The sequence below is a fragment of the Camelina sativa genome, chromosome 9, assembly GCF_030686135.1.
Source record: "Camelina sativa cultivar CO46 ecotype springtype chromosome 9, ASM3068613v1".
In the NCBI taxonomy this organism is placed as follows: Eukaryota; Viridiplantae; Streptophyta; class Magnoliopsida; order Brassicales; family Brassicaceae; genus Camelina; species Camelina sativa.
The window spans coordinates 28,724,705-29,238,564 of record NC_141888.1 but is presented as its reverse complement, the minus strand read 5'-3'; the positions used below and the strand labels follow the sequence as shown (position 1 = coordinate 29,238,564).

The 513,860-nt window shown below is 36.8% G+C and overlaps 82 protein-coding genes, 5 long non-coding RNA genes, 3 other non-coding genes and 19 pseudogenes across 139 annotated transcripts; 55 read left to right on the top strand and 54 right to left on the bottom strand.

The window, feature by feature from the left end:
• Positions 1–10,675: 10,675 nt before the first annotated feature.
• LOC109126470 (putative F-box protein At3g52320 pseudogene) lies at positions 10,676–11,564 on the top strand (annotated as a pseudogene).
• An 11,260-nt stretch (positions 11,565–22,824) lies between these two features.
• LOC104711801 (uncharacterized) lies at positions 22,825–23,689 on the bottom strand. Its single transcript, XM_010428566.2, has one exon. The coding sequence runs from the start codon at positions 23,628–23,630 to the stop codon at positions 23,244–23,246; it is 387 nt and encodes a 128-aa protein (XP_010426868.1). The 5' UTR covers positions 23,631–23,689; the 3' UTR covers positions 22,825–23,243.
• Positions 23,690–45,643: 21,954 nt separating this feature from the next.
• LOC104711800 (putative aspartyl protease At4g16563) lies at positions 45,644–47,485 on the top strand. Its single transcript, XM_010428565.3, has one exon. It carries the CDS (start codon positions 45,908–45,910, stop codon positions 47,324–47,326), a length of 1,419 nt encoding a protein of 472 aa, XP_010426867.2. The 5' UTR covers positions 45,644–45,907; the 3' UTR covers positions 47,327–47,485.
• Positions 47,486–53,987: 6,502 nt separating this feature from the next.
• Positions 53,988–57,709, top strand: LOC104791504 (protein SMAX1-LIKE 3). Of its 2 annotated transcripts, none has more exons than XM_010517412.3 (3): positions 53,988–55,658; positions 56,022–56,223; positions 56,319–57,709. In XM_010517412.3, the coding sequence occupies exons 1-3, from the start codon at positions 54,517–54,519 to the stop codon at positions 57,423–57,425; spliced, it is 2,451 nt and encodes an 816-aa protein (XP_010515714.2). In that variant the 5' UTR covers positions 53,988–54,516; the 3' UTR covers positions 57,426–57,709. The 2 variants fall into 2 exon arrangements, with proteins under 2 accessions (XP_010515714.2, XP_087320071.1); XM_087463945.1 differs by having other exon boundaries at positions 54,051–55,658; positions 56,326–57,709.
• A 4,173-nt stretch (positions 57,710–61,882) lies between these two features.
• LOC104715584 (uncharacterized) lies at positions 61,883–63,128 on the top strand (annotated as a pseudogene).
• Positions 63,129–63,454: 326 nt separating this feature from the next.
• LOC147938945 (uncharacterized) lies at positions 63,455–65,218 on the top strand (annotated as a pseudogene).
• A 715-nt stretch (positions 65,219–65,933) lies between these two features.
• LOC104711798 (uncharacterized) lies at positions 65,934–68,034 on the top strand. 2 transcript variants are annotated; one of them, XM_010428561.3, is made up of 3 exons: positions 65,934–66,950; positions 67,274–67,373; positions 67,486–68,034. In XM_010428561.3, the coding sequence occupies exon 1, from the start codon at positions 66,237–66,239 to the stop codon at positions 66,873–66,875; it is 639 nt and encodes a 212-aa protein (XP_010426863.2). In that variant the 5' UTR covers positions 65,934–66,236; the 3' UTR covers positions 66,876–66,950; positions 67,274–67,373; positions 67,486–68,034. The 2 variants fall into 2 exon arrangements, with proteins under 2 accessions (XP_010426863.2, XP_087320431.1); XM_087464305.1 differs by having other exon boundaries at positions 67,274–67,395.
• Positions 68,035–68,327: 293 nt separating this feature from the next.
• Positions 68,328–69,608, bottom strand: LOC104711797 (NDR1/HIN1-like protein 12). The gene has a single exon (XM_010428560.3). The coding sequence runs from the start codon at positions 69,231–69,233 to the stop codon at positions 68,607–68,609; it is 627 nt and encodes a 208-aa protein (XP_010426862.1). The 5' UTR covers positions 69,234–69,608; the 3' UTR covers positions 68,328–68,606.
• A 2,258-nt stretch (positions 69,609–71,866) lies between these two features.
• On the bottom strand, positions 71,867–73,408 carry LOC104711796 (NDR1/HIN1-like protein 10). The gene has a single exon (XM_010428559.3). It carries the CDS (start codon positions 72,927–72,929, stop codon positions 72,009–72,011), a length of 921 nt encoding a protein of 306 aa, XP_010426861.2. The 5' UTR covers positions 72,930–73,408; the 3' UTR covers positions 71,867–72,008.
• A 3,069-nt stretch (positions 73,409–76,477) lies between these two features.
• On the top strand, positions 76,478–78,274 carry LOC104715583 (uncharacterized; annotated as a pseudogene).
• A 1,366-nt stretch (positions 78,275–79,640) lies between these two features.
• On the top strand, positions 79,641–80,750 carry LOC147938944 (uncharacterized). Its single transcript, XR_015565361.1, has 4 exons — positions 79,641–79,997; positions 80,087–80,242; positions 80,363–80,457; positions 80,551–80,750. It is a non-coding gene; the product is annotated as an uncharacterized LOC147938944 (long non-coding RNA).
• Positions 80,751–82,979: 2,229 nt separating this feature from the next.
• LOC104711795 (E3 ubiquitin-protein ligase PUB22) lies at positions 82,980–84,784 on the top strand. Its single transcript, XM_010428558.2, has one exon. It carries the CDS (start codon positions 83,225–83,227, stop codon positions 84,530–84,532), a length of 1,308 nt encoding a protein of 435 aa, XP_010426860.1. The 5' UTR covers positions 82,980–83,224; the 3' UTR covers positions 84,533–84,784.
• Positions 84,785–88,446: 3,662 nt separating this feature from the next.
• On the bottom strand, positions 88,447–89,643 carry LOC104711794 (dof zinc finger protein DOF3.5 pseudogene; annotated as a pseudogene). Its single transcript, XR_015567350.1, has one exon. The product of XR_015567350.1 is annotated as a dof zinc finger protein DOF3.5 pseudogene (transcript).
• Positions 89,644–90,241: 598 nt separating this feature from the next.
• Positions 90,242–93,872, bottom strand: LOC104711793 (lipase-like PAD4). Its single transcript, XM_010428556.3, has 2 exons — positions 93,330–93,872; positions 90,242–91,756 (listed from the first exon to the last, which is right to left on the bottom strand). Exons 1-2 carry the CDS (start codon positions 93,621–93,623, stop codon positions 90,401–90,403), a joined length of 1,650 nt encoding a protein of 549 aa, XP_010426858.2. The 5' UTR covers positions 93,624–93,872; the 3' UTR covers positions 90,242–90,400.
• A 1,856-nt stretch (positions 93,873–95,728) lies between these two features.
• LOC109126522 (outer envelope membrane protein 7) lies at positions 95,729–96,236 on the bottom strand. Its single transcript, XM_019230157.2, has one exon. It carries the CDS (start codon positions 96,108–96,110, stop codon positions 95,904–95,906), a length of 207 nt encoding a protein of 68 aa, XP_019085702.1. The 5' UTR covers positions 96,111–96,236; the 3' UTR covers positions 95,729–95,903.
• Positions 96,237–97,157: 921 nt separating this feature from the next.
• On the top strand, positions 97,158–98,737 carry LOC104711792 (syntaxin-122). The gene is made up of 2 exons (XM_010428555.3): positions 97,158–97,866; positions 98,075–98,737. The coding sequence occupies exons 1-2, from the start codon at positions 97,293–97,295 to the stop codon at positions 98,527–98,529; spliced, it is 1,029 nt and encodes a 342-aa protein (XP_010426857.1). The 5' UTR covers positions 97,158–97,292; the 3' UTR covers positions 98,530–98,737.
• Positions 98,738–98,889: 152 nt separating this feature from the next.
• LOC104711790 (uncharacterized) lies at positions 98,890–101,261 on the top strand. 3 transcript variants are annotated; one of them, XM_010428552.3, is made up of 12 exons: positions 98,891–98,998; positions 99,117–99,137; positions 99,246–99,346; positions 99,437–99,494; positions 99,577–99,620; positions 99,730–99,810; positions 99,921–99,991; positions 100,089–100,199; positions 100,300–100,382; positions 100,523–100,739; positions 100,830–100,913; positions 101,017–101,261. In XM_010428552.3, the coding sequence occupies exons 1-12, from the start codon at positions 98,977–98,979 to the stop codon at positions 101,084–101,086; spliced, it is 963 nt and encodes a 320-aa protein (XP_010426854.2). In that variant the 5' UTR covers positions 98,891–98,976; the 3' UTR covers positions 101,087–101,261. The 3 variants fall into 3 exon arrangements, with proteins under 3 accessions (XP_087320429.1, XP_010426854.2, XP_087320430.1); XM_087464303.1 differs by lacking the exon at positions 99,117–99,137 and having other exon boundaries at positions 98,890–99,017; XM_087464304.1 differs by lacking the exons at positions 99,117–99,137; positions 99,577–99,620 and having other exon boundaries at positions 98,951–99,017.
• LOC104711791 (RNA-binding protein CP33, chloroplastic) lies at positions 101,096–102,815 on the bottom strand. The gene is made up of 4 exons (XM_010428553.3): positions 102,125–102,815; positions 101,939–102,040; positions 101,554–101,862; positions 101,096–101,461 (listed from the first exon to the last, which is right to left on the bottom strand). The coding sequence occupies exons 1-4, from the start codon at positions 102,560–102,562 to the stop codon at positions 101,321–101,323; spliced, it is 990 nt and encodes a 329-aa protein (XP_010426855.2). The 5' UTR covers positions 102,563–102,815; the 3' UTR covers positions 101,096–101,320.
• Positions 102,816–103,503: 688 nt separating this feature from the next.
• Positions 103,504–117,512, bottom strand: LOC109126469 (putative F-box protein At3g52320 pseudogene; annotated as a pseudogene).
• Positions 117,513–117,622: 110 nt separating this feature from the next.
• On the bottom strand, positions 117,623–120,444 carry LOC104711789 (fasciclin-like arabinogalactan protein 15). Its single transcript, XM_019229302.2, has 2 exons — positions 119,178–120,444; positions 117,623–117,837 (listed from the first exon to the last, which is right to left on the bottom strand). The coding sequence occupies exons 1-2, from the start codon at positions 120,424–120,426 to the stop codon at positions 117,779–117,781; spliced, it is 1,308 nt and encodes a 435-aa protein (XP_019084847.1). The 5' UTR covers positions 120,427–120,444; the 3' UTR covers positions 117,623–117,778.
• A 7,355-nt stretch (positions 120,445–127,799) lies between these two features.
• LOC109126181 (uncharacterized) lies at positions 127,800–128,755 on the bottom strand. The gene is made up of 2 exons (XM_019229303.2): positions 128,347–128,755; positions 127,800–128,249 (listed from the first exon to the last, which is right to left on the bottom strand). Exons 1-2 carry the CDS (start codon positions 128,471–128,473, stop codon positions 128,107–128,109), a joined length of 270 nt encoding a protein of 89 aa, XP_019084848.1. The 5' UTR covers positions 128,474–128,755; the 3' UTR covers positions 127,800–128,106.
• A 3,627-nt stretch (positions 128,756–132,382) lies between these two features.
• On the top strand, positions 132,383–133,001 carry LOC104711787 (uncharacterized). The gene has a single exon (XM_010428550.3). It carries the CDS (start codon positions 132,503–132,505, stop codon positions 132,860–132,862), a length of 360 nt encoding a protein of 119 aa, XP_010426852.1. The 5' UTR covers positions 132,383–132,502; the 3' UTR covers positions 132,863–133,001.
• LOC104711786 (putative sucrose-phosphatase 3b) lies at positions 132,960–135,711 on the bottom strand. Of its 2 annotated transcripts, none has more exons than XM_010428548.3 (8): positions 135,353–135,711; positions 134,994–135,073; positions 134,496–134,900; positions 134,205–134,399; positions 133,823–134,113; positions 133,552–133,738; positions 133,393–133,439; positions 132,960–133,303 (listed from the first exon to the last, which is right to left on the bottom strand). In XM_010428548.3, the coding sequence occupies exons 2-8, from the start codon at positions 135,051–135,053 to the stop codon at positions 133,214–133,216; spliced, it is 1,275 nt and encodes a 424-aa protein (XP_010426850.2). In that variant the 5' UTR covers positions 135,054–135,073; positions 135,353–135,711; the 3' UTR covers positions 132,960–133,213. The 2 variants fall into 2 exon arrangements, with proteins under 2 accessions (XP_010426850.2, XP_010426849.2); XM_010428547.3 differs by having other exon boundaries at positions 135,273–135,490.
• Positions 133,031–133,102, top strand: TRNAC-GCA (transfer RNA cysteine (anticodon GCA)). The gene has a single exon. It is a non-coding gene; the product is annotated as a tRNA-Cys (tRNA).
• Positions 135,712–138,513: 2,802 nt separating the features above from the next.
• Positions 138,514–140,052, bottom strand: LOC104715579 (F-box protein At2g26160 pseudogene; annotated as a pseudogene).
• A 732-nt stretch (positions 140,053–140,784) lies between these two features.
• Positions 140,785–147,972, top strand: LOC104715578 (putative F-box protein At3g52320; annotated as a pseudogene).
• On the top strand, positions 142,838–142,944 carry LOC147938943 (small nucleolar RNA R71). Its single transcript, XR_015567545.1, has one exon. It is a non-coding gene; the product is annotated as a small nucleolar RNA R71 (small nucleolar RNA).
• A 5,548-nt stretch (positions 147,973–153,520) lies between the features above and the next one.
• On the top strand, positions 153,521–154,153 carry LOC104715577 (putative F-box protein At3g52320). The gene has a single exon (XM_010432972.2). The coding sequence runs from the start codon at positions 153,521–153,523 to the stop codon at positions 154,151–154,153; it is 633 nt and encodes a 210-aa protein (XP_010431274.2).
• Positions 154,154–155,189: 1,036 nt separating this feature from the next.
• LOC104715576 (putative F-box protein At3g52320 pseudogene) lies at positions 155,190–156,401 on the top strand (annotated as a pseudogene).
• Positions 156,402–159,203: 2,802 nt separating this feature from the next.
• On the top strand, positions 159,204–161,834 carry LOC147938942 (uncharacterized; annotated as a pseudogene).
• Positions 161,835–165,638: 3,804 nt separating this feature from the next.
• Positions 165,639–171,806, top strand: LOC104715575 (putative F-box protein At3g52320). The gene is made up of 6 exons (XM_087465811.1): positions 165,639–165,729; positions 165,944–166,020; positions 166,150–166,548; positions 166,604–166,749; positions 171,523–171,616; positions 171,681–171,806. Exons 1-6 carry the CDS (start codon positions 165,639–165,641, stop codon positions 171,804–171,806), a joined length of 933 nt encoding a protein of 310 aa, XP_087321937.1.
• An 18,476-nt stretch (positions 171,807–190,282) lies between these two features.
• LOC147938941 (putative calcium-binding protein CML46 pseudogene) lies at positions 190,283–190,600 on the bottom strand (annotated as a pseudogene).
• Positions 190,601–192,071: 1,471 nt separating this feature from the next.
• On the top strand, positions 192,072–193,277 carry LOC104715572 (putative F-box protein At3g52320 pseudogene; annotated as a pseudogene). Its single transcript, XR_015566601.1, has one exon. The product of XR_015566601.1 is annotated as a putative F-box protein At3g52320 pseudogene (transcript).
• On the bottom strand, positions 193,278–198,116 carry LOC104711785 (ABC transporter G family member 27). Of its 3 annotated transcripts, none has more exons than XM_087466601.1 (14): positions 197,836–198,116; positions 197,517–197,679; positions 196,996–197,066; positions 196,526–196,904; positions 196,358–196,431; positions 195,954–196,278; positions 195,563–195,798; positions 195,320–195,475; positions 195,047–195,230; positions 194,655–194,963; positions 194,255–194,542; positions 193,887–194,171; positions 193,706–193,813; positions 193,278–193,609 (listed from the first exon to the last, which is right to left on the bottom strand). In XM_087466601.1, the coding sequence occupies exons 7-14, from the start codon at positions 195,760–195,762 to the stop codon at positions 193,388–193,390; spliced, it is 1,752 nt and encodes a 583-aa protein (XP_087322727.1). In that variant the 5' UTR covers positions 195,763–195,798; positions 195,954–196,278; positions 196,358–196,431; positions 196,526–196,904; positions 196,996–197,066; positions 197,517–197,679; positions 197,836–198,116; the 3' UTR covers positions 193,278–193,387. The 3 variants fall into 3 exon arrangements, with proteins under 3 accessions (XP_087322727.1, XP_087322728.1, XP_087322726.1); XM_087466602.1 differs by having other exon boundaries at positions 195,954–196,020; XM_087466600.1 differs by lacking the exon at positions 195,954–196,278.
• A 152-nt stretch (positions 198,117–198,268) lies between these two features.
• Positions 198,269–200,158, bottom strand: LOC104711784 (ATP synthase subunit d, mitochondrial). Its single transcript, XM_010428544.2, has 5 exons — positions 199,823–200,158; positions 199,271–199,352; positions 198,945–199,009; positions 198,740–198,826; positions 198,269–198,626 (listed from the first exon to the last, which is right to left on the bottom strand). Exons 1-5 carry the CDS (start codon positions 199,991–199,993, stop codon positions 198,525–198,527), a joined length of 507 nt encoding a protein of 168 aa, XP_010426846.1. The 5' UTR covers positions 199,994–200,158; the 3' UTR covers positions 198,269–198,524.
• Positions 200,159–200,336: 178 nt separating this feature from the next.
• On the bottom strand, positions 200,337–203,043 carry LOC104711783 (protein IQ-DOMAIN 3-like). Of its 5 annotated transcripts, none has more exons than XM_010428539.3 (7): positions 202,753–203,043; positions 202,498–202,650; positions 202,234–202,322; positions 201,844–202,146; positions 201,541–201,756; positions 201,283–201,402; positions 200,337–201,186 (listed from the first exon to the last, which is right to left on the bottom strand). In XM_010428539.3, the coding sequence occupies exons 3-7, from the start codon at positions 202,300–202,302 to the stop codon at positions 200,593–200,595; spliced, it is 1,302 nt and encodes a 433-aa protein (XP_010426841.1). In that variant the 5' UTR covers positions 202,303–202,322; positions 202,498–202,650; positions 202,753–203,043; the 3' UTR covers positions 200,337–200,592. The 5 variants fall into 5 exon arrangements, with proteins under 5 accessions (XP_010426841.1, XP_010426842.1, XP_010426844.1 ...); XM_010428540.3 differs by having other exon boundaries at positions 202,498–202,623; XM_010428542.3 differs by having other exon boundaries at positions 201,844–202,143; positions 202,753–202,973.
• Positions 203,044–209,067: 6,024 nt separating this feature from the next.
• Positions 209,068–209,139, top strand: TRNAP-AGG (transfer RNA proline (anticodon AGG)). Its single transcript has one exon. It is a non-coding gene; the product is annotated as a tRNA-Pro (tRNA).
• Positions 209,140–211,682: 2,543 nt separating this feature from the next.
• LOC104711781 (uncharacterized) lies at positions 211,683–213,330 on the bottom strand. Its single transcript, XR_755383.3, has 4 exons — positions 212,943–213,330; positions 212,200–212,444; positions 212,026–212,109; positions 211,683–211,937 (listed from the first exon to the last, which is right to left on the bottom strand). It is a non-coding gene; the product is annotated as an uncharacterized LOC104711781 (long non-coding RNA).
• A 3,860-nt stretch (positions 213,331–217,190) lies between these two features.
• Positions 217,191–219,781, top strand: LOC104711780 (transcription factor GTE6). Its single transcript, XM_010428538.3, has 8 exons — positions 217,191–217,522; positions 217,773–217,961; positions 218,062–218,139; positions 218,570–218,794; positions 218,897–218,995; positions 219,075–219,133; positions 219,223–219,373; positions 219,454–219,781. The coding sequence occupies exons 1-8, from the start codon at positions 217,406–217,408 to the stop codon at positions 219,625–219,627; spliced, it is 1,092 nt and encodes a 363-aa protein (XP_010426840.2). The 5' UTR covers positions 217,191–217,405; the 3' UTR covers positions 219,628–219,781.
• Positions 219,782–219,821: 40 nt separating this feature from the next.
• LOC104711779 (uncharacterized) lies at positions 219,822–221,840 on the top strand. The gene is made up of 6 exons (XM_010428537.3): positions 219,822–220,161; positions 220,557–220,665; positions 220,913–221,043; positions 221,128–221,196; positions 221,280–221,426; positions 221,568–221,840. The coding sequence occupies exons 1-6, from the start codon at positions 219,946–219,948 to the stop codon at positions 221,673–221,675; spliced, it is 780 nt and encodes a 259-aa protein (XP_010426839.2). The 5' UTR covers positions 219,822–219,945; the 3' UTR covers positions 221,676–221,840.
• A 368-nt stretch (positions 221,841–222,208) lies between these two features.
• LOC104711778 (RNA pseudouridine synthase 5) lies at positions 222,209–225,641 on the top strand. 5 transcript variants are annotated; one of them, XM_087466599.1, is made up of 14 exons: positions 222,209–222,397; positions 222,479–222,539; positions 222,626–222,653; positions 222,738–222,784; positions 222,872–223,030; positions 223,218–223,383; positions 223,583–223,667; positions 223,789–223,873; positions 223,991–224,066; positions 224,189–224,256; positions 224,380–224,449; positions 224,832–224,916; positions 225,165–225,261; positions 225,394–225,641. In XM_087466599.1, exons 5-14 carry the CDS (start codon positions 223,004–223,006, stop codon positions 225,475–225,477), a joined length of 843 nt encoding a protein of 280 aa, XP_087322725.1. In that variant the 5' UTR covers positions 222,209–222,397; positions 222,479–222,539; positions 222,626–222,653; positions 222,738–222,784; positions 222,872–223,003; the 3' UTR covers positions 225,478–225,641. The 5 variants fall into 5 exon arrangements, 3 of the variants coding, with proteins under 3 accessions (XP_087322725.1, XP_010426837.1, XP_087322724.1); XR_015566598.1 differs by having other exon boundaries at positions 222,210–222,397; positions 222,872–222,962; positions 224,380–224,445; XM_010428535.3 differs by having other exon boundaries at positions 222,210–222,397; positions 222,872–222,962.
• On the bottom strand, positions 225,518–232,509 carry LOC109124604 (uncharacterized). 2 transcript variants are annotated; one of them, XM_087466596.1, is made up of 5 exons: positions 232,168–232,509; positions 231,704–232,069; positions 229,940–231,082; positions 228,667–229,737; positions 225,518–228,353 (listed from the first exon to the last, which is right to left on the bottom strand). In XM_087466596.1, exons 2-5 carry the CDS (start codon positions 231,906–231,908, stop codon positions 225,823–225,825), a joined length of 4,950 nt encoding a protein of 1,649 aa, XP_087322722.1. In that variant the 5' UTR covers positions 231,909–232,069; positions 232,168–232,509; the 3' UTR covers positions 225,518–225,822. The 2 variants fall into 2 exon arrangements, with proteins under 2 accessions (XP_087322722.1, XP_087322723.1); XM_087466597.1 differs by having other exon boundaries at positions 231,704–232,092; positions 232,168–232,442.
• LOC104711777 (uncharacterized) lies at positions 232,456–236,145 on the top strand. Its single transcript, XM_010428534.2, has 6 exons — positions 232,456–232,900; positions 233,018–233,141; positions 233,223–233,391; positions 233,505–233,676; positions 233,922–234,231; positions 234,713–236,145. Exons 1-6 carry the CDS (start codon positions 232,866–232,868, stop codon positions 235,925–235,927), a joined length of 2,025 nt encoding a protein of 674 aa, XP_010426836.2. The 5' UTR covers positions 232,456–232,865; the 3' UTR covers positions 235,928–236,145.
• Positions 236,146–236,269: 124 nt separating this feature from the next.
• On the bottom strand, positions 236,270–237,921 carry LOC104711773 (uncharacterized). Its single transcript, XM_010428527.2, has 2 exons — positions 237,542–237,921; positions 236,270–236,634 (listed from the first exon to the last, which is right to left on the bottom strand). The coding sequence occupies exons 1-2, from the start codon at positions 237,821–237,823 to the stop codon at positions 236,473–236,475; spliced, it is 444 nt and encodes a 147-aa protein (XP_010426829.1). The 5' UTR covers positions 237,824–237,921; the 3' UTR covers positions 236,270–236,472.
• On the top strand, positions 237,454–239,870 carry LOC104711775 (uncharacterized). Its single transcript, XM_010428528.3, has 5 exons — positions 237,454–237,987; positions 238,102–238,210; positions 238,557–238,646; positions 238,864–239,131; positions 239,263–239,870. Exons 2-5 carry the CDS (start codon positions 238,168–238,170, stop codon positions 239,573–239,575), a joined length of 714 nt encoding a protein of 237 aa, XP_010426830.1. The 5' UTR covers positions 237,454–237,987; positions 238,102–238,167; the 3' UTR covers positions 239,576–239,870.
• On the bottom strand, positions 239,809–242,462 carry LOC104711776 (mRNA cap guanine-N(7) methyltransferase 2). Of its 2 annotated transcripts, none has more exons than XR_015566600.1 (11): positions 242,298–242,456; positions 242,136–242,214; positions 241,959–242,047; positions 241,782–241,853; positions 241,575–241,684; positions 241,012–241,165; positions 240,840–240,932; positions 240,552–240,620; positions 240,394–240,482; positions 240,215–240,312; positions 239,809–240,042 (listed from the first exon to the last, which is right to left on the bottom strand). XR_015566600.1 is itself a non-coding variant. In XM_010428533.3 (11 exons), the coding sequence occupies exons 1-11, from the start codon at positions 242,397–242,399 to the stop codon at positions 239,917–239,919; spliced, it is 1,047 nt and encodes a 348-aa protein (XP_010426835.1). In that variant the 5' UTR covers positions 242,400–242,462; the 3' UTR covers positions 239,809–239,916. The 2 variants fall into 2 exon arrangements, 1 of the variants encoding a protein (XP_010426835.1); XM_010428533.3 differs by having other exon boundaries at positions 241,012–241,131; positions 242,298–242,462.
• A 325-nt stretch (positions 242,463–242,787) lies between these two features.
• On the bottom strand, positions 242,788–249,444 carry LOC104711772 (dihydrolipoyllysine-residue acetyltransferase component 1 of pyruvate dehydrogenase complex, mitochondrial). The gene is made up of 23 exons (XM_010428526.3): positions 249,128–249,444; positions 248,287–248,343; positions 248,094–248,148; positions 247,978–248,011; positions 247,555–247,604; positions 247,426–247,470; positions 247,181–247,254; positions 246,975–247,044; positions 246,393–246,584; positions 246,252–246,296; positions 246,055–246,128; positions 245,683–245,752; positions 245,065–245,451; positions 244,853–244,913; positions 244,736–244,780; positions 244,563–244,646; positions 244,122–244,198; positions 243,989–244,051; positions 243,775–243,845; positions 243,617–243,677; positions 243,403–243,463; positions 243,239–243,319; positions 242,788–243,153 (listed from the first exon to the last, which is right to left on the bottom strand). Exons 1-23 carry the CDS (start codon positions 249,220–249,222, stop codon positions 243,095–243,097), a joined length of 1,911 nt encoding a protein of 636 aa, XP_010426828.1. The 5' UTR covers positions 249,223–249,444; the 3' UTR covers positions 242,788–243,094.
• Positions 249,445–250,014: 570 nt separating this feature from the next.
• Positions 250,015–251,723, top strand: LOC147938940 (uncharacterized; annotated as a pseudogene).
• Positions 251,724–254,005: 2,282 nt separating this feature from the next.
• On the top strand, positions 254,006–255,139 carry LOC104715570 (putative CCR4-associated factor 1 homolog 8 pseudogene; annotated as a pseudogene).
• A 1,542-nt stretch (positions 255,140–256,681) lies between these two features.
• On the top strand, positions 256,682–259,999 carry LOC104711771 (SEC12-like protein 1). Its single transcript, XM_010428525.3, has 10 exons — positions 256,682–257,214; positions 257,469–257,569; positions 258,073–258,205; positions 258,287–258,378; positions 258,577–258,676; positions 258,893–258,965; positions 259,064–259,184; positions 259,277–259,396; positions 259,479–259,549; positions 259,638–259,999. Exons 1-10 carry the CDS (start codon positions 257,032–257,034, stop codon positions 259,826–259,828), a joined length of 1,185 nt encoding a protein of 394 aa, XP_010426827.1. The 5' UTR covers positions 256,682–257,031; the 3' UTR covers positions 259,829–259,999.
• Positions 260,000–260,009: 10 nt separating this feature from the next.
• On the top strand, positions 260,010–261,768 carry LOC104715569 (uncharacterized). The gene is made up of 4 exons (XM_010432964.3): positions 260,010–260,498; positions 260,632–261,066; positions 261,151–261,222; positions 261,337–261,768. Exons 2-4 carry the CDS (start codon positions 260,929–260,931, stop codon positions 261,496–261,498), a joined length of 372 nt encoding a protein of 123 aa, XP_010431266.2. The 5' UTR covers positions 260,010–260,498; positions 260,632–260,928; the 3' UTR covers positions 261,499–261,768.
• A 681-nt stretch (positions 261,769–262,449) lies between these two features.
• LOC104711770 (phosphoglucan phosphatase DSP4, chloroplastic) lies at positions 262,450–265,996 on the top strand. The gene is made up of 13 exons (XM_087466595.1): positions 262,450–262,693; positions 262,794–262,917; positions 263,002–263,107; positions 263,235–263,311; positions 263,411–263,487; positions 263,601–263,681; positions 264,253–264,385; positions 264,630–264,689; positions 264,798–264,854; positions 264,992–265,087; positions 265,368–265,427; positions 265,510–265,617; positions 265,711–265,996. Exons 1-13 carry the CDS (start codon positions 262,668–262,670, stop codon positions 265,834–265,836), a joined length of 1,131 nt encoding a protein of 376 aa, XP_087322721.1. The 5' UTR covers positions 262,450–262,667; the 3' UTR covers positions 265,837–265,996.
• Positions 265,997–266,223: 227 nt separating this feature from the next.
• Positions 266,224–269,006, top strand: LOC104711769 (uncharacterized). 4 transcript variants are annotated; one of them, XM_010428523.3, is made up of 5 exons: positions 266,224–266,348; positions 266,634–266,797; positions 266,889–268,026; positions 268,438–268,607; positions 268,726–269,006. In XM_010428523.3, exons 2-5 carry the CDS (start codon positions 266,664–266,666, stop codon positions 268,817–268,819), a joined length of 1,536 nt encoding a protein of 511 aa, XP_010426825.1. In that variant the 5' UTR covers positions 266,224–266,348; positions 266,634–266,663; the 3' UTR covers positions 268,820–269,006. The 4 variants fall into 4 exon arrangements, with proteins under 4 accessions (XP_010426825.1, XP_010426823.1, XP_010426822.1 ...); XM_010428521.3 differs by having other exon boundaries at positions 266,224–266,352; XM_010428520.3 differs by having other exon boundaries at positions 266,224–266,352; positions 266,620–266,797.
• Positions 269,007–269,116: 110 nt separating this feature from the next.
• On the top strand, positions 269,117–270,994 carry LOC104711767 (3-ketoacyl-CoA synthase 15). Its single transcript, XM_010428517.3, has 3 exons — positions 269,117–269,636; positions 269,716–270,300; positions 270,393–270,994. Exons 1-3 carry the CDS (start codon positions 269,325–269,327, stop codon positions 270,852–270,854), a joined length of 1,359 nt encoding a protein of 452 aa, XP_010426819.1. The 5' UTR covers positions 269,117–269,324; the 3' UTR covers positions 270,855–270,994.
• LOC104711768 (uncharacterized protein At3g52155, chloroplastic) lies at positions 270,942–272,674 on the bottom strand. Its single transcript, XM_010428518.3, has 5 exons — positions 272,073–272,674; positions 271,880–271,979; positions 271,613–271,792; positions 271,415–271,532; positions 270,942–271,328 (listed from the first exon to the last, which is right to left on the bottom strand). Exons 1-5 carry the CDS (start codon positions 272,245–272,247, stop codon positions 271,254–271,256), a joined length of 648 nt encoding a protein of 215 aa, XP_010426820.1. The 5' UTR covers positions 272,248–272,674; the 3' UTR covers positions 270,942–271,253.
• Positions 272,675–272,730: 56 nt separating this feature from the next.
• LOC104711766 (small ribosomal subunit protein cS22) lies at positions 272,731–274,357 on the bottom strand. Its single transcript, XM_010428516.2, has 4 exons — positions 273,646–274,357; positions 273,444–273,545; positions 273,055–273,357; positions 272,731–272,969 (listed from the first exon to the last, which is right to left on the bottom strand). The coding sequence occupies exons 1-4, from the start codon at positions 273,961–273,963 to the stop codon at positions 272,931–272,933; spliced, it is 762 nt and encodes a 253-aa protein (XP_010426818.1). The 5' UTR covers positions 273,964–274,357; the 3' UTR covers positions 272,731–272,930.
• Positions 274,313–283,006, bottom strand: LOC104711764 (clustered mitochondria protein). Its single transcript, XM_010428515.3, has 28 exons — positions 282,854–283,006; positions 282,340–282,651; positions 282,186–282,247; positions 281,837–282,026; positions 281,603–281,743; positions 281,349–281,505; positions 281,074–281,267; positions 280,866–280,967; positions 280,184–280,319; positions 279,962–280,090; positions 279,420–279,735; positions 279,223–279,327; positions 278,845–279,072; positions 278,625–278,774; positions 278,075–278,209; positions 277,822–277,992; positions 277,657–277,743; positions 277,421–277,555; positions 277,141–277,278; positions 276,959–277,027; positions 276,693–276,851; positions 276,367–276,423; positions 276,241–276,281; positions 276,026–276,145; positions 275,616–275,925; positions 275,432–275,539; positions 275,266–275,337; positions 274,313–275,117 (listed from the first exon to the last, which is right to left on the bottom strand). Exons 2-28 carry the CDS (start codon positions 282,644–282,646, stop codon positions 274,713–274,715), a joined length of 4,224 nt encoding a protein of 1,407 aa, XP_010426817.2. The 5' UTR covers positions 282,647–282,651; positions 282,854–283,006; the 3' UTR covers positions 274,313–274,712.
• Positions 283,007–293,184: 10,178 nt separating this feature from the next.
• Positions 293,185–293,895, bottom strand: LOC147938939 (uncharacterized). Its single transcript, XR_015565911.1, has 3 exons — positions 293,716–293,895; positions 293,375–293,645; positions 293,185–293,290 (listed from the first exon to the last, which is right to left on the bottom strand). It is a non-coding gene; the product is annotated as an uncharacterized LOC147938939 (long non-coding RNA).
• Positions 293,896–297,177: 3,282 nt separating this feature from the next.
• Positions 297,178–297,666, top strand: LOC109126180 (putative lipid-transfer protein DIR1). Its single transcript, XM_087464338.1, has one exon. The coding sequence runs from the start codon at positions 297,178–297,180 to the stop codon at positions 297,553–297,555; it is 378 nt and encodes a 125-aa protein (XP_087320464.1). The 3' UTR covers positions 297,556–297,666.
• Positions 297,660–301,076, bottom strand: LOC104711762 (SURP and G-patch domain-containing protein 1-like protein). 2 transcript variants are annotated; one of them, XM_087464334.1, is made up of 9 exons: positions 300,919–301,076; positions 300,093–300,527; positions 299,462–299,588; positions 299,215–299,321; positions 298,788–298,949; positions 298,553–298,699; positions 298,280–298,474; positions 297,994–298,172; positions 297,660–297,915 (listed from the first exon to the last, which is right to left on the bottom strand). In XM_087464334.1, the coding sequence occupies exons 2-9, from the start codon at positions 300,487–300,489 to the stop codon at positions 297,889–297,891; spliced, it is 1,341 nt and encodes a 446-aa protein (XP_087320460.1). In that variant the 5' UTR covers positions 300,490–300,527; positions 300,919–301,076; the 3' UTR covers positions 297,660–297,888. The 2 variants fall into 2 exon arrangements, with proteins under 2 accessions (XP_087320460.1, XP_087320461.1); XM_087464335.1 differs by having other exon boundaries at positions 300,093–300,530; positions 300,919–301,071.
• Positions 301,077–301,101: 25 nt separating this feature from the next.
• On the bottom strand, positions 301,102–303,647 carry LOC104791460 (protein gamma response 1-like). The gene is made up of 3 exons (XM_010517357.3): positions 303,478–303,647; positions 302,144–303,289; positions 301,102–301,990 (listed from the first exon to the last, which is right to left on the bottom strand). Exons 2-3 carry the CDS (start codon positions 303,279–303,281, stop codon positions 301,323–301,325), a joined length of 1,806 nt encoding a protein of 601 aa, XP_010515659.2. The 5' UTR covers positions 303,282–303,289; positions 303,478–303,647; the 3' UTR covers positions 301,102–301,322.
• Positions 303,648–303,891: 244 nt separating this feature from the next.
• Positions 303,892–305,969, top strand: LOC104711758 (uncharacterized). 2 transcript variants are annotated; one of them, XM_087464336.1, is made up of 7 exons: positions 303,892–304,226; positions 304,316–304,371; positions 304,508–304,545; positions 304,651–305,112; positions 305,200–305,283; positions 305,406–305,571; positions 305,693–305,969. In XM_087464336.1, the coding sequence occupies exons 1-7, from the start codon at positions 304,076–304,078 to the stop codon at positions 305,819–305,821; spliced, it is 1,086 nt and encodes a 361-aa protein (XP_087320462.1). In that variant the 5' UTR covers positions 303,892–304,075; the 3' UTR covers positions 305,822–305,969. The 2 variants fall into 2 exon arrangements, with proteins under 2 accessions (XP_087320462.1, XP_087320463.1); XM_087464337.1 differs by having other exon boundaries at positions 303,959–304,226; positions 304,654–305,112.
• LOC104791459 (uncharacterized) lies at positions 305,939–306,541 on the bottom strand. Its single transcript, XM_010517356.3, has one exon. The coding sequence runs from the start codon at positions 306,418–306,420 to the stop codon at positions 306,202–306,204; it is 219 nt and encodes a 72-aa protein (XP_010515658.2). The 5' UTR covers positions 306,421–306,541; the 3' UTR covers positions 305,939–306,201.
• Positions 306,542–306,919: 378 nt separating this feature from the next.
• LOC104711756 (uncharacterized) lies at positions 306,920–310,999 on the bottom strand. Of its 2 annotated transcripts, none has more exons than XM_087464332.1 (12): positions 310,640–310,999; positions 310,144–310,486; positions 309,788–309,962; positions 309,658–309,707; positions 309,354–309,446; positions 309,189–309,277; positions 309,018–309,096; positions 308,701–308,783; positions 308,505–308,583; positions 307,997–308,375; positions 307,396–307,885; positions 306,920–307,306 (listed from the first exon to the last, which is right to left on the bottom strand). In XM_087464332.1, the coding sequence occupies exons 1-12, from the start codon at positions 310,669–310,671 to the stop codon at positions 307,162–307,164; spliced, it is 2,037 nt and encodes a 678-aa protein (XP_087320458.1). In that variant the 5' UTR covers positions 310,672–310,999; the 3' UTR covers positions 306,920–307,161. The 2 variants fall into 2 exon arrangements, with proteins under 2 accessions (XP_087320458.1, XP_087320459.1); XM_087464333.1 differs by having other exon boundaries at positions 306,920–307,313; positions 310,640–310,814.
• On the top strand, positions 310,975–312,350 carry LOC104711754 (DNA-directed RNA polymerases II, IV and V subunit 11). The gene is made up of 5 exons (XM_010428500.3): positions 310,975–311,114; positions 311,213–311,302; positions 311,397–311,475; positions 311,654–311,749; positions 312,020–312,350. Exons 1-5 carry the CDS (start codon positions 311,062–311,064, stop codon positions 312,050–312,052), a joined length of 351 nt encoding a protein of 116 aa, XP_010426802.1. The 5' UTR covers positions 310,975–311,061; the 3' UTR covers positions 312,053–312,350.
• On the bottom strand, positions 312,235–315,331 carry LOC104711755 (cation/H(+) antiporter 28). Its single transcript, XM_087464331.1, has 4 exons — positions 314,883–315,331; positions 313,799–314,803; positions 313,098–313,703; positions 312,235–313,018 (listed from the first exon to the last, which is right to left on the bottom strand). The coding sequence occupies exons 1-4, from the start codon at positions 315,051–315,053 to the stop codon at positions 312,395–312,397; spliced, it is 2,406 nt and encodes an 801-aa protein (XP_087320457.1). The 5' UTR covers positions 315,054–315,331; the 3' UTR covers positions 312,235–312,394.
• A 967-nt stretch (positions 315,332–316,298) lies between these two features.
• On the bottom strand, positions 316,299–316,757 carry LOC104711753 (uncharacterized). The gene has a single exon (XM_010428499.3). It carries the CDS (start codon positions 316,755–316,757, stop codon positions 316,383–316,385), a length of 375 nt encoding a protein of 124 aa, XP_010426801.1. The 3' UTR covers positions 316,299–316,382.
• Positions 316,758–316,885: 128 nt separating this feature from the next.
• LOC104711752 (glycosyltransferase BC10-like) lies at positions 316,886–319,104 on the top strand. The gene is made up of 2 exons (XM_010428498.3): positions 316,886–318,633; positions 318,730–319,104. Exon 1 carries the CDS (start codon positions 317,562–317,564, stop codon positions 318,612–318,614), a length of 1,053 nt encoding a protein of 350 aa, XP_010426800.1. The 5' UTR covers positions 316,886–317,561; the 3' UTR covers positions 318,615–318,633; positions 318,730–319,104.
• A 271-nt stretch (positions 319,105–319,375) lies between these two features.
• On the bottom strand, positions 319,376–324,165 carry LOC104711751 (uncharacterized). Of its 7 annotated transcripts, none has more exons than XR_015566319.1 (16): positions 323,937–324,052; positions 323,632–323,785; positions 323,149–323,383; positions 322,976–323,055; positions 322,729–322,767; positions 322,591–322,609; positions 321,806–321,859; positions 321,025–321,152; positions 320,877–320,949; positions 320,679–320,764; positions 320,369–320,478; positions 320,164–320,214; positions 320,021–320,079; positions 319,890–319,934; positions 319,725–319,799; positions 319,376–319,640 (listed from the first exon to the last, which is right to left on the bottom strand). XR_015566319.1 is itself a non-coding variant. In XM_010428496.2 (16 exons), exons 1-16 carry the CDS (start codon positions 324,044–324,046, stop codon positions 319,518–319,520), a joined length of 1,437 nt encoding a protein of 478 aa, XP_010426798.2. In that variant the 5' UTR covers positions 324,047–324,165; the 3' UTR covers positions 319,376–319,517. The 7 variants fall into 7 exon arrangements, 5 of the variants coding, with proteins under 5 accessions (XP_010426798.2, XP_010426797.1, XP_087322152.1 ...); XM_010428496.2 differs by having other exon boundaries at positions 320,877–320,945; positions 323,937–324,165; XM_010428495.3 differs by having other exon boundaries at positions 320,877–320,945; positions 323,875–323,987.
• On the top strand, positions 324,136–324,795 carry LOC109126282 (uncharacterized). Its single transcript, XM_019229599.2, has 3 exons — positions 324,136–324,275; positions 324,350–324,402; positions 324,501–324,795. Exons 1-3 carry the CDS (start codon positions 324,185–324,187, stop codon positions 324,627–324,629), a joined length of 273 nt encoding a protein of 90 aa, XP_019085144.1. The 5' UTR covers positions 324,136–324,184; the 3' UTR covers positions 324,630–324,795.
• On the bottom strand, positions 324,627–327,214 carry LOC104711750 (F-box/WD-40 repeat-containing protein At3g52030-like). 2 transcript variants are annotated; one of them, XM_087466028.1, is made up of 9 exons: positions 327,019–327,214; positions 326,717–326,914; positions 326,577–326,631; positions 326,394–326,492; positions 325,953–326,056; positions 325,652–325,741; positions 325,376–325,518; positions 325,221–325,305; positions 324,627–325,141 (listed from the first exon to the last, which is right to left on the bottom strand). In XM_087466028.1, exons 1-9 carry the CDS (start codon positions 327,138–327,140, stop codon positions 324,766–324,768), a joined length of 1,272 nt encoding a protein of 423 aa, XP_087322154.1. In that variant the 5' UTR covers positions 327,141–327,214; the 3' UTR covers positions 324,627–324,765. The 2 variants fall into 2 exon arrangements, with proteins under 2 accessions (XP_087322154.1, XP_087322156.1); XM_087466030.1 differs by having other exon boundaries at positions 326,589–326,631; positions 327,019–327,204.
• Positions 327,215–329,075: 1,861 nt separating this feature from the next.
• LOC104711749 (serine carboxypeptidase-like 38) lies at positions 329,076–330,982 on the bottom strand. Its single transcript, XM_010428492.2, has 3 exons — positions 330,617–330,982; positions 330,299–330,406; positions 329,076–330,174 (listed from the first exon to the last, which is right to left on the bottom strand). The coding sequence occupies exons 1-3, from the start codon at positions 330,927–330,929 to the stop codon at positions 329,165–329,167; spliced, it is 1,431 nt and encodes a 476-aa protein (XP_010426794.2). The 5' UTR covers positions 330,930–330,982; the 3' UTR covers positions 329,076–329,164.
• Positions 330,983–335,840: 4,858 nt separating this feature from the next.
• LOC104711747 (serine/threonine-protein kinase-like protein At3g51990) lies at positions 335,841–337,075 on the bottom strand. The gene has a single exon (XM_010428491.3). It carries the CDS (start codon positions 337,073–337,075, stop codon positions 336,011–336,013), a length of 1,065 nt encoding a protein of 354 aa, XP_010426793.1. The 3' UTR covers positions 335,841–336,010.
• Positions 337,076–337,325: 250 nt separating this feature from the next.
• On the top strand, positions 337,326–339,570 carry LOC104711745 (hsp70 nucleotide exchange factor FES1). Its single transcript, XM_010428489.3, has 7 exons — positions 337,326–337,793; positions 337,897–337,988; positions 338,072–338,222; positions 338,309–338,436; positions 338,535–338,693; positions 338,771–338,956; positions 339,044–339,570. The coding sequence occupies exons 1-7, from the start codon at positions 337,547–337,549 to the stop codon at positions 339,254–339,256; spliced, it is 1,176 nt and encodes a 391-aa protein (XP_010426791.1). The 5' UTR covers positions 337,326–337,546; the 3' UTR covers positions 339,257–339,570.
• On the bottom strand, positions 339,487–340,685 carry LOC104711746 (acyl-CoA--sterol O-acyltransferase 1 pseudogene; annotated as a pseudogene). Its single transcript, XR_015566318.1, has one exon. The product of XR_015566318.1 is annotated as an acyl-CoA--sterol O-acyltransferase 1 pseudogene (transcript).
• Positions 340,686–340,857: 172 nt separating this feature from the next.
• LOC104711744 (basic leucine zipper 24) lies at positions 340,858–342,627 on the top strand. 5 transcript variants are annotated; one of them, XM_010428485.2, is made up of 5 exons: positions 340,858–341,031; positions 341,134–341,157; positions 341,324–341,496; positions 341,596–341,902; positions 342,271–342,627. In XM_010428485.2, exons 3-5 carry the CDS (start codon positions 341,359–341,361, stop codon positions 342,396–342,398), a joined length of 573 nt encoding a protein of 190 aa, XP_010426787.1. In that variant the 5' UTR covers positions 340,858–341,031; positions 341,134–341,157; positions 341,324–341,358; the 3' UTR covers positions 342,399–342,627. The 5 variants fall into 5 exon arrangements, with proteins under 5 accessions (XP_010426787.1, XP_010426790.1, XP_087322151.1 ...); XM_010428488.2 differs by having other exon boundaries at positions 340,882–341,031; positions 341,319–341,496; XM_019230156.2 differs by having other exon boundaries at positions 340,920–341,031; positions 341,142–341,157; positions 341,319–341,496.
• Positions 342,628–343,961: 1,334 nt separating this feature from the next.
• On the top strand, positions 343,962–347,660 carry LOC104711742 (zinc finger CCCH domain-containing protein 46). 3 transcript variants are annotated; one of them, XM_087466021.1, is made up of 10 exons: positions 343,962–344,281; positions 344,397–344,538; positions 344,852–345,797; positions 345,899–346,063; positions 346,154–346,339; positions 346,429–346,496; positions 346,572–346,863; positions 346,940–347,119; positions 347,204–347,273; positions 347,365–347,660. In XM_087466021.1, exons 3-9 carry the CDS (start codon positions 345,130–345,132, stop codon positions 347,262–347,264), a joined length of 1,620 nt encoding a protein of 539 aa, XP_087322147.1. In that variant the 5' UTR covers positions 343,962–344,281; positions 344,397–344,538; positions 344,852–345,129; the 3' UTR covers positions 347,265–347,273; positions 347,365–347,660. The 3 variants fall into 3 exon arrangements, with proteins under 3 accessions (XP_087322147.1, XP_087322149.1, XP_087322148.1); XM_087466023.1 differs by having other exon boundaries at positions 343,990–344,281; positions 344,427–344,538; XM_087466022.1 differs by having other exon boundaries at positions 344,004–344,281; positions 344,403–344,538.
• A 3,041-nt stretch (positions 347,661–350,701) lies between these two features.
• On the top strand, positions 350,702–352,595 carry LOC104711741 (uncharacterized). Of its 2 annotated transcripts, none has more exons than XM_087464135.1 (2): positions 350,702–350,919; positions 351,026–352,595. In XM_087464135.1, exons 1-2 carry the CDS (start codon positions 350,811–350,813, stop codon positions 352,315–352,317), a joined length of 1,401 nt encoding a protein of 466 aa, XP_087320261.1. In that variant the 5' UTR covers positions 350,702–350,810; the 3' UTR covers positions 352,318–352,595. The 2 variants fall into 2 exon arrangements, with proteins under 2 accessions (XP_087320261.1, XP_019085347.2); XM_019229802.2 differs by having other exon boundaries at positions 350,705–350,869.
• Positions 352,596–353,069: 474 nt separating this feature from the next.
• LOC104711740 (protein JINGUBANG-like) lies at positions 353,070–354,577 on the bottom strand. The gene has a single exon (XM_010428472.3). The coding sequence runs from the start codon at positions 354,482–354,484 to the stop codon at positions 353,231–353,233; it is 1,254 nt and encodes a 417-aa protein (XP_010426774.1). The 5' UTR covers positions 354,485–354,577; the 3' UTR covers positions 353,070–353,230.
• A 1,991-nt stretch (positions 354,578–356,568) lies between these two features.
• Positions 356,569–358,188, top strand: LOC104711739 (calmodulin-like protein 9). The gene is made up of 4 exons (XM_010428471.3): positions 356,569–357,045; positions 357,148–357,308; positions 357,404–357,481; positions 357,896–358,188. Exons 1-4 carry the CDS (start codon positions 356,970–356,972, stop codon positions 358,034–358,036), a joined length of 456 nt encoding a protein of 151 aa, XP_010426773.1. The 5' UTR covers positions 356,569–356,969; the 3' UTR covers positions 358,037–358,188.
• A 1,482-nt stretch (positions 358,189–359,670) lies between these two features.
• LOC104711738 (heat stress transcription factor A-7a-like) lies at positions 359,671–361,564 on the bottom strand. Its single transcript, XM_010428470.3, has 2 exons — positions 361,040–361,564; positions 359,671–360,454 (listed from the first exon to the last, which is right to left on the bottom strand). Exons 1-2 carry the CDS (start codon positions 361,295–361,297, stop codon positions 359,882–359,884), a joined length of 831 nt encoding a protein of 276 aa, XP_010426772.2. The 5' UTR covers positions 361,298–361,564; the 3' UTR covers positions 359,671–359,881.
• A 10,145-nt stretch (positions 361,565–371,709) lies between these two features.
• Positions 371,710–376,981, top strand: LOC104711737 (sulfate transporter 3.1). Its single transcript, XM_087466020.1, has 12 exons — positions 371,710–372,444; positions 372,589–372,796; positions 373,570–373,741; positions 373,921–373,986; positions 374,246–374,359; positions 374,682–374,798; positions 375,271–375,397; positions 375,548–375,834; positions 376,042–376,232; positions 376,309–376,394; positions 376,473–376,549; positions 376,649–376,981. The coding sequence occupies exons 1-12, from the start codon at positions 372,099–372,101 to the stop codon at positions 376,832–376,834; spliced, it is 1,977 nt and encodes a 658-aa protein (XP_087322146.1). The 5' UTR covers positions 371,710–372,098; the 3' UTR covers positions 376,835–376,981.
• A 313-nt stretch (positions 376,982–377,294) lies between these two features.
• Positions 377,295–378,904, top strand: LOC104711736 (clathrin light chain 3). Its single transcript, XM_010428466.3, has 3 exons — positions 377,295–377,721; positions 378,105–378,258; positions 378,380–378,904. Exons 1-3 carry the CDS (start codon positions 377,405–377,407, stop codon positions 378,683–378,685), a joined length of 777 nt encoding a protein of 258 aa, XP_010426768.1. The 5' UTR covers positions 377,295–377,404; the 3' UTR covers positions 378,686–378,904.
• A 1,497-nt stretch (positions 378,905–380,401) lies between these two features.
• LOC104711733 (high mobility group B protein 1) lies at positions 380,402–382,789 on the top strand. 3 transcript variants are annotated; one of them, XM_087466019.1, is made up of 9 exons: positions 380,402–380,525; positions 380,689–380,736; positions 381,071–381,146; positions 381,392–381,514; positions 381,617–381,674; positions 381,768–381,812; positions 382,112–382,192; positions 382,261–382,329; positions 382,447–382,789. In XM_087466019.1, exons 3-9 carry the CDS (start codon positions 381,079–381,081, stop codon positions 382,537–382,539), a joined length of 537 nt encoding a protein of 178 aa, XP_087322145.1. In that variant the 5' UTR covers positions 380,402–380,525; positions 380,689–380,736; positions 381,071–381,078; the 3' UTR covers positions 382,540–382,789. The 3 variants fall into 3 exon arrangements, with proteins under 3 accessions (XP_087322145.1, XP_019084842.1, XP_087322143.1); XM_019229297.2 differs by having other exon boundaries at positions 380,450–380,602; XM_087466017.1 differs by having other exon boundaries at positions 380,474–380,609.
• A 28-nt stretch (positions 382,790–382,817) lies between these two features.
• LOC104711734 (putative envelope ADP,ATP carrier protein, chloroplastic) lies at positions 382,818–385,561 on the bottom strand. Its single transcript, XM_087466016.1, has 10 exons — positions 385,115–385,561; positions 384,973–385,029; positions 384,817–384,879; positions 384,656–384,712; positions 384,251–384,334; positions 383,977–384,045; positions 383,788–383,900; positions 383,520–383,689; positions 383,312–383,390; positions 382,818–383,129 (listed from the first exon to the last, which is right to left on the bottom strand). The coding sequence occupies exons 1-10, from the start codon at positions 385,454–385,456 to the stop codon at positions 383,024–383,026; spliced, it is 1,140 nt and encodes a 379-aa protein (XP_087322142.1). The 5' UTR covers positions 385,457–385,561; the 3' UTR covers positions 382,818–383,023.
• A 448-nt stretch (positions 385,562–386,009) lies between these two features.
• LOC104711732 (vacuolar cation/proton exchanger 3) lies at positions 386,010–389,882 on the bottom strand. Of its 2 annotated transcripts, none has more exons than XR_015566317.1 (11): positions 389,442–389,766; positions 388,819–388,886; positions 388,380–388,408; positions 388,080–388,276; positions 387,634–387,855; positions 387,397–387,534; positions 387,184–387,323; positions 386,975–387,028; positions 386,746–386,862; positions 386,454–386,544; positions 386,010–386,376 (listed from the first exon to the last, which is right to left on the bottom strand). XR_015566317.1 is itself a non-coding variant. In XM_010428463.3 (11 exons), the coding sequence occupies exons 1-11, from the start codon at positions 389,715–389,717 to the stop codon at positions 386,306–386,308; spliced, it is 1,380 nt and encodes a 459-aa protein (XP_010426765.1). In that variant the 5' UTR covers positions 389,718–389,882; the 3' UTR covers positions 386,010–386,305. The 2 variants fall into 2 exon arrangements, 1 of the variants encoding a protein (XP_010426765.1); XM_010428463.3 differs by having other exon boundaries at positions 387,184–387,300; positions 389,442–389,882.
• Positions 389,883–394,773: 4,891 nt separating this feature from the next.
• LOC104711731 (calcium-dependent protein kinase 13) lies at positions 394,774–398,455 on the bottom strand. 2 transcript variants are annotated; one of them, XM_010428462.3, is made up of 7 exons: positions 397,474–398,455; positions 396,982–397,125; positions 396,704–396,856; positions 396,450–396,565; positions 396,193–396,360; positions 395,774–396,004; positions 394,774–395,287 (listed from the first exon to the last, which is right to left on the bottom strand). In XM_010428462.3, the coding sequence occupies exons 1-7, from the start codon at positions 398,102–398,104 to the stop codon at positions 395,138–395,140; spliced, it is 1,593 nt and encodes a 530-aa protein (XP_010426764.1). In that variant the 5' UTR covers positions 398,105–398,455; the 3' UTR covers positions 394,774–395,137. The 2 variants fall into 2 exon arrangements, with proteins under 2 accessions (XP_010426764.1, XP_087322578.1); XM_087466452.1 differs by having other exon boundaries at positions 396,982–397,311; positions 397,407–398,249.
• Positions 398,456–405,648: 7,193 nt separating this feature from the next.
• Positions 405,649–407,918, top strand: LOC104715567 (uncharacterized). The gene is made up of 4 exons (XM_087465810.1): positions 405,649–406,689; positions 406,771–407,185; positions 407,268–407,788; positions 407,868–407,918. Exons 1-4 carry the CDS (start codon positions 405,649–405,651, stop codon positions 407,916–407,918), a joined length of 2,028 nt encoding a protein of 675 aa, XP_087321936.1.
• Positions 407,919–412,035: 4,117 nt separating this feature from the next.
• Positions 412,036–415,901, top strand: LOC104711730 (acyl-coenzyme A oxidase 4, peroxisomal). Its single transcript, XM_010428461.2, has 13 exons — positions 412,036–412,299; positions 412,722–412,826; positions 412,922–413,028; positions 413,119–413,196; positions 413,286–413,409; positions 413,522–413,595; positions 413,703–413,762; positions 413,876–413,985; positions 414,271–414,430; positions 414,555–414,631; positions 414,729–414,900; positions 415,394–415,486; positions 415,573–415,901. Exons 1-13 carry the CDS (start codon positions 412,272–412,274, stop codon positions 415,693–415,695), a joined length of 1,311 nt encoding a protein of 436 aa, XP_010426763.1. The 5' UTR covers positions 412,036–412,271; the 3' UTR covers positions 415,696–415,901.
• A 69-nt stretch (positions 415,902–415,970) lies between these two features.
• Positions 415,971–421,081, bottom strand: LOC104781020 (phosphoinositide phosphatase SAC8). Of its 2 annotated transcripts, XM_087466015.1 has the most exons (20): positions 420,783–421,081; positions 420,559–420,633; positions 420,320–420,447; positions 420,100–420,191; positions 419,947–420,004; positions 419,782–419,838; positions 419,670–419,701; positions 419,458–419,540; positions 419,269–419,375; positions 418,869–418,955; positions 418,711–418,788; positions 418,481–418,545; positions 418,204–418,302; positions 417,954–418,053; positions 417,428–417,536; positions 417,246–417,318; positions 416,831–416,924; positions 416,639–416,722; positions 416,369–416,435; positions 415,971–416,286 (listed from the first exon to the last, which is right to left on the bottom strand). In XM_087466015.1, exons 1-20 carry the CDS (start codon positions 420,937–420,939, stop codon positions 416,159–416,161), a joined length of 1,773 nt encoding a protein of 590 aa, XP_087322141.1. In that variant the 5' UTR covers positions 420,940–421,081; the 3' UTR covers positions 415,971–416,158. The 2 variants fall into 2 exon arrangements, with proteins under 2 accessions (XP_087322141.1, XP_087322140.1); XM_087466014.1 differs by lacking the exons at positions 419,782–419,838; positions 419,947–420,004; positions 420,100–420,191; ... (1 more) ...; positions 420,559–420,633; positions 420,783–421,081 and having other exon boundaries at positions 416,369–416,441; positions 419,458–419,701.
• Positions 421,082–421,308: 227 nt separating this feature from the next.
• Positions 421,309–424,465, top strand: LOC104711728 (chlorophyll synthase, chloroplastic). 2 transcript variants are annotated; one of them, XM_010428457.3, is made up of 14 exons: positions 421,309–421,687; positions 421,770–421,814; positions 421,913–422,001; positions 422,215–422,302; positions 422,409–422,494; positions 422,590–422,676; positions 422,765–422,830; positions 422,907–422,990; positions 423,116–423,177; positions 423,254–423,329; positions 423,408–423,552; positions 423,915–423,991; positions 424,077–424,124; positions 424,215–424,465. In XM_010428457.3, the coding sequence occupies exons 1-14, from the start codon at positions 421,534–421,536 to the stop codon at positions 424,275–424,277; spliced, it is 1,170 nt and encodes a 389-aa protein (XP_010426759.1). In that variant the 5' UTR covers positions 421,309–421,533; the 3' UTR covers positions 424,278–424,465. The 2 variants fall into 2 exon arrangements, with proteins under 2 accessions (XP_010426759.1, XP_019084840.1); XM_019229295.2 differs by having other exon boundaries at positions 421,409–421,657.
• Positions 424,466–426,292: 1,827 nt separating this feature from the next.
• LOC104711727 (uncharacterized) lies at positions 426,293–429,281 on the bottom strand. The gene is made up of 3 exons (XM_087465809.1): positions 429,183–429,281; positions 427,403–429,063; positions 426,293–427,304 (listed from the first exon to the last, which is right to left on the bottom strand). Exons 1-3 carry the CDS (start codon positions 429,279–429,281, stop codon positions 426,293–426,295), a joined length of 2,772 nt encoding a protein of 923 aa, XP_087321935.1.
• An 883-nt stretch (positions 429,282–430,164) lies between these two features.
• On the top strand, positions 430,165–432,170 carry LOC104711726 (uncharacterized). Of its 2 annotated transcripts, none has more exons than XM_019229518.2 (6): positions 430,165–430,400; positions 430,548–430,659; positions 430,864–431,012; positions 431,145–431,345; positions 431,635–431,694; positions 431,873–432,170. In XM_019229518.2, the coding sequence occupies exons 2-6, from the start codon at positions 430,557–430,559 to the stop codon at positions 432,014–432,016; spliced, it is 657 nt and encodes a 218-aa protein (XP_019085063.1). In that variant the 5' UTR covers positions 430,165–430,400; positions 430,548–430,556; the 3' UTR covers positions 432,017–432,170. The 2 variants fall into 2 exon arrangements, with proteins under 2 accessions (XP_019085063.1, XP_010426757.1); XM_010428455.3 differs by having other exon boundaries at positions 430,190–430,400; positions 431,148–431,345.
• A 353-nt stretch (positions 432,171–432,523) lies between these two features.
• Positions 432,524–434,158, bottom strand: LOC104715564 (F-box protein At3g57580 pseudogene; annotated as a pseudogene).
• A 1,155-nt stretch (positions 434,159–435,313) lies between these two features.
• Positions 435,314–438,081, top strand: LOC104711724 (probably inactive leucine-rich repeat receptor-like protein kinase IMK2). Its single transcript, XM_010428454.3, has 2 exons — positions 435,314–437,159; positions 437,243–438,081. The coding sequence occupies exons 1-2, from the start codon at positions 435,314–435,316 to the stop codon at positions 437,863–437,865; spliced, it is 2,469 nt and encodes an 822-aa protein (XP_010426756.1). The 3' UTR covers positions 437,866–438,081.
• A 3,686-nt stretch (positions 438,082–441,767) lies between these two features.
• Positions 441,768–443,351, bottom strand: LOC147938938 (uncharacterized; annotated as a pseudogene).
• Positions 443,352–443,530: 179 nt separating this feature from the next.
• LOC147938937 (uncharacterized) lies at positions 443,531–446,332 on the bottom strand. The gene is made up of 3 exons (XM_087463927.1): positions 446,090–446,332; positions 445,604–445,651; positions 443,531–443,915 (listed from the first exon to the last, which is right to left on the bottom strand). Exons 1-3 carry the CDS (start codon positions 446,211–446,213, stop codon positions 443,728–443,730), a joined length of 360 nt encoding a protein of 119 aa, XP_087320053.1. The 5' UTR covers positions 446,214–446,332; the 3' UTR covers positions 443,531–443,727.
• Positions 446,333–447,158: 826 nt separating this feature from the next.
• Positions 447,159–448,115, bottom strand: LOC104711723 (uncharacterized). The gene is made up of 2 exons (XM_010428453.3): positions 447,708–448,115; positions 447,159–447,437 (listed from the first exon to the last, which is right to left on the bottom strand). Exons 1-2 carry the CDS (start codon positions 447,988–447,990, stop codon positions 447,379–447,381), a joined length of 342 nt encoding a protein of 113 aa, XP_010426755.1. The 5' UTR covers positions 447,991–448,115; the 3' UTR covers positions 447,159–447,378.
• A 2,836-nt stretch (positions 448,116–450,951) lies between these two features.
• LOC104715562 (glutathione S-transferase T3-like) lies at positions 450,952–451,974 on the top strand. Its single transcript, XM_019230025.2, has one exon. The coding sequence runs from the start codon at positions 450,952–450,954 to the stop codon at positions 451,972–451,974; it is 1,023 nt and encodes a 340-aa protein (XP_019085570.2).
• A 2,332-nt stretch (positions 451,975–454,306) lies between these two features.
• Positions 454,307–455,443, bottom strand: LOC147938936 (uncharacterized). Its single transcript, XM_087464928.1, has 2 exons — positions 455,097–455,443; positions 454,307–454,999 (listed from the first exon to the last, which is right to left on the bottom strand). The coding sequence occupies exons 1-2, from the start codon at positions 455,340–455,342 to the stop codon at positions 454,472–454,474; spliced, it is 774 nt and encodes a 257-aa protein (XP_087321054.1). The 5' UTR covers positions 455,343–455,443; the 3' UTR covers positions 454,307–454,471.
• Positions 455,444–455,815: 372 nt separating this feature from the next.
• On the bottom strand, positions 455,816–460,624 carry LOC147938935 (ethylene-overproduction protein 1). Of its 2 annotated transcripts, none has more exons than XM_087464926.1 (5): positions 460,129–460,624; positions 457,945–460,013; positions 457,549–457,840; positions 456,956–457,265; positions 455,816–456,559 (listed from the first exon to the last, which is right to left on the bottom strand). In XM_087464926.1, the coding sequence occupies exons 2-5, from the start codon at positions 460,011–460,013 to the stop codon at positions 456,333–456,335; spliced, it is 2,898 nt and encodes a 965-aa protein (XP_087321052.1). In that variant the 5' UTR covers positions 460,129–460,624; the 3' UTR covers positions 455,816–456,332. The 2 variants fall into 2 exon arrangements, with proteins under 2 accessions (XP_087321052.1, XP_087321053.1); XM_087464927.1 differs by having other exon boundaries at positions 457,945–460,007; positions 460,129–460,598.
• A 5,212-nt stretch (positions 460,625–465,836) lies between these two features.
• On the top strand, positions 465,837–467,640 carry LOC104715560 (uncharacterized; annotated as a pseudogene).
• Positions 467,641–471,141: 3,501 nt separating this feature from the next.
• LOC104711721 (BAG family molecular chaperone regulator 4) lies at positions 471,142–473,332 on the bottom strand. 2 transcript variants are annotated; one of them, XM_010428449.3, is made up of 5 exons: positions 472,900–473,332; positions 472,463–472,728; positions 472,212–472,358; positions 471,608–471,795; positions 471,142–471,350 (listed from the first exon to the last, which is right to left on the bottom strand). In XM_010428449.3, the coding sequence occupies exons 1-5, from the start codon at positions 473,117–473,119 to the stop codon at positions 471,332–471,334; spliced, it is 840 nt and encodes a 279-aa protein (XP_010426751.1). In that variant the 5' UTR covers positions 473,120–473,332; the 3' UTR covers positions 471,142–471,331. The 2 variants fall into 2 exon arrangements, with proteins under 2 accessions (XP_010426751.1, XP_010426752.1); XM_010428450.3 differs by lacking the exon at positions 471,142–471,350 and having other exon boundaries at positions 471,475–471,795.
• A 959-nt stretch (positions 473,333–474,291) lies between these two features.
• On the bottom strand, positions 474,292–475,539 carry LOC104711720 (cytochrome c-type biogenesis protein CcmE homolog, mitochondrial). The gene has a single exon (XM_010428448.3). The coding sequence runs from the start codon at positions 475,387–475,389 to the stop codon at positions 474,586–474,588; it is 804 nt and encodes a 267-aa protein (XP_010426750.1). The 5' UTR covers positions 475,390–475,539; the 3' UTR covers positions 474,292–474,585.
• Positions 475,540–476,149: 610 nt separating this feature from the next.
• Positions 476,150–478,819, bottom strand: LOC104711719 (ERBB-3 BINDING PROTEIN 1). Its single transcript, XM_010428447.3, has 9 exons — positions 478,573–478,819; positions 478,395–478,479; positions 478,096–478,245; positions 477,844–477,997; positions 477,158–477,373; positions 476,936–477,072; positions 476,758–476,849; positions 476,496–476,672; positions 476,150–476,403 (listed from the first exon to the last, which is right to left on the bottom strand). Exons 1-9 carry the CDS (start codon positions 478,664–478,666, stop codon positions 476,327–476,329), a joined length of 1,182 nt encoding a protein of 393 aa, XP_010426749.2. The 5' UTR covers positions 478,667–478,819; the 3' UTR covers positions 476,150–476,326.
• Positions 478,820–481,073: 2,254 nt separating this feature from the next.
• LOC104711718 (uncharacterized) lies at positions 481,074–482,031 on the top strand. Its single transcript, XM_010428445.3, has 2 exons — positions 481,074–481,261; positions 481,438–482,031. The coding sequence occupies exons 1-2, from the start codon at positions 481,144–481,146 to the stop codon at positions 481,782–481,784; spliced, it is 465 nt and encodes a 154-aa protein (XP_010426747.1). The 5' UTR covers positions 481,074–481,143; the 3' UTR covers positions 481,785–482,031.
• Positions 482,032–482,435: 404 nt separating this feature from the next.
• LOC147938934 (uncharacterized) lies at positions 482,436–494,472 on the bottom strand. Its single transcript, XR_015566316.1, has 3 exons — positions 494,390–494,472; positions 494,260–494,307; positions 482,436–482,580 (listed from the first exon to the last, which is right to left on the bottom strand). It is a non-coding gene; the product is annotated as an uncharacterized LOC147938934 (long non-coding RNA).
• Positions 494,473–505,699: 11,227 nt separating this feature from the next.
• Positions 505,700–506,245, top strand: LOC109126620 (uncharacterized). Its single transcript, XR_002033483.2, has 3 exons — positions 505,700–505,739; positions 505,862–505,941; positions 506,149–506,245. It is a non-coding gene; the product is annotated as an uncharacterized LOC109126620 (long non-coding RNA).
• Positions 506,246–506,982: 737 nt separating this feature from the next.
• Positions 506,983–512,795, bottom strand: LOC104715559 (methylesterase 10-like; annotated as a pseudogene).
• Between the last annotated feature and the right edge of the window lie 1,065 nt (positions 512,796–513,860).

Here is a 513,860-nt window from a genome sequence, read left to right as displayed (position 1 = left end):
TTTGCAGTGTGTTTGGCCACAGTGCAAGGCATTGTTCGCAGCTCCAACAACTGCGTCAATATGGAACTCAAAGCGGCCTGTTACCATCACCATTTCGTCTTTGGCAACCGCGTGCCAAGCTGGCGCTTGGTCAACCCCAGACGACAAATCCATGGTTGCTCGACAGTGGTGCCACCCATCATATGACTAGCGATCTCGGCAATCTTTCTCTACACCAACCATACCACGACAATGACTCTGTTCTCATTGGTGATGGTTCGGGTATTCCATTTACTCACACTGGTTCACTATCCCTATCCTCTCTCTCTAAACCATTATTCCTTACCAATGTCCTATGTGTCCCTAACATTCACAAAAATCTCATTTCTGTTAACCGTGTTAGTAACTCTAACAAGGTCTCTGTTGAATTTTTCCCTGCTTACTTTCAGGTGAAAGATCTGATCTTGGGGGTCCCATTACTCCAAGCAAAAACTAAAGGGGAGCTTTATGAGTGGCCGGTATCTTTATCCATTATCCAATCCACAATCCACAAACCCAAATCCACAATCTCTCATTCCATCAAACCCGAGTACACCTCCACAGATCCCATCCAATCCTCAACCTCAACCGAAACCCATTCCTGACAATCATCACCCGATGAAAACTTGCCGGAAAAACAATATCACAAAACCAACCAACAAACTCAACCTCTCTGTTGCCCTTTCAAAACACATTCCACCAGAACCCACAACCGTGAACCAGGCCCTCAAAAACAAGAAATGGAGAGGAGCCATGTCGACGGAGATTGATGCCTTTGCTAAAAATCAGACTCTTGATCTTGTTCCTCGACAACCTCACTTTAATGTGGTTGGTTGTAAATGGCTGTATAAGAATAAGTTTCTTCCTAATGGTTCTCTTAGCAGGTGCAAAGCGAGGCTCGTTGCCAAAGGCTACTCATAGCAACTTGGACGTGATTACACAGAGACTTTCAGCCCAGTCATAAGATCCAAAACGATTCGTCTTGTTCTTGATGTTACTGTCTCCAAAGCCTGGCCGCTCAAGCAGATTGATGTGAACAACGCCTTCCTCCAAGGTACCCTTGATGAAGAAGTTTATATGGAACAACCTCCCGGGTTTGTAAACACTGACTTTCCCACTCATGTTTATCGCCTACGGAAAGCTATTTATTGTCTAAAACAAGCGCCCAGGGCGTGGTACAATGAGCTTAAAAATAACTTGGTTGGTCTTGGTTTTGTCAATTCTCTGGGGGATACATCTCTCTTTGTGCTTCAGAATGGAAAGGATTATCTTTACCTTCTTGTTTATGTTGATGACATATTAGTAACAGGAAGCAGTGGAGCTGATATAACTCGGATTCTCACTCTATTGGCTGAACGATTCTCTGTCAAGGACCCTGAAAACCTCAACTATTTCCTTGGTCTAGAAGCACACCGCACATCAAAGGGACTTCATCTTTCTCAGAGAAAATACATTTTCGACTTACTTCATCAATACAATATGACCGATGCAAATGCTGTCACTACACCAATGGCCTCTTCTCCAAAGCTAACACTCACCACTGGAACACCACTCTCTGATTCAACGACATATCGCAAACTGGTTGGAAGTCTCCAATATCTTGCCTTCACTCGCCTTGACATTGCGTATGCTGTCAACCGTCTCTCACAATTTATGCATCGGCCCACAGATGTTCATTGGCAGGCGGCCAAACGGATCCTTCGCTATCTGATAACATTATTATTTTAGCTATAGTTTTAGTATGCATTTAGTTTTAGCTATAATTTATCCATCAAGGCTTTAATGTCTATTATCAAGTATTTTAGGTTTCAAGAAGGTTTTACAGGTTTTATAGCAAAAAAGACCAAAAGACAAAGAAAATACGTTTTAGGAAAAATTCAGAGCTGTAGAGTACGGGCAACTTTTGAAGAACTTCCAAAACTCAGATTTCGACATACTTGGTGTCTATGGAATGCTAGAAGAGTCATCGTTCTCCTCGAAGTGGAATCAAGTCAATCCATTCACTCATCAGGAAGTTATGCCTGATTTACCGAGACGTGTTCTTAAACCGATGTAAGGAGAACCATTCAACCAATGGGCTTTTATTGAAGGCCTGACCAGCGACCACCACGGCGGTCCGGCCCGGAGGAGTCACCACGTTCTAGAAGCTTCCTACACCGCCCCTTGCCATGCACTTAACAAGAGAAGACGTTTCTACCCTTACAAAACCCTAAACCTAAACAAAACCCTATAAATACTCTTCTAAACCCTAGGGTTTATAGTGTGCATTCATTGGAGCAGCTAAGAGACACGACCAGAGGAGCAGCCGACGTCCTGAAGCTCTCTCTCGTTCCTCTGTTTGAAGCTTTGAGATCCACCAACTCTTTCTATTCTATTTTGTTCTTGTTTCTAAAGGAGAAGATCCTACACTTTGTTTGACAATCATTGAAGTAATATCTAAACCCTTATTCTCTATTTATTCTTTTATGTTTATGAATTGTTTAAACCTTGCTTTGATGATTCCCTTAAACATGTTAGAGTAGTTTTCTAGTTGGGTATAAAGGGATAATCAAAGGGGGGAGATGATCTTAGTTGATGTGGTAACTTTCGTATCAATTATTTATCAATCCACAATTTGCATTAACCAACACACCAAGAATACACAAAAATGCTTAATCTATTCTTAATCAAGTAAAAGTTCTTATGTCACTACTTAACTAATCAAAATGACTCAAATAAAGCAAACGAGAAGATGCAAACTCAAGGCGAACAAACACAAATAGCAATAATACTTAAAATCAAGAACTAACAAGAGAACCTTGGGCAAGGTAATTGACTTGGGAGATAGTTAATCAATCCTAGATGCCTAAGTAACAATCAAGAACAATCCTATGGCTATAACACTTATGCAAATCAATTCATTTCCATGATAGAGATCATATGCTAGTCAAAAGAAAAACAACAATTTCCAAAGGTAATCACAAGACAAACATGCATTAAGAACAAGTTCAAATACCACTAAGCACCCTAATCATCAATTTCCATTGGCTAGGAATTTCATCAAACACCTTGTGGGCATGGAAATCCTAAAGTCTAGATTCAAGTTTGATCAAAGCTATCTAGCATTATTATCACTAATCAAGATAGGAAATGCATAAATAAAGCCCTAGACATCAAAGATCAACCATCTATCTCCCTAATCTACCAAGCCCAAAGTCCTAAAAGATCTACTCACTAATCATCATGATCACACAAAGGAAAGAGTTTTGTCTTTGTGAAATCATAATAAAAGTTTGTAGATTAAGAGATTTGAAAGACAAACTACTATTAAAACTGGAAAAACCACCAAAGATTCAACAAAACCAAGTGTGGAAAAGCTTAAGAACCCTAGGTGGCTCCTTAACAAAAGCTAATACAAGGGATAAAAGATAAGATAAGAGATAAGAGATAAGTCTCCACAATTAGGGTTTGAGTATTTATAGGAAAACATAAACTAAACCGGAACAAACCGGATTATAATTAAACAATTCAGAGAAAACCGGAACAAACCGGGTTTTGGTCTCAAAATGGCACACGATCGACCACTTGATCGACCATTTGGTCGATTGGTCCTCCGTCGTGATCGACCATTTGGTCGATCGGTTGGTCGATCGGCTGAAGTCCCGAAGTCTCGATCCGCGAAGTCCAAAGTCCAGCTTTGCGATACGATCGACCATTTGGTCGATTTCTCGGTCGATTGTCCAAGTCTCCGAAGTCTCGCTTTGCGTCACGATCGACCATTTGGTCGATTGCTCGGTCGATTGTCCAAGTCTCCGAAGTCTCGGCTCGCGTCACGATCGACCATTTGGTCGATTGCTCGGTCGATCGGCCAACTCTCCGAAGTCTCAGCTCGCGTCACGATTGACCATTTGGTCGATTGCTTTGGTCGATCGTTTTGTCCTATGTCCAGTCCGAGGAATCCTGATAGTGCTTTGATCGACCAAATGGTCGATTGGTTGCTCGATTGCTTGAAGTCCGCGAATCCGTCAATGTGTTGATTGACCATTTGGTCGATCGACTGGTCGATTGGTCGGCCTCCTTGTCCTCATTTCATTTCCTTGCAAATCCTTGACTTATTTGGCTCCAAAGCTTGCTTTCCTTGCATATCTCCACTCCAACACCTGAAATACCAGACTTGATGCAAAATGCAGCCTAAACAACCTAAATGCTCAAGAATACGCACAAAACAATGAGGAAATAAGCTTTAAAAACTCATAAAAACACAAGATATCATTAGTTTAGGTGGCAATTTTTAGGGTTTGTTAGATTTAAATTCTGTTTATTTTATGGTTTAATTCTAAGTCTTTGCTTAATGCTTTAAGTTAGCCTCATGAACTAAATATGATCTAAAGTGTGTGTGCTTTGCCAAAAGCTTGCATTTGTGCTTGACCTAGCTTAGATGTGTGAGGAGTCATAGGAAGCACATACCCCTTACCTATGGAATCTCATGGATTAGAATCGAACTTGTTTAAATTGCTTTGATCTATGCGTCGTTGCCTGCGACAGTTGAGTAACGGAGTGTAGAGATCTTAGACGGTTAGCTTGTGATCTATAAGTTAACGGTTCATTCGTGTTTTGTAGTCCGAGTTTTAGATAAACAAACTAACCCTAAACTTTCCTAGATAGATAGATCATTGAACCCCTGCGATTCCCTTTGATGCCCAATGCTTGTTTTATTATTTTTACTTGCTTTTTATTTACATTATTTGCTTACTACAACCGTGACAACCAAAATTCCCATTTTATTGAGTCCTAGCCTTACTTACTTCCGTTGGATTCCGTTGAACAACAACTCTCTCTCTGTGGGATCGATCCTTAAATACTACTACCGATTAGCTGTGCACTTTCAGCCGTCGTGTGGTCTTTTAAGGTAAAATATTTTGAAGTGAAAAACCACACACATTACTATCTCGCTGGCACGCCAACACACGGCATTTTCTTCTCTGCGACGACCCCTCTCTCCTTACATGCCTACTCTGACGCTAACTGGATTGGGGACTCAAATGACTATGTGTCTACCAATGCCTACATAATCTATCTTGGTTGCAATCACATTTCATGGTCTGCTACGAAACAGAATGGTGTGGCACGTTCCTCCACTGAAGCAGAATATAGGGCAGTAGACAACACGGCATCGGAACTATGGTGGATTTGCAGTCTACTCACTGAACTCGGCATAGCAAACACAGCTCCACCGGGTAATATATTATGACAATGTTGGCACCACATTTCTCTGTGCTAATCCTGTTTTCCACTCCAGAATGAAGCATATTGCTATTGACTATCACTTCATCCGGGGTCAGGTCCAAAAATGGCAGTCTTCGTCTTGCTCATGTACATACCACGTGTTTGCTAAAAATGTTAAGGATACATAATATCAGCCCCTCCATCTTGAGGGGAGATGTTAAGGATACATGATATCATGTCATTACTATTACGATATATTCTTCCCTTGTACATTACCTTCCATATCTGTTAGACCTAGAGGCTCTCTCTAGAACTGTATATATATGTACTCTTGTAATCACTCTTATGATATACAATAACATTCTCATCTTACAAACTGCATGTTTTGAATAACACAACAATTGGTATCAAAATAGTTTATAGAATCACGATTCTTAACAGTAAATCAGTCAAATGCAAACAGCAGGTTTTACAAACCACAAATCTAAACCAATTGCAGCTTTAACTCAGCCTTAAAATCACAATCTTACGGTGAGTTAAAATCAATACACACTCTGTTTTTACTTTCGCAAAAGAATACAACAGTCCAAGGCTCTGAAGCTCTCGTTATGGTTTTTACCCAATCGCAACTGTGGTAAACAAAATTGTGAGTACACACACAACCTCTCCTTAAACGTTTATGAAATCTCAAATCAATATGTTAGATGTTTATAGAACAACAAGAGAATCAAAGAGTTAAGAATGTAGGAGCTGGAAATTTGCCACACTACATAAGAGGTATTGAATAAGAGAAAACACACAAACGTTAAGGGAAATGGAGGCGAGACCGAAATCTCTTTCCTTAACTCTTTGAAACCCCTGCAGTGCGACGGGATTAGTGGTTACAAGAGTCTCAGGATACAACACATTCACAAACGGGTTTGCTAATCAATTAAACACACTGGCTCTACACGAACTACACACTAAGATACTCTCGAAGACAATTACTTTGTGACAGAGAGATTGTTGGAGAAACTTACTTTGTGACAGGGAGAGAGATATCTCGATCGGTTGTCATATGCGACTTGAACATGTGTTTATATAGAGGTTTTGGATGACTTGGGTTTGAAATTGATTCTCCACAACTTTACCTAGTCCATCGCAAATCTAGGAGGTGGACAACGTGAATAAGCGACGATCTCTCAAAGAAATCCAACTCTCCACTTGATCACAAAAACAAAGAGACCAAGTCTCACGTAGATGTGAAACAGAGTTTTGACTCTATTCAATCTGACCCACTTCTCTTGGAGCTCCAACTTGAGCAAAGTCAAACCATTAAGGCTTAATTTCTCATTCAAACAATCCAATTTTATTAAGCCCACTAAGCTTAAATAAATTGAGGTCCAACAATCCCCCACATGAATAGGAATTACAAACTAAACATAGGAAGACTAAACATTTTTTTTTTACAAACTAGACTTGACTAAGCTAGACACAATTTAGACTAGACTAGACAAACGTTCGAGAGTATACGAAAATATTATTGTATCTGAAAGGTAGCATTTTTCAGCTTTGAACCCATCATTTTTAATATCTGTCGGATTTACTTGGCCGGAGGTGAACATTATATCTTGAACCACCCAGATTTTAATGTAAACCTAGACAACATGTATCGCGCAACAACACTTTCTCGTAGAGATTTAGTTCTCTATTGTTTCCATTTTGGCCTTGTACATTCCTGGGTTCATGAGTGAACTTGGAGAATATAGCCTCTCTTTCATTCTCCTAGAAACGGCCCCATTTCACACTCACTAGGTGATCTCCCATCAGTTTTGTTTTTAGAAGCATCATGTAATACTCCACGAATATCTCAAAACTATGGTATGTCATTAAATGCTAATGCTTAACCTCAACTGTTACAAGTAACACTGTTTATTTTTCATCTTTTCAGGAACTAGGTATAGACATCTTACAGTGTTCAACTCTAATTCAACTTGATTTAGTTGTCCCTTTTGAACCTAGATCTTAGGATCTCTAATCAGATAGGTTGGATTTCCACCAAGGGGAATTTATATTTCTAGGCTACCCATTCCTCTTTATAATCCAATGGTTTGATCATTTAATCATTTATTCAGTGTCTAAAAAATAGCTAATTGCTATAATAGTATGCACATAATATTGACACTGGTTTTTCTACTTAAGAATATCATCCACAAATTTCAAAAATTTACATAGTTTCTTGAGCTTTATCCAAAATAATGAATTTTCTAATAACTTTATGTGGTATCATGTTGAGATTAATATTTGTGGTAAACAACGCTTCCTCCCACATTTTATAGACTAACCCTTCAATATTTAATTCATCCTTTGCCACATAAATAAAAAATATTTTGTACAATCATTAACGAGTGTTACAAAATTAAATCACATCGTTTAATGTGAATTATTCAATATATATATATTTGAGTTAAAAAAGATTCATGCCAAAGTCAATAAACTTCACCAAATGAAAACAAAATTGAAATTTCCATTATTAATAAAAGAGAAACCAACTACAACTTATTCTTCTCTTTTGAGACTACAATTTATTCTTCTTCGAGGTGGAAAGCCTCGGTTACATCATTGTTGTAGACACCTTAAATAATCCATCACAAACAAACCCATCACCTACGTCCATCCCTTTTTGGAGATTACAAGCTTATCCGCTTTCATCTTCACCGTAAATCCATGCTTGCAAATGAGATACCCCGAGATTAGGTTCCTGCGCATATCCGGCACATGAACGACGTTCATCAGAGTAATCTCACGTCCAGAAGTAAGCTTCAAGACTATTTTGCCGTAACCTTCAATCTTTGAAGTAGCAGAGTTCCCCATGAAGAGTTTCTCATCATTCTTGTTCTTGCTGTATGTCGAAAACATCGACTTATCCATGCAAATGTGCCTAGTTGCACCGGTGTCGAACCACCACGTCTCCGGATTGATCTCGGCAACGTTAGTCTCGGTGACAAATGCACAAAAGTCAGCTTTGGTGAGATTAGCTTCATAATTTTCGTTGTTCTTAGGAGCCTTCTTACTATGGCGCTCGAAAGACTTGTGGCCCATCTTGCCACAGTTGTGACATGTTCCGGTAAACTTTTGTGAGTTTCCACCGGTTTTCTTCTTGAACTTTTGCTTGTTATGTGGCAGGACTTTTCCTTTTCCCTTGTCTTGGTGCCCCTTATTTTACCACTTTCCTTGTTCGTCAACTTGGTGTTCCGCCATATTCGCATTGGGATCACGAGTTTGAGCACCAAATCCCATTTGTCTTCGGTTGGTTGACTCAATGCGGAGCCTCACTATCAAGTCTTCGAGACTCATCCACTTTCTCTTCAGCTTGAGATAGTTTTAAAATCGGTCCCGTCATGAGGGAGCTTCTCAATAACGCATGCTACTTGATATGTCTCACACAGTCTAATTCCTTCAGCATGTATCTCATGTAGGAGATTTGTTAACTCCTCAACTTGCTCCATTAGCGGCCGAGAATCCATCATTTTGAAGTTTTGAAACTTTGCAACTGCATACTTTTGTGATCTTGCATCTTCGGTGCGGTACTTTCTGTCCAAAGAGTCCCACAGTCCCTTTGAAGTCTTAATGTTGCAGTAGACGTTGTACAACTGATCACAGAGACGACTCTGGATGTAACCTTTGCACAGGAAGTCACCTTGTATCCAAGCATGTATACGTGTTATCCTCCGAGAGAATGGGCTTCTCCTTGTTAGTGTACTTACTTAGTTTCAGCGTGGTAAGATAGAAGAACATCTTCTTTTGCCACATTTTGAACGAGGTTCCATCGAACTTGTCAGGAAGTAGACTAGCCGAATTTACAGCTGCAATCTGCACCCCTTAAAACTGATCTGGGACTGCAGCAGGTACAGGTTCAGGGACTGCTACTTTCACTGGACGGAGCATACCAAACTGGATGTCATTCCCAGTCCCATTGGTGGTGGTCTCGGTGACCTCAGCAACGTTAGACACGTTCAAATCTTTAGTAGCCATGTCTGAAACACAAATACAAAGCTTTGTTCAGAACACTATTTCAAGTCGTGAAGTGACTTTAACAACACTAAATATATATTATTTGCAAACAAACACAAAAAATAACAAGACCATATAGTTTTCGCAAAACCAAACTTGTTCACGTTAAACTGTTTTGAGTTGCAAAAATAAAGAAATAACATAAGTTTCCCACTAAATATATGACGCTTGTGTGCTAAACAATACAACACTATTCAAACCACTTTTAGTTTATTATTAGTTGCAGTTCTCGTTAAACACTCAAAGCAAGAGATAATTAATCTCTTAAACTTTTAATTTGCAGACACTTAAAAACCAAGACACTATGTTGATTTATGAGTTTTTAATTTGCAAATAAATCCAAACCAAAAATTCTGCAGTTTATGAATCGCAACTCAAAGGCAAACTGTGTTTAAGGATACAGAATATCATGTCTTTACTATTACAATATATTCTTCTCTTGTACATTACCTTCCATATCTGTTAGACCTAGTGGCTCTCTCTAGAACTGTATATATATGTACTCTTGTAATCACTCTTATGATATAAAATAACATTCTCATCTTACATGGTATCAGAGCCTATCGATACCCTAATTCATTTATCTTGCAGCCGCCTCCCTCTCTGTTCTTTCATCTCAGATCTCTTCTCTTCTCTTTTCTGCTCCTTATCTCTCTTGTCTTCTATTTCTTTTTCTACCATGGCTGTCGCTGCAGAAGCTGTTGACACCACTCGGTCTTCTCAACATCAACATGATGAATATTACCAAGCTTACCTCTACGAACTACATGACCTGGAGTATATAAGTCCATTCCCTTCTTGATGGATACGAGCTCGCTGGATATGTTGACGGATCCTCTGTTCCACCAGATCAGATGCTCACCAACACCCCCCCCCCCACCAACACCAAATCCGGCGTACAAGACGTGAAAAAGACAAGATAAACTCATCTACAGTGGTCTTCTTAGTACTCTTTCTCCAACTCTGCAACCGCTTGTGTCCAAAACCAAATCCTCTGAAGAAATGTGGAAAACGATCTCCACAACCTATGCCAATCCCATCTGGGGACATATTCAGCAACTCCGCCTGCAACTCAAGTAAGCTTCCAAAGGTGAAAAATATATTGATGATTATATGCAGACTCTTACCACTCGATTCGATCAATTGCCTCTTCTTGGCAAACCTCTTGCGCATGAAGAACAACTTGAGTTCATCTTTGGTGGTCTTCCTGAAGACTTCAAATCTGTTATTGACCAAGTGGAAGGTCGCAAGACACCACCGTCTATTCTCGAAGTTCATGGAAAGCTCATCAACAAGGAAGCCAAGCTCATGGCCGTCGCCCACTCTAACACAACAACAGGACCAACCTCTGCTCATGTTGCCACTCTAACACAACTACGGGACCAACCTCTGCTCATGTAACCTCACCACCAAGCAGTGCTTGACTTTTCCCATCATAACATCAAGACTTTTGGATGAACCTAATGACAACCTCTGCTCATGTAACCTCACCACCAAGCAGCACGTGACTTTTCCCATCATAACATCAAGACTTTTGGCTGAACCTAATGACAACAATATTTGGAGTTTTTTTGGGCACGAATCTGTTTATGATGAATACAAAGTGCTTAACATAGATAGTTTGGGATGTGATCAAGGAAGATGGGATAGTTACATCTGAGCATCATGTGTTGGTACTTGGTCCTAGAGCTTCTTGGAGAAGCCCTTATACTACTAGTACCATTCCTCCTCATCGTCCTTTCTCACAAGGTATCTCCATCAACGGTGTTTTGTACTACGGAGCTTGGACTGATGCAAATAGATGTGTGGTTGTGAGTTTTAACTTGATTTCTGAAGAGTTCAGTTTGATTGAATGACCCATTAAGGCTGGCATAGTCAGACATACATATCGCTCTAACATTGTCAACTACCAAGGCAAGTTAGCTGTTTTTGATTACTCCCAACTTGCGTCTAATGAAACAGTGGACTTGTGGGTTATGGAGGATGAGGGGAAGATGATTTGGTCTAACAAGACTATGGTCTTCCCCTTTTCCAATATCAATTTTGTCCAAGGTGATAGGTTGGGGATCCAAGGGACTGGCCGTTGCAGTGAGATTAGGCTGGCAAAGACAAATCTCTTATCCACTCAACCGAGACCTTTTGTCATTTATGATTTGAACAGAAACCAAATAACAAGAAGCCTTGAAATAAGTCGACCACCATATCTTTGGTTTTTGGGAATAAACAAGGGTTTTCAAACCAATTTCTGGGAGGATGATACTGAGAGCATTTTGTATTTGGAGACCTAAATTATACCCTTGTAACTCAATCATATATACTTTTGCATAAGTTTGAACAATATCATTTTGAGCTCCTAAGATTAGATTGGTATTTATTATTCTTTACTAAGATGAATTACCTACACGTATGGAAATGTTAAGGTGCAAGTTTTGTTTATGTTCTATATTTTTAACTCATATTTTTGAAAAAAGAACTCCTCTCATCTTGTTTCTGTGTATACAATATTCAGTAAATTATTGGTGCAACTAAAGAACCAAAATTAGATGGAATTAAACTTTTAAATTTGAACATTTGGTAGCTTCCAATTTGCAACCAATCAATCTATCATATTACTTTGAACAATACCAATCATATACATTTCCGTTTTTAAAACACAACATTATAAGATACTTACAAAACCATGTTTAAAATCTTTGTAAAACAAGTTTAAAATCTTTATAGTACTTCCGGATTAATAGTATGTAGATATATGAATTTTTGGTAAATATTAAATTAAACTACATCTACAAGCCGAAAGACTCCAAGTGTCTGAGCGTTCCCAATGATGTGGATACAGTTAGAAAAGAGAAGCAAGACATACAATTGAACCTTTATAATGAGCAATGAGAGTTGGATCCATACATACATGATCATAGGGTAACTGAATTGCTAATTTGGCCGTAACATACAATTCGGCTCAAGTGGGCACCAGTTTCGACTTTTGACCAATAAGACCTATGAAACATCTCAATGTATGTCCTTTACACCTTTCTAGCTTTGGCATTCTCTACTCTATCCTGTCAAGCAAGTATCTAGTGTTTAACCATATATATCAAGGCTTCCTTCACTTTGCAACCATGGTTTTGGTTTCCTCTAACAACTCTTGTGTCATCCGTGAATCATTTTTTCTGCCAATTTTAATAAGACGTAACTGCATATGATTCTTATTTAGCAAGAACAAAAAAAAATGAAGTATGTGATAAGCTGAAGAGTGAAGCTGAAGAGGGAAATATATAAACCCACTGTTTCCATTAAATGCTTATGTATCCTTCTTCTCCCTCAGAACCTTGCGGTAGTCCCTGAAAAATCTCAAGCCACATGTAAGCTAATGTTACTCCCAAAAATGACATATTCTTCGCATGTGCTACTTTCTAGACTACATGTATATGGTTCATGAATTATGACTAGTCGAAGCAACTCATGTCCTAGACTGTAATAACTAAAGGAAGAATATATCACTTCTGTTTCAAAAAATTCCTAATACTAGGCAAACGACAAAAACAGAGGCACTCATGCAGCAGAAAAAGAAAAAAAATGGTTTAGGACCATCATCTTGTCATGGAATGAGATTGAATGAAAAAAAAATGGTTTAGGACCATCTTGTCATGGAATGAGATTGAATTTTAGTAATGTCAAGTATCATACAAAACTCACCTTTATCGCCAAATTGGGTTATGATGAAAATGATTCTGGAGATATAACTGTGAAAGTTGTGAATGTTGTGTTATTGAGTGTGATTTACAGAGATGATTGCAGACTCATATATATACTGAGACATGGACGATTCTAGGCTATACAACATATGGAATGAAACAGAAACAAGGAATGTGAATATTGAGGTAGTGAAGACGTGATACGATCGTATCGTTGACAAATATGACAGTGGTGAGGACGTGATACGACTGTATCCTTGAGAGATATGATTGTATCCTTAACATCCCCCCTCAAGATGGAGGAGCTTTGGTTACTCCAATCTTGTGACGTAGTTCAAGGAACCGTTGACGATCCAATGGTTTGGTAAGTGCATCAGCAAGTTGGTCGGTGGTGTGGACATGAGCAACACGAAGAAGGCCATTTTGAACTTGTCCCCTTATGAAGTGGTAGTCTATCGCAATGTGCTTCATTCGGGAATGGAACACGGGGTTGGCACAGAGGAATGTGGCACCAACATTGTCACAATATATCACCGGAGGAGCAGTTTGTCGTATCCCAAGCTCGGAGAGGAGATTACATATCCATCTTATTTCAGATGCTGTGTTGGCTACCGACCTGTATTCAGCCTCGGTGGAGGATCGTGCCATGCCATTCTGTTTCTTTGCTGACCAAGATATAGGATTGCTGCCTAAATAAACGATGTATGCATTGGTTGATACATAGTCATGGGAATCTCCTGCCCAATCTGCATCGGAAAAAGCATGTAGTGATAGTGGTGTTTTGGCAGAGAGAAAGAGACCATGTGTAGGCGTACCGGCCAGATAGCGTAGTATTCTGTTTGCAGCCTGCCAATGAGCATCGGTGGGGCGGTGCATGAACTGTGAGAGGCGGTTTACCGCGTAAGCAATGTCAAGCCGAGTGAAAGCTAGATATTGGAGGCTGCCTACGAGCTTTCGATAAGGTGTCGGGTCCGAGAGAGTGTGTCCAGATGTAAGTGTGAGCTTTGGTGAGGATGCCATCGGTGTGAGGACTGCGTTGGCATCGGTCATGTTATATTGATGGAGAAGGTAAACAATGTACTTCCGCTGGGATAAATGGAGCCCGTGAGGAGTGCGATGTGCTTTGATGCCAAGGAAGTAATTAAGATCTTCAGGATCCTTAACAGAGAAGCGTTCAGCGAGTAAGGTAAGAACTTGTTGTATGTGAGCAGCATTGCTCCCAGTAATAAGAATATCATCGACGTAAACAAGGAGGTAGAGAAATTCCTTCCCATTTTGAAGCACGAACAGTGATGTGTCGGCGAGGGAGTTCACAAAACCAAGACCAACCAGGTAGTTCTTTAGTTCGGTGTACCATGCGCGAGGTGCCTGTTTTAAGCCGTAGATCGCCTTTTGTAGACGACAGACATGGTTCGGGAAGTCGGTGTTGACAAAGCCTGGTGGTTGCTCCAGATAGACCTCTTCATCTATTGTTCCTTGTAGGAATGCGTTATTGACGTCGAGCTGTTTGATAGGCCAGGACTTAGAGACAGCAACATCAAGAACCAGCCTGATCGTGGTTGATTTGATCATTGGGCTGAACGTTTCGGTATTGTCACGACCAAGCTGTTGAGTGTATCCTTTTGCAACGAGCCTTGCTTTACACCTGCCAAGTGAGCCATTAGGATTAAATTTGTTTTTATAAAGCCATTTGCAACCAACAACATTAGGGTGAGGCTGTCTAGGAACAAGATCAAGAGTACGGTTCCGAGCAAAGGCATCAATTTCGGTAGACATGGCTCCACGCCAGTTCGGGTCTTTCAAGGCCTGAGTCACTGTCGAGGGTTCGGGTGGTATGTAGGGGGATAAAGCGACAGAGATGTTGAATTTTTGTTTGGGTTTGGAGATGTTATTTTTCCGGCGAGTTTTCATTGCATGTTGGTTATCGGTGACAACGGGTTGTGGTGCAGGTGGGGCTGGTAACGGGTTGACGGTAGGTGGTGATGGATTTGGGGATGTGGGTTGTGGAGTTGGGTTTGGAGGGTTGAGTGTCGGGTTTGGAGGTTGAGTGTTTGGGTTTGGTGATTTGGTAATTTGGTTTGATGTTTGTGGATTGGTGTGGGCTTGTTTTGATGGGCCTGTGGTGATGGATCGTCTAACATATTGTTTGAGAGGAGGTTGTTGTTCAGGTTGAGTTGTTTGAGCGTGGTGAGGGCAATTGTGAGAGTCATCAATAATGTTCGTAACAGTGTCTCGTTCGGGGTTGACGATTGATTCCGTGATCACTGGCTGGTGACGATCTGAGCTCGGTGGTCCTGGCAGCGGTGGCGTTACGAGTGGTGACAGTGACGGTGGAGGAGGCTGGGTTGGGGGAGTTAGAGATGGAGGAGGTGGTATGAGTATAGCCGAGGGATGTAGTTGAGGTTCCGGAGAAGATGGTAGAGTTGTGGATGATGGTGGGGAGAACTGTTGAAACGGGAAGCTGCTCTCATCAAACTTAACATGGCGTGACACATATATTCGACCGGAACTTGGTTGAAGACATAGATAAGCGCTTTGCGTGAGAGAATAGCCCAAAAAGACACATGGAGTTGAGCGGTTTTCGAGCTTATGATTGGTGTACGGACGCAGTCACGGAAAACATAGACACCCAAACACACGAAATTTGTCGTAGTTGGGTTCCGCGCCAAACAGCTTATGTTGTGGATTCTCCATGGTGAGGACTGGCGTCGGAAGGCGGTTTATGAGGTAAACAGCCGTAGCAAAGGCGTAGGTCCAATATTTGTGTGGCATACCGGCATGAGTGAGAAGCGATAACCCGGTTTCGACAATGTGACGATGCTTTCTTTCGGAGATCCCATTGTGTTCGGGAGTGTGTGGAGGTGAGGTGAGATGCGAGATCCCGGAGCTGGATAGGAATGATTGTAGAGCAACGAACTCACCGCCATTGTCAGAGTATAAGGTACCTATGCGTTTGTTGAAGCGGTTTTCAACAATGGACTTGAATGTGATGAATGTGTCACGGACTTGAGATTTAGTCTTGAGCGGGTAAATCCATGTGTATCGGGTGTAGTGATCAACGAGTATAAGGTAATATTTGAAGTTATCGATTGAGAGGATTGGGGAGGTCCAAACATCAGAGAAGATTATTTCAAGAGGGGAAGAAGAGACAATGGAGGTTTGTGAAAAAGGGAGTTTATGGCTCTTATTAATTGCACAATCAGCACACAACATTGTTTGTGAATCTGATTGAGAAAACGAAAGGGAGAATTTTGAAACAATTGTTTTGAGGATAGAGTGAGAAGGGTGGCCTAGACGTGAATGCCAGTCTTTGAGAGATGGTTTTGATGAGGGTGAGGCGAAGAAGGATTTTATGGTGGAGATGGAGATCGGCCACTCGTAAAGTTCACCATTAGTTTTGCCTTGGAGTAATAGGACCCCCGAGATCAGATCCTTCACCTGAAAGTGAGCAGGGAAAAAATGAACAGAGACATTGTTAGAGTTACATAGGCGGTATACGGAAACTAGATTTTTGTGGATGTTAGATACACAAAGGACATTGGTAAGAGATAAAGGTTTAGAGTTTGAAGGGAGGGACAGTGAACCAGTATGAGAAATTGAAAGACCCGAACCGTCACCGATGAGGACTGCATCATCGCCATGGTACGGTTGGTGTGACGCCAAATTACCAAGATCGCTGGTCATGTGATGAGTGGCGCCGCTGTCAAGTATCCATGGATTTGTTATTTGTTGGTGTCCGAGAGCAAGGTTGGCACGCGGCTGCCATGGGCGGAACGGAGAGGGTAGAATACCGCTTTGAGAGCCATAGGAGGGCTGTTGAAGGTGGGAGCAGCGTTTGGCGCTGTGACCAAACACCCCACAGATTTGACACTTGCCTTGGTACCCCTTGAGCATGCGGTTCTCTTGTCGTGGTTGTTGATAGTGATTCTTGTTGTTCTTGTTGTTGTTGTGCCATGGTTGGTGTGACCGGAATGATTGTTTCCCGGAGTTAAACTTTGGACGATAGGTCGCAGCATGAGCAGAGATTGGTCCGGTTGAAGCGGTAGGCAAGGAGAGAGATAGAAGTTTGGCTTCTTTGCTGATGAGTTTTTCATGAACTTCAACAACGAATGGAGGAGTGTCACGCCCTTCCACTTGATCAACAACAGATTTGTAGTCTTAGGGTAAGCCACCATGGATGAACTCAAGTTGGTCCTCAATAGCAAGAGGTTTGCCAGGAAGCGCGAGTTGGTCGAACCGCGTGGTGAGCATCTGCATGTACTCATCAATAGTCTTCTCACCTTTTGACGCTTGCTTAAGTTGCAGACGGAGTTGTTGAATGTGACCCCAGCTTGGATTTGCATAAGTGGAGGAGATTTGTTTCCACATCTCGGCAGAGGACTTGGTTTTGGAGACCAACGGTTTGATCGCCGGAGAGAGTGTGCCAAGAAGCCCACTGTAGATCAGCTTGTTTTGGTGTCTCCACTTTGCGTACGATGGATTTGGAGTTGGCGGAGTGGTGGAGCCGATTCTTTGTTCTGGTGGGACGGAGGTGCCATCGATGTACCCAGCAAGGTCGTAGCCGTCAAGGAGAGAATGAACTTGAAGGCTCCATGTGAGATAGTTTGTAGAGGTGAGCTTGGTGATGCTCATCATATTGATGTTAAGGAGTCTTTGAGTTGAGTCAGCGATTTCTGCAGCAGCCATTGTAGAGAATGGAGGAAAGAAGAAAAGAATGAGATCTGGGAATAAGATCTGAGAACAAGAGAATGAGAAAGGAGATCGAAGAGGAAGAAACTGGGATGGCTGGAAAAGAAAAAATTTATGAGTATCGGCTTAGCTCGATACCATGTGAAAGTTGTGAATGTTGTGTTATTGAGTGTGATTTACAGAGATGATTACAAACTCATATATATACTGAGACATGGACGATTCTAGGCTATACAACATATGGAATGAAACAGAAACAAGGAATGTGAATATTGAGGTAGTGAAGACGTGATACGATCGTATCGTTGACAGATATGACAGTGGTGAGGACGTGATACGACTGTATCCTTGAGAGATATGATTGTATCCTTAACAATAACCATATGAATGAGATCTCAAATTTTCACTGAATTCTGCTCTGCTTTTATCATGTTCACTTCATGCCAATGGGTGGGCTTCAATTAAGCCTTTGAACCATGAAACTTCTTGGGAGGGATTGTGTTAAAGCATCAACACATTTTAACAACACGATTTTACTGGCCGTTGCAATCAACATCGCATCGTAGGTCTGAGATAGAGTAAAATCCAACGATTTAAAAGCAAACTGTTTAGAGAGGTTAATATGTAAAAGCAAACTGTAACCGTAAATCCAAAAACTAGAGTTAAAAGAAAGAGTTAAGAGCAATGTTTAGAGAGAGAAGCAAGAACAACATGTCTTCAAGCCTCTTTTTCGATTCCCGTCTCATCTTTCTTCTCTTGCCTTCCCTTCATCATCCACTGCATACAAAGAATTACTAGAGATATTTATTAACCTCCAAACTTGGAAAATGTCAGAGAAAGTAAACAGAAAAGCAACTCTGTTTTTACAGAAAATAAAGAAGCAACTTTATTCTTATCGAAGACAAAACCAGGTGCTATGACTAAATCAAATCATCACTAAACTCTAGGGATTTACTTCAACAATCCATTTTAAGCATTTCTAGTATCTCACGAGAATACATTCTCCGACATATTTCTATCCCTGTCTGATCTTAGAATATCTCTACTCCAAGAAAAAACCTCATCTTTCAGAGTCCGACGTATCGAATTATGTCCTCATGGAATTGGAAGCTTTAAACTCTTCAACGATCAAATCATCAGCCTATAGGAGGAATACATGAGCAGGTAACTTCTCCGGCAGTCTTGACCGATAGTGTTGGTTCGTGAGGACATTTGCAAAGCTGTGAAATAGGTTTCCAATGCGGCTGTAAAAAGCTCTTGAAACCTAGTGGAGTCCATATAGTTTTTTCTTGAGCTTGTAGATCTCTATTTCTTGTCCCTTTTTCTCATAATCTTGTGGCTGGTCAACATACGGTCTCAACAAGCTCTCCGTAGAGGATAACACTCTTCACATCAAGTTAATAGATCTTCAGGCCTTGTTTTGACAGCCAAATCTAGAATTATGCTAATGGGATCCATATTTTGCCACATGAGCAAATTAATACTTTCAATTGTAATATATACCATACATTTTGCGCATACCTTTTGCAACTAATCTTGATTTGCGCCTGCCAATCTCTCCTTTCTCATTCAGCTTTTGTCTTGAAAATCCACTTTAACTCCAATTGTATTGACTCCATGATAGGCTACATGATTCCCGAGTTTTGTTTCTCTCAATGGCTTTGATTCCTGTGGCTGTTGCATGGCTGCTCTGCAATATTCTTCTTTTACTGCTTTTTGTTCCTTTTTCAGAATCAGCATCCTTGTTGTGAAAAGGTTTTAAAAACCTTGTGCCAAATTCACACGCCCAATTAGCGTGTGCATTCAAAGAGTCTAAAGATATCAGAAGCGTCTCAGTACAGAGTTACACTTCTAGTGCATGAATGAGCAGAGCTTTAAGAAGAAGAAATTTTGAAGTGCATGCAAAAGCTAAAGAAGATAAGGAAGCAATGGAAGATAGGACGAGGTGGATTTGAAGGAGCTAATAGGGTGATGCAGCTCAGCAACTGCATCTTGACTACTTTCTGATACCAACATCAAATTCAATGATAGTTTACATAAATCAAATTTCAAGAAACTAATAAAGGTTAATTAAAGAGGTAGGTCAAGTAGATGTACTTTCTGAGACACCAAGTATAAAACATCAGAGATGAACAAACGGAAAAGCTTAAGCAACTAACCAAACTCCTAACAACCACAAAAGCATGTGAAGGAAAGAGTTTTGATGAAACAACACCTGCAGGAAATCAACTAAGCAGCTCTACACAATAATATGATTTTATTCATCAGAGAGTATCAGTATATTCCTAAAAGAGATCAACAGTTGAACCAGATTTTCTCAAAGATCTGCAACAAAAGTAAGAGCTTTGACATTCAACCAAGTGAATACTATCAGCCCAAAGTTGGAGCTCAAACACAAAGCTGTGATTGTTTTTTCTTATCTAACAAAGCATATCCATATATAAACTCTCTATGGATTTATTCCAACATATACATTTTTGGCCTATTTTAATAAGTCTACCTATTCAGAAAGAGAGTAAGACTAAAAAAAGAAAACTCACATACCAAATTATTTCCTAACAAGTAAAGTAAGTGAATACCTCGGAGATATATGTGGTTGAGTTGAACGATAGTTGGATCGTTGATTACCCTGTGAACCTGTCATAGAAGAAATCAAATAGACATCACAAAACAATCCTAGAAGAAGTATACTTCAAAATATAACAACAACAAAAATTGAAATACAAGATTATCATTCTCCTTTCCAAATTATCGCTCAATCCTCTGCCTAACACCTCACCCCTGACGAACACTTCTACAGACCAAAAAAAAAAAAGAATAACAATCTAAATCATGTGACGAAATAAAACAACCTGATTAAGGAATAAGCATTATACATCAGTAAGGCGATTGTGGATCCAAGGTTGTTCGACTCCATTGAACAGAACCAACACGATGGTGTTGTAGTAAGCCTGTAAGGCTGTAACAATTCGAAAATTTCATCAAAACAGAAAAAATCATAACCAACAACAGAGTATCAAGCGAAGAAGGGAACCGATAACACATGAATTAACTACGAAACAAATCAACATCGACATGTACAAATCTTAAATCATCTAAACCCAACGGGAAAAAAAATCATCTAAATCATTGACATGCTATTGACTATGATATATATGTTGATATGATGATGGTGATGTTAATATGATTATGAAGGTATGATGATGGTGATGTTAATATGATTATGAAGGTATGATGATGTTGATTATAGTATGACAATGTTGTTGATGATGATAATTACATGATTGTAGTATGATGATGATGATAGTATGATGATGTTGATATGATGATGGTAGGATGATGATGTTGATAGTATGATGATGTTGATGATATTAGGTTGATAATGAAGAAATTGATGGGTGAGTGGTTAACTCATAAACTCATTATAACCAAACTTATTTGACTCATGAACTCATTTAACCATCAACTCATTAGGATGTGCATATAAAATATAACAAAAAAAAAGTTAACTATCTCAATCATTTGACAAAATAAAACAATCTGATTAAGGAATAAGCATTACACAGCAGTAAGGCGATTGTGGATCCAAGGTTGTTCGACTCCATTGAACATAACGAATACGATTGTATCGTAGTAAGCCTGTAACAATTCGAAAATTTCATCAAAAAAAAATCATAATCAACAACAGAGTATCAAGCAAAGAAGGGAACCGATAACGTATGAATCAACTACGAAATAAATCAACATCGACATGTATAAATATTAAATCATCTAAACCCAACAGAAAAAAGAATCTTAATCATCGACATGCATGTTGACTATAATATATATGTTGATATGATGATGGTGATGTTAATATGATTATGAAGGTATGATGATGTTGATGATAGTATGACAATATTGATGATGATGATAATTACATGATGGTAGTATGATGATGATGATGATAGTATGATGATGTTGATGATATTAGGTTGATAATGAAGAAATTGATGGGTTAGTGGTGTGCATTCAACTCATAAACTCATTTGACTCATGAACTCATTTAATCATCAACTCATTAGAGTCAAAATTTTCAACTTATTAGAATTCATGAGTTGAGTTGAATTGAGTTGGCTCACTAATCTTGACCTATTTTGACACCCCTAATTAGAAATATGTCAAAATATTTTAAAATTTATAACTATGGTTTATATAATTATAAACTGATTGGTATCGATTGTTGTCGGATCCAAATCCTCTCTTTAGGAATTTATGTAGCTACTAGAAACAACGAAATTTGTTTGGGTTGGCTTTAATTTTGAGATCGAAATGAACCAACCATTTCATTAACATATATGACTCGAAACTATACACATGATAATGGAGCATTATATATGATGCATGGGCTTGACTAGCCAACTAGTTTGCTCGAATAAGCTAGTAAAATTTAAACCCATTACTTTTTTTTTTTTTTTTGAATAAATGTTAAATTATATTCAAAAGAAATAAACGTTATACAAAAATGTTTTTGACTTTTCTAAAGAAAATTAAGAAACTCAGAACAGAGCAATTTTACAGAACAGAGCTGTAAGAGCGATAGAGAGTTGCAGCAAACCAAGGTTGAAGAAGATGGCCCCCTCCAATGGTGCTAAGTCTGTTGCGGACGTTTTGATCTAGCAGTTGAACCAGCATTGCCTCCTGAACCGGTGTCTCCCCATGTCGTCCAGCATTTCGCTCCCTCCATAATGAGTGAATCGTGTTCTGGAAAGTGTAACCCAAGATAAATCTGGTACTCTTATCCAGCTCAGTGCCAGTGAGTAAGGAGATGACTTCAGACCAAGTCGCAGTGAATCTGTCTCCGAGGAGACCCTCAATGAGCTCCTTCCACACTTTCTGGGTAAAAGGACACAGGAAGAACAAATGCTCCCTCGTTTCTAGCGGGTACTTACAGAAAACACAGCTCGCATTTGTGTTTTAAACCCACTACTTTACAGTATCCATTATATCTTTTAGTACTAAACGCTCTTCTCTTTAGAATAGTCGAGACTATGGAGTTTAGAATGAAGACCAAATATATTAGCAGGCCCGTCGCACCTCTAACTCTAACCATCTATTTCAATTGATCTTTATGAAATTCAGAAAAATGTATGCTCTGAAGATAAGACTGTAAAATAAGCATGAATAATTTAGCATGAAAAAGTATTTAATTATTTAATATAGCTATAGCTGGCACCTCCATTCTCTGGATTTCCTAAATATCCATTCATATCTAATATAAATAGTAAAATTACGCAACATGTTTTTTAACTTTGAATAACAAACAATAAAACACGTAACTAATAATAATATACATCGGTGGGCGGTGGCTCCTTTCTTTTGTCCGTTTGACAAGTCTTGGCAACATATCCCCTTAGAATAACCGAACGTATAGTGTCTCGCGCCACTTCCATGGCTCAAGCTGAGGCGTCTTATGTAAACGTGAACCTCAAAAATCTTCACGATTTGTTTTAAAATAAAAGAAAAAATATATTGAATCATACATGAAAAAGAAAACAGAGATTATGCAGTAATTGTTTCATGATTTTCTCGGTTGTATGTTAATCACTAAGCTCTGAAGATTTTCCGAGGAGATGGGAACATGCGGAGGAGTGAATCAAATAAGGCGGAGAAGAGTCGGAGGAAAGAGGAGGAGACACGACGGAGGAAAGAAGGGTTAGAGGAGGGAGTTGGAGTAGAAGGCTGAAGGTAAGCACAAGCAGCTTGCTTTACAAGGCGGTTGCGGATCCTGATGGTGGGACCTGATGCAGCAGAGGTGACGGCAGGGGAATCGACGGTGGTAGAGAAGGATGGGAGAAGATCTTTGAGGGAGGTGTAATATGGGAGAGGATCATCTGAGGATTTGTTGACAGTAGAGACGAGCTCTAAGTCTAGGTTTTGTGAAACGTTTCTACGTTGGAGAAGAGAGAGATTCATCAAATTCTCAGCCTCCATTTTTTGATAAAAGAGAGAGTGAGAAGATTTGGAAGTAATTTGGATATGAGCTAACAAGTTTATATATCAATCATCACGTTATTTTTTTTTTTCATTTAAAAGTCAAAAAAGGACTATATTGTAAAGCGTGTTAATATAAATATTAACACTGGGACATTATTTTTTGCTTTTTAGAATTAGAAATATATATCAAACAAAATGTTGGATAAATTGAAAAGGAGAGATGTAGTAGCAAACTAGCAATGCTAGATGGTTGGCAGCTGAACGCTCCAGTCACGATTACTTTCTATTTATTCAAAGCAAAACAACGACCATATTTTATTTTGATTTTGATTTTTAAAAACAAGTGTGTCTGCCTTTTGGTAGAAAATTGATTTTTTATTTTCTTTCTCTGATTATGTTTACGATTGAAAATACATAAGACACAAGCAATGTAATGTAAAGCTAATTCATTCCACTACAAGCATTAATTATGTAATTTTTTCTCTAAAAAATAAGTTCCACTTTGAATAAGTCTCCCCAAATGAGAGAGGATTTGACGGCACATATATCACGGAAAGAGTTGAATAAAGTCAAAGCAAACATCACAAGAAAAGGGTCAAATAGGAGCGGCTTTGGCCCCATTTCACATGAATAATGTTTCATTGGTTCGCTTTGCCTTCCGTTATAGCTTTGTCAAAATTGAGTCATCCTACTCCGATTAATATTCTTGATGTTCGTTATAAGTTATATATCCGTTCGAGAATGCGAAAATACTCTTCACATGTTGCTTCAACCTCTTTGCCCGACAGTCAATAATATCCAAAGCCCACTTTTATTTTGTGATTGAGCCAAAACAAACGAATCTGGGCCTATATGATTTCTAAGAACGCGACATGTCAAGAGAGTATCACTATAATCACCCCAATTAAAAGATAGCTTTATTGTAAATTTGTTACTACTATTTCAATGAGAGACTCAGAGAAGTAAGGTAATTTATGATAAAGTCTCGTGATTTATATATCTTCTTATAATTAAAAGAGGTTATAATTAAAAGAGGAGTACGTTTTTTAATATGTCCGAAATTATCCAAGTATTTACATAGATTGTCACTCAATCTTATAAAAAGGAAAACGTTTCTCGAAATTGAGAAGGGTACAATCGTCAGAAAAACGGAAATTCGATTACCCAGCCCGTTTTGTAGAAGAAGACCCATGTATTTGACCGGATCCGTTTTAAAAACACGCGGATCCTGTAACTTTTTTTTCTTTCTAAATAATAAATTTAATTTGACCTTCTTTTCTCTCTCCTGTCAATCGTCGCCGCCCAGAAGAAGAAGAACAAGATGTCTTTCATGGTCAATCTACGAAGCTTGGGCTCTGAAGCTGATGAGAAGAAATTGGATTTGGATTTCAAGGAAGAGAAGTTGGCTCTTGGAGATCATGTAAGTTGGTGTGCGAATGTTTTGTGGGTATAATTGCAGTTTTAGAATGATGCAAATAAGGATTATGTAAGTAAAAATGAGAAACTGGTCCAACAATTAGACCTGCAGAAGAAACAGTACAATGTTGAAACCAAGATCCAAGTGTTGTACAATGTTGGAATCAGGTCAGCAATTACTTGGTTTCCCGGTGGTCGTGTTCCATTCTGTCGTTGTAAAACGACCAATTGCATTGTTTGATGTTTAGCTTAGAGGCTCTATGGTTTTATTTGTGTTTTGACATATGAAACAGGTTATTGGCTTTGGGGAGTACGTCAAATAAGTCTATGTCTCTTACGAGAAACATAAATATGAAACCATGGTACATTAATCCATATCCTAATCGACTAAAAATCTAAACTTGAGTGTATAAAATGTAATCAGATTTATGTGTTTTGCATTTTTGCAGCAAAATTCACAGAGAAGAGCGGAGATGACAGGAGAAAAAGCAGCAAACTAGACATGAGATGGAGAGAATACAGTCTTTGTTGTTTGGATGTGCATTAAATTAATGGATTTTCAGTCTCTTTAGTTTTCTCTGTCTCCCTCTCTTTTTGCTTTGCAGATGGAGTGTGAACCAATATTCTTTATTCGGGACTTTGAATCAAATCCTGACATGGATTAGAAGCCATCAATATCGATCTGTGAGTGCCTTGAGAAGGTAAAATCTTTTACTGTGGCCTTTCCTTTGATGATGACTCTATTTTCTCTCTTTGTTGATCACTTATGAAGCAATTTGAAAGAGATTGTTAATCACCACGGTTGTCATGATGAATAAATCCTAAGAAACAGAATGAGAATAGAATTGTTACAACAATTTCTTGAAGATACATTATTAATGTTATAGACCCAAAGACTAATAATATTCTCCAGCTCTTGAGACAGGTTCGGGTCTATGGCTTATCACTTATACATAAATTTTGTGTTTGTGTAGATGAGTGTGTTGACGGATTATCACTCTTACTGCTACTTGCTAGGGTCTTATTAATCAAGGTACCTTTTCCCCCTTTTTATCTTTTTGTCATTATTTTGAATTTGATACCTAATTTGGATTTAATATTACTTGCTTGGATTCATGTGCTATACCGGCTAGGATGAGAGACGAAGAAACTCTCTACAACACACTGTCACTTCAGTATAATCAAACTTTTTATCTACATTTTGTTGTTGTTAGTTGTATCAAAACATATATTAAGTGTAATCTTAATTTACCAAATCATAAGTTTATATATCTTTAAAACCCTTTCTCATATTGTTGTATTCTAATCACATTTTCCATATATGAGTAATACATATTTAATACACAAAAATTCACAAAACAATAGAAAATAAAATTATATAACACATAATATATATATGAAATATAAAATCATACCAAAAATGAAAGCAAATCAGGTCAGAATATTCATATAAATAAATAAATAAATAGATAGATAAATAAATATATATATATATATATATTGAATAAACTATATAAAATACTTATCTATTATATTATAATAATAAAGCGGATATATTGGTTCGGATAATAATTCGGCAGTAACGGGTCAAGTAACAGAATCGATAATAAGAAAATCAGTACTCGATAATGTACCCGACTTTAAAATCATTGTTACCCTTATTTTTGAAACGGGTCAAATATGAATAACCAGTATTTGATGTACACTACTTTACCTACAAATCATCTTACTATATCAATATAAATTAACATATTTATTTTGCGGTGCACCACGGGTTAAAACCTTTTTTATATTAATAAGCTTATATATTACATCCGACATACACAAACAATATATATATATATATATATATATAATAGATATTAGGTTTTTATACATATAAATTCTACTTAATTTGTAACCCAATCTATCAAACAGAATTATGCTTCATCCCGTGGTGTACTATATATAAATTAATAATTATAAACACCAAAATCACTTTTTAATGTATCACAAAAAAGACCAAAATATACAAGTTAATTAAAAGATTTTAATTCTATTAAAAATAATAAACTTTTTAAGTTATACTCATACTATAACTAAAATTAATTGTATTTTTAAAATAGTTATTAAATAATTGCAAAATAAAATTTACTTAGTAACAAACATAAAAAACTATAACTTCAAAATTATAAAACATATGACCCGCGGTGTACTGCGGGTTCGAACCTAGTTCTTTTGGTTTTTTTTGTTTTGATGATTTATGTTTAAAACAAAATATTGATAGATAACTTTAGTTTTGCTGGTCAAGTAATTTATGACTACTCCCCGGCTGGTTCTGATAGCAAAACAAAATATTGATAGATAACTGTAATTTTGCTGACAGAGCCCGCCGGGAGTTGGACGAAGCTAGCTACGAAAAAAATGGACTATAAATTTTATTTATATAATGAGTTTGCTGTTCAACAAAAAAATTTCACTCGTGCCTTCACTAATGGATTTTAAGCCACCATACCACAAAAACCTTTTACCAAAATTTTTTTTTGAATAAAATGTAAAATTTATTCCAAAAAAAGTAGTGTTTACATCAAGTGCAGCATGTAGTTAAATTTTTTGACAAGAAATTGAAATTTTATTTAACAAACTAGTGTCTTTAGCGTGATCCCAACCATTGCTCCATGCAGCAAGTGAAATTTCCCCTGGTTGAAGCGAGAGCAGCCTGTTCCGGACCTGTCTGTCGAGATTTTTGATGAACTGAGTATAGGGTACTGGTTGCTCGCCATGTCGACGTTGATTTCGCTCTTGCCAGAGTGAATAGACCGAGGACTGGAGAGCATAGCGGAGAAGAAACAGAGTGGTAGGCTCCAAAGATGTGTCGACTAGGAGTTGCAGATTATTATTGTTCCATTCTATAGAGAACTTGGTTAGAAGCAAATTAGACATGAGTCCTGTCCACACCTCTGAAGAGTATGAGCAATCGAAAAAAAGATGGTTTCGGGTTTCTTGAGCTGCAGAGCAAAGGGGGCAGGAGGCGTCAACCCGTGAATTCCAAGATAGCATACGGTCACCGGTTGTTAAGCGGTTTAGTGTTGCTAACCACAGTATAAAAGAGAACTTGGGAGTGCCCTAAGAAATCCAAACACCCGCTGCCCATGGCTGCCTCTGTCTGGATATCCGTGTGTTCTCCCAAGTTTCTTTTGTGCTGAATTTAGTCTTAAACTGATCCCCTTTACCTCGCCATAGGACCACGTCCTCTGTTTCTGAAAGTCCTTTGTTTCGTATTGTCATTAGAACTGCTTCAATCTGATTCAGGTGATCAACTCGGTGACGGCGTTGGCGATGAGTGAGAGTGCTTCCGCAACAGTCGCATGGAGACCAATCCCCATATCAATTGTACCCCGAGGACCTGCAATAGAGAGTAAACATCCCAGCGGCGACCAATTATCGTACCAGAAGGAGATACCCTCTCCATTCTTAACCTCGTACCGACCAAACTTCACAGCCAAGTCTCGATATTTGAGTAGCTTTCTCCACATCCATGAACCAGAGGTAGTGTTAGCTTTGATAGACCAAAACGAACCCTTGTTGAGTAAGTAAGCTCGGAGCCAATCCAACCATAAAGAGTTCAAGGCCAAAATTTGCCAGATGAGTTTCAAACAACTCACCTTGTTTGTTTCTGTCAGAGAACGCAACCCTAAACCACCTTTTTCCTTCGGTAAACAGACATCCGTCCAGGCAACCTTTTCCTTTTTGGTATTAAGAGAGGGTCCCGACCACAGAATGCAGAACACATACTGTCTATCTCCTTCGTGCAAGCTGACGGCAGACGGAAAGCTGACATCCAGAAGTTCGTTAGGCTCTGTATGACTGAGCTGATGAGCTGTAGACGTCCCGCAAAAGACAAATATCGCCCTGTCCAGCTACTAAACTTTTCTCTGATGCGCTCCAGGATCGGTGTATAGTCGGAGGTTGTCATACGCTTAGTTAATAGGGGCAAACCAAGATAACAAACTGAAAGAGTGCCTGATGCGAAGGGGAAAGATTGAAGAATCTCAGCTTGTTCAGTGGCTGTGACTCCGGCCATATACATTGTAGACTTCTCGAGACTAATATTCAGTCCTGATACTCCGGCAAAATGATGAAAAGTCTGAAGAATGCCTTCGATAGAGGTTTTAGTCCCATCTGTAAACACCAATAAGTCATCAGCAAAACACAAGTGTGTGAGCCCAATATTCTTACATCGCGGGTGGTAACCTACGCGTCTCTCCTCGGCTGCTTTATCAAGCAAAGCGGACAAGACCTGCATGCAGACCACAAAGAGATAAGCAGATAAAGAACAGCCTTGTCTCAACCCTCTCTCACTGCGAAAGAGACCAGACAACTCTCCATTAACTTGGACTGAGAAGGAAGCAGTGGTAATGCAAAACTCTACCCACTTGATAAATTGTGTCGGGAAATGCAGAGTGCGGAAGATGCTTAGCAAAAATGGCCACTGAACAGAGTCGAATGCCTTAGAGATATCAATCTTTATAGCGCTTCTAGGTGACATAGTTTCCTTATGATAATTTGCAACTATCTCCGAAGCCAAGAGGACATTCTCCATTAATATAGTCTGTCCTTGACGAAAGCAGACTGATTTGGAGAGATAAAAGCGGGCAGAAGTCGTTTAAGTCTATTAGATAGAAGCTTGGATATCACCTTATATGTCACATTGCAGCAAGAAATAGGCCTATAGTCTTTCATCTCTTTCACCTCTTTCTTCTTGGGAACGAGAGCTAGAATAGTGGTGTTTACTCACTTTGGTAAGAAGCCAAACTTAAAGAAAGATTGAACAGAGGTAACAAAATCACTTTTTATAACTGACCAAGTCGCCTTGAGGAACTCCACAGTGTATCCATCAGGACCAGGACTCTTATCCCTTGGCATAGAGAATAGGATATCTCGTATCTCAGCCTCCGTGACATCTTTTATCAACATTGTCTGATCCGCTTCCGAGCACCGATATGTTAACAGAGTGGAGAGCTCTGTTTCATCGATTGCTTGGTAGTTAGGCATCTTGTATCCCAAAAATTCACAGAAAAATCGCTCCGCCTCTTGCTTTATTGTCTCTTGTGTATCTGCGATGCTACCATCTAAGCATTGAATCTCCTTGATCGCATTACGCGCTTCGCGGGCCTTAGCTGCACGATGAAACACCTTGTTGTTGCCATCGCCAACTTTTAACCAATGTAGTTTAGATTTTTATTTTAAGAATTTTTCCTCCAAACCTGCTACAAACAGCCATCTACTATAGGCAGCCGCTTCCTTCTGCATTAACTGATCTGTTGGATTCTGCAATGTTTCAGTCTGACAAGTACATAGACACTCAAACGCTTCTTTAGTGCGTTTTTGGAGATTACCCAAACGATCATGACTTAACTGCTTTATTTGCGGTTTAAAGGCCTTAAGCTTTTTGGAGAACTTGTACATTGCTGAAGTTGAGTGAAATAAACTCTCAGTACCATCCCAGAACTCTTTAACCATTGGCAAGAAGTTATCATCCTCTGCCAAAGCGTTGCAGAATTTAAACGGTCGTCGCAGTCGAGGTTTCTCTCCCCCAATTTTGATGTGACATCTTAAGTGATCAGAACAGCCTCCTGCCTCAAAAACACCATATGATTGTTGATACTCAGCCAGCCAAACATCATTTACAAGGACCCTGTCAAGCTTCTTACAGATAAGCTCAAAGTCACGCTTATTACACCAAGTGTACAACGGACCGTGAGATTGTAAGTCACTAAACGAGCAATGCTGCACAACCGCCTGAAAATCACGCATTCCCTGTGATATAGTTGGTTGGATATCCAAGAGTGAGTGCTCATCTCCCTTCAGAATTTCATTAAAATCACCAAATATCATCCATGCTTTGTCGCGGAACAATGGAGAGTCTTGGTGAAACTTAAAATCCTCCCACAATGCTTTTCTATCGTCAACACTATTAGCTGCATATACAAACGAAACGAAAAACTCCTTCTCTGCCCCTTCCAGCAAGACCGAGCAGGTAACCAGCTGACTACTAGTGTAACATGGAGTAAGACGAACGTTTGAATCCCATATCACCCAAATCCTTCCTCTTCGATTGAACTGATAGTTTGTTAAAGAAGACCAATCAGGAAAAACTGAAGTAATTATACTCGCAGCCTTAGATTCCTTACCTCTTGTTTCCAAGAGACAGCCAAACTGAAAATTCTCTTTCTTCACCCAATCACGAACTACGGAATGTTTAGACATTTTTTTGAAACCGCGAACATTCCAGAAAAAACTCGACATAAGTTATTGTTGGGTACCTGTCCTACTTTGATCTCGTAGAGGCTGAGTAGAAAGGTTAGTAACAAACTTATGAGCGTTTTTTGAAGCACGTGGGATAGATTCGCGCATAGTGATAGTAGATTTAACTCCCCGTCCATTTCTTCCCACCACAAGTGCAACAGAGTCCACCGGGGCAGGCAAAGCAGAGGCCGCAGGGCTAGCCGCATCATCAGAGAGAGGGGGTTTGGCCGACTCCTGAGAGGCTTCCTCCTCCATCACGTCCTCCTCTACCTCTTCTTCTTCATTCCTCTCACTCAGAATCGAGTAAGAATTAGACAATAGAGATCTCTCCCCAGACTGCAACGACGGAGGCAGTTTAGTCGGACTAGCCACAGATTTATGACCCTTTTTTGTGGTGTTATCCACTCCTGTTCTCCCTCCTGCCCCATAATGTCTTTCACCGGGTCCTCCTCTCCATTTGAACTTGTCTCCACAGACTTGCCTGTGGTCTCCCGGACCGGCGAACTGGCCAAATGACCAGACTCCATAGCATTTGTATCCTTTTCCACCAGCCCCTTGGGAGAAACCGGTTGCTCAGTCAATGCCACGCTTTTGAGACAATCAGCCTGCAGATGTCCCCACTTATGACACTTACTACATTGAGGAGGCAGCCAAGGATAAGAGTACTTAACCACTGTATCCAACTCCCCCTCCTCTTCACCAGCCAAGTGATACTCAACTGGTAAAGCTTTTGTGAGATCCGCCTTCACCAGGATCTGTGCTTCCTCAAAGCTTGAACAGGCCTTTGTTTTTGGGTGTAAACGTAGTGGTGTACCCACTGCACTCGCCAGAAACTGCAAACCCTTATCAGTAAACATGGAATACGGAACATTCCTCAAAACAACCCACAAAGGGACAGATTGCATAGCAGGCTGTGCTTCCTCAACGAAAGGCGTCCATTTAGAGAGGATCATGGGAATACCACCAATGTTCCACATCCCACGGTTTAATATTCTATGCCTGATACTCTCATTACGCACACGAAACTTCACAGTGGTGTCATTAACCACTATGACATCAATAAGTGAAGATTTATCACCTAATCTCCAAATCTTATTAACTATCATATGAATCTTCCCCACATGGGGTGCTTTTTCACTAAGAAATTTGCCAACAACAAAATCCTCCCACAGTGGCTTTGCATCAACAAACACATCCTTCGGAACTACTACACGCTGCTTCCCTTCAACATCTGTAACCACAAAAGCCTGTTTCGTGAAAGTGTAATTTTTTTCACCACCGTTAACCATGATTTTTGTTCACCCGTTCCCGTAGAAACAGCGGCAATGACACCATCTTTAGACGACACCACCTTAACAGAACTCCCTTGACTGACCTCAACATCCTGCGGGAGAGTCCCATCCGATACCAGTGCACCAGACTCAGTATCCGGAGGCGGCGGATCCGTCAGAACCATGAAACTCGGCTGCCAAGCTAAAAACCCTAATCGCCTTAAAATGGCCCTCCACGTCAGCCCTTTTTTATACCCCTTTTACCAAATTTTGCCGAAAACAAAACATAATATTATCTGTTGCAAGCATATGCTTCGCTTAATTGCTGTCACGTTAGGGGTATCAGTGACGAAGGACAGTAATAAGAAGTGTGATAAGCCAAAGTGTAATACAAGGTGTTTGTTTTTTTATTAATAGAGACAAACTAAAGTGAACAGATCATATTTGTTTTTTGATGTAAATCCGAGTGATAATCCAACGATATTAATACTAGTATTAAACACTGGAGTTACATACTTTAATGATTCTGTTATTGATTCTAATGATTAAAAGATGCTAATAAATCAACATTTAAATTTAATACGTACTACTTATTTAAAACGTTAACATCGGTCGTTGGTGTTGTGATGGTAAACAAACATAATGTTACTACCTAAATTTAATATTGTCGTCAAACCAATAACGAACAAAATAAACATAGTTTTTTTTGTATGTTGTTACTTATTATTGGTGAAAACAAAGCGAATATAATCCACAACTAATAACAGAATAATGAAAAAGACAGCAAAACCAACTCAAGATTACGAAATAGAACTAGAGAGTGACTCTAAAACAATAGAAAAAGTTGAATTACTCTTGACATCAAATGTACCGATTACACTTTACACATTACTTGTTGGAACTGAATTTTCAGAAACAAGTTTCAGAAAATTGCAGGTTTAGGGACAATAACTTTCCGGCCAAATTCCGACCAAATGGCTGATCGGAATTGTCTAGTCGATAGTGCAATGGAAAGCTGGTAACGAGTACTACAAGATGGTATACTCATACGTCCAAAACAGAGTTGATTTGAATGAGAAATAAGAGTGTGAAGTGAGCTACTTGGGATGGTTTGGAAAATATCCCACATCGGAAATATGACTGATTTTTCACTCATATATATATATAGTTTCACACTCTTCTAGTTTCAAAAGTGTGTAGAAGGAAGAGGGAAGGTTCCCACACGCGAACCGAACCGAACCGGGCCGAGCATGGATGCGGGACCGGCCGGACGCAGGGCGGGCCGGGCCGGGCTGGTCGTGGATGCGGGCTGTGGTCTCTTGGGCTCTTGGGCTTTTTGGCTCTTGAGACTGCTGTAGGCCCATTTAATTTTTTGGAAAGACTTGGTGTGAACTGCAAGCAAACTTGGGCAGTACTCCGAGAATATTCAGTGAATATTTTCTTGAGACCTCCTTCCTTCCACTATATATAAAGACATAGTTTCTCATTATTTCTCACACACAAAAACATAAACACTCCTTCCTCTGAAGATCTCTCTCTCCCTCTCCCTTGCTTAGTCCAAGTAAGTTCTTAGTTTAGTAGTCTCGAGAGTATAACGTAGATCTGTTCGCTTGAGTTCTATTACTGGTGTGCTACGGTAATAGTTCGTGATCGGTTGTATCCTAGGATTCATAAATCGTGATAGTCCGAAAGCACTTACGGCCGATTTATTGAATTAAGGAAAGAGATATCATATCTCGCCTCCGTGATTTATTTACTGCTTTATACTATGATGTTGTAATTCGTTTCTGATTTCGTTAATTTAAATATAATTCGCATATTTTCTCAATTCGATTTTTGCGCTCCTAACAGTCTTAATTCAATAAATCCGCTTTCTGCTTATCGCTTTAAAAGGATTGAGAATTTTTCGAATTTTTTATTTTAAAAACGATTTCAAAATCTTCTGAAAAACTGTTTCTGCTTTCATCTTTCAGTGCTTACGCGGAAAGTTTTTGAAGAACGCTTTTACTTTAATTATTTCTTTTCTACTCTCTCTGGTTTCCACGAACGCTCTTAATTGAGTGAGTTTGTGAAACAAGTTTCTGCGAACGCTTGTTAAGCGAGTTTGCAAAACTAATTCAGTGTAATTTAATTACTTGAATTGTTTGATTAATATATTAATCAGATCTATTTATTGTGAAACAGAAAAATGTCTGGAGACAACACCAACGTTGACGGTGATAGGGTTCCTGCAACCCCTGTTGAAACTCCTGCGGAGTTGGCTTTACGCCTTGCTAAAGAACTTGAAAAGACGAAGCTTACCGATTCGGGTATGGAAAACGTGCGCCAAAATCTGTTCGGTAATGGATCAACCCACATGGGGATACCACCTTAGGCTTCCCAAGGGATGATGCCAGATAAGTTTGATGGCAAAGCTGGGTTCAAAACGTGGCAAAACAAGATGCGCTACTACTTGGCCAGCATGAACATGGAAAGGTACCTCACAGAGGATCCACCAATGCTTCCACAAGGTGACACTGACGTGTATGTGGTTGGAAGTATGGATAGTTGGGCTCAAGGAGACTACTGTTGCAAAGGTCAGATTCTGAACCGTTTGGTCAATGATCTGTATGACCTCTACAGTATGTACAAGACTTCAAAAGCATTGTGGCTAGCTTTGGAGACCAAGTACAAGACTGATGAGTCTGGGATGCAGAAATTCTCAACTACGAAGTTCCTGAACTTCAAGATGGTGGATTCCAAAACAATTATGGAACAAGTGGAAGCTCTTCAACGCATCTTTCAGGAGATCGATTTGGAAGGGATGTTGATCTGCAATGTCTTCAAGACGAATTGCCTGATCGAGAAGCCACCACCAGGCTGGTCGAATTTCAAGCATTACCTTAACTTCAAGCGTAAGGCAATGTCTCTTGATGATCTCATCCGTCGGTTGAGAGTTGAGGACAACAATCGTGGAGCTCATTCGGATGCTCAAAGCCAGGGGCATGATGTTCATGTAGCTGAGCACAAGGCCAAGTTTAAAGGCAAGGGTAAAGGGATCTCTATTCCTCATAAACCGTTGAAGGTGTCATCTGGACCAAACTTCAAGAAGAGCAACCTTGAGAGGAAGTTCAAAGGGAAGTGTCATCATTGTGGTAAGATTGGACACAAGGCTGATGTTTGCAAAAGCAAAGCAAAAGATCTCAAGTTGCAAGCAAACCTAACTGAAGAAGACATGGTTGCGGTGGTTACTGAATGTAACATGGTGGAAGACAACCCAGTGGAGCGGTACTACGACACTGGTGCTACCACATACATATGCTCTGATAGGACCATGTTCACCACCTATGTGAAGAACAAGTCAAATGAGCAGCTTTTCATGGGCAACACGGCGGTGTCCAAGATTGAAGGTAAAGGCAAAGTGGTTCTGAAGCTAACTTCTGATCGTGAGCTCACCTTGCAGAACGTGAAGCACGTACCTGACATGCGGAAGAATCTCATCTCTGGAACAGTGCTAAGCAAGCATGGTTTTTCCATTAATTTTGAGGCTGATAAGTTAGTTCTTAAGAAAAATGGGATGTATTTGGGAAAGGGTTTTGTTAAGGGTGGACTGATCAAAATGTCTATAACGACAGTCCATCCGAAAATTGTAGCTTCTGCTTCTGTTGCTGAAATGAAAGAAAACCCTATTGCTTATTTGGTTGAGTCGTTTACTACTTGGCATGAACGTTTAGGACATGTCAATTACAAAACAATGCGAAAAATGCAAAACTTGAATTTGATTCTGAAATTCAAAACTAACCAAAAAAAATGTGAAGTGTGCGTACAGGCCAAACTCACAAAAACTCCCTCACCACGCGTTGAAAGAACAACCGAACCTCTAGGTTTAATTCACACAGACTTATGTGATTTAAAGTATGTGCAAACTAGAGGCGGTAAGAAATACTTTGTTACCTTCATTGATGATTGCACAAGATATTGCTATGTATATCTCTTGAATAGCAAAGATGAAGCACTGGAAAAATTTAAAGAGTTCACCCTCAAAGTAGAAAATCAGCTTCAGAAAACTATAAAAATAGTTCGAAGTGATAGAGGAGGAGAATATAATGAGCCGTTCAATGCATTTTGCAGAGAAAAAGGCATTATACATCAGACAACCGCTCCCTACTCGCCAGAATCTAACGGAGTAGCGGAACGAAAGAATCAAACTCTGAAAGAGATGATGAATGCGTTGTTGCAGGAATCTGGGTTAGCCCAGAACATGTGGGGGGAAGCTTTGCTTACCACTCATTACATCCTCAACAGGATACCGAATAAGGTTACTGGCAAGTCACCATATGAACTTTGGAAAGGTACAGTACCTTCGTACAAATACCTCAAAGTGTGGGGGTGTCTAGCAAAAGTGGCCATACCACCTCCTAAAAAGGTCACAATTGGGCCTAAGACCGTAGACTGTATCTTCATCGGATATGCACATAACAGTAGTGCATATCGATTTCTGGTTCATAAATCAGATATTCCAGATATCCATGTGAATACAGTTATGGAGTCAAGAAATGCTTCATTTTTTGAAGACATTTTTCCCTATAGGAAAACTCAAAAACGGACTCGTGAACAAGGAGATGCAGCGACTTTGGAAGCTGGCAATACTTTGAGTACTACTTCTGTAGAAACAGAACTGGAACCTAGAAGAAGCAAACGAGCTCACAAAAGTAAATCGTTTGGTGATGATTTTTTGATGATGGCATTTCTAGCTGAAAATCTACCAAGAACATATGCAGAAGCTATGTCTACACCTGATGCACCTTATTGGAAGGAAGCAGTCAAAACTGAAATAGACTCTGTCATGCAACATCATACGTACGAGATGGCAGATCTACCACAAGGATTTAAGCCTTTGGGATGTAAATAGATTTTTACGATAAAACGAAAACCAAATAGCGATATTGAGCGGTACAAGGCTAGGCTTGTAGTGCAAGGATTTCGGCAAAAAGAAGGCTTAGATTTCTTTGATACCTATTCACCGGTAACAAGACTATCTTCGATCAGGATGCTCATAGGTATTGCAGCCTTGAGAAATCTTGAAATCCATCAAATGGATGTAAAAACTGCTTTTCTTCATGGAGATTTAGAAGAGGAAATCTACATGAAACAACCTGAGGGATTTGTTATTCCAGGACAAGAACATAAAGTGTGTAAACTTGTGAAGTCATTATATGGACTCAAACAGGCTCCTAAGCAGTGGCATGAGAAGTTTGACAGTATGATGATGTCTAATGGTTTTTGCATTAATGAATGTGACAAATGCATATACTACAAAACTACTCCATCAGGGTACATTTTGTTATGCTTATATGTAGATGATATGCTCATCATTGGAAGCAACAAAGACATCATAACTCAAACGAAAAACATGCTCAAAAGAAATTTTGACATGAAAGACTTGGGTTTAGCAGATATAATTTTGGGGATAAAAATCATCAGAACTGATGAGGGCCTTATCTTGTCTCAAACCCACTATGCGGAAAAAGTGCTTGATCGATTCAAGCATTACTCAAATGGGACTGCAAAAACTCCAGAGGATTCTCAAATTCACTTAACCAAAAATTCTGGTGAACCTGTGCAATAGGTGGAGTATGCAAGAGTAATTGGCAGTCTAATGTACTTGACAAACTGTACAAGACCAGATTTAGCGCACTCTGTAAATGTACTTACTCGCTACACAAGTAATCCAGGACATAAGCATTGGATGGCTATAGCTAGAGTTTTGGACTATCTACGTTATACCAAAGATCATGGCTTGCACTATGGTAGAGAACCCGGAGTTTTGGAAGGTTACAGTGATGCCAACTGGATCGCAGACTCGAGAAACTCAAAATCCACAAGTGGATGTGTTTTTACACTTGGAGGTGCAGCAGTGTCCTGGAAGTCTTCCAAACAAACTCTAGCAGCTAAATCAACTATGGAATCTGAATTCATAGCTTTGGAGATAGCTATGTCGGAAGCTGAATCACTTCGTAATTTCTTGGAAGACATCCCAATGTGGGGAAATCCTGTGCCTGCAATACGTGTACACTGTGATAGCGAATCGGCTTTGGGCAGGGCAAGGAATACCCATTACAATGGCAAATCTCGTCACATCAGACGGAGACATAAAACTGTTAGACAACTTATCTCAACTGGTGTAGTTACGATTGATTACATCAATACGAAAGAAAACCTAGCGGATCTATTTACAAAAGGTTTGGCGCGAGATCAAGTTATAAAATCATCAAGAGGAATGGGTTTAAAGCCTACGACTTAAGAGGATGTTTGATGGTAACCCCACCTACTCAGATTGGAGACCCCATGACCTAGGTTCAAAGGGACAACTAAATCAAGCTGAATCTGCTACAAGCACTAGAAGACTTTTGTCTTTTCCCAGTTCCTAGAGTGATGTAAAGTGCTTCCTATATGTTAGAGGTTAAGCATATACTTTTAATGATTTGAAATGTAGCTTTGTAAAATATTTGAAATAATTACAGGATATTTCTTTAAATACAAGCAGCTTATAAAATCACCTTGTGAGTGTGAAATGGGGCCGTTTCTAGGAGAATATATGAGGCTATACTCTCCAAGTTCACTCATAATTTACCAGGCATGTTCAAGGCCACAATGAACATAATAGAGAACCTCGTTCTACGAGAAAACGAAGCTGTGTTATGCCTGCTGTCTAAGTTTACATACAAATCCGGATGGTTCAAGACATCATGTTCACCAACTGGCCGAGTAAACTCGACAGGTATAACAATGAGTCGGTTCAAGGTTGAAAAACGCCACCAATTCAGATACTGTTAGTTTTCGCATATACTCTCGAAGGTCTGTCTAGTCTAGCTAGTAGTGTCAGTCTATAGGGTTAGTTATGTCGTCATATGTTTAGACTTATTTCTATTCATGTGGGGGATTGTTGGAACTGAATTTTCAGAAACAAGTTTCAGAAAAATTGTAGGTTTTGGGACAATGACTTTCTGGCGAATTTTCCGGCCAAATTCCGGCCAAATGGCTGATCGGAATTGTCTGGTCGATAGTGCAATGGAAAGCTGGTAACGAGTACTACAAGATGGTATACTCATACGTCCAAAACAGAGTTGCTTTGAATGAGAAATAAGAGTGTGAAGTGAGCTACTTGGGATGGTTTGGGAAATATCCCACATCGGAAATATGACTGATTTTTCACTCATATATATATATAGTTTCACACTCTTCTAGTTTCAAAAGTGTGTAGAAGGAAGAGGGAAGGTTCCCACACGCGAACCGAACCGAACCGAACCGGGCCGAGCATGGATGCGGGACGGGCCAGACGCGGGGCGGACCGGGGTGGGCTGGTCGTGGATGCGGGCTGTGGTCTCTTGGGCTCTTGGGCTTTTTGGCTCTTGAGACTGCTATAGGCCCATTTAATTTTTTTGGAAAGACTTGGTGTGAACTCCAAGCAAACTTGGGCAGTACTCCGAGAATATTCAGTGAATATTTTCTTGAGACCTCCCTCCTTCCAATATATATAGAGACATAGTCTCTCATTATTTCTCACACACAAAAACATAAACACTCCTTCCTCTGAAGATCTCTCTCTCTCCCTCTCCCTTGGTTAGTCCAAGTAAGTTCTTAGTTTAATAGTCTCGAGAGTATAACGTAGATCTGTTCGCTTGAGTTCTATTACTGGTGTGCTACGGTAATAGTTCGTGATCAGTTGTATCCTGGGATTCATAAATCGTGATTGTCCGAAAGCACTTACGGCCGATTTATTGAATTAAGGAAAGAGATATCATATCTCGCCTCCGTAATTTATTTACTGCTTTATATTATGTTGTTGTAATTCGTTTATGATTTCGTTAATTTAAATATAATTCGCATGTTTTCTCAATTCGATTTTTGCGCTTCTAACATTACGTACCTTATCAACCAAATGTTGAACGTGAGGTTCTTCAACGTACTCTAATTCATATTCTCAACTTCCCATATACATAATCATAAATTTTTTTACATGAAATCAAACTAATCTATCACAGCTTCTAAAAATTAAGTTTAAAGACAGAGAGAATGAGCATTTTGAGCAAAATCAACTTTTCGACTTCTAAAGATAAAATCCACTTCAAATGTAGTAGAATCCCTAGTCAAAAATTAGTTATATTAAGATAACGATCAATATACGTAATATTAGCACTTTAATCGTTTCTTACATACGAAGGTAGAATTTATCTTTTTGACTCACAGGAGTCGACGTGACGTCACCATGCGATACAACAAGGCATAGACCACCATCACCGCTTGCGCTTGTCCCACCTTTGTACCTCCGTGTTAAGTTAATTCACGTGTTTCTTAGTTTTCCACGGACAAACTATTATTAATCGTTTCTCTGAATCTTTTGTTCTTATTATATTTTTTGTTTTTGTCCCTTTCGTTCGATGCACTTGATATATTTTCCCGTGATAGTTCTCAAATATTTCTTCCTTTTTTCAACTATTTTACTATTTCTATTTGATTACAAACATGTGGCCGGCCATGTTGGTAAATCAGTTTTTTTTTTTTTTTTTGTATATTCGTGCAATGATATACCGTAAGTTGTTAAAGTGTGGATCAGTATACGAATATTTAGAGTTTAAAGTATTAATGTTCAAATATTAGAGATGATTGAACATGCACATCTATGAAAAGTGGATTGGTATACATGAAAACAGCGAAAAAAAATAACTTGCTATTTAGATGGGTGACGATGGCTACAAAAACAAAGCCTATTCCGTAATCCGTATGCAAATCATCTATACAACATGTCCTGAAAAAAACCATAAGCAAAAAAATTTGTATTCTTTTTGGTAAAACAAAAGTCATTTGGAAAAGTGTTTTTGTATTGTCCTTAATAAATATATATTAGAAACAATCAAAATGCTACTTGACGGAAACTTCAAAATTCATTGATTCTTCGAATGACGAGCGTTAATTCGAAGGGTTCATCAAAGTGGTTGATTTCAAAGAAAAACGCATCTTTAAAATCTCTTTTATTTATTCTTACTACATCGCACGCTAGAAAAACCCTTGAGATAGCTTTACTGTGAAATAAAAACCCCATATCCAACAGAACAGCAATCCCAACACTACAAAAAATTGATTGCATCACGTAAATAGTATCACAAAAGTAAATAATATCAATTTAAATGACTTATTGATAAATAATACATAATTATGTATTTAACTTCAATTATTATTATTTGATGTCGTAATTGAATAATTTGACATCAGTTCAATAAAAGTGACACAATTTTATTTGAATTTGCATCAATTCAAAAATATTTAACAGAAAATATAATTTACATCACTTAATATAATGATACAAATTAAATATTAATTAAATAAATGATACAAAACTGATATCAATAATAAAATGATGTTAATTCATACATATTCGATTTAAATTAAATAAATATATTTATTTCAAAATTTTATTATATCAGTTGCATATAACTGATAAGTCAATATTAATTTACATGTGTCAAAACTCAAAATATTCAATATTAATCTTTTTTATTCTCCAAGGATCAATTTATTTTTCTATAAAAAATCAAACATATACTACTATTTCCCAAGAAAAGTTTTATTAATTTCTATTATTAATTATTTTAAAGATACGAATATAATATTAAAAAAAATTATGTTTATTTTATTTTATTGAGAAAATATAATAATTACATTTCCACCTAACAAACCTGCAAAAATATTTTATTTTTAAAATAATTAATCATTATATATCACAAATATTTCCATAAATTTATAATTATTAAAGAAATCGTAAATATACAATATCCGTGATATATTAATTTTTTAACAGTTAATCAATGTTATCACAAATATTTTCCATAATTAATAATTATAAAAATAAAAGAAAACATATATGTTTGGATATCGTAACCTGTTTTATTTATTTTTAAAATTTCTCAACTTTTCTTACTTTTATTAAAAATATTGGAGGATTTAATATTTGTATTAAAGCTGTTAAAAAAAACCTGAAAATTTGTTTCCATTTTTTACACTACTCAGGATCTTTGTAACTACTTAAAAAAAAAATATTTCTGATTATTTAAGGGTGAAAGTGCTTCTCCATAAGCAAAACAAATTGTGAGTGATCAAAACAACAACTTTTGTAGAAGTTCTTCTTTGAATGTCAACAAGACAACCACCAGTAAATCAATTTATGCGTTACATTTAAAGGTAAATCTTTTTTTCTTCTCCCTATTTTATATCAAGTTTTTTTTATTATCAAATGTAGAATTCTATTTTTTCTTCTGTTATTTTTGTTTATGTACTCAGAAAATTTCAAGATGAAACAACAATGTCATGAAGACAATAGAAAAGAAAGGGAGGGAACAAAAGCAATATGTGTTTCATATAACACTTATGAAGATACATATGACACTTCATCAAGAAGAAAAAAAAAGTCAGTTATCAATTTATGATCTGAGTTCATATTAGTTTTTTTTCCGTTTGTAATTGAACGTTGAATGTATAATTTGATCAGTTCATATCAGTTTTTTTTTTCTTTTTGTTGAATCTATATTAAACTAAATGCATTGTATATATGTTTTTTATTTATTTTGTAAATAACAATTTCAATAAAAATATTAGTACAGATTCGAAAAGATTTTATTAGATATCAAAGATAATTTTTGTATATTAAAATAATTTTTAAAAATAATTAAAATAAACGAATCTGTTATTATTATTAAAACAATAAATCTTTTATTAGTATATGTTATTCATAAATGATACCAAATTTAAAAATCATTTATAAAAACTGACACAATAATTTAAAATTATTTGTTATAACTAATTTAATATAACATCATTTTGAAATAAAACGATGTAAATTGTTTGCATCAACAAATAGTAAATATTTTTTAAAGTGATTTTAATTATATTTACATCATTGAAATTTGATGCAAATATAGAAAATAAATGATTTAAAACAAAACTTTTGTTGTAGTGCAAAGACATACTTTAAGAGTAAAAGAAACAACACAACTCCTAATCAAAATAATAAAAAAAAGAACTGTTAAACACATCCGTAAAATCATTGGTTGAGCCGTTGAGTCTAACTAGGAAAGCTCTCGCTCACCATCTTCTAGATGTAACCTACATCACTACTTTAGTTGGAGCATCTGTGTGTAGTTTTTATATGTATATATACTCTTTTTATAAAAGTATCATCATGATTTTTTTTTTTTTCGATCAAACCCCATATATTAAGTTATTGGAGATGACTCTCTTCGAGAGAGAGCCAATTAGGTACCGACGAGCTTACATGGGAAAAACAGAAACCTCGTGCTCTTGCACATTTCGCAAGTTTATCGGCACGGATATTATCCTCTCGGGGAATATATCTAATACTAAAATTAGCAAATCTATCTCTGAAATGAATAAAGTCCTTCAATTCTGATGAAAAGGTCGGCCAATCCTCGATATTAGACGTCATCCTTAGGAGGTCTGAACAATCCGTAGCAAAAGGAGCTTTATCCATGTCCAACGCTAATAAGCACTCCATAGCCCAAATAAGGGTATCTAACTCTGCATGTAATGGGGATAAATTAATCAATAATCATGATGTAGTAATATCACTTTTCATTATCGTATATATATACAACCATTTTTCTATGGATTTTGCTAATTGATTTCTTTGTTCACATATATAACTGATCACCTTAATGTATATTGGGTTAATTATCTCTTTGTTCCTCTGTCAGTCTGTTCTCACTTTTTTGTTTTATTTCTTTTTCTGCGTTTCTGATTTTTGTAGTTTTACCCGACTGTAGTACCATAGTTGCTGGTCCATTCAACATTATAATAAGAAGTTTAAAAAAAAAAAAAAAAAATTCAGTTGACTATACAATCGTGTTGGTACATGTTCGTTCATATTTGTAAAACTATATATTATTTGACTTGATCTGCTTACTCACCACTTATACTTTACATTGTGTTTCTGCAATATGTAATGAAAATAAGATCTTTTTGTGTCAATTTTTTTTCTGCGACTATATATACATTTCGCTGCTGCTGTATTACTGTATAAAATATATTGAATGGATCGTAGTCGCAAAATCACTGCAAGTTCATAGTTGTCAAAACGTTATTTTGCGTTAAATATAATTATTGACTTTTATTGCTCCTTTCATCAGTCTGGTTATCTGTTTTACTATGTGCATTAAATAACTCACTAAAAATGTTTGAAAGGAAAGCCATTAAAAATGTTTGTTTTATAACTGTTTGCCACTTTTGAAAGTGTAAGGTCACATAGTTTATAAGGGTCAACAAATATACATGTGGTCGATTACTCACACCTATTGTATCCAACGTGCTTTTATTTGGTCAATCGATTTTGTACCGTCGATGTTCATGTTACGATTTATTTTTCTATTCAATTTTATATCAATCTATACGCAAAAAAAAAAAATCACATAAAAAAAAAAACAAGAACATGGAGATTACGAAATACGAATCCCAAATATATATTCTGGATCTTAATGTAGCTGTGTAAATATGGAGAAAAACGGGTAATTAGTTAAACTGGTGACAAAGGTTGTTGATTTTTTTTTCTACTTATTTAAAGTAAGAAAGTTTGATTCAATTAGAGCAACGTGTAAATTGGTTAGAGAAGATATGCATTATAAATATGCATCACATGATATTGTAAATGGGTTTAGGAGCCACTTGAGCGATCACATGGCCTATCAATCAAACCCCAATTAATTGAAAAAAGAGTGTCTCTATTGTGATCAGGATTCCCACTGTTCTTTCATTTTCTTTGTATATTTATTTTTAAAAAAATCAACGATATATGCATGCAACTTTAGTATTATTAGTTTTATAATTAGAATTTGGATTTCAATAATTGTACAGGGAATATCATTAATCAACACACATACATTCACAAAATTCCATACCATTCCATACGTCTTGGCTGGCTCTGAATCATATCTACTTATACAGAGACGTATAATGTCGACAATACAAAACTACATTTCCACGTACTTACGATACAAAAAATACATTTCCACGTACTTGTAGTAAAAACAAGACACATAATCAACTTTAAATTAATTCTAAAACATTTTTTATAAACAAAAATAAAAAATAAAAAATAAAAAAGGAAGAAGAAAGTCACAGAGATCGAACATGATTCTCCACTTTCCACTTCTTTGTCTTCTTCTTTCTCCTTCTTTACTTACTTAACCCATAAGCCATCAAACCCCCCCCCCAAACACACAAAACACAAAACACAAAACACAAACACAAACAATGTCTTCTCCTCTCTTCTTCTTGTTCCTTATCTTCTTCCTCTCAATCGTCTCCGCCGTCAAATTACCTCTCTCTCCCTTCTCCCACTCCGACCACCCACTTCCTAAAGATCCTTACCTCTCTCTCCGCCGCCTCGCCGACTCATCGATAGCTAGAGCTTATAAGCTCAAACATGGCACATCCGTTAAACCCGACGAAGACGCTCTCTCCTCCGCCTCCACAGCCTCCGCCGCAACCGTCGTGAAATCCCCACTTTCTGCTAAAAGCTACGGCGGCTACTCGGTCTCTCTCAGCTTCGGCACGCCGTCTCAAACAATCCCGTTCGTTTTCGATACAGGAAGCAGTCTCGTTTGGTTCCCTTGTACCTCGAGGTACCTCTGCTCCGGCTGCGGCTTCTCGGGTTTGGATCCGACCCGAATCCCTAGATTTATCCCCAAGAACTCTTCCTCTACCAAAATCATCGGGTGTCAGAATCCGAAATGCAAGTTTCTATACGGAGCCAATCTTAAATGCAGAGGATGTGACCCGAATACCCGAAACTGCACCGTCGCTTGTCCGCCGTACATTCTCCAATACGGATTAGGATCAACGGCTGGAATTTTAGTATCCGAAACACTTGATTTCCCGGATCTAACCGTACCCAATTTCGTAGTCGGATGCTCAATTATCTCGACCCGACAACCCGCTGGTATCGCCGGGTTTGGACGAGGACTCGAGTCGCTTCCTTCTCAGATGAAACTCAAAAGATTCTCTCACTGTTTGGTTTCTCGCCGGTACGACGATACCAACGTAACCACGGATCTTGATCTGGATACCGGGTCGGGTCATAACTCCGGGTCGAAAACCCCGGGTCTTAGCTACACGCCGTTTCGGAAAAACCCCAAAGTCTCAAACGCAGCGTTTCTCGAGTACTACTACCTCAATCTCCGGCGAATCTACGTCGGGAAGAAGCCGGTGAAGATCCCGTACAAGTTTCTCGTTCCGGGAACGAACGGTAACGGAGGATCCATCGTTGATTCCGGATCCACATTCACGTTCATGGAGCGACCCGTGTTTAGCCTCGTCGCCGAACAATTCGCGGCGCAGTTGTCGAACTACACACGCGATAAAGACGTGGAGAAGTTCACCGGACTCGGACCGTGTTTTAACATCGCCGGGAAAGGAGACGTGACGATCCCGGAGCTGATTTTTGTGTTTAAAGGTGGAGCGAAGATGGAGTTGCCGTTATCTAATTTCTTCACGTTCGTTGGGAGCACTGATACTGTTTGTCTCACGGTGGTTTCCGATAAAACTGTGAATCCCTCCGGCGGGACTGGTCCGGCGATTATACTTGGGAGTTTCCAGCAGCAGAACTATTTAGTTGAATACGATTTGGAAAATGACAGGTTTGGGTTCGCCAAGAAGAGGTGTAGCCCTTGAGTTTTCAGGGGTAACTTTGGAAATTTACTTAATGAAGATCAATTTTTATGATTTTTTTTCCGAAATAAAAAAAATAGAGGGTGTTTAAATGTTTATAAAAATTGTGACAAAAAAAAATGTAAGAGTAGTAAAAATAAAATTTAACTGTTTTTTTTTTCATATGCTAAAATTGTCGACGCTAGACATTATTATCAAATAACAGTGATGCACACGTCGATGTCCATTGATCAAAAATAACGAAACAACCACTAATTTATTCACTAATTATATAATGGTATTGTTTTTTTTATAATTTTATTCATGTGAAACAAAACATGTAAGTACATATCCACGTCTACTAAAGGTCCAAAAGTAAAACCTTTTTTGTCCATTTAATAAAGTTCGAATAAAACAGGAATTAGTAGCTTGGAATGTATAAACCCATTTTAACAAAATGTTTTAATGACAATTCAGACAACTACTGTATATAGTAGAATCAATTCACCAAAATTTTCGGTTTAATGAAAAATTGGAGAAATGTAAAAGGAGGCAATAAGCAATGCACGAATAAAACAATACTTTTTCTTATTCTCTTGTCAAATATATGTAAAGCAATGGCACCTTCCTATATCCTAATCATGCCATGCCATGCCAGCTCACGAAAAGTGCATAGATTAAGATATTTTGTAAACATATCAAACATAATTAATGACATTCCGATTGGTTTCATTGTCCTGGCGCGCGCTATCAGTGTAATTTTTGTATGGTCAGTGTAATGAATGAATCAATGTGACTTTATTTTGTTTTTCATTGTCAACAAGTGTAATCAATGTGATTAAGAAGATTACATTTTGGAGTAATGTAACCATTGCACTTAGTAGCGGCCGACCGACTAAAAAAAAAAAAAATAGTGGGACACACTATTAGCCAAAATGCAGCTGGATGGATCTCCTTCAATCTGAAAACTGCTGGTCCAAAGAAATAGAAGATAAGCTTACAGACCATGACCATTTTCATAAAATCTGCCATAAATAAAAGTTCATAATTTCTAACAAAAAAGCGCAGCATCTTCAATCTATATTATCTTTCCATTTACTCACTTGCATATGCATACATATTTAAACTTTTAAATTCAATAAGATGATAGATATACACACTATTATGAACCACTAACCTATAAATTTTGATTGAGGGGAAAAAAAAAACTAAGGCCACATTTTAAATAATATAGAAATCAGCTATAAGATAACAAAGGTGTTTTTACTTAAAAACTCTTTATCCCTACAGATCTAAAGACCAAACCTGGATCACATAATCTTGCAAAAGAAAAAAAGAAGGTTTGGAGCACATTTTTTGTTTTTAAAATCCTTTTTCAGATATTACAAACCCATATTTTATGCATGTGAGCATTGTGCATTTTTTATAAGATACAATACATTAATTTTGTAATAATGTTTTAAATAGCAGAAGGTGTTGATATAATAATCAATCACGAAAAGGAAAATAATGATCGCCAGAAAGCAAACTAGAATTTTTTTATCTGGAAAGCTGTCTTTATACCGTTAATGGGCCTTAACTTGTGGGTTTCATCCCTTATGTTTGAATCTAACCAAACAAGCCCAAACCTTTGACGCGCGCGGACGCGGAGGATCATACAAGCGAACGTAGTGCGAAAGAGTCGAGCAAGGGTTTCCTCTTTACGATCAGATCGAGTCGTCGCCGGCGAATTTCTCCGGCATTCTCTCAGATACAAGAATCAACAATAGTCTTCTCAAATCTCAAGTAATTCTTCTCAACCTTTTTTTTTTTTTTTTTTTAATTAGTAGCAAATTTAATAATTACAAACCCTACGTTCTCTTTCGAACATTGTTGGTTTTGGGATTCCGTAACAAAAATTGAAAACATCAATTATGTAATGATCCTAAATTTCTTTGTTTTTTTTGGGCTTTTGAGATTGTTTTTGTTCATGGGGCTTGTTCTCAGTTTGCTCATTTACCTCATAATTTTGGTTACTTTTGAGCTCATGCCACTTAATTAATTACTTGATTGATTCAGGATTGAGATCTTTATCTGTTTGTATGTGGTTTAATCAAATGTGCACGCTGTCTAGCTCGAGATGAGCCTGAATCCACAGTCTTCAGATTAATAATAATACATAAGGTAATCATAATGATTCTAGCATATAATTAGAAATTTTTGTTTTGATGTTTGGTATGTGCATCATTGTTAGCTAGTACTATATATACTACAGAAATTGACTTGTAGGAATTTTCTTTTGTTACAAGTAACCCAGCTGTTTTTTTTTTTTTTTTTTTTTTTTTTTGTTGGGGGCTTTTATTATTTGAGAACAAATTTTGGTATGATTGTGAATATACTTGTTTGTTTGCATAGTGATTTATCTTCGAAAGGATAGATGGCCCATATATAAAATTCAAATTCTAACGGATGCTCACTGCATACGCTAGATCTCTTCGACATTATGGATTCACATATTTATCCGATGATATGATATGGTCTGATACTTGTGTGGCTCTACTAGCTTAAACCCTTGGAAAATCTAGGGAACAAAGTGATGAAGAATATATCCCACAGTTTTAGATTCTTAAAGGAACACTCAAATATATTTGAAACAAAACGAACCTTTTTTTAAGATTGTGGGATCAATAAGTCATGTTGTTATGCAAGGCAAATAAATATAGTTTTGTGAATAAAGAAACATGTTGTGAATAAAGGTCATAACATTAGATTAAGAAGGCTGTCATGTCAAAGTTAGGACAACTTTTCTCCATTCCTCCTTTAATCTTTAAAGTTTATCTCTTTCTTTCTTAAAGTTAGGCGCCATCCAAAGGAGAATTATGCCTTAAACTATTCCCATATATCTCTCTTTCTCTTTGCTACTTCTATTCTTTTTTTTCCCCACATGGCCACACCCAGGAGAATAAAGATACTTATTTTGAATGAGAGCTAAAAACCAAATTGGAGTCCCTTTTGAGTAGATAATCCCATATATTGGTTTTATATATATTTGATTTTGTGATAAGAGTGCCTTATTTTAATACTTATTTTAAAGAATTCTACACGCACTCTTCTATTGTATTTGTATGTAATCCCCTGAAAACGCCTGGAAAAGGGTTTGATTTGATAGAAACCACTGGGCAAAGTCATGCAGAAAAGACACAAAAACCACGTATGAGTTTTAAAATTCATGCAAGATTTAAAACCAGTTTCTCACTTTAACTCAAGACAAGCAATATATACCTTACTTTTTTTCTTAAGATATTCGGGTGCAAAACATTTTGTATAAGGCCAAATTCATTCAAAAGCTGATATTACATTAACTCAAACGTTTATAAAGTGAGATGGAGAGACTCTCTTAGGATTTCCGATGTATCTTTCTTGCGAACATAAGTGCTTTAGAATCATCTGGGGTCTGGTCTTGGTTAAAGTGTTCACATTTTGACCATCCTGGTCACACACTTTCTTGAAAGGGTAGGTTTACACAAATGACTTTCCCTTCTTTATTTTGTGACAGAGGCTGGATGTTTCTGTCGAACCAAACAAAGTGGTTGATTTTGATTAATTAGAGGAGAAAAGTTTTGATTGGGTGTGCCAGAAGAAACCATATATATTCCTTTGCTTTCTTTCGTTCAAAACACTTTTGCATTCAAATGATTTTGGTCTCACCTTTGTGTGTCTTTTGGGTTTATGCTCATATACAAAGCCTGTTGTTTTATTTTTCCACTAATAAACGTGTAATGCGTGAAAGAAACAATTGGCGAGTTTGTATTTGTTTTCTAATTTTGTTTGTTGTTTGATCCTACAAGCTAGTTTCAGTTTAATGTAAAACAAGCAAATTACACTCAGTAAGTAATTTTAAAATTCTGATGCAAAATATTCTGTGTAAGTAAAAGGCTATACTCTTCAAAAGTTGATGTCTACATTTGCTAAAACTTTAGCAAGTGGGCTGGAGAGATGGGTTTTGATTTCACATTCTGTTCTTCTCGTAAACGCAAGCGCTTTAGAATCATCTGGGGTCTGATCCTTGTTAAAGCATTCACATTCGACTGTTTTGGTCATATACACTTTCTTGAAAGGACTGGTTTATGCAAATGGATTTTTCTTTTGTGGTAGAGGTTGAATCTTAGTTAGGGCAAACAAAGTTTGTTAATTTTATTTAAAGGAGAAAAGGGGTTTTGATTGGGTGTGCCTGAAGCAACCATATATATTCCTTGGCTCTCATCATTCAAAAACACTTTTGCGTTCAAATGATTTTTGGTCTCCCTTTGGATCTCTCTTTTGAGTCTAAGCTAATAAACAAAGCTCCTTTCCTTCCTTTTTTTCCTGTCTCAAACGCAGACAGCGAGGAAGAAACAGTTTGTGAGTTTGTGTTTATTCTCACAACTTTCCTCTTTGGTCCCACAATTCCTTTGTAACTAAGCATTTATGCACATATATGTGATCTACTTGGAGTAACCTCATGAAGACCCGTAATATCAACCAAGGGCATTTAGAAAACTAATGTATTCCCTGCGCGCTATTGGTCTATGTGTTCTGATACATTAACGAGCTCAATATTTAGTTTCCTATTTGCTAGCATTCATGATAAATAGAAGAATAAAGCTCTCTTGTAAATGGTGACCTTATGTTCACGATAATTTTGTGTCCTCTTATATTCTATATAGTCTTTTGGGTCATAACTTGGACTTCTTTGACCAAAAAATGCATATGCTTTTCCTTAATATAATGATTATAAGATCATTTCTCTCTTTGTTTTATGGCACAACATTCTCATATTTTCCCCATTTTGAGTTGATACATGTATGCATGGGTAAATGATACTTTAGCTTCTTTTGTAGAAGCATTGGGTGAGTAAGTGAGTGTAATAGTACCTGTTGCAGAGAATAGTGGCTTTCAGGTGAAGGCTTACATAAAAACAAGTAAAAAGCTGAAAAAAGATGATTGGGGAATGAAAGGAAGATTTCTTGTTTCTTGTGAGGATATTGTAATTTTATTCTCGATTCTTCAATTCACCACAAGAAGAGATCATTTGTTAACTAATAAATGTGTCTTTTAAGCCATACATATCTGTAGTGGGAATATAGCTTATATGATTCTCTTATCAAAGTGTATAAATCTTATTGAAGATTCCTAGGCAAGTTGAACGGTGGTGCATTTTTCTCTTCTTTCTATGCAGTGGCATGCTTCATGTGAGAGAGAGATAGATATGTTTTCATCAAAGTAGAAGTCTAATAGGTAAAGCTCCTTGTACCAATTACTGCAATGATCTCACGTTTGAATAATCCATACGCGGAATCATTTCTTTATGTTCACTGACTGTAGCATATTCCTTAATCACTGTTTTGATTATGGGACTTTCATTGAACTTATAATGGCTTTGTGATTTTTCTCAATGGATTCTTCAAAGATTTAACAACAGGCATCTGCATCTGTTTAGCTTTGTGTGCGTATATATATCTAGTGTTACCAAGTTAAGATAAAATATATATATATACATGGCTTGAGATGTTCGTTAGTGGTATGAGAATCAAACTTTTGTTATCTCTTATGTTGCAATTATAAAATAAATAATGCACAGTGCTGCTTCTATGAATAAATATATTATGTGTTTTGTATGAATAGATAGACAGTATCTTGTGTGTTCTTAGTTCTTGAATAACTCATTTTCTTTTATTATGATTGGTGTGAGTTCCTGTTACTGATCTGAAACTCTGATTTCATTTAGGCACTTGAAAATGATTGGTCGTGTTGATAGCAGATACAATCAAAGACTGTCCCCACCAAGAGACTGCCTTATGCGCTTTCTTTTTAATCTTTTCCTTGTTCGAAACACCTTCGTTTCTTCTTCTCTCTCGTTTTAAAAATGAGATATATGGTCCAAAAGCTACACACTTTTATGAAAGTATTGAAAGGAAAGTGAATGATGCATATATATAGTGTCTGTGATGGGTCAGATGGTTTGATTTGCTTTTGTGTTTTTATATTTTTAGGGGGCTGAGTTTCTAAATACCATGCCAAAATTCAAAAAAGATAGAAAGACCAAGCTAGTGATCCTTCTCTATACATGTTTTCCATTAGGAAACTAAATTACATGTCTGATTTTCAAAATCATTCCATGTGCTTCTAAGTCGGCTGGGGAAACGTATATACTCTTCAACATTTTTCGTTTACAATAAAATTGGTTACTAGTCTTTGGTACCGGTCAAGCCAATGATTTGTGGTTTTCTTTTGGAACTTAATTGTTTTGTATTGAAAATGAGGTAGGATTTCTATTCATTATAATCATATATAAGTATTTACATGTTAGCACTCATTACAATATGCTTACTTGAGTAAAGCTATAAATATTCTTAGATTTGTTAAGACATATATAGTTGGCTATATATATATTCTACAAAAGAAAAAATAATATGTTCATTACTATGTTTTTTGTGGCTCCTAGATTGTTGCTTACTTACATTTGCGTCTTGAGTTTAGCTTACTTATCTGGATCTAGAGTAAGAGACTGTTGTCTGAAAAAGTGTTGGGACTTGGCTAGTAGGTAGCCTCAAGGTGCTAGAAAGGGAGAGCGATTAATATCCCAAATTTTTCTACAAATGTTCCTGAGGCTATTAATTATTATATAAATATTATATAAGTGAATGATGATTTGCATCTTTAATTAGGTTCTTTTCTAAATAAGTGATACACTTTGCAGAAAAGAGAGAGAGACCCACTTAGCTGCAGTACCCATTACATCTTTATTTTTGTGAAATTTGAGAAAGAAAAGAATATATGGGCAAAGCTGAGTTACCTTTGCCTTTTGATACTGCTTTGTCATCACATGCATTCCACTTTGCACTACAAAATCCGCTTTGGACCCTCAAAAAAAACCCCCAAATTTTGCCTCTCTCACAAGAAAAGCATACACATTTCCTCTCCTTCTCCTTCCTCATATATTTGAAGACCAAGCCCTTTTCATTCTTTCTCTCTCTCTCTCTCCCTCGCTCTCTATCTATCCTTACTCTGCTCTTAGGTTAAGACTTAGCCCCACCTTCCAAACAGAGACAGTGTAGATCCTTCTGCTTTGGGTTTTTTTGTTGTCCAAGATGGCATGAAGCCTAGACCCTTGAAGCCTTTCTCGTAGAAGTTTTACTTCGCAGTACTAGCTAGTACTACCCCCACCTTGTGTTCCTTTAGGGTTTCTTGTCACTATGAGAGCTGGAGGCTGCACGGTGGAGCAAGCGCTCACACCGGATGCTGCAAACGTGGTGAAACAAGCCATGGGCTTGGCTAGACGGAGAGGACATGCTCAGGTCACACCTCTCCATGTGGCAAGTACCATGCTCTCTGCTCCCACGGGATTACTTAGAACAGCTTGTCTCCAATCTCACACTCACCCTCTTCAATGTAGAGCCCTCGAGCTCTGCTTCAACGTGGCTCTAAACCGCCTCCCGACCTCCACGGGGAGTCCTATGTTAGGGGTTCCAACTTCCCCTTTCCCTTCTATCTCTAACGCTCTTGGTGCAGCTTTCAAACGCGCACAGGCTCACCAGCGACGTGGATCCATCGAGAGCCAGCAGCAACCGATTTTAGCAGTCAAGATCGAGGTGGAGCAGCTCATCATATCCATCCTCGATGATCCTAGCGTAAGTAGAGTGATGAGAGAAGCTGGTTTCTCGAGTCCTCAAGTCAAAACCAAGGTGGAGCAAGCTGTTTCTTTAGAGATTTGCCAAAAAACAACCTCGTCTAGTAAACCTAAAGAGGGAAAGCTGTTAACTCCTGTCAGGAACGAGGATGTCATGAACGTTATCAACAGTCTAGTCGACAAAAAGAGAAGAAATTTCGTGATCGTGGGAGAGTGTTTAGCCACTGTCGACGGAGTTGTGAGATCGGTGATGGAAAAAGTCGACAAAAAAGACGTTCCCGAGGCTTTAAAAGACGTGAAGTTTATAACTTTATCGTTCTCATCGTTCGGGCAACCGAGTAGAGCCGATGTGGAACATAAGCTAGAGGAGCTAGAGACACTCGTGAGAAGCTGTGTAGGGAAAGGAGTGATTCTAAATCTGGGAGATCTAAACTGGTTCGTAGAGTCAAGAACCAGAGGTTCTTCGGTATATAACAATAACAACAACTACTGTGTCGTGGAGCATATGATAATGGAGATTGGGAAGTTGGCTCGTGGGTTAGTCATGGGAGATCACGGGAGGTTTTGGTTGATGGGACTTGCGACTTCACAGACTTACGTAAGATGCAAGTCTGGTCAACCCTCGCTTGAGTCCCTCTGGTGTCTCACTAGTCTTACTATTCCGGCAACTAGTAGTAGTAGCCTCCGCTTGAGTCTCGTCTCCGATAGGTAACAAAAGTCTTCTCCTTTTGAAATAGTCAAATAATGTGCAATCAACAAATCTCGTCATTTAATTTATTTTTAATATTTTGGTTGGATATGTTCTAACTATTTTGTCTCTTTTTTCGAAAAGGACAATTTTACCTATAGTGTTTTTGCTTTTATTTGGTGATCATCTAAAAGAGCGGTGAACCAACGTGCATCTTTTGCTACCTTTTTCTCTATTATTTTATATATTTTTATCATAAGCTTTTTCTTATTTTTTTTGGGAGAAAATGCTAAAAAAAGTTACTTCATTTTCGTTCAAAGACTAAATCAAGTTTAACACTCCTTAATTAAGCAATTAATCATAATTTTTTTCTTTCAAATCAGTGAGGTTGAAGTCAAGAAGTCAGAGAACGTGTCTCTCCAGCTGCAGCCATCGGATCAACTCAGTTTCTGTGAGGAATGTTCGGTCAAGTTTGAGGTGGAAGCTCGATTTTTAAAGTGTAGCAATAGCAATAGCAATGTAACCACTGCAGCTTTACCTGCGTGGCTTCAGCAGTACAAGAAGGAGAATCAAAATAGCAACACTGTAAGTTGTATAAACATAAAAACAATTTCACCTTCTCATTTCCATTTGCATTTACATTTTAAGGGCGTCTAAGTTTTGATTGTTTGACTTGGTAGGATTCAGAGTCTATCAAGGAGCTTGTGGTGAAGTGGAACTCAATCTGTGATTCAATCCACAAGAGACCATCTCTAAAAACACTCACACTCTCATCTCCTACTTCTTCCTTTTCTGGTTCCATTCAACCTTCGAGTAATATGCATCATCATCTCCAAACCAACGGTGATTGGCCAGTGATTGAGACAAACACGCATCGTCATCATTCCGTGGTCCCTGAGACATCTCACTTAAGACTCTTCATTCCAGAACATGACAGCGAGCAGAAAACAGAGCTTGTCTGTTCGAATCCTAATTCAACGATCAACTCTGCACCCTCTTCGACCGATGCAATGGAGGTGGAACATGCCTCGTCTAGGTTTAAAGAGATGAATGCAGAAAACCTAGCAACTCTATGTGATGCCTTGGAGAGTAAGGTACCGTGGCAAAAGGATATAGTCCCGGAGTTAGCGAAAACAATCTTGAAATGCAGGTCAGGATCAAGTACGAGGAAGATCAATGGAAACGATGATATAAAAGAAGAGACATGGATGTTCTTCCAAGGTCTTGATGTAGATGCTAAAGAAAAGATCGCTAGAGAATTAGCTAAACTCGTGTTCGGGTCTCAAGACAGCTTCGTCTCAATCTGCTTAAGCAGTTTCTCTTCAACAAGATCAGATGCAGCAGAAGATTTGAGGAACAAGAGGTCGAGAGATGAACAAAGCTGGAGTTACATAGAACGGTTCTCTGAAGCTGTGTCGTTTGATCCAAACAGAGTGTTCTTAGTGGAAGATATAGAACAAGCTGACTATTTGTCTCAAGTGGGTTTCAAGAGAGCTATCGAGAGAGGAAGAGTTCGTAATTCAAGTGGTGAAGAAGTTTCGCTAAGAGACGCGATCGTGATCTTGAGTTGTGAAAGATTTAGTTCAAGATCAAGAGCTTGTTCTCCTCCTATTAATAAGAAATCAGACGGTTCAGATCAATCTGAGGATAAGAACATTGCTACTTGTGTCGCACTTGATCTCAACCTATCTCTCGACGATGACGTTTGTGAAGAAGAATCATGTGATGAGATTGGCTTACTCGAAGCGGTGGATGCACGTTTTCATTTCAAGTGTTCATCAACATAACAATCATGCATGCATGCATGATCATTCGCATTGCATGGTTTATCGTTAGCGTTATTTGTTTCTTCTCTTACGGAATTCTCTTTCATTGGGCTGGGACAATACTTTGCGTTAAACGTGTAGTTGTAGATTTTTTTTTTTTTTTTTTTTTTAGTTTGGCTTAGGACCTTTCTAGAAGGATATGGGGGTCGAAGAAACTTGAGTTTTTTCCTTTTCATCTTTTTTCTTCTTTCGCGATGTAAAATTATCATATTATGGTCGTAAATGGTAATTTATGTTGAAGAAAATGTGACGGAAAATGGCTGGAAAAAAAAAAGATTTATATAAGATGAATTGAGCTAATACAAGTGTTATAAAAATAATTTGTTGATACATCAAGTGACTTATTTTGGTGTTCATATAATACAAAATAATTTTGATTTAATGAAAAAGAACAAATAAATACAGAAACATGACTTATTCACACCTACGTTTAACCATTCATCTATACTTAAATAATTTTCCAAATGAGGAATATTCCAAAAAAAATAAACTTAAAAATTCCAAACATAATATAGTCATGGTTTAAAACGTTATAATAAATCGAAAGTTTGATTTGATAAAAATAATATAAAAGATTGGTTTGCTTCACAATATATAGTTCTTACAAAAAGAAGATAAACTATACTTAAGTTAGAAGAAAGAACGCTTAAGCTAGAAGAAAGAACATGCGGTGCAGTATTTACCTAATACTCAATTACATTTATAAAAAACAATTTTATTCTTATCATCTTTTTACGAAAAACTGTCATTAGCCATGTCAATTAATTATAGCACTTCTGATAATATTTGATTTGTTTCATTACAACTTACAAGTAGTTGATATCATCCAATATTACTTACTTATCCCTTTGTTCTTGTATCGTCAAATATAGAATAGAGATATTTGATTGGTTTAAAATATTTTAATAAGTACACATTTAACTAAACCATCATCTAATATGAAACCGACGGAATATAAACTAGGCAAACCATAGTTAACATTTTATCTGTCTAAAGATAAAGCATACAAATTTGGTCATTGTTTCCTTTAGAATCCAAGACAGCTCGATTGATATTAAAGATCTCCACAAACTTTATTGCCTCTCTGTTTCATTTCATCTTTTCTTTTCTTTTTTCCCCGAGAGAAAGGAAGAAGCCACCACCTTAGAATCTTATACTGCTTTTTTCTATTTCTCTTTTGCCTTTTCGAGTTCAAGTTTTCATTTCAATCTCACAAGTTTTAGGTATTATTGATGTATGTAAACAGTACATCCCCCGGATCAGGGCTTAGAATATGTGTGGATCACTTTTGTGAATGATTCTCCTTTCACAATGTTGGTGCTTTGCTTTGGTTTTTATGTACCAAAAAATGTGGGTTTTAAATAAGATAAAAGCTTTTTCCGCTAGGGTATGTTGTGGAGTAGGGTGGAAAAAGAATGGTTACTTTGAACAAATTCAGATATTATTTTTTTATGACCTGCATAACCTTATCAAAGAATATTTCGATTTGTTGGTTTCAATATCTTTTTTCTAAACCCTAAATTGTCTCAGTTTTAAGGTCACATTCATTGTAAAAATAGTTTTTTTTTTGTTTAAGTAAAATTTACATTCAATGAAAAAACATGTATTTGATCTTAAGAAGCGCTTTATTCATATATATAAGCATGCAACAAAAGCTTTTTCTATACTAAAACTCACTTCATCTACAGTCGATTCTAAATGATAAAACATTTTATGATTATGTGAATCATACGGCATACCACTTGAAGGAAACGTCCATATGTAAACACAACGATATCCACATTAATATATTTGCATATTAGATGAACGCATATAATATGAATGCGTTATAGATATGTCCATCAATTCATGCATGGAATCTAAAGTTTATCCTCAAAAGGAGGAAGGAAGATAAAGCTAAGCATGATTTTTTTTTTTTTTTTTGCTAAGCAGTAAGCATGATTTTAGAAAAGTATATAATTAATTTATTTACAAGAATTGCAGAAAGTGGGTGACCCTTTTAAAGCAGAAGAGAAAAAGAGAGAGTAAAAAAGCTAAATTCTATCTCTCTGCTTTTGGGGTTTTTAAGCTTTTAAGAGTCTTGTGATGGGCATTTAGTCATTATAGACCTAAACTTTGATCTCAACATAATTCGCTTTTTATCTTTCTAAAAAGCAATAAAAACAAACTAACTTTTTCTCCTCTTAAACTTTTTATCGGTTATTAATTAAATAAAAACAAGAGAGAGTACGAGTTATTTATTAGAAATGTAAGCAACACATGAATCCACTATAGGTTAGTTTATATTAAACTGAGTGGTGTTGGCAAAAAAGACTTTGAAAACTTCATGGCCCAAATCCATATCTTCAAAGAAGTAGTCATTTGAAGGGATAATATATCTTATATACAATGCTTCTATAAGTTCAATTGCATAAATATTCAAGAAGAATTCGTATAGTTCTAAAGTATGTTATCAGTAATTCAGTACATGAATCACTATAACTTTTTTTTTTTAAACTATATAGTTTCTTACTGAGATCTAGAAGACGTTGTGATTCTGAACCATCTTTGAAATTAAAGCAAAAGTGAATGAACCTCCGGATATGAAACAAAAATTCGATGTATATATGTAAACCTTAGAAAGTTAGAAGAAGTAGACTATATTGGGCCGTTTAACATGTTGTTAGTTAATAACTAGGACTTCTTTAAATAATCTAATGGCCCAAAGTTTTGATTGCAATAAAGGTTACACACACCTAGTTTAGGCCATCTTTAACGAGAGAATAGTTTGGGTGTGCTTAGCCCATTAAAATCAAAAATATATGGAATAGTGACAGAAGAACATGTTTTTGGGTCTTCAATTAGAACTGATTTTGGTTCAGTTCTATTACGACGTGGCAACCCGTGAATGGTTGAGATTTTTTGTAAAGGAGAAAACATTTCATCTCTCCTTCTCTTCGAAATCGCATCTAGGTTTTCCTTCTTTCTCTCCAAAACGGCAAAAGCTTCGTGGTCACCATCTTCTCCGACTAAGGTGTGTATTCCGGCCATTAAAACACCAAAATCGATAGCTCATCCATGTAGAAATCAATCTGTCCATAGTTTTCCTACCAATCCGTTAAAATTCTCTTCTTTTGTCGATTCATATGTCTGGCGATTTGAAGGCAAAGTCAAAATCCTATACTTGAGGCTTTGTCTCCTCGTCTCCTTTGTCTCGCAAATCTCATCTCCGGCGATATAGACAAGGTAGTCCCGTTGTTTCCTTTGTCAGTTATTGTTTCATCGATGTTTCATCGATTTAGGGTCTTGAAATATGTGAATTAGGTTTGGTTTTAGTATCATGGTATAGGGTTTCGTCTCATCTGTCAATTAAAGGTTTTGATTAATCAATATAGGATTTTAGTGAGCTTCCACGATGTATGACTGAATTTTGAGTGTCGTATGTTGTATTTAAAATCAACCTTAACACTGATGAACATTAGTCGATTTTGCTTTCTTTCTGAGGCTTGTAGGTGAGGTTAACCAAGGCAAATTAAATCGGATAACCATCAACAAACCTGCATTTATTCGAAACTAAAAGTTAAGTCACACTCACTATATGTAATGCAAGGTTGGTTTCCTGATTTGAGTGGTGTTGTGGTTTGTGTAGTAGTGTATAAGTGGTTATTCACAGATTTTATGGGATTGTAGTTGCTTGTAAAGTGTTGTTTGATTGTGTAATGAGTTTCTCATAATTGAGTTGTGATGGTCTCAGATGTTTGATTGGTTTATGTCTTGTATAATACGTTTGAGTGGTTTTGGTTTTTGTAAAATCCTATATTGGATAATGATCCTTGTTTCCACACTCACTATATAGCTACTGCAATAATCTTAATAGTAATTGAACCAGTATTGTTTTCAGTATAGTAGTGTATTAAAGTTAGTCACATATTTGTTGTGATTTTAGTGTCACTTTGTTTTGCTTTTTATGTCTGAGTATCTAACCTGTTATCATCTGGTCATGTTCTCAGATAATAGTCTTAAAACTTAAAAAACTGATTTCTACGAAAGCTTTGAAAAATTAAAAACTTTTAAAACTGAATCTTAAAACTGATTTACTAGATGATATGAATGCTTTAACAAAACTAATTGAGTTCAATGCATTAACAAAACCAAACTTTTTGGTTTACATATAAAAAAACACTCAATGACCATCAATTACTTCTGATTTGACTGAAGTAGGTAATTGTTATTTAGAATTAAAAGTCTGTATCAACACCAAACTTTGGATTTAGTGATCTTCTTAACTTCTCTATATTACATCCGAACCAAATACTCAAACTCTCATATCTTTTACTTCTCTTCTATCATCTATCTTATTTGCTTCTTTCTTAACCAATCTCTAAGAACACCCAATAATATCTCTGCCTCAGCTTCTTCCACTTTTAAATCTGATTGCTATGGAATCAAACCATACTCCTAATAGTCAGTCTCAATCCTACTTTAGCCTTCTTAACTTCCCATATGACAGCTTTGCTCCCAATGTAAACATTGGTTCCTCTCAAATCCCTGCTTTTAGTTCACAAACTAGTTCACAGCCGAGTCAGCCTCCTAGTCAACTAGAAGAGACAGCAGAACAACGTAGGGAGAGAAATATATGGTCCACACAAGATGACTTAGTCCTAATAAGCGGCTGGTTAAACACATCGAAGGATGCAATAGTTGGGAATGGCCAAAGGGCAGGGTCCTTTTGGATCCGTATAGGAGACTATTATGCATCAAGTAGTCATGTACTTGGTGGTGCTGAGCCAAGGTGCCCTGACCATTGTAGACAAAGATGGCAAAAAATCAGTAAGGAAGTGAGCAGGTTCTTTGGAGCTTATGCAGAGGCAGAGGGTGAGAAAGCTAGTGGCATGAACGATTTGGATATTCTGCAGAATGCTCACCAAATCTACACTAAGCTGTACTAGAAGAAGTTTGGTTTGGAATGTGCTACGCTATGAACAGAAATGGGTAAACCCAGAGCCGTATCTAAGTTTTTGAGGGCTACCAGCAAATAAAGAAAAGGGGCTGCTTATTTAAAAAACTACAAAAAAAAAACAAAAAAAAGTTAGCACTTGGATTTGAACCGGAGTCCTCATACTCTACAGGGAAAGTTATTACCACTGGGCTAAAGAAACTATTTAAAAAATAGGGCCGACAAAAGCTTATAAAATATGCGGTCGCAAGCATATGCTTCATTGGCCTGGCCTTGGGGCCGGCTCTGGGTAAACCTGGAGGCTATGAACAGAAATGGGTTCATAGCCTCACCAAATCTACACTAAGCTGTACAAGAAGAAGTTTGGTTTGGAATGTGCTACGCTATGAACAGAAATGGGTAAACCTGGAGGCTATGAACCCCACTCCAAAGACAACCAGCTCTAACAAAAGAAAAGCTGATGATGCTGCACCATCTACAGGGTCTGTCGTTGGTGAGCACGAGAGCCTCCTGGCATAAAGGCAATGAAAAAATTAAGGAACAAAGATAAAGAGAAGGCTGCACCATCTGCAGAGTTTAGTCACATGTGGGAGATCAAACAGAAGGATTTGGAGGGGATGAAAGTTCTCCAAAAGATGTTCATTCTTGACACTCTCATTGCCAAGAAAGAAACTCTAGATGAAGATGAAAAAGCTCTAAAGAAGAAGCTAATGACTGAACTGTTTTAACTTAGAAGAAACAGTAGATGATATGAGGTTGCAGTTTATGTTTGTTTTAACTATGTTTGTCTTATGTTTTTAATGTGTTTATGAATCAGATATGTGACATTGTTCAACTTGTTCTCTTATGTTTTTAATGAACCAGCTATGTTTAATGAATCAGCTATGTTTGGTTTCGGAATCTTTTTTTTTTGTTTTTGCATTCTGATTGCATTCTGATTTATCACCTGTTTCATAAGCGTTGGTTTCAGGTTGAATAAACTTGTTTACGTTTTCATTGTTATAAATTAGTTGGAAACTTATATATGTGTTTTCCGTTTCAGGTTGAAGAAGACATGGGACTTGACTCTATATACGACTATGGAATAAATAGTCCATTAGACTACAGTTCTGAAGAGGAGGCTAACAGCTGTTACTATCCTCCGCAACCATCAACTGAGATTGGATTCACAAGTCTGTGGAGCTGTGAAGCTGAACCACTTCCTGATTATGAGACACAACTGATCTAGTTCAAGGACCAACTGATCCAGCTCAAGGACCATCAAAACCATTCAGATCAGAGGTTGGTGAACCTGGAGAGGCTGACTACTGAGGCACGAGAGAAGAAACCATTGTTTCAAATGACCCCTGAATTGGTAGTTGTTGTTTGTTTATGTATGAGTGTTTTGGTAGTGGTACTTATCATGTTTACTAAGTAAATTTGTTTAGGCTTTTTGAGAAGGAAACTAGTAGTGAAGATGTGGATCGGCTAATGTATGATTGTAGGTACTGTTTGGTATTTGGATTGTAGTTTTAAAGAGAGAGTCACATGAATTTGTTTTGTTTCTTTGGATTTTAGTTTTAAAGATAAAAATTTAGAGAGTCACAAGTCTTTGTTTGTAAGCAAGACCTTTGTTCACATGTGTTTGTCCGAAAATGAACTTGATGTATCAAAAGAGTTATCTACCCTCTATATATCAGAAGAGCACAAGAGTTTATTTCATCAAAATCAAACATTTCCTTCTCTCACCAAAAACATACAATTATTCTTCTCATTGCAAGTTTATTTTCTTGTATTATTTTCTTTTGTTCATCTTATGGCATCTTCTTCCAACAATTTTTACTACCATGATGATCCCAATAATGATAGTTTAACCAATTTTTTCAAGAGCAATTTAATAATCAATTTGAAGCTGCTGAAGAGGAAATTTCGGCCGAAAGGAATACACGTACATATATCGATAGAAAACGGGAAGAAGGGCACGAACGTTTGTGGAACGATTATTTTTTTGATAATCCGACTTACACGGGGAGGCAATTTCGCCGACAGTTTCGAATGAACAAGTCATTGTTCTTGCGTATTGTGAATCGTCTCAGAGAAGAAGTTCCATATTTTAACCAAAAAAGGATGCAACCTTCCGGAATGGTATATCACCGCTACAACAATGTACTGCAGCAATTCGACTATTAGCATATGGGACTGGGTCGGACTCGGTTGACGAATATATACGTCTTGTTGAATCGACTGCTCGTAAATGTTTGGAACATTTTGTCGTCGGCATAGTTGACTTGTTTGGCACTGAATACCTACGCCGACCCACACCAGAGGATCTTCAAAGGCTACTCTTTTATGGAGAACAGCGGGGTTTTCCCGGGATGGTTGGAAGCATCGATTGTATGCATTGGAAGTGGAAAAATTGCCCAACCGCTTGGAAAGGAATGTATTCACGAGGCACAAGTAAACCAACAATTGTTTTGGAGGCGGTAGCTTCACAAGATCTCTGGATATGGCACACATTTTTTGGAGCTCCAGGTACTTGTAACGATTTAAATGTTCTTGATCAATCACCAGTATTTAATGAAATTATTTACGGTCGAGCTCCCAAAGTTACGTACTATGTCAACGGAAGTGAGTATAATTTGGCTTACTATCTGACGGATGGTATTTACCCCGATTGGGCGACATTTGTTAAATCCATCCCACAACCACAACACCCGAAACATCATTTGTTTGCAGAATGTCAAGAAGGTGAACAAAAAAATGTTGAGCGTGCATTTGGAGTCCTGCAATCTAGATTCGCCATGACTAAAAATTCATCTCTTTTATGGGCAAAGGGTAAAATTGCATATATTATAAGAGCATGTCTCATACTCCATAATATGATTGTCGAAGATGAACGAGATTCATACACACTCTATGACGAACAAGAATTCCAACAAGAAGATGGAACCGGATCTACTCCGGATCTTACGTTTTCAGTAAATATGCCTTCAAATCTTGAGGGTTTAGGTGATGGTCATACAAGAATTCGTGATAAACAAGCACATCAAAAATTAAAAGAGAATTTGATTGAGAATATATTGAATAAATTTAGACATTAAACTATGTATTAATTAAATAAAATATTTGTGTGCTTTAATTAAGTAATATGTTTGTTTTTTTTTTTTTTAATCTTTAATGTTTTTTTTTGTTTCATAAAAATTTGGTATTGTATTTTGAATTTTAGTATAAGTTTTTTAAGTTTGCAATTTAAATGTTATTTTTTAAAGTTTTTAAAATTATAATATGTTTTAGATTATTATATTATTAAATCTTATAATCTTAAACATATTCTCCCAATAACCAATTTCTTAACAAAAAATCTAAACTAATGATTTTACATTATTTTTATTATATTTTTACTCTAAAAACACCTAAAAATATTCTCCCAACGCAGATACCCTTATATGCTCAACGTGATGCTCGTCTTTTTTTCACGAGTGAAGCATATCATAAATTCATAATTCAGGCTCGCTGTTTGTATATTGAAAAAAATAAACCTAAAGATATTTTTTTGGTCAACAAAACTAAAGAAATTTAGAACTAGAAATAGTATAAGTCGTGTACATTTGTACACCTTCACTTCACTTTCAATCCCGATTTGACTATTAATGAGATCTTTCTAACCGGAACCTACTCAGCAACTCTTTTCCGATTTTGACACTTCAACTACCAGATATAATCAGTAACAATTTACGAAATCACCCCTCTCTCAGTTTCTTTGCTTATCAACTAAAAACACACAAAATCCATACTTACGAAGAAACGACGCAGTTTTAGGTTTACTCTCTCAAACAACCTCTGTCTCGTATTGTGAAATGGTTCTAAGCCAAACCGCAGCAGCACTCGTCGCTGTGTTCGCGTTTTGTCTCGTCGCTGTAACGGCACAGCTCGCGTACGTTTTGTGGTGGAAACGAAGGTTTCGTCGTCGGAGTATCGCCGGATCAGAACTCGACGCTTTCTCCTCCCGCGGAGGTGATCCCAATGCTACACCACCGCCGTCCAAAGAGCTTCTTTACTTCTTCCTCTTCTGTCTCGAGAACAAACAGTTACGAATAGGTTCCGCCACCGCTCCACCTCTCCCTCCAGCAGCCGCACCACCGGTCGATGACGTGGCGTCAAAGTGGTCAACGGGGGAGAATCTACTCAGCGGGCCTTCGGAGACTCTCTTCACCATCGCTGAAGACTGTACGAGCGAGTCCGATCATCACCGTACGGGTGAGATTGAACCACGTGGAAGCATCTCTACGGAGGATCATGCGAAGGATGATGAAGTGGTAGAGGAGATTGTCCTGACGGATGGAAGCGACGACGAGGTTGACTTTAGCGACTATAACCACGACGGAACGACGCCATTTTCTACTCCATGTGCTTCGCCGCCGTTCTACACGCCGTCGCCTTCTCCTATTCGTGATGATCTCTCGAAGACGCTACGTGAGGAGGGTTTGTACGGCTGAGATAGGTTTGATCTCTCTCATTAACCGGACATTGACCCGGTCAAAGATACGGTGTCAACATTTCCATTCTAGCCGGTTCGTTTGGTTTCTTTTATGAGTACTTAACCGTAATTAACCAAATCATAAACCGAACCGAAATGTTGTTGTAAATTTGTAAACATATGGAGTAGGCTATTTTGGTTGTCGTCACTTTTTATCACACGTACGTGTGGGTTCTTAAACGTAATAACTCGTACTGAAAATATTACTCGCATGATTCCATAAAAGATTAAATATGCCAAACATATAATATAAACCACATCAAATACTTGGCTTTATGAGGAATCTACCAAATTTTATATTGTTTGGACTTGGAATATTGTTTTCTTTTTGTTTTTCCACATTTTTTCCCGTAACAGGAAAAACCTTGGTGGAGGAGTCTGAGGTGATGGCGCTTCCATGTAAGCACTGGATTGATCACCGTCAAATTTGATGTCGATGCAAATCCCTAGTGCAAACGTATGACATGAGGGTCGCAAGGGTGACCTCTCTTGAGTCTTTACCTTAATTTTTGTCATTGGATGTATCAAAACTGTCAATGTAACCGATGTCGACATGTTCTGGATATTAGGTATTATGTCGGCTTTCCAATTACATCGCCAAGTCTTTACAGGTGAGCCCCAAGTTGAAAGAGCGGCCACTAAGTACGTAACAGATGTTGAGAATCGAGCTGGGAAAAACGAAAGCTTTACTTGGTTCTTACCTTAGATGTCATGGTTTTGAACTTCTCCTCCATGTGACTCACAAATTTTGTGATGATTAGTGATAACAGATGCGTCTTACGATGATGATTCTGAGCGTTTTTGACAAGCCTACGTTAGGTTTATATGCACCATTGCAACTTACGACGGGCCTAAAACGAAACTCAAAGGCCCAAGCTTTTCGAATAGGGGTCATGACATTGACAGCCGGGTGGGAAATTCTACAACCAATAATAGATACTACTGTATAGTGCATACTTCTGTTAGACTTGAATATACAAGTACGAAAAATAGAATTATTTTTTGTAGGGTAGTTAGTTAACTAGTTACTTGAATTTTTTTTTGTGTCTGTGTGTTGTTATTTTGACTTGTTACTTGTTAGGCCTCACCAAATCATATCAGTTATTTTACATTTCATACACCTACTACCATTTTAGCATTTTCTCATCTAAAGTAGATAAATTTACTTTATGAGTATCAGGGCTCCTTGCAGTATAATTTATATTCTTCCTACCAACAAAATATATTCCCCTTCAAATTGCTTTTCACAACATGAAAAATTTAAAGTTAAGACCCTCAGATATTAACAACTACACAAAACACAATAGCAAAAGATATGAAGCAGCTGGGATTCTACTAAGTTACTACTGCTTTGTTCTTGATGAATACGTAGTAAAATTTACAAAGGAAAACAAACAAAAAAAAATCCAAATTGAAAAGAACCAAACCCAAATCCTCCATTTTATTTCAACTTTAGTGGATTTACAATTAAAATCCAACCACAGACCGTTGTGATTGTAATAATTCTATACTAATTAACAATTAAAGCTTAATATAACAACCAAAAGTAGTGACATTTTAAAGATATATATATAGATAGAAACAGAAATAATATCCTGCTGGTGGGAAGAAGAAGTTTGGTAATTTCAAGAAAATGATATGATCATAGATAGAATAAAAAAAGAAAAGCAACTTAACGGCGTCAAACTTTCTAAACGTTCACACTGCATTTAGTAACCAACGTATACTTAACGGCGTTATCACCGACAAGAACACCAGCAGCTTTGTTTCCAAGATTGATGTAAGCCGGACAACGAACATGTATATGATATTTTCCGGTGATCAACGTCCCCACTTTCCACCTCACGCGCCCGTCGGCGCGTATCAGCAACTGTACGAATCCACGGCCTTGCTCTTCTCCCAAAGCTACGGAGTTGTACGGTGCGATCGGAACGGCGGTTCCGTAGACAAAAGGCGACCAAACGTCGTCATCTTTGTGGCCTTGATACGTCGGAGGGATCGCCGTGCGTAGAGTGATCTGCTGGTTCCGGTACGTGGCGTAGACGTGGAGACGGTCGTAGTAGATTCCGATCTTGGAGTTAGGGTTACGGGATGCGAGTGTGACTTGGAAGTTCGAAGTGAGGAGGTTTGGTTGGGAGAGGTTGAAGGCGTAGACGGTGGCGTCTTGGAGTACGAATCTTGGCTTAGTTGGCCTGAGTATGACCCAAACTAGGAAGATGGTGATGAGAGCTATTAAGATGAAGGCGATTACGGCGGCGCAGATTCGTCGGACGGTTGCTTCTTTGCCACCACCGTGGTTACCGCAATCTTTTGACATATCTTTATTTACGAGTTTGCCACTGGTGTACCTCTCTCTCTCTCTCAAATGATTTATTCTCCTTTTGTGTGCGGTCGTGACTAGTGATGATGGAAGATAGAGGAAAAAATGTGTATGAGAGAGAGGGTTGTGTATACTTATATTATAATCGTGTCAAAAGGCTAATGTATGCGCGTTTTTATATCCGTTGTGTATAGACTATAGGATTTTGAGACCAAACCTATTCGTATATTTATTGTTACATTTACGTTCTTGTCTAATAGTTTTTCTTAGTTTTGGGAAGTGGCTTGGCTTTTAACATTTAGTGAGTTTTTGCTCTGGCGCATCAATTTTTAAAGTTTGATTTGTTGTGATGATGGAAGTTTCCCTCATGATTGATTCGGTTAAAAGACAATGCATCATTTTTAGTGTTAATTGTGGAGTAGTAGTATTATTTTTGTCGAACAAAGAACATGGCCCATGTGCATATATTCTAAGCTTATTCTTCTATTGCAATTTATTTTGTATACTTAAGAAAAAATTCTGTAAGAAAAAAAGTTCCTGTTTACACGTGTCATTTTACCGTTGGGTTTGGTAGGGTAACTTGGTTGTTATAATATGTGGTTTATCATCGTTCTTCGAAGAAAAATTGGCAGGTCGGCTATCGGCATTATTTACGGTTTAATGTTCCCACGTGGAAAGATCTAAAGTATAGTTCCTGGTCATATCGATGCTTATTTACATACTCGATGTCGGTGTTTAACTTTTTTTTATTAAAAAATTCGACGACAATTTACATTATATTGTAAGCTTTGAAGTTTGAACAATCTCGTGGAAGAAATTTGCAAAGACAAAGCGATTGAAATCTGTTAATAGTAAAAATATTACCTACTCCTACTCTTCTAGTCCTAGCCACCTATACAGTTCTTCGATGGCCAATTGAATGCAACGTAAGAATCAACAAATCCATATAAAATACTAATATATCTATCCTAAAGAAGAATATAGTTCCGAACATTCGATACACTGCCTAACAATTTTATAAAGCTTTGCTGCTTGAGTATATATATGGACCGGACATAAGTAAATTATTTGATAGATCAGTTTTAACGTGTATATTGATCAATAAACCTGAAGTAATTTGTTTTACATGATTGATGTTATGTTCTCTCGTCTCTTGTTTTGAACTGTGTCTGCGTCGGACGTTGACTGTTGACTCGATAACAAAACACGTCTCCGTCTTTTGTTCGGTTTAAGGGGTGGGACCGTCGTGGTCACGTTAAAGGCTACAACTTCTATCCCCACAGCTCAACTAGAGACTTTCGAATCTCTTTCTTAAAGTTTACATTTGATCATAATGCAAAGTGTCTTTTCCTTCGTTACAGTTTTTATTTGGTTTTATTACAAAAAGACAAAGCACCAACCCTATTATTCCTCTTTAAATTACACATCACCAACGAATCTATATAAATTATGCATATAATAGCCGCCTCTTGTGTGAGTGAGTGCACTTGTAGATAATCACATTTGATTTTAAATTTTAATCATTATAAAGTAAATAAATTAAAACGTAATATCATATAGGCATATATTAGCTTTCATGTCCTCATGTTCGTTTTTAGTGATTTTTAACTTTAATATAATCAGTTTTGAACTATAGACAGTTCATAAGTTTGATGGAAGATGTAACTTTTTTTTATAACTCAAAAGCTTTATACAAACATAATGCTAATTGAAGTTGAACCCAACCAAATTAAAAAGTATATAAGAAACATTTCCTTCAAACTGTGACATCTGAGTATCGAATTCACATAACAAAATTTGGGCATCGACTGTTTATGCTAATAATTATATCATCTAAAAGAGGAAATTTTTTTTAGCAAAAAATGAAAAAAAAAAAAAAAAAAAAAGAGAGAGAGTAAAAGATATGCAGTTTGACAAAACGTAAGATGCCTAACGTCCAATACCATTTAACGTGAGGCATTACACGATGGGACGAGCTCGTCATTATCCTGATGTATCACAAACAATAATGTATATAACAAACTTTTGACCTAATATCTTCTTTCTTATCATATAAAATACAATATAGAATAATAATTAAAGAAAAGAATGAACTTTAAGTGACACATTAGCATCAAACTCTTTGATATAATTTTCTTTTTATAATTTGCTTCACCACATAATAATACACTGAGGATCGAGTGGCTAATTGTTTTTAAAATGGAGGTTTTTTCTCGAGCTAAATTGAAAAGTGATGCTATCAAATAAAGAAAATATTTATTAACAAGTACTCGGTTTCGAGGCAATAATGAATATGCTTAGACAAAGAAATGGTAACTTGTGGAATTAAAAATAAATATATATATACAACAAGAGAGAAAATGTGAAGCGCAAGAACTCTTATATCATGTAACAATAATTGGACATGCACCGAACCAAAATAATAATTAGATCAAAAACAAGTGGAATACATTTGACAAAACAAGCAATTATAATTAGCGATCTAAAATAATTTCCTATATTCCGAGACGCACTCAATCACTTTGATATCGTTTTATTCCAACACAAATTCTCTTAACGATTGTATAGGAGTTGATTTAACAACATTTGAAATTCTATTCTTGAGCTAAATTGGAAATCGAATCTAATTCTTTCTTTTTTTCTCTTCAAAAAACTTTAGCATAAGAGTTTGTTCTCTGAATTTGTATAGTAATCACATTCAACACGTACAAGAATTTTAAAAAGAAATTTATCGTATCCATAGAAAAAGAGAGAGAGGAACAAGAAAAAGAATTATGAAACGTAAACCAAACAAGGAAGAGGCTTAGGCAACAAAACGGCACCGTTTCCAGAAGCACCTTCAAACCCAACTTTTAATTTCCCACAAAACACCTTAAGCCCTCTCTCCCGCGCCACCCAACCATCTGTCTTAAACGTAACCCAAACAGCCATTCTCAGGTTAAACGTCACCGTTCCGGTCTCTCTCTCTTTCTTCATCTCATCCACAACCCAGCTCGGTATTTTAGGCTGTTCTTTCTCTCCCGCTGTCAACGTTTCACCTATCGCAGCCGATTTCTTGGTCTCCACGAAAACCGGTTGAAAAAACGCGGTCGCTAAAAAATCGTCTTCTCCGATCGCGTTTTGGTGGTAGACTAAGCCTTGGATTCGATCGAAGTAGCCTTTTAGTTTCGTGTTTTGGTTCTCGATCGTGAGGTTGGCCGTCCATTGCGGGGAGAAAACCGGACCGGTTACGTTGAAATTGGAAACTGAGAAATTGTTTAGGGAGAAAACCGGGATTTGAGGACGGAGGATGAGCCATGTTATTGTTGTGGAAATGCAGAAGAGGACGACTAAAACGACTAAACCGGTGACAATACCTCTGAAAAAACCGGATGAAGCGGGTCTTTGGTAAACCGGATTTTGCTGAGGAGGGTAAGATGACCCGTAATATGAAGCGGGTGGGGCTTGAGCGTAAGGGTATTGTTGTTGTTGTTGGTAAGGTGCGTTTGGATAATTTGGGTATGGAGGGGCTTGGTGGAAGTCTGGATAGCCCATTACTGGCGGGTACGTTTGCGGTGGAGGCGGTTGAGAATGTGGTGGAGGACCTGGTACCGGTGGTGGTTGGGTATCGCGTTCGGAGGTTTGACCCGGACTCGAGTCGGGTTTGGGTTGGGTTTGTTCTTCCGGAGGAGGAGGAGGAGGAGGAGGAGGCATCGTTGTGTGTGTCTCTCTCCTCCCTCTCTTTGTTTTTCTGATTAGTTTTTGATATTAATCAACAAAAATTTGCCCGGCCGAAACGATTTGGAGAAAGAAAAGGGAGATTAGTGGAAAGCACGAAGATTAACCTAATTTTGCTATAGATTTTTCTCTTTCTTAGGTGTTTTTTTGTTTTGTTTTGGGTTAAAGGACAAAGCTAATAAATTTGGATAAAAATAGTGAATCCGCCATATGATTGAGCTAAAATTAGCACTACTGGAATTTGTTGTATCCTAATAGACATTGTCTTCATATCTTTGAGAGGGTAGAAAATTCAGCAGTGTTAATGTATGTCATGGATCTTTCCCATTTTGTACCAAGAGAGATCGAAACTGGAAAAGAAAAAAAAAAACCCTAATTAGCATGACATGGTAAGATATGTGAGGTAGGTGAATTGGTAATTGTAGTAATGATGGAGAAGCTAATATTAGTGAACTATTTCACTTCTTATGCCCAACAATATTTTGCCAAGTCAACAAGACAAATCACAAACCGATCAACTAACTACTTTTTTGGGATGCTTTGATGAAAAGCATATATGTGTCACACTCACATCGAACAGTGGCATCTATGTAACTTATAGAACAAGAAACAAGACTTCTGAGAAGTTTACAATGGGCAAAAAAAAATTGAACTTTTTGTGATGTATAAAAGCTAATATCTCTGTATATTGTTAGTTCGTAGTTCTGTGCATTGATCCTATTGAAGGGTTGGACTTGAACCTAGTACTCAACGTTGTGATTGTGTTCCATTCAGGAGATTTGGCCTCAGTTATAAGATGGTATTCAATAGGCCTTAATTGGGCCTCGTAGAATCCCATTTTTTTTTCTTTTCGTGGTTAGATTATCAAAATAGCACAATACAACAACAACAACAAATTTCCGAATTTCGAAGACGCAATTGTTTTAGAGATGATTGTTTTATACCACGATCTTATAGATGTGAGGTTAAGATTCAACTTGCTAGAATATATACTAAGATTCCTTTTGTCAACGCTAGAATCTGCTAATTCAACTCCTACTTATTTTCATTTATTAAAACAGGAAAAAAATGAGAACAAAAAATAATTGGTTATGTGGCCAAGAAGCTGTAGAATAGCCAATAATGTGAGGTCCAACATTTGTATATTCAATCCAACCCCATGTGGTAGCCTGTATGAAGCTGTCTATTTTCTGACCATTTTTTACGAGTTTTGGCTGTACACACTTCATTACCAAGTTTTGGTCCCAAATTAATATAACTCATCTCTACGTTACTCATTCCTATTTTAATATATCTAGAAGTACCATTTAGACATATTCCGACGTGGTAAGTTAACCTATCATATCGGACCCATCCACACCCATACGGGCCTAAACTTGAATTACTATTCAACTTGTATCAGACTGCTTCAATGTGTTAGAATAATTCAACATAGAGAGCAAGACCATGCTCTCCATGTCCCAACTTGACATACTACTAATAACTATATTATCAGTTTTCATATTTAGTATAAAGTTTTATTATATACATAGTATATGATAATGTCTAATTGACTTTTATGTTGCTATATTGATGTCTGCAATGTTTTTTTACCAGTGGCCCGTATCATGGTTACAATAGGTTGACCAGAAGTATAGTTATCATAGGTTGACAAGTCATTGTTTTCATATAAATTAAAACGTTTTCTCTTTGGCATTGGCACTAAACTAATTAAGGAGAAAGTCATTTTTAATAACAAGTTTTAAAACGGCCGCTTGTTTCTTTACGTATTGGTCATTTTTTGACCGTTTTGTGGGATTTAGTTAAATACTAAAATAAATAAAGTTTGATCAGGTAAGTGTTCACATTTGTTTTCGATACATGAACCTCATCTGGAAGTTAAAGTTTTACGTTAGTGGTGGGTTGTAACTTGTAAGTAACCAACCATAACATTTTAATTAGTATTCCGTTTGAAACGTTAAAAACAGGTTAAATCGTACTATCAAATTAAAAAATTAAATCGACAAGAATTTGTTTTCTTCTTATCTATCATCCATGGTAATGGTGTCGCTAGGTCCTTACTCGAATTCTTATACTATGCATTATACATGTTGGTGAAAAAAAAAGTAAATGAATTACTAGCATACTTAGCATATAAACTTATATTCAAATAATTTTAATCTATAAGTATAACCACGAAACAAATACATAATGATATCTGTGTTACACATTTGAAAAAATAAATTGTAAAATAAAGTTAGAATTACAGATACAATATGACTTCTTAACAAGATATAATATTTAAATTTTGGTCATTAAACTGAAAAAACTGTTTAACGACTGAATATAATTATACAAAAACATAGGATTAGTCAAATATTTTGAAATGTTTACAACACTTTTTTTTTCAATTTCACGGATGACCAGAACCATCATTCTTTTTACCGAATGAATATTTTTTTTATTTTTTTTTATTAAAACAAATTGGCGTGGCTAACTGATCAGTTGGAATGGAGTACATTTTATAAAATAAACATCCTCCTGTGTAGTCGTGTAGACTTTAATCAAGGAAATAACTATTAATTAACTCAATTTTTGTTTGGCATTATCAGCTAAAACCAATCACCTTGATGTATATACGTATACGTATATACTGTGTTTTGTCAGCATACGTATATTATATGCTTAAACTTTATTAATTGGCTGCAATATATGACCGACGCTCGGCTCAAAGAATGGAACAGAGCTATCTGTACATAATCCAAATAAATATATATATCCTCAATATGGAAGTCAATTTTCTATGTAGATTACTTATTATTTTGTAGTTGAATAAATCCCTGATTAGTAGCATGGTTGCAACTTGTTCATAATTCTGAATCGTGCTCATGAGTTGCCTAACTTATTTCTATTTTCTAATGATATCTTAATGGAGTAATAAAATGGAAATAGTTCACTTCAGTTCTGTGATTCTGTCATACTATGCTCATGAGCTAGAACAGGGGCGGACCTACGGCAACCAAGGTGGTGGCAGCTGCCACCAGTAAAAAAAAAAAATATATGAGTTTTTATTGATTTTTTTATAAATGTAAATAATTGCCACCACCAAAAACAAAAAAACTGTCCCCATCATCGAATGCAAAATTAACTTTTGTCTCAATGGTCCAACCATCTTTTGTTTAAACTTTTTAGAAGGCCAAAAGCCCACATTATTAATATTTTAAAATAAATAAAAGTCTAATTTGTAAACTAAAACTAATTAGCTTTACAAATTAAAACCCTAAATTAATTTTTTGTCGTCTCTCTTTCACGTCCTAGCGTTTTGCAGAGGAAAAAACAGAAAACTGGTAAATTATTTTTTCTTTGCTCCTTTATAACTTTTTATCAACAGTTCGACACTTTTATTGTTTGGTTTATATTATTTCAGAACGATGAAACATTATAAGTGTATTTGAATTACTGTTTTTTATTGGCAGATATATGTTTAATCGATGGTTATGCTTTTTTTTTCTTTTGGCAAACACTGATGATTATGCTTTTATCGCATTCATTTAAATGCTTCAATTGATGTTTCCAGATATTTGTTGCGACAAAGATTGTCTTTTCGTGGTCACGATGAGTCAGAAGAATCTGCCAATAGAGGAAATTTCTTGCAACTCGTGAAATACACAGGAGAACAAAATGATGCTATAAGTAAGGTTATTTTGAATAATGCTCCAAAAAATAACCAGATGATTTCTCCAAAGATTCAGAAAGAGATCGTGAATTGTTTTGCAGAAGAAGTAGTGAAGTCAATTATTGAAGAAATTGATTATGGTGTGTTTGGTCTGTTAGTTGATGAGTCTGCAGATATATCTCACAAAGAACAAATGGCTGTTGTATTCCGATTTGTTGATAAGAGCGGAGCAGTGAAAGAAAGGTTTATTGGAGTTGTTCATGTAAAAGAAACGTCATCTGCATCTTTGAAGTCTGCTATTGATAATTTGTTTGCTAAATACGGGTTGAGCCTGAAAAGGCTGCGAGGGCAAGGCTATGATGGAGCAAGCAACATGAAGGGGGAATTTAATGGCTTGAGAGCATTGGTTGTTAGAGAAAATAATGCTGCGTATTATGTTCATTGCTTTGCTCATCAACTCCAGTTGGTGGTGGTTGCTATCGCTAAAAAACACTTTGAGGTTGGTGATTTTTTTGATATGATTTCTACATTATTGAATGTAGTTGGAGCTTCTTGCAAAAGGCAAGATATGATTCGAGAAAATTATCGAAGAAAAGTGCAGGAAGGAATTAGTAGAGGTGAGATTAACACTGGTACATGATTGAATCAAGAAATTTCGCTTCAAAGACCTGGAAATACTCGATGGGGTTCTCATCAGAAAACATTGGAACGATTAGTTGAGTTGTTTTCTACTATCATTGAGGTTCTTGAGTATATCCAAAATGAAGGCGTTGAAGACTCCAAAAAACGTCAAGCCTATGGTCTTCTCAAGTACTTTCACACTTTTGATTGTGTGTTCTACATGCAACTAATGCTACTTATTTTGGGATTAACTGAGAATTTGTCAATGGCTTTGCAAAGGAAAGATCAAGATATTTTGAATGCCATGTCATTGGTGGAATCTACTAAGGGAGAATTGCAAAAGCTTAGGGATAATGGATGGGATTCACTTATGAATAAAGTTTCATCTTTTTGCGAGAAACATAATGCTGAAATGCTTGTCATGGAAGACGTCTTTGTTGATCCAAGGAAACCAAGAAGGAAAACCTATATAACCAACTTGCATCATTATAAGGTTAACTGCTTCTACACTATTCTAGACTTACAGCTTTAGGAGTTCAATGATCGTTTTACGGAGGTAAACACTGATCTACTTATATGTATGGCTTCTTTAAGTCCTCTTGATTCATTTTGCGAGTTTGACAAGGAAAAGTTGGTGAAGTTGGTTAAGTTTTATCCAGATGACTTTAGTTATGGGGAGACTTTGTGTCTTGAGCAGCATCTTGATATCTACATTGACAATGTACGCAGAGATGAAAGATTTAAAAACTTGAAAAGTCTTGGAGATCTTTCTTGTTTAATGGTAAAAACCCAAAAGCATCTTGCACATCCTTTGGTTTACAGGCTTTTGAAGTTGGTCTTAACTTTACCAGTTGCAACAGCAAGTGTTGAGAGATGTTTTTCGGCAATGAAATTGGTGAAGACGACTACACGCAATAGAATTGGAGACCAGTTTCTAAGTGATTGTCTTGTTTGCTATATTGAAAAAAAGTTACTTGATTCTGTCACAAATGAAAAAGTGATAGAAAGGTTTCAGATGTTGAATGAGCGTAGGATAGTTTTATAAGATATTTGAGAGTTTTCATATGACAATTTTATATGTTATTTAAGATATTAATATTTAAATTTTTGTTATATATTTGCCCCCAGCGAATAAATTTTCTAGGTCCGCCACTGAGCTAGAAACAAATAATAACATAGGCAGAAGAGACCATGTAAAAAACAAATGGCTCAACCCAACAATCAAAGACTCTCGATCTTTACAAATTGATTTTTTCTCAAAAAAAAAAAGAGAATCAAAGATTCAAGAAGAACTTCATCATACACTTTCCATTCCTTACTTCTCTAAGAAAATTATAAACGTTACTACATAAACAATATTATGGTTTTATTAATCATATAATTAAGCTATAAAAACTCTTTTTTTTTTACTTCGTAATATATGCAAATTTTAATAGCGAAAACATTGGAACCGAAAGATGTTTTTTGGAAAACACAAAGTGGTACCTAGCACTAGCAAGTTGTTTTTGACAGAAACAAAACAGCCCACTTTTGTTAGTATTATTATTACTCCCTCCGATCCGAATTAAGTGTCGTTCTGGAGAAATTCTCGTAGATTAAGAAAGTGTTTGACTAATTTGACCTCAGAATTAAAACTAATTTACAATTTTTTTTATTTATCTTTTATTTAATAAATTAATTTGAGCTTTTTTTTTTTCTGTCACCACCTCCATCGAACTCCTTTTCTCATCCCCGGTTATCTTCGTTTTCTCCGATCACCTCTGTCACAAACTCAATTCCTCCAATTTTTTCCTTTAAAAAAAAATAAACTTCATCCATCGATTTCTTTCGCCCTCTGGATATGGAGAAACGAAGCTTCCTCTTTTCCTATCGCAAAATCAAAATCAAAATGTGGTGTGAAGCTTCCTCTTTTGTTTTGTAATTGACTTTTAGACGGTGAGCTTCTTCCCTCCGCCTCCTTTGATTTTCCAGCAAGCTCAACCAATGTTTTCCCATAGTTAGCTCTGAATTCTACTCCACCTTTTACTTCTGAAATTTTGTTCCTTTATCGTTAATTTTTTTTTTGTTTTTGCGAAATTTCAAGAGTGTTTCTGGTTAATGCAAGAAAGTTAGATTCGCAAGGCCATGTAAGTATATCAGATCTGCTTTCTTCTCTTTCAATCCATCTTATTTTATTGCTGGGTGTTGAGTTTTCTAGTGTTTCACACTAAAAGCATAAAGGCCATAGAGAGAGGAGTATTTGTTTTTTAAGATTTATTTGAGTAATGAGAAGTGAAACTCTCTGCAATTTCGTTTTTTTCCTAGTGGGTTCTTAGGGTTCTGCAAGTTAGGTCATAGTTTCAGCTGTTTGTTGTTGTTCTTGAAAGTTTTTGGATTGGTAAAGAGGGTTTTTTTTTTATATACTACAGGTTTTGAGGGAATTATGAGCAATGATGAGAAAAAGGAAAGAAAGTCTGATTTTGAGAACTCAGAAGATGAGAGGAGAACAAGATTCTGCTCTTTGAAAAAGAAAGAAATCAATGCCTCCACAAAGTTCAAGCATTCTCTCAAGAAGGAAAGAAGAAAAAGCGATGTTCGTGTCAGTTCTGTCTCCATCGAGGATGTTCGTGATGTAGAGGAGCTTCAGGCGGTTGATGAGTTTAGACAAGCTTTGGTGATGGAGGAGTTGCTTCCCCATAAACACGATGACTAAGCATCCATGGCTAGGCAGTATGTTAATTAAACTCATTTATTCTCCTAAGCTTGCATTCTGAGATCAAAGCCTTGTGGTATGTAGCTCTAAGTATATACTTTTTTCTTGTGTGCTGGTTTTCTTATTCATGTTGATCCTTTTCTCACTGAGTAACAAATTTTATAGGTGTGTGAGAGATCTCTTAAGAGCACTCAGAACGGTCCTAGTATGCCACTGGTTCAGAATTTTGTTAGAGCAGAGATGCTTCCCAGTGGGTACTTGATACGGCCTTGTGATGGTGGTGGCTCAATCATACACATAGTGGATCATATGGATTTGGAGGTAACAACCCTCTCTCTGCACCAATTCTAATGGATCAATCAGTATCTTGGAAATGTTAACCAAACTTTTTAGATATTTGGTCTGTTAAATGTTAACCAATTCATATGGATGCGTATTTAGCTGCAGCAGTTAAAGTGGGGCCTTGTAGTGCCTGAGTTGGAGGATTTGGAGGGCAAGTTATACTTCCACTTGCTCATACTATCGAGCATGAAGAGGTTAGTTCAAGTTTCTTCGATACCCTTAATTGTTTCTTCTACTATCTCCATAATTTAAGTTGAAGTAATGGTTGGTGTTGATTTCATTCTCAGTTCATGGAAGTCATCAAACTGGAAGGTCTTGGTCATTCCCCTGAAGATGCAATCGTTCCAAGATTTGTTATTTTCAGTTTTACTAGTAATTTGTGTTAATTTAGTTAAGGTTATATTAGTAATTTTATTAGTATTATCACATTGATAACAGAGAACGACACTTAGGCCTGATTGGTAACGGCTGTTACTTTTGGCTGTAAAGACTTTGACTTTAAAATTTTAGCTGTAGAGAATTTGGCTGTAGATGTTTTGACTGTAGAAACTTTAACTGTTAAAATCTGATTGTTTACCAACAACTTTTAAAGCTGTAGCTGTTATTTTTATTATTATTATTATAAGTATTAATAATAAATATATATTATGTCAGAAATTAATTTATATAACATTTTAATGACAAAATAAATTTTATTAATGATAAATTAAAATTTTAAAAAATATAAATCAATCAAATATGAAATTTTGTTTGTAAACTAATTAAAAACAAACAACTATAAGAATAATTTTCGGTAACAATACAGTTCAACAATAAATTAAAAGATAGTAATAATACAATAGTCAATATAAAATTTCGCTAACAATATTCTGATTTTTCTTTTGTTTTTGGTGATTGATTCTTGATTATACTAGCAAATATCAATAGTGTCTTTTAATTGTTTTGAATGTTTTTTTTCTATTGGGTAGTTATATGAGCAGTCAAAAATCTATTAACCACTAATCAATGCATTGTTTGAATGTTATTCTCTTATTAATGATGAATTTCATAAACTCTTTTATAGTATTATTAGTGATGATGATGAAAAAATAAAATTTATTATTGAAATGGATCTTAAAAGAAAGAGAAAAAAATGAGAATAATTAATTTATAAAAATAAAATATGTAAAATATTTATATATACTTTTGAAGAGCTTTTAAATATAAAAAGATGAAAAAAAGAATGCTTTAAAAATTGTTTTGTTTTAAAGCATGAATTTGACGCTTAAAAAAAAAGAGAAAAACAAGGAAGAGAAATAAAAAAGTGACTTTTAAAACTTTTAAAAAATTAAAAGGCAAAAAAGCCTGATTGGCAAAAAAATGGCTGTCATGACTTTAAAATTTTTTAAAGTCTTAAAAGTAGGCTCAATCAGGGCCTTAATAAGAAAATAAAAATTACTCCTAAAACGACACTTAATTCGGATCGGAGGGAGTATTATTTTTTTGTTATTTTCTTACGAAAAAATTTGATACTATATGCTTTTACCACTAACATATCTCAACAAGTTGTGAATATCCCTAAAAGCATTATGTAAAATCTACTGTGCCTAGCTAGAGCAACTTGAAACCTGAATCCGCATTCATAACATTAATAATAAGTTTTGTGAGAAATATCTGATATATATATATATATACATATAAGGCAGTATATATTTTTTGGTAAACAGAGAAATTTCTAATACATTATGGTTTACCCAAGTGAGTTTCGAATTAGTACGTAGCAATTTATATAATCTTCTAAAAGTTAACATTATTTAGGACATTGACGTTTAGTTTGATTCTCGTTTTGAAGGGACGTCGACTTTTTGGATATGGGATCACATGCCACTGGTTTAAAGAATACCGAAACTTCATCAAGATTTTTTTTTAAAAAAGCCGCATATGGTTTAGGTATTTGCCACCAGGTAGGCATATGTCAAATATCCATTGGCACTAATATCAAAAAAAAGCCAACGTACATACAATGTATGGAATTAAAAGGAAAATTAACTGAAAGTACCAATATCCAAAATATTGTGAAAGGAAGCGCCTAGACAAAAAGTAGAGCATAACAAGGGAGTATGGGGGTCCAAAAGGTGTCATAAAAGTTGCAGCCCAAAACAATGTACAAATCCAACAACGGACCGTTAATGGCACTTTAGGTTTTGTCGGCACCAAAACAATAATCTTACTTCTGTTGACAAAAAAAAAAAAAAACCCAAAAATCTTCATGCATCTACCTTTCGGTTGATAACAGTAATGTTTACTATAGTTTGAAAATAAGCCTGCCAATTTTAGTTTTCATTTTGCCTTTCGGAAAAATTGAAGACATAATATAAAAAAAGTCAATGGGGGATGGCAAAAAAAGTGGAGGAATCAGCAATTAAGGCATGTGAGTAAAAAGAGACACAAAGCAGACAACCTATTTGTGTTCAACACCGCCACAACCAATCCCCAATGACTTCGTTACTATTTACACTTTCTTCGCCGTAATCGCATCTCTTTTGACAAGTCAACACTCTTCATACGTCTCACTTTTCCTATACAACTTGATTATTTAGTTTTTTTTTTTCGTTACACCACCCAATAAGAAAAAAAAAAAAAAAAAAAGTCAAATCTCTCTCTATGCGTTCCTCGTTCGTTCTATAAAAGCATACAAAAATAATAAATAGCGACAGCTATCCAAAAAGAGTTTAACAATACTTGTATTTTCCGTGTTTTGACTTTTGTAATTATTCTGAATATTTTCCTCTACTCCTTTATATTTAAAGTCCCAACCCTTCATCTCTCTTCTTGCTAACGTATTAAAACCAATCCACATATCTCTTAAATCTCAGCTACTACACATTATAAGAAAAGTTTCATTTCTTTGAGATTCATTCGTCGATATCTATTCATCAAGTTTATACTTCTCTAATTTTCTCATATTTTTCGGCGTGTCAAATGGATCAAGAGATAGAGATTCCTTCCTTCTTTCTCTGCCCGATATCTCTAGATATCATGAAGGATCCGGTGATAGTTTCCACCGGAATAACATACGACAGAGACAGCATCGAGAAATGGCTATTCTCTGGTAAGAAAAACACATGTCCGGTAACCAAACAAGTCATTACCGAATCCGATCTCACCCCAAACCACACTCTTCGCCGTCTGATCCAGTCTTGGTGTACGCTCAACGCATCATACGGTATCGAGAGGATCCCAACTCCAAAACCTCCGATCTGTAAAGCCGAGATCGAAAAGCTCATCAAAGATTCATCATCTTCGCATCAAAACCAAGTCAAATGCCTCAAACGACTACGTCAAATAGTATCGGAGAATACTACGAACAAGCGGTGCTTAGAAGCCGCAGAAGTTCCGGAGTTCTTGGCAAATATCGTAAGCAACTCCGTAGATACTTACAACTCTCCTTCTTCTTCGCTTTCTTCTTCCAACCTCAACGACATGTGCCAGTCAAACATGTTGGAAAATAGATTTGATTCTTCAAGAAGCTTGATGGACGAAGCCCTAAGCTTACTCTACCACCTAGAAACGTCAGAGACAGCCCTCAAGAGTCTTTTAAACAACAAGAAAGGAACAAATCTTGTGAAAACGTTGACCAAGATTATGCAACGTGGGATATACGAGTCAAGAGCCTACGCCGCTTTGCTTCTCAAGAAGATCCTTGAAGTTGCGGATCCAATGCAGATAATATTGTTGGAGCGAGAGCTTTTTGCTGAGGTCCTTCAGATCTTGCATGACCAGATCTCTCACAAGGCCACGAGATCAGCAATGCAGATTTTGGTGATCATATGTCCATGGGGAAGGAATAGACACAAGGCCGTGGAAGCTGGAGTGATCTCAATGATAATCGAGCTTTTAATGGATGAGACTTTCTCATCTGAGAGAAGAAATTTAGAGATGGCCATGGTGGTTCTTGATATGTTATGTCAGTGTGCAGAGGGGAGATCTGAGTTCTTGAATCACGGTGCGGCTATTGCCCTTGTGTCTAAGAAGATATTGAGGGTCTCACAAATAACTAGCGAAAGGGCGGTCAGGGTTTTGCTTTCGGTTGGGAGGTTCTGTGCAACACCGTCTTTGTTGCAGGAGATGTTGCAACTTGGAGTTGTAGCTAAACTGTGTTTAGTGCTTCAAGTTAGTTGCGGTAACAAGACTAAAGAAAAGGCGAAGGAATTGCTTAAGCTTCACGCTAGGGTTTGGAGGGAATCACCTTGTGTTCCAAGAAATTTGTATGATTCGTATCCTGCTTGAACAGCCAGATAGAACCACATATATGTTTGATTAATTCTCATCAGATACAAACAGTTCTTTGGGAGTTCTTCTTCGCATAAGTTCATTTAAAAACAAAGAAGAGTGGTTTATTTTTGTTCAAACTCAGATTTTCTTTTGTTTTGGTTATATCTGTCCAGTGTTCATCATCATATAGATAAGAGTGAATACTTTTCATGAAATTACAAGAAATTAACTGCAAAGAAATAAATTGATTCACATGTTACATGGCTATTTTCCCCCACTTGCTTTCATTAGTGTTAAAGGCTCCTTATTTGTATTCTTTTTGTTCATTTCCACACTAATTATAGAAAACATCTCTTTCAACTTCTCATTTTTATTGAGTGGATAAACCTAAAAGTTTACATCATAGATCTGCGTAAACCATTACTTTTAGAGATTTGTATACGTCATGTGTAACGTTTCTGACCATTTAATTGATGTCCGCGGAAGTAACATTGCGGATTTTGTGTCGGTACGTTTCTACATCGCTAATTCCACTATTGGCCTATGGGTTCCATTATCGATCTCGGCCACATGTGTCGTATTTTCATTCGACGACTATCTTTTTCTTAATTAAGATTTGTTTTCTGATTCCAAAAATCATTCATATGTGCTTTTTGCATGCACTCGTCATGAATACTGAAATCATTTTATTTTTCAGACCATTCATGCAGTTAAAATTTTTAATCTATATTCCCTTACCCTGAAATGTACATTCTAACGATCTATAGACATTTCATTATCGGTAGATCAAATGGAAAGAGAGCTGAAACGTAGATACAAACTGAAGATTTGTTAAAAAAATAAGCTTCGCATTCAGAATTTTCTGTTTTTGGAGACCAGTATATATAGGAATCCAAAGCACGTTATTGCAATATAATATAGGAAGAATCTCTGTATCTATACACCTTGGTTATAGCAATAAGGGAACAAGGCATTGGTGTGAACATGAGTACAGTGTCGTTTTACGTGGAAAAATGTTAAATAATTATTTTTTTGGGCTATAAGTTCAATATAAATTTCTTAAAAATCACCCATATAAAGTTTATTTTGATTACATTAGATTTTACTCTCCCAACAGTGGTTTTTTTTTGGCTCCATATTCTTTTACTTTATCGTAGTTAAAGTCTACAGGCGTTTCGTAGTTAAAGTCTTAAAAGATCAAACTGGAACATAGCAATTTATGATTTGATGCCTCTTTCTACTTATTGTAAATCATTTAACCACCAGAAAAATATGACCCGATTGGGAAAAAGTAAGACAACAGCAGCTGAGTATTGACCGTCATTCTCACTTTATTTGGCTATATCAGGGACTTGTATATATTTTAAAGAATACTTCTTCTTAGTTGTACATATAATAAATGTCATGAAATTAAAAGTCAGATCTTACGATACGAGCAACCATGTCGCAATGTAAATAAGAGTTAAAAACTACGAAGTTGGTCCTGCGGTGCCTCGACCACCACTTGCACTTGTAGTTAAAACGGTATGGAGAGAATAATATCCACGGTTGACAAATACTATTTCATTTTAAAATTTTGAAAAATAGACGCGCGTGGCGTACACCGATAGATACGCTTATATCTTTGAACTTTGATGGTGTACGTAGTAGGTTCACATTTAACGACTAGTGTATAAGTATATGGTTAAGAAAACTTCTAATTTAATGAATTCCATTTTATGTAATGTTCAAATGTACAAGGACGTTAAGTCGACACGAAGACTCGGATTACATGGCGGTTGTTAACGATTGACGCGGTCCCCTTGTTGTTCTTTTTGTAAAGCTTAATTTTGACAAAGTTTTAGAGATATTCGTTTTCTTTGTTATAAATTAATTTAGAATAGAATTTGTTTTTATTTTAAAGCGTTTTAGATTTTACTTGATATGTAGTTGACTTGGAACAATCACCAACCGAAAACCCACATTGCGTGAAAAATAAAACAAAAAAGTTTTAAAGAATTGTCGCTACATTTTTTTTCTTACACCTTTCCTTAATCTTATGTTTCTATGAACCTTTACGACCATTGGATGGAATCAGTAACCAAGAAAATACTTCCCTTTCGACAATTCTAAAGGCTATGTAGCACTGTTGTAAAAGACCGTTAAGGCTAATTTCACGAGCATACTAATGCGGATGCTCCGATAATAAGAGAGAACACACACACACACACTCTTAAAGCATCTCTAAAAAGGATTTGGTTTCGGTTTGCTCTCTTCACTTGCAATAATCTTATAAAGAGAACTAGTCTGCAAACTCAATCAGATTCCACTCTATAATTTTGAAAAAAGGATTTGATATTTTTCAAGTCAGAAAACCTTAACTTGAAGACATCGGTTAAGCATTTTTTTTACAGATTTACTTATATAGGTTTGCATAAAACCAATTAAGATAAGCCCTTGGTCTGTCATTGATCAATCCCTGTATCGAGAGAGAATGCAGGATATGTTGCAAAACCAATCACAAGCATAATATATACAAATTAAACCTAAGGTATATTTCTCTGTGAATTTTTTCCGTTAACCTTAAAACTACCCTCAGAAGCATAATATATACAAATTAAACCTAAGGTATATTTCTCGGAATTTCCTTTACTTCTGATACTCACTTCCACGTTAATACGTTATCTCTATAGATTTGATAAAACTCAACACAATTTTTTTTAATTATTAAACTGATTTACATATATATATATATATATATATATATTTTTTTTTTTTAATTATAGTATGGGAATCTACATTTTCGGTTACGTACTTACTAAGCTATTTATATACTCCTACAAAGAACTCATCTTCACCTTGGCAGCAGGCTTGACAAATGACAAGGCAATAGTATTTAATTATTTCATTTTATTGAAGAAAATTTAAATGCACAACTGTTTTTTTTTTTGACATCAAATCACAACTGTTTTCTATAGTAATAAGAGTTTACTAATTTCTTGGATCAAGTGGAGATGTATGGGGAACGTGTGTGACGCGCGAAGCTCGATGATAAACAACTTTCCAAGTTAACTTCTTTGCCTACTGCTGAACACAACTTTCGTAATTACCGCCATTCTAGTTCACCAAATCTGTGTATTCTAGTCCTTTTTCTCGTTAGACAATAGTATAATTCTTTTTGTAGGTTTCCTAACTCTCTGACCAAAAAAAGATTTCCTAATATATACATATATAATTGAATATATAATACCTACTATGTAATTAAGTTTTTGAGAAAATTAGACACAATTACTACTATTTATATACCTCTAACAGTTGTAAATATGAATGGGAAGATGAGGGTTCTACAAATGTAGACGGACTAATCCTTGATAAAAGTACGAGTTAGATGGCCTCACTTGTAATCAATCCTTAAAAAAAAAAAAAAAAAAAAAAAAATCTTGAAATGTAGCCCAAATGTTAAGAATATCTGATTAGCGACCAGTTGCTTTGTGTTTTTTTTTCTTTCATTATCAATATGTAAACATATATATCTGTAATGGTCAATATTATTTCTATATGTACATATGTATGTGTTCGTACGTGTAGTTTTTTATATGTAGAAAGGAGTTGAACGAGAAGTAGGAACAAATATGCTCTTTCTCTGACACTCCCTTTTTGGAGAAGGATCTACAACACACATAGGCCAGAGATACTTAACAAGCTCACACACGTGCAATCGTGATACACGTGCGTCTCACTTTCAGTGAATTGCAAGTTCAAGTAATTAACAAGCAAATCTCAATCGGATCCAAAGACAAGGACCTCCACGTGAGATTCTTGGGGAAATCTTGAAAACGACTAATTATAGCATCATATAGGTCGAGTATAACCAAAATAATTATATAGCTTATGTGTATACATATTATTATTACCCCTTAAATTTGTACTCAAATGATCGACTCTTTTAGTTACATAAAATGATCCATAAGATTTCATTTAATTGTGTATATCATATGTATGTATAATAGGTACAATAATACAACTTCATATATTTATATATGCATATATATATAAGGATCATCCATCGGCTGAGAAATCAAAAGGGCTCCAACTTCCGAACAATAGGTTGGTGGAATCATTGGATTCATCAGCGAAATGAACCACCGGTTCATGCACAGTCTGAGCCGAAGGCACACCAACCTCTACTTGGTTATGACCAATCAACAAAGCATCAGACCAAACACCATTAGTGTCTAAAGAGAGAAGCTCTTCACCAGGAAACGGAGGCAAGCCATTATAACCACATTCCTCCACAATGTGTTCAACCTGATTATTATAATGATGATGAGCATCATTGATGTCCATACTCCATGAAGGGTCCATCGAAGTTCCGGTGGGATTATCGACAAGAAAATCCGTAGTGACTACTGTGGCTAAATCGCAGTTTTCTTGTAGTATAGATTCGTCAGGTTTTGGATTCAAGAAATTGGCGTAAACAAGAGCAAGATCGATGCTTGATGAACCACCACCTGAGCTGCCAGAGTTAGAGGTTAGGCCGGTTTTAGTGTTGTTACCAGAGGAGGATTTGGGGCGGCGGGATTTGCGACATCCACCCCCTACAGGAACATTGCGGAGGGAGCCACCTTTAGTCCAATATCTTCGGCACCCTTTGCAGAAGTAGCGAGGCTGAGTGAGGCTATAGTTGTTGTAGTAACAGAACTTTGTGTTGGATGATCCACATCTTGGACAACTGGGAGTTATCTCAGCGTTTGCGTTTGCGTTTGGCCGCCATATGAACGATGACGTCATGACCTCTGTTCTCTCCATATCTCTCTCTTCCACTCTCCCTCTCTCACAAGGAGAATGTGTTATATACGCATGCATGAATGTGTGTGTGTGTGAGTTTGTGCATGTGGAGAGGGTGTAACACGTGGAGGCTGAAGAGTGGAGGAAGTGTGGGGAGCAAATGCCTCGTAAGGGTGCACTCACTGTTGCTTCTTGGGGGAGACAGGGTTAAGGGTTTTGAATCTTTGATAAAATATTTAAATACCAGTATATGTTTTTGCATAATAAGATATGAATAAGAAAATGGTTAATTAATAGATCGTCTTGGAGATTGTTTCGAAGCGAACTAAGCCTATGGCCTCTTTGAAGAGATGGGTTATTTGGAGTACATTGAGCTATTTGTACGGCTTAGTTAATGGAGACTGCACGATTACTATGTGTCTTCTATTTTGTCGACTTCTAAAATATGTTTATTAAATAGAATGTAAAATCACTTTAATAAAGTAAAATATTATATCAAATATGGTAGGAACGAATACTAACGAGTACTATGAAACATATTTGAAATTCACATGATGAAGATTTAGTCAAAGCCGTTAAGGATCAGAACTTGTAAGTAGACAGATCATATATCGTCGTGTGGTAAGGTATGCGTAACGATCTGTGAATAGAAAGAAGCTAAGAAACGAGGATGTGAAACAGGAAAGCACAAGTTTTGAAGAACAAGGGCTGTCTCTATTTGTATACTTTGACTTGTATTAACTTCACTAATTACCCACAAAAGAAGGGAGCTTGGAAAGGAAAATCTGAATGGGGAAAAGAGCTTCTTGGATCATGTGAACAATGAGGATCTCCAAGAATCCCATGTAGGTCTTACGTTTTTTTTTTCTATCTATTCTATAAAAAAATATCATAAAAGTTTGCTTACTATCGATCATACAACATGTTGGTTTTACATCAGTATCCAGTAACTTTACATTAATAGAAACTCTTGCAAAAACTTATTGAACATTAATGATAATACATGATTTTGAAGATATAACATAAATCAGAAAGTCTTACACGAAATGAAGAACAACAGTACTAATAAAGTTTGTTATTATAGCATATCAAACATTAGATACATTATTAATCCTACTAAGTCTCCATTGCGTCATCTTCATCAACAACCATCTCAATTCCATTTCCATAACCCATTTTCGACCTGAACTCTCTTAGATTCTCCACCCAGACAATGTAACTCGAGTTCTTCGCCAAAACATCCAAAGAAACCTCCTTATTTCTCTTCAGTTTGTCGGCATAACTCTCAAATGGAACAATCTTTTCCCGTAGCAAAGATTGCCTCTGAGCCTCACTACTCTCTCTTCTCACCTCATCCAACCACTCTTTTGCTTCCTCAAGCTTAGCCCAAAAGCAAGTATCTTGCGTAGTGCTAGTGTATCTGCTTCTCACACACTTCTCAGGCTCTCCAGCTCTTTTCCACCACTTATCAATCACCACATACCTTTTTGGTCTATTCCCTTCATCCAAGTAATGCCCACCGCTCTTTATATCTCTATTTTTGTAGAAATTTGCGATGTCGAGTGGCTCAGCTAAGAGTTGATAAAATTGAGATGCGTAAATCCACTTCTTCCCTAGATGAAAATCAAAAGGCAACTCGTTCGTCTCCACCATTTCAAGCACTCTGTCCCAAAACATAGCTAGTCTTTTGCGACTCATGTTCACCTTAAAGTCTCTTTTCAACGAATAACGTTTAAAGAAATCGTAGTAACCGAGCTGCTCCTCTGAAGCGTCGCAACGATCTTTGTACCATTGAATCTCGAGTCTTGCTGGCAAGACACTAGCAAGCTCATTAGCTAACTCAGCCGACCTCAGAATCGGAGCTCGACCAATTCTTGTAGCTCTTTCTATATATTCCTTGACTAATACACCACTTTGGTCATCATTAGAGAATCCTAGAGCTTCAACGGCTAACGCAACTCCAGCTTCATAGCTATTTTCGGATATATTCCCACCAAGAAAGTTTCTAGATTTAAGAAACATGTGAGAGAGAGTGGACACATAGTGTCCATACCTCTGTTGTTCCTCGGCGTTTAGAGTTCCCGCGGCGTTTAGAGTTCCCGCGGCGTTAAGCATTAGAAACATCCGACGAACAGAATCAGCATTGTCTAGGCAGATACCTCCATTGTCAGTACAGAAGAGATAGGTTCCAAAGGGCCAGAATTGTTCATTGCTGCTCCTAGGAACGCGGTCGTGGATGGAGACCACGTGAGAGAAGTTGTGTGCTAAACGTGAACATGAGATTGATGTAGAGAGAGATTGGTTTCCAAGCAAAGGAGAGCCAAAGGTGATACAGAGGAGGCGGAATGACGGCTGAGAAGGTTGTGAGAGAAGCCAAAGTGCGGTGAGAGCGGCTAATGCACCGCCGGTTGAATGGCCGGTTATCACCACCAGCTTTTTTCCTACCAATGCCGATTCCAATCCTTGTTTGATCTATACGTTAATTCAATTGATATTGTGGTAAGTTAGTTGATTAATCAAGATTACAACTACAATACTAATTATAGCCAACTCCAGCTTATAAAATCAGATCACATATAAGATTATTTAGAGATTAATTTGCCAATTTAGCATTTTTCCAACTTATATTATAAACGAACAAACTCCCAATATGATAAGATAAGTTCTTCTCATGAATACAATTGGAATTTGTTTATTTAGTTATATTCTTAGAGACAAAACAAAAGGTAAAAGTATTGGATGTAAAAGGAAAAAACAAAATGATGCTGACACATAGTCATGGACTCATGGGTTTATAAAAAATTTGAGCGCACATTAAAGAACCTGGCGAGGTGTGTTTAGCACATAAAGCTACCATTAATTACTTTAAAGTCACTTGGGACTTGGGAGGATAGACGTGGGTGACAAACCAAAATTCTCAAATCTCAACTTGACTTGCTTAAATATGATATCCGAGGTCATGACAATGTCATAATATTATGATAGACCATATCCAATAGATTTTCTTATTTTTATCACTAAAATAGATGAACTCTATAAGAGAGGTGAACTTTACTTCAAATTATTTCTATTCTCACTTTTTGTACATATAAAGAAATTTTATGTTTTGTATAAATAGAAAAAAATATAACAATCTCTATTTTAGAGACAAGAATAGATGTGAGTTGAATAAATTTGTCTCAAAAATATTATATTTAGAGGTAAATATAGAGATGGATTAGACCATCTCCACTGGGAAATTCTAAATACTCGTATTAAAAAAAAAAAAAAAAGAGACAGAAGAGAAAAGAAAGACGATCGATATTTCTGGAAGAAAGTTGAAAAACGATTCTCACAACAAATGAGATAGATATCATTTATTCTATGGAATATATATTAAAAAAATTATATAAAAAATATTTATAAAAAAAATATTTATTTTTTTATTTTTTTGAGAAATGTTCACCGTTACTCCAGCAAAGATGCCCTTAGAAATGCCCTAAGCTATGTGATATTTAAACGACTAATCTTTTTAGGATTTCTTATAAGAAAAATCATTTATTTATCTATCTAAGTTTTTCTTGCTTATCCTATTTGCCTATTGTCTAATGGCAATGGGGGTTGGTGGTGATAATGATACTTAATTTTAAAGAGGTATTATTTTAATACAAATGTATATATATTCCTTAATAGTTAATACTTAATACTTAATTTACACACAAAAAAACACTTGTCAGGATTATACGCGAAAAGAAAAATGATGATATGGTCCACCATGTAGCCCATATGTAAATTTAACTGTCGAAGAAAATTAAGTTTTTTTTTTCTCACAAATCCAAACAAATAACTATCTGATGTAAATATGTAATTTAGTTAGTTAGTTCTGTTTTTTTTTTTCGTTCTCCCTTTGTAATAGAATTTGTAACAGTAGCATTTATAGTAATTTGATTTCTATGTGAACTCATTAGTGAAATCCAAGTGTCTTGAAGATAATAAGTAAAAAACAATAAATTTTTAAAATCGGGTAAAATTTGTATAAAAGAAAGAAAGAAAGAAGAAAACAAACCTTTAATTGACAGAAGAGGTTGAGCATGGCCGCGTCAACCATAGGCGGAGGCTCCTCATCAGAGGCTAAGCCAGAGAAAAGCCCATCTCCGGCGACTTTCAAACCCACAAGATTCCCCAACTGAGTCACCGGCACCGCAGGCACAGCAACATACGTGATTCTGTCTATGTCCTGAATCTTTATATTCCCCTCGCAATTCGCGGCGTTGCAAAAGCTCCAAGAATCGGTAAACAACGGAGTTGACATCATGAAAGATGCTTGTAACTCACTCGTCTCGAATCGACATTCGTCCATGATCGGATTCGAGTAGAGAGTGTTGCAAGAGAGATGATCGTTTCTTATGGGATTGTTTACATCAGATTTCTAAAAAAAGTCTTTCAAATATATTAACTTTCGTGGCTCTTTCCTATGTATTTTCTTGGTGGTGTGGTCTTTGCTCTGCCTCTGTCGTCGTCTCTCAAAGTCTCTTCTTTAACATTTCTTTTCGTTGTGAAATTGTACTGTTGATTTATTTATTTATAATAATAATAAATAAATGTGGTAGGTCCATTTTAGTTTTTTTTTAATCATTGTTTGAGCACTGGCTAGAGGAAGAGGACAAAAAGTATACTAGAAAATGCGAATCAAAGCATTATCCTATGTAAAAGCTGAATGGTTCAGACTTAAGCATAGATTAACAAAAAAAGTGGAAAAATAATTCCAACTTTTTTATATGGAGTAAATTTGTGGTAAGAGACTTATCCCTTTCATGGAAACTTACAGATAAATCAGAGTATGACCGAGGCATTGAAGTCTTTTATTTTTGGCGTAACATGTTTGAGTCATTCAATCTGGCCCATGTTAATCTTCTTAGAGTCACTGTGACTTGACTCTTGAGCAGATTTTTGAGTTGTGGTCTCCCTTTACAGATTTTTATCCTACTTGGTATGATTTTAGTAGTTTACTGCATCAAAATGCTATATTTCATTTATAAATAGAAAAAAAAAAAGAAAACAGTGACATGTCCATCTCATCTTTTAGTCACTGTTTGGGATTTATGTGTAGAAAAGCTAGAGTATGAAATGGGGCGATTATTATTATTATTATCAAACAATGGTTTGAGGCATAATTAAAAAATAAAAGGGTTAGTTGAGTCATTGGAAGATAAACCTGATGATTAAGACTTAAAGCATGTATTGAAAACTCTTGCAATTACAGATGATAACGATGAGATCATCTGAATCCTTGATGTCAAGGAAAATTTCAAATCTGATATTGATCACTGAAGAATATAATCATCATACTTCAAACAGTGAGAAGTCTGTGTGTTCTAACTTCTAAGTAAGTATCCATTGAGAGAGGTGTTTAGTTTAAGCCGTCGTCTCTCAATGTATGAAAAAAAAAACAGTGAAAGCTCCTTCAGTGTCTTTTTATCATTTGTTTGAACTCGGTGTAGAGCAAAGACAATACAAAATGCAAATCAAAGCTTTTTACGAGAACATATACATCTATGTTAACTACAAAGGTGTTAAGACAAACAAACATAGTTATCTTGTTTTGTTTTGTACCAAAAAGATGTCTTCTTATCATTGTTTGAACTCGGTGTAGATCAGATACATTACAAAATGTAGATCATAGCTTTTCACGAGAACAGAGACATCTATGTTAACTACAAAGGTGTTAAGACAAACATAGATAGTTATTTTTGTTTTCTTTTGTACCAAAATGATGTCTTCTTATCATTGTTTGAGCTCGGTGTAAATCAGATACATTACAAAATGCAAAACCATAGCTTCCACGAGAACATAGACATCTATGTTAACTACAATGGTGTTAGGACAAACAAACATAATTATTTTTGTTTTCTTTTGTACCAAAATGATGTCTTCTTATCATTGTTTGAGCTCGGTGTAGATCAGATACATTACAAAATGTAGATCATAGATTTTCACGAGAACATAGATATCTCTGTTAACTACAAAGGTGTTAGGACAAAACGTAATAGTTTTTTTTTTTTTGTTTTGTTTAGTAACAAAAGATGTAACTCAATCAATCTGACACATCTATCTTATATGTCTTACAAAATTAAAAAATCCCCATGACTTTTGAAGTTATGGTCGTCTCCCTCTGCATATATCTTATATGGTTACCATGTAAAACCAATCTTGTAATTGTCAGGTTTACCATCTTGAAGCATTGGTTAGATTAAGGCTTCTCGATATGAACTTAAAACAATCATAGATTCAAGATTATAGCAAAAATGAGTAAAGAAAACGAGTCAGTTCATGGTAATTGGATTCATAGTCTCGTCTTCTATCTTGACGGTTCTGACTCTGACCTTGAAACTAGATACAAACAGTTTCTAAAAGGTGTAACAGAACATATATTAAGTATTTGTTAGAGATTAAGGCTTCTTGTTATGCAATTGAACAATCATAGATTCAAGATTATAGCAGAAATTTCCAAAAAAAAAAACATTAGGACAATAGAGTAACGCAACTGTTTTTGATTTTTTTTGGTACATACTAAACCAAAAGATTCATCAATACACGAAACAGATATAGATTGAAATCAGCAAAGCCAAAAACCCTAATTTTACAAACCCTCGTCGGACGGGGTCTTAGTAGTAGCGGCGGCGGCGTCGGATTCGAAGTCATCCGGGTCTTTGGATGGGTCAGATTGGTCAATGGAGGAGCGGAATTTGTCGAGGAAAGGCTTGAAAGCGATCTCTATGGCTAACCACCCGAACGCTAACGCTGCTACCACCACAGTCGCCTGTTTCGCTCCCGATGTTTTCCCCATCGCTGCTTCGTCACTCGTCGTCGTCTCTTTCGCGTGTCGGTCGAATCGACCGTATAAGGTTACATGATGGGCTTTAAGGAGATTATAATGGGCCAATTTGGACTTCTTAATAAGAATGAAAACGCAATTTTAGATTGTGTTAGTCGCCGCTACTCGCTACCTCACCATTATTAATAGAGTTCAAAATTTGCATTATATTATATGGTAGATGATACAAATTTTTATCAATTCTACTTAAATAGGTATGTTTGAGTTCAGTTTTACCTGTTTACTTTAACTTTTTCCAACCTTTAAAGTTTCAACTACTGTATATACTTCATAGAAAAAATGGAGAAAAGATAAAGAAATTAAGAAACTACCAAATGGATGGACAAAAAAGACTATAATTATCCAATCAATTCACCACAAGAAACATGTCATTAACTAATGTATTAGCATTATAAATTAACAAATGGACATCGACGAATTCAAACATCCGTCTTAATTGTCTTCGGCGACTATTACTACTAATCTGAATTTCTAATATCTTCGACTTTGCCTTAATTTTCAATATATACATCACATTCATAGCTTTATCCTGGAAAGTTCTGGTCCGGTTTAAGTTCAGCTATTCAATTAAGCTAACCAAACTGTTTGGTTTAAACAATCCCAAACCCACCAACTAAGAATTTGCAGCAACAACAACATCAAAGAACTAGGGTACGAGCCGTTTTTCCGGGTACCCATTATTTAAGGGTCGAGTATAAGTAAATTTTTTCTGTTACCCGTTAGGATCGGGACGAGTTAAGGGTCTGAGAAAATTTAAGGGTACCCGTCCCGTGCCCAGCACTATCAAGAACTGTATTTTATTGTGAGACTAGGTCGTGAAATTTGACCGAGTCAGCACACATTAAAATTTCTGGTACCCGACGTGGTTTAGTTAAACCAACTAAATGGTTTAGTTAAATGGATTCGTTATAAAGAAACGTGTTTCGGTTCAATCACAAGAAAAAACCCGGTTAGGTAAACTTTATTGACAAAAGCAGCAACCCCTAATTTCAAAACCGCGTTTTCAATCGGACTTTTCTAAACATGTTCGGTAATAAACCCTATATAACACGTAACAAACAAGATTTTGATCAAAGATCTTTCTTTTTTCTCAACTCCTTTTGAATTTTCCTTAACCTAAGATCTTCTTTAGCCATGAACGATCTTCTCTCCCGCTCGTTCAAAAGTTCCGTCGCCAACGATTCATCGCCGCCGCACTCACACAGCATCGAGATGCCAAAGACGAAAAACTCCGCCGGCGGAACCGGTCACGGTGGGAACAATCTCGACAAGTTCTACCACGACGTAGAGGAAGTAAACGAGGACCTCAAAGAGCTCGATCGTCTCTGTCACAACCTCCGATCGAGCCACGAGCAGAGCAAGACGCTTCATAACGCTAAGGCCGTGAAGGAGTTAAAGGGGAAGATGGACGCTGACGTGTCTGCTGCGCTTAAGACTGCGACGCGCGTGAAAGGGAACCTCGAGGCTTTGGATCGGGCTAATGAAGTGAACCGGGGTTTACCGGAGTGTGGACCGGGTTCGTCGTCTGACCGGCAAAGGACTTCGGTGGTTAACGGGTTGAGGAAGAAGCTTAAAGATGCTATGGAAAATTTTAATCGAGTGAGAGAGACGATCTCGACTGAGTACAGAGAGACTATTATGAGAATGTACTTCACCGTCACCGGAGAAAATCCCGACGAAGCTACCGTCGATCGCCTCATCTCCACAGGTAATAATTTCTATAAAAAAATATTTTTTGTTTAATTTCAAATTTTAAATTCTAAACGTTAAAGAGCACGAATATAGCGCAAGTTGTTAATTTATCTTGATATTGTTATTTTTTTGAGGTTTAGTCTCTTATAATTATTGCGATTATTTTGGTTAATTTATATTTCATGATATTGATGAGATAAATTGTGTAATAAAAAAAATTGTAGGAGAGAGTGAAACATTTTTGCAAAAAGCGATACAAGAACAAGGTCGTGGTAGGATTTTGGACACTATCAACGAGATACAAGAGAGGCATGACGCGGTGAAAGACATTGAGAAGAGCTTGAACGAGTTGCACCAGGTGTTTCTCGACATGGCTGTGTTGGTTGTTCACCAGGGTGAACAGCTCGATGATATTGAAGGGAATGTCAAACGAGCTAACTCGCTTGTTAGGTCCGGTGCTGACAAGCTTGTCAAGGCACGGTTTTATCAGAAGAATACGCGCAAGTGGACTTGCTGTGCCATTTTGCTTTTGATTATGATTGTGGTTCTAGTTGTGGTGTTTACTGTTAGGCCTTGGGAGAGTGATGGTGGGGGTGGTGGAGGTTCGCCTCGTCAAGCTACTCCGGTTCAAGCTCTGCCACCGCCACCTCCGTCTGTGAACCGGCGGCTACTTCGCTAAATCTTTTTTATGAGCTATATAGGTTCTCTCGGTCTATGCATTGGCCTATCTATGTTTTGACTTTTGAGATTGTTTTTTCTTTCTAATTTTATTATCTTTTGAAATGTTTTTTTTTTTTTGGTTAAACTTTGTATATAATGCGATCAGGACATTTTTTTTTTTTTTTTTAATTACGAAAGACAATAATGAAATTTTCTGTTAATGCCAATTGGCTCTTTTGAGCTAATTTATTGTTGTCAAAAAAAAAAAAAAAAAAAAAAATTTCTATTAATGTCATTATGATCATTCACATTCCACAATCAGCTAAAGTTTAATTTGACCGTGCTTATATCAAGCAAAATTGACTTAAACAAATGGGCCGCAGGACAAGCCCATTAGTAATACAAGAATTAAAAAAAAAGGCTGTGCTGTGTTGCGTTGTGCCATTGTCTCTCTTTCTCTTTCGCAATGGCGTCGTTGAAGATGATAGGCAAGTCAAAACTCGGGAAGCACTTCATCGTTTGATTCTCTTCTTTCTAATGTAGGAAGATTCTGTTGTAACTTATCTTTTGTTTCTTTGTCGTTCTGATGTGTTTGTGTAAGATCAGACATAGCCGTTAACTTCACAGGTTAGTTGAGGCATTTCCACAAACACTTTGTGATCATAATCTTCTCTTATCAAATTATAGTACTGAACAATATGATTTTATTATTTTTTTGGGGTCTAATTGAAATAGATGGGATGTTCAAGGGACTTTACCATGGCAAGAACTGTCATGTTCCGGATATTGCCACTGTCTTGAACCGGGCTTGGTCTGCTGGAGTCGATAGAATCATAGTTGAGTCACTCTCATTGATCTCTTTTGTGTTTGAATGATTTAGTAATGGTAGTATTCAGTAATTACATATTCCAATTTCTCTTGAATAGGTGACTGGTGGGTCACTGGAAGAATCAAGGGAAGCTCTTGCAATTGCAGAAACTGATGGTTTGTTTGTTTTTTTTTTTTGTTTCTCTCAGAAAGTTTTAGTCTTTTAGAAGATTATGATTGTGGATGTACATTTTTGCAGGTAGGCTGTTTTGCACTGTTGGTGTTCATCCAACTAGATGCAATGTCAGTTTCTTTTGTTGTTGTTGTTTTTAAAACTCAAAAGAGTTTCTTGTAATCTAAACTCGAGTCTTCTGTTTGGTTCTTCATTGTCATCCTTTTGTTTGTCCATCAGGAGTTTGAAGAGAGCGGTGATCCAGAAAAGCATTACCAGGATCTTTTTTCATTAGCCAAAGAAGGGATGCAAAAAGGGAAGGTGCTACTTCTTCTAATCTTAGTAGATACTTCAAATAGATTAGGTTTCATATCGCTATCGTAAACCATTAACATTTAACAGAACACTCTTGTTCTTTATGATTAATTTAGGTGGTAGCAATTGGTGAATGTGGATTAGATTATGATAGGCTTCAGTTCTGCCCTGTTGATATACAGAAGAAGTGAGTTTGATCATCAAAATTGTATCTATCGCATATTTGATTGTTTTCTTTTCTTTCTCTATTTACAAAATATTCAATGTTTTCTTCGTTGAGAAAGGTATTTTGAGAAGCAATTTGAACTAGCATATGCTACAAAGTTACCAATGTTCCTACACATGCGAGCAGCTGCTGAAGATTTCTGTGAAATTGTTGAGAGAAACAAAGACAGGTGAACTCGCCAGGCTAATGTTTTCACGAGTTGGGTTTAGATAACCTTCCTGGATTGCATTTTTTAGTCATCTTAATCTATAGTCCATGATTTACTATAGGTTCAGTGGAGGAGTTGCACATTCATTTACTGGTAGTGCACTGGACCGCGACAAGCTTCTTTCTTTCGATCAAATGTACCTTGGTAATGACTTCCACCATTTTCCATTAAAAACTATGCCTTTTAGGCTTAAGCTCTTCTTGGCTTTTAAAGGACCACATTTGTTCAGAATATCTGAATTACTGTTCTGGTCTTCTGTTTTGCTGATGTGATTCTATTGGCAGGTGTGAACGGGTGCTCGTTGAAAACAGCTGAGAATCTTGATGTAATGAAAGGAATACCAGTAGAGAGGATGATGATCGAAACAGACTCTCCATATTGTGAGATCAAAAACACACACGCCGGAATGAAGTTTGTAAAATCGACTTGGCCTTCCAAGAAGAAAGAGAAGTATGATCAAGAATCCCTTGTCAAAGGCCGTAACGAGCCTTGTTTAGTTCGGTGAGTGAAGCTTTGAAAAAACCCTTGCCAAATCTTTAAAATATTATTCAGTCTCTGGCACACTTCTTAGACACTCATTTTCATCTCCAGGCAAGTTCTTGAGGTAGTGGCTGGCTATAAAGGACTTGGTGATATAAGTCAAGTTAGCTCAACCTTGTACCACAACACTTGCAGGCATGTTCTCTCTATTTCAGTTTCACATGATTTGGTCACAGAGAATGAAGAACTGTTCTTATGTAAATGGTTTTGTCCTGATGGCTTGTCAATATTTCTGCAGGGTCTTCTTCCCTCAGGATTTGGATGCTGCTGCAGATGCTATACTTTCCGGGAACAACGAGACTGACTAGCAGTATTCATGACAGAAATTTGAAGTTTACTGGAATCAAGATATGTCGTTACATTACACTATTTATGGATTTAAACGCATTACAACAAATGGTCTCTTGTTTTCTATCTCATATATTGTCTTCTTCTTAGTAGAACACAACAATACATTTATAAAAAGACAACAAAATTTTCGCTTTTGGACCTCCTGCTGATCAGTCTGAAACTTATCCGGAATCTATTGTGCTGTTGCTTCTTCATGTACTGACGTTTGTAAGCACCTCACTACTCTCTAGACTGGCCTCTTCAGTTACTCCTTCTTCTACAGTAGGAGGAGACACAGTGGGCTTCTGTCTCTCTGAAGCCAAATTTAGCCTCAGCGCTCGTCCTTCAACTTCCTAAAAAACCAAACCAAAACCAAAAATACTAGTGAGCCTCAAACCCAAATCACCCAACCAACCAAACAAGGAAGGAGAAGAAGAAGCCTTACAACTCCATTCATGGTAGCCAAAGCAGACTGAACATCTTCCCCTGACTCAAAAGAGATGAAACCAAATCCTCGAGACCTCCCAGTGTTTCTTTCATAGATAACTTTAGCACCAAGCACACCAGGTTGATCACCAAACGCATCTTTAAGACCCTGTGAAGTTAAGTTCCAGCCAAGGTTTCCTGCATAGATCTTGTGAGGACTATCTACATAACTCCGGTTATTATCACGGATTTTGGTTCTCATTACTTCTCTCTCTCCACCTCTTGGCACCTCCGGGAAGTTTACTTTCACCGTTCTACCACCAATTTGCTACAAACATACACAAGAGATCAGAAACATTCTTCAGAAGCTGAACCATCTTTGATCAAAAATTATGAGAACTTACAGAAGTGTTAAACATCTGAATAGCTTCTTTAGCTTCTTCAATGGTTCCCATTGTTACAAATCCAAATCCTCTGCTTCTATCAGTGACTTTATCATAAACAATCTGTGCAACAAAGAACACAATCTTTTTAGCTTAACTTAACTCTCTCCAAATCAAATCGATACTTTGATAAAAATCTCATGAAACCTGAACATCGACGACATTGCCAGCTTCTCCAAAAATCTGAGAGAGCTCAGAGGAAGTGATTGTGTAAGGTAAGTTCCCAACGTAAAGCCTTCCTTCTTCAACACTCGCTTCCGTGGTCTGTTTCTCATCTGCGTCTTCTTCGTCCTCTACTTCTTCTTCTCCTTCATCTTCTACGTCGTCGTCGTCTTCTTCTAGTGAAGCTTCGATTTCGCTCTCGGCTGAGTTAGCTTCGGTATCGGCGGTGCAGAAGAAGCGGTGGCGACGGGTATTCGAATGGAGGATTAGCCGATTAGGGAAATTAGCAACGAGTTTGAAGGATTTAGGTGTGAAGCGATAAAAGAGTCGGAGATTGGAGTGGGAGGTGAATAACGGGTTAAAGGAAGAGGCGGTGGCTGCGGCGGATACAGCCACGGCGGAGGAACAATAAGCTGATATCATTTTTCAAAAGGGGTTTGTGAGACTTCGCGAGGAGAAAGAGAGAGTGGATAAGATATATTTTATTTATTATCAACGATTTTTTCGAAATTATTTTCCTATAAATTTACTATTAATATTTTTTTTTTGGGTAAAACTAAAAATTAATAGAGTTACTTTAAAGAGAAATTCCTTTAGATACCACTAAAATTTTTTTAAAGTTTTTTTTTTCTAAAATTACCACAAACACAAAATTTAATTTTTAAGGATGTAGAATATTTTTTTAGGTTTGGGTTGACATGTTTAGTTTTAGGGTATAGTTTTTAGGGGTATGGTTTAGTATTTAGAATTTATAAATTAGTTTTTAATATTAAAACTTTAGTTTTATTATGTGGTATTTTTAGAAAAAAAAATATTTTAATGGTATTTTTGGGAAAAAACTAAATTGTGGTATTTTTAGGAAAAAACTAAATTGTGGTATTTTTGAAACAAAAATTTATTTTAGTGGTATTTATGACAATTGCTCTACTTTGAAAGTAATTAAATATGGAGTATCATCTTACAACAAATAAATATAAGTCTTGTGAAAAAAAATATTTGTGTTACACTTGACAAGATACTTCATCTTTGAAAAAAACATTGTTCTCGAATTCAGAGTGAAGCTCGTGGGCTCAGATTTATTATGCATAGACACTAAATAGTACTTGAGCCTCCTAAGCTTGATTACTGGACACCAAAGTCAGAACGCAAACAGAGGTTTCCAATGACTCAATGAAGAATATTACTTGCATGAGTAATTCATAGTATAAGATGACCAGAGACAAATGGAATTACAAATTTCTGTTTGAGACATCTAAAGGATGAGCTTGACCACATAATAATTAGTTATGTGCTTAATATGTTGAATAGAAAGTAAATATAGTTTCAAGAAAGATAAACAAAAGAAAAAAGAAAAGAAGCTGAAATTAGTTTAAGGTTTTCAAACAAATGATGCTCTCAACGTCATCCCAAAGAGTGGTATGCAAAGACAGGCGGGTTCCAGAGAATTTGGGGTGTAGTGCCCCTATAACAGCCCCTCTTGATACACCGTTCTTTTTTAAATCGTAGATAGCATGTATTGATGATACTTCAGTTCTATCAATGCTTGTCCCAGACAACCTGAGCTCTCTGCTGCGACTGGTATTGTGCATCAACAATACATCAAAACGGAGGCATTGCATAAGCTGGTGACTAGGCAAAACAAAAGCCTTATGCGACCATTTACTCTTCCCTGCATCCTCAACCACCCACAGGTCTAGAATACATTCAGTCATGAGACGTGAATACTCGAAAACAGCTACTTTACCACCGTAGATCATGAGATTAGCGCGACTCGGCATGCCAGACGATGCTAGCCTCAATGGGTAATTCAATCAAACTGAACTCCTCATAAGTCAAGTCAAAACTCATGAGCACACATGTGTTCTTGTCAATCCAAGCTCCATAATACAAGACACCGTTGATGGAGATACCTTGTGAGTAAGGACGATGAGGAGGAGGAGGAATCCTGCTTCGAGTGCTTCTCCAATAGGCTCCAGGACCAAGTACCAACACCTGATGCTCGAATCTCACTAATGTCTCTTCTTTACTCACCTCACAAACTGTGCTGAGCACTTTGTACTCATCGTGAACAGAGTCGTGCCCAAAATAGTTCCACATACAGAACTCGCCTCCAGCTTCATCTAAAATGTTAGATTTCACTCGGGGCAAGTCCACGAACTGCCTGGTGGTGAGATTACAGATCCGTACCTCTCGCCCGACTCTGAAACACATTAAGCCACGAAGTGCGTTTACAAAGCAGCCTCCCATTCCCGGCAAGGTCAGATCTTGGTTGAGGTGAGGGTAAGAGTCTGATACGAAGTTAGTATTATTAGAGAGCAACGCACAAAGGTGTTCATTGTCTGAAAGAAACATGAACACACGCGGTTCTCGCTTCGGTGATGACACTTGGAAGAAAAGGTTGGTGAAATATCGGGAGGAGATGAGGGATGACCAGTGCTTTGACACGCACTTGAACCTCATCACCGAATTTGCTGGTAATCTAGCCAGAATCTCTATCCACACCTCCTCGGGTGTTGAACTAGTATAGCTACTAACTCGGGGGTAATATAAAAGAAGGGCGAAACAAAGGACTTTATTAAGATAGTCAAAGATCGTTGAATTACAATGCAACCGTTATAAGCCGTTCGGCGAATTACAGAGAACTGTATTCTCAAAATGACTAATTGAACTATAGCTTAGAATCGGATTTACTCCTGACTCTTGCCCGATGTTACTTGATGCCTTCTGCAAACTGCTCCCTCGGTACTTATAGCTGATGGGACGCTTCACCTCTCTGCCTCGGGATCGATGTGGGATTGTCCTCAGGTAAAGTCGGTGATCGTTCTTATTCGGGCCGTCACTCATTGGGCTGTCCGTCCTAATTGGGCCTTCCAAGAGCTTTGTCGGCCGACATGTGGGTTTTAGTCGTCCTGCCTTCCTGGATTTTGGGGTGATTGTTTCGATAGTGGGCCTGTAGGAAAGCCTGTTAAGGCTGGGTGAAACCCATATCCAACAATTGTCCCCCCCTTAGTTCATTGTGGTCAGCCCTGGGCCAATGAGCTTGTTCGGGAAATATTAAGTCTGGCTCATTATCAAAACGTTGGCCCGATCTCTCATATTCTGTCGAGGAGAGGAAAGCTGGAACGTCATTTCCTAGGGTTGCGTCGTTTCGTGCTCATTGCCACTTTAAGGGTTTCTTTTTCCGCCACTTATAAAAGGAGACTTTTTTAGGGTGCCCTCTTCAGTTCTTCTCCAGCCGCAAAAGTCGAGGTAACCCTTCTTTCTCTTTCGTTAGAACCTTACTCTTTTATTCTTCCTTAGTTATCTTTTAGGTTTTTAGCGTAGTTTATACTTGCTCCCAATCGGGTTTGTTGTTGTAATTATCGATTCGAATTCGATGTCGGGTTCTTGTGAGGAGTTTTTGAACGAGCGTTCGCCTACCGGTTCCTCCGAGGCTGGTCCGTCGGTGCAGGCTGCCGATTCGTCCGATTCCGGAGTTTCGGCGGGCTCGTCTAGGCTTCGTAGGCGAAGCAGGAGAGTGGAATCGTTGGGTCGTTCTCCGATACCTAAAGTTGGTCTGGGATTCCTCGTATCTTCCGGAATTCCAGTCAAACCAGAGGCGGATAACCCTAGTCCTGATAGAATTGGTTGCCCTGATTCGCCTTGCTCTCGCGATGAAGCCAGATCTGGTCATTCATCCAATAATATCTCTCTTGATGACGAGATCGAGATCGGTGAAGGGATTGATTATCCGGATGCACCTTTTGACTTCGGAGAGTCACTTTGCGATGCCGATTCTCTCTGTGCGATGATTGACTTTTGTAATTCTCCCCGGCGTGTTTCTGTTGTATGTCCGACTCCTGAGGAGCGTGTATTTAAGTGCCCTGACGGGTTTATTAGTTTGTACGAGCCATTCTTTACTAAGGGAGGTCTCCGCTTTCCGATTCCAACCTTCCTGATGGAGTATTGTTGGCGCCGCCAGATCGCTGTCACACAGCTTACCGTCCATACTATTCGTAATATGGTCGGCCTTAAACACCTCGCTGACCAATGCGGGGTCAAATTGACTGCCTACTTTGTTGAGGATATGATGCGTTTTACTAGGCAGAAGGGTTTTAACGGTATTTGGTATGCTAGTGCTACGCCTGGATATAAGCTGATGGATCATCCGCCATCAAAAACCCATACCTGGCTGAAACAGATACTTCTATGCTAAGGTTGATGATGCTTTGGTAGAGGATGTGTCGATAGGTTTTAAAACTGAATGGAATTTTTCCCCTGGTAGTTTCTTGGGCGACCCTTATCCTTTTTCTTTTGCTCCGATTGTTGGTTGCTAACTGCCTTTGTTTTTGTTGATTTTCATACTTGGTTGATAAGTCTGCTGACCCGCCGACTCCTGACTTCTTTGAGGTTCGCGACCTTCTAAGGAGGCAAACGGTTCTTGACTGGAGGACTATTCCGCAACTAGACCAAACTAGGGGCAGGAAGCCATCAAAAGGTATTGTTTTGTTGTGCTTGCCGGTATTTGTTCAACCAGTTTATCATTTATATTTTATTGAGGATCTTGGTTTATGATGATAGGAGGTGTGAGTCGAGCAAGGATGGTAAAACTGGGTGTTCCCAAATACTCCAGCAAGCCGGTCTCGAAGAAGAAGAATGCCGCAGAAGAGAAGGAGCTGCAGTTGGCTCTAAAGAAGAGTCTGGTTGACCAATCGTCCATTCAGGGTTCTCGCGTTGGGGGTGCCTTGGGTAGCCGATCCTCGGATGGTAACAAATCTTCGCGGGACAAGGGGAAAATCAGTGAGGCTGCTCGGCGGGATAAGGACATCGCTCCTATCGACCTCACAGTTGAAAAGGACCGTTCTTCCTCGAAAAATTTGCCTGACCCGATAGGGGATTCTGGCAAACGCAAAGAGGTTCCGGCTGGTTCTGATGCTGTCGCTGGGTTTAAAAGGCCTAGGACCTCCTTGCTAGATCCGAAGGACAAAGGCGTCCAACCTTCCTACTCTCTCCACTTCCGCTACACAAAGGATATCCCTTTTCTCTCTGACAAAAGGGAATGTGGTTCTCTCATTCGCGAGGTTTCCAAAGTGCCGGGTGATCGCTCTGAGGGGGATTTGAAAGAGGATGACGCGTTTGACGAGTGGGCTCGGCATCATCTCCAGGTTCATCCTCTCTTCTTTACATATATATATATATGTTTTTTTTTTTTTTTTTTTTTTTTTTTTTTTTTTTTTTAAACTTTGTTTGGATTTGCCCCAGTCTGCGAGCTCGACATACTCGATGGTTTGTCGCTACGAGCGTAGGCTGAAGGCTGCCGAACGTGAGGTTGCCCTTGCCGAGACTAGACTGAAGGATTGCCAGAACCAGGTCAGCAAGTATCGATCTGAATCGACTAAGGCTTGGCGAGAGTTTGATCGTCTGAAGGAGGAGAATCGCCAACTGCAGGGGTCATTGGAACGTTCTTGTGCCGACATTACTCGCCTGGAAACTTCCGTACGACGGGCTGCTGAAGAATTTGATCATCAACTGAAGGCTGCGGTCGAGAAGAGAGCCGAGGAGATACGTCGCGAGGTGAGGGATTTTTATCGCGACGGGTCGGACCAAAATCGTCAGCATATCTGGGATGTGAGGCGGGCTTTTAATCCAATGATGATGAAGGCTCAGGCGAATGGTATCTTAAAGCAGGTCGAAGATCTTGTGGCTGAGGGTTGCCCAATTCCCGCTAAGACGGTCCAATTTGTCACTGACGGCTCGGCTTTTTGGGATAATGTTGTGGATGGCATTGAGATCACCCCGCTTGTTAATGACGGGTACGTGGTGACTCCGACTGCTGAGCGTGTTGCGGCTAACCCTCGGCGTATTCCTGGCTATGATGAGATCGTTGATTTCGACGAGTATGGCTCGAACATGCTGTCTGCTACCGCCGAGGTCGCGGAACCCGATCTGCCTGACATTGAAGAACAAGCTCCCAATGTTAATACACAGGTGACGAGACAGGAGACGCCGGAACGGGACATTGTGACCGGCCTTGCTTTGGCGGATGCTGCTGTGGCTCCGATTTCCGAGGGGATTGAAGGTCGTAGCATTCAAATTGCCGGGCTTGTCAGTGATGCAGTTGTGAGGGATCCGCTAGCCCCTGCTCCAGTCACCGCCCTTGAAGGCGAGGGTGAAATTGTGCCGGAATAGGCCCTGCGAGGCTTTGAAACTATGCCGTTTGTGGCTCTTACCGTTTAAGACTTATTTATGTGTTGCTTCCTCGTTGTTTTTTTTTTTGAATATGACTTAAATAGTTTTAGGGTGGTTTATTTCTACCCCCTCCCTTTTGGTCGTGAATGATGGTAACGATTGCTAAGTTTGCGAAGTTTTGTCATTGCCATTTATTATATATTTTTTTGACGAGCTGGGCGAGACTTAGGCAAAATTAGGATTTGCCATAGTCCCCCCCCCCCTTTTTTGACGAGCTGGGGCGAGGCTTAGGCAAAATTAGGATTTGCCATGGCCCCCCTTTTTTTTTGTCGAGCTGGGGCGAGGCTTAGGCAAAATTAGGATTTGCCATAGCCCCCCCCCTTTTTTTGACGAGCTGGGGCGAGGCTTAGGCAAAATTAGGATTTGCCATAGCCCCCCCCCTTTTTTTGACGAGCTGGGGCGAGGCTTAGGCAAAATTAGGATTTGCCATAGCCCCCCCCTTTTTTTTTGACGAGCTGGGGCGAGGCTTAGGCAAAATTAGGATTTGCCATAGTCCCCCCCTTTTTGACGAGCTGGAAAGTTAATGCGCTAAGCGGCTGCGACTCTTGGACCCTTCGGCTTCGCTGTATTAAATGTTTGGTTTAAATGGTGAATTCCCTTTCCAAGGCGTTTCTCATCATTACCGCATGCGGATGTTGCGTGTGGCGCGATTTTTATTGTGAGGCATCGGTTGGCTGAGGAGGGAGGTGCATTAAATGCGGGGAAGTGGACGGGCGTCTAGTTAACCGTCATGTCGTTTCATCTTAGTCTTGTCTTTGCTATATAAAGGGAGGCGTGGGTGGGTGAAAGTGGATCACGCAACCTTCTCTCCATCTTTTCTTTATCTTAGTTTGTTGACAATCTTTCCCTGCTTCATATTTTCCTTCCTCCTTCTCCGCTTCGATCATGAGTGATTCCGACGACTCGGGGGAGTGGGTTCCGGTGAATCGCAGTGAACGGATTGTTTTTGGTCGTCCTCGAACTGGCCGTTCTCCGTCGCCAGTTCGTGTCGATCCGGCTCAGCCTAGTGATGGGTCAGGTCGATTCGTTGAAGCTCGTCCTAACGATCTGTTTTTTCCGTGGAGAAGCCCACCGGTCGCTGCTGCGTTGCCCCCGTTTCGACCATTGCCGCGGAACTTCGTGCCAGGTGTCGCTGAGATTCCGGTGGAGTTTCTTCAGTCTTTGAGTCCCGACGAAAGGCGTCTGGCGGTTGGCTGGTTTAGGACGGTTAGTTTGTCCCGTTGAGCTTTCTACCGTCTAGTTCGACCTTCTAACTACTTTTGCTTTTTCTTTCTTTTTATTGGTAGATCGAGATCCAGCACCGAGCCTACCGTCGCCAGCATGAGTTTCTGGTCAAGCAGATCATGGACCTCGAGATGGGGATGCGGAAATTGGAGGCCGGGCCAGAGGATTGGGAGCGATTTGGGTTTGGGAAGTTCCGTGCGATGCCTTTCTGGCTCTGTGATCGAGTTCGTGTCTACAGCCGTGAAGTCCGTGAGAGTCGCTGAGGGTGCTTGGCGTATTATGTTTCTTTATCGGTTGACGAACCGTTTTTTTTTTGGTACCCGTATGTTGGGTTACTTACTATTCTCGGAACCTTTGTATTACGGTTGGTCGTAATACGTATTTTTTTTGTTGAACGCTTTACCCGCTCGGCAGGTTTTATTTTCAGATGTTTATGTTATATTTGGATTATCCTCAACAGTGAGACATCTCTCATCTTATTGTGTCGAGCCGAAAGTTTTTGTTCGGAACCGTTTCTCCTTTTTTTCTTTTTTTTTTTTTGGTCTGCTTTTGCAGGGTGCAGCTATTAGATTTTGGGGGCGAGAAGCGTTGGATTCGCGTATTAAAGCTCGGCTTATTCCCTATCTTGGGACCGAAGAGATTGCGCGCTGGTGGCGGCTTATTTTGCTTGTCGGCCTTGGTTTATTTGCGAGCAATGGTTGAGGCTCGGCTTACGACTTACACTTCGCGTGGAGTGTAATTGATTATTATTTTGCTTTAGTCGGATCAACTGGCCAAATTGCCAACCTTGTTTAGATATATATTTTCTTTGTTTTGGTTGTTGCTTGTATGGTATTTGTCGATTTTTGCAAGACAATACGCTTAATAAAAAGGAACGCAGAGATTTATCAAAGAAAATTGCATTCATAAGTAGTGGCTGCACCTTTTCAGGTTGCCTACGTACCTCCTTTTTTTTTTTTTAACAAAGGAGGATCAAGCCGATCGTAGTTCAAATTACATAGATATTGAATACTCCTAGATGGAAATAGAGATATAGTATATGTAATATAGATATTCCTTAATAGAAATAGCGCTTAAGGTTGCCAGCATTCCAGGATTGCGGGATTGCCTCGCCGGACATAGTAATTAGCTCGTAGACTCCGGGGCGGACGACCTTGGACACTTGGTATGGCCCTTCCCATTTTGCGCCCAGTTTACCAGCGTTAAGCTCGGCGGTATTTTCGAATACCTTGCGTAAAACGAGGTCTCCCTCGCTGAAAGATCGCAGGTTGACCTTTTTATTATAGTGACGGGCTGCCGCCTGTTGGTAATTCTGAATCCGGAGCAAGGCACGATCTCGTAGTTCTTCGATCTCGTCGAGGCTGTCATAGAGCATTTCGTCGTTTAGCTCAGCATTCTTGACTAGCATGGTCTGGCGTAAACTGCAGACGCTTACTTCGGCTGGTGCCATTGCTTCCAGGCCGTAAGCTAGTGAGAATGGCGTTTGTCCTGATGCTCTTCGTGGGGTTGTTCGGTGAGACCATAATACGCCATCTAGCTCGTCGGCCCAGAGGCCTTTCTTATCTTCGAGCCGCTTCTTTAAGCCATTTAAGGTCGTCTTGTTGGTCGCCTCTGCCTGACCGTTCCCTTGAGGGTACCTCGGGGTTGACTTACTGAGCCGGATACGCCAACTCGCACAGAAATCGTCGAATTTCTTGGATATAAACTGCGATCCGTTATCGGTTACGATTTCGTAAGGTAACCCGTGTCGGCATATTATGTTTTTCCACACAAAATTCTGGACCTCATTTGCTTGGATTTTCTTATAGGAATCAGCCTCAACCCACTTGGTGAAGTAGTCAGTCAATATAAGAAGAAAATTTTTGCCGTGCGACGCGGGTAATGGTCCAACGATATCTATTGCCCATCTCATGAATGGGTACGGCGCTGTTGTTGCTGAGAGTAATTCTGCCGGGGCGTGTATATCGGACGCATGTCTCTGACACTTTTCGCACTTCATGGCAAACTGTTCACAGTCACTGACCATAGTTGGCCAGTATATTCTGTGTTTTCTGATTTTTAGTGCTAGGGCGTGTCCGCCGGAATGGTTTCCTCCGGCTCCTTCATGCGTTTCCTGCATTACTCGTCGGGCTTCTTCTGCCGAGATGCAATGTAGTAATATGCCGGCCGCGCTCCAACGGTAAAGGCGTCCCTCGACTATAACGTACTGTGCCACTTTCTTTTTAAGGCGTCGGGATTGCCATTTATCCGCCGGAACCACTCCTTCGTTGATATACTAAAGTATTTCTTGGCGCCAGTCAGCGGGCTCAGCGGTGGGCTCGGCCTCATGGTTAGGTTGTGTCTCATCGTCAAGATCGGCGAGTCCCACCGGGTCGGCAGATATGATGTTAACCTGAGCCCCAGCGTCGATGCTACTTACCGAAATACTCTCGACTGGGATTACCCGACGTAGGTCAGGTTCTGAGGTTGATGCTAGGACGGCCAGAGCATCTGCGGGAGCATTGGCGCTTCGCGGTATTTTGTCGATCACGAAGTGGTCGAATTCTTGTGCAAGCTCCTTGACTATTTTCAAGTACGCGTCCATGCGGCCGCATTTGGTGCCGTACTCGCCATTGTATTGGTTGGCGACGAGCTGGTAATCACAGTAGGCGTGAAGCCTTTTAACGCCGACCCCTGCTGCAAGTCGCATTCCAGCAAGTAAGGCTTCATATTCCGATTCAATTTTTGTGGCGGTGAAATTGAGGCGGAATGATTGCTCAACGACCTCTCCGGTGGGGGATGTCAGACGAATCCCGATTCCTGAGCCGTGCTGCGACGAGGCCCCGTCGACGTACAAATACCAGTTTTCCTCGTTTGAAGTAGGCGAGGTGAAATGTTGAGGCAGTTTGACAATGAAATCTGCCAATACCTGAGATTTCATGCATGTTCGGCCAAGGTATTCGATATCATACTCACTTAGCTCGACTGCCCACTTTGCCATGCGACCTGATTCTCCCAGGCTGTGAAGAATTTGCTGCAGAGGTTGGTTCGTCAAGACCGCGATTGTATGCGACTGGAAGTAGGGTCTGAGCTTCCGGGCTGAGATGACTACGGCGTATGCTATTTTTTCTAGGTTCGGATAACGCAGCTCGGCCCCGTCGAGGGTTTTACTGACATAAAAGATAGGCTTTTGTTCGCCTCGGTCGTCTCTGACTAGTACTCCGCTAACTGCCGACCCGAAACGGCGATATAAAGGTAAAGCTTTTCTCCTTCCTCGGGCTTCGAAAGTATGGGAGGGGTGGTCAAATAGGTTTTTCACTCGACGAACGCCTGCTCGCATTCGGCAGTCCACTCGTACTCCTTGTTTGTTGATCGCAGCAATTGGTAGAACGGCAAGCTTTTGTCGGTTGACCGCGAAATAAATCGGTTTAAGGCTGCTATTCTACCGGTCAGGCGTTGGACTTCGCGTTTGTTTCGCGGCGAGGGCATGCCGAGTATGGCTTTTATCTGCTTCGGGTTTGCCTCTATTCCTCTTTTTGTGATGATGTAACCTAGAAATTCTCCCGATGTCACGCCGAATGAGCACTTTGCCGGGTTGAGTTTCATGTTGTACTTATTCAGGGTTTGAAAACACTTTCGCAGATGCTCGACATGATCATTGGCGCTCGCGGATTTGACTAACATTTCGTCAATGTATACCTACATAGTTATCCCTAGTTGGTCAGCAAACATCTTATTGACGAGACATTGATAGGTGGCGCCTGCGTTCTTCAGGCCGAACGGCATTACTTTGTAGCAGAACGTGCCTTGATCAGTGATAAAAGCGGTTTTTTCGCGGTCATCGGTGTGCATCAGGATTTGGTTATACCCTGAGAAGGCGTCCATGAAGGAAAGCAATGCGTTGCCTGCCGTGGCCTCGACGAGCCTCTCTATATGTGGTAACGGGTAGCTATCCTTGGAGCAGGCTTTATTGAGATACGTGAAGTCGATGCAGACTCTATTCTTTCCATATTTCTTTTTAACTACCACCGGGTTTGCTAGCCACTCGGGATACTTAACCTCCATGATGGACCCGGCAGCTAACAACTTTTTGACCTCGTCATTTACCGCTTTGGATCGTTGGGTCCAAGCTTCCGCCGCTTCTGCTTGACGGGTTTATAAGTGGGGTCGACGTTAAGTTCATGACTTGTGACATCCATGCTGATTCCAACCATGTCGTCGAAAGACCAGGCGAAGGTGGAAGCGTTGTCCTTCAAGAACTGGATCAGGTCAGCTCTTATTGCCGGGTCGAGGTCAGCGCCAATCCCAACGCACCGCTTTGGGTCATTCTCGTCGATATTGATTTCGTCGATCAGGTGGTGACTCGGAATTTCCTCGGGGCTGGGTGCTGGCGGCTCGTCCGGCATTTGCTGTGATTGTTATAAATCAGCAGCCTTCCGCAACTTGCACTCGATTACAAAACAGTTTCTGGCATCCGCTTGATTGCCCTTGATCGTGAATATCTGGCCGGACAGGGGGAATTTGACACACTGATGATAAGTGGATGGGACGGCCTGCATGTCGTGAATCCAAGTGGATCCGAGGATGATGTTATAAACAGCCGGCTTATCGACCACCACGAATTTGTGCCATGAAGGTATGCCTGACACGTAGATTGGCAATTTGATTGTGCCGGACGTCATCATGTAATTTCTGTCAAACCCGGTGAGTGGCCTGATCGATGGTTTGATTTCTCTATTATTGACTTCCATTTTGTCGAGGACGTCCCGGAAGATAACGTTGACGGAACTGCCTGTGTCGACCATGATCCTTGTCACTTCGCTCTCACCAACGTGTAATTCGATGACAAGAGGGTCGTTGTGTGGGAAGTTAACTCCAATCAAGTCGTCCGCTGTGAACATGATCGGAGGCACGAAGGGTGGGACTTTAACTGGCCATACCGCGGCCGTGCCGGCTCTTACATAATCGCGGATTGATCGTACGGAATCCATGCATGCTGTCAGGCCCCCCATTATCATGCTGACATGGCGGCGGGGTGGCCATTGGGCTGCCGTAGGGTCGGCGTAGAGGGTGTAAGTGCCAAACTCCGTTGGGAATTTAACACACTGATGGTACGTGGAAACCACGGCCTTCATTTTATGAAGCCAAGGCGTCCCAAGGATGGCATTGTACGCACTTGGTCGGTCGATGACTGCGAAATCGAAGAGGTGGACCGTACCGCCGACTCGCATTGGGAACATGACCGTTCCTAGAGAGGTGAGGGAGCATCCATCAAAACCAGTCAAGGTTTGTACTTCGGGCATGGTCAGACTTAGGTCGACCTTTATCTGCGGGAGTGCCCTCATGAAGATGACGTTAACGGAACTTCCCGTATCGACCTACACATCCGAGACTAAGCAATCGCCGATGTTTACTTCAACAACGACAGGTCCAGTGGGCGAAGTTCGATGCTCGGCGGTGTTCTCTTCTCCGAACGTGATCGGAGAGTACGACCGGCATATAAGTGTTCTGCCAGGCAACCAATCGCGTTCGGCTCTCTCGACGTCGTGGACGGGATATACGGCGCGAGGCCAGTTAGGGTCGTACGGTAGACTTCCTCTTATGACATTAATTCTACGACGGGCTGGAGGTGGTGGCGCGTCAGCCGGTTGGTTTTCTTGTCCGCCTACCTGGTTGCCAGCTGCGGGCTGGTTATTCGGTGCTGGTCCATTGTTGAAATGGTTGTTTGGACCTCGTCCTTGATGCCCATGACGTCCTCGACCTCGCCCTCGTGGGGCATTACTCTTGTACTGGTGCAATTCCACTTTGACCTTGCCGTTGAGGTATTTACCCAGCAGCGCGTTTTGTAAGTGTCTGCAGGACTGTGTGGAGTGTCCAGTGTATTCGTGTAACTCGCAATACAAGTTATGGTCAGGCTCTTCTCTTGCCCCTTTTGGCGGGGTCGTCGGTATTATAGCTGACGAGCTTACTGCTGGGGTTGGCTGAGCGTCATTAACGAGGTACGTTGCGCCGCGCTTCTTACTGTCCGCGAGGTATTCTTTGTCAAGGTGTTGGCGAGGTTCATGGTATATCTCCTTTGCCTTGCCGGTCGACATTTGGACTCCAGTAGAAGCGCGTTTTTTGTCGTAGATGACTTTTTCTTCTTCCATTTCAATGTGAACTCCTGCGCGATGGAGGGCATCCTGGAAGGTAGGGAATCTGTTCAATTTGAGGTCCTCACGGAACTTGGACTCGTACCACAGAGCCTTCTGAAGAGCGGCAAGTGAAACGCTGTGAGGTGCTTTCACCTGCGTGGCGATTTTCTTAAACCTATCCATGAATTTTTGCAATGGTTCATGCTCTCCCTGCTCGATATTATGAAGGTCGGCAATTGTTGCCGTGGGGACGGCCAAAATCGAGTATTGCTTTAAAAAGGTTAGGGAGAGTGTACGGAAACTATCGATTGAGTCAGGCGGTAAAAAAGAGAACCAGCCGAGGGCGTCACCGCTCAGGTTTTCGATGAATAACTGGCATTTTCCTGCGTCGAGCTCTTCCGGAGAAAATTCGCAACGATGGATTGCAATCTCGAAGGATGTCAAATGGTGAGTTGGGTCCGAATCCCCTCTATATGGAGGTAGGTGCTTTATTTTGCAATCGGGACGAACGACGACCCGTCGAATTCGTGCGGTGAATGGAGTCTTCTGGGATTGCTCCAACATATGGTCTACATCAGGTGCCGCACTGGTCGCCTGGTGGAACTTGCTTGTGACATCTTTCATTTGACTTTTGAGTTCGGCCAATTCTCCTATCTGGTTCTGGTCGGCATTGTTGGGATCGGCTCTGTTAGTGCCGTCCGGGTGTTCTGCATTTTCTTGTAGTTTTGTGTAGACGCTAGAGAGAGTGGCGAATCGTTCCTCTGTCTTTCTGTCCTGGGCGTCGATCTTTTCCAGGATGCTTCTCATTAGTGCTCCTATGTCAAGGGCGCTGGTGCCTTCTCCGATTGAGCCGTTCGGCGTTATCGGGGGGCGGGTCGGCGGTATTGGAAGCTCCTCTTGGGCCTGCTGGATGCGGTCCGGCGTCTCCGCCACATATCCGTCGCTGCCAGTCGTTTCTCTTTCTGCCATTGCTCTGTCGATGTTGGACTTTCTTCAAAAGCTTCCCTTGTTTGTTTCCCTGGATGCGCACCAAATGTTGAACTAGTATAGCTACTAACTCGGGGGTAATATAAAAGAAGGGCGAAACAAAGGACTTTATTAAGATAGTCAAAGATCGTCGAATTACAATGCAACCGTTATAAGCCGTTCGGCGAATTACAGAGAACTGTATTCTCAAAATGACTAACTGAACTATAGCTTAGAATCGGATTTACTCCTGACTCTTGCCCGATGTTACTTGATGCCTTCTGTAAACTGCTCCCTCGGTACTTATAGCTGATGGGACGCTTCACCTCTCTGCCTCGGGATCGATGTGGGATTGTCCTCAGGTAAAGTCGGTGATCGTTCTTATTCGGGCCGTCACTCATTGGGCTGTCCGTCCTAATTGGGCCTTCCAAGAGCTTTGTCGGCCCGACATGTGGGTTTTAGTCGTCCTGCCTTCCTGGATTTTGGGGTGATTGTTTCGATAGTGGGCCTGTAGGAAAGTCTGTTAAGGCTGGATGAAACCCATATCCAACATCGGGGATCTCTTCAAAGGTAGCTGATCTCGAACCGGCGGACTTCACGATGCCTCTTCTTCTTCTTCTTTTGCATCCTCCTTCTACCTTCTTCCTCAACCCTTTCAAGGTGGCAAGACGAATGAACAATCCCATAGCTACACTTCTGTTCCAAGGTCTATTTTTATTTTTATTCTTTTGTAAGTCAACCCTAAGCATGTACTTTCTAGAAAAACAGAACTCGTTGTCCTAACTCCTAAAACCCGAAGGAATTGTCTTGTTTCCCTTTTTCACGCAAGCACGTATATATATGGACCGAATCAATCTAGGGTTAGGTTTGTAATTACTTTCTTACCAATCCTTTCAAAAGATATATACAGTATGTATCTTAAGCTATCCGGTTGATTGAAGTTCGGCTCAAATACTAAAACTACGATGTAACATTCTTATTGCAACGACCCACAAAAAATAATCATTTACATTATTTCTTTCTTTCTGTTCACATTTTTTTTTATCACATGTTTACAGAATTATAAAAATTCTCATGTCCGGATTCAATTTGGTCGCCTGTGAGAATCTCATTGACATGTGGGAAATTGTGATCCCAGCATTGTACATGCTACTTCCATCAATTTACCTGCAGCATAATATAAATTCAATTAGAAATTATTAATTTTCCAATCGGTTTAGTATTTATTTTGTCAGTGTGTTGAACTAACAATAGCAATAACAAGGAAGGCTAATGATTGTTTCTAACTAATGCTAAAATAAAAATATTTAGAAGAAGAAAAAAAAAAAAGTTGTTATCTTTATTAACCAATGTGACTCATATAACTCGGCTTTAGGAAAAACAAAGAAAAAGAAAACACTTTTGTTTTCATTCACTTTTTAACATGGGATTCTTCGTCGGTGGATCATTAAATAGTTATAAACTCCAAATTATATTATAATATAGTTGAAAAATAATATACATATATATATATATATATCAAAGTTTGTTAGAGAGACTTTGTCTTTATTCTCACACGTTTGTACTTTATGCCAAATCCCACTTTGTTTACTTGGTACTCTCTCGTTGAAAGACTAATTATATAATGGACTAATCACTCTTACCTTTCTATAACAATGATTTAATCATCCATATAATATGATAAGATATCACAGAACATAAGAAATTCCCAATGTTTTTAAAACCGGACCGGTAACTGAACCGGAAAAGCTTATGGGTCATGAGTCAATATGGTTCGACCGGGGTCAACCGGGTTCAATTGATTTTGATGATATTTTTATAAATAATAGGTATGGATATGTCTTCTATTTTCTTTCAATGATTATAACTATGATATAATTAGATATACCAAATAAAATACTTCAATAATCATAATGTTTTAAAAAAACCTTTAAAAGTAATAATTTCAAAATGCAACAAACTCAAAGTATAACCAGTACTAGTAAAATAGTTTAGAAATTCAAATCTAAAAGCAATAAGATAATAGTTAAGAGTGTATAACATTCAATCTTCATTATCTAAGAAACCCTACTATTACTAATTTGCTAAGAAGAAACTAGAAAAGGTAAGTAATTAAATTAATTGCACTCATTTTTACAAACAAAAAAATAGAATTCGGTTTTATCCGGTTTAATGGTTCACCGGTTTTTAGGTTTTTGGCAGGTTGATATGGTTTTTTATCGGTTCAATTTCTTTTGGGTTTTGATATTAATCCAACCCGGACATGTTACCGGTTCGCGGGTTAACGTGGTTCGACCGTCGGTCCGGTCCAGTTTTGAAAACATTGGAAATTCCCTAAGCAAATTACTTTATAACTTTATAATACTGTGTCTTAACAAAACTCAGTTACTTTTGTAATAGTGGTATGTATTTGTTAAAAATTATATAATTTGGGGTTAAAATGTCACCATCAAATAGGTAAGGACATAAATTAAAAGACTAAAAGATTTATTAAAAAAATTGATTACCTCTTCTTGGTTTAGTTGTTTTCTTGACAACCGGAGCGGCGGTTTTCTTCTCGACCGGTGTTTTTTCTTCTGGGAACAAAACGCCGTCAATCCCCTGAACCGAAATCCGACCGTCGGTATAAATATCAGGATCGAACAAATAAGCCGAACCGTCACCGTGACCGAACTTAACCGAACCATCTGCCTCCTGAGCCTCTACTTTATGAGGAAACCGGAGTGAATCGTACCGGACTTTCCCAAACCGGCGTACTGAATTATACATACTCTCTTCGGTTTGGTATTCCGGTATGATGTGGTAATACACAATTTGCTCTGAAGCTCCCGGTTCGCTTAATTGGTCTGTGGTCAACTTAGCCATAGCTTCGTCGTTCGGAGCTAAAACGGTCAAAACGTAACCTTCGGACACGAGCCGACCCATCTCGGTGGCTAAAGAAGTGAGGTTGACGAGAATGTCAGCCATTTCATTGTAGCCACCGTAATGAAGAAGCGTGTGGATGAAATCTTTAACTTGAGCCTCTCCGTCGAAATGGTGACGAGGTCCACCGGGTCCTGGTGCCGGAGCCGGAGCTAGCGACGGACCGGGTGACATTGCATCGTAAATCGGGAGAACCGGTGGAGCTCCGGCCGGAACTGGAACGGGTTTTTTCTTGAGACGGTGAGTTCTCGGGTCAACCTCAGGTGCTCCTTCCGGTAACACGGCGGCGATAGAACGGAGACTACGACGGCGGTTGAAATCTTCTTGAACAGAACGTGGGATTAAAAGACGCTCGATTCCGTGGATGACTCCGTCGGGTCGGGTTAAATCGTCGGGTTTGGTAATCACAGCGGAGTTGACTTTTCCGTTGGTGAAGTAGAGGTGGTCGTTGGAGAGAGTACGGTGGCTGACGACGGCGGAAGAGAACTGATGAGGAGAAGTGATTCTTTTGGGAAGAATGTGAAACATTAATAAAGATTGTAAAGATTTGAGGTTCTTTGGTTGGAGCAAGAAAGATTTGAATTCAGGATCAAGATTCTTCTCCAAGGCATCGTTGCGAGGAGCAAAGATTGTGATGTTGTGTTGACCAACGGCTTCTTCTAAGGTTTGAAGGAGAAGAGCTTTCTCCACGAGCTCTGCTAGTTCTGTGTAGTGTGAGTCAAGAAGAGCTACGAGTACCGAGTTTGAGTTTATTTGACCCGACACGGGTTTCTCGGGTAATGCGGTGGTGGTAATGGAGAAAGTGATGAGGAGGAGGAAGAAGAGACCTTCCATGGTGATGGTGGTGTGGAGATGAAAGTGTCGGCGAAATGAAGAATGGTTTTCTTGAGTTTTTATTTTTGGGTTTGTTGAATAAAGGAGGAGAGATTGATATGGTGATGTGATTAAAAGTGATTGTGATGTTTCTTCTTCCTATTTTTATTTTTATTTTTATATTATAAATTAATTCGTGTTTCATTTTCTTATTAATTATGTAATGGTTTTTTGGGTGGGCGGGTTTTAATGCTTTCACTATTTATTCTACGTATTTATTTACAAATTTTGGGGGTCTACACGTTGGAAATAAAATTTATGGTGACGCAAAATATAAAACTTGAAGCCAAGAGTTCAGCTTTTTAAGGGAACAGCTCAGCTGTGTCTTTGTAATTTGAGCTTCGTGTGTGTCGGTTACTCGAATGCACACCATTCACGTTGCCTTCAAGTCAAATACTTTCCGTTTTCGTCTTTTTATTGTAACAGTATCAAACAATTGTCTTAAGGAAATGTTTTGATTTCGTAAACCGCAATGTTATGAATTCATTTCGTCACCACCACTCACCATGATGGATAAATTGCTAATTATAGTTGGTTCGTACTACTAGTAAAACATAAATGAATTCGCTTAAGATATGAAAGATGTGCTTAATATTGTCCACTATTTTATGAGTTAAAAGCACTAAACATTATTACTAGTGTTATACTATTAAAGAAAGACAAAAAGAAAAAGAAAAAAAGAGAGATCACGGGCATATCAAACAAAGTGTCGGTGTGACAGTCAAAACTCGGAAGGAATTAGCATGAAAATAATCACTGATAATTACTATTATATGTTTAAGTACCTTACAGAGTATAGTTTTTAAATATGATAGTGAATGCTAGCCGCCTGAACTAATATTTCCTTATTATTAAGTATGAAGCGACACTTATAAAACACAATCCCCTCTCAAAAAATTCTATACAGACGGAGAATTATTATCTTTCCAAATCATTGATTTTAATGTTTTGTTTGTTAGAAAACAAAGAGTCCTCGCCGGTGATCTTTCTAATAACTCAAATGTTCAAGTTGGCAAATCATTCAATCTAGATCTAAACTGTTTTTTTCTTTCTTTTCTTTGGAATTTATTTATAGATATGAATTATAATCGTATATATATGTTCAAATTTAACAATTTTTATTTTTTCGTTTTAGTCAGGAAGTCGTTTGTATATACGCTACAACAAGAAAAACTATGCTTGCGTTTAGAATTTGTAAGACTATTTTATTATTAAATTTAACATATAAGCGTAAACGCAAAATGGTAAAAATTGTATACGAAATGATTTAAGTTATAATCGATCTTTTGTAAACTTAGAAAACATAGTAAATATAGAAAGAAAAAATTCAACAGGTTTGATTCAACTTGAAACTTCTCCCAATCCCATAACTATGAACGCTGCCCAAGTAGAATTCGTTTCTTGGATAATGTATTAATGTATTAGACTTCTTGTTGTTAATTCACGACAAACCAACCAGAGCATAGCAAAACAAACAGTGTTGTATATCAATAGTCTCAAGATGTACATGTTTGTAAATTGTAAAAGTATAAATAAATTATAACTTGTTGGTAAATTTTCTGGTTTTATTTCCTTCCTTAATTATAATGGGACAATGACAAACAACAAGATTTCGGGTTGGAACACCCTGGATGAACTTGAGAAAGGCACTAGGATTAGAAAGAAAAAGTTTGGAATAACAACATATGAGGGTTTCTTTGAATTCAGGATTACATAAATTGTCTTGCATGTTGGTCAAGATTATAGATGGATTTTAATTAGGGACTATATAAATTGTCATTGCTGAAGAAAAAAAACTAGGATTGTGTGCAACAACGTTATTTTTACAACATAAATTGTGTAAGTGAATTCTTTTTTATATATAACTAGAATTTGTACCCGCGCAAGCGTGGGATTTTAATTTAAATCTTTTCTATTAATATGAATTCTTGAACTCGAATATAATCATTCAAAGTTTTGAGGGTAAATCTTTATAAATATATGTCATGTGGTAATATTAGGAAAAATAAACGACATTGATGACCACTTCAAAATCTTTTAACATTAAAAGAGTTTATTTCTTATTCATATATTTCATTAAAAACATTTTTAAAAGCTTTGATGTTGATCGATTGTTGATCTAATTGTATATATTATTTATGATTAGATGTTGATACTAACATAACATTATTTCGTATAAATTTGAATATACCGAATCTCATGAATATTGCTTAAAGGTAAAATATAATATCATATCGTTATAACATCTTTACCGAGCTTGCTTTACCCATCAAAATAATTGCAACGTACCATAATGACCAATTCATGAAAGTGCATATCTTATCCCACTTTCCATGATTATATGGCCAAACTGTTACACCTGACTTGGAATCTAATAATGTATGTCATTTATTTTTCTACAAACTCATTCGTTTCACACAATTAATGAGATGTCATAGATTTTAATTTAGTCATGTGTGATTGTGTATTTTTTACTAATTTATTTTCAAACACTTTTAACTTTAATTCTTTCGTCATTATTGATGATGCACTTCTTTTGACATCTACTTTTTTCCACCTTCGATTGGATCACACATAATACATATTAGACTGTAAAATGATTTTCAAGATATATTATAACTATTTTCTCTTTAATTACTATATTTCAATACTTAAATTTGGATTAGAACCATTTGATTCAATTGACGAAACATCAATTTTTTTTCCTTTTTGATTATGTTATAAAATAATATTTCAATTTTAATTTTATTTTTTCCTGTTTAAAATTTTATAAATACAATTACAGAATTTTTTTATTCTACCATAATTTTAAATTTTACTTCCATACCACAACTCAATAATACACAATTACATAATTTTTATTTATTCTACCATAAATTTAAAATTTACTTCCATTCTAAAACTCAATAATACATTTATAATTTTCATTATTTATCAGTTTAATTGAAAATTTTAATTATACTATTACCACTGATAAAAAATTATAGTATTGTTTTCTTATTTTAATATTTTATTTATTTAACTAATTATATTTATTTTTAAACTTTCTATTAATTATAATTGACAGAAATACGCGCTAAATGAATATTTTAAATTTATTTTAAAGTAAAAAAAAAATTGCTTAGGTGGATGTTTTCATAGTTTGAAATGATGATATATAATTACATGATCAATGGAGATTCTAATCATAGATCTTGTCTTCTTGCTAAGAAAATATTTTATTTTTCTCTTATAATTATGTGGATTAACCATATGATGCACGTATATGTAAAAGAACTAAGCATAAATGATAAATGAAAGAAAATTAGGTACGAATAGGTAATAATATTATTCCAAATTCACTGTTTTACTTCATATATATATATATATATCGGGTAAATGCTCTATTCTTTTCTTTCGTTTTTTTATGGTTGAATAATAAAATTAGAGTTTAATTCACACCGCTGAATTTTGGATGAAATATTATTAGGTTGAATCCACATGATTTAAAAATAGTGTTGGGCCTACAGATTTTGGATGAAATAGTGTTGGGTCTACAGATTTTGGATGAAATAGTGCTGGGTCTACAAATTTTAGATTAAATCTAGTGGATCAGTTTGTTATAATTGTTTAAATGCCTTATTAAAATCTGTAAAATCTGTAAGGCCCATAAAAATTAAAGAGGTAGTGGCTGATGTGGCTTCACCATGAGTGAGTAAAGTGAACTTTATATATATAGATTAAGGGGGTGTTATTGAACAAGGATTTTAATAGATTTCAATTATTAGTGGATTTTAGAATTCAAAACTTTTCTAATTCATTTAACGTGATATTGTTGTCATTATTAGTGGATTTGAATGACATTACTAATGGATTTGAAAGTCATTAGATTTTATTATTTTTGAAGTTAGATAAAAATAAAATAAATTACTCATAATTATATCAAATAAAACAAAAATATGTCCCGGCAATATTTTCTGGTTTTGTCGATCTGAGTTGGAGATCTGATTGGGGTTTCTTCTTGATTTATGGTGGTGGATCTCTGCTGGAGACTCTTGTTGTTTGATTCAGCTGTTAAGAGTTTTGATTTTTTGGATCTGAGATGGAAAATCAATCTTTTAGGGTTTTCTTTCTATGTGATTTCTCCTCTGTTCTTCAATCAAATGAAACAAAACAAGAGGAACAAACATCTTCAATCAAAATGAAACCAGAGATATAAGAAAAACCAGTGAAATTGTGTAAACAGTTAATTTGATAGGCAGAATCAGATCTGAGGATCTGCAAACTGTGTCAAACCCTAAAATGAAAGATCACAGTGGTCTTTTGGCCATAACTATATTTTATTTCTTAATTCTTAGATTAATCTCTTGAATCAATTTTGAAAAAAGAGAGAAAGATAAAAAGATTGAAATACTTGAAAAATATGTGGGATTGTGTTTGTTCATCTTTTTGAAGTGAAATACGTTGAAATCTAAAATAACACCAAATCCAATGGACATTGAATAACAGTGTTTTTAAAGAATTCTAAAATCCATCAAATAAATCCATAATCCAATAACAACAGATTTTAATGTACTTTTTTAAATACCTAATTGAATAATACTGGATTCCAAAATACATCAAATTCTTTTAAAATCCATTATTCAATAACAGCCCCTAAGACTTCATGGGAATAAGTCTACTATAGTGTTTACCGTTTACGCCAAGCCTTAGTTAAGACTTAAGACTTAAGAGTAGGCATTGCTTCTATTACATGCCGTACAACTAGAAAACGGCGACGTTTCGCTGACCGTTAGATTCTTCGTCGCCTTCAAACATATACTTTGTTTTGAAGCTTGGTGATCAAACTTCAAAGTCATGAATGTGTTTTACTATATTGATGACTTGTGTTAGATTTTTTCCAATTAGTCAAAATGTTGTTTTATCAAAAAAAAAATTTAAGTGAAAATATTGAAAGATGAATCTAAACATTTCTTTTGAAGTCAAGAATAAAATAAGCCAACTAATCAATTTTAAAAAGATAATAAACGTGTCTCCAAATAGGTTATACTGATCAATAATTTATTTACTCATGACCAGATATTTTTTCAAAAATTTAAAATAGCTGTTTCATTAAAACTTGCCAAGTAACCCGTGACCTGCATGAGTATCTCTTCGAACTCATTATTTCAAATAGACAATAGTACGTTTCCTGAATACTCATTTTCTTCAACTGTGCATCTCTGTAAATTACATATAATTTTGAGGAAATTTTATACTATTTATTTTATAGAAGCTTTGCTATAAATCGTATAATTAATAGATTTCCAGACTATATGCCTATATTGCTAGCTAGAACTTTTACAAGTCTTGGATTCAAACCGTACAATCTACATATACAAGCAATCAGATCAGTGGTTCAACATTTATCATATGTTAGATCATCCAAATTTGTGAATATAGTTCATAGTTGTGTTCTCCCAGTAAATTTTGCTATGTCAGTAAGTAGTATAAAAGAATGTGACAGATGAAAAGAAACGAAAAGAAGAAGAAACTGCTTTGGAAACTTCTCTGTTAGATAGTATTTGGTCAATCTTTTGATACGGAAGATCTTACAAATTAAATTCAATATTAGATGCGAATTCTCAATAAAGCTCTTTTATTTGTCTTTCTTTTGGACAACAATATGATTGTTCCATACTGTATGCTTAATAAATTATTCGAATTTTTTTTAAAAATATACGCCTATAAAAATTTGATGCGTGATATTTTTATGGATCGTGGCATTTAATAGACCAACATACATTTATATTTCAGACAGCTAGTTGGTCTATGATCTGGACACATGCACGTAATAAAACTCAAAGACAAACTGAAAAATAATAAAAACTGCATAAGTGCATAACACTAATTTTAGTCACTGGAGTATACTGTTTCCTCTCTATTTAACCTAGAACATAAATTTTAAATATGGCATATCCAGTAATCCAGATGTGTTAGACATATGACATATCTAAGTCAAGTCATCTTCTACTCTTTGCTGGCATGCATGAGCGGTGACAATTGTATAGTAAACAAACTTTTGCTACATTATTACAAACTTAATACAAAAAAAAATATTTCAATATATAGCTGAAGTAGAAACATGTATGTTTAATTAGGTTAATAAAAATATAATTATAGTCTTCTTCTTCATGAATAAAACAAAACTGTTGATAAAAGAGAAGCTAAGCTTCATAAAATACACACACAAGAGAAATGGTTTCCAAAACATTGGGCCGTAAGTGACTTAAAATACCCATCATCGGCCCACTAGATACATGCCTTGTAAAAAACATGTTCATGGCCATAAACAAACAAACATGATTATGAGTTTATATGACTTGTAAATACGACAAAGGTTAAGTGAACTCCTTTCTTAACGAGAATAAGAACCTTCTGTTCTTTACACTCTGTTTATGTCGTCATCCTCACTTTACATTCTCATTGCAAATAGTAGTATACTACATTATAAGATCTTGTTGGATAAAATATGCATGTCGTCACGTTGTAATCGTCAGAAGATTAATTATATTTAAAAAAATCAAAATGACCAATTCCATACTCTCGTAAGCCAAATTTAATTTGGCCAGTGACCCTTCGGGAGTTGTTCACCATAACCTTCCCATTAATTTAAAATAAACACGTTTCTAACAAATTGGTTATTTTAAATCCCAAATCTTTGAAAAGGATCTTTAATGTTTAATACACTCCCAACTCCCAAGTCTTAAAGGTTCTGCTGTGGCTTTGCTTCAGAAAACTTATTAGTAGCATAAACTTGACTTTGTGATATTGCTTTCATACGTTACTTGCAAAGATAAGTTAAAGTATATAATTAACCTTGTTTTGTAGTTAACTGATTTATAAGGTATACTTGCTTCAGTATTAAAATTTGTGGTGAAGGTTTAAGTTTAACTTTAATTCTCGTCTTCTTTTGATTTTAAAAAATCTTTGAATCCAGGAAAATTATGTAAAAGTAAAACAGTAAATTACTAACTGAATAGAGAAAAGTTATGTTTGACTATCAATCAATCAGATTGGGAGTTTGCGCAATATGGAAGGAGAAAGAAAAAAGCTAAGTTGAGTGAGATAAAGGTTTTAGTAACAACACTAGATAAAAAATAAAATCATCAATTTTAAATTCAAAGTAAAGGATCTAAATATATAGTATTAATTACGTCACCAAACATAATAGTAATAGTTAATGTAAAAAAACAATCATAATGGAAAAAGTTGTAATTAAAGAGCCAGCACAACATATTCCATACAGATTACAGTGTTGTATTGAATGGTAAACCCTTTAATTAAGGATTAAGCTAAAATCACAGAACAGATGATTTAAGAACAATATATGTAAATTAGCAATCACAATTTGTATTTACACAAAACAATTTATTTACAAGTAAGAAACCCCTCAAGAAAATTTAAAAATAAGAAAAAGAATTGACCCCTGGGGAAGAAGACTTGATGAAGGTTCCTTTTTTCCCCCAGATTCAGATTCAGATTCAGATTCATATATGAGAAAAAATAAAAATAAAAATCGGAAATTAAATTACGAGTTTTTTTTTCTTTTCTAAATCACAAAACCCCAAAATGAATAATTTACATAATTGTACCAAAAAAAAAACAAAAACCTTTAGAAAATCAAATAGTTGCCGCCAACTTGGAATTGGACGATTTGGATTTGGAAGAGTGTCTACGGCGATACTCTTTGTTATTCCCCGAAGGCTCAACCACATCCGCCGCGAATCTCACCTTCTTCTTCATCACCACATTTTTCTTCGATCCTGTCACCCATTAACCCCAAAAAAACAAAACAACGATTCAAATTTCACGATCGGTTTTGAAAAAGAAAGAGATCGAGAGAGAGAATGGCGGACGTACGGATTTCGAAATCGAACTTATCCATGTAATCGGAGAGAAGACGCTTGTGAAATTGACTCGCTAAGAAGACAACGCTTCCCGAGATGGCGAATACCGCCATGAAACCTAATGAACTCTCCATAGACATATCTTTTTAAGGGGTTTTATTATTACAAAATCTTCTTCTGTGTAAAATTGGTTAAAAATATGGGGCGATCGATCTGAATTGCTCCGGTAAAAAAGGTAATAATTTAATGAGAAAGAGAGAAGAAGAAGGAGGAGGTGATGGGATCAGGGGACATGATCGGAGAAGAGAGACGAAGAAGGAGAGTGGAAGACAGAAACGGAAGAACCATTTCAAAATAAAAAAAAAAAATTACAGAGAGGAGGAGGATTGACAAAGGACGAGAGAAGAGATATCGTGGTTTTATTAAATTTATACACACAAGACACAACACAACACAGCCTTTTTTAAAACTTGTTTTTTTTTTTTTTTTTTTTTTTTTTTTTTTTAAATTTCTTTTAAAGTAGTATTTGGTCAACAAAAATAAAACTCTTTTTTTTTTTTCAAAAGGAGACCATTTGATACAGTCGATGCGTCATAAATATACAACTAAATCCAACTTATTAACTACTTCCAAATTTGTTTTCATATAATTTTTTGGAATATTATCTATCACTATACATATAACTTTTTTTTTTTTTTTATGTTAATAGCTTGTATTATGCATTCGAAAAATGACAAATTGACAATATTAACACAAATCAAACTTCATATCAAACTATCAACTTTTCAAGTTCTTTGAATTTGCAAATTGTATAATTCGTATTTTTCTAGTTTAATGGGAATTATTATTCTCTTGGTTAAAAAGAGCAATTATTCCCTTTGAAAAAGTAAGACATTTTTTCAACTTTAGAATTTTCTTTAAACAAGATTTCCACACAATATAAGTATTAAACTATACATAATTAGGTCTTCCTCTAAACTTTTCATTTTGCCTTTTTTTTTTTCTTACCTTTAAATTTTTGGGATAAGGCGGGAATCCTCTAAAAAAACTATATATATATATATATATATATTTTAATGTACATATATTAATTTATATTTTGTTTTCTTTCTACCATCAACTTGCTTTTTTTTTTTGGTCCCATTAGTGACATTTATTTGGAAACACAAAAAAATAATTAAAACCAGAAGCTTGTACAAAATGAGATAGATATAGAATAAGTCTATAACTGTCAAGTCTTATATACTCTAGAATGTTTTCATATTTTGTCCAATGAGTGAAGGTAAGGAAGTGTGCTTTCTATATAAAAAAAAAACAAAAATCATATGATTTTTCAATAAGGATAACATAAAAATAAAAGCCAAGATAGGGAGATATGGTTTGGTTTTTGAGATGTGGTTCCAACAACCTCTATAACGGGTTTACTGACAGGTGGGTGGGTTCGTTCTGATTTTTTTTTTTTTTTTTTTTTTCCTTTTTCTTTTCAAACTTGTCTGTTTGGGAAAAATTAAAAATATATGAACTAGAGAAAATAAAATAATTTTTTATTATGACATATAACGGCCCTGATTGGTAGGCTACTTTTAAGACTTTAAATTTTTTTAAAGTCATGACAGTCATTTTTTTACCAATCAGGCTTTTTTGGCTTTTAATTTTTTTAAAGTTTTAAAAGTCACTTTTTTTTTCTCTTCCTTGTTTTCCTTTCTTTTTTAAAGCGTCAAATTCATGCTTTAAAACAAAACAATTTTTAAAGCATTCTTTTTTTTCACCCTTTTATATTTAAAAGCTCTTCAAAAGTATATATAAATATTTTATATACTTTATTTTTATAAATTAATTATTTTCATTTTTTTCTCTTTTTTAAGACCCATTTCAATAATAAATTTTATTTTTTCATCATCATCACTAATAATATTATAAAAGAGTTTATGAAATTCATCATTAATAAGAGAATAACATTCAAACAATGCATTGATTAGTGGTTAATAGATTTTTGACTAGTTTTTATAAATTAATGAATTATTCTAGATTTTTGTGACTAGATTTTTGACTAGTTTTTATATATTTTATTTTTATAAATTAATTATTCTCATTTTTTTCTCTTTTTTTAAGACCCATTTCAATAAGAGAATTTGTTAAAAATGCCCCTTTTGATATACTCCTTTTCAAAAATACCCTCTTTTCTGGCCATTTTTATTTATGCCCTCTTTTAATTTTTAATGACTATTTTACCCTTAGATGAAAATTATTTTATTCAATAAAAAGAAAAACAAAATTTTCCCGCCAAAAAATTTCCGACATATTTTCCCGCCAAAAATTTTTCATAAAAATTTTCCCGCCAAAAATTTTTTTGTCAAAAAACTTTTGATAAAAAATTTCGAAAAAAAAAATTTTCCCGCCAAAATTTTTCCCGCCAAAAAAAATTTACAAGATTTTTTAAAGAGTTTTAAAAGGTTTTTTAAACAACTTGTAAACGCTTTTACAAGATTTTTAAAAGGTTTTTAAAAGGTTTTAAAAGGTTTTTAAAAGGTTTTTAAAAGGTTTTCAAATGGTTTTTAAAAGGATTTTTAAAAGGTTTTTAAACACCTTCTAAACCCTTTTACAATGTTTTTAAAAACCTTGTAAAAGTTTTTATAAAATTTTTAAAAGGTTTTTAAACACCTTTTAAATGCTTTTAAAAAGTTTTTAAAAGCGTTTACAAGGTGTTTAAAAACCTTTTAAAGCATTTACAAGGTTTTTAAAAGCGTTTACAATGTGTTTAAAAACCTTTTAAAAACCTTGTAAACGCTTTTAAAAGTTTTTTAAAAGCATTTACAAGGTTTTTAAAAGGTATAAATTTCAATATTTTTGGCGGGAAAATTTTTCGGGAAAATTTTTCGATTTTGGCGGGAAAAAAAATTTTGGCGGGAAATTTTTTTGGCGAGAAAATATTTTCGATTTTGATGACTGTACATTCTTGCTGTCACTCAAAAAGGGTAATTTGGTCATTTTGTATATAAAGAGGGGTAGTTTTAAAAATTGTCAACATGAAGGGGTATTTTTAAAAAGAGATATGGAAAAAGGGGCATTTTTGAGAATGCCCCATTCAATAATAAATTTTATTTTTTCATCATCAGCACTAATAATACTATAAAAGAGTTTATGAAATTCATCATTAATAAGAGAATAACATTCAAACAATGCATTGACTAGTTTTTTTTTTTGCATTATTTAAAATTTAATAAGTTAATAAATTAATGTCTACAACTTCAATTATTTATTTCTTATTCTTATAGTTGTTTGTTTTAATTAGTTTTCAAACAAAATTTCATATATGATTGATTTATATTTTTTAAAATTTTAATTTATCATTAATAAAATTTATTTTGTCATTAAAATGTTATATAAATTAATTTTTGACATAATATATATTTATTATTAATATTTATAATAATAATAAAAATAACAGCTACAGCTTTAAAAGTTGTTGGTAAACAATCAGATTTTAACAGTTAAAGTTTCTACAGTCAAAGCATCTACAGCCAAATTCTCTACCGCTAAAATTTTAAAGTCAAAATCTTTACAGCCAAAAGTAACAGCCGTTACCAATCAGGGCCAACATAATCGATTGCTATTTTAGTATATATTTTTTTTTTTGCTTCAGTTAGATAAATTAAAAAATAAATATTGGATCAACATTTGAATCGGTTTAATTTTGTCAACTAGTTGAACCGGTTTCTAAGTCTAATGTTCTGGTTTGAGGTGTATTGCATCGGTTCGTTACAATAACAATTCACAAACTAAATGACCTAAATAAATTTAGGGATAAGTTGGGTTATTTGCATCACTCGAGTTTTTCATTAGAGAAGGGTTATAAAGAGGCCGAGGCCTTCTATAAATTTACTCGAAGCGATTTTTTTGGGGCGTAGTTTTCCTTAAGCTTATCTCGTCGATTCTAGGGTTTCTAGCCTTCTTTTGTTCCACGACTGCTTGAGTTTCACGTTTTGATTTGTTACGGACTGTCATTGACTCTGCCTTGTACACGGAGAGAAACGTCGGTTTGTTCAGCTCCGTAATAAGCACTAGCTATTTCGAGGAAGGTACACAGAGACTGGGTGGGAGCAGAGACAAATATTCAAAGGAGGATAAAAACAGAAAAGTCTCAAAATAGTGAAAACGTGTCCAACGTTATGGGCGAGTCCTCTGGATCAAGCAATTCATCGGCTGCTATCGATTCTTCTAACATTGGTTTTCAGCTCCTAAAGAAGCATGGCTGGAAGGAAGGTACTGGTCTTGGAATCGCTGAACAAGGTATATTGGTGCCTATACAAGCAGAGCCAAAACATAACAAACAAGGACTAGGATCTAAAAAACCAGCTAAGAGAAAAGCGGCGGCACAGCCTCGGGTTACAGATTCTGAAGAAGTATCAAAGACGACGAACAAGAAACTCTCTAAGAAATTGCGGAAGACGATCGAGCACGAAAAACTTTTAGCAGAAAAAGAATTTGAACGAGCCTTCCGCATGGAGTTCTGGCCTGATAATGTATAACTATATCTTCTCATTATTTTGTTCTAGTTTACCTTAGAGATATTCCAATAGCTTATTTTTGTACTGCATAATCTGAAATACTCTGTTTCCTATGGCCTTTTTCTATGAAAAATACGAGGTTTATAAGTTTAAAGTTAAATGGTTTTAGATAGCCAAGTGTACAACAATGGGTCCATAGCTCAGTGGTAGAGCATTTGACTGCAGATCAAGAGGTCACCGGTTCGAACCCGGTTGGGCTTTCTTTAAAGATTACCAAAAAAAAGTTCAAAACTTATATATGGGGAAAGGGAAGACAAATCTTGAAGAATGTTCATACCATATAAGAAAGAGAAGAACAGTCTCCAAAAATATTCAGAGAATCCAACGACTGTTATCATCATCCTTCACCTCTGAGTCCTCTGACCATATCTGCTTCACCTTCTCCCACACTAAATCTCCTCCCTGCAGAGATTCCAAATCATTTTTTTCTTTCATTCATCTGTTCAAGATACTAAAAATCATAGCTCATTTGAATAGTAAGAATCTGATACCTTTGAAGTGAATTCAACAGTTGTTGTGCAGCATTTACGTTCATCCTCTGCCAATAAAAAAACAAACAATCAAAGTTAGTATTTAAAAATCATAGAACTTGTTCATATCAGTCATCATCAAAGATCATATTGCAAAAATATAATGCCGTCTTTTCTTACCACATTGTTCCCACTTAGCAAACTTCACTATACATTTCTCAGGAGTGTTGTCCATTACCAGAACCTGATCTACCCAAACCCAAAATTTCTTCCCTCTTTTGTCACCATAACACTTCTGTAGCTCATCAATGGTGTCTCTCAGAGATTTCTCAGCACCTGATGGATGTACAAAGACAGCACTTTGGTGCTGAGAATTGTTACAAAGAAAAAGATAGGAGTTAGTCCGGTGGAGACATAAATATAGATTCCATTTTGCATCAAAGTTACTCACACATGACTCTTTGAAGCTGGATACGTAAGTCTCATAGTTCTTGATCTCACCGCGTCTCAATCTCTCGTAGAACAAGTAAAACCTCACAACCTCTTGACCAGGATTCCCAACATCCCTCTTAAGTTTCAAGAATTCAGAAACATCTCTTGGAGAAAGATTTGGACCAAGCTTAAAATGACCAATGGCTTGAATAATCCCATCCGCACACCTCTCTGTCGAATGTATAACCTTTGGATTGTTCAAAGCATTTTCAGAACGCCACTTCAATAGCTCTTCTTGTGAATTACTCACCTTCACAATGCACATTGACAAGAACAAGTCAGATTCTTTAATTAAGAATGAAGAGATCGTGATGACTGATGAGTTAACATTAGTACATTACCATGACACCGTGAACATCAGGAATGCTAAATAGTTCAGCATCGTGTTCAGAGTCACCACAAGCAAGAGTATTAACCGGGAATATTCCTTCAGTCTGCAGCTTCTTGAGCAGATACTCGAGAGCTTCTCCTTTACCTGCACCTCGCGGTATAACATCCACGTTCTTTCCCCAACTGTAAATTATCTTAACATCCAACTGTAAAAAATTAAAGTAAATACATTACCTTTCAAGTAACAAAGATCCCACAAGAATTAGAAAACACAAAAAAAGATACAAGTATAAACACTTAACGCCACGTTTCTCCAGCAATTGTGATAGTTCCTTGGTCAATGCCTCACCTTTACCTTCATCAATGTAAAAGCTGACCTTGTGTAGCCTCTGCTCAGTTTTTGGCTGAAGAGTTAACTCAGGGAACTTTTTAGTTTCTTCCAAGACTATTTCCCTGTTCCATTTATCACTGTTCAAAGTTTCAACCCAAGCGTGGTCAGGAACCATGGAGTTACCAAACGCTATCTCGGTTCCTATTGATGTAATGATGATATCAGGGGTCAACAAAGGTTTCTCTTTTCTCAAATCTTTGTAAAGAATTGGTGATCTTGCTGTTGAGAATACTAAAAGAGAGTCACGGCGATAAGCATCTTCCCACAATGAATTGAACCTGAGAAGAGAGAGGTTCTCATGATCTTGATGATCAACCTGTCAAAACGTGAAAATCACATCAAGAATCCTATTTATTTCATTTGGCTGAAGAAAAAACAAAGAGAGAGTTACAGAACCATCTCCTCCTACCATGGTATGATCAAGGTCTGAGACAATCATGAGAGGTGGATGAGAAATCAAACGCTCCATAGGTACTATATTACTCTGTCCTGTACAGAGGCAAGAGGGTTTTGGCATATGGGTTTTGTTCTTTTAACATTCAAACAATTGGTAAAGAAGAGAGCAAAACAAAAGCAGATAAAGAGCAGGACAAGATTCTATTTACTACAAGTTGAGATAAAATGTAGATTCTATAACTCATGTCTAAACCCAGTTCAATAACAGATTAAAAAAATTCGATTTTGATACCAATTCCAAGCATCAAACAACATGAAAGCCCCCATCAAAACGTTTCTAAGTGAGGAGATGAGTGAGAAGGATCAGAAAACCTTGTGTAAATCGCTTCTTCTTCTTCTTCTGCAAGTTGAGAGAAACGAGAAAAAAGGTTCTCTTTTTTTTTTTTGTTTTTGGTTTTTGTTCTTTTGTTTGCTTTCCGGAGAAGAAGAAGGAGAAGGAGAGAATAACACTCACACACACTATTCCGCGTGTTGGACATATAGCGATAGTTCAAGGACCACGTAGTTAATGCCGCCCCATCCACCCATAAAGCAAAGATCAACGGTCAGGATCATTCGAGCATTAAAAAGAGGAAAGAATATTTGTTTCTCTTGTTCGTTTCTGTTTAGTTCAGAGTATCTGCAATAGAAAGATTGGGTCTTTTCAACTCCCAAGTCAAAAATATTCTTTTAATAGACAATGTTTAAAATTTTAGGTTTCTTTAAAGATAGTGAACATATTGAGGTTGTGATAATTGTGTCTACTAAAACTTGTGGGCAGTTTCTTAAAGCATAGTAGTAGTATTACTTTAAAGCATAGTAGTAGTATTATTTTATTTATTAGAAACAGTGTTCAAGAAAGCGGTTTAGGCGGCTGCCTAGGCGCCGTTTAGGCGCTAGGCGCTCAACAGACGCCTAGATGACCGTCTAGACCACCTAAAATCACAGTATTATTTTAATATATATTTTTAATTTTTAACTACATATATCTAAAGTTTTAAGGTTTATATTCATATACATATATATATATAAATGTTCCTATTTTATTCATCTAAATTAAATAAATGCATTTTTATAATTTTAGTTTATGATTTATTTTTTGAATTCCTTCTAACATATATTTTTACATAATTTCATATATAATATTATATATATAATGTTTTATATTATAAACGCCTAAACCGCCTAAAAACGCCTAAATTCTGACTAAGCGTTCTAGGCGTTAGGCATTGGATCACCGCCCAGCGCTTTCTTGAACACTGCTTAGAAATTATTATACCCTTGGGAATATGTGGGGGAGACGATTTTAAAAAGTTCACAATTTAAAGTCTATTAACATAATAACTACATTAAAGCTTATGGAAATTTCCAAGAAGATGAGAAAAGGAAAAAGGAAGAATAGGGAATTAGCATTATTGCATGAATAATAATGATTCTCTTCGGCCGAGTAGCATAAATTCAGATTGTTTGTATACTTTTTTGGGAAAATTGATTTAAAACGACATTTTTTCTTCAATTTGTCCCATTATGCATTTTACGCTAAATTTGCCACTATGCCTAAATTACTCTTTAAAAAAATGAAACTAACTTTTAAGCAATTTTAAAATTGCAATCACCTAAAAACAAATTCTAGAAATAAGAAAAAGGTTGCCATAAGGTGTTTTTGATGAAAATTTGGTGTTTTAACATTGAAAAAAATTATTCTGCAACATTTAGAATATATTTTCTACTAATTGTATATATTCTGAAGATATTAGATTATAAATTCTACATACTGTACATGTTCTAAATAATGTAGATTACAAATTTTTCGCACTCTACTTGTTCTGAAAACTTTAGAATAAATATATTTTCTAAAACTTTTAGAAATCGGATTTTGTATTTGTTCTACAGAAATTAGAATATATATTCTACACATAACTCTATATTCTACAAATTTTAGAATTTGTTTTCTTCACTTTATACATATTCTACTGAAGTCAGAATATGAAATCTACATTTTATCATGTGTCCTGCGAAAATTAGAACACTAATTCTACACTTTCCTTCCAGGTTCTTCATAATTTAGAAAGTATATTCTACTATTATGTTAGACAAGGAAACTGAATCCAAAATTTAAGGAAACCAAAATATTTACGTAATCCCAAAATTATGCTAATCATATATATTCTTAAGATTACGTTCTAATATGTTTAGAAAACGTATTCTGAAAACATTAAACATTTTTAATCGATTTTGTTTAAGGTTTTTCAACATTTTCCAACCTAAATTTCATTCAAGAGTTCATTTTGCAGTATGTTGCAAATCTATGTAACATATGGTGTATGGAGATGTATCGGCTAAAATTTCGGGAGTATTTCAAATTATCCAAAAAATTAGATCAAATTCAAGTAAATCATTTAATTGTTTCTTACAATTAGGGTAGGTTTTAAGGTATATTTGTTAGTATAATTTAAAATATTTCATAATTAAGTAAGTAATAAAATCTTTACCATTTAGTTTTTTGGTTAGAATCATAATAGTATTTAATTAGATTTCCTAATCATAATCAATCAAATCACTAATAATACGGTTTTGTATGATAATTACAATATTTTCAAATATTAAGATCTCTTTATATAAATACTATGTCAACAAATTATATTTTTCTAATTCTTGTTTCCTAAAATCTAGTTATCTGGACTACCACTTTTTGGAAACTTTTTAAATTGAGAAAGTCTATTAAATTTATTTCTGTTTTTAATAAAAGAAATAAATAAAGTTTAATCAATTTAAGTTTTTTGTAATTCTTGTTTCCTAAATTATAGTTTTGGTGGAATACTATGTTTGGATATAGGGTCCGAATAAGGTACTGTTTGGCTCTGATTTTTTGGTTAAATGTAACTCATTTAATATCTGTTTGGCTTCCAAGATTATACATATCCTTATTCCTATTTGAGTGACATTTCATTGTAATAATTTCTAACCCTATGTCTTTTTATTAAAAATGATTTCCTTTTAATAGTATAAAGTATAGATTATCAATAAAAATTAACATATAATTTTAGTCATTATCCCCCGCCTTAGTCAACATAAAATTAATAAACGATTGCCAACATTTATAAGATGTGATATTTGATATCTCACATATAAATAAACTTACAACGAAACAAAATTCAGAATTAATCTTCTCAGACGAAGGGAGGAGAGACCAAGTGAAAACAACTCTGAGTAATATTCAACATAAAATAAAAGGACTTTTTGGTCTTTTACTTATATTGTATTCAAATACAAATATCAAATTACAAAACAAACATAATTGCATTCGGATACAATTTATGGATACGTGAACCAATAATACAAACGAACGTCATCTAGATGTTGCGTCTAGATACTACGTCTTGATACTGTATCCAGATATTTTGTCTAGTTCACCAAACGAACAGGGCCATGATTAGCCATATGGGTGATACTACCATCATCAAGCTTGATCACTCTAGCAGCATCGCCTTTGATCATTGCATAATTCCAAAGTTTAAATCTATTATTAATTTATTATTATTAGTGAAGTAGGTATAATTCTTCAAAAGTCCCTGGTACTCGGAACTAACATCATCATTCTTGACTAATCTCTCATCTTCTTCGCTACTCATTCCAACATTATTAATGAAGTAGATAGAATTCTTCAAACATCCATGGTACTCGGAGGCTACTACCGTACGTAAAACAACTGTCCCTACTCCCTAACCACAATGAGTGCCTTGTCTTCCAAGGAACTTACCTCAACCCATTTTGCCAAATCCTCCTCCATCTTATAAACCTTAAAACCAATGGTCCTCTCGATACCAGCTTCCTCTAGCTCTAGGCGAAGTTGATAAAAATGCATAAATCTCCACAATAGTCCACGAATCTCTTGTCTTTGCAACATTCATATCCGTAGTAGTCCATTGGAGTTGAAGGTGTGAATTTAACGAGGCTGAGCTGTGATAAATCAATCCACCAAATTGCGCCGGTTACATGTAAGGCATATATAGACTTGTCCTCTGTGAAGTATAATGTCCGAGAAATCTTCACCTTGGTTTTTGATTTTTGTCCAAATTCTACTTTTTTCTCCACTCTTGTAGATGCAGTACTAGATTTTCTCATCGTGGCCGATTGCAAAAAACGTATTTTCTAGGAAAACAACTTTAGACAACATATGTGATGGTCGTTTTGTATCGTTCAAGTCTCCAATGAAATAGTCATCATATACATGAATCTCGTACGATTTGCGAATCTCTGAAACCCCAAAGTTCAATAGGTCTAGTGTTCGGCGCCGGCGGCAAGAGGTGATGAGCTGGCGAGAGAGAGGAGACCAAGAGACTAGTCTTACTTGATTCAGAGACTTGTCTTGTTCTGATTAGCCACCCTTTGTTAGATCTATCTCCAATGGTTTTCTCTATTTTTTCCTTTATAATAGAGATCTCTATAATAAAGATAGTTTTGCTCCAATGGTTTTCTTTATTTTTTCCTCTACAAAAGAATATTCCAAATAGATTCTATTTTTATTTTACAATTAACACCTTTTATTTTAAAAAATTGCAAACTAACCCATTTTACTTTGAATTTTGTAACACTTTCATAAAATTATCTTTTACATATGGTAGTCTCAATATTTTAGAATAAATATTTATACTTAAATTTATATTATTAGTTCTTAAAAATACTTATTTTATTTATTTTGGTCATACATAAAAGAAGTTAAAGATTAAGAAGACTACTTTGTAAATAAAATAGTTCATCTCTATATATAGAAAAAAAATAGAGATGGATTGGAGCAAAAATTATTCTATAATAGAGTATAGAGGCAAAAATAGAGTACCATTGGAGATGCTCTTAGAACATGAAGGAAGCTTGCGTTGAAAGCTGTTCGATACACCCTATTTAGTCGCAGCCGCTGAGCGCAAAGATTTACAGATGCTACGGATACGGAGGACGTCGACGTTGGATGAGAAGCGGTTTGCAGTAAAATCGACGAGTTCTTCAGGTAAATCAGACCACTCAAGTTTGTCCATCTTTGAATTAATCGACGAGCTCTATTAAATTCGGGCTTTACTGTTGGCTTCCAACTCAAAACCAATTGGCAATGAGTGGAGAGGCCCTTACCCTTTGTATATTACTTAAATCCCTTCACATTGATGGGAGAGAGCAATTCACGTGGGTGAGAGGAGAAAATCGTGGGTGGGTGAGAAAAATAGAGAGTGGGGTCGTTCAATTGTGAATATTCCTCTCTAGATGTTTTTTTGTTCCCACATGACCAACACACTTTGTCTGATTCTTCTTTTCCTTTAATTCTCTGTATCCTCTATTTCTTATGTAAAACTCATCACGCCCGGCTTTACTCCAAAATCATTCTTTTGATTGTCACTTTTACTTTTCCTTTTCCGTTGTCCATACTCTTTTCTGTAGATTCCTCAATAGCAGAAAACCAAAAACAAAAATTAAAAACACAAGGATTCTAAAAAATATTTACAGTGATACCTTTGGGACTTCCTCCCAAGTGAGCTTGTTTAAAGTGTCTGAGCTTGACTTTGCATACTCCTTATGCTTTGGGAGGGTCATAGAGAGGTTTTGTAGACCCCTCTAGAATGTCTTGTCTAGCCATATACTCTTTAACATTCTTCCCAGGTTCAATAAGAAAAGATCTTCTCTTCTTCATTATCCCCAACCTCTGCCTTGCTTTTCTTGGAGAAGAAATTTTAACTTTTCCTTGAAGCTGCATGATTTGCCCTCTCATCTCCTTCAACATGGCTGTTAACTCCGTCACTGTATCCCTTAGAATCTTGGTTGTTTGGAGTTCAGACAAACTGTCAAGCGCGAGAGGACTTGTCTCTTGCGCTTGGTGATCAGGAAGCAGGTCTCGACGCTTAGGGAGGGTAACAATTGCACTCGAGTTGGAGAATGGTCGAGTGACACTTTGAGTTTTCTCTTTGGTTACCAAAACCTCTGTTTCTGCCTCATTCACACACTCAAAGATGTCAAACCCAACTTTCTGATCTTTCTCTTCAATCACGAAGGTCTGTCCGTCAATAGTTGGTTTCTTCTTAGAATCCTTCATATCAAACTTCATCTTGAAGTTTTTACCCAGATTGAGATAAATCATCCCCTTCTTGACATCAATGACTACTCCAGCTGTAGCTAAGAAAGGTCTTCCCAGGATTAGTGGATCTTTAGGCTCTTCATCAATTCCCAGCACCACAAAGTCAGTAGGAATCTCAGCTAGTCCAATTTTGATGGGCAAGTTCTCTAGTAGACCATGAGGCAATCTAGTAGTCATATCAGCCAATATTAAGCGGAGGTTGCATGACTTGTATTTGTTGAATCCTAGCCTCTGAGCTACAGAGAGTGGCATGAGGCTTAATGAAACACCAAGGTGACATAGGCACTTTTTGAAGGCCAATGGACCTAGAGAACAAGGCAAGGTGAAAGAACCAGGGTCCTCTAGCTTCTTTGGGATAATCATCTTCTGAATAACAGTCTTGCATTCATGAATAACCTCACCTATGACATTTAGTACCCTCTCATCTTCCAGAGCCTTAGCTTGAGCTCCTTTAGCTATCTCCTCCTTCTCTTTGGTCCTTTCTGTTACCAAATTAGTTAAAAACTTTTGATATTGAGGCACAAGTGCAAATGCATCAAGCAAAGGCATCCTAAGTTCAATCTCACTGACTTGTTTTTCAAACAAAGTTTTATACTTCTCAGTAAGCTGCTTCTTAAACCTCACTGGAAATGGGAGAGGTGGCTTGTATGGTGGAGGAATGAATCTCACAAGTTTATCCTTGGGAGCAGCAGGTTCTTTTGTAGCTTCATGATCAGATTGCTTGGCTGACTTAATTGGATCCTTGAGCATAACGACAGGATCCTTTATCTGAACTTCATCTTGAAGAAAATCCTCCCCATCTAAACTCTCATTGTCCTCAATGAGCCGTACATCTATAGCTTGGGTGGTGATTGCAAGGATAATAGCATAGTCCTTGGGGTTTTGAACTGCTTTTCCAGGTAGTTGGCCATGTGTTGGGGTAGAAGCAGTCTTGCCTTCCATATACTTCATCTTGGAGTTAAGAGCTTCAAATTTGATGTTCAAATCATTGTAAGAACATTCCATCCTCTGACTGAGTTCAGCAAACTTCTTGGCAGTATCCATGGAACCGCTAGCTTGACCTTGAAGAAGTTGTTGCATCATTTGTTTCATTTATTGATCAGGAGTTTGAGTCGGAGGAACTGGTTGAGGGCGAAAGCCTGGCGGTGGTCCTGAGGGAGCTTGGTAACCTTGTTGGAACTGTTGTTTAGGCACGAATCCTTGATTGTAAGGCACAAAAGGCCTTTGTTGACCTTGTTGCTGCTGCTGAGGAGAGTACACTTGATCTTGTGGATTTGCAACGTTGGTGCTCCGGTAAGACAAATTGGGGTTTGTCTTATAGGGGTTGTAACCCTTGTTGTATCCACCTTGGTTCTGGACGTAGCTGATCTCTTCAGACTGCTCACCCTCCCCATCCTGAACTTGAAAAGGGTCATCCTCAGGTACGAAATGGACAGTATGCTGCTGACTTAGCAAGAGGCGGTCATGCTTGTCATTGACATTCTTAAGGTCTCTCTTGTACTTCTCCTCAGACCCAGCATCGCCTCTAACTGTGCGGTCATAATCTTCATTTTATTTGCCGTCAGACTGGGCGAGATTCTCAACCAGTTGCCATCCTTCATTCTTTGTTCAGGAATTTACCGTTAGAAGCAGTGTCAAGCAGCATCCGGATTTTTGGAAGTACACTACGGTATAGAGTGCTCAGCAGTGACTCGTTGCTGAAACCATGGTGTGGACACGGGCTCTAGTAACCCTTGAAACGCTCCCAGGCTTCACATAATGATTCTGAGCTCTTCTGAGTAAAACCAGAGATGTCATTCCTGAGACGTGCTGTTCTGGTGTTGGAGAAGAACTTGGCCAAGAAGGCTTTCTTGCAGTCGTCCCAAGTGGTGATGGTTCCCTTGGGAATGTTTTTCTCCCACTGATGAGCTTTATCTCCCAAGGAGAATGGGAAGAGGCGTAACTTGTAACCATCCTCACTCACGCCGTTGATCTTGGTGAGACTGCACAGATGGTCGAACTCGTTCAAGTGGTCGAGTGGATCCTCCATAGGCAACCCGTGAAACTTGTTTCCTTGGAACATGGAGATCAGAGCACTTTTGATTTCGAAGTTGTTGTTCTGCACGGCAGGAGGAACGATTCCAGCATGCTGAGTGTGAGTGTTCAGTGCATCCCCAACACTAATGTTTCGTGGTCTCGGATATGGTCCTTGAGGTTGTTCCATAGTGACTGGTGCGAGATGATCAGTGAGAAGACGAGATTGTCGTGGTCTTTGCAACCGATTGATGTCGTCAATAGCAGGAAGGAGATTCTGATGCCCTCTTGATCTGGTGTGCATGCAAGGTTGCAATCAACAGGTACCTGAGATGCAAAACAAACAAGCAAACAACCAAAACAAGTTAGTACTCATAATAATTGTGTAACAGAACTTAATCTTGCAAAACTTGAAATCTTAAATGTAGCAAAACGATTCCCAAATGGCAGCGGCGCCAAACTGATACTAAGATTTTTGTGTGTCCTTCCTAGCAGGTTCAATTATCCTTATGTGTTGTAGTACTTAAGGTGTCAATCCAAATGGGATGTTGCTAGCAATCAAGATGCAATCAAGATATTACAAGTCAAGCCAATTCAAAGAGAGTGTTTGTCTAACAATCCTAGAATGATCAAATTGCAAATGAGTTACAGAACTAGAAACGAGAATGCATGAAAAGAAGCGAAAATGAATGAAAACAGAAACGAGTCTAAGCAACAACTTGATGGCAAGATGAAAAACAGTCTCAGGAATGCAATATCAATCAAAAAGATAGAAGTCTTAAGGATGGGAGTAATCGATGTCAGTGGAGTCTCCTAGTCTATAGAGTGTTTAACATGCCACAAGCAAACTAACACTAAACAATGAACATCACAACTAGCTAATCCAATCTCTTGACAGAAGCTACTCATAATCAACCATTTCCAAACCTAGCTCTCGCTAGAGAAACATGATCAAGCAGGCTTGACAAACAAGTTCATTCACGTCAACAAACATCCTAGACAACTAATCTCTTAGGCTAGGAATGTATGTCTCTGGCACTAGTTGGTCATGCATTTCATCAAACATCTTTTGGGTGTGGAAATGTCTAAGACCTAGTTCCAATTGATCAGAGAGAAACTAGTATTTCTAACTCTAGTCCAGAAGGAAATAATACAAATCAAAGCTTAAACACCCTACATATTAAGATCCTCCACCTAATCTATCCCATCTTCAAGAACTCTAACACTACTCGGATCTAGAAATTATCATCAACGATACAAACTCAGAAAACATTGAATCAAGCATCATTAGATAGATAAAAATAAGATGAACAACTTTGTAGAAGGAATCAAATGCATAAACTGAATAAACTTGAAGATATCGGATTACAAGGTCTCAAAACGTTTAGGTGGCTAGGTAAAACCTTAAAGAAAAGAACAAAACGAGATAAAAGATGTCCTGGGCAAAGACTTAACAAAATATATATTCATAGTCCAACATGAAAAGCCCTAAAACATAAAACGACAAGTTAAAGAGTCGATTTGGAAATCTCCTAAAGCGTGTGAGGCGGAGCGTCTTCCTTCCTGACATGTGCGATCGAGTCAGTGCACGTCGAGTGGAATGCAATCTCATCGTGGCTCGACCCAGGTGGCTCGACTGGCGGCTCGACTGGTGCGTTTCCGACGTCTCCTAGATACCTGAAATAACTCCAATATGCAAGATGTAAGCAAGACCAATGCAAAGACTACCTAGATATGCATATTATGCAAAAGAGACTGAAAACAATGCAAAACAATGAGTTAAGAGAACCAAATGAATAACAAATGCATGATGAAAGAGTATAAAATATATACATATCACACATCTTTCCGATGTGGGATATTTTACACTAATACCTCTCCCCCCCTCTCAGGGATGACTATATGAAGCGTGGACATATGTGGGAACAACATCCACGAGGTGGCCCAACAATCAACCTGCTCTAATACTATATTAAATTCGAGCTTTACTGTATGATTCCAACTCAAAATCAATTGGCAATGAGTGAAGAGACCCTAACCCTTTATATATTACTTAAATCCCTTCGCATCTTTCGGATGTGAGATATTTTACACTAACAAGCTCTCTTTGTTTTTTTTTGTCTTTTATTACTTGTCTAAAAAACTTCACAACAGAAACCCTAAGATTAAAACTTCAAAAGTATTTATATTTCCATATATCTTACCCTAGAGAAAAGATAAATCCCGAATCTGCTGAGTTAGGGTTTCTTTTTTCTTGTTTTTTTGGCGAATAATAAATAAAGTAAGTAGAAGTTTAAAATATAATGTTGAGTTTTCTCATTAAAATTACATACACATATTTACACATATAGATCTGTAAATTCGAGACACAAATTTGTGAAACCATGGGAGCGTGTTCATCAAGTCTTGCGATTGTAAAAGTTTTGAGGAAAAAGAAAAAGATGGCGTTACCAGAGATCTCTGAAGAGGTGGATCGATATCCTAATCAGATTTCCGGTGAAATCTCTGATGAGATTTAAGTGCGTCTCAAGGATCTGGCTTTCTCTTATCACCTCTCGATACTTCACCAACATTTACCTTAAAGCCTCATCACGCCGACGCGTGTTCTTGTATGCGAAAAAGCAGAGCGAGTATGCGTTGCTCACATCATCGACTCATGATCACTCGGACACAACCTCTGTCTCTGTGTTAAACCAAGATTGGACCATGCCGGGAATGGAAGAGCACTTCTTGAACGCTGATCGTGGCTTGGTATGTTTCCAAGCTGGGACAAGAGTGCGAATTGGTAACCTTAACACAAGGCAGCTTGTGGAATTACCAATTGTTATAAATTCTGAAGGAAAAGGTAACGATCATGTATTGTACTATTTAGGACACGATCCTGTTCATGACGAATACAAAGTTCTTAGCATAGTTTGGGAGCTCGACAACAAGGAACGTAGAGTAGTGAGATCAGAACATCGAGTATTGGTACTTGGAGCTGGAGCATCATGGAAAAAGACTAAATGCCACATTACCCATAGACCCCATATAGCCCATTATCCTCCTCCCCGAGGTATCTCCATCAACGGTGTTTTGTATTATGGGGCTTGGACTAATGCACATAGATATGTGCTTATGAGTTTTGACTTGAGTTCTGAAGAGTTCAATTTGATTGAATTACCCTATGATGCTGGCATATACCAGAAATTCCCTTGGGGGTGTCTCATGAACTACAAAGGAAAAGTAGCTGTTTTTGATTGTAATAGTTTTTTTGGTGATTGTATTATAAATGTTTGGGTAGTTGAAGATGACAACAAGAGTCAATGGTCGGATAAGAAGAGTTTTGTTTTGCCAACTCTTAACTTCTACCTTGGAGATTGCTTAGCGATAGATGGCACATGTGGCAGTGGCAAGGTTTGCGTTAGAAAGATAGATTACTGGTGGTCGAATAAACAACCCTCACACTTTTATATATATGATTTGGAGAGGAATGAGATAACTCGAAGGACTGAGATTACAAGGCGATCATTACCTGGTAGCTTCAAGGATAGCTTCGAGGATACCAATTGGTCGCAGTCAATTTTTTGGGATGATGTTGAGAGCATCATGTACTTGGAAATCTAAATTTTGTAATATGTTATACATATATATATATATATATTTCAATTTATTTGATTAACAAAGAGATATTAGGCCGAAGTGAAAGCCACTCGAACCAGCAACCTCGAGTCTTTTGCGATAGATCTTAGTACCATCATGTACAAGACCTTAGTCAAATTCCAATTGTTTTTGTAAGATACTTGAAAACAATTAAGCACAATGAAACTCACCTTCTGTCTCGCAATAATCGAGGATCCTCAATATAGTAGGCCCAAACTACAAAACTAACTGTTAAGGCAATGCATGAATTGATCAACGAGGGGTTAAGGTTAAACGATAGTAAAGTTGTCTTTTGCGAATCGATTAAATGAATTCCAAATTGTGTTCACATAACTTGACATGAATCATTTATACTGTGGGTGGGGTTAAGGTTATTAAAACAATGATTTAAAGTTACTTATCTATGTTTTTTTAGTGTAGAATAATATACAAGTTTTAAACCATTAATTAATAATGGTTTGTATAATGCTGCTTCCGTCTATATCTCTTAGACCTACAGTCTAAATTTGAAATCACGGAGAAAAGGAAAGAGGGAGCAAGGGTTTACAGATAGATAGGCGCAGCTTGTGAGAGCCGCAACATACAAACAAAGAGACCTAAAAGCAAACTTAAAGGACAAGAAACATAATTCTGAGTATGTGTGTTTTTTGTTGGCTCTTGTACTCTCTTTTTCTATTCTTCCCTCTTTTTTTTTTTTTTTGTGATTGATCAGATTCTTGTGTCAAGTTACGATAGGATTTTGTAAACACAAACACAAATCTATAAATTAATTTAAGTCCTGTAGTGAGGAAATTGAGAAATGAAAGAAAGACCACCGTGGCCTTACCACACCAGAGATCCTTGAAGAAGTGTTGATCGATATCCTAATCGGATTACCAGCGAAATCTTTAATGAGAATAAAGAGAAAGGTATGCTATAATAATAACTACAAGAGCACCGATCACTTCCTTTAAACCATTTTAGGGAACAATCCTTCTTGATGACTAATAACTTTATGTTAGGAAAAAAAAGAAACAAAAGGACGAGCCAATTAAACTTTTACAGTTTCGGTGTGGATATTGATAAATATAAACTGGCTAGATTCTTGTGAAAGTAGGAACAGAGAACAAATAGTGAAGAGAAATCTTTATTCAATATTTCTGCTTGCAGAGATACAATGACTATTACAGAGCTTATATAGGGTGGCTACAAAGTAGGAGATTAGGGCACCACATCAACACGCACACGTCAACATCGGGGAACCAAGGGCATCAAATCTGTTATGGAGAGCGACCTGTTGAGCTGTGCACGCCGTGCGTTTAAGAGTAGGTGTCGTACGGTTTGACTGTGTCAGCGCCTTGTTACCGTTGCAAGATATAGAGGTGGACTTGGTAATGGGCTCGATAATGTGTTTGAAGCCCATCTCAGTTGAGGTCTTAAGAGATTCAAAAGCAGAAGAGGAGATACCTTCTGTTTGAACTGCAGGGTCTTGGTTAATACACCCCCTCAAACTTGGAGTGGGAGGTAAGACAACGCCAAGTTTGTACCGCAGATCAAAGTATGGCTGCTGAGGAAGAGATTTCGTGAATATGTCAGCAAGTTGATATTCAGCAGGAACATGCTTGACCACCAAAGCTCCCAAGGCCACTCGTTCTCTAACAAAGTGAAAGCCGACATCAAAAGACTTGGAGCAATTGTGCATTGCAGGATTAGCAGTCAAGTAAGCAGCATATAAATTGTCACAATATAGTTCAAGTGTGATTGGTTGAGAGACACCAGTTTCTCGAAGAAGCAGATATATCCACTTTAGTTCTGATGCAGCGATAGAGAGAGTCCTGTATTCAGCTTCAGTCGAGGATCTAGAGACAGTGGGGTGGCGCTTGGCAGACCAACTGATGATGTTTGAGCCAAGGAAGGTGCAGAAACCACCAACAGACCGCCTTGTTTCTTTACAATTAGCCCAGTCACTATCACTATACGCGCGAAGTGTGGAATCAGTACAAGAGTAAATGTTGAGTCCCATACTGACTGTGCCTTTGAGATATCGCAGGACCCTCTTAAGGAGATAAAAATCAGCTATTGAAGGCGAGTGCATTTTCTGGCATACGAGATTCACAGCAAACTGCATATCGGGTCTAATTAAGGTGAGATACTGAAGCTTGCCAGCTAGGCTTCGAAAATAAGTCGGATCAGTGAAAGGGACTTCCTTTCCATGCACTTTGTCGAGTTGCAGAGGTAAAGGAGTAGGCATTGGAGCGCAATCAGCCATGCCTGCAGCGACCAACATATCCATAGCATACTTTTCCTGATGAAGAAAGAGTCCCTCAGAGTGATAATGAGCTTGTATGCCCAAAAAATATTGCAGACCTCCCAAATCTTTCATTCTGAATTCCTTGTTGAGATGAGCCAGCAGAGTACTAACGAGTATAGGATTGTTACCAGTCAGAAGCATATCATCGACATAAAGAAGAAGGAACATCATGTCATTTCCTTTGAGATAGGTGAACAAGGAAGCATCAGCATAGGTGCATGTGAACCCAAAATCAAGAAGGAAAGTGCTGAACTTATCAAACCAAGCTCGAGGAGCTTGTTTTAGGCCGTAGATTGCCTTGTTGAGCTTACAAATGTAGTCTGGCTTGTCTTTGTCCTCAAACCCAGGGGGTTGGTGCATATAAACTGTTTCCTTTAAGTCTCCATGTAAGAAGGCATTCTTAACATCAAGTTGTTTGATGGTCCATTTGTGAACAGTTGCTGTATGCAAGATTGAACGCACCGTAGCAGTTCTTATCACTGGACTATAAGTTTCCATATAATCAACATCTTCCTCTTGTTCATAACCTTTAGCCACTAATCTCGCTTTTAATCTATCAAGAGATCCATCTGCCTTTAGTTTTGCTTTAAAAACCCATTTGCAACCAAGAGGATTTGGACAGACTTCAAGAGGAACTAAATCAAATGTTCCAGTCTCATGAAAGGGTTCGACTTCCTCCCCCATTGCATTAGTCAAACCTTCATCCTTGAGAGCGGTTTTCACAGTTTTTGGCTCTGGATAGCTGCTTTTAACTGTGAACAGAGCATATCTGGGATTTGGCTTGACAACACCAGATTTAGCTCTTGTAACCATAGGATGAACAGAATCAGTGGCTGGCACAGGGAATGTAGATGTAACCATAGGCTCAACAAGTACAGCTTCTGTAACCACAGGGACTTTGGTATCACAGTCATCATCATCATTGTCAGAGTCGTGAGACGAAGAGTTTGAGGGGATATCTATAGCGGTTGTTTGTAATGGCGAAGAGGAGTTGTTTACTGTAGGAGGTATGGTAAGCTCCTCAGTAGACTCCAAAACACTCTCCCCACGAACATTACAAAACTCATGATTCTCTGGACAAACAGCAGACCTTTGTGGAACTGAAGCTGTTATTAGGGCTGCAGTAGAGTTTTGAACTACAGGGCCTGGTGAAGTGAAGCTTCCCTTCCAGGATGAAAGCAAAGGAGTATCATGTGGAGATAATTTCCTGCTGAAGACGTCGACAAAAGGGAATTTAGACTCATCAAACAGTACATGTCTGTTGAAAAAAACTTTTCCTGATGGTGGATGATAGCAGCGATAACCTTTGTACTTTTCATTGTAACCGATGAAAACACACAGAAGCGATTTAGGATCAAACTTGTTGCGAGAGTAGGGGCGAAGATATGGGTAGCACACACAACCAAAGAAGCGAAGCGATGTATAAATTGGTGGTTTTCCCGTAAGCATCTCATAAGGACTCTTCTTATCAGGCAAAACTGAAGATGGAAGAAGATTTCCAAGAAACGTCGAGGTAAAGAAAGCTTTGACCCATAAATGATGTGGAAGTTTCCCTTGAAACAACATAGATAGATCGAGTTCTGTAATATGGCGATGCTTCCTCTCTGCAAGACCGTTTTGCTGCGGAGTGTAAGGACACGAAACTAGTTGTTGAATGCCACAGTTACTTAAGTGTGCAATGAACTGATTATTCATAAATTCACCCTCTCCATCACACTGAAACATAACAATTTTCTGCTGAAACTGATTTTCGACCATCTTTTGAAATTATAAAAACACAGGAAATCAGTCAGATTTAAGACGCAGAGGATAAAACCATGTAAACCTTGAATAGTTGTCAATGAAGATTACATAGTAACGAAAACCCTGAGTCGAAACCACTGGAGAAGGTCCCCATAAGTCACAGTGGATACGCTCTAAAGGTCTACTAGAAACAAAAGCAGAGGAAGTAAGAGGGAGTTTGCTAATCTTTCCCATCTGACAAGCATCACATAACCGATGACTCATCTTATTAATAACTATGGCCTTATTTTGTGAAAGTTGTTGAAGAACATCTTGATGAGGATGACCTAGCCTCATGTGCCACACCTCATCACTTGTAGCCTGTTGTCTCGCAGAGTAACACGCCATGAACCGAGGATTCTTCAACAGATACATATCCTTACGTCTGGGACCGCTGGTGAGGTGCTGCCTTGTCTGTTTGTCCTTAATAATCACAGCATCAGAATCAAACTAAATTGCACAAGGATAATCAGAAGTGAGTTTTGAAACAGACAATAGAGATTTTGTGATACCAGGACAAACTAAGACATCTCGTAAGGGCAAGTTACCTTGACTACTTGGCAACACAGATGAACCGATGTGAGTAATAGGCAAAAAAGCACCATTACCAACAATGACAGAGTCCTCATCGCTGTATGGTTGAGCTGTCTGCAGCTGAGTAGTGGAGTTTGTGATATGAGCTGTAGCTGCAGAGTTAGGATACCACTCAGTTCCAGTTTGAATGTTAGGACCAGAAACGTGCATTGCAGTGAGTGCTTGTGTCAAGTCTTCAGCCTGATAGGAGTGATCAAAACGTTTGTAACACTTAGCAGCAGAGTGACCATATTTGTTGCAGATCTGACAAGTAGGGCGTGTTTCGGAGTTAGAGGAAGAGCCGTGAGAAATTTGTTGATGGAAACCTCTTCCTCGGGTTGAATAACTTCCACGACCTCGATATCCACCAGACCGACCACGAGACTGACCATGACCACGAGTTGAGTATCCTCTATCAGTAGTGAAAGCCAGATGAGGAGATACTGACGAACCAGCATAGCGTTGAATCTTATCATCAAAGTTAGTCAGTTTGATCACAACATCATTGTACGTCAATGGAAAGGTATCCATTTGACTTTCAATAACAGTAGCTATAGACTCATATTCCTGACCTAACCCATGAAGAACTCCAAATTTTTTTTCATTTTGAGGAACAGAGTAGCCAATAGAGTGTAGTTGATCACAGATCTGCTTAATAGAGTTGAGATACTCAGCTAAAGGTTTTTCAGCCTTCTCAATAGAGTAAAGACGACGCTGAAGGTCACTTTTCCTAGAGGCAGAGATGTAGTTGTATTTCTTGGCTAGAGAGAACCATACCTCTCCAGAAGTTTGAAGACCATACACAGATCTGAGAGCTTCTTCCGAGAGAGAACCAATCAGCCATCCCATAATCTTCTGGTCATTGTGTATCCAAGTGAGGAAATCCGGATTTGGAGCTTCAGTCTGAGCATCTCCATTTTTGACTGTTTTGGTTGCAGGGGGACACGAAGAACTGCCAGTGACATGACCCAGCAACCTCTGATTGTTAAGCCAAGTTTCGAACTGGATTTTCCATAAAAGATAGTTGGAGGAACATAGTTTTAAAGTAACACAATGAGAAAAACATAAAGCGGAAGAATCAAAGTTATCAACCATTGGCGACTGAGCTCTGATACCATGAAAGTAGGAACAGAGAACAAATAGTTAAGAGAAATCTTTATTCAATATTTCTGCTTGCAGAGATACAATGACTATTACAGAGCTTATATAGGGTGGCTACAAAGTAGGAGATTAGGGCACCACATCAACACGCAATCGTCAACATCGAGGAACCAAGGGCATCAAATCTGTTATGGAGAGCGACCTGTTGAGCTGTGCGTTTAAGAGTAGGTGCCGTACGGTTTGACTGTGTCAGCGCCTTGTTACCGTTGCAAGATATAGAGGTGGACTTGGTAATGGGCTTGGTAATGTGTTTGAAGCCCATCTCAGTTGAGGCCTTAAGAGATTCAAAAGCAGAAGAGGAGATACCTACTGTTTGAACTGCAGGGTCTTGGTTAATATCTTGGTTAACAATCTTAACACATAATTTTTTTTATTGTTAAAAGCATTAAGGATAAGTGTTAAAATATATTTAATTACGTACTGTAGAAGGATAAAGAGGGTTTTAATTTATTTTCTGTTTCCAGGGATAAATATAAATTATGAACAAGTAAAATTTGTATATGATTTAGTGAGTTTTATATATCTTGCAAATTACATGTAGTCAGTGCCGGTCCAGCAACATTGGAGGCCCAATACGACAAAAATTGTACTTTAAAAATGGGGCCTTATAATATTTTCTTTTAAATTGTTTTTTTCAATAAGTCTAATGTAATTTTTTAAATGGGGCTTCAACTCAAACCAATTTTTAAAATGAGGCCTCAACTAAAAGCAAATTTTTAAAATTGGGCCTTTTATAAGAAACTAACTCTTAAATTGAAGCCTTCTAATTAAAAAAAAAAAGCAAAAAATCCTTACAAAATGGGCTTCAAAAAATTGAGGCCAGATACCTATGTATCATAGGAATGTGTCAAGGGCCGGGCCTGCATGCAGTATATATCAACATAGGTCTGGAAACACAAAACTGTGAACAAATTAAACAACCATGGGAGCGTCTTTATGTCTTGCCGTAAGGAAAAAGAAAAAGATAGCGAAGGAGACCATTGCCTTACCGGAGATCCCTGAGCAAATGTTGATCGAGATTCTGATAAGACTGCCGGCGAAATCTCTCATGAAATACAAGTGCGTCACAAAGCTTTGGCTTTCCCTTATCGTCTCTCCAGATTTCACCAACCTATTCCTTAAATCCTCACCACGCCGACGTTTGTTCGCGTATATAGCGGATGAAAGACACAGGATCGACAAGTATGCCTTGCTCACATCATCATCATCGAGTCATGATCAGTCAGTCGTCTCAGTGATCGACCAAAATCTGACTATACGGATAATAGGAGGCTACTTTGTGAACGCTGTTCGTGGCTTGGCGTGTTTCAGAGCTGGGAGAAGAGTGCAAATATGTAACCTTCACACGAGGCAGCTTGTGAAATTGCTTATTATAAGATCTCAAGTAAAAGGTAAGAACGTGTGGAACTATTTCGGACATGATCCTGTTCATGATGTATACAAAGTGCTTAGCCTGGTTTGGGAGTTCACTAAGGACCATAGAGTGAGGTTAGAACATCATTTGTTGGTACTTGGAGATGGAGCATTATGGAAAAAGACTCAATGCCTATGTTAGAAAAAAAAGAAACAAAAAGACTAATAATAACCCCAAACCTATGTTGATAATTAGGGGTGGACAAAAAAACCGTAAAAACTAAACCGAACCGAACCATACTGATATAAATGGTTTGGTTTGGTTATGGTTTAATGTAAAAATCCATTTGGTTGTTATATTTATTAACCAACTGGTTTAGTTTTGGTTTGATTAAAAACCGTAAAACTGAATGGTCATTTTGGTTTTGATGAATATTTGGAATATCTTTATATAATTATTATATATGTTTACTTTATATTGTGTTTAATAATATCTTCACTATTTTTTTATTGGAGTTCTAACTATTTGAATTATTTTCTTTGGATTTTACATGGAAGATTTGAGTTTCCGATACTATATTTAGAATCTCTTATTTAAAATTATGTATATCTTATTGATTGATATATTATTTCTATTTTTTGTTTATTTTATGCAATAAACTTAGTTTTTTGTGTGTAAGATTTAGAATAACCTAATTAAACCGTAACCAAATTAAAACCAAACCGAACCGAGATACATATGGTTTTTATATGGTTTCACTCTTAATAAAACCGATAAACCGTAAAACCGTAGAAATCGAATCGTAACCAAACCGATATATATATATATATGGTTTCTATATGGTTTCAATTTTATAAAACTAAAAAAACCGTAAACCGAAAAAACCGAACCAAAACCAAACCAAAAAACCGAACGCCAATGATAGTTGATAAATATAAACTGGTGTGGATATTGATAAATATAAACTGGCTAGATTCTTGGTTAACAATCTTTAACACATAATTTTTTTTTATAGTTAAAAAGCATTATGTAAGGATAAGTGATAAACTATATTTACAACTGTAAAAGGATAAAGAGGGTTTTTAATTTATTTTCTGTTTCCAGGGATAAATATAAAACGTGAGCAAGTAAAATTTGTATATGATTTAGTGAGTTGATCTATATATATCTTGCAAATTACATGCAGTATATATTATCAACATAGGTTTGGAACACACAAATCTGTGAACAAACAACCATGGGAGCGTCTTTATGTCTTGCCGTGAGGAAAAAGAAAAAGATAGCGAAGGAGACCATTGCCTTACCGGAGATCCCTGAGGAAGTATTGATCGAGATTCTGATAAGACTGCCGGCGAAATCTCTCATGAGATACAAGTGCGTCTCAAAGCTTTGGCTTTCCCTTATCATCTCTCCATATTTCACCAACCTATTCCTTAAATCCTCACCACGCCGACGTTTGTTCGCGTATATAACGGATGCAAGACATAGGATCGGCAAGTATGCCTTGCTCATATCATCATCATCATCGAGTCATGATCAGTCAGTCGTCTCAGTGATCGACCAAAATCTGACTATGCGGATAATAGGAGGCCACTTTGTGAACGCTGTTCGTGGCTTGGCGTGTTTCAGAGCTGGGAGAAGAGTGCAAATATGTAACCTTCACACAAGGCAGCTTGTGGAATTGCCTACTATAAGATCTCAAGTAAAAGGTAACAACGTGTGGAACTATTTTGGACACGATCCTGTTCATGATGTATACAAAGTGCTTACCCTGGTTTGGGAGTTCAATAAGGAACCTAGAGTGAGGTTAGAACATCATGTGTTGGTACTTGGAGCTGGAGCAATATGGAAAAATACTCAATGCCACATTCCTCATCATAGTCCTTACACACGAGGTATTTCCATTAACGGTGTTTTGTATTATGGAGCTCGGACTTATGATAACAGATTTATGCTTATGAGTTTTGACTTGAGTTCTGAAGAGTTCAATTTGATTGAATTTCCCAATGTTCCCGGCTTCGGGAGCTTGTGTCAGATCGATCTCATGAACTACAAAGGAAGAGTAGCTATTTTTAACAGTCACAGACTACTTTGGACCCATTCAGCAAGTTCTCTTGTGGATGTTTGGGTTCTTGAAGATGCTGACAAGAGTCAATGGTCCCTCGCCAAGACTAGTGTCTTGCCTGTTTCTCAGATGGATTTTAACGGTTATCAGTTGCATACGGATGGCACTAGTCGCACTAGCCAAGTTTGGTTGAGAAACGGAGATCCCACGCCGAATCAACCCGTTCGCTTTTTCGGTTATGATATAGAGAGGAATGAGATAACTCCAAGGATTGAAGTAAAGCTATCATTGCTTAATAGGTTTAAGAAGACAAAATATTGGTTGTGGACCTTGTGGTCAACATTTTGGGATGATATTGAGAACATCATGTACTTGGAAACCTAAATATAGTAAGTCATTTTACTTTTTTCATTATAAATTTAGTTGATATATACATAAACAAGCAAACGCTACATACACACAGTAAATGCAATGCCTTTTTGTAGCTAAACTTAAGTCGAAGAGTGGAGCTTCATCCTTCGAAGAGAGAGGTAGGCTAAGAGACGGTAGCCTATAACCATAGCTACAAGAGCGCTCACTTCCTTAATCCCACTCTCAATTTCTTCCCCGTTTACGTTTTCCATGATTTCTTGATATTGTACCTTCACTAGGAGCTTGTATGTGTGGTAGTTGAATGACATGAAACATATCCAAGCGATTTGGAACTTTCTGCCAAAGTAAATAAGAGTGTCAATGTAACGCTCCCGAACCACCGTACGGCTGGACAGAACCGCGGACGGCACAAGGACGCTACGTGTTCGGGAACCGCATTCTGGTGGTCCGGTCGAGGGAGGGAAGCTGCAGCTTCCTGACCAGTCTTTCTGGACGCGACTCCGCCCGCGGCCGAGGTTTGCTTAGCTTTTTCAACCTTCGCGGTCCTGGCGTGTTGTGTCGAACCGGACAAGGTCGAGTATCAAATGCAACTTGCCATGTTACCTTAAAATAAATCCGAATATATTACTTAAATAAGTTATTACATTGAAAATAAGTTATCAAGCAATATACATAAACAATCAATACTTCATAGAATGTATAGTAGGAAAATATAGGATTTTTACAAAAACACACAAAACAATTTCCTATCCGGTATCCTAATGTTTGCTCCGGCTCTACACTCAACCTAAGCTACCTGCACAACATGAAACTACAACATGAGTAATCTAAGATTACTCAGTGAGCCTGGGTATCCCTATTTTCCTAGACATGCATTCTATTCTACCCCAAACTATCCCAACTACCCTAACTAAGCAAGCAATCAAATCTACGTAACAGAAACAATGGCGGAAGCAATAAACAATCAAGCAATCAAAGAAGGTTAGTACAATCAAGACTCGACTCAATTAACCTAGACACTTCTATCCTACGCGACACTAAGACGGCTAGAATAGAAACAAGGACTACTTGACTATCCTAGACTCCTAAACCTATTCACCTATGGACCTAGTACGACTAGAATGGAACAAGGGTAACTTGAATATCCTAGACTCCTAAACCTATTCACCTATTCACCTATGGGCCCTCGATAATCTGTTCCGTTCCAAACCTCTGCCCATGCTGAGAGCACAAAGAGAACAGCATGAGTCAACTTTCCACGCTGAAACCACAAAGGTAACCAGCGTGAGCCAACAATAAGCTACAACGTCTTGTAGCGGTCATTCTAGTAGCGAGCTAGACATGACTTTGTCCAGCGCGATTGGTTGCTGAGAACTCTCGCAAGACAACCAAACTTCACTTGGAACAGAAGATCGACTAATCTATCCTAGCTACGACTCGAGAAAAATACCTAATATAATTCAAGAGACTAGCTAAGACAAGTACTACAAATTCAAAGGGTTAGTGAAAAAATAACTCTAAGAACCTAGTACTACACACAAGCAATTCAAGCAAGAAAATCAAGCAAGAAATCAAGCAACAATCAACAAGCAACAATAATGAAAATTCAAGCAACCCAGATTGTACTATATGCATGCAACCTCCCTAACCAATTTTTAAGCAAGTTAAAATTGCAACTAAAAATCTAACCAAATTAATTATGCATGCAAGTCCAAATTTTAAGTAAGCCTAGTTACTAAATGCATCAAGTTCAATTCTCAACATGCATGGTGATTTCTAGCCTAAATTCTATGTGATTAACATAAATCTAGCATGAATCCTACCAATCTAAGCATGCAATCATCTAACTAGTCCTAGCATGAAACCTAGTCTAAATGCAGCAAGCAATAGGTACGTACATGAACCCTAGAGTTCATGCAGCACCCCACGCAAATCTACTACCACAGAACTCACCACAAGACTCACAACGAGTCTGCAGATTGATGTCCAGACTTCACAGCACTACAGATCAGACAACGTTCTTCACACGTCCAGCAGCGACCGTCTGCGTCCGAGCAGCGTCACTTGATCAGCGTCACTCGCTTCGTCTAGCTCCGTCCCGAACAGCGTCTCTCCTTGTCTCCGATAGTGCCTCTCTTTGTCTTAGAGAGCGAGCACACTTAGAGAATTTTGTGGTTTTTCTTCTAAGTTGTGAATGATCAAAATAAGAAGAGATGGCCTTCTTATATAGAGCATTTGGGCGGTGCTTCTTGCCAATGCATGCCAATCACTTGATCTCTCCTTTCTCCTTTGGTGGACACTTGGTGTGCAAGTCTCTTCCAGCCCAAGGAATCTCCTTGATTCCCTTGCATGAATTTGCATTGGTTGATTTCCAAAAGGAAATCTTTTTTTGTCTGCCACTTTTGTTGCATGAGTCTTCATAAGCCAACTTGATGTAGCACAAAGAGTGAAGCCGTGACAAACTCTTCATGGGACTTTACATGTTTGTCACGTGCATGGGTTTTGTCTTTCTAGGATCTTCTTTTATTTTGATAAGTTTGCATCCATTTCTTTAGGCTTATGTTTAGGTGTTTTGCTTTTATCTTCTAGTTTTAGATAAACTCTGCATCTCCTTTAATAAGGAGCATTCACCGTTTCGTTGTTCTCAGTTTTACATAAGAAAATCAATAAAAGCCAAAAAAAGCAATCTTAATTGCCAAAGAGCTTTGTGTTGCTTAGCACTGAGAGGAGTACTCTCACCCCTATTCTTTAGCTTCCGCTACTACACCAGTTGGTATCAGATTCGGAACGTTCTTGGACGTTTTGTCTCTTCCAATGGCTCCTTCGACAAAACCTGTTAAAAACAACCCTGATGATAACCCGGCAGCACCAGTAGGTGAACTCGTGATGGACTGGGAGGCTTTCCAGCAAAGTTTGTTGACTATACAACAAAGCTTGGCTACGATCTTCACTTCCATTCAAACACTGGGCGAAACACTCTCTGCTCGTTTACCTCCTCCACCCGCCGTCATTGGTGAACAAGCCGTGCGCGACAATCTACAACAACAACCTCGTGCCATCAATCCTCGTCAACAAGAGCTAGCTGTTTTTGACGACGGAAATTCCCGACGTGATATGCGTGTTCTTCGTGGTGAGGGGCCTGACACACGATGGGAAACCGGTTTTAAAATTGAGATCCCAGAATTTCATGGCGGTGTACGCGGTGATACACTCCTTGACTGGTTGCTTGCAGTTGAAGAAGTCCTTGATTTTAAACAAGTGCCTCCAGATCGCTGTGTTCCCTTGGTTGCTATGCGTTTTCGCGGTCATGCAGCCTCGTGGTGGAAATAGTTGAAGACAACACGTGAGCGCACCAGAAAAGAACCCATTCGTACGTGGGAGAAGCTACAAACACAGCTCCGTAAAACCTTTCTTCCCCACAACTATGAACGCACAGTCTATAACAAGCTTCAGAATATTAAGCAAGGTTCTCGTTCGGTTGATGATTATGCGGAGGAGTTTTCTCTGTTGTTGACACGCACTGAGATTTTTGATAGTGAGGATCAGTTGGTCTCACGTTTCATTGGCGGCCTTCGTCCACAGCTCTAAGCTGCTTTAGCACAGTTTGATCCAACGTCAATTGCTGAGGCTCAACGTCGTGCAGCAACCTTTGAACAACAACACCGGAACACCAATTGGGGTAATGCGGGAAGTAAAACTCGAAGTTCAGAACAAGGACCGCCCAACAGTGCTTCTTCGTCCAAGGAAACATCAGACGTTGCTCCACCCACAGGACATGCGTCGACAGAGGAGTCACAGCCACGTCGTTCTACACGTCCGAATGCACTTTGCTGTTACGCTTGCGATGAACCTAGTCATCGCCAAACAGCGTGTCCTCACCAAACTCGCCGAGGTTTGTTAATTGAAGACGTTACCGATGGTGATGAGTATGGCACTGCTTACGATTCGTTGGGAGAAGAAGACCATGTTGACAGCTTTACACTTCAACGCACTTCCAGTGATCGTGGACACTTGTTGGTGGTGACGCGAGCTTGTGTTGCTCCACTGCGACATGATTCACAATGGTTGCGAACCAACATATTTCGTTCCACTTGCACTATTCGAGGGAGAATATGTAGTTTCATAATTGATTCCGGCAGTTCGCGTAATGTGATCGCCGAGGAAGCTGTGGAGAAACTGGGACTGCTTCGTGAACAATATCCCACACCATACAACCTTGGTTGGCTTAAGGAGGGAGTTGATATACGTATCTGGCAGCGGGCTCTTGTTCCTTTTTCTATCGGCCAATACTATAGAGATTGCACTTACTGTGACATTGCTCCTATGGATGTAAGTCATTTGCTGTTAGGGAGACCTTGGGAGTTTGATCGAAAATCATTCATGATGTTGCTCAAAATATGTATAGCTTTATTTGGGAGACTCATCAAATCTTGCTCTTGCCGTCCAAGGAACACTCTTTGTCTTCTCCACCTGCTCCACTTCACACCGAGTTGGCTCCACCTCCTACTCATTCCGGCAGTTCTCATGCAATGTTGTGTTCGTTTACAACATTCGCTGCCGAGTTGCAACAAGAAGGTTTTGCTTTTGCTTTGTTTTCTACTCCATCTGTTCCGGTGCTGACCGCTGACAGTCACCCGCAGTTAACCACTGTGTTGCGCGAATTTGAGGATGTGTTCCCCACGGAACTACCAACCACGTTGCCTCCGTTACAAAACATTCAGCACAACATCGATCTTGTTCCTGGTGCTTCCTTGCCAAACCGACCGCATTATCGCATGAATCCTCATGAGCATGAGGAACTACGATGACAAGTTGAGGACCTTCTCCGTAAAGGCCACATACGTGAAAGCCTTAGTCCGTGTGTTGTTCCCGCTTTGCTCATTACAAAAAAAGATGGCACCTGACGGATGTGCGTTGATAGTCTGGGAATAAATAAGATCACGGTCCGCTATAGATTTCCCATTCCTCGGTTGGATGATTTGCTGGATCAGATCGGGAAGGCAACAGTGTTTTCAAAGATAGATTTAAAAAGTAGCTACCACCAAATTCGTATTAGGCCGGGGGATGAATGGAAAACAGCCTTCAAGACTCGTGAGGGGTTGTTTGAATGGCTAGTCATGCCGTCGGGTTGTGTAATGCCCCAAGTACTTTCATGCGTGTTATGAACCAGGTTTTACGGCCATTTATTGGAAAGTTTGTGGTGGTTTACTTTGATGACATTTTAATTTCAGTTCTTCGATAGCGGACCATTGTACCCATTTGCGAGAGGTGTTATTTGTTCTTCGACAAGAAAAGCTGTTTGCCGGTAAACAAAAATGTCAATTTGGAGTCAACGAGGTTCTTTTCCTTGGTTATGTGGTTTTGGACAAGGGCCTAGCTGTGGACAATTCAAAAATTGATGCCGTACGTTCCTGGCCAACTCCGAAGACGTTAACGGAGGTTTAAAGTTTTCATGGTTTAGCCTCCTTTTACAGACGTTTTGTGCACCATTTTAGTACCATCATGGCTCCTATTACAAGTTGTATGAAAGAGGGTAAGTTTGAGTGGACACCTGAAGCTACAGAGGCATTTGCGGTCATCAAGGAGAAGTTAACCACTGCACCTATCTTAGTCTTACCTGATTTTAGTCTCACCTTTGAGCTCCATTGCGACGCCTCTAAGCTAGGTATTGGTGCTGTCTTGAGTCAGTTAGGCCGGCCAGTCGCTTATTATAGTGAAAAACTCTCTGGTGCGTGGTGTCGCTATAGTACGTATGATGTGGAATTTTATGCTATTGTTCAAGCCATTAAGCATTGGCGACATTACCTCGTTCATCGTGAGTTTGTACTTTTCACGGACCATGACACGCTACGTCACTTGGACAGCCAGGCTAAGGTTTCTTCTCGCCATGCGACGTGGATTGCCTTTCTACAACAATTCACCTTTTCAATACGGCATCAATCTGGCAAGACTAATAGAGTGGCTGACGCTCTTAGTCGTCGTCATGGGCTTCTCACCACCATGCATACGTGCGTTCCTGGGTTTGCTTCCTTTCCGGAGTTGTATGCAACCGATCCATTTTTTGGTCGTATATTGGTCGAAGCTCAGCAAGGTCTTTCTGTTGATTACACGCTGCATGATGGTTTTCTTTTTAAGGGAGTGCATCTTTGTGTCCCCGAGAGTAGTCTTCGCCTCCAAATTATTCGAGAGTTGCATCATGAAGGCCACATGGATCTTGATCGAACGTTACAGTTGGTCGTTGCTTCTTATTTTTGGCTCTCTTCGTCGTGATGTTGAAAGATATGTCGAACGGTGTCGCACTTGTCAATTATCGAAAGGGAAAGCTTCGAATGCAAAGCTGTATTTACCACTACCAATTCCTACACAGCCTTGGACTGGTGTGAGCATGGACTTTGTGTTGGGTCTTCCACGCACTCAACGTGGTTATGATTCCATTTTTGTGGTGGTGGATTGTTTTTCGAAAATGGCTCACTTTATCCCTTGCAAGAAGACAACCGATGTGGTCAGTGTGGCAGTGCTCTTTTTTTGGGAAATTTATCTTCTTCATGGTCTGCCCTCTTCCATCGTCTCCGATCGCGACACTCGCTTCCTTAGTCATTTTTCGTGTTCTCTTTGGAAGCTTCTCGACACTGGTCTTAAAATGAGCACTTGGTATCATCCACAGACGGATGGTCAAACGAAAGTTACAAACTGATCCTTGGGCAGTCTTTTGTGGTGTTTAGTTGGTGATCATATCAAGAGTTGGGATGGAAAGCTTTGCCAGGCTGAATTCGCTCACAACCATGCTCTCAATCGTAGTCTCGGTTTAGCCCGTTTCGTGTTGTCTACGACATCGTTCCACGGGTCCTTTGGACCTTACTACTCTCCCGGATAAAACATGACACCATGGTGAAGCTGTTGATTTTGCTAATGATTGCAGGTTGTGCATTCGCAAGCTCATACTAACTTGGAGAAGTCGGTTGCGGCGTATAAGGCTGCTGCGGATGTCAAACGACGTGAGCTTCTCTTTGAGCCTGGTGATTTAGTGTAGGTTGTTATCACCAAAGATCGCATGCCATTGCGTGAGTACAACAAACTGAAGTCGCGTAAGATTGGTCTCGTCGAGGTCCTCGAGCGCATCAATCCTAATGCTTATGGTGTGCAGCTCCCAGACCATCTGAAGACTCACAATGTGTTTAATGTTAAGCATCTCTCTCACTATCGCGGCGATAACGAAGACTCGGTTTCGTGGTCGAACCCTCTCCCACCTGGGGAGACCTGATGTAGCACAAGGAGTGAAGCCGTGACAAACTCTTCATGGGCCTTTAAATGTTTGTCACGTGTATGGGTTTTGTCTTTCTAGGATCTTCTTTTATTTTGATAAGTTTGCATCCGTTTCTTTAGGCTTATGTTTAGGTGTTTTGCTTTTATCTTCTAGTTTTAGATAAACTCTGCATCTCCTTTAATAAGGAGCATTCATCATTTCGTTGTTCTCAGTTTTGCATAAGAAAATCAATAAAAGCAAAAAAAAAGGCAATCTTAATTGCCAAAGAGCTTTGCGTTGCTTAGCACTGAGAGGAGTACTCTCACCCCTGTTCTTTAGCTTCCGCTACTACACCACAACTTCATGAGAAACAATGATTATGTTCCTCCTTTGTCTTCAACAACTTAATGATTACTCCTCAAAGCTTGCATGAAAATTCATTGGTTGATTTCATGAGAACAATCTCTTGGACCGCTAGACAACCGCTCCACAATTTCCGGAATGCTGTTTTGTTGATTCCGCGATTCCGTGCAAAACCGCGTTTGCCGCACGTCTTGTCCGCTATGTCCGAAACTCTCGGTCTCGTCCGCTACGTATGCTAATTTTTGGTCTCGTCCGTTACGTCTCCGTCTGTACCGCATCTTCGTCGTCAGTACCACGTCCTCCCGTCAGTACCGTACTTCTTCGACCGTACAGCAATTTCTCCTATCGTACCATCCCCGTCCAAGTACTTCCGTACTGTCCGTCCGTGTGTACCGCCTCAGGCCGTGGTCCATCGGCTGTCTTCCGACTCGATGATTTTTTTTCGGACTTCCTTCGGTTGTTCTTCTTGTTTTTCTCTTCTTCCTTCGGTAAAAATTTTTGTTTAGATTTTTACCCCTAGGTGAGGGTCATTACAGTCAATTAATGCATTAGAGCTCTCAATTTCCTCATAAAAAAGTTCTTGACTTTAAATTGAAAGCTGAGTATTTTTACCTTCACGAAATAGCCACCAGCGAGCATGAAAGTCATTACTCTTACTGATGCTAAAGTTGTGGCCTTCTTCAGATCCATTAAGCTCGCCCCTATTTCTAATCCAAGTCCCTACGACAACATTTTTATCATTAGTTGTTGGCAGTTACTGTTCAACATGTCCTTTGTTTTTATGGACATACCAGCTGAGCTGCAACGATGCATAGGAAGACCGTGAGAACACTTAGGAAAAAGGATTCAGCACTTAATCTCAATCCAGCCATGAAATATACAACAACTAGGAAAAGCACAGGTAATATCAAGTCAAGTAGCAGGTCGCTTGTGGTTCTAGCCACAAAATATGCACTTAATCTATACATATTTGACTCTCGTTCCTTGCTCAGCATTGCTCTCACATGAGGAAAAGTGAAGATCGCCGTGAATACCGGAAAGAATCCCCAGAATACGGTGAAGAAGAGTAGCCCTACCTGAGATGCAGAGGGAGTTCCATTTTCAAGATAAGAGATGATCAATTACAGCTCATTTCTAGACCATAAACATGTATCTATACCTGATCTTGTAGGCCTTTGGGATGATGAATGTCTGATTGCCACCAGAGTAAACCTAAGATGATGGCAGTGGAGAGAACTTGAGTAACTCTCAACCAGCTGAAATAGTCATGTCTCCGTTCTTTGATTCCCCTTAAGGACAGTAAACCATACTGTTCCCACCAGCTTAAAGACAGAAACCCCAAAGGAGATTTGGTCCACTAAAAAGACATATTCATATACATGTTTCAATATGCTTGAACTTTTGGAAACATATATGGGTTTTAGAAAAAGGGGATAGAATTAGAGACAGAGACAAATGAAGAGAGATTTTTTTTTAATGTCAGGACTATTTTTGCGAATTTCTGAAACCCCAAAGTTCAATAGGTCTAGTGTTCAGCACCGGCGGCAAGAGGTGATGACCTGGCGAGAGAGAGGAGACCAAGAGACTAGTCTTACTTGATTCAGAGACTTGTCTGGTTCTGATCAGCCACCCTTTGTTAGAACATGAAGAAGGGACAGTTACACGAAGAAAGTAGTGGGAGAGAGAAAAGACTCTATGAGAAGCGATTTGCAGTAAAATCGACGAGTTGTTCAGGTAATCAGACCACTCAGGTTTGTCCATCTTCGAATTAATCGACGAGCTCTCTCTGTGTTTTTTTTTTTTAGTTACTTGTTTAAAAAAAACTTCAGAACAGAAACCCTAAGATTAGGTTTCCTTTTACTTTTTTCTTTTGCGAATAATAAATAAAATAAGTAGAAGTTTAAAATATAATAGTGAGTTTTGTGATCAAGTCTTGCGATTGTAAAAGATTTGAGGAAAAAGAAAAAGATGGCGTCACGAGAGATCCCTGAAGAGGTGTTGATCGATATCCTAATCAGATTGCCGGTGAAATCTCTGATGAGATTTAAGTGCGTCTCAAGGATCTGGCTTTCCCTTATCACCTCTCGATACTTCACCAACCTTTACCTTAAACCCTCATCACACCGACGCGTGTTCTTGTATGCGAAAACGCAGAGCGAGTATGCGTTGCTCACATCATCGACTCATGATCACTCGGACACAACCTCTGTCTCTGTGTTTGACCAAGATTGGACCATACCGGGAATGGGAGAGCACTTTTTGAACGCTGATCGTGGCTTGGTGTGTTTCCAAGCTGGGACGAGAGTGCGAATTGGTAACCTTAACACAAGGCAGCTGGTGGAATTGCCAATTGTTATAAATTCTGAAGGAAAATGTAAGAGTAACGATAATGTATGGTACTATTTAGGACACGATCCTGTTCATGACGAATACAAAGTTCTTAGCATAGTTTGGGAGCTCGACAACAAACATAGAGTAGTGAGATCAGAACATCGAGTATTGGTACTTGGAGCTGGAGCATCATGGAAAAAGACTAAATGCCACATTACTCATAGACTAAATGCTTATGAGTTTTGACTTGAGTTCTGAAGAGTTCAATTTGATTAAATTACCCTATGATGCTGGCGTGTACCAGACATTCACTAGCGGGTGTCGTCTCATGAACTACAAAGGAAAATTAGCTGTTTTTTATTGTGATAGTGATCGTCGTGATTGTATTATAAATGTTTGGGTAGTTGAAGATGCCAACAAGATGTTGTTGTTAGCTTGTAGTACAAGCATGTGAGAGATAAGGCCTTGCGTGTTTAGGAGTATCTAAATATACTTGAGATAAGGTCAAATATGTTTAGGAGGATCTTAATATATTATTGGGAGTTATCCAATTAGGTTTTGGTTTTTTGTTTTCTCTATAAAAGGATGTGCTAGCTTGTGGCACAACTTATGAGTTTGAGAACTTAAGGTTTTGAGAACTTAAGGTTTTGAGTATTTTCCTTAAGATTAATAAGAGAGTTATTCTTATTATATACTTGGAGTTCTATTGTTGATTTCTACACGTGGTATCAGAGCTTAATCATGGCGGGAGAAGATGTAAAAGCTTTGATAGAAGGAGGAAAAGATGACAAAAGCTTGATGACGAGTCAAGAAGGGATAACAAGTTCGTCACAGACTGCAGGGTCTTTGTCGACAACAGATGGAGGATCTTCCTCCATAAAGTGCCCGATGTTGAATTCGAGTAATTACACCGTATGGTCAATGAAGATGAGGATTCTGCTTAGAGTTCATAAGTCATGGGATGTGATCGAACAGGGGAATATTGATGAGACAAAGAACGATTTGGCAATCGCTTTAATCATCCAGTCGATCCCTGAAGCTCTTACTCTACAGATTGGAGTTCTAGAAACTCCTAAAGAAATATGGGAAGCTATAAGATCAAGGCATATAGGAGCGGATATGGTTAAAGAGGCAAGGCTTCAAACCTTGATGGCTGAGTTTGACCGGTTGAAGATGAAGGAAACAGAGAGGATTGATGAGTTTGTTTAAAAGTTGTCTGCTATTTCGACAAAATCTGCAGCTTTGGGCAATGAGCTGGCTGAACCTATGATCGTAAAGAAATTCCTGTCGAGTCTCCCTCGTAGAAAGTTTATTCACATTGTGGCTGCTCTCGAGCAGGTGCTTGACTTGAATAAAACAAGTTTTGAGAACATCGTAGGTCGACTTAAGGCTTATGAAGAAAGAATTGGCGAAGAAGAAACAGAACAGGATGATGATCAAGGCAAACTTATGTTTGCCAATTCAAATTCGTTTGGAAGCTACAGAGGTCGGGGACGAGGAGGTTGCTCTTCCAGAGGCAGGGGAGGACGCGGCAGGTTTAGCTTTCAACAGAAGGATAGAGATAGGGAACAAGATTTGTCGCATATCACCTGTTTTCGTTGTGACAAACAAGGTCACTATGCATCAGATTGTCCTGATAGGTTGCTTAAGCTGCAGGAGACAATTGAGAAAAAGGACGAAGAGACTCATACTGCAGATGAGCTGATGATGAATGAGGTAGTGTATCTCCAAGAAGATAAAGTGAAACCTAACACCTTTGAAACTAGTGTGGACAACACTAACATATGGTACTTGGATAATGGAGCAAGTAACCATATGAGTGGTGTTAGAAGTTTCTTTCATGAACTATGTGAGAAAGTGACAGGTAAGGTGAGATTTGGAGACGACTCTAGAGTCGATATCAAGGGAAAAGGCTCCATACGGTTCATATTTGAGAATGGTGAGAAGAAAGTGCTAAACAATGTTTACTATATACCAGATTTAAAGAGTAACATTGTGAGTCTCGGTCAGGCTACGGAAGCAGGGTGTGAGATACGGATGAAAGATGATAAGTTAATGCTTTATGACAAGCTTGGGAAGTTGCTTGTTACGACAGGGAGATCTAAAAACCGTTTGTACAAGGTTCTGTTGGAAGTGGAGAACATTGAGTGTCTGCAACTAGTTTCTGTTGATCAACCCTCTACTTGGCATGCAAGATTGGGTCATGTTAACACTGATACGATGAAGTTGATGATCGACAAAGATTTGGTGACAGGAATACCCAATATCAAAGTGGAAAGACAAACATGTGTGTCGTGTTTACTTGGGAAACAAACGAGAGACCCATTCCCACGTGCGACATCCTATAGAGCTTCTCGTCCTCTCGAGCTGATACATGGCGACCTCTGCGGACCGATCACACCTGCGACACCTGCTCAGAAAATATATGTTTTCGTGATTGTAGATGACTACTCACGTTATATGTGGACGGTTCTCCTGAGAGACAAAAGTGAAGCACTTGAAAAGTTCAAAAGGTTCAAGACAATTGCGGAGCAAGAGACGAAGTATGTGATCAAGACACTTAGAACTGATAGAGGAAGGGAGTTTACCTCAGCTGATTTCAATTCTTACTGTGAGAAGAATGGGATCTTGAGACAGTTGACAGCTCCGTATTCACCTCAACAAAACGAGGTAGTCGAAAGAAGAAGCAGAACTCTTATGGAGATGTCGAGAAGCATTTTGAAGCATATGGAGTTACCAAATTACTTGTGGGGTGAAGCTGCGAGGCACTCGACGTACTTGATCAACAGAGTTGTAACTAGGTCACTTGCAGAGAAGACTCCTTACGAGATGCTGAGAGGAACAAAACCAAATGTTGAACATTTGAGGACGTTTGGGTGTATAGCTTTTGCAAGATCAGAAACAGTGGGAAGGAAAAAGCTGGACGATAGGTCGCGAGTCTTAGTGCATTTGGGAACTGAGCCTGGCTTAAAAGCCTACCGTTTGTTTGACCCTTTGAGTAACCGAGTTGTTGTGAGTCGAGATGTCAGATTTGACGAAAACATAGGATGGAGCTGGAATAGAGCAGAAACAGAGGAGCGCGGTATGATGCCGAGTTTTTCAGTCTCAGCAGGATCTTTTGCAAACAGAGGTGTTAGACTGATCGACAATGCAACGAAAGAAGCGAATGATGAACCAAAAGACGCAGAAACAGAGTCAACTAATGATCTCAGTGAGGAAGATGATAGTGATAATGAGGAATAGCAGCAGACAATGGTGAGCAGACCTGTTCGACTTCGAGCCAAACCGAGATATCTTGATGATTATGTCACTCAAGATGAAGAGTTGGAGCGTCTTTTCTTGTCTATTAACGAAGAACCCTGGGATTACAATGAGGCATCCAAGTCAGAAGTATGGATAGTGGCCTGTAAGGATGAGCTTGCTTCAATCGAGAAGAACAGGACTTGGAGTCTAGTTGATTTACCATCTAATATTAAGCCTATCGGGTTAAAGTGGGTCTTCAAGTTGAAGAGGAACTCAGATGGAAGCATAAACAAGACAAGGCTAGATTAGTAGCGAAAGGATATGTTCAGAGGTATGGGATTGACTATGATGAAGTCTTTGCACCTGTGGCTCGCATGGAGACAATCAGGTTTATCATAAGTCAATCGGCATCCTACGGATGGGAGATACATCATTTAGATGTTAAAACAGCCTTTCTTAACGGTGAGTTGAAGGAAGAAGTGTTTGTTGAGCAACCAGATGGTTTTGTTGTCAAGGGAAGTGAGAAGAAGGTATACAAGCTGCATAAGGCTCTCTATGGGTTAAAGCAAGCTCCTAGAGCATGGAATGCTAAGTTGCATAAAACTCTTACAGAAATGAAGTTTCTGAGGTGCTCAAAGGAACCTTCGCTATACTTTAACAATGGAGATGGAGAGATTCTTATTATAGTTGTCTATGTAGACGATTTACTCATCACTAGTTCCTCTCGGTCTGCAATTTGTGAGTTTAAGTAGAAGATGGCTGCAAGGTTTGAAATGAGTGATCTAGGATTACTTACATACTATCTTGGGATCGAGGTAAACAATTGACAACAGGAATCGTTCTGAAGCAAGAGAGGTATGCACTTAGGATCTTGGAAGAGACTGGGATGAGTGAATGTAATTCAACTCAAGTTCCAATGGATATGAACTTAAAGCTGTCTAAATCACAAGATGAAAGAGCGATTGATGGACTCGAGTTTCGTAGAAGCATAGGTTGTCTTCGATACCTTCTGCACACACGACCGGATCTCGCTTACAGTGTTGGAATTCTTAGTAAGTATATGCAGGAGCCTAGGGAGTCTCATGGAGCGAGTTTGAAGCAGGTTCTCAGGTACCTTCGAGGGACGAGTTCTTATGGTCTGTTTTATGGGCTTACGAACAAGGCATTTTTTGTTGGCTATAGTGACAGCTCTTACAGTGTGGATTTGGACGATGGTAAAAGCACTACAGGGCATATGTTTTACTTTGGTGAATCACCAATTACATGGTGTTCACAAAAACAAGAGATTGTGGCTCTATCTTCTTGTGAGGCAGAGTTTATGGCCACTACTGAAGCCGCCAAACAAGCGATATGGCTGCAGGAACTTCTTGAAGAAGTAACCGGTGAGGAGAGTGGAAGGGTGATAATTAGTGTGGATAACAAGTCCACAATTGCTCTGACCAAGAACCATGTGTTTCACGGTCGAAGCAAACACATCCACACCCGTTTTCACTTTATCCGTGAGTGTGTCGAGAAAGAGCTGGTGAGTGTTGAGCATGTACCTGGGAGTGAGCAGAAGGCTGATATTCTGACTAAAGCTCTTGGAAGAATGAAGTTCAAGGAAATGAGAGCTCTAATGGGGGTGTTTGATGTGAGTGAAGATGGTCTCAAGCTTAGAGGGGAAAATGTTGTTGTAAGCTTGTAGTACAAGCATGTGAGAGATAAGGCCTTGTGTGTTTAGGAGTATCTAAATATACTTGAGATAAGGTCAAATATGTTTAGGAGGATCTAAATATATTATTGGGAGTTATCCAATTAGGTTTTGGTTTTGTGTTTTCTTTATAAAAGGATGTGCTAGCTTGTGGCACAACTTATGAGTTTGAGAACTTAAGGTTTTGAGTATTTTCCTTAAGATTAATAAGAGAGTTATTCTTATTATATACTCGAGTTCTATTGTTGATTTCTACACAAGAGTCAATGGTCGGATAAGAAGATTTTTGTTTTGCCAACTTATAAATTCTACTTTGGAGAATGCTTTGCGATGGATGGCACATGTGGCAGTGGTAAGGTTTGCGTTAGAAAGACAAATGGCTGGTCGACTCAACCCACAAACTTTTATATATGATTTGGAGAGGAATGAGATAACTCGAAGGACTGAGATTGTAAGGCAATCATTACCTGGTAGCTTCAAGGATACCAATTGGTCACAGTCAATTTTTTGGGATGATATTGAGAGCATCATGTACTTGGAAATCTAAATTTTGTAATATGTTTTTTCTTTTTAATTATTATTTTTTTTTTTAATAACGAATTAGGCCGAAGTAAGCGCCAAGCGACCTCTAATCTTTTGCGAGAGATCTAATTAGTACCATCATGTACAAGACCTTAGTCAAATTCCGATTGTTTTAGTAAGATACCTTGAAAACAAGTAAGCACAATGAAACTCACTCTCTGTCTCGCAATAATCGAGGTTCTTCAATATGAGTAGCCCAAAGTACAAAACTTTATGATACATAACTTTATTCAATTCAGAGATCATTTTGCTAACTTTAGTATTAGATATACTAGGACTCAGAATCCCCGCAATGTCGCGGGGAAATTATTTTAAAAAAAAATAATTCAAATTTAAAATTTAAAATTATTTATTATGAATTTATTTGAATATAATAGAATAGTTTGAGTACATAAATTGTTACTAAGAACACATTCATCAAAATAAAAACTTATAACAAAAAAATATTATGTAGAATAGACGCAACTTTGCAAAACATATTGTTTAAAGTAGTATAAATATAAGATATTTTTGTGAAGAATTATGGTAAAGAGGTACAATTAAAAATATCATTATGACAAAGTGATCCTTACTGAGAATATGGAACTAATGGTTATAATGAATAATGTAATTTTCTATTAAATAACTATAATCATTTCTAAAATTTTAGTTAGATGGTAGAATAACATTGAATATTAGATTTTAATAGTCAAATTATTTAGATTTAACATAAAATGAAAAATTTGTTCCAACGAACAATGATTTGTTAGTTATTATGAAGAGACAAATATATAGAGAGTTTAAAAGATATTACTATTTAAATAGACACACCTATTAAAACAAAAAGTTGTGATGAAAAAAATATGAATAAAATATAGTAAAAAGACACAACTCTACAATGAACAAATACAACTGTTTGAGTTTTTAAAAAAGAACAAATAAAACCAATTTTTTTACAAAAAAGTACTACAAAAAGTCACAATTGTTGTTCTCATTTATTCAGATTTTTATTATTATTTTTAAATATTAAAATATTTTTTTAACGGAAAGTTAATATAAATAGACACAACTGTAAATTCATTATTAAGTTGTATAAAATTTCTCTATTGCTATAATCATTTCTAAAAATTTAGGTAGATTATATAATATATTCAATTATCTAAACTCAACATAAAATGGAAAATTTGTTTCAAGGAACTTGTTAGTTAGTGATGAAGAGACAAATATAAAGAGAGTTCAAAAAGCATGACTACTAAATAGACAAAATTTGTAATAAAAAATATAAATAAAATATAGTGAAAAGACACAACTCTACAATGAACAGATACAACCGTTTGAATTAAAAAAAAAACAAATAAAAACATTTTTTTATGAAAATGTACTACAACAAGTCGCAACTGTTGTGTCTGCACTTGATTATACCTACAAACTCATATAAACTGCTTTTAAATAGAAGACATCTTTATTACCATATTCAAAAGTCAAATCCAAAAGCTCATTATATAATCACTCTAACTCTTGGAAAAAGACTCTAGGTATAAAATTAACTAAAAGTTGTAAATTAGATTCATCATTCTAAAATATTTTGTTAGATCACGAATTGGAGGAATCTCTTTACTTTTAAAAGAATGCTAGAGAATAATTTAGAGAGATGTAAAAACAGTTCAAACAGACAAATATATATAGATTTAAAAAGATACGAATATTCGAATAGACATAACTCTACAATGAACAGTTACAACTTTACAAAAAACCGTTACAATGAACAATCGCAACTTTGTGTAAAACACACAATTTAAATTTTCTACAGATTTTTTTGGAAATTATCCAAAAAGTACGATTGAAAAAACACAACTTTTGGTGGCATTTATTCGGATTGCTATTATATATAGATACTTTCATTAATTTATATATATATAATTAACTAAAAGTTATAAATTAGATTCATCATTCCAAAAATCTTTTGTTAAATCAAGAACTGGAGGAATTTCTTACTTTTAAAAGAATGAATGCTAGAGAATAATTTAGAGAGCTGTAAAACTAAAATTTTATATTATTTTGTGTCATGGCAAAAAAAAAAAAACAGTTCAAACAGACAAATATATAGATTTCAAAAGATACGAATATTCGAATAGACACAACTCTACAATGAACAGTTGCAACTTTACAAAAAAAATCGTTACAATGAAAAATCGCAACTTTGTGTTAAACACACAATTTTTCTACAAATTTTTTGGGAAAATTATCCAAAAAATACGATTGAAAAAACACAACTTTTGGTGACATTTATTCGGATTGCTATTATATATAGGTATTTTTATTAATTTTTTATATAAAATTAACTAAAAATTGTAAATTAGATTCATCATTTCAAAAATCTTTTGTTAAATCAAGAATTAGAGGAATTTCTTATTTTTAAAAGTATGAATGCTAGAGAATAATTTAGAGAGCTGTAAAAACCGTTAATTGAAATTTTATATTAGTTTGTGTCATGACGAAAAAAATAATTACAGTTCAAACAGACAAATATATAGATATCAAAAGATACGAATATTTGAATAGAAACAACTCTACAATGAGCAGTTACAACTCTACAAAAAAACCGTTACAATGAACAATCGCAACTTTTTGTTAAACACATAATTTAAATTTTCTATAGATTTTTTGGAAGATTATCCAAAAGGTACAATTGGAAAAACACAACCTTTAGTGGCATTTATTCGAGATAGATTCATCGTTCCAAAAATCTTTTGTTAAATCAAGAATTAGAGGAATTTCTTGATTTTTAAAAGAATGATTGCTAGAAAATAATTTAGAAAAATGTATAAACTGTTGAGATTGAAATTTTAGTTGATTTTGTGTCATGGCAAAACCAAAAAAACAGTTCAAACAGACAACTATATATAGATTTCAAAAGATACGAATGTTCCAATCAACACAACTTTATAGTGAACAGTTGTAACTTTTCATAAATAACCGTTTTAATGATCCATCGCGACTTTTCAGAAAATATCCAAAAGGTACGATTGAAAAAACACAACTGTTGATCGCATTTATTCAGTTTGTTATTATTATATAGTTTTTCAGAGAGAATAATATATGTGTCGGTAAGCTTGCAAAATGTGCAAGAGCACGACGTCTTTGTTGTTCCCATGTAAGCTCGTCGGTATCTAATTGGCTCTCTCTCTCAGAGAGTCATCTCAGATAACTTAATATATGGAGTTTGATTGTAAAAAAAAAACTGTTAAGACAATGCATGAATTGATCAACGAAGAAGAACTAGTAAAAGTAAGATGAAAGTTGATGTTAGATACTAACAACATTCATATTAAACTATACATAGCCTCTAGTTTATAGTTTACTTGAGGACCCACCCGATGTGCGCGTTTAAAGTTTTATAAAGTAAATTAAATTTAACAAAAAATATTAAAATTTATTATACGTTATTTATAAATTTTATTTTTGTTATAATACACAGATTTATATCTATTTACAAATCTTTTATGTATGTTACTATTAAAAGTGTTTTTTTTTTACACCTAAATATACTTTGTTACAAATATATTCTTTATCACACCAGCTAGAAAATGTTTATATGAACACAGTAAGCCAACTATTTTACTTTCACTTATGCATAGCTTTTTAATTACTAAAATTGTTAGCTCAAAAATTTTTTGAATAAAAAATATATTATATAATATACTAATCAATGATGTATCATCACAATAATGTATGACCACTATGGAGAAAACCTCGGCTCCGCCCTCATCCCTTATGGAAAGAACCTTGTGTCCAACCTCCTTCACCATGGAGAGAACCTTGGCTCCTTCTTCCTTCCTTGGGAAGATAACCTTGTGTCAACCCTCCTCCATCTTCCTTCCTTCGGGAGATAACCTTGTGTCCAACCTTCTCCACCATAGAGAGAACCTTGGCTCTGCCCTCCTCCTGTGTGGAAAAAACATGTTCACATCTTTTGCTATCTCAAAATGGCTTGCTCCGACAACCAATAAAAGTAAAAACTTTTTTCTAACATCACAAAATCTTTTGATAGTAACTAATGTTAAATTTCTCAATGCATTTGTGGAACTGTCATTGACACACCATGATGTAGCCTCTATCTCTGTAACGCCTCAACCGCCACCTTGCTTAGTCTATGGGCCCACCTTCCTAAGTGGGCCCTACATCTATTCTCGGCTCGTGGACCCATCCATATTTGATGGCCGGTTTGTTACGTCTAGGAGGCTTTAAAAACTTGTTTACCGACCCTACAAATCAACAAATAATCTTTTCTGTGTTTTGTCCTCACTCGCACAGTTCCGACAATCACTTCCAGGAAGGTCACCCATTATAAAGTTCCCTATTCCCAACTGAAAAAGAAAAAAGTAAGAGAAAATTTTGGTTTAAAAAAATAAGAAAAATTTACCTTTCCATTAAAAAAAATTTCCAATTAAACAAATTTAAAAGCAGTGTTTTTGAATAAATTATTTAAATATGAGACGATCTATCTTATTATATAAAGTTGGGCTTTGAAAGTTAGTCATTAACAATATTTTGACATGTATTAAGTTATCAATCTTAGATTTTGATATGTGTAAAAGTTAATATGAGTAATTTGATTACAACCAAAATAAAATATTTTGTTTTATAAAATATTAATAATGTAAAAAGATAATTATCAAAATTACATAATTATAAGGAGATTATATATATATACATATAATTTATAAAATTCGAAATTATAATATTATTTACTTATTTCTTATTTTAAGTTATTAATTCTACAAAAAAAAATATAGAAAAAGGGATTAAGGAAAATATACAGTTAATTATTAATTCTAAATTTTGTAAATACTGACTTCTATATAAACATAGATCGTCTCATATTTAAATAATTTATTCAAAAATACTGCTTTCAACTTTGTTTAATTGGGAAATTTTTTTAAAGGGAGGATAATTTTTTTTTATTTTTTTTAAAACTAAAATTTTCTCCTACTTTCTCCCTTTTCAGTTGGAAATAGGTAAGATTAGTATGTTGACCCAAAAAAAAGATTAATATATGCGTCTTCTTTTCCTAATACTATATTTTAAAATTTATTGTAGTATTTTAAGATTGTTTTATTTAATTTATATTTTCATCTTTGAATTATTTGAGATTTATATATTATCGTGCTTATAATTTTCTATTGTTTCTTTAATTATGCCAAATTAATTTTCTTCTAATTTTTCAACCTTGATTGGTTTGTCTTAAATCCTTCTTTTTTTTACAAACATAATTGTTACCATTATTCATTCAATCCCAAAGGGAGATAACGAATAGAAGCTCATCAACCTAATGGATGGATAAAATAGACTAATCAAACACAAGCTTACAACAAACATAGATAGATAGATTGGAAAAACATAAGTTATTTATAGATCCATAGAAGCTCAAAGACTGTGACACCCTGTTTTGCGGAAAGGTTTAAAAGAATTGATTTGGCCACATATGTCACCAAAATGCACTTATTTTTCGGTCAAGGTTCCTGAGAGAACTTCATGATGGGTGACATTCCCGGAAGTGATTGTCGGAACTGTGCGAGTAAGGACAAAACACAGGAAAATATCATTTGTTGATTTGTAGGATCGATAAACAATTTTTTAAAGCCTCCCAGACGTAACAAACCGGCCATCGAATATGAGTGGGTCCACGGACCGGGAATAGATGTAGGGCCCACTTAGGAATGTGGGCCCATGGATTGAGAGTGGATATGGGCTCACTAAGCAAGGTGACGGTTGAGGCGTTACAGAGACATAGACTATATCATGGTGTGTCAAAGCCACTTCCACGAATACATTGAGAAATTTAAGATTAGTTACTATCAAAAGATTTTGTGACGTTAGAAAAAGGTTTTTTACTTTCATTGGTTGTTGGTTGTCGGAGCAAGCCATTTTGAGATAGCAAAAAGACGTGAATAATTTCTCTCGACACAAGAGGAGGGCAGAGCGGAGATTCTCTCTATGGTGGAGAAGGTTGGATACAAGGTTATCTCCCCAAGAGAGGAAGGTGGAGGAGGTTGGACGCAAGGTTATCTCTCTAAGGGAGGAAGGTGGAACCAAGATTCTCTCCATCGTGGAGGAGGTTGGACGCTAGGTTTCCTCCATAAGGGATGAGAGCAGAGCCGAGGTTTTCTCCATGGTGGTCATACATTATTGTGATAATACATCATTGATTAGTATATTATGTAATATATTTTTTATTCAAAATATTTTTTGAGCCAACAATTTTAGTAATTAAAATACTATGCAGAGTGAAAGTAAAATAGTTAGCTTAATGTGTTCGTATAGATATTTTCTAGGTGGTGATAAAGAATATGTTTGTAACATAGAGTATAATTAGATGTAAAAAATACACTTTTAATTGTAACATACATGAAAGATTTCTAAATGGATATAAATCAGTGTATTATAACAAAAATAAAATTTATAAATAACAAACAACAAATTTTAATATATTTTTGTTAAATTTAATTTAACTTATTAAACTTTAAACCCGCACATTGGGCGGGTCCTCATCTACTGTTTATATAAAAGTGAGTATTTACAAAATTTAGGAGTAATAAATAACTGTATATTTTCCTTAATCACTTTTTCTATTTTCTTGTAGAATTAATAACTCAAATTAAAAATAAGTAAATTATATTATAATTTCAAAATTTTTTTGATATATATAATCTCCTTATAATTATTTAAAAAAAATTTATATTTTTTAAATCAATTCTGTATTTTTGATAATTATCTTTTTACATTATTCATATTTTTAATAACAAAATATTTGATTTTTTTGTAATCAAATTTCTCCTATTAAATATTAACTTTTACACATGTCAAAATCTGAGATTGATAACTTGACACATGTCAAAGTCTTGTTAATGACTAACTAACAAAACCCAACTTTATATAATAATATATATAGAAACATTCATGTCTTTTGCAAATCGATTAAATGATTTCCAAATCGTGTTCACATAGCTTGACATGAATCACTTACACTGTGGGGTTAATTAAGGTTATTAACACAATGATTTAAAGTTACTTATCTATAACACTGTAGGGTTTGAGTTTTTGATGTTTGGATGATTGTAACACTGCATTGCTGGCTGATATGTTTATATTTTGTCTCTCCTTAGCATATACTCGTCATGCATTTACCTAGGATAACTCGTTGTTTTACATAATTTTCTGGTCTCTTTTATACACTTTGCATCATCTTTGCATACATTGTTCATTTTGAAGTATTTCAAGTGTTTAGGAGATATCCAGACTGTTGGAACCGAGTGGAGGCTGAGACATGCAACTCGACCAAGCATGCACGGAATGGACGTTATGTGACTCGACCAAGCATGCCTAGAATGGACGTCGTGCAACTCGACCAAGCATGCTCGGAATGGACGTCATGCGACTCGACCAAGCATGTCCAGAATGGACGTCATGCAACTCGACCAAGCATGCTCGGAATGGACGTCATGCGACTCGACCAACCATGCTCGGAATAGACGTCATGCGACTCGACCTACACTACCCAGCGATCCAACCTTCCACATCTTTGATCGAATCGAGTGAAGATTTTACTTTGGGATTCAGCTTTTGACGTCTTTATCAAAGTTGTAGGGAATTGAGTCATCTTTCCTATGCCATTTATTTCAAGCTAATCGGATGCGTGGTTCAAGAGTTATCACTGTTTTAGTGGATGCATATACGTCCAGCTCGAGTCGAAGCCACTCCACTCGACCGCACACGTCAAGAAAAAGACGTTCCGACTTAACCAACCTGATTCCCGAACCGACGCTCTATCCTCTCGTTTTATGTTTTAGGACTTTCCATCTTTTACTATAAATACATTTTGTTAAGTCTTTACTTAGACATCTCGTTTTTGTTTTTCCTTAATGTTTATCTAGCTACCTAAAACGTTTTGAGACTTTGTAATCAGATATCTTTGAATTTATTTAGTTTTTGCATTTGATTTCTTCTACAAAGTTGTTCATCTCATTTTTTATCTATCTGATTATGGTTGATTCAATGTTTTTTGGGTTTATATCCTTGATGATGATTTCTAGATCCGAGTAGTGTTAGAGTTCTTGAGGATGGGATAGATTAAGTGGAGGATCTTAGTATGTAGGGTGTTTAAGTTTAGATTCGTATGATTCCCTTATGGACTAGATTTAGAAATACTAGTTTCTCTCTGATCAACTGGAACTAGATCTTAGACATTTCCACACCCAAAAGGTGTTTGATGAAAGGTCTGACAAACTAGTGCCAGAGACTTACATTCCTAGCCTAAGAGATTAGTTGTCTAGGATGTTTGTTGACGTGAATGAACTTGTTTGTCATGCCTTCTTGATCATGTTTCTCTAGCGAGAGCTAGGTTTGGAAGTGTTTGAGTCTGAGTAGCTTCTGTCAAGAGATTGAATTAGCTAAGTTGTGATGTTCATTTTCTAGGGATAGTTTGCTTGTGGCATGTTAAACACTCTATAGACTATGAGACTCTGCCGACATCAATTACTCCCATCCTTAGGACTTCTATCTTTCTGATTGTTATTGCATTCCTGAGACTGTGTCGGTTCTTGCTGTTTAGTTCATGCTTAGACTCGTTTTCTTTTTTACTCACGTTTACTTTTTGTCATACATTGTCGTTTCTAGTTCTGTAGTTCATTTTCGTTCTGCATTCTGATCATTCTAGGATTGTTAGACATAAAACCACTCTTGAAATTGGCTTGACTTGTGATTGCTTGATTGCATCTTGAGTAATAGCAAAGTTCCCAACTGGATTGACACCTTAAGTACTACAACTACATAAGGTTAATTGAACCTTCTAGGATAGACATACAAAAATCCTAGCACTGGCTAAAAAGGTATGGATATTGATTACAGTCCCAGATTCACTTTACGTTAGGGCTTTTAAAGGTCATTACTATAGGCACTCTGATCATTTGGATCCGATCAAATCTTACTTATTGTCTTATAGATTGCAGAGTATGGTGTCTGCTCGCTCTCTGGTTAATAAATGACTTATTGTCTAGGAAAACAACTCCAAACAAACATATGAACTACAAAGGAAATGTAGCTATTTTTTATTGTCATAGTGATTATCTTGGTGATTGTATTATAGAAGTTTGGGTAGTTGAAGATGGCAACAAAAGTTAATGGTCGGATAAGAAGACTTTTGTTTTGCCAATTTATAACTTCTTCCTTGGAGATTGCTTAGCGATAGATGCACATGTGGCAGTGGTAAGGTTTGCGTTAGAAAGAGAAATGGCCGGTCGAATCAACCCCCACACTTTTATATATATGATTTGGAGAGGAGTGAGATAACTCGAAGGACTGAGATTATAAGGCGATCATTACTTGGTAGATTCACGGATACCATAAGGCGGGGATCAGTACTTGGTAGCTTCAAGGATACCAATTGGTCGCAGTCAGTTTTTTGGGATGATATTGAGAGCATCATGTACTTGGAAATCTAAATTTTGTAATATGTTTTCAGGTACCATCATGTACAAGACCTTAGTCCTGTACCAATCATGAAATTCATTCTCTGTCTCTCAATAATCGATAATCCTGCTCCAATATGAGTATGCTCAAACTACAAAACTTTATGATACATAACCTTTTAAGGCAAGTGCATGTATTGATCAACAAGAAGAACAGTAAAAGTAAGATGAAAGTTGACGTTAGATACTAACAACATTCATATTAAACTATACATAACCTCTAGTTTATAGTTTATACAGAAACATTCATATGTCTTTTGCAAATCGATTATATGATTTCCAAATCGTGTTCACATAACTTGACATGAATCACCTATACTGTGGGGTTAAGGTTATTAAATCAATGATTTAAAGTTACTTATCTATGTTTAAAAAGTATATATATACTTAAATTTTGGATTTTGTGTCGAATAACTTACAAGTTTTAAAGCATTAATATATCAATGGTTCGTAAACTGCTGCTTCAGTCTATATCTCTTAGACCATCTTCAATGGTTTTCCCTATTTTTACCTCTAAAATAGAGAAACTCTATAATAGAAGTGACTTTTGCTCCAATGGATATCTCTATTTTTTTTCTCTAAAAAAGAATATTCTGTAGAGATTCCTTTTTATTTTATTATTAATAAATTTTACTTATAAAAGTTGCAAACTAACCCATTTATTTTAGTATTTGTGAAACTTTCATAAAATTATGATATTATTTAAATTTTTAATATTCATAAATATTATTTAAATATCACATTTATTAAAAGAAATACATTGCATCATATAAAATAAGAAAAGTGTTAAAAGTTTAAGGACCATTAAATATATAATTTATTTATTTTGATTATAAATATAAAAATGTTAAAAGTTCAAGGACCATTTTATAAATAAAAAAGTTCAACTCTATTATAGAGGAAAAAATAGAGTTCCTCTATATATAGAGGAAAAAATAGAGATCTCTATTATAGAGGTAGAAATAGAGATGGGTTGGAGTAGATTTTACTCTAAAATATAGTTAAAAAGCAAATATAGAGGTGGGTTGGAGATGCCCTTAGACCATCTCCAATGGTTTTCCCTATTTTTTATCTCTAAAATATAGGAACTCTATAATAGAGGTGACTTTTGCTCCAATGGATACCTCTATTTTTTCCTCAAAAAAAAATATTCCGTAGAGATTCCTTTTTTATTTTTTTTTATTAATACCTTTTACTTATAAAAGTTGCAAACTAACCCATTTATTTTAGTATTTGTGAAACTTTCATAAAATTATGATATTATTTAAATTTTTAACATTCACAAATATTATTTAAATATCACATTTATTAAAAGAAATACATTGCATCATATAAAATAATAGAAGTGTTAAAAGTTTAAGGACTATTAAATATATAATTTATTTATTTTGATCAGAAATATAAAAGTGTTAAAACTTCAAGGACTATTTTATAAATAAAAAGTTCAACTCTATTATATAGGAAAAAATAGAGTTCCTCTATATATAGAGGAAAAAATAGAGATCTCTATTATAGAAGTAGAAATAGAGATGGGTTGGAGTAGATTTTACTCTAAAATAGAATTAAAAAGCAAATATAGAGGTAGGTTGGAGATGCCCTTAGACCTGCAGTAAAAAACCATAAACCAAATTAAAATTTGAAATCACGGAGAAAAGGAAAGAGAGAGCAAGGGTTTACGATAGGCAGCAGCTTGTGAGAGCCGCAACATACAAACAAAGAGACCTAAAATCAAACTTGAAGGACAAGAAACATATGTAGTTCTGAGTCTGTGTGTTTTTGTTGGCTCTTGTACTCTCCTTTTCTATTCTTCCTTTTTTTTTGTGTGACGATCGATCAGATTCTTGTGTCAAGTTACGACAGGATTTTGTAAACACAAACACAAATCTATAAATTAATTTAAGTCTTGTAGTGAGGAAATGAGAAATGAAAGAAAGACCACCCTGGCCTTACCACACCAGAGATCCCTGAAGAAGTCTTGATCGGATTACCAGCGAAATCTTTGATGAGGTTGAAGAAAAAGGTATGCTATAAATTATAATAATAACTACAAGAGCACCGATCACTTCCTTGTATGTGTGGTAGTTGAATGACATGAGACATGCAAATCTTTGATGAGGTTGAAGAAAAAGGTATGCTATAAATTATAATAATAACTACAAGAGCACCGATCACTTCCTTGTATGTGTGGTAGTTGAATGACATGAGACATGCAACGCATCCTAACAATAAGAATTGGAACTTTCTGCAAACAGAAATTTTTGGAAATTGGAAAGCTGCAATAATTAAGCAAAGGAAGACTTAGGAAACAAGACTCACCTCTTATTCTCAATCCAGCAATAAAATATACAACAACTAGAAACAAAGAAAAACACATGTAACATCAAGTGAATTTCTTAACTAAATTAATCTATACATATTCCACACACTCATATGCTCAATTTTCCAAGGGAAAAAAAAATCAAACCATAAGAAATATGGGAAATTGGGTTGTATAACCAAAAAATACTATAATTTAAAAACTAACTATACTAACCATCTATCTATCTATTTATTTTTTGGCAATTCTAATAAATAAAACTAAAATAATTTTGTTCCAAAATAACACTATTAGTTTTTTTTTCATTCAAAAATACCACAAAATTAAACTAAAGTTTTGATATTCAAAACTAAACCTTAAATCATAAATACTAAACTTTATCTCCTAAAATCATATGTAATAGTTCTCATAATTTGCAATCAATAATAATAAATCCAAAGTTAAAAAAAAAAAAAAATCTAAATTTGTCAACTCAAATCTAGAAAAATAAATTCTAGATGCTTAATTTTTTTTTTTTTTTTTTGTGTTTGTGGTATTTTTGGAAAAAAACTATTTTTGTGGTATTTTTGAAAAAAGAACTTAAAATATGGTATATTTGGAAAAAACCTTAAGTATGGTATAATTGGAAAAAAAAATTAAATATAGTAGGAATTTCTATGTTTTTTTTTCTTCCATAAAAAACGGCAAAGAGAGAAATTAACTAATTGAGATTACTATTACAACTGACAAGGTGTTGCTGTTAATTTAAAAACCGTTTTGATAATTCATACCCAAATCTGATTCATATTATCAAATGTATCTGATCTTTTTATCCCCAATTTTGGATTATCAAATGTATCTGATCTTTTTATCCCAATTTAGGATTATACTAAAAAATTTTATAGTCTTTATCAACTTACTCGGCAGTCTTTATGATTATTGTAAGGATTTATATATATATATATATAATATAATAGTTCGAATGGATGTATAGCTTTTTTTTTTTTTTTTTTTGGCAAAGGGATGTATAGACTTTGACCCATAATCTCATAAGAAGAAAAATCTATATAATGGTTTGAGGCATATGTATTTACAAGATGTATGATTAATTAATAAATTTGCTATTTGCAAATATGGATATATATTGTACATACAAATTTCAGAAATATAAAAAACTATTACTATGCATAATAATTTCTAGATATAAATATATTTTAATTGATAATAAATTAAAAAGTTTTATAGAGACATGTAAAATTATTTACTCAAACTTTCAATTTTTCTTCGTCACATTATAAAATATAATATTTTACTACTATAATAACGTACATTAATTTATATATATATATATAGATATATATCAACTTATATATATATATTTCTACTGACCACATAAGATTGTGAAATATATATATATATATATAAATTTTTTTCTTCATTTTTGGTATGTTCTTCTCAATTTATAAACCGACCACATAATCAAGTTAAAAGATTCTTCTCTATATGTATTATTTTACTCAAATTTTGAACAAAAGAAAAAAAAATAAATAGTTGACTATTAGACTACTATAGTGAATCAGTGATGGTTGACTGTTTTTTTAGTTTGGAATAAGCTTGAAAATGTGTGTTTAAAATAGATATTTTGTTTTTCTTGAATAAAACATTATAACTCAAAGCCTTTCGAAAAAGAAAAAAAATCTCTCAAATCGTAATATTGATGTATAACATATTTATTTACAAAGGATTTTTTTTTTAAAGAAAAAAAACAGAATATGAACACAAGTACAAAAACACTGAGCCCAAAGAATGAAGTTCATATGGTTAGCGTCCGGGACTTCAACGGCGGTTAGCACATCGGCGTTGGGGTTTACTAGTGGTTCAACTTCTTCAATCACGTCGATGGCAGCGTTGGGGTTTACTAGTGGTTCGACTTCTTCAATCACTTCGTTGGCAGCGTTGGGGTTTACTAGTGGTTCGACTTCTTCAACCACGTCAACGACGGTGTTGGGGTTTACTAGTGGTTCGACTTCTTGTTCGAATGCGTAAAAATCTTTCATTTTGCCACTCAGATCAGATTTGTTATCGCCATCGGTTTCTTCAGGATCTTCTTTTGCAACTGCGTCGACATCGGCTTCGATAATGTCATCTTCGACCTCGAAAAATTCATCTCCAACCTCAAAAAATTCATCTTCAATGTCGGAATCATCATCATCACGTCGGAAACATCATCTTGAACTGGGAGGGGAAACAATTCCGGCTTGAGATGTTTATAAAGGATGAATATGGTGTTGATGTAAGAACTCGATTGGCGGAGCAATTTTTTCTTTGTGGAAATAAACGACCTTTCGGTTGAGGATCCTACCATGACCTGCTCTCCTGCCTGGAACTTGACTCCCGGTACTCGTTACTGGGTTCGGCTCCTGCTTTTCGTCTTCAATTCTGTGTGCTGACCATTTTTTTTTATGTTTGCAGGTGACCCCTTGTCTCCAGCTGCGTGTGATTCCGATCTGATTGACAAAGTTGCCGTTCTTCTTGCGAGAGGAACTTTGTGGTGGCCAGACGTCCTTTCTCATTTCAAGACTTGTAAGTCTTGATCAATCATTCCTCCTTGTTCTGAGACTTATGAATATAATTTTGCCTCTTACACTATTGCTTGTTCTCTAGGTTCTCCGACCAGTTTGCAAATGGGAGATTGCGAGATTCCGTGTTATGATGATTTGTTTGATGCCGATGAGGCACCAGCTGATGTGACCGAGATCACTGAGCCCAATGCCGAGGTTGGCGCAGAGGTTTTCGCCGTGTAGCACATGGGTGGCAAGATGCCTATGTCTGAGGGCGAAGCTAGGCTTAGAGCTCGTTTTGCTGAGGTCGGTGCAGCTCGTGCTGCGAAGAAGGTTTCTTCGGCGCGTCGTTAGAGTGCTCCACCTGCATCCAACGGTGGCGAGCGTTCCCGGAAAAGGTCATCATGCACCAGTCCCCGGAGTGAGGCATGAGGGAGTTTTAGGCGTCTCCACCCTGCGGAGGATGGTCGTCAAGACGTCGATCACTCGATAAGATCAAGTCACAATCTGATGAGTTACTAACTCTGATATGTGATTTTTGATCGTTAAAATTGACATGCGTCCCGATCTGATGAGTTACTAACTTTGATATGTGACTTTTGATCGTTAAAATTAACATGTGTCACAATCTGATGAGTTTTTAACTTTGATCTCTGATCGTTAAAACTGGCACGTGTCACGATCTGGTCAGTTACTAGATTTTGATTGATGATCGTTAAAACTAACACGTGTCACGATCTGGTGAGTTACTAACTTTGAGAACCAAACTTTATATAATACTAGCAATTGAACCGCACTACGCGCGGGAGTTAGATGAAGGTATTTCAGATTTTTTGTGTATATTAATTTTTGGTTATGTAAATTCATCTTTATGTCTGTTTTTGTATTTGATTTGGGTGTTTATGTTGTTTGTTGGATATTTTAAAAAAAATATATTCATGTTCGATTAGAAAATAATTCTCTTTGGAGCTGTTTGATTAGAGTGTTTTTTAGATTGGTTTTGTAGATTATTTTTTTTGTTTCTATTAAATTCTCTTTGCAGCTATTTTATGTAGATCATTTGATTTTCTTTGTTGTTTTATTTGTTTAATATTTTTTTGAATATGTTTTTGTAGTAAGTATAATTTAGTGAACTGTTTGTTTAAAATAAATTGTAATCATCATGAAGTTCTTCTTAAAAAAAAATATTGTAATGAGAAGTTAACATTGTTTATTTAAAGTTGTTGTTTTCCTCTAGTTCTTAGTTGGGCTTAATTTAAATTATTAGTCATGTTGTGGTTAGAGTTTTAGAAACATTTAGAACTACTAACGTGTCACAATGAAAGAAACTACAATGTCACAACGGAACAAAAATTTTGGTCCACATTTCCCTCTCTTTTTTCATCGTCTCTCTTTTGGACGACGGCGGTTGCGAGATGTCAGTAGAAACAGAAGCAAACAGAGGAGATTTTGTGATTTCGACGTCTTCGACTAAAATTTCATATAAATTTTAAATTTATAAAAATAAGCTAGAATTATAATATTTTAAATATGTAATATTTGCATTTTTACAATATTAGTATGAAATCTAAATATGAATTTCAGTTTAATTTTAGTTTGGATTATTTTGCTTATATAATTTAGACGTAGTTACTTTGGAACGGAAAAGCATCTTGTCCCGTTCCATTTCTTCTCGTCCCATCTTGTCCCTTATCCATTAGAAAGTTCTATCATATGATCGTTCTCTTTTAAATAATTACTCATAGACAAAGTACCCGTTTTTAAGTGGCTCATTTACCTGTTGCATAGTCAACACTTACCCAAATTAGTGAAAATTTGATACTCGAACTTACTTACCTATATTTTTCGATTCCATATTTTTATCTAAATTTTATATCCCCTTTTTTATTCGAGTATACTGTTTTTTATTATTCAAATTACCTGTTTAAGTTGACATATACTATTTCTTATCCTAATTTCATAAATATAGTGGACTTTAATCAAAATTTAATTATGGTTTCCGAAAGTATATGTAATTAATAAATTAACTAAATTACTTCAAAAACCAATGGAAAACATATATTTGGTCAAATAATAAACCATTTTAATTCATAAATTTTTAATTATATAATATTAATATTTTTCCATAAACATATATTTGGTCAAATAATAAACCCTTTTAGACTATTATGCGTATATAACCTAGAAGTATTTTTAAACCCTTTTAGACTATCTACCTATTTTCAAAAATATTTAAAATTCACAAAGTACCCGTTTCTAAGTGGCTCATTTACATGTCGCATAGTCAACAATTACCCAAATTAGTGAAAGTTGGAGACTTGAACTTATCTACCTATACTTTTTTTATTCCATATTTTTATCTAAATTTTAGGTCTCCTTTTTTTGGAACATTGTTCTAGAATACTGTTTTTAAATAGAACAATACTTGGGTTCACCCCTAGGGGTGAACCTCTCCATTCACCCCCTAATAAAATAAGGCAATAAAATCTGTATACATTATTATAAAATTAAAAAACTTAAACCGCACTTTAATAAATCCAAACCGACATATATAAAATCTAAACCCTAACCATCTCATTTGTGAACCCAAACCGTATATAATTTCGTTCTACTTATAAAATCTAAACCTCAACCATCTTATTTGTGAACCCAAACCGACATAGAATTTCGTTCTAATTGTGAAATCTAAACCCTAACATCTCATTTGTGAACCCAAACCGACATATTATTTTGTTCTACTTGTAAAATCTAAACCCTAACTATCTCATTTGTGAACCCAAACCGACATATAATTTCGTTCTAATTGTAAAATCTAAACTCTAACCACCTCATTTGTAAACCCAAACCGACATATAATTTCGTTTTAATTGTAAAATCTAAATCCTAACCACTTCATTTGTAAACCCAAACCGACATAATTTTATTCTAAGTTTAAAAATCTAAACCAAGCCAATATTTAATTTTCCTTAATTAAAAGTATACAGAATTTGTTTCCTTAATTTGGTTTGCTTTTTAATTTAATTTTAATTTATTTTTGAAATAAAATATTAGATGGAAGATTCTGATTGGCTGAGAGAAGAGGGGGTGAATAGAGAGATTCACCCCTAGAGGTGAACCTAAGTATTTTTCTTTTAAATATTTGAATTACCTGTTTCAAGTGGCATATACTATTTCTTGTCCTGATACTATAAATAGATTGGACTTAAATCAAAATTTAATTATGATTTTTCTGAAAGTATATGTACCAGATAAATAAATTAAATTACTTCAAAAAACAATGGCAAAACATATATTTGGTCAAGTAATAAACCCTTTATGTCATAAATTTTTAATTATATAATATTAGTATTTTCCATAAACATATGAGTATTTGGTCAAATAATAAGCCCTTTTAGATTATTATGCGTATATAACCTAGACGTATCTACTGTGGAACGGAAAATACATCATTTCCCGTTCCATCCTGTCCCGTCCCATCATGTCCTGTATCCATCAAAAAGTTCTCTCCTATGATCGTTCTCTTTTATATAATTACTCATATACAATGTTCATTAATAGATATTTGGTTTCGCAATTTAGACGGAATAAATTGTATATTAAATATTTAATTTTTATTTAGTTAGTTAAACTTATCCAAAACAAATTATAATTCTCAAAAACTATATAACTATTTTCAAAAATATCCAAAATTCACAAAATACTCGTTTCTATGTAGCTCATTTACCTGTCGCATAGTCAACAACTACCCAAATTAGTGAAAGTTTGAGACTTGAACTAATCTACCTATATTTTTCGATTCCATATTTTTATCTAAATTTTATGTCCCCTTTCTTTTTGGAAAATTGTTCAATTATACTGTTTTTTTACTATTCGAGTTACCCGTTTCAGTTAGCATATACTATTTCTTGTCCTAATACTATAAATAGATAGGACTTTAATCAAAATTAAATTATGGTTTACGAAAGCATATGTAATTAATAAATAAATTAAATTACTTTTAAAAAATGGCAAAACATATATTTGATCAAATAATTAACCCTTTAGTGATAAATTTTTAATTATATAATATTCGTATTTTTCATATAGATTGAAAAGCTCCTTGGAATTCTCTCGTTCGAAGTCCCTCGCTTCCTGGATCGGCGAGAAGGCCTAAGCTCTTCATCACCATCACAAAATCTTTTTTGAAAAGACCATCATCATCATCATAATCTTCGCGTTTGATCGAAATTTGAAAGTCGAGATCTTTGCTCTTCTTCTCAAAAACACATTGTTGGTGCTGAAGAAGAGACCACAACTTGGAGACAAATGGTTGAGCAAAAGAAACCCATCTGAAAAGACCAAACAAAGGGAAAGAAAAAGACTGGTTGCATTTTGACAATGAACACTTCTTCTTCATGGTTTAAAGTTATATAAATGGTTCTCAGTCATAACTTGATGACAATGAACTCTTCTACTCTATTGTTAATCAATTTTTGCCACTGAGTTGAAAAAATTGACTGAATAAACATCAATATACAGTAAACCCTCTATAAATTAATAATGTTGGGACCATGACATTATACTAATTTATAGTGATATTAATTTATCTATAAATTAATAATTATTATTTCATAGTTTGAATTAATAATTATTAATTTTTAGATATATTTTTCAATTGTTTAAATTTTTTAAAAAATATGAATTGAGACAGTTTCGGCAAAATAAGATTAGACTTTCCAATGTATCAATTTAGAATTGAATTTATGATATTTAGAAAATATTACTGACAATTTACAAATAATCTATAAAGATATCAAGATGAAAATGATGCATATGTAGGAATTGAAAACTTAAAAAAAAAACTTTGCTATTTTTATGACATGTTATAGAGTATAATCTATCATTATAATTTGAAAATACAACATAACAATTTTTTTTATAGATATGAGCTCTATGAGAAAATTCAAAATTCTAAAAAGTACATATACGAACATATATATTTGTAAATTTACATGATTATTAATTTACGATATTATTGAGACCATATTTTACATGAGAATTTTAAAAAAGTATTATCTTATTATCTTATCAAATTTTGTTATTTTTTACACTGATCCGACTTGGGAACATTAAAATTTATTAAGTTACAGTATTTATTAATTTATAGAGTATTAATTATTAGAGGTTTTACTGTATAATAGTAAACCCATTTTTGAGGCTGATTTCCTAATCTTTTTAAATTATGGTGCATTGGTGCTATATTTTTCAACGATTATTTTATTTTGGTTATTGAGCTAATTCACCCCAGAAATATTAGGACAAGTGAAATAAAAAAAGAAAGAGGATTTTTGAAACATATATAATTTCCACACTTTTTTTACTATATAGAGAGACCGAGACAAATTTATATTGTTTGCATTTTCTCTAAAACCGAGGCAAATTTAAGCAAGCCAATATGTTTCATGCAGGTGTATGTTTTCAATGTTGATTCCTTTGAACCATTTTAGGGAACAATCCTTCTTGATAGAGACTAGAGACAAATAACTTTATGTTAGAAAAAAAAAAAGAAAAAAAAAAGACGAGCCAACCTTTACAGTTTTGGTGTGTACATTGATAAATATAAACTGGCTAGATTCTTGGTTAACAATCTCTTAACACATAATCTTTTTTTTTATAGTTAAAAGCATTAAGGATAAGTGATAAAATATATTTACGTGTAGAATGATTACGAGGGTTTTAATTTATTTTCTGTTTTCAGGAGATAAATATAAAACATTAACCAGTAAAATTTGTATATCATTTAGCGATCTTTATATATCTTGCAAAGTACATGCAGTGTATATCAACATAGGTTTGGAAACACAAATCTGTGAACAAATTAAACAACCATGGGAGCGTCTTTATGTCTTGCCGTGAGGAAAAAGAAAAAGATGGCGAAGGAGATCATTGCCTTGCCGGACATCCCTGAGCAAATGTTGATCGAGATTCTGATAAGACTGCCGGCGAAATCTCTCATGAGATACAAATGCGTCTCAAAGCTTTGGCTTTCCCTTATCATCTCTCCATACTTCACCAACCTATTCCTTAGATCCTCACCACGCCGACGTTTGTTCGCGTATATAGTGGATGAAAGACACAGGATCGGCAAGTATGCCTTGCTCACATCATCATCATCGAGTCATGATCACTCAGTCGTCTCAGTGATCGATCAAAATCTGTCTATGCGGATAATAAAAGGCTACTTTGTGAACGCTGTTCGTGGCTTGGCGTGTTTCAGAGCTGGGAGAAGAGTGCAAATATGTAACCTTCACACGAGGCAGCATGTGGAGTTGCCTATTATAAGATCTCAAGTAAAAGGTAACAACGTGTGGAACTATTTTGGACACGATCCTGTTCATGATGTATACAAAGTGCTTACCCTGGTTTGGGAGTTCAATAAGGAACCTAGAGTGAGGTTAGAACATCATGTGTTGGTACTTGGAGCTGGAGCAGTATGGAAAAATAGTCAATGCCACATTCCTCATCATAGTCCTTACACACGAGGTATTTCCATTAACGGTGTTTTGTATTATGGAGCTCGGACTTATGATAACAGATTTATGCTTATGAGTTTTGACTTGAGTTCTGAAGAGTTCAATTTGATTGAATTTCCCAATGTTTCCGGCTTCGGGAGCTTCAGTTGGATGGATCTCATGAACTACAAAGGAAGAGTAGCTTTTTATAGCAATTTCAAACTACTTTGGAGGCATTCAGCAAGTCCTCGTATGGAAGTTTGGGTTCTTGAAGATGCTGACAAGAGTCAATGGTCCGTCGCCAAGACTATTTTCTTGCCTGTTTCTCAGATGGATTTCACGCTTCAAGGTTATCAATTGCGTACGGATGGCACTAGTCGCACTGGCCAACTTTATTATTTGAAAAATGGAGATCTCACGCCGAATCAACCCGTTCGCTTTTTCGGTTATGACGTAGAGAGGAACGAGATAACTCGAAGGATTGAATTAAAGCTATCATTGCTTGGCTTTAAGAAGACAAAATATTGGTTGTGGGCAACATTTTGGGATGATGTTGAGAACATCATGTACTTGGAAACCTAATCATAGTAAGTCATTTTATTTTTATTTTCATTATAAATTAAGTGGATATATACATAAACAAGCAAACACTACATACACAGAGTAAATGCAATGCCTTTTTGTAACTAAACTTAAGTCGAAGAGTGGAGCTTCATCCTTCGAAGAGAGAGGTAGGCTAAGAGACGGTAGCCTATAATCATAGCTACAAGAGCGCTCACTTCCTTAATCCCACTCCCAATTTCTTCCCCGTTTACGTTTTCCATAATTTCTTGATATTGTACCTTCACTAGGAGCTTGTATGTGTGGTAGTTGAATGACATGAAACGTATCCAAGCGATAAAATTTGGAACTTTCTGCCAAAGTAAATAAATAAGAGTGTCAATTAATGCATTAGAGCTGTCAAATTCCTCATACGAAAGTTCTTGACTTTGGAAGCTGAGTATTTTTACCTTCACGAAGTAGCCACCAGCGAGCATGAAAGTCATTACAGTTACTGATGCTAAAGTTGTGGCCTTCTTCAGATCCATTAAGCTCGCCCCTATTGCTAATCCAAGTCCCTAAGACAACATTTTCATCATTAGTTGTTAGCATTTTCTGCTCAACAGGTCCTTTTTTTTTTTATGGATATACCTGAGCTGCAACGATGCATAGGAAGACCGTGAGCACACTTAGGAAAAAGGATTCAGCACTTAATCTCAATCCAGCCATGAAATATACAACAACTAGGAAAAGCACAGGTAATATCAAGTCAAGTGGCAGGTCGCTTGTGGTTCTAGCCACAAAATATGCACTTAATCTATACATATTTGACTCTCGTTCCTTGCTCAGCATTGCTATCTCTTGAGGAAAAGTGAAGATCGCTGTGAATACAGGAAAGAATCCCCAGAATACGGCAATGAAGAAGAGTAGCCCTACCTGAGATGCAGTGGGAGTTTCATTTTCAAGATAAGAGATGATCAATTACAGCTCATTTCTAGACCATAAACATGTATCTATACCTGATCTTGTAGGCCTTTGGGATGATGAATGTCTGATTGCCACCAGAGTAAACCTAAGATGATGGCAGTGGAGAGAACTTGAGTAACTCTCAACCAGCTGAAATAGTCATGTCTCCGTTCTTTGATTCCTCTTAAGGAAAGTAAACAATATTGTTCCCACCAGCTCAATCCCCATTCTCGTTTGGGGCAAGTTATCATCAATTTAACTTCTTCGTCAAGTGGAACTGGTGCCATAAGTTTCTTCTTTTCCACGACTGAAATCTGTGTCTTGTAAGCTTCCTCAAGATACTGTGTTTCCACATCAACATAACATTTATTATATATAGATTTAAAGGAATCATTTCTTAACAGCTGTAGCCGAATTATCTTGGTATGTTAAGGTAGTTCATCCTTATCTCACCTCATATACAATTGTAGGAGTTGGCTTGGAAGATCTTATCTCGCTGCAAGAATTTTCCATCTTCATTTTCTCTTTAAGAGCTGAGGGAATGGAAATATCGTTCATGTTTCCATTAGCTAAGTCCAATAAGAATTCTGCAGGGTTCATGGCGAGTAGAGGAGAACATCCTATGGAAGAGAAATAAGACATTGCTTCTGATGCTTTCCCAAAGTAAAGCAAGCTTCCTCTACTGAGTACAACCAGCTTGTCAAATCTGTGAAAGAGCCTGCTTGACGGTTGGTGAATTGTTGTTACAACAGTTTTCCCCGCCTGCATGCCAACAAATAAGAACTAGGATATGGTCAAATCCAGACCAAAAAAGGATTTGGAGCTGTAAAGAGTGAATATCTAACCTTTGCTATACTTTGTAGCATCTGAACAATCTTAAGAGCAGTAGTAGAGTCCAAACTAGAGGTGGGTTCATCAAGGAGAAGAAGTGAAGGATTAGTCATGATCTCAATCCCAATAGAAACCCTTTTCCTCTCCCCACCTGAGACACCGCGCACAAATGACCCTCCAATCATTGTGCCTTGGCACCTAAAAGATATAGTCACAATCTTCTAATTAGGTTCCATTCTCAAAAATCATACTAATTTGTTAGATGGTAGTAATAGATAATAATGTACCTTTCCAATCCAAGCTCTTGTATCATACTAACAGCTCTTTGTTCCTTCTCCTGCTTTGTAAGAGTTTTAGGAAGACGTAAACGAGCTGTGTAGGTCAGTGTCTCTATTACAGTTAAGTGAGGGAACAAAACATCCTCTTGAGTCACAAATCCGATCCTGCCATGGTGCTTTCCCGTGTCAACCGTAAACTTATATATGCATCTACATATTCATCAAAAGACCAAGCTGGAATCTTCTAACTACCTGGTTTTCAAGTGCTTAGAATATGGCTTATCATTGTAGCTGACCAACCCACCGATGTTTTGCTGATCAAATCTGCCACCAAGCACATTGAGTAGTGTAGTTTTTCCACTTCCAGAAGGTCCCATGAGAGCTAGAAGCTCCCCTGGATATGCTGAACCACTAATCCCATTCAATATGCTCTTTTCTGATGAAGATGTCATACCTTTGGTCGTTACCTTGTATGTGATATCTATGAACTGCATAGCACATAAAAACAATTGATTTGGTCAATAAGTTTTGCAGGCAAAAGTTACCTATATGCCTGAATTCTCAAGAAAAACTAATTTTTTCCACAGCAATATGGCTTAAATTTCTCTCTGATTTATACAAGACATTGCCAATATAACCATACCCTTTTGGTCCAGAGCTTCACATGTTGCCGATAACCAGCAAATGGTAGTTGAGCCTCCTAAGCTTGACTTTTAGGCACCAATGTTAGACCAATAAAGAAGGCAAACAGAGGTTTCCAAATGTCTTAATGCAATGATGAAGATTATTCTACGTGTAAAATTTAGGGATTTCTTCATCATGGGAGAAATGGCGCATTCTTATTTACAAAACATCATATGAGATACAACAGACCCATTGAAGTCTGGACTGACCAATGGCAGCAAAATTTAATATATTTCTATGGACTTTTTGGTGTTGGTGGTTTAATTAGATATCTCCATCAGTGCCTGCGCTCAAATAGAGATATCATATAGATCAATTTCCCATGTTTTCCCATAATATTGTCTATCCACGGAAATGGATTACCTTCAGATATATCGGAAAGGTTGGTTCTGCCTGAAACTTGACCACACTACTGGTTGCTGCTTCAATATCTTCCACTGAAACATGAAGAATAGACGAGCAAGAACCCAATAAACTCCAAAGTTAACATCAAGACTTCAATCAGGTGCTGTGTTAAAATGGTTTTCTTACAGAAATCTTCATTGCTACATCGTTCTGAAGCAATGATCTCTTCGTGTGGCACAGTAAAGCCAGTGAAAGAGAAGGAAATTCCATGGGAAGCACTGGAGGCTCGGCTAAGAGCAGCACCACCAGTGAGACCAGCAAGGTCAAGAGCAGGGTGTGCACTCTTGGCCTTCCTTATGTGAGTGTTCCTTCTGTATTTGCTGCTGCTACTGTGGCTCGACGATGATAATGTCCTTGCCATCACATGCTGCTTGCTCCCATGGCTGCTACCATTATCGTTGCTGAAATCAAGTGAACTAGACTTAAGAGCTTCTGCGAGTGTCTCAGATTTGGCCTTGACCAAGCCGGATGATGATGAGGAGGTTCCCAAATCCATCTTGTTTCCCTACAGTTGTTACAAAATCAAAGGTCAAAAGAATTGAACATTTTTCTGTTCACTCATTAATTGAGCATAAAGTCTCATTAAAAGGGTTTACCTTGTGTTGAGGTTATGGGAAGCTCCCTGGTGTGTAGTTATGTTTGGAGGTTGGACACACACACACATCACCTATTTATAGAGTTGGGAATGGGAGAGTAAGTTATACGAATATACGGTATATACCATTGGATTGATATGTACATGGTAAAACCCTTTGGGACTTAGACACGTGATAGACATGAGAGCTACGAGCTAATATCTGGCTAATGCATTTTACAGATACACGTTTTACTTTAAAGAAGAAAACTAGTCTTATCTTCTTTGATAACAATTATTAGGAAAAGGCCAAAACCTGACTTTCGGTTCAACAAAGAGGTTAGGAGAAGAAGAGCACGTGGATCTTGATTTCTCTTACACCAATAAAGAAAGATTTGTCTTTCCACTTAACACTACTATTAAGCATTATGCTCTAAACAGATAGCTAATCAGTATTGGTTTTGTGTAAGTATTATACAAGCAGTAAGACGATGAACTCTAAGATTATCAAAATGCAAAAAGATAGGAGCTTCAGTTTCTTACCATAGTTTTTTCACCCTGGCCTAGGATCCAGCAATTTTCTTGGACAAGTGTTATATTTATGTTGGTTGCTCAACTCCTCTCATCAATCTAGACATCATAACCTTCAAAGCAAGTAAAGTTGTATTCGGTAACTTTTTGCTCATATCAACTGGCTCATTCTCATCTGCAGATTTGGAAATCCATTTCCGATAGACAATTAGAAAGCATCAGACCAGACATGATTAATTCCGACAGAGACTAAACGTGAAAACAAATTACATATAGCAGCAATCGATTATAATAGTCCTCGTGCGACTACAGAATCGAAGATCTCACTCACCTTCGACAGTGCCAGGCTCCATCAAATAAGCTCTCGAGTTGAGCCAGAAGCATACACGCGCTACAATGTGTATCGAAGATCATGTTTTTGAAATAGATTCAAATTAATTGCAGAAATTAGCAATTTTGTGTCTTGTTGAAGAAAGGTTTCAGTTTTTGAGGAACGTAAATCTGATATCTGTGTTTCTAATTTTCTGGGTTGAGAAAATTTCTGAAATCCGGTTCGAAGTTAACCGAAGACAGAACAACAAACCTGCAGACTTATCAACCAAAAATTTGAATATCATAGTTGGTCCAGAATTGGTTAACTGATACCCAAAAAAAGTCAATGAGTTTAACCAAAGTTGACTCTTATTGGGTATCACTATCTTGTTGTTAGCTAAGAAGGAAATGCAACAAATCTCACACGACTCAGACCCTTAACAATGATAAAATTGAGGAGATCTTTTCACTCTTATTATATACTGTAGAACAAAACGAAACAATTTATGAAATTGATAAACTAAAAAACCAAATCGGTTTATCATCACTGAATCTCCAATGAAGATCTCAACACTCTGCTTAAGTGAATGGTGGTGTACTTATTATTATTGTTATCATTGGCTCACAAAATCACAGTAAGAGAAGAACAGAGAAAAAAAGAGAAAAGAGAGTGTTTTTTTCCAGGCCGGAGATTAGAGACACAAATGATCAGTATCCCCAGTTGTCATTACGGATTTCGTCATCAAACTTCTTTTTGAGTTCTGGGTGCTTCTCAAAGTACTCGTCTGCTGTCATGGTGCTCAGCTTTTTCTGATTACACCAACACACACAAGATAAGATATATCAGAATCTTGAGTTCAAACAATATACACACAGCAAATCAAACTTCATACAAGAGGATTTGTTTTTATTGGGGTACTTACGCTAATCTCTTGGACATCAGCAATTTCTTTCTCCAATCGTTCAGACTCCTTCAACGATTTCTGTTCTGCTTCTTTCAGTTCCACCAACTAAAGATAGCATGAAACAAAGCACAAGACAACCACTGAGTTAACTGAAAGAACTCATACAAAGGTAAGTATAAGAAAACAAAACATAAGCAGTCGAGTTTCTCAGGTATTTACTCACCAAAGCATCAAACTTTGGCTTGTACTCAGGAGTGACAGTGTCAACGAACTTGGGAATCTCAACGCCTGCAGCAAACAAATAACATCAGTAAAGATACAGCTTAGTTTCTAAGGGTCTCCTTTGGTAAATGTCCACAATTCAGTTTCAGCCACACTACAGAGCTGAAATCTCTCAAAACCTTCTAGTAAGGTTTGAGAATCGAATAAAGGCAAGCAAAGACTTGTGTTTGCTAAACAAACTAGATAAAAGAAAATACATCTTTTGTAAATGTTAACAAGAAGGCAGGGTCTATTCAACATTAAGAAATGCAAATATATAGAACTTACTGTCATAAGCTTCCTTGTACATGTCCACAATGCCAGACCCAATACCCTTTCTGTAGAAATCCCAATCTATGGGTTCAGGTTCCTGTATATAAAATATCAACCAGATAAAAAAACTCACTCCACAACCCAAGACATAAAACAAAGAATTAGGGCATGTGTAGAACTAATCAGAGTACATGAGTAGATTTAGGCTATCTATCAATAGAACAATGATCAACAATAGTGTTTGCCTCAACACAATCCCAACATTTCAAATGCAAATGAGCAATAAAACAAAGATCAATCACAATGTTCTCTGATGAATACATCTTAAGGAAATAGATCTTAACCAAAATATTCAACTATGGGAACAAACAACAACAACAACAATAACAAGATATAAAAACGAGTGTCACCCAACAACAATCTGAAAACGAATAAAAAATCGTGAAATGGATCACCTGATCCAGATTCCAGAATACTAATGGCAAATCGAAATGATAAAAGATCTAAACCCAGCAGTGACAAAATCAGATCAAAGGGAAGAAGGTAAATCGAGAGATAGAGAGAGACCTGGCTAAACTTGGTCTGGAGCTGCGTGTTAACCTCATCGAAAGCACGACGAAGGTTAGAGAACTCTCTACGAGCCTCATCGGTTACAATAACCTTAGCCATACCATCCCAATCGATCGTCCTTGAAGCTTTGAAAGCCACATCCGCGATTTTCTTACCGGCTCCGCTCATTTTTTCTCGGCTCTTTTGCTCTCAATTTTACCCTCAGAATACACACACTGACGAATGCGAAGAAGAAGAAGAAGAAAAGGAGGAAGAAGTGTAAAAACGTCGCCTGATCCGACCAATGAAGGAAAGCCCTAGAATCCCTAAAAGGCTTACAGGCCCTTTTATTTCTCTTTCTTTCCACATTAACCCCTTTATACTTTAATTTTGCTAAAAAAAACCCCATTAAGTTTCAATTCTGATTCTATGTTTTAAATTACCTTTTGGCATTATCAACAAATCTTAATGGTTACAACTTACAACACATTCTTATAGCTGTAATAATGAAATAAAGAAATTATGTGGCAAATCAATCATAAATTTTGCTTTTATATTTGTATCCTCAAAGTTACATGCATAATCAGATGTTATTAACCAATAGAAAAAAAATTAAACAAATAATTAAGTTTGTAGTAGTAAAAAAAAATTAACCAAAAAACAAATAAAAGCCAATAGTTATAAACAAAGACATAACAGAATCTTCTCTGAATTCACCTCTCGGCATCAGACTTTTGCCTAATCAACCACCGTCAGATATATAAACTATGTTATCCATGATCCTCTGCTTAAGCAAGATTAGTATCTTTCTTCGTAACATTGCTTTCCAGCTTTGGAGGACCTGAAAACCGCCTTACAGTCTTTGGAGATCCCGCAAAGGAAAGACGCTTCTTCGCTGTCTTCTCTGAGCTTAAAGGACTAAGGTTTGAGAACCGAGCTCTTGCTTTGGCCGCTTGTGTAGGCGCCATGTAGCCTGGAACTGACTGAGAGAAACTACTAGTGAAGCTTTCGTCGTCTCTAGTTGATGGAACTGATCCACAAGTGCTATGCCTACGGTTGCAAGGTTGTTCTGATTGGATACTTAACATGCTCGTCGAGTCTTCGCTAGGGGCTCGCCTCACACTCGGGCTTGATCCTCTTCGACTGTTTGGTGTCTTTCCTCTTGGTGAAAGGTTTTTTCCACGTGGAATTAGCATCTCAGACATGGCACGGCTTGCTACACTCTTCACAGAAGAGTTTTTGTCAGCGTTGTCTGGTGTGACTGCCTGGTTTTCGTTTGGTCGAGCAGCCATCCAACGTTCTAGCCAACTCCAACCCCAATGTGGATTGTTAGGGTCCATGAATGTCTGAGAACCCAATTTAGTTGAGTTTTTCCATGTGTTCTGCATATTAACAACAGTTTTCACCATTTTGAGATTCATAAGTCCTTCTTCTGGTGTAAAAAGACTAGAGTATAAGACAGGAAACTAGTTTGATACCTGATGAGTATATGCATATGCAAGTGCTTTTTCTCTTCTCAGTGTTGCTACTTGCTTGTTCAACATGTTTGCTTCAACTTTCTCCCGCGACAGTGTACTATCATCCCAATTTTCTCCATGCTATTTCACAAAATGTTATTACAAATCATTAAGTTTGTAAGCAAGAAATAAGCTACTTTGAAACCAAGATCACAATGTGAATAAAGAATAAGTCAAGTTTGTAACAAAATATGTAACATGTTGCAAGGATTTGCTTACCTTATTAAAGTCTTTATTGTGTTTTTGTTGGAGCTGCCGCGTTAAAGCCTGCTTATCCTCTGACAACCGAAGCCTCCGGTCACGAATCTGATATTGTAGTCTAGCTAGTGTTTGCATGCTTTGCAATGTTGATGTGGCTTGACGTTTCACACATTTCCCCTGAACTAAAGATTTTAGCCTCACAAGGCCTCTCAGCGCACGCAATGCTCTTCTTGCCTGAGAAAGAGGGTAACCAACAAGTATGAACTTTTTTGCCTTTACAGTTACTAAACGTGGAAAAACGTGTTGAAAACAAAACGATACCATATATCCTCTAAATGCTGTCTGAATCTTGATAGCTGCGATCTCTTCTTTTGATTTCCCAGGGAAACGTGACAATGCAGAGAGACGAACAACTTCAGCAGCAGCTTGAGCAGCTGCAACGGCTGCCTCTGCAGCTGCAGCAGTAGCAATAGCGACAGAGTAAGCATGCCTGCTCTGTTGCTCCTCAATCTCCTTTAGTTTTGCGTCTTGGACAGCACGAGAAGAATCTGCTTCACCAGAATTAGTAACAACATCCAACTTCTTGGATTTACCAAACCATCTCTTGGCCTTATGTGGTTTCTTCTAATAGAGATAAAACAATACTATTTTCAGAGTCAATTATACAATTACATCAAAGTCTGGTGAAGATAGTGCAAGTATGAAAAATACCTGTTCTTTCTTTTGTTTTGGTTCAGGACTAAAGGCTTTCTTCACAGCTGAAAACCAACTCTTACCCATTTTCTTCTTTCCAAATTTATCTGCAAATGCAAAACACAAAGGTAAATTTCATGACCCATCTTGATATAAATTGCTCAATTAAACCTAAAGATTCATCAAGACTTAACCTGAATCTAGAACATTAATGGAAACATTGATACAGCTTAATTCAGAATTACAAAAACCTGAGCTTTAAATGGAATGTATAAAACTCACAAGAATATAAATCAAGCTAGGATCTCTTCTTGAACAGAGAAAGAGAGAAAGAGAGAGCGCAACCAAAGTTTTTTTTAAAGGACAAAAAAACTCGGAGAAAAAACCAAACTTTGAAGACGTTCTTCTCTGTACAGTAGATCAAAAACTCAGAATCTGAGAGGTAAAGATAAATTCAGTTTTAAGAAATGCAATTAAAGACACAGAAACAGACATATGGACACTTGTGTAAACTGCGTAGTATGGACGCGTACTTACACTTGGGAAGTGACAATTATTGAAACCCGGAAGAGAAATCCAAAAAATAATACTAAAAAGGAAAAAAATTCTTAAAAAGAAATGAGAATGAGAGAGTTTTTGTAAGGATTCAGACAAAGAAAGATAAAAAGGATATGGAAGTGAAGGGATCTGTCTGGTACAATACAAAATCTGGTAGAGAAAAAGAAGGAAGACAACAGATCTTGAAGAAGAAGGGGTCCAAGGGAATGAAACAGTGCCCGTGACAAAAGGTTATATATATAATAAGTATAAAATAGACCTTTTCTTCTTAGTTGGACATATTACCAACTTGTACTTATTTAATTTCTTGTACCAAATGTTTAATAAGTTTTGTTTTAATGGGGGTTGCTTTCAACTTCAAGTGTCCTTTGTGTAACGAACTGTTATTTGTTTTGAGTGTTTTGGTAGGTTTATTTTTTGTTTTATAAAGTCAATTTTCGTAATACAATGAACTGGTAGGATTAAATTTCAGACTAAAACACAAAACATTGTATAGGAGTTCTTCTGTTACATTCTTCTTTGGTTTATAGTAATACTAGAAAAAGTTTCATGAGATGAGGAAAAATAAAAAATCATATTTAAAAAAATCTTGAAATTATCAAGAAAAAATTATTTGATCTTCTGGCACAAAATTGTAAACCAAGTATTATATTTTTTGTCAGCAAATAAATATTATAATATTTTCATTTTTTTCTATCTTGAAATTATTTTAAAATAAAACTATCATAACTATAATTTTTCCAAAACTATAATATGAATGTTTTATTCTTTAATTATTGGCAAATTATTATTTGAGGAATTATAATGTTGTGGTAAGTATATAAATTATTGATCAATGAAATATATATAATAACTAAAAGGATATTGCTAAAATATTAAGATATTTTTTTAGGATATTTTTGATGTATATAATCTTAAGAGGAATGAGTGCCACTTGTGAGCTTTTTAAAGTATGAGTTTGAGGAAACCTTAGTTTATTATACCAAAAAAAAAAAATGCACTAAGATAATGTTAGTTGAATACAAAAAACTATAGAATTTACAAACTAAGATAATGTTAATTGAATACAAAAAAAATTATAGAATTTACAAACTTATGTGAGATTTGATATATGAGGGTTATTGAGATGTGTGTCTTTCTTTTTATAGGAAAATTTGGAGTTAGAAGCCTATCATAAATTGATTATTTCATTGGGTAGTTACTGCACTAATTCTTATATTAATTTATATCTATAAGAAGTTACATAAGCTATATGAGAGTGACAAAATGCAGTAAATACATATTAACATATTTTAATATTTATTATGTTTCTAATTGTTATTAGTCATTCATTACAATACTAATAATATTATGTTTGTACCTTAAAGATGAATATGATTATTAATATGAGAGTTACAAAATATGTGAGAATGTTCATAAATAAATACATTTTTCAAATATAAATAATTACTATGACTAATAATATATGATAGGAGTTTCAAGCAAAACAAATTATAATTATATAGATATATTCATTTCTTTCTTTAAAAGACATATACTTTAGTTATTTCTCTCTAATATTTATAATCAAATATATATATACATATATATATATATATATATTAAAATATACTTTATTTTATTTTAGTTAGAGTCAAATTGAAATTTGTTTAATAATCATATCATGTTAATTATTTCTATTAAAGTTAAGAAATAAAAAAGAAAATCATTATTTTGGACAATATGTTACACTAATTAAAGAATAAATTGAACATCTTATAATGTATAATATCAAATTATATTTTTTCTTAAATATAAATATAAATAATATAATGTATGTCATATAAAGTCAATTGAAAAAAATATAATGCAAATATTAAAGAGAAAATAACACATGTCACAAGAAAACAATGTCAAATAACAACTTTTTAGAGCTTGTCAAAAGTGAACATTACTTTATTATCCTCTATATATTAATAGAGAAACATTCTCAAGAAAATGCTGATGTGTCGTCGTTAGAGAGCTTGAGACACTAATGAATTTATTGTTCTCATATTTATAGATATTTACATATAATTACCATTGAATGATTAAGAGATATTCACTTTTAATTAATTTGAAAAATCAGACATCTAACAAAATATTTCAAGTTTCAAATATATATGAATCATTCTTATAACATATTTAATTATGAGAAATTCCTTTAAATACCACTGAAATAATTTTTTCCCAAAAATACCACATTTTAGTTTTTTCCCAAAATACCACAAAAGTTTTTTTCCAAAATTACCACAAACACAAAAAAATTGAATTTTAAGGATGTAGAATTTTTTTTTTTTATGTTTGGGTTGACAAATTTAGTTTTAGGGTATAGTTTTTAGGAGTAGGGTTTAGTATTTATAATTTAGGAATTAGTTTTTAGTATTAGAACTTTAGTTCAATTATGTGGTATTTTTGGAAAAAAATACATTTTAGTGGTACTTTTGGGAAAAAAACTAAATTGTGGTATTTTTGGAATAAAAACCTATTTTAGTGGTATTTATGACAATTGCCCTTTAATTATTAAAATATATAATTATTAGATTTAAAACATTTTTAAAACCCGAAATTATTCACCTATTAAAAATATAATTACTATCCACATATTTAAAATTCAAAAATTAAATTATCACAGTAATCATTATTATAAGGGATTGACTAATTAAATATTATTGGTATAATATTTCACGGTGAAACATATTTGAAATAAATGTAAATTTAAATAAAATAAAAAAACTTAGTTATATATTTTGCTTTTACACAAATAAATTTTAGATTCAAAAAGATAATTTTACTCATAACTCTAATTTTATTTGTATAGATTTATCTCGTATATTATGCAGGGTGTTACCTAATAGGCTAATATAAGATTATTCAAGATTGAGAAATGACGACGGCATGGCAATTGAAGAAGAAGTGGATGGACTGCACGTTTATTAATGTGTCGGTGGTGGTTGGACTATAAAACTACTTTATCTATCCCTTTATCCGACGAGTTCACATAATAATCTCAAGTACATCAACTAAAATTAAAAATTGCATATGAGAAATGTGTACTTTTAGTCTGTTTCAGTCTCCGCAACGAAACTTCAATGTATTATATTAATTAGGTAACTTGAGAAGTAAAAATGAGACTTGAATGAAAATAAAGTGATTTAAAAAACAACATTTTTCTGTTGGAAGTAAAAGAAACCATATCAGTTCACCTTATGGAGTTGATACTCTTTCCTTCTTCTTTTTCGAGATGCCTTTGATTGCTTCTTCACCGTGGTGGTGGTCAGACTGTCCGATCGAACAACTCCGGCTTGTTTATTCAAGTTCGAGTTTACAAACTCTCTCATTAGTTTCATTAAGAAGTTTGAGATATTTAGACCTTCCTTTGATAGCTTTTTCACCGCAGGGGAATAACGAGTTCCGGATCTCCGTTCCTGATTCTGGTAGTAGTAACCAGTTCTAAATGCCTGATGACAAACCAACAACCATCAAGTAAGTATAAAGAGGTTGTTCAATCACAAATGTACTTCATGATGACACAAGCAGAGAGCGAGAGGGGGTAATAAAAGATACTTACTCGCATTACATGTTCTTTTCCTCTTATATGAATGTCAAAACTTTCAAAGCTTTTGTATGATAAATCACAGGATGTGCAAATAAAACAGTTAGGTCTTCTTGTCTCCAGTCCATTACCACCTAAAGGAACTATAGCAAAGAAAAAAACAAACAAAACTAGTTCAGAAACAAAACTACAATTAGTTCAGAAAACAGGGTTTCAACAAAGAGGACAAAACATACCTTCCAGTAAGGTTCTCCAGGGCCACCCTACATAACCGTTAAGAACTTTAGCCAGAGTATGTGTATATCCCAGAAGGATGTTGTATCCTTTCTCTCGAAGGGAGTTAAGAGCGGGAGACATGCATTCCAAAAAAAGAGGAACTGGTTATAACCATTATATTAGCCGGAGGTGGGTTAGTATTTTTACCCAAGTAAACACATCTTCAATAATGCTTGCGCAACCTGTTTCAGTCAAAGTCAATAGGAAAGCAACTCAAATACTGCCAATTGAGAATCCAAACAGCTAGCTTATGAATAAATAAATATAACAGATTAAAACTAAGGAAGATTAATTAAGTACCAAATGGGACATGCTTAATAACTATTCCACTTGAAGCGATCTCACTCATGACGCGAGAAGAGGTGTTACTTAGGCTGGCACTCATGTCGCCATGAGAGGAGTTTCTTATTCTTAGGCTGACACTGCAAATGGCAGTGATGGTAAGAGGATCAGAGTAGCCTAAATTCAGCAACGAGAGAAGCATCATATCCATCAGGAACAGGACATCTGTCCATGTCCCACCACACCATCCCCTTGTTCGTCGGCTGGGAAGAATCAGCTACAGGAGGATTAACCACCACATTCTCCAACGTTTTCTACAGTGTTTTTTGCATCAACCAGCGTCAGTCTGGTTAATTATTATTAAAAATTATATTGTGCGATTAAAATTATGATTATTTGTCAGTACGCTTTCCCGGAGCCACCATTTAAAAGAAGTGATCACTCCAGGCTGTTTATGGGGATAAACAACAATGATGTTGTATCCTTCCTCTTTTAGTAAGTTAAGAAAGTAAGCCACAGTGTCCGGTTTAGGGGAATCGGATATGAGCATAAACGTAGCCGGAGGTGGATTACAAAATTTCCAAGGAATCAGCTGAGCACTAATGCTCGAGGCACCTGTTTCAGTAAAAAAAGGACAACCAACTCAATATCGCAACACATCTTAGATATTTAAACTATACAGTTTGGGACTCACTCACGTTGTAGAAAACTAAGAGATAAAAGAAGAAGACTAACCGTTTGGGACGTTTCTAACTTCGATCCCAGAGGAAGACAGCGCTAGCAAGACGTGATCAGGGATGTATTTTAGGTTGCCAATGGCAGTGATGGAAAGAGGACCAGAGTAGCCAAAACTCTGCAACATCCGATCTATACACGGACCGACAAAGGAAGCATCATAACCATCGGGAAGCGGACACATGTCTATGTGCCACCACACCATCGTTTTAGATTTCCTATACCTACGAGCCGCTAATTCAATACTTTTGTAGCCAGTTACATGGATGACTCCTTCATCCATGGAGTGGGAAAGCATGAAATCTTTCTCTGAGCTTATAGAAAAGGAAATGAGAGGAAAATGCTTTCGAGAAAAAATTGCCAAAACGTATTTCTTCTTGTTATCAACCTTGGCATACAAGTAAACCGGACCATTCTTGTTTACACCTTTACCGAAAAAGGCCTAGATTACGCAGAGACAACAAAATTTGAGTATGCTTGATTTCATGATCGGCCGGGAAAGTAAGAGAACCTAAGGAGTCTGGAGAATTACCTGAGAAAGGTGGATGGCCCTGTTGGATCCAAGCTCCACTTTTAAAGACTCCCCTGCCTTCACTTCCACTTCTAATAATGAAATTATAGGAAATCAACATAAGAGTGACTTCAAAACCAAACATAGCTAAGAATCGACAAGATAAAAAAGCTCTCACCCCAGAACTCCATTTGTTGGTACGCAGAGCCGTGCCCAGAGATTTAAAGACTGTAGGCAAAAACAAAAAAAAAAATGTTTCATTTTTAAAATAATTTGTAAAATATAACACTTTTAATACTTCATAAACCAAAGGTATAAAATAATCTTTCATAGTATTGTGTTACTATTTTGACAAAAAAAAAAAAAAGTATTGTGTTACTATCAACAACAAAAAATAGTTTGGTGATTATACAAATTTTAAATAAACTGTGGTATAAAAATGTGATATCTAATTAATATAAGAAAATATTAATATGCAGAGATCCTAACTTGTCATTGTAATTATAAATTCTATATATTGCAGTATTGCTCTATATTATATTCCCTTTATCACTAGTATATATTTCCATAACCTTATTTTGATACATTCATCATGAACAAAAACTATTAACAAAAATATGGCTTCTTAAACTTTCTACAAAACTAAAGGCGGTAGGCGAGTGTTTATTTTTCGACCATGTAGCCACGGCTCTGTTGGTACGTCGCAAGCTAGTTTGTCTACAGGCAGAGAGACACCGACCTCGATCCGTCGCCTCCCTTTTATGCTCTCTTTCAAGTTATGCATACATATAGGATTATAGGGGTTCGAAACGGGTCTACCTAAACCTAATGATGGGCTATAAAGAATTTTACACCAAACCATCCAAGATGGGAATAGTTAGAGATAAATATTACAAAACGTACTTGTTTCACTAAAGGGCGTTTGGTCTAGTGGTATGATTCTCGCTTAGGGTGCGAGAGGTCCCGAGTTCAATTCTCGGAACGCCCCACTTTAGCTATTTATTTTTTACCTTTGATTATAGTTTTGTCGTTTTGCTGCTTTTGGTAGAATTTACACACTTTTGTCAATATAACCTTTGAAAAACCTAAAAAGTAACGCTCGGTACTAGTTTTATTTGGACGACTGACAAAAGTCAACAAGTTTAAACAAATTAATAAGAAAAGAATGAAAATTATATATATATATATATTTTTTTTTTTTAACAATCGATCTTGAGTTTAAGTACAACATTCTTATAGGATCTTAGCTAGAACAAGTACATAAGACCATCTTTACTCCAGTAACCCTCCTAAGTTACTCACATATTAATTTATCATATAATTAACTAGGTATAGTCCCGTGCGTTGCACGGTTTGTCGTTTGTTGTTTTTTAACATTTTTGTTTTTATAAAATTGAATTGTTTTGTCTCATTTTCTTTTTGTTTATCTTATTTAAAAATAAGCATTCTCTTTTATTATTATTATTATTATTTTATGTGTTTTTGTATTTTGGAATTTGTATTTTTTACATTATCTTTTGTTTTAAATATATTTGCTCACCCTTTTTAAAATGATCAAAGAAGTAAAAACCAGTCTAGTAGTTTGAAATAATTTTATTATTCATGATTGTTTTGTTAGATTGTGATTCAGAACTGGATGTGTTGCTCATGTTGTATGAAAGTTATGGTATTAGAGAAAAATAATAGTTTTAAAATCTAGGCTAGCTGTATATACACGAGTTATTTATAATATGGACTCATTAAGTGGTAATATGTGGATTTTGAAATATGGACAAATGACTTTGATCAAAAAAAAAAAAAAAAAAAAAAAGAAATATGGACAAATGACCTGTAAGTTTTAATAGGTTGATTTTGAGAATGTTTGCTTTATGGACAATAAAGATGGATCTTCAAAAAAAAAAAAGTAAGATACATATAATATAGTCTCTAAAATTAAAATCTAGAATTAAGCTTTTAAAATAATATTTAATTTGTTTTTTTAACACATACAACAATAATCAACCAACTAACCAACAAAAAAACACAAAAATGTATAATATCTAAGATGAAGTGAAAGAGAATGAGAGAATGGAAAATGAGTATTTATAGGATGAAAGGTAACGAGAGTTACAGTTTAGAAACTAAAAAGTATGAGAGTTAATTCTAATTTATTGTGAGTTAAATAAAATTGAGTGGAGAAATAAAGTTAATGCAAATTTATTTTATTTCAGTTTTAATATTAAAGTGTGAGTTAAATTTGTATGATTAAATGTGTTTTATTTATGTTTTGATTGAAATTTATTTTATTTTATTTTAGATTTATATTAAAGTGTGAGTTAAATTTATATTATTAAAAGTATTTTATGTGTGGTTTACTTAAAAATAATTTTATCAATTTTTTATTGAAGTATGAGTTAAATTTATATTCTTGAATGTATTTTATTTGTGGTTTTATTAGAAATAGTTTTTTAGTTTCATATGACACAATGTGTTTTGTTTATGATTTAATTGGAAATATTTTTTTATTTTATTTCAGTTATAATATTAAAGTGTCAGTTAAATGTATATGATGAAATGTGTTTTATTTATTGTTTTGATCAAAAAATTTTAGCTTTATATTAAAAGGTGAGTTAAATTTCAATGATTTAATGTGTTTTGTTTGTGGTTTAATTGGAAATGTTTTTTTCCGTTTTATATTAAATTGTGAGTTAAATGTATAAGATAAAATGTGTTTTACTTATGGTTTAATTTTTTTTTTTTTAGTTTTATATTAAAGTTTAATTTTAAAGTGTATGATTAAATGTCTTATTTTGGATTAATTGAATATATATATTTTTTATTTTACATTTAGAGTGTGAGTTATTTTTATTTGATTAAATATGTTTTATTGGTAGTTTATTTAAATTTTTGGTGAATAAGTTTTTTGGACAGGTGTCAGTTTTATAGTAGCCACATGTTAAGTTGTGGAAGAAAGTTTTAAAAGGTATCATACTTTATTATATAAGAAAGTGTAATTTTAAAGTGTATGATTAAATGTCTTATTTGTGGATTAATTGATAATTTTTTTAAAAGTTTTATATTTAAAATGTGAGTTATATGTATTTGATTAAATACGTTTTATTGGTAGTTAGTTTAGTTAAAATTTTGGTGAATAAGTTTTTTAGACAGGTGTGAGTTTTACATTAGCTATATGTCAAGCTGTAGAAGAATGGAGATGTCGAGATTCTCTTCGACTCGGCAGATTCGAAATCTTGCAGAATTGAACAGACAAGGGGGAAGGGGTGGAGAACAGAGAGAGACGAGGAAGAGGAGAAGTCGGAATTCAAAGATTCCGTCGATTTTTTTTTAAGAAGTCAGACAAAATTCTGTGGCCCATTAATGATTTATAACCCATTATCAATTAGCTTAAACATGAGATAAAACATTATTAAAGAAAAAAACAAAGCATTCAGAAGTGCCACGTGGCAGATAGTTTGAGCTTCTTAGAGGGTGTAACCTTACTTTATTATAATAGATAGATACTAAATTAACTAAAGCAATTCTAAGAGAACCTAAGCAAAATCAGTCTTCCACTAGAGAACCCCAAATCATTCCTTCACTAAAATAATATTTTTAAAATTTTAGACAGCCTTGCTCAAATAGTTGCTTCTCAAAATTTTAGAATTTTTACAAAAATTGGGAATTTGTTACAACAAAATCTCAGGTCAAGGTATTGTCTGCATATTCCATCGCCCTCTGTTTCACGTATTCGACTCTCTCCTCGTCACAAACAGATTTCTCATATCCCAAGTACTTTCTGAACAAGAACTGAGAACACACAACACAAAATAGTTTAGAATCCATAGTAATCAAGAACACTTTATGAAACAGACTTAGAGAACAGGCTGTTTCGCACCTTCATCTTCTTAGGAGGCAAGCTCAAGCTAATGGCTCTCTCGAATAAAGATCTAATTACATCCACTTCTCCCAGCCGGATCTCCTGTACAAAGAAAAACATGAGTTACAAGTTAAGAATGCTACAAAGATGGCAATGAAACATAAACTTTGGAGAAGCAGAATATAAACGAACATGGTCCAGATATACACTCCACAAGTCTGTTCTTTTCGGGTATTCCCTAAGAACGCCTTCAAATAGTGATCTCCCTCTATCCGCAACTCAACATTTTAACTCAAGGATAGCAGTCTGTGATATGAACTTAATGTGCTTATGGCGTGGAAGACATAGCAAGGCCTTCCTCGTTTTGTTTTAGAGAACTTTGTATTTTCCTTGACCAAGCCTTGCTTTGAGAAGATTAATATCAAACAACATGTACCCTGCAAGATTGCTTGAACTTCTTAATCATCTCATCAAGAAATCTAGAGAAACATGTGTAAATCAAAGAAAATCCAATGGCCATCAATTAAGTATATCAATTCATCATCGTCAACTAAGCATCAACATCATCATCAACTAATCATCAGCATCATCATCATTCATGCAATTAGTTCTTATGTCATGGAATCAAAGCAAGAGAAAGAAGCAAAGATACACAAAAATTTTCACACACACGAGAATCGAACCATAAAAACCAGAGAAAGCATCAGCATCATCATCAACTAAGCAATTCATCATCATCATCAACAACTAAACATCATCAATTAATCATCAATTCACCATCGTCAACTAAGCATCATCATCAACATCAACATCATCAATCAAAATCCAACAACCCCCAAATCCACCAAAGAACAAACAAATGACAAATTGCGAATTTAAAAAAAAAAAACTGAGAGATTTAGACAAAACTAAAAGATTATAGGGGAAAAAAATACCTCAACCGAGATGCTGATATGGCTTGAGCAATGCAAGATTTGGAGTGTTTCTTCTCAGAAGCATCAGACACAAGCCGCTCAGCATAGAAATTGAACAAATTGAAACTCATATTGGATCAAATTGAAGATCCTTGACCTACGCATCGATCAACAATGGCCAGTATTCTAAATTCCAAGAGCTAATTTTGAATTTATGGTTACTGAAATTGAAATTTAGGATTACTATCACCCCGTCGAGAGTAAAGAGAGAAAGATTCGCGAGAAAACGGAGAATAGGAAGGAAAAAAAATTGTTTTTCTATTTTTTTATTATCCAACCAAATATTGACACGTGTCGTGACTTATGAGTTGTTTTGAGTTGCTTCCGACGCTTCCCATAGTAACGCTTCTCTAATAAAAAAGCCTTTTTGATTTATTTTTGAAGCTTAAAAATACTGAGTAACGCATTGAGTAACGCCAGTAATGATGCTCTAACATATCTAGTAGGGTTGGGGTAGATCTGTCCCCAAAACAGTAGGGTAAGAAATATACCCTTTGAGGCTCCAAAGTCCAAAGAATGGACTACAATTATATACTATACTAGGATTTAACTCGCGGTACACCGCAGGACAATATTTTTAATTTTAAAATTTTTAAATTTATATTGTATTTATTTGTTATTTTATTATTTTTTTATTAATTTTAAAAATATAAAATTTTACAGGTATTTGATATAAGTATTCAAAGTATAGGATTTTTGTAGTGTTTTTAAGGTTTAACCCGTGTGGTATATGTATAGTCTATTAATACATTTATCTCATGGTACACATCTAAAAGTGTTTAAAAAAAACAATTTCACTTAACTCCCTATATGAGATTAATGCTAACCCGTCTCATCAAAATCAAAATAAGTTTTTGCGTAAAAAAATAATCAAAATAAGTTTTTTTTATCAAGTTTAATTATGTTAACTGTTTTACCAAATTAGCATATTTTTATAGTTTATAATTTTTCCATGTCAATATATATAGTTTATGATAATTAATAGAATTTTATTTTTTTTGGTAATTCCTCAACAATAAATTATAAACCAAATTATATGGGGGGTTTTCAACATATTTAATGTGACATTTTATAATTAGATTTTCAGTTTAGGAAATTTATTAATATTAATATAATTATGGATATTGTAAATTTTTTTGTTATGAAAAATCTGTTGTATATCATTTATATTTTAGAGATTCTAGCATCCATAGAAATAGTTTTGGAGATTTAATGGGTTAAAACTTTAATGATTAGAATTGTTTTTGGAAAAATTGGAATGTATAGATGTTGTTAAGATTTTATGGTAATAAATATAACAAATGTTGGTCAATTTAAGAAAGTTTAGTAGTTGAGTTTCTTTGCAATGTTATTTATAGAATTGTTTTAGGGTTTAATGTTGTAAAAAATAAATTAAATAAGTAAAACTTAAAGCGCATAAACCAAAATGTACTTCAAAAATATTAATATAGATTTTGAATGTTTTGATTGGTCAGCGAGTTAAAAAAAAGAAGTGCCAACAGGGATAACATGCTCTCTGGGGTTCCGAAGAAGGTAGTATACTGATGAATATATTCTGCGTTCTGTATCGATTTCTATTAAAACTCCTCAAATTTAGTTTAAAATAAGATTTGAATTTGGTATGGGCTTGATTCGGTTAGGTTGGGATGTGAATGGTTATGATTATTGATTGGTCAATTTCGGTTTGGTTCAATTATAGCCTCGCGAGAAAATTGAGCCCAACCAGTAGTCCCGGTTAAGAAAATTGAGCATGGGTAGCATTTGGTTTGATGTGGCATTTGTTTACCAAAAAACCCCAAGCCTCTCATCCAAATCCAGATCGACACCTTGGAATACTTGTCAAACAAGCAAATTTTGACAAGTAAACTATCAAAATTATACTTTTTGGAGCTATCTATTTTTGGAGCTGCACATGTAGAATAGAACTGTTATTAACCTTCAAGATACGATGGAAGAAAGATAAGAAAAAAGGAAGAAAGGCTTCAAGTAACTTGTGATCACTACACAAAAAGTTTGACAAGGCATACATCTCCAGCGTATTGAGATAGATAGCTTATACACTAGCTCAAAGGCAACTGGGAAAAAGGTTATATAATCGTCGGTTTGGACTAAACCTCCTCCTAGTTATACAAGCTATAATACAACCCGAAATCTTACGGAAAGTGACACCGTGTTGATTCCCTCTATTTGATAGTTATGGTGCCAAGAGAAGCTAATGTAATTAACCTAGACTGTGTCAATAGTTCTCAAGAGCTGTACATGATCGATATATATCTCTCAATAACTCATGCTACGTTGAAAAATCACATATGTTTACCAGACTCAAGATCCTAGAGCTATGAGAAACAGAAACCAGTTAAACAAAAACAAAAGGCTGCACAGAAAAGCATACCAAGAAGACTGACACCTTAAGAAGATGAAAACCACAACTTTCAAATTAAATTATAGAGAGAGCAAGGTTTATCTACTTAAACTTTCTAACTGTGTATTGACAATTATAGTCTCCTAGCTCATTTGGTAATAACAAAAAAATTACCGGTAGTAACGATTAGCGTTACTCAAATTATAAACCAAATTATAAACCAAATTAATTACCGGTATTAATTTATTATTAATTTGAGTAACGCTAATCGTTACTACCGGTAATGATTAATTTGAGTAACTGTGTATTGACAATTATAGTCTCCTAGTAACGATGAGTGTTCATGCTCAATGTTCCCCATTCTGATCTGGATGTGCCAAGTTGGATGCTACCTTGATGCCTTGCCTTGTTTGGTTTCCCACACATGGCGCATGTCTTTTAATCATTTAAAAAAAAAAAGAATTTTTCGTTATAATTGAGTACATATTCAGTTGTACTATTTCCTTAAATAAAAATATGAGTTTCATTCATTTCTATTTATATTTTTAATTCTATTTTAACTTATAACAAATTTTAAATCATTATATTTAGTAGTAAAGATTACATTTGTATTTAAAACTATTGGTGAAATCCTTACCAAAAAAAAAAAACTATTGGTGAAATGAGTATTTTAGTAAGCATTTATATCTACTTTGTAATTCATTTCACATTTTAGACTTAAAATTTGTGTGATATATTAAGATATGTGAATTCAAATGATTAATTTTATATAAAAATTACATGTTTATTGTAATTTGTAACTGAGAAATTTGGGACTTTCTTAAAAATTTATCTATATATGTAAATTACTATATTTTAAAACAAAAAAAAACAATATTTTCAAATTTTTGATGATATTTTGGATCATATATCTCAGATATATTCGAAATAAAATATCACATTTATTTGATTATATATAATTTGTGTCCAATCCAAAATTGTATTCTGTATCCGCTACTGGACTTGATTAACCCAATTTATACGTTGATCTCCTCTTGGATTCCTCCATTTGGCTCAACAAGTTGTTTTACCGAACTCTGCTTCACCTTCATCGATCTTTGATTTTTCCATCTTTGCACTTGGATTCGTGTGTTTTTCTTTACTGGTTTCTTAATTTTGGTTGCTAGTTTAGAATACCGCGAAATGAGAAAAAACAAGTGATGAAAATAAAACCATATCCATTATATTTAAATATATAGAAGAGTGTCTTGAACATATAATTTAAAAAGAAATATTAATATTATAAAATAAGTGTCTGGACTCTGGAAGAATGTGAGTTTAAAAAGCTTTTTAATTGAATTTTCTATTGTGTTTTTAAGATATCTATCATATAATTAAAACTTCAATAATATTAATATTTTTTTTAATTAAAAATTATGTTAAAACTATGTTATATGGTCTAATAGATCAAATGATAGGACGAGACACTATTGCAACTTGACCAATTCAACCTGACCGAGTAAAAAACCCCGCATTATAAATACATGTACACATTATACGCACAAACAATTCACTTTAGTTTCCTCGTGCATGATTGTTGGAATGTTGGATTATTATTGAAGTTTTTTTTTTTAAGTGTACTAATGTAAGCTAAATGTAGGGTTAAATAACTTGATTTAGGTGATATCTTTGGTGAAGAAAAAAAAACATTATAGATATAATTCTACAACTATAATAAAAAGAAATATTTACCAAATTTGAACCCAAGCACAAACAATAAAATAGAAATTTTCTTATACGAATCCCCACATTCAAGTTAAATTATGGGAATGCCCCTTTTATATTATTTTCTCTTAGACTCAGCGTTTGGAAAAATAATTTGTCGTTTTCCATCCAAAAAAACGACAGGTAGTCCACCAGCCTCCCTAGACCGCCACACGGCTCTTTCCTTTTGTACAGATACACAGTATCCACAACCATCATCATCATCATAATTCTCATAACTCCATAGCCATCATTCTTTGTTTCAATTTGTTCTCTTTTTTTCGGTGAATTTTATTTTTGTTGGTCGAGAAACCTGTAAATGGCAGACTCAGAGCCAGAGTTAGGTCATGCCGCCGGCGAAAATTCACAAGGTTTCACTGTTGACAACGAGTGCATCAGCAAGCGTGTCGACGAGGTTAAAGATTGGGTTGATTCGGTAATAAAAGCTCTTCTCCTTTTAATACGAGTTTTGATTCAAATTATATATAATTTTTTTTTGTCTTTAGGGTTTTTCCGATCCTGATTGTATTGATTCTGAATTTGGGTATCTTTTCGTGTTAGTTATGATTGCTTCTTATAAAATCCTATTAATTTGGTATGGAGATTTTGATTTTGGATGTGGTGGCGTAGTCATACTCATATAAAGTTAGATTCAATGGATGGTTTAATTTTGGTTGTGTTTGCAGCTTGCGGATAAACTGAAAGAGGTAGAGGATTTTTACACGAGCATTGGTGTCTCTGTCGGGAAAGATTCAGAAAAAGGGAGACATGTTGTTGGGATTAGGAAGATTCAACAAGAGGCTGCACGTAGAGATGCTGTTGCTGCTAAAAGAATGCAGGACCTCATGCGTCAATTTGGATCTATCTTCCGTCAGGTTTTTTTTTTAATAAAAAAATATCATCTTTTTTTTCACCTTGTGTCTTCTTCAGGAAGGGTTTCAATTCATTGGTTTGATTTTTTTTTTTTTTTTTCAGATAACTCAGCATAAGTGTGCATGGCCATTTATGCAGCCTGTCAATGTTGAAGGTCTTGGTTTGCATGACTACTTTGAGGTCAGCTATTTCAGAATTTCCTTGTTGATTTTCTTCTTTTGGTATAACGTATAACTTTAAATGCTTGTTAGAGAGCCTACCAAAATTTCACCTTTTGATTCTTATTTTGGTAGAAGATATAATTCGACTTTACAGTTGAGTAAACAAACCTCGGAGCTACCAGAATTTCATCTTTATTTATTGTTCTGTTCTGATGATATAATTGCAATGTACATCTGACTAGATAGCTTTTGCCTATTAGAGTGATCAATGCAGGTTGAGCTTGCGAACACGTCTAATCAAAAGTACACTACTATGTTTTGCTCTGTAAATATGTTTTAAGGTTTTGTGTGTGTGTTTTCCTCGGTGTACATTCTAAGTTATCAGATTATCTTTTTTTTTTTTTTTCTGTGAGTGGATCTCCTTATAACATGTTTTCGTCTGATTGTAGATAATCGACAAGCCCATGGACTTCGGCACTATAAAGAATCAAATGGAGGGTAAGGATGGTACCGGGTACAAACATGTTATGCAAGTATATGCTGATATGCTGTTAGTGTTTGAGAATGCAATGAATTACAATGAAGAAGCAAGTGATGTTTACAATATGGCGAAAAAGTTACTGGAAAAGTTTGAGGAGAAATGGGCACAGTTTCTTCCAAAAGTTCAAGAAGAGGTAGTAGTGTTATGTTATTATCTTTCACTCTATATTTTCTTCATGAAGCGTAGCACCAAGGTTTTTTAAAGTTAGCCAAGTTCTTAACATAATTGATTACAGGAGAAAATACGGGAGGAAGAAGCGAAGCAAGCAGCAGCGGAGGCGCTGCTAGTGAAAGAAGCATCTCATATCAAAACAACTAGAGACTTGTGCAATGAGGTTATTATTTTCAGATATTAGTGACCCTTTTGTATTTTTTTAACCTTCTTAACTAATAACCCGATATATTGCTGTCCAGATTTGCCATGCTGATGACGAGCTGGAGAAGCTAATGCGTAAAGTTGTGGAAAGATGCAGGTAGGCCTAAACACTCTTAAATTTGAACTTTTGGGGTCCTCTGGTCAATGTGTCATTTTTACTCAATACCGGTGAAACTATTTTAACAGGAAAATCACAACTGAGGAGAAGCGTAGTATTGGGTTAGCATTGTTAAAACTGTCTCCGGAAGATCTACAGAAAGTGTTGGCTATAGTTGCTCAAGCTGACCCGAGCTTCCAATCTAGAGCAGAAGAAGTCAATATTGAGATGGACGTACTGGTAAAAGTCTCTTACTAAAAAGCTACCGTCATTAGTGTTTTCTGGTTCGTTTTTTCTTAGCTAGTTTTCTTTGTATGCAGGACGAACCAACACTATGGAAGCTAAAGTTCTTTGTGAAGGTTGCGTTGGAGAATACAATAAAGAAGAAGAAAGAGGAAGAGACAAAGAATTTGACGCAGAAGAAAGAGGCTACAAACAAACGAACTGCGCCTAACAAGTTAGCTGAGAGGAAAACAAAGCGGCCACGCCAATGAATCCACAATTCCTCATGAGACCTCCTGAACTGGAAAATCTTCTATGAGATGAATCTCATTTGTATATACGTTTTTGTAGTAGTCTTTCTAAGTTCCTTGGGTTCTACTAACATTTGACGAATGCAAATTATAAAATAAAAGCTTTTGCCCTTTATTTATGATTCTATTTTGGTTTATTTTGACAAGCTTACAATATTACGTAAGAGAGATTAATTAACATAATAAAATGGGGAAAGCTGGCCTCAGGTTAAGTATATAAACAGCGCTTTGAATTCCTCTTGTCTCCATCGTCTCCTCTGTCTAAGAGAGTCTGAGAAAATGGAAGATGTTAAGGTAGAGTTTAAGGAGGTAAAGAAGATTGAGAATGAGGCTTTGGAAACGGGTTTGGCAGAGAGATCGATGTTGCTAATGAAAGCTCCTTCTCTCGTCGCTCGTTCTCTCCAATCTCTTCCTTTTCCTGATGATCCGTACCGTCCTGACGCTAAAGTCATCCTCTACCTCGATCTTATCGCTCACGAGGACGAAGAGACCAAAGTATATATGTTTTACGTCTTTGCGCATTTTTCTATCCTTTCTCTGCATGCGTATCTCGTTTTGTTGATTCTTTCTTCCTCCTCCTCAGCAATGGGAGTGATTCTCTCTCTATTTAGGGTTTTGTTGTACCATTTTTGGAAATTTCATCATTACATTCTCATTTTGATCAGAGGTCACTGAACATAGAATTCTCTGTAATTGGAGAATTGGGTTAAGTGTTATTAAAACCATTTCTGCTAATTAGAGATCTTTCTCTGTTGCCCCTCTAGATGCTTTCTTTGAGTCTCTGCAAATATGCTTTTGGGAATTTTTGAGTTTGCTTTATATGTGAACTTTCTTGTTAGTCAGTGAAGCTGTGTGTAAAAAAACATGTTACTCTTTGGGCTTTTTCACAGTTCGTTATGGAATTAGCTCGAGCTGAATCTGGAAACATGCCAAGGCGTTACACCTTAGATATGTCTAAAGATTTCGTCCCCATGAATGTTTTCTGTGAATCTTCAGATGGTAAGTAGAAACATTTCTCCACACACTGGTATTCTGAAATTATATTACAACGGTTTGGTTCTTTCTATGGCATGAATCTTGGGTTACGTTCGTTTCATAATTGGCATTAACATATCCTTGTTGTTGCCGTTACGATTATAAGATTTGGATCATTATGTGAAGAATTTAGCATTGGTCTGTTCATTTACACTCCAGAGGTGTTCCTGATTTTGTTTGACAGTTGTGTCTTTAACAATGTTCTTTTCAGGAAAGATGTCAGTAGAAGGGAAGATAAAGAACAAATTTGACATGAGGCCTCATAACGAGAACATTGAGAGCTATGGGAGATTGTGCCGTGAAAGAACAAACAAGTACATGGGCAAAAATAGACAGATCCAGGTTGTTGTAAAGATGTGTGTGAGTGACATTGAACAAACCTCCTCTGCATTTTTTCGATGCTCATGTTTCTGGTTTCTTGATCAGGTCATTGATAATGCCAGAGGAATGCATATGAGGCCAATGCCGGGAATGATCATCCCAACTGCGGCTCCTGTATTTATCTTTCCTCAATTGAAACACATACATTACTGTTTCTCAAGGATCTTGAATTTTTAAAAGTCATTCATTTGTATCAGGACAAGAAGAAAATCACAAACAGGACATCAGAGATGAAGAGAACAAGAAGGGACCGTAGAGAGATGGAGGAGGTCATGTTTAATCTCTTCGAAAGACAATCAAATTGGACTCTGAGGCAGCTTATTCAGGAAACTGACCAACCTGAGGTAAGCAGAAAGATATTATTACAGAATTTTTTGTATAGTGCTTGATTGAGAGTTTTGGAAGGAGAAATAAGAAACAAATACCAAAACAATCAAAGTTTCTGTTGCTTGTGAGTAATGGTATGGAATGTGGATTTGGCGTAGCAATTCCTGAAAGACTTGCTGAGAGATCTTTGCATATACAACAACAAAGGGAGCAACCAAGGAACGTATGAGCTGAAGCCTGAGTACAAGAAAGCCACACAGGAGTAGGTTTGGTCAAAAAGGGTTTCAGGTTTTGGATAATAATTAAACTAAGCAATATCTGATTTTCTAGTAAAGGTTAAGCTTAGTTAGCTACATTATTTGTAACTGCTCTTCATGACTATAACAAGAAATGAAGATTCATTCAATACTATGCCTTAAATCTTCACAAAATATTTTCTAGTCATGTTTTGTAAAGTAACCCAGGTTCCAAGCTCATAAATCCTAAAGTTGTGGCTTTACCTGTGCTTTAAGAAATTTTTTACCAACAAAGTAAAAAGATTATATGAAGAATTGTTGGATTCGAGAACTATCTAACCAAAACATTTAACAATTGTCCTACTTTTTTACAAAAGAAAAATTCATAAGTAAACAAGGTTAAACAAAAAAAACTCTTGAAAATTGGTTTTATCAAAAGATTTGAATAACCGAGTTTGGTATGGGCTTCATTAACAAAAACTTGAAACTTTGATAATTAGGTTAAGATTGGTCTATTTCGGTTTGGTTCAATAAATTATACCTCAACTTTTGGGTTTTGATTTGGTTTGATTTACTCGACGACTTTAAAAAAAAAGTTAATGTAAAAACAAATCAAAACAAAAATCTCCCACCGGTGGTCCCGGTTAAGATGTCGCCGCCGCCGTCGCCGTCGCAGCAACGTATCGGATTGCCATGGCCCGAGCTCAACGATGGATTGGAATACAAGGACATCGTCTCATCTTCTGAGTCAGGTCTGCCAACTATTATTTCTTCAGGATACAAAAAGTTTTGGTTATTTGTTTTAAAATTGTGGAATTTTTTTTTGTATACAGAGTTAACGACGGTGTCAGAATTCTACTTCACCAAATACAAGAGCTCAGCTCCATTGCTAGGGTTCTAATCTTCTTCCCCTACTCTTCGTCTACTATATCGTTTTCACGTTTCATTCTTTTAAATTCTTTTTTGATTTTTTTTTTCAGGTGGATTCAACGAATTCAAAACGGACAGGTTTGTTCTTTTATAACACATTTTTGTCACGCTTGTTTCTGGAGAATTTGTGATTTTTATTTCTTGTGTGAAACGTTTTTGCAGATACAAATTGATGGGGAAGTTGTGAAAGATCCAAACACAGTTCTTAAGTTCAGTTTTACCACATTGATTTGAACATTTACAAATTGTTTAGCTTTTGTAAAGTTGTTTCATCTTTTTTTTTGTTTCTGTCTCAGGAGTGGTTCCAAGTTAGTTTACCATAGGCTTCCTTGGAAGGAACCTGACACGCCATACTCGTTAGATATTTTGTATGAAGACGATGATTTGGTAACCTCCTTGCTCTGAACAAAACATAGACAAATCTTGTCATGTTGTTTGCTGCTATATATATACAAGTAATGTACCAATTCAGCTTCCTGTTTGCTTTTTCTTTTGGTGTGCATTTAGGATTTTGCTCTTAACTAATGGTATCTTTCAGTGTTGATTGGAAGTTCCAAATTAAATTTGGTATTGTAATGATATCATTTTGCTCTCAACTTACAGTGTTGTGTGTGTATATTTGGTGGATTTCATATGATGCAGATCGCTTTGAACAAGCCTTCTGGACTTCAAGTATTGCCAGGAGGACTTTTCCAGCAACGGACTTTGTTGACGCAGTTGCAGTGGTGGTTTGGTCAAAAAGATTCTTCCACCGGTGCATGTGAATTACACCCTGTTCCTGTACATCGACTAGGTAGAGGAACATCAGGTTAGTGTATAGACTATTTCATTTGACCAACTAAGATGCTAGTATTCTCTGCACCTTCATAATTTTTGCACTCTTTCACTAGATTTCTCAGTAGACATGGCGAATGCATCTCTACATTGATATCTTTCTATTAGAAATTTGAAAAGATATGTTGCTTTCAATGACTTCATTTGTTTGAGTGGATGGATTCTTTTTTCAGGTATACTTCTCTGCGCAAAGACAAAGCTTGCAAAAACGAAACTGGCAGCTTATTTTGCCGAGGGAACATCTCTTGTCGGGTCCGGGTAAGTTCAAACATTATATCTGGCTTACTTTTTGTCCCAGCTCATTCTTGAAAGATTCTTGGTCTTATATGTATACTTTTCTCACTACGTTCTCAGGAACTAATTTTATTTATTCTTACAGTAACTTGGATCAAAATTGTGGAACCGGAAGAAAACTTACAAAGATATATCGAGCACTGGCAGATGGTATAATTGAAGAAGATGAGGCAAGGCCATATTATTGTTTGTGCTGAGAATTCATTTTCAAATGCTATGAATATATACCTAAATATGCATCGAAATAGCGTCAGTGGACATGATCCTTCTTTATTTACATTTTGAAGGTAGTTATCCAACAGCCTATTGGAGTGGTTCGATATCCTGGGGTCGCAAAAGGATTATATGTTGCTTTTCCGGAAGGTTAGATCTACTATCTTCTACCATTAGCTAGAGTAACAGAATAATCCACACTAATTATGATTTGTTCTCACTATATAGCGCTTTTTGTTTTTTACCTGCTTTTTTTTTTTTGTTTTCGTCAGGCAAACCTGCTTTCAGCAAATTAGCTGTTCTGGCTCGGGACAGGCAAAACAATTGCACGCTAGTTAAGGTTTTCGTCTGTTCTATCTTATTTGTAATGTCATATGTCACAGAAGGATAATGCAGAAAGCGTATGAGATAGTAAAAACCAAAACGAAGTTCTTCACAATCACCTGTTTTTATGCCAAAACAGGTAGAGATACAATCTGGAAGACCACATCAGATCCGGATTCATCTTGCATACATTGGACATCCCTTGGTAGGTAAAAACTTCTGTTTCCTTCTGGTCTGCCACACGTTTTGAGCTGGTATTTTGTGTGGTTTGTGGATATATAGTCAGTCCCTCGTTATAAACAACAAATATTTTCTTGCAGCTTAGTTATTTATCAACTTGGCAGTTGTGGAACACAACTGAATAGAAAGGGTTGGAATCATGTTTTGGTACATAAAAAGGCCTTACTCCCCCTTGATGATTCAACAAGTTATAATTGTGAGCTATATACATATAGTTACAGTCTAGGACATGAGTTGCTTATTGCATAGTCTAGGAAGACTTTTGCTACACATAATGTTAATAGGATATCAGTGTAAGTCAGCAAACATGAACCTTAGAAACAGGTAGCTTACGTTCTGATCAAAGTGCAGGGGACCCTCTTTATGTTGCGGGCGGACGACCAAAGTGCTTTGAAACAGATCTTGTAGATGATGCTGCGGGCTTTGCCGAAGATGGGTACGAACTCGGATCACTTTTCTTCCTGCTTATATTTACCAATACGTTTTCTATATTCCTTAAGCTGTGAATCCTCGGAAATCAAACAATATCCAAGCTAAGAAATGTAGTACAATGTAATCTTATAGGTAGTTAAGTAGTCTCATGTGGAGTGTAGATTGGTCTGTAAACTAGATGCGATAATCTGTTGTGACAAGTGTCGTAATAATATTGAATTAATAAATGCACTATGGCTGAGTATATTGCAGGGGATACAGAAGGCCAAATCAGCCTGTTCCTGGGGATTGTGGATATCATCTGCATGCTCATCAAGTGGAGCTACTTAACCTGTTGAACACTAATAAGGTAACTCATCGAGATCATTCTTAAGCCTCAGTGGTCTATTAGTGTGTTTCCAAAAGTTGACAAGCTTTTTTTCAGATCTCTCAGTCCTTATATATAAACCATCCGATTGTTCATGTCCTTACCATTCTGCAGGTAGTAAAACTTGTAGCTCCACTACCAACAATTCTCCGAACAAGCTCCGAGGCACAAGAAAAAAGTCTACCTCCTGCAAGTTAAGTTGAATTAATCTTTCACTGTACAACATTAGACATGCTTGTTCATCAAGTGTTATCCTTCTTGAAAAACATACAGAGAGCTTCAAACATACAGAGAGCTAAGCTTAGCTCTTAGCTCACTCTGTTATTATCAGCAATATTACAAATACAAACATCAGCTGTGAATTTTTCTGCAGGCACCTAACTTAAGCTTAACGAAAAGAAAAACAAAAATGCCTATATTAACTGACATTCTAAATTTAAAAAAAAAAGATGTTAAAAGAGATATAATACAGATAGGATGGACAAACAAAGAATATGCCAATCCTCCAAAACAAACTAATCATGACCCTAAGAAGCTTTTAAATCACGTGGCTGCCTCTGCTACACCATTTACCCCTCCTATGTTACCTCCATCCTTTGCACTTGAGGCCTCTGCTCTATCTTCGTTAAGCTTCCCAAAGCTCAAAATTCCACCACCATTAACATCCAGCCGAATCTCTTTACCAACTTGCTGCTTAAGATGCGAGGAAAATGCTTCAGGGCAACTTGCAAGCAACTTGGCTGACTCTGGCAAAGATGTGAGCCCGGTTTGAATTCTGTTGCCATCCCAAAAACCGTAGCTCGTAATAGGAACATTCTGAAGGTGTTGCTGATTAATGCAATGGTGTCTTGTATCATGGTCTCTGCTCAAGGTTGATGATGACCTGACACTTCCACAAGGATTGTGTTTTTGTTTTATTCCATTCTCATCAGCAGTAAGTACTGTACCAAACAGCTTCACATCACCATTCTTATCGAGTCTCTCAGTATCAGACAAACTAAACGAATGGCTCCTGCTATGACCAGATCTGCCCTCTTTATGGGATACTGCCAGAGGATTAGGAGCTGAACTAGTACACTTGATGAGTGAGAAACCTTCACATGTACGTTGGGCTTTCACAATCAAATCAGATTTTGACCTACTTATCCTGCTCGGATCTTGGATGACTGATCTCTGGGGAATTTGACAAGATTCCGCATAGTTTGCATTTAGATGACCATTCTGCTCAGGATTTACATGTCCTATCACCTGAAGTTGCCGATCGAATTCCAGATTGTCCTTGGAAGACTGCCACCCCAAGTCATGTGTTTCGACAGCTTGTCCAACAAGAGAATGCCCAGATTTTCCCTCTGTATGGCAATTTGGATTTCCTCGTGGTACACTGACACCTATAGGGTTTTCTGTACACACCTCAATCGGAACATGGTGCAGACACTCAGGGTACTTGAAACCTGAAGGTGCACTTTCAGGTTCAAGGCCAGAATTTCTGGTTCTGTTTGCAGCTTGCATCACTCCATCCTGATTCTTTGAACTAAGTTTAGGGATTGCAGAACCTTGATCTCCTGAGCTTTCTGCAGGGGTTTCCACAATAACATTGGAAAGAACACTTAGGCCACAATACAATGGCTCAGAATATACAGCAACAGATGTTAACACTCCTTCATCAATTTCCATTGACAGTAGGTCATTGCTCTTGCTTTTCCCGGCAGCCTGAGACTGGCTCTCAACAGTATTAATGTCTACCAAATCTCTGCAAGATTCTGAAATTAGACCCGGTAAACCACCATTGATATATGCATTGTTCACGGGATTACTACCGTCTTGCATATATGTCAACCCATTCTCTTGCTCTGATCTACTAAGGTCGGCTTTCACATTTGCAGAGCCTGAATGATTAGCACCATCCTGATTCATATTAAAAGGTGATGTAGGAGAATTCATATCCATCTTTGTGCATATGCCAGAGTTACTCTCTATAGGACAAGGATCTTCCAAATCGCTTCCACCACCCTCATTGCCATTATCAACACTTACAGATGTGCTTACATTTCCAGATCCAGACTGTATAAATTCCAACCCAAGACATTTCCGAACTTTGCTAAAAAAAACCCTACACTGATCCGGAGACCTTGATCCGACATACCTCGATATTGAAGCAAAATTCTTGCCAAATAACGAAAACCCCTGTATAAAGGCAGACCTCTCATCATCTGTCCAATGAATAGGACCCGTTTCCCCACAGCTCTCTTCCGAACATGAGTCATCTTCTTCATTGCTGTTCTCATTATGTAGAGTATGAGATATCCGAGGTTTCTTCACAACAGGGTTAAACTTCAGATGATCCATACACCTCTCTCTCGAGCTCACGGAAGTCCTTAAACAAGAATTTATTTGCTCTGATGACAAAGGACCAACAGCTAACACATCTGCACCAACAGTTCTCTTACGAGGGAAATCAAAACTGTAGGAGCAACCTTCAGAGTTATTTCCATCGTGCTGCAATGAATTAGAACTGCTGCAACCTCTAAGGGTGATCCTTTTGGAAGTGATCGGCCTTGTTGGTGCAACCTTTCCCGCGTTTGCTGCTACAACGGAGACAGCCCCTAAAATTTCAAGAGAGGCAGACCCCATTTCACGTTTCCACTTTTTCCGTGGCGCCAACATGTAGGTATGCTTCCCTTCCTTACCATAAGCACGCTGCTTCTTTATTTTCCCAAAACAATCAGACTTGTGATTTTTGTAGTAGTAATCAACACAGTCCGCAGTTGTCTTTTGGCTAAGATATGAAGCAATCTTCTTGAAATCCTTCCCATGCGATGCTAGCATTTTGAGAAATATCTCTTTCTCCTCTGAGGTCCAAGGATTAATCATTGTTCTTTCCTTCTCAACGTCACATGGATCTTCAACCAGTCCATTGCTAGAGATAAACCTCGACATCACCCTCTCTTTCTCATCCAAAATCATAGCAGGCATTCTCAAAATGTCTCTAATAGGCTTTAGATGGGTACCCGGAAGTAGCTTTTCCATATAACTTACAAGTTCAGTTGTGGGGACTACACTATCCCTTCTTGGAGCTGCACATGTAGAGTAAAACAGTTATTAGCTTCAAAATTTGATGAAAAAAAAAGACATCAAATTTGATCATTATCCCAAATTGTAGATTGTTTCTCTCAGAAATTCACGCCCTTGACAAATCACACATTTCAAGTCCTACAACTAAGTCAGTATTTACCTCAGGAAAAGCGAGAAAAATTAAACAGAATTAAATGCTCTACAGAAGGACATACCAAGACTGACACCTTACTATGACTATATAAAAGACAAACCACAAAAAGCATAAAGTACCAGAGTAGATAGAAGAGAGAAAAAGAGATTTGAAAACTTTACCTGAAGAAGAGAACCTCAGGCGTACAGGTTGGGGAAGCTTCAGATATCCTCCATTTTTTGCATTCGGATATAGTTCTGTTTTTTTGCTAGACTTTGATTGGTACTTTGTTGACGCTAGCTGATGCAAATCTTTCTTCCATGAGAGTTGAAACGCTTTAAACTGAAGGAGCAAAATTTTCTCCCGAGCTCGCAAAAGCTCTACCCTATCTGCAATTTTTTCTTTGACATGAGAATCAAACTGCGTATGACATATGCTGGGGAATCTTGAGTCATCAAACGAACAGAAATTTCTTGGAAGCAATTCATTGAATACTCCAGAAGATTCACAGGCATATTTCTTATTGGAAGAATACAACGTAGCACAGAGTAAGTCCACATTGGAGGCCATGCTATCATCAGCAGCCGAGAGCTCAATAGTTTCCGGATTGACAAAAGCAGGTGTGTTAATCTCTTTGGAAGAACCAGCTGCCTTCATAGACGGCATTGGCAGTAAATCTTCATTGCTTTCGACAGTGGCAAAAGACTGGGATAGGGATTTAACTTCTCCAGGATTATCTTCAAAAACATCAGGAACCTTGGCTAAACCGGACTGATGAACAGGAGATCTCACCAGTGATTCAGCAACAGAGGGAGCTGCTACCTTAGGACCTAAAATACAAGAAGCTTCCTTCTCCTTGGGCACATTTGCATCTCCCTCACAAAAGTGTGAACTGGGTCCAACAACATGGCAGTGTCTTTCACCTTCAAGCTTTAGTGCCCTATATTTGTTTTCAAGGAGATCAATTTCCAATTCAGTCATCTCCACAGCTTTCAAAATTTCACTTTTCCAGGAAAGTAATCTGTTCATTGATGTCAATTGGACAGAACTGGAATCCCCTGTACCAGGATCATCAGTGCAAAGCAACTCATTGAGCAAACAGCCAAAACGTTCCATTGAGATGTTATCGAGCTCCTCTATATTGATTGGAAATTGTTCAAGGTGAAAACTAGACACGGGACTAGGTGAACGGCACATGTTACTGACATCACAAGCAGCTATAGCCGCCTTCGCAGATGATTTATCTGCAAACCCTGCAGACACACACAAAAACAAAAGTAAGTTACATTGTCCCCTGGAGAAGATATGGAGTGAATGTATAAAAAAACAAGTGGAAAAAACATGGTAGAAAGAGAAAGGGAAATCAGTGTCTACAGGAACAGATACATGATGGAAGAACTCCAAGTAAAGTTGAGAATAGCATGCAGAGGGAAACATTAACAAACTGTAGCATACCTGGTGATGAACTGCAAGCTACAGAGGATGGAGTTGTAGGGGAACCATAATCTGGAACAGTGGCTGCGGTAGGACTTTTATCAGCAATACTTTTGTTCAAAGAATGCAGTTCCTCTGAACCGTTCTCCAACAATGTTGTTCCATCTTCATTTGTGTTAACATCAACTCTCTTTTTCTCATATTTTGCAAGGCCCTCACCCCACCCGAGACGTTGTTTCTTTCTAGAACTCATCTCCTCAGAAAGATGAGTAGTTGTGGCACAGGCAGTAGCATCTCCTGAAGAAGATTGGGTCACAGTAACAGTTTTAGGAAGAGCCTCAGTCTTCCGATCACTGGAGTCAACAGCCCCCAAGCTTTTTAAGCTACTTGAATGACTAAAACCTGAACTCTGAGATGCAAAACTCCCAGAACTGTTCCACAGTGGAAGTTTCCCAATTGCTCCCAGAGCACTCTCCTTTGCACATTTCCTAGCACCGTCTAAATCACTGATACCATGTAACCTATTATCTTCTTGCGGGTCTTTCATGTGAGGCTGTTCCCAAGTCCCCTCCAGCTCTGCATTGAGGATTGGGGGATCTAATGAATTATCATTAGCTATCCTTCGACCATACATCAAATCATTGCATTGCTTTGCTGGAGAAGAAACCTTACTGCCATAATTGTTCTCGGAAGAAGGCCGTTCAAACAAGCTAACACAGTCAGAATGAGGATCTGAAGGAAGTGATAGCCTTTGATCTGAAAATTTCTGCTCACTTTTGAACTTAAGTGACCGTACTGGGGTATAGACCTCAGTGTCCGGCTGATGAGCAGAGTTGGTTGGATCGAAAGAGTTCACGGCAGTAGTATGAGTATCAGAAGCGTGTAGCGGCCTTTCATCAACTGACCTCCGACCATTTCTAATACCAAATGGCCTCTCAAAACTTCTAGAAGATCCGTTGCTCATCTCCCATGTATTGCATTTCCATTCCTTCTGGCTTACAGAAACTCTATCATCCCTGCAATTCCGGGTATATCTCCAGTCTCCACGTGATGCAGATGGCCTATAGTAATCATTGTCAAAAATACGGGCACTGGACCGAGAAGATGTGTATCCATGACTACTCTCCTCCGCAAACTGGTGCCGTCCACCCTGCTTACCATGACCTTCAGAAAAAATAAAAGTGAAGATTAAGGAATCTGAGAATCAAAAACTAAAGTAAGACCTATGTACATCAAAATATATAACTTGCAAAATTAAAAAAACAAAGGCGAAACATGTAATATAAGATTCCCCAAAAGTCAGTCAAAACTGAGGATCATCCTAACGAGAAATCAATTTTAGGAGACAAAAAAAAAATGCAAGATTATTGACTTATCTTCATCCAAATCTATAACATGTAAAACTAAAACTAACAGCACTCCACGCTGTTAGGCTCTAATATCCGTTTCAAGATTCATGAACACAACTGAAGCTACAAAAAGTCCTATCGCTATCAAACTATATCAACCTGAGTAATAAAAAATTGCGCCCTTTCAAGAGTAAACATCATGAATTCACTTCATGTCAATCCTCAGAGCTGGGGTAATGCTCCCAAAAAAAAACCTAAACTCAATCTAAGAAACAAGGATTTGCTTCTAAATCAACCAGCCCTCTGTTTTTTTTAAAAAAGGGAAAAGTAAATATCTAACAAATCCATAAAAATAGAATCTACCAAAAACAGAGCCGGCGGATTCAAAGCCCTAATTAGAGAGAACAAAAAAAAAAGAGAGGGTAGGGGGACTTACAAGAAGAAGAAGAAGAAGAAGGCCGGCGGAAGTCACCACCAGATCCCCAGCGAGAAAACTCGCGGGGAACATGGTGAGAAGAAGGAGTAGAAGAAGGAGAATCCCTCCATCTAAAAGGCGAATCAAAAGAAGAAGGTTCAGGCCTATCGTGTTTCCTCTGCCTCAAGAGCTCTTTCCGATCCCACGATGCGTGATCCTGCGGCATCAAGTTATCCAGAAGAATCGCATATGAGTAACCCCTCCCTTTAACTCCAGATTCCCCCCCCTTCCCGTCGTCACCAAAAAAGAGATAAGGCCTCGAAACAAAACAAAATCAAGAGCGCAGCAGCTGGAGGGGAGGAAACCAAAATCAATGGAAGGCTTCTTCTGAAAAAACAATAAAAATCAAACTAGGGTTTCGTCAATCCGAAGTAAACCCAGAAAACAGAATCAAAAACAAGACGGAGGAAGGTGGTGGTGGAAACCTGTAGAAGAGAGAGAGAGAGAGAGCCCAAAGCTGTATTGTATAACAACAACACTAGTGAGAAAGAGAAGGAAGGAAGAGATTTCACCGGTGCTAAAAAAGAAGAAAGAGGTTTCCTTTAATTTCGGGGTTGAAAAAGTGGGATTTATATCGGCGATTTCTCTGTGTATTATGTATTTTAGCTCCCCCAAAACCAAAAAACAAAAACCAAAAGATAGAGAAGAAGAAGGAAGGATGAAAGAGAAAAAAAAATATAATTATCCCTCTCTCTCTCTCTCTCTCTCTCTCTCTCTCTCTCTCTCTCTGTAACCTAAAGATGCCAATTAAACTCTATTTCATTTTCTTTTTCGCGTCCGCTCTCTCTTCTTTTTTCTTTTATATATTTATTTTTTTAAAATTGTAAATATGGCCAAAAAGTAAAAATTAAAAAAAATGATTTTACTTTTTTTTTTTCGATCAAATCAATATGACTTTGTCTACTACAACGAAAGTATTATATTAACAATTAGTAAATAATTATAACCAATGAGAAGAGTGATAATTATTTTAATTTAAAATTTAAAATAAAAACTTTATCTTCTTCATTGACTTGGGTTAGTTGATTGATTAAGCAGAGAGAGAGAGAGACGCCTTCACACCGCAGGCTCTTCTCTTAAAAAGATCTTTTCTTTTTGTTTGGGTCTTCTTCTTCGTTGTGAGATGGCGCATCAAGACAACTTTGTTCATCATCATCGGTATAGTTCCTGTCTCTTTTTTTGTTTTCTTCCACATCGTATCACATTTGGAAGCTGGTTTTTGATCTGTTATTAGGAGTTGATGTTTGGTTTTTTTGGTGCATTGTATATATATAGGTCTATTGATTCAGACGCACGAGATCCTACTTCAAGAACTATTGAATTTCTTCGTGCTCGTTTACTTGCTGAAAGAGCTGTTTCCAAGAGTGCTAGAGCTAAGCTTGATGGACTCGCTGATAAAGTTTGTCTTCCTTTGTGTTTTCCCAGTGAAGAGTTCTTTTTTTTCTTTTAAAAGCTTATGTCTTTGTCTTAATCTTGTTAGGTAGCAGAGCTAGAGGAACAGCTAAAGATTGTATCTTTACAGAGAAGAAAGGCTGAACAGGCAACTGCTGAAGTTCTTGCGATCCTGGAAGAAAATGGATACACTGATGTCTCTGATGATTATGATGATTCCAACTCTGACCATGAATGTTACTCTCAGACAAATTCAGGTAAGTGTTCTATCTGAGTGGAGCAAAGTTTTTCTTAAGTTATATTGAATTTGGTGGGAGGGTTTAATGAGATCGAACAAGCTCTCAGTTTTGGATGTTTATTTCTTTTCTAGTGTTTGGCAAAAGTTTATCCTGGAAAGGTCGCAGGAGGGAACCGGCTTCTTCTGACAAGATCAAGGATAACCGGAATAGGAGAAACCTTAGAGGTTTCGAGTCTCCTTATTTTTCCTCACCGAGACACCGACAAGGGAGATCTTGTCGGCAAATAAGACGCAGTGAATCAAGGTCTGTTTGTTATCTTTAGCTGCTCAGTGATGAGTAGCTATCATTGTGTGCTTGCCAATCAATAACCAAATTGTGCAAGCATTTCTTAGAGACATGTGCTTAGTTATTTGAGATTGAAGGTGTTCTATCTCTTGTTATATACATCATAGATTGGCCTGGTGGACTTATTGGTAAAGCTATTGTAAAACTTTCTTACATATACAGTATGTTGTGTATTATATAACCAACATTTTTGTACTTTTCAGAATTGCATCTGAAGATTACAAGAGAGATGGAAACTCAGTTGATTTTCAAGAAAATGGAGTTCGCACTGAAGTTCTTCCTCAAACGATTGAAGAAGCATCCAAAACCGTGGTTGATGGTACTGCTGTGAAGGGAGACGAAAGTTTGAACAAGTTGTCAAATTCAAACGGTTTAGACAAGGATTACAGTATGGACATCAACTTGGAGAGAGCGTTAGAGAATCGTGCCCAGGTTATCGGGTCTTTCGAAGATATGGAAGAGACTCAAAGGGAATGGGAGACAAATTTCAGAGAGAATAAATCATCTGCCCTGGTATGCCCTATGTCTCAGGTTTTGACCTCTTAATAAGGATCTTATATGTGAACTACAACATCAGTCTGTGATTATGGTATTTTCATGCTTAAATGAATAAAAACTTCAAAGTTCAAAATGTTTAAAAGGGAGTTCCAGATTTACGTGGGGTTGATAATTAGGCATATATTTCACTTTTTCTGCATTTGATTCACTAGCTTAGCATCCATCACGAAAATGCATGAGAATACATCGAGTTTTTTTATCTGTCTTCTTTCCATTGTGATAAAAAGTTATGGAATTGTTTGTTTTCCTTCTTCTTTATATTCACTCTTTCCTTCTTCTTAATATTCATTCTCTCATATAACTATCTTGTTCACAAATATGAAAAAGGTCCAATTAAATTTAGCCTCGGTCATACACACAACAAGTAAAGTTAGCCAAACAGATCAACAATTTCTATGAGTTCATCCTGATCAACATTTCTTGTCCAAACTTGCAGGATTTATGTGATGTAGGAAACCATTCAGATGTGACGGATGAAAGTAATGGGGAAAAGGCCCAAGCTCAGCTTCAAGATTCTATGGTAGCCCTCTCACTCCGTGATACAAGGTCTATAGCCAATGAAGTTGACTTTAGGGAACCGTCTGAATCTTTGTCGCATGGTTCGCCTGATAATTCAGTAACATCACCTGATAAGTGTTGCAAAAGTTGCGGTTCCAGATCTGTGGAACAAGATGCTTCTCCTTCTGGAGACAAAGGAAAACAAATTTCTGAGAGCCCTAAAAGTGAGTATTCCCATTCACACAGCTGTAAAGGTATCATTGAGCACTCTTCATCAACTACTCGGTCACCTCCTGTAACACAGGGTTCCTTTTACAGTACTACCACTACTACCCAGAAAGTAGAGTATCCAATAGTTCCGCTGAAAGAGGAGAAGGCTGATACTTGTGAAACTGTACTCACCGCACTAAAGCAAGCTAAGTTGTCTCTGCAAGAGAAAGTCAATAGCCTACATATCAGAAAACCTGATTGTCTCTCTGAAAGCTCATATCCTTCAACTCCAGGTTCATATATGAACACATACGCACTACCAATAGAACCCGCATTTAGTACTAAACCATCTCTCCCTGCTTCCAACATTGGGTCCATGGTAGAGTTTCCTGTTGACTGCGCTGGACTGTTCCGTGTACCCACTGTTTTTCCATCTGATGCTTCAAATAGAAACAATATTCTAGCTTCAAGTTCTCAGAAAGCTATTGTTACCCATATGCCTGAGCGAGACATTGCCCTAGTACCTGGAAATCTCCTAAATGCTGGCTTCCAAAGCCAAGTAGAAACTAGTCCTCCTTTGTCAGTGGATGACCGACTTTTGACCACCCCATACATCGGTGGACCAAAACTGTGGTCCAGCTTCAGGGCAGATGGTCCACCGATGGTTGATGTTCCAGGATTCAGACTTTGTAAAGGTACATCAAGAGTTTCAGGCGGTGCAATCTCTGGTGGAACATCTGGTTTTGAAGGTAACCAAGTATCCTCTACTAGCTTCAACTTAGATAGACGAGCAAGTACATATACTCCCGTGAATCCTAGTAGAAGCTTGTATCCCGATTCAGTTCAAAGTAGTAGAGAATTGTATTCGACTCCTTATTACACCCGCCCGATTCGGCTGCCTCCTACTGGTGGTTCAGATGATGGCTTATTTAGGCGAGTATGATTGATTCTGCTGGATGCTTGTGATCAAACCTGCATACCGTTATTGGTCATTTTAGAGTGTTGTTGTATACACTGTTTGTAGGCCTTTGTATGGATTTGGCAGAAACAGCGTCAAAAACTGTAAAGAGAGATGCAAAACTTGTGTATTTGATTCATAACTCTGTAACCCCATAGGATCTTGGTCGTTGATAATGTATGAAATCCCGTTTTATTGATTAAGTTTGTGCGTTCATATGATCAATTTATGTTATTTAACAGGCCAATATGTGCAAAACGATGATCACAAGCCGCAAGCCAATGATACTGTGCAGCCATATCTCTAGAACACAAAACAAGAAAGAGATTTGTCCAGAAAAGTAAAAAAGAAAAGCTTTTTTTTTTCTTTTCTTTTTTTGAGCGTAAGAGAATTATATTCCTTACAGAAAGAGATGAAACTCAAGACTCGAGTACATACAATGGAAAATAAGAAATCTTCACCCTGTTTTCGGTGTATTTTGCTATACAGAACCAACATGGGCAACATTTCATCGTGTTCACGCAATATGACTAGTTTTCATCCCCATCAGAAGATTGATCGTCATCATCTTCTTTAGGAGAAGGTTGATCATCATTACCCGTGGTGTCGTCCTTCTTGCCACTTCTTTCGTTCCTCTCATTCCATCTCGCCCAGGCCCACTTCAGGACAAGAAACCCTCCAAGTGCATATACCTGAAACAGTTTTAGGGAATAATTCAGCCTTTTGCAGGAATTGATCAGCATCAGAACAAATAAAGCACAGCACAACCTAAACATTTACAGGTGCAGGTACCAAAGTCATGCTATTAAATTATCAAACTAGCCATTGACGCTTTGATGATTAATACCACACTTGCAATCCATTGTGAAAACTGATCACACTGTTGATTAGTTAGGAAAGCAAATTGAAAAGAAGCACAACCCAAATAGCATGCTACTCCAACCAATCTCCAATAACCCACACAAATGAGGCATCATTCAGCTAAATTGTTAAAGGTCATCTAAAGCATTCTAATGCATACAATTGGCAGAACTTGAAAAGATACAAAATCATAACAAAACTGCAACCATTTTTCAGCACTCAATGTAACATTGAACACTGCAGCAACTTTTGCAAATCAAGATATCAACTTTTGCCCTATTGGAAAAGAAAAAGCCAGAATTTTATCAAGCAACGCATAGAGTCATAATTATGAGCATCTATCTGCCTTGAATCAGCCATGGTCCCTACCATTCACATTGCTCTCCACATAAACAACATAACAAATTAGGTCTCAGCTCTCACCAAACTCAAATCACGTCTGCAGCAACTTTTGCAGATCAAGATAGCAACTGAACTATTTGCATATTGGTAAAGAAAAAGTCAGAATAGTTTCAAGTAAACAGGACGCGCTAATCTGAGCCACGCACAGAATCATAATTATGAGAGCATCTGCCTTGAATCAGCCATGGTCCCTACCATTCACATTGCTCTCCACATAAATAAACATAACAAATCACCTCTCAGCTCTCACCAAACCTCAATTCTAAAGCCAATTTCAAATCACAATCCATCCAAAGAAAAGCCCTAAATGAAGTACACATCTCTTGTCAAAATCACCTGCCAAAGGATGACGGAGTTGGAAGTCCTGCCGGAGCTGGGCTCAGCTTCAAACTTAATCGGCTCTGCGCTTTTGGGTGGATTGTAAGGGAAAGAGACAGCTTCGTAAGTAGACTTCTGAGGCTCCTTGTCGCCGGAGACAGCCGTGGGTTTAGAACCACCACTGGCATCAGTAGCAGGCTTAGGTTTGAGAAAAGGGAACAAGTTGGTGACGAAAGGAGGAAACTTTAGAGTCGGAGGTGATGAATCAGAGGCATGAGAACGGTCTTGAGCTTCAGCCATTGTTTCCACCGTCTTTTAGGGTTTTGAATCGGTGGGTTTGGATTAGGCTTCTTTGCCTAACTTAGTAGGTAGAGAGATAGATGCAATACTTGTCTGGTGGTCACTTCTCTCCACTTCTCCTCCTTTGTATATCGACACGTGTCACACGTGTTGTCTTTTTCTAGGTTTGTCTTTATTAACCTATTAAATGGGCTGGAAAGCCCAATCTGGCCCATCATTATTTTTTGTGATATATTCACCGTCTTCAATAATAGTTTTTTTTTTTTAAATCGAACCAGAATCTGAGAAATTCGTAATCATCAAGTTGAGCAAATTCAAAGGTTGTAACTTTCTGGGGATTTTCGATGTATCATCCGACAAGGGGTGGAGTTCGTGGTGGTCGAGATCGTAAGTTTTCATTATAAATTCATTTTGGATGTCGCTTCTAATTACAGGATCTGATATAAAGTTATCAATTTTAGGGTTTCTATGTATATTCATCTCAAGTTTTTTTGCTATTTCTTTAATTTGATTTTGATTTTTGGGGTTTTTTTAATGAATAATCTAGGGTTTGAGGGTGTGGATTAGGATATAACCATTTGTGGGAGAAGCTGAAATATTTTCATAAGATGTAGTTGATCGATTGGGATCCTCATTGTTGTCCTATATGGTATTTTGGTTATGAGTAGCTTATATTGATTATGCATACTGGAGAGATTGTATTACTAATTGAATATGTTTATAAATTCTGCAGAATTCAGTTGGGATGAAGTGAAGGCTGATAAATACAGGGAGAATTATTTGGGTCACAGTATCAAAGCCCCTGTTGGAAGATGGCAAAAAGGTACCTTTTTCTTATGACACTGAACTAGAAGTCATTTTATGTTTCCTTCTCTGTTCAATCTCATTGTAGTTTAGGTAGTCAATCGTTAAGTTACTCCTTATCTGTGTATATTTTCTCATGATTTTGCTATCCTTTCTTGCTATGAGATTTTTGAAAATTGATTGAAGTTTAGGGATTTTTGACTGACATTCATATTCCACGTACAACAACTGAACAGGTAAAGATCTTCACTGGTATGCTAGAGACAAAAAGCAAAAGGGTTCTAATACGGATGCTATGAAAGAGGAGATCCAAAGAGTTAAGGAACAAGAGGAACAGGCCATGAGGGAGGCTCTTGGCTTGGCACCAAAGTCCTCTACAAGACCACAAGGCAATCGCCTTGACAAGCAAGAGTTTACTGAACTTGTGAAGAGGGGTTCTACAGCTGAGGACTTGGGTGCAGGAAATGCTGATGCAGTGTGGGTTCACGGCCTTGGCTATGCAAAGTAAGTTCTTTTTTTTTTTCTGTGTCATCTCTACTTTTTAGGTCTGTTAATGGTTTTGGTCGTTTCATGCATTCGTACCTGTTAGTTTACTTTTGTCTTTCTTCTCACATTTTTAATGCAATCTTGTACAGAGCACCACGACCTTGGGAAGATCCCAGCACCCTTGCATCCTCTCAGAAAGAAGACGCAGAGCCAGCAGGTTTGCCGGCAGAAGCATTAGGGGTCAAAGCTGTTGAAGATGGACCTGTTGATGTTGAGAGGGACCAGAAGAAAGATAGGCATGAGGAAAGGAAACCTTCAAGGAGAGATAAGGAAGAAAGACATGATAGGCGTGAAAAACGCGAAAGACATGAGAAGCGACGCACTCGTGATTCAGATGAGAGAAAGAAGCCCAAGAAAGAGAAGAAGGATAAAAAGAGGAGGCATGACTCTGATTCCGATTGAAGTTAATGTGATGGATCTTTTTTTCTCTAAGGAGGGAGCTAGAGTGCTCGGTTCTGGTTACCGTAATAAAAATCCAGCTGTGTCTTCTGCAAGAATTAAACCTGTTGCTCATTTCGTATTCAGATCATGGAGCAAGGAATGAAAGATATCAATGTGCCTAGTGTTGTTGGAAATCATTTGGAGAACTGAGTCGATGTTTTTCTTTAAATATGTAAAGATAATGTGATCTGATGTTGTACTAAAACCAGACAAGTGTTTGAGCTCATCTGTGTTATTTAAAAACCACTTAACGTTACATCATGTCCAAAACATTAGTTCATGTTCATAAAGAAAAAGGGGTATCAAAATGCTTCAGAGAAACGTAAATCAGCAGGGCCTGGTCCTAATATTCCTTTCTGTTCACTAATCTTCCCTAGTCCTTGTGATGAATCGTCCGCACTTGTGTCAGTGTTTACCGGCAATTCTCTCTGCACAATCGTGAAGAACGATTTTAAAATGGACCAAATATAATAAATTCCAGGCAAGGCAACTGTTGTGTTACTAACTAAAGCATAGATTTTCTAATCATACAGTCTACATACTAAAGCCCTAGCCAGAATCTTTTTGTCAAGTAACAGGGAAGTAGAGAGTAGGACTTGCCTCATCATGATTATTGGAAACCTCAAAAGGTACAGGGGTCGTTAGAGGAGGTTCAAGATCTGGGTCAGGCTTCTGAAATATGAATGTTGCATACAGCCCTGTGAAAGTAAGGATAGATAAGTATCTAAGAAACGTATCGAAACTGGAGATTAGATAAGATAAGATGATGACAAGGTTACCTAACAAATCTAATGCTCGTGGAAGAAGTTTTCCCCTAGGGTCAACTAAGTTCGGACCAGCATTCATCAGCAAACTTCCAGTGTGGGCTCTGCAATGAACAGAATCAGAAATGTACTACAGCCTTAGAAAGAAGCCACTATATGTAAGACTTCCTAACCTGTTATCATCATAAAAATCTGTTAAACTTTGAATCTCCACATACTCAAGGCCAGCCTCCCTTGCTAACCTGGATAAAAATGATATGTACAGATTTGACGTCATTTGTAGCTGAACTAGAAGCAATGTCACGAGTGCAATAAAGATCTAATTAACTTTAGGTGTTTAAGAATAATTAGAACCCCCAAGGTAAACAAGTGCACATTGTTGATGTGGTAATGCCATATCATCGAATTAGTGTTACGCTTTGCTGAACAAATAGGTAATATCACAGTGCACGAGAACCCACCTGATTAAGCTTGGGAAGTGAACCAAGCAATGGTCTTCAGAAGCAGTTTCACCAGAAAATTTCAGCTGGTACCTCTTTCCAAACAGCGGAAATCTAAAAGAAAGGCAGAAAACTCAACTTCAGAAAAGGAACAATATGGCAAAATGAAGTTTCTCAGAAAAAGAATGCTCACTTTTCTTCCTCCAATTCGAAAGTGATCACGTAACTTTCAGACCGAATGTAGTTGGGGAAAACATTAGGCTTTGTACCGCTCCTGTTGTGGTATGCTTCGACATTTTTCTGGTACTTTGCCCTGTGTGACGAGAATGTTAAGGAGCGCAGTCCAACTGAACAAAATATATAGGCAGTCAAATGTTGAACTTGATGAACTGAAACATCAGAATGAGACGATTTCTCATTTTATAATTTAACTCTAAACACTTGATAATACACACATCAAACTAGGTAGGAGGTCTTTTGTGATACGTTTCATACACCAGTAGAGTGAAGTGAAAGGGATTTACACCAGAGAATGGAAAGCATAGATGTGATTTCATTTAAACAAAGAAATATGTTCTTTTCATGTAATGTAAACAATAATGGAAAAGTTAATTGCAACAAGACAATCTTATCTAATACATTCAGTACACAAACTGGCACAAGATTCATTTGGAATAGAGAAATTAACAAGGACAGCAGAAGAGCCCAACAGGCATTCACGTTAAGACACAATAATAGATAGGAAAACCTCATTACCATATAGTGGACGAGTCAGGAGTAATACCGAAAAAATAACCCCCCGGTTTCAGTAAACATGCTACATTAGTTAGGAGTCTTCTCGCACTCTCCTCAGTTTCAAAGCATAACTACAGAAAAGAAGATTCACTAAGGATTATAGACCATCTCATCCTTGCTATATTACATTTCATAGGCACAGAGAAAACAGACAACAAAATCTCAAACCTGCAAATGGCGCCAACAGGAAACTAAATCAGCCTGCCCCAATTTCTTTTGTAGCTGGATTTCAAGATCGTCCTGTAACACCAGTGACACAACAACTAAGAAATGAGCTCCAGATTACTTAAATTTAGCTGATACACAATGGAATAAAACAAATAAACACAGTAGAGCAGGCCTAGCCTTGGAAGGATCAGCTTCAAAGAATTCCACATCGTAATTCTTCCTCTGACTCTCCCAAGCTTCTCGTACATAAGAAATCCCAGAAGACGCTGTAAAGCAAACCCATCACTCAGCCGTATTGATATTATACTGAGGATATAACACTTAGTGTATAAGTGAAAAGGATGGTAACTATACCAATTCCGATGTAGTGACCAATCGGAGCAGCTTCCCACTTGTCGGTGTCAGGAGCTTCGCCACAGTACAACTCGCAAACCTAAAAAAAAAGAAACACGCAGAGAGAGATATAAAGGTTGAGACTTTTGGAACGGAAGAGAGATTGTTGTTAGTGTTTGATACAGTGGTATATGGATGTGCGAATATGTTGATTATGGCCGTCTTTGCGATATCGAAGAGGCGATGATGACTCTGCTCCGGTTTTGAAACCGCGAAGCCGCTCATTTCTTTCTTCTCCGGCCGATGTTTTTAATTTTACAGTTTTAGCAACCCATTTATACTTTTTTTCTCTTGTTGTCCCTATATATATATATATATATATACATTTGTTGTTTTACGTTTTGAAATTTTCTTTTATATCCTAAAACATTTTAAAAATACAAACTACAACCCTATTTGCAACACATTCAAATTCACATAATGCTACATATTACAGAATTTGGAATTTAAATCCTAGTTTTTGGATATGAAGTTTGTAATCTGTTGATACTTGACCGATATTTCAATATTAAAGTTTTGTAATGGTTATGGTTTCTTAAGTTAAGGCTCCAAAACAAGATTTTACAAATAAAAATAGGCTCAACTTTAAACCCATGAGGCCATGACAATGATATGAGAGGTAATAGGTCTTAATCATTTTACCTGTTTTGTTATTGACAGCTCAAGTTATTTATTTTTTCAGGAGACTGGGACAAACAAAAAATACCTCAGCAAGAATTGTAAACCAATCTGTAGGACGGATTGTAAACCAAAACCAAATTTTGGTAGTAGGAACCAAATAGAAAAAATATGAAACATGTAATCTGAGCTTCTCATGTATAGCAGCAAATCTAGTTCTGCGTGTGCACGTGGGTCGGTTCCAACTACCAAGGTTTATTATGTAGCAATCCAAGATCCATTTGATAAACAGTTGAACCTTCTTACAGAAGAAGTCTTCGAATATCCTCAAAGTTTGAACGCAATTCAGACAGAAATGAAGCTGAAACCGGTTTCATAAAAGCAATGAGTACCAAAGAAAAAACACAGTGAATGATAGCAGTAGGAAGTACTGAATGTTGCATTACCTCCAACTTGTCCATCAAAGATCCGATGATCAGCGGATAGCGTTACATTCATCTTCGTTACAACCGAAGGCTTCTCAATTCCTGAAACAATGATAAAAACTTGTCATAAACTCATCAGACTGGTGTACCAAAGGTGGATATCCAAAAGGATGTTACTATCTCACCGTCTATTCCCATAACCGGCTCAACCACTTTATTTCCTCTACCAATTGCTAGAATTCCAGCCTGCAAGACAATTGACGGTCCTGGAGTTTATTATCCAAATTCACATATGCGTCTCTATAGAGACTAAACTAAATATTCCACCACATAAATTACGCACAGCAAAACTTAATCTTCCATCTGTAATTTAGGTAGCATTTTCAGGGCTATGATTACCTGAGGGGGGTTAATGATTGCGCAGAAATGGTCCACCGGATACATTCCTAGATTTGAAATGCTGGTAAACAATAAAGTATGGTTTTGTTGGTAAGTAGGGAAAGTTTCACGTAACTGATAATTTCAGACGATGCTTAATAACTTAAAACAATGAATACCTGAATGTCCCTCCTTGGAACTCATGAGGAGCAAGCTTTCCAGACCGCGCCTTTTGTGCCAACTCCTTAACCTGCACCGCAGATTAATCGAAAATTCAAAATTAATTAATATAACTATTGATAAACAGCACATGATATATGGTAAGAACTGATCAAACAAGTGAGCCTCTATAGCCTGCCATATTGGTCAAACTTCAGAGAGTATAAGAATTACCTCTAAGGAAATAGCAGAAATAGATTTCTGGTCTGCATTCTTGATAATTGGAGTCATTAAACCCTGCAACACATGCCAAGATGATGAGGGATTTACCGTTGACGTAATCAGAAAATCGAAGACACAAGTATACCTTCTCAGTTGCAACTGCAATGGATATGTCAACACTGTCACACATAACAATATCTGCTTTCTCAGCATCCCAGAAAGCTGCCAGTAATTGAGAAAGAGAACATTAAGCAATCGTAACAAAGGCGTGAACAAGCAAAAGAGAAAAAACAACCACATGATTGCAATCTACAAATCATTACATCAAACTCAAGCTGAAAATATCCTACTCGTAAAGACTAAAACCGAGTCTAACATGCATTATCAGTCATATTGAATGTTACTGTATTACAATCTCAAAACATCTTTACTAATTATTCTCAATGGGGGCAAAAGGCATTACAAGTAAAATCCAACATGGGAGCTGAATTTCCTTAAAGAGGACGAACTAAGGTTTAACTCATTACTAGGTATGGGAACATTTCTTTGTAACTGAATCATTTACGAGGAGAAAATAATTTCTCACCATTAGCTTGTCGTACATTCCTCAGTGCGACTGCCACTGCTTTGATAACTATGTCATTGACGGACACTTTAACACCATGGTTTTCTGTAGATCATGAAAGCACAATTCACTCTGAGCCTCTCAGGCTGTTAACAACTACCAGGATGTGTGGGATAAGGATGTAGTCTACAAACCTTGAAGTTCTTTTCTAAATGCAAGAAGAGGATCCAATACTACATCTGCAGACACAAGCAAATGCTTAAACAGCAAATAAATACACAAGGAAAATACAAAGGTTGTGAATCACCAACCTGATTGTAAATATAAATGGGGTATCTTCTGTTTTGATTCCAATAAACGTTTTGCTATAATCTGCCAAGTGGAAAATGTCAAACAGAAGACAAGATTTCATTATGATCATAGCAGCAATAATCAATGCAGAAAGTATGCTCCCCTTAAGGAAGAAAGCTTCAACAGGAAATATTTATCATTCCACATAGAGAGCAATAAATATTTCAACTACCTTGCGAATTTGACTATTGGGAAAATCTTCATAATTATCTGACTGAGTCACAGAAGACTTTGATGTAGAGGAGGATTTGGACAAGGTCTCCTTTGATGGTTGATTCTTTTTCGTAGATGCAGATGATTTAGAAGCTTTGCCAGAAGCAATTGCGGCCACAACGTCTGATTTCAGTAATGTACCGTAGGGACCCGATGCCTCAATTGATGATGCCTCCAATCCATGTTCTAAAATTAATAGTTTTGCAGCAGGACTGATCTTTGTGAAACCTGCTTTCCTCCCTGTAGGTTTATCTACGACACTGTGAGGGACTTCTTTAACTATCTCAACCTCAGAACCACCTGTGGAAGAAGACTTGATGGCTTCAATACTTTCAGCATCTTCGACCTACAAAGAAGAAGGATTAGTATCTAATATCCCTCAATCTGCAAGCAATTGCATTTTCCAAGATTTTTTGTGTAGACATTTTCCAATATAACGTAGATTTAACTAGAAGAGTGCCGACCAACTTAAACACAAAAGGAATTACCGGCTAACAAATGGATTAAATAACCAGTAGTAAAACAATTTTCTGGCATCAAGAATTTAGTCAGTGTACTTTTGAACTAAAAGACTTACTATAAGGGCAATCGGCTTTCCGACCGCCACATCCTTGGAACCTTCAGGAAGTAGAATCTTAGCCAAGTACCTACACCAAAAGTCATCCATCAAGTTATACAATCTTTTACTATAAGATCATTCATCTGAATACTAATGCAGCAGGTAAATCTTTTTTTATTGAGGAAGCCCCTACTCATACCGAATCTAAGAAATATGTAATCAATCCATAAATCAGTAAATACTATCACTTAATCCAAACAAAAAGAAGTGATATCCACAGATTATGAATGCTATATAGAATGAGCATCAACAGATTGCCTAGAAATAGAAATATTGTTTATGCTCAAAGTGATTGCTTATAGGAATAAGACAACAAGATTTTTAGTATACCCCTCTTCAAGGCATTCAAATTCCAGAGTGGCTTTGTCAGTCTCGATCTCACCTATGACATCACCCACTTCAATCTGTGGACAAGGTAATAAGAAGAATCAACACAGGCAAGTCCGCAAGTGCATAAACACCAGATTCCGTGTGGTGGAAATTACAATGCAAATCTACTCTTCAGACTTGGGTCACCAGAAACTAACCTTGTCACCCTCTTTTTTCCACCATTTTGCAATGTTACCTTGGTTCTGCACATCAATTGACAAATAAATGATTCAGGGTCTCAGGATACAAGTGGATGCCTTCTCTTCCAAAAAGCTAGCACAAAATATGGAATCTCATACCATTGTAGGAGAAAGTGCTGGCATTTCTAAGACGACATGTGGAGGAAGATCTGATGCATTGGGCTGAATGGAACTTTTTTGTTGTTTGTTTTCGTCAGGTTTCATCTCTTGATGAGCTGATGTTTCTTCTTTACCAACTTGTCCACCCTCTACTGTGGCAGGAACGTTTTGAATGTCATCTTCCTCCTCAACCTTGGTTACAATTATGTAGTTAAGGTTAAACTCGTATCCATCAAACTTCTGTAGCAAATATGTTGACCAAACCCTAAACTCTATACGCTACACCCTAAACCCTACCAAATATCATGTAGGGGACATGACGTGAAAACTCATTATTACATGAGGTAATATTAGGAATAAGAAACAGCATGAGGATTGGAGTTGTTTTTTCCACAACAAATATTGACAACAAAACACCATAGATCTCTTTGATTCGTTAACTCTTCCAAGATGTAAACCCAGGAAACAAAAGAAAATGAAGAGGCCAAAAGCAGACTAGATGAGCGTAGGTCGATGCATGCATCACCTTTTGTGAGATCGTACTTGGTTTCTTTAAATGAATAAGATAGCCATTGTGCTTACCATTATTGCAATCGGTTCATTAACAGGGATATCCTTTGATCCTTCAGTGACTAAAATCTTGGCCAGAAATCTACAGGATCATGCTTCATTGTAAGCCAATTGACATTTGCATATACTTGTAATGAGTCATATGAATTGCCAAGGTAAAATAAAATAAAACTATATATCAAAACACATAAATCATGAACCGGATTTTTTAGAATTACCCTTCCTCTTGACTCTCAAATTCTACAGTGGCTTTGTCTGTCTCTATCTCACATAGTACATCACCCACCTCTACCTGTCAGGATGAACCAAAATTCATACTTATTACTGAGAACTTCCACATTCTATTTTGTCTTTGTCAGCTATATAAAAAAATTTATCGTCTTTCTTGTATAGTGATCAGTCTAAAATAACATCATACAAGTCGACTGAATGTTTTGTCAACCGAAAATAAGAAATAACCCACCTTGTCACCTTCTTTCTTCATCCATTTCACAACATTTCCATGACTCTGCAAAAGCCCGAAAAACATAAAACAATGACTTCTTGCATGAAGGCCAAATTTCTTTTACAATATTGAAGTCCAATTTCATACCATCGTGGGAGACAACGCTGGCATTGCAAGAACCATCTGTGATGTGGATCCTACAACCCAAAAACAATTGTATTACTGGAACAATTATGTATATTCGATTGCATTTCCAGTCACGATATATAAGAGTATGATGGAAGCAAAAACATCAGAGAAAATAGTGCTATGGGAAGTTTTTTGCACCTGCATCAACCAACATTTCCTATAAGATAAGCGAAAGTTGCCATCAATTATTCTTATCGCCCACTTAATATTTGTGTCTTGGTGATTTTTATGACTAATACAATTTTACAAATGTCAGCAGGTTGATTTATTAGATGAAAGTCCCATAAATCGACTGGTTTAGTTATTCTAGTATGGAATTGCTTTGTAGATTCATTTATGAAGATCCTTATTCCATAAGATGACATAACAATCTATGAATACCTTCTGATGAAAAGTTTTGCACGCCAAATCGCAACTACAAGAAAACAATGTATGTGAGATACAGGGATAGATGAGAGTGAATTAAAAAAACCAACAGTACTAACTTTTGAACTTACAATTGGCTTTGGAGGACTATCATCCGTTCTTGTAATCATGTCTATGGAGGCCGACCTGAAAATTTAGATCAGAGAAAATCTGAAAAAGGACAAACAATGCTGTTCTTAACTAAATATTGATTTTACAACAATATAGGTATACTTTTTCTACAACCATGTTAAACTACCAAGATTTGTGGTATGGAACACATACCTCACACCGTTACTGCTACCAATCTTGTTGTCCAAGTGGTATGCTCCATTAGAATAGCTGTATCAGAAAGTTCATGGTAAAATTTATTGGATAGCTAAATAAATCACACCAACTTCGGTTCTATGAACATGAATATAAGGACTTCCACGCAAAACAGCAACATAAAATCGAGCAGAGAAATTACACATCCTATATTCTTTCTTTTTCGTTTCCAGAATCCATTCATATATTCTAGGAGCTTATAATCCAACATCTATCAGATGCTTCTCGTTGCAACCTACTCAACGAGAAGTCGAGAACAAAAGGCTAGGTTGATCAAACTGTTTGAAGAAATACGACTATGCTGATTACTTGCATCAGTGTTATGAACCACAGGATGGAAAAATTCATCTTCCATAATTTTCAGAAACTTGGCAGCCAGTTGGTGCCAATACTGAAAACAACCAAGAAGATTATCTAGCTAAAGGTATTGGAATTAACCATACTCGAAGGACACTCACTTCCTCTTCAACGCGAGTAACATAAAATGGAAAATGCATCTCACAAATTGGAGAATAGTAATGCCATATCAGAAAACAAACTAGTATTGGTTCAAGCAAAATCAATCATATTGATATCGTCCAAAAGTAAACTACTAAACAGCACTATACAATACGCAATAAGAACTTCGAGAAGTCAATGGCGGATTGCTCAAAAACGAGAGAAAAAAAAATTGAAATTCAACTGGAGGACCAGGTCGCTTATCAAATTGCCAAGGATCGCACAAGGAAGAGAAACATCAAAACTTAGGCGGGACGAGAGAGAGGGAGAGGGAGAAGACGCGTGAGCAAAATAAGCGTACCGAGTATGGAATCCGGAGGCAGGAGCAAAAAGACGAGCTCTGAGAAGCGAGGAAGTGCGGGTGATCGCAGCACGCCGGAAGAGAGGAAGCACCATGACAGCACTTCGAGAGAGAAAAGGGTTTGACAAATCACAAATGGGAGCCGAGAGAGAGACGATGGAATCGAATCGTAACAACTTTAATTTTTTTGGTCTGATCGCAACGACGGCACGAGACGATCCTCATGAAGGAAAGTGTTCTGAATTCAGATACGGCCCGGTCCGGCCCGAATCTAAAACCGGACCCGAATATCACATTTAGTATCGTATTTAATTTTCGGTTTGATCGAAGAACCAAAGTTTTATAAACATTTCTTTTGCTAGTGCCCTCGGTTAAGGGTTTGATTGGTTGTCTGCGACCACCTTTTTGCGTTTGCCAAAGGTCGCGGTTACATAATAATACAGATTCTATAAATTGTTCTCTATAGTTCTGCTGGCCAAACAAACAAATGGAGATTTTTTTGCTATAGACTAAAATTTAGACAAAGTTCATACTTCATACCGTTTAAAATTTGATGCATTAAAGTTAAAGGAGAAATTACAACCCCTGAAATGGGGATAAGATTAAGAAAAATCTGTGACTAATCAGGGTAAATTACCGTTTTTAACCGAATGTGCACGCCTTCGACATGATGGCAACTGGCAAGTCGGCTCCTGAAACAATAGCGATGCTAATAATATGACTTTCAAGAAGACATATTTAAGCATTTATTATGCTCTTCTACGCTCAACAGCTTAAGTGTATAAAAATATGTCACGACTAGTCAAAAACCTGAAAAATTGGGAGGAGAAAAAGGAAAGGTAGGATTGTGTTCTTTTGTCATGGTAAGGAGATAAGATATCTACGTTATGGTGACTTGGTGAGCTCAAAAGAGGTTAGACCATGTGCAACGGTGTACACTTGAGCCGTCCCCCGGTTTTTTGTGATTTTAAATAAATCAAAAAAGGCCCAATATCGAAGAAACGATTCTTAAGTTGGGACGTTTTTCGACTGTCTAGGATACTCGCATTCCAGGATACTCGCATGTTTGGGACGTTTTTCGACTGTCTAGGTTTCGCAGACCAGGATACTCGCATTCCCGCCACAGTTATCACCGGATTCCTCGGTTCTGGAAAGGTACAGGATCGAATTTGTGTTTATTGTACTTGTGCACGATTCGCGAAACTTGTCCTCTTGCTGCGCATTTCTGAGATATTTTGTTGGTATATGTATCTTAGCTTAATGTAATGTTGCAGATTGGTTAAGCATTTCAGAACTGTGAATATATATAAACAGTTTGGGGAGGTTGATATCGATGGATCTCTGGTTGCGAGCCACTCTTCTTCCTCTGATGATATTATCATGGTCAACAATGGTTGCTTATGTTGTACTGTTCGTGGTGATTTAGTCAAAATGCTTCTTGACTTGGTTAAAAATAAACGAGACAGATTTGACCATATTGTCATCGAAACTACAGGTATCCGTTGTTTGTGTTGTGTTTTTCACTGAAGCTAAGTTTTGTTATTGGTCTGTTAGTGATAGATAAAGTTATATGGTGTTGTTACACTTGTTGACTCTAAACACGCGATGCGGCATTTGAATGAAGTGAAACCGAGATTTGTTGTGAATGAGGCAGTTGAACAAATTGCTTATGCAGATCGTATAGTTTTGAATAAGGTTTGTTTGTTATATCTTCTTTTAAGAGTCTAGTTCGGTGATATATATCAGTCATTTGATACAATTTATGAGGAATCATCTTGTAGGTCGTTAAGTACTTAACTATATTTTTATGGCAGATTGATTTGGCATCCGAGCCTGAGTTGGAGCACTTAACTAGAAGAATCAAGGTAAGACACTTATTAGCTCGTGAGCTCACTTTCCCCAATAGAATGAAGATATATTTGTCATTGACACTTCTTCTTTATTTGGTTTTTAAAATCAATAGCAAATCAACTCTATGGCTCCCATCAAAAACACCAAATTTGGAGATGTTGATATGGATTTTGTCTTAGGGATTGGAGGTTATGATCTTGAGAGGTAACTTCTGCTATGTATTTTGTCCAAGTTTAAGTATCTTTCTTTCTCTCTGTTGGTGTCCTGAAATAGCATACCTTTTCAGAATTGATTCAGAAGTCAATGTAGATGGCTTGAGTTGTGCAGAGGATCATCATCATCATCACCATCAATGCAGTCATGGTATATAGATCAGTCTTCAAATAGAAACTGGTTTGTGATACAAGAAAGCACAACGAACATCAACATGATCATGTTCATGACTCTGCTGTCACAATAATGAAACAGTAAGCTTTTTCTCCGCTGCTAATGAACTAGGCTACTGTTATTGTATTTACATTGTTATATTTGATACAGATCCGGTTTATTTCTCTCAAATTGTCAACTACTGATATGGTGCTTTTCTGTGTGTTAGGCATTTTACCTCATTATATGCTAATATGATTTGACGGAACATCTACTGATATTGCAGGGTGTGATGAGCTGTACTGAGTGCAAGAACAAGCTGCAAGTCAGGACCTCAGCTGATGATGTATGTTTTGCGTCTGCTATTACTTCTTCTTAGCTTAACATCTACATAAATCCCCAGTGGGATGTATATTTACTACTTAGTAGATGTTAATGCCTAAAAGATTTAAACTTTGAAAATATTATTGTTTTATTTGGGGGACCAAATACAAGTAGACAGCAATGCTCATACTAAAAATAAGAACCTTTCAAAATAGTAATATTAAATTTGGGGGACTAAAAACCAGGGGACACCAATGCCCATGCTCTTAGCTCAGAAGAGGATGTAGAAGGGGTCCTTCAAATTAGAATGTTATTAATTATGGACAAACTTTTTTTTTTGTAGTGATCCTTTAATTCCAATTTTCCCCTTATATATTGGGATTCCAATGACTTATTTACTTTTTTTCTTTCAGATATTTTTGTTTTTTCTCTCACTGACGTCTTGCTCCAAGTTCGTGGTGTGGCTGACCCTCGCCTTAATCCAATTTTCGTTGATCCCCAACAAGGTTAGCATGACAACCCCGTGGTAGATCCAGCTCAGCCACCACGTGATGTGGATCTGTTTTGTCCTCAAGACCAGCGTTTTGTTGACTCGTGTTGGGAAGTTGGTTTCCGTCTTAATATCCCTGAATTCCATGGGGGGGATTATGGGTGACTCTCTCCTCCATTGGCTGGTGAAATTGATATTAATCTGTCCACAAGTATTCGAACCTGCCTTGATTCAATTAATCTGTTTTAGTAAAGATAATTTGTATTACAAGTATATGAAAAGTTCATGTAAATATCAGAAAAAATATCCAAACTTGAAAAAGGGAAATTTCCTTTTGTTCCAAGATACAAAATAACAATTTCCTATATATATTGAGAGCCCCATGAGACCATGACTATATTACCCTTTATACTCGATATGACCTCTCATTCTAACTGGTTACATTTTTTGTATCATTAAAAATTGTAATTAATTATCTCATTGCAAAATATGTTTGGTCTCAGTTCAATTTGGCTACTTTTACCTAAAACAAACCTATCCAAAAATTAAACAAAATTAATTGAATTCAAATTCCAACTGAAAACTATATTAGTAAGCAATAAGAAAAAATTACAATACTTCTTATTGATGGTCTTATCCACAACACACACATTTCATCCAACTCACTTACATAGAGGTTTCTGCGTTTATCAAATGATGCATATATTCGTTATTCATCGTGAAGCTTAATTTATATGTTGCATTTTATTCAAACTAATTGAATTTTAAGTAATTTATGCATATTGATTTTATATTTTTATATATATTTTTTAAAAAAAATTAAGGATTTAGATATCACTTATTTCATCTTGCAATACATTTTAAATTTATATTACATCATAAAAATCATATTTTAATTATATATCAATCCTAATTTATAAAAGATATAATTTTCATATAAAAATAATATGTAAATTTTATCAAATATATATCTTATTATTAAATATTTATAAATCATAATTAATCACTAACATAAAAATATCAAATATGTAAAAAACAAAAATTGATTGTAGGATAAATGACAACCTAAATTTTGTAGATAAAATAAACATATTTGCATAACTAAATTCTACGGTACTCAAATTACAGCTACACTACCTATATGGTATTAATTTTAAGAGATATTTCTCTAAAAACATATGTCATTGCAACAATTAATCTTAATTAATATTAAAAATTAGAAAAAAGTTTAATTGCGGACTTTGGCCTCTGTTGAGTCTTTGTAAACAAAACAAAAAAAAACCATGGTAAGTCTTATTACACATTTACACTAAGATAGCTAGTGATGAAATATGTTGAAAAATAGTTTAATTGTGTTTTAATTTTAGACAACAACAAAAATAGTAATCTGAGTTTGTAGCATTGTTTTTATTATGTTGAGTTTTATGTCTTGTGACACTCAAAGACTTTGAGTCAAAGTGATGACATATATTGAGAAAATTGTTTAATTGACTTTTATATATTTTAATAACCAAAACAAAAATAAATAAAGATGTCCAAAATTCGATAATAGAAAAGAAATTCTGTAATTGTAACTAATCAAAAAAAAAAAAAAAAAGAAGTTTCGAACCTCCCCATCTGTGTTTGTAAAATAGAAATTGGTATTCATGTAAATTATCAGAAAAAAAAAAAAAAAAAAAATTCAAACGGTCATATAGAAGGGAATAATAAAATCAACAATACTGGAAAAAGGAAAATTGCTTTTTTTCCAAAAATACTAAAACTATATATATTGTATTTCTCTTATTTTTGTTTATTCTCACGCTCCTCCTATTATACCAACCAAAAAAAACAAAACAAAACAAAACATGAGTTCGATGAAAAATTGCCGTGAGATTTGGAATTGGAATCGTTACGAAGAGATGAGTTTGATCAAAGATTGTCTCAGATATTACCGCTTTATCGCTTTTGATACAGAGTTCCCAGGTTGCTTAAGGGATACACCACAACACGCATCGGATGATCAACGTTACACCGACATGAGCTTCAGCGTAGACAGGACGAAACTGATCCAATTAGGTCTAACTCTGTTCAACAGCAACGGAAGAGTCGGTGGAACTTGGGAGATCAACTTCTCTGATTTCGGAGATGCTGAAGACGCGAGAAACGAGAAATCCATCGAGTTCCTAAAACGCAACGGTCTAGATCTGAAGAAGATTAGGGCCCAAGGAATTGAAATCGACGGTTTTTTCAATGATCTCTCTTGGATTCTGAAGAGGACGAGTAACATCACTTGGGTGACGTTTCATGGATTGTATGACATTGCATATTTGTTGAAGTGTTTCACCGCTGGAGAGTCTTTACCCGCAACTCCTGCTAGGTTTTCGAAAGCCGTAGCTAGAACCCTCGGCTCTGTTTTTGATCTGAAAGCTATGGCGGATATATACGACGGTCTTAGTAGCCGTCTAGGTCTAGAGCATCTAGCAGATGCGTTGGGACTTGACCGTGTTGGTACTGCTCACCACGCCGGTTCAGATAGCGAATTAACCGCTAGGGTTTTCGTTAAGATGACTAAGAGTAAGATGTTCCAGGATGTGCAAGAGTCTGAAGGCTTTGTTTATGGACTCGGCTGTAGAATCTTCTCTGATCGTCTAATGCACAGACAACAACAGATCCACCTTGCCATCATGACCAGATGCTACGGTCCACCTCCACCACCACCGCCTCCTCCTCCACCACCGTTTCCGCTACTCAATCCGATGTTTGTTCCTGGGTTTCCTCCTTTTGGTGATTTTGGCTATGGGCCTAGCTTATGTATGTATTAAATCTCAAGGAAAACACTGCACTGCTTAATTAGTCCTTACCTTAACTTTGATGTGTTTAGTGTTAGTCAACAACACATCTCTTCCTGTTAGTATTGTCTCAATGTATCTGTTTGTATCCGATTTAATTTTGATGAAAAGTTGAGTTTTTTTTAGATTGTTTAATTCCACACTTTTGTCTTTCTTTCTTCACAAATTTCTCAGAATCAGTGACTGTTTTCCCTATTAATGAAGTCTCTTTGAGAGCTAAAGTTTTTATAATTGTCTCAAGACAAGTTTTGTGTAAGAATTAAGATGGTAGTGAAGCATAAAACAAGACAAGAAGTTTCTCTGCAACCGGATCACTCACACTCTCTCACGGTATATATGGTTTCTCCCAATAATCAAGAATACAAATGTGATATTGAGATGATGTGCCATACTTAGATCAAGATCACCATCGACGTCATCACATCAATTACTTTTGTCTTATATATCACCTGAAACCGGATTAGATCATTGTTAAGGCAAAACTACGTACTTAGTGAAGTGTCATGTTGGCAAGTACCAATAGCCAACACAAACAGTCCTTCTCAGCGTTAACATCAGTTTTATTCTCTCTCTCTCTCACTTTCATGTATCTGTAAGACTAAGATTAGACAAACCAATCAACCTTTTTTGCTGTAACGTCAACCTGCAATGCTGCTCAAGTGGCAACGCCAACTTGTAAGCTCCTGAGGCAAAACCCAGCCTTGCAACCACTCCAAGAAGTTAAATGGTTGCGGACCTTGCTTTTCCATCTGTGCCATGTAGAAAAGGCTTTGTTCTGTGGACATACCTAGATACTCAACGTCAAAGATTGATTCAACAGCCTTCTGTTGCAGAATGTGTTGAACTGTTTGCAGATCGAATGTAAATTTCCAAGAGTCTAAACTCTTTTCCTTCTGCATCAGAAGAATTGATTTGGTATTGTTCAAAACATACACAACTTCAAGAATAGTCTCAGGAACTAATAAGAACGGGCCAGTTCCATTAGTGGACTGAAAGTTCTGAAATGGCCACCACAGAGACAGAGGTTCTGATTTGTCCTGCAACTTATCTCGTTCCAGTGCTTCCTCACCCATCAAACAACCTGATCAGAGATACATTTACCCCACAAGCCAAACACACAAAATTTCATCGCAACTTTTAAACCATCCAGTTTTATGTAAATCATCATAGTAGCTTCATCTATATATAGCCTCCAATGATTGGCTATTCGCATCCTTGTTCTTCCAACAGTGCCACGTAGACATTCTTGTTTACATGTAATGTAAGTGGTGCTACATGGTGAACAATTAGCGATATTTTTTTTTATGTTTGGTCAACAAATAGACCAAATCTCATGTCTATAATATGAGTCCTTTATGACTAATGTGTACGTGCATTGCAATATTAAGAGCTTCTTTCTTCCTTAAACTACAAATTTTGATTTTTCCAATTGTAATGAAGACTGAAGAGTATTATTATTTGGTATCCGAAATATTTCAATCCAAAACTAATCTGGTTTCGTTTTGTTTGGTTATCAAAATTTTACAATTCATTAGAATATTTTTTTTTTTAAAACTTCAGTTTGATTCCTTTCGATTTCGATAGCTAACATATATATTTTTCTCTGTAGTATATATTTTGTGTGGGAACAATGAGATTGACACGAATGGGGAAAGTCTGCTATATAAGATCACGGAAGCACGATGTGACCGTAGCGTACTTTGTAATAAAATTGGTATCGGAACAGGATCTTAGGAATATCCTCTCCCACCACCGGTCTTTGACTTGTGTAATTTATCTCTCCTATATACTATTTTTTAGTTAAAAAACAGCTCAAAATCTCCGTTTGTTTCTTCATTTTGTCAAATCTGAGATTTTTGCAAATCCCATTATCATTATAATACCCAACAAAACCTATCTGTCTCTCTAATTTCCAAAGTCAACTCCTTTTTTGTTTTTTGTTTTTCTCTTCTGCTCTCTCTCTATATATAAAGGTTCCAAATTGGTGAGGAAGAAGAGAAAAAGACCAAAAAGGAGAAAAAAATCAATCAATCCAAAAAGGAATGGAGATTGAAGAAGCGAGTCGTGAGAGTGGGCATGTTGTGTGCGGATCATGGATCCGTCGCCCGAAGAAAGTTAACTGGGTCGTTATCGCTAAAGCTTCTAAACGCCGTGGCTCTTCTCCTGCTCTCCTTAACATCTTCTCTTTCGACCCCGTCACTGCTTCCCTCTCCTCCTCTCCTTTGGTACAATTCCTCTTTGATTTTTGTAATTTAGAAACTGGAATGATACGATACGGGAGCTTCGAAAATTTTAATTGGGTTTAGGGTGGAATCTAGTCTAGTCTAGTTATTTCGATTGGGAAATTTGGGTTCTTTTGAAAATCATGTAAGAAATCTAGGGTTTTTTTCAAGTTGTTCCCTTTTGATTCTGTGAAAAGTGTTTACTTGTGTCGACCAATGAAATTAAAAACCAACCTTTTCGTCTTCTTTGATCAAAGGCAACGCACACGCTTAAGGAGAGTGATGGTGATCCTGTGACTGTTACAGTGCATCCTGGTGGTGATTATTTCATCTGCTCAACCTCCAAAGGTGGTTGCAAGTACGTCTCTCTCTCTCTCTCGCTTTTATCTCCCTCTGATACTATGTTTCTAATTTTGTTGAGTTGGTATTGTTAAACCTGTGATGATGACACGTTTTCTCAATCTAGTCATGAGAACTAGGCATCAAATGACCAGAACTTAACATTGCTTCTCTCATTACCTCAAACGATCTTCTCTACCCCCTATGTTTGCTGATGTAGAATTAATTGTACTGGTGCTTGAATTTTTTGTGCTTTAGGTTTGGTTTATTATATTATCTGCTTTTACTTTTGTTGGAGATTGTTTGATGCCTTTGTATAATTGGTCTCTTCCTAGTTTGATCTTTGTATAATATTTTGACTTTCCTTTCTTGCATCTCTTTTGCAACTCTACTATTCTATCTGTTGAAACTTGCATGCTAGATAATTGGAATCGACTTCCTCCATTTTTGGACACCATCTTGCGCCAATACAAATTTTGTTTACGGTGTAGATGATAAAAGATAATTTATTTGATTTTGCAGGTCCTTTGAGATTGTTGGAGGAGCAACAGGTGTTACGATCTTAGCCAAAGAACTACTTCCTCTCGAAACTGCTGGAGTGCAGAAGTGTATGGCCTTCAGTTTTGATGGGTCTAAATTAGCTGTTGGAGGAGTGGTAAGGAACTGCTTTATAAGAAAATCCTTTCTTTCACTTTTGCGAAAATTTTAGTTGTAGCTTACTACAAGCTTTATTCAGGATGGATGTCTCAGAATTATGGAGTGGCCAAACCTAGGTGTAATTTTGGATGAACCAAAGGCACACAAATCCATCCGGGATATGGATTTTAGGTAACGACCAGAGTGTTCTCTACCATCATCCCTCCTTTTATATGCTTTTCAGTTTAAACCATAATTGAGGTGGTAAAAAATGGTATTCTGTATTGGAACTGGGACTAGGGTCATACAACACAAATAGAAGTTAATGGAGAATGTGAAACGAGCCACTCAGTGCACTTTTCTCATATTTGCACCCTTTTTTTTTTGTAGTCTGGACTCAGAGTACTTAGCTACAACATCAACTGATGGATCAGCTAGAATATGGAAAGCAGAAGATGGTTTTCCTTTGTCTACTTTGGAACGTAGTGGGGTATGTGATTGTGAGAGTTGAAGTTTGCATTTGCATCCCTATATTAAACTAGTAATATATCCAATGAAATCTGCATGAAAGAGGAGTTTCATATCGATGGTTTCTTCTAACAATATAATTCTGATTCCTCTCTGTCTAGATTATGTCTTTATTGTGTTTCTTATATTGGCTCCTGATGTATCTCCTGCCTAATTCTGATATTTTTCATGTCTGCAGGATGAGAATATTGAACTGTGCCGTTTCTCTAAAGATGGAACTAAACCTTTTTTGTTTTGTGCTGCTCAAAGAGGTATATAATATTTAACACTTAAGAGTAGACTATTTGCAAGCATCACTATATGTTTTGAATTTATAACATGAGATGAAATCTTAAACAATTGGAATCAGGTGAGACGCCTTTGGTCAATGTTTATGACATTAGTACATGGAAGAAGCTTGGGTTCAAGAAGCTGTCAAGGAAGACTGCATCGACAATGGCAGTGAGCTTGGATGGGAAATATATTGCTTTGTGAGTCTTTCTTCATCCCGGGCTGGTTATTGCTGTCATGCTTCTGATTGTACAAAGATTAAAATCCTCAAATTTTGCACCTTTTTTTTTAGGGGTGGCAAAGATGGAGATGTATCTGTTGCTGAAGTTAAGACAATGGAAATCTACCACTACAGTAAGAGGCTGCATCTTGGGCAATCTATTGCTTCACTTGAGTTCTGCCCTAGTGAAAGGTATGGCGAATTAATTGAAAAGATAATGATAATCAAATCCCTTTAGTATTGCTTCTAATGTTGATTTGATCTAATTGGTTAGGGTTATGCTGACAACTTCGAGCGAATGGGGTGAGATGGTGACCAAGCTCAGTGTACCAAAGGAGTGGAAAGGTTTGTTGCTGATCTCTCTCTCTGTGGCACATATATAGCTTTATATACCTCTCTCACGAATATTATCTTATCTGTTTGATGTGTGCAGAGTGGCAGATTTATGCATTGTTGTTTTGCTTGTTCATGGCATCAGTCGTTGCTGCATACTTTTTCTTCGAGAACTCAGATTCGTTTTGGAGGTTACCAATGGGGAAAGATCAAAAAAGACCAAAGATAAGTCTTTTTGGAGATTCATCCACGCCTTCTGAGGATCATAGTAGGTGGAACTTGGACCTATAGAAAAGTTTTATGTAAATTTATGAGACATTCCTCTGTTTCATTTTTTTGTTTTCAAACTTTGTTGCAATGTTTTATTTTTCTTTTAAATCTTTCCTCGCTCTCATTATTATTCTGATGTCACCTGACAATAACAATCTTTTGATTCTAAAGTTAAAAATTCGTTTTGCTGCTTTGGCGTTTTGAACAGTCTTTGATGTCATTAGGCCATCTTTATCGGTATATTTTTAGGGGTGTTCTTAGGTTTTTTTTTTATTTGAAAAAATTAAAAAGTGTGCTTAGAGCATAAAACATGTTCTTATTTCGGAACTGTTGTTAGCTGTGTTCTTCTGTGACGTGTCCAAATGGTGATTGGATTGGAAAAAAAAATTTGGCAGCCGAGAGATCTCTCTCATTTTCATTTTCATTTTCTTCGATATTTTTCTTCGATATTGTATCATTCGTTAGAGCTTTGGCATGGGTTTATCAATCAATCCAACCACCACCGGCTAAAATCGTCGGCTCTCCCGGTGGAGCAGCGGTGACATCGCCGAAAATCAAACTGAGAGACGGAAGACATCTTGCTTACAAGGAATTCGGAATCCCTAGAGACGAAGCTAAGTTCAAGATCATATTTATCCATGGCTTCGATTCTTGTATGCACGACTCGCCTTTCGCCCATTTCTTATCGCCGGTAAGTTTTCCGGTCAAGTCTCTGATTACCCATTTGTCCAATCACTGATTCCGTGTAGTATAAATGTTAAAGTTTGTGTCTTTTGGTGAAGTCAATGAGTAAAAAAATTGTGTCTTTGTGCATAACTTTGAAGGCTCTTGTGGAGGAATTGAAGATATACACTGTGTGAAATGTGTACAAGCACATCTGATTCGTCAATCCAGGATTACTCTTCTCTTGGGTGAGCGATGAAGTCTTTAGAAAACCGACTTTCGCCAGATTCTGTTCGTTGCTTGACAACTATAACCCAAATGAAGATTACAAAGAAGTAGTCACAGAAGAAGAGAGGCAAGAGCAAGCAGCTTTCATTGAAGAAGTTAGCAGAACCGCTGTGATCAAGTACCTTGTGATCAAGGACGTTGCTCCTGGAAGCTACCAAGAGTTCAAGAGAATGTTGACAAGTCTCTGGTTCGATCTCTATGGCCGTGGAGGTACCTCTGGCTCTTCTTCTGCGTTTGAGCATGTCTTTGTTGGGGAGATCAAACAATCTGGTGGGGAACAGGTCTCCGGATTCCATAACTGGCTTCAGGTACATGAATCCAAATCTCTGGAAACCCCAAATCTAAACATTAAAACTCACAAAAGGTTAAACTGGAGCTCTCTTTTATCGTAGTTTTACTTGGAGGAAGCCAAAGGAAATGTAGATTATCAAGGCTATATATTTCCCCGACGTCGCGGTGAAATTGTAAGTACCATAAGCTTCGTCCAACGCTATACATATGTCTTCCAAATATATAATATAAGTACTTTATAGAGCAGGTGACTAACCGAGAAATCACACTTTTTGATTCATATGCAGCCTGATTCAGAGACTCAGCTGCTAACTATCCAATTCGAGTGGAACGGTGTTCTAAAATCAGTCTCAAGTACGTTAGTAGGAGTAAGTCCAGAGTTTGAGTTGGCTCTATACACAATGTGTTTCTTCATGGGCAGAGAAGAAAACCACATTCAGTTGAGTTGATGTGTTTGAGACTATTTTATCTGCTTGCAATGTTGCAAACTGATTATGATCAACTATGAGTTGCATCTTGGACAGTTTACTTTCTCTTGAACTTTCTCTTGTGGCCTCGTCTTCGTATCATCTCTATCAGTGAATCAGTAAATAGACAAGCACATCACAAATTGTATGTTTGTTTGGTTTTTTTTTTTAGTTTTATTTACAATGTTTTGTTGTTTCATAAAAATTTGGTATTGTATTATGAATTTTAATAAAAGTTTTATAAGTTTGAAATTTAAATGTTCTTTTATAATTTTTATAATTTATAAGTTTATAAGTTTAAGAATATTATATAATTGTAATAAGTTTAATTCTAATATTATATACCAAATTTATTAGATTTTATAATTGTAATATGTTTAAGAATATTATATTATTAAATATTAAGATCTTAAATATGTTATCCCTATAACTAACTTTTTAGCAAAAGATCTTAACTACTGATCTTAGATTATTTTCTTAATATATTTAATCTAAGAACACAAAAAACAGTTTTGGCTATAAAGATGCCCTTATCGATTAACTTTACTGTTGCAAATTACCTCTCAGTTCTAATTGGAAAAAAAAAAAAATTCAAAGATATTTTTGTAAGTGATGACGTCACGTGATTGGTCTCATTTAACTCTTGGAAAATACGAAAAATATATAAAAAGAACCTCTTACTTTTCATATTAAGAAAATAAACTTCGAACAAAAATAATCTGCAAATATAACCCACATTAAAATTAACGGTGCTCAGCTCAATTCATTACACTTCCGATCATGTGGATCTAGAACAGACCTTAAAAGCCAATTCTAAATCTAGAAACAAAGCTTTATGTGTTCGAAGTACCACATCAGCTTGTCGAAGGGGGTGTATTTTGATAAAAATAAAAAGTTGGAGCTTTCATTAAAAATAATATATCCACTTTACGTAAGAAACAAAAGTGATTGCATTCCCGGTGCGGACCGTGGGGTCCCCAATGGGATCGTCGTGACCGTCGGAGTCACTCTCACAAACACATTTTTGGACCTTTAATTGAAATTATTATTATAATTACCAAAGATCTTTTTTTTTTCATCATAGGCTCAAAAAGAGTGTAGTAGGTTCGTCTGCATCCGCTGATATTTTTTTTTCTACACTCTCTCAAAAGATGAATTGCCTTCAGAATCTTCCCAGGTATCTTCTTGCTTTTCACAAAAGTAGCAATCTTTTTTTTGAAAATGTTGTTGATTTGATTCGATTTTGAATTTGTGTGTTTGATCGTTACTTATTTCAGATGTTCTGTCTCACCTCTGCTGGGATTTGGGTGCAATCAAAGAGATCTTTCTCCGTCTTCTTTGAAGATGATGGTACCATTTCCGACCAAAGCCAATGATCCTAAATCTCGACTCTTTTTACAGGTTTTTGAAGATTTTTTATTAGTACTTTTGAGAATGTTTAAATAAAGAAAATGTTAGAAACTTGCCCAAATGCTTGGACTGAAGGCGGTATCAGAGTCAAAATCCAGCTCAGAGATGAGTGGTGTTTCAAAGGAGGAGGAAGAGAAATCTGATGAATATAGCCAAGACATGACTCAAGCTATGGGTGCTGGTAAGTCAAGTTTACCTGTATTTGTTTTAAACCATTCAAACTCTATTGATGTCTACCAGTTGTTGCCTGATAATGAAATTCTATTTGATTAGTGCACTGATTGATTCAGATGTGTTTTCATTTTCAGTTTTAACTTACAGGCACGAGCTTGGAATGAACTACAACTTCATTCGTCCAGATTTAATTGTTGGATCGTGCTTACAGGTCTTCTTTCTATCCTTCTGTCAAATGATGATTTTTTTTTTGGAAATGTGTTACTTTCTTGGTGTTCTTACTGTCTCCTCTGCTCTTCTTAATTGCTAGACCCCTGAAGATGTTGACAAGCTTCGTAAAATTGGGGTTAAAACCATATTTTGCTTGCAACAAGATCCAGACTTGGAGTATCCTTCCAGAGCCCTCTTTTTCTATACATGTTTATGATTGTTTTCAGTTTCCTTCCGTTTGAGTGAGAAAGAATGTTCTGGTGTGAAAAATCCTTGACCAATACTTCCAGATATTTTGGAGTAGACATAAGAAGCATCCAAGCATATGCCAAGAAATATAATGATATTGAGCATATTCGCTGTGAAATCAGGTAAGGCCTTGGTAAATCATTAGTTGATTTTTAGTTTCCTTTTCAAGACCTTTCTTATTGCTTATATAGGAGCCTATGAGGTAGGCTGTGTTTTTTTTTTCAAAATTGATTTGAATACACTGTGGGAGGGTAGTTTCAGTATCCTTTTAGGCACACAATCTTTAAGTTCCTATTGTTTGATCAGTAGAGTATTATACTTTCCTTTTCTCTTTGGGCTTTTTACTTTTATCGCTTTTCGTTGGCAAAATAAGAGCTCAGTAGACCTTTGTGTTAGCAATAACTGGTGTATGACGAACAGAACAGTGAGTGAATTTTGTTCCAAAGGGAGCATAATCACTGCAATCAACTAACTTTTTTGGTTGTCCACCTTTGTCTCTTTGCGAACTAGAGTAATGTGGTAGACTGGTAGTTAGTCATCATCCCAACCTCACTAATTCTCTTTACTCTTAAAGACTTGGACCCACCATCACCCCTTTTCATATATGATATATACTGGTCACGAGCACATTCATAGAAAAATTCACCATGGCAAAACGCAAGGCTTGACATATTGTAGTCTTTGATGTAACAGAGACTTTGATGCATTTGATTTGAGAATGCGTCTTCCTGCCGTCGTAAGTATACTGTACAAAGCTGTTAAGCGAAATGGAGGAGTTACATATGTGCACTGCACTGCTGGAATGGGAAGGGCTCCTGCTGTTGCGGTAAGTTGCAAAAAAACTTTGTTACTGTGCTATTCTCTTTCTCTCCCTTTTGTTTCTATAGCACATCTTTCACTGTGAGTCTTCCATGAGCGTAAATGTATTGCTTTTCAGTATTGAAACAGTGTTTCAGTTCTTAGAAGGCTGTTGCAAACAGTAGTTGTCTTATTTTATGTGTGTTTTTTTGGTTGACTAATGAAGGAATGAACAAGTGTTGACTTTTTGTTTATATTAATTTCAATTTCAGTTGACATACATGTTTTGGGTGCAAGGCTATAAACTTATGGAAGCTCATAAATTACTCATGGTAAGATACAAATGTACTTGTGGTTTCTGTTTTCTCTACATGATTTTCTTGATACCTATATAAAGTAACCCAACATGTTAATACAACATCTCTGAAAATTTATTGCAGAGCAAAAGGTCGTGCTTTCCGAAGCTGGATGCTATCAGAAATGCAACAATTGATATTGTGAGTTATCGTGCAACTTTCACAATGCTTGCTATGTTTGAAGTTTATCACTTCCATTGATTAGCGTTAGTTGCAACAATTGTGGCTTAGTTCCTTGATTCCTGATTGTTGTTTCCGGGTATATATGGACATAAAAGCTCACAGGACTCAAGAGGAAGACTGTTACTCTGACACTGAAAGATAAGGGGTTCTCCTTGGTAGAAATTTCTGGCCTTGACATTGGATGGGGACAGGTGAATATATTTCTTTCTTTTTTTAATTAAATAATATATTATGATGCCTTGCTCTTAGACTATGGTGTCACATTTAAGCTTCAAAACTAGGATACACATTTCTCATTGCTATTGTAAAGAAAGGCTTCTCTGATAAAAAAAGTGGAAGAGATGAGGGTTGCATTTCAGATCTTATTTCGTGAAAAAATTGTCTTATGATATTGCAGAACTATGTGGGATTAAATTAATGTACAATGTAAATCTTTTGTTCTAATTTTCACCATTTTTTCCCTTAATGTAGAGGCTACCTCTAACACTGGACAAAGGAACAGGATTCTGGACACTAAAGAGAGAACTGCCTGTGAGTTTTCGTAATGAACTGGAAAGCTCAGTGTCTACTTTTGTCATCATTTTCTGACTACCACTATCATTCTGAAACGCAGGAAGGACAGTTTGAATATAAATACATTATAGATGGTGAATGGACGCACAATGAGGCTGAACCGTTTATAGGACCTAACAAAGACGGCCATACCAACAATTACGCAAAAGTAAAATGTCTCTGTCTCTTAAAACATAGATTTGAACATATTTCAATGAATGAGTTACTAATGCTGTGATGTTGTTGTGTACTAATGAAACAGGTAGTGGATGATCCAACGAGTGTGGATGGTGCAACTCGGGAGAGACTATCGTGCGAAGACCCTGAGCTGTTTGAGGAAGAACGGTCAAAACTAATCCAGTTCTTGGAGACTTGTTCTGAGGCTTGAGAGTTAAAGAGCATCCGACTAGACTATGTGAAGAATGTTACAACTTACTAAGTAACACAATAAAATGCTTCGTGTAACATACAGTGATGTTTTTAGCAGCAGAAAAAACATGAAGTTAGATGTACTATGTTCAAGCATAATATATACATAGAGTTCACCACCGTGCGAAAAAGATTTGTGAGGGTCGAAATTGATTACAAAGTATTCTGGGTAGAAGAAACTAGAAAGTAGTCAAAGTGAAAAAAGAAAAGAAAATTTGAAATCAGTGAGGGTCTACATTGATTAAAAATAAAGTATTGGGGGTCAAATTGAAAATTAATTAAAGAAGTAAGGAAAAAGAAAATGACGATTTTGCCACAAAAGTTAAAATAATTACCCAAAACTCCCGCTTGCGCCTCCCAACAACACACTCACCCCACTGTGTTCTGGTCTGTGTGTACTGGGCGTAGGGTTTTAGTCAATTTGCAAAGATGACTCGTGAATTCTAATCTCTCTCTCTCTCTCTCGCGGTGGTAGGTAAACCCTCTTCTTCCTCTTCTTCATTTCTCATCTCTTCGACTTTATCGATGGAGTTTTTGCTTTTCAATGATTCAGTTGGGAATTGTCCTCTCTCTTAAATGTGCTAAGAATTCTGCTTCGTGTGGATTGAGTTTATCTGCTTTTTGTATAGTTTCTGTTACAAAATGATGAAGCAAATGGATCTGTCTCGAGGATTTTGTATATTTGTACTGTGTTTTATTTTTATTTTTTGGGGGTTCTTGTCTGATTCTTATATCACTGTAGCTCTGCTGGAACAGGATATATAAAAAAAGGATAAAAGAGAGAACATGCACTCTATGAAGACTAGTTACGTTGGGCAAGTATTTGCTCTAGCTAAGCCTCACGATTCTGGAGGCAAGAGGACTCGTAATCGGATTCCCAAAGAGGAGAGAAAAACACTGGTGGAGTCTTTTATTAAAAAGTATGCACCTAACTCTCTTCCTCTAGCTAAAATTTTGAATTTTTTTTGCCTTTTCAATTCGTAGCTTTTGTAATTGGGGTTTTGCTTTCAGGCATCAGAAACTAAACAGTGGGAGTTTTCCTTCACTTAGCCTCACTCACAAGGAGGTGGGTGGATCTTTCTACACTATCAGGGAGATTGTCAGAGAGATTATCCAAGAGAATAGAGTTCTTGGTTCTGGTGACTTGGTTCTTGAAGGCAATGGCTCTGGCCATTTGCAAGATCAAAGTCTGTCAAGTTCAATCCTAATGGATCCTGTGCCCCCTTTATCTTTGTCCCCAAATGGATACCATTCTGCATCAGATCAAAGTTATGATTTTTCTTCGGAGGCTGAAAAGGAGATGAAGTCACCTGAAAATGGTAGCCAGGCTGCTCCAGAAGACAATGGATCTGATATATTGGATAGCAGGGAAGTGAACGGAGATAAACTTTTGAAAGAAGACATTGGGCACGTACACCAGCCAATAGACTCCACTGACATATCCAAGACTCACCTTGCAGCATCTAGCAGTGAAGAAACTGATATCAAGCGTGATGCAGAGCTACAAGATAAAATGGAGACAGTGTGTGATAGTGTTGCCACCAAACCTCAGGATAAAGGACTCGATGTGGACAACGAAGACGAAGAAATTGAGGAACTACCTTTCATTGAATCAGACGGCACACAACTTAACAAGGATGAAAAAGTGAATGATGTTGAAGCAGCAATGGCCGAAACTGTAAACGTAACGACGAACACATTAGGCACAATTGATAAGGCAGCAGAAACAGTTGGTGAATCTGAAACATTTCCAGTAAGATCTGTGACTTCAACGATGGACTCACCGGATGCACAACTTAGTGACTTGGGCAAACTTTGTGAGGGTGAGAAAGGAACTAAGACAGAGGTGGAAGCTGATAGCAGCACAACTAATCATGTTGATCTTGGGGAGATTTCTTCATCCACTTCTCCTTTACTTGAAGAAAAGGAGACTGAGGTCATTGTTGAAAAAAGGCCAAATCTTATTTCTGTCCCTGTGGAAAAGAAAGTTGGAGAGAAAATTGTTAATCCTGCTTCAGTAGATGTTGAATATGCTGACACCAAAGGAACAGTGGTTGTGAATCCTGTGATTGGCAACATCCATGAGACTAAGGACTTTAGTAATGGATCATTGACAACTGAGCAGAAACTGACAACATCTGACACTGAGGTACGCTTCATCTAGTATATTTATGTTTGCACATTCTTTTTGCATACTAAAAACTATACAGCCTTCATGGATTTGGTGTCCAGGCAAAAAAATTGTTTGTGTTCAGCAGGTTGTCCTAATTTAGCTATGTTGGCTGCAGGATTTCTTAGTTAGCATCTACTAATTTCCTTATTTGAGTTTAGGATAAAGTATTTCATGATCGTGGCAGAAGAACATTAGTGATGGCATAACCTCTTGAATGTTTTTAGATGTTTTGGTAGTCAATTTTGATGCTCCAACTGTGAGCATTAAGGTCTGAATATATATGAGAAGCTGTTAGTTGTACTGTTCTTAAAAACTGAGTTTAACTAGTTGGTACATGAGATATTCACACAAGGATGATAACTTTGTAACCTTTTAATTTTGTAATAGTCGGGAAATCGTAAGCACGACGGAGCAAAAGTGGACACTATGAGTAGCTATTCCGGGAATGAAGTGGCAAGTGTAGAGAAGAAGGCAGCCATGGAAAAGGTTAAAGTTGATGCTTCAGATAGTTCCAGCTCTCAAAAAGAAAACAATGCAACATTGAACAGAATTAAACCGTGAGTAAACACACTCTGAAGTCTCAATAGTGTTTTGGGGTTGTTGGTTTATTGTGTTTGGCTCTCCAGAGGGTTTCACATGCCTTACCTTTTTTTTTTTTTTTTTTCTTTTTTGCAGTGAATCGTGGAAAGGGGAAAGACGAGAAACAAATCCGCTTTTGGCAGTTCTCAAATCTTTCTTGACAGCCTTTGTGAAATTTTGGTCCGAGTAATAATATTGCAGCGATCTGTTACATTGGCTTTTAGTAGTTTTCATTAGTGAGAGTTAAGGTTAAGATAAAATATGGTTTCAAATGTCATGTACAATTTTTGTGATGAGTGCTTTGGTAATATGTAATGGGTTGAATCTTCTATTCAAATATAGTCTAATGAGAGGAAACATCAAAATTCTGAGGATAATCCTTTTAGAACATTTCAACACACTAGATGATCTAAACATCATGGATTCCAATTCTTAGAACCAGCAAAGTCTCGAAGTATCTTATCTTGTTTATTGTATTAGATTTGCTTGGAGAATGTGAGCTTACATCTCATTCGTTCATTGTTAACTACATGAACCGAGCTTTGGTTTAGTTACACCACACCAACTGAATGATGCAGCAAAACCCGCCACTTCAACGGTAACATGCACCAAAGAAGCCATCTTTCTGTTACAATGACTCATATTTTAATTTGATTATTTAAAGAAAGAGCACAAGGTTTTGATGCCTAAGTGAAATGGAAAAAGAGGCAACAAAGATGGTGAACGGTGGAGTTAAGTCAAAGTCACGCAAGGGCCTTCCTGATTTCCTTGGATATGTGAATTTGAGATACGTCAAGCTTGGTTACATTTACCTTCTCTCTCTCTCCCGTTCCTTTTGTTACTTCATTCCTCCTTTTCTTCTTCTCTTTATCTTTGTTTCTAGATTTCTACCAATCTTGGCTTTTCCTTTATCCATCTTATTGCTCCTTCTCATCTATCATTTTCTTACTCCTTCCTCTGTTTTCCTTCTCGATTTCTCATGTTACCGCCCACCTGATCATCTCAAGGTCATGTCTCTTCTCTCTCCACCTTTCTTGTCTCTCTTTCTCCTTCTCATTGTTGTGTTTGTGGGTGAAAATTGTACAGATCACAAAAAGCGACTTCATCGAGCTGGCAATAAAGTCTGGTAACTTCAACGAGTCTGCCATCGAGCTTCAAAGAAAAGTGCTGCACCAATCAGGCATAGGAGAGGAGAGCTACATGCCAAGAGTGGTGTTCAAGCCTGGTCACAGGGTCAATCTTCGTGATGGTCGTGAAGAAGCAGCAATGGTGATCTTTGGAGCAATTGATGAACTTCTTGCAGCGACCAAAATCAACGTGAAGCACATCAAGATCCTGGTTCTAAACTGCGGAGTCCTCAACACCACGCCTTCTCTATCAGCCATGGTGATTAACCATTATAAACTGAGGCATAACACAGAGAGCTACAATCTTGGTGGTATGGGATGCAGCGCCGGAATCATAGCCATTGACTTAGCCAAAGATCTCTTGAATGCTCATCAAGGCTCTTATGCTTTGGTGGTGAGCACTGAGATAGTGAGCTTCACTTGGTACTCAGGCAATGATGTCGCATTAATTCCACCAAATTGTTTCTTCCGAATGGGAGCAGCTGCAGTTATGCTCTCTAGTCGGCGTATCGATAGATGGCGATCCAAATACCAACTTATGCAGGTGATATAACAAACAAAGAAACAGTTTGGAATTCTCTTGCTCTGTTCTTTGGTTTGACTAATGATGACACTGTAATTGATGAAACATAACAGTTAGTAAGAACCCATAAAGGCATGGAGGACACAAGTTACAAGAGCATGGAGTTGAGAGAAGACCGAGATGGGAAACAAGGACTGTATATATCTAGAGATGTAATCGAAGTTGGTCGCCATGCACTCAAAGCGAACATTACAACACTTGGTCGTCTTGAGCCTTCTTTTGAGCATATTTGTCTACTGTCATCGGGTAAGAAAGTGCTTGATGAGATTCAAAAGGATCTCAAGTTGACGGACGAGAATATGGAGGCATCTAGGCAGACGCTGGAACGTTTCGGGAATACATCAAGCAGCAGTATATGGTACGAGCTGGCTTACTTGGAACACAAAGAGAAGATCAAAAGAGGTGATAGGGTTTGGCAGATCGGTTTCGGGTCAGGGTTTAAATGCAATAGTGTTGTATGGAAAGCCCTAAGAAACATTAACTCTCCAAGGCACAATAATCCATGGAATCTCTAAGGATTCGTCTATACCCCCAACTCTAAACGTTAACCACATAAACAGCTACAAGTGTATGATAACATTAATAAAATGAAACAGAGTCACTTGGTAAATATGCAAACTCCCCAATTTATATAAATGAAGATTGCATTTGAACATTTCTGTGATGCTCGGATCTTACATAAGGCATCTGATAAAGAGACGCAATCCGATCTTGCGTTGTTCATCTCATCAGCTAAAAACTAAGCATAGCTACATGGTATTGAGAGACAAGGATGAAACTTTACCGCCTTTTATATATTGTGTAAACAGTAAAGCAGTTGTAAGAATAACATACTGTAGTAGCAAAAGCTGCAAGCCTAGAGGAGAAAAGCAACCATGAAAAAATGGTATACTAGAAGCTTCGGATGCTTGCTACTACACATAGATGCTACTATCTGGAGCCACTACACCCTCAAGTTTCCATCCGCCAGGCCCGGAGAGTGCAAAAGCCTGCGATGGGCAAAAGAAAGAATCAGCTCCATGTCAAAGAAAAAGCAAGCTCATGAATATCTGAAAAAGGGATGGAATCTACAAACTTCATCCCAGGAGTCACCAAAAGCCTGAAGCAAAGCAGCATTGCATGTTTTCAACTTAACAGAAGCTCCAGAGAGCATAGAGGCTGCTTCTTCCCAACCTTTATTATGCCCCATACACCTGTGTATCAATTGGGATAAGAATTGATAAGACAGCACAAAGAAGATGAAGCAAAAAAAGAGTGATAGAGAGAAACTAACATGACAGTAGTAATGTCAGGTGTTGAATATTTGGAGATAATCTGATGAAGATGCTCAGCTGTTTGGCCATCCATAGCAGCAATGGAGTAAAAGCTCGGAATGAAATGTACATTTGCCTCCATAAACTCATCCACTTGCGCTTGCATTGACTTCAGTGTCTCTCGAGTGCGTGTGGCGTCGCTGTGAAATGAAACATTTTACCACAATTCTTAATCACGGAAACAAAATAAGCAATTTGAGGAACTTGGGGTATTGGAATTAAGAAACCTTGAGAGAATGAGTTGGGGAAGCCAACCAAGTGAGGAGAGGATTTGAGCAACTTTGGCAGCATCAACTTGTCCGGTTTTACTTAGAGGACGATCATGGTCTATCCTTGACAGACTCACAGACATAAAGGTTTGATTTTTTTTTTTTATCAAGTTTGAGGATAAAGAAGAGAATCAGAGAAAGAGAAGAGTACCTCTGAGGGAAAGATCATCCCAGGAACTGTGAGCATGACGGAGAAGGATAAGACGGCGAGAGATTGGTGTAGCAGCAAAGTCAGTGGTCGCACGAGGTGGAGCCGTTGAGCAGGAATTGGTGTTCCGATTTGGGAAGGAGATGGAGAAAGGAGGAAGACTCTGCAAACTAAGCATCTCCTGGCTCCGTTTCACCTGATTTTATTGAGTAAAGACTGGTGCTTTATTGCGTAATGATAAAACACAAAAGCAAATTATGAAGATAAGGTCGATTGGTAAAAGGTTGAAGAAGAAGGACCCAGAAAGAGAACAAAAGATTTGAACTTTGAGATTTCTGAGAATTTTTTAGTTGAGATTCTGATCAGTTTTGCCTACGAAATCTCCGATGAGATTCATTCAAGTGTGTCTCGAAGCTCTGGTCTACTCTGACCGTTGGTATAAGTTATCAACTAACTTAAGCCAAAGAAATCTATAACCCCAAACGGCAAACGTGAATTTTATAAGTAAGCGTCACTCTCACTTCCAAGTTCCAAGTATGGACTTGCACTTGATCATGTTTGTCTAACATCAATTTATATATTGTATAGACAGGATCGATCAGAACATGAATGTTCATTGCATTTCTCTTGAGTTTGTTTTAACCTACTTCATAGCGTCTCATTGAGTTTCATCAACATCTTTTCAACTTAGACTGAATACAAGATGATAATTCATTGGGTATCATTGAGTGTCAACATCTTTTTAAACTTAGAATGAATACAAGATGATACTATGCTCTAATGATTTGCAGTTGCATAACAAACTCCTCAAAAACGATTCTTTCCATGCTCTTATGATGTCAAAGGCTCGTCTTACACTTACTACGCCTTATTCACCCGAATCTTCTGTCCTTCCAGCAACTGCAGTTCATAAAACCTCAACGTGAGAAAAAGTTTGACTCTGCACACTCTATAATTGTATGTGAAGAATTACAGAGGCACTTACAGAGTTGTTAAGAGCCAAAATGGCAGCTTCAACATCTTCTTCTGAAGAAAACGTAACAAATCCAAACCCGGTGGATTTCGAAGTTCCAGGTACTCTTGAAACCTTGGCACTTACTACTTTCCCTTTCTCAGAAAACGAATTCTCAAGCATCTCTTTTGTAACAGTCTTTGCTAGATTTCCAACATACACTTTGTAAGGACTATCTACAAATGCGGAATCTTCTGACTGGAGCAGTGACAAATCAGGAGACGATGCTATAGGTTTCTCTGTGATGTTAACCTTTATCTCACGCCCTTCAACGGTCTGAGGTAATATATACAACATAAGCTCTGTCATATCTTACAACTTAACAATACGAAGCAATTAGGGAGTTAGAAAAAATCTCTTACATTGCCATTCAATTTCTCAACCACAGCATTGGCATCTTCAACTGATTTCATTGTAGCAAACCCAAATCTGCGGCTTCGTCCTGAATACTTATCATACATCACCTGATGAAAAAAAACAACCCCAAAACATATAACTCAAATCACAAATCTTGATGAGGACTAAGTAACTAAAGAAGAATGAGATGTAATTGAGAGTAAAAACCTGAACTTTTTCAACAGCACCGTGTTCTTCAACAAGTTTGGTGAGCTGGTCATTGTCTACGGTCCTGGGTATGTTCCCGATGTAGACACGCCTGGCGGCTTCTGAATTAGGGTCTAAAGCGGCGGGTTTTTCTTCTGTTTCCATTACTGCATAAGGAATGAACCTTGTTCTAGAGCTCCGGGAGATGGTTCCGGCGAGAGAAGAAAAGGGTTTTGAGGGGAATACATTGACCCGTGTTAGCGAAGGGTTGAAGGATTCGGACTGGAATGAGAACACTGTAGGTTTGATTGAAACAACATTCATTAGAAAAGTCGCCATTGTCGGAGGGAGTGAAAGTGTTGATAAGGAAGAAGAAGAAGGAGTTGTGGTTTCATCATCAAGTGTCTCTTACATTATCCATTAGCCGTCGTCTCTCTCTCCTAACCTCTGTGAACAATTGGGCCTTAGAAAAGCCTTAACTTTGGGCCTAGAACTCTTCTAGAAGGAAGTTGTGAGTTGTGACAGTACCAGACTGACCGACTCGCTTTGAACCTCGCTCGACTCGTCCCGGCTTTGACGCTTGGTCGGTTGTGGAAGACTTAAGTTTAAGTAGGGTTGATCGCTATTGGATTAATGGTGGGTGAGATTTTAAAGTAGCCACACCATCTAAAACAAAACAGCCAACTTCTAAAACAAAACAAGATACTTTTATTATGTAAACTATTAAGCATCCAAAGTGATGCTGAAAAGACAGTTACATTTATAACTGTAAGATTGTGAGCTTATTCTAGTACACAGGGCTAGTAGTAGTAACTAGAAAAATCAATGACGTTTTTGTGGAATAAAATTACATCCGTAGAAAAGTGTGGGGAAAAAGAGAGAAAAAAAAAAAACCAGACATACCTGGATGGGGGCCTTTACCCAAACCAAATCATTTTGAGAAACATAATGGGAAGAAAACAAAGCTTTAAGGTACAAAAGTGTTGTCATGTAATGAAATCAGCAAGTGGGTTTATCGACTTCCAGCGACAAAAAACCAAACTTCACTACTTAGAATCCTGCACTTTCCTTCAAGATCCTACACTTTCTTATTTTTTGGATTTTTGCTTCTTCCTATCCAAAGATGCTAAACCGGCACCTAATCCTGCAGGAGCCAGGTTCTCTGTTTTCCCATTTTCAGAGGTTTCTTTCGTCTCTTGTACCTTTGCCTCCCCGTTTTCTCCACCTTTCTCTGAAGAATCTGTGGTGGCGGTATTGATCATGTTTTGGAGTTGAGAGAGCGGTGGGATGGCTTGAACTGGAACACCACCATGTGGGCGAACCAGTAGCCCCTTCGCAGCTGCTTTCTTCCTAACTTCAGCTGCAGCACGAGCTGCTCTTTCATCAAATCCTCTGCCCCGAGGTTGAGTCTCCCCAAGGACAGCCGAGTTCAGTGCATTAGACCTCCCAGTAGCTGCTGCGTTTTGGAACGCATGTATCAGGTCTGGATGTGCCTATTGCAAACCAATCACGAATATGATTTCATTAGCATCTCAGGGAAGAGCCTAAATATATATATATGTTTCAACTCTATAGCATCGTTAATAAAGGAGTTTTTTTATTTTCAGTAAAATACGCCAATATCTAAAGCCGCAAGTATACCTTTAGGAGATCAATAGCCTTTTGTGTGTTGGCTGCATTGGCTGCCTGTCCTTTCTGCTTTTGTGCAGTCATCTGGCACAAAAACCAACCAGAAAGTTTGAGAAATACAAACAAAATGTATACATAAATAAAAGAGGTTGTCCTAGTCATTATCATTGCATCAAACCTGAAGCTCGCGCATCTTAAACGTCTTCATCCAGTTTAGAGAGTCTCGTGTCCTAGAATCATCGTCTCCCAATTGTTTGACAAGTATGTCATAGGTTTTCTTCTCATGCTGACAAGAAAGAAAAATTACATCAGAAGGTGAGACAGGTAGAGTGTCTAGAAGTCTTTAGAAAATTTCTTAGTACCTGGTGTGAGAGCTTGAATGCGCCCATACAGTTGAATGCAATGGCAAGAGCGTGATAGCATACTGCAGTCTGAATGTGTTCAGCACCAAGAAGTCTCTCATTTTTCTTCAAAGCCTCTTGAAGATAACGTAGAGCAGTATCCATTTTGCCCATGTCTTGATACATCATGGCAACATTTATAAATGTAGCTGCAACATCTGGATGATCAGGGCCAGATGAAAGGCCAAGTAGAAGCAAGGCCCGACCCATGTTCTGTAGAGCAAGTTCTGTCTGATTCAGTCCATGGTAGAAAAGAGCCATATTGCCATAGCTGCAGTATTAAACATTTAAGTCAACGGCTGAAAGTACAATAATTTCAAACTCAGGTCGAGATACGATATAAACACAAATGAAAGATAGTTGATTGATACCTGTGAGCAGTGTCAGGATGGTCCAACCCAAGGCATCGCTCATTTATAATGAGCTCCTTGTGTTGCTGCATTATGGCCCCAGCCATATCTCCTGCATGGTACAAAACCATGGCAAGGTACCTGAAAAGCGAAAGAAGACAAAAATCTTAAGGCAACTAAAACGGAAATCCATAGATATTTTTCCAGCATAAAACAAAAATCAGCGAGAAACATACCTGCAACAGTTTGCAACTTCCCTGTGCATAGGACCAGTCACCTGAATCAGAATAATATCATGAGCACCTTTGGTGATATATTATTTTGACAGTATAAGATGCATATACAGACTACTTTGTACTTACCTGTTGAAGTATCGAAAATGCCTCTGAAAAGTATGTGTAGGATTCACTAAGCATGCCCTACAAAAGTTTAATCATTTTGGTAAATACAAGACAATGAATTTTGGCCACAATATGAGAAGAACACTTCATGATGCAACTGACGCAAAGAAAAACAAGCAGTTAAATGGCAACCCAAATCAATATAAGATTCTCTCGATCTTGTCCAATACAAACATATTGTCAAGAATTAGCAAACAGAGATATCACTGCTATCAGGATGTAACAGCCTAGACGAGCACAACAATGTAAACACAGACGGATTAGCTAATGTGAAATAACGAAGGTACCTCAGCCAGTTGAACCTTCCCCATCTCAACGAGATCTTTAGCCTCGGAGCATACAGGGACAGAGTGCTTGATTACAGGCCGAATATCCAATATATCTGATGTCTCAAAAGGAGATGTTGCACTAAAGTCGTATTTGTGAGCAGCAATACTGATACCAACCTAAAAACAGAAATGGAGGGATTAATAACAATAACGAACTGGCTAATCAGGGGTTCCCTCGTAAACAAATTATGAAGCAACGAGAAAAGTGTATCTAGTTAATATACCTTTTGGCAGAGGTTACGAAGAACTGATACTTTTTTTGCTGTAGTTCTTGACAGTTCGGGCAGCTCAAACTGAAAATAGACTCGCATTAATTACAGATGGTTAGGTAACCCAGAAGGTAAAGACATTTACATAGACAATGAATTAAATAATCGTAAATTTGATAATTGACTCTTTGGCTTACCTCATATTTGGCTTTGGCAAATTCCTGAATGTCAGACCACAGAATGTTGGAATCAACCATCATATACGATGCAAAACTTTTCTTTGCAGAAGCTTTTCCTTTCCCTCTTCCTTGAGCCTTCTTGGTGACGGATTGATCCTGTCCAAATTCAAGGGTCAGGCAATAAAAACATGATTTGGTTCATGAGAAACTTTTATCGATGGCTGTAAAGATTAGTATCCTAATTCAAGATGAACAAACATGGAACTATAATAAACGAATTCTGATAGCACACAAGAACCTTCTTTTGATTTTTGGCATGCGAGCTATTGGCGCTAGCTTTTCCACCAGCAGCTTGATAGTTTCCGAAGAAACAATTTAAGAAATGAGCTACTGCTGATCCAATATCGTGGTCCTCTATATCTCTTAAAATGTCCTGCACAATGATGTAAAAACTACTATAAGCTTGTCCCCAAATACCGCAAATCTTGTTCACCATCTTATCTATAGTATGATTTTTACAACATTCAGAATTACCTTCAAAATATGTTTTGCTGATCTCACGGTAATCTCATTAAGACATAGATCCCACAAATGAGACAAATGCTTCACCCCATTAGCAACCTGGTTGTGCACAGCTTCAGTTAATAAAGCCAAACATGGAGATAGCTACCAAAATCATAATGGCAGTGACGAACTTACTCTTCCAATGTACCGAACATTAACACCATGAGCATGGAGTGCTTCAGTCAAAGTTTGACCATCCATTGGCGAAACTTCAAGAGTGCAAAGATCTTCTATAAATTTTGGAAGGACCACATCCACAAGGTATGAACTAACTTTCTTCACATTTTCTTCATCAGCAGCAATCTCCTATTTAACCCAAAAAAGAGTCCAATCATGTAAATAAATTGTAAATATCAGAAAAAAATAACTTATAAGCAACATAGCCTACCTCTTGATTGCCACCTAATGTGAAGTCAGTGAAGACATTGGGGTTAAATGCAATTTCATCACATGATTTGGAACTTTCAGAAGACTGGGCTGCAGAATCTTCGGTGGTAGTATTTTCCTTTTCAGAAATAGTTTTCTGTAATGAACTCGCAGATATCAGCAATGGCCCTGTCCTCAGACATTTCCATCCAACAGTAGAAAGCAAGGATGGGAAAGAATCTCAAAGCAAAAACAAAAGAGAACTGAACAACCCATTCCAATTGTATAATTCAGCCTAATATAAGTAAAATTGTTATATTTATCATTGTTACAGGGCTCAACCCTATTCCGTAATTAGTCTATCTGCCTTTTCACTTGACAAAAAAGTTGAAGTGAGACACAGCATCCCCATAAACTAGTAGTAGTCAGTGCACACAATAACCGGAGTATATCAAGCAGATGGAAAATGCAAAATATCAGCATACAAAAGACCCACTCAAACTAGAGACATCAATTAGTACGAAATAAGCTTAATGCACATATCTATCAGGATCAATAAGTGAAAAATATACCTGATCAGAAGTTGAAGCCCCATTTTCCCCTCCATCATTCGATGCATCACCAACTTTAGAAGTATCAGCAGTAACATTAGAAGAATCGGAAACGATATCAGTCCCTTCGTCAGTCTTGGTTTTACATTTTGATTTTTCCAATGATTCCGCCTTCATGACGAAAATACATGTTAAAAGAAAGTCAAGGGTGTACTCTCTCTAAGGAATAAAGAATATGTACCTGGCAAAATGATGTGATCAGTTCTGGTCTTAGAACACAAAAGCGTGACTCTGGACCCGTATAATTGGCATCACGAGGCGTCACTCTCATCAAGTCCAAGAGATAATGCCTGTTATCACTCCCAACAATCCCCTTGCACTCTACTGGTGCAGCCAACTTGAAGACATTTTCGGATGCATCAATGACGGAATGTTCCTTAATGTGAAGAAGTTTTGCAGCCTCTAGCACCTGAAGAAGGAATTAATCAGGATTAAAGAGTTCAGCTAGGAATAAAGCAGTGTTATAATAATACAAAGATATTTATCAATAATATGTAGTTCTAGAGTTTTCAAATTCAGCCTACATTATCCAACAACAAGACAGACTATATCCATTTACCTTAGCATGAAAATCTTCATTCCAGCATATTTTCTTGCCATTGTCGACTGAACCATACAAAAGCGCATCTGATTTATCCCCTTGAAGAATTCCCGGTAGCACACTCTAAAACATTTTTTTAAACATTAAAATGAACACAAGCAAGACACATACAATCTCAAGAATAAGGACTTGGCAGTTCAAGTATTAGAACAAACCTGAGCAACAACCCTATGACCTCTGTAATCAATAATGGCCATTGCCAGATTATATAGCCCTGGGACATCTGCTTCTTGATATAACTTTGTGCCTTTCAAGTCATTGTTTGCAGAAGCGTATGTTGCCTGCTCATTTTCAACAAGTGGCGCCTCATTGCAGCTGTTAGGCTCTTCATTATCGCAGGTTCCTTCCGCGCATGAAACCTTTTCAGATGAGGACACCTTCTCAGTCACTTGATTAGATGCACGTTTCTTGGATAGCTGTTCAACATCGGCATCAACAGCAAAACTGAAAAATATATTGTTGTGCACATACCTACAACAGTATAACAATAACAAGTTTTTCAGAAATACAAAAACTCATGCATAAACACAAATCTGTAAAAGTAAAAATATTAGATGCTCTGTCATTTCTCCACTTTTATAAAAACAAAGGGAATTACTCAACTGCCAAAATTTTCACGCAAGACAAAAGCTAGAATTAATAAAACATGTGTTGCCTATGAAGAATCAAATATAAAGGCCAGACAATTCACACTGACATGTGTAGACATTCTGGATCAGTTGGGTTTATAGGTGGTATGCATCGGCTGATTACACCAATAGCTCCGTTAAGCGCTGCATCAACAAAGTCAGAAGACACTTTGTAAAGTGCCCTGTCACGTAAGATCCTGCAAAAAAAGGAAATGTTTAATAAAGGAATAGAATCCCACAAGAATAACTTTATGCTACCAAAAATCAATGTAGTCAAATATCACATGTACCTCTCCTGAGGAGAAGTGTGAGGGAACTCTCTGCATGATTGCAATTCTTCATTCCAATCTCTTTGCATACCAATCAGCTCACTACCATAGGAAATGGTCAATGCTTCTTCGGCTCTCGCTGCATCGCGCTTGTGATCTGAGTCCAGATACAAGAGTCCTTGCTCAGATATAACAGAAATAATTCTTATACAAGTGTATCTTTTGTAGAAATGGGGAGCCAAGGCCAAATAGTTTCGAATTTCCTAGTTTATTAATCACATATAACAAAAATTATCTTCTCATACATAAATAGTTATAGCAGAAGTACATGTTCAACATATAAACCAGAAAATTAGTACGCTGCCGATAAACAAGCAACAAAATTGACAACATCTTACCTCTAAATTAATTTATAAAAATTTGTCAAACGAAAAAACACCAGAATGATATTATCTGAGATAGTGCAAGATACGTCTTGGGCCTTAAGAGTCACAAAGGGAACACACTAGAGAGGAACTTCTAAAATATATCCCATGCAATCAAGATCAAGGCAATCTTTTACCTCACTACTATGGCTTCCATGTGAATATTTTAGAAACATTATAATCACTGTTTAAAAACTGGATCACACATAGTAACAGCCTCTGAAAGAACAAATGATCTAGCCACAAAAGGAAAAAGCAAGATACTAAATCAAACTCACCGGGAACAGGATACGTTCTTAGCCATGAGTGTGGTGGCAAAAGCGATTGGACATTTTCAAATGGATGTGCAGAGGCTTTCTTTTCCATGACTTCACGGAAAGCTTCAAAATTAAAAGAAAAATAGAAGCTAATCAACAGATTGAAAGCCTATCACATCACAAAGAGTTTAATAGACTCAAGAAGAATGGTGTATATATTGTTTCCCACCTTTTTTAAACTTAGAGCTAAGTTTTTGCAATAGTCCAATCAGTGTAGCTGCTTCTAATCCAGATTTACTTGGCCTTGGATCGAGAATATTCCCTGAGCTAGAATTAACATAAAATGTTTTTGTTGTGCCCGTAATGCAGTACTTGTTACCTTCCAATGACACGACATCCAAATATATTAGATCTCCTACAAGCCTGCATCAAATAAATTCATAAGAAACAGCATAAATGGTAAATTTATGGCTTTATGAATTCTAAAAATAGGTTGTTCTATACCTTCTGTGGCTGGGAGGAGGATTGAATGATGAGAATACAATGTTTTCCACGCTTTTGATCTCTTCTGATGCAGAATTGATCAACCTCCTGAGAGAGCCAGGCACATCTTCCATAAAACCCAAACATTCAAGTTCTGGAACGTCAGACTTTGGTTTATCTGTTTCAAAATAGTGGCCATAAAGAAATCGTTCGAGAGTACACGAAAAGATTAGTAAAACAAAACACCATTACGGAAAAAGATTCAGATTCAAAACCTCCAGGGTTCTGAACTTTGTTCAGTGCTGCGTCATACTGCAAGGCAAGTGTTGTTGATAGGGAAGAGTGAAGTGTTGAAAGAGACAAAAGATCTCTGGCACGGTGAACATGAGCCCTGATAGATCTATCGTCATACAATGCTGTCCATAGAAACAAAGCCAGTCAACTTTCACTTTTGAAGTCTCAAAAACAAAAAAACAAAAAATAAGAAGAAAAAGACAAACTTAGCATACCTGCAACCATCTCTAAAGAGCAACCACCAGTGGTAATGTCAGCTACTTCGGAAATCTCATTGTAATCTTCCAAATGGTGAGTCTCTCCATCTTTATTGCGGAGCAACAACTCATAACAAGTGAAGTAGCACGTTTCTGGAGCATCAAGAAGGAATTGCCTTATATCCATCACCGAGTCTCCAGGGTTCAACTGAAAATAGATCCATTAGAGAGATTCAATAATTCACACCAATACAGAGAGAAAACAGTTGGAAAGGGTAATGCTTTATAAGTATTAAAGCCCTGGAGAAACTGAAACACTAATTGACTGGCAAATAGTATATAAGGGAGAAAGAAGACTCGAACTCACTTGAAGTTCCATTTTACCCCCACTTTGTGTTTTGACAGACACAGGATAAAGACGGAGTTCACCTGTGAAAGCCATAGCATATTAGACAAGACAATCAATACACATCAAACTGGAGAGATATAATATAGATTAGGTACATCGCATTAGAACTAACCTTGCTTGGGTTGGGCATCGTTATTAGCTACTTGTGATTCGCTTTCGTCAGCCTTAGGAAGCGGAGGAGGAACTTCATTGGCTTCAGGCACGACAGAGTCAACAGCAGCAGCATTGACGGTGTCATTATCGGGAGCAGGAACTGTATCTGTAGCAGGAGCAGGAACAGTAACAGGAACAGGAGCAGTAGCAGGGGCAGAGACAGGGGCAGTGACAGGAGCATCGGATTTAACATCAGTTGAAGTGGTGGCAGCAGAGCTCTGAGCAGCCGCTCTCTTGGCCTTCGATTTGTTCGACTTCCCAGCCATTTCACCTAATGGAGTAAAGATTCAGAAACGAATTAAAAAGTGATTGAATTGGAGAAATAACAATCATTTGAAGGAAACAGAGTAAAAGAAGCCAATACAATCCAAAAGGGGGAAAAAGTCACAGATACGTAATGAGATGGAGAAAGACCAATTCGCAAAATACTTAAAGTAGAGGGTACTGTAGAAGATCTAAAAGGGGAATTTTACCTGGAGGGGGTCAAGAGAAATGGAGCGACGACGGAGAGAGAGCGGCGGAGTAGGAAACAGATGAGGTTTAAGGAGGGTTGAAGTGAAAGAGGCGGCTGATGTTCTGACTCTTCTCTTCTGGTAGTGGTAGTTTAGTAAGAGAGAGAAACAAACAAAACCAATCCTTGTTTCTAATGGGCTTTTGTTTGGGCCTTTTCAATAGCTGGAAATAAAGATACCCGTAATTAATTTGCAAATCATTGAATTTATTTATTTGTTGTAAAGAAAAAAAAAATTATTTAAACAAGTTTATAATACATTATACACCACATCAGATCACAATTAATCAATGCCGGCTAATCAAATCCATCGTTATTTAGTAATTTACTCTGTTTTAGAATTCGGAAGGCGCTAGTTGGGCGGTTGGTGTGGACCTAGTGCCTAGCGAAAAAATCAGAGATTAAATGAAGATTAATCAGAGAGTAGTTTTAGGATTATTTTATTAATTAATAATAAAATAAAAATATATGTATAATTCTATTTATGTTAAAATAAAAAAACATTAACTAAAATATAAAAAATAGTATTGTTTTTAAAATTATGTAAACACATAAAAACATAATTTAAAAATAAAATTTTATGATTTTTATTAAAAGTTTTTACATTAGTTATTATAACATCACAAACTCTTAATTTAAATATTTAAATAACAAAAAAAAAAGATATTTGATTTATATTTGGCTCAAAATCTAATTAGTATACAAAAATTAAGCGGAATTAATCGGATTATGTAGGTTATAATCAAATTAGACAAGCATAATTATTATGCGGAGATTAATCATTAATCGAGATAGAGAGGATAAGCCTAGCAATTTTACGGGATGTAATCGGTGCTAGGCGTGAAATTTTAAAACACGGGTAATTTAGTATCGATCTGAAGCAAAGATTCCTTTTGGATTGTGGCGAACTAACTCACACAAAATCTGCCGTTCATAATTTACAATATAAGTCAACTAATAATAAGAGTCCTAATCATTCTACTTTACAACTATGGTTTTGTGGTGTGTGCCATTTCAATAAAGATAGTCCTATTTAGTTCCACTTTACAACTACGGGGTTTTGTGGTGTCATTACCGCTTTTTATTAAGCATTTAGAAGTTTTCTTTTATCTATATTGATAGTTTGATACGAAAGAAGTATATTTTTTGTTTATAAAAAGGTAAATATTTGGTTTAATAACATATAATGGAGTATATGTGCAACAATTCTATAATCAGTACTATAATAACATATTATAGTAGCCACAATATTAATAAAATCATTATGACAGGAACACATCATATTAGTCAGAGTGTGCTTATGAAACATCAGTCACATAAACATATCATATTTGTCTTGGCCTTTTTTGTTTTTGCTTTTTTTTTGGTAAAACATATATTGATATAGAAATAGATTACCGGATACATAATCATTTCAAAACAACTATATATACGCAAGCCTAGAAAATAATTACTTTGATAAAAAAAGTGGAGAATAAACCATATATTATTTTTAGATTTATAGATTTATAGTTGATTGGTTATGTTTTCCTTTCACATACTTTTTTATTGGCTATCAGCCGATAGGTACAACTCCAAAATGTTTTTAACATAAATTTTAGTTAGTAAAAGCAAAATTATTGATTGAAATGAGTTTGAGAACTGTTTTCTAAAGAGTTTTAGAGCATGTGATATTCGTCGGTATAGAGTGGCGGAGTAGGAAAGAGATAGGCTGATGATGTTCTCTGACTCTATTTTTTCTATTGTGTTAGAGCTGAGGAAGTAGTTTAGTAAAAGAGAAAGAAACAAAACCAATCCTTCTTTTGGGTTTCTAATGGACTTTGTCTTGGCCTTTTTTTTTTTTTTGGTAAAATAGATATTGATATCAGAAATATATTACCGGATACATAATAATTTCAAAACAACTTAATGTATGCAAGCCTAGAAAATTATAACTTCAATGAAAACGTGGAGAATAATTAACCATATATTACCTTTAGATTTATAGGCATAGTTGATTTGTTATGTTTTCCTTTCGCATACTTTTTTATTGGCTATTAAGCCTATATATACAACTCCAAAATGATTTTAGCATATAACTTTAGTTAGTAAAAAACAAAATTATTGCTTGAAATGAATTTGAAAACTGTATTCTGAAGATTTTTAGAGCATGTCAACCACAATTTGAAAATTATTAGTATAAATCTAAATATATCTGTGAAATAATATAAGAAATAAAGTCGAAGACCGACATTAAAAAAACTGATGTCGGAAGGTAACGGTAGAGAAAATTGAAATTTTTTGAAAAGTCATTTTTTGAAAGAGAACAATGTTTGACCTTTTTAAAATTTGGAGAGATGCTTAAGCTGGAAAAAGTGTTTAAGTTGAAAAGATGAATAATTTATTGCAAAGAATGTCAAAAATAAAAAAGCATCTGAATTTAAGCAGATCACAATTAAACTTAACCATAAAATGTGAATTGTAAATATAAAATTAGACAAATATATCTTAACATATAATGTGCAAATATCTTTAAATGACTAAAAGTAGGAAAAAAAATAAACTTATCATATATCGGATGGTACAAAATTCATTTTTAAGAGTTTCAATTATTATAGTAGAATAAAACAATAGTTTTTTCTTTGAAACAATAAATACCAAATTTAAAAGATTAACAATAAATACCAAATTTTAAAGATTTTTTCTCTGAATAAAAAGTAATTTATTTCTAAAGAAAAATATACTTTTAAACTTTTAAAATTTGTGAATATTGTTGTTAGTGTTAACGTTACAGTATCATGATGCCGATTAAAAACAAGAAGGATTTGTAAATATTATCTAAAGTTATAATATACTGTATACAACTAAAATAATAACAATTATTTATCATTTCTAAATTGAAAAATGGTGATTTTTTGAAAAAAGAATGTTAATGTTAAAGTATCGTGAATTGATACTAAATTATTGTGACATAAATTGATAGAAAATTTTAAAGAATCAAGAGAACATATGAATCAGTCGGCTTTGTACCAGGAAAAAGAAATTGGCATGCTTTTGGGTCTATTAATATGAATAAACCTGTTTGAAATGAGTTATGCATTGATATATTCTAGACTCAAATTAAACACAATTTTCTTCAAAAACTACGATTTCAAATGTTTATAGCAAAAACTGAACATAATTGACACACATGATATGTGTTCCCTATTTAGAAAGTAACTAAAATTTATATAACCATGATATGTAATCTCTGATTTAGTTTCCTTATTAAAGTTATTTTCTCAATTACAGTTTCAGATCTTATGTTATGAATAAAAATGTTAATATCCGGATTATGTCATTTATAAATTATATAATAAGGACATTGAATCTATAAAGGAAGACTTTAAGCATTTTTCATTACTGTAATTCAAAAACTGCGGTTTTATCCTTGAATAATAACAACTAGAGAGGTACCCGCGCTTTAAGCGCGGTAATAAGATTTTAACAACAATAGTTTTGTTACTTCATGATATTTGATTTAATATGTAATAATTGACATATTTAAACATAGTATTTTATCTTTTGAAAAAGTTTAAAATGTTTTATTGGATTGTTAAGTACTTTTTGTGTTTGCATATATACATAAAGGTTTATCTTACTAAAGATAAATAATACTCTCAATGTGAAATATTAATTGAGTCTTTTAAATAAACAACTAAGTTGTAGTAAATAGATATTGAAATTCAATAAGTAAATTCTAAATTTTTAAAAGCGTAAGCAGTTTCCAATAGTTCAATATTATAATGTATTATCTCAATTACAAAATAAAGATGAGAGTAATGCAAAGTTGGATTTCAAGTAGCGGTTAATACAAAGATACTAAATTTTATAGACATTCAAAATGAGGAAAAAACAAACGGCCAACACCCCATTCTTTACATGTGAGTGCCTGAGCTTTCACCTTGTTGCTTCATCACATGGTTTATATAATAACGTCCAACAAATTCAGACCTGTAAATTATAAAGTGTTGTAAGAAATTTTACTTTAACATCATACAAAACTTGTTTTAATATACATAATTACATCTTACATACCCTGGTGATGCTCCAGTCCTTCAAACTCTGGTTTTATGAAGATCTTCGAAGAGGCCAAGGTGTTTTCAAGACACGGTGCACCTACAGACATTTATAATTTTAAGTGAATATATTGGTTACCTTATGATGATTATATCAGAACTAATTTATGTTACATACCTTCATATTCTCCCACCCTCATAAACCGCATTACACATAACACAGGTTCGGATTTGTATATGAGATGGCACCCGCTTGATTGCCATATGGTCATGAATTGAGAAGCGTAGTTGTCTTTGAGACGACACTTCACAGTCTCACACGTACATGTTTATCAAATAAATAAAAATCTTAACAGAGACAACTCTAAAACGTAACTGTCTTAAAGGTAGAGTAAATATCTTTTTACTTGCCATTCAACAACATGAGAACAACTTTATTAATATCAATGACACTCGCAGGCTTTCTTCTATCTTCAACATCCATTATACACGCACAAACATCTAGTTTGGGAGAAAGACAGAATTTAGGTTTCCAAAATGTAGCTAATCTATTTTTGGTAAAGTTTAAGTTGTACTTTTCTATGAGAATGACCAATACACAAAAGTTTCATAAATCCTAAAAAGAATCTAGTTTTTAGAATACAAAGATACCAATTAACTATATTGACGGATTGTACCAAAATAATATAAAATCAATTAAAGAAATACTTACCGAAAGAGATGGGATGATCTATTCTTCCACGATATATGTCATCCAAATCCTCGAACCGAAAGTAATTCTTAAGACTCAATGATTCGAGCAGCGTCATATTGGTATCATCCGTAAATTTAATCTGATAAGGATGATGAGTATTCATTTCCTCCATGGTTGGATTGATCACTTTGAAATTTCTAATATTGTACCACTCACCATCGTCGATATATTTTGGGAGTTTAGCGAGTGTATCGGGTAAATAAGGAGCTTCAATTGTGTCACCTTCACAGTTTAACAACAATTGTGTAAGAAGTCTTATATACAATAACTGTTAGAACTTGAAATTTAAGTAAAAATCATTCAACTAACAACCCTAACCTTTACATCCACAAGAAGCAGAACTCGTTTGGTAAAGAACTCTCTGACTCTCCAAGAATGTAAGACTTTGGCGTTGATACACCAATTAGTTCTTCTGTGTAGCAAATCAACAATATAATTGAACCTCATGATTTTCTCAAATTAGGTTTTTTCTTGAATCTTCTCTGTTATCGAAAACAAAAAAGAGATTTTTGATTTGTAAGAATACAAAGAGTCACAACTATACGTTGCGTCTTAATCTTTTTAGTTTCTCACCTTTAGTCTGATTATTAAAAATTCTAATATTATATAAATAAATACAGTTTTAATATAAGGTTTGTCACACTTGCATGTACAAAATACAATTTATGTTAACATATTGAAGATGTTTTCACGTTTTCATTTTTAAAAACTTACACTTAGATATTAATATGAAAAAGGTAATATTATTAAGGGGAAAAAATTGAAAATCTGATGACAATTGTATGAGCTTTGCAAACTCGATCACACTTCATAATATCTCGCAAACTCCTATCCAACGTTTCAAAACAAAATATGTTCATCATTGGAGACTCATCCCATATAATGAGCTTTGCTTCTCTAATCAACTCGGCAATATAGGATTGACCATCTATCGAACACGTTGTATATTCGTCCACATTGATGGATATACCAAATCTAGAATGAGCTGTCCTACCACCTTTCATAAGTAAAGCAGGTATACCACTTGATGCAACATTAAGAACAATATCATCCCTAGATCGTATATCAGCGCCAAGAATACTCCACAAGAATATTTTTCTAGTACCACCAAATCCATGAACAAAAAATATACCTCTATTGTTTCAATTCACATCATCAATAATTTCTAGGAAGACACTTTTTTGCTCATCGGTTGACATACGTAACAATCTGTCGCAATCCTCTCTTTGGTCAGCACGTTTATAGTTCCTCTCATCTATGAGAAGCCTATTCTCATTATTATCCATCATAGATTGGTCTGGTTTAGGATTCACAATAGTTGACAGAGAGCTTCCATTAGACCGCATAATCATTTCAATCTCAGCTAAACATAGGTTTGTTATCTGATCCTGACTTAACATTAGACCTGCATTATAGAGTATTTTGATTTTAGTTGACATATTTATGATCAGAATAATAATCGTAAACGTCTGTGTATACCAACATATCTTAAAATTTTATTATATATATTTATAAAAATAACTATATATGTACTTTCGTTGTTCGTACGGTTCCTTTGGAAATACAAAATATCTTTGAACAATATATCTTTTGTAGTGACCCAGAGATCGAGAGACACTGAATCACCTTTCGAAAGCAATAGTATGACAAACAACTTCCTTAGAAACGGCACAAAACACCATGTACTTACCTCCTTTATAGCTAAAATATATTCTTTGTCGTCATCCAGTAATCCCAATGCAAAGCATGCATCTTTAAATTCCTTGTACACATCTTTACCAACTGACAAATATGATCAGTTTGTGATCTAAGCTCATATTTATTTCCGTTATTCAGAACCATGGAGTCTTTTATATGATCCCAAGTATTGAATTACCCAACATTGATTACTTTTCCAATGACATCTTAAAATTTAAGACGTAAACTCATATCAAAATAGTGCATAGTACATTAGAAGTTAATTATGGGAGATTTTAAATTATGGAGCAAAGGTAACTTACCGACCAAGTAATCATCACAATAAGATTTTTCCATTCTTATTTTGAAGGATTCAAACGTGAAACACGATCAGTCAGAGAATACAGACCATAATATAACCTGCACTAAGCGAAACCAGTAATTATAAGCAAATTTAGATTTTCAAACGCATTGAATGCAAATTTTTTTTAAGAACCTTGGGAAATATTTGAGATTTGATATCAATCATAAACTCTGACCGACGTTTATATATATAACCTAAGAGATTGCTATATATTCCTAAATATATAAAATTATTTAATAATATAAAATTTGTGTATTTATAATAATAGATATGTGTAAATATATAACATATATATCTCTTCTATATGTTAATTTACTGATTTAAACAATACTTACTTACATCCTAATCTATCGATAATATAAAATCTAAATAAAAGACTAACCAAAATATATTTATTTCCATCTTTATCACTTTAAGTTTATAATAAATACAAATAATCATCCATTTAAAGTAGTTATATATAACATATATATATATATATATTTTTTTTTCTGAGATATGTTAATTTTCTTTTTCAACAATAGTTATTTCCATCTTTATCATTTCAAATTTGTAAATTTTATTTGAATCGTAAATTTTATCCTTTGCCAGTATGATTTTTACAAATAAAGGTATATAACAGTTATTGAGTTGTCTAATCTGTATATTTTCTATTAAATATGTGTAACTGACCAAACTATATTAATTCTAATCTTTTGATTTAATTGGACGTCTGGTGCTTGTTGAAAGCTCCGGATACCTTTCGGCTAACAACGTGCATACTGAACTTTTTTTCGAAATAAAAAACGAAGAGTAAGTTTTCCTATTATAAAGCTTTCTTACATATTTATCGTCTTAAATTTACCAAATTTCAAAAATTTGAAATTAAATTAAAGAAACAAATATTATAGGAATATTGCAGGGTGAAAAAATTGTCTTCTTTTTTATCTTGGCTTCCATATCATGTCTTTATGATACCAAACGGATGGGTTTGAAATTCCAGCATAAGGGATTTCTTTGGCTTGAGTAGCTTGTGTATTGAATATAATCCAATCTGAAAATTTAGTTGTTGTAGTCGTTGAAGGAATCATAACATCATCCTCAGGACCATCCTCATTGTAGTATTCTTTAGGTTTAACATGTTCAATATTTTTTTTTTTATAATGAAAAGTAATAATTAAAACATAGAATTATTATCAATTCTCATATAACATCATTGTTTAAATAATCTACATGAATGTAAGCTAAAGATAAAAATTAAACAATTTTGTTTCTATATTCCCAAAAATATACATGGCTATTAACGATCATAGTTATCCTGCAAATATGGCAATCCAAGTGTAATCAACTTATGAAAAGAAATTATATATAATAGAAATAATTTAACATGTTAATCATTCTGATTATATAAAATAATACCTGATATTAATTAGAAACAAATTTATTGATTGATATTATCTTTTACATTAACAGAAAAATAAAAGAATAATAAGATCCATATGCAATATATTTCTTTAAAAAGATGGAAAATAAATATAAGAATATATTATAAATATTTTGATTGAAGAAATTTTTTGTTTTTAGTGTTATTATAATTTTGAGAACATAATAAAAGAATTAAATTTATAACCTCATCAAAAAAGCATAATATTATACCTTTTTCGAAAGGTGAACCAACAACAACTAAAGCTTTATGATTTATGGACTTGCTTTCCAAGAAACCACTATATGAACAAAAAAATAAAAAGAATGAGTCGATTAATCATAAAAACAGAAAATCGGAATACAAATAAAAAATGTTGAGAAGATGATTAAATAATTAAACGTAAAACCTCAACAAAAAAAAGCAAAATATTATACACTTTTTGTAAGGTGAACCAACAACAACCAAATCTTTATGATTTATTAATCTTGTTTTCCAAGAAACCACTATACGAACATAAAAATAAAAAGAATCAGTCGATTAATCATAAAAATAGAAATTTGGAATACAAATATTTTTTTTGTGAATATGATTAAAGAATTAAACGTAAAACCTCAACAAAAAAGCACAATATTATACATTTTTTGTTAGGTGAACCAACAACAACCAAAACGTTATGATTTTTGGATCTTGCTTTCCAAGAAACCACTATATGAACAGGAAAATAAATAGGATCAATCGATAATCATAAAAAACAGCAAGATCGGACTATAAATATAAATTTGAGAACATGATGAAAGAATTATTGAAATTGATAAAACTATAAATTCAATAGAAGAGAGTTTTTTTGAGAACATGATTAAAGAATTAAACGTAAAACCTCTACCAAAAAAGCACAATATTATACCTTTTTGTAAGGTGAACCAACAACAACCAAAGCGTTATGATTATTAGATCTTGCTTTCCAAGAAACTACTATATGAACAGGAAAATAAACAGTATCAGTTGATGAATCATAAAAAACATCAAGATCGGAATACAAATATAAATTTGAGAACATGATTAAAGAATTATTGAAATTGATAAAACTATAAATTCAAGAGAAGAGAGTTTTTTTCTTTTTTTCTTTGTTGAGTTATGGTGAAAGCAAACGATAGCATTGTATTTATAGTTGTAAATGATATATCTTTTTAGGGTTTCCAGTAAGGAGGTGTATTGTCGTCGGGTTTTTTTTTTCCTGCAGAAGCTTGTTAGTCTATAAACAATCTAAGCCCATTAATTATCTCAAATCTGTAGAATTTATAGTATAAAACAAAACTATAGTTGTAAAAGGGGTGTTTTCCAGGAAATTTAGGGATTAAATTAGCAAATTCTAGTTTTGCAAATAACTTTTTATGCAATTAGATTATTTTTAAATCGATTTTTGATTTATTTTTAATGCGAAAATAGGTAAATTTACGTTCAGGGGCAAAATATTTCAACTTCAAGGGCAATTTCATTAATGGTATAATGGTAAAATTTTGCTGATATTGAATGTGGGACGTTTTCACTTCTCGTTTAATATAATTGATTCCATATTAATAATCTGTCATAGTATAGGAAATTTAAGAACTTACAGTGCAGGATCTGTAGTGAATGCTCTTGCTTCGTTGCCAAGTAAAAATTTAGAACATCTTATTTGAGACATTAGACAACGCCGACCTTTTACTAAAATAAGTAAGTTCCAAATCTTTAATTTGATATATTGGCTTATCTAAAACAAATGCTTATTTATTGCTTAATACCTCCAAAGACAGAGATTCTCCAAAACGTAAGCAGACACAATATTGGTTCACTGGCATAGGAAGGACTTGCAACATGTTGTTCCCATTTTTCACGAAATTCCAAACATGTATCACCGACGGCAATACATTCAACCTGTTCGTTACTTTGCATTTAAAAAAACAACAACTGACAACTTCAGTCTTAATAATTATGTACTATTTTCATTGGCAAAAATAAATCAAATGAGGTAGTACTTGTTTTTAAAATTTTAAAACTATAAACTTACTTGATGTCAATTACAGTAAAGGGAAGAACCTCTTTCAGACCATTGAATCCAACTTCATTTTCTAGGAAAACAATTTTACGACCTTGCCTTACCCTTACCACCGTTCCACAAAAATCTGAAAAATTCAGAAAACTATGAATCTAAGGAAATAATGTTTTATAAAAACAGTAAGTTAAACAGTATATTTAAATTAATTTACCAACACAACAATTACTCTCATCTTCTGCAGCATTTTCCACTGTTAGTGCATCTATTAGATGAAAAAAATTGTCTCCACATCTAGGTGGGATCGGAGTGATGCGAGTTTGGCGAGTGATCAATATTTCAAAAGAATTGTTACAATTCCTGTAAATATTCTGATTTTCAACAACTTGGAACTTGTAAAGAAGAAACCATCGTCCTTCTTGCAACACGTCTATGTACTCAGCAAAGTAAAGCTGACTTCTGAATTTAGCTTCAATTCTTTTTCCCTAAATTATATGAAAAAACTAATTTCAGATTTAAACTTTAAGGAGATGATGGATATAAATGGATTGTTACCTTCTCATCAACCAAGATCAAACAAATGTAGGTAGGCTGCATTATAATGATTTCGGGTATCCACAGCCTCAGTACTTTAACAGCAACACTCAACCTATCTGTTGATGGATTCAAATCTTCTATGTATGCAACCATCTCCTTGTTTGGTACTTGGTTATTTTTTAGAAAGAAGAAAGGTGAGAGGTTACACGTTAGAAAGAAGAAAGGAGAATAGGAAGAGTGATTGGAAGTTACGTAAAACAATTATGTCAATTTTGTAATGTCAGTTCGAAATTGTTTTAACCAATGCGAAGACTTTGAAAATAACAAAAAACTTTTTTATTTGGACTTGCATCCATACATGCATTCGTTCATATTCTCGGTTTGAATTTTGCTGTTGCTTGAATTAAAGTTGTTACTAATCACATATACCATAATTTTTTCAACGATCTCAATTTTTATTGAAATAAAAATATGAGAAATATGACGATAACAGCTTTATATTGTCTTCCATATAATAGCTTTATGACGATAAATATTTTATATGTATTGAGAAGACTGTATATCATACAAAACTCATTAAAGTGAAATAATTTCAAAAATATGAAAGCTAAATATAATAAATTTAAGACTACTGTTACATTTAAAGAAATTTCAAATTAATTTAACGAAACAAATATTATAGGAATATTGTATGGCGATTGAAATTGTCTTCTCCTTGATTTTCTCTTCCATATCATATCTCTAGGACACCAAACAAATGGTTTTGGAATTTCAGAATAAGTAATTCCTTTGGCTTGAGCAACTTGTGTATTGAATATAATCCATTCCGAGAATTTAGCTGTCGTAGCCATCGGACGATTCATACCATTATCCTCAGGACCATCTTCATTGTAGCATTCCCTAGGTGATACCTGTTCAATATTTTAGTTAAAAGTAAATCAAAATTATCAAATAAAACATGTTTATATAACGTTTTAAAAATAGTTAAAACATGGTAGAATTTAAGTTACACATAAAATTACATAACACAATTTTAAAAAAACGAAATACCCGTAAATCGAATCCATGGATATCTACGATCATAATAGTCCTGAAACATGGCAATCCAAGTTTAGACAAAACTACTATTTATTATTATAAACTATAAATAATTTTTAAAAGGAAAATACAATCATGATAAGAATTATAATTATAAGAAATTATACCTGATATTATTAAGTATCAAAGTCTCCTCCACAATACCTGAATCAAAAAATTATTATTATTATATTATTATATATGAAATAACCATACAAACAGGTTAATACAATTACTCTGTAGATCTGTAGTGAAACTAATATATAGTAAAATATAGTAATATATAATCTCTGGCTCGCAACCAATATAATTTTGAGATCATGACAAAAGAAACTAATGTAAATCATCATTCAAAATAGTAAAATATTATACCCTTTTTTAAAGGTTAACCAACAATAACCAAAGCTTGGTGAGTTTCGAATCTTGGTTCCCAAGAAACCACTACAAAATCAGAAAAACACATTAAATTAGGTGAATAATACAAAACAGTAAGATTTGAAATTTTGCTTTCCAAGAAACAGCTACACGAACAGGAAAATAAAAGTGAATCATAAGAAACAACAAAATCAGAATACAAATTAGAAATTGAGAATATGAACGAATCTATAAAACTCAACAAAAAAAAAACGATTTTATACCTTGATTAGAAGATGAACCAACAACAACCAAAGCTTTATGATTTGTGGATCTTGCTTTCCAAGAAACCACTATACGAACAGGAAAATAAAAGGGATCAGTCGATGTATCATTTAAAACAGCAAGATCGGAATACAAATAGTAAAATATTATACCGTTTTTTAAAGGTGAACCAACAATAACCGAAGCTTGGTGAGTTTCGAATCTTGGTTCCTAAGAAACCACTACAAAATCAGAAAAACACATTAAATTAGGTGAATAATACAAAACAGTAAGATTTGAAATTTTGCTTTCCAAGAAACAGCTACACGAACAGGAAAATAAAAGTGAATCATAAGAAACAACAAAATCAGAATACAAATTAGAAATTGAGAATATGAACGAATCTATAAAACTCAACAAAAAAAAAACGATTTTATACCTTGATTAGAAGATAAACCAACAACAACCAAAGCTTTATGATTTGTGGATCTTGCTTTCCAAGAAACCACTATACGAACAGGAAAATAAAAGGGATCAGTCGATGTATCATTTAAAACAGCAAGATCGGAATACAAATATAAATTTGAGAACATAATAAAAGAATTATTAAAATTCAAGAGAAGAATGCTTTTTTCGGGTTATGGTGAAAGCATACGAAAATCATTGTATTTATAGTTGTAAAGCATCTATATTTCTAGGGTTTCTAGGTTTTTAGGGTTTACAGAAAGACGGTCTTTTCTCATCGGGCTTTTTTCATGCATAAACCCATAATTTTTATTTACGTGGATCTTTTAAAAATCTAACCTAAGCCCATCAATTACCCAATTTATGCGTGTTATATTATGTCATGTATCCTTTGATTAAGCGTGAAAGAGATCTTATTCATAAAATTTAGCGATTAATTTAGCAAATTCTATTTGTGCAATTAACTTTTTATGCAATTAGATTATTTCTAATCCGATTTTTGATTTATTTTTAATGCGAAAATAGGTAATTTTACGTCCAGGGACAAAATATTACAATGTGAAGGGCAATTTCATTAATGGTATAATGGTAAAATTTTGCTGAGATTGAATGTGGGACGTTTTCACTTCTCGTTTAATATAATTGATAAACTACAACTAGTATTATAAGTTTGAATCCAAGGATCACAAAAAATTAGGTGTCAATTAGGTGTCTAATCTCATTACGTCTGATGACTGAGGCGAACTAATTCACACAAATATGTGTTTCACACAATATAATAACAATCCTACTCCAGTTTACAGTGACGGCTTTGTGGTGTGCATTTCAACTAAAATAGTACTATTTAGTTACACTTAACAACTACGTGGTCTTGGTGGTGTCATTAGTTTTTCATTATACTAAAGAAGTATATGGAGTATCTGTACAACAATGCTAAAATCAGTACTAGAACATATTATAGTGGCCACAATATTGATAAAAAGAATTATGACAGAAACACATCATATTATTGAGAGTGTGCTGATGAAACATCAAAGTCACATAAACATATCATATATGTCATCATCTATAGTAATAAACTAATGAAAGTAAAGTAGTCATCATTTTTACAGATGGATGTTGTAAGATTTGTGAACTTGATCGGAAGATTCAAACTCTTTAAAATTGGGGGAAACACACGGAGTAATCGTGAAGCTATTTTGGTTGTAAGGTAGGAGAAAGGTGTGAAACGAACGGCATGACATGCACCCTTTTTAATTGCATGTATATAAAGAAGCATGATCTCTTTGTTGCGTCATCTCACTACCATCAGTGTTTTACATGATGATGAAAGCTATGAGAGTTGGGTTAGGAATGGCACTGCTCATGACCATAACCGTTCTTACCATAGTCACAGCACAGCAAGAGGACCTGCAGCAACCACCTCCACCACCAATGTTGCCTGAGGAAGAAGTGGGAGGATGCAGCAGAACATTCTTCTCTGCTCTGGTGCAGCTGATACCATGTAGAGCAGCTGTAGCTCCTTTCAGCCCGATCCCACCGACCGAAACATGTTGCTCTGCCGTTGTCACACTTGGTCGTCCTTGTCTTTGCCTTCTTGCCAATGGACCTCCACTCTCTGGCATTGACCGCTCCATGGCTCTTCAGCTTCCTCAGAGATGCTCTGCTAATTTCCCACCCTGCGATGTCATTAACTAGAAAGGACATATCTTCCTTTTCTTTTTTATATTACCTTTCAATCTAATAAACACGCTGTTTTGTGTATTAGGCTTCCAAAACATTAATAAAGTTATGACAATCGATTAAAAATCTTAGTCGTTTCCAATAATAAATCCATTGTACTGTATAGCAACTGAAATTTCTGTCAAAGATATATATTTGCACACTGGAAAGGCAAATTCAATCCATACCAACACTTCAATTTATCAGCAATCCAAAAAACTTGAACATTCTTTATAATAGAAAAGCAAAGCTCAGCCGGTCCTGGGATGAGAGAAAGGTAATACTTGTGCTCAGCATGCTGATTGATCCTTAGTAATACGCCTTCCTGGGATTTCCCTGTAGAGCAATAGACGCAAGGTGAGTAAAAAAGATGTGCTATTACAAAACGAAAGGAGCTAAAGATAGCACACGTACCAATGGATTGGGTCTGTGTTTGTAACCCAGCATCATCCGCTTCTTGTACTGCTCGTATATATCATCCTCAGGCATAACTTCTCCTGGAGCAGAAGCCCCAACTCCCAAGTTGTTTGTCTTTACGTCTCCTGCCATTATAGGGTCTGCCATCCCCTTTCTGGAGCTTCCTATACCTTCACCTGTAATCCACTCCTCCAATTTTCTAAGCTCCTTGTCTCCATAGAGGCACAAGATACAGAAAGTAACAAGGGCACAAGTTTACAGATAAAGTGAGGCAAGTAAGCACCTTCTTTCCAACCCATCTTTGACAAGAGCTTATGTCCAACATTATCTGCTTGGATCTTGGCCTTCTCAGCAGCCTCCTTTGTGGCTTTTTGTGCAGCTGCATCGTTACACTTTGCAAGGAACTTATCTAACTCCTCGTCAGGGATATAGTCACCCATGTGATGACCTCTCTTTCCCGGGTCTGTGGAGGCAGTTGCTGAGGACAAACGTGGTTGCACAATATAAGACATCACAGCTGCCTAAAACAAGAAATAACAATATGATTCATTCTCACCAGACGGGCCTTGAAGTGAAGCTGGCGGGGGCATTTCATCTTTCGACTGCCTAGGACGTCTCATCTTTTCTTCTTGGGCAGCCTTCTTCATGTAAAACTCCATCATTGATATAGGGTCTGCACCCCTCGGGCCACTAGAGGAGTCACCTGCAGATCAAACACATTTAACCCACAATCAAAGCTAGATACCAGTGATAGGAGGGGAACCTAGGCCAATAAAAGCGAGTGAACATACTGTTGCTGGATCTTGTAATTGCTGCCTGAGAATATCTAGAAGAAGCTCCAGGTTCCTCAGGAGCATCATAGAGGGCTGAGGCAGGGATCTGATAACCTGTTTGTTGATGAGCTGGCTTTTGCAAAGTGATTGCTGCTGTGGACATTCGCAGGCCTGCATCACCTGGAAAGATATAATGAAGGAAATTGGCACTAAGAATACAGTAAGATATGGTAGCAGGAAGAGCAGCCTCACATAATCTCACACTACATAACACATATAAATTATATTGTAGGATTAAAAAAACTCGGAAAAAAAAGAAATGAGTCAAATATTCTCTGCACATGCTTAGCTAAACATGTTCTGAAATATATATATGGATAAATAGAACAGCGAAAATCAGTTGCACGGCTTTTGTTCTATAGAAATGCAGGTATCTAATACTTACTACTGTGAAGTACACCAGAATCCTTGGTTTGTGAAATTGATTTTTCCTCTTCAGACAGCCTGAATACATAGTACTTGTAGTCCGCACAGTCCTCGTCAAAAAGAAATCTGTTTAGGAAACAGGACACAAGATACATAAGGTCAACAAACAAAACCAAGAAAAAGCAAATACCGATGAAGTATGTGTATAAAAGAGAGAAACCAGAAACGTTAAACTGTAGATACTCCAAAAGCAATGAAATACATACTTAAATGGTGTCTCCCCAGGGTTCTTTTGCCGTGTAATATGCTCAAATGGCCTTCCATGCTTAGCAACAAAGCTTGCTAGTTTATCAGCAACTTTCTTCACAGTAGGATCACTGGGCGGAGGTGGTGCTGCATATCACTTATAAAACTGATTAATACCGAGTCCATGAACAACGAATGCAAATCACTCTTGTAGCAGGCGTGGGAGATATGCCAAATCATTCCAGCAATTGGATTGTTGGTTAAGGAAGACACTGCATTTAAGTAGACAATTAAATTTCCAGACTGTTTTTTTTCCTTTCCATTCCAGAAGAAAAACGCAGCTCCATCAATAGGACCCCTACATACACTGACAGGAACTTGGAACTATTGACAACGTAGGACTCCTAGGCTTTCCTCGTGTCATATATGACACACAGATTCATCAATAAAGACATAGAACAGACAGGAAACTCGGGACTCTTGACATCATATGGCATAACTGTTCTTAACCCTCGTGGAACACTTACTAAATGGAATAGAGAATGACTTATGAGAATATGGACCCATAAAAAAAGCAAGCTAAACTAGAATCATCACAGAGACTTCCACAAAGAACACTCAAACAAAGATATCTAAATAAACAGCCATTACCAACATCAGGTACTTTTGCTGACTTTACAGGCGTGACTCCCTGCTCTAACTTTTGACGCTTGGCAGATCCAAAGCCTTGATCATTTTTAGCATCCTCCTCATCCTCATCTTCTTCTGTACCAAGCTTAATAGGAGGTGCAAGAAGCTTAGACTTTTGCTTCAAGCTGAAAGCAAGCTTCCCACCTTTCTTCTGGGCATCATTGGTCTTTAATCCAATGGAAATTTTACTAGCAGAAGGTCTGGGATTTGAAACCCCAGTTATTATCTTCACCGGCTTAGAATCCTCTACAGATACAACCTTATCTTTCTCTTTATTTTTCTCCTGTTGAAGCTGTCTGAATCTTTCCATGAATGACCCATCATTCACAAAGATGCTAGGAGGTGCTCCTTTCTCCATTGCCAACAAACCAAGTGCAAATACTTGTATCGAAGTTTCTGCTGAACAGATAAGCTCTCAAACTATTTAGAATCCAACACAACCTAATTGAGCTCGATATACATATAAGAAAATACAATCGCACATAAATTCGTCTAACAGGATTCGATGATATCAAATTCTAAAGGAGCATTATTCCAAAGAAGTAACAAGGATATCAAAGATATAGGTGGAAAAAACAAATCTCGAAATCTAAAAAACCAAAGCTTCAGAAATTAACCAACAAAAATCCAGAATCCACTAAGAACGACAACACGAAAGACCTAGGTTACAACGAATCATTCGACTCGGAAACAAACGAACTAAAATTAAGATCTATAGAAACAATTGATTCAGAGAATAGAAAAAACAAAACGAATTAAACGGAAAACAGATTAGCGATGTTGTCACCTGCGCTGATTTCCCGATCAGAAGTCGTCGGACAAAACGGAAACGGGAGGCAAGTTGATCGGAGGAGATTGAATCGGAAAAAAAGATGAAGGTCGATTGTTGTGCGCCTAATAATCTTATATACACGTAAAGGAGTCCCTTATTTCCTTTTCCTTTTCAATTGGGTACATAAGGTTTCTCATATTTATAGTAAGGGCCCGAAAGTTTCATAGCTGTTTATTTTCATCCTGCTAGAGTTTAATTGATTGATACATTAGGATCTAAAAATAAAATTAGAATAACAGAGTCTAGTTGAACTAAATAAATCATCTTTAGTTGCTATTTTCTTCGAGAATGAAGAAAATCAATAATTTTCACTGTGGTCTACCTATCCAAAGAACCAAAGAACCAAACATATACAAATATCACATTTCGGATTCGAACCCGATGTTCCAAAATCCTTCAGGAGTCATTGGAGGAGCGTATCTATAACGATGCCTCGACACGCCTTCATGGTGCTCACATCTCAAGCTTTTGTTACCATTTCCATCATTCTCAGGATGAACAGCATCATAGAATTTCTTGCATTGTTTACACTCTACCCCTTTCAAATTCTCCCTCTCAGCTTTTTTCCTCACTGACTCCACATGCTTGAAACTTTTTTTACTCGTATCAGCAACTTGAATTCGCTGCCTTGATGGACTCGGTTTAGGATTCATGTCCTGTGTCTCGTCGTCTGAATCATCTTTCTTGGCAACATTGTGAACATGTTTTACTTGAACAGCGCCCCTTTTGACATTCTCAATTGGAGTATCTAGAAAATCATCATGAGGATCATTGCCTCCAGGAGATTGTCGAGACCTTGTGTCTCTCCAAATGGAAGCTGAACGCTTTAATCCGCTTAGCTGTGGAGATTTTCCAGCAGACGGGCCACTTCTAACACCAGGTGACTGCACCATTGGAGAGATGGAAGTGATAGGTGTCTGCACTGTTTTGATTATACTCTCTTTCCCACAGTTGCTGCCACTCGTGCCACTACCAATTCTCACTTTGTCCGCTACTTCAGTAGCTTCTGAGTGTTTCCTTTCAAGAGCTGTAATAAAAAAAAAATAAAAAAGTGGATATTCAAGCTGAATGATTTGTCTAATGGAACAAGAAGCAGGCAGTTGAAGCATCATGACCAATTAAAGCAATTAATTGAACACAAGAGGAGTAGTTAGCAGAGTCAGAGACTGCCAATACTTACAACTCGCAATGGCTGGTTTCTCATGTTGTCCCATTTGGTTATACTCATCGTCAAGGCTGCCTTGGTGAAAAACACTGTCAGCAGCAAGACCATACCTTTCGCAGAGATAACCATACTGGTCTTTCAGCTTTTTGTAAAGACTATGGAGCTCTTTTCTTTTCTTTTTCTGTATAGCTAACTCAGATGATTTCTCCTCACTCTGGCAACGTAAAGCTTCCAAGTCAGCAGCCAAGTAGCTTCCATATCTGACCTGCTTCATAGGCATAGCGTCCTTTGCTTTACCCATAACCACTCTCTTTTCTTTCTCATGATCTGCAATCTTCTGTTTACACTCCAACAATTCCCTCTCTGTCAAGTTGAGCCTACTCTGCAAAACCTCTAAAGCCGTCTTTCCTTCCTCAAGCTCGTCGCTCTTCTGCCTAAGTAGCTCTTCAAGTCTACCAACATTCTCCTCAAACACCTGTGACCTAGTTGTCAACCTTTGTTTCTCTTCTTCAACGCAGCTTAACTTCCTTTCACTCTCTGCTACTTCTGCTGACAGATACTCCATTTTCTTCAGAAGATTCTCAGTCACCAATGTCTTCTTCGAAACATCCTCAGCCTTCACCTTAAGGCTCCTCACTTCAGTAAGAATCATATTAATCCCATCTTCACTAAGCTCATCCGAACCTTTAACCTGTAACAACTGAACTAACCCACAATACAAATCTCTAGCATCATTAACTTCCTTAGATCTACTCATGAGCTTCTTTTTCAAATGATCAATATAGTCTTGTAAACTCGTCAATCTAAGAGGCGTAGAAGCAGTTTTATCAAGTTGTTCAGCTAGCTTCTCCTTATCCTTGATCAAATCCAGATTCTTAGACTTAATCAGCTGATTCTCAACCTTAAGCTCCTCAACCTGAGATAACAGAGATTTCTCTCTCTCTTTCCACGCATCACAAGCACCAAGACGAGCCTCTGAATAAACTTTTTCCAAAGCTTTGGATCTAGATTGTATATTCGGAAACAACTGGCTACAAAAAATGTACTCGATCTGAGATATTCGATCTTTGGCTTCTTGGATTGTAGCAACCATTATGGTACTGAGACCAGTTATGTACTTGGCTTCTATACCATCAACTGTCTCATCTCCCATCTTCAAAACTGTAAATCAGAAATTGCAAAAAAATGGATCATCAACAAAGCCCCAGAAAATTAGGGCATTTCGCTACCTAAAACATCACAACAAAAATTTCAATTTCCTTACAACTCTGATCTCGGATCGAATCAGTTCTTCTACAAATCAATTGGATCTAATAAACATTGGAGAAAACGAAGAAGTGTAAACTTACATTTGGAAATGAAACGACCCAGAAGCTTTTGATGATTGATTCGGAGATGTGAAAAAACCCAGAAGACTAATCTGGGAATTAGAGAGTATCCAAATTGTTTTTAAGATTAATTGCCGTCTCTTTCCCTCTATAATTTCGGAATTTTCGCGCGTTGAGATTTTTAGTACTTCAAAAATTTTCAAGTTTCAGTGGAGGGAGGCTTACCCGAGAAGCTTGCTAGAAGACCCGACCCGATTTTAAGTTTGTTGGAGCGGATAACTCGCAAATCCGACCCGATGTTATGGCCTGTTCGGGGTAAAGGTAAAGCCCACAGAAGCCCATAATATTAACACAACAATTCCCACGTCTCGTATTTTTCCACGTGGCGTGGCTTTTGGGATTTCTATTAAATGATAAAGAAATAGTAACCCCAATGGACGAGAGGTGTGATGTGAATAAATAAAGCTGCAACGGTAACAAGAGAGAGCCACGTGCGCGCACATATGGCTCTGTAACGTTCACTCCAACGGTTACATTCTTCTACTCCTTCTTTTTCTCTCCATCCAAGAACTCTTTCTCTTCTCTCTCTGTGTCTCTCTCAATCTCTGTATTCTCTCTAATGGAGCCTGCTCAGATCGATTGGAAGCGAATCGATTCTCGTTTTGTTGAAGACGTTTTCTACGAACACATAAGAGCTCCTAAGTGGTTCGATTTCTCGGCTCCAAGCCATTTAGACACTGTTGACGACGATGCTTGGTTCTGCAAACCTGGTAATATTCAAGAAACTCTCTCTTTCCCCAATTCTTCGTTTATTCTTCTGCATATCTTTACTAATTCTGCCTTTTATCTCAAATTCAAGACTGTAATCACCCCAAGAGACCTGAAGACTTTTTCTCAACGCCCACTTCTTCCAAGGTTTGCTTCTCCTTCTTCTTTTACTTTCTTGTTTCCTCACAAAGATATGAATCATAATTGAAGTTATAGTTTCTTCGGCTGCCCAAAGGTTTAAACTTTACTAAACTTACCCTCGTGTTTCTTTCTGTTTTTGAAGCATCCGAGTCTGAGGGATACGAATGAGCAGAATCAGAGGTACAATTGAGAGAGATGCTCTTTTTAACTCTCTACTTGAAATCTCCAACCTCAATGTTTTGCTATGGTTTTTGACTGACTCTTATATCCCATTTACTTGTATAGAAGGAGGGGATATGGCTTATCACCGTCTACTCCAAAAAACCAAGAAAGTGAAAATCAGAACCCAAACTTAGCCACACCTCCAAGCTACCAAATCAAATCCTGGAGATCAGCAATTAAATCAACTTCTGTCAAGAAACCGAATAAAGAAGCACCGAGACTAAAGAGCACACAGTCAGCTAGGAATCTGTTTTCAGGGAGAGACATATTTGGGCACATCTCAGATTTTTGCTATGAGTTGAAGAGATTAGCCACAAGGGTAACTGAGAGAGAAGAAACTGGGAAGTCTGAAGTGAAGGAGATTCATCATCAAGTGGGTGGTGGGGTAATAAACCAGCCTTACTCTGCTCATGACTTGGAATTGAAAAAAGAAAGAAAGCCATTGCTTGAAGTAAGCAAAGATAAACTCCAAGAGACCACGGATGTTAAAGGAAGCACCTTTAAAGAGAACCGTAGAAGAAAGAAGTAAGTTTTACCATGTTGCTTGCAGTATAATTGTGTTTATGCAAAAACCAACATAGAATTGAGTTACTAAACTTTGGGTATTTGCAGGAGAGTGGATGATGCAGAGAACATTCCTGTCTCACTTAATGTGGAGACTGTAAAGAGCAAAGGAGAGGATGGTAGAAGAAACAAGTAAGTTTTTGCTTCTTAATTAACTTTCATTTTATATGTTTTAAGTCTGAGACATACTACTGATGAGGTGAGGTAAGTAAATAAAGTACTAAACTTTGGATTCTGTGATGATTTTTTTTCAGGAGAATGGATGATGCAGAGAACATCCCTATTCCTCTAAAACTGGAGACTGTAAAGAACAAAGGACACGAACGATTCCTGCAGCAAATCAGAACAAATCCACCATCTCCTCAGTGCTTCTCAGAGAACCGCACAGCTCCTTTGAAACCCTTGAGGACCAAACCTACGGTATGTTATCATACCCTTTCCTTTCCTTGCTAAAAAAAACAGACACATACTAAGCTTAAAGTCTAACCCTTTTAAGTCAAATTCTGCAACACCAAATTGAGTTCTGTCTTTGTGTACACAGGAAGTGTTGAAGAGAAAAGAGGATGAAGCAGAAGAAGAGAAGAACAGAAAGAGTGGAGAAGCCAAGGAAACAGTAGCAAGGGGCTTGGACGTTCTCTGGTTCTTAAAGCCTTGCACTTTAGCCAACTAAAAACAACTTTTTTTCCAAATTCATTCGTTCTATATTTGATTCATTCTTTTGTTGTTAATTTCCTTTATTTCAACTGTAACTACTAAACGAGATGATAATTTTGCTCAGATTCCCACATAATATGTAATCCCTGAAAAGTTTGATTCAATCTCTCACTTTTCTTTTACACATACACCGATTTGATTCTAAAATAAAACAGAGATTAGAGAACAAAAAGAGGGAGATCTGTCTCTAATCATTATTAAGATCAACAACCACCACCAAAAAAAAAAAAAACACCTAAAAATCAAAAACATAATATATATGTGATGAAGAACACAAGAAGGAAATTACATATAATATCTACAGAGAAAGGAAGAGAAGACGAACACAAATTTTTTTTAAGAAGCGACAGCGAGAGGGCGAGAAGTGGAGAAGAAGCAATCAAGGAGCCTAGACCAAGCAATTCTAGCGCGAGGGAAGAGTCTCCGGCTATAAACCCTACCTTCCATTCCCATCTCTTCCATCGTCTCCACGAACACCGTTAAACATCTTACCGGCGGTATGTAGAGAGTTAACGGCGCCGCCGAGAACGCTATCGTGAAAAACAGCTGTAACATTTTTTTCTTTTCTTTCTCTCTTCTTTTTTTTTTGTTTGGTTGTTTTTGTTTCAGGGGAAAAACGCAGATCTTGATTTTAGTATTCTTTTGCTTTTGTTTGGGTTTAGTAATATTATTATTACAGGTACCTAACAAAAAAACTTGTAATAACGTAATATGACTCGATTACTAAGAAAAAAAAAAAGAGATAAAAAGAAGATTTGGTTTGATAATCACGTGTTATCCTTCTTTCCACAACTCCCCAATTCAATTTTAACTTTTTATCATAAGCTTCCTGCCATTTCTAGTATCTACTGCTTTATTGTAGAACCGACACTTTTAATCCCTAGTTCTGGTAGTATTTATTATTTGTCGTACCATAAAAATGTTTTACATTCTTATCCGTAGAGGTCATACGACGTCACGTCAGTTGTTAACGCGTTGCAATGTCCATGAGTTGACTTTTCATATCATTGGTTAAAAAGGATTAGGTTTCACACACAGACAACAACATAAGATATTTTTAGACATATATTGATGATATTCATGTCTGAATAACAAGAAGAACATGTTTTGAATTCATCCTTCTAACTTTTAATCAAATCTATTACAATTTTGAAACACTTATTTTCCCTCAACAGTTCTTTATACTTGGTTCCCAGGCAAAAAAAGAAAGAAGCTAATCAAGTTACATACAGATTCTAAAGGTATAGAAGGCAAAAAAGAAGAAGAAGAAGCTCACGTTGTTTCCAAATATAGCCCTCACGTTCTTGTCCTCTTTTGTTTCTGATGAACAAATCGAACCCCTTGCTTCCCGAGCTCAACCGTCTTCACTTTTCCATTCTCCAGCGTCACCATCAACTTCGATGTGCCTCCTCCTCCTACTTCACTCACCACTCCTTTCTCCCTGTTTTCTTTGTTTGTTACCTTATTTGTTAGGAACCCTGAATAATTTTAACATGTTTTAAGGTAAAGACAAAAACAAATCACATATACCATGAATCATCCGAGGCCTCGTGTATTTGAACCTTTTTCCCTTTCGCATCTTTCCCCAATTTCTTCAGAATCCAACTAGCATCAAGCATTTCGTCTAACAAACTGTCTTCACGTGACAGTGATGCATCTTCATCTTCATTGAACCCTGACTTTTCAGCTGGAGGTGATGCTCTTTTCCTCTTAGACCTATGTCCTTTACCAGATTTACCTCTTTCATAGACAATGCTAGGGGCTTCACCTTCTTGGCTCTCCGGATTATGTTTCTTTATTTTCAGTTTCAACAATCGTCTTGAATCTTTCTGCAATGAATCATGCGAGCCACTATTTAAATCTCCTCTGCTATCTGAGTGTCTCCCTATGATTCCGCCCTCAGCCTTTGAAGTGACTACTTCACCTCGAGACCCTCTCTTTTCGTCATTATTCTTTCCCAACAAACTGCGATGCTGTTCTTGGGACAACACTTCTTCTGTTTGCAATTTCTCTTGCTTTCCTGAAATCACCAAAGCTCTTTTTATTACTATGTTTATGCCGTATCAATTAAAAACAAGAAATAACTGAAAAGAAAGTTACGAGAACATGCAAAATTTTACACTAAACATACCATTGGATTTGGAGGAAAGCTTTGATACATCGCAGCTCGTAGAGTTTGTAACCCCCGTCTTTCGAGGACCTATACTTATCACCAATTTTTTCGCCTTCACAGTATTCAGCTCTGTAGTGTGTTTTCCAAATTTCTCACTATCTGAATCTTGAGGCTTGCTAGTTTTTATCCTGAGAACTCTCAATGGCTTCTCTTCTTCACCACTGACCATAGCCTTCTCAGAAACTTTTCTTTCCACAGATCTAGGCTGATTGATAAGAGAGGCACCACCAGTTTGCCCAACTACCCCAGCACTAGCTTTCAGGCTAGCAATTAGCTCTTTATCAGCAATATCTTTTCGCTTCCATATTTCCTGTATAGCATCATCAAGATCCTTGACCTGGCATCATAAACATAAATCAGAAAGAGAAGATGGGGTCACCAAATTGTCACTCACAGCAATCCACTAGAGCATCGGACAGATATAAGAACAAACACTTGAAAAAGACAGAGGATCCATGAAACCTACCTGGTAGCATTCCCCACGGCAAGTAGAACATTTGTATTGAAGATTTCCATCCACTTGAAACTGCATGTACTTCTCTTCGCTGTGATATTTGTTTGCAAAGTTAGTGTTATTTGAAATAGTTGGATACAGACTTGGAAGACATGCTTACATGACACAAAAGTAATATTGCATTATGAAATAGATTAAAGATATTGACCTGATTCCATCACACTGGCAATGAACCCAGCGCTGGCAAAAGTCACAACACACCATTGGTGTTGCTTCCGAGTCCCTGTAAACCTACGTAATGAAATCAAAATAAATTTCTCAATTTGATTCAAAGCGAGCCAAAGAATGTAAGAACATGATTCATTTAACTGCCTTTGCGATACAGATGTCTGAATAGTATAGGATAACAACTCAAAAATACATAATTAAACCTCAAACAATTAACTCTGGCCAAACATGACCAATTATGATGCATGAAAACAGAGCACATGGTTCAATATCAACTAGGAGAAAGATATAATATACCTTCAAACATACAGGACAATAATTTCCCTTCACAAACAACCTTCCACAAGCATCACAACAAGTATGCCCCAAAAACCACCTGCAGAGTTTAAGAGGAATGATAAGAGATTAAGTGTACTTTACATGAATCAAATAATAGCAGGAATCAGAGAGCAAAAAAAAGTTCAATACCGTAAGCTCTGGCCATTCCCGGGGACTGTAGACCCACAGCTGTAACATTTGGTGTGCTTAGGACACAAATAGGGTCCAGAACTAACATTCTGTAAACATTCATAGACGAAAATAACTCAATTTGCAAAAAACAGGAACCTTATATATAGAAGCAACAAATATTACTTTGTGCCGAGGTTGTTGGCAATCACAATGATATGCAGCATCACATCTTTTGCAGAAATTAAACTTCTTTGGATCCCCTAAAGTCCCGCAGCCCTAGAGGAAACATGATCAAGAGAATGTAAATAATCAAGAGGCAGTCAAACCAATTAATTAAAATGTTCTAAATCAAATTCTTTGAGATATATCAGATACTTGATGAGGAAAAGTCATACGTAACCCAACATGTAAAGAGCAGGAACACTCGTTGAAAAGGAAATAGAAGTGCAGGAATAGTCATTGCGCACAAAGTATTGTCCAAACTAACCTCACAGATTCGGCAAGAGGGGCAAGCCCAAGAGCTCCAATTAAACAAATCTGAAAGCAAAAAAACAGCTATAAGAATCTAGGCAGTTGGCAGAAAACTCATAAACATTACATTCCAATGAAAAAAATACCTCTATGTTGAGCCCAAGTCTTCAAGCAGTTTCTATGATACTTCTTGCCACAACATTTGCAAGAAAGCATCTTGGCTTTCTCACTCTTCCCAACTTCAACCAAATAGCACATGTGGCACGTTATGCTTCCACTATGATGATCATGATCTTCTCCAATAAGTTCTTTCACAGTAACCTACATAAGACACACAACAAAAACAGACTATCAACATTACTGAAATACACACGATATTTCACAAAGACAGAGATGTCTACACAAATGATGCAACTACCCCAAGTCTAGCCTAACTAAATCATTTATCTCAAGTTAACCACACACTCGATCAATTCAATTGACAAAGCAGCAATCATCTCACCTCTAAGTCGTCAGAACCATTATTAGCAGCACAACAATCCACCACAGCTGCTTTCTTCTGCAACACAACCGTGCGCTTGGCTGGCACCACCAAATCCGACGATGCAGCAGCAACAACCTCAACCGCCGAATCATTCCCTCTAGCCGCAATGCGAGGACCAGTATCAAACACAGCGAGCTTAGGGACATGGATCTGAACGGTAGCACCGTCCGTGGAAACCTCTTCATTCCAGGGGTCTCGCAAGAAGTCTTGAAGAGAATGGATCTCGTTGAGAAACACATCTTTCACTTGTTTACCATGAAGATTCCGAGAAAACCCCAACACGCAGAAGCAAATTTTCCGGCTGCGAAGAAAAGAAGAAGAAGAAGAAAACCCCAAAAATAAAACCAATTTGAACAATTCGATAAGTACAAAAAAAAACAACAAAGCCGAAGACTAATAGAGAGAGTAACGAGGACGAGGCGCCAAAAGAAAAAGAAAAAATTAAAGAGGGTACCATGTAATTGGACAAGCTACGTGAAAGGCCATAGTCGGTTTTCAAGTTTTTTACGCGTTCGGGTTCGATTTTTAGGGATCTGACTTGTTTTTTTTTTTTTTTTTTTTTTTCTTTTCGCTGAATTTTGTTGTTAGGTTTTTTTTCTCCCACAATTAAATATCACACGCTCGTATTTGTGTAAATAACATATACCTAAAGGTCCTATATGGTAATATTTTTAAGAGTTCATCCCGATCCGACCCAAAGGCTTTACACCAATAAGAAACTCACACGTGGAACTACTTTGGTTTCCTTTTAAGTTTTTAAGGCGAAAACGACGTCGTTGGGTTTTATTTTCGTTGCCCAGAGAGAAAAAGTGAAAGAGGTCTCTGCGGCGAACGAGAGAAAAGAGAGCGACGAAGCTTGAAACCTCCGATTAAGCCATGAATGCTCCTGACCGATACGAGAGATTCGTCGTTCCTGAAGGAACCAGGAAGTAATGAAATTCGAAAAAGAGTTTACTCTTTATCGATAGTCTCAGTTTTTTAATTACTGTGCTAAACCCTCGATTTTTTTTTGTTTCGTATGTTCTAGGGTTGCTTATGATAGGGACACGAAGATCATCAATGCTGCTTCCTTCACGATTGAGAGAGAAGATCATACTATTGGTAACATTGTCCGCATGTATGTGTTTGTCTCTTTTGGTTTGATTTTGCAGCTCTTTTTCTCTCAAGAGATAAATCCCTAAATGTTTGTTCTGATTTTTTTTTGGTTTAAGGCAACTTCACCGCGACGAGAATGTCTTGTTTGCTGGATACCAGCTTCCTCATCCTCTTAAGTACAAGATTATTGTGAGGGTAAGCTCAATTTCCTCAAGCTTTTGCATATTACTACTGTTAAGCATGTTGCTTTGAAACAGTGTCTGATTGTTTGAGATGTGTGAAAATTTTGAGTAGTATAAGAAGTGGGATACACTTGTTGATTTAGGACTCTTGGATGTTGTTGTTTTAAGCGTGAAAGTGGTTCTGTGTGTAGATTCATACAACAAGCCAGTCTTCTCCGATGCAAGCGTACAACCAGGCCATCAATGATCTTGACAAGGAGCTCGATTATCTGAAGAACCAGTTTGAGGTACTTTGGTTTGTCTCTTCACAGTTCTGAATCAGATATTATTGTTAGAAACTCGCTTATTTCATCATGTGGTTGATTAGCTAGACGAATATCAAATGCTATTGGTGTTGTTTGATGTACCTGGTTTCTCTCTTCACACTTCTGATCAGATTTTATTGTTTGTACTCACTTATTTCATCATGTGGTTTATTTAGCTAGACGAATATCAAATGCTATTGATGTTGTTTGATGTACCTGGTCTTATGGTATATACCCTTTTGTGTGTTTCAGGCAGAGGTAGCCAAGTTTTCAAATCAGTACTAAGGAACTTGGAGGTCTTCATCGGAAACATCGGGAAGAAAACGTTTTGCATTGTCCTTTGCTAAGCACCAACCACAAGACTTATAATGAGCTTGTGAAATTTTCCCCTGTTATGCTTTGTGTAAATCAGAAACAAATCGCCCTGTAACTTGTTTTAAGTCTATGTTTTAAACACCGCTTCAGGCTGCTAAGAAGTAATGCTTAGATTACCTCTTCTTTTTACCATTCTATCTACATAAACCACTTAATGTTTGAACTATTGTACAAAGTCTCTTTAAGAGCTGTGATGGTTAAGATACTACTACTCTTCCCAAGCTACTAAAATTAGTGCAATTGTACAGATATTCACAGGATGTTGAAATCATCATGAAGCCCATCTAGCTGACCCCGAGTACGCTGCTGCTGGATAATTAACATTGATGTGTTGTGTGAGAAATCTGATCCGGAAAGAACGTCACCTATGGGACCAAGCTCTGGACATTGCTGCCAGTCGTTGAGGCCTGTGGTTAACCCACTGCTTGCTCTTCCCCCTCCTCTTCCGACAATTACCAGCCCATATTCTCCATCTAGTGATTTAAGTGCTGTGAAAGTCTCAGAGGAGTTGGTGAGATGCTTCTCCATGTAAGACACTCTTCCACCTCCAGCTATGTATCTTTCATAGAACTCAGCGAAACATTCATCATCAAGCTTCATTTCCTCTTCTTGCTCTACCACGCTCGCTCTGTTCAGGATGCTGCTGCGTTTTTGTGCGTTCTGAGAGCTCTTGTCTTCCAAGAAACGTATCACCTTCAATTTCACAACAGGATGTCGAGCCACTTGTGCCGCGAAAGCTAGTGCCTCTCTGTCGTCTCTGCCACCTATGAATATTATAGCAATGGCCATGGACGCTCCTGGTCTCCATGCCTCTTCTGTTTGCCCGAACGACCTATCCACAAGAATTCCCACCGAACATGGTGCGTTCTTCAGAATCTGCAAACGCAAAAGCCTAATTATACCAGTGACTAGAAACGAAAAAAAGACTTGTAATAGTACTTGGTGGAACAATTACCTTTCGGTTCACATGACGGAACCCAGCATTGCCAGAGTCAAGAGTGCCATCAGGATTCAGTCGTTTATGGAACGGTAGAATTATAATGGAAACCATAAGTTCATCAGCCAAACCGCAAACATCCTGAGCCATGGTCATAAAAGTGGACAATGCAAGCATCCGCCGCACTGTCACACCTTGTCCGTTGCGGAGCTCCCCGTACCCATTCACAGCTGCCGTTATACTCTCTCTCATTTCCGCCACCGACCTATCTGTTACCGTCACTGAATCATTACTCTGACCACCTCCTCCGCCCTTTTTCAGCGTGGCAGCAATCTCATCAGTCAACTCCACCATGTCAGTCGCATAAAATATAGACCCTGGCTCACGTCCCCCATGGCAGATCTCCATAAGGTTGAGCGTTGAACCGATGTTGTGCGGACCGTGGAGACCGATCAAGATCCGAAGTTCAGTTGTTGGATCAAGCCATTGAAGCGCCATGATGTGCACAGGCACCCGCTTTCTAGCACGTTTGATGATGTCCATGACCACAAATGGGGAGTAGATCACTGTGAGGACAATGACAAAAATGATCATTGCACCGGTCGTGTTTTTCACCCTGTTTGTCTGCATTTGCATCAAACGGAAATAACTAGAGTAAAGATCTTGCTTTTGAAGATAAACAAAGAGAAAAAAACTAAAAGGAGAAAGCTTGATGGTACCCTGATGGCCAAGGCTGCCAAGTAGACATGAAAATGGCCTTTAGCTGTCAAAAGCAGTCCTAAAGATGCGGTTTCGGGGACATGATAACCAAGTAGTAAACCACACAAGACTGTTCCGGTGACTTTTCCGATTATGACAGTACCAAGAAGAGAAAAGAACTTTGCCCACGCCATTTTATCCCCGATGTCAAAGTTTCTCATGTGGATTATGAAACCAACCCAGAAGAAGAAGATAGGGTAGAAGACCGTGCTGAGCAAGTAATTGATTTTGTTGATGATCCATTTCGACATTCTTCCTTGGTTTGGAAGGAAGAGACCAGCCGTGAATGCGCTGAGAATTGGGTTGTACACTGACTCAGCTGGCCAAAGTGGGAAACTACAGATCAAGACGACAAATGCGAGAGACATAACAAGGTGAGATCCCTTGAGTGGTTTGCCTTCGGGGTTCTCGTTGTTGACCCAATTTAGAAATATTGGGGATACGATGGAGGTGAAAGTGACCTGAGCGAGGAAGAGACAAAACATGAGGAGGGCTCTGAAGAATCTTTGGAGAGGTCTAGGGAGAGGTTTGTCCGTAGGGAAGAAAATGTATCCGAAGCAGTAAAACAAGGTAGAGATCATGTCCGTATGGACACCTGCGGCTGATGCTAGTTTTCCAAGATCGGATTTTCTGATTTTGAGATTGGCGATGACGCGGGTTAAGATTGGGGAACCAGTGCTTGATGCCATGAGGGAGAGGGCGAGGGAGAAAACGTAAGGACCAGTTTTGGTGTAGTGGAGGAAAGGAGTTGTGACAAAGGCGAGAACAAAGGTCGTGATCATGCTTGTGTATGCTATGAATGCGTCTTTGGTTGGTGGTCTGAGAAGGACGCTTGGATTCATCTCTAGACCCATCACAAACATATGGCAGATCATTCCGAATTCGATTATGTTGTTGAGGGTTACAGAGTAAGGCCCCGAGAATGCCTCTCGAAACTTGGGAAGATTACCTAGAATCAGCCCTATCTGATGCATACAAAAATTGAGTTAATATAGAAAGATCAAAAGAGATATAAAGACGAAGAACAAGAAGAGATTGACATACAGCAAAGTCGGTGGTTAGGTAAGGTTGGCCAAGAGGCTTCATGAGATGATGGAGGAGAGTTCGGATGACGAAAATGGCAATGAATCCAAGAAACTTCAATGCCTCTTCAGGCTTATCAAGATTAAGGTACCATTTGTCTCCGCAAACGTTTTTTGTTGTAGTTGTATTCATTTCTCTCTCCCTCTGTAGGTGCCTTGTTTGTTCGTATAGGGCTTATTGTGTCTTGCAGAGAAAGAAAGCTTTTAGATTTGTGTGTTTGTTTTTTTTTTCTTTTTCTTTGAGTTGACGATTTGGTTTAGGGGTTTGAGAATGAAAGGATGTGATTTGTTTTTACTCAGAAATTGGTGGAGACACTTGTGGATCCCTTTATTCACGTTCCTTCTCAATCTCTCCCCCATTCATCATTTTCAATTATCCTAGCCGATGAAACTAACATGACTAGTTCAGACAAAAATGTATATTACACCAGTTTAATATTTACTTTCAATATTCTAACGGTACATACTATTCTCAATTTTAGCCTGTAATCTATTTTTTGACTGTTGTTATCTTTCAAAAGTTTCGGAGTTGACTATAACGTTAAGAATTTGTGGGTGAGGTTCCACATTTTTCTCTTCAAGACTTGGAACATTTTTAGTTGTTTTTTTCGTTACAAGACTTTATACTTGTTGTGCAGAGTGTTTTACCAGGTATAATTTATATTTCATCCAAAAATGGAAAACAAAAGTTCTCTGCTTAAGTTCATTCTCCTCTCCTTCAAGTCCATAACGACGACAAAGTCTTCATATTAGCAACACTTTGTGTGATAAAGCTGGGACGGGGTCAGTCAAGGATGGTAAGTTATATTTTGGATGGTGAGCCTTCTCAAAACGGTAGTGTTTATAACTAAAGGTGATAATGAAGGTGAGGTCAGTAAGCAGAATATAAAGGGCGGTCACGGTTCCAAACCATCCAAGTACTTGAAAATGCCTCAGTAAGTAACCTTTTAGCCGTCTGCTGATCAGATCACTGATTGCTACTGTCACTGAATCCTTGATATGAAATAGGATTCAGAAAATTGGTTAGTTGTAATCCTTGATATGAAATTGGACTTTGCGTGCTATATAAGAGGGTGGTTATTTAACGTAGAAGCGGGTTCAAATGTGGTGTAAGTTTGGTGAGATTGCAGTTATTGTATAAAACAATTAGGCGGAAAGACACAAAAGTATGCTCCGGATGACAAGCCGATCAGAAGGGAGCTATGAGCAGAGCAAGAGAAAGCTATGTAAGAGAAAGCTGCCGGATATTTCAACGTCACCGAGTTAAAGCATTCTGATTGAGAAATGTAGTGAGAGATCACACAACTCTCTCAATTCTTAACAATTTAACTATAAAAAGACCAAAGTGAAAGATCGCAACTCTCAGTTCTTCTGGATGTTGCAATGGAATCTTTTTTTTATATCTTATTAATGATTTGTGCAAGATTTACAAAACCCAATCAAGAACTGGGGTAAACTACTACTACCAAGAGGGATTAGGGAAGCTGAGATGTTGCCAAGAGAAGTAAGCACAAACCAAAAGCTGAGAGATATAAACATAAACAGCAAAAGAGAGACTCATAAGCATCAGATCCTTCACATCTCCTTTCTTCTTCTTCTCTGTTGTCTTCAAATCCTTGCCAAACTTCTCAACCTCTGAAATCATCCTTCTAACTGTCCTCTGTATCACTCCTCCTTCGTCCTCCTCATCCGGTAATTTCTGCTTCCGACAAGAAATCACTGTCATAGATCTAACGCCGTGTCTGCTTGTGCTTGGTGCTTGTCTCTTTGTCCGGTGGTTGTTGTTGTTGTTGTAATTCCAGAGTGGGTGGTAGATTGTCGTGAAGATAGCCGCCATGGAGAAGAAAGATGAATAGAATAATCAAAAGCAATCAGTAGCAGGAAAAGAAGAAAAAAAATATCTGAATCTTGATTGCATGACGACACCAAATGATTAAACAAAATGGGTGGATAGATCTACTCTAACTCACACACACACACACACACACACACAGTCACGTGTAAGCCAAGGCAGTCCGGTTTTTGTTTGTTTTCCGATTTTGAGGTGAATTTTCGTAAACCGAAATTGTGAATCCGAACCGGTTCAATGGTTTTATCATATCCAAGTATCCCAACCCACTTTCTCTATTCACACGCACTGACTGACACACACACACCAGATTATGTAATGATGATTGATGACTCAGTGGATAAGCATAGAATAAAATATTTCAAAGAAACAAAAAAAAAAGGTCCCCCAAGAATATGTCTCTGTCCTCTCTCTCAAGTCTCAAGTCTCAAGTATCAAGTCTCAAATCCTATTATTAACTTAAATTAAATCAGATAAACTTTAAAGAAATTGGTTGCTGAGAAAACCGAATCAACGCAACAAACAAATAGCGATAGAGCAACTGTGTCGACGAGACGATTTCCCCCAAAAAAACCATATTTTATATACTATTATTTTCAAAAATAATAAAAATAAATAATTTCACGTGTCCCCATTCGCTGACGTCATATTTCTCTTTTTTATTGTCACATCAGATTTTTTTTTTCTGATTCATTCATTCAATCTTCTTCTTCATCTTCATCTTCTTCCTCGGATAAATTTTTTTCAAATCCTTTGTGTTTGTTTTTTTCTATCAGAGAAAGAGAGAGAGAGATGTTCTCTTCATCAACACTCGTGTATTCTCTATCTCTCTTCCTCTCAATTTCTCTCTTCTTCTTCATCTTCCTTCTCTCTTCCTCTAACCATAACCTCATTTCCACCGCCGATGACCTCGACGACCTCTCTCTCTTCCACCGCGCCTCCGTCTCTTCCAACAACAACTACCGTCGTCTCATCTCCCTCTCTTCTTCTCCTCCTCCTCCCTCTAAGATCGCGTTTCTCTTTTTAACAAACTCCGATCTAACCTTCTTACCTCTCTGGGAAAGCTTCTTCCAAGGTCACCGCGATCTCTACAACGTTTACATCCACGCTGATCCAACAACATCCTCCTCATCGATCTCTCCGCTTCTCGATTCATCAATCAACGCTAAACTCATCCCGGCGAAAAGAACCGCGCGAGCTTCCCCGACGCTGATCTCCGCCGAACGACGGTTACTAGCCAACGCGATCCTCGACGATCCGAACAATCTCTATTTCGCTTTGATCTCTCAACACTGTATCCCTCTCCATTCTTTCTCTTACATCCACAACCACCTCTTCCCCTCCGCCGCCGCCGCCGCCAACTCCGACCAAAGCTTCATCGAGATCCTCTCCGATGAGCCTTTCCTTGAGAAACGATACATCGCAAGAGGCGAAGACGCGATGCTTCCGGAGATCAGGTACCAAGACTTCCGCGTTGGGTCTCAGTTCTTCGTTTTGGCGAAACGTCACGCTCTGATGGTGATCAGAGAGAGGAAGCTATGGAGGAAATTCAAATTACCATGCCTCGATGTTGAGTCTTGTTACCCTGAAGAACACTATTTCCCTACTCTGTTGTCTCTCCAGGATCCTAAAGGATGTAGTCACTTCACACTCACCCGTGTTAATTGGACGGGTAGTGTTGGTGGTCATCCTCACACCTACGGTGCTTCCGAGGTCTCGCCGCAGCTGATTCACTCGTTGCGGAGATCTAATTCGAGTTTAGACTATTTCTTCGCCAGAAAATTCTCCTCCGAGTCGCTGCAACCGCTTATGGAGATAGCTGATGCTGTGATCTTTAGGGATTGAATTGGTGAAAGTAAATTAGGTAAAAAAAATCTGAATTGGGAAATGACCATAATGTGTATATATGAGTTTGTTGTTGGTCAAGTCTCTTATCTATGTGTTCTTGTTGTGTTTAAAGGTAACATCAGGAAGGTTTTTAGGAGAAGCAGTTTGTGTTGGCCCTCGAAGAAGAGTGGCAAATAAAGATGGATTACTCTTGAGAGAGTGTGTGTGTGTGTTGTTTCAGTGACCCTGTAGATTTCAAAAGGGTGTGAAAATTGCTGTGTTTTTTTTTTTTTAAAGCTGTGTGTCATTAGGGAAGGTAGATTTTAAAATGTAAATAGCCCCAAAGGCAAAGTGAGAGCAACATGATCATTAAGATTAGCCAAATCGGCTTTCTTTTGTATTTTCAGCTCCCTTTCCACGGGAGAGAGAGATAATTTGGCAAAGGTCACTTGTCTCTCTTTTGTTTCGAAAATGTGTGAATGAAAAAAACAACAAATCTTTGTTATCACAAGTGTTTTTAACTCCATGGATTATGAATTTATTGTTAGTTGCAGTAATGCAGCCAAAATTGAAAATGAACCAAAGTTATAGTTTAAATCATATGTACGATATGCACGTAGAGGCTTTGTTTTAGCAAAGTGAACAGAGAGCTTCAGACAGCTTTTAAGATGGGTTGAGAGGAGGCCTTGAAGTTATCATGTCCCAAGTGTCTTTATCTTTAATGTAATGGAAGTTGGTCACTATTGGGTTATATTTTAACAATCGATAAAGCTTCCGAATTAGCATCAACTTCATCATTAGTTTCAATTAAAGTATGCTTTACAAAAGGATTGAGTGTGGGACAACCCTCTAAACTTGAACTTACTTTATGTACCCCAGTACAAAAAGAAATGAGCAAGAAAACGATGCTTAAAAATATCATCATGACATTGCTTCCAGATTTTCCCACAACTTGAAAGCTCTTCTGATGACTGGATCAGCTGAAAATCCTTCTGCGTAATCCGCAATCGCGATTAGCAGGCTCCTCAATTTCTCCCCATTATCCTATACAACATCACAGATAAACCTCCGTTACTTGTCTCAACTAGTATATTGTAGAGATGTAATCAATTCAATCGTTATACAAACCTCTGGTTTCTTAAATGTAAGATCACTCGTGTCAAACGGTACCATGTAATCCGGGAGGTCGGATCGTAACAGTGCCTGCCATTAACAAATTCAACATCCCTACCCAGTGAAACACAATAGCTGAAATGAACGAAAGTAGAAGAAAAAAAAAACAAAACAACCTACCAATTTCTTGCTTAGCATGGCTTGCTCCGCGTTAGCTATTAGGGACTGTTGCAAAGACAAGGAAGAGTTCAGAATTAGGGCTTGCATATCACAGAAGTACTAGCTTGCCTATGCAGCATAACTTCACTCACCTCCTTTATTTTTCCTTCCTTGATCTCATCAATCGACTGCAACAGATTCTCTACTGTGCCTGATAATGCAATAATAGTGATTAATAGGAAACATGGGGCGCAAATCAATGAAATCAAAGCATATCGAATGACTCAGTGGGTACCAAATCTAGATATCAGCTCCACTGCGTGCACATTCCCAATGCCATCAACTCCTGCATAACACAAACATCATTACATCACTTTAGCCTTTTTCTGTGTGCACTTTTGCTAAACGTTTGTATTTAGCCAAATACACAATGCAGCTATGAAAGGGAATTTCCCAAAAAAAATAACAATTTTGTGAGGGGTAGAAGAGGTGGGCTTAACCTGGAATATTATCAGACTTGTCTCCAGCAAGGGCGATGATATCGACAAACTGTGCTGGTTCCAAATTGCCAAACTTTTTAGCAAAATCTTCCATTCCAAAAGAAGCCATCCTGCAGCAAGAAGCAGTAGCATTGACACAATTGAGTGGAAAAAAAAATTACAAGATGCACAGAGCAACCATAGAATATCTTTAGGAAATGTCTCAGCAAAATATATCTTGATACACAAGAAAAACCTCTTAAGTGTCTGGTTTCATAATACGCAAAATTCTACAACGAGGCAATGATTCATCTAACATAAAATTTCATACTCTGATCCGCGTGGGGTTAGTCGAAGAAGACGCAACGAGGGAGAAAGAATCTGGAAGAAGTCTTTGTCCGGAGAGACAACTCGGACCTGTAAGGGGGTACAAAAATATGATCAGTCCACTTCTAGGAAAAGGACAAATTGAACAGGCCCTGAGCATTAAGTAAGCAGTAAACACTTCTCGAATAGCTGAAACAAGTACTTTGAAACCGGCACTAATGCTTCGCATAGCCAATGTTCCAATAACATCATCAGCTTCTACACCTGGCACCTGTCTTCATGGAATTTCTGCCCATTAGAGAGAAATCATCACAATAAAAGGAAATATGGCAATCATGAGTATGATTTACCTCTATAACCTTTATAGACATTGCCTTGATGGAGGCTTTGAGATACTGAAGTCCTTGTACTATGGTATCAGGTGTGGGAGGACGATTACTTTTATAGGCAGGGTAGAGAGTATGACGGAAGTTCATGCCTGTAAAAATATTTAACACAGAACAAAGACAGGATACTGATGAGATTACATAAAAAATACCCTTCACACTCTGCACTAACGGATAGGGAGAATCATATCGAGATTAAAGAGCAAAAGGGCCTAAAATTCATAATTATGAGAAGTCAGGTGTTACCATCACGTACAAAGAAAAAGAGTATTGGATATGCATATCTATGTCAGTATGTACAGAACAGTAACAACAAAAGACGGCAGCATACTGGACCCTCATCATTGGAGATAACCTAATTTATATATAGCCAAAGATCGCAACAGAAGCGCATATGACTGACCCTCTATTCTCTACACCTAAGTTTATGACTGCCCAAAAGCTGCAAGCAAAACACTCAAAGGTAGACAAAGCTGGCATATCACTTCAGATGTCACCATTGACAAGTACGCCAAAATATTTGGAATAACTTATGCTAGGCACACAGCAGAAAATCAGTTCAAATTACAAGTATATGTTTATAGAAGCCATATACTGAAGGCTTGTATAGCGATTTGAGATCCTCAGCAATTGATAATTACATTCATCACCATGAGTCAGCATACTAACTAACTCTCATGCAAAAATAACCACTTCGTATACTGTCAACTGATAACTATAGTTTGACTAAGGACATGGAGCTTACCTTTTGCAGAACGATAACCTGTAGATGAATTAGAAGTAGTGCCATAAGGAACTCCTGAAAAAAGACTCTATTTTGTTAAAAACGAGTAAGCTATAGACGTACAGATCCACAAAGCATTTAATCTTCTTGCCTCACATATGACATAACCCAGCTAACTAAATGATATTTGTCAGATTACCACTATTATGCATTACTAGAAGGCTTTCTAAATAACTTAGTAGAAGATCCCATAAATAATACAGCAATGATTATCAACATCAAGTAATCAATTTTTGGTCATATCATTATCTAGACCTCCACCTGCTAGTCTATTGAATACAAGTTGTCAGTAGTCGCCAGAAGTTGAAATCTAGAACTTTTATCCATTCACTAAGAAACAAATGAAGTTAAAAACATCAGCACTCAACATACCAAAGTAGTTTTTGGGCCACAACATTCAACAAGCTGAAGACTATTATTTATCTATTCATCTGTACGAGGATAATGAAAATCAACATTCAACAAGCGGAGCAATCAGCATCAATTGATAAGGGGAAATCATTCACATACTTGAGTAATTAAAATCAGGAAGTACAGAGGCCATAACTATTGAATCAGAACTAGATTAAGGGTCAATCAATGAATTTGGTTAAAGCATCTGACAGGCACACTCAAAGTGGTTAACTATAGACACTAAAAGTCCCCAAAAGCCTGAACACTTCCTACCCCACTACAGAAAATAGATAGAAGTCAATGAATTAGAAAACATTATGGCAGACTCATTGTCTGCTTACATTAGAACTCACCATCATGGTCGAACACCACCTGCATGGACACAGTTAATTAAGTCAGCAGGGCAATCCAACATTAAGAAAACTACAAGAGCTTCATTCGACTATCACAGGTATGAAGAAATGAGATAATCAAAGGAAAATAGAATATACCGCCACATGGGATGGGAGAAATTTCAAAACATCAATTAGCTGCAAATGAGAACAGAATGAAAGAAAATAAGGTAAGAATCCTAAGATTATGACAGGAAACAAGAGAGAAACTTTAGCTTAAGAAACACAATATGCAACCATGATTTCTTTACCAGCCATCGTAAATGCTACAAGAAGCTTTTCTCAATCATCAGACTTTAAGTGCAATATAAAAGAACATCTGGAGAACATGAAACATTTCACTTACAAGAGAAAGAGATGAAAAAATTGTTAAAACCCAGTCGGCGTTTCCATCAGCATGAGCCAGATGACCATGATTCAACCTTGCTGCACATTGCCCAATCAAAATGTCAGTAAGTGTGAGACTCACTCGAGGGAAAAAAACTTAACATTATATGTAAAAATGAGTAGCATCAATACCTAAAAGCTTATAATAAGCCCTGTAAATAATAGATGTCCCATCAATAAGCATCACTCTGCCATTTGAAGAAGAAGCAGAAGTTGCTGCTCTTTCTTCTGACTTAAAGGAATTTTTTATCAACTGTGGCGCAACATCTTCAGTTGTAGACGAAGCCAATATACTACTGACACTAGCTGCCTCATTGGAGAATTCAGAAACAGCTGCCTCCAAATTACAGGCTGAACTGCAATAGTACTGGTTACCACATATGTGGGTATTATTAACATTAGCAAAGCCTTGAAGATCAATTTCGAGTTAACAGAAATCGATTTGATTCAGAAAAATATGAGTATTACGAAACGATAACACACTAGCCACCAAATCTTACACTAATCAGCTCAATAATTCAACTGTAGACAAACTCACAAACACATAACAAGAGCAAAACACAGCTAAAAATAAAACTCTTAAAAGAGACTTGAACGAAGAGATATAAGAATCACCTTCGCAGAGCGTGGAAGGGAAGGAGAGATGAGAGAACAGTTCCGATTACACAAAATCGCAACTCTCCGAGGTAAACAGAGATTTCTGAATAGCAAACGGGAGTGATGATACAGATGCAGCGTCATGACGTCACTGAAAACACTGTCATGAAACCTGAGCAGAAACACACATTCACAATCAACAAAATCAAAGAACCAAAATCGAAAGAAGCGAGAATCCACAACAAAGGATTGTGAAATAACCTTCCAAAAATGAGAGAAGGGTTTCTACAAGGAAGAAGAAGAAGAGAGGAGGATGATTTTACCGCTTTCTATGTCTCCGTGTCTTCCTCGAACAAAATCTTCTAGCCTCCCAAAAAAAAATTTGCAGTGTTGAATTTAGAAGGCTACAAAACGGGCCCAAGAATAAGCCCATTTAAATATAGGCCTTAAAAGCCCATTATATGTCTATTGAGTATTGAGTCGTCTTCTTCTATTAACAACAAAAACCCTTCGTCGACAGCAGAAGAAGAGAAAACCCTAGAAAGTAGAAACGAACGAACGACGATCAAAGATGACGCAGAAGAGCAATCAGTTCAAGGGCCAACAGAAGAGGAAAGCTATTGCTCCTAATCGCCATGGCAAATCCATTCAAACTCGCAAAGGTATCTTTACTTTCTTTTTTTTGCTTACAAATGAATCCCTTTGTAAACTTATCATCTTCTTCGTCTTCCTCCAGGGAAGAGAAATGTGAAACCATCAAAAATGACAAAAGAGATGGACACTGATCGGGTAATCTCTTCTATTCTTCAATCTGAATCGATTTGTAAGTGAAAATTATGAGCTTATTGATTGATTGATTGTGTTTTGTGTTGAATAAATGGGAGCAGGAGCTTACCAAATTCATAAACCATTGCAATGAAGTGAAAGCAGCTAATGCAGCTTGCAAAGAAGGTGGTCAACTTAATATCCTCAAAGCTGAATCTCAAGCTGAGCCTTCCAAGAAATCCGCCAAATAGACAAACCAAAACACAAATCGCTTTTCTTGTTTTTCTTTTGTTTCAAGTGTTTCAAATTTTTGTAATCCTAAAATGCTATATGTTACCAACAGTTTTGTTTCATCATACAAACAAAGCAATGTTTTATGATTTTCACCTAGATATTGAATTTCCATACACTTATGAATTTGCCATTGTGAGCTGTTACTATCTTCTTCATCCCAACTGCTAAGCAACTGATTTGAGGCCGAAGTTTCCTTTCGATTTTATCGATTTCCATATCCTGACAAACTCTTTTTCCTCTCCACCTTTTCTCAATCGCCGCTTGGTCGTTGTTACTTCTTCTCAATGTTGTTGAGAGTCCCTTATCGTCCATTATAAATCTGGATAGAACTCTTCCACTATTCTGATCTATCACTCGCAGCACACCGTCTATTCCACCAGCAACCATAATCGATGCATCATTTTGCAGCTGTTGTATCGTGTACACCACATTAGGGCTCACTCGTTTTTCCCACAACCTTCCCATTTTCCTGTGATAATGATTTTGGGTTATAGGCACATCTAAACTTGCACCTTTGCAACAAACTCAAAACGTCTATTTTGACATACCTGAGGTCCCAGCAAGAAACATATCCACCAGTTGTTCCAGTGAAGGCGAGATTAGTCCCTTGGTTAAAACTGATGGTCTGTATACCTGTGGAGAAGGGAGGTTGTTTTAGGAAATTTCACTGGTGATGCAAATCTGAAGTGATGTTTGAGTTTACCTCCTGCAGTTATCGTGGATTTAAGGGTAGCCACTGGTTGATCCATCAAAGGGTCAGATACTGTTACTCTCCCAAGTGAAGACCCACTAAGAAATTTTTGGTTCTCGCTCAAAGACAAGCACGTTATTGGCCCACCGTGAGTCCTGCAATTAGATAGTTGACAACATTAGCCAATTTGGAACGAAAGCTGTGAATTAAGTTCTCATGTGAAATTGTAAATCCAAAAATCACTCTCAGTAGTTGTACAACATAATAGAGACAGAATATGTAGCTTACCTAATGATCTGCGAACAAGTCTTACTATACATATCAAATACACGAGCTGTTCCATCCTCACATCCAACTACAGCTTCTGGATCAATGTAACTGGTTGATAAAAGAATCAAAAACCTGTATCAGTGTGGGTAAGGAAGCCAGCCTTACAGTGTCTAGTAGCTAAGTCGAAGTATCACACTAGTTATTATTATCAGGTAACATGGAATATCAGTTGGTCCTTCTATAGCAAAATAATCTTATATTTCAAGAAACGGGGAAGGTTCTAAAGAACTCGATATTTCAGGCGTATCTTTTGACATACCGCATACAAAGACCTTTAGGAAACGTGCCTTCACGTGATGGAAAAATGCTTCTTTGCCCGTTTCTTCTCCATATGCTAATGCGGGTACCAACCAAGCCAACAATCTCCAAACAAAAGAAAGAAAAAAATATTCAAAGTTAGGAATAATTCCCTTGCTCCAGATGGTTAGGTTTTCTCACTTTAATAGACAATAACAAGATTTCGCCATAATGAAAAATAGAGTACTGAAACTACATCCAGTTACAAGTGTGTAACTAGAGATCTAGGGAGACAAACGGTAACATGAAAACAGAGATTATACTGCTATACTATAATGGTGGTTTCAAAAATATTCAAATGCGTGACTCGGCAAAAGTTTATGTATCATTATTGATCATCAAAATCCATTTTTTAGCTTATTTCCAGTTTCTTGAAACATCCATGTAACTTAAGAGGTTTTACCTTACTCTCATCAAAATCGAAGTCGATCAATGATGAAACATCAGGAAGGGGGTATTCTTCCAAGCATTTGTAGCTTTTTAATGACCAGAGGCGCATAACCTGATAAAGTAGTCAGATTACCCTTAAGCCAACGCCAATGAGAAAACACAGAGAAGACAATACAATACCAAACTAATCCTAAACCTTATCACCCACACCAGTAAGAAGCAAACCCTTCTTCATTCGACACTGAGACACCCTGTACATAGAGAAACCATTAGAAACATACATGGCAGAGTCCAAACAATAAAAACAAAAAGGGAAAAAAATAGCCTCAGGCTAACCGGTGTGAATGAGCTTCCCATCGCTCAATTTGGATTCGACCCCTTAGTAAAGCAAGCTTGTGATGTTTCATGGCGAAATCCTCAACGTCTATCTCAGCTACTGAAGTGGAACTGCTGCTGGGGAAGTCAGAAGAACCGAGCTGGTGCATCTTCCGGCATGAAGCTTGCAGCAGCTTCAGCCTCTTGATTACAGCATTCCTCAAGAGAAACAATTCGAAAAAGGGTCAATACTCAATTGCAGAAGATTATTCAAATACACAAACCATGAAGCTAGGTATTGGTATTGGATTGGATTGGAGTACCAGGAATTGCAGACGACGGTACAGTGAACGAGGTCAAACAAATCAAGGAAAGAGAATATGATGCATAGTATGTCGACGTCTAGAGATTCGATCGACGTTGGTGATACTCTAGTACGTCTCATCTTTCTCGCCGACGATTCGCCGCCGGTCTCTGTTACGTCGACATTTTTTTTTTTTTTAAATTTCTTTATCGCGTTTTCTGGGCTTGTTATTTTTTTATGTTACTACCTTAACCGAAAATAACCGAAATTAAACCAATCTCAATTCTAGTCTGAACCGAATTTTACTACTATGACCCAAACAATAAGAAATTTTTCGTACTTAAAATTACTGGAACTCAATTCAAAAACAAATCAAAATTTTGTGTTTACCAAACTGAATTAATAAAAACTTAATTTAAATGTACTAAAAAGGTAAAAAGTATTAACTAAAATAATTCAGGAATTTGTATCACATTTATAAAAAAAAACAGAACTGAACCGAACCAATGTATTTATTATTTTTATGTCGGTTTGGATTTATAAATAAGAATTTAGGGTTTAAATCTTACAACTAAACGAGATTATATGTTGGTTTAGTTTATAAATAAAGATTTAAGATTACAATTAAACGAGATTATGTGTCGGTTTGGATTTATAAAGAATTATAAGAGTTTATATATTTACAATTAAATGAGTATATATGTCGGTTTGTGTTTATAAAATATTATAAGAGTTTATATATTTATACTATTAAAGTTGAAGTACTCACTAGATTTAAATTGGACCATGACTTTGTTTTGGTACGTTTTTCATTAAAAATGATTAGAGAATCACTTAATTTAATTAAATTGCCCTATAGTTTTGCTTTCACTAAATGACGAAAATACCCCTTGCTCGCCTACTTAATTACCACCGGGTCAGGACGCGGATCCTCTTTAACCCGGTAATAGAAGAAAAAAATCTGCGGATATGTTTGTACTCCAGGTTTATAATATTCGGATCATGTATGTTGTTTGGTTCAAGAATAATTATTCCCCACGCTAAACAGAGGTATAATCCCTATAAATAAGGAAACTGGTATCCGAGTATTTAATGGCTTCAGTAATATCAAATATTAACTACTACCATACTTAATCCCTATAATTATTACGAATATTAATAATAATGAGAAATCTTTAATACTTATCGATTTTATATTTTTTTGCTTCCAAAATAATCAATAGATTAATACGAAATTGTACATATATGTAAACTTATTTGATTTGCTTTTATATTGTGAGATATTTACGGAAACAACATATCAACTTAATACAATTAAATAAAAACAAATTATCATTTAGTTTAGATTTTTTAATATTTCCTTAACGAAATTATAGTACTTAATTATGAGTAGTATAGATGGAAAGAATTAAAAACGCAGAAATTATATATATGTAAAGTTGTAAACTAATTTACAGAAAATGTGTAATGTATATCCCACATCGACTAAATATTTTGGAATATGGTTCATAATCACTATAAATATATGACTAAAATGTTTTGAGTACAAATGAGCAGGAATCTTGATTTATCAGGTATCCAAATTTAACAGTTTAATTTGGTTCTATATTTGAGTATATTTAAACTTTTGAAAAGTAAACATATTATAATATATTTACGTTTTTAAAAAAAGTTTAAGATATTATAAATATTTAAATTTTTATAGAATATTTAAATTATTATAAATATTTGAACTCCGTCGAAAGTTTAAAATATTAGAATATATTTAAAGTCTATAAAATATTTAAGTAATATTAATAATTTTACTCTTAAAAATTTTAAAATATAAAAAAAGTTTGAGTTAAAGCCGTTAAAACAGGTACTTTTTATCAAACTATAAATTTTGCCATGGAAGCGAGGTGTGTCTATCCTCTTACAGAACTATTATCCGATATAAGATGAGTTTGAAATTATTAAAACCTTGGTTTTTAAAAGTTAGTAATATATGTTAATTTTAACAATTAGAGATTTTGCCCTATGTTATCAAATAGTTTATATCGACTAATTGTTAAAATTAAAACTTTTGCCATATGTTAATTTTAACAATTAGAGATTTTTTATCTATACCAAATTAAGTTTATTACAGGGGTGACAGGTTACGTTACAAATCACGATGTAATTACAAATCAGGGTGTTTTGGGGAGAGGAGTATTATGGATAAAGCTGGTAAAGAGTGTAAGTGCACGTATAGGGTGGTCCCTAGTCACACCATGACCTGCTCCTCTCACAATTGCATAGGACAAGTTCCCTTTGTAATCTAATGTGTACCCTCCCACCTGCCCTTCGGTGAACCACGAACGCCAATCATTTACAACCGTTAGATTCATATCCTTGAGTGTGGCCAGTGTAGCTGTAAAAGGCACCACCGCGTCCAAGTCTCCACTGTAAAACATCATTCGGAGACTCTTACCTATCAGCTCGTGAAGAACAGGAATCATTGAGGCCTCTTTTTCAGTTTCGTTCCAGTTGGTATTCATTTCATCATTGCAATCAGTCCACGGGTACGGTAATTTCGTGGTGTTGGCAATGGCATGTATCGCTTCTTGAACCTTCTTCTTGTTAAGATAAGCATGTATGTAGTTTTTTACGCACGGATCAATGTCCATTATTGTCCTACATTTCTTGGGTTTGATGCTCGATGTGGAGTTTAGGCACTTCGGAGAGTGTATGTTGGACAGGTCCACATATTCTAATTTAGCTTGGTGCATTGTATCCATATCCATGCACTTTTCCATATCATATGTCTCGGCATCTATATTCCACTCGTTGCAGAGTTTAACGTTGTCCACAAAGACACCACGACTCTTCAGATATCCTTCGATAGAATCGTCTATGGCTTTTACATCGAGTGCTGGAGCACCGATCATCATACCTCGTAAGTTGATGAAGGTTTGGTTGTTACGTCTAAGGATAATCTGCGCAAGTTGGGGACCATGGTGGCCCGCGTAACTCTGACCGGTGATGAAAATTTCTCTTCGTTTATATTCCGGAAACCTTTCAAGCCAATTCACCAAGAACATATAATTATCTTCTGCTGATAGCGTGTCCCCTTGTTCGGCAATTTGAATTGCATCTAAAGTTTTTGAGTACGAGAATCCTACAGCTGCCGGCGATTCTAAGAACAATATGTTTGCCTCTGCATGTAAATCCAACATACGTGTAATTGCATACATACTAATCTCATTATATATCTTGTGAATATACACCAAAAATACAAAGTAATTAATAGACTTTTGATAAAGTATATGTATGTACTTTACCGTTGTTCCATGAATAAGGATTTCGGAGTAGCGTTTTGCTGTCGTCTAGTACGCGGAATGGACCCATCCCTTTAAATGCCACAGATTGTAGAGATGAGCAGCCTGGTCCTGTATTACAACAATATGTTTAATTCTCAATGATTAAGAGAGAAAAAAACGATTTCCTCAAAAAAAAAAAAAACTAGATGGTAGCTAGAAGACTAATTATCTTTTCTAAGTTTTTAAAACTCTGATTATATGAATATAAATAGCTCCAATATATATAAAAAGAGTTTGTACGTAGAGCCGTAGAGAAATACATATTATCTATGTGTATACCTCCGTTTAACCATAACACGAGAGGAGTAGAGTTACTAGGTTTGATGGATTCCACGAAATAATAGTACAAAAACCGACCGGCCGTTTCGTTCACAGCCACATGACCTCCGTACTGTCTGAAATTAACGTTAGAAGGTTGCCCAGGGAGCTTCTTGATTAGATCTTTCTCCTTTGGCGATAGCACGTCACCTGACGAACCAACTCCTAGCTTCGACCGGGAGAAATGGGTTTCGCTCGTACAATAGATTTGTGATGCCAGAGACAAGAGTAGGAAAACACAAGCGGCCACGGACCAGTCTTGACGTTTTCCCATTCTATTATCTTGGACTCCTTCAAGAAATAGGATAAAAAAAAAAAAAAAAAAAGGAGACCAAAGATTTAGAATTAGACAATGAATGGCAGCATTTTATAGATTTACATTTTGGTTCTTGACATCTATTTTTAATCACCTACTTAACAACTTACAAAATAAATCGGGCACATATAACTACCAGTGTTATGGTTAAAACTTAAAAGGATAACAATACTTTGTTTCAACCAAGCCATTGCATATTCACATTTACAACTCTATTTTTTGAATAAAAGAAACATTAAGTTCTACTTAATTATTAAAGAAAACAAATAAAACCAACTGTAACTAACTTCTAAATATAATAGACAAAACGTTGCTAACTCTCCGATTAAAAAAACATGCAACATTTTCAAAAATACCTTTTTCTATGTCATTTTTCAAAAATATATTTTTGCGATGTCTATTCTCAAAAACACTCTTTTTATATATACAAAATGACTAAATTATAAACCCTAAACATCAAATACTATATCCTACTCCCTTACAACTATACTTTAAATGTTAAGTAGATAATTCAAACCTAAAAAAAAAATTCTAAGTTAATTTAACATATTATAATTATATTAAAGAGGACAAAAATGAAAATAACCAAAAAGACGTGGGACTGCGTTTATGATAATACTAAGGGGCTGTATTGGAGAGGTGATTTCTAAATCCATATGGAATTGTAAATTTGAAAAATCAAAACACATTGATTTTGATCATTGGATTTGAATCATTCTATTTTACACTTTCAAATCCATTTAAAACATAATGTAGATTTTGAAATTTAAAAACAAATCATTAAATGAATAACATGTGATTTAACAAGTATTTGTAAATCATAAAACCAATAACACATAATTTTGATAAGTATATAAAAATCAATAATTGAATAACACATGATTTTTGTTTGGATTTCTAAATCCATTAAAATTATAGAACCTAATATTCATATCGTTTGGACGCAAAGGAATTGGATTGTTATGGTGGGGAAATGCTGATGATAGCACAAACTATAACCAAGAATTTAATTTCTTCCAAGTTTTCCTTAAACCGTTTAGTACGTTATCCTCAAGTTTTTGAATGTTTTGGCTTAATAATAACACCCTTGCGATTTAAGCCGGTGACTAGATGTAGAAAATAAGAGTTTTTATGCACGGTAAAGCTATATGCACTAAAAAAACAACTTTAAAGCTATCATATATTTAATGGAACAACAATTACTTTCAATAGTTACAATTATTATGATAAAGAAAATAAGAGTTTTTTTTTAAAAGCACAAACACAAAAACTTATAGGTTTTTAAAATCCAGAAGTTATTCAATTCTTGGTGTTAATTTATAAATTCATATTATCGATAAAAGTCAGTGTAAATTATTACTTTCAATTATAGTATAATATAATTAATAATATACATATATTTAAAACTTGAGACTATGTTTCTTAGTGTTAAATTATAAATTCATGTTACCGATTAAAACTAGAAGGATTTGGTGCAATTCTAAATAACTAAATAATTAAAATAGTTTGAGTGATCTATGTTATTTATCGTTTTCAAGATTGAAAAATGGTGAAATTTGTTAAACAAAGGTATATCCAAAAAAAAGATAAATACATTAATCACATGCTCAAAAATAAAAATAATATATATATATAAGAGAAATGTATAAGGTTATGTGGAATAAAACTTATTAAATAAAACTTATTCTGAACATCACATACACCACAAAAAGAAAATAGTGAAATTACTAAGAAGAAATTTGAGAAACATATTTGTAATAAAAAGCAATAATAATATAGTGGTAGATTGTAAAATTTTAACTAAAATTTAAAACGAATTCTATTTTTGGATAAATACACATATTTAAAAGTTAGAGTAATATTATGAGTTTGTAGATTTAGGAGAATCAAAATAAAAGAACATTATATAGAAACATAGTAGACTATTCATATTTTAAAGTAGAAAAAATTATATATGTGAACATAATTTTTCTTTTGTCAAACAGTTAAGATAAAAGGTAGTATTTTATGTTATAATATGATTTTAACAAAAACCCAAAATCCTTGATCAATTGGTGTATAATTGGTGATTTTAATTAATGACATCTTCTTCATCAGTGATAAAAACTTTGGCAAAAAATACTTTAGAGAATATCATTATTGCACATGTACACTACACTACTTTATCATCTCCTTCCAATTTATTATTTCTTTTTCTTTTTCCCTTCCAAAGTTAAGTAATTATATTTTTGATTAGTGAACTTCAAAATATAAAGTAAAATTTAGGAAAATTAGAAACAGAATAGTTTAGAGGTGGATATAGAATTTAGAGAAATACCCTAGATTAGCATCATTCTAGGTTTTTTTTCCAAAATTAGCACACACATTCAGATTTTCCAAAAGTAACATTTTTATTATATTAATTATTTTTCTAAAATTAATTAGTAAATATCTTCTTGTTCTTCGTCTTCTTCGTCATATGGAGATATTGTCTGTATCTTCTCATGGCATCGTCTTCCTCCAGCAATCATCGTCTCCAGCATCTCCACCAATCATCGTCTTCGGCATCGTATTCTTCGAGCAATCGTCTTCTCGATTTTAAAAGGTCATGAATGAAATTAAACACATCTCAATATCTCTTTTACCAGAAGCAGCGGCAGAGGCACACGTGTAACCAGAATCAGATATTAGCTTTCTTCTGGAGAGAGCGTATTGTTCTTCGGATGTCGACACCACCGTGAATGATTAAACTGAGATCTCATCAGAGAAAAAATCTGTCACTCTAAATTTATGTTATCAAAGTTAAAAGCAAAACAAATCTGATTCGATGATTCAATGATAATGGAATTAGGCTATTGTTCATGATTTGATAGATATTGAATTCACAGAGATCGATGAATTCGTATTGATCTAGGTGAATCAAATTGTTGGTCCGATTCAAGAAAGTCTTCCTGAATTGCATAAAATCCTTCCCGAATTTCACACAATCCTTCCTGAAGTTCAATGACAGCTAAAATAAAGTGTTAACGGAAACATGTGAAAATGTTATGATGCAGAAACTGCTGGTTTGTTAGAAGGTTTCTCTGAAGGAGAGAGGATAGATTTGCCTGGTGAAATCCCAACTCCTAGTAGTGATAGCAACACCAAAAGAAGAGTTTCTCAGATTAGTTATGTGGACATTTTTAAGAATTGGTTTGCTCAAGACAATGAGAAAAAACTTTACTTCGTGTTAAGAATTGGTGTGCTCAACACAAAGAGAAAAAGCTTTACTTGTGTAATGTTTATGAATGTTTGATTTTGTATATTTCGAAATGTTTATGAAGGACATCCTGAGTTTAAAAGTGACATTCCTAAATATTATTGAATCCTTCCTAAATTAAAATAAATGTGTTTCTAACTCTCTTTTTGGTGTTTTGTCTTAATATGTCAAAGATTACTTCCATTGATAAGGGGATTTCTGCATATCTTGGTGTTTACCAATATCTAGACTTTTTTTAAAAACCATCCTAAAATCTAAATTTTTTATGAAAGTCATCCTGAATTTCAAGAAATTTTTCCTGAAATTCGTGTATTTCTTCCTAAATTTTCAAGGAGTGATGGGTGCTCGTTTTTCCAGTTGCAAGATCAATAGAAGGATTTGTACCAGCTATTAACAAAAGTTTGAATTGAAATATATAAGGAGAAATATATAGTAGCAATACAACAAAAGAAGAAAAACCATGAAGCCAAAATTTTGTTAGTGTTTTATGATTATCCATCCTTGTTCATCGTGAATTCTAAATGTTTTATGAAAGTCATCTTGAAGTTTAAGGAAGCGTTCCTGAATTTCGCGGAATCCTTCCTAAATTTTCATAATGGTCCCTTTTCATAGCCCATACAATCTTTCCAAAGACTCGAGTTGCATCTGCACAAAGACAAATGAAATCAACATACCAGAAAATAGATTCATGAAGGTTCACATCATGTTCTTTGTTCTCCTTATTCTAAATCACTTGTACACTTTTCATCTTTATTGACCCCAAATAGCTTTGTACACATACTGTAGTCTCTAATTTCACCAGCAAAAATCTCATTAGGTATCAAAAAGATAAATTCTGCAACAAGAAAGAAAGCTCCAATCCAAATCTAACAGCTTTCCTTCTCCTCTGCATCAGTTCCTCATGTCCTTATCTCTGTTTCTCAATCAAATATGACTATCTTTTATACCCAAAACAATCACGTTTAATTACAATTAATTCTTGTTCAGCTCTTTCCAATATGACCACCACTGGAGTCATCTTCTTTTTCTCCCTAATATACCTTTTCTTCCTTCTCTTCTTATGCAACCTCATATTTGACTTCAAATTCTCCATTAGATATCCATGAAGAAATTCTTTTCTCTTACTTCTCAGCTTTCTCTCTCAACATATCTCTTATCATATCTCAAGCGAGGCGAGAACAAATCAGCGACGAAAATACGGTTATGCGAACACGGTGACAACAACAACAGATCGGCGATGAGATTCGGTTGACGAGAGATCTGAAATGCTTCAAGGTCTTGGGAGGGGGAGTAAGAACTCGATTGGCTCATGGAAATCAATTACTCGTCACACTTCAAACTCATATGCTTTGTGAAACTGCTTCATCGCTCTCCAGTTAGAGCTCGTTGCTAATAAAAACTGTTTCATCAATCTCATAAATCTCGATTTTTAAAGAAATAAAGATGATATTTTACTTAAATATTTTTAATATTAAATTAGAGTTTGTGTGCTAAAATTAGAAAATTAGAAAGTATGTGCTATGTTTGGAAGAAAAAATTAATTTAGTGCTATTTTTGAGAATCTCCCTAGAATTTATAAGGTTGATAATGCTTTGAAGTAACTTTCCACTCTAAACTAAACATAGAAAATATTTTTCAAAACTATTATAACTAAAATAAATACAATTTTACAAAAGGTTATGATAAGAGAAAAAAAATGATGTAATGATAGATGTTAAATGAATAAATTGACCAAACCACAAAAAGAAAAAAAAAAGGCTTCAAAGCGAAGCACTTGATTTAAATTTTATAAGAAAAAAAATCATTCCACGGGTCGACCAACCGTCTCGACCATCATACACGGGTTACCAATGCTTAACTCATCCCACCGTCGTGACCTAACCGACTTAGTCAACCCCGTGAGCCACCCTACCACTTCCTCCATCTCCGGCCGTTTCTCTCTACACGTTCTCACACACTTAGCCGCCACCAATCCCAGATGATTCCTCACGCTTACATCCATTGGTGGTCCGATTCTCGGATCATAAATCCCACCGATTTTGCCTCTTTTTATCATCGGAATCGCCCAATCCACTATAAACGATGGCGAGTATCTAACATCGATTGCTTTTCTCCCGCTGATTATCTCTAACAACAAGATCCCAAAGCTAAAAACATCCGTTTTACTGCTTAATCTATCAGCCGTTACGTAATCTGGATCTAAATACCCCATTGTTCCTGCAGGTGGTGTTGATTTCACTTTCTGATCGTTCACATTGCATCTGATCGCTAATCCGAAATCGCCTAGCTTCGCGTTTAGACTCTTATCCATCAGTACGTTTGCTGATTTGATATCTCTGTGTATGATCGGTGGCTCCTGTGAGTGTAGATGATGTACTGCTTTCGCGATCTGGAGAGCGATTTTGATTCTCTTGCTCCAGCTCGAGATCGGGACTGAGTTCGAAACGGAATCGGAGTGAATCACGTCGTATAAGCTCCCGTTCCCCATGAATTCGACGACGAGAAGCGGATCTTTGGAGTTATCGGCGCTAAAACCTAATAGATTCACGAACCTAGGGCTACGGATCCTGGAGAGAATCTCGAATTCGTTGTGGAACTCGCGGCTGATTTCGCGAGATTTCGAAGGTCTCTTGACGGCGACGAGACGCGAACCGATTACAGCTTTGTAAACGCTTCCATGGCTACCACGTCCGAGGAGATTGCTGATGTCGAATCCACCTGTGGCGGATTCGAGATCGCGATGGAGGAAACGACGAAGCCTGGGGCGGTCTTCTTCGGTGGGAGATTCGGGAGTAGCTTTGCTGGAGGAGGAAGATGAGACGGCGATTGCGATGGCGGATCCGGCTTTGCAGGAGAGATAACCCATCGAGTTGAGAGAGCAACAAGGTTGAAGGAAGACGAAGACGAAGACGAAGACGAAGAAAAGGGAAAGGTGTATTTGGGGAGCTTAATGGCGTGAGAAGTCATTTTTGTTTAATTAAGGGACCATTTGATTAGGAAGTGGAGGGGTCATGACTCTATTAATTATGCCGTATCCTAGTTATTCGTAAATCGTCCCTCTAGTTTATTAATCAATCTATTTGCTACCATAAATAAACCTAATAAATCGATCAATTTACACCCTAGTTTTATGTTACAGCGGTCGAGATGCTTCCACGTGGCATTTTTAATTGTTTAGCGCGATGGAAGGTGACGATGGATGAGATGACGTGTAATAACTTTATTGGTTAGACACGTTGTTAAGGAGTGTTTAGTTTTCGTATATAAAAAAAACCTGAAACAAAAGAAGTGAGTTTTGTAAAAAAGGCCAAAACCTTAAAACCTTTGTTTTGTACTGATGAAGTCTAACGCCGGGAAGACTAAGATGCCGACGATCAACTATTTCCGATGTATGTTAGTACTAGTGGGGATGTCGTTGGTGGTTTATTCGATAGCTGAGAAAGTTAATTCCACTGGGGGAATGGTTTGGTCTAGTGCGAGAGATGAGGCTGAATTGGTTGAAGATTCCGGTGTTGTGATCGGAGAGCAAGATCAAATCGACGGTGGATTCTCTTCACTTGATGGGATGTTACACTGGGCTATTGGTAATTTTATCTTTCCCAGTGTTCTTCTTCTTCTTCTTCTTTACTTTTTTTTTTGTGTGTGTAGATCTGATTTTGTGTTGGATATCTCCGGTGGTTGTAATAGGTAACTCGGATCCTGCGACATTGAAGGAAGCAGCTAAAGATGCAGAGAAGATGTCTCTGGATGAGTTACAGAAGCGTCAGTTGGAGTTAAAGGTGCGGACTTTGTGAACTATGGTTTTAGTTTCTGCTTTTTTTTTTAACTGGAATCCCAATCTGAAACTAGTAGTCTTGAGCAGGAGCTGGTGGAGAAGCTGAAAATGCCATCAGACGCGAAGTTGATGCAAATAGCTATAGATGACTTGAAAAATTCGTCCTTGTCTCTTGAAGATCGTCACCGTGCTTTGCAGGAACTATTAATCCTTGTTGAACCGATTGATAATGCAAATGGTAAGTGGAACTGTTCCTTTGTTTTAAATGAGTCTGATTAATTGTTGTTGTTCGTTGGTTTTCTCATCATTCTTCTCTTTGTGTAGATTTGAGCAAATCAGGAGGGCTTAGAGTTGTCGCAGGAGAGCTTAATCATGATGACACAGAAGTGAGGAAACTAGCTGCGTGGGTGCTTGGGAAAGCTAGCCAAAACAACCCGTTTGTTCAGGAGCAGGTTTGTTTTCGTTGTACTTGTAGAGTAGAATCGTGTGTCGTTGAAGAAAAAGCTGTCTGAAACAAATCATGTTTCTTGTACTGTGAATTTGGTATCAGGTTCTTGAATTTGGGGCTTTAACAACACTGATAAAGATGGTAAACTCCAGCTCTGTCGAAGAAGCTGGTAAAGCACTCTTTGCTGTTTCTGCCTTGATACGAAATAATATAGCTGGTCAGGACAAGTTTTATGCAGCACATGGATATATCATGCTTCAGGTAAATACATCATGTCAAGTTTTGTTCATCATTTCTCTGATTCAGACAAAAACCAATCACATTTCTTCCTTCTGTAGGATGTGATGCGCAATGGAAGCTTGGATATCAAACTAAGACGGAAAGCTGTATTCTTAGTGGGTGATCTGGCCGAGTCTCAACTACAGAACACGGAGAAAGCTGAGCTTCCTATTTTCAATGATCGTTTGTTCCTAAAGTCTGTGATCGATTTAACCGCTGTGCTTGACCTTGATCTCCAAGAAAAGGTAGAACTCTAAAAGGTCCCCATGATCTTTTTTTTTTTCCTCCATAGATCTCCTTCTCACATATGCTACTTGGAAAATATGTTTCAGGCTCTTACAGCAATCCAGACTCTTCTTCAACTTAAATTCTCAGAGCCTCAGATTCTCAAAGAGTTTTGCGGGTTGGAAGGAGCATTAGAGAGAATGAAGCTGCAGCTAGAGGAATCAATGGCGGATGAAGACAAGAGAGACTACGCTGCAGATGTCGAGAGCCTTCGTGGTGAAGTGGAACTGATCTTCCGCCAAAAGCTTGGACTTTTATGAACCATGATCAGTAAGAAAGCAACTCCCTGTGCTTTAATTTCTGGTTGGAAAAGCTTTAGCTGTAGGAGTTGTTTAACTCTGGTTGGAAAAGCTTTAGACAAGTCTAACTGTCTTAGATAGAGTTAAAATGTGTAACTTAGGCAGATCTTCCTGCTCCATTAAATTTTGCATGTTGTTGCCTTTTGAGAGGTTTTCTTCCCCTCTTCTAGTTTCCTATCGTGGTTGCAATGTTTTGTCTTTTGTGTATAGTATTATAAACTTCCATTATTTGTTTGATTTGTGTTCCATGTAAATGAAGGAGTTGCAGAAACGTACATACTTTTGTGATAGGAACAAAAAAAAATTGTCACAATAGAGATCACTCAAGAATTTGCAAATGGCAAGTTTAAAAAAGAGAAGCCATCATGCTCCTGATCTCAGCTGCAACCGTGCCTATAGATTTGTACTCTTCAATTGCCCTATCAGCTATTTTGCACCGCGTAAACTCTGGCAAGAACAGCCACAAAGCTGTCACTATCACAAAACCGAGTGTCAATAACTGACTGATTGCTGTTTGGAGTTTCCACCTTCCGTTAATGGCCTTCTTGATGATAATCTCCACCGTCGTGCAGAATCCGTGTATAAGGAAGAACCACATTACCTTCCAATCTGGCCTCAACCTTCCCATGTAGAAGAAGATGAGCTCGTGCATTATCCCGGAGACAACGAACGTCCCAAAAATAGCAGGAACCCTAGACCAGTTCCGACCCAAGACGGAGAACAGCTGGACCATTGGTTCATACACGGTCGGTCGTAAGATTCCAGTGACCATCAAGTTCCATCGTCTCCCCCAGAAATCTTGAAGTGATGTTGCGAGGTATGGCTCGTTGAACTGTGGCTCAAGCTCAAGATCGGACATGGCTCGAACCACAGCAGCCATTGCGGCTAGGATGAGTTCGAGGGTGATATAGATGTGAATCGCGTAAAGAGTCAACAGGGCTTTGTCAGGCAGTTTGCTGCTGTAATCGTAGACTTTGATGAGAAGAACCAAAAGAAACGCCTTAATGGTATAACTCAAAGGACCCTCTCTGGATCCTCCACCATGGGAGCCAGATTTTGGAGGAGGTTTAGGGCTCAGCTGAATCTTGATGGGTAAGCAAGAGACAGCTAAGAAAATAGGTAAAGATAGAGGTTTAGGGTTTGAAGAGAGAGGACCAAGTCCTAATGCAAAGAGGAAGATCTTGAAATTAGCGAGCCAACCGATGAGGAAAGCCGTGGTGCCGAGTAAGTGTATGGAAGGTTTCATCAATAAAGGAACAATGAAGAAAATGAGTAAAACTGGGATGATCAGAATCAGCCGTTGGATTCCTTTTGGAACCAATCTGGCAATGAAAAAAGTGTAACACAGTGAGATAATCACTATACCCCATGCCGTAATGAAACTCACCATTTCTTCTGCCTTGTTGAATCTAATAAGTCTCTCGGTAAGGGAAGAAGATGATGACGATGATAAATAAATAAATTGACACCAAAACGTGTTTGCGATTAATTTATGATAATGACGTGTGATATATATATTAAATAAACCAATTAGAAAAGTCTTCTTTCTTTTTATTTTTTCTATTCGAAAAAACAATTTGACAATTGACATTAAAGAACCAAATTCTCTTTTCTTTTCTTTAATATTATTCATTGGAGATATGGTAAAATGGCTTATGCACTTATGCCTATCACCGAAATTGGTTTATTCCATCGTAATTTTTGGTCATAAAGCCGTTTCAAGAAAAGAAAAAAAGGTAAAATCATCATCGGCTCTTCTAAACTTTTTTTCTTTCTGTAATCTCAAAATCACAAAATCTTATCTATCTTTGAATTTTGGTTCTTTCATCTTTTGCAAGGATTTCAGAAGACGACCAAACACTGTAAGATTTTTTCTTCCTTGGGACATGTCAAAACATTTTAAAGAGTTGACTACTGTTGTATTCATCCACTATGTTAATCAGGAACATATTCTTCAACACCATCATCATCCCCTTTAACCTTAATAATATCACCTTAACTCTATATCACAATTTTTGAATAGAACAGGTGTTTGTTTTCTTTGGCGATCTTGAATTTAGACTATGGATGAGGAAGAAGTAGAAGTTTGGGGTGGAGCATCGAGAGGATGTAGCCACACTCACAGTTGTAACCCTCCAGGACCAGATGATGCTTCTCACTCCCACACATGCTTCCACACTCATACTCATCTCATCATCCCTGTATACTACACATCTTTGCTTGATATATTTGATATTATGATTCTGATCATTAAAATGGATTGTTATGGAACATATGAGTGTTTATTTATATTGCAACAGGATCAGCAAGAGAATGATCATTCTGACAGCAGCAACAAGAAACGGTCGTGTGGGAACAGAGAGGCAGTGAGGAAGTACAGGGAGAAGAAAAAGGCTCGCACCGCCTACCTTGAAGACGAAGTTAAGAGATTGGAAACTCTGAATGAACATTTGGTTAGAAAGCTTCAGAGCCAAGCAATTGTGGAAGCCGAACTCATCAGACTCCGGACTCTTTTGGTAGAGATGCAGGAGAAGATTGATGGTGAACTTGGTGGTTTCTCGAATCAGAAGCAAAACAAGCAATGCACCGATTTTGTGTTCAAAGAAGGTGATATCTCCTACTATTTGGTTTTAGAAGATGAAATTGGTTATCAAGATTCTGATATGTTTGATCGAATGGCAATGGAAAGAGGAGGAACTAGTAAATAGCTTATAAAAAAGAGTGGTGATGATAGTAAGTAGAGAATAGCAGAAACACTTGAGTTAAACGTTTTACTCATGAATTATACAAAACGCTAAAAACAACAAAACTTATAGAAATACAAAAATTTTAACACATAAATTTGATAAATGTTGTGAATGATTAAAAACCACAAAATCAGGTTATCGAACAATGAATACTATTCCATTCATAACTATTCTTTCTATACGATTTGTTTAACTTATGTGGAATGGTAATACAATGTAATCACACAGATGGATGCAGTGTAGCAACAAGTAATATATTATGTGAAGCGGCAAGAGTGGAGTGCGAGGATGGCCAAACACTTCATGATGCTGCCATTCACTCCTTTGTTCCTCATTCACCACCATTCTCACATTAAGCTTTTACGGGTTGTGGTATTGTGTATATATATTCATATGGGATTTAAATTAGGGATTTAAAGGTTGGAGTCCAATATAGTTAATATATAGTTATATACACAGATTGTAACTTACTCCACACATGTCTACTTTAAGGGTACCAAAACATATTGATGTAGATTTGATATGAAACGAAGAGGAGGGGGGTTGTGAAGTTGTATGTACGACGATGATTGTGGGCTTAGAAAATCTTTGGGGGTCCATTTATAGATTCTCTACATGTGGGTATGGTGAAAAACCCAAGAACCGGTATAAGATAAGGATGCATACATACATACATACATACATACATGTGTTTATCATATTTTCAGAGAAAGAAAATGAAATCTATTGGTGTGGAATGGACTACCCCAATCATTGAGTTTTTATTCAATTTGATTCAAACATTTGCGCATAGTATTTAGTAATCATTCTCCCATGTAAAAATTTTAGAAGCGAATCAAATATTTATGGATGGGTCAATGATAAGGCCGCAATGTTAGATTTTTTTGATTTGGAGGTAAATAATTAAGCAAAGAGTTTAAAATATTGAAAAATACACACACATAATCATAGAGTGAGGTGTTAGGTGCCTCGGCTCCTGTGACTAGACTAGACCACTGCTTTTGACACCCTAAAAATAAACTATTATAATCATTTGCTTTTTCCATTGTGGGTCATTCTTCTTTTACAAAAAGGTCCTTTGGAAAATTTTAAATTTTCAAAAATAATAATTCTTTTTTACCCTACATTAATTTAGAACAATCATGTCTTTTCATCTTTAATCCTACCCCCTCATGTATATAATATACTCCATATTTTGAATATCTTATTAAACAAAAACAAAAGTTTGAATATGTGAAAGTGAAACTACGTGCGTAAGATTTTTTTTTATAATTATATAGTCCATAATAATCTATTACAGAATAAATATGTTAGTTTCATTGATTCAGATAAGAAACCTATAGAATTGGTCAACACATGCCATGAGATTATTTATTAAGACAGATTTAATCATCATGACACGGTTTTAATTAATTTCATGTGATTCAATGAAGCATGCAATAATGATTGAATCAAAAATATTTAAGCCAGTACTGCAAAAAAAACAGTACTACTACTACTAACTAACTAAAATTTAAGTGTCTCACCAAACTAATTGATTAAAAGCAGAGAATTAAGCTGGACATGACATGCTTTTTATGTTTCCCTAATTAGTCAAATTTTATCTTAAATGAACAATAATAAATCCTGCCGTTTCATGTTTTAAGAAATAAGCAAATTAAATTACACAAGTTGAAGATTACCAAAAAAAATCAGGTGTTTTATTTCATTTTTAATATAAAGTTTTAAACACAAATACTTTAGTTATATAGACTTAAAAATGTGTCCCTACCCAAAAATAAAATAAAAATAATGATGATGAAAATGAGAAAGAGACAGTAGGAGAGAGTGGGAGACCCCAGCCGATACAGCTGGGCTGCATATCAATCACCGGCGCGTCAACGACACATCTCAACGGCAGGCGCGTAGCTTTGTTGTCCGAATGAAATGAACAAAAAAAAAAAAAAATTGGGGTTGTGTCAGAGAACGTGCACTGCAACCATCTTTTGTTTTGTTTTTTTTTTTTTCTTTCTTGCTTTTAAAACAGTTTTATGTTTTTATTACACAATCTCTCTATCTATCTCTCTGTGTGTGTGTCTCTCTCTCTCTCTCTCTCTTGTTCTTCCACTCGTGAAAGACCAGAGAGTTTTTCTCCTGATCCACACAGCAAGAACAACAACACAGAGACCCCAAATCCGGAAGATATCTATATCTTCTCGTAAAACTCAGTTACTCAGATCCACTGAAACTTAGAATTTAAGTACGTACTTCTTCTCTCTTTCTCTTTTATTTTCTCTTCTTAAAAACTTGTTTTGATGATAGAGAATAGAAGAATCTAATAATATTGATGATGACATCTTTCTTTTCTTCAAAAGGAGCAGTAACGGTCAGTCTCTCACCTGCAGGCTGCAGCAAAAACAAAAATTCACTCTTTCTACTGCTGCGCCTTATTAATAATGTTCTTCTCTCCACCACAGAGATTCTTCAAGTGTCGTCGTTCCTTTTGACTTTTTTCAGGTAAAAAATATTACAGTTTTTTTATTTCCTCATTCGAAAACTAGTAAAACCCAAAAAAAAGTTACGATTTTATTCTTTATATTCCCATGTGAAAATTTCGGCATGCAATAACTTTTTTCCTAAAAAAGATTTTACCTTTACCCTTTTTTTCTCCAACTCTTTTTCTTAAAGTGTTAATTTTTTTTTAACCTTTCTTCTTGTTTGAAGCACGCGAGAAGGATACAAACAAAAATAAGAATATAGTAGTAGTAAACTTTTTTATATACTATTTTCTTCGTCTTATAAACTTTTGTTATTTACTGGTGTTTCGCAGGAATCAAAGATGAAATAATTATAGTTAAGGTTAGTAAGTAGATAGGATTTGATAATTTGTTGTTAAAGAAAGAAAGAAAAAAAAAACGTAAATAAACTTTGAAAAACCCATTAGACTAAAATCCAACACAAGAAACCAGAGAGACCTCTTAACGACAACAACCTCTCTGTACACAAGACTACAAACACTCTCTCTACAAAAACACACCACTCTTTCCTTCTCCTTCTTCTCTCTACTACTACTCTATTTTCATCTAATCCAAGAGAGAGAGAAAAGCCATGGATGGGTATGAAGCTACTAGGATTGTACTCTCTAGAATCCAAACCTTAGACCCTGAAAACGCATCAAAGATCATGGGTCTTCTCCTTCTTCAAGATCACGGTGAAAAGGAGATGATAAGGCTAGCTTTTGGTCCCGAGACTCTTGTTCACTCTGTTATAGTGAAAGCCAAGAAAGAGTTAGGTCTCTTGAACGGGGCTAGGTCTCCATGGACTCATCAAGAGGAGTTAATTAGCCCTAAGAACAACCGTGGCTCTTCTCTCAATCCAGCTTCTTTGCCCTTTTACGCTAATGGAGGAAGGTCTTCTAGGGATTTAACCAACGACTTCGACCTTTTGGATGATGTGAACCCAAGGACTGATTTTTTGGGCTCTGTGCATGCGAGAAGCGGTAGCTGCGTTTTGGACGGCTTAGGGTATGGTGATTCTGATTTAGGGTTTGGAGGTGTGCCCTGTTCTTATTTCGCTAGAGGCTTCTGCAAAAACGGAGCTAGCTGCAGATTCGTACACAGTGATGGGGGAGCCGATTTGGTTGGCTCTCCAAGCAGAATCGAGCTTCTTAGGTCTAATTCGGTTCCTCCTAGACTTGCTCATCACTTCATGACTCGCTCTTCTCTCCCGTCTTTTTCACCTAAAGGTGTTAACTTGCAGCAGAGCGATGCTCAAAGGTTTGGCCTTTATTCAACTGTTTTTGATTTGTTCAGTTATATTTGAAGTCTGTGACTGTGTGTGTGTGTGTTTTCTAAACTTCTGTAAATTTCCTGGGCAGAGCTGCTGCTGCTTTGATGTTAGGAGATGAACTTCAGAAGCTTGGAAGGTGGAGACCAGAAAGGATTGATCTTTCTGCTATGGCTTGTCCAGCTTCGAGACAGATCTATCTGACATTCCCTGCCGACAGTAGGTTCAGAGAGGAAGATGTGTCAAATTACTTCAGGTAATTTGCCAACAAAACACATTCAACTTCTCTTTAGTCTGAATGTACGTTCTTGTGTGTGACATAAGATGTTGTTATGGTGGGGTGTAGTACTTTTGGACCAGTTCAAGATGTGAGGATACCATATCAGCAAAAGAGGATGTTTGGATTTGTGACATTTGTGTATCCTGAGACTGTTAAGAGCATTCTCGCCAAAGGGAACCCACACTTTGTGTGTGATTCAAGAGTTCTTGTTAAGCCTTACAAGGAGAAAGGCAAAGTCCCTGACAAATACAGGTACTATACTAGTTGTAATTACTCTCATACTTAGGACTGATTGTTCCATGAATCCTTGTGTTTACCACCCTTTTTGTCCGTTTGTGTAGAACTAACCAAACAACGGAGCGTGAATTGTCCCCAACAGGCCTTGATTCTAGCCCCAGAGATGTGCTAGGTAAATAAACACTGAAACTTGTTTCTTTATGGATTTACTGAAGAAACTGCCATACTGACTTGGTTGTGGTGTTAGGAGGGAGAGGGTTTTATAACAACAACACTCAAGATGTGTTGTGGAGGAGTAAGTTTGAAGAAGAGATTCTTGAGCTTCAGAGCAGAAGGCTGATGAATCTGCAGCTTCTTGATGTCAAGAAGCATTTCCAACTCAACTCCCCTACCAACATTCATTCACCGAATCCTTTCAGCCAATCACTTATCTCTCCACGCCCATTGTCCGTGATCAAGAGAGAGTATGAAGGAGGAGAGAAAGGGAAAGGAAGTTCTAAAGAAGGATCTGATGATGATACAATGAATCTACCAGAGAGGTAATGAGTTTTCTGCAAGGAAACTGTTTGTGTGTATTTGAAGCTGTGTGGTTGAACTTTTGGGGGGTTGTTTCAGGTTGGAGGATAGCTTGCCAGACAGTCCATTTGCGTCCCCCGCCCACCATTTGCTTCTGTTTGCTGATTCTGCAGACAATAATGGATCAGATTTATGGTCACCTTCTTCTGATAATGATGATAATTCTACTCCTTCCACACTCTCTGAGTCCTTCAACTCTTTCAACTACCAAATGCCGAGGTTTTTAAGATTCAACCACACTGTATGTTTATGCTATCAAGTATATGGTAATCTTAACATTGCGTTCATGAATAATCTCAATAGGTTGCAGCCGATTGGAATGTTACCCGGTAGGGGTGGACCAACCTGTCGTGTTGGGATATAAACAAAACAGGTAAGAAGAGTATATATGAGTATGGATGGTGGAATACAAAACAATAATCGTGTTAAAGTTAAACAGTTTCTTTCATTGTTGTTGTTTGCAGGAAAAGAGAAACAGAGGAAGTTATAAAACTGATAATATAGAGACTCTTTAATAACCAAAAAAATGCAGAGGTGTAAAAAATAATGCAGGTAATTTGATGTACGAGATAGAAGAAGAGAAAGAAGGAAGATTGTTGTACCATTTCTCTAGTTTTAATGTGTAATGTGATGATGGACCACACAAGATGATGTAATATGAATATGATATGATATAATATATATATATATATAGGACAAGAAGTGTAATCTCTCTAAAGATATACAAAAAGAAAGAGAGATTATAATTTGAGTTTGAAAAGTCAAATGTGTTCTTGTCCTTTGCTAGTTGCTACCCGCTCACTCTAACAACTACTCTCCAACTTGGGAATCCAGAGATATCAACTTTGGGTGATTTCTTTCTTCAACTATAATCTTTGTTTACTAAGTTTTGTACCCTCGTTTAGAAATGCAACTTTGTGAGGTGGAAAGTGTGAAAAAGACTAGGTGATGTATCCATGGTTATTATTACCGTGATTTAAGGCAAACAAAAGATGAATGTTAATGGACATATTGCATGTAATTGATATCATCATTATGTGTATTCTTAATGATTTAGCAAAAAGCAAAGGACAGTGTAGTGTGTGGTGGGACAAGCGCGAGAGAGTGAGTGCCAAGAATTATAACACAAGATGACAAAAATAGTTTTGTAACTTGTGGTCTACTTACAACTATGTCGCTTCTCTTATGTGAAACTTGGAAAAGGAAGTGTTTTCAATTCATTATATCACTCTCCAATGATCAAACGAATGCCAAGGCAATCTTTCATGTATGATATGAAGGCCATCATCTTCTTGCCATGGATATATAATTGATTTCGTTTAAGGTAAAATTGTTAGTATTGGCTATTCTATAAAAGTTTGGAATGGTTCGAAATTATTTGTGCGGAACTTCACACTTAATGCTGATAACTTTTTGGTCAATTTACACGAAATTATCACAAACACTTGAAATTATATACTAAAACAAAAGGAATAAAAACAACTTCGAAAATAGAAAAAACAGGAGAGAAAATAATAATAATGGGATCCCACGAGCCAACACACAGGCCATGTGGTGTGGGGATGTATATTTCAGAAGTTGTGTTTTGTGGAGACATGTCCACATATATACTCCAAATATCGGTTTCAAAATATTTTGATATGTAATTTTTTAAAAATCAGATGATACGTGATATGTCAACTTCATGATGACTTAAATTAGTTTTATTGCTAACTAATTCATCCTATCACCAACTAAAAACAATTTTCTAAAACAAACTTTTTTTTTACTAAATTGTCGAAAATAGTGTTTCCTTTCCTCTAAAGATTTTATATATGTGTATTGTAGTAGCTGGAAACGTAGGGGGTATATTGAAACTATGATTTTGGAAGATTTGATGGGATTTAGGAAATTTGGAATTTTGAAAGATTTTAGGGAAGTTGATATGATTTATTGTAAAATTCTTTCAAATCCCACATAAAATCATGAGATTTGGATTTCTCTATTTTTAACTAAACAAATCCCACCTAAATCCTCCAGAATTTCAAAAATCATTAAAATCCAAATCCACAAACTGTTTTGAATAACAGTTAATTTTAAAGTAGATTTTTAAATCATCAGTTCAATAACAGTGGATTTTAATAGACTTTTTAAAATGCATGATTGAATAATATATGATTTGTAAATTTCACACGAATCACTCAAAATGTCAAGTTGAATACACGATTTAAGTTTTTTATATATATATATATATATATATCGTCTACACTACAACACGCATACGTAAACTTACTGCTACGTAAAAAGATACCCCTAGTAAATCTCACTAGATAAACTTGATCAAAACGGAAATAAGGCACTCATACTTTGTACATTTGCCAGTTTGATAACATCTTTGTGTTTTTGGGGAGTGTTTTAGTGGAAAAGACACAAATTTTCTAAAACTGACCAAAAATGTTTTTACCATTCCTTACGGACAAAGGCACTCACTCTTGAGTCATCACTCACGTCCGTACAAATTAGTTTAGTGGCAATTTAATTCTGAGGAGAGTGACGAAATAAATCGGATGGTAGTATCGTTGACCATTCGTAATTGGTTTTTATGGCACAGACTTGGTGGTCGACTCATTAAAAATCGAATCCTTCATCTTACCGAACCCAACTGCAAAGTTTAAATGAAACCAAAACCAAAAAAGAGCTCAATGATCGGCGCGTGGGATGTCTGGGAGAGTGGAAGCAATAGAGAGAATAGTTTTTTTAAAAACAAGATGTTGTCAGAAGGGGTTGAATGCTGCAACTAGAACGTGCAATTACCTTTTATTGTCTTAAAATTTTGGACCCATTGCTTCTCTCTTCTCTCTCTCTCTCTCGTTTTTTTGTTTCCTTTTCAAATTATAGCAAATTCTACAAAAGTTGAGTAAGAAAGATCTGTTTGAGTAAAAATAGCAAATATTAAGAGCGAATCGAATGTGGAAGAGCTACGTCATTTTTATTGATTGGTGGTAGAGTAAATTGAATGATCACTTTCCTTTTATTTATTTTTATATACAACCATCATCGACTCAACAACATGCGTGAAGTCATTTATTTTGGTTTTTTACTCCAATATATTTCTTTTTAACTTATAAACTTATATACATGCATAAATCGATACAACAAAAAAAGAATAAATTACTTCATAAAAAAGGATTATATTTTATTTTGTTGCAAAAAATAAAGGAATATTGAACACTGGAAAAGATAGCTCCAAAGTTTGATGTTGGTCTAAGAGCAAATTCCTAGGATAGGAGATGATATGATTATGATGATCACGCCAAAAAAAAATAAAAATAAAAATAAATTTCTGGTTCTATTAAATTCATTGACTAGTAAGTTTGATAAGTTTGGTCCCGTGAGCAAGTACTTTTTATTCGCCGCAAATGGTCCTCAGTTTCCATTGGTGACTAGATTAGATAGTTTATCTAAAATTGGTGATTAGGTCTAAACAAATCTGTGTTGTTGTTGGTAATCACTTATGCAAAATTGGGAAATGGCTCATCTTCCTTGCACTGTTGCACAATAACTGAAGTGGGGACGTATGGTCTTGCCCAATCTTGTTTATCTGTCCCAATATATTTGGCGTAACATCCGTCCGTTGAAAATTCAACTTTTAACTGTTTGCTTACTACTTACTAGAAACAGTTAAAACCTTCTCAAATTTTATAACTTTTTCAAAAATTCATTCACACAAAAGTTACAAGGCCTTAAGGCCCATTGAAAGCCCAAACGTAATAAAATCTTAGGGCCGTTACAGAACCGGAAAGTTGAATAGACCACCACCGATTCAACTTCACACTGCTCGCTCGCTCCTTTTGTGCAATTCGTTCCCAAATTCTCCCGCGGACCCCTAATTTCCTCCAAAATCAATCACCGTCCGTTTGAGATTTTTTCAATGGGAAAGTGGAATCACCACCGATCGAGATACCACCGTCGCAGATCTCCTGAGCGATGGTACAGCGAACGTCACTCTTCTTCTTCTTCTTCTTCTTCTTCTTCTTCTTGTGGCATTCTCTCTCTCCTTCTTGATTTCAATATTTTCAAATTTTCATCTACTATTGATTTTGCTTAATTTAGCATCTTACAATTGTATTTTTCTTTTTGGGTAAGGTTATGGTGAAGAAGATGGGATTCCAGTATGGGAAAAGAGATTCTGTGAAGTGATTGGATCAGTACCATGGCAAAAAGTTGTAGAAGCTGCTGACTTTAAGAGCTGGTATGATGGTAATGTTATCACTTGGAACGATTCTGCTTGCGAAGAGACTTTTCATAGTGAGAAGAAGAGGTTTTGGTCTCGTGTTAATGGTCTTCGTTGTGATGTTCCTCTTCCTGATCCGGATCTTTATATTAGTGAAGTTGATTGGGATACTTTTGTTGACCCTGAACTCATTAGGGATTTAGAAACTGCTTACTTTGCTCCTCCTGATGCCGAGGTTGAGTGTGGTTTTAAACGTGGGCGGCGAGATATGAATTGGAGTGGTTGTGACAGTGACAAAGTCTATGGTGTTAATGCGTTGGACAATAAATCGAATGGTTGGAATCTATCAGTGAGTGGTGCTGATTATTCAAAAGATAGGGTGGGTTATGTGGAAGCCGAGCCTAGCTGTGGAAATGAGAAAGCAAATGATTCAACATCTTGGGGTTGTTGGAGGACTGAGGCTCGGAGGGAGAACCAGTGGAAAGCCAAAGATAGTTGGGAGAACTCAGGCCAGGGAAATGATGATGGATGGGATAATTCAGGGCACCAAAACAAGAAAGCGAGAGGTTCTGAGAGTGTACCAGCTGAAGATTATGAAATGCTTGACAATCCTTGGGAAGCCAAGCCTAGTTGTAGAAAGGAGTCAGCTAAAGAAACCACTTGGGGAGGTTGCTCTGGCAAGGGATGGGAGGATAGAGTTTGGAATAATGAGTGTTGGGGCAATGGTGGATGGGACAACCAGGAGTGGCCTAGTAAGGGATATAGTCGTGATAGAGGTTGGAACAATGATTCTTGGGGAAGTGGTGGACGGGAAAACCAGGAGTGGCCTAGGAAGGGATATAGTCGTGATAGAGGTGGGAACAATGAGTCTTGGGGCAGTGGTGGACGGGAAAACCAAGAGTGGCGTAGTAAGGGATATAGTTGTGATATTCGGGAGCCACAGGGTTATAATCCAAGGAGAGCTGGTTTTGTGCCTGACAGTGCAGCTTTGAGAGATCATAGGGAAAATGCAGGCGGTTGGCAAACACGTCGAGCAACTGAGACAAAGCAAAGAAGTTGGAATGTGAAACGATCAAGTGATGATGGTTGGGGTGGGCAAAACAAGGAAAGAGATGAGGTATATGGACACCATTCTAACTACAGAAACCCATGGCCTAGAAGAGATGATTATCAGAACAGGAAGGTCAATTTTTCAGCTAAGTAACTCAAATGATCCATTGGTTTTTTGTCATGTATTTCTGTGTTTGGAGTTTTAGCTTTTTATGGTATGTGCAGACAAGTGTAGTTAAGCTTAGCTATTGACCTTCCAAGGTAACTCAAAGGCAGGGTTTATTTTGTTTCCAACTCAAAATTAGCATAGATGTAGAGTATATACATATGAGTACCATTTTGTGATGATAATGTTTGATACATACTTTGACTATTCAAGGTTTTTGGCTTGCCTTTGAGGCTGGATTGATAATGAATATGTTTCTTTTTGAAGATGTTTTTTTTTCTTTCACATTTCACCTAATTCCAACTTCAAAAAGGAATATACACAACACATGATACACTTATGTTTTGTTTGGCTCCATGCATCCCTTCAAAGCTTTCTCATCTCATTTTTATATTAAAAATTGCGATATTCTGTTTTATTGATTTTACTTTCAAATAAACAAAGCTAGGTATAGTATATGCTTCACTTTCAAACCAATTGGTTGGTCCATAATGATGGGTGCGTCTAATAATACAAAGTATTAATTGGACATGGTTAAAGCATTACGGTGATGTAGAAAGTTGCTCAACTCTTGATTTGCTAATTGGACGGTGATCAAAGCTCAAAAAGAGGCTGAAAACAATTTTGTTGTCCAACGCAGAAGCTATCATTCCCATTGCTACAGTTTCAATACAAAGCAAAGCATCAAGACTTCTACTCTATATCATTAGGGACCAAAACAGTTGGTAGACACACAAATGTTAACAAAATAAGAATTCAATTCATATTATATTTCTTGGAGGAAAAAAACCCCTCATGACTTTACAAAATGAATAACAAATTACAAATATAAACCAAAAACGTATGTAATGTATATGTAAAGTAAACCCACAAAAGAACACCAAACACTAAATCTTTTCACTCAAACCTTTTGCATCAACAATGTCTTAAAACTTTGTGTCTTCTCTTCTAAGTAGTCATGTTTTGGGACCCACCAAACCCTGAGGCTCTTGTCAAGACCTCCACTGTAAAGCATGAAGCCAGCACCGACATTGTTAGGCGAAGCCTGCAAGCATTTGACCGGACCTTCATGGCCATCTATGACTCCGAATTTACAGAGTATGCCACTCTTTTCTCTCCTCCACAACCCAATGCTCTTATCAGCCGATCCACTGCAAACCATTTCCCCAACCACACACATACACAGAACTGCCATCTTATGTCCTTTCATCTCAAACCCTAACCTCCACTCCTTAATGTCTCCTCCTTTCTCTCCCTTCTTCCATCCCATCACAAACCCATCTGATCCTCCTCCGTATACCCACTTACCATCTCCGGAAACCACCACCGAGTTCACTGAAACCTCCGCACGACCCTCCAAAGTCGCCTTCAGAACATGTAAAGAAGAGGAAGAAGAAGAAGAAAGAGTAGACTCATTCTGTTTTCTCTTCTCTTTCCCCCAAATCTTGATCTTCCCATCCGCAGAGGCAGAGTACACTCTACCATCTCCGGCTACAAGACCATTGATTGCATCGTCGTGAGCCTTGATCGATTCAAGACACTTGAGATCCGACAGTCTCCAGACTTTGAGAGTCTTATCCCACGATCCAGAGTAGATGATCCCAGCGTGAACCGCAAGGCAAGAAATGCTATCTGCGTGTTCGATCCAGAGACGCTTATGGTTCCTCCTCGTCTGAACGTAATTGCTCTGTTTCATAAACTTTCCCAAATAGTCTTTAGTCGTGGGAAGCGTATCAACAAGCCTGAAAGCATTCTCAGAGTTTCTCCGTGAAACTTTCCAAACTCTGATTCTGCTATCTTGATGCGCCGTGAACACTTTACTTCCGACGCTGACAAGAGCCTTCACAGACCCATCTCCTTGTCCAAATTTGGCAAAGATCTTGAGATCAGGCTGTTGCCAAACGATAATATCTTTACCCTGAGACGCACTCAGCAAGAACTCACCACAGAGCGCTAAGGAAGACACAGAGCCGACGTGGGCAGAGAGAACAGCGAGTGGTTTGTACGCGCCGGTGATTGGCGGACGAATAGTTCCGAGGACGAAGCTTTTGGTGGAGGCTGATGGGCTGAGGGAATCATCGGAGTCAGTGTTGTTGCTTGTTGTGGAGGAAGAAGATGAAGACATCAAGACTCCTTCTTGGATTGATCTCACCATCGCATCAATGAGAGGTTTCGAGACTTGTTTTGTTATTTTTTTAGTTTTGGAACAGAGGAACCAAAATTGGAGCGTTTGAGGAAATGTGAAAAGAGTATTTATTTTAAAAAGAGGGTTAAAAGAGAAGAAGGGGAAGGTACAACGGCTACATTTGACAGATGGCCATAGCCTCCTCTTTTTGCCTTTTTTGGCTTATCATTTTCTTAATGCGCATTTTTATTTTTAATTAGGTTATGGAATCTTATAATATACTGTATGAAACCCAACCCAATTCGAGAGTCTTGAATTTAACGCGAGTATATAAAAATTAAGTAACCGATTTGATAATGTGGTCTCTTGTTTGACCAGCGATGTTAATTGTACGTGATAGTGTGGATACTGTAAGTTACGGATTATGAAGATAATTAAGATAAACTATTAATTTAGTATATACCAAATTTGTTACGAGTAAGTTAGAATAAGTCGGTAGTGTTATCAACAGAGACCTAGTTACTAATTTAGTTGTTAGCATCGTTAGTTATATATTAGAGTTAAGAGTAAATTCTCAAATGGTACATATTCCAGAGACGATTTAGAATGAGTTGATCTTGTTTGTAAAATAAGTAGGTGGTGGTCCATTCTTATTTGTGCTAGTGTGTGTCCCTTTCTACCCTTTATTTGTATTTGTATTTGTATATGATATGATTGGTTTGCTAATATTGGTGGGAGAGAAGATGAAGATTATTTTACAGGGAGCTCTGCCATATAATACGGGAATCGAGATTATCGGCTTTATATTTAAACCCTAAACTAGTGTAATGAAATGGAATTTTTGTACTTAACAAGAGTTAGAAAAAGATGAAAAGGTAAATACAAAATATATAGAGATTTGGGGGAAGCAAATGACATATCCCCATTCCCCACTAACTTAAAAGCGGAGTGGGAGCGTATAGGTTCGTTCACGTGACTCCGATTCCGAATAATTTTTATGTCTACGACTCTGCCAGTCTACCACATCAAATCATAATCAAATGTTTATGATAATATGACATAACCCATGTTTTCTTCGTAAATTGTTGAGTTGTTGGTAACTGGTGAGTACTACTATTACAAGGAGAGTAGCTATAGGTACCAATATAATAGACAACGTCGACTCATACCCAATTGAGGATATATAACACCGCCTTTTAAAATATCCCTCTCCAGTCAGCTTACGACCAAAGTAGTGACTATATAGTGAGGGGCATTTTGATACTATCTAGCCACATTTCTGATGACCATATTGTGTAAGGGTATGCACAAAGCAAACCAATTTTTTCTCAATCTTTCTTTATCGGTATTCGACTACGAATAAACTAGTTATCGTATTCAGAACAAAAAGGACACCCAAAATTTCAAATTCTAGTAATTCTGTTTTGTTTCGTTCTTAACGGATATTAAAAAATTTAGTATTTTTTATATATTTATCTGGATTTTTTTTTGAATCTTATGAAAAGGATAATATATCTCAAGTCTAAATCGATCACTACATCTTTTTATATTTTGCGAAGTCCCCTAATATTGTATGGACACAAACATAAATGACCCCACAATTTGTTTCCGATTAAACGTTATTCACATTTATACATTGTTTCGCTCTCACCATATAACGAACAAAAACATAAAGAAGATTTCTAAGGTGAAGACAAGGGTTATAATTAATACACAAGTCTTGCTACCCATTCACAACGTCGTCCTCTTACAGAACCCGTTTTCTGGACTGCTCTGGAGAGTCATGTTTGTCCGAGGAGAAGAATGTTTTCCTAATTAACTCAATCCGTTTTTTCATAGTGATATACCTTTTGAATCACTTGCAAAAATATTAAAAATCCATTTGTAAACAATATGTTTCGCTTGTTATGGTAACAAGACATATAACTTTCCAAACTTTATTATCTAACACACACTTTTGCGATATGGAATAATTATCTATAGAACTTGAGAGAAGTTGACATAATTAGTATCTTTTTTTTGATAGGATAATTATGCAAAATCAAGGACAAAACACAATGGACAGAACCACAAAATAATAGAAAATCAAGGGCTAATGCAACTTGTGGTTTTTTAATGTGTGCGACTTCGAAATTTTAATACTACTTGACTCTTCAAACCCGAGCATTACTCTACCTTTATTTCACAATAATCAAGATCCTAATTTAATTTTCTCTGTATATTTTTCCAAACTCTATGAAAATAATGAAAAAATAAGCGTTGAAGTCGTAAGTTTGATCAAAGACGCGTGACCTGGGAGTCGTGCTTCAGAAAAAAATATCACAAAATAATGAAAACGCAAGGTCATGAGTTTTGACCTTGACCGGGCAAGAGCCTAGAGCCAAGAGGTGATGATGATGTTGATGTACTTATATGAGATAGATGCCCCTTCTTCTTCTGCATCACAAACTGATTAAGAAAAAGTTTTAATCATCAAATCTAAAAGAGAGACTTTGACTTTTCTTTGCGATCGAAGATGGCTGATGCTTTCACGGATGAACAGATCCAAGAGTTTTACGAAGCCTTCTGTCTTATCGACAAAGACTCCGATGGTATCTTTCTCTTTCTTGTCCGGTTTGTTAATTGTTACACAAATTTAACTTTACTCAGAATCGATTGGACTGATGATGTTATAATGATTGCGTGTGAAACAGGGTTCATCACGAAGGAGAAGCTAACGAAGGTGATGAAGTCCATGGGGAAGAATCCAAAGGCAGAACAACTGCAACAGATGATGAGCGACGTCGACATCTTTGGCAACGGTGGTATCACTTTTGATGATTTCTTGTATATTATGGCTCAAAACACTTCTCAGGTAAATGATTAAAGAAACCGTTTAGTTATTATTGTCAAGAGTTTGGTAAATTTAGAAGAAAAAAAAAAGTTCTAAATGAAAATCTTTTTGTATAGGAATCGGTATCGGATGAGTTAATAGATGTATTCAGAGTGTTCGACAGAGACGGAAACGGTTTCATATCTCCACTTGAGGTAAAAAGAATTATAAATTCAACATCTTCTTTTAAAACCAAAGATCATAGTCATAACGTAGTAACAATATACATTACGAAGAGTTATATAATAAGTGATAATGTAGATTGGATATTTCAATAGACCGTATTATATCTTTATGATCGACGACTATCATCCACACGTTACTAAAAAACTTTGTCTCATAAGCAACTCCACTGCGCTGATGGTCGTTAGTTTTTTTTTTCACAAACCGACACCACAACAATTGTCAATTGTACTACACACATTGTTAAGGCTGACCCATACTACGAGATAAGAAAATGTCGTTTGTCTGAATTAATTAGTTTTTAAATAATTTTAAAAGGACATTTAGCTATTAACTACTAAAGTTGTTGTTGTTGTCTCCTAAATTTTCTGTAAACGAAAATGCAGTTGGGAGAAGGAATGAAGGACATGGGGATGAAGATAACTGCGGAAGAAGCGGAGCATATGGTCCGAGAAGCTGATCTCGATGGCGATGGTTTTCTTTCTCTGCATGAGTTCTCTAAAATGATGATCGCTGCCTCTTATTAGCATGTTTTTGTGAAATGCCATGAATGATATAAGAGAGTTTTTTTTTGCACTTTACTACAACTACTTTTCAATATGTTAAAGAAAGATCCTATCATATGTTTTTTTTTTCGTATTTTCCCAACATACAATAATAAGAGTGTGACTTTTATATCTATGATATTTTTCTGAGTCAATAAACATTTTTTTTTTAATCCAAAACCCAAACTGACACAAAATAAAAGTATGTTCTATTTGAAGTTTTGAACATATATTTTCTAAACCGAACAAAACTGAATACCTAAGTGTGAACAAAAAGAACCGAATAATTAACCGCGTATAAAATAAAAAATAAAACCGGAAGTGGATATATGATATATCTGACTCGGTCACAGAGGGTTACGTTTCCACAGTCGAACTGGTGTCCTTACATAGGATCTTATGTTCCATCTCCAATACCAAATAGTTGCCACTTGCCAAACCTAATCAAGTAGCAGTGTAAAGAACTCAAAACCAGTGGTTATTCGATATGTAAATGGCGAGAAAAAAAAAAAAAAGAAAAAACGGTTGAATCTATCGAAGTTGCTATAAATTGTTGCTCCAGTTTCCAATAAAAGTCCCCATCGTTGAAGGTTAAGTAGCTTTGCTTCTTTCTTTTTTTTCTGCCGACGGTTGTTGTCGAGTAGGATTTCAAACGGATTCTATATTTATGATGTTCTTGATTCATGCATGTCACTTACATTCATATTTTGATCTGTCTCAAATCATGGTTCCATCACAGTGGACAGAAAATGATCTAGAATCTTTACATTGATTGTAGCACTTTGATAATTGCTATATTATTTACCTTTTAGTAATGTCTAAACGACATTTCTTTGGCTAAATTGGGCTGGGGGACAGATTGATTAGAATCTTAAGAGTATAAGAAATTAGGAAATTTAATAAGCTCTTGAAGAAAGGATGTGGTTTGCCTAAGGAATATATTGTCATATTGATTCTTATGAGGGGGCACAACACACTTATTGAAGGATTTTTTGGATCCTTGTTGGAGTGTTTACTTCTGTATACATCTTTTCATCTACGTAAGATTCTTATTTGTTCTTCTTCTTGACACGATCAATATCAATATCCAGCGTGCCACTGCTGCTCGAGATGTTGCAAATGGATTGTGATGGAGAAGGAAGATTCACAAGTTGATGTCTAAAGTTTGGGGTTGCATAGATCAGCAACTGGATGCTGTGGAAAGGAACTTCAGAGCAGAAAAGGGAACTGCTAATCACCGCTAAATAGGTTTCCTTCATCTTTGATGCTGTTTTTCTGCAAGACTGCAGATCAGATTGCCTGTTCCTGGTATGACCGGAGAGAGTGATCATCTTAAAACTGATCACAAGGATAAACCCTTCTTTTTTAAGATGAGCTTCACAAACCAAGATTCTGAAGCTCTCTCTCTCTCTCTCTTCTAAGGTGACTTGGATGATTGCTCACTCATGTGGACTTGTCTTGGCATTGACTCAAGTAAGCCAAAAGCTCCTCTTGACATTAATGACGTGAGAAAGACAGATCAAATTTGAAAAAACGGTTTAGGGGAAGAGTCAAAACAGAGAAAGAGATCATCCAACAACATCAATAGGTCCAGGGTTCAGTGCCCAATTCTACAGTTAACGACAACCATATTTATCACATTACATACATAAATAAAATAATCATTACCGTTTTCTAGTTTACACTACTAAATTACTAATTATTTGATAACAAATTATTGTAAAACAACATAAGACAAAACAAAACAAAACAATAAAAAACAAGGTTCTTGTGAAAGAAGAAAGTGAGCTTCAAAAGTACAACTAAAACCAAAAGGGATCCATCTTGTTAGGAAGTAGAAGCCAAACTCTCGTCACTAAGCAGCTCGTCCCAGAAACCATCATCCAACTCTCTCTCTACCACTAAATGATGATCATCTTCTTCCAACATAATCCTCTGTTTCCCATAGCCTTGCATCTCCAGAGCCAGAGCCTCCAGTTCCGACACCGAAGAAGAACCTCTTTTCCTCTTTGCTGTCTCATCATCGATCTCCATAATCCTTTTATCTCTCTGTTTGAGCAGCTGATGCAGAAACGAAGGGCTCTGCATTGCTCTAGCCAAGAACGACATCATCTGCCTCTGTTTCATCTCAGCTCCTTCTATCCTCTGTTCCATAGCTTTGACGTAGCTTTTCGTTGTCTGCTGCTGCTGTCTCAAACTCATCAGCTCCATCATTAGCACCTGCTTCTCCCTGCGGAGCTCGTTGCAAGCAGCGTCATGGCTTGATGGAGTTGTTGATGATGATGATGATGAAGTGGTGAAAGTGGTTCTTCTCTTGATGTTCTTCAGTAAGTGTCTTTGTCCCACCAAGAACCCTTCGTTTGCAAATTCCCATCTCTCAGCTTCTATCTTTCTGAAACCCTGTTGTGTGTTTTTCACTTTAGTAACTCACTCACTCACAATTTTGAATCTGATAAGGTTTTGAAAGTCTTTAAAATACACTCTCAAGTTGACATAAACAAACATCAATTATTGGAGTGAGTCTTTTTCAATGCATTTTTATAATATATATGGATACAAGTGGGCAACCTTAAAGCTGATTAGTGAATAAACAAATATGTATTGGTATTGAGATAAGATTGATGACTGTTTCTTACGAATATTTTAGAAGGCAAGTTGACACGAGACAAGCTTCTGGAACTTACTAAACCTTCTTTTAGTTCCACTACCTTACGGAATCTACATTTTCGATGTTTCTAGAATAGGAAGCTACCAACGGATTTTGCAGTAAAAAAATATTGAAATTTTCTTTACATTACCAAGTAAAAATGCAATTTTGTGTAGTTTTCCAGCAAACTATATAATAAGAGATGAAAGTAAAAGAAAAGGGTAAAACAGAGCAAAGAAAAGGGTAAAACAGAGCAATGCTCTGTTTTTTTGTGTTTGGTCACTGAGGAGAAGAAGATATAACAAGAAGAAGAAACAGAGATAAGAGAGAACACTCACATAAGTATTGAGCTGTCTGATGAAACTTGAGAAATTGCAGTGTTTGAAGTGTCGAGGGAGAAGAATCGTAGAGAAAGAATACAAATCCCAAACGACAAAACTAGTGCCTCCTCTGTTCCAAGATACGATCTGGTTAGTGTTTGGATCATCAACCATCTCAAATGTCTTGGTCAGAAACGGAGGTGGACCAACTTCGTGTAATCCCTCCATTGGTTGCGGTGGTTGTCGATCAAAGCCTTCCGGTACAAACGGATTCATCGCCTTTAAATTAAAGACAAGGTTCTTGGTAATAATATAATGCGGGTGTTGGATCAAAACAACGATGCAAATATTAGCCGATCTCCAAAATTGGCTTCATCTTGGGAATTTTTGAAATATATGAACTGGTTCGGTGGAGATTGAGTTCGTTTATGTCAGTTGATGAGGAGAAGGGGGGGCAAAAGTGAGGAAGGTAATGTCCACGTAAGCTATTTGAGGTGGCTTAAATAGGAAGAGTTGAAAGAGAGTGATGACACTAATTTGATTAAAAAATTTGGAGGAAAAAATAATATTATAGTACACTAGACTTTAGAAATAAGAAACTTCTGGAAAGGGTTTGGTGCATTTTCGTAGAGTGGAAACTTCTGGAACTAGAAATTTTGCGGACTGTACGGTATGGTTTTCACAAAGAAGTATAGGAGGACCCCCGATTTTGTTATTTTATTGACAAATATACAACTTAGAGAAGAGTAATGCAATGGCGATTCCTAATTGGTTTAATCTGGCTTTTATGTTGATGTGGCGGCCGGTCCGTCTGGACATTTGGTTTTAGTTCTAGGCTTTGTTTTTTTTTCTTTTTCTTGCATAACGGTTTTGGTCCCAAGTTTACCTAAGGATTAAGAAAAAACCAACTAGAAGTTTGTATATTCCAAAAATTACAGAGTTTTAGTCAATTATAAGGCTTCCACTAATTTCTGACTAGCAAATAATCTAGGCATTTTTTTTTACAAAGATAGGCACTGTGCCACTGTTTTATAAAAATACTGTGAAAAAATGGAAATAAGAAATTTTCACAACTTAGAAAAAAAAGGAAAAAAAATGAAAAGGAACTTTGTAAACGCAATAGAATAAAAAAAATATTTAAGAATTGCAATAAGTTATCTTCAAATTATATAATTTATCTTATTTATTACAATACGTTTTACTCTTTTATGTAGTTAACTAATAGTTTATCCAGTTTGTTCTGTCTGAATTGGTCGGTTAAAAACAGTATCTGGAGCAGAACATCGTTGTTGTTGTTTTTTAAAACATTCGGAGAACCTAATTTTTTCTTATAAAAAAAAGTAAAGAAAAATATAATACTAGCAAATTCACTAACAAACATATTATATCGTTTTGATTTGACCATATAGAACGCATCCTAATTGGTCCGCTTGGACTTTTCCTAGAAACAGTAGGCACCGTAGCCACCACCATTTTGCTTCAGATGATCCTTCGGACATGTGTCGAATCATCTAAGTGACACTTGATGCACTGCGGCGAGGCCTCATGGTACGTGTTTGCGCTCAACATCTGGCTTGTAACACGATAGTCCAGATTTACGAATTATTTTAGCATCTTCAAACTTAGCTCAAGAAGCTCTGAACAATAATATATAGCTTTCCTCTGAACCGAATGTTCTTGTTTAAAATTTTATAAATATATATTTAAAGAAACATGTACAAGTTTGTTTCAGACTATTAATTGAATATTCTGCCATTTGGGTCATTGCAAAAGGTTTTACCTGTTTGAGCTGTTGGTTAAGGCCCAAATATGAATATTGGGTCAGTTTGGACCTCAAAACATATAAGTCAACTCATGTTCAAAACTTATCAAGTCTTTTTTTTCACTACGTGATCGCTGTAACTGTAAAGTATTATATACTTCACTAGGGATTAGACCCGCACGTAATAGCATGGTTGATTTCAAAAGCTAAGTTAGTAGTCAGATTTACAATATCTTATGTAAGTACCAATTTAGTATTCGATTTGCTTTTAATCGGTTAAGACAAAAAGAATGATCAGATTTTATTGATGAGCAAAGATAGATATATTAAAAAATTAATAAAAGAAAAATGGTATGATTATTTCGGACAAAAACACATCTTCTCATATATATATATCATGTTTACCTATTTCATAACCGTAGTTTTCATAATAATTTACTCGTTTGAGAGATTGATATTTTAATCTAACAAACTAGGAAATAGGTAAGAAATTCAAAACCGTATGTATGTGCAAAGTTTCAATTAATAGTATTTATTTGGTATAATATTTATAACATAAATTCATATTCATCAAATTTATTAATGTTTGAAATAATAATCGTTTTACCATAAATTTTGAATTCACATGATAGTAGACCCAGATCGAGTGTAAACCGGATTAGTAATGAGTTAGATTTATATTAAACTTGTGAAGTATCAAACATGATTAAAAAACAACAAAATATTAAATTTCTTGAATCAGATGGCCTAAATAAGCGAATGAAACTCGTCTCACAACGGATTAGAATACTTTGATTCGCAAAATACTCAGTCCGTGTAATCCACATGAATACTTTGACCCATCTAAATGTATGTCTTCATCTGTCTTCTTTGAATTTTCGTTACACAAATTTGTTATCCTGTAATATATAAAATAATTTAGATAGTTTTTTTTTTGATTTTTTGAATTACAATTCTCTTTCCATACCCGTTATTTCATGTCCTAATATTTAAAATAAATTGGAATGTTAAAACTGAATTTAGCTATTAAATTTCATGTAAATGTAGTTTAATTGTAGTTTGATATTTGATATTTGAAAGTTGCAATTGAATTTAACTATCCAAATTTTATGATCTCAACTCATTACATTTAGTTCTCATCATGTTTTTTTTTATGAGAAATGGTTAAGATAATGTTTTTATATTTTGAATACTTACTTGTTCTGAAGTTTACCCTTATTCAAATTAGTGAATTTTTATTTTGGAATATAAATCAAATTTCTTGTTTAGATCATTTTTGAGATATCTAAATTTTTTTTGATAATATGTCAATTGTGAAATTAATAAAATCATTGATATGGTAGTCCTATATATTAGGAAATTATATATGAAATACTGAAAATTAGGATTTGCAAAACTCTAGATATTTATTATTTAGAATAAATTTAAAAGTTTCCAATATCTATAATTATAAATTAGTTGAAATGGTTTGTAATGGAAATTTGTTTAAACTATAAGATCTCAAGTTAACATGTAATTTTTAAATAGAACGTTTGTTATGAAAATCTATTTAAATGCTAAGATTCAAATTGGGTCTGATTTTTTTTTTTTTTTTTTGGTTTGATTCCAAGGAAATAGGAAGTCTCATATCTAACAAATATTTTTTGAAAAAATAATCCCGAGAAGATTTTTTTCTTTTACAGTTCGAGTTTTTAAAATAATCCCTAAAATCTATGTTAGTTAATTTATTTTAGATTCAGAATACGAATTTTTGCAACATTGATATATTTCCAATCAAAATTTATACCATACAGTAATTAAAGAATTATTACAAAAATAAAAATAATTAAAACTCTCAATTTAAAGAACTGGAATATGCTAAAATTTTAAAGAAAAAATATATAATAAATGTATACTAAGATTTTCATATTTGGTAACAAACAATCAACTTTTTTTCCATATGTATTAAGCCGTATTAATTATCATAGTTTTGTTAAGAAAATTTTTAAAAACTAAAATAAAAGATCATATTCAAATATTAAATTAGATTTATATAAATATCTCAAAATCTAGAACCAAAATAAATATATTTACGTTATCTATACAATTTCAAATTAAATAATTTTGCTTTTATGGTAACAACTTTAAATCATTTCCAAAAATATCATATAATTTTTATTTTATAATTAATTTCGTAATTCCTGTTTCCATAAATATTAGATTTTCGACTAACAGTTTTTGTTTATCATATATTATTTATTTTTTTATTTTTAATTATGTAAGTAAGTTGGTCTGTTTGTTTGGCAGCATGAATATATGTTATGTTTTGTTTTTTTTATCCCTATGTGTACTCCCCAATTAATAGTATAGATTTTCTACTGCTTGGGACATATGAAAAGTTCAAGGAAAGATTGATACTCAAATAATATTATCTTACAATCGTTAGATGTTTAACAATTACGAATTGATTTGATTGTGTAATTAAGTTTGTTTAAAGAAGTTTGTGATAAATCAGAATTTTATGTTTTGACAAAAGCAAAACCTCAAACTATCGTACAATTGTTAGATGTTTATTATTATTTTTGTTTGAGAAATATTGTCACACAAAGTCAGCTTAAAAAGTTGATCACATGTTACTAAAAGAAAAGAACAACAATTGAGAGAAAATGAGTGTTGTGTAATGATGATCCGTAGTTTGACTTATAAGACCCATATAAATCTGAATTACTCTTGTACAAAATTTACTATAAGCGTGATCAATATAACTTGTTACGATGATGACACTGAAAACTTAAAAGTAAGGAAAACTAACAAAGTAATAGTAATGATTAATCCAGTCGACCAGGCATTTGCGATCCATGTGTATAATTTGACTTTAATGAGACCGCCTGCTTCATCTCCCATGCAAAGCGTACCGAGACATCACACGACTGCCTTATATTCTCCTATCCAAAGTAGTCGGTCCGAATAGAGAATGCCAAGACACAAGGAAAAAAAAGGTGAATTTAATCATATCTGACACAACCATATAACAACAAAAAGTCTCAGGTCTAAATAGTAAAAATTGTATTGTTACTACTATAACTCTTTTCAATTTGCAGATAACTCTTTACACTTTGCAGATATACTACCCAATTATATAACCTTTAGTAGAAGTCAGTGGGTCCATTGCCCCAATCCATGTATTGGGAATCTCCTTTTTAGCTTAAGTGGATGGGACTTGAAGAGGACTTGCCTATACTTTTTCAAATTATGGGGATTACAACCCAAACTTATGATCATTGTATAATTTGTATTTCTAAATCATTATCTATAACCCATGTAAGATGTAACTATCTAAAGATTTTACTTTGTGAATGGGAGATAGTTTATTTTTACTGTGATTTCACTCATAGACATAGTTAATCACTATGTACGTTTAAAATGACAAGCTTATTTAGTTATTCTGAATTTTCACAATAAATGTCTTTAAGAAAAACACACAAGAAAGAAAAAGCTCATATATAACATATGCTATATATTGATTCACTCTTTCTTTGTCTAAGAAATTCCAGTTGGTCCACTCCACTCTTTTGGCAGATACATGCACTCGATATTTATATTTTTAACGGTTGGATTACCGTCTACCGATTTCATATTTATATAAATATTTTCAAATCATTTGACAAGTTACAAACACAATATTGTTGTACCAAAGATAAACAGATAAAAAAAAAAAAAAAAAGAGTCTTAAAGTTTATGTCAACTCGAGTTTAGCTAGTGCTCAATTAAAGGAAATCTACGCAGGCGTTTGAGTAAAATCTATTGATGTTGTTATGTTGTTATGTCCACATCATCTTATACGTTGCTGCCATATAATTTAGTTTATACATATCCAATTACTCAATAGACATACGCACATGTGTACAATTCTGATGGGTCCAGCAAGTGCCATATTTGTGTCCGCACAATATGTGACTTAAAAATTATGCATCCCGGAAACAATGGATACGAATCATGTAACCATGCAACTATAAGGTAGGGGTATATAGCGTTAGCTAGGGTACACATGTGTTATGTGTATGACACTGTAGATTGGTAAAGGGGCCGATGTCATAGTACATATCATTGGGGTGTGATATGAGAACGCATTTATGTTGTCTGCCAGGAAATCAAACAAACATATCAGAAACGACACTTCGATTTATATTCGTAGTCAACGAGTTATAGTATATTGCAAAGTCCAAAACACCAGGTACGATGTAAGTGTTATATACACTTCCTTTGTTTCGGACTCCAAAAAAAAGGGTTAATAATACGACAATTGTCCGAAGATAGAATTTTAGATTAACAACGCATAAAGTGGTAATAGCCTTTGAAAACATGAAACGACAAAAAGAAATTATAAATCAATCTTTGCAACTAGTTGCTATGTTTTGAAGAGAGAATCATTAGCTAATCTGCTAGAATTTACTTTTTGGTAAATTACCAAGGATCTTATCAGTTTTCCTTTTTTTTTGTCCCACAAAAAAAAGTATTGTGTTAGTGATCGTTGCATCTGTCCCTAGTGTGAGATTGATGCGATGTATAGTCAATTTAGTTGTTCTCTATACTGTAATATTCTTGTGGTGGTTGTCGGCTAATGTGTACCATCGTCATGATAACACAGGCCATAACATGTCCTTGTAGCCCAAATTTTGTAAATTTTTGTTTTTTGTTTTCTAACCAAATTATATAACTTTGAAACATTTATCCAAATGTTACATCATTCGTATTCACTTGTTTAAATTTTCTTCATATAGGGTTACTCATATAAATACGCACATTAATTCAAGAACTCCACCAGGTAAATAATTATAAAATTTTGTTTTTAGGTAGTTGCCCTGGAGAAGATTGGTAGAGTGCCCGTAACAATGGTCATAATTGATTGTGCATGTTTTGAAAAGAAAAAACATGTTAGTTGCTCGCTCCTATGGCATTTTGTCCAAAAAGAAAAGAAATTGCTCGTATGGCATAATCCAAGTAAAAATAATGTTTTTTAACGGAAAAGCCTATGGCGACGAATTCTTTCTATGATGACGACACATTTGATTTGAGCATCACATTTAACTTTGTGCTATACATTGTTTATTCTAGTATCGTCGCTTTAATTATAATGATGACTAATACATTACATTTACCAGCAAACCTGAAAATATCAATAATGAATGTCTCAAATGCTTGTGCCACCATGGTATATACTAGTATATGCTATTGAATCGTCGGACCAAACTTAGATAATATATATAACTATATATTAGTGCAGGAAAATGATAAAGCTAAGATATTCAACGATTTTTGTGTGGAATTAAACTAAACAGGTAAGCACAATCAAGATTTGAAAGTAAGATAGAAAGCTGAAGTATATGCAATGAATATTTAGCAAAGAATGCAGATTTGAGACTAGGGGTAAGATATAACCACATTAAATTTTGTTTTTATTTAGCTTCATGGTGTTAGGGAAAAATCTAACAAGATTTCAGTGGATATTTTAGAACATGGAAAAATTATATTGTGAGATGATATATGCACGATGATTCGATCCATTGAAATTAATTATAAAGTATATCTTAGATTCAAATTTATACTGGTTAACGTAGTTTATTCGATCCACCGAACATGTTTTTTATTCAAGATATTTTTTAGATTTCAGTGAAAGGTAAATATATCTAGCAGCACTAAACAATAAACATATTCTACTCGAATGAAACACCAATAAAAATACTAAGCAACACCATCAAGGATATGTCTTGTAAAGATCTACTCTCTATATTTTGATTTATTAGTGACATTGATCGAGTGCACAAAACTTTTGTTTTCCGCTTCAATGTGGTTAACAACCAATTCATGTCGCTAAATCATATATAAAAATATTTCTGACCATACTCCTTCACAAGTCAAAATCATCTCTAGATCTCAAAAGATCTCGCAAAGCCAAAGGTATATAAGACAAAATTAGAGGTTTAGTTTAGATCTTGATATATTAAGATATCCCTATACAGTTTATATGTTTCACACTATTCATGATAATCCGAAAACCCCTAGCACATGCAGATCAAAATAGATCTTTCTATTTATAAAGAACAATTTTAACTTTGCCATTAAAGAAGGAATTATTTCAATCATGGATACAAACAGTGGCGGACCCAGAAATTTTCTTTACCCAGGTCAAAAAAACATAAACAAATTTTATTTTTCTTAATACAAAATATAAAACATCCTACAACATCCAAAAGTGTTTAACCAAAATTTTACACATGATTATGCAAGAAAATGAATTCAAATTTATAATTACAAATTGTTCATCTTTTAAAAATCATAAACTGTAATACAATTCTAAGTATTATCATAACTTTAATAAAATCTCATTAATATAATTCTTAAAACAAAGTATAGTTTTTTACCAAAATATAAACTTTCTCGACTTTGAAGAGTCACAGTTACGGACTTACTCTGCGTGAAAATAAAAATAAAAACTAAAAAGCCACATATAAGTGATGATCTGTTCTTCTTAATTCAATTCAGCGGTTAATAATTTAATACTAAGATTAAAAGATTAGGCCAACTTTGTTTCTAATTTAAAAGGAATATAAAATCTTCTTCTTTCCTTATGGACTAATGGACTTTTTATGTCACAATAAAATTAAGGAAGGTCAAATTACTAAAATATTATGTTACTAAACAAAATTGGCTGGATACAAATACACAAAACTCATGATTTTAAGGAAAATTTTAAAATTTGGGGAGGTCAGCTGACCTACCTTTGATACACATAGGTCCGCCGTTGGATACAAAGCCGGCTTATATCCGTAGTATTTTGTTGTTGTGGCTAAATCATCTTAGGATAAGCAAAGAATTGGTAATGTCCGTAAGTAAAATGTCAGGGTTGCTTATAGAACCTATAAATTAATTACTTCTCTTTTCGTCCAGTCTTTTTTTTTTTACAGCCGTCTCTTTGTTGAAGTATCGTTATTAATATGACTGGAGCCTTCATCAATTCTATTATATATGACGCTTTATCCATACATTATTCTTTTTGTGATGCATGTGTAATTAGTAATTACTGAGTAGCAATCAGAGAGTAGCTCTTTCATCATTATTATCATATTTCGCGGTTGTTTTAGCGTGAAACAAAGGCCATTGTAAGTGGAAAAATAAAGGAATTAAGTACGTAGCAAGCTGATCCATCGTTTTCTTTGAGCATTAAAAGAAAAGAAAAGCACATTTATTACAATATATTGATGGAGAAAAATTAAAAAAAAAAATCGAAAAAACAAAACAATATACAAAAATACAAAAAAAAAAATCCAGATGTCATTGTTGTGGTGGTGAAGTTCATTTCCATTTTTAGGCAGAAGCAGATATGGCTGCTGCGGCTGTGATTCGAGCCGCGTCACATATCGCCTGTTTATATTCCGGGTCAACAACCGTCTCTCCTTAAATTGACCAGAGTCTTTATGTCATTTTAATTTAGGGTCAAAAAAACTTATATGTACTCCGAAACACCTAGCTTTGATCACGTAAACAACTAAACAAGCTATATAACTGGCTGGTTATAAGAAAAGGATATGGCTGGTTATATCTTCGATTTAATTAGAGTTTCGGTTTAGACAACCAATCAATGTTCAACAAACGGTTTTGTCGTTAAATATAGCAAACTTTGTTTATGGGAAGTTATAGAACTTGTGAGGGTTAAACTGTTAATGTTACAAAACTATATATAGTTGATTTCACCATGTTTAGTTGTCAAAGCAACATATCAAATAAATTTGCTTGCTATATGCAAATAAAAAGAGGTCAGGAAACAAAACAAGTCATATACATACAAATTTGGAGCTAGAAAGATTCGGTAGGAACAAGTTATACAAAACTTAATTCATGTAATAAACAACAAAAACTAAACCATCGTTTACCACGTGCCCATCCAGCTGTGATTGCACTTCAACTTCTGGCTAAGAAACGGAAAGACGACATACCAATTTCGTCAATTAGGCTCAACTTTTCAGAGGTGAAAGTGATTTTGTATCTGCCGAATAAAGTATAGATTCACTCATTCACAAAAGGGTATAAAATCTTTCAGTTACAAAGGTTAGTCAGCTTAGATAGATTAGTTTTGGAACGGTCAATCCAAAGAGATTACTAAAGCAACGTTGTGTTTCATGTGTTTGCAACCGTTACCAAAACTCAACAGTTAGTTAGAAACTTCTAATCAATTAAAGTATGAAACATACAATAAGTAATGAAGTGTGTCAGAAAAAAAAGAAGAAAAATAGGTAAAATATTATATGCCGACTAAAGCATTGCGACCGTTTGTTGTTGCTGGAATCGTCATCTTCAACTCCTAACGTTAGGCACGTTCACGAAAAGTTTTCGAAAAATATCCCAAAACGCCAATTTTAAACCCTGCAGAATTACATATATACATTTGTATAGTTTTCTAATCTAAAGGAAAATGTGACATGGCAGTGAGGAGAAACTAACCCATCTTTCCTAATGGACAAGTGTCAGCAGAGCCATACAATTATAAAGTAATATAATGATTAAGGGGGGAGCGATGATGATATCATCCAGTAGCTGAGTTGAGGGTAGAATGTGTAATTTTACGAAAATGATTGAAAGTGGAAACGTAAGCTTTCTGGCTTTCGCGTCTTCTCTCTGTGTCCGGGACAATACATGCATCAGAATCACACATCTGTGAATCGGAGCTTTATCCACTTCTTGTAACTATATTTATATTTTCACTTTCACGGCTAGGTCAAACTAATGTTAACTTCAAATTTATTAGACCTTCAACTGTTTGTGTAAATAATACACACATTAATCAACTTAATTATAAAAATTGTCATTGTGTACTAGTTTATCCTACTGTGTTGTTGTTAGTTGTGTAATCAATTTTAAATGTAAACAACAACAAAATTATTCTAGAACCGGACCGAGTAAAACCATAAATTAAGAATAATGGATATCTTCTTCAACCAAAACAAAAGAAAGAATAGTGGATATCTTAATTTTTGGATATGCGTTTATTAAATTATATTATGAGATATATTAATTAAGATGCATGCATGAGTCATGAGTGGTTTTTTTTTTTTAATAACTTTTCACCGAGTGATATCTATTCCTATAGTAAATCCAACGCTTTTGAGTTATTTTCTCATATATTTATTTATTTACTAATGCAGACACTATGCTCAAACTCCTATAAAAGGAAGAAACCACCTTAGCACTTCTCCTCATTCCTCACTTCCAACCGCCGAAAGCAAAAAATACCAAAACAAACAAAAAAAACTTCCTAAACCCAACTCGAGCGGTTTTCAAATGGGCACGGAGGACTACACATTCCCCGAAGGAGCGGAGGAGCTTCACCGCCGCCATCACACGGTGGAGGCTCCACAGCCTCAGCCGTTCTTGAAGTCACTTCAGTACTCACTCAAGGAAACTTTGTTTCCGGACGATCCTTTTAGACAGTTTAAGAACCAGAATGCATCAAGAAAAGTGGTGTTAGGCCTCAAATACTTCTTGCCGATTTTTGAATGGGCTCCACGCTACAACTTCAAGTTCTTTAAATCAGATCTCATCGCCGGAATCACCATAGCTAGCCTGGCCATCCCTCAGGGCATCAGTTATGCCAAACTTGCCAATTTGCCTCCCATCCTTGGCCTTTGTAAGCGTTATTATTCACTCTTTTCTTCTAATAATTAACCGCTAAATTTTCTGTATTTACAAAAAAAAAAAAAAAAAAAGTTTTTGTGATACAACCAAACTCTTATTAGGTTTGTGTACTTGTTTCTACTGTCTTTGTGCTTAGATTCGAGTTTTGTACCGCCATTGGTGTACGCGGTGCTAGGGAGTTCAAGGGATTTGGCGGTGGGTACAGTAGCGGTTGCGTCTCTTTTGACAGGTGCGATGCTGAGCAAAGAAGTCGATGCTGAGAAAGATCCTAAGCTTTACCTTCACCTTGCTTTCACCGCCACTTTTTTCGCCGGCGTTCTCGAAGCCTCTCTCGGGATTTTCAGGTTCTTTTCTTTTTTACTTTATTTACCCTTATTCATTTTTTTTTTTGTCTTTTTCATATGGTTTTACTTGTGTAAAAGTATATTGAGTTATATATATATATACATTTGGATCCAAAGCATGTGGACAAAAGATTCTGGCATATAAAATATCTACCAAATAGTAACTTTTTCTTACCTTGATTTCTTCCTTTTGTACGTGAAAATAAAATAAAAAAACGTTCTAAAATAATTCACAAACCCCAAACTACGAGTGAAATACGTCATAGCGAGTTAAGTCACGTGAAACAAAGATAATAGTAGCTGACAAACGAGCCAATATGGACAAAGCTACATAATCATAGAAAACCTTACGGTAATATAATTATTCGACTGGTATAATGATTGGTTTAATATAAATATACTATGCAACAGTGGAGAATCATACTAGAATACTGTAATATAATTACTTTAATTTACTGGTAAGAACGGTTGAATATACATGTACACAAATCATAGTGTCATTGATTGAAAAGAACACGAGAGATCACTTCTGTCAGTTCTGTGACGTATAGAAATAGTATATTATAGGTCGAATCTTTTATTTGGTTCCCCAAAATTTCGGTATACCTGGCCAGAAATGGACTAGGACCTACAGGCTTTAACTGAGGTTGGTGAGTTTGATCATGATGACATGAGTTAAATAATGCAAACTGATTGTTAATTAATTAGTACGTAATACACAACATTAAAAAAAAAAAAAGAAACAAAAAATAATGAAAATGAAAAATTTGCAGGTTAGGGTTCATAGTGGATTTTCTATCGCATGCAACGATAGTAGGATTCATGGGAGGAGCAGCGACGGTTGTGAGTCTTCAACAGCTTAAGGGTATCTTCGGACTTAAGCATTTCACTGACGCCACTGACGTTATCTCTGTCATGCGTTCCGTTTTCTCCCAAACTCACCAGGTGTCTCTCATTTCCGTTATGTCTTTATTAATTATTTAATTATTAGTTTACTAAAGACATCCAAAATATCATCCCCAAGGTGGTCGATGATGATTCTCTTCATTAAAATAATCATGGTATTAAACAAGAAACATGTGTTTATGTTTTGTTTGTTTAATTGTTTTTTTGTTGGTGTGTAGTGGAGATGGGAGAGTGGCGTTCTCGGCTGTGGTTTCCTTTTCTTTCTTCTTTCAACCAGATATTTCGTAAGATTGATTCTCTACCTTTATCATTTAAATAAGGGACTACGTAATTAATAGTGTATCATTTATTTCGACTTGCACGCTACAATGATCTTTCGTATAATCCCATTTACTTTATTGTTCTTCGTCTTTTTCAATCTTTATTTTCTGGAAAGAATAAAAAAAATGTGACGAGAGATTGGAAGTAATCCTTAGATGTAATTAATTACACTATATTAATGAAAAAACTGATTTATTCTTTAACTACGAATTGATGATGCAGAGCACGAAGAAACCAAAATTCTTTTGGGTGGCGGCGATGGCTCCTTTGACCTCAGTGATTCTTGGAAGTCTCTTGGTTTACTTCACTCATGCTGAGAGACATGGTGTTCAAGTGGTATTATTCATTCTCTCTTGGATCACCTTAATTATCTATTTATCTTTAAAATTTGAAAAAAAGAATAAATAAACAAAATCATTCTCAATTAATTAAGACATATAGCGTGTATGTATGTATTTCATCAAAATCTATAAACAATTTAATTTAAAGAAAATGAAATAAGTTAGGTAGAATATTATGGTCAGAAAAGGAACAAGAAGCATGAAGTTGAAGGTATAGACTTATGACAAAAGAAGTGGGCTCATGGACTTTTGTAGTTTTGTCCGAAAGGGAGAGAGATATGATAGAATAAAGTAAGATGTACCGATTGATTGTGCAGATAGGGAACCTGAAGAAAGGGTTGAATCCACTCTCCGGTTCTGATCTCATCTTTACTTCGCCTTACATGGCGACAGCTGTTAAGACTGGCCTCATCACTGGCATCATTGCTCTCGCTGTAAGCCCATAGTCCCTTTTTTTTTGGGTTTTATTCTAAGTTATATACAAAGCTAGAGATATATACAGTATATAGATATTTTATTATATATGGAACTAGAGACTAGTTGCAAGTAACTGGATATAACGTAAGAATTTTGAAAGCTAGCGATATTAAGTTTTGAAACTTGAGAGAGTACTAGCCAAGATATAAAATAAGAAGAATAAGTTTTGTGTAGAGACATAGAGTGTTATCACTAACTTATAGATGTTATATATAATATATTCCTTATCTATTTACATCCATGCTTGTTATAGCAAGTAGAAATTAACAAATCAACTAACTAAATAACTTCTCCTCTAACTAAAGTTAGATCTAAGAAAACTAAAAAAAAGAAATCAAGCAACCTATTCATATAAATAACGATTTTGATTGTAAATAGTGAAATTTTAAAAGTCATCAAAATAAAATAAAATTCATGTGTAAAATGCAGGAAGGAATAGCTGTAGGGAGGAGCTTTGCAATGTTCAAGAACTACAATATAGACGGGAACAAAGAAATGATAGCGTTTGGAATGATGAACATCGTTGGCTCCTTCACATCTTGTTACCTCACAACAGGTAAGTACTCTACTAACACACACAGCATATGGCTTCTATATATGAAGACAACTAGCACATTAGTCACATTACAATACATGCATGTTATATCATTATATGGAAAATCTTGTAATACAGTATTTAATTAATTACGACGTACCATGCTACTAGGACCATTTTCGAGGTCGGCCGTGAACTACAACGCGGGTTGCAAGACGGCAGTGTCCAACATAGTTATGGCAATTGCGGTTATGATCACACTGCTCTTCCTCACGCCGCTTTTTTACTACACACCACTCGTCGTCCTCTCGGCCATCATCATATCCGCAATGCTCGGACTCATTGACTATCAAGCTGCCATCCATCTCTGGAAAGTCGATAAGTTCGACTTCCTAGTCTGCATGAGCGCCTACGTTGGGGTCGTATTCGGCAGTGTAGAGATTGGACTCGTCGTCGCAGTAAGTAAATATATCTTATATATAGTGCCGAATTTACATAGACTTCATTATCTCTTTTTTTTTTTTGATTTTTTTTTGATTTTCTATTTGCGTTTGTCATTTACACAGTTGCAATTTTACGAAAATATTTAAAGACATTTTGCAACTGTAAGAAAATAGTTTTTCAATACATTTTGAAATGAGATTTTTTTTTTCGCCGTGATGAAGGTGGCCATATCGATAGCAAGGTTGTTGCTATTTGTGTCGAGGCCAAAAACGGCGGTGAAGGGAAACATACCAAACAGCATGATCTATAGGAACACTGAGCAGTACCCTTCCTCAAGAACCGTTCCTGGTCTTCTCATTTTAGAGATTGATGCTCCCATCTACTTTGCCAACGCCAGTTACTTGCGTGAAAGGTAACCTAACTTTCATTCGTATATACATGCCAAAGATTGAGGATTTGTTTTGAATATGTTTTCAATACATTTACAGAATCATTAGGTGGATCGATGAAGAGGAAGATAGAGTCAAACAATCAGGAGAAAGCAGTTTACAATATATTATACTCGATATGTCCGGTAATGATATGATCTTGATTTTCTCTGACACTAGCTAGTATTGTTTTCCTTACTTTGTATGTTTTTTGAACAAAACAGCTGTTGGTAATATCGACACAAGCGGTATAAGTATGATGGAGGAAATTAAGAAAGTCATCGACAGAAGGGCGTTAAAGGTAAACACAATACGTAGCCATATAATTACATTTTAAGGATATGCTATCCGTAATCCATTACCTCATATGATTTCTATTTGTTGTATTATAATCCCACAGTTGGTACTGGCAAATCCAAAAGGAGAGGTAGTAAAGAAATTAACCAGATCCAACTTTATCGGTGATCATTTGGGCAAAGAGTGGATGTTCTTAACTGTAGGAGAAGCCGTGGAGGCTTGTAGCTTTATGCTTCACACGTTTAAAAACGAACCAGCCTCCACTAAAGAGCCTTGGAACAACGTATAGTTTGTTGTGACTACTCGATCGTTATTAAGTAGTTTCGATGTAAACTCGTATATCAGGAAACAAGTAAAACATGAAACACATTTTGTAATATTGATTGTGTCATTGTGTGTCAAAGTCACATGCAATATATATGGATGTTTTCAAGGACTCGGAAGAAGTTGGTTCGGATGGTATACTTCGGTTTGAAAGTTGCCATTTTAATTTTTGGAGCAGCATATCTTAAAAGGGCCACAAAAGTGTATAAATAAAAGCCCATCAGGCTAGGGGTTTGTCGATAATAATCCTGTACGTCAAGGTCTACCATACGAAGCTTCTTTGCTCCATACAAAAAAAGACACGTAAGCGTACAATCAGATAGAGGCAGAGATTCACGATACTCACGATGTATCCTTTTCATTACTTTTGTGTCTTTTACTTTACAACCAATTATAAAAGGGCACGTAGATGAATGCTTCGTTATGAAAAACCTAGTGTGGACACGGACACCAAAAGCAGAGCAAAGAAGACTTTTGTAAGAAGAAAAAAACAGAACCTAGAGAGAGAGAGAGAGAGAGAGAGAGAGAGAGAGAGATGTCGTCATCTTTGAGCAACGACGAGTCAGGACTCGGTGAGTCAAACCCTTCGACGGGTGGTGATGGTGGTAACTACACGGCTTACGAGTCTCGATTCCAGTCTCAGCGGTTTGACTCGTCCTTCTCTGATTTTGATGCTCAACCGGAGAAAGAGTTACCAGGCGACGATTCGTCTCCTCTGTCCAATCAAGGGGATTTACCGGAGACTCAAACTCCGCCGTTCATAAACGGTTCCGATGCTACGAACGGTTCGATTTTGCCGCCTCCATCGGATATGGAGAAAGAAGAGGGTTTTGCTCTTAGAGAGTGGCGAAGGTAAAAAAAAAAGCTTTCTTCGTGCATGCAAGCTTTTTGATACCCTACTTGATTCATCACTCTGTTTTCTTAAACAAAATAATTATATAATCTTTGAATTTTTTTTTTGGATTCGATTCTTAGAGATTTTCGTGAGTTTTGGACCAGTCTTTATAATTTGCTTAAAACCTTAATATAGCAATTGACTTAGTCTAAGTTCTTGACTCCAAACGTTGACCAAATTATTACATGGAATCTCTTAGTTTGTTCAAGATAGTAAATTAGATGGAATCTTTTGGTTATTGTAGTCTATGTGATTGTGTGGTTGATTATGATTATTGATTATATGTCTATATTGATGAGTAGCTTATATGAAAAAGTCTTGTTGTGATGTGTAATTGAAGGCTAAATGCTCTGAGATTGGAAGAGAAAGAAAAGAAAGAGAAAGAGATGGTTCAGCAAATTATAGAAACAGCAGATCAATACAAGGCTGACTTCTATAGCAAGCGTAACGTTACTATTGAAAACAACATGAAATCTAACCGCGAGAAAGAGAAGGTGATTTCTCTTTGTACACTTGTTTTTTATTCTTTATCATTCAAGATTATTGTAGAGTAGGTCCAAGAACATTGGATTCTGAGTTCTATAACAGTTGTCTTTTTTTTTTCTGTTTGGTCAGTTGTTTTTGGAGAATCAAGAAAAGTTTTACGCTGAAGCTGACAAAAACAATTGGAAGGCGATTGCGGAACTCATTCCTCGTGAAGTACCAGTTATAGAGAGTAGAGGGAAGAACAAGAAGAAGCCAGCTATAACTGTGATCCAAGGACCAAAGCCTGGGAAGCCCACTGATCTGTCTCGTATGCGTCAAGTGCTCACGAAACTCAAACACAATCCACCAACTCATATGAAGCCAAAATCACCCTCACCATCCGGAGCTGACTCGAATGTGATCAGTGAACAGGTCACAGCTACAGAGAAGTTGTAGTTTATGTTTGTGCGACAAGTTAACTTCTTCTTTATTTTGCGTAAACCGTCTTTTGATTTGTTAAGCTTCCACATGTTCAGTCCCGAATTTTGCTTGTTTTGGCTTACGCCTATGGTCTTACTCTTTAGTCTTTACCATTGTTGGCTTTTTCCCATACAGTTTTCAACTTTGATGTACATTAATATAAGTATTCAATAAAATCATACAAATGCGTGTGGACCCCCCGGTCTATTATAATTACAGTAAAACTTCAATAAATTAATAAATAAGATCGAGACTATAAAATAAGTATTAATTTATGAAAATAATTTTTTTCATTTTCATAATTTTGAAAATTTTCTATTACAAAATAAGGTACAATTGTTATCATTCATATTTTTTATAGTATTTTCTTAATTTATAATATTAATTATCGTAATCGGATCGATGTCAATAGTTTACTAGATTATCCAGATAAAAAAAGAAATGTTAGAAAATTTTAAGAAATTGATGCTATTATCCCTCATGGTAATGATGAAGTCAAAAAAGATATTGCGGTACCTTTAGAACCAGTTACATGTACATAAGCAGTTATCGCATATAGAATTCTCTACAATTTTTTGATGCGATTTGAGAAAACAACACCAAAATTAAAGTTTTTGATGCAATAAAAAAGACTAAAGATAATCTCCAACTAGAATACAAATTCAAGAATAGACAAACAACAATAGAGTCATATTTCACTAAATTTTCTTATATATATATATATATATATAAATAGATATATATAGTTTATATCATTATTTATTTATGATTTTGATGGGATTATATTTTTACATAAGATTTTTAAAAAATATTATACTATTATTTTATCGAATTGTGTCATTTTTTACACCGGCCCAATCGGAACCGGAAAAAATTATTAATTTATAGCAAATATTATTTTAAAGAATATTAATTTATAGAGGTTTAAGTGTATAGAATAAAATTGAATAAAATTGATATCTTGCATCAAGCGGATACCAAAAAATTATTGTGGGAGGAGGCCAAATCTTATTCGGTGAGATATCTGGACCCTCCGCCTTTGTTGGACAACAGAGGTTCTTTTCCCTGGTGTCAGTTTGATGGTTCATGGAAATGTTCAGATCCTTTCCAGAGTCTAGGCTGGTGGTGCTGCGGTGACGAGGATTCAACGCTTCTTTTGGGAGCTCGGAGTCATAGAAGAGGCCTTACTCCCTTGCATGCGGAATTTCAGGCACTTATCTGGGCTATGGAGTCTTTACTGGAGGCTGGAGTCGACTGCCAGGTTTTTGAGACGGATTGTGCCGAACTAGTACGGATGGTGCAGACGCCGGAGGACTGGCCTTTACGAATCTCCTAGAGGATTTTTTATCGCTTTGGTCCTCTTACCCTTTCTTCACCCTAGCTAGGATCCCACGAGACTTCAACTCAAGGGCTGATTGTCTTGCTCGGTCGTCAAGAACTTTGCTTTCTGAAACTATTTTTGTAAACTTTTATCCTCCAGTTTGGGTCACCAATCTTGGAATTCTTTTTTAATTTTATTAATGTTTGGTTAAAAAAAAAAAAAAAATTGACTAATCCAATAAATTAGTAGAAATTATATCTAGGAGACTAGGACTAAGCTATTATTGATTGAAGACAGGCCTAAACTATGCCCAAATAATTAAGTCAGGCCCAAAGAAGATACACACACCGCACGTGACACATTTTAGTCGCATCGCATTCGCATCCGCATCCTTATCGAATCTCTGTAATGTATCATTTGGCGGCAACCGTTTGATCGCAACCGTTCAAATCAACGACCTTCATTCAGTATGATCACATAAACCGGCTATAGCAGGTAAAAGCACCTGGAATATTACTGGAACCTCTTCCTTTTTTAATTGAACCGGTGATCGCCAATTCTAGGTTTAACAGGTAACCGGTAATAAGCATCTCTTTGCTTTTTTCCCCTCATCTCTTATGCTGCTGCTCTCTTCTTGATCGTTTTCTGATTCTGCTAGGGTTTTCTGAGATCTTCCGTTTCTTCTTCTTCTCGAATTACTCTTACGGTAATGTTTTTTTTTCCTTTATTATTTGAATCTGTTCGAATAATTGTTTTACGTTTTGCCCTCTTTTTTTTTTTGTTTATGTGGAGAATCTGGAGCTTGATTGATTTGAGTGTTAGCTGAGGATTTTAGTATCTTTTGAGCTTTGAATTTGTTTTTTTTCCTCTCATCTGTTTTTTTTTTTTTTTTTTTCATGATAAGGTTTGGCTTTTATACTTTCTGTGTTCTATTATATGTTGAATTTGCTCTGACAAATTTTTGTTTTTATAAATTATCTGAGATGAAATTGTCAAAATTATACTAAGAGATATGATTTCGATTTCGGTTGGTTATGTAGTTGCTGCGATGAAAACAGCAAAGGGGAAAGATAAAGTTAAGACCACAAAAGAAGCCTTGAAGCCAGCCGATGACAGGTTTGATCGCCAAATACAAAGCTTTATAGAGTAATTTATGATGAGAGTTTGTGTCTTGCTGAAATTGGCCTTTCAAGTATCCTTTTCAAAACTGGCTTTGCTTCAGCTGTAATTCAAGTAGTTTGTGATCATTAAGGCGTTGTTGATTTTGTAGCTTTGGTTGGTTAGACCGTTTTTAGCATTTGTTGCTTTGTATATTATTAGTAACAAAAAAGGTTTGTTGTCTGTCTGTTTGTTTGGTTCAGGAAAGTGGGAAAGAGGAAGGCACCAGCTGAGAAGGCTAGCAAACGAGAGACTCGTAAAGAGAAGAAGGCCAAAAAGGATCCTAACAAACCCAAAAGAGCTCCTAGTGCTTTCTTTGTCTTTCTGTAAGTATTCTGGATGGTTTCCTTGAAAGAGATTCCCACTTGTATAGTTGTATTATTCAACTTCCTAAAAGTTTCTTACTGATTTCTTGTTTCTTGTTTCAGAGAAGATTTTAGGGTAACATTTAAGAAAGAAAATCCAAATGTGAAGGCCGTCTCTGCAGTAAGCATTTGGGAGATTCCTTGAAAATTTACACGTACTTAGTCCTTGTTATTTGAAGTTATTATGGTCTTACCTTGTCTTTTCCTTGTGAAGGTTGGGAAAGCTGGAGGCCAGAAATGGAAGTCAATGTCTCAAGCTGTAAGTGTATCTGTCGAACTTTTCTCTCTCTGATACTGTGATGGAATTAACTGTTTCAAAGAAAAATAGTTATCTTATAAGTTGAATTGCGCCGCCTTGTTCATACAACCACATTCTATTTTGATAATTAGCAGAATAGCGTGTGTTGGATTTTGCTAGCAGAGAGCCTAAACCAACTAAACTAATCCGTAGTTAAACATTGGTTATAAAACATTACTTGTCAACACCTAGTTGTGATGTTTATACCAAAAAGGATTCTACTGTGACGTTGACATGTGTTTCACCTCTTCCTTTCATAGGAAAAAGCTCCATATGAAGAGAAAGCTGCAAAGAGGAAAGCTGAATATGAGAAGCAAATGGATGCATACAACAAAAACATGGTAAGCCCTAAGCCTTTCCTATAAAAATATTTACATGGCTAACTCTTTTTTCCTTGCAATGGGAGCAGGAGGAAGGTAGTGATGAATCCGAAAAGTCTAGATCTGAGGTGAATGATGAAGATGAAGCCAGTGGGGAGGTAAAATTCCATGAAACGTTGTAAAGTGTCTCTAGTGTATTTATACACGACCCATTTTCTCTTGTAGTGAGTGTTTGCTTTCTGAATATGTATGGTTGGCTTCATGTTTCTCTGCAGGAAGAGCTACTAGAGAAGGAAGTAGCAGGTGATGATGAAGAAGAGGACGAAGATGATGATGACGATGATGAGGACGACGATGAAGAAGAGTAAACTGGGGATGGAAATAGGATTTTGTATCTCAAACTTAACCGAGGGTGTATCGTGTAATTTGTGTGTGGTAAACTATAGATCTAAAATCGTGTGTTTTTTCTTTTCCTTTTCCTAAGAAAGCGAAACAGTTGTTAGCATCTCTCGGGATGTTTGTTTCAGCTTTTTTGCACAACAAAATGTAACAATGGCTGCTTTAGTGATCATCCAAATCAAAACACAATAGGCATATATGATAAACTCTCCCTGCAAATGTATCTCCGATCTCTTGACTCTCAAGGTTCTTTCAAAGTGGTTGATATAATGAATTTCCGACAGGAATTTTGCCGAATAGGCATAGCAAACGTGAACTTGCAAAGTGAAAAGCCAAACTTTGTTTCGCTCTAACAATGTAAACTTCTCAATAAAATGTAAAACTAGCACTCGAGCATAATTTATCCTAGCGGCTCCAAAATTTTCATGTGAAACAATTATGACCCAAAAATGGTTATTGAGCTTGGTCTCGACTCCGGTTATCATCGGTGATCTTTTGAAGCTGCTTCTCACTTGTGGCGATAAGGCGTTTTACCATGTCGAAGGTTGTCAGCCTAATGCTGCAAAATAAACATAAACAGCAATGGATGTTTTAGCATGCCTCTACTTATTTGCAATGTGAGTTTCTAACGTTTAGATTAAAACAATACTCAAAGATCCAAGTTAGAGACCTAAAGAGTCTGAAGGCATACAGGTTGATTACAATATTATCAAAACAGCAATCTGACATCAGAAGTCTAACCTGCTGTTTGGAAGAGTTTTTAATGCATTGGGTAAAAAGCCCCGGTACAAGCCTATAAGCCCATCACGGTCTATGATTCCTGCACAACCAGATGTAAAGATGATTCAGTTCAAAACTTGATACACAACATGCACTGTGAGTAAATAGACCGTATCTTTTGATGAAGATCTTGCTATAATGAGTTGCATGAAGAAATAGATTACTCTACCAGCAAATGCTTCTGGAATTGACTTGTATGGAGTTCCTCTCATTTGCATTTGTCTTCTCACAGTGTCTAGAGGGTAACATGTCAGTGTTGCAATACCAGCTGAAAGAACAGCTGTTAATAGAGAAGATTGTGCCTTCTGTCTATATTCCTCTGGTAAAGACTTCTTCACCCTGTTGTCATGGGGGGCAAAAGAGATATCTTAGCGCGGTTCAACTTGTTTTGGTATGAGTACTTAAAAACAGAAAGAACGAAAGTTTAGAAAACTCACAAATCGAAAATACAAAAGTTTACAGCAATGTATGGAGCTATCCCTACTAGGGAAGGTCCTAGACCGTAATAGAAAGATGCGATTCCTTCATCACGGAGCATACTCAAAGCAACCTGCAAGAAGTTTACATTGTACAATGCCTATCAATAAATGCATGAACAGGAATGATAAAATGAAAAACCATTTCACCTGAGACATTGTCCGGTACCCAGGTTCAACAGCCAACCTCAATCTCAAAACATCTAGAGGGTATGTCAACTGCATAAGAATCGAAAAGCAAGAATCAGATTGATCAAGTAGACAGAGCATTTTGTGCCTATATTTCAGACATACATCATTACAGCCATCATAAGGATGTGAGCTACTGATGGAACCAGATAGAGGAAAGAATTAGGCTCCACAAATAGATAGGTAATCTTAATAATTTACTAACCAGTAAATATATCAAACTACAATCACTTACCAAAGTAGAAGTCATGCCAGCACAAGCACCTGCTGCAAGTCTTCCGATTACTGAGAGCTGGTCATCTTTACCTTTGAACAAATTCTGAATTCAAAATAAGGAAGCATCAGTCAAAGGACACAAATTAATAGAGAGACAGAGCAAAAAAAATGTAGAACTCTTGCTTTAAGCTGAATGTTATCAGTTTCAATACAGGTAACAAGAAAAATAGCTAATGCAATCAAGCAAACTTTCCTAAAGACATTCATATAATCTAACTCTCACACAAGCTCCCTCTGGATAATCTATCTAGCAACTAATATGTCAATTCAGATATATTTTATCATCTTGAAGTTATGCTTGTACAAACAATCTATTATTATGTCTGTTTAATACATAAGCCAAAAAGATGACACAGAGACTCACCTTGTAACTCTCGTAAGCCAAAAGCTGAACCGCGCTGTAAGGTAACACTCTTATAACCTGATGCCACATTTTCAAACTCAATACCCAAAACAACTCCAGAGGTAACATTATTGAAAACACGCAAACACAAGTTTCAGAACAAGAAAACAGTTAAAGAGAACCTGAGGTAAGTTTCCCTTCCAGTAACCTTTCATTCCTTCTTCTTTAGCTATCATAGTAATTGCCTACAAAAAAAAAAATACATTTCCAAATAAACTCTTGAATTATCTCTAACATGAAGAAAGACTAATAAGTCACATTACACGAACGAACATTACCTCTATAAATCCTATAGCCTTCTTTGCACTCTGTTGTCCAAGTCGTATACCTTGTGTCTGCAGATTATTAAAACAAGGTTCACCTTCATCTTCTTCTACTGTAACACATTAAAGCTTAAAAGAGTGTACGGGATATAAAAACCTGCATAAGAAGCTTGATACGGTCAAGAGGAGCAGTAACAGTTTTAGCGGCGGCTCCGGCGATAGCACCAGCGGCGAAGATGGCGGCATCTTTGGGGACGAGAGCAAGTATAGCAAGAGGATTGTTCAAGAGCTGAGCCATCGTCGGTGCGAATTCTCTCTGCTCGCACTTCTCCACCATTGAAATGCACGCGAATTTGCGCAAACCGACATCTCCGCGAGCGGACACGATGCGGCGGCGGCGGAAATGTACGGTGCCGGATTTAGCTGGGGAAGAGGTTAGTAGAGAGGAATTGAGAGAAGGGATACGGTGAAATGTGAGAACGGCTCTGTCTTCTTCCATGGTTTTTGAGTTAAAGAGGGAAGAAGATAAGGCGAAGTAAGGTTTTTTTTTTTGGTTTCGAAAAGAAGAGAAGCCGTTCTGTCTAACTCCGTCAAATGGCGCCAGTACAGTAGGGCTCGAGACTCGAGAGCTATTGGGCTTTATGGGCCTTTAACGTGTCTCAAAATGGGTTCTTTTTATTGCTTAGAGAAATGTTTTATCTTTTCTCACACCGTGACGGGTCTCAACTTGACCAATGTTGCATGCATGTTACTCTTCTGTTTCAAATTAGCTCATGCCGTTTTACATGGTTTCACGCAAATTAACATAATTAGATATCATTTAAGATGGTTTCACACAAATTGTGAAAATAGATAGATTTTGATTAAATCTTTGTTTAACTATTAAAATTTCAAACTATTTAATATTTTGTTCATTTAATGAAAAACAAATGAGAAAATTTTAAATTTTCTATTAAAAATGACAATAAACAACTATTTTGAAACGGAGGGAATAAACTTTAAACCTTAGGAGGATCAATTGGGAAGGTTGAACAAAAAAAAAGGAGGATCAATTGGGAAATAATTATTTCTTACTCTATCAATTGAAAATAGCCCTTTAACTCACTAGAACAAAACATAGGATATACAGGATAAACATAAAATGCCAACAACCAAAAGCAAGACAGCGAGCGACAGAAATGCGAATTTGTACATCAGAACAGAGAAACCTATCTTCATCAAGCTTCCTCTCATCATTTTCAGGCTGACGAACCTCTCCGACAAGTCTCTCTAGGAATCATACAAATTGTATCGCCGATTTCTGCCGTTACATTTTTGTTTTTTTTAAGTGATCTGATGATATTACATATTAAGCTGAGAAAAATCCACTTCCCGGATTGTTCTTGGGTTGAAGCCCCACGATAGTTCCATTTGGTTGTTCTGTGAAACACAAAAGTATCATATAAGTATTTGATCATTTTTTTAGTCATGGTTAAAAGATGGGATTTGTTACTTACTTTGGGGGATTTGGTCGACGAAGAAACATGCCGCGATGATGACATAACACAACAATAGAACCAGTCCCTTCATGTAATGAGAAGTACCATCCTAACCAGCCCAACAAAACAATTGATGGTTGAGTATATTTATAGGGGACACTGAACTTTTAACTAGTACTGAACACAGAACACTCATCAAGATATATATATATATATATATATTTTTTTGGTAAAACAAGATATCTTAATTTGTTAGATGTTCAGTGTTAGATCTCTTGAGCAAGATAGTAGTGTAAGGCAAAACGTTTACCTGTAAAGTGAAGGCTGTGATGATAATGGCCAAGGCTAGAGAGCTTGTTTCAAGGATATTGAAGTTGAGATCCATTTTTATTCCCATGATCCATGCTACGATAACACTCAATGGCACCTGAGGAAACGCACACATTAACATATGTATTGTCTTAGACGTGTTATATTCCATGCAACATTTCGTTCAATCTTTTATTTAACAAAATAAAAAAAGGGAAAGAACAACTTACCACGAACAAAGAAATCTGAGTTGCAGAGCCCAATGCGACTCCTAGAGATATGTCCTACATTAACATGTTGAAATTTTATATAAATATCTTTGCAACAAATAAATTTGTTTACAATGCTAAGTATTTTGGGTTCTTTTGAAAAACAAATGCCTACTAAACATAAAACCAAACAATAGAAGGTTGTAAAGCAAAGAAAAAGGGAAACTCACAAGCTTGTTCTTGAATGCGAAAATGATTGCTCCTGCGTGCTCAGCTGCGTTTCCAACAATTGGAAGCAATATGATGCTTATGAAACCCACTGATAGTCCCCATGAATCCGATGCTTCCTGACCAAGATATAACCAGCTCCCTATTAACATTGTGAGACTTTTTCATTTAGAGAATTATAACATATAACATATATATCGACTTGATGAATTTACCTCTATCGTAGCCACAACATACTCCGATAGCAGTGCGATGACAAGCGTCATCCCAACAAGCCAAGCAAATCCACTCCAAAACCCTATCACCGGAGTTTCTTCAACAGTCACCTCATCATCATACGCATCATCATCATCCTATATATATCCGGTTAAAAATTAATATAGTTACATTACGAATTCGCATTCTACTATACTCATCGAGCAGAGATAAACATATAACTCTTAATTAGGCACCTCTTGTGCTTCAAACAATTGGCGGTGAGTCCAAAGCTGGAAGATGAGGTAAGCAATGTAAGCAATAAGCATAACGATGCTGCTTGTCCGCGACAGGTTAAGCGACATTTTGTTAATCAGAGAGGTCGATACTTCTCCGGTCGCTGCATATTTTAGTAATAATGGCAGCAAATGACACAACAGACCCATAAGCAGCAAGAAGAAGTTCACGTCGGCTTGTTTCTGTAACAATCAAGAAGAGAAACATCACATAAAACATCTTTAACGACCGGTTATTTATATCCGGTTGAAGTCAACACAACCTGATTTTGTTTACTTTAAGGGTTACAAACCGGTATGGTTATACTAAATTTGGTTTTGTCCCGAATTGTATTTTGGTTATGTTAAATTTACCATAGGAATTAAACTAAACCGGGTTTTAGTAATGAGAGAGGGTGTATATGTACCCGGTCGAACCGTTGCTCGCGGCGGATATTGGCGATACCACCACAGAAGAGGGAAGTGCCGAGAACCAAGAGAAGGTTTGAGAGAATTGAACCCAATAAAGAGTATTTCACCACTGCCACTTTGTTATTGGCCAACGCTAGTATCGCGATTATCAGCTCCGTAGCGTTTCCACAAGTTGCATTTAACAAACCGCCCACTACCAAAGCAAACATCAAGTGACGTTTCCTTAAATACTGATTTGAATTGGAGATTATACTTGATAAATAATTTAATGATATTTATAAGTATGAAAACGTTACCTGTTGGACCGGTGTAGAAAGCTAGTTGCCTGTACAAATGAAAGGGACGATCATGTTATATACAATCAAATTGTAACTAAAAATGTAATTGTTAGCTTATTGAAATATGATTCTTGGTTTGTGTCTAAAGTATGTCCTCCTTCAAGAAATTGGTAAAATAAACAGAAAATAGCTTTTTTAACATCGTTTGAAACTGTAAAGAATCTTAATAGTGATTTCACAAACGATACATAAATGACACTTTTTGTCAACACCACTAAAAAAAAGTTTCATTCAATATCCAATAAGTTGTGTACTAAACGATCCATATGAATATAGTAAAAGACATATCAAAAGAACACTTGGGAGTATTTTTAACAAAAAAAAAAAAGAACACTTGGAGTATATGAAATAGTGAAATAACAATAAATATGAAATGTGGGACGATAATTTTACTTACTCTGTCAAAAAGCTAACTCGCTCAGCTAGAGGTGTCAACCCAATCAAGCTCAGTCCAAATATCAACGGCTGTCACACATTTACAAAAATTAGAAAATATTTTAGTAAATAAAATAAAGTTTTGACGAATAGTCGGTAACGGATAAGCACGTTGCAAGAATGCACCAGAATCGGAAAACACACAATTCATGAATACTCCACAAAAAACAAAGTAGTAATCAAAATAAATCACGGGATTTAGGTAGTAGGATAATACAAAATATAACGTATATAGTGTTCCCCGAGACAAACCATTTAATACTATTCGACAGATGTATCCGCATCATGAGACGATTTAAATTGCGCACAAAAACGTACAACTCCAACTAAAGTTTGCTTTAACGCAATACAAGACCAAGTGATTTTGTTCTTTGCTACTATCTTGATCAATATAGTGCAAACTAAATCTAAAAACCTTATTCAAAATTTTGTCTTATATATATTTAGATAAAATAAACCTTAAAATTGGTTGGGAAAATTCTTACTAAAATTAAGGATTATATTCATTGGGAAACTCAACAAGAATTGTATAACTTCTCTAAAAAATATCACCAAATGCACATATTTAAGTGAGAAAGAGCTTACACGACCGTAGTGGTAAGAGTTGGCGAGAATGGCGAGAGGGATGGCGAGAAACAAGAGAGTGAGCTTAGTACCAAGAATGACTTCTTGGAAGTTAGAGAGTATGTTCTTGAGAGTTTTGCATGGGACTTTTTGAATCAGTCTAAGGTCTGATTTCTTCCTTAGAGACGATGACGACATGTTGTGTGCTGTTCTCCCATGTCGCAGCTCTCTGCTCGACCCTTTTGCGGTCGCGTTTCCGTTCTCGGTGATCGCCCATGGCTCCACGATACTTCCCATAGCTTAATTAAAGACTTTTGTGATTCTACATCTGTTTGTGTCGTGTCAGATTTTATATAAATAGGTGGCGACTCTGTGTTGTTGTTAAGATTTATGTTGGGTCCACCCAAATACGCAACTTCCCGGAAGTTTCCTTTTTTTTTTTTAAGAAATATTTGTTTTGGTAAGTTCTTGCTGTGTTTTGACGATATTTAAATTTTGGTAGGTTTGCTTAAAAGATGTATATCTCTTATCATATATTCATATCCTGTCTTTCTAGGGAAATTTGTATTTAAGTCAATTAGTAGTAAGTACACCAATATAATACATGGGAGTTGTATCCATAGTTTTGTTTTTATCACACTGTTTTTCAAATGTAATACTAATAACTAACTAATTTATTAGGTTATTCAATACATAAATGAAAATAAAATGAAACATATTTTATATTTTGCTTAAATTTTGCTTTGTTTTTGCTTATATATTATCAATTTACCTTTTAATATCAAAAAGGTTAATTAGCTGCTGCTTAAATGCAAAATTATGTTGATTTAGTGAGATTCAATCTTCACATTAATAATTCTAGTTAACTAATTTCAGGGAGATATAATAATTCTTTAACTTTATCCGATCTACTCTTCTGCCAACAACATAATTTAACAACAATCAAAACTTACTATATATTTTTCGAATACAATTGTCGCGATGATTGGGACATATATACCAAAATCTAAACCTAGAACCAAACCATTTCCAAAGAATTTCAAAACTCTCGAAACATATTCCATGGAAGAGTTTCTGTTTGCCACACAAGAAAAAGTTTTCTTTAGAGATTTTATAAACCATACTTTAAAGTAAAACCTTCTGCTAAATTTTTTAAAACCCAACGGAAATTTACCAGAGACAATGCTCTGGTTTCAGTAATGTTCCAGTAACAACCTGCAGTTGCATAAGCTGGTCAGAACCATGATAGATTGGCGTGTCTGGATAATAGAATATATAACCTCAGAGAAGTCTTGTGCTGCTTGAGGGATCATGTTGCTATTATCCATGATTTCAAAGTCCTAATCGCATGTCGAATATTAATGTAAATGTGGGAAAGTCGACGCTTTTCCACAAGACTTTGTGGCAGATGTCTTTCAAAATAAAGTTACCATCGTCTAAAAATTCCACCACAACATCGGATCTTATTATAAAAATAAGAAAATATTATTTATTAAAGACATTACAAAAATTTATTAAACATAATTGTATTTTAATAAGAATAAATTAAGGTTTTTAAGAATTAAATACAAATACTATTTTCATAAAATTTAAGATATATTTTAAGTTTTGTACATTAAGTTTACAAGTTTGATTGGTATGATTTTAGCCGATTTCGGTCAGTTTTAGTTATAAATCTCGACATTTTATTTCCCTAACAGATTCTGATCAAATATTTGTTACCATATTTAACTCATATAAGAATTTGTTTCTGGCACCAACAAAACATGACTAATCCGTAGGACCTATGTTGTATCTCCAGTGGCATGAGCATGAAAATATGAAATAACATATATATGATGAAGCATCATTGTTGTTATATATTATGTTTCAGTAAAAATATATTTTATTTCATAGAAAATATGATGAAAGAACCAAAATCAGTCTCATATTTGCGTAGAAAATAGGGTTCGAATCGAAGTTATGCAAGTCTGTTAGGCTGAGGTCGGGTCAACCCTCAGTTGAGTTAAAATGATCTTGTGTGGTTAGTGGAGAAGCACGAGGTAGATTGGTCGACATTAATATTGAATTGACGTATCTTGTGGAATTATTTGGTATCTCGACATTGATATGATCATCAATCATGTGTGCCATTTAGAATTTTCAGGAATCTTTCCTAAGACAATCTATGTCTAGACGGCTTATATATGTACTACACAATACATCACTATGAACGACATCTCTGGCTTATCGGAGTGTTGTCGTCTACTTTTTAACGTTAAACTATAATTCATCATTTTAAAAAATATATATGTGGATCTAATCTATAGTCAAATTTAAAATTCCATTGTGCTTAAACATGTGATCTGTAATCCTAGCTGACACGTGTATGCAAAATCTTTACACTCCTTTGATATAAGTTGCCGTTTACCAATAAATTGCATTTCATTTCTCACCGATATGTAACACCTTATCTTTTGTTAGATACTTTTTTTTTTTTTTTTGGGTAGGAATCTTTTGTTATATACTTTTGGTTTTATATATTCTGAACAAATATATGGTGTTCTATGTATATGTGTACAAAATTTGGATGTATGTTGATTAGGGATTATGTTAAAAAGAATGGATCTATGATATAGTATATCTTAAGATATGCTTAAAGCCTTTTTAAACTGACTCATTATTACATCACTAAGGGAATTTAGAATTTGTGATGATTTGGCATGATTGATTTGCTTAACGATTATTGAATTAACGACTTCTCTGAGTGATTTGCCTATACTGTATATGGCAGTACTCCCAAGTCTCACGAACTTACAAATGTTTCTAGATAATTATGGTTAAAACTATGGGTTGTTTTTGGTTGGCATGATAGTTTCAAACTTAATTAGATATATTATTTACTTGACATTAATTGATCATGTGATTTAGTGGGTTACGGATTTAGGTATGATATGTTTATTCAATTATAGAGAGGACAAGAAAAACAGAAGGTTGTGTTGTACACTACACGTGTACTTGAAGAGAAGTGTTCTAATGGAAACTTGTAACGTTGTGTATAGGAGCAAAGAGTGGTCGCAGTAGCATTATCACTCGTTGTCACTTACCGTACTACGAATCTAACGCGTTGCCTTTTGTTTTTCCAAGCGGCAATTTTATTAGGAAGAAGAGAAAATTTTTGCGAGAAGCGGCTGTTTGCTTTTTGGTCAGTTTCTCATTTAAGTACATGGACTAACACTTATATCAAAAGTTTATTAAATTTAAATATGTAAATGGAACGATTATTGTATTATCTTCGAAATCCTACACATACGATTGAGTTTGAATCTAGAAGATACTATGATTGACACTGATACAAACCTACATAGCCTACATCCTCATCAATCAATCATTTAAATTTTTGATGTAAAAACTTTTTTTTTTAAGTTGTTGCAAATCAGAGTGTAGTAGTTGGAACTGGAAATTTTGACAAGGGACATGGAATCAAAAGAGAATATTCGTAATCACGGAGAGATCAACAATGGTCCAATATTATCCAATAATTGCAACGTCTATACTTTCATTACACGTGACTCCAAAATATTCTGTAATTGTAAGTTGTAACTTTTTTCATTAGTTGCGGTATATCATTCATACCACGATGGCTCATGGCTGTAATCAACTCAAGATAGTAAAATATAATTAAGGACACTATTCTAGACTATCGGCTGAGATTAGTTTCAAGATATGTAGGGTTCGGTTCCAAGGAATGTACATATACACTTAATTTGCATAGGAATATATATTTTCACTTAACTAGTATCGTCGGAATCGTTTTAACTTTTATAGGGACAAAGATCTCGTATATATTATCCATGAATGATCGATCAACATCTCACATGCATGCGAGAGGTACATATAGAGAGACTCTAGCTATCTCGAATAGAGACCTTCCTCGAAGTTTCATATTTCACAAACTTACAAATAAAGCTCCTGTCTTTGTCGAAACACAACTCCAAATCATTTACTTGACTTTAAAATTGTGTGATTTATATGCTTTCCGTCGATTTTGTTGCCCATACGTAGATCAAACCGAGCCAAACGATATATTGGGAAATTTCCAAAATGATTTAGAGAGTTGTGGACCTTTCCGGATAATAATAGTAATAACATAGTACATTACCATTCGTACAACTGTACAGAAACACATGTGTCTTTTGAGTTGTGTTGTGTTGTCGTCTCTGCTTCTCATGGTGCCCACTTCTTGACTTGTTGTTTGCAACTCTCTTTCTTCTTTGTTTTAATTATTTTCGTGAATACTTGTCTTATCCAGAGAAAATAAAAGAAGACCACACTATAAAAATAAATATTTTTAAGGAACTTATATATTACATTAAATTTTATTTCAAAATCATAAACTGAGTAACTTATAAAATATAAAATTTAACTATGTTATTCCGAAATTTAACTTTAACTGTAAAATAAAATATATCAATTAAAATATGCAATCGTTGAGACTTGAGAGAATAACACAACACTATAAATGAGACTTGAGAGAATAACACAGCATTAATGCAGATATCTGATCCAATAACAGTGATATGGGTTCTCATTTTATATTCTTTATAGGTTATATAAAATTGAACTGACGATCAGATTGAACTGACGATCTGCAGACAATTACTGTAGGTAGCAAAGGGATAGGGTAGTTTTGACCCCTAGAGCTGATTAAAAAGGACTTGCAGTTGTAGACTAGGCCTTTCTAATCAAAACCTTGTCCTTTACATCGGCTCCATGTGTCTAATTCTGCTAATATTACAAATTTGTGAAAACCAAATTTAGAAAGCTTCGATATATCTTGGTACCATTAGTAATCCTTTATCTTATTCTGAAATAGGTTTTAGATTTAGCATCCTTAAAGCTCAAAACTTGTGATTTGCACTAGGACGTTACTGTTAACTTCTAAAATAAGGAAGTGAAGTGACTTTTTTGGTTAATTTGTTCCTAATACATGAGTGATTGATCTCCAATAAAGAAAGGCTTATAAAAGTTGGGTAAGATTCTGTAGAACCTCGAGTGATTTGCTTTGCAGGTCAATAATGCAGGGATTGCTTCACTGATGTTGACGCTCATAGCTGAGATAGGGAAAGTAGGTACTAGGTAGCTTTCGTGCTTATTGATACCTCCTGCCACATGATATATATCGATAATCTCTATAAAAAAAGGCTTGAGATTTTTGGAATGTGACTTGTTCATTTTTTTAAAACAAGCAATACTAAGTTTATACTCATAATCTCACTAATATAAGTAAAACAATCATGGTTCTGTACCGTAATTCAAAGCATATACAATAGAGTAGTTTGAATTACCTGTTTTGAGCAAATAGAGGAGAGGCTTGTGAATGACTCATCATTGAAGAGGTTAAAGGAAGATAAAAGAATATTACAACATCAAAACCAAAAAGGTCTTTGAATTTTTTTCTTCTACACATCAAACATTGATATTCATGTCTCTTTGCCTTTTCTACCACAACAAACTAAACAAACACGACTCAGCCCACAAACCAATAAAAGAAAGACACAAAATAACATAATCACCAAAAATAGAAAGGTTAAAAACGAAAGATGTACAAAAAGATTGAATTCTGAATTTCCAAGATTTACCTTCTCTTGGCTTTAATACTTGAACGTGAACGAGGACGTGAGGTGCGAGATAGACTCTAAAAACCCTAATGCATGCGGCTTCTTCACATTGTTTCGCTATTCATTGCCTAGGTTTAAAGATCCGTCCTTCATTAGCTTGATGCTTAGGCTATTGAATCTACCTCTCGAGTAATGACGTGACGCCTTTCTCCAATCCGTTCCTGTTTTCATCATTGCTGCAAACTCTTCGTAGCTTATTCGCCCATCCTGATGTCAAAAAATCCATGTCAGGCATAACCAGAAGAAACACCTTTTACAGTAACTACAGTCTCTAAGGTTCTGTTTTTAATGACATAGTAAGTAAACTCTCTCTACCCATGGCATTTCCACTACTACAACATAGAAATCATTTTTGCTTTAGTTTATGGGGACCCTTTACACAACAGACAAAGGCCAAAAATAAAAAGACGCCAGAAAAAGTGTATAAAGCTACATGTTTTGTCCTCGCAGGCTTTAAGAACTTTTTGCAAAGCATGTTTCCATTACCTATGTCTCTTTGTAACAGTGTAAGACTGAAAATTCAAATTGTTTGATAATCAAACAAATAGAGTAAAAAAGAAGATTTAAAGTCACATCTCCTGTCTTTTGTGCCTTTTTAGGACTTCCCTCAAAACTTTGGTTTCCTAACACTCTTGCAAAAGAAAGCTATTTTAAACATGAGATCATACCATAGAAAGAAGATTGGACACTTACCTTGTCTGTGTCAACTTCTTGGAATATATCATTGGCGACATCCACACAGTCATCTCCTCCATCTTCCTTTAAGGCGTCACAAAGCTCCTGAGGCAATATGTACCCGCTTCCATCCTTGTCAAAGTAAGAGAAGGCTTTGCGGAGATGCTCATCGTTTGCTACCTTTTGCAGGTGGAGAGAAACTGCAACAAATTCCCCATAGTCTAGAGTTCCTTTCCCTTTAGTATCCACCTGCAAATTTGAATTACAAATACCACATATTTTAGTGAACTTGGATATTGAATGTGTTACAACAAAAATCACTGAAAAATGAAGCGGAATTTAAATGACAATATCATGCAAAGAAGTTTGACTCTACTTCTTCATTCAAGCAATGAGTAATTAAAGTACGGTGATGTAGAAGGGAAAGATATGTGCACCGCTTCAATAAGCATCTGAACTTCTGATTCTGCTAGCTGTGTATTAAAATCGCGAAGCCCGGCCTTCAACTCCTCAATGGAAACTATACCATCATTATCAGTATCCATCTTGTTGAACATTACTTTGATGTCTTCTACTTCCTCGGTAGATAAAAATTCGGCAATCACCTGGTTAGAATAATATTAGTAAGATCACTTTGGTCTAAAAGGTGACTCATGAAAATAATTAACAATGAAAGTTTATCTGAATCACAAACCCTTAAAGCTTTTCTCTTGAATCTGTTCATCACTGAAAATTGCTTCAACCTCGACTTCACAACATCTCCAAGAGGAACATTGGGAGCTTTCTTTGCGTTCTGAATCCATGGGTGCTCTAGAAAATGAGAAACGATAACAAAGGTAAGGAGTAATAAGCATTAAAAAAAAATTATAGTATTTTCAGATCAGTGAAGTGATTGGGCAAAGAGATAATAACAGATGCAGAGAGAAAGAGCAGACAGATTCTATGTACCAAGCACTTGCTTTGCAGTCAGCCGGCGCTTTGGATCAGGCTCTAACATTTGTCTGACTAGATTCTTAGCGGTCTCAGAAATGTTTGGCCACGGTTCCCTCTTAAAGTCAATTACCCCGCGCAGAATAGCCTGAGCAACTCCCTGTTCTGACTCTGTATTTGAAAGAAAAAAATATGCTGAAACTACAGAAGACTAACATGCTAAAAGAGGTATCATAAGAATCATTAAGCAAATGCTCAGGCAGAGAATGAAAAAGAGAGGAAGTGTGAAAACAGACCTGCCCAGAATGGGGGAACTCCACACAACAGAATATAAAGAATAACACCAGCACTCCAAATATCTATTTCGGGTCCATAGTTGCGCTTAAGCACCTCAGGAGCCATGTAATACGGACTCCCAACAATCTCGGAGAACTTCTCACCTGAAAATGTGTAAGCATTATAATTAAAAAAAATAGCATCAGCAACAAATAAACTGGCCAAGGTGCATCTAAGGTATCAATCAAGAAACATGGAGCCTACAAAAACATGAAGCTCCCTCTGATAATCAGTCCAAAAGCTAGAGACGACTGAAGAATACGAATCCTTCACATGTGGAGACAGTGACCCTAAGACAATAACCAAACCCCTAAATATAGGATTCTTATATACGAAATGCCCACATTAAAGCTCCAAAAACTTTAGATCTAATGCAAAAACTCACCAAATAACTAATTTGAACTCTAAAAGTTTCTACTCAGACCATCAAATTGACTTTGGATTCAACGCACCTTGCTTGAAGAAAATAGACAAACCAAAATCAATAGCTTTCAAGGGCGAGTTCTCCTTCTTATTAGCAAACAAAAAATTCTCAGGCTTCAAATCTCTATGAATGACACCATGCTTGTGACAAAGCTGCACAACCTCAACAATCGTCTTAGTAACACCCGCGGCAGCACGCTCCGTATAATGCCCTCTGGCAACAATCCGATCGAAAAGCTCACCACCTTCACAAAGCTCCATAACCAAATGCACAGCGTTATCATCCTCACAAGCTTCTTTCAAAGTAACAATACTCGAACTCTTAGGCAAATGTTTCATAATCGCGACTTCTCTCTTAACATCCTCGATGTCCACAGCAGTTCTGAGCTTCCTCTTGGAGATCGATTTGCAAGCGAGCAGGTCGCGGGAGGACCTCTCGATACAGAGGTAAGTGACACCGAACTCGCCGCGACCTAGCTCTCGGTCTAGCAAGTAGCGGTCCTCGATGTTCTCCTTGGGAACATCGCTGAGAACTCGAATCGGCGCGGATGATGATTTTTTACCGCCGCCAGCGTCTTTGCGGCCGTGATCGTGGCCGGAATAGTTGGATTTGACGTCTTCTCTAGCTACTGCAGCGGGAGATCTGCAACAGTTCCCCATGACTGTGTTTGTAGCGTTCTCTCTCTCAGAGAGGGAGCTTGAACAAAAGTAGAAAGTGAAATAGAGTTAAAAGAAAGAAAGAGTAGATAGATAGAGAGATCTCTAGCTGGAATTGAGTAATCTAGGGTTCCACATTCTAAGCTTTGGAAGGAATCGTTAACAATGGGTCTCTAGTTTAGTAGCTCCTAGGAGAGAGAGAGATAGATCGAAGAAGCGTACGGTGAAGATGAGAGCTAGAGAAAGAGAGAGAGATGTCTCTTTTTGAGTTTTTTTTTTTTTTTATGATATTTTTTAATTTTAAATTTTAATTTTCAAGATGTGATATATATAAATTTGTAAAACTCAAATCATAATTTGGTCGCCTTACTTTCTTTTTCTTTTTGAAAAATGGTCTTTACTTGTTTGGTAAACCAACACTATTTTATTTATAGGAGGGGGTTTTGATTTTTAACATTTAATTTTTTCTTAGAAATTATTTTATTCTGTAATGTAAAGAAACATGATTGTCGACAAACCATAAAAAATAAAAAAATTATTGACATAATATTACATTTAAAAATATATATATGAGATTTCGATATGACGGATCATTTGAAGTGTTTTGGATGAATATCATACGTGCAACAAATTCTCTTAGAAAAATCTCGAGAGATGTCTTTAGATTGAAGATATACATATTCTTCCGATAAAAGTAACTTTTTGTTGTTGATCCTGACATAGTAATTTGCATTAAATGTGATGCATGTCAGTTTCCCCGATATCGCATTGTTGTGTTGTTATCGCGGAACAATTAGTCTATCAAAACATGTGTAAATCATTACTTATCAATACAATAAAAATACAGTAAAACCTCTATAAATTAATAAATACTACTATAAATTAATAAATTTTGATGGTCTCAAATCGGGGCAGTGTAAAAATTAACAAAATTCAATAAGATAATAAGATAATAATATTTTTGAAATCCCCATGTAAAATATGGTCCCAATAATATCATAAAGTAATAATCATGTAAATTTACATATATATATATACTCAGTGTTCTAAAACGTGCTATGCGCTTGCTACGCGGTGGACAAATGCCTAGTGCCTAACCGTATATGCGGGTGCGTAAGCGGAATCTAGGCGGATTATATATTTTAGATATATAAATATATATTTACATAAAAATAATATTTACATATATATATAGGATGAAAACTTATACACTTTAATTTCAGAAAAACATAAAACAAAACTCTTATCTATCAAAATAGTTTAGAATCTATAATAATCTCACAATTTAAACAAAAAAAAACATAATCCATTCAAAAATTTGTAAAATTGACAAAATGTAAGTTTATAATTACTTTGGAAGCAAATTAAATTTCATAAGTTTAGACTTTAGAGGCTAATTATAATATTTATTTGAAACAAAAACAATATTTTAAAAAATATTTAATTACAGTACTTTTTATCATTTTAGTCAATATACCGCCTAGAATCCGTACAGGCGTCCGCATAGACCGCATAATATCCGCCTAAATGCTATTAGGCGTCCGAATTATTTAAAACCGCATAAATTACCGCATAGCTAAAATTCGAGACGCTCGATCACCGCATAGCGTATAACCGCCGCCTAGGCACCCGCGTAGGCCGCATTTTAGAACATTGTATATACTGATATAATAATGTATGTTTCTCCTAAAGCTCATTTCTATAGAATAATTGTAATATTGTATTTTCAAACTATAACTATATCTCTAAAATATTCTATAACATGACATAAAAATAGTTAAATTTTTAAAGTTTTCAATTTTTAGATATGCATCATTTACAATTTGATAATTTGACAGACTATTAAAATAAGACAATTGATATTATTATTCATAAATTTGAATTTGTGTATGTCATGTGTATAAGTCAATTTGTCTATAATATTTGTAATTTATTGTCAATAATGTTTTCTAAATATTATAAGTTCAATTCCTAAACCATAAAATTTACAACATCCAAAAATCTAATCTTATTTTGCTAAATTTGTCACAATTCATAATTTTTAAATATTTAAACAATTAAAAATATATCTATAAATTAATAATTATTAATTTACACAATAAAATAATAGTTATCAATTTATAGATAAATTAATATCACTATAAATTAATAAAAATGTCTTGGTCCCAATATTATTAATTTATAGAGGTTTTACTGTAGAATGTGTTGCCCTCCTCTTCTGACACATCAGCCTCAATATTGAAGCTGGTGTTGACACCTCAGAAAAAATCAACAATCTATCAAATTAAAACAATTAATACATGTCAGCAGTCTACGGAAGTTGAGCTTAATGTGTTTTGGTTATGAGAAATGTTAATGGGCCGCAGAATTGGTCAAAGCCCAAATAAAAAAGTGTGTTGTGTTAAAGTGTTAATTGGCCGATGTATTGGTCAAAGCCCAAATAATAGCTTCTATTTTGCTGTTTAGCACATATGCAAATTTTGAAATGAGATTTACGGCTCATCAAGTAAAATTATAGTTATGGAAAAAGTTTTCTAAAGATATAGTAATTAAAAGAGTTGTTGGACAGGAGGTAAGTCCATTTGTGGAAGGCACCATCACATCAGGGATCGAGTTCCACTCCCTACGAATGTAGAATTTGGCTAATGGGCCGGCCAGTTGTGGCCCAATAGTTGACAAAAAAAAAATTGTTGGGCATAATCTGGATCATGTCAAGGTAATTTGCTGAATCACCATAAATTTCTTCAACAAAGAATACAAATTTGAAGTAAAAGTAAAATTTTTCCGGAGAGGTAAGGTGTTTTCTTTGGACAACATAATCATTTTTGTTATAACATATTTTGTCTTTAAATTTATTTGGTTATTTATATAATCATTTTTCCAGTTATTACGTTATCAATATGGTTTTTACGGAAAGAAAATCATTTTTTTTTCAAAAATCTCTATACAAAACAAATAATATATATATATATATATATTATAAGGGAAAATTAAGCTAAAATTTTATTTTGATTTTTATAATGATAAATATATATTAATTCAGTTATTTACAGTACTAGGTTTTGAACCCACGCTACGCGTGGGTTTATTTGATATATTTTGATAAAAATTATATATGAATGATGACGGTAATAACATATTATCTCATAATAAAAATTCAAAGTTGTACTAAAGAAAAAAAATAAATTTCAGATACACAATTTTTAAAAATATAAAAATCAGTTGTGTTATAAAATCAAATCTGATAAAAAAAACTCATGAATTTAACTCGACGTCCAGGCGAGACAAATCAAACTGATGACCTCACATATCCTAAACCATTTCTTTGACCATCAGAAAAACGAAACAATTTTATAATCATGAATATAACTCATTTTCATATTTAATTGACCGCTACCACCTATGTTTTCGTGTTTTTTATTCAATGTTTTCTTATTCTTCATATTCTTTTTTGTCATTTTCATTGTCAAATTTTGTGGTAATTGTCATCGTTACTTTTACCATTTGGTTCTTCATTATACTTTTTTTCTTCTTCTTCCTGTCAATTTCTTCACATTCTTCCACTAAAAACTTTTTTTTAAGAATACCACACAACTTGTTAACCCTTCAAACTCCAAGAACAAAATCATTTATTTTCCCATAAAATTTGTGAAATTCATGAAGAACAGCATAGTCAACACATGCACCCAATTATTGATAATTTTATCTATATACTTATTTGGTTTTAGATCCACGCGTTTAGAAACTTCTCAAACCAAAATCCTTATTTTGGTTTATAATATTTTAAAAACTTAAAAAAACATACTAATAATTATTTATTTAATATGAATCATATGATATATAGAAATATGAGTACACTATAAGAACATATTAATTATAAATAAATAATATCAATTATATTATATCATCAAATTATATCAACCGTATCATATTATCAGATAATCGTAACATTATATAACAGTAACCGCTTGAACCATAACCGTATTTAAACGTAACTGTTTAACCGTTTATTAAACGGTTTTGGTTAAAGTTTAAAAATTTCTAATCATAACCTATGGTTAATAAACCGTAACCGTGACAACCGTAACCCTGGTCATGCCTATATATAGCTAATAAAACATGTGTGTTTGTCGTCCATCTTTCTTCTTTAAACCTCAAAATTTGACTCAAACATCAAATTAAGGTCTTGCGATGTCAATCCTTCTTTCTTAGACCCAAAAATAAAAAAATCAATGAAAGAATATCAACTCATCTATAAAATCATACACAAAAGTATATTTTACAGCTCATAAGAAATAAAAAGCACAAATGTAGATAAATTAGATAATTTATGTTTTACATCAATATTTATAATATTTTAAACTTTTAAAAGGTTTCGAAATATAAAATTTGAACCTTTAAAAAAGTTTCAATATTTATAATATTTTAAACTTTTAAAATTTAAAACTTATAATATATAAAAACTTTTTAAAAGCTAAGAACTTTTAAAAGTTTCAATATTTATAATATTTAAACTTTTAAAAATTTTAAATATTATAATATTTTTTTGAAACTTTATAAAGTTTTTAATTTGATCAAATAAAAAACCAGATCAAACTAAATAAAACTTTTAAACTTGGAAGCCTGATAAATCAAGCCTTCCTGCTTATTCGTTGTTGGAAGCATATTAATCTTATTTTTACTGGTTCTGAACCATTGTCTAAAAAATTTCTAGCCGATGTGGGATATTATGCATAGTTTTTTTATTTCATAAATTTAAAATTTTTCTTTTTCTAAAAAATTCTGGAAATTTAAAAAATGTTAATGAATGACATGTCTTAATATATAAAATTCTGGAGATTTTAGAAAATGTTAATTAGTGACATGTCTTATCACTATTGGTTGTTTTAAATCCTAGGTGGACAGCCTTAGGAGCTTATAGCTCCTACTTTTTATTAGTATAGATTATATATATATAAGGGAAATTAAGTTAAACATTTATTTAAATCTTTATAATGATAAATATATATTAATTCAGTTATTTACAATATTAACTATTAAAATAAAAGTAAAAATAAGTAATTTGTGACGGAACTTAGTTGACTGATATTTTGGTTTTCTTTATGGATCAGACTTAAAGAATTGTTTAGAATAATAAAATAAGACTTTTGTTGTTTTCTTAAAGTAAAATAAATTTTCACAAAAAGAAGATACAAGAAAGAAAATTCATAATCTTGTGTTTTTGCTAAGAGGATGTCATTCAAGTCATTACCTTAATATTAAAATGTATAAAGTATATAATAAAATTTGAGCAAAATGAGAATACTAAATTCTAATTTTTACAAGACTTTTAAATGCTCAATCTTATTTATCTTAAACTATAATTAATTATTAAAAATAGTCAGCATACCAACAAATTCCAAACAAATTAAGAAAAACTTACAAACAATATACAAAAAAAAACACAACAAAATAGTAACTAAAATTTGAAAAAAACAATCCCGCAGCGTAGCACGGGTACTATCCTAGTGTTCGTTGAAACTCACTTATCCGATCATATATGTAAACTTCGAACTATTGTTCATGCGTTTTTCATTTTCATATCGTTATCAAAATCATATTGAACCATAAATCATATTCTCGATTGGTTTTAAATTTCAGTTACTTGCTCTCTTTTCTGGATTCTTTGGATCAATCTTATGATTTTAGTTCTGATTTGAACACTATTGTACCATCGTAAATACATCTCACCGGTATCCAATACATTTTTGATTGCTTTCATTCTAAGCACAATTTTTTTTTTTATTTGTTCTCCTTTAATCGTCATAATCTTGAAAGTGGCTCACAACTTCTCGAATTTTATGACACTTACTAAACTCTAAAATTCCACATGAACAGCTAAAACTATGACTAAAAAAAATGTGCAAATTTTGAAAGACAATACAAAATGATAATACAAAATGATATTGTTAAGAAAATAAGCCAATGATTACAAAAAATAAATCCTGAAAATGCTAGCTACCATTGAAGATTTGGATATATATGTCATGTGCTGTTTTTTTTTTTGTAACTATATTGCCATTTAGTTTTTTAAGGATATTTTTTAATTTATTCATAATATTGTCATTTTTAATATATATATATATATATTTGATATTGTCTTCGACAAAATAATAAAAAGAAAAATTTTAATTTATTTTGTAAATCTCAAAATAGATGAGAAAAAGTTTCCCCGCTATAATCCCAGCATTCAGTTTTTCAAAACTTATCAAATAATCAAGTGTACGAATATGACCTGGCCGATTCAGAAAGATAGGCATATTGCCAGCTAGCGAAAGTGGTAGGAGCCTAGGACTAGGAGGGGATTGCAAAATTTGTGATGTTTTTGAACGATCGTGTGGTCAATGTCAGCAATCATTTGTTTTTTTTAGAATGGTTTGCATTAAATTAGTATGATATACATTTTCATATATCTAAGTTGAAACAAATTTCATTACTTACTTTATGGGAGATCCACAAAGCTCAATAATGTGATATATATAGATCTTTCAACATCGACATATTACAAAGATAGTATCATGCATGTTGCATATCAGACTCGTCTACGTATTAATTATTATGGTGGTTTAGATACATGTCCAAAACTATCTATCAATGCGGAATATCACTTCATTCTTCAATTCGACAGGCGTTTTGTATCGAATAACTAAACATGATCATAGTTTTCAAAATTTAGAGACCAGTGAGGCTTTTTGTCCCGCACACATAAATATGGCTATATATATCCCATATGGGTGCGTTGCAATAAAAGATTCGTACAATGCACGCATGCATGTTCTGTTTCCAAGTAATACACATGCTCTATTTCTTTAATTTATAAGTAGTATGTCTCATATAACATAATATAACCAGGGGAGTCCGAATCGAATCATGGTAATCCAATATTATGTAAACAGTAAAGATTTATGTAATACAGACGGAGACGGGCTAAATAGGACAACGCAAAGACTCGCGTACCAAGCCAATAAAACAATGTCCAAAACGCGGTGAAAAGCATTTTGATTAGCATAAACGTAATCAGGATGAGAGACGTGCATACTTTTTAATTCCCAACCCTAAATAATGTCTATCCTTATATTCAATGGGTGAAAATCGGACCGACGTACTATTTTTCCCTTGGAACTATCGTATCTTGCCAGATCCCCATCGATCTTTGATCTCGTACCAGTTTCCCTTCGAACTTATAATCTCCGTTTATTTCCCCCCGAATCCATACTTCTACGCCTATTTCCCCACCGAACTATGAAACCTCGCATAATTTCCCCATCGTGTTGGTTCTAATGGTTTACTGTTTTGTTTAACCAAATGCTGAACCGTAAAAACCAAATTAAATCAAATTAAACCATATTAAACCGGTTTACAACCCATTTACAACCCGATTAAACTATCTAAACCTAAAAAACCTAAAAAACACAAAATCCCCAAATCGATTTTGCCCCTTTCTCTCGACGAACCCTAAATTCGCGAAATCGCGAAATCGATTTTGCCCCTTTCTCTCGGCGGTTGCGATGGCGATGGTCCCGGTAAATCCCGTTCCTAATCCGCCTCTTGGAGTAGATTTCGACGCAGAAGCTGAGGATCGCGATGAGTTTCATATCAACAAGTTGGCGACAGATTTTACGGAAGCTGAGGAATCGATTCGTCATAACGTGTACCCAGAAAGCGACGATGAGGATGAGGAACGTGTTCGTAGTGGTGGTGCGAGTAGGGGGACTCCCATAGTTCGTGGTGATGGTTCAATGTACAAAGGGCAAAGCTTCTACAATGGAATCGCTTTTAAGGAGTGTGTTCTTGACTACGCACTTGTATCCGGTTGTAACTTGAAGCAATACAGGTACGATAGAGATAGAATCGGTTTTAAGTGTGTTGGTGCTAAGGGGAAATGTATGTGGAAAGTTTATGCGGCATGTTTGCACAATGAGTCGATGTGGAGGATTACATTGTACACGAACAAGCATATTTGTGTACCTAATGGGGAGTGTGAAATGTTTAAGGTGCCAGTGATAGCTAGGTTGTTTCTAGATAAGATAAGAGAAGAACCGGAATATTACATGCCTTTGAAGATGGAGCAGACTATAATGGAGAAGTGGAAGATATCAGTTACTAGAGGTCAATGTCAAGCTGCTAGGAGAAAGGCATTGGCATGGATAGAGCTTGAATATGACACTCAATTTGAGCGACTCAGAGACTATGGGGCTGAGATATTGGAAGCAAATAAAGGTTCTGTTGTAGAGGTAGAGACGGTGAAGAACGAGGTCGGACAGGATGTGTTTAAGCGATTCTATGTATGCTTTGATGCTCTTAGGAGAACATGGAAAAAATCTTGCAGACCACTAATACGAGTTGATGGTTGTTTCTTGAAAGAAAAGATCAAGGGACAGTTGCTGGTTGCTTTAGGAAGGGATGCTGACAATGTTATCTACCCAATGGCTTGGTATGTTGTTCAAGTTGAGAACACTGATAATTGGTCATGGTTTGTGAATAGGCTGAAGATCGACTTGGAGTTAGGTGATGGGGATGGTTACATTATGGTGTCTGATCGACAAAAGGTTAGAATGTGATTTGATATGTTTTATATTTTTGACAAAGGTTGCATCGACACCATGTTAATCATGTTTTCTTTGTTTCAGGGTTTGATTAAAGCTGTTGAGTTAGAGTTACCAAAGATTGAGCATAGAAAATGTGTTAGGCACATTTATGGTAATCTAAAGAAGAGGCATCCGGATAAGAAGCGGCTGAAGAAACTCCTTTGGGATCTAGCTTGGTGCTACAATAGTAAAGACTATGAAGAGGCATTGGAGAGGATCCATGCATACGATAGTAAAGTTGCTGAAGATGTTATGAAGACTAAACCAAAGACTTGGTGTAGGGCGTTCCACAAGATTGGCAGCTACTGTGAGGATGTGGAAAACAACTCTGTGGAGTCCTTCAATAGCACAATCAACAAGGCAAGAGAGAAGCCATTTGTGGCCATGTTGGAGGCTGTTCGAAGGCTTGCAATGGTTCGAATTGCTAAGCGGTCTGCACTTTCTCATTCGCACGAAGGTTAGTAACACTACACTTCTTTTATCTTTCATTTATTTTGTATTGAGTTCTAAAGTGTAATGTGTATTCATGTATTTGTCAGGGATATGCACTCCATATGTGAAACGCTTCTTGGCTGAAGAGCATAAGGCAGCTTCTATGTGCTTTGTTCATCCCAGCACAAATGGAGCTTATGAAGTTTACCTGGGATATGACAAACACAGAGTCAATTTGAATGAAAGGACTTGTACCTGCATGAAGTTTCAGATATGTGGAATCCCCTGCGAACATGCTTATGGACTGATACTCAAGAAGACATTGGAAGCTGAAGATTACGTGTGTGAATGGTTCCGAACTTTCAAGTGGAAAGAGAATTACACGGAGGGGATTATACCACAAAGAGGTCCACGCTATTGGCCTTGCACTGGTGGTGAAAGTGTGCATCCACCACCAAGGGCGGATGATGAAAAGGTAGACAAGAAGAGGAAGAAAGGTGCTCATGAGTCACCTACCAAAAAGAAACCAAAACAAAAGAAGAGAATCATGCATTGTGGGATATGTGGTGCAGCTGATCATAATTGTAGGTACCACCAGAAGAAGAAGAATAAGAAGAATACAACACAGGTTAGTTATTTGATATTTGATTATATTTGATATTTGATATTTGATTAAATTTGATTCTGATATTTGATTAAATTTGTAGGGTGGAACTCAAGTGGAATCTTCTCAAGGTTGTCTTACTCAAGATAAGTAATTGGTGGATGAAGTAATGTGGAGGATTAGAACAAGGCAAAGTGTTTTTTTTTTGGTATTATGACCTGTTTCAGAACATATGTTGTTCTGCCTTAGTGTGGTCTTTTGAACCTTATTATTAAGCCTTGTATTTTGGCCTTGATGTTCTACTCTTTTGAACAATTGTATGGTCTCTTTTGATCAATGAATTCTACTCTTTTGAACAAATTTGTATGGTCTCTTTTGAACAATAGAAGAGATGTCATCATATTAGCTTAACATTGTCATCATATTAGCTTAACATTGAACCTTAACATTGAACCTTAACATTGTCATCATGATCATACAACCAAATACTAAAACAATTATCATCATATTAGCTTAACTAGACCGATCATGATCATACAACCAAATACTAAAACAATTATCATCCTATTCATCCTTGATTTGAATTCATCTTTAACATCTTCAATCCTCTCAAATATCTCTTTCTCAACCTCCATTACCATCTTCTTCTCAAGCTCCATTTGCAGCTCCATTTGCATCTTCTTCTCCTTCATTGTCTCTGATATGAACTCTTTCATTGTCTCCACCTCATCCAACAAAGCCTCATCGACCCATTTGAAAACGTGATTGTCATTCATAAGCTAGACCATAGACAATTGATTTGGTTATCATTTAGAACCGATCTAATAATAAGCTAGACCATAAACGTGATTGTCATTACCTTATTTCCAGCTGCATATACACACCGAAGGTATCGTCGATTTGGGTTATGGTCGGATTTGGAAGTTTTGGCCACAATTGTTTCTCCACACCAACATCTCTTAGGTACACCAACAATTCTTCCTCTTTCGCGAACATTTGTCGAACAGCTCGAAGATCCAGAAATATTGCTCATGATTTTGTGAGAAAGAGAGAGAGATTTCTTATTCAATTTCGATTTTTAGGGTTCTTAGTTTCAATTTGGGGATTTTCGTTTTAAAATAGAAGAAGGAGAAGTCGGGTCGGGTTGTATATTTTACCCGGGTTCTAAATTGGTTTCACACCGGTTTAACATGGGTTTCTATTGGGTTTTGTACCAAAACCGTGTAATCGTGGTTCGGTGGGGAAATAGGCGTAGAAGTATGGATTCGGGGGGAAATAAACGGAGATTATAAGTTCGAAGGGAAACTGGTACGAGATCAAAGATCGATGGGGATCTGGCAAGATACGATAGTTCCGAGGGAGAAATAGTACGTCGGTCCGTGAAAATCGTAACAATAGTTGCGTCAGAGAGCAAAACCAGTGTCTACTTACCATATTTGGAAACCTACCAACCCACCAAGATACGTAGAGCTTGTTGCAACCGCCACATAATATCTTATTTGGTGGAGCGTGAGTCACAAAAATGTTTGGAAATGTTAAAAATTGACATTTACATCTGGCGCACCAAGGATGCCTTCACAATTCTTTTGTGTGGTAAAATATGCGTACACGTTTGACCTAATTTTAACCAACCAAATCTCAAGATGCGGAGGTGCATCCACACAAACTGCAACATATCTACTTATCTCATCTACCTAGTCTCTGAAATGCGTTCATACAAAGCACCAAAGACTTATAATATTTTATACGTACCATGACTGATAGATAAGAGATGTTTTGCGAGATCAGTTTCCAACGGTCATCTTCCGTTTTTTTTCTCGTTTGAAAATATCACACCCCACAACACACTAACTATTGATTGATTTTGTTCAACCTTTTTATACTTTTTCCGGATATTGAATTAAGAATTTTACTAGTTTCTATTTTCTTAATAACCAATACAAAAAAAAAAATCACTATGTCTAACTTTTTTGTCTTCTTGAATTTGTTAATCTTGAGCTGAAATAAGAGATAGTGCTTTCAATATGTTTTTGGCTGCATTAATCTAAGAATCTTTAAGAACAACGTGTGACTATTGATATTATTAGCTGCGCACGTACTGCCATCTACCACATTGCGGCCTATTCCGCCATTAAATCGATATCAGCATATCATAATGTCACAAACACACATCAAATCATCGTAAATGTATCGATATTCATTTCTTGACCGCTTCCATAAATTATCAACCCCGAAACTTTTCCATCATATTGTCTTTTTTATAGTTAGAAAAATACAGACAAAATTGGTCAATGAAAATCATTACAGCTCTAAAAGAATTTGGTAGTCAAAGAACTTAAAAGGCAAGATTTATCGAGACATTACGACAAGGTTGTTGAATTTCTCGGGGAAAAAACTACAATATCATAAACATACATTTAAAAGAAAGAAAAAAAAAGAAGTAGAGGTTTGATTAGTTATTGTTAAAGTAAAATGTGTTGGGCTTGTCTTTTCCTCAATTGTCGCGAAGTCTATGGTATAAGCGAAAGAGAAAGCATAGCATGATGGGCCATATATACACATAAAAACTCGAGTATGCTACAAAAACAAGGTTTCAAATGCACTCATTCTCGTATAGCATTTTCTAAATTTATTCTTTTCATGTGTCCCCCATTGGCTTGGCAATAAAGTTGAATTTGTATTGATGGTTTTTTTCCAGTACGAGCTAAAATTCTTAATTAAATGGAAAGTATGCTAGAACAATATAAATGATTGCAAGTCACCTCGAGCAACATCAATTACTAACATTTTCGTAGCATATTGCATTTAGGCTAGCATACAGCCATACATAATGTTTGGGTCCAAAGTCTTTTTAAAAAATAAAAACACCACCACCTTTCAAGAACCTCCATGCAAATACGATAGTGCACCTCACACGACGAATTATGCATATCTAAACTATCTAGCTAGTCTGGATTCTATTATTATATTTCTTGCGCAAGTAACTCTTTTTAAATATCTTATACATATGATACACAAAGGCATTGATATACTTAAACACGGTCGATAACAAGTTGATACCAAGACAAATGAAAGAGAGAGAGAAAAAAAAGCAAAAATAAATGGATTTTTGGGACAATTTTTTTTTTTTTTTTTCTGTTGAATTGAATGGAGGGAGAGAACTTATCAATTGTTGATACTTGATACAAATACTTCATCTGTCTCAAGAAAATTGATGTTTAGAAGTTTTTACACATTTTAAGAAAATACCGATTACTGATTTTAAATATATTATTTTCTTTCACTAAATATATATTATTTAATTTTAGACTAATAACAACTCAGAAATTTAAATATTTGTAACGATACAAAATATTAACTTTAAAATTCATTCTGGATTACAAACGCCCACAAAAAAAAAACTTACTTTGAAATATGCAAAAAGGCAAAGTATGACCCAAAGCCTAAAGCCCTACTAGTCATAATCAATAGACACGAAATCAAAGTCAAGATTAGTCAAGGAAGAACCAGTACTTTCTGATGATCCTGTTGATAAACTTGAGAATATCATCCATAGGCGAAGCATATGGTAATGTGTACAGCTACTACCAAACTAAAGTTTAGATTTTATTTATCAAATTTTTTAGCTTCTATTTTTTCCGTACTTTCTTAAAATAATACAATTGTTAATTATTTGCTATTTTGCACAACTATCATACAACTGTATTGTTTATTTTTTTTTAAAAAAAAATTGTTGTTGCATCGCCTCATTCGCCTCATTGGATCGGGGTTAGGACTTAGGAGTTCCACTGTCTCTAAAACATTAGAGTCTTCATTCCATTACTCTGGAGAGATTAATTACATAAAAACAGTAGAAACTACTCCAACATAATTCGATTTCCGTAAAAATGCTTACAAATTTGGCGGATTAATTTGAACTGTTATTCACACCGTAAAAATGCTTATAAAAGTAATCTTTTATATATTCTCTTACCCAAAATGACTAATGAGTTATATCAAAAGCTTCCCTATAATTCATGCGACAACGACAAAGGAATAGCAACGATGTATGTTTCACCTTGCTGTCGTTTAATACAAACAACATTGTAACGTAAACGACATATCTTTTCTCGAAATTGTTAAATATCATTTTCAAATTTTTTTTTTTTTTTTTTTTTAATTGATAAAGTTTTTCAAATTCTTCTACACCTAAAAAAAAATTCCTAACATTTTCATCAGCCTGTCTTTTTCATAATTTATGTATTGTCCCTTATTAAAGGGAAAAAAAAAACGGGTCCAGTACGTAACTTACAAATTTTGGAAATCAGGATAAGTTGAACACTTCAATGCAACAACAACAACAAAAAAAAGACTACTAAATAGTAACCGGGTCGGGTCGGGTCGGGTCCTGATTAGTCAGCACGCACTATTTTAATGTTATCCGTTTCATCATCTCCTTCCGCAATTTTACACTTTTGGATCATCACGGACGGAGCCGTAGAGATTTTGTATCTTCTTCATCAAAATCATGACTGTTCTCAAATCTGCCGATCAAGGTTCGTTTTTTCGTCCCCTCTGTATCTTCCATTTTCTCGTTTTGCATGTTTCGTCCACCTTCTCTTTCGTTTGGTGCACCTGAATTTTGTATATATATATATTTTTTTTTGGCTCTTGAATGGTTTATAATGAGTCGATCATCTCGATCGAACAGGTGAGATCGGTGGGTATGTCAATGAGATTGTGTTTTGAGTGTTAGTTTGGAATAATTTTGTCGATGATTGTGAATTTTTCCGTAGATTTTTGCGATTTCAAAATTCGTAATTACAGAGTCTGTTTCGTTTGTAAATAGTGCAGAGGATCATGATTGATGAAACTTGTATAGGAATTAGCAGCGAAATTATGAATGAATGAATTTTGGGTTTTGACAGTTGAGAATACTGGTCTTGAAATTATGAATTGAAAATTTCTGGTCATGCAGAGAATACTGAGAAGAAGGTGAGGAGTTCATATTTTGATTTGCCAGCTATGGAGATATCTAAAGCATTTCCTCAAGCAACCCCTGCCTCTACATTTCCACCTTGCAGTGAGGATTTTTACATCTCTTCTTCTCCTTCTAAATGATTTATATTTGGATTGTTTATTGTACTTATGATTAATCTGTGGATACTGCTGCTGCAGCTTCGGACTATTATCATTTCAACGATCTATTGACTCCCGAGGAACAGGCCGTCCGGAAGAGAGTGAGGGAGTGCATGGAGAAAGAAGTTGCCCCTATAATGACTGAGGTGTCTATCTTCATTTTTTTTGAGATGTTTTGTTCTTTTATAACCTTTGATGATTACGTCATTGTTCCTCCTCTGATTTTTACTTCTCAGTACTGGGAGAAGGCAGAGTTTCCATTCCAGATCATTCCAAAGCTTGGGGCTTTGCGTGTTGCTGGTGGCTCTATCAAGGTAGTTTTTAATGCTAGGCTCTGTGTTTTTTTTTTGTTTGGCTATGTGAATGGAAACTTCAGAATATTGATTTGGTTTTGACTTCTTAGGGCTATGGATGTCCTGGCCTCTCCATCACTGCCAACGCAATTGCCACAGCGGAAATAGCTAGAGTTGATGCAAGTTGTGGGACTTTCATGTTGGTGCATGCTTCTTTGGGTATGCTCACTATTGGTAAGATCTCCTAATATTTCTTTCTTGGCCTCTTTAATAATCAATTGTTTTGGTAAAGTCCATATTAGGATTTGCATGACCTTAATTTCTTCTGATTTTTTTTCAAGAATAGCACTTTGTGGATCAGAAGCACAGAAGCAGGAGCATTTGCCTGCTATGGCTCAATTGACTTCTGTGGCTTGTTGGGTGAGTACATGGATCTTGGACTTCGAGGATTTGCATCCCTTGGATAAGTTTTTTGTGTAATGTAAACATGGTGTTGATTTCATTACATATGTTGGACTTGTATAAAGGCTTTGACAGAGCCCGAAAATGGAAGCGATGCAAGTGGTCTAATAACAACTGCCAAAAAGGTGGTGCTACCTTCTCTCTTTTTATTCAATTGCTTTGTAACCTTTCCTGCTCTACTTCTGCAATTGTCGGAAGTTTCATTGTTTTGACCTTTTTCAACTGTCTACTTCATCAGGTTGAAGGAGGTTGGATAATTAATGGTCAAAAGCGTTGGATCGGAAACAGCACTTTTGCAGATGTGTTGATCATATTTGCTAGGAATACGAAAACCAACCAAGTCAATGGGTATGTCAATTTTTTTGGCTTTGTCAGATCTCTTAGATGTAGAGGTAGTTTCTCAGAAACTGAAGGTGATGAGGTGGATCTTGATTTCAGATTATGGTAGATTTAAAAATCCATTTTTCGAAAGAATGCTAAAATAGATTGCTCTACGACTACAATTGAATGTACTGAACAAATTTATTTGTAAGGACTGTCATCAAGAACATACTGGACTTTCCAAATACACATCATTCGATTTAGATAGACTAAATTTTCTGCATTAGAAATTTACCGGCAACCTTCTTGCAGATTCATAGTCAAGAAAGATGCGCCTGGCTTAACGGCTACCAAGATCCCAAATAAAATAGGTTTACGTATTGTTCAAAATGGAGATATTCTACTACAGAATGTCTTTGTTCCTGGTGAGGATCGGTTACCTGGGGTGAATTCTTTTCAGGACACCAGCAAGGTACTGTTGTGATAATTTCACATGACCCAAAAAATGCTCTTGAATACGTTATCACCAGCAAAACGTCACATCTTCCTCTTTTCTTTGTTATGTTTAACTGTTTGTCTACACTTTACTTGAGTAGGTCCTGGCTGTCTCACGTGTAATGGTGGCCTGGCAACCAATCGGCATATCAATGGGAATCTACGATATGTGTCACAGGTATTCTTGGGGAAACAGCCAGATCTCAGCAATCGTAGTATGAGCATTCATTTCATTATGTATAGTACAATACTCATATAATGTGTATTGTTTCAAGGTATCTGAAAGAGAGGAAACAGTTTGGAGCACCATTGGCTGCTTTCCAGATAAACCAACAGAAGCTTGTTGAGATGCTAGGTAATGTTCAAGCAATGTTTCTAATGGGTTGGCGCCTCTGCAAGCTATATGAGTCAGGTCAGATGACTCCAGGTCAAGCCAGTTTAGGAAAGGTATAACAGCAAATCCTTTTTTTTTTTGCTTTCATATGAGTTTCTTTCTGCTGATTATTCGACATAGAGAAACACGCTGTCTAATTACATAGTCGATACACTAGCCGTAGTAAGATGGTTTAAACAACAATAGGAACTCATAGTTATGAACCATTTGGTAGGACGCCTGTCATATTAGCTTGAGAGTTGAGATGCATCACTTGTTTGCGAGAATGTGTAGTAACAAGAGAATAAACGTATCAGTGTATAGAGGTTAGGGAAAGTACAACTAATGTGAGTGTAGCAATATTGTGAATAGAGGCCCGTCACATCTGCTAATGTTCCTGTATCCATAATCGTATGAGGGTCTATTTTACCCAAATGTAGGAAGGTCTATGTTCACGAGCTGAGACGAGATAAACTTTCTTATGAATTGTAGTGTTGGAATTAAACTTAGCTCTGTATCGAATAATATCATTTATGCATTTGCATAACAATTATGTGGTTTCACTAGGCATGGATTTCATCGAAAGCGAGGGAAACTGCGTCACTCGGTCGGGAATTACTTGGTGGGAATGGAATTTTATCGGATTTTCTGGTGGCAAAGGTGAGCTTATCTTCATATATGTCTCGACGGTTGGCTATTATTGAAGAAAGATCATAGTTAAATGCTAAAATGTAAAAAATTTGCAGGCTTTCTGTGACCTTGAACCCATTTTTACGTACGAAGGGACTTACGATATAAACACCTTAGTCACGGGAAGGGAAGTAACTGGGATTGCGAGTTTCAAACCAGCTACCCGAAGCCGTCTTTAAGCTAAAAGGTTGTGCAGTGTTTGTTGTTGTCTGTTGGTTACTTTTGTTTATGTAACGTGGGCATTCACAAGTGTGCCAAATAATCCGACCTCAAAGCTTTAGGGTCGTGCGCAATTGGGAATTATATTTTGGTTAATGTCTTATTAAAGTCATCATAAATAACTTTTGCTAAAATGTCAATAAAATCGTTGTGCTTCTTTTTTTGATTGACACTGGATCAGATATCGTGTTTGGGTGAGTTGGTTTTATATTTACCTAAATTTTGTTCTAGGAGATTTGATTATGATATGCATAAGATCAATAATAACGATACATAAAAAAAAAGGTTCGGTGAAATAGCTTTCTAGTTCTAAGATTCTTGTACGGAAGTTCAACAAGAAATACATGAGAAAGCAGAAGAGGTAAAGTGTGCGCGTGTTTTGAGAAGAATGTGAGACACAAATCATCTCAGTTCATATGGAAATCAAATTAGGTGGCAGAGACGAGGCCTTGAACACAAGTGCCTTCCATTGGCCTTGATCATCGCCACAACTCCTGCAGTCACTCCAGCCCACAATGCTGTCGCCAGATACTGCTGCGTGTTCCTTCCCGCTGTTTTTATCAACCAACACGTCAATATCACAATTCAACCCTATAATCTATAAAACCAAATGAATCAAAAGCCTTTCTTTACCTTGATGAATTGAGAAAGATGTCACTGTTACACCACCTATCAACAATGCTGATGCTACTGGCAGAAACTGTTTCTTTTTCCAAAAAACAAACAAGATCTAGTCAGCTTCTTCTGTTTGTTGGATTGAGGTCTCGATCGTTTCAAATGCAATTTATATGTTTGCGTTCACATATGATACTAGATTCATTTAAGTGTCAAACGCAAAGGTCAACTAATTAACAGGTGAAATTTTGTTTAATATGTTCAAGACTGTGGTACGGAGGAACATACAGACGGTTGTGCTCCAATGGGCTGAAGTTGTGAAGGGCTGTTTGTGCCAACTGTGTATCGACCACTTATGAGATCCAAAGCATCCTGGAAAAGAAAAATCTGTATCAGTTTTTGTTTTCTCTACCTTCAGTTTATCATCTTTCACCTCACTTCTAATTTGCTGCTTCATTTATAAGTGTAGGAAAAACTTGCCTGCCTTACACCATCCTGGAAGTTATTCAGATAATATCTCGACATCGCACTGATGCCATCTTTGATTGCTCCAGCCATAGTTTGTTTCCCGTACCTTCACCAAAACACCCCATAGCGTATATTACTATTATCATTTACATGGTCATTCTAAATAAGTAATTTCAGCCCAAGTCCTAAAGCATTTTAGAGAAACTAAACCCACAGTAAATAGAAAACTCAAGATTGCTATTACAGGTTATCAATCTTGTAATAACGTATTGAGATAACATCATGGAAAATTCTGACAGTGTTGATGCATGGTTAAGACAAAAGCTTTAACTGTAAACTTAAAAAGACATCGTCACTATCACATGAATTGTTAGCCAACTAAAATCAATATGGTCTTTCAAAGGAGCACAAGCAGACTATGTCTCACCTGACGAGGTCACCCTTAAGAGCATATGTCCCGGCGTATTGCAAGCTAATCTCGTCCCCTTGCTCAGCCCAAACTATGAGAAAAGCAAAAGGATTAAAGGTTTTGATGAAGAGAGAAGATATCTACAGCTTTAAAAGCTGGACACTGCACTGAATTTTTTGAAAATGATGACAACCACTTACTTGTTCTGAACTTTGTGTAATCATCTTCGAACAAAGACACACAATCTGTGGAATCAAACACCCCGATCCTTTGAAGTTGTAGATTCAGAATTTTTTGGGCCATGTAACTCTTTTCATATGATGCAACAAAAAGGAAAGAAAGCAATCAGAAGCAACTCAATTAGAAAGGTTTAGAATGTATACTAGCTGTTCAATGGTAGTGTTTGCATCTTAGGTACAAGGTTTCAGTTACGACCTTTTAAAAAGCTTTACAACAAGTATTTTTTTTAAGCCGTTAGGTGCAACCAGAGATGATATTACGTCAATTTTACATATATGAAAACAGTGATTTTTGCCCCAAAAAAATAGTTTAAATGCATAGCCAAGTTCCCAAAATCTCAGATGACACAAAAGAGGGTTTACCAACAGTTCTTTACACGCCCCACCCAATATCACCCATGAGTTTATATATAGAACATACCGTACCAATCAAGATGGCTATTGGAAATGGAAAACCAAGAGTAAGAAGAATAATAATTCAACAAACCTGGGTAACATTTGTGCGGTCAAGACAGTCAATGCAATTAGATCTGATCACTCCTTTCTGCTCTTCTAGGATGTTCTCGTCTGCGTCTACAAGGAAATATCTGCTCAGATTGGATTAGTTGCAGCTGAAATAAAACGCTCAGTACACAGCTAGCAGCAAGCTAACTTGAGCCAAACAAATAACATCTGACTGCTAACCATATTAACTTAGCTGAAATGAGCAGAACAAAAACCATAGTTTTTCTGCTTACCCTTGCTTTTCAAATGCATCCCCAATCTGTTCATACAGTACTCCCAAGTTGTCGAAGTTTGTAGTTCCACAGACCTGATGGAAGTCAAAGGAGACATATCTGCGTCCAACAATCTCATTAACTAACAATATCTCTTAATCCACTTGACGTGTATGATCTAAGAAAACTTAAGGTAAAAGAAAAATTTCACAGTCAACGCTGAGAGATAATCCCAAAAAAAAAAACCTAATACATAAAGGATAGAAGGTAAATGCGTTATATGGATATAGTGTTTTACCTCACAGTTTGAAGCTTCTCCATTTCGGTGGCATATGCCTTGCTTAATTCACCTTCAGCTCCATGCTAATGCAGTCCAATATCATACATTATAAGTAAGCAAGTGAAAATTTGCATAGCAGCAACCACACTAAAGTTGAAGCCAAATGTCCTAATTTTCACATGTCAAAGTGCACATATGTTTTTTGCCATTTACTTTTGTTATCTGGAATGAGGAGAAAAGAAATCAACCTGATCTGTTAGGTCAACTGCAATAACTTCTCCATATCTTTGGCAAAGATCATGGAAATGGCGCTGCACGACTTTTGGCTGGAGGCAGAAGTAAAGTAATTAAATCTGAGGGTTGGACAGAGTATAACTAATCTGGTCACAAGATCTTTAAAAGTTACCGTATCATCATGCTTATTTATCTTAAGCTGTGGCTTATAGCTCAAATCAACGATCTGCTCCCAAAGAAGTGGGATTGAACCTCGAACCTAGTAAGTGAAAGCGAGACAGTTACAGTCGGCAAGAAATGAAAGGGAAGCTTAAAAAATCAAAACAGAGAAGAATAAAAGCAAGGTTCCCTACATGATCAAGTGGAGAGATGAAGCAACAAATAATGAAATAGGGAATTTCGAGTAAATCAAACCATATCAAAGAAAACTTCAAACAGTAAACCATTCAGCCGAAATGCTATGAAAAAAATCTCACATGGATCAATGAATGTGATTCTACAGATTATGCAAATGAAATAATACATCATTTTAACAGGACACTGCAAAAAATGAGCTCCTAACAACAGTATACCTGCAATACTGAGAACTTGAAACCATTAATCTCCACTATTTGTTCAGTTTCGACAAAATTAGCCGTGTCCCCCTCCAGATTGGCTCCTCTTCTCCACATACGTGTACCTGGGATGCCAATTTCAGAATCACTGTCAAACAAACATGCATTCAACTGAATTTTCCAGCAGTACTACAAGTTAAACCCTACCTAGACGCCGTGTACAGCGCCTGGAAATTAGCGATATCACAGCAGGAGAATCCTTGAGCTTTAGCTCAGCAACTTGGTAGCTTAAACCATTAGTTAATGTTAAACAACACGTATTGGAGTATCATCTATTAGAATCATATTTGAAAGACAGCATTAGAAATATAAAAAGTCCAAGAAGATGCGAAACAGAAGATAAAACAAAAAGGATATTCCCTTGAAGTAGAGGAAGAATAAAACCATCCAGCTGCCACAATAAAGGACGGTCAGATCAGTAAACTTTGACATGGAATGAGAAGATAACACAATTAAAATCATAAATCTTACTTTGCGTTCGATCAGTTCCTCCAAAAGACGCCAGTTCCAAACGAATCGAGGGTCAGCCTGACAAGCAAATAAACATTCAGCTAACTTTAACTCGACGAACTAACACAACAATGTAAGATCCAAGAAGATCCCTTTTCTAAAGATAGAAGCAGATGAAAATCCAACCTGCTTCCAAATGGGCTTACGATTCCAACCTTCAGCTAGCTTGCACCTTCTTTGCAAGCTGCAACATTGGATCAATGTAACCAATATATATATATTAAGCCACGGAAATCGGTAACACTCTTTACTCAAGATCATCAGATAGTGAAAACTTACTTCAATGTTATATCTGTCTCATATGAAAAATACAATCCAGGGGTCGCCTCAAGTGCTTGTAACAGAGTCCTAAAATATGCTTCATCCTTTTTCTGCACAAGCCACCATTTCAGAGAAGTGACCACGTTCTTTAGAAAACTTAACTCATTCATAAACTCCAAACATTAAAAAAACCCCAAAAATTCGTATATCAATTAAACTTAACAAGAGCAAACCTTACTTCTTGAGCAGTAGCAAACCTCAAAGCCTCATTGCAAGGTAGGAATTTCATACCGGTAACTCTAAAAATCGGAAAACCGAGGAAACTCCCAGCTTTCTCCCGAGACGTTATAACGAGCAAGTATGTTCCTATACATGAATGAAGTGGAAACCCCAGCATATAAAAAATCTCATAATCGGAGCCAAACACAGTACTGAGCAGAAACCAAAAAAAATACAAAAGAGAAAATATATAATCACCTGCTAAGAGCCTAATGGTTCCTCCTACGCCATAGATAGTAGAGACTTTAGTAGGATTCTCAGAAGATGCGTCTTCTGCAGTAGCGAAGAAACAGCAATGAACATCAAATATGGTCGAACACTTCAACAGCATAAAACACTAAACCTAACGAGAAATTGAATCAACAGATTCCTCTACTCACGAAATCAAAACATAAAACGGAGAGAGTGTTGATGATTAGTACCATCAAGACGTTTGATATTGCCATCACGCCGATTAACGGAGAAGCCGCCTTCATGAGGCGAAGAATCGACTGGTGTGACGACGTACTTATCAGGAAACTCAAGAAGCTTAAATTGATCGTTAAGCTTGAATCTAGTCAAAGATGGAGCGATCTCCATTAACGCAAACACAGAGGTTTTCAAAAATAGGAATAGAATTGAAGGAAGATGATGATGTTGTTTGTTAGAGTTATGTTCAATCAAAACGGGATCAGGAGAGAATAAAAAGATAGAAAATTCAATGATTTGTTCATTTTTTTTCCTTCATAGTTGACTGGCCACGTGTTTGGTGTATTTATGGGCTTTCTTTGGGCCTTACATTAAAAGCGGTCCTACTGCTTTAATGAATATGGTGACTAATGACTACGTCTATCAGTCTATGTCCATTTCCGGTTCGGTTCAGATTTGTTGGTTTAATTAGGTGTAATCGTTTTGGTTCGGTTCGGTTTAGATTTCTGGAGAAGAAACCCAATGTTAACTCACCCGACAGTGGGCCGACATAACCAGTACTACTGCCCAAAGAGGATGGTGCCACGTGGCAATGATTGAATCAAAGGCCGCCAAAACTGTTACGTAGGTAGGCTTATCGCCGGTGACTTACAGCCACTAGTTTCCCGAAACAGCAACACAGCCAAAAAAAAACAAAAAAAAAAAGGAGCTCACTCACACCATCTCCGGCCAGAGACGACGATTCTTCTCTCCTCCGACGTTTCTATGACTACTTCGATTCTCAACACCGTCTCCTCCATCCATTCATCCAGAGTTACCTCCATCGACAGAATCGGAGTTCTCTCTCTCCGTAATCCCGATTCCGTCGACTTCACTCGTCGGCGTTCTGGTTCGTCGACGTTAGTCTTCCGATCACCGGGTACTTTACACTCCGTTAGATGTAATGCTTCTGGACAATGTCTTCGGATGTTTTTTTTACTGATTGTGTTCTTTGTTCGTAGGGAGGAGATTTGTTGTGCGTGCGGCGGAGACTGATACGGATAAAGGTTTGATTTTTTTTAAATTCTTTGAATTATTATTTTTCTCTGCTAAGTTTTTAAAACTAAATTTGACACTTGAGAGGATTTGAATTTTACGACGGCAGTTAAATCTCAGACGCCTGACAAGGCACCAGCCGGTAGTGGTTCGAGCATTAACCAGCTTCTCGGTATCAAAGGAGCATCTCAAGAAACTGTAATTTTCTTCTTCTTCTTCTTGGATCTTTTATAATTTTGGGTTTTGAAATTTATGTAAATGAGAATAAATTTGTCATAGTTTAGGTCTTTTTCTATTAAAAGTAATCTCTCTCTCATAACATAACCTTTGTATATATATTAATGTTTAGCTACCAAATTATGTGAAAATATTGTTTGTTAGCTAAAAAAAGAGTTGAATTTGATTGTTTAGAATAAATGGAAGATTCGACTTCAGCTTACAAAGCCAGTCACTTGGCCTCCATTGGTTTGGGGAGTCGTCTGTGGCGCTGCTGCTTCAGGTTTGTGTTAACACATCACTATTCATTAAGTTTTTTTCTTTCATGACTAAATCTTTGGTTTGCTCAAAAGACATCTTTCTTTCTTTAATTTTTTTGCTTCCTGCAGGGAACTTTCACTGGACTCCAGAGGACGTTGCTAAGTCGATTCTTTGTATGGTGATGTCCGGTCCTTGTCTTACTGGCTATACACAGGTCTGGTTTTGACAAGACAAAAAATCTAGAGTTGTGCTTATGGTAATGCATTTTCTTAGTGCTGCATAAACTTAGATGTGTTGTCGATTTTACAGACAATCAATGACTGGTATGATCGAGATATTGACGCGATTAATGAGCCATATCGTCCAATTCCATCTGGAGCTATATCAGAGCAAGAGGTAACGTGACAGAGAGAACATTGTGTAAGCTTTGATCACTTTTGTGATTCTTATTTGTACCTTCTTGTTTACAACTCTTTCAATGCAGGTTATTACACAGTTCTGGGTGCTATTATTGGGAGGTCTTGGAATTGCTGGAATACTAGATGTGTGGGTAAGTTGGCGGTTCTGACATAAACTTGTCCAGTTTATAAAGGCACATCAGATTTACTAAATCTTCCTTTTTCCAGGCAGGGCATACCACTCCCACTGTGTTTTATCTTGCTTTGGGAGGTTCATTGCTATCTTATATATACTCTGCTCCACCTCTTAAGGTAATTTCTTGTCCTAATTTTCGCTCCTCTAATGACAAGACATTCTGTGTTTTCTTCCAGATGGAAGAGGATAAGTTTTGGAGTTTAGGACTTTAATATATTGATATATGAACTGACTCTTGCAGCTAAAACAAAATGGATGGGTTGGAAATTTTGCTCTTGGAGCAAGCTATATCAGTTTGCCATGGTAAGATATCTCGTGCATTAATATATGGTGTTGTTCTCATCTCATTGAATTGTTTCTTTCTCACTTGATTTGATAGGTGGGCTGGCCAAGCATTGTTTGGCACTCTTACACCAGACGTCGTTGTTCTAACACTCTTGTACAGCATAGCTGGGGTACTCTTCTTACGTCCTTTACATTATCTGATATAGCCTGCTATTGCTTCATGTTGTTGTACTTTTGTAATAATGCAGTTGGGAATAGCCATTGTTAATGACTTCAAAAGTGTTGAAGGAGACAGGGCATTAGGGCTTCAATCCCTCCCAGTAGCTTTTGGCACTGAAACTGCAAAATGGATATGTGTTGGTGCTATAGACGTTACTCAGCTCTCTGTTGCCGGTATGTAGTATTAATAGTTTTTTTTCAGTTGTGGCTTCTATATCTTCTGTTTGGTTCATTGGGGTCACAGAATGTACAGATATGAGCTAATGAAGAGGCATCCATGTTTATGTTTCATTTTGTGTGTTTGCTACATTTTCATACTTATATGGTCATATGCATAACCTACTATCTTTTTTAGTTTTCGGGAAATTCCTCCTTCCTAGGTTTGATTGTTACTAATGTAGTAAAATAGAGGCTTACAAGCTACTTTCCCCTGAGAGACACATTACCATTACTACTGGCTATGTTACACAGTAGCTGTTATATAGCACTACTAAAAGGTAGAGATCATCACTAGTAAATGTCTATTTGCTTTGCAGGATACCTATTAGCATCTGGCAAACCTTATTATGCATTGGCGTTGCTTGCATTGATCATTCCTCAGATTGTGTTCCAGGTAAGAACGTTAACAGTGTCACGTTAATATTAATTACATTCTTGTCGCTCGTCTAATCGCTACACTCTTTTCTTCAAAACTGCAGTTTAAATACTTTCTCAAGGATCCTGTCAAATATGACGTCAAGTACCAGGTATGTCCATCTAAGTGTTCACATGGGAATGAAAGTCAGATTGCTTATATCCCTGAGTGGTCTTTTTAACCAGAAGTTGCTTGATTACAGGCAAGCGCACAGCCATTCTTGGTACTCGGCATATTCGTGACGGCATTAGCATCGCAACATTGAAAAGGCGTATAATGGATGGGGTTTTTGGCCAAAGCAGAGGCGTTGAAACCGCAAATGTGGTCAAGTGGTGGCATCAACTAGTTTTTAAGATATTGTAAAATTACCTGCCATCAGTAGAAACAACTCTTGTTGTATCTTAAGCTGAACCGCGTTAAATTGTAATCGATGTACCACATAAGTGCGCCCTATCTTCTCGGTGTCCAGCTATCTTGATCAGTGGTCCATGGGGGGACCAAGCATCGAACCAAAAGTTTGCTTTCTCCCCATTTCCCAGGTCACATTTAATGAACGGTTCAACAATATGTCGTAGTGCTAATAGAGATTTCCAGTTCCAAGAGTCACTTGCTGAAGCGGTAATGGACCAGAAGCTTTTACCTCGCATGTGGTGATAGTGGTGTCAGGCGACCCAGAGTGATCCGCTTCCTGAGAACATCAGCCAGACAAGTTTGAGACATAGGGTGGTGTTCCATGTGCTTAGACGCCGAAGTCCTAGGCCTCCTTCTGTTTTTGGATAACAAGTGTTAGTCCAGGCGACCTTAATTCCTTTCCATCTATCAATAGAGCCAGACCATAGGAATCTGCTGCAAAGAGATTCCATTTGCTTTATGCACGCCTTTGGAAGGATAAAAGTTGAGATCCAGAAATTGATTTGGCCATAAATGACGGATTTCAAGAGTTGCAGCCTGCCAGCATAAGAGAGCGATCGGGAGGCCCATGCATTGAACCGCTTGGTTAGCTTCTCAAGAAGGGGGAGTATTCCGATATCCTCAGTTTCCTGCTCATCAAAGGTAAACCCAACTATCTAATGGGCAAGGAGCCAGTGGTGAATCCTAAGCTTGAGATGGCTGCGGATTCACTAGGCTCCAAACCCGCAGTGAATATTTGGGTTTTCTCATAATTCATTTGAAGCCCCGACCAAGAGGCAAACAGATCCATGACATCGCTAATCCCTTGTAGTGACGATGATGATCCATCAAAGAAGACCATTACATCATCGACGAACATGAGATGGGTAATGTCAAGTTCCTTTGTTTTGGGGTGATGTTGAATAAACCCTGCCGCAAAGCTTGATCGCATTAGCTGGCTGAAGACTTCCATGGCAATGACAAACAAATATGGTGAGATGGGGTCCCCTTGTCGTAATCCTCTTGAACTCTTGAACTAGCTAGAGGTGACTCCATTTACACAGACAGAGAATCGCGGAGTCTCAATGCATTGCCTGATCCAAGTGATGAACCTGTCAGGAAACTGGAAAGCTTGAAGAGCAGCGATTATAAAGTCCCATTTCACCGAATCAAAGGCTTTACAAAGATCCACTTTGAGCATTCCCCTGGGGCCAATGTTCTTCCTTCCATAACCAATTACAAGCTCAGATGCTAGTAGCACGTTCTCTGCAAGGAGTCTACCAGGAAGGAAAGCTGATTGAGCATTTGAGATTACTAGAGGAAGGAGGCTCTGCAGTCGACCCGCTATAAGCTTCGAAATCACTTTGTATACTGTGTTACACAAAGATATTGGCCTGAAGTCTGTCGTGGAAGCTGCATTTGGGATTTTTGGGATGAGGATAATGGTAGTGGCGTTCCATTGTTGCAGCATTTGGCCTGATCTGAAGAACTCTCTGACAGCTTCGATGATCTCAGGTCCAACAATGTGCCAGCATGACCTGAAGAATTCAGCAGGATAACCATCAGGTCCGGAGGCTTTGTTCCTTGGGAGAGAGAAGACAGCCGCTTTAATGTCTTCAGGGGAGAAATCACTTGCGAGTAGGTCTTGCTGAACCCTGGAGCATCTGAACTGAAGAAGACTTGATATATCAGCCGGATCAAATTGGAGCGGCTCCTCAAAGCCACCAAGCAGGGAGGAGAAGTAATTTACACAATGCTCTTGGATATCCTCTTGAGAGTCAATTCTATGCCCATTTGAATCCATCATGAAGTGTATGTGGTTCATTGCTTGTCTAGCAGAGGTCATACGGTGGAAGTATGAAGTGTTAAGATCTCCTTCGCGTAACCAAGTTACTCGAGACCTCTGACAGAAAAAGACTCTTCAGCCTGAAGGAGTGTTTGCCATTTTTCATTTGCTGCTTTCTCCAAGTCTGCAACAGTAGAAGGAGGAGCTGAGAGGAGCTGTTGTTGGAGTTGAAGAACCTCAGCGTGGGCGTCATTTACTCGTTTCTCCAAGTCAGAATAGTTGTCGCGACTGAAAGCTCTGATGCATCCCTTGAGGGCTTTCAGTTTTTTTGCTATCCGGAACATGGCAGAGCCGACAATGTTTATGCTAAGCCATTGATCTGCGACCATAGGAGCAAAGTTTGGGTCTAAGAGGAGGAAATTCTGAAACCTGAATGCTTTTCTATGTCTCTGCACTATCAGATTTAGTGTGATGCAGCAGGGTGAGTGATCAGAAAAGTCAGGTTGGCCAAAGTAACCAAAAGAGGAAGGAAACTTGTGGTGCCAATCTTCATTTACCAGAATCCTATCCAATTTCTTGGCTATGGGGTTACTGGTCTGCTTATTCCACCAGGTGAAAGAACATCCCCTGTAGGTAAGATCCACCAGCTCGGAGTATAGAAGACAATCCCGAAACAGTCTAGTGAGAAGGTCAGTATTCGGGTTTAATGAAACAGAGGAGTCCGAGTGAGTAAGAGTTTGGTTAAAATCACCAAGGACTGTCCATGGTTTCCCAACAATGCGAGAGTCCGCAGCCATACCAATCAGCTCAGCCCAAAGATTTCTCCTAGCCTGCTCCTTATTCGATGCATAGACAAAAGAGACTACTACCTTTGACTGATCACCCGGAAGAACCACTAAACAAGTTATTACTTGAAGTGACTTGGAAATAACCGATAGCTGAACACTTGGGTGCCACAATACCCAAATTTTCCCTAGCTCCGAAAAAACGTAGTTGTCATCAAACAACCAACCAGGCAGCAACGCGTTTATAAACTTCTGTTGCTTTGGTTGTTTGACATGAGTCTCAATAAGACTCCCAAAAAGAGGTTGGTTTATCCGATACCAATCCTCAAATCTGCGTCGGTGGCTTAATTTATTAAAACCTCTCACATTCCAGAAAAAACGTCTATATACATTGATTAATGGGATTTGGAGCCCTTGCCCCTAGCAAACCGTTGTTGTCTCTGTGAGAACATCCGTAAAAAGCTAGCTTCGTCCAAATCAGGGTCAGCACCATCATCTGAAGATTGGACGTCTGAGGAATCAGAAGGCAGACTTTTATCTGGCGGGGTCGAAGGGTTATCAGGGTCAGCTTGCAAAGAGTCAAGCCCAATGTCAATGCAGAGGGAGTTCTCTTGCCTCAGGGAAGAGGAAGGAACCGGGACAAAGGGACTGTTATGCTTCTTTTTGACTTGGATCCATTCAGAAACAGTCCCGGGGACAATCTCTGAACTGGGCGGTGGAGTGGTTTGATGAAGAGTGGTAGAAGGCTGGCCTGAAGTAGAAGGCTGACTTGGTGTGATTGCAGAGGGCTCCTGAATTTCTTTTCCTTTCTTCTTAGGCTCTGTAACCGGAAGAGTGGATGACTCCGGTCGGGAGGGGGAGGAGGCTTGAGGCTTCTTGACCCTGTAGACTTTTTCTTGCTTCTTGGCCTTTGCACGAGGGCATTCAGCTGTGCTATGGCAAACAGATTTGCAAGAGGTACAGAGGATAGGAGCTACTTTACAGCACTTCAGGTTGTGACCCACCTCTTTGCAGAACGAGCAGACCGGCGGCATCCAGGGACTGGAAACCAGAACACGGCTAATCTCCCCAGAATCAAATTGAACGTTTACAGCCTCTGGAAGAGGTTTCCTAGGGTCAATCAGGGTGAGGACTTTCGCGACCTCAAGATTGGTCATGTTCTTAGTCGACTGGTGGAGACGAATTGGTTCACCCACCTGACCTGCGATAAACTCGAAACCTTCTTCATGGAAGAACTGGAAGGGGACGTCGCGCAACTCCAGCCAGACAGGTGCAGACGAGAGCTCAGGCTTTTGGGGGGTAACTCTAGGTTGCCATTTTGCTACGAACATCGTTTGGCCTTCAATCTGCCAGAGACCCTGATTTAGTACTCGGTTTCGAGTTGTAGCATTTGGGATCTTGAAGAGGAAGGCGTTGCCCTCCATCTTAGTAACAATGATGTCACGGTGCATCTTGCTCCGGATACCGTTGGCAATGGCATGGACTGTTCCCTGAGCCGGCGGATCAGAGTAAAACTGTCCGAGAATGAAACAATCCCATGACTTCTGGTTTCTCTGGATGATAGAATTTGGGATCTTAACGCAAGACTCGCCTGAAGGGAGAGTAAAAGATGTGCCCTTCTTGGATAGGCGGCGGGTGGAACCTTTGAAAAAACCTAACCAAGGGGCTTCTTTGGGATCTGGGTCTGCTGCCGAAACAACATTCACAGGAGCGTACTGTTCACTTGGATTGGAGCTAGAGTGCTGCAGATCTGAGGGTTTGGAAATTCGGTCAGATAAAGCAGAGATGTCGGGGACATTCTGCTTTAGAGAGGTCTGGGGAGGGGATGGAGGTGAGGGGGGTGACTGAGGAGGGTGGAGGGGGGAAGGCGGAGGAGGGTCTGGCAGAGACGAGGAGGCTTTTCCAGTAGGGAGATCTAGATCTCGATCTGGTCGCGGGGGGTTTTGGGACAACGGTGGCGGAGCCTTTGCTTTGCGGGAGTTACCTTTCTTCCTCATGAGGAGAGGAGGGCCTGGGAGAATCAAGGGGACAGCGCTCCGACGTCGAGGTCGACGCCGGACAAGGTGGGAGAACGCAGTCACTTTTCCGCTCTGTTGAGAGAGAGAAAAAGTTTTTTTTTTCAATTCTTCGTCTGTTTCATTTTCTCGACGCATGTTACAAGTAACCAAAAAAAAATATAGGATAAAACATATATAATTCAGATTCAAACCATACCGATGATTGGAGTAAAATCATATCGATCATGGTTCTTGAATTTTTCATCAATATCTTCTTCCACATCTTCATTAGCTGCACTTTGATCTTCCATGGCGGAGGAGAGGAGGGTCTGAAAATTAGGGCCATATTATTATTGTAGCGGAATAGAAGAGGCTAATTTGTTGGTGTGACAAATAAACTTATAAGGGTTTAGGATTAGGGATGTAAATTTGGGAATATTATACAACCCCGTTTATTAAATCGTACGTATGTTTTAGGAAATTTTCCCAAGATTACTCTAACGAATCCGATATCATTCAAAATCCTCATGTCCTCTCCAATGCCCTAGACTTAAACCGACCGGATCATTTTTTGGGCCTGCAAATTTTCAGACCGGCCTTAGACCTTCCCAACGGAGGTTTTAAGAGAAAAGAAATTAAAAAATAAATCAGAAAATAGAAAAAAAAATGTGGAGCTCCTCTTATATAGTAACCTTAATTTCACATAAGAGATTGTGTCGTTAAATCTGATGAGAAATTCCATGTTTTTTCAAGTATGTCATCAAGAACTTTGCCGTCAACTAGAATCGAAAAATGACTCCACAGAGTTCTCCTTCCCGTTCATAGAAGAAGTGAAATTCATATTGAAGACATTTATTAATTGTAACTTCTACTGTAAACATTTTTTTACGTTTTGTATGTTTAAAAATTAATTACATTTTAATAAAATCTTAAATGTTTAAATATGTATACTTTTATTCCATTTAAAAATTTTAAATTTCAAAAAACTATATTTTAAAATATAAGAGACTTAAAATTAGATCTTACCATTGAAAGGATTATTTTTAATTAGAAGATCAAAGGTTCTTATTTTTTTTAATGTACATAATATATTCATTAAAAAATCAAACAGTACTTAAGACGCTTAAAATTAAAATCCTCCAATAGTGATGCCCTTAGCTATTATTTACCAAAAAAGAAATAGTTGAAGCATATATATATCGTCGAATATTAAATAGCCACAACTACAAGCCGATCGATGGTGACGTGGATGGATAATTGCTTGTGGTGTGAGAACAGAACACCTTCGATTATTACGCAACCCGACCAATTCGACGAATCTGATAACATACTCATTCCTTCTTCTTCTTCTTCTTCTTCTTCTTCTACAACACAAGATTCTTTCTCTTCCAATCATTTGCTAAACTTTTCTGATTATACAAAAAAAGAAGGTAAAAAACATCATCTCTTACTTGAAAGATTCATTCATATTTTCTAGTTGAATCTTCTTCTTACTTTTTTTTGTGATTCTAATCTCCGGTAATATAAAAAGACTCTTACTTTATGAAATCTTCTATTTTTCTCATCTTTTTCACCAGGAAGGAATCATGAGTAGTCTCAGAGCTGGAACGTTGGTGGTTCTTCTCTTGTTGGGTTTGATCTTGGTTTCTGACGCTAGATCTTTCGTTGACTCCACCACCACCCTCTCAGGTAAAAGACCATCTCTACTCATCATGGTTGATTCTATATATAAAAAAAGCTTGCTCTTTTATGGTTTAATTCTGATTCTTGTAGTGAAAAATAATTGATTTCTGTGGCTGTGGAGTTGAAGTAGATGAATGGTTCAGATAGTTTTATTTGATTACAAGTTTTGTTTAAGATTTTTCAACTAATCTTTTTTTGTCTTTTGGGTAGAGCAAGTTTCCAACAAGGAAGAGGTTTGCACTCTGTGTGAGGAATATGTTACTGATGCTCTCACCTACCTTGAGAAAAATGTCACACAAGCCGAGATCATTGATGATCTTCACGAACGTTGTTCCCAATTGCGTGGATTTGCGAAGCAGGTTCTCTCCTTTTGCTTGATGCTGAACCTTACATTTTTTTCTATATATTTTTGCTTCAGACTGGTTTTGTTTTGTTAATACAATATATTCAATTGTGTTGAGTAATAGTATGTTTTGATTTGGTTGATGCAGCAGTGCGTAACTTTGGTTGATTACTATGTTCCTCTCTTCTTCTTACAACTGAAGTCGTTTCAACCTCACTATTTCTGCAAGAGGTTGAATCTTTGTGGCAAAGTGGTTGCTCTTGTTGAAGATGTCCGTCAGGACAGTTGCGGTGTTTGCCACAGGACTGTTTCTGAGATTCTCATCAAACTTCAAGATCCTGACACACAGGTTTGTAGTAACTACAACATGATGAATTTATTATCCCTCTCTACTCTATCACAGGATTTATTTCGTCATTTCTGCGTTCTGTTTCATAGACTCATAGCACACTGATCACAGTCCAAGCTGCTACGCCCTTGTGTAGTCTAGATTGCTTTGTTATTGTTTTCTAAGACCAGTCTCAAACAGTTAAATGTGTTAAACTATCAGAGATCTTTATAGAGAATCCTCCTGAAGACTTTTCTTTCGTTTGTTGTACTGTTGATGAGTTTCGTATGTTTTATCTTCGATTATCCAGCTGGATATCGTTGAACTGCTTCTCAAGGGATGCAAATCGTTCAAGAACTACGCGAAGAAGGTTAGAATGATCAACTCAAATCCATAATAACCTTGCCTTAATGTGTTTATAATTCAATCATTTCTTTCTGTTTTTATGCGGTGTTCTTCTTGAACTTGTGCAACGCAACTGCGTGATCACATAGTAGTTAGTCTAGGCTTTTCTCAATTAACGGACTTGTGGCTTGTGTTAATTACAGTGCAAGACGTTGGTGTTCGAGTATGGACCTCTGATCCTAGTAAATGCAGAGGAATTCCTAGTGAAAAACGACATCTGCACACTCTTGCGCGCGTGTCCAGCTGAGAAATCGGTCCTAAGGCAGCCAGTGTTGGCGGATTCTTGAATGTTAGAACGATGCCATAATAGGATTTAAACACGTGCTGCTTCATAAGAATTGTTGTAGACTTGGTACTGTCTATATGTATTGATGGATTCAAAACACAACATCGAACATGTCTCTTTGCATTTGTGAATATAATGAATGGTTGCTATAAGAATTGTAACTCTACCATGATATGATTGTATTCTGTTCTATCCGTTTTTTTCTTACAGGTTTGTCAAACTGATTAGATTAAGGGATCCTCTATTTGCTTCTCCTGACATGTGGTGTTGCCGATATTATAGATTAAGAACTGACGAGAAACAGAGTAATTGGTTCATTCTGAACAATGTGGTTCAGTTATGGAACCTGCAGCAACCATTTTGTGTTTTCTGAAACTAAGTCTTGACTTTTAATTTGGCTTGGGCTCGAAGTTCAGATTAGAAAATCAAATCAACACCTCTCCACATTCTAGCAGAGACCTCTTCCCGACGATGGTAACAAAGGCAAAAATTATGTGCAATGGTAGAAGACAACAACATCATACTATATTGATTAAGAACTGAAGAGAGATGGAACTACAAAAGAAAACTAGATTAAACAAAAACAGTCAAAAGGTACCTACGATTTACCAAAGCTAGATTTGATTAACAGACATACCAACGTCTACAACTATTAACTAAAGAACATAAACGCATAGATGACATTGATGCATATCCCTGCACAATTATCATAGCCCTATTGCTTTCTTACCTACTCCATGTCGCAATTGTTTTACTCTCCTATACTCTACTCTTCTTCTTCTGTCTTCATCTTCACTGATGTCTCTTTCATTTCTGCTTCTCCGATGTTGTTACCCTGCGCTTCCTTTTGACAGCAGGGGCATTGACTCTTGATATGAGCGATGTTTGACTTGAGTTGATGAGCATCATTAACGGTAAGATCCTCTACATAGTCAACAAAGGCAAAAACTTCACCACGATTCTCAACTGCTTCAAGCTCAGCTCCAAAACCTTGGATTTCAACACTTTGGAGAGTGTTCTTTACGGGATTGAAGTAGAAGACGTAGTAGGGTTTACATGTATATTTCATACACAAAACAATGTCACCTGTAGCAGTCACTCCAGCAACTGAAAATTCGCAGGAAGCAAGGATATCATTAAGCGGCAGAGTGTAGACATACTTCACCCATTCCGGTATCTCAACATCCTCTAGAACCGACAGACATAACTGAACGGCACGTCTTCCATCAGCAGCGTCAGCGTAATTGCAATGAATCACACCTAATATACCCTTAGAGTTGACCAAACTCAATCTAGTAGGTTCCTCTCTCAATCTAGTAAGATCCTCAAGATGATCATTAAAGCATGATGCGTCAATAAACTTGAACTCCTCAGACCTCACATCAATGCTAACTATCACAAAAGATGGTTCAAGAAATGTTTGAGCTAAGTGATACAAAACCCCATTGATGCATATCCCTGCAGTGGAAGAGCGACGATACCGATAACCAGGGACATCCTTATACCTCCACTTGAGTTCTCCAGAATCTAATGTTAGAATGAAAGGATGATCCAAAACCTTAAATTGCTTATCAATGGGATCAAACCCTAGAAACCCTCGAGACCTACTGTACTTGATGACTTCTAAGCCCACATACAATCCCGTGATAGGGTTACAAATCAAAGGCGTCTTGTCAGCAATGATCTGCACAGTAGGGAAAAAGATCAAACCTGAGGCGTAGCTACAAATGTTATGGCTTACGTCTCCTGAGAACTTGGTATGATAATCCAAAGGAAGCGACTTTTCACATCGGTTATGTGGCTGAGGCGACGAGAAGAAGTCCCACTTGTTGTATTGATATCGTTCGACCGCAAACAAGATACGAGGACGAGTCGAGGACCTGGCCAGAAACAGTTTGGTGAATTCCTGACTGCGAAGCGTAGAGGCCCAGTGCTTCGACAGGGTACGAAACCTAGCGACTGACTTCGACGGCAATCTCGTGAATATCTCGAGGATCAGATCATTTGGGAGCGTTTCTTTGTTTCTTCCTCTCTCCATCAGACTCGCCGGAGAAGGATTTAGGGTTTTAGGGATACGACGACGCCGACGACGACAACAAGGTTGAAATTTGTGCCTTTTTCTTTCCTTTTTCTTAGTATTAAATTCGTCTGCGAATTAAAAAAAAAAAAAAAACATAAGAGTAAATTTTTATGGGCCTTTTGGGCTTTCGCATACTTGTGATTACTAAGCCCATTTATTCATTGCCGTAGTTTTTGCCTGTCTCACGTAGCTAAACTACTAAACAATAAACATGAAATGTGAACTGTATAAAATTAAAATTAATCGTTGATCACTGGTGTCTGGTGATTACAAGACGAACAACGAAATGTACAAGGTACTTGCATAACAAATAGAGCATCAATAGGCCGAAAGAATTCACAATATTCAGGTTTTGTTTCTGGACAGATAATTTAGTTTTTTTCTATTAAGGCAAATAAAATGTTTATTTCTCTTAAGTTTAATACATTTAAGTAAAATGTTAATTACAGAAATAAAAAGGTATGTATAGAAATTAAACACATCAAAATTGTACTTAGTGTGGTCAACTAAATTACTTTAAATATTTAATTTAATTCTAAATTTAACGTAAGAAATTTTACAGTGTACATAGTTGTTACGTATGTTTTGTCAGAAATTTTTACATATAACCACGAAATATCTCTAGTGGTAGTGGGTGCATGACTGGTACCAGGACTGACGTGGCCAAAAGTGTCAAAGATTAATACCAGGACTGACGTGGCCAAAAAGTGTCTCAGATTTTGACCAAGTCATATAACTCATGAGATTAATTTGTGGCATTTTGATGTAAGAATCCAACTGACTCTCTAGGAGACAATTATAATTATAATGAATGATTAGAAACGGTCGGAATGACTTTATAGCCGTTGTTGGTCATGTTTCTCTCGCTTACCGTTTTTTCTTTTGGGCGCAGGACCGAGAACAAGTGAAAAAAACTAGCCGTTACAATAAACATAAACTAAACTTCTTGTCTTTGTCTTCTTCCTCGTCACTCCAACCATAATTAAGTCTTTTGCTACAACACTCCCTCACTCCAACTTATTCATTCCCTCTCTCACTGAACATCTCAATCTTTTTTTTCTCTCTCTCTCTCTCTCTCTCTCTCTTTGGTTGTACTCTAAAAGAAAAGAAAAACAGAGGAAGGAGAGAACAAACCAAGAACTCGAAGCTCCCTGCTCTTCTCATCTTTCCTCTTCGCTTTCTAGTTTTTCAATTTTCTTTGTTCTTGATTCTTTTGAAATGAATTATCTTTACAAAAGCCCATTTCGAATTTATAAATTTAGTCTCATTTTGTGTCTCTCACTCTTCTCTGCTCAAGCTGTTGCAGGTGGTGGTGGTGGTCACTCTTGGGATGGAATCGTGGTGACTCAAACGAACTACCAGGCGCTCCAAGCGATCAAACATGAACTCATTGACTTCACCGGAGTTCTCAGAAGCTGGAACAACTCTGCCTCCTCTCAAGTTTGCTCCGGCTGGGCTGGAATCAAATGCCTCAGGGGTCAAGTGGTCGCCATTCAGCTCCCTTGGAAGGGACTCGGTGGCATTATCTCTGAGAAGATTGGACAGCTTGGGAGTCTCAGAAAACTTAGCCTCCACGACAACGTTATCGCCGGTTCAGTTCCTCGTTCCCTTGGCTACCTCAAGAGCCTCCGCGGGGTCTATCTCTTCAACAATCGCCTCTCTGGTTCGATCCCAGCCTCACTCGGTAACTGCCCTCTTCTCCAGAGTCTCGATCTCAGCAATAACCAGCTCACTGGAATCATCCCGGCTAGTCTTGCTGAATCCACGAGGCTCTACAGGCTCAATCTCAGCTTCAATTCACTTTCTGGTCCCCTTCCGGTTAGTGTAGCCAGATCATATACCCTCACGTTTCTTGATCTTCAGCATAACAACCTCTCTGGTTCTATACCCGACTTTTTGGTTAATGGCTCTCACCCTCTCAAAACGCTGAACCTTGACCATAATCTCTTCTCGGGAGCTGTTCCTTTGTCTCTCTGCAAGCATAGTCTGTTGGAAGAGGTGTCTTTAAGCCATAACCAGCTCTCAGGTTCTATTCCCAGAGAATGTGGAGCTCTTCCACACCTCCAGAGCCTTGATTTTTCTTACAACTCAATCAACGGAACCATCCCAGACAGTTTCTCCAACCTATCATCTCTGGTTTCACTGAACCTCGAAAGCAACCACCTCAACGGCCTAGTCCCAGATGCCATTGATAGGCTGCACAACCTGACAGAGCTTAACCTCAAGAGAAACAAGATCAATGGGCCAATCCCAGAGACAATAGGGAACATATCTGGAATCCAACAGCTTGATCTGTCAGAAAACAACTTCACAGGTCCAATCCCGTTATCACTAGTCCACCTGGCGAACCTTTCTTCATTCAACGTCTCCTACAACACCCTCTCTGGTCCTGTTCCACCTATTCTCTTCAAGAAGTTCAACTCAAGCTCTTTCGTGGGCAACATTCAGCTCTGTGGCTACAGCTCCTCAAATCCATGCCCTGCTCCTGATCACCATCATCCCATCACTCTTTCACCTACCTCATCACAAGAACCAAAGAAGCACCACAGAAAACTCTCGCTGAAAGATATAATTCTAATCGCCATTGGAGCTCTTCTAGCCATTCTGCTTCTATTATGCTGCATACTACTCTGCTGCCTGATCAAGAAACGCGCTGCACTGAAACAAAAAGACGGGAAGGACAAGATCTCAGAGAAAACAGTATCTGCTGCTGCAGCAACAGCATCAACAGGAGGTGAAATGGGAGGAAAGCTAGTTCATTTCGATGGTCCGTTTGTATTCACAGCCGATGATCTCCTCTGTGCCACAGCTGAGATCATGGGGAAAAGTACTTACGGCACAGCATACAAGGCCACATTAGAAGACGGCAATGAGGTCGCTGTGAAGCGTCTGAGAGAGAAAACAACCAAAGGAGTCAAAGAATTCGAAGGAGAAGTCACAGCTTTAGGCAAGATCCGTCACCAGAATCTTCTTGCACTAAGAGCTTACTACTTAGGACCTAAAGGAGAGAAGCTTCTCGTCTTTGATTACATGTCAAAGGGTAGTCTCTCTGCGTTTCTTCACGGTAAGCCAAAAAAAAATACAAACATTAACTTTGGATTTGATAAAGTTTACATTTTTATTGATCTAATTGATTGAATCTGACAGCTCGAGGACCAGAAACCCTAATTCCATGGGAAACAAGAATGAAGATAGCAAAAGGAATCAGTCGTGGATTAGCTCACCTTCACAGCAACGAGAACATGATCCATGAGAATCTCACAGCTAGCAACATTCTCCTCGACGAACAAACCAACGCACACATCGCTGATTACGGTCTCTCAAGACTCATGACCGCCGCAGCCGCCACAAACGTAATCGCAACCGCCGGAACATTGGGATACAGAGCACCGGAGTTTTCGAAGATCAAGAACGCAAGCACTAAGACCGATGTCTACAGCTTAGGGATCATCATACTGGAGCTTTTGACTGGGAAATCTCCAGGAGAGCCAACGAATGGGATGGATTTGCCTCAATGGGTAGCTTCGATTGTGAAAGAAGAGTGGACTAATGAAGTTTTTGATTTGGAGCTGATGAGAGAGACGCAAAGCGTTGGTGATGAGCTTTTGAATACTCTGAAATTGGCTTTACACTGTGTTGATCCGTCGCCTGCAGCGAGGCCGGAAGCGAGCCAGGTGGTGAATCAGCTTGAGGAGATTAGGCCGGAGACTGAGGTGGAGATGGAGACGACGGTGACTGGAGGTAAAGATTTAGGGTCAAATGAGGAGTAAAGGAAAGTTTTGGGGGATTTTATGGAAAAGGAATAAAGAAGAAGGGATCTATTATACAAATACCACATTTATATTTTTTTTCATTATTATTCTTTGATTGAAGTAATTTGTATAGAACAAAAATTTGGTTTGAAGTTTGTGCTAGTATTGTAATGTGATTCAATTATTCATTCTTTTTTGGTTCTTCAAGTAATACAATAATTGATTTTTTATTCATTCTTTGTTTGGCTATTTCTATGTTAGACTTGTTGAAATACAACATATAAGTTGCTTTAAGAAAACAAAATAATTTTTTTTTTTTTTTTTTTGCTAAACTGTTAATATCATTAATAATGAAATGTTTTGGCTTTTACAAAAAGAGCCTTAACATTTGACTTCTTGGCAAAAAAGAATAAAAACAAGGGAATCAAAATGGGGAGATCACTGGGAAGAAAGATCAAACTAGCCAGGCTAGGAGCAGATTGCGGAAGCGCTTTCTAGCAAGCCTTGCGAGGATGATGTTTCTGAGGTCCTTGTCTAAGAGCTGAAAGGTGGCTGCAGACGAGAGCGCCGGTTGGTTGTGAGTAAGGTTGTTCCTCTGCTTCCAAATGTTGTAGGTGACGGCCTGAGCAGCGAGCTTACGCAGGAGGGTCGGGGCAGCAGGAGATGAGGCTCTAACCCAAGAAAGCAGCTCTGACCAAGAGATAAACGACACTCGAGAAGGATCCAGTTTAGAGAGAACTCTGATCCAGATGTTCCGAGCAAAGTTGCAGGAGAAAAACAGATGGTTACGAGACTCGGGGGTCAAGTCGCAGAAAGGGCAGTTGGGGGAAGGAATAAGGCCCCATTTGAACAGGCGCTTCCTTGTTGGTAACCTGTTACGCTGAGCTAGCCAGAAGAAGAACGAATGCTTCGGAACAGACCCTGGAAACCAAACAGCATCGTGCCAGTTCACCTGATCCGATCTTGATCTTAGAGCGTTCCAAGTCACTGAAGAAGAGAAGCCATTACACTTTACCATGTCTACCAGCCAATGATAGGAGTCACTAGTGGAGGACGAGGAGGGTAACGGAATCGTGGTGAGGTGGGTATGGAGAGTGAGAGCCATATCAGACTGCGGCACGGGGAGAGTCCATCCAGAGGGAGAACAAGCTTCACTCACCTTGGCTTCTAACGGGAGGCACAGTTGAAGGGGTCCCGAGGGGCCTAAAGCCTTGATAAGGGGACCCAACGGGGTCCAGGCATCAAACCAGAAGCTGGCCGTATCTCCATTACCAATAGCAACCCTAATGAACCTCTCTGCAAGAGGACACAACCTCAAAATTGCTTTCCAAATCCAATAATCCCGGGGGGACTCTTTGAGGGACCAGAAACTCTTGTCTTGTATGCTATGGTGCTTATGTCAGAGAGCCCAGAGAGAGCCCGAGCCTGAGAACAGGAGCCAGACGGACCTGAGGCAGAGGGTGATATTCCAGACCGCAAATCTTCTTAATCCCAGACCCCCTTCCTGCTTTGGGAGACACACAGAGGCCCATGCGACTTTTGCCCCTGTGCTACCTTCAATTCTACCTGACCAGAGGAAACGAGAACAGAGGGACTCTATCTTCCTTATGCATCCTTTAGGGAGAATAAAAGTCGATATCCAGAAGTTAACAGTCCCCGATATGACAGAGGCAAGCAGTTGGCAACGACCTGCATAAGATAGCGCCTTTGAAGCCCAACCATTGAACTTTGACTTTAGCTGGCTGAGCAAAGGTTCATATTCGGAGATTTTAAGCTTTCGATGCAAAAGCGGGAGTCCGAGGTAACGGATTGGCAGAGAGATTTGGGTGAACCCGTGCCTGGCAATAGCAGTTGATTTCTCCAGGGACAGCCCCGCATGGAAAAGTTGGGTCTTAGCCTTGCTTATACCCAGACCAAACCAGGAAGCGAAATCATCGAGGGCCTCACCAATACCATGGAGCGAAGCTTTAGCTCCATCGAAAAATATCATTACATCATCCGCAAACATCAAGTGGGTGATGGACAAACCTGATGTTTTCGGATGATAGTTGATATACCCTTGCTCGAATCTTGATTTGAGAAGCCTAGAGAGAACCTCCATACTAAGATCAAACAAATAAGGTGAGACCGGATCCACTTGCCTCAGACCCTTGGAGCTTTTAAAATAACCACTCGAGGTACCATTTAAGCAAATGGAGAACGTTGGAGTAGTGATGCATTCTCGAATCCAGTCAACAAATCTCCTTGGAACACCAATGGCTGTAAGAGCTGACAAAATAAAAGCCCAGCTGACTGAGTCAAAAGCTTTTCTTATGTCCACCTTCAGCATAGCCCTTTCGTCAATATTTCTCCTGTTGTATCCCTGAACTAGCTCAGTAGCCAAAAGGACGTTCTCTGCTAACAGTCTTCCAGGGATAAAGGCAGACTGAGAGGGAGAGATGACATGCGGCAGCAGCCATTGAAGTCGGGAAGCTAGAAGCTTTGCTATGACCTTATACACGGTATTTAGACAGGCAATTGGTCTAAAGTCAGCCACTTTAGATGCATTAGGCGTCTTAGGAATCAAAATTAGCGTCGTGGCGTTCCACTGAAGGAGCAGCCTCCCAGAGCTAAAGAATTCCATGATCGCATCAATTACCTCCGCACCAATGATAGACCATGCTCCAATGAACAACTCAGCAGAGAAACCATCCGGGCCACTCGTATTGTTTCTAGGGAGTGTGAAGAAAGCATCCTTGACCTCCTCCCTAGTGAACATCTTTTCCATATGCTGGTACTGTGAAGGTGAGCAGCGGAAGGGAAGGAGAAGGTCCATATCACTTTGGATGAGCCCCGGCGTTGTATCAGGGCTCCCAAGAAGATCTGTGAAATAATCAACGCAGTGATCCCTGATTTCCTTCTGCGTTTCAACCTTCACATCATTTGAGTCGAAAAGGAAGTGAATATGGTTTTTTGCTTTTCGAGCGGCTGCGATCCTGTGGAAGAACGCAGAGTTACAGTCACCTTCCTTAAACCAGTTTATACTTGTCCTCTGTTGCAGGAAAGATTCCTCTGCTTTTGACAGGTGATGCCATTGAACCCTAAACCCTGGTTATATTGAAACTAAACCAATGCTCAGCAACAAGGGGAAGGAACTCTTGATTCTGAAGTAGAAAGTTGAAAAACATGAAAGGCCTTTTTTCCTTTGTTGTGCCAGTCTCCAGTAAAACTCCGCATGAGGCGTGATCAGAGAAGTCAGGTTCTCCAAAAACCGCGAAAGATGGAGGGTAGAGGTCGAGCCAAGAAGAGTTTACCAAGGCTCTATCAAGCTTCTTTGCAATGGGATTGGACTTTGACTTGTTCCACCACGTGAAAGTAGCACCCTTGAAAGTCAAGTCAGACAAACCCGCGTGAAGTAGACAGTCACTGAACTCGCGGAGTCTTCGTCCAACATTTAGTATGGCAGGGTTTGAGTGCTCCCCAGGATGCAAAACCTGGTTGAAATCTCCCAAGACCATCCAAGGTTTATTTGTCATAGAGTGAGAGCTAGCAAAGTTTACCATCTCTGCCCATAAGTCCTTCCTCAGCCCCTCTTCGTTTGCTGCGTAAACAATCGAAACAACCAACCAATCCTTTGCCTCAGGGAGAAGGATCTCACAGGTCACCATCTGCAGAGATTTAGACAGGACCACCACCTGAACTCTCGGATCCCAGACTAACCAGATTTTCCCCAAATCTGAATACTCATAGTTATCGTCAAAAAACCAGCCATGAAGAAGGTTATTTACAAATTTCTTCATCTTCTCCTGCTTCACATGAGTCTCAATAATACCACCAAAAAGGGATTCTCTTCCCCTAAGCCATTTCTTAAATCCGCTTCTATGGCTATATATATTAAAGCCACGTACATTCCAACAAAAAAGGTTCATACACATATATAATTAGTGAAGTTTGAGGCTCTTGCCCCGTTGAATCTTACGCTGACGTTTTGACAATGCCACTTGGAAATCCGATTCAAAACCCGCACCCACCTCATCTTCATCTCTGTTTGAAGAGAGGGTATCGGAGGAGTCCGACTCCACCACTGAAGAGTGACCCGAGCCCTTGGAAGTGATTAGGGTGGGAGCCGACTTATCCTGAATTGACAGACCACTTTGCTCTCCTATCTCCTGTTGGCGAATAGCTGAAGGGGAGGATGGCAAAGCAGAAGGAGGTGTCATAGCCGGAGCAGGGTTTGGATGCTGCTTCAGAGGGACCTGAACAAAAACTCTATTCGGATCTACAAGGGAACCCGAAGTCACTGAGTGTGGGTTTGACTTCTTCTTTTGCTGCCTGCGCTTTGACTAGGCTTCTTTGAGCCGAGGACACCCTTCAGGGGAGTGGGTTGTAGAGGAGCAAGAGGAACAAGTAATGGGGGCCTTGGAGCATCTCTTCAAGGTATGGCCGATGCCCTTGCAAAAGGAGCAGACAGGAGGCATCCAGGGGCTTGACACTAAAACTCGCACAACATCGCCAGATTCAAATTGTAGATTTACCGCCTCCGGAAGCGGTTTCCTTGGGTCGATGATGGTGAAGACCTTAGCTACTTCAAGGTTTGTTTTATTTGCTGTTGAAGGATGGAGGCATTTGGGTTCCCCTTCCAGTCCGGCAATGTGTTCAAGTCCTTCCTCGTTGAAGAATTGCAGAGGAACATTTCGTAGCTCAAGCCAGATTGGAGCCGAAGATAACTCAGGTTTCTTAGGCACTACTCCTGGTTCCCATTTTGCTACGAACATGGTTTGGCCTTCGATTTGCCACAGTCTCTGGGTGATGACGTGATTCCTGGTAAAATTGTTCGGGATACGGAAGAGGAAAGTGTTTCCATCCAGCTTGGACACTGAAATATCCTTGTAGCGTTTGCTCCAAATACCATTGACTATATTATGAAGAGTACCCTGGGATGGCGGATCTGAGTAGAACTGTCCAAGCACAAAGCTATCCCACGATTTGCGGTTGCTTTCAATCACCGTGTTCAGGAATTTGACGCACACTTCACCTAATGGTAAGGTGAATGAAGTACCCTTCTTCTTGAGCATCCTGCCCTTTACAAGGCCAACCCACGAGTCCTCCTCAGGGTGGGGTGGAGTCCCCGTGGTAGGAGAGAGAGGGGGGTCTACGGGTTTCCCAGTATCGACTGAGGTTTGAGGGGTTGGGGCGGGCAGGGCCGACACAACGCCTATGGGGTTGGGAGTAGGGGCAGAGAGGGAAGCTCCTCCTTGCTTAAGCTCAATATTGTTTTCCACGAATCGGGATGGGTCCAGATCTGAAGAAGATATTGGGGCAATGGCCAAGTCTGTCCTTTCGGCAGTCAATTGGGCATATTTCGAGGAGTGGAGAGCGGCGGGAGACGCTTCCTCCGGGGTCGTGGAGACCGTAGTGGCCGAGGGGGGCGGAGAGGCCGAGGGGGGAGGCGATGGCGGAGGGGGGGAGGACGAGGGTGAATTGGGCGAAGGGGAACCCTTTTTTCGCTTCTTTTGCTTCCCCATGAGGAGGGGAGGGCCTGAAAAAGTAGGAGGAGGAGGGTTCCAACGTCGAGATTGACGCTGGCGGATAGTAGAAAACGCACTCACTTTTTTGCCTTTTTTGAGAGAAAAAACTCTAGCATATTGAGGTCGTGATATATGCTTTTGAGTTAAAACGAAATAATTGTAGACTCAAAACTAGATGAAGATGAAACAGAGACATCATAAAAACACAAAGCAAAAATATCTTTTACAATAGAAAAGTTTGCAATTATTTATCTTAAAACATTTCACGCTTGTCTCTCTAGTATCACCATTATTACTCCATATATATATCAATACATTACCGATAAATGATGGATAAAGTTAAACATAACATATCCATCAAAAACGTCGACGCTCAGTCTCGGTTTGAGGTTTCGACTTCAACGATCTCAGTCTCGGTCTTAACCATGTTGGGTAGTTTCTGGTCAACATGTGGAGGAGCAGAACGAACATCGAACAACTCCCACAATTTTATGAGATCCGATGGTCTCGGTTCATTTGACAGTACCTCCATGAAAATTTTCTCTAGGTAACTATTTTTCCCTGCAACATGTTAAATAAAAACATTATTTAATCCCAGTATTATATTACAGTACTAGAAAAAAAAAGATAAGAAAAAACTAAGAAAATTGGACGACCAGTCACTCTCTAAATGAATTCAAAAACCTTTTTTTTTGTTCAATGATGTGATGATAACCAATGGAGAAGAAACTAAAGTATTTTTGTTTCCTAAATTATTTTTCCTTATAGTCAGTCTATAGTAACAAATCATTAATATATAATTTTACGTATCGAAAATACAATTTTTATTTTTATTTTTCTTAAAATTTTAAACACTTATCCGTTTTCATACATTTTAGGTAAATTATTTAGTTAACTATTACGTAAAAAGACTTTACCTATTTGAATATTATTATAACAAGATTATGTGACGATATAATTTACGTAAAATTTCCTTAAAATATCTCTCATATTATGTTTTATGGGGGGAAAATTCCTATTTTGATGATTCATATACTCTTTTAAGGATTCTTTAGAGAAAAAAACCTTATATGGAATATGCATCATAGTAAATATTTTATGGTACATGAAGAAACAACCCTAAAGACAGGACACTTAGTTAACAGAAAACCATCATAGTATAAAACTATACGAACATCTAATCCCATACTTGTTACCACGACTGAATTTTCTGAAACTATTGAAATAGTAGGTGGAATCTATATAAGTTATAGAGATGATGAGAAATTGATGTGATGCAAATAATATATCATCAACAAAATAAAAGAGAAAACAGTTAAGAAACTTGGTGAATTTATACCTTATATTATATGTTCTTTAAGTGGAGCATTTAAGTATGTATATCAATAAAAAAAAAAAATGTAGTCTCATAAAATGTAAATACTGAAGATTGGAGAAATCTAGTTTAGCATAAGAATTAAGAGCGGAATCTTAATACTTGGCTATTCATTTTTAAATAGCATTTTACTCAAGATGCTGCTCAAACGGGGACACCCGGTTGTACACACACTGACACACATGCTTGTTAATGTGGGTTGGAAGAGGAAGTAAGGAACCACCTCCTCATCGATTGTATTTTCTCTTTTAAGTTTTGATTGTGGTCACTACAAGGCTACACGTCTACCCGACTCCATTATCTTGGGATTAAATCGTACACAAGTCCTAAATCACACAACGGGTTGTTCTTAATTCTTATAGGATAGTAGGCCTCTATTTATGTAATATGTAAGGAAATGTATAGATTCAACGATGAATACACATCCCCTATTACTTTGCATTCGAATATATAGGTGTACCTATATATATGAGAAACAAAGTTTCATGTCGAAACTTTTACGGATAGAAATGGGGAAGTTCTCGTCTCCAAAAATTGATTTCATTCTTAGGAAATCTTTTATATTTCTCAAGCATGTCACATTTACTTTTACACCCTATAACCATGTGGTTTGGTCTTGATTTATCAGCTTATTTTGCAATATGCAAGTTTGAGCCCATATCATACACATCAACGAAGATAGCACAAACAATGAAACCACAGCCGCACTTTAGAACTAAGCTCCGCCCTACAAACTAAACCCCTAGTTACCAAATCCTAAGCCTTAAAACCTTAAATCAATAACTATAATATCTATAACCGAAATGGGTTAGTTCCTTAACAAAAATCATTTAATAGATTTGACTTTATTACAGAGTAATGGCAGCAAACATACCGTAAATCTTTGTCGTCTGGCAGGTTGAACTATCCGCCATGATCCCTTCTGTTAAGAATAAAACTGTATATCGTTAATCATCCTCAGTCACAAACGTATTAGTCATTTTTGTGTAATTTATTTTTTCCAATAAGTGAACATGGATCTTTGGACCAGCTTATCTCTGTCCACTTCACTTGGGTCGGGTCTGTCAAGAGTGTGATGCATGTAGGAAAACAAAAATAAGCTTTGCTCTTAAGATAATGATTTGAAATTCATCTAAACTTTTTTTTTTTTTTTTTCATATCTTTTAGAGTCATAAGAAATTGGGATTTGAAACTACACTGAGATTTCTTTCGTTTATGATTTTGTTTTTCTTTTTTTTTTCTGAAACTAACAAAATTGAAAACTATTAGTTTTTAATAAAATAATTAAGATTAAATTGAACACCTAGTTTTTATCTGGATAACCAAACTGCAAACACTAACAAATAAGAAAAAAAATTACCTTCAGCTTCAATGGTTTCTTTAGGACTTGTGTTTTCATGATTTTTTAGTTCCTTGCGATGTGTCTTTTTCACATAAGTATAGAATAATTTATGGATCTTCGACAATGCCTTGTTCTTCACCATATTCTTTTCCTGACTGTATATTTGGAGTTTGGACTTTCTCGTTGACAAAAAGAAAATAAAAAAGAAGGTGTTGTCTAACTTAAAATGCTAAAATGGCTGAAGCATGAAGTAAGCATACTAAGCAAAAACTGGTTCCGCAACTCTTTATATGTTAAAAGGCAGGAAAAAGTATTATAGAAATTAATTTTTTTTGGATATTCTTCCTTATATGGTTTTCTTTTTTTTGCTAAAAAATATTTTTAAAGAGTTAATAATTAATAGATAAGGATCTGTGTTAGAATGATTAGAATGTGAATGGCTAAAAATAAACATGTAAATGTGACTATGTAGTTTCTACTAAGTTATTGGCTTAAAAAGCATATCACAGTGTTATGATCACTATGTCAAAATTAACCATAGATAAGATAACTAAAGCTATTCGGAAAGTATGAAGGATTTACTCCATATTTAGTTTTTTTTTTCAGCTACTCCATATTTAGTTAGTTATTCTCCATATTTCCAATTAATATATTGAAATAAATAGTAAAAATATGTCTTTCCTGTTCTTACTTCTTACTATAAATTATAACAAATAAACCAATTCTACATTGTTCCATTTATTTTATTTTTTTCTTAATTTTTTTTCTTTTGTATTTGAAATCACAAAAGCCTTTTTTATATTGTTTTTGTAGATTATTATTTCCCTGAAATTGTTTTTCTTCTATGTAGTTTCTATGTATTGTAATTAAGTTTTAATCTTTTTGAAATTATTATGATATATTAATCTCAATTTTAGAGGACTCACTATTAAGTTTTGAAACATCTTTGATTCATTCTTCTCTTACTCTTACGTTTCTTGTTCCATGTTTGCCTTCAATCACCACAACATGAAAATCACTGTTATAGTTATTCTCTATTCCCCTTTCGTCATTAGTTATGAATACAAATTTCAATTGGTTTTGGATATAGATGTCAATTGGTCGGTCTGTCCGTAGACACAGCCCAATATATCCTTATTATGGACGGTTAATTGTCACGTCCAAAAACAAAACGGTCTAAAGACTCTTGGAGAGGATTTCGAATTCACACAAACACACACACAAATTAACCTCGTGAAGACGAATCCTAAACTTACAAAACAGAACAGCAAAAATAACAAAAGAGATCGTTGTGGCTGTAGTCTTCCTCAGTCAATCGCGGAGTGGATCAAAATGGCTGCCTCGTCCGTAGTTGGAACCGCATCTTCTGCTTTTACGAACAAAAGTCATTTACAGCCAAGTTAACAATGCCTAAATCGGTTTTAAACTCCAAAATCTAGGAATAATTTAATGCCATTAGATTTGATACAAGTCCTTAACACATTATTGTATTGTTTGATCTACCACTAGAGTTCCATCAAAGTGTGTCTAACTAATGGAATCAAAGCCGGGACTACGGCAGCACAACAAACATGTTCACTATTTTTCTCGGAATAGCTTATAGTGTGAAAACCCTGTTAATGAAACGTAAGCGTACCTGGAAGATGAGAAATAATCTTGTCTAAGATTCCAGAACTTGAGCTTTCTTTTTGCTTCTCAGCTTCATCTTCACATTCAACTTTTTGAATGTTCTCGCCAGATTTGCCGTCTACTACTGTTGTTGTTGTTGCATCAATAAAGTTGGATATCAGATTGTTCAACATCCCACCTTTAGCAGCTCCTTTCTCTTCTTCTTCTTCTTCGTGTTTATCGTGGTTCTTTTCTACGACTTCTTGTGGATACATGAGCCTCTTCTCTGCTTCTGGTACGCCTTCTTCCATATTTTCTTCCTTTTGTTTCTTTCCTTTACCATTGGTTCCACTTTTCCTTTAGACAGTGCCATTTTTTCATCAAGGAAAATATTTTTTATATGATTGTGTTAGCAAACAGTGAGACAATATTGGCTATCCAAACAAATGAGATGACATTATTAATTAAATAAAGTTTGTTTTTTTGTAATACGTCGGTAGAAAATCTAGAAAGACCGACACGTTTACTGTTCTGACAAGCGGTCATGTGGTTTTTACACGTACTTCGTAACTTGTTGTATACCATATATCTCGTTACACGTGTCCACTAAAACCATAGTTTATGTCTGATTCCCAACGAATCCACATGTCTCCCCTGTATGTTAAAACGGATGATAATTTGTGTGCTAGATATTTTACCAATTTGCAAGTTTTCTTTTTTTTTTTTGTCACTAACATTTTTCAAGATTTTTTACTGTATTAGCTAACTATTCATTATTATGTGGTTTTAGAGAATTTAAGAGTTCTGAAGACCAAAAGATTTTGGATTGTTTGACAAAAAGAAAATATTAGGATTTAATTTTTAAAAACTTTGTGTAGGTTGTAAAGTTGTGTGCTTTAATTTGTCTTTCTTTTCTTTTTCTTTTTGGGGCAAAACTACTCTGAATCAATTAGTACCAAATTAGTCTAAGAATTTTCTGAGAGTTGCACTTGCACATCTTTACGGAATCAATTAATGGATAAAAAAATTAAAAGGATCTGTAAAAGCATCATTACTAGGTGTTTCTCAGAAGAATTCTTTTGTATTTGGGGCCCAAAAAAATAGTAAACAACCTATAAATGAGTCCATTAATGCGAGAATCGGTTTTGTCGAAAGTATTCCGAGCAACGGCTTAAGAACGATACATGACGTCTCATGAGTGGTTGGTGCGTAAATATAAAAGCAGGTTTTTTCTCATTTCTTTTTCTCTTTCTTCCTGACTGTCTCTCTCTCTTCCCTCTCGTTTTTGAAGGCGACACAAGATGCGATTCTTGATGAAATCGGAGAATCCATTGAATTTTCCGGCATAAACTGGTTGTTTGTTGGTTACCCGGAGGCGATGGCTTCCAGATTGGTGAATGGGTTATTAGATCTGACAACGACGACGACTGTTTCAAATTTGGAACGTTTTAATCACCAACTTTCAAGATGCCATTTTAATCACAAAGTTTCGATTGACTTGGCCATAAAATAGCAAAGTTTTGTTGATCTCGCCATATTAGGCACGACGTTTATTAAATCCCTAATCCTATAAAGAAAACTTCAAATTCTCTCTATAATACCAAAATCTCTTCTGTAATCTCTCTATTCCGATGAGTTTAAGTTCAAGCTTTGACACATCTGGTTGCATCGGTAAGTGTGGTGTGCCATCAATGGTGTAGAGAGAATTTAGGGTTTTCTTTCTAAGGTTATATATTTGTGAAATTGGAATTGATTTAGGGATTTAGTGTCTTCAATTTGGTAAACAATATTGTTTTTAGTGTTAAAAACGTGGTTGTTTATGCTAATCGGTAGCAGATAACCTGTAATTTACTCTGTTTTTTAGATCTTTAACAGAGAATAAACGACGTGCCTAAAACGGTGAGGTCAACCAAACTTTGCTATTTTATGGCCAAGTCAACGAAAACTTTGTGATTAAAATGGCATCTTGAAAGTTGGTGATTAAAACGTCCCAAATTTGAAAGTTGGGGATTTTTTTGACATTTTTCCCGATCTTTAATTGTTAGGGTTTTAGATTAATCTGATTGATTGTTAGGATTTCGGATTAATCTGATTAGAGTATCGATTAGGATGTAGCTAGAGTGTTATTGTTACTTTCTCTTCCTCTTCTAATTGTGTTGATTTGTTGTCACTGCAGGGAAACAATGATTGTTAAAGACGTAGCTACAACGTTTGATGTATGTCCGATTCTCATTCAACAAAAATCATAGCCATCGCAAAGCCCCGAGAGAGAGAGAGAGAGAGAGAGAGAGAGAGAGAGAGAGAGAGAGAGAGAGAGAGAGAGAGAGAGAGAGAGAGCCAAAACAAGTCAAAGGTATATCTTTCTCAACCCCGATTTATCGATTTTGATTTACAAGCGCTCTTGTGTTTGTCTATTAAATCCATTGGTTTGTTGTTTTTTTTTTGAGGTGTTGAAACAAACAGGTTGTTATGGAATGATTACAGTTTAGTGTTCAATTGTTTGTTTTAAAGGTTTTGCAAGGACACGTTTGGAGACCTATGGAGTTTGGCCAAACTGAAGACTGCTTTTGGAGTTGTGATGTTCTGTTGTTGTGATGCGGCTCATGCGTGGAAGCCATTCAAAGCTGCCACTGATCTCTTAGCCAAGAAAGATGATTAATCTCCATTGAGAACTATCAAGGTCTTTATTGTTATTTTATGTTTGTCTTTTTTGTAATATATTGTATAAGTAACTGTGTGATTAATATTGACTCTTTTGTCATGTTTTGTGCGAGGTCTAATGATTTGATTTGGAGTGGTATTCACAATGTGGAACAGCGGTTGGATTCTCTAATTTGAAAAGGTATGGTACTCTAGCTTTAATTTGTTGTTGATAAATATTGTTTGCGGTTGTGTGTTGGGATGAATTTGTTTGGTGTTAGATTAGATAATAGTCGAGTCAGTCATTGATGATTGCTTTGTTTGTTGGTTGTGATAAATACGGTTAGTAATTGTTTAGGTAGATACTTGTCGAGTCATCATTGATGAATGCTTAAACATCAAACTTATTGTTTGATGGTGTAGGGTTTGTAGGTTGTTTTAATGTGATAAATATGTGGTTGTTGTAGTTTAGGTAAAAACTTAAATTTGAAAATCTAAAGGGTGAAGTTTTAAAAGTAAACTTCACCTTACTAACTAACCCTATTCGTTTTACATGAGTTTTCACTAACCCTTCCCTACAAACCCAAGCTTGTTTTACATCAATCCTTTTCCTTTTCCTTTTAACACAAGCAATGGATCCTAGAAACATTAATCCTTTTCCACAGACATATTTTGTCGATCTTATGAATTCTCAAAAAGACTCCAACGGTTCAGATAATCCGATTCTTTCCAATTCAGTCTCTTCTCAGCCTGTCCACTTTACCTCTACCTTCTCTTCTCAGCATGTACACTTTAGGCATGGATTCTCATCTCAGCCACTTCACTTTAGCCCTACACCATCAGAATCTGAAGACTGTATCGATGTAGCAGTTGATGAGAATGAAGAAGACGGAAGAAGGGGAATAAAAAAGCAGTGGAGTGCAGAGGAGGATGTCAACCTCATAAGCGCTTGGTTAAACACAAGCAAGGATCTGGTTGTAAGTAATGAGCAGCGGCTTCAAAGTTTCTGGAAGAGGGTTGCTGAGTACTTCAAAGCAAATGATGGATCATCTGGTTCAGATGCAAGAGGGCCTTCACAATGTAAGGCTAGGTGGAACAAGATAAACCACCAAGTCAATAAGTTTGTGGGGTGTTACTCACAAGCAAGTTCAAGAAGAAAGAGTGGAGAATCAGAGGATGATGTATTGAGCTTGGCATATGAGCTTTACAAGAACGACATGGACAAGCCTTTCCTATTAGGACATTGCTGGAGAGAATTGAGGCATGATCAGAAATGGATCACGGAGGAGTGTAGCCATAAAAGGACTAAACTCGCTACAGAAGAAGAGTGCAATGATGGAGCTGAGACAAGGCCTCCGGGGGTTAAAGCTTCTAAGAAAAAAGGGAAAAAACCGGCTGTGACTATTGATGTAGAGGATGGTTCTGTTGGTAAGCTAGACAAGATCATTGCAATGAAAGAACAAGAACAAGCGGCTAAAGAGAGACACGGCAAAATGAGACTGCTAGACAGCCTCCTTAACAAGCATTTTATGTTCAAGCGAATGACAAAGATGTGTTGTGTTTTAACCCGTGGAGGGGTGTTTTTTTTAGTGTCATTCACGGGTCTGTCTTGTTGTTGTCTAGTTGTCATAGATATTGTCTTTTGTAACCCGTGAATGGGTTATTAGTTGTTGTCCTTTGTAACCCGTGACTGGGTTGTGAGTTGTTGTCTTTTGTAACCCGTGAATAGGTTTAGGTTTGGTTTTGTCTTTCGTAAGTCCTATATATATGACAATGTTTTGTGTGAGGTCATTTGCTATATGTTCTTCTCATTTGTGTTCCATTATCGTTCGATTCTTCTTATCATCATATGTTCTTATCATCATTTCATCTTCTAATATATTCAAACCCATTTCAAATTAAGCCAAAACCTTTTCCAACAATCCCAAATTGTCACAAAAATGTCTAATTGGAGTTCTGATCAAGAAGTTGATGAAATTGTAGAGGAGGAAGTTGATAGTATAGTGGAGGAGATTCAATACGACTACACTTACCCGGAAGTACCACCAGCTCTAATAATCCGAAGAGTACATATTAATAGAGACCGCGAAGAAGGCCACACTCGGTTATGGAATGATTATTTTAGTGAGACTCTGACTTACACTCACGCTATGTTCTGTCGTCGCTTTAGAATGAACAAACCATTGTTCATTCGTATTGTTACTACTATTGAGAATGGAGTCTCATATTTCAGACAAAGGCGAGATGCTACTGGAAGGCTCGGTCTTTCTGCACTTCAAAAATGTACGTCAGTTATTCGTATGATGGCATATGGATGTTCGGCATATGCGATGGATGAATATTTATGACTCGCTGAAACAACTGCCCACAAATGCCTTCTACATTTTGTTGACGGAGTTATACATCTGTTTGGTGACGAGTATCTCAGAAGACCTACAGCGGAAGACCTCCAACGATTGCTTAATATTAGAGAACATCGCGGTTTCCCCGAAATGGTAGGGAGCATAGATTGTATGCATTGGGAGTGGAAGAATTGTTCCACTGCATGGAAAGGACAATATTCACGTGGATCTGGTAAACCGACAATCGTACTAGAGGCTGTAGCATCACAAGATTTATGGATTTGGCACGCATTGTTTGGACCACCAGGTTTATTAAATGATATCAATGTTTTGGACCGCTCACCGGTGTTTGATGATATCCTATAGGGCCGAGCTCCGAGAGTTACATACGTTGTCAATGGACGACAATACAAAATGGCGTACTACCTCACTGACGGTATCTATCCCAAATGGGCAACTTTCATCCAATCCATTACACTTCCACGTGGCCGAAAAGCAAAACTCTTTGCTCAATGCCAAGAAGCATGTCGTAAAGATGTAGAGCGTGCATTTGGAGTCTTGCAAGCTCGATTTGCAATCGTGAAGAATCCCGCACTTTTTTGGGATAAAGGAAAAATTGGAAAAATAATGAGAGCATGTATCATCCTGCATAACATGATAGTGGAAGACGAACGACATGACTACAATTTCTACGATTCAACGGAATTCCATCACGGAGAAGGAAGTGGAACTTCTCATGTCGATTTATCATATTCTACAGAAATACCAAAAAATCTACATAATATGATGGGCATTCGAAACGGCGTTCATGATACACAAATGCATGATCTTTTGGAAAAAGACTTGATTGAGCATATCTGGCAAAAATTTGGTGCAAACGCACAATAAATCTTATTCTGAATTTTGTTTAATATGTTTAATATTTTGAATTTTATTAAATATGTTTACTATTCCGAATTTTGTAAAATATGTTTAACATTCCAAAGTTTATAAAATTTTATTGTTTTCTATTTTATGTAATAATAACAAATTAAATAATTGTTTTGTCATTTTAAATAATTAAAGTTTTATAATTAATAAACACAAATTAAAAAATTATGATTTAAATGCTTGAGCAACTTTCTTTGGGGTTTTTTAGTAATGGGGTGATTTTGCTTAAGTTCTTTTAGGGTTACTTTACTTAATTTATGATTATTTATATAATTAATTAATATGAGAGTAACTATGGTGGGTTGCTCCACTAAGGGCATTATTAGTGGAAGTTACTAAGCAAGTGACTCATTGATAAAAAATTAATATAGTGATGAGAGAGAAGAAAATAAGGAAAGAATCGATGCTCAGATTGCTATGGCAAGAACCGATACTCTCAAATAATTAACAGCTGTCATTCACATATTGGTTACAATTAATAAAAGATAATAAATGAATAAAATAATAATTTTTTTTTTTTAAAGTAACGTGAGAGAGTTACTGCCGGTAATGATGGTCTAATGATGGTCTAAGTCTTTATAGCCTATTTTAAAGAAAACATGAAATCTGGACAAGCAATGCTTTTTTGGTAAAAAGAAGCTTCAAAGATTAATTTGAGGATTTTATACAATAAAAGTAATAGAACTTGTTGAAAAAAAAAAAAAAGTAATAGAACTTATTTTAAAACTAGCTGCATCAATTTTGGCTAAAAAGCCTTATGTTTTGTACATGCTTATTTTGTTGTTTAGTGTTATAAACCTTCACATTTTACAAGAAACCAAAAAGGTGTGTCACAACAATATATAGTCTAAATAATAACAACAAGTACGTTAATTCCAAATTAATTATCTTTTTCAATAAACTTGGGTTGTAAGTGGATTTGGGAAGAAGGAGAAAAAGCGTTTTTGACGCCACAGATTCTATGCTTAGTGCTCCATGGCAGCAATACATGCAAGCCACAAGCTTTCGGTGAAAAACAAGACTGCCTCACCGTTGCACCACTCAAATAAGAGAGCTTCTTCTTCCTCCTCCTTTGGCTAGCCGCTGATGTCACGGCTGCTAAAGCCGCTGCATCCGGTAGAAACCTCTCTATTATGTAACTTGGTGACATTTCTTCGCTTCGCTCTGTGCTCTCCATTGTTAAGTATCCGTTTGAGTCGCCTCCTCCGCTGCTTCCATCATCCGATTCAGAACTATCTTTTGGGAGTTCGACCATGTCTATGGCTTGCGTGAGAGACAAGACATCGACCATGTCTTGGTTTGTTTGATGGTAACGTTCGTGATTGTCACGTTTCTTCATACGCAACAATCTAGCTGGTGTTAAACCCTCACTGGTGTCGTCATCAAATTCGTCGTTTTCACCATTAACCTGTGATGTAGATCGAAGTGATTAGTAATGAAAGGACTGAAAACCCTAAAACGGGAAAACAGAGGAAAAGTTATGGATTTAGAGAGAATGATAGAACCTTTAACCTTCCAGGAGGTAGTTTGAGACGTGGTGTTTCAGATTCAGGGTCATTTTTCAAATGAGACGAGTTCTTAGGCATCCCGGGAGCGGTCTCCCAGCAAAACGGAACAGAAGCTTCAGGAAACTGACCAGGAAGCTTCTCTTGGGTGACATGTCGTTTGGTCGACAAGAATGGAGCGTTGAAGTTCAACCTCCGGGATCTGTTCATATCCATCATCTCTTCAACCGTAAGAAACAAAATCATCTGAGAGGGAATAAAAAGGTGTTCCTTGTTTTGAGAATGAAGAAGGTAAGTAATTGTGAGTTTGGGAGAGATGGGATCTTTGTTGTCTTGACACTCTTTTTTAAAAAACTTTTGTTAGCTGAAAGTTGAAATTTAATGAGAAGTTGTTGAAATTTTGAAACTTTCTCGTGTGTGCAGAACCGATATTTGTGGCCTTTTTATTTACTGGGTTCACAGGCGATAAAGAAAAAACATTAAAGCTATCTCAGAGGTTGAGAAATAGATAAGCAGAAGAGTTTTAGAAAAAGTTAGTCTTCCAATCATGTGGCTATAATATCGATAATGAAACCAAACAAGAACTTTAAAACATCACAAAGCCAAAAGTATCTCTGCCCCAGCAGCTCAACACCAGAATCACCTGGATCAACTTAAGTGATAAACAGAGCAAGAATGTTTGAAATTTTCAGTGTTAATGTTGGTGAAACAAGTTGAAATGTATGAATGAATAGTTTTTTGTTTTCTTGTTTCAGGAGGATAAAAAACACATCCCCGGATGCTTTTGAGAATCAATACAAGAAACATGTAAAAAAGATCAAGAAGTTACAGATACAATTACATAATTCCAGTAAAAAAAAATTAAATAAAAAGAAAGAAAGAAGCAATAATACATCTAGAAATAGGACAGAAGAAGAAGTCCAATTTCACCAGAGGTAAGTTCTTCTTCGTGGGTTCCCTTTCTTTTGGCAGCAAGAAACACTCTCTGCACTACTTATATAGTATCCTCACCCCTCTCCCCCAATAACCAAAATTATAGAGAAAAAAAATATATAGAAGTTTCTATTTACATGGCAATGCTTGCTTTTATCCCTGGTTCACTCAAACCGAGCCTTGTTTGATTTTGCTCAGTTTCTGTTTTGTTTTGCAGAAGGAAAATGAAACAGTGTAGAAGCATACCAGGAGGGAAGAAGAGAAGAGATTTTGCCCACCAAAACCAAAACGATTGTTTTGTTTCTACTTTTGGTCGTTTGGTTCACGAGCTTTTTGGTAGAGCTCCAGTGTATCTGCATGACCTGGATCAATACATAATGCTGCTTCACAATCTTTGATAGCAGCTGCTCCTTCTCCCATTGAATCATAGAATGCTGCTCGTAGATGTAACAGCTGGAGATCTGGTTTAAATGATATCGCCCTTGAAAGCTCGTCTATGGCTTCACTTTCTTTGTGGTCGTCCATAAGAACTGCAGCAATCAAGGGTTCATTATTAGGGAAACCGAAACTTAAAGAAAGCTTAATTACTCTGGTCTTATCAAAGCAAATTGAATACAATACTGATGAGAACTAAGGCGGTAAAACTACTTTTCTTAGTCACATTCACCAAACCAAAGAAACTGCATATCCATTCACTCTCAGTTCTGTTTCCAACTCCAAAGAGATGATGGAAACCTCAGTTGTTTCATGTGTTGGGTCATAAATTCTCATTTCTGTTTCCATCGCCACAAAAGCTAGGTTCTAAGTTTTCTAACATTTTGTGCGTCAAATTATGTGGGTGAATCAACCATTGTTTGTTTCAGGCATCCAATTATAAACAACAACCGAATAAAATGAGGATAAACTAGAACTGGTTGAGCCATTACCTGCGGCTCTGTATCTGTAAGGATAGGTTCGGAGAGGGTCAAGTTGTGTTGCCAGGCTAAGGTCGCTCTGTGCCATCTCGCGGTCACAATATTCAGAGCGCTTCTCATATGCTGACGCATTGTTCTGAGCCTTCTCTATTAGCTTTGTCATCTCATCATAAGCAGCTTTCCGTTGGTTTTTCAGGTGATAAACACGTGCGAGGCCTTGGTGAGCTCGTGTATGCTTGATGGTGAGCGCATTTGTATAGCAATCAGCTGCAAGATCCAGCTTCTCACAATCAACATATACACTCCCCAGGTTGTTCAAAGCCTGCAAGATACACCAAAGCAGAATTCATAAATTTACATCTCATTTGATTTAGTGGGATAACCTTTTGACCAAATGTACTCAAAACGGTTTTTAGGACAGTTGGTTCCTAAGATGCAACCACATTCCACAAATTATTCCAGACACCAAGTGCAAAATAATTTAAACTAGGATCCTGAAACTATGGCTTTCTGAGGGATGATCCAACAAGTAAACCCTCTAAAGAAAGAATTGACTTATCAGAAATCGAATTACACAAATGAATACTGTTGAATTCTTTACTTACTTGTCCTTTACGGAGACCATCTGAGGGGCATTTAAGCGCTTCTTGAAGGAGTTGGATTACGTAATTTGAGGAATCTGGGTCAAGAGTAGAGTCTGCAAGGGCATAAGCTTTGAGGAAAAATGCTTCAAAAGATCTTTGTATGGAAATGGACTCCTCTGCTTTGGCTAGGGCTTCCTCACGGTGGCCTGTATCATACAGTATCCATCCTTCATACACAAGTCGCTCATGCTCCGACTTTGAATGGTTTCGAGCCAGCCTTAGACTACGCATTGCTGCCTTTTGACAATTTAGCCTGTCAGTATGCAACCAGCACTTGTTAAAATCAATCAAGAGTCTAACACAACATGCACAATAAGAAAAAACTTATTCATTGAGAAGCGCAAAGAGAGATTATACCGTAACAGAAGAAGAGACTGTCTAAACCGTAAGAGACTCTTCCCTGGATCATTTGCAAGCATATGATGAACAACCGCTAGAGATCCAATATCATCCACAGAAGACCAACGATCATAGAGCTGCATCCAGCAGTCAGCCTGGCTCCACTGCTGGGCTAGCGGACGGAGCAACTCCACCATATGATCACCATGGATTTTCCCGTTAAACATCATAAAATTTGGCTCCAATGTCAATAGCGCCCGGATATCTTTCAAAGCACCCTCATAATCCTCCATGCCTATAGAAATCCATGCCCTCATTTCCAGACAGTCAGGAGAGGCCTTGAATCCAAGAATCTTGTTCAGTTCTGCGATCGCAGCTCCAAACTGGTTCTCTTCCACCAACGCCACTGCCCTGAACTTGTAGGGGAATGTCAAAGTCGGGTCAAACTCGGTAGCTGTATCCAAATCAAGCAGCCTTTCTTTACCATTGCAATACAAGGACCTCTCCTGGTGCATCCACCCAGTAGCCGTGTGATCTGAAATCAGTGAGTTGATGATCTTATAAGCTGAGTATCTATGGTCACGCTTGAACTTAGACCTAGCAACGCCCACGAGGGAGTAAAGATGACCAGCCTCAACCGCTACGTTAAACCATCTCTGAGCATCCTTATATTCTTTCCTTTCAAGCATCACCACCCCTAATTGGTGGTAAGCAAGCTGTTTCTCCCAGTTTTCTACTGCGCATTCAACCAAACGTTCCAAGAGCATCACAGTTGTGTTAGACTTCATTTCATCTTCCATGGCGATCTGGCTTAAGAAGAAGTACAATGAAAAAGAAGCGTGGCCAAGAGATGCCAGTCTTTCCCGTCCCTCGGCGCTGCAGAAGATCTTTATAACATTCGGGTTATGCATAGAGCTCGGCAACTCCCTGAGAAAAACCTGAAGACAAGCTGCCACCAGAAGGTATGCAGCCTCCTCTAATCCATACTCGATCAACAACATTGCCTCGTCCAGAGTATTAACAAGATGTGCCAAATGCAAATCGCAAGCAGATTTCAACTCATCGCAGCAGAACCGATTCGCCAGCCTAAGAAGCTCCAAGACAACATTAGGAGGGAAGTTATCCAACCTGTTGGTCCTGCTGAAACTCTCTGCAGCTCTCATTCCTTCAACAGAGATTCCATTGTTTGTAAAGTTGATCGTCGACCGTTTCATCTCTCTAAACCCACCGTACAACATCGCCTTGAAAGGTCTAGACAAAGACGCGATTTTGTACCTCACACAACGAACCTCTTCATCACCAATACAGAAAGACATATCATAATCCACTTCATCAGAAGTAGAACATCCAGGAACATCATCATCATTCATCATCTCTGATCTAGAAGAACTAGAAGAAGCTCCAGAGCAAACACATGGATCATAAACAGATTCCGGATCATACCCTGAAACAAGAGTGGCCTTTGGACATTCCAAATTCCTCCCACAACAATCCATAGAAGATGTTCCGATCAACTCATCCTCCCTCCTCTCAAATCGAAGCCACGAAGCTAACACGACCTTAGCGTGAACATCCACGGCGTGTTGCCTAGACGATCGGAGACTCCGCCGGAACAGTTTAGGATCAGAAATCCCCCGGAAGATAGCGCATTGCTCTAAATACGCCCCAGATTTCTCGAACTGTGGACAAGCCTCGATCCTCCTATAAACTTCAGCCATCTTCTCAATCAAATCAACAAATTTCAAACAAGGATCGATCTGAGGCTCAAGCAGATCCGTCACAGGGAGTCCACAAGGGAGAAGAAACTCCGGGGAGACGACGGCGTTGGCTTGATTCGGAGGTGGATAAGTCCGGCTTGATTTGGATCGGACTGAATTAACACGAAGATGATCTGAAAGGTGTTGTAAAAGCTTATCTCCAACTCCTCCACCTCCACCTCCTCCGGTGCCGCCGCTACCTCCACCGCCGCTATTACCAGGAGGAGGAGGCGGAGGAGGAGCGGAGGGATTAAGAGCATAAACTTGTGTACCTTTACAACCTTCTGCAAGCTTCAAACTTCGCATTGTTGTGAACAGATTATGCTGCATCTTCAATCAAACCAAAAAAACCAACAAAACAAAAGAGAAAAAAATCACAAATTTATCCAAAGATCTGAATTTGGGGTAAAAAAGCTTAAAGATTTACAGAAAACTTCTTCGTCACCTTAAAAGAACAATTCAGAGGATTGGATCACGGAAGCCAATTCAAACAAGTTCCGGTTTTGTAATCAAAACCCAATAATAAAAATCGTCTCTTTATCAAGAAGAATTAACAAAGTTTGTGTTTTTTGTTGTTGTTTGGTTGGTTTCTTGTCTTCCTCAACGAAGCTGCTTGTCTTCTTCTTCTTCCTCTTCTTCTTCTAGGAAATCGTGTTTTTGCAGTGTAAGTTTCATCGATCCGGTTCGTTTTTTTTTGTTTTTGTTTTTGGTTCCCACAATACTAATTTTACGAATCTTCCCGTAAAAATAGAGAGAGGTGTTAATTTAGAGAGGAAGAATCTTCCTCCGCTCGATCTCTCTCTCTTTTAATTGTTTCTTTTTTCTCTTTTTTTTTAACCAATCTGTTTGAGAGAGAGAGGAGAGGTCATTCATGCGTTCTCTAATAATGCATAATTAAATTAAATTATTAAGTACATATAAGTGTTAGTTGTTTGTGTGGTAGCTTTATTAAATTCAGGTTTTTTTTTGTCATCTTGTTAGTTTTTTTTTGTGGAAAGTAATTTTTGATTAGTTTATTTATTTACATTTAAAGCTTTATGAATATAAGCTATTTTCCTACTCTTAACGTTATCAAACTGCCAATTTCTTTAATTTCTTAGATTTTTCGCCGCAGTTTTTACAATCTTCAAAAAGAGTTGAATGAATTTTAAAATAAATATATTAATTTAATATTTTCAAAAGTACTAAGACCATGTGTATCGGTGATGTTTTGGGCCGTCCCTCGTTTTTTTGGATTTAAAATAAATAAAAAAGCCCAATTATGAAGAACCGTATCTTCATTTGGGACGTTTTTTGGTCGTCCACTTCGACGCGTGGCACGTTTTGATTGGATGAATCTTTTCTTTAGGGTTAGAACAAAAAATTGTTGAGACAAATTTCTATCTTTTCTCTTCTATCTGGACGGCGACGGTTGTGTCGATCTTCTCTCCCGCCGACGATCCGATCCGATCTTCTCTCCCGGCGACGAATTCCCGTAGCTGATCTTCTCTCCCGGAGTTCTCAGACCAATTCCCGTAGCTTATCCTCTCTCCCGAACCTCATCCGATATTCTCTCCCAGAGATCTCGAGGAATTCCCGATTTCAAGCCGACGAGTTCATCACCCATTGCCGCTTTCAAGCCGAAACTGATCTTCTGTGTCTCCCGAAGCTTGTCCGGCGGTTCAATCGTGGTAAATAAGGTTTGTCAACAACCTCCAATTTTTCGATTTCGTTGATTATCGAAACTATGTTCTATTGTAAATATGGTCTCTGTCGATAGGTTGTTTGGTCTCCGTGTATAGGTTGTTGTTTGTAATGTTTGTATATGGTCTCTTTGGTCTCCGTGTATAGGTTGTTGAAATACTTGTTTGGTCTCTTTGTTTAATGTGAATCAAAGTTCTTGGTTCTGTTAAATACTTGTTTGGTCTGTTTGTATAGGTTGTTGGAGATAATGTTTGTATATGGTCTCCGTGTTATGGTTCCTGGTTTCGAAATAATGATTGTACATGGTCTCTGTGTTACGGTTGTTTGGTCTCAAACGAAAGGATTATCGAAATACTTGTTTGGTGTATGTCCTTGAGCTGAATCATAGTTCTTGGTTTCGTTAATAGGTTGTTTGGTCTGTGTGTGAACTGGTTTTTCGAAATAATGATTGTACATGGTCTCTGTGTTACGGTTGTTTGGTCTGTGTGTATATGTTGTTTGGTCTCTGTGTATAGGATTAGCGTGGATATCTCTGTGAATCATAGTTCTTTTTTTTGTTAAATCATTTATTCGTAGTATTTGGTAGTTGTTAACTACTTTCGTAGTAAGTCATAAATGCTCAGATTCAGAAATGGTAGTAACTCAAATAAACTAGGGAAAGAGACTATGTGTTTGTTGTTTGTTTCAAATTGATATGCTTGCTGTGTAATAGTTAACTAGCTGGTCATACGATCTAGGGAAAGAGACTAGTAATAGTTAATGTATACGAACTAGTTTGGTTTTGTGAAGTGTACTTGTCATAAATTATGATTAGACTTTGGTTGTTAGGTCATTATGTTTTGTTACTTATTGCAAGTTACCTTTTAATCTATTAAACCCCAACCATCTTCTTTCTATTTCCCTCATAAATCTCTTTCTATCAACTCGCTTCTCTTTTGTTATCCCTTCTCTTCTCTACTCGCTTTTCGTATCTTATCCGTTCTCTTCTCAACTCATTCTATACTCTTCTTCATATGGATTCTACGAATCCCTTGTATCACTCTTCTTCTTACTTAAACCTCCTTAACAGTCAAGAGGAAGGTGGTTTAAATGAAAACTTTCGTTGGGAAAGTTATCCACCTTCTGGACAGAGCAGCTCACAAATGCCTCTTCACAGCTTGCAACCTTCTGAGGCGCCAACTCTTTCTCAAGAAACACCATTGGAACGCAAGGAGAGAAAGACATGGGCACCCGCTGATGATAAAGTCTTGATCTCCGCATGGCTCAACACTTCAAAGGATGCCATTGTTGTAAATCAACAAAAGAGAGGAAGCTTCTGGCAAAGGATTAGTAAATACTATGCTGACACTCCACATGATAGAAATGGTGGTGAACAGATGCTGGTGACACATTGTAAGCAGTGTTGGCACAAGATCAATGACCAAACTAACAAGTTCTATGCCGCATTCGCAGCTGCAGAGAGAATGAACAGCTCTGGTCATTCTGAGAATGATATCATAAAGAATGCACATGATATCTACTTCGCTGACCATAAGAAGCGGTTTAACCTTGAACATTGTTGGCGTCTGTTAAGGTTTGAGCAGAAATTTCTCAGCCTTAACACTATTAACACGCCCCCATCTCAGCCTGCAACAAAGAGGAAACCAGCCGCTGAAGGTTCACAATCATCAAGCTGCAATGTCGAGGACTATGAGAGAAGACCAGAAGTGATCAAGGCTGCGAAGGCAAAGAGGAACAATGCATCGGCGTCTAACGTGAAGACTCTTCCTGAGTATAAGAGCATGTGGGATGTCAAGAAAGAGGAATTGGCTGAAAAGGAGAAACTACAAAAGCTGGCCATCCTAGACACTCTCTTAGCCAAAAAGGAACCCTTGAATGCGAGTGAAGAAGTTATCATGAACAAGATAGTGTCCCAATATTTCTGATATTAACTATGTGTTTGTTGTTTGTTTTCTAGCTTAATTTCTATGCATTGTATTCCAATTAACTATGTTGTTTGTTGTTCTTTTGATTTGTATTTCATGTTCTAGTAACTCGGCTTTTGTATCCCATGTTTTAAACCAAATCAATATAAGTCTTGCAATGTTCTAGTAATTCACTTAATCAGTCTCTTTATTTCTTTTTAACATTTGTTCCACTAAGTCTAATCTGATTCTTCTTGTTTATGTTCAGGTTTCTCTTCAAATGGGCCAAGACTATAGCTATTCGCAGCCTGATTCATCTGATCTGGCTAGAAGGTACTCAGAGGACACTGCGGAGAGAGAAATATAAGCTTTGATTCTTATGGATGAAGCAGAGTCGAGGCAATACCCACCACAACCTGAGGTTGAGCATGGATTCCCAAAGGTATGCTACTGTGGTGCGCAACCTATTCTATCCAACTACTACAACAGAAGGTATGTGATTTGAATTTCTCAGCCTTGTATAAGTTTCGGTAGTTATGCTAACTCTCTTACTTATTGCAGGTTCTTCACATGTCCAAATGTCGACGATGGAGAGATGCATATTCACAAGTGGTGGGATGTGGCTGTAATGGAAGAGATGCAAGACAGTGATAGACGATACGAAGTGATGGCTGAGAAGGTAGATTACTTAACCTTGTTCAATGACTATGAATCAGACATCAATCTGATTAGAGATCAGAGTTGGAGAATGTAGTTTCTGAGCTACGTAATGAAAATAGACTTAGAAATGTAACTGATTTTCTTCTTGTTGGTGTAATGGCTATTTCGCAGGCCTTCTAGGTATATTGTTCATGTCTACTCAAATCAGATTGGAGACATTTAGTTAAGGTGTTCATGTAACTTGTTGTAACTCGGTTGAGAGTTTGGATGCTTGTTGTTTTGTTCACGGAAACTTGTTGTTCACGTGTACATGTGAAACAACCCTTCCCGTTTTTTTTTTTTTAATACCTTGATTTACTAGTGGTCCCATACCCACTAACATCCTAACAACAATCAATAACCGCGGATAACCAAATAAAACAGTTTCCATTAATCCAATAAGAATACCAACAGCAATAATCCAATAACCGATAACGAAAAAGCAAAGTTCCAACATCCTACAATGCTCTATCAACTCAATACTAGCAACCTAACAATAGCTAGACCACAATCAATCAAGCCTCTAGAACATCCTCCTCCTCATCGCCTTTGATCCCACGATCACACTTTTCCTTTACCTGCACACCACAAACAACAATTGAGATGCGTAAGTATTATCACAAATACTTAGTGAGGCCGTCCTCCCATCTACTAGGTTATACACACAAGCATATGAGACCCTCATGTTTAAGCAAAACAAACAACACACAACAATACATCAAACCAGGAAAACAAGTCTCGGATGAGACCAGTGTCGACCGATGCCTCACGGTGTCGATCGATGCTACAAACGATGGTGTCGACCGATGCTAAACAGTGTCGACCGATGCTAAACAGTGTCGACCGATGCCCCTCAAAATGGTGTTGACCGATGCTTCCTAGTGTCGATCGATGCCTCTTCTGCAGACATGATCTGCGCGAACACGAACGTCGATCTCTCCTTCCAAAACACCTCGAAACCGTCTCAAACTCACCCAATTTCCTCAGAAACCTCCGGGGATCACGAAAACAACAAACCCAAACAACAAAACAACACAAAAAACCAAGAAAAACACCCAAACAAAAGAGATCTCATGCTTAGATCAACCATGGTCAAGCACTCACCTCAAATACAAGAAGTTTGGATTGAGAAACAATGGAATCAACACCTCTAGAAGCTTCTCCTTCGTCCCCAGCAACAGCTATCACTCCTACAGCCTCAGATCTCCCCCAAATCACCAAGATCAAGGCCAGAAAAAATCACTTAACGTTTTCTCTCCTTTCTCTCTTTCTTTTTCACTCAACGGCGACAAAAAATGAGACTCCAAAACCCTTAATTCGTCTCTTAACACTTATAATGCGATTTAGGGATTTTAATTGAACCAAACAGAACCAAACAGCAATTAAAAATAAACCCGACCAAACCGGAAAACATGGTGTCGATCGATACACCAAGGGTGTCAATCGACATCCACACCAAAACCACAAGAATTGGTTTGCGGATGTTACAACATGTTCTTTTGTTCACGGATACTTGTTGTTTTGTGCACGAGTTTACAGTTGTTTTGTTATCACGGATACATTTTATTTTTGGTATCACGGATAGTTGTTGTTTTGTGACTAGTAATATTTGTTGTTTTGTTATCACGGATACACATCTAGGCTCACTAGTCTCCATTATATATAAAGGCAAATCGAAGCAACAAACATTCACACCATCTTCAAACAAGAATCAAAGCAACAAACATTCACACCATATCAAAGCAACAAAAGAGAATTTCTTCCTTATCTTCAAACCATATCAAAGCAACAAAAGAGAATTTTTTCCTTTATCTTCAATATCTCTTTGTCTCTTCCTTTCTCTTCCTTCCTCTTCTTTTCTCTTCAAATGGGATCATCTTCAAACCATTATCATTACCATGGAGATGATGATCATTATCACTATCAAGGAGATGATGGTGATAATTTTGATGCTTATTTACAAAATATTTATGATGCCTCGCATAATATCCCGGAACCAAATGAGCCAAACGAAAGGATTTTTATCAAGAGAAACCGGGAAGAAGGTCACAATAATCTTTGGAATGATTATTTCAGTGACACTCCAACATATCCAGAATATCTATTCCGGCGACGGTTTCGCATGCACAAGCATTTGTTCATGCGTATTGTCCAACGTCTCTCTACCGAAATCGAATATTTCCGCCAAACCCAGGATGCAACCGGACGGGCTAGTCTATCACCTATACAAAAATGTACTGCAGCAATTCGTCAATTGGCATATGGTAGTTCGTCTGACAGTGTTGACGAGTATGTAAGAATTGGTGCTTCAACAGCTCGGAAATGTTTGCACGAGTTTACCGCCGGCATCATCCAAGTGTTTGGAGATGAATACCTAAAGACGTCCTACACCGGAGGACCTAGAAAGACTACTCTATCAGAATGAACAACGTGGTTTTCCCGGGATGATTGGGAGCATTGACTGTATGCATTGGGGGTGGAAGAATTGTCCCACGGCTTAGAAAGGCATGTATTCACGATCAACCGGAAAACCTACAATCGTGTTGGAAGCGGTAGCTTCGTATGACCTCTGGATATGGCATGCCTTTTTCGGAGCTCCAGGTACTTTGAACGATCTTAATATTCTTGATCGATCTAATGTTTTTGATGATATAATAACCGGTCAAGCTCCGGAAGTCAACTTTGTTGTCGACGGAAGGGAGTACAATTTAGCGTACTATCTCACTGATGGTATTTATCCAAATTGGGCAACTTTTTTTCAATCTATCCGACTTCCACAAGGTAGGAAAAAATTTCTCTTTTCTAAAAAACAAGAAGCTGTGCGGAAAGATGTTGAGCGTGCTTTTGGAGTCTTGCAAGCTAGATTCGCCGTTATTAAAAATCCGTCTCGTTTATGGGATAAAAACAGAATGACAAATGTGATAAGATCATGCATAATACTCCACAATATGATTGTCGAAGATGAACGACATACATACAGTTACCAAAACATTGTTTCTGAATTTCAACACGGAGAACATGTGGATCAAACATATACCGTTGGTGCCGCCGGTGTGGGATCAAATATCAGCAGTACGATTACTCGTCAAACAAGACTTCGAGATAAACAAGCCCATGACCAACTAAAACATGATTTGATTGAGCATATTTGGACTAACTTTGGATATCTTCTGGATAATGAAGATTGATTTTAAAATTTCTATGAGTTGAATAAAATGTTTGTTTTTGTTTTGATGTTTTTATGTTTTATATTTTCTGTTATTAATTTCTTAATTGTATGTTTTTTTTTCAACTTTAAATAATTAATGTTTAATCTTTTAAAGTATTATTATTTTATTTGGGGGACCAAATACAAATAGACACCAATGCTCATACTAAAAATAAGAAACTTTCATAATAATAATATAAAAATTGAGGGACCGAAAATCGTCCCTAACCGATGCCCATGCTCTAAGACCTTTAATTTACTTTGAGAGTTTTAATCACCACTTACTTTAGGATGCTTGTAACTTACAATTGTTTTTGCCTTTTCACTCTATTTGTTTAGTCTAATTAAAATGTGTGATTTGCCTTCGTTTGCGTTTCTTTTTCTTTTTAACCATTTTCTCCGGCTATATTGTTTGAACTTTTTTACTTTTGATGTTTCTTTTTGCCTTTTAGCAAATCACTAGATTAGGACCCGTGTTAGAACACGGGTTGAAATTCCTTTTATTTATATTATAATATATGATTCTGAAGATCACGATTAATGTTAGATTAGGACCTTAAAAACTTTTAAAATCAATCATATAAATTATATTTTATTCTAAAATTATAATATAAATAAAAGGGATTTCAACCCATGCTCTAGCTAGCATGGTCCTAATCTAGCATTAAGGTTTAATTTTTAATTTCTGAATACGATCCCGAAGATCACAATTGATCTTGTTAAATTAGCGAGATTTGATTCCTTTTTTATGATTGAGAATATATTTTTATCCCTTTAATAACTTTTTTATTGATGTGGTTTATGAATACAATCTGTGAAAAATAAATTGGTAATATTGTGATTCTAGATATTTGGAATCATATATGTGATCTTCCGAAAATAAAGTTTGGAATATCCATGAACTATTAATTTGAAATAACTTGTTTAAGATTTTCTGTTACAATTAAGATTTTATTTATAACAATTAATATATAGATTAATTCATAATCTATGTATAACCTATTTGTAACTATTTATTAAAATTATAAAGTCTACCAAAACAATGTTGTGTACTTCCATTTTATTATAAAGGGGATTTGATGGTGGAATATGCTTCTTTTGTCTTAGCACAAGTAACTTATAAGTTATAACATAAAATAACGTCCGTGGTTGATAAGATTTATCGAGCAATTAGAAGAGAAAAGGAAACAACATATATATTAAAAAAAAAGGGAAACTAAAGTAAAAAAGAAAAAAAAAAAAACTCACTTAAAATAAATGGAAAAATACTACAAAAGTTTCCATCTAATAATAGAGTAGCTGGATTATTTTTCAGCTTAATTACTACTCTGCTTGGTGTTTTATTCTAGCTAAGACAAGGTCATTTTTTTTAGCTAAGTCTATCAATCAAAACCCTAGATAAAAATCTAGAGTGTCATATTAGTATCATACTATCATTGTTGCGTTACTATTTGTATTTAGATATAATAGTATGCATGTCATAAACAAATATATATATATATATATAATATTAATTATATTCATTAATGTTATTATCCTCTATATATTAAAAGAGAAGTAATTTTTAAGAAAAGCTGATGTGTCGTCGCCAGAGAACTTTGTGCCCAATTTATTACTTGACCTTAATATTCTATAATATTACATAAAATTGTCATTGTTATTCAATTTATTTATATACATAATATTTTATTACTATAAATTCTAAAATTGGTAAATATTATTCAAATATTAATAAATATTATCCCTTACATGTTTTTGAAATTATTTTCAAAACTTATGTATTATAATATAATAAAAAATTATAATATGCTCTTAAATTTATTTAAAACTACAAAATATTTAAACTTATGCAAATCCTAATTTTCAGTTTTTCATATAGAAAATTTCTGATATATAAGACTAACGTATATTAAAGATTCTTTAATTTTAAAATTAACATATTAAAAAATAGAAATTCTTATATATATTTTAATATTGTTTCTTAAAGATTTTGAGGGACGAATTTTAAATATAAAAAAATATTATACCCCTTATGGAGTATGACTACCGGGATGGGTTTGACCCGCTTAAGAATTTAGGTCATTCGTTTCGAGAAGTTTTAATCTTTTGGATGGTTTTTATCTGTTTCATAATTTACAAGTTTTATACAATTCTGATTAATCATAATTCGGTAAACGTTAGATTCGGGTATGTTGTTTTGTGAATAATTTTATGCTAAATCTTTAAAATTTCAAAAATCACAAACTGAATGAAACCAAACTAATATAAGTTTGAACTGTAAATGACTTAACAAATAATTATATCTATAAATGTAACTCTATGTGTACATAATATATTACAAACCTTATAGTAAACTTAGTTTTTGAAATCAATCAAGCACGTACGTGCGGGTCCGTACCTAGTTTGAAATTTTGTCTTTAATTTGGAGTCTTTAATATAAGTTTTTGAAATCCTACTTTGGAGTCTTTGATAATTTTGTCTTTAATTTCAAACTAGGTACGTGCGGGTCCGTACCTAGTTTGAAATTAAAGACAAAATTATCAAAGACTCCAAAGTAGGAATTGTAGAAATATATATATATATATATATATATATATATATATATTTAATCAATTTTTTGTGTTGTTATTCTACAAAAATGCCAACTTTTTTTGTGTTATATTTGTAACTGCTTCGCATTAATAAAACACTTGTACTTTTTTTTTGTTAACTAAGAAAAAAACATTCGTTAAATAATTTACTTCCATTGCGATTTCAATAGCCACTATAAATGTTTTTTTAACATGTTTTTACAAATTGTTGGAGAAGTTTTTTCGTGAATTCGATAATTAATGAACAAATTCACTCAAACAACATATTTGGCAGTTTATTGTGCCAGAAACAAAACAAAAAAATCATCATAGATCTGTCAGAATCTTCTCATAAACAAAATTTTCTGCAGAGATTCGTCGTTATCACTTATATATTCATCATCTAAAAAGTCTCTTTCAAATGTTGAGGCTACCACATACCCGCGGGTGTGCGTGTCCATAATATACACAGTTACATATTTGTTTTAAAGAAAAAAAGAAACACAACAAATACATTCATTGCTCATATTTTCGTCCAAAGCCAATTATGTTACTGATACAAAACGTAAGAAATTATCAATCAATATAGAATTCTATTATCAATAAAAAAAATTAATAAAAAACCTATTCAGACAGAACATAATAAATTGTCGAAAGTATTATATGTGCTGTTAGATAGCCGGCAAATGGCGTTTGCCACCCACATCAAGCGGCGAAGTCATGTCAACACGTTTTACTGTTAATTTCGTTTATATATAAATGGCTTAATTAAGGAAGTAATCGTAATTAAATCTGTGCTAAGAGCTATGATTAAGTCCGATATTGTCTGGGGGTTGATTAGTTTATGTGATGGCACACGAATATTATATTCATAAATATAAATTCCATATAATTGAAGAATGAAACTTGTGGTCATGTGGGTGAGACAGCTAAGAATGTCTTTTTAGTTTTTTTGGGTAAATAATAAGAAGGTTTTTTATTTATCCTAAAGCACGGATCGTACTATACTCTTTGTACATTACCTATTATTATTACCCACCCAAAAAAATATAATCACGTCACTTGTCTATTTGTGTAATGTTCCCCCACATCAATTCTCTCTTTTTGGTGAATTTGTTTGTATCACAACTTGTGAATCACAATTTTGAATGACATATGGCAAAAGCTCCTAACTCTAGTAAAGTTTCAGGTTAGCAATGTTTCAACCTAATAAGTTATTTTAGCCATAAAACTATCTTTGATTTTCTAGGAAATCTCATATATTATATGATTTCGAATCAAGATAGTAGATTAGTAGTAAACTACGGTATCGTTTGATTTTTGTATTGAGTTTGGATGATCAACATCCATGGCATAACCCATTCCGATTCGTTTGACCAAACCCGATAAAATTATTTCTTTTTTTTTTAAAAACTAATAATACGAATTGCACCATTACTCATTTGGTCCATCAAATATTTGATAAATAAAAACTACACAAATTGGGTAATCGATCCAACTGTAGCAGATCAATTTGGTACATCAAATTCAAATCCACACATTACTCATTCAATCCATTTAGGTAATCCATCGAACTGTACCGGATCATCCATGTTTGTCATTCCTATATGAAAATGTGTAGATTACCCAAGTCATTGAAAATACTGTAACAGTAAGCATGTAGCAATTTTTATGGTAGCATATCCATACTGATAGTGATACTACCATATTTTATGTAGACATTAAAAGATAAAAACCGATATCTTTTTATGGTCATTTTCCAATTAAACAATACCAAAAAGATAAAACAGTAACAATGATCAATTTTTTTCCCTTTATGGCAAAAGTACGTAGTAACAATAATAAAAATGTCAATCAAACCTCTCCCAATCTTGAGTTACATTGGCAGAAGGAGAAGCTGGCGGAGGAGGGTTCAAGCTTCCCACCCCGTTTCCGTACGATTCCCACTCAGTGCTTACAGCTGCGGCTTTACTCTGATCCACAAACGGATTTGAACATCTTGCCTTGAGCTTGTCCACACTCTCCTGCAATATTTGCACCCTACGTACCTGCCAACACACACAGACCCAATCAATCTATATCTATGCTCAAGCTCAATGCCTCAATCTAGACTTATGATAGAAGAATGACCTCAAGCAATTCAGCAAAGCACAACATAAACGTTCCAAACCTTAAGAAAATCCAAATGTATCTTTACCACCATAGTGTCTACATGTACAATGAACAAAAACGATATATTGGAATCCTAATGGATTCTTCTTACCAAAGTCTCCAATAAGATCATTGCAACTCATCCCAATGCCACAAAAGTCTTGTAGTATCCCATGTATAATATAAGTAATATATTTCTGAACACTCATATATCCCTAATATCTTATACCTCTCTATCAAGACTCTTAATCCGGTAAACATGTTTATTATGTATACAGATGAAGAAAGTAACACAAAGTAAAAAAAAACGAACCTCTGCCTTACGCTGTAACCTAGCATCTCCTTCTGCATTGATGCCATCCAATTTAAGCAACTGCCTCATGAGAAGCTCAGCAGTCATATCAAACTCCTTTACTGCAACTTTAGTTCCTCCATTCACAGCAACTTCTAAAGCAACAACCTAAAAAGTTTCAAAACACAAAAAATTCGCTAAAATCACAATCCTTGGCTCATTTCTTCTTTCCTACAGTAACAACCATAAAACAAAGCCATCAATCTCCTCACCCTATCTGAAAGCTTATCGACCTCTTCTGTGACTACAAGAATTGCAGCAATCGCCTTTTTCATCTCTTCAGTTACCACAGGAGGCTGTTCAACTTGTTGTTGTTCCACTCTCTTGTTCTGATCTTCAACGAGGACAAGCTTAGACGCATCCTTAACACCAGCAGCTTGCAATTGCTCAGCATCGTCTCTCTCAACTCCCCTGAACAAGATCTTGAGTTCACTAGCTTCCAATCCAGTTTTCTGAACAATGGCTTTCTTCACATCCCCTGTTATTATTATCCACATTCGAGCCTAAACATATCAATCTTAACTACACATAACACAACGAACTTCAACAAAAACTAGATTTAGCAAGAAATTTTTTCTCATAAACTCCTTATTATTATTATACACACTAAGGAAAAATCAGAAACGGATCGAAGCGTTTGTTTAGTTACCGAAAGTGGCGTGAGCAGAAACATGAAGATCGTGGTGGGAGGATGAGCCATGGGAAACGCTGATTCTGATGGTTTGAGAAAAGGCGGCGGAAGCAGAGTCGGGATCCTGGGGAGGAGGAGGAGGTTGGTCGGAAGGAGCAGCGTCGTCGTCTCTTCGTTGGACGAGCATACCACCAGGTCTCACCTCCCATTCCGATTCGTCGGTTGAGTTATGCATCATCGTCGTCGTTTTGAAGAAAGGAATTAGTAAGGAGTATGAGAAATTGAGAATGAAATTAAAAACCCTTGGGAGCTAGAAAATTAGGGTTTTCTCTAAGAGTATTTGTACGAAACGATGATGATGATTCACATCACATCACCGCTCAAGCCATACAATTTTTCTACTGGACGGACTCCTGGAACACGGCTTTTCTTTTATTTTTTATTTTCCTATATATATATTTTTTTAAAGACTTATTTGAGGTGTGAACAACGTAGATTTTTTTTTGTTTGTTTGTACAGTATACCAGATATTTTCATTTTTTTGGTGCTATACATTCAATTGTAACTATGTTTTCAGTAGTTTTAGCTTAGAGAAATTAGTTTGACTACTGGATTTTAGATCCAACCGACTGGCCCCTGAATAGAACACCAGCCAGTCCTTGAGTTGTAGACGACTGTGCCGAGTGGATTGTGCCAAATCAGGTCGGCAAAACCGCCACAAATACATTAGAGAGAGAGAGAGATAAGAAGCAAATAGGAAAATGGTCTCGTTCCCTAGTTGATAGTCAGTTTTTTTTATGACGGACGGCCGAATCATAAATCACCCACAAGAAATATGTCATGCACTGAGAGAGACTTATGCATCTACGAAGATGCGGTTGGGAAAACATTGCAGAAGCCATAGAGGAACGGTTTATACCACAGCTATAAATACTAGTAGTTGGTGATCCAGCCAAATACAAGTGCCAACACAAAGGCCATTCTAGCCATGATTCTAAGGGTAAAAATTCTCAAAGATGCAAATTTCCAGTGGCAATAGAGGCAGTGAGGCACCGAAAATGACTCGAAAGTACAAACCTGAATATCTTCAGGCCCAGGAATCGCCTAGTTGGAACATAAGATGCATTAAAGGAATGTGCAATCTTCTTCGGATTGTCGACTAGCTCGACCCATATTTATATAACAACGAAAAGAACAACCAGAACAGCAAACAGGAAACTGTGGAAGAAGTTCCACTCTCTTGTCTATAGCACCTAGTCATGATTAGAATAAAGTCACACGAACTACTACTTGGTGATACGTTTACAATTATTGACCAGGGACCTCTGATAAGCTTCACTAGATCAATCTAGTCTGTGAGCAGAAACAAAACATCCGACAACACAAGGAACCAGGCAGCAAATTTGATCCTTCATCAAAGTGTTCTTTATTTGATCAATATAACAAGAAAATGAATTAGCTTAAGCTTTGCAAGATCATACAAAGCTATTGTATAGTGTATCACATTTCTCCTCCTAATTCTCGAATAGACACAAAACTCAAATCTCTGTTTCCCAGGAATAACAATTCCAAATCTTCCTACTCCTTTTCCGGAAACTATAATCAAATATAACATTATACGTTGAACCAAATACCCACCAAACGCTCCAACTTGGGAAAAATTGTGATAAAACTCAAAAAAAATGAATTAAGTTTTATACCAATCTACGAAGCCGCCACTTCCGCAGCTTGTTCACTCGTCGTCGCTGCAACTTGTTCAGTAGTCGTCGTCGTTGCCGCAGCTTCAATAATCTTCTTATTCTTCTCAATGGCCGCCGCAACCTCCTGTGGCATATACTTCTCATCATGCTTAGCCAAAACTTCAGTAGCCGAGAAGAAACAATCGAGATTCCTAGCTTTCTTCGAAACAGCTTTAGTAGAAACCTCTTTCCTCACTTCATCAGTATACGGCTTAATGAATCCTTCAACCACAACTGAGTGACCTTCCCTAAACAGATCCGGCAAAGATCCTTTATACCTAACCAAAATATCTGTAATCAGATCGGTGATCACAAACTCCATCTCCTGAGACGCCGCAGGCTGCGCAACGCTGCCTTCTAGAACCAAACCGCCGAGTCTGAACTTGTTCTTTGTTGGATTCTCTGCGAATTTCTCCATAGCGTCAGATGGAGTTAGGTAGAAGACGAGCTGATCCTGGAATTGGTTAAGGACGATGACTACGAATCCGGCGATGCAGCTGAAGGTTAACGCGTAGGTCCAAAGCCGGCGATTCTGCATCTGACGCGCTTTGGCTCCTATGTCTATCTTCTTAGGACGAGTTGGACCGCGACGAGCGATGGAGAGAGATCGGAGGAAGGTTAAGGATGATAATCTCGATGGATCTGGTGAGGCGGTGGTCAATGAATAAAAAATCGGGGATGGTGCTTCGAAAGATGATGAGCTTTGAGGATTTTTTTGGATTGATCGGAGGATCTGAGAACTTCGACGGAACAACAACCTAGCCGCCATTTTTTCTGAATTTTTTGCCGGAGATATTGAAACTTTCCCTCGAGAACTTTCTCGTGGAAATCAAATTCTCGAGAAAGTGAGAAGAGGTTTATGGGGTTTTCTTCTGGTAAATGGAGAAAGAAGAAGCCACAAGCCAAGCCGCCCCACTGATCTATGTGGACCACGTCAAGAACCTCTGAGTCGTTTAGAGGGTTTTAATTACAATATTTAACCACCCGGTTTTATCAATCAATTTCAAACCCAAGCAAGGCAAAAGCTGGTATTGTCTTTACTTCTACTTGACCAAAAGGAAAAAGTCTGGTAAATTACCATTTTTAGTTATTACTAATCTTATGAGACAACGGTTTGTTTGGTTACGATACGGATTAGGCGCAATACCGAATAACATTCTCCTGCTTGACAAAGCCATTGGGATGATACTTGCTTAGGATTCTCGATAAGAATTTGTGTGTTACTCATTTTGAACAAGTTTCTGTTTTTTGACATAGTAGAAGAGGAAGCATTTATCCATGTTCAATTATCATATTTTTAACAGCTTCGGCACAAACAAAAAGTGTTAGATTCTCTAAATGGAGAAAATTTTTGTATACACAAACGCGACAACCTCGTAAACTAGAGACATAAGATATTGTACATACGATCACAATTCAAGCCGGTAAATCTAAAGTTGTACTTGAGCTTAAAGCTTTTGATATGATCAGTATGCTAACTTATTGGCTAACGGCTACCAGTAACTATGTTTAAAAAGCAGAGCAAATAATGATGATGAACATACTGAAAGTTTTTGTGCATAAAAAAACACAACGCCTGATAAAGTAACTATTTTTCTTGTTTTTTTCTTTCAAGAAGAGACTCTTTTGAAACCCAAACATACAAAGAAAGAAGTACCTCAAGTTCCAAAAATTTTTTAAAAGAAAACAAAGAGAAATCTTCCTACTCATTCTTGAGCATTACTAGTTGCATCCATTGGCTCAGCCTCTGTTGAAGCCTCCCCTTTCTCTCCTGCCTTCTTGGCTGCAAAACACCAAAATGAATCCTTTTTCTCAATATGTTTTTGATCACATCATATTTGGTAAATGTCAGGGAACTAATTTCAAAGTTCTTACCTTTCTTCTTCTTTCCACCACCTTTCTTCTTCTTGATACCCAAGGCTAACCATCCTTTGATCTCAGGGTCCTCAATGGTCTTCGTTGGTTGAAGCTCCTGAAGTGTATGTGAAGTGATCCTATCCGATCCATTTGGCATCAGCAAAACTGTGAATTTGATCTGAGCAACAAAATCCCCTGTTGAAAAACCAAACATAATATGAGTCCCGCTTCCATGAGATTAAAACGTTTATAGATATACGAAAACCTTACTTATACTTACCAGATTTCTCATAAAGGACAGGATATGGTTGCAAATGACCATGGTTCACACACTCCACAAGTCCAAGACGTGCCCTTTTCTCCTCCAGTGACCTGAATTGATCGTACTCTCATGCAACGTTAGTAGGTGCGATGAAATTTTGGAATATATAAGTTGCGTAAGAAGGTACAAAAGACACCTTGCAGTGAATGGCATATGGGGGAAGTTCTGTTTAATTTCGCTGATTATGAATCTGGAGGCCTTCATCTTCAACTGATAGTTAACAGTCTCATCTTTCTTGTAAATAGTGGTTTGCTTCTCATCAATTAGTTTTGGCTGCAAGTTTGAAATATGTAAGAACAGTGGCAACAGATGAAGCTCCAACAATAGTCATCAAAATGAGATGAACGAAAGCAAATACCTTGCCATCACCAGTGCTTGCCACAATGTCGATTGCATAGACTTCATTCTCTTCAAATTCCACTTCTTCAACAGTTGCTTCTGGACTGGCTACACTTAGGACAACCTTGTTTCCATCTATCACATGCTGTTTCATCTGGTGGGAAAGAACACCTTCAACAATTTTGCAGTCATAAGCTGCAGCCACCTTCTGAATAGCTTCAGTTACATCGGTGTTCTGTCATATGAAAAACAGAATATCAATGTCAGGATTGAATGATTAAACAGGAAATTACCAACTTATAGCAAGAAATTTTGTTACAAAAAAGTGTTCCCATATCCAAGTAACAATGGCTGATTTGAGAGTCAAACCCATAACAATGACGGCCTTTATCGAGGAACCTCCTCCGAAAACATTTTATATAAAAAAAAAATCGGATATGACCAAAGAGAGGCACAATTAGACAATGTTCCCACGCCTAATAGTCAGTCCAATAAAGCATCATACGAAAGAAAATTCAGAGTAATAAAATCCCATCAGAGTAACTATGACAAAAAGCATCAGTTGGATAAAATCCATAGCCATCAATAGATGTTCATCATCTGGGGTTTGCAAAACCTTGACAACCTTTCAGAAAACCATATATAATGCCAGCACTACTAACAGCCTATAATTTAACTCTCATGAAAAAGTAGCACCATAGTTACCTTCTTTCCAGGACGTACGAGCCTCAAAGCAACTTCAGCTGCAGTATTAGCGGCAGTAATGACATCAGCTTTACATCCACTGACAGGCCCGTCTTGAAGCACATGTGTGTGGCCAACAAGAGCAATGAAGCCATCAATATGGCAACCCATATCACTGGAATGGTACAAAGTCAAAACAGCATCAGAAATAACACAGGTGGAATCATACAGAAACCTCATCTAAAAAAGGGTATTGCTTAAAAGAGAGCTTACATTTTGACCATATCACCGTCTTCCAACACGGTCTCATCACTGGCAAGCGGTGAGAAATGACCAACAGTGTTGTTCACAGAAATGCATGTAGGGAAAGCAACACCTCGCTCAATCTTCTTCTTAGCATTCTTGTACATGCTCCCTGTTTGCCTTTTACCCAAAACAAAAAGAAGAAAGAACAAAAAAAACACATAAATATCTAAAAGCAATCAAGAGGTCGAAATCTATATCAAGAACATAAGACCAGAAACGAAGGAAAATATCAAATTGAGTAGAGGAGTAATAATAAAAATCCTTACTCTTTGATAAAAGAGTCTCCTTTCTCACAGATATCAACAATCTTAGCTTTCGGTTTGCATTCAGCTAAAACGACCTGCAACGCCTCTGCAATTCCAAACCCATAATCAATAAGCACTCGATTAAAGCTACAACGTGAAAAAAAACCCTAAACCGAAAGAAAAATGAGAAAGAGATTACTGTTGACGATCTCAGCGGCGCCCTTGTATTTGGTGACGACTTCAGGAGAGCTAAGACTTAGCTCCTTCTCGTCTCTCTCATCGTCCGAACTCATGTCTGATAACTCTCGGCGAATCGAATCAAAGGGGAAGCGAAAATGTTGGGGTTTAAGGAGGAGATTGGGAGAAAATGGTGGAGAAGCGTAAAATGCTAAGTGTTGGCTCAAATAAAGGTGCTAGGGTTTTCGCTTTGTGTACAATCTCTTCACAAACGGCGCCGTTTACGGAATAATCCTTCTTTTATTCCAACATGGGCCGAAAGGGAGCTGTTTCAGGATTAGCCGGCCCAACTAAGTTCTGTGGGGCTGCATCTGTTAAAAAATTGTTTTCTTTTTAATATACTGAAGTTACATGTTGGTATTGTTAAAGAATTAATTTAGAGAAATGGTTATAAATACTAGATATCTCTTCATTTTTGCTATTTTTTACACAATTAAAATATGTTAAATTAACTTTTACATTTTTTTTAAGTTTGGATTTTCTATTTTACATTTAATTATTGTTTTTATGTGGTAGAGTTTAGTATTTGAAGTTTATGGTTTAAACTTTATCATTTTGTATATAGGAAAGGGTATTATTGAAAATGGATAATAAGACAGAGTATTTTTGCAAAAAGGTATAGAAAAATGTATTTTTGCAAATGCTCATTTAATTTAACTAATGTGTTTTAGATTTAAATGTTATGTATTATTTAGAAATTTAATTATTAATATTATTTTTAACATTTTTAGAGTTTAGATATATATTATTATAAGTTTTAAACGTTTATGTATAAAATTTGAATATATATTTATATTTTTATCATAGTGACATCTACCTTTCCCATCTATATATTGTAGTCATACCTCCAAAATACTTATTGAATAAATTAAAATTTTGTGTTTTTTAGATTCAGCATTTGCTAAAAAATAAGTTTGAAATAAATAAATGAAAGATACATATATACCAAAACCAAAATTTGCTATTTTCACGTCATTTTTGGCGTCATAAGAAAATATTGCATGGATTAATGTCACAAAGGATAATCTCGTTTCCACGTATATGGAATAGACCTCAAGTAATTTTACAGATTAAACATCATGAAAATACTTTGTCGCAATGTTTAGATTAGGTTGATATAAAAATTTGAGATTCTTAAACAATTTGTCTTTGATAATATTACATTTAAATATATATATATATAAATAATAGTTGAGATCAGAGATTTTACTTGACCAAAAGCATATTTTGTGCAATGCTTCATATATTTTTGTCATTATAATGCAAATAGTTATCTAATTTGTGTGTTCTCATATATTTTAAGTTTATTTAACATTTATTATTTTGTGGAATCATAATATTTTGCATATTTATAATGTAATTTTTAATTTTTTTTACTAATGTTAGTTTAAAGTGAATGAAAAAATGGTGATATTATTTAGATCGATTGTTATGAAAACAGTTATAAACAGAACTTGGACAATATTCCATTTGAATATATAGGCAGAATGCTTAGAATCGGGAATCTTAACTAGTTGACAGTTTGACGTGATCTGGCGTAAGGAAAACTGACCAATCTTTTTTTTTTTTTGTCGACAACTGACCAATCTAATTTTTTTAACTGCATATTGATTACCATCCAACTTATGTTGGCAAATCAATACATGGGCAAAGCCACCTTCCCCTGCCATAATAAGTCTCTCAATATTATATTACATGTATGTATAGACATTTAAACAAAGAAAAAGTCAGAATAAAACATATATATCTCTATGAATGGCTGCTTAATATATATATATATTTTTTTTAAACCACTTACATGGTATATATAATATATGGCTTGTACGGTCCAAAATATAAATATATATGACTTCTACAATAAGCGTATGCAAATTACTTATCAAACCTTCTCTTCTTTCACGTCCTAACTATTATTGGTGATCGATCTTATGTTCTTTTAATAACACTTTTTAGATTTTTCATATTAATAATAAAAATAAATATAAAATTATAAACTTTGAAACATATCGTTATATATGTCAAAGTCCAAAATATATATAAAGAGAAGAAAATAATTTTATTTTTGCATTTATATGTTAATTTGAATATGATTTACTGATAATACACAGATTTCAAATCAATAATAACATTATCCAATTGAGATACGAAATTAAAATTATATCTGATATTTTTACCATGTAAAATTGTAAACCACATTTAATTTGTTTAAAATCTCATAATGTGGGTTTATTATCTTAGATTTAACGGGGAAAACATAAAATGGATTAAGGTTACTTGGAGTCGTGTCAAGCAGCTCTTTAATAACTGTAGCAAGTAGACTGAGTAAGCATCAACGTGTCATCTCCACATAGCCCATTCTCTCGGGTCTCGCCGCGTCTTCTCTTGCACGTGGCACTTCACTGTTTTGTTTCCTTTGAACCCAAACGTTTCTATTTATAGGAATTTATTACGTCGTCCGTATCTATGTCGGATCATATAACCGAAGTACATTTTAAAATACTTATCTTAACGTTCGGTTTTTTTTCTTTTGAACATGGCGTCAAAGCAACTTAGCCGAGAAGAGCTCGATGAGAAGGCGAAGCAAGGAGAGACCGTCGTAGAAGGTGGCACCGGCGGCAAAAGCCTCGAGGCTCAAGAGCATCTTGCTGAAGGTTTTGTGTACAACTTTCCACTTCTTATTCTTTAATTTGGTTCTTAGTACTGCCCAAATATGACAATACGCCTAGACCCATCAGATACGTTAGTATCTTAATATAATTAAGGTTATTCTATAGCATGAAAGTGTAGTGTAAAATCTTTCATGTTATGTCGAATATATATGTGTTAGGAAGGAGCAAGGGAGGGCATACGAGGAAGGAGCAGCTAGGGCATGAAGGGTACCAGGAGATAGGCAGCAAAGGAGGAGAGACAAGGAAGGAGCAGCTAGGGCACGAGGGTTACAAAGAAATGGGACATAAAGGAGGAGAGGCGAGGAAGGAGCAGTTAGGACGCGAGGGTTATCAAGAAATGGGACATAAAGGAGGAGAAGCCAGGAAGGAGCAGTTAGGGCATGAAGGTTATCAGGAAATGGGGCGCAAAGGAGGACTCAGTACGATGGACAAATCTGGTGGAGAGCGTGCGGAGGAGGAAGGGATTGAGATCGACGAGTCCAAGTTCACCAACAAGGGGAAGTAGCTACGAGCTACCGGAGTGCCGCTGCCAGTAGTCCGTAGTATATAATATGAATAAGTAACCTCTAGGTTTTGTGGAGGGCAGCGAGGGTTTTAACTAGGGTTTTGTTTTAATGTATTCCGTTTAGTGTTTTTCTCTCATGTGTGTGCTATAACTAGGTACGGTTTGTACTTACGGCAAGATTGTATCTCTCGAATGTTTTGGAGTTTTTTGGCGAGGGTGCAATCAAATGAAATGCAGTGGTTTGAAATTGTGGGTTTTCTTGAGTTGTTTATTACACACAGTGACAGAATAATCTGTCCCAATAACGATAACCTTCGGAGCGTTAAGCTGATAACGTGTTTAGCTCCGCGCAGCTGTGAATTCCGAAGATGCAGTAACACTGTAACAGCACAGTATTCTTTCATTTGCTGTGTATGTTTTGAATCGACACAAAAGTATAAAATAGTTGAAAACACTAAATTTTTTATATAACCTAAGTAAGTGTGTTTGTCACTCTCTCGAGGAGAGATGAGTAAAGCAACCACAAGAACAAGAAACAGAAAAGAGAGGGACGCACTTAATGGTACATCGATTACAATTTAATGCGGTTCAACTAATGATACAACAAGAGTTGTTTCTACTGATGGCAGATAATTTTACAATTATCTTAAAAACTAGTTGATGCCACCACTTTCCCACATTTGTGGTTTCAACGCCTCTGCTTTCCCCAAAAACTCCATCCATATACGTTTTTTCAATGTTGCGATGCTAATGCCGTCACGAATATGCCAAGTACCAAGAATGGCTGTGCGCTTGCCTGTAATCAAGCAACTTGTGATTAGAAGAGACCAATATATAAGAGATATTAGCAGTCTTGAGTGTAATTAATTCCCATGTGTACACTTAGTGATGAGGACATCGAACCACCAAGCCATATTATCCAAGCTCCATATGTGCCAAGCGGACCAATGACTAGGACCAGGAGCAAAAGCATAGAAAAGAAGTTCAACATCTTTCTGGAGCAGCTGGAACATGAAGGACTGATCCCCCTTGGTCAGTTTGAAGCCATTCGCCTAACCCCATCGGAGAGCTCCCAACTAAAGGCCGTCTTCAACGAAATACTTCCGACGATTCAGGACGAGCCAGGAGATGCGCCATATATCAAATTAAAGCTTTATGAGTCTAGTTTCCGGAGAACCAACGAGCGTCGAGAGAAATGCTATAAATTTCCAGATATGGACCGAACAGTAAACACATGTCCAGTGGACTCTCTAATAAGCAATAAGGTTAAATGGGCTTTATTCACCCCCAAACTTGAAGCCCACTTAAGCACGTGTTATTTGGCACTAGAAGACATCTAGAAGGCTCTCTCACTCGTCCAGAATATCCCGAGATCGAAGAAGAATCATGTCATGAAGTCAAGATATCAAATTTGCCTTAATCGGCACCCTTGATATTCTCCTTTCTACACAACGTCTCTTTCCTTTATTTTTCTGATTTTGTTCTGGTTTTCCTTGTTCTTTTCTTTGCAGGATTTATGTGTTTTTCCTTAGAATAAGTTATGAACCTGGCTATATAATGCCTTGAGTTGTAGTTCTTTTTTTTCCACCTTTTGATTAATAAAATTGCTTGTTTCTGTTTCACAAAAGAAACTGTAGAATTGGGTATTGAACTGACTTGATTTTTATTGAAAGTCCCAACTTGGGTATTTATACAAGATACAAAGATGAGTAAGATAAACACAAAGAGCTAAAACTTAGGCTTATAACCTTTATCACAATAAACCATAAGCCTTATCATAATGTAGAGAGATATATCCGCAATACTCCCCCTCACGTTGGAGTGTGAGAGTCAAGAACACCCAACTTGGACAAGATATAGTGAAACTGATCCCGCCCCAATGCCTTAGTGAAAATATCTGCCAGTTGCTCATAAGTACGCACATGTTGCAATGTAATAACACCATCACGATAAGAGTCCCGCACAGTATGACAATCATTCTCAATGTGCTTAGTACGCTCATGGAAAACTGGATTAGTAGCTATGTGAATCGCAGCTTTACTATCGTAAAATAAACGAGCAGGAGTAGACAGGTTGACACCCAATCCTTTTAACAACTTACGCAACCACTTAATTTCTTTTAAAGCAACAGCCATAGCCCTGTACTCGGCCTCAGCAGATGAATGAGACACAGTTTCCTGCTTCTTAGTCTTCCATGAGATAGGAGAAGTACCCAAGAACACGACATAAGCACTTAGAGAGCGTCGTGTCAGCGGACAAGAAGACCAATCCGAATCACAATAAACAGTCAGTTGCAGGTCTTTATCAGGCTTGAGAAGAATACCGAGAGCAGGAACACCTTTGAGAAACCTGACAACACGCAAAGCAGCTTCCCAGTGAGCCGCACGCGGAGTTTTCATGAACTGAGCCAAGACATGCACCGAGTAACACAACTCAGGTCGAGTATGGAGAAGATATAATAAACGACCAATAAGACGACGGTATGGCTTAGGATCAAGAAGCAGAGGACCATCATCCTTAGCAAGACCATGATTCTGTTTAAGAGGCGTTAAAGCAGAACGAGAGCCATCCAAAGCAGTGTCAGCAACAATATCCAGTGCATATTTCCGTTGAGAGAGAAATATACCCTCTGGTGATCGACTTACTTCAATGCCTAGAAAATATTTGAGCTTGCCCAAATCCTTCATGGAGAAGCAACGACTCAAATAGTCCTTAAATTGACGAAGCATAGAGATATGATTTCCACAAATAACAAGATCATCGACATATACTAGGACATGAAGTTCAGCACCATCACGTGAATAGGAGAACAGAGAGTAGTCATCATAGGATTGAATAAAACCGAAACGAAGCAAAGAATCAGACAGCTTCTTAAACCAACAACGTGGAGCCTGCTTTAAACCATAAAGAGACTTGCGGAGACGACATACTTTACCAGGATGAGTGTGACGAAAACCCGGAGGAAGCTTCATGTAAACCTCTTCATCAAGATCACCATGAAGGAAGGCGTTATTAACATCCATCTGATACACCTCCCATTGATTTGCAGCCACCAAACGCAAAAGAGTCCAAACTGTGGTCATACGAACAACCGGAGCAAATGTGTCATGACAGTCTTCACCCTCAACTTGATTATTACCAAGAGCCACCAAGCGAGCCTTATAACGTTCTAACGAGCCATCCGCATGATACTTTGTTTTGTAAACCCATTGACAACCAATCACAACTTTGTTAGGAGGCAGATCAACAACATCCCAAGTGCGGTGAATTTCAAGAGCATCGACCTCCTTAGTCATAGAATCAGTCCAAACTTTGAACCGAGCAGCCTCCTTGAAGTGCTTTGGCTCCACATTAGAAACAATAGTAGCCAAATAAACCCGATGACCTGCAGAAAACTTATCATCGGGAATAAAAGCTGACAGTGGAGAGAAACACATACCTTGAACCGAAGACGAAGACTCGTAGGAAGCAGTGACAACATTAAGAGCGTGAACGGGTGTACTAATGATGTGGTAAAGAACATAGTCCTGCAAACGAACGGACGGAGTAGGTTGTCGTGAGCTTTTACGATGCGGAGCTGAAGCAGAAATGTCAACACCAATGGAACCAGAATCAACATCACTTGGCGGAGTAAATTCTTGAGTCGGAACAGAGGAGTCAACAGGGGAGAAACAGAGGAGGTCTCACTTGAAGAAGGAAGACTCCCCCTGTCTATAACAGGCGATGATACGGAATCACTCCCCCTGTCCACAAGAGGCGAAGCGGTAGAAGATGGAGGAACAACCAACCAGTCATCATCAAGAGGAACAGTCGATGAAGATGGAGAGACCAAAGATGAAGGTTGTGCAGCGGAGAAAGGAAACGAATCCTCACAAAAGACAACATCACGAGAAATAACAAACTCGTTACGCTCCATATCATACACTTTCCATCCCTTTTTACCAAAAGGATAACCAAGAAATACGCACAAACGACTTCGTTCACCGAACTTATCCTTGTCACGAGTGACACGATGAGTATAACAAGCACAGCCAAAAACCCAAAGCTGAGAGTAGTCTGGCTTACAGCCATAAAGAAGTTCATACGGAGTACGTCCTTTATGAATGGAAGAAGGAGTCCGATTTAACATATACGCAGCTGTCAACACTGCCTCTCCCCAAAACTTGATTGGCAATGTAGCTTGAAAAAGCAAAGCTCGAGAGACATTAAGTATATGCCTGTGTTTACGCTCAACTCTCCCATTTTGCTGTGGAGTGCCAACGCAAGAAGTCTGATGAACAATTCCAGTCTCACGAAAATAAGATGACAAACACATGAAATCGATACCATTATCACTGCGAACAATCTTTATTGCTTTGTCAAACTGTTTCTGACCATACATAATGAAATTGGTAAGAACACGTCGCACTTCGGATTTCTCAAGTAACAAGTAGGTCCAAACTGCTCTAGAAAAGTCATCAACAATTGTAAGAAAGTAAACTGCACCACAAGAAGAGGGAACACGATATGGACCCCAAACATCACAATGAATCAATGAAAAACACTCTTGAGTTTTATTAATACTTTCTGGAAAAACTTCTCGAGTTTGTTTAGCACGAAAGCAAACATCACATGAGTCAAAACCAACAGCGGAAGAAGACTGAGAAAACAAATGTAGAGAAGAAAGCACCGAAAAACTCGGATGTCCTAAACGACGATGCCACAAAGCTCTATCAAGAGAAACTGTTGCTGAATGTATCGTTGTTGGAACCACATCCGTAAGATAGTACACACCGTTACGCTCTTCACCGCTTCCAATCAGAGTCTTCGAAAAATGGTCCTGAAGAAAACAGATTGTATCAGTGAATGTAGCAAAACACTTGGTTTGTTTCAAAATCTGAGAGACAGAGATTAAAGTGCAGTTTAAAGAAGGAACATAAAGAACATTCGTCAATGAGACTTTGGCCGTAAGAAACAAAACACCCACACTTGTAGCAAACGTGTTGCTACCATCGGCAAAACTAACCGAACACTTCGGAACAGACACAACATTGATCAGCAAAGAGAGTCTCCCAGTCATATGGTGAGATGCTCCTGTGTCCAAAATAATATCACCAAGTTCAAGCTTACCAGACAATTTTTCGGAACTACCACTGACTGATTTTTCTTGAATCATCTGAGTCAAGACCTTCAACTGATCGGATGTAAAAGAAGGAAAAACAGAGGAATTGGAACTAGTCGCATGAGCAGTCACAGGTTGCCCACGTCCTCTTCCCCCTCCATTAACCATGGAACCACGACCTCCTCTACCTCGACCAGAAGAACCACGACCACCACTGTTACCTTGTGCATTACGTTCCATCCACCAATCAGGAAAACCGACAAGCTGCCAGCAATCCTTCTGTTCATGTCCGGTACGACCACAATGATTGCAAGAGCGAGGCTTCCCCAGAATATAGACAGTTTGATCAGAACGAAGCGAGGACTGCTCATGAGTGTCACCACGGGCCACAAAACCGACAGCATCATGATTCTGTTGTTGAAGACGAGCAGAGGACATCCTCTGTTCTTCACGAATCACTTTGGAGTAAGCCACAACAAGACTAGGGAGAGGGTCCATACCAATAAGTATAGTGCACAGACCACCAAATCTTGAATCGTCCAACGCCATCATAAACTGATGAAGTTTCTCTTCATCTCTTTCCGTCACAATAGCGGACAAGGTAACTCCACAAGGACAAACGGGACTCACAAAATAATTCTTCAACTCGTCCCAAAGATTGCCCAATCTTCCATAATACTCCATAACAGACTGACCTTCTTGCTTACACGAAGCAAGTTTAGCTTTGATTTGGTGAACACGCACCTTATTACCAACAGAGAAACGATGTTGCAGGTCTTCCCACAAATCTTGTGCACTGGAAACAAAAGTCACGGTCGCTTTCAATTTAGGTTCAATTGACGACCGGATCCAACCGATGATCATAGAATTCACCGTTTTCCAGTTATCAAGATCAGGACTATCATTAGAAGGCCTGGGAATAGCACCGCTGATGAATCCAATCTTGCTTTTGGCTTGAAGAGCATTCAACATCTCTTCTGACCACTGGATGTAATTATCTGCGGTTAACAATACCGAGGTAATCATAGCACGTGGGTTGTCAGAACTTGACAATGTGTACGGAGAGACAACGGTCTTTGAGTCAGTTTGAGCAACAACGGCACCGGTAACAGGAACTTCATTATCACTCATGATTTTCTTGTCACGCAAGAAAGTACAAAACAGAGAAAGACTTGAAACTGAGAAAGAACAAGAGAATCGAAGAAAAAAAGTTTTTCTTTTTTTTTAGACTGATTTTGGCTCTGATACCATGTAGAATTGGGTATTGAACTGACTTGATTTTTATTGAAAGTCCCAACTTGGGTATTTATACAAGATACAAAGATGAGTAAGATAAACACAAAGAGCTAAAACTTAGGCTTATAACCTTTATCACAATAAACCATAAGCCTTATCATAATGTAGAGAGATATATCCGCAATAGAAACCATTGCTCTCTAATTCGTGAGTGTGTCCGAATTCTTGAGTGCTCTAAGAAGTATCAGTAGACTTTCACATCTATTGTGGTTCTTATCAATCCACCATTCATCTCCACCTTATCTGAGTTAGTTAGAGAGGTCCTTAGACCAGCTAACGACTCATCCTTGTTTTTGGTTCAAGATCATTTTGTAGCCAAAGCTCATATCATTTTGGTATCAGAGCTTTAAAAGCTCCTAATTTATCAGGTGATTTCGTTCCTTTCATTTAATTTTTTTTCTCCCAGTTTCATTATTTAAAAAAAAAAAACCATTTCATCTGTTTTATTATCACAGTTTTATAAAACTCAAAAAAAAAAAAAAATCTGTTTTCGTTCGTGTAGGGAACCCAAAAAAATTGCTGTTGCTTTTTTATTTTAACAAATTCATATACAAAAACAAAAAAAACAAAAAAAAAAACAATCAGAAAACAAATATTAAAAAAATCTGTCTGCAGCACTCGTTCGAAATCTGTTTTGTGTTACTCTCTTGCCTTTATTTGCTCTGGTCTTTTTCACTTGTTAGAATTTCATAGAATTTTTTTTTTTAACATAAACGATTTGTGGTACAAAGACAGATTTCTTTGTGTTCTCTCTTACCAAAGAATTTGATACTTTGCATCTTAATTCTTTCAGGTAGGATGGGTGACAACACCGGTGATCCTAACGCTGCTATGATGCAGTTACTGCAAGCCATGCAACAACAACTCACTACCATGGAACAACGCCTAAACCAAATCGAACAACCTCGTGCAAACCATAACCAAAAACGAGAGAATGGTGTCGTTCATGAAGATGGTCAAGAGACTGACTTCAGTGATGATGGAGGACCACAAAACAACCGTCGACGACGTCAAGCTCAACGAAATAACCAAGAAATGGCAGAGGAAGAAGACCGTACGAGGTCTAATTCTATGGATATGAAGCTCAAGGCTCCTACGTTTGCTGGAAGGGTAGATCCTGAAGCTTATCTTGAGTGGGAGCAGAGAATGGAGCACATCTTTGCTTACTACAAGTACACCGACCAGAAGAAGCTAGCCTTAGCCGTAGCTCAACTTACCAATCACGGTTTGTCTTGGTGGGATCGTGAAGTTAATGATAGGAGGAGAAGTGATACCCCTCAAATAACCACATGGAGGGAAATGAAGCAGCTGATGAAGAAGAGATATGTTCCCATCTACTACCACCGAGACCTTCAAAAGAAGTTCCGGAAGTTGATTCAAGGAATAGGCTGGAGCTTGACGATGATGCCGAGACCACCATGGCTCAGTTTCTTGATGGATTACAAGAAAAGATCTCTCACAAAGTAGAAATGCATCCTTATCACGACCTGCAAGACATTCTACACCACGCTATACAAGCCGAACAACACATCAAGAAGAAGATGACAACCATGGGGAGAACTAAAACTACTCAAAATTGGGATCAAGGTCGTGCCAAGACTCCTTTTGCATCCACCTCTCAAGTCAGACCCTTGGATAAAGAAAAAGCTGTGGCTATTGACAATCGGTTCAAGTCTAAGCCAACCGAATCCACCCAAAGTAAGTTCCCTAGCCCAAACAATTCAAGAACTCGTGATATAACATGTTTTAAGTGCAAGGGAAGAGGACATATGGCTAAAGATTGCCCCAACCCAAGAGTTATGATTCTCACGGATGAGAGAGAATACGAGTCACAAGACGAAGCAGATCTCACCAAGGATGATGTTGTAGTTGAAGAGGTCGATTGTGAACCTGAATATGGAGAATCCCTGGTCATAAGGCGTGTCTTGAACCTCACGGTTCATCCAGATGAGCTAGCTCAAAGGGAAAATATTTTCCATACCCGCTGTACCATCCAAGAAAAGGTATGTAATCTTATTATCGATGGTGGATCATGTACTAATGTTGCTAGCGAGTATATGGTTTCAAAACTCAGCCTTGGACGGACTAAACATCCTCATCCATATAAACTAAGATGGCTTAATGACAAGGCTGAACTGCGAATCATGGATCAAGTACAAGTACCATTCAAAGTGGGAAAGTATATGGATCAAGTCTTGTGTGATGTGGTTCCTATGCAAGCTTGTCACCTTCTACTTGGTAGACCGTGGCAATTTGATAAGGATACCATGCACCATGGGCATAGTAACATGTATTCTTTTGTCCATGATTAGAAGAAATACAATCTAACTCCTCTCACACCGAACCAAGTGCATGAAATTCAAGTTAAGATGCTTAAAGAGAAGGGTTCTCCTTCTAAGAGTAATTTTCTGATCAAGCCTAGCTACATAGCTAAGACACTCACTTGTAATGAACCGGTATTACTAATGATGTTTAAGGAAGTTTTGAGCGCAGGTTTTAGTGCTTTGGAACAAGATCTCCCTAAAGAGGTGAAGGATCTTTTGAACCGGTTTGCTGAGACATTTCCAGATGAAATTCCAGCTGGTCTACCTCCTATAAGAGGAATTGAACATCAAATAGATCTGGCTCCGGGTGCCCCATTGCCCAATAGAGCCGCTTATCGCGTTAACCCGGAGGAAGCTAAGGAATTGGAGAAACAAGTGAAGGATCTTTTAGACAAAGGCTATGTGAGGGAAAGCCTAAGTCCATGTGCTGTACCGGTCCTTTTGGTGCCAAAGAAAGATGGAACTTGGAAGATGTGTGTAGATTGTCGAGCTATCAACAACATTACCATCAAATACCGACATCCAATACCAAGGTTAGATGATATGCTTGATGAATTATCTGGATCTAATGTGTTTTCAAAGATTGATCTTAGGAGTGGCTATCATCAAGTAAGAATGAAGGAAGGTGATGAGTGGAAAACGGCTTTTAAGACCAAGCAAGGTCTCTATGAGTGGCTAGTCATGCCATTTGGGCTTACAAACGCACCAAGCACCTTCATGAGGCTTATTAACCAAGTTCTAAGGCCTTATATCAGTAAGTTTGTAGTGGTATACTTCGATGATATACTTATTTATAGTCATACATTTGATGATCACCTAATTCATTTAGAACAAGTTATTAAAACGCTTCAAAAGGAAGGTCTTTATGCCAACCTTAAGAAGTGCAGCTTTTGTACTAATGAACTTGTCTTCTTAGGTTTTATAGTGAGTTCACAGGGACTGAGAGTGGACGAAGAGAAAGTGAAAGCTATACAAGAATGGCCGACACCAACCAACATTAGTCAAGTGAGAAGTTTCCATGGCTTGGCTAGTTTCTATAGGAGATTTGTGAAGGATTTCAGCACTCTTGCTGCACCCCTAACTGCTGTGATCAAAAAGGACGTGGAGTTTAAGTGGGGAGAAGTCCAGGAGCAAGCATTCAAAGCACTCAAAGTTTGGTTATCGAATGCACCAGTTTTAGCTTTACCAGACTTCACTAAAACTTTTGAGATTGAGTGTGATGCATCAGGTTTAGGTATTGGAGCTGTGCTTACTCAAGGAGGCAAGCCAATACCCTATTTCAGCGAAAAACTCAATGGAGCAACACTCAACTATCCCACGTATGACAAAGAGTTTTATGCCTTAGTCCTCGCCATGGAGACTTGGCAACACTATCTACTCGATAAGGAGTGTGTGATTCACACGGATCATGAGACCTTAAAGCATCTACGAGGGCAAACAAACCTAAAGAGAAGGCATGCAAAGTGGCTTGAGTTCATAGAGACGTTTCCTTATGTCATTAAATACAAGAAGGGAAAAGACAATATCATTGCCGATGCGCTTTCAAGACGACATGCTCTCATCTCTAAAATGGATGCAAAGGTTCTTGGTTTTGAATTGATTATACCTTTATATGAGTCTGATCCTAACTTTGCAGAGAGCTATAAGAATCCAGGCAAGGGAGGTCACACATCATTCTACATTCACAATGGCTATCTCTTCAAAGATAAACGACTATGTATCCCGCAATGCTCTTTAAGGGATCTTATAGTCCGAGAAGCTCATGCAGGAGGCTTGATGGGACACTTTGGAGTGGAGAAGACTTTGGCCATGCTTAAAGAACATTTCTTCTGGCCTCACCTTAAGAAATATGTGGAGACTTTCATTTCAAGGTGTATCACTTGCAAGAAAGCAAAGTCTAAAGTCCAACCCCACGGTTTGTATCTTCCCTTACCGATTCCTACTTCTCCTTGGGTTGATATTTCCAAGGATTCAATATTTGTGGTGGTGGACCGTTTTTCCAAAATGGCTCACTATATACCGTGTGCTAAGACCAACGATGCAACCCAAACAGCAGACCTCTTCTTTAAAGAAGTTGTAAAATTGCATGGAGTGCCACAGACTATTGTTTCCGACAGGGACACCAAGTTTCTCGGCCACTTTTGGAGGACCTTATGGAAGAAATTAGGCATCAAGCTACTATTCTTAACCACGTGCCACCCACAAACTGATGGCCAAACCGAAGTCGTCAACCGCACGCTTGGAACACTTCTGAGAGCAACAATAGGAAAAAATCTTAAAACTTGGCTTGAGGCTTTACCTTTTGTTGAATTTGCTTATAATAGAGCTATCCATAATGCAACACTAATGTCTCCTTTTCAGGTTGTCTATGGGTTCGATCCCAATACACCTTTGGATTTAACACCACTTCCACAAAAAGACTTCTTAGACTTAGATGGCGAGAAAAAGGCCGAGGAAATCAAGAAGCTCCATTTAAAAGTTAAGGAGAGACTTGAGAAAACCAATAAGCAACGAGTTAGAGCAGCCAACAAGAGCAGGAAAAAAGTTACTTTTGAAGTTGGAGAATGGGTGTGGCTACACATGAGACCAGAGAGATTTCCCAATCAAAGGAGCTCTAAACTTTCACCCCGTGGAGATGGACCATTCAAAATTTTGGAGAAGATTAATGACAACGCCTACAAGCTGGATCTTCCAGGTGAGTTCAAAGTGTCAAATACGTTCAATGTCTCTGATTTGGCTCATTTTGATGCAGGAGAAAACGTTTCGAGGTCGAAATCTCGTGAAGAGGGAGGGAGTGATGAGGACATCGAACCACCAAGCCATATTATCCAAGCTCCATATGTGCCAAGCGGACCAATGACTAGGACCAGGAGCAAAAGCATAGAAAAGAAGTTCAACATCTTTCTGGAGCAGCTGGAACATGAAGGACTGATCCCCCTTGATCAGTTTGAAGCCATTCGCCTAACCCCATCGGAGAGCTCCCAACTAAAGGCCGTCTTCAACGAAATACCTCCGACGATTCAGGACGAGCCAGGAGATGCGCCATATATAAAATTAAAGCTTTCTGAGTCTAGTTTCCGGAGAACCAACGAGCGTCGAAAGAACTGCTATAAATCTCCAGATATGGACCGAACAGTAAACACATGTCCAGTGGACTCTCTAATAAGCAATAAGGTTAAATTGGCTTTATTCACCCCCAAACTTGAAGCCCACTTAAGCACGTGTTATTTGGCACTAGAAGACATCTAGAAGGCTCTCTCACTCGTCCAGAATATCCCGAGATCGAAGAAGAAACATGTCATGAAGTCAAGATATCAAATTTGCCTTAATCGGCACCCTTGATATTCTCCTTTCTACACAACGTCTCTTTCCTTTATTTTTCTGATTTTGTTCTGGTTTTCCTTGTTCTTTTCTTTGCAGGATTTATGTGTTTTTCCTTAGAATAAGTTACGAACCTGGCTATATAATGCCTTGAGTTGTAGTTCTTTTTTTTCCACCTTTTGATTAATAAAATTGCTTGTTTCTGTTTCACAAAAGAAACCATTGCTCTCTAATTCGTGAGTGTGTCCGAATTCTTGAGTGCTCTAAGAAGTATCAGTAGACTTTCACATCTATTGTGGTTCTTATCAATCCACCATTCATCTCCACCTTATCTGAGTTAGTTAGAGAGGTCCTTAGACCAGCTAACGACTCATCCTTGTTTTTGGTTCAAGATCATTTTGTAGCCAAAGCTCATATCACTTAGATGACTGACCTGGTACTTGACGTCATATTTGACAGGGTCCTTGAGAAAGTATTTAAACTGCAGTTTGAAGAAGAGTGTAGCAATCAGACGAGTGACAAAAATGTAGTTAATTAGTATATGACATTGTTTACGTCTTTGCCTGGAACACAATCTGAGGAATGATCAAATCAAGCAACGCCAATGCATAATAAGGTTTGCCAGATGCTAATAGGTATCCTGCAATCAAATAGACAGGTACTAGTGATGATCTCTACCTTTTATTTGGTGTTATAACAGTTACTGTGTAACACAGCCACTTAGCAAAGGTAATGTGTATGTCAGGGAAAAGTTTCTTGTAAGCCTCTATCTGGCTAAATTCGGAAACAATCAAATCTAGGAAGGAGGAATTTCCATAAAATTAAAAAGTGTAGGTGATGCAAATGACCATATAAGTTTTGTTTAGTTCATGATGGCATGATGGCGTTGGACATACACGTTTTAAAAGTATGGTATGAGAATCTACCAAACACACAGATGAGACATAAACATGGATGCCTGCCTCTTTCATTAGCTCATATCTCTACAATCTAATTTTCAAGTGCAGCCATATATTTTCTTCAATCATGACCTTATGAGGATCCCTTGTCATCTCATAATCATCAGCTTCATTTTGACGTCCCAAGTATAAGCTTACATTGGTCGCAAGTGATAACAAATTGATTCCAGCTTTACTGTTCCTTAACCCATTCTTTTCTTCATTATAAATCAGCCTTGACTGCATCTTTTGGCCTGCATCTAGCAACTTCTTACCATACACAAACCACAAAAATGTTTCTAATTGTTCCCAGCATAACGTGATGCATGTATCCATATTTGATATGATAAACCTTTCCTTAGAACATGTATAACACTTGCATTTCTAAAGCATAACAACCTATCAGCATCATGTGAATCTTATACTGGTAGAAGCATAATCTTGGCCACGTTTTTAGACCAACAAAAGAACATGCTGCTAACTTGTAAAGCTCTCTGGACTTGATTCTTTGCAACAACTTACTAGGCAGCCATTGCATTAACCTCAAAAATCTACCACGTTTGTACCCTTTTTCTAACCAGCTCCACTTATCATGTTCAATCAAAACTCCACCAGGTTCCCAAATCCAATTATTCCAAGATAAAATGAGTTTCATTACCTCTTTTTGCTCATTTATATCCTCTTCATCTTCTAAATAAAGAGTTCCGTTACTCTTATTTCTGTCAAAAGTCTTGAACTCCTCTGAATTACAAATCACCCCTTGCTTCTGCGGATATATAAATGTTTCAACCTGAAGTGATTCTTCATATGGCTTCGACTTCCATTCTTTCTCAGGCCAGACCCAAAGATCTTGTAAACCGCCTGGTTCCCAAGCACGGAGCCGAACTGGTCCATCATAAACTGCTAACTCTGAACTCTCATCAACTAGCTTATGTCGATAAATTGTTCCCCTACTACAAGCAGCAACAATTACTTTGAACTCTTTGTTGACATGGTCCCAATTTTTCTCTTTAGGATCTTTATTAAGAAAAGCAGTTTCCTCCACCAAAGAGAACTTATCATCCATCAATTTGCTTCTCTTTGAAGTGGTTTTGAACTTGAACTTCCCGCCCTTGAGATACTTCCTCTGTTTTTGTTTACTTGTTACTCTAAGAGGAATTTGATCAAACACTTGATATGCAACATTTTTGCCATTACCATTTGTTGATTTCTGAGGCGATTCTTCCACTTCCTTGACATTTGAATCCACTTTATGCACCATCAGCACATCAGAAACGAAATGTAGAACCTGTAAAACTGAGGCACTCTCCAACGGCTCGATTAAGGGATCTGAATTCTTCACTATTTCCACCAATGTGTCAGGATTCTTCACAACTTTCTGGATTTGATGAACTTCTTCTATATCATCAGAAGCTGTATCATCGTCACGTTCCATCATGACGATCCGAAATCTCTTGTGATTTAACTGTTGATGACCAGGAGTGTCTTGTTCTTCATAAAAGATGCATAAACTTTTTTCCATTCTTTCATACACCTCCTCACATGAATACTTTAAGGGAATCATGTTTGTGTGAGGAAGATTTTGGTCCGAAGAGCTCGAATGCTCTGATACCAATGTAACAGTAAAATTATAGATAGATAAATCCCGAATCAGCTCTCACCGTTGTGAGAACTGAAAACGAGCTTCTCCTTCCGAAGTGATTTGAATGTGGAGGAGCTTATCGCCGTTAAATAGTTTCGAACTGAATTGAGAGAGTTTTTGAGAATTTGAATTTGTATTGCTGCTTTTGGGAAAAATATCGGATCCCCTACAAGTGACACCCCCCTTACATATTTATACCGACTAATTTATTACCCAATTAATGCACAATTAATAGGACACGATTTGCGCGGTCTAATTAATCCTCTTGAATGCGGGAATCTTTGACCGGGCCCGAGCTGCGAGCTGACCAAAGCGAAGCATCTCCGCGCTCTCTTCCTTTCTTCGGGCCTGATGGGCCGATCAGTAATACGCTCTTGGCCCATTAGACAAGCCCGGCCTAGGCCCTCTTGCCTATTGCCCGAGATGACAGATCGTGGGTACAACAACCGTGAGAACGAGATAAGGGTAAATCAAAGTCTAGGGGATGATCACAAAGGAAGAAGGATCGATCCGTGGAACAGAGATTCAATGGTGGAAGATGATGATGATGATACAGAGATAATAGAGATTAAAGAAGATTGTTGTTTTTCATTGATTAAGTTTTCCAATTACGGCTAATGCCGTACATATAGAAGTGAGAAAGATGAAATAAGTAAACCATAGATCATAATTAACTAAACCAGGAATTAGATAGCCTAAACGAGGTTCTTAACCGGTTTATCCTGTAATCATATCAACGTTCATCAATATCGCTAAACCGAAATCCCATCATCTTAGCATGACACGAAACAAATCCCATGTTTCGCCCATCACGAGACACAAAACAAATCCCATGTTTGTGTCCCCAACACACAATCTCATTTCATATCACCACACAATGATCATCATGTTACACATCAACTCCTCATTTCATATCATCATTCATTATAATCATACATCTAATCATCATATAAAGCATACAATATCAAACAATAGACATATCCAATCACATAGTTTCCAAGCCTATACAAGCAATTCATGAAGAACATGTTAGAAAATAATCATTGTGTTTCCGAGATTACCACCCTCACCTTTGCCACTTAAATGTTGAAACTCATTTCTCCTTTCCCATGTCAGACCCAATATTCAAGAACACCAGTTCCATCCAGCCTCGTTGCCAAACCAAACATATAATGTCACCATTTATTCTATACAAATGAGCCTCATAAACACTCGGGTAAAACCATAACTAACCGTTAAAATCCCGATCCCACAGTTGAATATTTAGGTTATAATTCTGTAAAACTCCCCACAAAATCTCAGCTCAAACAGGTAATTTTGGACCACCAAACGCCGTTCCAAGGAGACAACCTCGAATCTGATTTCTAAGGTTGCAGGTTCGGACTGTTTCAGATATTTCTTGCACAGGAAGCAACGATCATAACTTCTTGAGTATAACTCCGATCGGACTTCCGTCAGTTGCTACGATCTCATGGCTTGATGGTGATCACGCCGGTGTTTTTAGATTCCTACAGCGATGTTACCTCCGGCGCCGACGAACCTCCAAAGATGCCTCCTCCAAACTGTTTTCCCTCCCTTCTTCCTCTTTCTTATTTCTTTCTTTTTCTTTGATCTAGCTACTCCGACTTTTCTCTTCCACCAGACCACCACCACCACCGTGGTTTGTCACAGTCACGACATGAATAAACAGACCCCACCAGTTGTCTCCACCACCGTCGCAACGTCTCGTTCTCCCATATCCTTCACGACTACCGTTCTCTCCTCTTCTCACCTTTCTCTCCATTTTCTATCTCCTCTTCCACTTCCATCTCTCGGCTCCATATCGTCTTCTTCTCTTTCATGTCCTCTCTTCTCTTTCCAACTCTCTCACATCGTAGGCTCGGTTTTTATTCTTCTGTGAGCGGCACCTCTCAATTAACGAAGATATAAATACACTTACACACAAACGAACAAAACCCTTTGTCTTTTAATTGCTATGATTATTGGGCTTTAATGGGCTGAACTTATTAACAAAAATTAGCTGAACTCCCTGAATTGGGGATGTTACATGTTTCGTGACGTTTAGTCTACATGTCTTGTCTTGTTTCAGGCTCCCTATCTATCTATGGTTTTTGCTTCTGCAGCATAATTAAGAGCTTTGGTTTAATTAATCGACAATATGATGTTTTTATGCAACACATGTGTATTATTAGAACATCAGGTATTTGTATCATTTGAAATATCTCAATAAACAGTTTGCTAGCTTCCTGCAAGAACATTTCCTTCTGAAAATATTCATTTGGTTGCTTTATCTTCTCAAAATGATTCATGACACATGTAAAGTGAGACTCTCTAATGCGATGATTTTGATCATTATGCATGCTTCGTTTAAAATCAATGTCACATCTAATTTCGCTATTTATCATGAACCAATATAATAATACACATCGAAAACTAAAATTTTGAACCAATAATTTACACACCTTGAAACAAGTGTATGTCAAGCAAAACAGATTCACGGTAACACAGTAACTAGGAAAACCCAAGTTCAAAGGTATCCAAAGTGAAGGCCACAACTGGTTTTGCCCAAGTTCTTACCACTAACTAATAAAGATGACAAACCCCAGGAAGACTCTGAAAATGTTCTCTTCCAGAAGTTGTTTCGATCGTGACGTTTAGCCTGCATGTCTTGTCTTGTTTCAGACTTAATGCTTAACTGAGACTCTCTCTATAGTCCAATAAATTTGATTACTATGCTTCATGTCAAAACAAACCACATCTCATTTCACTATTTATCATGAACCAGTAAGTAACACACCGAAAACAAACAGAACCACGAATATTGCTTACTCACAAACAAACAGAACCACAAATATTTATCATGAACCATTAAGTAACACACCGAAAACAAACAGAACCACAGATATTGCTTACTCACAAACTCCTAAGATCGATGAAGTCATAAAGATAAGATCATTTCAATTATGAATATTTATGTGAAGGATATTTTTATTCAATGGAGAGTTACAAGTATATATACACCTACTGGCCTTCTAGGGTACATACAGAGATTGATTACATAATCTACTTTACATATATAGAAGATTGACAAGAGTAATGAGAATATGTGATTGATGAAATCATTGATATGAGTGATCCTATTTTCAATCTCTTCAATGACTCACTCATCACATTAACGAAACTCTCCCGTTCATCATCATCGCTGACTCATCCGCAAGAATTTGTTTCCTACTAAGTATCTGCCCATCTTTTGTGATAGTTAGCTTTGATGTGAGGTCTGAGGAGTTCAAGTTTATGGGACGCATCATGCTTTAATGATCATCTTGAGGATTTTACTGGATTGAAAGAGGATCCTTTGAGTTTCGTAAACTCTAAGGGTAAATTAGGTGTGATTAATAGCTATTTAGAGGATGTTGAGATACCGGAATGGGTGAAGTATGTCTACACTCTGCCGCATAATGATATCCTTGCTTCCGGCGAATTTTCAGTTGCTGGAGTGACTGCTATAGAGAGTACATATATACTAAAGGATACATATGTAATTAGTATGAACAAAACCCTTATGTAAAGCCTATATATATTGTGATATCTCCTATCAATAAGATTAAGCATTTCCTTACATGGTATCAGAGCAGTAAAAGTCCTAGACCTAAATTTTTTTTTTTCTCTCCTCTCTTTCTCTCTCGCCGCTCTTTCCCTCTTCTTCACGTTTCTTGTAAACCATGGCTGAACTTCCATCTGATGTCATTAACACTGCTTCTGCAACTCAGCTTCATAACGTTAACATATCAAACGTTACTAAGCTCACTGCATCAAACTTCTTGATGTGGAGCCGTCTGATCCGTGCCCTGCTCGCCGGTTATGGCCTCGCAGGTTATCTCGATGGCACCTTGGTGGCTCCTGCTTCCACTGTTCTTCGTGCCGGTCTCACTATACCCAATCCCGAGTACAATCTTTGGCAACGTCAAGACCAACTTATCGTTGCTAGTCTCTTTGGTGCAATCTCCATAGAGATTCAACCCATTCTCTCTCAAGCGGCCACAACTGCGCAGATCTGGACGCTTCTATCCTCTACCTATGCGAAACCTACCTGGGGACATATCAAACAACTCCGGGAGCAGATCAAACAATGGCGTAAAGGTAACAGATCTATCGATGAATACGTCCAAGGTCTCGTTTTGCGTTTCGATCAGCTTGCTACGTTAGGCAAACCATACGAGCATGAAGAGCAGATCGAGTATCTCCTAAGTGGTCTTCCGGAGGATTACAAACCGATCGTTGATCAAATGGAAGGACGTGATTCTCCCCCTACCATGCCTGCGCTTCATGAGAAGCTGATCAACTATGAGTTGAAGCTTCAGTCACAAGCTTCTGCTTCCTACGTTGCTCTTGTCACAGCCAACACTGCCTTCTACAAGTCCTCCAACCACTCTAACTCCTCACGCGGTAATCGCTCTTCTCGCGGGAACAATTCCTTTTCATCTCGTGGTGGCCATGGTCGCGGTTATCAGGGACGATGCCAGTTGTGTGGTGTGTTTGGCCACAGTGCTCGGAGATGTTCTCAACTACCGGTGTCCAGTCATGGTTTCCAACCATCCGGCGGTGGTTACTCTCCACAAGGTCCACCTAATGCTAATCTTGCTGTTGTCCCGCCATATAATCCAGCTAACTGGGTGATGGGCAGCGGTGCTACGCACCATCTCACATCTGATCTGTCTAATCTCTCTCTTCATCAGCCATACTCCGGTGGAGAAGAGGTCACCATTGCTGATGGGTCTGGTCTTAAGATCACACATACGGGTTCCGCTTTACTCCCTACACCATCTCGTTTACTTGCTTTGAAAGATGTGCTTTATGTTCCTGATGTTCGTAAGAATCTTATTTCGGTGTATCGGTTGTGCAATGCTAATAAGGTTTCGGTGCATTTCTTTCCGGCATATTTTCAGGTGAAGGATCTGAGCACGGGGGCGCAGTTACTCCAAGGCCGAACTAAGGATGAGCTGTGGCCGGTTAACCGCAATACAATCAATGTCTTCTCCGTGTCCTCCTCTCCGGCAACCGATCTCTCATCATGGCATCTTCGACTTGGGCATCCCTCATTTCCTGTTTTAAAAGCTATTGTTTCAAAGTTTTCTTTACAAATTTCTCCATCCACACAAAAACAATTGTCATGTTCTGATTGTTTTATCAATAAAAGTCACAAACTCCCTTTTGCAACAAACACTATTTCCTCTTCTCAACCTCTTGAATACATATACACCAATGTTTGGTCGTCTCCAATAACCTCCTCTGAAAACTTCAAATACTATCTTGTCCTTGTTGACCACTTTACTAGATACACATGGCTATATCCTTTAAAACTGAAGTCCCAAGTCAAAGAGGTCTTCATTGCCTTCAAGGCTCTTGTTGAGAACAGGTTCCAGAGGAGGATACGCACCTTGTATTCTGATAATGGTGGAGAGTTCATTGCTCTACGTTCGTTTTTGGCGTTACATGGTATCTCGCATCTCACGACACCACCTCATACGCCTGAGCATAATGGGATTTCTGAAAGGAAACATCGCCATATCGTGGAGACGGGACTTGCTATGCTTGGTCATGCAACTGTTCCTCGTGAATACTGGCCGTATGCCTTTGCCGCTGTGGTGTATCTCATAAACCGTATGCCCACCGAGGTCATTGGAGGTGATTCACCGTATCACAAACTATTTCAAACACAACCGAACTACAACAAGCTTCGCGTATTCGGGTGTGTTTGTTATCCATGGCTCCGTCCCTATCGAAGCAATAAACTCGAGTCTCGTTCTACGGCGTGTGTTTTCCTTGGTTATTCGTTTACTCAAAGCGCTTATCTGTGTTTGGATGCGACGACCGGACGTGTATACACCTCTCGTCACGTACAGTTTGTTGAGACAAGCTTTCCGTTTGCCACTGCATCCTTACCACCAACGTCTCCGTCTCATACTCCGGTTTCGGTTGTTCCTTCTCAGTCAACCGTAATACCGGTAATGTCGCAAAACCCGGCTTCCTCCTCTACAGCTCATTCAGCGCCGCTCCCGTGCAACGATCCTCACCCGTCATCATCGATGGTGCCTACATCACCACTATCATCATCGTCACCGGAATCTCCACAACCTTCAACAGGTTCGTCTTCTCCATCTCTTGACCTTGCTCATGAGACACACACAAAAAGGGCTCATGATGGGTCTCACTATACGGGTGTCCATGGTCCACATCATGAGTCTTCTACTTCAAGCCCATCAGGCCCAGTAACAACAACATCATCACCACGGTCATCAAACTCGGTATCCCCTGTTTCGTCGTCTCACTCTACGACATCGTCGTCTCCCTCGACGTCTGCGGATCCTGCTATCTTGGTTCCGGCACCTGCTCCGCCTCCACCACCTACTCAGCACGCCATGCAGACACGATCCAAAAGCAACATCGTGAAGCCAAACACCAAATATAATCTCTTGGCTACTACGTCACCGGTCATACCAACAACGGTGGCAGAGGCGTTGCGGGATCGAAACTGGCGGAATGCCATGGTTGAAGAAATAAATGCTCAAATACGAGAACACTCATGGGACTTGACACCTCCAACTGAACATCAGAATGTCATTACATGTAAGTGGATTTTCACACTTAAATACAAACTTGATGGCTCTATTGATAGGTATAAGGCTCGGTTGGTTGCCCGTGGTTTTCATCAGCAATATGGGGTTGATTACTCGGAAACGTTTAGTCCCGTGATTAAATCAACCACGATACGTCTTGTGTTGGAGATTGTCGTTAAGAAGAATTGGGCCATTCATTAGGTTGACATCAACAATGCTTTCTTGCAAGGCACTCTGCAAGAAGAAGTATATGTTTCACAACCTCCCGGTTTCGTTGACAAAGATCATCCTCACCATGTGTGTCGCTTGCGTAAGGCCTTATATGGATTGAAACAGGCTCCCCGAGCTTGGTACACTGAGCTCCGCCAGTTTCTTATTCACTCCGGATTCAAAGCCTCTCTCGGTGACAACTCTCTCTTTATCTACAAACATGGTGGTTCCTATGTCTATGTATTGGTATATGTAGACGACATAATAATTGCAGGTCCTCCTCCGTTGGTCACTGCTTTCAATGCATCCCTTGCTGTTCGTTTCTCCTTGAAAGATCTCGGTCCGTTAAGTTATTTTCTGGGCATCGAGGCTAAACGGACGTCGGAAGGGATTCATTTGATGCAACGTCGGTATATTATTGATTTGTTAACCAAGACAAATATGCTTTCAGCGAAACCAGTGCCGACTCCAATGGCTTCATCTTCTCAACTTACGGTCTACTCGGGAACTCCTCTTCTTGATGCCAAAACATATCGCATGGTTGTAGGAAGCCTCCAATACCTTTCTTTCACCAGACCTGACATTGCATTTTCGGTGAACCGACTGTCTCAGTTCATGCACAAACCGTCAAATGAACACTGGCAAGCGGTCAAGCGGGTGTTACGTTATCTTGCGGGGACAGCGTCTCATGGTATCTTCCTTCGCCGTGATGCTCCACTCACCGTACATGCCTTCTCTGATGCAGATTGGGGACGAGACAAGGCCAACTATGTTTCGACGAATGCCTACATTATATATTTTGGTGGCAGTCTTGTTTCCTGGTCGTCAAAGAAGCAGAGGAGTGTCTCGCGGTCGTTTACTGAAGCAGAGTATCGAGCTGTTGCTAACACAGCTTCAGAACTGCGATGGATTTGTTATCTGTTACACGAGTTGGGCATTCCTCTCTCGACGGCTCCGGTGATTTATTGTGATAACATTGGGGCTACTTATCTCTGCGCCAACCCTGTTTTTCATTCTAAGATGAAACATGTGGCGTTGGATTATCACTTTGTTCGTGAGCACATCCAGTCTGGTGTTCAACTAGCTGATGCCCTCACTAATCAGCTGACCAACTAGCTGATGCCCTCACTAAACCATTACCGCCACCTCGTTTCCTTACAACTGCTACAGGTGACATTGTTTTGTGTATGAAATATACATGTAAACCCTACTACGTCTTCTACTTCAATCCCGTAAGCAGTTGAGAGTCGTGGTGAAGTTTTTGCCTTTGTCGACTATGTAGAGGATCTTAGCGTTAATGATGCACATCAACTCAAGTCAAACATCTCTCATATCAAGAGTCTATGCCGCTGCTGTCAAAAGGAAGCGCAGGGCAACAACATCGGGGAAGAGGAAATGAAAGAGACATCAGTGAAGATGAAGACAGACAGAAGAAGAAGAGTATAGGAGAGTAAAACAATGTGGCAAGGAGTAGGTAAAAAAGCAATAGGGCATGTCATCTATGCGTTTATGTTCTTTAGTTAATAGTTGTAGACGTTTGGTAAGTCTGTGAATCAAATCTAGCTTTGGTAAATCGTAGGTACCTTTTGACTATTTTTGTTTAATCTAGTTTTCTTTGTATATTTCCATCTCTCTTCAGTTCTAAATCAATAATAGTATTGTGTTGTCTTCTACCATTGCACATAATTTTTGCCTTGTTACCATCGTCGGGAAGAGGTCTCTGCAAGAAGAACGAGCGAAGTAGAACGGGTACAAGTATGTGCAACCAAACCCTAGAGTGAGGACATGTGTTGATTTGATTTTCTAATCTGTGAACTTCGAGGCCAAGCCTAAAAAGTCAATACTTAGTTTCAGAAACACACAAAATGGTAGCTGCAGGTTCCATAACTGAACCACATTGTTCAGAATGAAACCAATTACTCTGTTTCTCGTCAGTTCAACACCACATGTCAGGAGAAACAAATAGAAGATCCGTTCATCTATAATCAGTTTGACAAACCTGAATTAGAAAAAAAGGATAGAATAGAATACAATCATATCATGGTAGAGTTACAAATTCTTGTAGCGATCATTATATATTCACACGCAAACAGACATGTTCGAGGTTGATGTTTTGAATCCATAAATACATATAGACAGTACCAAGTCTACAACAATTCTTATAAAGCAGCTCGTGTGTAAATCCTATTATGGCATCGTTCTAACATTCAAGAATCCGCCAACACTGGCTGCCTTAGGCCCGATGTCTCAGCTGGACACGCGCGCAAGAGTGTGCAGATGTCGTTTTTCACTAGGAATTCCTCTGCATTTACTAGGATCAGAGGTCCATACTCGAAAACCAACGTCTTGCACTGTAATTAACACAACAAGCAACTTCGTTAATTGAGAAAAGTGTGTAAGGCTTAACGTGGAAGGGCATTTGCTTCAAGATGAGGAACAAACTATTCTCTTCCGTTTATCAACCTTGTTCAATCATGTAGTCCTATTCTGTATATTTCTTTCAGAGGTAATTTTTGTAAAGCATTCACATAAGGGAATCTCTTGTGCTATGTTCCATGTAGGCTTTGGTATTTTGTTCAATCACTGATGAGATTTCTTAATGCGACACGTCTGTTTTTCCATTATCAGTTGCATTATGATCATCAAGTCCTTCTTGATTACCTAATATCTAAAGACATCGGGGCTAGCTGTGCAGAGTACCTGCTGAGGTTAATCCTTTTTCTCTTATGTTATTTGCATATCAACTGCTCCATCCCTGCGTATTAAGATTGGATATGATCTGCTATTATGTTTGTGTGAGAAACCAGCCATGTTAGCTCGGACTCTAGTCTTTGAATGATTTCTCTCGGTACAAAACAACTCAATGCGTTTCTGTTGATTCCTGTTTAATAATATCCATTGTATTTTCCTGGTAGATGTTTGCGGGCTGTCTGTGATTCATGGACCCAATTTGTGGAATTCCCATTTGATGAAAGTACAAATGCTTCATCGTCAAAGAGAAGAAAACTTTTGCTTGAGACTTCTGGCGTTGAAAATAACTGTAAACTACATCCTCAGGCTTTTGAAGATGCCAAAGATTGTCTGCTTTCGTTACAAAACTCAGTTGTTAAGCTACATCAGAAGAAAATATTTACATACAACCCAGAAGCTCTTCTACGACGGTTAGTCCATCACCGCTACAATAAACTCACCTTATGTATATAATCACCTAATCTAACATCTTTTTGTCTATTTTGAGGCAGTTTGTCAAGGTTTCAAGAGCTCTGTCTATCCAACGAGTAATTTATCTTGACCAAAGGTAATTTCAGTTGCATTCTCGATATGGAGTTTGTCATGTGCTTTAATTATGATTTGGCAAAAGGTTCTACTATTCTTTATTTTTGGTTTCTTTACAGTTCCCCAAGTGATTTCCATTTATTGACAGGAAAAATCTGGTGATAGAAGTCTTTAACCTCTCAGTTTAGCTTCTCAGCTGAGATTCTCTGAGAGATAAGGATCAGATGCCAACATAAAGAAGTCTGTTTTCCAGATCAAATTTTAGACTAATTGGCTCACAAGTAGAATTGTATGCAAGTTAAAGAGAATATCTCATGTCCAATCGAATTTTCTTGGGGTTGTGACACAAGTATAGCTGACATGAGTTGTGTTTCTGCAGAGAGATCCTTAATTCTTTGTTGGTGCACCTTCTATGAAACAGAGAGCATTATGTTCTTTCCTCCATAATCCAAATCTGAAAGGTATAGGATACTCTGGTCAAGCTAATATGAAACTGCCCCAGCCAAATACAGTAAGCAATGAAGAAGTATCAAAATTACAGTGTAGAAATGACCAAAAATCACAAATATTGAAACTCTCTTATTCATGTCATAGATGTAACTGAGCCCAAATCATACACAGTTGTTATCATTTTACATTTAGTTATATTTCGCTCCTATTTCTTGTAGCAGTTGAGAAAGTTGTTGTGGCTTAGTGAGCATAGCCATGTGACCAGCTTCGTCAATCCGCTTCACGTCGTGAGTATTCGAATATATATTTACATATTTATGTTATATTGTAATATACTCTAAGATAGTTTAGGAAGTTCTATAACTTGGTCCTCAAGTTTAGTATATTCGAGTCTCTCTTTGTATATATATGGGATGTAATTGTTCAAGATCGATAACACAAATATTCTGAATACCTAGCAATCTTAAGTTTGACATGGTATCAGAGCCAAACACCTAAATCTAGCTTTCTCGTTTTGTGTTCTTGTTTCTCTCGTTTTCTCGTTTACGGTTTTTGAGTTTTCCAGGCTCTGTTTCTTTTCTTCTCGTTCTCTGTTTTTCTTCTCGTTCTCTCTCTTGTTTTTCTCGTTTAGTTTGGTTCTCGTCTTCGTTCGATCACGATGACAGAAGAAAAAGCAATTGTAGCAAAGGCCTCTGACTCCACCGTAGTCACGCCTTACACTTTGTCCTTTGCTGATAACCCCGGATCTATGATATCTTCAGTCATGTTGACAGGAGATAATTATTCTGAGTGGGCTACAGAGATGTTTAATGCTCTGCGAGCCAAGAGGAAGATCGGTTTTGTTGATGGAACAATCATTCAACCACGTGAGAGTGGTTCTGAGTTGGAGTCATGGACGAGTGTGAATTCAATGGTTGTCGGCTGGTTACGCACGTCCATCACTCCGCGTGTGAGATCAACGGTGTCGTTTATTGAAGATGCATCTGATTTGTGGGAAAACTTGAAGAACCGCTTCTCTGTTGGGAATAAGGTTCGAATTCACCAGATTGTGTGCCAGTTAGCTTCTTGTAAGCAAGATGGACAATCTGTTATGGATTACTATGGTCGACTTGTTAATTTGTGGGATGAACTGCAACGATATCGTCAACTTCCGACTTGTACTTGTGGTGCCGCTTCTAAAATTGCGAAAGAGAGAGAAGATGAGAAGGTTCATCAGTTTGTTATGGGACTCGATGAGTCTCGTTTTGGCAATGTTATTTGTCAAATTATTGATGCTGATCCAATGCCAGATTTGGCACAAGCTTATTCCAAGGCTATACGTGAGGAGCAGAGACTTACATCAAAGAAAAAGGAGCAACAATATGATGCTGTGGGTTTTACAACTCGACGTGATCTCGTACAACAAGAGTCGCACTCTGTTCCTGTCACCGGCAACGAAGTAGGTGAAGCTTCGGGGCTTGCCACTCGTTCTGTTTTTCCCCCCAGTAATAACAAGAACAGGGAACGTAATCTCCTCTGTTCTCACTGTGGACGATCCGGTCATGAGAAAGAGTTTTGTTGGGAGCTGGTTGGATATCCAGAGTGGTGGTCGGATCGCAACAAAGGTGGACGTGGATCTGCTAGGGGAGGTCGTGGAGGTCGTGGTGTTAATTTTGCTGGTCGTGGTCGTGGGTATGCTACAGTGGCACATGCAACAAGTCCTCATGCCTCGTCATATCCAAGCTTCACTCCCGAACAGTGGCAAGCAATAAGCAAGATGGCATCGGAGAAATCTATCTCTAGCTCGGACAAACTCTCTGGTAAGTTATTTTCCGGTAAGATACACGAGGAACTCATTCTTGATATCGGAGCGTCACATCATATGACCGGGAATCTTAAGTTACTCGTAGACGTCACGTCAACTCCGGTGTGCTCCGTTGGTTTTGCCGATGGAAGTAAAACAATTTCAAAAAGCATGGGCGTCTTCCATGTTTCTGATCGCATTACTCTCCATAATGTTTTATATGTTCCAAATCTCAATTGTTCGCTGATTTCAGTCTCAAAGTTGCTAAAACAGATTGGTGGTGTTGCGTTATTTACCGATACATACCGTTTTTCGAAGACTCTGATTGGAGCCGGGGAAGAACGTGATGGGGTTTACTTTGTTACGGATGTGAATGCTGTGCGTGTGAACAAGGTTGAAGCAAGGTGTGATTCTATATTGTGGCATCGTCGGCTCGGACATCCTGCGTTTTCAGTTTTATCTACGTTATCTCTAAATTCTGGTGTTTTAAATTTGGCTAGCTCCGGTCCTTGTGACGTTTGTTTTAGAGCTAAGCAGACAAGAAATATTTTTTCTGATAGTTATAATAAAGCAAAGGAATGTTTTTCATTGATTCATGTTGATGTTTGGGGTCCGTATCGAGTTTCTGCCTCATGTGGAGCTGTTTATTTTTTGACTATTGTTGATGATTTTTCTAGAGCAGTGTGGACACATCTTTTGCTAGAAAAATCCGAAGTTCGCCAAGTTCTTGAGAATTTTTGTGCCTATACTGAACGACAGTTCAACAAACCTGTTCGTATGGTCCGGAGTGACAACGGTACTGAGTTTTTATGCCTTACTAAGTTTTTTAAGAGCAAAGGCATTGTTCATCAAACGTCCTGTGTGGCTACTCCGCAGCAAAATGGACGGGTAGAACGGAAGCACCGGCACATTTTGAATGTTGCTAGGTCTCTTCTCTTTCAAGCTAGTCTCCCGGTTTCATTTTGGGGAGAGGCAATTTTAGCCGCTACGTACCTTATTAATCGCACTCCGACGAAGGTTCTTCAAAACAGTACTCCGTATGAGCTTCTTTATGGGGAGAAACCCTCTTATGATCATATCAAGGTGTTTGGAGCGTCTTGTTATACACATCGGCGTGATCGTGATAAGGACAAATTTGGAGAACGAAGTCGCAAATGTATTTTTGTTGGTTACCCTTTTGGCAAGAAAGGTTGGAAGGTATATGATCTTGACACCAAAGAGTTTTTCGTGTCTCGTGATGTGATTTTTCAAGAAGATCAGTTTCCTTTTCCTTTAAGCACCGAAAATTCTCAAACACCAAACTTATCTCTAACTGATGATGTTGTTGATGATGATTGGTTGGTTCACCTTGCTCCCACGCATGACGACAGGGGGAGCAATATTGTTGTTGGTGACCAAAATGTTGTGAGTGAGATTCTTTCACCGCCTAACGTCGATGGTTCTGTTTCCCGTGATTCTCCTGTGCCTGTGCCAGATGAGATAAATGAGTCTCCACCTGTGGTTAGAGAAGACATTGTTGTGTCTTCTACCGGTGATGATGAGCTAGGCCGAGGACGGCGCCAAAAGGTTCAGTCTGTTCGGTTACATGATTATGTCACATACTCAACTTGTTGTCTTCCCGAACCCCATCACGCCTCACCCGACTTTATATCAGGCTCTTCGTCTACAGTTCAAGGTACACATACTCCTTATCCTCTCACAAACTATATCTCTGATGACAATTTTTCTCCTGCGCATCGAGTGTTTTTGGCAGCAGTTATGGATGGCGTTGAACCGACCTCGTTTAAACAAGCCATGCAAGATCTTCGTTGGACTAATGCTTGCGGCACCGAGATAGCAACTATGGAAGATAGTGGTACGTGGAGCATTGTCGATTTACCTGAGGGCAAAGTTGCCATCGACAATAAGTGGGTGTTCAAAATTAAGTATAATGCCGATGGTTCTTTAGAACGTTACAAGGCCAGATTGGTTGCTTGTGGTAATCGACAGGTAGAGGGTGAAGATTATAATGAGACATTTGCTCCGGTAGTAAAGATGACTACTGTTTGTAGTTTACTTCGTCTAGTTAGTGCTAAAAATTGGGAGGCTCATCAAATGGATGTACACAATGCGTTTTTACACGGTGATCTCGATGAAGAGGTTTATATGAAGCTACTTGTGGGTTTTCGTCATTCCGCTCCAAATAAAGTTTGTCGTCTTCACAAATCCTTGTATGGGCTTAAGCAAGCTCCGCGCTGCTGGTTTGCTAAGCTTACTAATGCGTTGATACGGTTTGGTTTCGTTGAGTCGTATGAGGATTATTCTCTTTTTATCTACTCCAAGAATGGTATTGAGATTCGAGTTCTTATATATGTTGATGATTTGTTGGTTTGTGGGAATCATTCTCATATGCTTAAGCGTTTTAAAGAGTATTTGGGTCGTTGTTTCCACATGAAAGATTTGGGTAAGGCAAAATATTTTCTTGGGATTGAGATTGCTAGGAGTACTGAGGGTATCTATTTATCTCAACGGAAATATGTTCTTGACATTGTGACTGAAGTCGGTCTTCTTGGCTGTCAGCCATCACCAATACCAATTGAAGAGAATCATAATTTGGGTTTAAGTAAGAGTGATTTTCTTCCCAATCCAGAGGTGTATAGACGGTTGGTTGGACGTCTTATTTATCTCCTTACTACGCGACCAGAACTGTCTTTCTCTGTTCAGCTTCTTTCACAGTTCATGAAGGCTCCGCGGGTTGATCATTTGGAAGCTGTGCTCCGTGTTGTGAGATATTTAAAGGGTACTCCGGGTCAAGGCATACTCTTGAGTTCTGATCCGGATTTAACTCTCACGGCATATTGTGACTCCGACTATAACTCTTGTCCTCTCTCACGACGTTCATTAAGTGGGTTTGTTATGTTTTTAGGTGGTTCGCCTATTTCCTGGAAAACAAAGAAGCAAGACAAGGTGTCTCACTCATCCGCTGAAGCTGAGTATCGTTCCATGAGAAATGCATTGACGAAAGCTTTATGGCTTCAAAAACTGTTTGTTGATTTGGGTTGTCCTCAGTCTCAGCCGGTTTGTTTGTTTTGTGACAGTCAAGCCGCTATCCATATCGCGTCTAATCCGGTGTTTCATGAGCGTACTAAACATATCGAGTCTGACTGTCATGCTATTCGGGATGCAGTTCAGGACGGTACACTGACAATGGTTCATGTTGGTACTCACGATCAAATTGCTGATATTTTTACCAAGGCTATAGGACGTGTTCCGTTTGAGAGACTATCATCCAAGTTGGGCATTTGTGATCTTCATGCTCCAACTTGACGGGGAGTATTGGAATATATATTTACATATTTATGTTATATTTTAATATACTCTAAGATAGTTTAGGAAGTTCTATAACTTGGTCCTCAAGTTTAGTATATTCGAGTCTCTCTTTGTATATATATGGGATGTAATTGTTCAAGATCGATAACACAAATATTCTGAATACCTAGCAATCTTAAGTTTGACAGTGAGGCTCGTAGTTACTAATCATCCACTTCTGAATCTCCTCTGGAAGCACATTGTCACTTTCACAGACAATAAACACTCTCTTTCCAGATCCATACCTCTCCTTGGAAATCAAATCTTCACCTCCCATTTCCTTAGTGTATAACCAGCTCGGTTTCACTAACGCCATGGCTAATTCTAGATCCTGCAATCATACTACCAACAGTGACCACCAGATCTCAGACAAAGATTATCTTAACTCACATAGAAACTGCTACTTTATGCTATAATCATAACTTTAGACTCACCTAATTACTATATGCCTTCTCCTTCATGAAAATAGTACCGAACATAATTGATCTCGGAGGGTGTTCTGGTCCTTCCTCGAATGTAAACTCACTTTCCATGGCGAAACCCTCTTGTAGTCTCTTAAAGTACTGCATATATACAAACAAAATGTGACATGCGATTAGCAGATAAGCTCATAAGGATATGGTCTCAAACAAGATAAGAGAAAGATAATTTTATTTCCGGAACCTCTTGAATCAAAACCTCCGGAGGAGAATCATGGTGCGGCATATAAACAACTGATTTCTTTGAAAGACAAATAAACAACTCAATAAACAACTCAATAAACAGTTTCTTTGAAAGACAAATAAACAACTCAAAACACTGAATTAGCTGATTTCTCATCTGCTACTACAGAAACATTGCTAGCTTCCTGCAGGAACGTTTCCTTCTCAAACGATTGTTGCTTCTATAAGTGCATCAGAGCTCTGAAGGTGACAGGAGCTTGCAAAGTGTCTCAGAGTGCTGATATGCTGACGTGGCAGATGGGCTGACGTGGAAGAAGATTATGGACGCCGTGATAAGAAGCGTGAAGAGGAAGGAAGAAGAAGATCAAGATATACACGAAGATATTGAGTGTATATTTGATTGAGAGGGTTTAGGGAGGATATTTCTTAGGATAAGGAATATTTCCTTTTAGTTAGGGATTCATAAGATCTAGGTTAGAGATCGTGAGTGAAAGGTTTAAAAGAGACGAGGGCTAGCCGCAAAAAGAGCTAGCACTCGTGGAAAAGTTTGAGAGATTTGTAAACCTTCAAGCAAACAAAAAGAGCTTTGAAGGTGAGTGTGTTTTTACTCTTTTAGATCTACACAGGGGTTTGTGTTAGATAGACAAGAGAGTAGGCTTAGATTCATAACTTGTAAAAGGGAATTTTTATAAGTTTGAATAAAAGCGTTTGCTTGGCGCATTTCCAAGCAGTTTGAGTGATTTGATGTCCTCTATACCTTTACAATTGGTATCAGAGCAAGCACCTGATAAAAAGTTCTGATATCCTTTTTCAACAGGTGAGATCTTGCGGCAAGGGTATGGAGAAATCACTGGATTTTGTTGCGGTTCAATCACCATTGAAACTCGATCCTGAGTGCTTTGGTTTTTGGAAGGTGTCAATCAAGCAGGCCATCTCAAGCATTGACATGGAAGCTTGGTTCGCGGTGGAAGATGGTTGGTCACATCCGACGGAGAAAAATGAGAAGGGAGACATGGTGCCTAAGCACAAGAAGAAATGGACAGCCGAAGAAAAAGCGGAGTCCAAACATAACTCACAGGCTCTGTCAGTTATCTTCAAGTCGTTGCCT

Coding starts and splice junctions, on each gene's coding strand:
- LOC104711751 (XM_010428496.2), bottom strand. CDS start 324,046: ATGGGCTTATTCTTGGGCCCGTTTTGTAGCCTTCTAAATTCAACACTG. Junction 320,080..320,163: donor GGAGCTGATATCTAGATTTG/GTACCCACTGAG, acceptor TTGCATTATCAG/GCACAGTAGAGAATCTGTTG. Junction 319,641..319,724: donor TTACATTTAAGAAACCAGAG/GTTTGTATAACG, acceptor GATGTTGTATAG/GATAATGGGGAGAAATTGAG.
- LOC104711764 (XM_010428515.3), bottom strand. CDS start 282,646: ATGGCTGGGAAGTCGAACAAATCGAAGGCCAAGAGAGCGGCTGCTCAG. Junction 276,146..276,240: donor GAAGTTGCAAACTGTTGCAG/GTATGTTTCTCG, acceptor TTCGCTTTTCAG/GTACCTTGCCATGGTTTTGT. Junction 275,118..275,265: donor AGGCTATTGATCTCCTAAAG/GTATACTTGCGG, acceptor GGTTTGCAATAG/GCACATCCAGACCTGATACA.
- LOC104711783 (XM_010428539.3), bottom strand. CDS start 202,302: ATGGGTAAGAGTTGGTTTTCAGCTGTGAAGAAAGCCTTTAGTCCTGAA. Junction 201,403..201,540: donor ACAATAAAGACTTTAATAAG/GTAAGCAAATCC, acceptor TTTGTGAAATAG/CATGGAGAAAATTGGGATGA. Junction 201,187..201,282: donor CATATGCATATACTCATCAG/GTATCAAACTAG, acceptor GTTAATATGCAG/AACACATGGAAAAACTCAAC.
- LOC104711777 (XM_010428534.2), top strand. CDS start 232,866: ATGGCGCATCAAGACAACTTTGTTCATCATCATCG. Junction 233,142..233,222: donor TTGATGGACTCGCTGATAAA/GTTTGTCTTCCT, acceptor TAATCTTGTTAG/GTAGCAGAGCTAGAGGAACA. Junction 233,677..233,921: donor ATAAGACGCAGTGAATCAAG/GTCTGTTTGTTA, acceptor TGTACTTTTCAG/AATTGCATCTGAAGATTACA.
- LOC104711780 (XM_010428538.3), top strand. CDS start 217,406: ATGGCAGACTCAGAGCCAGAGTTAGGTCATGCCGCCGGCGAAAATTCA. Junction 217,523..217,772: donor TTAAAGATTGGGTTGATTCG/GTAATAAAAGCT, acceptor TTGTGTTTGCAG/CTTGCGGATAAACTGAAAGA. Junction 217,962..218,061: donor TTGGATCTATCTTCCGTCAG/GTTTTTTTTTTA, acceptor TTTTTTTTTCAG/ATAACTCAGCATAAGTGTGC.
- LOC104711786 (XM_010428547.3), bottom strand. Junction 134,114..134,204: donor CTGATGTTCACGGTGTCATG/GTAATGTACTAA, acceptor TGCATTGTGAAG/GTGAGTAATTCACAAGAAGA. Junction 133,739..133,822: donor CCAGCTTCAAAGAGTCATGT/GTGAGTAACTTT, acceptor AACAATTCTCAG/CACCAAAGTGCTGTCTTTGT.
- LOC104711762 (XM_087464334.1), bottom strand. CDS start 300,489: ATGGAGAAAGGAGCACCTCCTAGCATCTTTGTGAATGATGGGTCATTC. Junction 299,322..299,461: donor CCTGGGGAGACACCATTTAA/GTATGTATTTCA, acceptor TTTCCTAAACAG/ATTTCTTTTTGACGAGGACT. Junction 298,173..298,279: donor AAAGATGGGTTGGAAAGAAG/GTGCTTACTTGC, acceptor AGTGGATTACAG/GTGAAGGTATAGGAAGCTCC.
- LOC109126282 (XM_019229599.2), top strand. CDS start 324,185: ATGACGCAGAAGAGCAATCAGTTCAAGGGCCAACAGAAGAGGAAAGCT. Junction 324,276..324,349: donor ATCCATTCAAACTCGCAAAG/GTATCTTTACTT, acceptor GTCTTCCTCCAG/GGAAGAGAAATGTGAAACCA. Junction 324,403..324,500: donor AAGAGATGGACACTGATCGG/GTAATCTCTTCT, acceptor AAATGGGAGCAG/GAGCTTACCAAATTCATAAA.
- LOC104711801 (XM_010428566.2), bottom strand. CDS start 23,630: ATGGAGGCTGAGAATTTGATGAATCTCTCTCTTCTCCAACGTAGAAAC.
- LOC109124604 (XM_087466596.1), bottom strand. CDS start 231,908: ATGCCGCAGGATCACGCATCGTGGGATCGGAAAGAGCTCTTGAGGCAG. Junction 231,083..231,703: donor TTCTTCTTCTTCTTCTTCTT/GTAAGTCCCCCT, acceptor TTTTTTCTGAAG/GTCATGGTAAGCAGGGTGGA. Junction 229,738..229,939: donor AGCTTGCAGTTCATCACCAG/GTATGCTACAGT, acceptor GTGTGTCTGCAG/GGTTTGCAGATAAATCATCT.
- LOC104711776 (XM_010428533.3), bottom strand. CDS start 242,399: ATGAGCGGCTTCGCGGTTTCAAAACCGGAGCAGAGTCATCATCGCCTC. Junction 241,685..241,781: donor CCTGTTGGCGCCATTTGCAG/GTTTGAGATTTT, acceptor TCTTTTCTGTAG/TTATGCTTTGAAACTGAGGA. Junction 240,933..241,011: donor TTCGAATTGGAGGAAGAAAA/GTGAGCATTCTT, acceptor CCTTTCTTTTAG/ATTTCCGCTGTTTGGAAAGA.
- LOC104711734 (XM_087466016.1), bottom strand. CDS start 385,456: ATGGAAGAAGACAGAGCCGTTCTCACATTTCACCGTATCCCTTCTCTC. Junction 385,030..385,114: donor GTATCAAGCTTCTTATGCAG/GTTTTTATATCC, acceptor AATAATCTGCAG/ACACAAGGTATACGACTTGG. Junction 383,391..383,519: donor AATTCCAGAAGCATTTGCTG/GTAGAGTAATCT, acceptor CTGGTTGTGCAG/GAATCATAGACCGTGATGGG.
- LOC104711758 (XM_087464336.1), top strand. CDS start 304,076: ATGGAGCCTGCTCAGATCGATTGGAAGCGAATCGATTCTCGTTTTGTT. Junction 304,227..304,315: donor TGCTTGGTTCTGCAAACCTG/GTAATATTCAAG, acceptor CTCAAATTCAAG/ACTGTAATCACCCCAAGAGA. Junction 304,372..304,507: donor CAACGCCCACTTCTTCCAAG/GTTTGCTTCTCC, acceptor CTGTTTTTGAAG/CATCCGAGTCTGAGGGATAC.
- LOC147938935 (XM_087464926.1), bottom strand. CDS start 460,013: ATGCAGCATAATCTGTTCACAACAATGCGAAGTTTGAAGCTTGCAGAA. Junction 457,266..457,548: donor ATGGTCTCCGTAAAGGACAA/GTAAGTAAAGAA, acceptor TGTATCTTGCAG/GCTTTGAACAACCTGGGGAG. Junction 456,560..456,955: donor TTACAGATACAGAGCCGCAG/GTAATGGCTCAA, acceptor TGATTGCTGCAG/TTCTTATGGACGACCACAAA.
- LOC104711736 (XM_010428466.3), top strand. CDS start 377,405: ATGTCGTCATCTTTGAGCAACGACGAGTCAGGACTCGGTGAGTCAAAC. Junction 377,722..378,104: donor GCTCTTAGAGAGTGGCGAAG/GTAAAAAAAAAA, acceptor GTGTAATTGAAG/GCTAAATGCTCTGAGATTGG. Junction 378,259..378,379: donor CTAACCGCGAGAAAGAGAAG/GTGATTTCTCTT, acceptor CTGTTTGGTCAG/TTGTTTTTGGAGAATCAAGA.
- LOC104711739 (XM_010428471.3), top strand. CDS start 356,970: ATGGCTGATGCTTTCACGGATGAACAGATCCAAGAGTTTTACGAAGCC. Junction 357,046..357,147: donor TATCGACAAAGACTCCGATG/GTATCTTTCTCT, acceptor CGTGTGAAACAG/GGTTCATCACGAAGGAGAAG. Junction 357,309..357,403: donor TGGCTCAAAACACTTCTCAG/GTAAATGATTAA, acceptor CTTTTTGTATAG/GAATCGGTATCGGATGAGTT.
- LOC104791504 (XM_010517412.3), top strand. CDS start 54,517: ATGAGAGCTGGAGGCTGCACGGTGGAGCAAGCGCTCACACCGGATGCT. Junction 55,659..56,021: donor TTGAGTCTCGTCTCCGATAG/GTAACAAAAGTC, acceptor CTTTCAAATCAG/TGAGGTTGAAGTCAAGAAGT. Junction 56,224..56,318: donor AGAATCAAAATAGCAACACT/GTAAGTTGTATA, acceptor TTGACTTGGTAG/GATTCAGAGTCTATCAAGGA.
- LOC147938936 (XM_087464928.1), bottom strand. CDS start 455,342: ATGATTTTGTTTCTTACGGTTGAAGAGATGATGGATATGAACAGATCC. Junction 455,000..455,096: donor TACCTCCTGGAAGGTTAAAG/GTTCTATCATTC, acceptor TCTACATCACAG/GTTAATGGTGAAAACGACGA.
- LOC104791460 (XM_010517357.3), bottom strand. CDS start 303,281: ATGGGAGATGAGACAGTTGATGGTATAGAAGCCAAGTACATAACTGGT. Junction 301,991..302,143: donor GAAACCAGCCATTGCGAGTT/GTAAGTATTGGC, acceptor TTTTTATTACAG/CTCTTGAAAGGAAACACTCA.
- LOC104711744 (XM_010428485.2), top strand. CDS start 341,359: ATGGATGAGGAAGAAGTAGAAGTTTGGGGTGGAGCATCGAGAGGATGT. Junction 341,497..341,595: donor ATACTCATCTCATCATCCCT/GTATACTACACA, acceptor ATATTGCAACAG/GATCAGCAAGAGAATGATCA. Junction 341,903..342,270: donor CGATTTTGTGTTCAAAGAAG/GTGATATCTCCT, acceptor GTAATCACACAG/ATGGATGCAGTGTAGCAACA.
- LOC109126181 (XM_019229303.2), bottom strand. CDS start 128,473: ATGTCTATGGAGAGTTCATTAGGTTTCATGGCGGTATTCGCCATCTCG. Junction 128,250..128,346: donor TAAGTTCGATTTCGAAATCC/GTACGTCCGCCA, acceptor AATGGGTGACAG/GATCGAAGAAAAATGTGGTG.
- LOC109126522 (XM_019230157.2), bottom strand. CDS start 96,110: ATGGGGAAAACATCGGGAGCGAAACAGGCGACTGTGGTGGTAGCAGCG.
- LOC104711772 (XM_010428526.3), bottom strand. CDS start 249,222: ATGGTGCTTCCTCTCTTCCGGCGTGCTGCGATCACCCGCACTTCCTCG. Junction 247,471..247,554: donor CAGCGTTGTCTCCCACGATG/GTATGAAATTGG, acceptor GGGCTTTTGCAG/AGTCATGGAAATGTTGTGAA. Junction 246,585..246,974: donor ATGAACCGATTGCAATAATG/GTAAGCACAATG, acceptor ATTGTAACCAAG/GTTGAGGAGGAAGATGACAT.
- LOC104711787 (XM_010428550.3), top strand. CDS start 132,503: ATGGGCGAGTCCTCTGGATCAAGCAATTCATCGGCTGCTATCGATTCT.
- LOC104711724 (XM_010428454.3), top strand. CDS start 435,314: ATGAATTATCTTTACAAAAGCCCATTTCGAATTTATAAATTTAGTCTC. Junction 437,160..437,242: donor TCTCTCTGCGTTTCTTCACG/GTAAGCCAAAAA, acceptor TGAATCTGACAG/CTCGAGGACCAGAAACCCTA.
- LOC104715562 (XM_019230025.2), top strand. CDS start 450,952: ATGGATCCTAGAAACATTAATCCTTTTCCACAGACATATTTTGTCGAT.
- LOC104711796 (XM_010428559.3), bottom strand. CDS start 72,929: ATGCCTCCTCCTCCTCCTCCTCCTCCTCCGGAAGAACAAACCCAACCC.
- LOC104711727 (XM_087465809.1), bottom strand. CDS start 429,281: ATGGAAGATCAAAGTGCAGCTAATGAAGATGTGGAAGAAGATATTGAT. Junction 429,064..429,182: donor TTACTCCAATCATCGGTATG/GTTTGAATCTGA, acceptor CTCTCTCAACAG/AGCGGAAAAGTGACTGCGTT. Junction 427,305..427,402: donor TTCTCACAGAGACAACAACG/GTTTGCTAGGGG, acceptor CCACCGACGCAG/ATTTGAGGATTGGTATCGGA.
- LOC104711747 (XM_010428491.3), bottom strand. CDS start 337,075: ATGGGTTATCTCTCCTGCAAAGCCGGATCCGCCATCGCAATCGCCGTC.
- LOC104711766 (XM_010428516.2), bottom strand. CDS start 273,963: ATGGCGACTTTTCTAATGAATGTTGTTTCAATCAAACCTACAGTGTTC. Junction 273,546..273,645: donor GTGCTGTTGAAAAAGTTCAG/GTTTTTACTCTC, acceptor TTTTTTCATCAG/GTGATGTATGATAAGTATTC. Junction 273,358..273,443: donor TTGAGAAATTGAATGGCAAT/GTAAGAGATTTT, acceptor ATATTACCTCAG/ACCGTTGAAGGGCGTGAGAT.
- LOC104711771 (XM_010428525.3), top strand. CDS start 257,032: ATGGAGATTGAAGAAGCGAGTCGTGAGAGTGGGCATGTTGTGTGCGGA. Junction 257,215..257,468: donor CCCTCTCCTCCTCTCCTTTG/GTACAATTCCTC, acceptor CTTTGATCAAAG/GCAACGCACACGCTTAAGGA. Junction 258,206..258,286: donor AATTAGCTGTTGGAGGAGTG/GTAAGGAACTGC, acceptor AGCTTTATTCAG/GATGGATGTCTCAGAATTAT.
- LOC104711769 (XM_010428523.3), top strand. CDS start 266,664: ATGCACTCTATGAAGACTAGTTACGTTGGGCAAGTATTTGCTCTAGCT. Junction 266,798..266,888: donor GTGGAGTCTTTTATTAAAAA/GTATGCACCTAA, acceptor TTTTGCTTTCAG/GCATCAGAAACTAAACAGTG. Junction 268,027..268,437: donor TGACAACATCTGACACTGAG/GTACGCTTCATC, acceptor ATTTTGTAATAG/TCGGGAAATCGTAAGCACGA.
- LOC104711730 (XM_010428461.2), top strand. CDS start 412,272: ATGACTGTTCTCAAATCTGCCGATCAAG. Junction 414,431..414,554: donor CTTTTCAGGACACCAGCAAG/GTACTGTTGTGA, acceptor TTACTTGAGTAG/GTCCTGGCTGTCTCACGTGT. Junction 414,632..414,728: donor ATCTACGATATGTGTCACAG/GTATTCTTGGGG, acceptor TATTGTTTCAAG/GTATCTGAAAGAGAGGAAAC.
- LOC104711750 (XM_087466028.1), bottom strand. CDS start 327,140: ATGAGACGTACTAGAGTATCACCAACGTCGATCGAATCTCTAGACGTC. Junction 326,493..326,576: donor TTACTGGTGTGGGTGATAAG/GTTTAGGATTAG, acceptor CTACTTTATCAG/GTTATGCGCCTCTGGTCATT. Junction 325,742..325,952: donor CCTAAAGGTCTTTGTATGCG/GTATGTCAAAAG, acceptor TTTATCAACCAG/TTACATTGATCCAGAAGCTG.
- LOC104711723 (XM_010428453.3), bottom strand. CDS start 447,990: ATGGAAGAAGGCGTACCAGAAGCAGAGAAGAGGCTCATGTATCCACAA. Junction 447,438..447,707: donor GATTATTTCTCATCTTCCAG/GTACGCTTACGT, acceptor TCGTAAAAGCAG/AAGATGCGGTTCCAACTACG.
- LOC104711728 (XM_010428457.3), top strand. CDS start 421,534: ATGACTACTTCGATTCTCAACACCGTCTCCTCCATCCATTCATCCAGA. Junction 422,831..422,906: donor CTGGAATACTAGATGTGTGG/GTAAGTTGGCGG, acceptor TCCTTTTTCCAG/GCAGGGCATACCACTCCCAC. Junction 422,991..423,115: donor ACTCTGCTCCACCTCTTAAG/GTAATTTCTTGT, acceptor TGACTCTTGCAG/CTAAAACAAAATGGATGGGT.
- LOC104711795 (XM_010428558.2), top strand. CDS start 83,225: ATGGATCAAGAGATAGAGATTCCTTCCTTCTTTCTCTGCCCGATATCT.
- LOC104715577 (XM_010432972.2), top strand. CDS start 153,521: ATGGGAGCGTCTTTATGTCTTGCCGTAAGGAAAAAGAAAAAGATAGCG.
- LOC104711755 (XM_087464331.1), bottom strand. CDS start 315,053: ATGAATACAACTACAACAAAAAACGTTTGCGGAGACAAATGGTACCTT. Junction 314,804..314,882: donor ACCTAACCACCGACTTTGCT/GTATGTCAATCT, acceptor TGTATGCATCAG/ATAGGGCTGATTCTAGGTAA. Junction 313,704..313,798: donor TGGCAGCCTTGGCCATCAGG/GTACCATCAAGC, acceptor ATGCAAATGCAG/ACAAACAGGGTGAAAAACAC.
- LOC104711768 (XM_010428518.3), bottom strand. CDS start 272,247: ATGCTTAGTTTGCAGAGTCTTCCTCCTTTCTCCATCTCCTTCCCAAAT. Junction 271,980..272,072: donor GGATGATCTTTCCCTCAGAG/GTACTCTTCTCT, acceptor TGTCAAGGATAG/ACCATGATCGTCCTCTAAGT. Junction 271,533..271,612: donor CCTGACATTACTACTGTCAT/GTTAGTTTCTCT, acceptor ATTGATACACAG/GTGTATGGGGCATAATAAAG.
- LOC104711797 (XM_010428560.3), bottom strand. CDS start 69,233: ATGTCAAAAGATTGCGGTAACCACGGTGGTGGCAAAGAAGCAACCGTC.
- LOC104711718 (XM_010428445.3), top strand. CDS start 481,144: ATGGCGTCAAAGCAACTTAGCCGAGAAGAGCTCGATGAGAAGGCGAAG. Junction 481,262..481,437: donor TCAAGAGCATCTTGCTGAAG/GTTTTGTGTACA, acceptor TATATGTGTTAG/GAAGGAGCAAGGGAGGGCAT.
- LOC104711792 (XM_010428555.3), top strand. CDS start 97,293: ATGAACGATCTTCTCTCCCGCTCGTTCAAAAGTTCCGTCGCCAACGAT. Junction 97,867..98,074: donor CGATCGCCTCATCTCCACAG/GTAATAATTTCT, acceptor AAAAAATTGTAG/GAGAGAGTGAAACATTTTTG.
- LOC104711791 (XM_010428553.3), bottom strand. CDS start 102,562: ATGATATCAGCTTATTGTTCCTCCGCCGTGGCTGTATCCGCCGCAGCC. Junction 102,041..102,124: donor GCAATGTCGTCGATGTTCAG/GTTTCATGAGAT, acceptor TTTGTTGCACAG/ATTGTTTATGATAAAGTCAC. Junction 101,462..101,553: donor TGGCTACCATGAATGGAGTT/GTAAGGCTTCTT, acceptor TTGGTTTTTTAG/GAAGTTGAAGGACGAGCGCT.
- LOC104711732 (XM_010428463.3), bottom strand. CDS start 389,717: ATGGGAAGTATCGTGGAGCCATGGGCGATCACCGAGAACGGAAACGCG. Junction 388,277..388,379: donor TTTCTACACCGGTCCAACAG/GTAACGTTTTCA, acceptor TTGCTTTGGTAG/TGGGCGGTTTGTTAAATGCA. Junction 387,029..387,183: donor TCGCATTCAAGAACAAGCTT/GTGAGTTTCCCT, acceptor ATGTTAATGTAG/GACATATCTCTAGGAGTCGC.
- LOC104711773 (XM_010428527.2), bottom strand. CDS start 237,823: ATGGCTGAAGCTCAAGACCGTTCTCATGCCTCTGATTCATCACCTCCG. Junction 236,635..237,541: donor ACTCCGTCATCCTTTGGCAG/GTGATTTTGACA, acceptor AAACTGTTTCAG/GTATATGCACTTGGAGGGTT.
- LOC104711752 (XM_010428498.3), top strand. CDS start 317,562: ATGTTCTCTTCATCAACACTCGTGTATTCTCTATCTCTCTTCCTCTCA.
- LOC104711798 (XM_010428561.3), top strand. CDS start 66,237: ATGGTTCTAAGCCAAACCGCAGCAGCACTCGTCGCTGTGTTCGCGTTT.
- LOC104715567 (XM_087465810.1), top strand. CDS start 405,649: ATGGCGATGGTCCCGGTAAATCCCGTTCCTAATCCGCCTCTTGGAGTA. Junction 406,690..406,770: donor TGGTGTCTGATCGACAAAAG/GTTAGAATGTGA, acceptor TCTTTGTTTCAG/GGTTTGATTAAAGCTGTTGA. Junction 407,789..407,867: donor ATAAGAAGAATACAACACAG/GTTAGTTATTTG, acceptor TTAAATTTGTAG/GGTGGAACTCAAGTGGAATC.
- LOC104711800 (XM_010428565.3), top strand. CDS start 45,908: ATGTCTTCTCCTCTCTTCTTCTTGTTCCTTATCTTCTTCCTCTCAATC.
- LOC104711753 (XM_010428499.3), bottom strand. CDS start 316,757: ATGGCGGCTATCTTCACGACAATCTACCACCCACTCTGGAATTACAAC.
- LOC147938937 (XM_087463927.1), bottom strand. CDS start 446,213: ATGGTGAAGAACAAGGCATTGTCGAAGATCCATAAATTATTCTATACT. Junction 445,652..446,089: donor AGAAACCATTGAAGCTGAAG/GTAATTTTTTTT, acceptor TATTCTTAACAG/AAGGGATCATGGCGGATAGT. Junction 443,916..445,603: donor CCAGACGACAAAGATTTACG/GTATGTTTGCTG, acceptor AACATGTTGCAG/GGAAAAATAGTTACCTAGAG.
- LOC104781020 (XM_087466015.1), bottom strand. CDS start 420,939: ATGGAGATCGCTCCATCTTTGACTAGATTCAAGCTTAACGATCAATTT. Junction 419,839..419,946: donor GTAAGCCCATTTGGAAGCAG/GTTGGATTTTCA, acceptor TTTGCTTGTCAG/GCTGACCCTCGATTCGTTTG. Junction 416,436..416,638: donor CCATTGGAGCACAACCGTCT/GTATGTTCCTCC, acceptor AAAAAGAAACAG/TTTCTGCCAGTAGCATCAGC.
- LOC104711784 (XM_010428544.2), bottom strand. CDS start 199,993: ATGAGCGGAGCCGGTAAGAAAATCGCGGATGTGGCTTTCAAAGCTTCA. Junction 199,010..199,270: donor GTACAAGGAAGCTTATGACA/GTAAGTTCTATA, acceptor TGTTTGCTGCAG/GCGTTGAGATTCCCAAGTTC. Junction 198,827..198,944: donor AGCCAAAGTTTGATGCTTTG/GTGAGTAAATAC, acceptor TGCTATCTTTAG/TTGGTGGAACTGAAAGAAGC.
- LOC104711756 (XM_087464332.1), bottom strand. CDS start 310,671: ATGGCCTTTCACGTAGCTTGTCCAATTACATG. Junction 309,278..309,353: donor GCCAACAACCTCGGCACAAA/GTAATATTTGTT, acceptor GAATGTTTACAG/AATGTTAGTTCTGGACCCTA. Junction 307,307..307,395: donor GAGGCCTCGGATGATTCATG/GTATATGTGATT, acceptor CAAAGAAAACAG/GGAGAAAGGAGTGGTGAGTG.
- LOC104711775 (XM_010428528.3), top strand. CDS start 238,168: ATGTATCATCCGACAAGGGGTGGAGTTCGTGGTGGTCGAGATC. Junction 238,211..238,556: donor AGTTCGTGGTGGTCGAGATC/GTAAGTTTTCAT, acceptor TAAATTCTGCAG/AATTCAGTTGGGATGAAGTG. Junction 239,132..239,262: donor CACGGCCTTGGCTATGCAAA/GTAAGTTCTTTT, acceptor AATCTTGTACAG/AGCACCACGACCTTGGGAAG.
- LOC104715569 (XM_010432964.3), top strand. CDS start 260,929: ATGTTGACAAGTCTCTGGTTCGATCTCTATGGCCGTGGAGGTACCTCT. Junction 261,067..261,150: donor GATTCCATAACTGGCTTCAG/GTACATGAATCC, acceptor CTTTTATCGTAG/TTTTACTTGGAGGAAGCCAA. Junction 261,223..261,336: donor CCCGACGTCGCGGTGAAATT/GTAAGTACCATA, acceptor ATTCATATGCAG/CCTGATTCAGAGACTCAGCT.
- LOC104715575 (XM_087465811.1), top strand. CDS start 165,639: ATGAAGAAGGGACAGTTACACGAAGAAAGTAGTGGGAGAGAGAAAAGA. Junction 165,730..165,943: donor AAAATCGACGAGTTGTTCAG/GTAATCAGACCA, acceptor CGATTGTAAAAG/ATTTGAGGAAAAAGAAAAAG. Junction 166,021..166,149: donor ATATCCTAATCAGATTGCCG/GTGAAATCTCTG, acceptor GCGAAAACGCAG/AGCGAGTATGCGTTGCTCAC.
- LOC104711731 (XM_010428462.3), bottom strand. CDS start 398,104: ATGGGGAACTGTTGCAGATCTCCCGCTGCAGTAGCTAGAGAAGACGTC. Junction 396,361..396,449: donor TCAAGAGAAAAGCTTTAAGG/GTTTGTGATTCA, acceptor TATTCTAACCAG/GTGATTGCCGAATTTTTATC. Junction 396,005..396,192: donor TTCAGATGCTTATTGAAGCG/GTGCACATATCT, acceptor TCAAATTTGCAG/GTGGATACTAAAGGGAAAGG.
- LOC104791459 (XM_010517356.3), bottom strand. CDS start 306,420: ATGTTACAGCTGTTTTTCACGATAGCGTTCTCGGCGGCGCCGTTAACT.
- LOC104711754 (XM_010428500.3), top strand. CDS start 311,062: ATGAATGCTCCTGACCGATACGAGAGATTCGTCGTTCCTGAAGGAACC. Junction 311,303..311,396: donor ATTGGTAACATTGTCCGCAT/GTATGTGTTTGT, acceptor TTTTGGTTTAAG/GCAACTTCACCGCGACGAGA. Junction 311,750..312,019: donor ATCTGAAGAACCAGTTTGAG/GTACTTTGGTTT, acceptor TGTGTGTTTCAG/GCAGAGGTAGCCAAGTTTTC.
- LOC104711738 (XM_010428470.3), bottom strand. CDS start 361,297: ATGAATCCGTTTGTACCGGAAGGCTTTGATCGACAACCACCGCAACCA. Junction 360,455..361,039: donor TCAGACAGCTCAATACTTAT/GTGAGTGTTCTC, acceptor AACACACAACAG/GGTTTCAGAAAGATAGAAGC.
- LOC104711785 (XM_087466600.1), bottom strand. CDS start 196,895: ATGGATTTGGGAACCTCCTCATCATCATCCGGCTTGGTCAAGGCCAAA. Junction 194,543..194,654: donor CTCCTACAATTGTATATGAG/GTGAGATAAGGA, acceptor GTGGAAACACAG/TATCTTGAGGAAGCTTACAA. Junction 193,814..193,886: donor TATGCATCGTTGCAGCTCAG/GTATATCCATAA, acceptor ATGTTGTCTTAG/GGACTTGGATTAGCAATAGG.
- LOC109126180 (XM_087464338.1), top strand. CDS start 297,178: ATGATGATGAAAGCTATGAGAGTTGGGTTAGGAATGGCACTGCTCATG.
- LOC104711793 (XM_010428556.3), bottom strand. CDS start 93,623: ATGGACGAATGTCGATTCGAGACGAGTGAGTTACAAGCATCTTTCATG. Junction 91,757..93,329: donor ACCTCTTCTGTCAATTAAAG/GTTTGTTTTCTT, acceptor ATTAACGTATAG/ATCAAACAAGGATTGGAATC.
- LOC104711778 (XM_087466598.1), top strand. CDS start 222,295: ATGTCGCCGCCGCCGTCGCCGTCGCAGCAACGTATCGGATTGCCATGG. Junction 222,785..222,871: donor GATCCAAACACAGTTCTTAA/GTTCAGTTTTAC, acceptor TTTCTGTCTCAG/GAGTGGTTCCAAGTTAGTTT. Junction 225,262..225,393: donor ACCTGTTGAACACTAATAAG/GTAACTCATCGA, acceptor ACCATTCTGCAG/GTAGTAAAACTTGTAGCTCC.
- LOC104711770 (XM_087466595.1), top strand. CDS start 262,668: ATGAATTGCCTTCAGAATCTTCCCAG. Junction 262,918..263,001: donor AATCTCGACTCTTTTTACAG/GTTTTTGAAGAT, acceptor CTTGGACTGAAG/GCGGTATCAGAGTCAAAATC. Junction 263,108..263,234: donor GACTCAAGCTATGGGTGCTG/GTAAGTCAAGTT, acceptor TTTCATTTTCAG/TTTTAACTTACAGGCACGAG.
- LOC104711749 (XM_010428492.2), bottom strand. CDS start 330,929: ATGGGAAAACGTCAAGACTGGTCCGTGGCCGCTTGTGTTTTCCTACTC. Junction 330,407..330,616: donor CGTGTTATGGTTAAACGGAG/GTATACACATAG, acceptor GTTGTAATACAG/GACCAGGCTGCTCATCTCTA. Junction 330,175..330,298: donor TCCTTATTCATGGAACAACG/GTAAAGTACATA, acceptor ATTTACATGCAG/AGGCAAACATATTGTTCTTA.
- LOC104711740 (XM_010428472.3), bottom strand. CDS start 354,484: ATGGTGAGATCAATCCAAGAAGGAGTCTTGATGTCTTCATCTTCTTCC.
- LOC104711719 (XM_010428447.3), bottom strand. CDS start 478,666: ATGAGTTCGGACGATGAGAGAGACGAGAAGGAGCTAAGTCTTAGCTCT. Junction 478,246..478,394: donor GGAGACTCTTTTATCAAAGA/GTAAGGATTTTT, acceptor TTTGGGTAAAAG/GCAAACAGGGAGCATGTACA. Junction 477,073..477,157: donor CAAGCACTGGTGATGGCAAG/GTATTTGCTTTC, acceptor TCAAACTTGCAG/CCAAAACTAATTGATGAGAA.
- LOC104711733 (XM_087466019.1), top strand. CDS start 381,079: ATGAAAACAGCAAAGGGGAAAGATAAAGTTAAGACCACAAAAGAAGCC. Junction 381,147..381,391: donor TTGAAGCCAGCCGATGACAG/GTTTGATCGCCA, acceptor TGTTTGGTTCAG/GAAAGTGGGAAAGAGGAAGG. Junction 382,330..382,446: donor AAGATGAAGCCAGTGGGGAG/GTAAAATTCCAT, acceptor GTTTCTCTGCAG/GAAGAGCTACTAGAGAAGGA.
- LOC104711726 (XM_019229518.2), top strand. CDS start 430,557: ATGAGTAGTCTCAGAGCTGGAACGTTGGTGGTTCTTCTCTTGTTGGGT. Junction 430,660..430,863: donor CTCCACCACCACCCTCTCAG/GTAAAAGACCAT, acceptor TCTTTTGGGTAG/AGCAAGTTTCCAACAAGGAA. Junction 431,695..431,872: donor TCAAGAACTACGCGAAGAAG/GTTAGAATGATC, acceptor TGTTAATTACAG/TGCAAGACGTTGGTGTTCGA.
- LOC104711789 (XM_019229302.2), bottom strand. CDS start 120,426: ATGGAAGGTCTCTTCTTCCTCCTCCTCATCACTTTCTCCATTACCACC. Junction 117,838..119,177: donor AACAACTAAACCAAGAAGAG/GTAATCAATTTT, acceptor ATTATGCTGCAG/GTAAATTGATGGAAGTAGCA.
- LOC104711767 (XM_010428517.3), top strand. CDS start 269,325: ATGGAAAAAGAGGCAACAAAGATGGTGAACGGTGGAGTTAAGTCAAAG. Junction 269,637..269,715: donor GCCCACCTGATCATCTCAAG/GTCATGTCTCTT, acceptor AAAATTGTACAG/ATCACAAAAAGCGACTTCAT. Junction 270,301..270,392: donor CCAAATACCAACTTATGCAG/GTGATATAACAA, acceptor GAAACATAACAG/TTAGTAAGAACCCATAAAGG.
- LOC104711720 (XM_010428448.3), bottom strand. CDS start 475,389: ATGGCGGCTAGGTTGTTGTTCCGTCGAAGTTCTCAGATCCTCCGATCA.
- LOC104711790 (XM_010428552.3), top strand. CDS start 98,977: ATGGCGTCGTTGAAGATGATAG. Junction 100,200..100,299: donor GTTGAGAGAAACAAAGACAG/GTGAACTCGCCA, acceptor GATTTACTATAG/GTTCAGTGGAGGAGTTGCAC. Junction 100,740..100,829: donor AACGAGCCTTGTTTAGTTCG/GTGAGTGAAGCT, acceptor TTTCATCTCCAG/GCAAGTTCTTGAGGTAGTGG.
- LOC104711742 (XM_087466021.1), top strand. CDS start 345,130: ATGGATGGGTATGAAGCTACTAGGATTGTACTCTCTAGAATCCAAACC. Junction 345,798..345,898: donor CAGCAGAGCGATGCTCAAAG/GTTTGGCCTTTA, acceptor TTTCCTGGGCAG/AGCTGCTGCTGCTTTGATGT. Junction 347,120..347,203: donor TTCAACTACCAAATGCCGAG/GTTTTTAAGATT, acceptor TAATCTCAATAG/GTTGCAGCCGATTGGAATGT.
- LOC104711737 (XM_087466020.1), top strand. CDS start 372,099: ATGGGCACGGAGGACTACACATTCCCCGAAGGAGCGGAGGAGCTTCAC. Junction 375,835..376,041: donor AGATTGGACTCGTCGTCGCA/GTAAGTAAATAT, acceptor GCCGTGATGAAG/GTGGCCATATCGATAGCAAG. Junction 376,395..376,472: donor TATTATACTCGATATGTCCG/GTAATGATATGA, acceptor TGAACAAAACAG/CTGTTGGTAATATCGACACA.
- LOC104711721 (XM_010428449.3), bottom strand. CDS start 473,119: ATGATGCATAACTCAACCGACGAATCGGAATGGGAGGTGAGACCTGGT. Junction 472,729..472,899: donor TTCTGCTCACGCCACTTTCG/GTAACTAAACAA, acceptor TAATAATAACAG/GGGATGTGAAGAAAGCCATT. Junction 472,359..472,462: donor TCGATAAGCTTTCAGATAGG/GTGAGGAGATTG, acceptor GAAACTTTTTAG/GTTGTTGCTTTAGAAGTTGC.
- LOC104711741 (XM_087464135.1), top strand. CDS start 350,811: ATGGGAAAGTGGAATCACCACCGATCGAGATACCACCGTCGCAGATCT. Junction 350,920..351,025: donor TTCTTCTTCTTCTTCTTCTT/GTGGCATTCTCT, acceptor TTTTTGGGTAAG/GTTATGGTGAAGAAGATGGG.
- LOC104711779 (XM_010428537.3), top strand. CDS start 219,946: ATGGAAGATGTTAAGGTAGAGTTTAAGGAGGTAAAGAAGATTGAGAAT. Junction 220,162..220,556: donor ACGAGGACGAAGAGACCAAA/GTATATATGTTT, acceptor GCTTTTTCACAG/TTCGTTATGGAATTAGCTCG. Junction 220,666..220,912: donor TTTCTGTGAATCTTCAGATG/GTAAGTAGAAAC, acceptor TGTTCTTTTCAG/GAAAGATGTCAGTAGAAGGG.
- LOC104711745 (XM_010428489.3), top strand. CDS start 337,547: ATGAAGTCTAACGCCGGGAAGACTAAGATGCCGACGATCAACTATTTC. Junction 337,794..337,896: donor GATGTTACACTGGGCTATTG/GTAATTTTATCT, acceptor TGGTTGTAATAG/GTAACTCGGATCCTGCGACA. Junction 338,694..338,770: donor ATGGATATATCATGCTTCAG/GTAAATACATCA, acceptor TTCCTTCTGTAG/GATGTGATGCGCAATGGAAG.